General features: G+C 42.4%; 2 protein-coding genes across 10 annotated transcripts in view; both read left to right on the top strand.

The window, feature by feature from the left end:
- The window catches only part of LOC126278330 (proton-coupled amino acid transporter-like protein pathetic), a 238,088-nt gene extending 36,391 nt beyond the window's left edge, over positions 1 to 201,697 (top strand). For 2 of the 8 annotated variants that reach the window (XM_049978355.1, XM_049978357.1), the window contains 7 exons: positions 170,544 to 170,848; positions 175,474 to 175,624; positions 176,563 to 176,769; positions 178,093 to 178,368; positions 192,087 to 192,268; positions 194,303 to 194,475; positions 198,789 to 201,697. In XM_049978355.1, coding sequence (XP_049834312.1) covers positions 170,544 to 170,848; positions 175,474 to 175,624; positions 176,563 to 176,769; positions 178,093 to 178,368; positions 192,087 to 192,268; positions 194,303 to 194,475; positions 198,789 to 199,030 — 1,536 coding nt within the window. In that variant the 3' untranslated portion in view covers positions 199,031 to 201,697. Of the gene's footprint in view, positions 1 to 63,672; positions 63,864 to 69,053; positions 69,123 to 81,078; positions 81,218 to 108,183; positions 108,269 to 112,732; positions 112,808 to 145,662; positions 145,883 to 170,543; positions 170,849 to 175,473; positions 175,625 to 176,562; positions 176,770 to 178,092; positions 178,369 to 192,086; positions 192,269 to 194,302; positions 194,476 to 198,788 lie in introns of those variants that run through there. The other 6 variants (XM_049978353.1, XM_049978351.1, XM_049978356.1 and 3 more) reach the window with 6 other exon arrangements.
- A 42,017-nt stretch (positions 201,698 to 243,714) lies between these two features.
- LOC126278329 (putative inorganic phosphate cotransporter) lies at positions 243,715 to 575,251 on the top strand. 2 transcript variants are annotated; one of them, XM_049978349.1, is made up of 10 exons: positions 243,715 to 243,843; positions 511,987 to 512,198; positions 518,055 to 518,297; positions 529,916 to 530,003; positions 535,159 to 535,379; positions 542,020 to 542,172; positions 545,142 to 545,274; positions 556,135 to 556,373; positions 562,938 to 563,091; positions 573,783 to 575,251. In XM_049978349.1, the coding sequence occupies exons 1-10, from the start codon at positions 243,780 to 243,782 to the stop codon at positions 573,839 to 573,841; spliced, it is 1,566 nt and encodes a 521-aa protein (XP_049834306.1). In that variant the 5' UTR covers positions 243,715 to 243,779; the 3' UTR covers positions 573,842 to 575,251. The 2 variants fall into 2 exon arrangements, with proteins under 2 accessions (XP_049834306.1, XP_049834307.1); XM_049978350.1 differs by lacking the exon at positions 243,715 to 243,843 and adding an exon at positions 409,994 to 410,329.
- The last annotated feature ends 1,465 nt before the right edge of the window (positions 575,252 to 576,716 follow it).

Raw genomic sequence — 576,716 nt, 5'->3', positions numbered from 1 at the left:
GCAAACCTACGTTTCTAGCATTTGTAGACTTAGAGAAAGCTTTTGACAATTTTGACTGGAATACTCTCTTTCAAATTCTGAAGGCGGCAGGGGTAAAATACAGGGAGCGAAAGGCTATTTACAATTTGTATAGTAACCAGATCGCAGTTATTAGAATCGAGGGGCATGAAAGGGAAGCATTGGTTGGGAAGGGAGTGAGACAGGGTTGTAGCCTCTCCCCGATGCTATTCAGTCTGTATATTGAGCAAGCAGTGAAGGAAACAAAAGAAAAGTTTGGAGCAGTTATTAAATCCATGGAGAAGAAATAAAAACTTGGAGGTTCGCCGATGACATTGTAATTCTATTAGAGACAGCAAAGGACTTGGAAGAGCAGTTGAACGTAATGGACAGTGTCTTGAAAGGAAGGGATAAGATGGCGCATCAACAAAAGCAAAACAAGGATCATGGAACGTAGTCGAATTAAGTCGGGTGATGCTGAGGGAATTAGATTAGGAAATGCGACACTTAAAGTGGCAAAGGAGTTTTGCTATTTGGGGAGCAAAATAACTGATAATGGTCGATGTAGAGAGGATATAAAATGTAGACTGGCAATGGCAAGGAAAGCGTCTCCGAAGGAGAGAAATTTGTTGACATCGAGTATACATTTCATTGTCAGAAAGCCTTTTCTGAAAGTATTTGTATGGAGTCTAGCCATGTATGGAAGTGAAACATGGACGATGAATAGTTTGGACAAGAAGAGAATAGAAGCTTTCGAAATATGGTGCTACAGAAGAATGCTGAAGATTAGATGGTTAGATCACATAGCTAATGAGGAGGTATTGAATGGAATTGGGGAGAAGAGTGGTTTGTGGCACATCTTGACTAGAAGAAGGGATCAGTTGGTAAGACATGTTCTGAGGCACCAAGGGATCACCAATTTAGTACTGGAGGGCAGGGAGGAGGGTAAAAATCGTAGAGGGAGACCATGAGATGAATACACTAAGCAGATTCAGAAGGATGTAGGTTGCAGTAGGAACTGGGAGATGGAGAAGCTTGCAGAGGATACAGTAGCATGGAGAACTGCATCAAACCAGTCTCAGAATTGAAGACCTCAACAACAACAACAACAACAACAACGTCTAACATATAACGTAGCGTCTCAAGTGTGCTACCTACAGGGCCCCTAGTACGAGAAATCAGCGTTCTGCTGACTTGGCCATGCAGTACCTAGCACCAGTAACGTTACTGAATAGAACACTAATCATCTCAGTAACCAAAAGATGAGAAACTTAGTTTTCAAGGTAACTGGAGATGCCACAGAGTGGTTAGACAGTTTTCTCGATTTTAAAAACACGAGTGGAGAAAAAATTGTGAATATTGACTGGTGAGTGTACCACATTAAAGGATTTGGAGGCCAGTATGTCTGTGCAACATAATTCCACTGCACGCCATAATACCAGGCCACCAAAAATATCATGTGTCGGTGTCAACTCATGTGGCAAGATGTAGGAACATGTAATGCACCCAGGAGCATTATCGAACGTTATCGTTTTGGTGGTGCTGCGTTGTGAGAAGACATAATGTTGCGTGGGCGTACTCACCGGTCAACTTTAATGTGACACTGCACTCCTTCCCCACGTGCTTCTTTTCAGGGGTGCATTTGGCCTGATCTCATTTTTAAGTATGACAGTGCACGATCGCATCGAACTACGCACGTGGAGCAGCTTTTGGAACGGCACTCGGCTGTCCGTTCCCACGAGTTACATATCATGAAACACGTATGGAATGTGTTGGGGGAGATGTATTCCAGGACGTCAACATGCATCAACGACCACCCAGCAGTTGTCAGCCGTGTTGGTTGAGGTATGGAACGCTCTCCACAAGAACTCCGTAGCAAACTGTCCAGCTTGGAAGCAAGTTGCAGAGCACGCACCACTGTTCGTGGTGATCACACACCCTATTAACGCAGATGTTCCGCCGCTTGTAATGTCCAGGGAACCCTCATGAATTGTGGTGACTTCCGTGTAATTATTGTTCTTGAATACAAGTGTCGTTTCTGTTCACCTTATTGCGTATTTCTTTCAGTTACCTTCTGAACAATACTGTAGCAGTTTTTTCAATGTATGATCCAAGTTTAATCGAGCAATCCACCTGGCAAAGAAGGAAATGATCCAGAGAATTTTAGACCAGTTGCACTACTTTGTCATCTCTACTAATTGCTGGAAAGACTAATTTTAAAGCGCCTATCACTTGCAATTGACCCCTCACTTATACTTCAGCAATATGGATTTCGTCCAGGTAAAAGCTCTACTGGACAATTGCTATATCTCACACAGTTTAAAGAAGAAGGCTTTGAAGCTCGGAAGGTGACAGGAGTGGCATTTGTCGACTTATCAGCGGCGTATGATACGGTCGGTCACCAGCTACTACTACTCAAGGTCTACGATCTGACCAAAGATTTCGGTCTAACCAGACTCATCGCCTCAGTCTGCAGAATCGCAGGTTCTTCGTTGACTTTCAAGGATAGCGCAGTTGATGGAGACTACAGAAGAAAGGTCTCCCGCAAGGAAGTGTTTTGGCTCCAATTCTTTTTAATATATACACGAACGACCAACCTATAGCCCCAAACACCAGGAGCTTCATCTATGCTGACGACCTCGCTCTAGCCACCCATAGCACAGATTTGTAATCAGTGGCAAACAACCTCACGAATTCCCTTAAAGATCTGTTCAGATACTGCAACAAAAACCAGCTCAACCAAACCCTTCAAAAACCCAAGTGTGTGCATTTTATCTGAGAAACAAGGAAGCCACTCACAGGTTGGAAATAGTACGGTCGGAGGTGTAAGTGGAACACTATAAGGCTCCAAAATACCTAGGAGTGACACTTGACAGATCTCTCACTATCAAAAAGCACTGCATGAAATGCAAGTTGAAAGTTTCCACGTGGGACAACCTCCTACGGAAACTGGCCGTATCACAATGAGATAGTCAACCTGAAACAATCAGAACATCTGCAATGGCACAATGCTATTCTGCGGCAGAGTATGCCTGTCCTGTTTGGTATAATTTAACTCATGCCCAACAGGTAGATGTAGCTCTCAACGAAACCTGCAGAATCGTAAGAGGCTGCTTGAAATCTGCTCCAGTCGAATGGCTGTACTACTTCGCAGGATTAGCACCACCAACTGTTCGAAGACAGATAGCTGCGAATAAGGAAAGAAAGGCAGTGGAACAGGAAATTACCCATCCTCTGCATGGGCATGAACCGCATCCGCAACAACTGAATCCGAGGAAGAGTTTCCATAGGACATCAAAGGAACTTAGAACCACTGCTGAAAAAGCTAGGTTACAGCTATGAAGGGCTACGACCTACTTTCCCCCTGGTTGCAAAAGAGTTGTTGAAGCTTTACCTCCAGGCCATGACCGGGAATGGACATCTTGGAAGTCCTCGAATAGGCAGAGATCCAGAGTTCGAAAATCAAAAGTGAACTTGGCAAGATGGGGATACACTGATCCAAATGACATTCGGTGTGACTGTGGAGAAGAACAGACAGTTCGGCACATGTTTCGGTGTCTATTGTGCCCAGTCTCCTGTACAGAAGACGATCTTCAACGAGCAACAGAAAATGCACTGGAAGTGGTCAAGTTTTGGTCAACAGAAATTTAATCATAACTGTGTAAAAGGTATGTACATGTACCTATATGTTTCTGACACTATAATAATAATAATAATAATAATAATAATAATAATAATCATAATCTGAAAGTTTCTTTCGGCCTTAGGATCTATACACCAGTTTATACGTATATGTTCTGTTTTCAACTGTGGTGTGGAAGAGTTTCTGCAAAATCGATCTCACTTCAAACTTCCGCTAACCATTGTCGCAAAGCCTTACCAGCTGAAGTGCCATGCGTTTGGCCGGGCGCCTCTGGGAATTAGACCCTCCCCAGCAAGGGAACCAAATAAATGGAAAATACTGACATGTACAGTCATATTTTATGAGTATTGGAGGTTTCGCACCATAATTTTTGAACAAAGACGTATTTATTGTAAAATTTCGTATTGGTGTCCTTAACCTGTAGCCTAATTGGCCTGCGTGTAAATGCCGCCCCGACGAGTTGACTGCTGAGGAACACGAATGCCGAAAGACAGCACGACGTTTCTCACATGCAGTGATTCGCGGACTTGCGTTTGTAAAACTTCAGTCGGAAAATGTGCTTTCAGACAAGAATGTGTGGTTTCCATTTTCTGCTACTCATTGTTTCGGGGCCTATCTGAAATGTAAAATATACGCCGTATCCCACTTTAGGCGGTCGCAAATATTGTTGGATAAACTGTTGAAGATGTCAAAACGTAGAGGCGTGACTCTGATATTCGGTAGCTGTTTAAAGAAGTGACGGTTTCATGCTTTGGTACTGATAACACTGAAATGTTTTATTTAAGTAGCCAGGAAACTGGAGGTAGCAGCTCTGCACTGAGCAAGGACACGAAGGCTCCGCCTGTAACAAATCGTTCGTTTTTTTTTTCGATAAATACGCAGTAAACACTGACAAGAGTTAAATTAACAAGTTATGCAATCCCAATTTATAAAATTGAGTACTGCCATAGATCTAAAGTTGTGATTAATAACAGCGCAGCAAAATATCGAGTCATCGGATACCATCGTAAAACTCTTTTTCGTACCTGAATGACTTTTTGTATATATATATGATGAGTGTTCCAGTCAGGCAAAACACTTGATATGTTAGAAATCCACAAAATTGGGGAGGCCTCAAGGTGGTGATCGTTCAGTTCGAGAAAGTTATTTCCCAGGAATACTCTGGAGCAGTTGGCATCTGGCATGTGTTATTTGCTAGCGAACCCGGCAATGCTTCACGATTGCTAAATATGTTAATGCGATTTGATAAACATCTCAAACTCTGCCTCTCTTTGCTGATCTCCTCCTCGCCCATTTCCTCCCATTACTCTGACCTTGAGCCTTGTTTATTGTTATCGTAAACCAAACTTTGAAAGGAACTTGAAGTCTCTTAAAATGAATGGGTAAATCGGTTGGGCTCATTGGTGTGTGGGGAATGGGAGAGACCTCTCCATTTACTGGATCTGAGAGAGTAGTATCTTGAATGACAGTATTTCACATATGTAATTTTAATGTGCGAAGGGGTAGGATCACAAAGTTTCCGACGATTCGGATTCCGTAGTAGTGTTCGAATCATAAGCCGATTAGCCATAAATACAACTTTCCTGTTTTCTGTTAAATCCGACTGCGAGGTAGAAACCAAAACAGCACGTTGTCCGGTATACAATTTTTGCTAAAATTAGTGTACGAGGAGATAGAATATGCATTGGAGCAAACAATTTGTCTACTCGAACCGATAAAAATGTCAATATTTATGTGATCTACCGTCACAGCCTCTTAACAAGGGAAGTGTCCAGGCGTCTCGGAGTGAACCAAAGCAATATTGCTCGCACCTGGAGGAGGTACAGAGAGACAGGAACTGTTGATGGCATTCCTCGCTCAGTGCGCCCAAGGGCTACTACTGCAGTGGATGACCGCTACCTATGGATTGTGGCTCCTAGGAACCTTGACAGCAACGCCACCATATTGAATAATGCTTTTCGTGCAGCCGCAGGACGACGTGTTACGCTTCTAACTGTGCGCAATAGACTGCATGATGTGCAACTACTCCCGACGCCCTTGGCGAGGCCCATCTTTGCAACCACGACACCATGCAACGCGATACAGATGGGCCCAACAACATGCCGAATGGACCGCTCAGGATTGGCATCACGTTCTCTTCACCGATGAGTGTCACATAATCTTCAGCCAGACAATCGCCGGAGACGTGTTTGGAGACAACCCGGCCAGGCTGAACGCCTTAGACACACTGTCCAGCGAGTGCAGCAAGGTGGAGGTTCCCCGCTGTTTTGGCGTGGTATTATGTGGGCCGACGTACGCCGCTGTTGGTCATGTAAGGCGCCGTAACGGCTGTACGATACGTGAATGCCATCCTCTTACCGATAGTGTAACCATATCGGCAGCATATTGGCGAGGAATTTGTGTTCATGGACGACAACTCGCGCCTCCCTCGTGCACATCTTGTGAATGACTTCCTTCAGGATAACGACATAGCTCGAATAGGGTGACCAGCATGTTCTCCAAACATGAACTGTATCGAACATGCCTGGGATATATTGAAATGAGCTGTTACGTATGACGTGAGGATCTATGCCGAATCGCCATTGAGTGGGACAATCTGGACCAACAGTGCCTTGAGGAAGTTGTGGATGGTATGAATACAGGCATGCATCAATGCAAGAGGACGTGCTACTGGGTATTAGAGGTACCGGTGTGTACAGCAATCTGGATCACCACCTCTGAAGGTCTCGCTGTATGGTGATGTATTACTATATTCCAGGAGCTTTTGAGTAGCATCCCGTAGTACTCGAGCTACTACCGCGTAAGCACCAATGGCTCTTACCCGCCTGGCCACTGAAAGCGAACTGAACTTGGATGACAGACAAGCAGCTTCAGTTCTATTCCAGAATTAATCAATCGTTGTGACTGAGCCTCCACATTCTGACACGTCCAGCGTGATGCTGTGCGTAGAACCTACACCCACCTGCGCCTAGTGTTGTCGATGACTGCACCGCTATCGGTGCCGCCTATTGCAGAATTAATGCAATGCGTAAGAATGATCGTCAAGCTGACAGTCTACGGTGATACAGACGTCGTCTCATGGACCATATGGATATTGTCTTGCTGCAAACAAGCACATTTCCTGATGTATTGTATACTCCCTATCTCATTTTACCGGGCGATCAAAAAGTCAGTATAAATTTGAAAACTGAATAAATCGCGGAATAATGTACATAGAGAGGTACAAATTGACACACATGCTTGGAATGACATGGGGTTTCATTAGAACCACAAAAAAATGCAACAGTTCAAAAAATGTCCAACAGATGGCGCTTCATCTGGTCAGAATAGCAATAATTAGCATAACAAAGTAAGACAAAGCAAAGATGATGTTCTTTACAGGAAATGCTCAATATGTCCACCGTCATTCCTCAACAATAGCTGTAGTCCTGGAAAAATGTTGTGAACAGCACTGTAAAGCATGTCCAGAGTTATGGTGAAGCATTGGCGTCGGATGTTGGCTCTCAGCATCCCTAGATATGTCGGTCGATCACGATACACTTGCGACTTCATGTAACCCCAAAGCCAATAATCGCACGGACTGAGGTCTGGGGACCTGGGAGAACAAGCATGACGAAAGTGGCGGCTGAGCACACACGATCATCACCAAACAACGCGCTCAAGAGATCTTTCACGCGTCTATCAATATGGGGTGGAGCGCCATCCTGTATAAACATCGTACGTTCCGGCTGGTGTTTATCAGACAGGCTGGGGATGATGCGATTCTGTAACATATCGGCATACCTCTCACCCATCACGGTAGCAGTTACAAAACCAGAATCACGCATTTCCTAGAAGAAGAAAGGCCCGATAACGGTATATGTGCTAAATGCAACCCATACCGTGACTTTCTCGTTGTGCAGTGTCGTTTCCACGACAGTTCTAGGATTTTCGGTAGCCCAAATTCTGCAGTTGCGGGCGTTGACAGACCCTCGGAGCGTGAAATGTGCTTCGTCGGTCCACAACACGTTACTCAACCAATCGTCATCTTCCGTCATCTTTTGAAACGCCCACACCGCAGATGCCCTCCGCTTCACTAAATCGCCAGGACAGTTCATGATGCCGATGGATTTTGTACGGATAGCATCGGAGGGTACACCTGAGTGCCAACCAAAGAGTAGTGTATGGAATGCCGGTGCGACGTGCGACTGCACGAGCGCTGACTTCCCCGTACATAGACGAACCCGCTACAGTCTCCATTTCTTCCTGAACTGTCTCAGCAGTATTACGCCTTGTGCTCGGTCGGCCACTACGGGGTCTATCGTCTAAATAACCCGTGGCTTCGAAATCATTCTCGCCACAGCTGCCTTTGTCAACGGACCTTTACCCGTTCGAATCCCCTTCCTATGGCGATAGGATCGTAATGCTGAACTAGCACATTCCACGTTCTTATAATACAGCTTCACTAAAAGCGCCTTTTCAGGTAACGTTAACATGCTGCGACTGCTGGCGCATCTGATTCTCTCTTTCATTACAGCGCCTTTTAGACACGATTGTTATGCGCAGTCTTCAGTCTGGAACCGAGCGACCGCTACGGACGCAGGTTCGAATCCTGCCTCGGGCATGGATGTGTGTGATGTCCTTAGGTTAGTTAGGTTTAATTAGTTGTAAGTTCTAGGCGACTGACGACCTCAGAAGTTAAGTCGCATAGTGCTCAGAGCCATTTTGTTATGAACAGTCACTGACGTTTTGCTGTCCAGTGCCATCTGTTGGACATTTTGTGAAATGTTTTTGTTCTAATAAAACCCCATGTCATTACAAGCGTATGTGTCAATTTTTACCTCTCTATCTACATTATTACGTGATTTATTAAGTTTTCAAATTTATACTGCCTTTTTGATCACCGGTATATTCTTCTTATTACACAGTGTAGGCACAATATGTAAAATTACATTATTTGCTTTCTTTCCTGGTGTTGCAGTATGAATGACGAGAGTGTAGCTCATCCACGGATTCCTTGTATCGTTTCAAGCAAACGTTTGGATTTTTCAAAAACAGACATAATGTCTTATGGGATAACAGCAATCAGTGATTATATAATGTTACTTAAAAGCCGTCTTGATTGCAATTTTTTTTTATTCATATGACCGGTTTCGGTTCATTCAGTACCATCTTCAGATCTGATATTTCAGTTACAGTAGTAACCCGTCCAAATCCAGCAATTTTCACATGCTACGAAACCGGTCATATGAATAAAAAAAATTGCAATCATGGCGTTTTTAAGTAACATTACAAACGTTTGGATGTTGCTTTGAAAATGACACGGCCTATTTCCTTCAACATAGCTCCACAGTGGGAGTTGATGTTCCACCTCTTAACGACTTCGATGTCGACGGGACGTTGATCGTGAATCTTCCTCCCTTGTTCTCTTTAACAAAAAGTGTGCAGCGACAAATGACAACATAGCTTCATTAAATTTGCCTTGAGTTATTGCTCTTCTTGTTCTCTTATTCTGCATTCCATTTATTAATGTTACTTTTATGGACTCATCGGGCTGTTTTACTGAATCGTCTGCGGCTTATCTTCTTCGATAAGTGCGTATGTCGTTCCTTCAGAGCTTCGCCCAATATATTTTCGTTCGTTATGACCTTTTCCGTTTCATCTCATCTGCAAATACACTCTTCACTGTTTGTTGTTTGTCAATTTTTGGTTTAATCATATTTTCTTGTTTTACAGTTTTTTGAAATGATCTGTTTTGAGCGGTTCTTGGCGCTTCAGTCTGGAACCGCGCGACCGCTACGGTCGCAGGTTCGAACCCTGCCTCGGGCATGAATGTGCGTGATGCCCTTTGGTTAGTTACGTTTAAGTAGTTCTAAGTTGTTGGGGACTGATGACCTCAGATGTTAAGTCCCATAGACTTCAAAACCATTTGAACCCATTTGTTCTGTTTTGTTTTGCAGATCGTCCAGGATTATTTCTAGTTGCTTCATATCCTTTCTAATTTCCTTCGTCCATCGTACTTGTTGCATCGAATTACAGAGCTTTTCTGTAATTCTTCTTGTTAGCCTGGCGTATGCTCTCCTCATGATGTGGCCAAAGAAAGAAACCCTCTTCTTACGGATAATATCTGTAACAGGCCTCAGTTCCTTATTCACCACTTACTTTGGCGCTATCGTCCATTGTCCTTTCCTGCAGATTCTGGTTCTCTGAGTGACTCTAAAAAAGAGTTTCACATGCGTATGTTACCTCTGAATGTACCACTGTCTTATAATGTGTTAATTTTGTTTTAATCGATAGAATTTTTCATTGTATGTAGACTATTTTAATTTTTGTGCTACTTCTTGCCAAGCAGGTTTTTCGTTCAAGTTGTATATTACAATTACTACTAAGGATTTAAACTGTTTCAATATTTTTAGTTTTCTATTTCTTACTGTTATGTGGTTTATTATTAGTGAGCCTCTTATCATCATCTCAGTCTTTTCGGATGATATCTGGAGTCCTATTTTTTGTGCTGTGTTTTGTAGGGTTATTATTTAATTTCTGCCTTCTTGTATGTAACGCTAAGTCGTCTGCGAATAGTGAATAATTTAAGTCAATTTGATCTTTCTTGGTTCCACCTTGTATTTTGTTAGGGTTTTCCTTGTATCATTCTCTCGTCAAATATTCCAGAGCACAGTTGAAGCGTAGCACTGATAGACCATCACCCATTCTTAGTCTTGCTGTAATCATAAACGGCACGGATAGTCCCCCCTCTGAATTTCATCTTGGATTTGGTGTTCATGAGGGATAAGTGTATCGTATTTATTAATTTGAGATTAAGTCCGACAGTTCTTAATGTGTGCAACACTAAATTACTGTACATACAAACACACGCTTTTTTTTAAAGCTTACAGAGTTGTTTCTGTCCTCTTTTTGCATTCAGATCACATCTTTTCAAGGAACCGCTTTGTACAACGCAAGAGCTTACTCGCATGCACTTTGTATGCGTGTGTGTGAGGGGGTGCTTGCTTCTGCCGAGAGAAGCTGATTGATTGGACTCTATCTGTGCTAAAGTTGACAGCCCATCTGGAAGCCGTAAAATCGCCCGTTCCAGCAGTTTAATATAGCGCTATCCGCAGAACTGAGGGGCCTGGGACCTCACCAGATGAAGTGTACGTGCAGACCGCTCGTACACTCGTGTTGACAGCGTTGCTGTGCGTCTCTTGGGTGGCGCGAGGGATCTCCACACAGGCCCGTTCCGTTTATCGGCTGTCGGCTGTTTTTCTTGTGGACACAAACTCGGTGTGGCGGGACGATGATCCCAAATTTTTCTATTGTTCCCTGACAGCTGTTGTCGATAAGGCGTAATCTCCTCTGGTCACACAACGATGTGGAGAAAACTGGCGGCTGGTTTTGAAATCGTGAGAACTGAGCACCTTACTGATCCCGCGTAGAGGGGAACGACTTGGGTCACAGGTATGCGACTGCCCTTTGTTGAATATTTCGGTCGAGTTTGTGGCACGCAAAACGGTTTGCTGGTTCTCCAGTAACAAGCATTACAAGTTACCTTAAAAATATTTTGCAAAAATAGACATAATGTCTGATGGGAGAGCAGCAACCAGTGATTGTATAATGTTACTTATAATTCGTCTTGATTGCAATTTTTTTATTCATGTGACGTGTTTCGGTTCATCCTGAACCATCCTCAGATGTGATATTTCAGTTACAGGATTTGGACGGGTTAATCCTGTAACTGAAATATCAGGTCTGAAGATGGTTCAGGATGAACCGAATCCGGTCATATGAATAAAAAAAATTGCAATCAAGATGGATTATAAGTAACATCACTTTAAAAATAAATGAGATACCTAATCGAAACACAAATCGACGTGGTATCTGGGGTTCCCCAACGAAGAGTTATAGGCAGGTTGCTGTTTTTAATCTATATAAATGATTTCGGAGACCAATGTGAGTAGCCTTATTAGATTATTTGCAGTAATTAGAACAAAGAGGTTTCTCTTTGCTGCGAGATCTTTTCACGAAATTTCAGTCATCAACTTTCTCCTCCGACTACCAAAATATTTTGTTGGCTCGCACCTACAAGGAGAAATCACAACTCCCAAGGAAAGATTTAGGTGTTCGTTTTTCCCACGTACAGTTCGCGAGTGGAACGGCTGAGAAATAGTCTGAAAGCGGTTCGATGAATCCTCCAACAAACACTTTAGTGTGAATTGCAGATTAATCATTAGGTATATTTGTTTATCGAAAAACCTTAGACTTATGAATATATCCCACGAGGACGACGAATGGTGTTGCTTCATTCATACATAGGTGTATGTATATACATCCCACATCTCCTTCTAAATCACTGGTTCGATTTCAACCAAACTTCGTACACGTATCACTTACTGTCTGGCAAGAACCACTGTCGGGGTAAGAACGACTTGCCTCTCATAGGAATGGGGTCGCGGGTGAAAAGAAGTGTAGCTGACAACGGGAAAATTGCCAGGTTATTTTCACCCAGAATCTAAGAGTGAGAGCACTTAATGACTTGCAACCAGCTTTACACTTTATACATAATTTCAGACCTTTAAAAGACTATTTCTTGATACCCCTCCCTCCTCCCCTCCTCTCCTCCCCCCTCTCCCCCTCACGCGCATTCAAAATGATGAAATAAAAAGAGTTTTTCCCTCACTATATTTTCGCTATTCTTGTACTAAAACTGTCGCATCGCTCATGACGTTCTGGTTTTTTTCCCACTAACTCTATTTGCAATATATTCTGCAAATAGTACCCACATATATATCACTGAATGTACTTGCAAAATTATAACATTCGACTGAACGTAATTACGGAGACACGGGATCATAAACATTGGGCTGCGTGGAAAACGAAACTATAGGGCGAAATCTGCTCGAGATACAAGTGAAATACGTGTACAGATAAGTGTGAAATACGTGTGATATGCGCAAAGAGAAGTCTACTGGTATCAAACATAGGCCTTAATTTGAGAAAGAAATTTCTGAGAATGTACGTTTGGAGCACAGCATAGCATGGTAGTAAAACAGGGACTATGGGAAAATCGGAACAGAAGAGAACCGAATTATTTGAGATGTGGTTCTACAAAATAATGTTGAAAATTAGGTGGACTGATAAGGTAAACAATGAGGAAATTCCGCGTAGAATCGGAGACAAAAGAAGTATGAGGAAAACACCGAAAAGGACAGGATGATAGGACATCTGTTAAGACACCAGGAAATAACTTCCATGATACTAAAGGACCTAAAGAGCGTGAAAACTGTGTGGGTAGGCACAGATTGGAAAACTAGCAGCAAGTCATTGAGGGTGTAGGTTGCGATTGCTACTTTGAGATGAAAAAGTTGGCGCAGGAGAGGAATTCATGGCGGGCCTCACCAAACCAGTCATGAGACTGGTGATTTTAAGTAATAGTAGTAGTAGTAACCGTACACGGGCAAAGCCACGGGTACAAAGCTCTTCCTAAACCCCTGGACCGATTTCAGCCAAACTTGGTAAACATGTTATTTAGTATCTGGAAAGAAATTTGGTGTAGGTGCGAAACAGCCCCAACAGGAAAGTAAGAAAGTCTGTAAGAGGCTTCGAAGACAGATCTGTAAGAAGTCTGAAATTGATAATGATTTGATTTAAATAAACATTTTAAACCGTACATGTGGCATGTTGCATTTCAAATTATGTAGTTTATAAAGGCCATAGTATCAGTAGTATGTATAGAGTGCCATCAGCTTTATTTTCTCGTATTTATAGGAATCATGGAGAATGGAAAACTAATTGTAGCGTTTACGCTGTCATAACTTGGCTAGCCTTTATGCTAACAGCTATGCTTCGACCAATCTTTAAGTACTGACAAGTTATGCTTCGTAACGATAGTGTTGTGGTCAACATTGTTCTTAGGTACCAATACGAATAATCTGAGGATGGTTGCTAGTCAACCAAAACCGGTTATCATCTCGTTGTAATTATATCAGATTGTGATCATGTCCTTGAAAATTTGTAATAAAGCAAAACTGGGGAACGCGTGGAGCCATTTCAACCAAACGTGCTAAAAATGTCTTTTAGTGGGATAGAAAAGTTTCCGGACAGCACCAAGTAATCAACTAGTACATCACAAAGAATGATAATTATATTTAAAGCCTGTCCTACACTGAGGTTAAACACTCATAGTATTTCTACACAAAGTATGTAGTCTCTTGTGAGATAGAAGCACGACACTCTTTAGCGAGAATTGGTCCCTCCCTCTCCCAACCATTCCATCAGTTGCCCCCCTCCTCCAATAGGCTGTTGAATGAAATACTTTTCCTGGAAAACTTTTTTTTTAAAAATGATGGAAGGTGATTGATATTTAGTTTGTTTGTGTGTGGGGGAGGGGGGGGGCGACACAGGTAGACATTAGTTGCAAAACATACTTCTCCTGCATTACAGCTCTCCATTGCGGCACTTGCTTCACCTGCACACTGCAGCCTCATTTAAAATCAATCTAGTTAAAAGTGTGCACCATACTTAGTGTTCGTAAATCACTTGATCGCCGTACTCCTTGCTTTTGAACTGGTAGAGCCCGAGCGGTTCTAGGCGCTACAGTGTGGAACCGCGCGACCGCTACGGTAGCAGATTCGAATCCTGCTTCGTGCATGGATGTGTGTGATGTCGTTAGTTAGGCTTAAGTAGTTCTAAGTTCTAGGGGACTCATGACCTCAGATTTTTGGACCCGTAGTGCTCAGAGCCATTTGAACTGGTAGGAATTGGAAGGTTTCAGGCTGTTAATGTTTTGTGTTTGACCACAGCTATTAATCAAATGGCTCTGAGCACTATGGGACTCAACTGCTGTGGTCATTAGTCCCCTAGAACTTAGAACTACTTAAAACTAACCTAAGGACATCACACACATCCATGCCCGAGGCAGGATTCGAACCTGCGACCGTAGCAGTCGCACGGTTCCGGACTGTGCGCCTAGAACCGCGAGACCACCGCGGCCGGCAGCTATTAATACTAATAATAATAACCATACTGTGTACTGCACTACAGTAGCCGTTGTGTAGTTACTGATGTGTCGTACTGTCAATTAATTCATTTACGTGTTTCGAAGCGAGTAATGAAGCAATTTTTGGACTACTACAAGTACTATCTACAACTTGGGGGAGACTTTTTTTTTTTTTTAGATATTTAGCAATTATTACATATATGTCTTACTTTTAACATCAGCGATATACAGGGCAAAGCACAAAGTGCGTGGTGGGTGCACTATTTGAGGAATCTGTAACCTCCAGCCGGCCTGGGTGGCCGAGCGGTTCTAGGCGCTACAGTCTGGAACCGCGTGACCGCTAGTTAGGTTTAAGGAGTTCTAAGCTCTGGGGGACTGATGATCTCAGAAGTTAAGTCCCATAGTGCTCAGAGCCATTTGAACCATTTGTAACCTCCACCGCATTAATGATACTAACCGAGAAAAAGTAATTATTGATAATTTATGTACTGAATTTTAGAGGCTAACAAAATGATGTCTTGAAAATAGTTTAGTTATGTGACTGAAACAGAATCGAATCCTTCAGGTTTTTCCCTCAGAAAATTTCACTTCACCCCTCAGGTGTAATTAGTCCACGTTTGGAAGCACTGTTCTATAAGGTTCACTGCTTGCTGTTTTTAATGGAATGTAGTAAGACACTGATCACGTACGTAAGGTAAACGATCGCTATGAGGTAAAGCGCGATAAGTATGCAACACACGTCATTACAGTTCCCGCGGTACGACCTTAACTAAGCAATGCCGCTAGGATAACTACCGTAGGCTACGCTGATAGTGTACAGCAGCCAACAGTAGTTTTACAACTCTACCTGTGACTGATCACGGGCTATTCATCTCTCACATAGTTAGCGAATGTACACCGTAATGAAAACTTTCCAACAAATTAAAGATGTTTTGCTGCTCCGATTCCAACTTTTGCTTTTAATGTGAATTCCCTGCCGAATGCAGCAGTCCTTTCCTATTTCTAATTTTTAACTAGCCAGCAAGTAACGTTATAATATGTACTTATCTCCACAACGAAAAATTCATTTCATTGCAGAGATGCTTAGAATGTAAGCTGCCTAGCTTCCACAGAATCGTATACCCACCATCTTTCATCTCGAAGCTGACGACGAAAGTTTTTAATCATCGGTGATTTATCTACTGCTAGCTTGTCGGCAACGATCAGATGTTTACAGGCGGTCACAGTCCAGCGAGAAAATTCCGCGTAGTGATCTAGCTGGCTGGCACGTGTTGCCGGAAACGTTAGGGGTTGTTTGTCCGCCTGGGTTGTTTGTCCGCCTGGCTTCGCTGCGGATTCAGCTGAGACCCGAGCCGTGGGAACATCTCGGCGCAGTCACCGCGCGTCCAGTGTACCGTTGGAATCTTCCGCCCGCTATGACGTCGAGCAAGATGCTTGTACGTTGGTGCTCCAAGCCGGTAGATAAGGGCGCTGTTTGCAGCACACCGCTGCTGGCACGAACGATGCTCGGGCCACGTGCGTTGCGTAGTCCCGAAATATCGTTTTCACTGCAGGATAAATGTCTGTCACGCTTTTCCGAGGAACATTAGTTCAGAGGATTGCTTCAGCAGATAATCAGAGTTTTCCTGGCATTTCAGGAGTGAGGCTTTTGGTTTGTGCTATACCTTCTCGACCAGTTCAGTACGTTCTCTTAGTGCTACATCGTTGTTTTCTGAACGGGTGGAGACTGAGGAGGTTCAAAAATTCAAATGGCTCTGAGCACTATGGGACTTAACTTCTCAGGTCATCAGTCCCCTAGAACTTAGAACTACTTAAACCTAACCAAACTAATGACATCACACACATCCATGCCCGAGGCAGGATTCGAACGTGCGACCGTACCGGTCTCGCGGTTCCAGACTGTAGCGCCTAGAACCGCTCGGCCACAGCGGCCGGCGAGACTGAGGAGGATTTTTCTTATATGGCATTTATGAGCTGTAATTTACTTTTCTAGACGGGAGGTTGTCGGCACTCCAGAAGATATTTTGTCCCAACTGAAATCAGTTTCTTATCCTTCTCTTCTTTTAGTTTGGCTCAATCCCCTACAGTACGTGGCGCCACTGTGCTCAAGATTTGGCAAATTTATGTTTATTTGACCTTGCGGTCGGATACCTTTCGCGTCGCGGCAGTCGTCGCTTATCCGAGGGAGAAAAGGCGTGTGCTCTACCTTTGACTGAACTGTTCCGTGTGTTATAGTATTTTAACTGTTTGCTTATAGCAATGAAAGTAGTTCGTTTTTATTCCGTATATAGACAGCGTTAAAATAAAGTGTCAGATATTCACACATAAGGTAGTATTACATTATGAATAAAAACACACAGTGTAATGTTCTACAGTATTTGTATTTATTGACAAACAGGTTTTCGGCTGTCGCGCCACCATCGGATACAAAGATAAATCTGTGTAGCAGTGAAATTTTTGTAGCATCAGTGATTTTAAACTAGTGCAAATGCAGAATATCTCCGTTGCAAAAGATTACGACAATTAATGTTTGATTTAGGACTAAAACGAGAGGAGTTATTTTATTGAAAATGCCCTGTAAGATTATTGAACTTAGATAAAGTGCTAACAGATTGAACACCATGAACTATACAATAATTGCAGCAGTTGTTCAGGGAACAAATAAACTGATCAATAAACTCTGGCGACGTGTTTCGAGGAAGAAATGAACAAAATAATCTTGTCTTTAACAGGTCCTGTGTTACAGGTGATGTGTACTAGCAAGACTAACAAGGGAACCTCCCCATCGCAACCCCCTCAGATTTAGTTGTAAGTTGGCACAGTGGATAGGCCTTGAAAAACTGAACACATATCAATCGAGAAAACAAGAAGAAGTTGTGTGTAACGATAAAAAATTAAGCAAAATATACAATCTGAGTAGTCCATGTGCAAGATAAGCAACTTCAAGGCTACTGGGAGCTCAGGAGGGCCGTGGTCTCGTAGTCCCATGGTTGGCTTGAGCAGCTGCGGAACGAGAGGTTCTTGGTTCAAGTCTTCGCTTGTGTGAAAAGTTTAATTTTTTTATTTTCAGACAATTATCAAAGTTCAGGCATTCATACATAATCAACTTCGCTCTCCAAAATTCCACGACATGTTCAGATTTGCTTGGACATATGCAGGATTTGACGGTCTACACATGGAAAAATTTGAAAACGTTAAAAACATATGTTTTGAAAGAGCACAGGGAAAACTGTGCGACTGCGAAAATGTTGCATTCATTTGTTGCAGTTTATGTTACAAACTCTTATGTTTTCATCACTTTTTTGGGATTGATTATCACATCCACAAGAAAACCTAAATCGAGCAAGGTAGAAGAATTTTTTTTACCCATTCGCCAAGTGTACAAGTTAGGTGGGTCGACAACATATTTCTGTCATATGACGCACATGCCGTCACCATTGTCGTTTAGAATATATCAGACGTGTTTTCCTGTGGAGGAATCGGTTGACATATGACCTTGCGATCAAATGTTTTCAGTTCCCATTGGAGAGACACGTCCTTTCGTCTACTAATCGCACGGTTTTGCGGAGCGGTCGCAGAACACAGACACTAAACTTATTACAGTGAACAGAGACGTCAATGAACGAACGGACAGATCATAATTTTGCGAAAATAAAGTAAGTCAACTTTTCACTCGCAGGGAGACTTGAACCAAGGACCTCTTGGTACGCAGCTGCTCACGCTAACCACGGGACCACGGCGCTCCGGGGCTCACATTACCCTTGATGTTGCTTATCTTGCGCATGGACTACTCAGTTTGTATGTTTTGCTTGATTTTTTCATAGTTCCATACAACTTCCTCCGGTTTCCTCGATTGATCTGTGTTCAGTTTTTCAAGACCTATCCACTGTGCCAACTTACAACTAAATCTGAGGGGGGGGGGGGGGGGAGGGTGCGATGGGGAAGTTCCCTTGTAAGCAGGTAAGTGAAGCAGCTATGATTATAAAAAGTAAATATTTTTACCAGGCTGGTTGAAATTAGGGTATCAAAACAAAGGAAAAAATGGGGTATCAGAATAGGAGGGGTAGTTTAGGACATGGACTTTATGGGACTGTGAGCATTAACTGCAGTTACACTATGTGATTAAAAGTATCCGGGCATCTGGCTGAAAATGACTTACAAGTTCGTGGCGCCCTCCATCGGTAATGCTAGAATTCAGTATGGTGTTGGCCCACCCTTAGCCTTCATGACAGCTCCCACTATCCCAGGCGTACGTTCAGTCAGGTGCTGGAAGGTTTCTTGGGGAATGGCAGCCCATTCTTCGGGGAGCGCTACACTGACGAGAGGTATCGATGTCGGTCGGTGAGGCCTGGCACGAAGTCGGCGTTCCGAAACATCCCAAAGGTGTTCTATAGGATTCAGGTCAGGACTCTGTGCAGGCCAGTACTTTACAGGGATGTTATTGTCGTGTAACAACTCCATCACATGTCGTGCGTTATAAATAGGTGCTCGATCGTGTTGAACGATGCAGTCGCCATCCCCTAATTGCTCTTCAACAATGGGAAACGAGAAGGTGCTTAAACATCAATGTAGGCCTGTGCTGTGATAGTGCCTCGCAAAACAGCAAGAGGTGCAAGCCTCCTCAATGAAGAACACGACCACACCATAACACCACCGCCTCCGAATTTCGCTGTTGGCACTACGCACGATGGCAGATGACGTTCACCGGGCATTCGCCACACCCACACCCTGCCATCGGACCGCCACATCGTGTACCGATTCGTCTCTCCACACAACGTTTTTCCACTGCTCAGTCGTCCAGTGGTTAGGCTCCTTACACCAAGCGAGGCGTCATTTGGCATTTACCGGCGTGATATGGGGCTTATGAGGAGCCTGTCGGCCATGAAATCCAAGTTTCCTCACCTTCCGCCTAACTCTCATAGTACTTGCAGTGGATCCTGATGCAGTTTGGAATTTCTGTGTGATGATCTGGGTAGATGTCTGCCTATTACACATTTACGATCCTCTTTAACTGTCGGCGGTCTCTGTCAGTCAACAGACAAGATCGACCTGTACGCTTTTGTGCTGTACGTGTCCCTTCACATTTCCACTTCACTATCACATCAGAAATAGTAGACCTAGGGATGTTAAGCAGAGTGGAAATATCGCGTACAGACGTATGACACAAGTAACACCCAGTCACCTGACCACGATAGAAATCCGTGAGTTCCGCAGGGCGCCCCCTTCTGCTCTCTCACGATGTGTAATGTAATGACTGCTGAGGTCGCTGATGTGGAGTATCAGATAGTAGTTGGCAGCACAATGCATCTAATATGAAAACATGTTTTTGGTGGTGTCCGGATACTTTTGACCACATAGTGTACATGTGGCGAATGGGGGAACTGCGTCAAATTATTAAGTACTAAGTTTGGGTAAATGGACGTATGTTTATTAATTTCCATTATTTCAAGGTAGTTCATCCCCCCTACCTTTATTGATGTGATGTAAGACTTCTTGTATCTTGTTAATATGTTTTTCTTCAAGTGGGTGGTCTGCAAAAGTAGTGTGTCCTTTACGAAGTTTCCAACTTCTGTGGTATTCCCTTAAACGGATGTATATTGCCCTGCCTGATTGACCTATATTGAATTTGCTACAAGTGATTTTGTATATTCTACTGTTTTTCAAAGCTAAAGTGGGTGTTTACCATTGGGGAAAAGTGTCCAATAGCGTTGCGCACATAAAATGATGTTTGAAAGTTCACAGATTTCAGATTTCCGATCACATTCAGAGGTAATTTTCTTAAATATTGGTTAAAACTAAATGGAAAGCACGTATAATTTTTTGTTTGTCCGAAAACCAGTACCTGCTGAGATACGCGCCTAAGATCCGCTGTTCAGTGCCTGTATTTCATTTACAGATTCACCAGAGATTGCATAGTAAAGTATCACAATACGCACGTGTGGGCACTGGGCAGAAGCGTATCCTGGAGCAGTCAGGGTGATTACGTCAGGAACGCTTCGGTATCAATGTATGGACAGGAATTGTCGGTGACAGGTAATAGACCATACACTTTACAAAACATATTAACAGGTGCCGTGGTTACGAATTTATGCGTGTCGAATTTCCAGTGTTACTGGAGAACGCAGAAAGATAAGGACTTTGGTTCACGACTGATGGGGCGCAACCCCATTTTCTTCGGATCGTTCCTCGACAGTACCTCACCGCAACGTTTCATGGGCGACTGATTGTTCGAGGAGGTCCAGTTGCATAGCCTTCCCGTTCACCGGACCTGTGATCCGTAAATTTCCTTGGGGGCATTTAAAGGCGTTGGTGTACTCCTAACGCATCGACAATGTGCAGACATTACAGGAGCGTATGAACAAGGCGTGTGACCCAGTCGGATTGGAGCCAGCTGTATTTCAAAGGGCGCATTATTCACAGCGAAAACGAGCTGAGGGATGCGGCTGCATGCGTGGTAGTCACATGCAGCACTGCCTACAGTGTCTGCTTGTACGTAACACAGAGATGGGAATGAGAGCAGACATCTGCTCGGGCACTAGTTTCCGGACTATCATTACGGGAAGTTTTCGTCTGGGTTTGACCAGTACTGTCTGCTGTAGGAATATGTGACACTTCTTTTTTTTAAAAAAAAAAAAAAACAGTTTTTTTTTAGGAGTTCCGAACTTCAGTTGGCAAAATTGTGAAAGTTGTAAGATCTTAATTTGCACTTCAGTATATTTGTAATTATTATTTATTCTAGTTAAAATTGTACTGAGATGTGTGAAGTTTCATCTCTGAAAATGATGGGGTTCTGATTGGGGAAAAAAAGAATTACTCTTCGTACAAATCATAAAAAGAATCAGTTCTGACTGCAAGTTTTAAGATTCTCTTACGTCTCCTGACAACCATACTGCAACTGCAATGCTCCTGCACGCAACAGACAACAAACCTTGTCTTACTGCTGCAACTGCGTGACCAGCAACATGCTAAAACAATTCAAAAGGAATACTGCGATCCATACGGAGTGCAATGCATACACACAACTGCTGCCGTATTTCTATACAGAAATTGAATGATCAGGAGGTGTTTGATCAACGAGCCTTAAAATATTAACTTCTCTCCCTCAGCAAAGAGTTTGGGAGTAATAATAGGTGAAAATCTAAATGGGACAGAGCACGTAACTGCAGTGTGCAAAAAAGCATCAGCATCCCTTCATGTCCTACAAAAAATAAGAAACTCTTCCCTTTCGATCTGAAAAAGAAATTAGTACAAACGCTTATACTCCCAATCATTGACTACAGCGATATTATCTTACAAAGCCTCTCTCAGGAAAATTTCCGACGTCTAGAACTGGTCATGAATGCCTGCGTCCGATATATCTGTGACGTTCGACTTTTTTATCACATTTCACCAGCATATGCAAAATTGTCCTGGCTGCGTGCATACAAACGCAGAGATTTCCATACACTCTGTCTCATTTACTGCCTTATAAATGTACACTGTCCCTCATATCTCTCCTCGTCCCTAACGCTCATGTCGGAACAACATGACAGAAACACACGTTCCCATTATAATAAAGTCCTCTCCGTTCCACTGCATCGCTCAGTCATCTTCTCCAAGTCCTTTACAGTAGCGGGAACCCGACTCTGGAATAACCTCCCTCGTTATGTTAGAGAACTTAAAAACATGTCCGGCTTCAAAAAACAGTTAATGACGTATCTACTTAAGCAACAGTAATGCCTTCCTCTGTACATGAATGCACTTCACCTCATTACTTCCCTCTTTCCCCCTCCTTAAATCTCCCTTCCCCAAAACTCGCTATACTAGTAAATATCTTCTTTACACACCAAGATATTATGTACATCTGCACAAACCTTCATTACTATTGCCAATCCTTCTCATGTTTGTCATTATTATTTGATTTTTTTTTACTGTTGTTATTATTGCTTTTATAATAATCTGTATGTGTAGCACCTTTTGTAAAAATACTGCCGCATTTACTTTATTAGGTCTTAGTCACTACCCTTTATTCATATTGTCACTAGAGTAAGCTAATTTTCCCATTTAAACTATTGTCATGATGTAACTCTGATGTGTGAAATGCTGAATGTGTGGAACACTGGTCCGATGTAAGAGAGGGCCTGATGGCCCTAATCTGATCAGGTTAAATAAATAAACGGTGTAAAACTGAAAGAATCCAATAAAAACTTTTATTTACCACATTCAGAAAATTGGTGATTTAAGCACTGACAAACTTTACACAGACCTTTCCTTTTGTTCGACCGTTTGACTAGCAACAGCTTTAATTATTCTACAGTGCCTACAATCGACAATCACGTCTCTGGCCACAACAAAGATACGAATATTTCTCTCAGTGTATGCATACACAAATCTGACAAAATCCCTTCAGTGCGCAAACAGGCAACAACTACGTGCAGCAAAAGGGCAGATTACCAAACATCCTCAATTAATATCAAAGTCTCCTTGGGCGCTACTAGCACGATCATGGCAGACTGAGACATCACGTGTCTCACGGCTTCTCTCCACCGCATTCTGCGTACGACGACCTCCGACTACTCTCAGCAACCGTTCGCTCGCCACTACTCGCGATAATAATAATCTTAGACTCAGAGTTTGTGGTTGTACAACATAGCAGAATCAGTGGCCAACTTTCAAAAGAGATATTAACGTCCAGCTTCCAAACGTAACCCTTACAGGGTCACTTCGTTGTACGTCTGTCTGTCCGATTCTCAAAAAACGCGTTTTCTGAGGAATGGGTGGGTAGGCGTATCAAGTAGAAATTTATGTCGTGTGCTAAGATCTACAGCCCATGGCGGTGTACAAAATGGAAGCTTCCAAGTCAATGCAATGTAAAGATACGGCCGTTTATGTCACACATTCTGAGACTCCCAAACTCACCCACTGAAACTTGTGGGGTGCTTCCCGTTGGCGTGGAATCATGATATTTGATAAGAAGCGAGGTTTCACCGTACAAGTAAAGGGAAAGATAATTAGAAAATGGTTAAGTTGTAATTACATCACACAAAAAAACTTTTTTGACGTTTATTATCGGACGTCATACTTGAAATTAAAACATTCTCGAAAGTCTTGTAATCCCTCGAGTCGATATCTTGCCAGTATCAATGTCGATAACAGGCAAAAATCATCGTCATTCTTGATTCCAGTAATAAATGAACTGTCTGTGTGGTTAATCATATTTGTAAGGAATCCTTAGTGCGCGTGCGCTACTCGCACCTGGCCATTTATTTATTTATTATTTACTTATTTATTTATTTTTGCTATTGTCTCCCAGTTTTCAGCGTTTTCCGAGATGATCGTATGAGTTAAATGTGGTTGTGACCAAGGCTCAGGATTACCCATTTGCTAGATTTTTCACTCAGAAAAACTGAAAATTGTCGATCAGAGAGCATAATGTTCAGCAAACGTGCTAGCCTCTGACATGGAATTACATCAACAACCTTAAGTATCAGGCCTTCTCTCAGTATTGCAAACAAGGTCCACCATGACGACTGCAGTCGACCTCTTTCAATTCCAGATTCCACCAAAAAATGGTTCTGAGCACTTTGGGACTTAACATCTGTGGTCATCAGCCCCTAGAACTTAGAACTACTTAAACCTAACTAACCTAAGGACAGCACACACACCCATGCCCGAGGCAGGATTGGAACCTGCGACCGTAGCGGTCACGTGGTTCCGGACTGAAGCGCCTAGAACCGCACGGCCACACCGGCGGGCTCCAGATTCAACCAACTGCGCCTGTGTTATGTATTGTGTGCATTTGTCCTCGTTTATAACAACATCCCCTCACCTGTGATGTAGTTTCGGTGTGGAAGTGTGGGAAACTATGTTATGTCAAGGGCAGCCAAACTGCCAAATTCTTGTTAAATTGCCAGCCGGGGCAGTTTAACGTCCTGCGGAGTATGATAAGCCGGCCCTGGATAAGTTCATTTCGCGCCGTGAACACACGTCCGGCGCCACGAAAACCGGCTTACATAAAGGCGCTGTTTTGAATTCCTGCGTAATGAAAGCAGCGTCCATTCCGTTGGCTATCTGGCGAAGCGGACGTCCACCCGCCCGCTATCCTATCTCCCATGGCCGTGTTTGGTTGCGCAGGGCGGCACATGTTGCTCATGCCCCTGCCAGCTGATCGCGAGACGTGGAAGGCGAAAACACTGAGAAACCACCGTTAAATGTACACAACGATGTGATCGCATAGAGCCAGTCTAAAATAATGGATCTCTTATTCGGATACGGGGAGGTTGGGTCAAAAGGCAAGTGTATTCCGACAGATTTATTTATTATTTAATGAACAAAACAATCTAGATTGTGTTTTATGTAACTGTTATGAGCAGTTTCTCCATAACTAGGCCACCATCAGATTATAACATTAGAATAAACAGAAAAAAAGCCTTTGATAATCCATATCAACTAAGCTATTCATTACAACGCACGAAAGAGATAAATACATGAATTTATCATGTTACCTAAATTACATTACTCTTGCTACTACCAAGTCAGCTGGTGTGCATCGGTACAGCTATGAAGACAAAAAAGATTCGCAGTTATGGGTGACAGAGTGTCAGTGTGCGATACTATTATGACTAGAGTTGTAAAACTATCTTAGGCTACAGTAAACTATCGTAAGGAAGCGCAAGCTACAGTAGTAGTTTTCGTATTAGCTTTGGTCGGTTAAGATAATAACCGCGTTACCTGTATGTTAGGTGTGTTGCATACCTATCGGGCGTTATGTCATTTAGGTCGCTTTTCGTATACAGTCGGTGTCGTACTAGTCTCCCAGCTACCGGAAGCGATGAACTGTGTAGAAACTGAGTGTGGCTATAGAAAGGGCTGTATAACCTATGGAACGTTTTTGTTGTAGATAGTTATCCTACCGTGTGTTACTTAAAAATAAACTCCATTTATAGAAAAATTGAAAGTGCCATTTGTTAATTCAGGTTTTCGAAAACTGTTATTCGTAACGTTAATGAAACTTACTTGTACACACACGGTGGCGCTGTTAAAACTAGCCCCCCCCCCCTTTTGCTGTATTCCGACTTCTGAAATAGAGTAAACAGCTACAACAATGGATATTTTTATGCAATAATCGATTGTTAGCATTTTTCTGTCAGCAGTGAAATTAGACGTTTCTCTTTGTGGTCTGCAAAATGACGTTATCAATAGAGGAAATAATTGAAATTTTTAAGCATGTGTGAAAACAGTTTTGATTAAGGAAACTCGCGAAATTTTCTGCGTCAAATGTTTGCTTAGAGGACTGCCATCAAAGACAGCAAGACAGAGTCTGTCTCCTATGCATCTGTACAAAATGTAAGACGACAAATAATTCCTCCAGTTCGCACACCAGAAGTGTATATTTTTGTCATTCTCGAAAATGTTGGACCTCCTGGGCCCGAATGGATGAACTGTCTATATACAGGGTAACGCAGGCAAAAGTAGCCCGTGTAAGTATAAAAGAAACACAGTGAAGTTACAGAGCAGAAATGGACTTGCTATTTGTTTACAATGAAAAATACAGTGAAAAATACATTTATATAAGACGCTAAAAGTGGCCCCCCGCAACATCAATACACAGCTGTGCACGTCTAAGCGTACTCAGATAGATCCAGCGTGAAGTTCGAATATCGACAGCGGCAGTTTCACGGCTGATGTCTTTCAATTCCTCTGTTGTGTATGGATTCCTTCCACAGACCTTGCACTTCCAGTTTTCCCACGAAAAAAAATCACTTGTTGTTAGATCCGGAAAACGCGGTGGCCATGAATCTTTGCTAAAAGGGACGTGTGGCATGTTACCCCATCTTGATGGAAGAAGTATTTTCTTTCATATTCAGTGAGTTGAGCACCAAATGTACCAAAAATTCCCATGTACGCAACGTTGTTGAAGGTAGTGTCAAAAAATATCAATCCAATGATGCGCGTCCCTTTTACACCGCAACAAACGCCGATTTTTTTCATCATGGAGTGGTTCGTGGTCTCGCGGTCGCGTTCTCGCTTCCCGAACACGGTGACCCGGGTTCAATTCCCGGCGGGGTCAGGGATTTTCACCCGCCTCGAGATAACTGGGTGTTTGTGTTGTTCTCATCATTTCATCATCATTCATTTAAGTGGCGAGTTAGGACTGAGCAAAGGTTGAGAATTTGTACGGGCGCTGTTAGCCGCGCAGCTGAGCGCCCCATATAGTGTGACGGTTGTGCAGCAGTTAACGAGAGGGTGTAGATTACTGCACGTGGCTTTTGAATAATATCTACGGTGGCTTGTTAAACCCTTTCCATTACATCGTGAGGATGGAGTATGGTTTCATCTTTCCAGTCATGTAAATTCACAGAATTTGGCAAGGTGTTTTTGGCAACCGTCAGAGAAGCGTACTGCCGCAATCTCGTGACGAGACGTTACGGAAGGCTGTCAAGGCGAAGGGTCGCGAGAACCTGAATTGCTCCGCACCAACGCCCCAACCCATTTCTACACAACACACAGTCACGCATACTGCCCCTTCCGGCTATCAAATTGTCTTACAGTCAAAAATTTAAAAAAAGTTAATACTGTATTAGATTATAACCTAATGATGCATTTAATGTAACATTTCAGACTGTCTTAATAACTTAACTGCCATACTATCAAAGGGCAGCTTCATTTAAAAGGAAATTAAAATTTAACGTGTGCGTTTTACTAAATCACACAACTCTGACGGTTTTTCCTTTCGGAGGAAAACTTGGTAGCACCACATAGTGACAGTCCCAAAATTCGCACTGCATCACCTTGTCTGGTGGTGGTTTGGCCTTCAACTTTTTAGGCAGTGGTGCATCTGCATGTTCCTACTACTTGTTTTGCTAATTTGTCTCGGTGACCCAGTGACACGCTCAGCACTCGTCTGGATATTCATAGGCGCTTGCGGAATGTCTACGGAGACGTGGCAGTGAACAAAAACACGGTGAGTCGCCGGGCTAGCCGTATGCCGCCATCGCAACAAGGCCGCGATACCTGTCCCATTTACCGCGTGTTGGCCGGCAGCTGCGACTCCAGTGATATTAGAACGTGCGGACACTCTCATTCGAGGTGATCGACGGATCACAACCAAACGCCTCGCTGCACAGCTGAACGTCTTTGTTGGTAGTGCTGACACACTCGTCCACTAATTGGGGTGTTCAAAGGTGTGTGCCCGCTGGGATCTTCGCCACCTAACAGAAGACCATAAAGTACAACGAAGTACGGAATAGCTGATCATGACAGTTTTTTGTCGAACATCGCCACAGGCGAGTGAAACATGGGACATAACTTCGAACCGGAAAGAGGACGGTAAGCGATGTAGTGACGCCACTCCACCTCTCCCCTGAAGAAATAGTTCAAATCCGCACTCTCAGCCGGTAAAGTTACGCCAATGGTCTTCTGGAACTCTGAAGGGGCTATTCTGTTTGACCTTCTTTCTCATGGTACAACGATCAGCTCTGAAGTGTAGTGCGCTACCCTCAGGAAATCGAGGGCAGGACTTCATTGTGTTCGTCTCTACAAAAATGCAAACGAACTTTCCTTCTCCATGACAACACAAGGCTTCACACAAGTCTGCGCACTCTCTGGGAACTCAGAAAACTTCACTGGACTGTTCGTCCTTATCCACCGTACAGCCCGGATTTCGGCACCTTCCGACTTCAATCTGTGTGGCCCAGTGAAGGACGCACCCGCGGGAAGCAGTGCGTGAACGATCGGAAAATTGTTGATGCAACAAGACGTTTGCTCCGACTTCGACTACTAGAGTGGTGCTTATTCAGGCATGTAGAGGCTCCCTACCATGCAGGCATGTGGAGGTTCCCAGTGAGATGGCATAAGACCGTCGCATTGTACGGAGATTATGTTGGGAAATAGGGTTTTGTAGTCAAAAGATTGGCGAATAATATGGTTTGCTGGAATGCTGAATAAAACCAACCTGCTTTCAGAAAAAAGTGTTTTGCATTGCGTACTGAACGCTCCTCGTATGTAAGAGAGGTGGGGTAATATATTTATAACAAAAATGGAACAGATTTCATCACATGGGGAGGCAAGATGATAGACATAAATAGCGTTCATGTTTGACGTAGGTCAGACTCTCGCCATAAAGGTCGATGCCGGATCCTCAGTAAAGAATATGCTCTCCTCGGATACTAGTGCACAGTTTGCGCCTATTTTTCCCGCTGGCTACCAAACTTTTCATTAGACCTTGGGGGCTGTTGTCCCATTTTTATCTCAGGCCGGTTTTCAGCTCTTGCAGAGAACTCCGGGCACGTTCGATAGTGTTTAGGTCTGGGGAGTACGTAGGCCATTCCATGCATTCAGTATCTCCGCTTTCTGTTCCGTCCGACACGTAAGCGGTCCAGTGTGGGCGGCACTGTCATCCATAAACAGAAAGTCATTACTTACCACACCCCAAAACAGACGGGCGTGATCCATAATAATCTTCCTGAAATACCGCTGTGCTGTAACGGTACCTCGCACAATGGTATACCATTGCATTCGGCCATTGTGCTTAATGCCGCTCACACCATTAAGTCTAGACCGAACCGATGACATTAAGAACATTTTGTGGTGTGGAACGTATTCGTCCCCGCCCCCTCCCCCCGTCGCTCTCTCTCTCTCTCTCTCTCTCTCTCTCTCTCTCTCTCTCTCTCACACACACACACACACACACACACACACACACACACACACACACCCTTCCCCCCTCTCTCTTTTCACTCTAAATGGTGGCCAGAATCACTTGCCACACTCAAGTAGGATTCGTTGGAGAACATCCCACTGGACCACATTTGATAACCCGAACCCATATGCTCTCTACACCAACGAACTCTTTGTCGACGATGGCGTGGCTTAACTGGCTTCCGAACGTACAAACCAGCCTCATTTAACCGCCGCGGAATGGTTGTGGCAGGCACAAGTGTACCAGGTGCGAGGTCTGTAGTTATTTGCCTAGGAGTTAAATGTCTGTTCCTTTTCGCCACTGGGTTCAAATGGCTCTGAGCACTGACATCTATGGTCATCAGCCCCCTAGAACTTAGAACTACTTAAACCTAACTAACCTAAGGACATCACACAACACCCAGCCATCACGAGGCAGAGAAAATACCTGACCCCGCCGGGAATCGAACCCGGGAACCCGGGCATGGGAAGCGAGAACGCTACCACACGACCACGAGATGCGGGCTTCGCCACTGGGGATAAATATCGATCTTACTGCGTTGTTGTGGCCCGTCTACAACCAAGGGCATGCTTTCGCATAGCATATCAACCTTCAGCGGCCCTTTTTCAATCGCGTTGTAACACCTTTGGAGACAACCATTACTGTGGCTACAGTAGTGGCACTTTGACCGGCTTCGAGCCGTCTAAGTAGCCCACGTTCGTAAACACTCAACTTGTGTGTACCAGACATGTTGCCGTACCTTAAGGAATGTCGCACTAATCGATTGCATAACTAACTTGGCCGAACACTATACTGCATGAACTGTCGACTGCATACGTGGTGTGATCAAAAAGTAACGGGAACTTTCTGTTTCCGCGGGCTTCATACCTCCCATCTTAAGAAAATAATGCCTTGTTGGTGCACATATTCTTGATGTCTGTTTGCATTTTCTACTGTTTTGAACAATTGGTAATTTTTGGTACGGTGTTATGGGACCAAACTGCTGAGGTCATCGGTCCCTAAGCTTACACACTATTTAATCTAACTTAAACTAACTTACGCTAAGGACGACACACACACCCATGCCCGAGGGAGGACTCGAGCCTCCGACGGGGGGAACCGCGCGGACCGTGACAAGACGCGGCTATCCCGAGCGGCCTTGAACATTGTTTACTGTTGACAGTCAAAAAGATCGTATTGTTTTCCAGAGCTCGGGGTCTTTTTACTTTCGAAAAAGATGGAGCAAAGAATTTGCATTAAATTTTGCTTGAAAAATAGAAGAAAGTGCAGTACCGCATTCGAAATGTTGACTATGGCTTCTGGCGAATCTGAGTAACACAAGAGTTAACGACGGGTATAAATGTTCCAAAGAGGGTCGAGAAGACGCTGAAGATGACTACCGTTCTGGGCGCCTTAGCACATCAATTACTGACCACAATGTGGAGGAAGTAAAGAAAACGGTTTTGGAAAATCGCCAAATCACCATCAAAGAGCTTGCTGCTGATGTCGGCATGTCCTCTGGTTCATGCCGAGGAACTGCTCGGATATTTTGGGCATGAGACGTGTAGCAGCAAAGTTTGTTACGAAATAATTGAATTTCGACCAAAAAAGACGTCGCGTAGAAATCGCTCAGAAATTGCTGAGTAAAGTCGACAACGATCCAGAACTTCTAAATGAAATTATGACAGGTGATGAAACCAGGGGTATACTGGTGTAACATCGAAACTAAGGCCCAGCGTCCAATGGAAACTGCCTGAAGAGCCAAGATCGAAAAAAGTTCGATCACATGTGAAGGTTCTTCTCACAGTTTTCTTCGATTACAATGGGATAGTACATCAAGAGTTCTAGTCTTAAGGTCGCACGGTCAGTAAGGAATGGTACCTGGAAGTTATGACTGTTTGTGCGGAGCTGTGTGTTCAAATGTATGTGGATTCCTATGGGATCAAACTGCTGAGGTTATCGGTCCCTAGACTTACACACTAGGTAAACTAAGGACAACACACACCCATGCCCGAGGAAGGACTCGAACCTCCGGCGGGAGAGGCCGTCCGATTCGTGACATGGCGCCTCTAACCACGCGGCCACTCCTCGCGGCTGTGCGAAGCAATCAGAAGAAAACGACCAGAATTATGGGCAAAACCACAAGTGAATGCATCGCGATAACTTTGCCCCCCACACCTCAATGCTTCTTTGTGATTTTTTGGCGAAAAAAATACCAAACCGTTATGTTACTTCACCCACTGTATTCGCCACGCATGGCTCCTTCCGACTTCTTTCTATTCTGGAGGCAAAAGAGAAAGATGAAAGGACGTCGTTTTGCCACCATTGATGAGATAGGATCGCTGAAAGAGCTGTACACCATAACGAAAAATGACTTCCAGAAGTGCTTCCAAGAGCGGAAAAAGCGCATGCACAAGTGTTTTCTATTTGAGGGCGATTACTTTAAAGGAAACGATGTTGATGAATAAATAAAGATTTTTTAAGAGAACCAGAAGTTCCCGTTATTTTTTGATCACGCCATGTACAGAGCGTTCGTGCACAGGGTTCGCTGCATTTAATACGTCACACCCTTTACATTTCCTTTTACTATCATTGATCGTGTGTTCCGTAGCAATTGTCGGTTGTTCCTTAGCAACTGACAAACAATATAGAATGGTACTTCGTTCGTGTCATTCCAGCTTGTTTGAGCACACGTGTGAGCCACCCAACCACCGTATCACATGATAGAGAATTGCTGATGTCAGCATGGATTGTTTGTTGCAGCATTGTTCCTCTTCAAATGCAGAAAACCAGTTACCGCGCAATACTTCTATTTATCAGTAGGTCACGCCATTTTGTTTTGACTCGCCTACCTCTTGCTGCGGTTTGTGACGCGAGGGTTTCAACGTGTACCAGCACTGCAGACGTGTACCTACAAACAAACAAGTTAATTACGTATTTTTATTTCTTCGAGGTGATATCTAAAACTTTTTGACTGTCTCTCGTATCATCTACGTGAAGCCGTCTGCAGACGTTACCCATTCGTTGATGCCATCAAGGTCAAGTCGTTGTTGGAGTCGATTGCGTAACAGCAAATCTCGGTCATTGACACACAGTGTTAGCCCTTGGCTATATTTGGCTGAACCTAGTGGGTGCCAAATCTGCAGTTAGAAATTGTTGGCACAGCCTGAACCGTAAAACCACAAACATTTAAGCAGGTCGACATCTGCATCTATACTCTGCAAACGACCGTGCATGGCTAAACTATACTCTGCAAACGACATTGCAATGCACTGTACCAATTATTAGGACTTCTTCCTTTTCCATTCACGTATGTATCGCGGGAAGAGTGATTGATTGAATGTTTCTACGCGCGCTGTAATTATTCTAATCTTGTCCTCGCGATCCCTATGTGAGCGATTTATGCTTCTTCTTTCAGACAGTGCTTCATTATAGGTAACTGCACCAACTCTTGCGGAGTTTGAGTTGCCTCTTATACGCCATTGACCCATCGCCCGGTAAATGATGTATCGACGTCATTCGGTCAAGATGATTGCCGAAGTCCTCTTTCACATACTACCTTCTACCTCGCTTCCGTTGTGCAGTTAATTGTTGTGTACATATAATGGAACTGCATGCCATAGTCCCTCGTTCTCATATCAATTTTTGTGCAGTGTAACTGAGCCTACAGCATACCCAACTTTCAGAACAATGGTTTTATGTTTTATTTTTCGAGCTTTGGCTGTTTTGGGTACTTTTCCCGTTATTAGCGGATCTTGATAGGTACTCATGTTACTAAGTTGTTGATTATTAAAACACGAAACTCCATCAGACGTACTGAAATCAGTTGGCTTAAGTGGGAACAGAAGAAAAAAATAATAACTCTGCAGACATATTGTTTGCAGCAATAGCCGTTTTCACTACACTAAGGGTGTTAAAAGTTTCTCTTATCTGAAGCTACTTTTCCTTCATGCAAATTCCCATGGTCGATGTCACAGCGAGGCAGATCTGAGTTAACAGACGATCTGGTGTTAGCAGACTTGAATGTAGGAATCTATTTTTGCCTTATATTGTTGATATTGCAATCTAGAGTTTTGATTGTGTGTGCGAAGTAAGTTCCGTTAATCATACATTTTACTCCAAAAATCGTTCCACTTTACACGAGAGATTCTGCCGAAAATGCCACACTCGTTCTCCAATGACATGTAGAACATAACGAACATAGCGAAAATTATGACTTTGTTCTTTTCTTATTAACTGATACGGAAAATATATAAAAAAATTTAGGCTTTCGTCGCAACATGGCTTGCCTGTTGCCTTCTGTTCGGGATCTGTGGTCGACGTTTGTTTAACGATTTTCGTGACGTGTCGCTAGCACGAGTGGCTGGCATTTTCAAAGATTAACCCTCCATTCCGCAACCAGCAATGGGGGATAACATTGACTGTGCTTTGCTATTCGTCCTGGTGAATCGTCACGAAAATCGCTAAACAAACGTCTCCCAAAGATACCGAGACAGAAGCCAACTGGCAAAACTGTGGAGATAGTTATCTCTTGATTCTAATAACAAAATGGCGATATAAGTGGTAATAATTTTGTTGCGGAGTGTCTTCATGTAACTGGAAGAAATTAAATTTGTTGTTGGAAATCTAGGTGGTGGAACGTAGGGGGGAAGTTGCTTAATAACGGAAGGAAGTTGTCAATGAAAGGTTTTTATTTTTGTTATTTTTATAAGCTCACATGTGTTTGTAACAAAGCTACTGCTATTGTTTGTAAAACGAACTACTACTTCCCCCAAAATAAAATGATGTGTTGCTGCTACAGTTGTTCAGTATACGAGGTCATCATTTTGAATTTATTTTTCCTTTTGTGTTGGCTTAATCGTTGCGTTACAACTAATGAGACTATATAGCATCGACTGCACAGGAAAGGAAGACAAAAATTTGTGTGTTTGCTGTTCTTTCGATGGCAGTACAGCTTAAAAGGTTTGTGAAGTATTAATATCTACCAAGGTTCCTTGCAGGACTCAATATTGTGGTCATGCTAAGAGACATACTTTCATTTAACACCAGACAGTCTGTTTCCCACGTTTGTCAAGGATATGACCAATAGTATCTTCTCATTTTCCTCTTAAACTGGCGGCATGAAATGGTCAAACGTAAACATTGAATGTTTGCATACCGTCGTCTCTGTTGACCCTGAAAGATGTTGACTCTCCCTTTTTCTTGTGGTTTATTTTCCGATATCATTTATCTAACACATGTCAAGTGCCGTCTGAAACCTCTGACTCTTTGCACAGATTAGTGAGTTTCGCAACATCCATACTAAACCTGATATAACAGTCAGTTACGGGCAGTGTGTGCCTGTCACCAGAGTAACGCTGATGATATGCTGCCGTGTTTCAAGCTTCAGTGACTAATCCATTTCTGAAGGGAAAATCCTCTGGGTTGTTAGATCGCATCACATTTCTTCTACACGATCGACGTTTCGACCCCTCTGCTGGGATTTCTTCAGGATCTTACGATGTCCACGGACCCGCTTGGAGCTTCTTCAGGATCATGTGGTATTCAAGGAGTTAATCGTGGATAACATAAGATCCTGAAGAAGATCCCAGCGAAACGTCGATCGTGTAAAAGAAAATAAGATGCAGCCTAGCAACCCACAAGCTTTGCCATCAGTGACAAAGGCCACGACGACAACCTGCACACTTACATAATCCCTTTCTCCCCACCATATTTTGCTGAGAGGAAGAGTAGAGAGCAAAAACTGATGGGGTAAACAACGACAGAAATGTGTGAAATGGAGGAAACAGTATGCACTAGTTATGTAGAGATGAAAAGGAAAAGAAGGAGCAAAGCAATGAACGAATCTAAAAACCAAAAAATAATTAAACTCTGCGATCAGGGCCAGAGTTTCGCGCGATGCCGACCGCCCGCCGTCATCTTCAATCGGGGCCGACGAGAAATACGGGCCCCAACGAAGCTGTGATGATGTCACACTAGTCACCTTGTGCGCTATACTTGGCGAATGCTTGGTTCCGTGCCGGGCCCAGAGGAAATCAGTACGTCAGTGAAGAGGTACCCAGTAAAGGTGTTAACTTTTTCGTGTGCTATGCATTTAAATTCGCAGTTAAGAGTTATTGAACTCGTCTGAAACTGTTACTCCACGCGGAGAGGGTTGCTGACACTCGAAAGACCTTTGAAGTACGTGCCGCGGACTGCCTCGCTCGTGCGTCTCGTCTTCAGTCATATGACGTCATTCGGATGCGTTATGGAGGGAATGTGGTCAGCACACCGCCATTGTCGTGGATTGGGATACTCCATTTGGAATGTAAGCATTGCGACTTCGGTGCTATCCAAGCACTGAATCTTCGCTGGTTCGTAAGAGTGGCTCGGTAGGATGAGATTCGCCTCAGTACCCGAAATAACAAACCTACGTTAGCAGGTTTGCGCTGGAGGCTTCGGGTTCTCTTGGTGGGACGGAGTCTTGTGGTGATGCGGGTTCTGGCGTTGGAAGAAATTTTAATCCTTAGTATCTGGACGGCATTAAGGTACGGGTACCGGTACAAAGTTGCGGTACGTCAGTACGTGGATTAGATCCCGAACGTCCCCAAAATATCACTTGAATGTTTGGTACTATTGTTGGTGATCCGACCATTGGACAGGGTGTTCGTGTCGCCGACCTCCCGGGTGTTATTCGTGAGGAGCAATCCATGCACCGGTACCATGCGTCACCCGCTCCCTTCCTTTCATGCTATTCTCGCACGGAACGACAAAATGTAAACATTGCGTCACTTAAGCTCTTATCGCAATCTGCAAGGTGCACACTTTTGACCCTATTTAACAGGTCGAAGGACTGTAACGGCCACAACCACACACTACTCATATGGTGAAACTGAAGCGATGTCTGCGGTTCCTCAAGAAAAGGCCTTGTGCTGTTCTTAGTCTGTATAAACGATTTAGGAAACAATTCTAGCAGCCCTCTTACATTGCTTGCAGCATGAAAATGATTTTAGGCAAGATATCTGTATGGGGAGAAAAGTAAATAATGGGAACTGTGAAATCATCCACATGAGTACTAGAAGGAATCTGCTAAATTTGAGTTACATGTTAAATCACACAGTTTTAAAGGCTGTGAATTCAACTAAATACTTAGGGATTACAATTACGGATAACTTAGATTGGGACGATCACATAGATAACGCTGGTGAGAAAGCTAACCAAAGGGTGCGATTCGTCAGGAGAACAGAAGACTCATCAGGACTACTACGCCTGCTCGTTCTCTTCTGGAATATTGCTGCACGATGTGGGACCCCCATTAGCTACGATTGACGGAAGAGGGACACATTGCGACATAGGGAAGAGTATGTCACGAGTATAACAAGCGAGTCGGGCAATCATTAAAACAAAGGTATCTTCCGTTGCAGCCACCAACTTATTTTCTCCCGCCTACGTATGGATAAATTATTATCGCAATAAAAGAAGGGAAATTAGACCTCGCACGAAAACATTTACTTGTTAATTTTTCAGAGTTTTCATTCGAGAGGGGAACGATCGAGAAATAGCCTGAAAGCTGTTCTATCAACCCTCAGCAGAAACACTTACGCGACTGTCTCTGAGAACATATAATTCCACTAGGATATTAATGCTTTCTGATAGCTTGATGTACGTGGTCGTTAACAAAGATCATCATTTACTCTTATTGTCCAGATTTCTAGCGTATACATATCAATATGTTCTCCTAGGACAAAGCACCAGTCTCCCAACGAAATGTTTCAAAAATTGCTATCCAATGGCCGTGACTGAACGGAGAAGCACTGTGGCTACGTACATTAGAAACCTGTTCCAAAGCAGCAGAGCTCACATTCCGTCCAGCCATTCTAACTGAACCCTCCTTGAATCGCTGGGGTCAATGTATCCCCAAAGCACACTGGAAATAGATATCTTCCTTGAATTCAAAACTTTTATTTTTAAGGTCTATGATTTTTTTCCTCGGAGTCTGTTGTATCCAGTGATAAGGGTTACCATATCTAGCTGGGACCCAGTCAGGATACTGTAAGATGGGGTGTGGAAATGAAGTAAAAAAATTATTGTTTATAATTACTTTTTATTTAGAACAGAATTACGTGGAATTTGCTGGGGCAGAGGTACTTAGTACACCATATTTTTCGGAAGATTTCACCTTTTTTTCAGCAAATCTTTTTTCCGTTTTACGTATTTGTAAAACTCCATGCAAGTCAGCTTTTATTTACTGTGGCACTGTAAGATTCCACAGTCTCTGGCAGGGAGTCGATTTCTGTCATCAGTCCACTTGGCCGACGTCAGCGAAAATACTCTTTCCGCGGTGGCATTGTGTGCGGCAATAGAAAACAGATACTCGCATAATTTTAGCAGTTGGCATTTGCGTTCAGGATTTTCGGTTTCCTTAAGAAAGTAGCGCCACCTTTCTTCCACGGAGTGTTTAGACTTCTATTTTTCCAAGTCACGCTTAGTTTCTACGAAGCTCTTCAGATACATATATTCCTGACAACAATTGTCGCCTGAAATCTTCATACCATTTTTAGTCAGGGATATAAAAAAAAATGTTTTCAACCACTACCCATCAGGGTTTCATATAGCGTCATCCAATGTAATATCTGACATTTATTAAAAGAAATATCCTATTTCTCTAAGTAACACAAGTAAAGTGAGACTTTCTCTTTCCATCCTGAAGCATTTCTGTAATCTATGATAGTGTAAGTTTATTAGACGGACAACAGTCGAATATAACACTTTTGTCATCGAAGTACACTTCAATATACAATTCACGCCCTATATATCCATAGTAAACACTTCAAACATATCTAAATTGCGCTCGTTGTTCGTATTATGTTTAGAAAGAATCGTTTTATCAGATCACTATTCAGACGGGAACTGCCAGATCCATGCGCGTAGCGTTGATTATTTCGTTACAGCCCTTTACTGCTGGAGAAGTCTAGTATTTTCTCGGATGATGGTGCTTGCATCGTAGATGCTGGATACGCAACATGCAGTGCCATCAGTGAGACGACCTTATCAACGTAAACTTGTTGACACAAACAAAACTGAGGCTGTATTTACAGGTTGCGCTGAAAGATGGCGTTACTTCAGGACTTGAGCTGAGTTCGTAACAGTATGTTGCAAAAATCGGGACAGCGTTACGAATATATATAACAGCAAATCACAACGACATATAAAGGTGTCAGCCTGTATAAAGCTGACATGGCTTAAAGCCAAAACATCTGCACTTGATAATGGCCTAACGCCGAAATTGCAGTAGTGGAAATAAAAAGTTTAACAGTCACTGGCGTAAACATGATGTCTTAAAAAAAAAAAAAGGAGAAAAATAAAGGAAAAATTGGGTGTTGTCGGGATGTCGGGACAAGAAGGTCCATGACGGTGACGTTCCCGGTATATCGGGTCGGATGACAACCCTACAAGAGATGAATGTTAATTGTTATATTTACAACGCATTAAAATTTATTCATGGTGTCTGCACTGAGTACCAGTAGGATCCACAGAGTTTAAATTGGTTGTTTGTTTCTTGAATGTAACGTTTATGGTAAAGGAATGATGACCAATATTTTCAGCAGCTGTTAATAAGAAAAATCTGCAACAATGAAAATATTATTTCCAGCTTATTTTTATACTCTTTGTTAGTGTTTCTTCCGTCAGCTGTTGTTGTACCCTGCCAGGAACCACTGGGACAATATGACCCACTAACACATGTGAAATAATTGATGCATAAGTTCGTAGCTTCTACGTTTTGCAGGTTGGTATTCCTGTTATTATGGATTTATTAATCGTTTATCATTTTTATTTGTAGGTTGTTGCTGTTTGAGTTTACATGTTGTGATCTTGTCATTTAGAGATAGTGAGTGGAGCTGGACGCTAGAAAATGCGGGTGCCAAGTGGAAAAATCGGAACATATCCGACATATTCTGCTCTTTGGGTTCAGTGGAGGGGTGACAGCAGTGGAGTGGCGTGGACTGCGATCATTCCATCATCGTGCTACTTTTACATGCAATGGGAAAGGTTCAGAAATCGGGTGTATGGGTACCACATGCTCTAAGCTAAGATCACAAAAATCAGCGTCTCTGTTTGCTCGTCATCAGTTGGTTCATGAGCAACACCGACCGTTCCTATCCTTTGTCGGTACTGGTGACGAGAAGTGTTATCTCTATGCTAACGTAAAGGAAGGAATGGTTGAGTCCAAACAAAGACAATCTTTATGCTAAGATAAGGAAAGGAACGGTTGAGCCCAAACAAAGACGTAACTCCCCGTTTAAAGACCTGCACGCGGCCACAAAAGATAATGTTACGCTTCTGGTGGAACAGCGACGATTTGGTGTACTACGAATTGCGTATCCGACGTCTGACCATCACTATTGACATTTATTGTCAACAACTGAGAGGTGCTGGAGACGCAATCCAAGAACAATGATCAGGAAGACTGCATGAAGTGACGCTACTGCGCAATAACGCCCGTCTGCGTTCTGCTAGACCGACAAACAACACTATACACAACTTGGGTTGGGAAGTCGTTCCGCACCCACCTTATTAACCTGATCTCGCGCCGTCAGGTTTTCACCTTTTCCACACACTTCGAACAACCTTCAAGGAACTTCCTTTCCGGATGAAAATGCGCTCCGAACGCGGGTCGACGAGTTCGTCGCCCTGAAACCACGTCATTTCTACAGTCGCGATCGAACAGGTACCCCAACGTTGTCAGACTGTGGAAATAGTGAAAGAGAATATGTTATTGATGACGAAAGTCTGTATTATGTGTATATGTTGTGTCTATTAAATTGATGGAAAAACGCTACGAATTTATGCACCGCCCCAATATACACGGTGTTACAAAAAGGTACGGCCAAACTTTCAGGAAACATTCCTCACACACAAATAAAGAAAAGATGTAAAGTGGACACGTGTCCGGAAACGCTTAATTTCCATGTTACAGCTCATTTTAGTTTCGTCAGTATGTTCTTCCACCAACGCTCAATGGAGCACGTTATCATCATTTCATATGGGGTACTCTACCTGTACTTTTAGAACATGTGCCTTTACAAGTACGACACAACATGTGGTTCATGCACGATGGAGCTCCTGCACATTTCAGTTGAAGTGTTCGTACGCTTCTCAGCAACAGATTCGGTGACCGATGGATTGGTAGAGGCGGACCAATTCCATGGCCTCCACGCTCTCCTGACCTCAACCCTCTTGGCTTTCATTTATGGGGGCATTTGAAAGCTCTTGTCTATGCAACCCCCGTACCAAATGTAGAGACTCCTCGTGCTCGTACTGTGGGCGGCTGTGATACAATACGCCATTCTCCAGGGCTGCATCAGCGCATCAGGGATTCGATGCGACGGAGGGTGGACGCATGTACCCTCGCTAACGGAGGACATTTTGAACATTTCCTGTAACAAAGTGTTTGAAGTCACGCTGGTACGTTTGTTGCTGTGTTTCCATTCCATGATTAATGTGATTTGAAGAGAAATAATAAAATGAGCTCTAAGATGGAAAGTAAGCGTTTCGGGACTCATGTCCACATTACATATTTTCTTTCTTTGTGTGTGAGGAATGTTTCCTGAAAGTTTGGTCGTACCTTTTTGTAACACCCTGTACACTATGTGACCAAAAGTGTCCGGACATCTGGCTGAAAACGATTTACAAGTTCGTGGGGCCCTCCATCGGTACCGCTGGAATTCAGTATGGTGTTGGCCCACCCTTAACCTTGATGGCAGCTCCCACTCTCGCAGGCATACGTTCAATCAGGTGCTGGAAGGTTTCATGCGGAATGGCAGCCCATTCTTCACGGACAGCTGCACTGAGGAGAGGTGTCGATGTCGGTCGGTGAGGCCTGGGACGAAGTCGGCGTTTCAAAACATCCAACGGTGTTCTATAGGATTCAGGTCAGGGCTGTCTGCAGGCCAGTCCATTATAGGGATGTTATTCTCGTGTAGCCACTCCGCCACAGGTCGTGCATTATGAACAGTGCTCGATTGTGTTGGAAAATGCAGTCGCCATCCTCGAATTGCTATTCAACAGTGGGAAGCAAGAAGATGCTTAAAACATCAATGGAGGCCTGTGCTGTGATAGTGCCACGCAAAACAAAAAGAGGTGCAAGCCCCTACCATGAAAAACACGACCACACCATAACACCACCGCCTCCCAATTTTACTGTTTGTAGATGACGTTCACTGGGCATTCGCCACTCCCACACCCTGCCATCGGATCTCCACATTGTGTACCCTGATTCGTCACTCTACACAACGTTTTTCTAGTGCTCAGTGTCCAATGTGTACCCTCCTTACACCAAGCGAGGCGTCATTTGGCATTTACCGGACTGATATGTGACCATGAACTCCAAGTTTTCTCACCTCCCGCCTGACTGTCATAGTACTTGCAGTGGATCCTGATGCAGTTTGGAATTCCTGTGTGATGGATATATGTCTGTCTATTACACATTACGACCCTCTCTAACTGTCGGCGTTCCCTGTCAGTCAACAGCCGATGTCGGCCTGTACACTTTTGTGCTGTACGTGTTTCTTCACGTTTCCACTTCACCATCACATCGGAAACAGTGGACCTAGGGATGTTTAGGAGTGTGGAAATATCGCGTACAGACGTATGACACAAGTGCCACCCAGTCACCTGACCACGTTGGAAGTCCGTGAATTCCGCGGAGCGTCCCAGCCTGCTCTCTCACGATGTCTAATGCCTACTGAGGTCGCTGATATGGATTACTTGGCAGTAGGTGGCAGCACAAGAAATCTAACATGAATATGTATGTTTTTGGGGGTGTGCGGATACTTTTGATAACATGGTGAATATTTATCTCTTTTTTTCAAAGCTTTTGTTTTCAAAATGAGTGGATGAGTGGATTTCTCCCTTTGAGTCAACTGTATCCAGTGATGTTTTGTTCAGTTTTAAAATTACAACAAATTAAAATTTATCCTTGGTTTTCTCATTGAGTACCAGTGGGGTCAATGCGACCCCAACTTAAATTGTTTGTTTGTTTATTGAATGTCATATTAATGAAAATAGTAAATGTTATGTTGAACAACTGCTATAGGAAACACCTGCAACAATGAAAATATTACTTCATGCTTATTTTTGAATCCGTTGTTAGGGTTTCCTGCATCAGCTGTTGTTGAACCCTTCCTAGAACCGATGGTGTCAGTATAACCCCATAAGCACATTGGAAAATCATATCTCCGTTGTTTCCAAAGCTATTTCTTTCTTTGAAAATACACGACTTTGTCTCTTTAAGAAATTGTATCCAATTATGATTTGTTCAGTTTTATGTCTGCAACACGTTAAAGTTTATAGTGGTTTTTTGCACTTACTACCATTTGGTTCAATATGAGTCCTATCTAAATTTCTTTTTCTTTGTTGAACGTAATATTTGTAAAAGTATAATCATTTCTATTGCACTGAACAACCGTAACGTATCTTGTATGTTAGTAAATTCAAATACTGTGAATATACCCGATGTAAATCACGGGGGGTTTGTGTGACCCCAGTGGTACTCAGTGAGACAAAAAGAAAAACCTGGTAGTAGGAGCGTTAAATAAAATCACCTTATGTTGTGTGACTAGCAGCGGTTATTATTGTACACCTTATGTTTTTATGTTAGTTCATTGAAATAGTGATAATACATTCTGATTTAATTACTTGGGATTTTTATGACCCAAGCGGTACTCAGTGAAACAAAAGACGTTTCCCAGAAATCATATCAAGAGCATGCAGGAACTGTTTCCCGTCCTTATCGAACTGAGTGAGTTCTCAGCCTCCAAACAAAACTTGTTGTGGACGGCACACTGTCATCTGTTAACAATTCTGGCGCTGAACGAATGTTTGGCAGAGAACACACGTCGTCCTAAAAGGGCGTCACAGTACTGCGTGCAAAACAGTGCAGTTACTACAAGACTTCCGTTTGCATTTGATAGTTACCCACATCATTGTTCGTTGCAGATAACGGTCACTGGAACCTAACAGCTTCTATCATGGCAACTTGTTTTGACTGGTATCTTTACACATGACGATAGTTGTGAGGGCTGTGTTTGCACCCGAATGTTAATGTGTTGTTTTAACAGTTGTGTCATGCTCCTTATAAGTGTGCTGTAGGACCCGTCCAGTATGCATTAGCCTTCCTTTGACCACTGCTAGCTCGCCTCGATTCCTGGAAGACCACTGGAACGTTATTGTGTTGTTATGAGATAACTTTCGTGGTGTGTTTAATGTTAACGCACAAACAATGGGCAAGTGTACGGCGGGGTCGTGCAATCTTAGTTGTGTGTCGCGATAAGCAAACATTCCTGAGATGGCGCTTGGAAGTAGCGGGAAAGTGACTGCACTTTAAACTGATACTGATCTCTGAACAGCAAAGATATAACACAAATTATGTGGCTACGTATCAGTTTAGAAATAAAGCCTAGCGAGTGCAGTTTTCCGTCTTTAACCCAAGAACATTACATGGGGGGGGGGGGGGGGGGGGTGGGGAATATTACATTGTTACTGAAACATTGTAAATATTACTACTCCATATGCCGGCCGGAGTGACCGAGCGGTTCTAGGCGCTACAGCCTGGAACCGCACGACCGCTACGGTCGCAGGTTCGAATCCTGCCTCGGGCATGGATGTGTGTGATAGGTTAGTTAGGTTTAAGTAGTTCTAAGTTCTAGGGGACTGATGACCTCAGAAGTTAAGTCCCATAGTACTCAGAGCCATTTGAACCATTTGAACTACTCCACATTTTATTCAAAGGAAGACATTTATGGGTTATACATTAGTTAGTTACAATTGTTAAATCTCCAGTGGTATGTTACACACCAAATTACGTGCAAAATGTCCTGTTTTATATCCTGCTGCACCCGTAAATGTTCGAGAATTTAGTAATCTGGGGTTAAACCGGAATATAATATTAGACTCAGCACCAGCCTAATAGAAATCTAAGTATTGTACCGCACACTCGGAACGTCTGTTGCAGTTTTCCGACAGGTTTCCGGAGTCTCAAATTTGACTTGCGTGAGCTCGCCGCACGTATCGACTTTCTCCTGTGCCCTTCCAGTGACTCATAAGGCCGAACGGGGAATACCCCGCTACCGGCTCACACACAAGCTTTAGTATCGCCAATGTCAATTTACCCAGAAAGCTGTACTTCCTAGTATGACGGTCTGCTGAACTACAAAGTTGAGAAACGTATATTAATGCTAAGTACGAGAGTGGTTGAATTAGTAAGGTGACAACGAAGTGCACTGATTAAGAAGCGTATAAGATAAGGATTTAGTCTTTCGCCCTTGCTGTTCTAAGTCGAAGAAGCAATGCCGGAGTGTCATCGCTGTCCTCTGTGAAAGTAAAGAGGAATAACAGGAGCTGTTCAATGGACTGAAGAGTCTAATGAGTACAGAATATGGATTGAGAGTAAATCTAAGAACGACGAAAGTAATAAGAAGTAGCAGATATGGGAGTAACGAGAAACTTAGCAACAGAATTCGTGATCATGAAATAGTAGAATTTAAGGAATTCTGCTACCTAGGCAGCAAAGTAACTAATGACGGAGCAAAGAGGACATAAAAAGCAGATTAGCACAGGCAAAAAGGGTATTCCTGATCAGACATCTACTAATATCAAACATAGGCCTTGAGAAAGAAATTTTTACGTTTGGAGGCCTTGAGAAAGAAATTTCTACGTTTGGAGTACAGTATTGTTTGGAAGTGAAACAAGGAGTGTGGGAATATCGGAACAGAAGAGAATAGAAGGATTTAATATGTGGTGCTACAGAAGAATGTTGAAAATTAGTTGGAGTGCTAAAGTAAGAAATAAGGAGGTTCTCCGTAGAATCAGCGAGAGGGAGCTATAGAGGGTAAAAATGTAGAGTAATTCATTGTTTGCCGCATCAAACCAGACAGAAGACTGATTACTCAAAAAAGGGGCTATCTCGGATTTATAAACAACCCGTGCGAATAGGGTTACTAAATCACCCGATTTATTCGCAGTCCATCCGGTTTTTACGGCTCCCATTTGTAAATTTATAGAACACTAAGAAAACTCCGATTTTTGGATTTTCTTGCCAAGTAGTTGTTTTGCGATGTCATATATCCACTGGAGGATTGGAATTGAAACTGGGCATAAATTGAGAGAGATAAAAGCAGGTTGGCAACACTTTAGGCGATCGCCGAATGTCGTGGCTCTGCGTCGTGATCTTCAGCTTTGCTTCTGTAGAGTAGGGTTTCCCAAACCAGTACTTTAAAAATTTTCACAGTAAAAACTAAATTAAAAAATATATCTCTGGCTCTTTTCTATCTCTTTTTTTAATTCTGTATCATTGGACATAAATAACATGGATAAGTTACCTGTAAAAATTTTTAGATCGTTATCTGCATTGGCTCCAGAGATAAAGTTACATAAACTTGACGTATTTAACATTGACCACATTGGCGCTACAGAATCTCCTCAAGTTTTGTTTTCAAACTAAACTAAGAAGCATCTTCAACTTTTGTAGTCCTCTTGTAATATTACTGTTTGTTGACAGTTTTTACTTTCATGCCGTCGAATTACAACTGAATGAAACACAGTTTTCGTGTCATATGCCTTTCACTTTTATTCTTTGTAGAGCATCTTTTGTGGCAAGATCCGTGGATGTTGTTCTACATGTTGTGTTTTTGTTCAATTTTTTACGCGCCAAAAATGAAAAAAAAAAACGCAACATGTAGAACAACATCCACGGAACCTGACCCAGGAGATGCCCTACAAAGAATAAAAGCGAAAGGCATATGACACGAAACTTTCATTTCGTTCTGTTGTAATTAGACAGTCCAAAAGTAAAAATTATCAATATACCTGAACAGTTAACGAAGAAGATATTATGTATAACGGAGCGTCGTTTTCAAAGTTATTAGAGACGAATATACAGCTCGGAATGGCCAAGAAAATCGTCTGTGGCTTTGCTTAAGATACTATCCTCCAATCCTGTGATGTGATATTCGGTAACCGTGGAAAATTGAAACTAGGTTAGCCGGACGGGGTTTTGAGCCCAGCTCCTCCCGAATACAACTCCAGTGACTTCACCACCGTAGCGTCTCGTTTAGTGTATTTTTAATAAGACCCAGATGTGATACAGAGCATTCCAAATGTGCAGTAGCTACGTACCAGTTAGTGGAATAAGAGGAACCAAAATACCGTAGCAGTGTTTATATGAGACATCATCTGCTAACTATTCATGTCTGTTCAAACATCGTATTGTTTATTTTGGCTCAAGTTTCATTACTTAAGGAACATAGTGTTTTTAATTCTACGCTTCTGTTTCACTACCTTGCTCACCTGATTTAGTCATTCTCTGTTTTACCGTACGGACTTCAGGTTATTGCTACCCTCCATCACCAATTTAGCTGACTAGATAAGCTCTACTATCTGACATTGCCGTCCCTGGAATGCTGACGTTCAGTGAAAAATAAATAACTAATGATCCACATTGTTCAAGAACGCTTGACAATAATTAATGCAGTCTTCCTCGGAGACGATATGCTGTTTCGAAGTATACTTTCGGCGAGTCGAAAACCTTGTTAGTTTTCTATAGTCAAAATTACTTCTTTCACTTCGTCTCGTCTCTTTTCCTGCTGTTACGTCAGGCTAAATTACAAGAACAAATTTTCTTCTGCGTAAGTCACCTATGTAATAGGTAATCCAAAATTCATTTTGTGTAGAACACATCGCAGTGGAAAATGTTGTAGATTATGTTCTTCCATTAGGAAGCAGTTACTGTACAGCAGTCTCTGGAACAGTAGCCTCATTGTAGTTGGATTGACTTTTCTCATTTGGAGGAATCAGAAGGAGCGACCCGTTTTACTTGGTAAAAACTTTCTAAAACCAAGATCACATAAATATTTCTTTCTTTACAACAACCGGTTGTGACAGACATGTTATAAAGCTTGTTCATTTTGAGTTGGAACCTCATACCAAGTTCTCATGTTAAAGGTTTGTCATATATAAAACAGTCCAAATAAAAAAAAAAAAACCTTGTTTCGTACCCATGGCCATATATATACCGCTCGCCTGCCGGTGTGGCCGTGCGGTTCTAGGCGCTTCAGTCTGCAACCGCGTGACCGCTACGGTCGCAGGTTCGAATCCTGCCTCGGGCATGGATGTGTGTGATGTCGTTAGGTTAATTAGGTTTTCGTAGTTCTAAGTTCTAGTGGACTGATGACCTGAGATTAAGTCCCATAGTACTCAGAGCCATTTGAACCATTTTTTTTGTTACAATTTATCCACGAACGTGACAGCTTGGCGTGAGGCTCCAACTCAAAAGTGAACATGTTTTAGAACAGAAATTTTTTGAAGGCCTGAAGTTGACAGCAAAGTCTGTTTGTTGTAAATAAAGGAATATTTATGCTTTCGTGTCTTTAGAATGTTTTTACCGTTGTAACTGGAGGACGACGACAGGACAGTATTCTTAATACTGTCACCCTGCATATTTTTTTAGCTGGAGAATGTTCTGACTATTGAATGATAGCTCTGCAACGACCCAATGCATATCACGCAAAGAGCGCTTGTGGCTCCATTTGTCTGTCGAAAAGTTTTGACACAAGTGATTACCTCATGTCTGTCATTGCAGATAATGCGCTACAAGCATGTGATTGTAGTGAATATACGCACCGGTATTGTGGCTGTGGTTCCGCTTCTCGTTTTGCGTTGAGGTGCTTTTACAGTAAAGAAACTATTCCACAGTTTTAGATTGCGGTGTTTGCCTCATTGAAGTTACTCGAGAAAAGACCCAGTTCTATCTAAAATATTTATTGGTAACAAGAAAAGGGGCCTGTATACCAACATCAAAAAATATTTAATGGCTGTGTCCTAACAAAAGGTGCAGCGCACCTTAAAAATTCTATATGCACCCACAGGAGATGTAATGAATTTTGTCCCAGGATTGTAGTCGTAATTGATGACTCTTAAGGGTATTTTTGGTCTGTCGTTGCAACAGACGAAAAATACCCTCAAGAATTATAAAGCAACCACCGACACTATGGCCACAAAAATGAAGAAAATAATTGACGACATTTATTGAGAACAGCTCAGACGCTTTACGCCTGTATTTAGAGACAGACTTCCGACAAGTCCGTATCAAGAGCTACCACAGTACTGTAGCAAGCATCTGCACTACAGTAATGTGGTAAAACAGACTGTTCAGAAAGATGGTTTGCAAGTGATTCCATATATCCCACATTCTCCTCGATTTACCCACCAACTTCCGCCTTTTCTGTTCTGTACACAATCTTTAAGAGAACTTCTTCGGTAACGCTTTTCAGACGTGGACGGTCGAGTTCGTCAACTCCAAATCGCAAATACGAAATCGAGAATCTAACACAGCGTCAACGAAGAAGAATATATTGCTAATAAAGTTGTGCAATGATCAGCCAGAACATTACGACCACCGATCCACTATCGAAATAAACGCTTTCAGGCGATAGCAGCTTCACTTAGCGTGAAATGGCTACTAATCAGACGGACGCGCGGTGCATGTTCTATCAGTGATCTGTCCGCGTGTAGAACGGGAAAGGCGCACGATCCGTCTGATGTTGGGGATCACAGATTTACTTAAAACTTCCTACGCCTTTAGTAGACCAGCAAAACAACATAATGTTGGGTTGTAAGGTGCACTACTCTGGCAATTCCGAGAAAAGCGCCAGAGAAATTTTACGCACCGATTATGTAACGGATGTATTTGTGCGTAGGGACTGAAGGTGAGAGTTCATGGTGATCAAGCGATTAGTGTTCGCACTTCGTGAGACGAACTTGTATAAGGCGACGGTTCGACTCCCACTCCAACTTAATTGTTAATCTATGTCTATTTGATCGCTGGCGATATTCTTTAATTAATATGACAGCTGAGAAACAATATAATTAAAAACACCACGCGTATTTTCATTAAGTTTTAGTGAATTTCATGCTATTTCACTACTTACTGTTTTTAATTTAATTATTAGAACATACATATTTATAACTATCGACAAAGAAATGAAGAAATGCATAGCGTTACCAAGAAAATGTGTGCTCCTTATATATGCCATCTGGTAAGGTACGCGGCACTTCTTTGCGCATCGACTTTTCGGCCTGCAGACACAGAGGCAGGCCCCATTTCGCAGTTAACCTGCGTAGCGGCGTGACGTTGCCAATGTAGCAAGAACGAATTGTATTAGTGCAATTTTTTTAATATCACAGAATGTGCACTTGCACTACAAAAATGTAGGTTTGAGCTGGAGTCGAAGCGTCGCCTCAAACTCGTTCGTCTTACTCGAACGCCAACTGCTTGACCACCATGAATTCCAATGTCGAGCATCTGCACACAGATACTTCATTCACTTAATAGACGCGTAAAACTTCTGTTGCGTTTTTGTCGGAATTGCCAGAGTAGTGCACCTTACTGCTTCCACATTGTTGTTGTTGTTGTTGTTGTTGTGGTCTTCAGTCCTGAGACTGGTTGGATGCAGCTCTCCATGCTCCCCTCTCCTGTGCAAGTTTCTTCATCTCCCAGTTCCTACTGCAACCTACAGCCTTCTGAATCTGCTTAGTGTATTCATCTCTTGGTCTCCCTCTACGATTTTTACCCTCCACCCTGCCCTCCAATGCTAAATTTGTGATCCCTCGATGCCTCACAACATGTCCTACCAACTGGTCCCTTTTTCTCGTCAAGTTGTGCTACAAACTTCTCCCCAATTCTATTCAGTACCTCCTCATTAGTTATGTGATCTACCCATCTAATCTTCAGCATTCTTCTGTAGCACCACATTTCGAAAGCTTCTATTCTCTCCCTGTCCAAACTATTTATCGTCCATGTTTCACTTCCATACATGGCTACACTCCATACAAATACTTTCAGAAACGACTTCCTAACACTTAAATCTATACCTGATGTTAACATATTTCTCTTCTTCAAAAACGCTTTCCTTGCCATTGCCAGTCTACGTTTTATATCTTCTCTACTTCGACCGTCATCAGTTATTTTGCTCCCCAAATAGCAAAACTGCTTTACTACTTTAAGTCTCTCATTTCCTAATCTAATTCCCTCAGCATCACCCGACTTAATTCAACTACATTCCATTATCCTAGTTTTGCTTTTGTTGATGTTCATCTTATATCCTCCTTTCAAGACACAGTCCATTCCGTTCAACTGCTCTTCCAAGTCCTTTGCTGTCTCTGAAGAATTACAATGTCATCGGCGAACCTCAAAGTTTTTATTTCTTCTCCATGGATTTTAATACCTACTTCGAATTTTTCTTCCACATTATATTTCTTTAATGGCCTACTACAGGTGTAGGTGTAGAAAGTCTGAAGTAAATCCATGATCCCAACATCATTGCCTCCCCTTGTGAGTTTGACCGAGGACAGATTGTGAAGGTCCACAGGCTCGGCAAGAGCATTTTGCAAACTGCACGACTTGTCGGGTGTTCGAGGAGTGTTGTGGGAGTGTGTTCAACAAGTGGCGAAACCAAGGTGAAACCACGTTCAGACGCCGTGGGGTTGACCGACCACACTTCATTACAGATGTCGGACGAGGTAAGCTGGGCAGATTTGTAAAACGGGACAGGCAGCTAGCGAACACTCGTAAACATGGGCCTGCGCAGCCGACAACCAGTGTTAACGCATCATCGGCAACCACCACTGAAACGGGCACGTGACCATCTGCACTGGACGTTGGCGCAGTGGCAGAGCGTTGGATGGTCTGATGAAACCCGATGCCTTCTGTATCATGCCGATGGGAGGGCACGAATCCGTTGTCTTCCAAGGGAACTGTATCTTTACACCTATACTGCGAGACGGACATAAGTTGGCGGTGGCTCCATTGTGCCCTGGGGAACATTAACATGGGCATCCGTGGGTCCTGCGCAGCTGGTGCATCATGACGAGCAAGGAGTAACATACATTGGTTGCAGACCACGTACATCCCTTCATGACGATCGTGTTTCCCGACGGCAGTGACATTTTTCAACAACATAATGCGCCATGTCACAAGGCCAGGAGTGTGATGGAATGGTTCGAGGAACACTGGCGAGTTCCAGTTGAAGTGCTGACCCCCCCCCCCCCCCCCCCCAGCTCGCCAGATCTGAGCCCGACCGAATACATTTGGGATGTGATTGAACGGGGTGTCAGAGATCACCCTCCCCCCCCCCCCCCCCCCTCCGCGGAATTTACGGATATTAGGTGACCTGTGTCTGCAGATGTGGTGCGAATTCCCACCAGTGACTATTAGGTAGGTGATCATAATGTTCTGGCTGATCAGTATGTATCCCACTTTAATCACAGGCAAGAAAAGGTACGAATTTAAGCTGATATTTTACGCCTTGCGGAGAAAGCGAGGTAGAGTGTAGTGGAAATCGGATTAATAGTCAGAGCCAACATAGATCGAAAGTCTGTGTGAGGCAGTTTGAGGAGATTATCATTTAATTATGGCACTAAATTGCTAATTAAAAATAATATCTTCAGTGGATTGGAATCCTAAGATCCATAAATCTGTTGGTGTTTTCCAAGAAGAGTGTCTTATGTTCTGAAACCGAGTTTAACTCTTTCATTTGGTTTCGTCTTCATAATAACACAAACATTAACCACTGTGCGAGGTGTCGTACTGAGTAACGCACAATATTGACATTAAGAGGAAGTGGTATTTAAACTCCAATCTAGCCACGCGGGCTTAAGTTTTTCATGGCGATTTTCTCTACTTATGCTTGGGTTATCTCCTATCCTCTCCTTTCGTGCTGTTACGATTTTTACGATGACAGGCGCGGCCCATATTCTTCCCCATTCTTATGCAAGCCAGTCCGAGGTGATGTTCAGGCTCTAATGAGACTGATGAAGGTGGAGGGACTAAAACTGCCGAAATGAAGTCTAGACTGGCTACGACGGAAACATACTATTCCATAGTGTTCAGCTAGAGTACTCATTGTGTTAATGGCATCAGCCTCGTGTACGCTTCTCTGATGTCGTTCACACTCTTGGACGAAAGTGGATTGTAAAGGGTGAGTAAAAAAGGACATTACGACTTTGGAGTGATATAAAAATTTATTGAAATAACTTACAGAATTGGTAGATGTGTCAATTTGTAGCAAACAACCCCAAGTTTCATTGACGTAGCGCGTCAGTACCCCATTCCGCCACCAGGAGCATGTGTTGAGTGAGAATACCACAGCACGAAGAATAAAATGCAGTATTGGGTTGTCGCTGGTACTGTGTATCTGGATCTGCCTGAAAACTTATTAGTTTCTCAGATCGATGAAGATGACCGAGATGCGAAGTTTACAACCAGCAAGACGGTTCACCACCTCCTTTCCTCACGGAAGTTTGAGGTTTCCTCGATAGTCGCTTCCCAGGTCGGTGAGCTGACCGTGTAAGGATCAACCGTACGGTGACTTCGCTCCCTAGACATGACGCCACCGGGTTTATTTCTCTCGGGTTTCATTAAAGACCGTGTGTATGTTCCTCCCCTGCCAAACAATTCAGCCGACCTAAAAAATGGAATCTACGCTGCCGTTGCACAAGTCATGGCCGATTTGCTGCAACTAATGTCGGAGGAAATTGATTACCGGTGGGCTGTTTGCCTCACTACAAATGCTAGTCACGTGACACTTGACACTTTTGTGTGAAACTTGAGGCTTTTCTCTATAAAATGACACATCAACCGATTTTGTAAGTCATCTCAATAAATTTATGTATCTTTCGAAAGTTGTAAAATCCGGTTTGACCTACCCTCTATAGTTCATCGAGTATGGCGCTCAAGACAAACTTCGGCTGCAGTGTTATATGCTAGTCTGATATGCTGGCCAGGAAAGTATAAAACTCATACAACAGTGCCGATGTCACCTGACAGACTGCCACATACCTAATTCGCTCGTTGTCAGTGGACTGTTAAACAGCTAGGCTGACCACTGGGTTTTCAGGACTGGGTTATCTAAATGGCCACTCTGGCTGCTCTCAATGCATTTTTTTTTTAGATGCTGTCCTCATACTCTAGATAAACATTGCACAGAACGTAAGTGCAGAGCCGGGGCAGTCAGCACGTGTAATTGCACCAGATCAGAGGAACTCGATCGGCTGTAAAGAGTGTGGGCGATAAGTTGGCGCCAGGGAGAATTATCGCTCTGGCGGTTTCCACTGGGCTAGCCTCGTTCCGGTTCAGCAGCCCGAAAAGAGCGCCACTCGTTCAAAACGTGAGGCCCACAGGAGAATATTAGTATTTCTGTTATTTCTGGTATATTGAAACATGGTCAGGGAATGTGACTGGGAGAGCCTGGGGGGAACGTTTAATTTTGTTTGCCGTTTGTAGCACCCATTAGATTTGACAGTCTGCCAGAACGTGATTATCTGGCCTCATAAGTTTCTTAAACTCTGTTAATTAGATTCGACGCTGCTTATATTTTGATATGGTTCAAATTCAGGCTCTGGAGGCCACTGTGTTGCAATGGAAAACCGCGAGTGCTTACATTCGTTAACTGATATTACCTAACGGCCTTTTTAGGAGATTTGCAACAGCAATAACGTATTTTTTCAAATGCAGAGGTGCAGTAATAATTTTTTATTACAACTGGTTTCGGTATTGTATCATCTTCTCGGTATCTGTCTCAACCGACTGACTTGCAATTTTATTGTAACAAGTTTTGTTCTGTGATTATGTATGTGAAATATTGTGAAATTCAATATATGAAATAGCACGAGTTGTGTCTCTGCTTCGTCCATGTGTTGTGTCAATTACTTTTGATTCTGACACATTTATTATATATACATATACATGATTCCCGAAGATATGCAGATATTTTAACGTGTTATTCCACAAGTAAAACTAGTGTGGTTACCGAGTTACGGCTAATAAAAGATTTTGCCTGAAATTTAGCAACTTCGCTAATATGAAGCCATCGCAACACTGAACGAGGTAAAAGTAAAGTACGATTTCCATTTATTTTGTTGTTATTGATCTGGTGAATCTAATAAAACGTGTCCCATACGTGTATCTGCAGTAGTTTTCCAGAACATCCAAAGAAGCAAAGGCGTAATTTCGTAAATTTTTTAATTTATTAATTACGTGGCCCAATTTGTTTTTTAAATTCCAGACAGTTGCACAAAATTTTCAACAGACGTTGTAGAGAATTTAATTTTCGAAAAATGATGGTAATAACGTTAACTGAAACTGTATGAATGCGTCAGATAATCTGCTTTTATTCATACCGTAGCACACGTGAAAGTGTGCTACTTTAACGGAAATACACTGTTGTTATTATGTTCTTTCACTGAACAATACAGAAAACTAACTCTTTTCAGGGTTAGGGAACGACCGAAACAACACACCTTTCTACATTATGAATGGAAAGTAAACAAATTTACTTGTATAATAATCGTTGCTTCTCTGGATGTTCTGGAAAACGACTGCAGATACACGTCTGAGACATGTTTTATTAGATTCATCAGACCAAAAACAACAAAATAAATGGAAACCGTGCTTTAATTTAACCTCGTATAGTTTTGCGATGGCTTCATATTAGCGAAGTTGCTAAGTTTCAGACAAAATCTTTTATTAGCCGTAACTAAACATTTGCGGACCTGTGTTTTTGTATGATCTTTTTCTTTAGTTTTACTTGTAGAATAACGCATTAAAATATTTGCATATCTTCGTGAATCACCCTGTATACCTGATGACGATCAAGGGTTATCTGCTGTTCTAAAGGAACCTCTTCTGTGTTGTATCACTTGTCTTTCTGTAGCCAGCATCTGCGGCCGAGCGTCTCTAGGCGTTTAAGCGCTCCAGTCCCGAACCGCGCTGCTGCTACGGTCGCAGGTTCGAATCTTGCCTCGGTCATGGATGTGTGTGATGTTCTTAGGTTTGAATTTTTGCCTTTCTGTATGCGTATTTGTGGAGATTGTATTTGTACGAGTATTACATGATTTTCCATGCCTAAATGATATAACACTTAAGTGATAATAATATTTTTGTAAACATCGCTTCAAATATAGCCTATACGCAAATGGTATATTTTCGTATATTTCTGTACGTGTTTCTGCTTTGTTTTGGATGATACAGGTGCCGAGAAGATAGTGCAATACCGAATCGGTTGCAGTAAAAGATTGTCAGTGTAGTTTTGACGCAAGCATTTAATGGAAATCTATTTTTCTAATTTGCAAAGAGGCGCTCTCCAGCGTGCGATAGCCATTCGTTCTAGCCTGCTCCCCAGTAAAACGATTTCATGAATATAATAGATCATATTATGGTCACAGTACACACCTCCCGTTTATTTGTATCGACCTCATATAAAATTCTGATTAACTGAGAATTATTGCCAAAATCAGGCTTTAGTTTTGTGTAACCCATTGGAAAGTGGCTGGTGACAGTGGTTGTGGATTCCGTCGCTTGATGAAGTAAGAGTATCAGCCACTTGTTAAAACTTCATTTACAATGAAACACTTCGGTGTTTCAATTCTTTATTTCTAAAACGACAGAGTCCGTAATTAATTGCTTTACAGTTGTTAAAGTTATTTTAAATACGCCCTCGCAGCTAATTCTTTGTTATTTTACCATACGCGTATTATTGCAGTCTGGTTTTCGCGTACATCCGGAACTGTCCTCTGGGTGCACATTTTTCAAGTATTCTTGCGTTTGGAACAGATGTTTTGGGTTCATTTCACTTTGTCTTGCAGCACAACAAACTTCTTGACGTAAAGCACGACAAAAATGTCCACAGAATACTTGTACACATTTGCATTTCCTGTGGGGTTACAGTGTCGTCTGCCGGCCGTTGTGGCCGAGCGGTTCTAGGCGCTTCAGTCTGCAGCCGCGCGACCGCTACGGTCGCAGGTTCGAATCCTGTCTCGGGCATGGATATGTGTGATGTCCTTACGTTAGTTAGGTTTAAGTAGTTCTAAGTTCTAGGGGACTGATGACCTCAGATGTTAAGTCCCACAGCCATTTGAACCATTTTACAGTGTCGTTTAAGTGACAACACGTTCACCATCAACTGCACTATTTACTGTAACTTCAACAGTAGCAGTTTTAACTGTTAAGTCATTTTTAGGTGGTTGAGGTGCTGTAAACACGACAGTTGTTAATAATACTAAAATAAATGATACGGATGTTAGCCTATATCGCTCGTATCAGATTTCATCACATATTCCATCAATAAGTAATGAAAATAAATCGCTTGAAACTAGATTCGTGGTTTCCGCACGTGCAAGTAACGTATACCCTTATATTCAAATAGAAGAAAGAAATATTCTGTGTTCGTCACTGATATGTAGCATCCACGAATCCAATTTTCACGAGATCTATAGTGCCGACAAAAAAGTTGAAGCACCCAGAAGACATGGCCGGGTGTCAATGTAACTTCGTTCACGTACACACCATCAGTGAGTGTGTAAATTGTTAGGGTTGCAATTTTTTGTGACTAGTGGAACGGCCACCAGAGCTCATTAGTGTTGTTCGTGGTTAGTGTTTTTGTCAGGCCTGATAGGCTATATAAGGGGCGTAAACAGCGTCATATGTTATGACCACTCAAGATGGTACATCGTCCACCAGATCCATAAAAGCAGGAGTACCTCAGGGTAGTGTGCTGGGACCACTGTTGTACATCTTGTATACATCCGACCTACCATCGACGGCCAGAAAACACCTATCTGTATATGCCGATGATACCGTCATCTACTCCAGAAGTATGAATGCTGCACACCTCCGGGCAAGACTGGAACAAGCATGTAATAAGCTGAGTGAATGGGCGACGAAATGGCGATTGTCTTTCAACGCCACGAAGACGCAGGCAATAGCTATTTGTAGAAGACCACTCCCGCGTGACACCCAGCCCATTGAGATAAGGGGCACCCCAATCCCGTGGTCAAAAACATTAAAATACTTGGGTGTGACCCTTGATATGAGATTGACATGGCAACCTTATATAAAAAACATTCGAGAGAAAGCCAGGAGAAGAATAGTACAGCTTTACCCACTCTTAAACCCATCGTCAACACTGCCATCAAAACTGGGGGTGATGTTGTACCTTACATTGGTGTGACCAATCTTGGACTACGCCGCTGTTGTGTGGGACAATGCTGCTCCAACCCACATACAACGGCTACAAAGAATTCAGAACCGTGCTCTGAAAGGGGCACTCCACCTGCCATACCGGTTCCCAACGAACTCGCAGGGGTAACCTATTTGAGGGACCGATTCTGAACCACTGCCAAAACCTTCTACGAAAACACACAACAGTCAGATAACGAGCTTGTACGAGAACTTGGACACAGGGTGCACTACCTGGCCTCCACCAGATGAACCGACGATCTACGCGAATAACAAGACTACACCTCTTGTGTACAAATTTGTATATAATTTTAATTTTAATTTTATTTTGTTTTTAATTTTATTTTAAATCTTATTTTATTGTATTTATTATTTATTTATTCATTTATTTTATTATTTTTTTAAGAAAATGGTGAATGAATGAGTTTGAGAATGTGTTAACTGTAATATGTATGAGTGTGAATGTGTGAGCGAAAGGGAGAAAAAAAATTAAAAAATTATCATCATCTAAACTATGTCTTTTTAAATAATTTAAAAGCAGAAAAAAACAAGACAATCAAAAAACTATTGTTTTACTGTCAATTTTTATTATTGAAGGCTAGCCGCATGGCTTGAACTACTGTTTTCAGACTGGGCAATCCTAGATGCCCCAACATTTTCTGCAGAGGCGTCATATGAAAAGTGTCACTGTGAAGGACACGGAGGTGCAGCATACTTGGGTGAGACAGCGTTTTTAACTCCTGACAGAGTTAGAAAGGTGGCTTTCTAATTGTGGATTGCTAATTGGCAGCCTGGTCGCATCGTGCGGTATCCAGATTTGTGGGGTATTGGAATGTGACAGCGTCCCGCAGAGAAACGTGTGGGCAGGCATACTTGTCATCAAGTTTCCGCTGGACGATGTCTAAGCATCACGAGGGAGGATCGCCCCTATTGTCCACCAAGCACATCGTAACCCCTTTACGTCTGCCTCTGCCTTCCGAGAACAAGTACACTTCTGTTAACACCCCTTGGAGACGTGAATCGGCGGTTTGTAGCGTTTAAATTCATGGAGAATTACTAATTAAAATGGCTTACGACACAGCCGGTTGATTTGGTGTGGTGCCGTTACCGGGAAGCGTGGACTGACGATGTTTTTTGCTCGCGTATCATGTCGTTTCTGGAAACCCAGAATCTACTCTGTAGGAATCAACTTGGATTCCGGACACAGCGCTCGTGTGAGACCCAACTCGCTTTATTTGTTCGTGAGACCCAGAAAACATTAGATACAGGCTCCCAGGTAGATGCCATTTTCCTTGGCTTCCGGAAGGCGTTCGATACAGTTCCACATTGTCGACTGATAAAGAAAGTAAGAGCCTACGGAATATCAGACCAGCTGTGTGGCTGGATTGAAGAATTTTTATCAAACAGAACACAGCATGCTGTTCTCAGTGGAGAGACGTCTACAGACGTTAAAGTAACCTCTGGCGTGCCACAGGGGAGTGTTATGGGACCATTGCTTTTCAGAAAAGTGGTTCAAATGGCTCTGAGCACTATGGGACTCAACAGCTGTGGTCATCAGTCCCCTAGAACTTAGAACTACTGAAACCTAACTAACCTAAGGACATCACACACATACATGCCCGAGGCAGGATTCGAACCTGCGACCGTAGCAGTCGCACGGTTCCGGACTGCGCGCCTAGAACCGCGAAACCATTGCTTTTAACATTATATATAAATGACCTAGTGGAGAGTGTCGGAAGTTCCATGCGGCTTTTCGCGAATGATGCTGTAGTATACAGAGAAGTTGCAGCATTAGAAAATTGAAGCGAAATGCAGGAAGAACTGCAGCGGATAGGCACTTGGTGCAGGGAGTGGCAACTGACCCTTAACATAGACGAATGTAATGTATTGCGAATACATAGAAAGAAGGATCCTTTATTGTATGATTATATGATAGCAGAACAAACACTGGTAGCAGTTACTTCTGTAAAATATCTGGGAGTATCCGTACGGAACGATTTGAAGTGGAATGATCATATAAAATTAATTGTTGGTAAGGCGGGTACCAGGTTGAGATTCATTAGGAGAGTCTTTAGAAAATGTAGTCGATCAACAAAGGAGGTGGCTTACAGAACACTCGTTCGACGTATACTTGATTGTTGCTCATCAGTGTGGGATCCGTACCAGGTCGGGTTGACGCAGGAGATAGAGAAGATCCAAAGAAGAACGGCGCGTTTCGTCACAGGGTTATTTGGTAAGCGTGATAGCGTTACGGAGGTGTTTAGCAAACTCAAGTGGCAGACTCTGTAAGAGAGGCGCTCTGCATCGCGGTGTAGCCTGCTGTCCAGGTTTCGAGAGGGTGCGTTTCTGGATGAGGTATCGAATATACCGCTTCCCACTACTTATACCTCCCGAGGAGATCACGTATGTAAAATTAGAGAGATTCGAGCGCGCACGGAGGCTTTGCGGCCGTCGTTCTTCCCGCCAAGCATACGCGACTGGAACAGGAAAGGGAGGTAATGACAGTGGCACGTAAAGTGCCCTCCGCCACACACCGTTTGGTAGCTTGCGTAGTATAAATGTAGATGCAGATGAAATGGCGTCGCATTGCGTTCAGCGACGAATCGCGCCTCTGCACTACCCCGGATGACCGTCGTCGGCACATTCTCCCACTGTTTTGGAGAGGCGTAAACGATCAAATCGCTTTTGTCTAGCCACCGATTTGCCAAGCAAGTCTGTACGCTTTAAAAGAACGTTTGTGAGTTTAGCCTCGCTTTGTGTATTCTGAGAGTAGTGAGAACGACGACAAATGCGGAAAAAGCAGTCGTGGCAATTTCTTTGGCAAAGAAACGTTTAAAGAAGAACAAGAAGAAGAAAACAAGACTCAGGTCCAGGGAATGACTCAAAATGAGAGATTTACCCATGAAAACATGCTAAAGGAAATTTTACACCTGAAGACTACATCAACTTGCTTCGAACGGACAATGAAACTATTTAAAACTAAAAGATCAAACTTGTCTGTCAAGTCCGGTCTTATCTAGCCACGGATGTGTCGAATAAAACTGTACACTTACTAAGAAAGCTTGTCAATTTAACCTCACTTTTGAGACAGACACTTTTCGTGTGTGCTGTATTTTGGTAGTAGTGGCTGCAAACTCTGGTCAAACATTTCAAAAATGGCCTCTGGCACTGTGTTTAAAGAAGAAGAAAACAAGACGTTGGACCAGGGAATGGTTTAAAATGAAAAACATACAACTGCAAACTTCTGAATGGAAATGTTTCATTCATAACCTGATGATTACATCTAGTTCCTGCGGCTGAACACTGAAACGTTAAATAACTTGTTCAGCAGTACTCCATCCTCATACTGAAAAAGAAGACACGAGTATGCCAGAATTGATTCTTTTCTACTTCGTTCTCTTACGACAGTTTATTAAAATATTGCCACGTGGGAGCGTATAGCCCTCATCGTCCGTGGAACAACCGGAAATTTTTTATTTGTTTTACACTGAACAGCCAAAGAAACTGGTATACCTGCGTAATATCGTGTAACACCCCCACGAGCACGCGGAAGTGCCGCAACACTGCGTGTCATGGATTCAATTGATGTCTGAAGTAGTGTTGGAGGGAAGTGACACCATGAACCCTGCAGGGCTGTCCATAAATCCGTAAGAGTACGAGGAGGTGGAGATATCTTGTGAGCAGCACTTTACAAGGTATCCAAGATATGCTCAATAATGTTCATGTCTGGGGAATTTGATGGCCATCGGAAGTGTTTAAACTCAAAAAAGTATTCCTGGAGCCACTCTGTACCAATTCTGGACGTATAAGGTGTCGCATTGTCCTGCTGGAATGGACGAAGTTCGTCGGAATGCACAACGGACTTCAATGGATGCAGATTTTCCGGCAGGATGGCTACGTACGTTTCACCTGTCAGAGTCGTATCTAGACGTATCAGGGGTCCCACATTACTCAAACTGCACACGACTTACACCATTACAGAGCCTCCACCAGCTTGAACAGCCCCTACCGACACGCGGGGAATCGAATCCGGGATCCCGTGCTTGGGAAGCGAGAACGCTACCGCGAGACCACTGGCTGCGGACGCAAGAAGCGTTAGTGTTTCAAAATTCCCGTACCTCTGAAAATAATTATGTGAAACTGTAACGAATCAATTAGTGCTTCAAATAGCACTTATTTTACTGGATTACTTATTTCGAGCCATTTCTAGTTCATCGTCAAATAAGACACGCTGAAGGCTTACATCCGTATAATCAGAGTAGCATGCTGAACAGTCGATAGTGTTTCATGCGCTTCTGACAAACACAACAGATGACAACAATGGTAAAATTAATTAAAGAGGACTTGAGCTTATATGACTCATGTCAAGCATTCGTCCCATACACCACCGGTATGTCAGAGTTGGAAATATACTACCTCAAAAAAAAAAAAAAAAAAAAAAAAAAAAAAAAGTGAAGCATCTAGAAAGAGAGCAAAAACGGAATGAAAGTTCTCGAGTTAAGAAGGCATATTAATATTTTTCAGTAATCACAAAATCTAGTCAAACTTACATAAGAACTTATGAGACCACTTAAAAGTATGACGTTGCACTGATTGGCTGCACTGATTCGGTGAGGAAGGGTACCATAACGCCATTTTATCCTATCCAAAGACAGGCTGAACCACAACTGTTGTTGCCGATCCTTGATATCCTAGATCTTGGCACTGGGGTGGAGTTGACGTTCGAGCTGGTCAGATTTGCGGATCTTGCTGGCCACAAGAGTACTCCAACATCAAGGAGACAGTTAACAGAAACATGTGCCACATGTGGGCGGCCATTCTCCTGTTGGAAAACGACACCACGATACTATCATATGAGGCGTTGGACATGAGGACATAGGATGCACGTAACGTACCGCTGTGCCGCCAGAGTTCTGTCAGTCACTAATAGCCTTCCCCACACCATGACGCCACGAGTAAAGCGCCCCCCCCCCCCCCTCCCAAACGATCAAATATTTCGTGAAACTTAACGTTTGATCGTGTACGGTAAGTCAAGGCCATTGAACAATGTCATCGACCCAAGACTAGCGCTAGAGTTTTACTCTTCACGGGTATAGCTGTGAATCTGTGTCCATATTGCATTCCCTGCTTTTAGAAACCAGGCATGCTGGTATGATCACACTTTGCTGACTGCTGTCAGTCACCTTCAACGTATTTTTTGCATTGTAGAACGATCGCACAGGTTTCCAACTTTGTTTTCAGAGACACTTATATCAGAAGAGTCAGTGTGCCAAACGAAGAACTCGCGGGCCATCCAAAAATATGTCATCAGCCGGTTCTCACTTGAGAAGCATTGGTCGTAATTTTGATATGTGTGGCTACTCAAATCACTGAAGACATTGTGACAGCGTCAGAATGAAGGTCGCAGCACGAAGCAATATCTTAATAAACCTCAAAGGGACTAGTTGGGTAGCAAGCCTACATGTGCTTCGGATGTTGGCTCTAGCTTAGTGCTGCGCGTCAGGAGAATATGCTTACCCCAGTCGAGAAGATCCACGTTCTGGCCGGAATAGCTCTACCCGATTATAAGGCGGGTAGTAACAGCGAAATCCGAAAGGAGCAAAGTGAGCACTGATGACAGACACCCACTTCACGGCCATGGGCCTGCTGCGCGAAATTTTTGCAGCAGGAAAAGCTTCATCTCATCAGAGGTGGAAGAGAGTTTCAACGCTGACAGCAAGGAGCCAAATGTGAATGGATACTAGCAAAACAGGAGCCAACCCTAGGAACCAGCCTGCCATTTCCAACGTGAGATCACTAGATTTTCTTCGCGTAGGCATTGACCGAAGTAAGACTGTCACGTGAAAATGGAGACTGCGATAACCAAGATGTCTTGTGAGTGTGTGTTCTTGTGCAGACGATGAGCCATTTCCATCACTGCCTCTTTCACACCATCTCGTCAGGCGTCGCGACGCGAGAGGATCTGGCATCAGGAAGCCCGAAATCAGTGCACCCTCCTCAGGCATTGCACTTCATTTAAATGGTTGTCATCGACACGCAAAGAAAAAGATCGCTGTACGGTAATGACGAACTTGTGGCTACTTGCACCAACAACACACCAGCCGCCCTGCCTGCCCGATATCAAAAGGCAACACTCGTTCGCCGTAGCGGTCACGTGGTCGCGGTTTCCTCGACTCCGCCGGCGCTGAGTTGGGTAACGGAAGAGTCCTTGGCCAGAGGGGGCAGGCCGGACCTTATCTCGCCAGCACCGGCAGCCGGCGCGGCGCGTGCCTCGGTGGTCGTGACGTCATCTGTCAGATTACTGCGCGCATGCGTACTGGCGTCGGTCCGCCCTCCCACCCCTCCCAGAACTCAGTGTGGGAAGCAGTGGAGCCAATGCCGGCGCTGTGATTGGCCCGCGGCAAGGCTGCGGAACGGCGCCCGGTATTTCTGATCGCACGCGGTCGAATCGGAGGCACAACTTCTAGTCCAGCTATACAGTTATAGCGGAGGAAGTGTGGGTTGTCTGGGTGTTGTCTATGTCAAAGTTCCAGCTTCACGCAGGGTGAGTCTTATATTTGGCGTGGCTTACTTTTTTCAGCAGGCAGAAATAGTTCTTAAGCTGTAATCAACAGGTAAATATTAGAGCTATGAAAGCATGATAACTCATAACTTGGGAAGAAAAATTGGAGTGAATATTTTCATGGAAAAAACTCACAAACATACTTAATAAACAGAATAAATGTACGTCATGAATACCACTCTACTGATACAGATAACAACCTCGATATCATTATTCCAGGAATTGGAAAAGAAAGTCCTCTTGTTTCATCGAGCGAACCTCATAGTTACCAGACTCAAATTACTTTGCCTTGTCCAACTCCTTCATCCATAAAATCATCCGTAATGTAAACTCTAGTACTGTACTGTAACGTGTACTGTGCGGACACTCATTTTTTGTGGTGGTGGTGGTGGTGGTGGTGGTGGTGATGGGATGAGGGTAGTTGGAGGAATAAGGGGCACAGGAAGTTCGTATTAATGTTTTGTGTCAGAACTACAAGAAGCTCCCGATTACGAGGCTGCGAATTATCCAAGCATATTTCGGCAGTTTTTGAGAAAAAAAAAAACGAAGCCTGAAGTATTGTGCTTTAATGAGAACGAATATAATATTTTACATGCGGCCCGTCGTTTACTGCCGGAAGATGGAGCGAACTCCAATCCCACAGTTGGACATCTCTTGAAAAATTTTTTCAGTTGTTTTCTTATCTTGACGAAAACGAGGGATGCTACTCTTGGAACATGTGCACGGGTGATTTCCTATCTGTATGATTGTCGAGTCCTTTCCCAAGGATCTATAGGTCGGCGATTTGTTGCTACGGTATTAAAGCATACTGCTGAATATTGCCTACCCATTGTTGGTAGTACTTTCCGGACCGTTGACAGATCTCAGGAATACAACGGCTTCTAAAGTGGATCGGTGACAATGAATATTTACCTTTCTTGTTTCCGAAGTGTTGTTCTATCTAAAAGAATTGGTAAGTTATAGGTAAGTTGGAGAAGAGCGATTATGCAATAGAACTTTATCATTATTATGCGGTAGGCATACAAACGGTAACTGCTTTAGAGGAAATAAGGGAAATCAGTATTTTTAATTGTTCGTGTTTTTCGGTTATCCGTTCAGTGTCGGGTCCGCATTAACCCACGAGTCGTGACAAAAATATAAGTAACTGCTATTTTCTCTTTCTGTGTGTGATACATGTCGCTGACGTTGATGCCAAGAGGAAACAAATATTTGTTAATAGTATTCACTGAGCACTTTTATGTGCTTCATATTATGACGCATAATGTATTATTATGATCGTTCTCTGTTCGTGAAACATGTCAAACTCAATGTAACTGAATTGATGAAATTGTTGAGATTTATGTCTGACTATTGTAACTCGTAGGACTGGGCTTTTCTTTATTCATCGCGGTCGCGTTTCGTTGCCCAAGGTCTCGCTAACGTCAGCGACCAGTATTTTGAAAGGTTAACGTCCTTACCCTTCATATTCCGTTCACAAATGGCGCTTCTCAGAGACAGCGTTTCTTATGTTTATGTTTAGTTCATATTACGATATGAGGTTTGGCGTAATAGTGGGATACACGCACTATTCATTTTTTGTGCGTTTCTTCCACCCTGTTAAGGTTGTCGGCATCTTCATGAACTTCAGTAATCACGTTGAATAAATGTGTGTCATCTTAGTATTGCCAACGATCTGCGAACCATTTCGGTTGCTGACATGATCATGAAATTTCGCCAAGTGGCAGAATTTTTCGTCTCACCCTGTCTGCTGTACCTTTCGTTTTCCGTTTCTAACTAAACTTTTTATATTTATCAGCCTGTCGATTGTTTTGGTGCCACCCTCCTCTTCTTGTCTTATATCGTTTCTTTTTTTTTCTCTGTACTTACCACTCGCGAGATTTTTCGACAATCTCCATTCCTTATGTTACCTTTGCTCATATGTAAAATTTTCACCTCCGACGTTACTACCACTATTCATGATGCCGTGACTCTTCTAGTAAGCATTTCTCATTAATTTCTTTTCTCGCCTATTCTTTCCAGAACCTCTTTCCTTCACTCTTAATCTGACAATTAGTTTTTTTAAGATTTGTCTACTGCAACACATTTCTAATCGTTATAATTTTTACTTCTCCGGTTCTCGGACAGTTATTCACGTCACATAATACTGCGCTTTACATGCACGCTTTCGCAAACTTCTTTCTCCGATCTATTTTTGTGTAACCTAATCATATTTTCCTGCTTCAGCCATACTATATATATTTTTTTCTTAGCTAGGGAAGTTCTTCAACTTCTACTTTGTTTCTCCTAATTGTAATATCAAGCATCTCACTTTCTACCAGTCTTCATCACCTTCACCTTGACTTTGTTTATCGTTATTCCTCATTTTTCCTATGCTCTCCATCCTGTTCAGTAGAGCTTCCAAGATTTCCTTGACTGTTAAGTGTACATTACTACCTATTCACCTTCAATTTTTATTCCTGTAAATAACTTTTTCGTCGGTTTTCCATTATCCACATGTTTACAAAAGCCATAGTTGTCCTTGCATATACGTTTCTGTATAGGATGCAATACCATGGTAAATGTTGCAGATGTTTCTCTTCGACCGAGCTCAGACGAAATGGCAATCTACTCGTTTTTGGCTTTCATCGTGAAGAACTAAGAGAGTGAGATAAATAATTCTGGTTTTAAGCAACTTTGATCGGAATGGCTTTCAAATACCCGGTAAGAAGAGTTTGTGTGCTCTGAGACCTTACCTGAAGTATTGCATCTGTCAGTGTAGATGCTCGGCCTCATAGATGAGTTGAAAACAGGATATTAAAGTATTCATCAAGTCTCTTGCTCTTGTTTCCCTGGATGTATAAGAGGTTGTTTAATTGTGAGGCAGTGCGCATCTGTGTACTGTATAAACAAAACATACATACAGACTCCTGTTCGTCAATTCAGTCTTTGTCGGCACTAAAATCATCAGCTCAAGTATATAAGTTAACGGCTGCGGAAGATGTCACTAATGATCATACATATCTATAAAACATTGGGCAGTCTACATTGAACGAGCCGAAATGAAAAACTGGGAAAAATGCTGTGGATCATTTTACTTTGTGAGTCATGTGAAGGTGTTAGGCTGATGGCCTGCAGAAAGGCGAAGCACCATTCCGTATGTTTGTAAAAACTACAAGATCAGTAAATATATATTTTTCTCATATGAACTGCACACTACAGATTGAAAACAAGAAAATATCCTAATGATACAATCTTTCTCTCACTTCACCACCAACACCCCAAACTTCCTCCAATTAGTAACCAACGTTATCTCTGTAAAAAACCAGATAATAATTAGAGAGGAAACTACCCTTTCATTCCGTCGCCGACACGAAAACCTAACAATTGACGACGAGCCAACTATCCTAGTAACGTAACTGACACCCTAATAGACTTTGACCTTAGACTCACTTGAAAACTGACTTGAAATCCCCACCTTGTAACTTTCCAAAGTAAGCCTGCAATGAAACTACTTAAACTAGTAACAGGCCAAACACGTGGACTACATCTCACAAGCAACATCAATAATACAAGGACCTTCATCCGCCCTTAGCCACATCTATGCAAGCGTGTCATGGACCTTCACTTCTCTCAGGTTCCAACACTCCCTCAAAATCCGAAGCCGCGTCCGGCCATCTTGATTTAGCTTTTTCGCGATTTTCCAAAAACGCTTCAGACAAATGCCGGGATGGTTCCATGAAAGGGCACGGCCGACTTCCTTCTCCATCCTTCCGTAATCCGATGGGACCTCGCCGTTTGGTCCTCTCCCCCAATTCAAGCAACCAATCAAGATCCTTGAACGACGTACACTCTCTTTGCTTACCGCATTCTACAATCTCTCCTGTACTAGTCCATAAAGTTCTGACGCCTCCTGCAACTCCTTGGCCAATTTTTCCAGTCCTCCTCCTAAAAACATGAATCACAACACCCCATTGAACCGCCCCCCCTCCCCGCCCATACTTGATAACTCCAGCCATTTGACGTGCATGTTATCACAACATCCGATTTTCCTTTAATTTTCAACCTCTCCGCATCTGTTCCCAAGGCTGTTGTAACTGCCCTCTTCTGACAAAACATGAAGTAATTCCTGAAATCTCCCAATCCGACCAACTCAAAAGAAGGTTCTGTTGTACCATCTTCCTAGCTGATTCCTATATGCCAACTGTGTGTTCCTTGTCCCATATCCACCCCACATCCTTTCTCATTTATCATTGTTCCAATAATTGCCCATCCAAATTCCACACCTAAAATCACCAACATCCCCCGCCTCCGAAAGCACTATATCATGTCTGGAATTCTTCGCTATTTTATCCAATCAAAATCCCCAAACCGATACTGAGAGCTCCTGAAAAGAGCAATACCCTTAGTTTATTTATGTATGCAGCGTAACTTTTCACACTAGTAAGTTGGAGCTGTTCTATATCTGAGCTCCTGTACTTCCTATACATGTCAGTTCCACTTGAAGTACCATTTAAGAGTTATATTTTTACTTAATCAAAATGTAAATAAACGTTTTAGTGTATCATTTCAAGCTGTAAGTTGCATTTTTTTTTGAAAAACACAGTCTTCCTCGGTGAATTGCAGAAGTAGAGAGTATAATGATTTAACTAGTCGCAAGAAATCAGTCCTCTTTGTAAGTCAGTCGTCATCTAATTTCATATTCTGACTGTGTTAACTCTTAGTGGTTAGCTGGCTGACTGTGATCCCTTACGGAGTCAGTTACGATTTGGATTGCAAGAAATGGTGTACACGTCAGATGCAGAAAAGAATGGACTAGTGTCATCATAGCAACTCTATTTATTAATGATGTAGTATCTTGTGTACCTAGCTGTTATGACGTATGCTCGTTATCAGACACTTCTCCGGTCTAGCCGAACCAAAATTTTAATACCACCACGCTCTGTGCACATGCAGTAAAATTTTTTAAATGGTGGTTGGAAAATTGCTAAATTATATCGCTTATGTTTTCAAAGCACTGCTCATAAAGTGTTTGATAACGAGTTTGTTCTCAATATGTTGTTTGGAGATTAGACAATAAATGTAAGAAGTACTGTATTGCCATTTGCTATAGTTCTGCAGACACGTTCTTTGTTGATCGAGCTATAGTTACTCATTCACTTGCATATGAACTAACTATGCTTGATTGTCCCGCAGCATAGAATCATCATGTCATCGGGCAGGGCCTACGGCACCCTCAACAAGCAAGTGGCGCTCGCCAGAGGCGTAAGTCTGCGCTGGATCTTCGACTGAGGGACTGAAAAGTTGAACTGTCACTAACAGTGTCTGTTTTCCCTCGGATACTAATGGGAACGTAGTCGAGCCATGTGACGTGTGGGAAATGTTCTGTGTGTTTCTTGGGTGCCTTCATCCTGATCCTTTCCACCTCCTGTCCGCAGCGACTGCATGGCGTTCGCATGCTAAGGTTTCTATGTTGTTAGAGAATATATAGATTTTAATGTCATGTTTCACGTAACCCATATAATGTAGTTCTTCATTCTTCGTAACAGTGCATAGAGCGCATCGTATTGGTCGCTCGTGATAACAAGGCGAGTCGTTAGCCTGTGACGCGCTAGTTCCTACTTTGTTTGAGTACGTTGTAAGGTCTATATAAGGTGTCTGCGTTGCCAACAAAAGCTGCCGGGATAGTTTTTACCGCGAGTGGCGCAAGCGTTGTGGCACGCCGAGCGCGTGTTGTGAGCACGCTCTGATATCCATACGGCGGGCTGAGCGTGGCGACCTGCCCTTATCGTTTGCGCCGGCTGCCGCTATCCGACACATTCCAGTTCACGAGCAGCTGTTTCGCCCACCCAGGCACTGCGCTAAACCCGCTGCAACTACAATAGGCAGTTCGCTGTTGGAATTTATGATCGTTACCATGTAATTACGGTAAAAGGCTACATGCAGATTGTAACAGAATGACGCTTCAAAAATTTGGGAGATTGTAAAGGATGAAATTCGGATTGTAAAGGATGAAATTCGGAACGTTTTGATAGAAAGAACCTATAGACAGAAATATGAAGTAAAGTTTCTACAACTCTAGACACGTTCTGTGCGCTCGGTAGGCTAAATGAAACATCAGAATACTTTAATTTGAGCAATTTTTATTGATAAAACACTAGAGTGCAATCAAATACCGTAAATCGAAGCAGTGGCTTCTCTGTTTTGTCGTAAATGTTCAGTGTGACGATCACCAACTTCGTTAAATAATGTACAACAAGAAGCCATGGCCGGCCGGAGTGGCCGAGCGGTTCTAGGCGCTTCAGTCTGGAACCGCGCGACCGCTACGGTCGCAGGTTCGAATCCTGCCCCGGGCATGAATGTGTCTGATGTCTTTAGGTTTAAGTAGTTCTAAGTTCTAGGGGACTGATGACCTCAGATGTTGAGTCCCATAGTGCTCAGAGCCATTTGAGCCATTTTTGAACAAGTCATGTTTTGTCTGATTTTCTGTAAAATTCTGTGCTTTCCACTTGGGGTATCAAATGCTGCAAAGAAACTTTCAAGAAGCTCAGGTACTGGTCCTACTGGTGTGATTCTTCAATTTCTCCAGGCGTATTTTATATCGAAATAAATCTCGGGTGAACAGCCTGGTATGAATGCGCATAGGACACAATCGTGACAGCGGTTACATCCTTAGCAAGGCGTGGGAACCCGCGATCACCCGGATTAAGAAGAAAAAGGATATTTCCTAGAGTGTACCGACTTCGGGGGAGGAGGGAAGAATAACGAGAGCGGTGCCGGCAGACCCTCCTGAACGAGAAGACATAGGGCGTAGCGCCCAGACGGCGCGAAAGCGGACGCTGTACCTGGACCGCGAGCGGGGCGCGGACCGCACCGACTCATAGGAAGCGCCTGAGGGAGGAGCGCACCTGATGTTGGCAACGTGGTCGATTGCCGAAATATTGTGTCCCATGCACACTCGCACCAGGCTGTTCACCCGAGATTTATTTCGTCGATCCTACTGGTGTTGAGCACACAAGGGACTTTACATAACAACAGGGGAAAAAGTCAAGAACGATGAGGTCAAAGAATCGCACAGACCAAGAGTCTGGGCATTTCCAACCAGCTATACTCTGTCTGGAATTGCCAGTTGGGTTTAAGTAGTTCTAAGTTCTAGGGGACTGATGACCTCAGATGTTAACTCCCATAGTGCTCAGAGCCATTATTTTGATATGTTCTAGCCCGACGATCAATGTGCGGTGGAGCACCATCGTGCTGAAACCACAGACTGACGCGCAGTTGCAAGAGAACGTCCTTTCTAAGTTTAGGCAAGGCGTTCTTCAGAAAGTTCAAATACCATGCAGTAGTCATACGATCTGGTACGATGTGTGGTCGAATAAGGTGATTTCCAACAACTCCAGACCAAATGTTTAATGGTAACGTATGGGTGGTGCGGGATTTTCAGCAGCCCTTTGGTGGCTGTTGCGGGAGTTATAAATACCATCCTTCGTAAAAGTTGTCTCATGAGTAAACAGCAGGAGGCTTGTAAAATTGGGACAGCAGCCTTTTCAGTAGTTTCAGGGGTGGCATATATGTGATTGACTGATCTGGATTGGTAATATTAGACAATATGACTGTGCCATGTCGTACCGCAAAGGGTAACTACAAGCTGTAACCACAAAAAGGTGTACCAAAAAACTAATCAGCACTTTTATTTTCTGCATACAGAGGATGACAGATAGGAACGCAAACACCTCCTACTCCTGTAGAAACTTTAATTTACATTTCCGGCTATACGTTCCTCATAACAAAACATTTCAAATGTCATCCTCCACAATCCTCCAAAAATTTTAAAGCGTCGTTCTGGTACACTCTGTATAATTGATTGCATAAATTAGGCAAAGTCACAAGAACTCGGAGAAAGGCAACTGGCACGGAAGTAGCACGGTTATGTTATTGGCAGTGTAGTACGTGGCGAGACTACTGTATTCAAATCAACCACGCCAAAATCCATTTTTCTCAGCAGTACGAGAGCCAGAGCTTTAATTACAACTTTAAAAAAATCGTGGTGCCACCATGAAACTTGGTAATGGCGTTGGATCTTCTCTACAGATTCATCCTCCAGTACCACATCTTTTTTCCAACGGTGAACAAGTTGGCGGAGACCTTGGTTCTCGACGCCCGCAGTTTGACTGTTTAGGAACCATTCAACCTCGAAAATCAGGTCAACGCTAGTCTGGAAATGCCTGCCATGAAATGGTTCTTCATCCGAGGTAAGAGGAAGAAGTCACTGAGTGCCGAGTCAGCAGAATGTCTTAATAAACTAAAGAGGCAGCTTGTGTGACTATCTTCGTCTCAGAATGAGTTGGGGTCTCGTCTTGGACAAAAACACTGCATTCGACAGCTTTCTCTTGAGAGCCTCCACTAATCTCGTCGGGAGATTTCAGTAGTGTGCTTATCTGTTTGGCCCTTGCAAGCATGATCTGTTCGCATGAAACTATGACAGTGCCAGAAAGACCGTGAGATGGTGTGCCACTTCGTTCGTCGTCATTCGGACTTGCTGGATAAGGCCAACAATAGTGTACGCCACCTGACCACTGCGTCATATCGTGGTGCATTGTTCCCATACACTTTCACCAACACAGCATGGGTAGTTGCAGCTTTGTTCGCCTTCAAACTCACAAAATGAATTACCGTATGATACTCCACTTGTTTGCTCCTCTATCGGCGTGCTGCCGTACTGTGGTGGGGGATTTCAGTGCGTCTGTAATTGCAGACAAGAACCTGCAGATAAACAAAACATTCATTACATAACTTTATAATTTTATTTCTTTGAGGTGATAGTTAAAACCTTATGAGTGATTATAACGACGTATGGCTGTCTTCGGTGACACAATGAAATAAGGCAAGTGGGATAACCTGTTACGTCCTGGCATCATTCGCGTGCCCAACGGCGACTAGGGGCATTAACATACAAACACAAACACGTCGCTAAATGGTACAATGTTAGTCTCCGTTGTTTATAAACCGTGCAAACCCGTTCTAACCACAGATCCAACTTCCAGTTGATGTTACGTACTGAGGAGAAAGGGCGGCCGGTCTTTGCTGGTACTGCTAGAAGTTGTGTGCGCCCAGGCTTTCCTGTAACTCACATGGACGTGGGGTTATTATGAGGGGCGTTCAGTATGTAATGCAACAATTTTTTTCTCAAAGCAGGTCGGTTTTATTCAGGAATCCAGTACACCTGGCTATTCCCCATTCCACTGCCTACATAACCCCGTTTTTCAACATAATCTCCATCCAATATTACGGTTTTACTCCACCTTATTGGGAGGGCCTCTGTGTCCGCACGGCACTACTGAATGGGCCTTATATCCGCACGGCACCACTGTACTGATCGAAGATGGAGCCAAAGTCTTGCTGCATCAATAACCTCGTCATCACCTACTGCTTGCCGAGTAGAGCATCCTGCAGTTGGGCCAAACGGATGGAAGTCGGAAGGTACGAGATCCGGGCTGTAGGGTGGACGAGGAAGAACATTACAGTGCAGTTTTATGAGCTCCAATCGGGTACACAGACTTGTGCGAGGTTTTATGCTGTCACGGATAAGTTAATTTGAATTTTTGTGGCGACCAACACGCTGATATCGTTTCTTCCGTTTCTTGAGGGTAGCAACATACACTTCAGTTGATCGTCCCACTATGAAGAAGGACATCAAACGGGTGAACCACTTCAGAGTGTCAGAGGACCGTCGCTATTATTTTACCGGTGTAGGATCCGGTTTTGCACTTTTCTTCGGAGGAGAAGTGGTGTGGCACCACTCCATGGATTGCCGTTTTGTTTCCGGTTCGAAGTGATGAATCCATGTTTCATCGCCTGTAACGATATTCGACAAGAAATAGTCACGTTCAGCCTCGTAATGCGCAAACAATTCCGGCCAGATGGCTTTTCGTTGCTCTTTATGGTGTTCTGTTAGGCAGCGATGAACACATCGGGCACACACATTTGAGTGCCTCAACTGGTGGACGAGCGTGTCAGCACTACCAACACAGACGTCCAGCTGTGCAGTGAGGTGTTTCATTGAGATCCGTCGATCATCTCGAATGAGAGTTTCCACACGTTCCAACATTCGGGGTCACAACTGTTTACGGCTAGCCGATACGCGGAGATTGGACAGGTTTGCTCGATCTTGTTGCGATGATGACAGAATCCTCGCCCAACGACTCATCGTGTTTTTGCTCATTGCCAGGTCCCTGTAGACATTCTCGAAGCGCCTATGAAAATCTGGGAAGCTCTGGTTTTCCGCCGAAAGAAAATCAGTGACAGCCTTGTGCCTGTAAATCACCTCCGTTGCAGACGCCATTTTGAAGGCTGCGTGTAGCACCGACACCTTTCGGAACATCATTTAGCTGTAGGGGCTGAAGCGGGAATATTTCACGATGTTCCACAAAAAATTCTGCGTTTTTCAAACAAAATTGGTTGTAAATATTGTATTGCATTACTTATCCAACTCTTGTCGTAGCAGCATGTGTACTGCTCATCGCTCGGCACATGGAACGTTTGCATGGTGCACGTTGACATGTGCGCTGGACTTTAGACACGTGGAGCAGTATGGGCGAGTTCCAATGTCGGTTAAGAAGGTCCATAGAAAATTTAGATTCGCAAGGAACAATATGTCGTCATTCGCGAAGCATCTGTGTAAGAGATTCGGAGCAAATGCAATATCTGGTGTGAAACTATTTACACCCTTAGTGCTCATGTGCGTTATGCTGACGCAGCAATAGATGGCAAGGTGGCAATTCTTGCATACCAGTTGAAAGGCTTTAAGGCAAAACATTTTAGTACACTGAGGAGCTAGAGCGTATTAAGTAGGCTCTGAAGATCGCTATTTACATCCATTGCAATTACTGTGTGTCTATTTCCGAACCTCCCCAGTCTCCAGCCGCGCTTGTAGCAGCTGTACAAGAAGAATGCCATTTGCTCCCTATGCGGATCATAGACACCACAATTACGTGCATTACAAGTAGCCATATATACTGTGTTGCTGCTCAATGTAACCACCTTATGCATTGACGTTTGTTATGCTATACCAAACTGACGCCGGCCGTTGAGGCCGAGCGGTTCTAGGTGCTTCAGTCCGGAACCACGCGGCTGCTACGGTCACAGGTTCGAATCCTGCCTCGGGCATGGATGTGTGTGGTGTCCTTAGTTTACTTAGGTTTACGTAGTTCTAAGTCTAGGGGACTGATGACCTCAGATGTTAAGTCCCATAGTGCTTGGAGCCATTTGAACCAAGGTGACGTTTCAAACGTGTACTGCATTCTAATATCAATTCTCTCCCTGGTGTTAATTTTTTATGTTTTGTTTCTGATGTATTGTGTGCTTTGGAAAAACTTCAACACATTCCACACTGTTTTCGGGAAAGGTATGTTTAATGTGTTTGTATTTATTAATGAAATGTTTAAAATAGCACCACGGATGTCTATAGAGTACAAGGCCGATATAATGCAACAACTAGTAAGTATTAATAATTCTGCTTTGTTACGTGTCAGGTTGTTTTACCGATCGGCAAAATTTTAATGAGACTTCACGCTATGAAAACGTCAACAGGTGTTAATCGAATAAAAAGTAATTTACATAGTAATAGTGAATTTCCAAGAGGTGTTCAATCAGTAATACACATCATTCATGTAATACCGGTTAGCCGTGCGGTCTAACGCACTGCTTTCCTGGCGGGAAGGCGTGCCGGTCCCTGGCATGAATCCGCCCGGCGGATTAGTGTCCATGTCCGGTGTGCCGGCCAGCCTGTGGATAGTTTTTAGGCGGTTTTCCATGTGCCTCGGCGAATGCGGGTTGGTTCCCCTTATTCCGCCTCAGTTACTACACTATGTCGGCGAGTGCTGCGCAAACATTGGCCCCAAGTACACACACAACACCATTACTCTACCACACAATCTGGGGGCCACGCTAGTCTGGTGTGGGGCGTTCCCGGGAGCAGGAGGAGGAGGAGGGGGGGGGGGGGCTGTCCACTGGGGGGCCGAACCGCACAATAACCTTAGGTTCGGTGTGGGGCGGCGGTGGGATGGGTGGACTGCTGTGGCCTGTTGTGGGGTTGTGAACCACCAAGGGCTACGGCGGGGACGAAGCCTCTCCGTCGTTTCTAGGTCCACGGTTCAATACAATACAATGCTCTACGATCCCAATTACGTCAGACGATATGTCATTACGAGTCTTAGAAAAGTCGCTTTTGGTAACATACTGAGAGAAGTATCTTAGTTGGAAGGATGAAATATGCATAGTTTTTAGATGTACAGTACGTACCAAAAAATCTGGACAGAAAAGCGGTTGAAGTGCAGCATGTAGTAATGCCATTGTTGTTATTGTTATTTTTGTGTTATTTTCGTAGCTCAGTGTTTTCTTATTATATTTTCTTTTGTTTCAGTAACTTACAAATAACTTACAAATATGTTGTAATGCATGTTATGACATTGTGTCAATGAAATGTGTGCCCAACTTAATGTAAGGAAATAAAACATTCATAAGAAGCGCCGAATATTCTCGCTAGATGTAGCCTTCACTAATTCTTCTCCTCTCACTGCAAACATTCCGTCTTCAGTACACATTACTGCCAACACTACGTACATGGTATCAAAAGTGCAACAGTGACGCCCTTTCGTTGTGAATCTGTCATCCTAGCTGTTCCATGCGTCTAGACGTTGCGGTAACTGTACCGTTCCGAACTAGTATGCAAACTGACTCGTAGGCGATAGATAGCTGCTTCCCTTAGTCAAACATTAGTCTCTGTATAAACACTGGATCTTTCCTTCACAGAATGCCACCGATAAGAAGTACCGAGTCTAGTTTAGCGTGGGACAACATGTGTTCCGTAGAACGATAATAATAATCAGTTCCTCGGCTTCCTCTTATTATTACAGAGATTACTAAGCAGTTTTGTAATACAGCCTGTTTCATTCTACAATTCAAAATAATTTTTGTGATAACTCATCTGAACTCACCATTCCTTGAAGACCAGTCCGTCTCTTTACTTCCTAATTTAACATTTTCATTGAAAAAAACCACTATGATCTTGAAATGAAAAGCGTTTGCTCTTAAAGTTAGTGGACTTCCATTCACTACATACGATTCGCAGACGATATTTCCTTCATAGCCCATAGTGAAAAACGTATACTTTCTACATTTTCAGCAGTTATGGAAAAGTTTGAACTTAAAATTAACAGCAAAACTAAATTGTCAGTGAGCAAGACAAGAGTGGTGACACATGACGTAAAGATTGTTTAACGACCTTAATTTCAGTAGCCAAGCGTTGCAGTATGGAAACAAGAAAAATAATTGAGACAGCTAAACGTGTTTTCAGAATGAAGACTGCTTTTGAAAAAGTTTTTTAATATAGAGCTGAAAACGAAATGTGAAACCGTTCGTGCGATGGACGCTCCTGTATGACTGTGGAAGCTAGCACTGTTGAAGGCAGACAGAAAACGATTAAAAATTGTGGAAAGTGGCTTTGGAGAATTGTAATGAGGGCCACGTGGACATAAAGAAAAACTTAATGAAGCTGTTCTGGGCGAATTCAGTGGGGATCGAAACGTTATAGGAACTATCACGGCAGCATTAAGTACACTCCACAATTGATCGCAACAACAGTATATATTAAATGAGTGTTCAATAGTAATCTGGCTAACAGTCACTTATTCTGTTTTATCTTTTACTGAAATTGCAGAATATTTTAGACCAAGGTCATACCCAGGATTTACTTAGAAGGAATGACCGAATTAAAAGAAAAGCTAATTAAAAAAAGAATTTCTTAAGAAAATTCCCAAACTTAAAATTACTTGTTCCTAAAAACCCTTTTGTTAAAAAAAAAAAAAACAAAAACAAGAAAAAGTTACAAACATCATTATACATCACAACCAACGACATCAACGCCAAATCAATTAACGTTGGTAAACAAGGACTCTTTTAAGAGGGTTAATTCATTTGAATAATCTCAGAAACTGCATAAAGAACACCGTTCTACCAACAGGCACGCACGCCCGAGACCGAGGCGGCCCACGTCACGTTCCCACAAGGCATGTTCTAAACTTTCAGCCAATCACGCCCTCAAACAGGGCGCATCGTAATAGCGAAATACAAGTTTCTAAAACAGAGAAAATCTATCAGTAACTCAGCTAGAAAGTGCTGAACATAACAGAAGCACATTACGAGAAACACTTTTACAAAACATGAGGCAAGGATATTGAGAACACAAAGGAAAGGTTCTGCAAACATTACTTCACTCACCGGAAATATCTTGCGCTTGAAAACATGACATTAACTAAATACAACCGCTATTTGGTCTACCGGTAGAAAAGACTGCACAGTTAGATCAGCCAATGGCAATTCCTCGCCTTTTTAAAAACATGACCACCAATTAAAAATTAATTAAAATTGGAGGTTTTTAAATGTTAGTAGCAATCACTCTGCTTGTTAAATTTGTAAAGTTTTGTTTCCATTCAAGATAAAGTTGCATACCTGCTCCAATATTTTATCGGTTTTCTGAATTCCGGATCTTATCGCTTTGTTTCTCAGAAATGCCATTACTTTCCATTTATGTGGAGGTGTTATCAGTCCGTATTCTTCCGCTGTGTTTCTTAAATATTATGTCTGTGGCGCAATAGCAGCACCGTCTGGATGCAAAACGCTACTTCATCTGTGCTGCTGTGAGAGCATTAATCACACTTGAAAATTTGTTTCGAAGTAACAAATTGCCAAAACTATCAAAAAATGAAGAGGACAGCTGGCGCTGACGCTAAACTGACGGGCCTTATACTTGGCCCGAGTCGTAGGAGTTTAAGCTGTGAGAAGCCGTTCCTCCGCTATTCCTGACTGGTTGCTTTGTTTTTCCTCTGGTTCTGGTTGGGCCTCTAGGTTATCTGGAACAAAGAATTAACGGCCAGATGCCTCTGGCTTCTTCTTCTTCTTCTCCTTCTTCTTGTTTCCTGGCTGTCCGAACTTTATTTTGTCAGACAGGAGTGGTCCACTGGCGGCGAGTTCTGTTTGATGTACAGGACGGCTTGTTCCGTCATGTACCTCCAGTCCGCGTCGGTGAAGATCGGGTAACAGTTTATTAGCTCCAGACCCGCACGCAGGACGAGTTCCCACCCTTTGATCTTCTGGTTTAGGGGTTCAAACCCCAGTAGAATGAATAGGGTTTGTGTGGGAGGGGCGGGATATCGATCTGCAGAGGCAGAAGCGACTGCTGTTACCAAGGGGGCCGTCTTCTTGCTGTCGTCGGCTGTCCCCGACTCCACGACCACCTCCCTAGCAGACTGCGTTGCCGCATCGGCCAGGGAGACGATCTTCTGCGTTTTCGCGTTTACCCCCACACTGGTGGGGGTCGGCGCCTCTTCAGGTGTCGTGCGAGATCCAGGGCTACCCTCAGCTGTGTCACCTCGCGACGCATCTCGTCGAGTTCCGCCCTCAGGGCCGCCCTATCCTCCGCCATGGCGGATTTGAGGGCGGCAATGGTGTCATCGCTGGCTTTCCGCCCTCAGGGCCGCCCTCTCCTCCGCCATGGTTGATTTGAGGGCGGCAATGGTGTCATCGTTGGCTTTCCGCGACGCTTCGCGGAATACGCTGTCTTCGTCTTTGCTGTGGCGCGGCCGGCTTCCCCTGCTTGATAGGAGGCCGGGGCGTCCACCTTGTCTTCTTGGGCCACTTCTTCATGTGCGGCGACCCCTTTCTGTCGCTTCCGCAGCTCCTGGAAGACCACGATATGGTTGCCTAGATCATTACCGAACCCCGCCAGTTTCGCTCTTGGGACGTAAACTCGCCCACAAGTTGGAAATAGTATGAAACAAGACTCATGTGACCAGATGTCTTCCTTCCATTGTTCCGTAGTCCGGGTTTTTTTTATGGTTTCGACCCTACGTTTTCCTGTTCAAGGTGTCTGCATCACTGACGAGTGGTTTTGGACTTCCAGCTCGCCCTGGAGTTCCCTGCTTATGGAGCTCCCTTCGTTTTGTTTTGGTGCCGACAGACTTCGCGAGTGCGACATTAAATTCTGCAGTGCCTCTGCAGCTGTTGTCTGTCTGTTTTTCGTCATAGTCTTCTTCAGTGATCGTCTGTCACGATCACACAACATACATTTTCGTCCGCGTTGTAACTTAGAGGATGATGCTTTTCCTATTTCCCATCGTGCGCTATGAATCTTTGATATGCTGCCTCTTGAAACGCCAAACACTTTGGCTCCATTGGTTACGGAAGCACCTGCCATGCGAGCCCCAACAATTTGCTTATTTTCAAAATCGCATAGCTACGGTATAATGCACTAAGTACACAGAAGACTGTTCTGACCACAGCTAACACCTGCAACGTATTGGGTGCACTGAACACGTGTCGTTCGTAGTCAAATACAACAGCACAATGCAGCGGTCGCTCGGTTCCAGACTGTGCCGCCTAGAACCGCATGGCCACTCCGGCCGGCGCACTATTTTAAGCAAGTTATTTGTGTCTGTGATATTTCCTTTTGACAACGTTTTGTTTATTCTGGGCAGTAGAGTATACACTCAACGATATAGAATAATTACTACACGTGCAGTAACTAAGTGACTTGAAAAGTGGAGAGACCGAGTAGCAGAAAAGTTGTGGAGGCCTCATTAACAGTGGTGTCCGATGCAGCGCGGTGTGACAGACGTAGCCTAATAAACGAGTCATGGGAGGCCATTGTGACGGTGTCGTGGGAGGCACTATGATAAGACATGGGGCTCACGAGAAATACGGGCACCGCAACGAACTTGGTTTGTCCGCCACACTTCGCGAACGCTCCGTTCCATGCAGGGCCCACGGGAAATCAATATGTATTGAAAAGGTACCCACTAAAGGCCTTAACTTTGTCGTGTGCTGTCGAGAACTTGCATGCATTTAACCGCGCAGTGAAGAACTACGAAACTTGTCGGAAATAATTACTCACTCCTCGCCGGACACGGATGCTGGCACTCGTAAGAATGGCAGAAGTGCTGTGACGTACGCGCCGTGGCCTGTATTTCTCGTGGGCCTCGGTGTCGCAGACGTGACCTAAGAAACGACTCATATGCTGATATTGTGACGGTGCTGTGGGAGGCGCTGTGATAAGACAGCCGTGACGTAAGCAACGGGTTAAGTGCTGCCGGTGTGTGGTGGTGGTTAGCAGGCAGACGCTAAGCGCGACGACGGGCTAGTGACGTGTCGCTGTTGGCCGCCGCAGGTAGGAGCAGCGAGCGGCCATGGAGGGAGACCTCGCGCAGCCGTTCTCGCCGCCTTCGCCTCCGCCGGCGTCGGCTCCGGGGCCCTCCAGGCACTACGAGCCGGACTTCTCTCCTGTCGTCGATGTGCTCTTCGGCAAGGTACAGCTCCAGCCCGGTTAGCTCTGCTTCCGGCCGATAGCCCACCGCTCTCTGCCCACACACTGTACAACAGCACCCCGCACACGCGTCTGCACCGCACTAAGCTGTAGCCTGGCTTTCACCAAGTCCTCCACGTACAAAAGTAACTGATTCTTACAAATAACCCCTTATTAGTCAACATCGCAAAATTTGTTTATAATCATTGACGGCTGATTTCAGCTAACTCGGCTAGCCATGTTCCGTTCAAATACGACAAACATTGCGGTTTGTAATCACCAGGCCGTTGGGACGCACATTGTCATCAATCATGTGCCACCATTCTGTTCCTCTGAATGTCGTCTAATAAGACATGATGCTGCTCCTGAGCAACTTGTTTGCTACATACATTCTGTAGCGACTTCCAGAAATTTATTGAATTCTAAGTCATTCTCTCTCTCTCTCTCTCTCTCTCTCTCTCTCTCTCTCTCTATTCTCGCCCTCTTCCTTATCGGTTATCGGTATTTCTCTCCCATTACCTCTCTCTTTGTACTGTAACTTTCCCGTTGTCTGCTGTTATCTGTACTCTTTGTTATCTATACCTTTCGCTGTCTGCATCAATTCATCCCACATCTCACTTGCTGCTTCCTCGGCTTCAATCATCACACATCTGTCTACGGTCTTGTAGTAATTCAAATCGACAATCCTCTTCTTGAATAATGTTATCATCTACTATCTCAAGGTCGGCAAACAAAGTGAGAGGGCTTCAGCTGTTGAGTTTGCAGACACAGGTCATTTTTACTTTAATTTAAAAAGCAGATTCTGACCGACAGTTAAACTTCGATATTTCTATTCCACAATCATTGTATTTCATTATTATAAGCTACAAATTCGTCGCATTGCTGATAAACAGATGAAAAGACTGCTGTCTGCAAAACGCGTTACCGTCTCACTAGGTTTTTTTCTTCTCAGTACTCACCCGTCAGTTTTGTTTGTGAAAAGGGTACCTTCCTTTTGTAAGACCTTTGTATCACACTCTGTGAACAAATGCTTTTTGCGGGAGCTGTTTATCTTAGCTGGTATGCTAAATTGTCCTTTCTTGCACACGTCTACATGCTCACATTTGTTAATAACTTAATGGGTCAATGATTTTTCAGTAGTCTGGTTTTCATTTTCCTCCTCACGACTGTTTGGCAACCCGTAGATTCCGTTATTTCATTTCCTACACAATTTTACCCACATGAAACTGAGCGTATTGATGATGTTAGCACAACAGCCCTAGCACTCACCTGTAAACTTGAATCGATCAAACATTTCTGTAATCTAGCAAGAGCAGGCATTGACTGCATGGGAAGCGCCTCTTAAAAGAAAGTTTTTGAAAGCAGCCACGTGTCGCGCTCAGTATTTTTTATGTATCGGTTTTGCTCTTCAAATAAACATGTGCTTCATCAGAATATACAGGTTAAAGTTTGCTGACAGCACTAAAGATTAAACTGGCTGCACTATAGTACTTGAACTTCCGTTTAAAGTACAGTAGTGTAAATGACATTTAGTGCTGTCAGCCAGCTTTAGACATATAGTCTGAAGATGTTCTTGTTCATTTGAAGAACGAAACCGATAAATAAAAAATACTAAGCGCTACTTGTGGTTGTGTTCAAGAACTTCTTTTTGTAGTCTGTGGTACCTACACCAGAGGATCCTTCTCTGTAGGGTTTTTGTAATGGTGCTGTCCTTTGTTGTGTTACTGTGGGTGACTTTGTAGAGCACACTTACGCCTCCTTGTACGCTTATCACTTTATTTTTTTGGGGTCGTATTGCACCTTTTCTTTCGTTTCATCACATACATATTTTAGTACTGTGCGTTTGTTTCAGCTAAGCTAAGTAGCTCCCACATTCGGGAAATGAACATCTTTGCCTTCCAGGACAAATTCCTAATGGAGGTGGTTTGCTCGTGCCTGTCTTTGAGCTGTTACGAAGTGACAAGTGCGCATTAGCGTTGTGTAGATAACTATGACGAGTACTTCTACAGAACGCTGATTGCCTAGTTACGGATAAAAACAAGTTAGACGAGCTGGCGGCACACGGAGTCTACTTATCTAAAATAGAATGTAGGGGACCACCGAGTTCGATGACCCCATCGGATGGACTGACGGATCTCCAACAACGTCACATGTCAAAGAGATAGTGCGGGCAGGCTGACAGGTTTGGAATCGAGTCCAGTACAGTAGCGCATAGTCTGGTGGTGGGGAACTGTACACAGCCACCACATGCTTGGAAATCAAAGTTCGAGGTCTTCCAATAAGTATTTCTCACTAAAAACAATATTTTTTGCGGTGGCTGGTTTGATGCGGTCCGCCACGACCTCCACTCCTGTGTCAGCTTCTTGATTTCGGAGTACCACACCCATAGAGTAGCAGTGCCCTGATGTCTTAATGTATGTCCTCCATATATTCTATTCCTTGCCGACTTGTGGAGGACCATCTCTTTTCGTACCTCATAAGCCCACTTAATTTTGAGCACCCTTCTGTAATATCACATCTGAAACGCTTCGATTTTCCTCTTAGCCGTTTTTCCAACATTCCAGTACATAATCTACTTCCATTAAGTTTTGTGCCCCGGACGTTCCAAGTGGTAAGTGCAACTGTTCACGGAGTCCATTGTGGGATGTAATCATCGTATGGAAGCGAAACTGGGTACATATGGTAACGCGTTAATGCGGAACCGATTTACTGTTAGAAAAAATTATTTCCAATTTTGGTCACCAGGTGCGAAACTGGCGCTCTACACTGTTTGTCATTTGACAAGCCGTGAGTGGAGAGTGCTATCGAAAAGAGAGACCGTGCGCTGTTAGTGAAACTTGAGCGATTACAGTGCTGCATTGAGAGAGTATTGCTGACTGAAAGATCCGAGGAGAGCCCCGATATCATGAAATGGTTTAAGGAGCTGGTAACGAAATTCGAAAAAATGGGTGAGCTTGCTGTGGCACCTGAAAGAGGAAGGCGTCACATCCCGGTGGAAGTTATTGACGGGGCTGTGTGTCTCAGGTAGTACTAGTGCTCGTGTAGTGTCACGTGAAGTGTCCGCCCCACGGTCGCCAGTAAGGAAAATTTTGCTGTCTACAAGTATTTTACACAGATACCTGTACAAGATCCAGACTGTGCAGGGACCTCTTGCTCCTCGGGAACATTCTGAATATGCTCTTCGGTTTATGGCACTGATAGAAGTTGACGGCATGTGGCTGGGCAATATTCTATTGATTGACTAGCCACACTGTACATTACAGGGTGCAGTGGATACAAATATCTGCCGAATTAGGGGCACTGTGAAATCGCACGAGCGGTTCTAGGTGCTTCAGTCCGGAACCGCTCTGCTGCTACGGTCGCAGGTTCGAATCCTGCGTCGGGCATGGATGTGTGTGATGTCCTTAGGTTGGTTATGGAACTGATGGCCTCAGATGTTAAGTCCCATAGTGCTTAGAGCCATTTGAATCATTTGAAACCGCACGAAGAGCCATTAATGTGACTGTGGGGTGCGGATTAAGAAGCAGCTTTATTCTCGGACCGCTGTTCTTTGAAGAGGATACATAAAGAGGGCCTGTCAGGTGTACCGTGACTTCACTGACACCTCCCCCAACAGCATGTGATTACTGCTTTGGAAGAACCCAACTGTGTGGAAACCACTGTTTTTATGCAAGATGGAGCAATACATCATGTCGGTGGCCCAGTGAAAGATCTGCTGAGTGCAACGTTCTATGAACCTGTTTTCTCCAGAGGTTTTCCAGAAGCTTAGCTTGTAAGACCATCTGATACGAATCCATGTGACTTTCGGCTCTCGGGATATCTAAAAGAATGCGTTTACTACGGACACGTTCGGTCTGTATCTGATCTGAAATTCAATATAGAAGAACGCGTTCCTCAGATTCCACCAGAACTGCAGCGAGCAACTGTTGATCACGGCCTTTTACGGATGCAGCATCTCGTCGACGTATCCGGTGCTCATACTGAACAAACAGTGTAAAATGTTCAAGTGTGTGTGAAATCTTATGGGACTTAACTGATAAGGTCATCAGTCCCTAAGCTTACACACTACTTAACCTAAATTATCCTAAGCGCAAACACACACACCCATGCCCGAGGGAGGACTCGAACCTCCGCCGGGACCAGCCGCACAGTCCATGACTGCGCGCCGAAGACCGCTCGGCTAATCCCGCACGGCCACAAATAGTGCAAGCGGCAGATAATAATAAAATTAGCATTATGCCTTTCTCATTGTTTCACCTTTTCTGCTTAGTGCGGTTGCTAATACATTACATATGTAAACATTTCTACGCGTCTTAGTTGCATTAACAGCGCCAGATTTGCACCTGGTGGCGAAGATTGTCCGCATGATCGCATTGGAATATCTAGTCAGTTTCGCTGCCATACGATAATTGCAGAGCACAAGGGATCTCTGTGAATAGTTGCACTTTAATTATAATTACGCAGTACATACTCAGGAACTTCTGTTTGAGCCGGCCGAGGTGGCCGAGCGGTTCTAGGCGCTACAGTCTGGAACCGCGCGACCGCTACGGTCGCAGGTTAGAATCCTGCCTCGGGCATGGATGTGCGTGATGTCCTTAAGTTTTAGTAGTTCTAAGTTCAAGGGGACTGATGACCTTAGATGTTAAGTCCCATAGTGCTCAGAACCATTTGAACTTCTGTTTGAAATAGACGGCTTTTTGGATACTAGAAGACGCCTTTCAGAAAGGAATGCTATCTTTCACTGTGCTAGTCTGCTTCTTATATACATAAATCTTTATTTGAAACTACGATAGTGAAGCCATAGTCACAGTACATAAAATTTTAATCCTTTAACAAAAGGATTTACATTACCGGTATCAACGAACTACGTCGTCATTTTCAAATGTAAAAAATCAGGTGGAGAATATATATTGGGAATTATGACTATAAAATTGTCATTATATATTCTCCAACTGACGTTTTACATTTGAAAATGACGACGAAGTTCGTTGAAACCGGTAATGTAGCCCCTTTTTTCAAAGGAACAAATTATGTACTGTGACTATGGCTTCGCTATTGTTGTGTCAAATAAACATTTAAGTTATATTTTGGTCACACTCCTTACGACAATTATGTCGAAATATAGAATCTTATATAATTCTTATTACGTCCGTCGCGCATTATTTTCCTTCCAAGCTAGTGGAACGCCTCAGACTCATCTGTTACGTGGTTCGAAATTTTGAAGTAAAATTAATCGATAATCTCATTTCTTCAGATCTCACGTTAAAATTTCTTCCTGTTTGGCCAATGTAAAGGCTATTACAGCTGTCACGTGAGATTTCACGTTAAAGAACACATTAGAGAGAGCGAATGTAATCAGTCGAGCTTCTTTCTACACTCGAAAAATCAAAATTACGCTATTGATACGATCGAAAATGCACTCCGGATTCCGCACAGAATACACAAATGTTTTGCAGTGAACATTCTTGAAGAATCAGGAATCTATATGTACACGAAAAAATACTCACTAGGATATTAAACGGACATTCAGAATTTAGACACCACAAGTGGTTGTTGTGGTCTTCAGTCCGGAGACTGGTTTGATGCAGCTCTCCACGCTACTCTATCCTGTGCAAGGTGCTTCATCTCCCAGTACGTACTGCAACCTACATCCTTCTGAATCTGCTTAGTGTATTCATCTCTTGGTCTCCCTCTACGATTTTTACCCTCCACGCTGCCCACCAATACTAAATTGGTGATCCCTTGATGCCTCAGAACATATCCTACCAACGGGTCCCTTCTTCTTGTCAAGTTGTGCCACAAATTCCTCTTCTCTCCAATTCTATTCAACACCTTCTCATTAGTTATGTGATCTACCCATCTAATCTTCAGCATTCTTCTGTAGCACCACATTTCGAAAGCTTCTATTCTGTTCTTGTCTAAACTGTTTATCGTCCATGTTTCACTTCCATACATGGCTTCACTCCATACAAATACTTTCAGGAACGACTTCCTGACACAAGTACTATACCAAAAACTTAATGAACTCTTAGAACACGAAAATAGATAAATCGGAAGAAACGTATGTAACAATCAAAGACAATCTTAAGAAATTTTATAAATTAAATAATATCACTGTTCATCTGCACAATCTTTGGAAACATATAGCGTCGTAAGAGTGGAACTGTCAAACTACTGTGACATCATAATTAACATTTTATTTTCAACTTATTGACATCATTTATCATCATATTAAGACAGTAACAGTTATAAGACAGGCCACTAACGACGCAATACGGACGTCACATCAGTCTAGACGTGGGTACAATACAGCTACTTTAATGTAACTGACATTCACATCCATACATGTTCTCACCAAAATTGTAATCGCAGATACTTGAAAATGGCGATAAAGCTGAAACAGTCTGTCGTAATTGAAGAATGCTTATTATAAGCAGCTATTTGGTGCGTGTACTATAATAATGCCGCAACAGGCAACTCAGTAGAAGAGATTTGCACGGGATTCACTTAAGGCACAACAACCGCGCTGCGGGTGATGAATAGATACGTGGAGTATCGCACGCAAAGAAGACCGACAGTGTCTTAAGGTAGACAGGGGGAGGGGGGCGGTGTGTTGCGTTGGCTTCGCCGCCGGGCTACGAGTACAGCGGAGGATCCCCGCGACCTCTTATTGTTCTGCGTCGCATGCCGCTGGACCTGCGCGTTGGCGGAGTGATAGCAGCCGTGTCACGTCACGCTGGCCTTCAGTGGCTGATAGCAGCTCCTGTCAGCTTTCCTGTTGCGCGCCGTGGGCCCCGAATGCGACATTATACACGTTGAAGGTGTGCACTTTCTGTCTGAATACACTTTCAGTTTAAAATGCTTTTTTATTCCAGTCTCTGGTCACAATATGAATTCTTTAGACGATGGCCGGTTTCAGTCTGTAATGACCATCCTCAGATATTTTTTACAACATGTCCTAAAGTGATACGGCCATAATGGTGTAAAAAAGATCTGAGGATGGTCATTACAGGCTGAAACCGGTCATCGTCTAAAGAATTCATACTGTGACCAGAGACTGGAATAAAAAAGCATTTTACAGTATTGGATCACTATTTGTATATGCGATTATGTCGCAGTTGGTGGAACACTTTCAGTTTATTGTGATTTTTCAGCAGTTAGGTCTGCAACAACTGGGCAACGTGAGACTGCACGGCTGATGAGTGTTACAGCTCTGGAGAAGAGCTTCTCAAACTTTTTTTGTACGCGATGTCTTTCGCATAGATGCATTTCTTCGCGACCACCACTTTCTTTTTATAAATGTAATTAACACTAACACTGAGTATAAACAACTGACGCACTAGATTCTACGCGTGTCCTGCTTGTAGAACTGTTTACTGCGATCGAGTAAATTCCGAATATCTGACAATATTTGATCAATTATTAACGCATGTTATGCTTAATCATATCAAAATCAAACTTATTATCAACAGTTAGGTCGTCTATGCATGAAATTTCAAATGAGTAATTTTCCACGTTTTTTCAAATGTGTCATTTCTTCATCAAACATACATTTTATTCTTATCGTTCACGTTCTCCCACTGCAGAACGAATATTAGACACAATGAGGAAAAGTTCGTGTATCCTGTGGACACCTAAGAAGGATAGATGAAAAAAAATGAATTTTTGTCCCTAAAACATGAATGACGTAGATGAAAGAAGTGGAAGGTGACCCGAGGGAAGTGGAAGTAACAGAGGAAGAAATAAAAGAAAAGTCGAGAAGAAAAATAGAAAAGACAGGTCAGTAGGGACAGAAGAAAGAAGGTAAAAGATTACGGAAAGAACTGAAAACTACTGGAAAGAATGAAAGTAGAAAAGAAAATTTCATGTCATCCTTAGTAGTCCAAATCAATAAAATGAAAATACACAGTGTTGTCAGCTTATTCTTGCGAAATGATCACGACTAGAACATCAGAGAAATTAGAGATCATACTGAGCTATACCGACAGTCTTTCCACATTCCTTTCATGAATGGAACAGAAAAGAAGGCGGGGGGAAGAGATAGTGATACCAGATGTACCATCCGCCAAATACCGCAGTGGCTTGCGTAGGGTGGATGTAGATGTGGACAGTCTTGTCAGATCGGATGAATCTTGTTCAAACATAGTTTATTTTAATGTAGAATAACCTGAGTATGTAATATCAAGTTTTCGTGGTGACCAAAGTTTCAGTGAGGCTAACGGTCACGTACAGTTTTCGTCTAAGGAACGGAGAAACGTCATCTGCTAGCAACAATATTGCCTTATCTCGGAAAGACAGAATTCTAATTTTTGGATTTTTCGAAGTGAAAATTACTAATTTCTGACTGGAACCTGCTTAAAATTCATTGCTTAAAATTCATTGTTGCTTAAAATTCATTGTTTTTCGAGGGTTGGGTTGATTTGGGGGAAGAGACCAAACAGGGAGGTCATCGGTCTCATCGCGATAGGGAAGGATGAGGAAGGAAGTCGGCCGTTCCCTGTCAAAGGAACCACCCCACCATTTACCTGAAGCGAATTAGGGAAATCACGGAAAACCTAAATCAGGATGGCCGGACATGGGATTGTTTTTCGAGACCAGGCACAAGTTATGGATAGTGCGCATGTTATTTGCATACCGCTTCCGGTGTTTATAACGAGGCTTGCTACAATTTGTCCGTTGAGGCGCAGGACGTTACGTTCCGGAACTCCTGTGGTAGTGTTTTGACGAAGTTCCATATTTTAAGGGAAGTTACCACGTAGCAGAAACACTGAGGGGAAAAATATCGCAACACTAAGAAGGAATCATGTTGACATAAACGAAAGTTGATAGGCGTGTTTCTACGTCTGAAGGATGATGTCCTTTCATATTTCGAACCAGTCTCATAAGAAAGTCGCTAGTAGGGCTTGTATGAGGATGCAAATCAGGTTTGCTGTAAACGTGCGCTCTAACGGTCGTGAATGTTTGTTAGCTCTGAGATTGGACGTGGTGAGTGAAGAATGCCTTTAAGGCGACAAAGACGCCTTTATCAACACCTCACTGAGTTTGAACGAGGTCATATAATAGGGCTACGAGAAACTGGGTGTTGCTTCTGCGATATTGCAGAAAGACTTGGCAGGAATGTAGACACTGTACATGATTGCTGGCACCAGTGGTCACGATAGTGTCCAGTATCTAAAAGACCGAGCCTCGGACGGCCAAGTGGTACTACAGAGAGCGAAGACCATGGTGTTCGGCGTACGGCTCTGGCGCATCATAATGCACATGCAGCAGCAGTTTGAGCAGCAGTTGGCACCACTGTGACAACCAACTGGTACAAATTGGTTACTTCAAGGGAAGCTCCGAGCGAAACGTCCCATAGCGTACATTCCACTCCACGACCATTTACATCTTCAGTGGAGTCGAACGAGACCTCACTGGAGGGCACGGTGGAGGTATGTTGTGTATTCTGATGAAAGCTGGTTCTACCTCGGTCTCATTGGCGGCCGTTTGTTGGTTAGGATGGGACCAATTGAGGGGCTGCAACCTAATTGTCTGTGTGCTAGACACATTGGACCTATACCTGTAGTCATGGTCGGTGGTGTGGTTTCGAATAACAGCAGGAATACTCTCGTGGTTTTCCCACTCGCCCTAACTGCAAAATTGTACTTCAATCTGGTGACACGACCTGTTGTACTGCCATCCATGATCAACATTCCAGTGGGTATTTTCCAACAGGATAACGCTCGCTCACATATCGCTGTTGTAACCCAACATGCTCTACAGAGTGTAGACGTGCTGCCTCGGCCTGCTCAGTCAACAGATCTATCTCCAGTCGAGTTCATATGGGACATCATCGGACTACAACTCCAGCGTCATCCACAAACAGCATTAACCGTCCATATATTGACAGGGCAGGTGCAACAGGCATGGAACACCATCGCACAAACTGAGATGAGGCACCTGTAAAACACAATGCATGCACGTTTCGTTTAACAGTCTGGCGGTTACACCGGTTATTAATGTACCAGCATTTCATATTTGCAATGACTTATCTCGCGCTTACATTAACCTGTGGTCTTGCAATGTTTTGTCACTTAAATATGGTACCTAGACAAATGTATACCAGAAATTTCATTACTCTAGATTATTTTTTGGTGCTGCAATTTTCTTCCGTCAGTGTAGTTCTGGAGCAGTTTTGGGTCGGTTTTGTCTGGTTGCAACCGGCACTGCAACCTATACCAGGAGTAAACAGCCGCATTTTAGATTAGCGCTCTGCGACGGCCGCCCGATATCGTTCTCTCGAATTTCGTCCATCTCGCCTCCTCCCCCCATCCTCCCCCATCTCTAACCAGCAGTTACCCTCTGCTCTTCTTCCTCTCCCCGTCTTTCCTCACTTCCATTAGCACACGGCTCTCTCTGCCCAATCAGTGGGAAACAGTATTTTACTCTGAGAATGCCAACGGGCTGTTCCTATCACACTGTCATTTAGGACAGTATTGCGTCATGACCACGACAGTCTGCGCATTGCAGACATACGTGTCTTGTTTATCAGTGATATTTCGGAAACCGGTGCCAGTCGTATTGTAGCGATTCACTGATTAAAATCTATACAGTGCAGCACTCACTCTGGTGTTTCGATAAACTAGGAAGGTAATGAAGTGTTCGGCGAGTTGATTTCCACAGCACCCATTTACTTATTAAGTCGACGTTTAGTGTATCACGCAAGCGAACTGTAAAAGAAAGCACGTGGAGTTGAGTAGTGAGTAATTCCGAGACTTTTCTCCGACGTACGTGAGGCGTGGAGAAGCCACAACTGCAGCCCTGTCCAGTCTCCTGACAAAGAGAGGGTTGGTAGTTAAATTTAATTTACATTTCCAACCATAGAGTCAGGTTACTTGCCAAATTATGAATCATATGACATCAGTAGAATTATTAATTTGGAATTTAATAAAATTACTTACCGTAAACTTGGTATACTTCGACCAACTTCCAGATTCAAATGTGATTATCATGACTGTTTTTTAACTTCTGTGATATTTATGTTAGTGAACATAGCGAGCCGGCCGCGGTGGTCTCGCGGTTCTAGGCGCTCAGTCCGGAACCGCGCGACTGCTACGGTCGCAGGTTGTAATCCTGCCTCGGGCATGGATGTGTGTGATGTCCTTAGGTTAGTTAGGTTTAAGTAGTTCTAAGTTCTAGGGGACTGATGACCACAGATGTTAAGTTCCATAGTGCTCAGAGCCATTTGAACCATATTTTTGAACATAGCGACTTGTGTCAAAGAACTACATACTAATTAGTACAATTCGTTTTCTAAAATGCAGAGGAAGTAATGGAAGAAATGTAGATGGTCAAAGTTAGCACGGATTTGGAAATACATTGACCGGCCTATACTTCTACGAAATCTGTCAGCTACCATACCACTTGCGGACAGTTTTTAAAAGACACATTGAAACTGACCACCGAGAAATAAAACAAAGCTTTAATGTTTTTAAATGCTTTATTAAGCATCATAAGAGAAAAAAACGCACTACGGTACATAAATCAAACGTTGTGATCCATCACCAAAATTATAAATGTAATGAAAGATGCTAGGATGGAGTACCATACACATATCTTCAAATTTGGCTGTGCATAATACCTTCAGTTTCATCCATCTTAATCCTAAATCCTCGTTTCAGGATTTGCATTCCGGTTAGAATTAAGGTTATCACAAATGGGTCCAAGCACTATAGGACTTAACACCTGAGGTCATCAGTCCCCTAGACTTAGAACTATTTAAACCTAACTAACCTAAGGACATCACACACAGCCATGCCCGAGGCAGGATTCGAATCTGCGATCGTAGCAGCAGCGCGGTTGCGGACTGAAGCGCCTAGAACCGCTCGGCCACTCGGCTGGCTAAGGTTACCCGTTGTTCATTTATCGAGATGATATCTAGCACTTATGGCCAAACAAACTTCATTCCTTGTTTCCGGAGATATTAGACATTATATCCGAATCATTGGATGAACCACAATAGCTTGCAGTTTCAGCAGTATATGATTGACATTTATTTTCCTTAGTTGCAGGCATATCAACAATTACAAATGAGCCTTTGTCTATATACCAACGGTTAATGTGTGTATTCCTTAATTTCACACTGCCATAGGCGTAATTATCGTTCAATAAATTGTGTATCTTTAATCGTGGGGTAACAAAGACCCGAAACAGAAGAATCATGCACATGACCTCAGAATTCGTGGTATAGTGCCCGATATATACATGCGAAAAAAAAAAAAAAACTAATCAGAGCTTTGTTCTGAGAATTAATCGAGTAACATACATGATATAATTGAAAACACGGATCTCTTTGCAGTTAAATGATATCGGTGGATTTTCTGCAACCAGATCTTAACACACCTTTTCGTATACAATAAAATTCGCAACAGGTTCGTCAACCGTTGCGCAAGAAAATCGACACTACATGGTACCATTTAGCGTATATTTAAGTAACTTTCCCACCAAAGAGTATATACTGAACACCCAACTGAGAGCCAGAAGAGCGCTGGTAAACTTTCGGTGAGTGAGTGGTCAAAGTAACTACGGCGGTCAAAGTATACCCGGTTTACAGTAATGAATGAATGTCAGCGGCACCCGGCCTGAATAGGGAACTATCGGCTGGTGTGGGTGTAGAAATTTTCCTTATCACAGATTAATTATTGTTAATGATGGACACGACATTGCTGCGCCGTCGCGCAAGCATGCAAGACTTGCCCACTTTCGCAGAATTGACGCCGCATCAGTCTCCCCAACTGCTGAACCAGGAAGCCAGTCCGGAACAGATCGTAACTGTTATCGCTTGTTAGATTGTTCGCAGGAACTTCTTTCTGCCGGCGGACGCCGACTGTGGGGGCGCATCCTAGTTGTGAGAAGTGTCGAGAGCCTCTTTTCACGCTCACCTCGTTGCAGTTCCAGGTTGGAGTCACTTTCTGGTGGCACTACAGAGCTTGTTGCTACCATTTTCGGTATCTGTGAGTTTAATTTCCTTACGTAGTAGCAGCCATTGACCGAGCAGCTCGGTTTGGTGCCGCAGTTTTTGAATAAAACTCTCGCGATGATTTCGGTCACGATTTTGCTAACGGTGCAGCCGTTTGCATGGCGTCTTCTTCCGCGCTGGCGCGGTAATGTAGTCCTGCTATCCCTGTCTGGGCTTTTGTTCCATCGCGGATCTCCGGCTGGACGCATTTTTCATGTTTCATTTTGTGTTAAGTGGTGTTTTATTGTTTTGTATTGAACTACAGCAAGATATTTTCGAATCAAGTTATTTCAGTAATAACTGTTGTATCTTAGTCTCGTTTAGCATGTAACAAGCTACCTCTCATTCCAAGCATTTCGTTTTGGTGAGCATATATAATTTTTGTTTCAGTGGATATATCTAATTTATATATCGTTCTGTCTGTATGTTGATCTTAAGCATTCCCGTGATGTAATAAATCATCATCATCATCATCATCATCATCATCATCATATCCTTTCAAAGATTAAACGTTGTCACCTGTTCTGGCCTCCATCCATCTCTTACGAGGTTTCTCTTTCCAGCCGGCCGATAATTCATTATCTGTTTCACAGTCTATTTTCTATCATCATACCAACGTGTTCCTTCAGTTTCATTCTGTTCTCTTCTACCTTGTTATTAACTGAAAAGATTTCTAAATCTCATCTCATGGTTTCATTCTTTATTTTATTCATTTTATTACAGCCTCTTACACATCTCATGAACTTCTTATTGGATGCCTGTAAACGTTTTTTTTTTTACCGTCTATGATTCGGAACCATATATAAGAGTACGAATGGCCATAACTTTATAGAATTTCATTGTTACCTTTCTTCGCAAATTTTTGCAATTGTTCTGCCCAAATTTTTTGTCTTAAACGAGTAATTTTCGTTTAGCTATCGAGGTCTCTTCTACTCGTGAAAAAGAACGATGCCACCACAGTCGAGAGAACAGCAGATTGGCAAGTGAAATTAATGACCCAGCTAAGAGGGAATCAGCGACAGGCAGTTCGCAGGTTTCTTTTGGAATCACGCCATGTCCAACAAAGTGCAGCAGCTATAAGTGGAAGAAACCAGACAGCGTATTATTGAAGGAAACATCCCAGTACTCGGCTACAGTTTAGGGAAAACATAACAAACGTGTGTACAGGTGGCCAGACGGGGAACCGAATGAATGTTATCTCCAGACTTGGACTCATATTATTAACAATTTGCTTCTATAAATTATATTGTGGTTTTGTAGCATCGTGGTGATGAACATCGATCCTATCGCCAGAGACAACGCGGGATATTTCGAAAGTAGCGCGCCGTATTGAGGTTTGTTTATTTTGGACAGTACTTTTCCGCTCGGTCTAATCTTCTACGTTGTCCCTCGACTCCGTTCCCCTGATCTTTTGCCGGTCGTTGGTCAGATATCAAAGTTGCTGACATTAATTGGAGTCTATCGGCGTACGCTGCGAAAACAGGCCAAACGTTGGCCGTTCAAGTTCGTGGCACTGCCTGCTCACGTGATACGCTGCTGCTTGTTTGTTTTTCCTTAACCAAGTGATCAGAAAGCTCCGCGCCGAAACTGTCAGTTGCCATGTTTGCAACATTCACTGCAATCAGGTAGTTGGTTAGACCATTCTGGTTTGGATTTGCAAGCCAAGGTTTGCAAACATTATAAGACACAGAAAAATTTAATTTTCTCTCCTAATAGAGCTGTTTTGCAGAACATCCCGTGGCACTGTGTTCAGTTCTTCACACAGGTGATTGAAAAACCTTTCTTCCGGCCTTTGAATGTAAAATAGACTGTTCGCTTTTACCGAGCGAGGTAGCGCAGTGGTTAGCAAACTGGACTCACATTTGCGTGGAAAACGGTTCAAATCCGCGTCCTACAATCCAGATTTACATTTTTAGTGACTTTCCTAAACAGCTCCAGGCAGATTGCGGGAGGTTTGCTTCGAAGGGGCACCGCCAATGTCCTTCCCTATCCTTAAGCGAAAACAATCCATACAATGACCCCTTTGTCAACTGAGAGCTAAACTCTGATTTTCCTTCCTTTTCTTTGTTGATTTTAGTTTCGCTGGAAATCTTTAAGATACCGTTGTTCACTTTCGCACACACAGTGTTACAACCAAGTTACAGCCATTGGTGTCCAACTTAATTGTCATAGCATTATTAAATACCAGTGTGACATCGTATTCCAAAGAGGGATCTAAAAATTAAGAACAAATAAAGATGTCAAGTGATCCTGTAATCCATCACCTTCTCCAAAAGACAAGTTGGCGGTTCGCGTACGGATTTATCCATGGTCTGTTAATTTCGTTATGGAACGAACAGCAAAGTTTAAATATTCGATGAGAAGGCTGTAATTCTGATCAATCTCTGCATTTTTCTGGACGTTGTTTTCGATCTTGGGGGATCCACATGATACAGTTCTTCGATCATTGGCAGTATTTAGTTCTGCGGTCCAGGGCCGGTTCGAGAACATTTTTCCACACAAGGGGCACGCCCTCCCCCCCGGCCCCCCGCCTCCTCGCACACCATCACCCCTTTCAGTTTTCGCTACTGTAATACACACTGTATAACGTGCACGTCTGTGGCGCCCTCTCAGCTTGGCGCCCCTCGTGGCAGCTTGTGTCGCTTGGGCCTTAAATCGGCCCTGTTGCGACTATGGACAGCAACGTAATTCAGGTTGAGAAAGGAGGACTCGTAGGTCATGTGAAATGTATAACCTTTGTTCTGAACGTATTCATATTCTAACTATAATAAGTGTCGGTACCCGCGCAGGATTCGTTCTAGTGTATATGAGTTGCCCTCTTGATTAATACGGAATTAGAGATGACCGCCCAGTACATGTAACTAAGGACGTACGTGAAATGGCACCACAGACAACAGACAAAGTATCTGCGGACGCTCTTCCGAGTCTCGAGCGACGATTTGAACACAGTCGGCCTGAAAATGACATTGCAGCCGCTCCTGGGGAGGCAAGAACTTCGGACGGAAAGCTTAACACGACGCAGCACGGTAACAGAAAATCCTAAATCACAGAAGGACTCAAATGACGACAATCGGATGATAAGACGTCTAGCACAGCTTGGACGCCATTCAGAACGTAATGAGCTTTATTGACAACGGATAATAACCACAAAGTACTCGCACAGCGTTCGGTACAGCCGCGGCTAGAAGAAAATGCTACAGCCTTTGCTATTGGTCGGCGCACACCACGGACAGAGCGCCAGACGTGGCGCGGACCGCAGAGGGAACGCCTAGCACATCGTAGGCACAAATACCGGACTCGTTCCACACTGGGAACAGTACCAGACAGCACCTCAAAAAGACTCTTGAGTCACGCAGTTGAAATATCGTGCAAGAAAGACTCGAATAACCGGCAGAAACATTATTAATCAACATGACAACGCCTCGCCAGGAAAGCTTGATGTATATGAGTTGTTATAGAAAAGGATACACAAGGCTGGTCGGTGAACTAGCAAACGCCAGAGACCGACTTTCATGTGGCCTTCCACTTTTGTGGATTGATATTCAGTACATTACACTAGGCGAAAATGTCAGTGAAAAAACTGGAATTGTACCAGTTGTTATTTGGTTAGTTTGACCTTGCGGCCGTACAGAAATGAACTTTCTGCACTGCATATAATGAAATGGAGATCGGTTACGAAAGTTCGTTAGGCACTTGACTAAAGATATAAGCTAAACAGCCAGCTTTGGGTGTCATCGCCGATTCCTGCTGCTACATATCGCTGCTGCAGTGAGAAACTAAGACACAATTCAGGAGAAGATTATATCTCCTTTCAGCATGACCTGTTTCTATTTTCCTAAAATTGTTATTCGAATGTGCAAACGTTTCCCACATTACAGCAATAAACAGTTTCTTTCCCCATCTAAGTCGTCCCTCGGAACTGTTGCCCAGCGTTCAGCACAAGGGAATTTAGACTTGAAGCATTTCGGCAGGCACTAGCCAGTAAAACATTTAACGTTTCAACAGTCTGACAGTACAGTGACGAAAGAAGTATGCGGTATTTTGGTGCAGTTGTACAGTGAGCAACTCGACGGTGACAGATGAAAATTTGTGCCGAACCGGTAGTCGAACCCGGATTTCCCGCGAGCGGTATCTCGTCCATCCGAGCACGACCTCCGTCCAACCCAAATCGCCGTATGCCACGGACTATAGAGTAGCGCCCTCTAACCATTAATCTACTCGATCGCAGCCTAACTGTATTTACCCGAGAGTTCGGACACTTGTGCATCTGTACTGAAATATCGCGACACCGTCCCTATATAATTGATAGTACTACGTTCAAAAAGTCTTCCCGGTGATGAATATACACTAAAGCTTGTGTAAATTGTAATATCCGTAAAGAATGAGCCGAATGTATCCAAACCCAGACAGAACAATGTACCACCATCTAGTTACTAAGACGGAGTACGCAACGGACTAACAAAGCCAGATCATCCACTGAAATACCACCAAAGCAAATAGAAAGAAAAAAAAGTGTGCTTCGTTACAAAAAATGGTGCAGTATCTGCTTCAGAGCGAATTCGAAACGGGAATAGAATAATCAGTCGTCTCTCACACAGTCACATTTCTCGTACAGTGCGACAACGATGCTTGTATGATAGGACAGGACTGTACACGGGATGAGGGAATACTGGATGGTGGAGTGGGACCGTGGCATATCATGAAATGGAATGGAATAAGAGTCCAATAGAAGGAAGTGAGACAGTCGTTCTGGGAGAACAGATTCGGCATTTACCTGAAAAGATTTAGGAAAATCACCGAAAACCTAAATCAGGATGGCCGGACACGGGTTAGAACCGTCGTCCTCCCGAATGCGAGTCCAATGTACTAACCACTGCACCACCTCTCTCGGTATATTGCCAAGGGAATGAGTCACTACTAAGCATAAATCCTAAGAAATAAGAACTGACCTGCTTTTCGCGGCTATAAGATTAAAACAACCATCAGATGTCGTGGCCTACGTAATATAAGGTTCCGACAGATATTCAGATAGTGACTTCGATTACCTTTCTGCTAGTCTATATAACGTGGAGCAAAACTGAGGTAATAATTAAATGTAAAAAAAATGTTGTTTTATTACTGGTTTGTAGACACGTCGCTTCACGAACCATTGCAAAAATGTGGACACATCGCTTCTCCAACCATTGCAAAAATGTGGACACATCGCTTCACCAATTTTTGTAAAAATGTGGACTCAACAGACTTTTTCCTCGGTAATATTCGTATGAAGAACATTTAAAATCATGGAATAATACTCAGTTTAATATTTGTAAACTGGATGAGTGAGAATAAAATTCCTGCATATTCGTATAGTTGAGCTTATTTATTGAATACCTATAGTTTTTAATCCAGTGCTTTATCCGTGTAAAACCTGCAAAATTCATTGAACTCAGGCCCGAGTTACGCCGTCTAATGACCTCGCTGCCGACGGGACGTTAAACTCTAATCTTTGTTACTTCCTTGCTGAGTGACGAAAACCGTTGGAAGAGTCGGCGTCTCTCATGGCGCATAACACTATTGGACCTACCCACATCTTTTTGCACACTGAACACGTTCATTTCAGAACTCTGGTGGTTAACGGTTTGATACGTTACTCACGCATGATCGATTGTTGGTTATTTCACTAAGCCTATGAACCAAATCATCTATTTTGGCGCTTAACTTTTGCCGCGCTGACTTTCAGATCTCGATGTTCGTGCGAGGACCGTCCTCTTCGTAAGGAATGCAACCGACACAGCTATTTAGGGCTCGTTTCCGAAGGCCTGCTCGCTGCGAGACACAGTGCAAACACCATACAAGCATTTATGGCCCCTTCTTAATTGCCGGTGACAGTAATTTACGTCTTCTCGAACAACTCTTGGGCGACGACGTATTGCCGTCGGGCAACGTCGTGAATCATCACTAAGGTCCGGATGAAAAAAAAAAACAGTGTAATATACAAGAATTTATGACCTAAAACTGATAAAAACGTTACCTTAAAATGTAACTTTATAGAAGTTTATTTAAATTGTCCTTGTTGATTTTTGTATGGACCATGCAGTACAGAATTCATTTATGAAGAAATTGTGAATTTAGTACTTTGTTTTTGCAGTTTTTTATAACTAACTAGCACTTGTTTTTGAAATGTGTGCATTGGCATGGGAAAAAAGCGGCTAGTACACTCATAATGACACGTATCCGAACAATAAGACCGTGTTTTTACTACTGCACACCACTTGCTGAAAGTGTTCCCAATTTGTTAAAACGTTCTATCAATTTTCAGTTTCTCAATGATTGCACTGGCGCACAGGGTGCACTTTCAGGTTTTCTGTTTTCAAAGATCTACGTTCGTCGCCGAAGACAGTTTTCTATCTGGAAAAGCTCCTCTCCACATCACAGGAGGAGCGTATTTGAGGGCAGCGAGGGCACTGGAGCTCCAGCTTTGGTTCACTGTTTTCAAATGTTGTGGGATTCCCGGAAAGACTCACTTATTTTGTACATTGTACAATATCCAAGTTTCCGCTGTAGAGCAGTTTGCAGTTTGTTGTTCACTTTGTCTGCCACGAGCTCGACCCAAATCACTCTGCACATGTTACATAACACCTAGGGCATCACACAGTTGCGTACCATCACGTTCCAGTCGTGTGATGGCTTTCGACACCACTGAAAAGTTGGTTTTGATGTATGCAAAGTTTACAGATGTGGGATCTGTAAAGACCTCTATTACAGACTTGAGAACACTTAGTTCATCGCTATCAAGCTCGCAAAGGGCTGCCCTTATTTTGGTGTCGTTGGTGCAGTAATATTCAGCAGCATTAAGCCAAGAGCCCGCATCTCGTGGTCGTGCGGTAGCGTTCTCACTTCCCACGCCCGGGTTCCCGGGTTCGATTCCCGGCGGGGTCAGGGATTTTCTCTGCCTCGTGATGGCTGGGTGTTGTGTGCTGTCCTTAGGTTAGTTAGGTTTAAGTAGTTCTAAGTTCTAGGGGACTGATGACCATAGATGTTAAGTCCCATAGTGCTCAGAGCCATTTGAACCATTAAGCCAAGAACCTCATCGTGTAAGAACAGGATGAGGAGCAGGGACAGAGAAGACGCTTTTTCCTTGAATTCCTGCATCCGTAGCGGAGCTAAAATTGATTCTCTTGACACAGGAAACTAAGTTGTCCTCATCGGGGTAATCTGATCGCATCTCTTCTGCAACTCTGTGTAACGGATTGTTATGTTGTTATTCTTGTGTCTGAGGCAAAAGCTGGCCGATAAATGAGTGCATATACAGTAAAAATATATTATGTACACGAGCCAGTCTGGATTCGTGTGTAAATTATTGTAAAATTCATCCTAAAGATCAGGAAAAAACCATGAGTTGTTATTAAAATCGGGGCGCTACTCATCACGTATGGTATATCAGCCATACTGTGAGTGTGGACGTAATTGGCCCCAAAGATCCATCTACCATGTTTTGCTCGAAGCTGTAACACGATTGTGAGTGTTGTCCTGTCAGCGTCGATATTCCATAGACTTCTGCTGGTGTCTAGAATGAGATCACGCTTCCCGTTATCTCAGTTTCCATTATTTAGAAATAACCACCGCCTCAAACTGCTATGAGTGCTCGAAAGCCTTCGCAGGTGTGCTGAATGATAAAATGTCGTCCTAAGACGAGTCGTACAATGTCAGCCACTTACAAGTTCAAGCTACCGTAATGTCAGCGTACATTGTTCAGTGGCGTACGGGACAAAAGAAAAATTTAATGGTTCGCCATTCCATTGGATTCAGCATGCTCTCTCGAATCATGCTGAGGGCAGTCTGTGAACATTACCCCTTTTTCAGGCAACTCCCAGAGCCTTATTTCAGTCACATGCGGCGAGGAGTGTCGCTGAAGGACGATGGACCCTATGCTCCCTTGCCTGCCATACGATTGTATCCATGGAACAAGTGTACGATATGATTGGTCAGCAGCTGCTTCGTCGAGGCCCTCCAGCAACAACTATTGATGTACTTTTACAACGGATGCTTACCGCACATGTGGTCTTATTGACCTAAAATTTTTTTGTCATGAGGCATAAATACTACACTTTATCGTGGTTTCTTCGTGCTGGTCTAATTTTTTTATACGGTGGAGGTTCCTTGGGAGGCGATAATGTAAAGACGCCAATTGTTTTTGCAAAATTGTCTATTGTTTTCAGTGAGGAAACTAAATATTCGTTACAGCAACGCTCATGCTGCTTCGTTAATAATACCACAAATGCTTATAAAACAGTAATCGTTCTTCTAGATCTGTATCTATACCCACGGCGTATGGCGAACCATCATATCATCCATGAATGAATACCGATCTGTTGACAACCCTGTCGCATGTTTCACAGTCACTAGCGGATAATCTCCCGGACTATAGCCCGAGTAGCTGAATGAACAGGAGTCAAAGCAGAAGGTAATTCGTTGCTCTCATGAGAACGAGATCGAACCGTATCTGGAGTTTTTTTCCGTTCCTTTGTACTGCCCAGGGTCGCAGCGACGCTCATATTTACACTGGAGGCAGACAGTTTTTGTGTGCGCCCGCCGTGGTGAGTCAGTGATGTGGTATTTGGTCCGTTAATGCGATAAAGACGCGTCATGCCACCGGGTAATGCAGCACCAGCAACGGAAGCGGGTCGCGAGGTTCGTTAACTTGTGGCGTTGCGCTGCGGGTGGCCTATACTCCAGTGTGCCAGGAGACCACGAGGTCGGATGAGTAGTTGACGCGGATCCGGCGTGGGGACTTTCCGACACGTCGTCACGCTAGGACGGGCCACATGGGAACACGTGCGCTAGGATCGCGTGCAACACCACACACACACACACACACACACACACACACACACACACACACACACACACACGTTGACACTATTCTGCCGCTTGGTAGCAGTGGCTCACAACGGCGTGACGTGTGGCGATTCGTGCAGAATTTGGTTACTAAGTATAGCGGAAAGATGGTGTCAGTTTCTTCAACTTGTGATGCTTGCATACTTTAATTACATACGAGGACAAAAATAAAAACTACTTACGTGTTTGGGGTAAACCTTTTTTATTTTTCGACATAGTCTCCTCTTAGACTTATACACTTCGTCCAACGCTGTTCTAATATGTTGATCCCTTCCGAAAAATAGGAATTGTCCATATCTGCAGAATAGCAATCACCTCCTCGTTTGAATAAAATCTTTGTCCCGCCAGCCATTTCTTCAAATTGGGGAACAAATAGTAGTCCGAGAGAGCCACGTCTGGAGAATAGGGGGGATGTGAAACGAGTTAATCCTGTTTCAAATAATTTTACGACTACAACTGCTGAGTTGTGTGCTGGTGCATTGTCTGATGTGAAATGACGTTTTTGCGTTCCAATCGCCGGAGTTTTTCATGCAGCTCGGTTTTCAAACGGTCCAATAACGATGAATAACATGCACCTGTAATAGTTTTACCCTTTTCCAGATAGTCGATAAGGATTATCCCTTGCGAATCCCAAAAGACAGTGGCCATAACCTTTCCGGCCGAAGGAATGGTCTTCGCCTTTTTTGGTGCATATTCTCCCTTGGTAGCCCATTGTTTAGATTGTTATTTGGTCTTAGGAGTATAGTAATGTATCCATGTTTCATCGACAGTGACGAAACGACGCTTAAAGTCCTGCGGATTCTTCCTGAGCAGCTGCAAACTATCCTTGCAACACTTTACACGATTCTGTTTGTGGTCAAGCGTGAGCAGTCGCAGAACCCATCTTGCGGGTAGCGTTTTCGTGTCCAAATGTTTATGCAAAATATTATGTACCCGTTCATTTGAGATGCCCATAGCAGTAGCAATCTTACGCACCTTAACTCGTCTTTCATCCATCACCATATTATGTATTTTATTAATAATTTCTGGAGTCGTAAGCACCACAGGGCGTCCAGAACGTTCATCGACACTTGTGCCCATATGGCCACTCCGAAAATTTTGAAACCACTTATAAACTGTTGTAATCGAAGGTGCAGAGTCATCGTAATATTTATCAAGCTTCTCTTTAGTCTCCTGAGGCGTTTTGCCTTTCATAAAGTAATGTTTAATCACCACAAGAAATTATTTTTCGTCTTTTTTTTTTTTTTTTTTTTTTTTTTTGACAGTCACTCCATTTCCTTGATTCAATGCCAAACACAAAGAAATAGGACAATATGGCTGAAAAGTGGTGTGCGTTCTTTCCAAAGATGCTACCTACTAAATATGACCTCGATAGGCACCGGTGGTGCCATCTTTCGGACTTTGCACGGACTTTTCAAACGCCCATCGTAGAGTTCCTGCGTCCGATGATCATCATACAATGTTTTGCAGATTTTTAAATCTTGTCACACTGCTGCTGCTAATGGTCGTTGCTAAGATATGCAATGTGTCAAATAGTTTGCTATTTGGTACATACAGAATATTTTGTAAAACAGTTACAACTGAGTTCGTTTTCAGCTGCCTGCTACCGAGCGAGATGGTGCAGTGGTTAGCACTTGGACTCGGAATTAGGGGGGGGGGGGGGGGGGTGTGAGGAGGAGAACGATTCAACTGCATGTCCTGCCATCCAGATACAAGTTTTCCTTGATTTGTCTAAACCAGTGCAAATTCCGGGTTCCTTTGAAAAGAGCACGGCCGATTTTCTTGTTCAGCCTTCGCTAATCCGAACCTGTGTTCAGTTTCTAACGATCGCATTGTTGACGGGACGTTACGGTAAACTCTAACCTCTCCTCCTTCAGCTGCTTGCAGTACACCGCACTACAGTAAACAACAGCTTGGAAATGAAAAATGAAGCTCACAGCTATTCACGAGCATAATGAGTGCTACACAATAGGCACATGAATAACGTATATTTAGACTGAAATAGTCCTAGCTTTTTTCGACTTTCTGTGCAAATCCTTAGCACTGTAATAATGTAGAACGAAAGATGCTTCAACATATCGTTTTTAGTGTTACTGTATATTCACGCAGAGTTTCAGAAGAGCACATATCACTTCAGTGTAGCACACCAGTTACATATTTATTCTAGCGTATTTATCTCATGGACTGAAAAGAACTTGAAACCAGCGCACCGGAATTTTAATCCGGGTCTGTTTTACAGACAACGATATTACCAACACGTCTTCGCTGATAATCGGCGCTAACTTCGAAGTGGGACTCATCACTGAAGACACTTCTACTCCAGTCAGTGAGACGCTCCGTAGAGCGGTAGGACACCAACCTGACTGTCGCCCGCCATACAGCCCAACAACCAGGAGTAATAGTCTGGGGTGCCACTTTTTATTATTGTTTTTCTATTTTTTATTTATTTATTTATTTATTTTTTTACAGCAAGACCCCTTTGGTTGTCGACTGCGGCAGCCTTACAGCACAACCGTAGATCGACGGTATTCTACGCCCCGTTTTGTTGCCCTTCATGACAAATCATCCTGGGCTTACATTTCAGCAAGATAATGCCGCCCACACACTGTGGGTTGTCTTCGTGCTTACTAAAACCCTGCCTTGGCCAGCAAGGTCTTCGGATATATACCCAGTTGAGAACTTCTGTGGCATTAGAGGCAGTGCCCTGCAACCAGCTCGGGATTTTGACGATGTAACGGGCAAGTTGGACAGAATTTGGCACGATGTCCGTCAGGAGGATATTCAAAAACTATCAATCAATGCCAAGCTGAATAATTCCTTGCATTAGTGGCAGAGGTGCAGCAAAGCGTTGTTGACATTTTCAGTTTGTGAAGCTCTTTCTCCTGAATTAATCATCCAATTTTTCTGCTTGTACAAGTACGTCTTGTCTACCGACTTCTACATCTACATCTACATCTACATTTATACTCCGCAAGCCACCCAACGGTGTGTGGCGGAGGGCACTTTACGTGCCACTGTCATTACCTCTCTTTCCTGTTCCAGTCTCGTATGGTTCGCGGGAAGAACGACTGTCTGAAAGCCTCCGTGCGCGCTCTAATCTCTCTAATTTTACATTCGTGATCTCTTCGGGAGGTATAAGTAGGGGGAAGCAATATATTCGATACCTCATCCAGAAACGCACCCTCTCGAAACCTGGCGAGCAAGCTACACCGCGATGCAGAGCGCCTCTCTTGCAGAATTTTCCACTTGAGTTTGTTAAACATCTCCGTAACGCTATCACGGTTACCAAATAACCCTGTGACGAAACGCGCCGCTCTTCTTTGGATCTTCTCTATCTCTTCCGTCAACCCGATCTGGTACGGATCACACACTGATGAGCAATACTCAAGTATAGGTCGAACGAGTGCTTTGTAAGCCACCTCCTTTGTTGATGGACTACATTTTCTAAGGACTCTCCCAATGAATCTCAACCTGGTACCCGCCTTACCAACAATTAATTTTATATGATCATTCCACTTCAAATCGTTCCGCACGCATACTCCCAGATATTTTACAGAAGTAATTGCTACCAGTGTTTGTTCCGCTATCATATAATGATACAATAAAGGATCCTTCTTTCTATGTATTCGCAATACATTACATTTGTCTATGTTAAGGGTCAGTTGCCACTCCCTGCACCAAGTGCCTATCCGCTGCAGATCTTCCTGCATTTCGCTACACTTTTCTAATGCTGCAACTTCTCTGTATACTACAGCATCATCCGCGAAAAGCCGCATGGAACTTCCGACACTATCTACTAGGTCATTTATATATATTGTGAAAAGCAATGGTCCCATAACACTCCCCTGTGGCACACCAGAGGTTACTTTAACGTCTGTAGACGTCTCTCCATTGATAACAACATGCTGTGTTCTGTTTGCTAAAAGCTCTTCAATCCAGCCACACAGCTGGTCTGATATTCCGTAGGCTCTTACTTTGTTTATCAGGCGACAGTGCGGAACTGTAACGAACGCCTTCCGGAAGTCAAGAAAAATAGCATCTACCTGGGAGCCTGTATCTAATATTTTCTGGGTCTCATGAACAAATAAAGCGAGTTGGGTCTCACACGATCGCTGTTTCCGGAATCCATGTTGATTCCTACAGAGTCGGATAATTCCTTCGTGTTTTTTGCCCCCCCCCTCTCCCTCCCCTAGTTTGTGTTCCCTATCTACGTAAACTTGAATTAGATTCGATATTAATTAGTATTACAAAAGTCTGTGGCTCAGATATATTTTGCCTCTATATAGAACGAACGTGAACTGAACTTTTTAGCAATATCAATTTACAACATCAATTTTTGAATGCCATATGCGGGGATTCTTAGATATCCGTTGTATTATCGCTGCGCCGTCAGCTGCCGTCTGTTAACGGACGGTTCCTCAACCCGCTCGTTCAAGAAATGGTTCAAATGGCTCTGAGCACTGTGGGACTTAACATCTGAGTTCAACAGTCCCCTATACTTAGAACTACTTAAAAGTAGCTAACTTAAGGGCATCACACACATCCATGCCCGAGGCAAGATTCGAACCTGCGACCGTTGTAGCAGCGCTGTTCCGGACTGAAGCTCCTAGAACCGCTCGATCACTGTGGCCGGCGCCAGTTGTTTCACAGTTATTCTGAAACTTTCTTTGTTGTTGTTGTGTGCGTGAAGAGAGTACAAGGGTAGCCGGCCGTGCTGGTCTCACGGTTCTAGGCGCTCAGTCCGGAACCGCGCGACTGCTACGGTCGCAGGTTCGAATCCTGCCTCGGGCATGGATGTGTGTGATGTCCTTAGGTTAGTTAGGTTTAAGTAGTTCTAAGTTCTAGGCGACGGATGACCACAGATGTTAAGTCGCATAGTGCTCAGAGCCATTTGAACCAAGTACAAGGGTCCAGCAACTAGCAGTTGCTAAACAACATCAAAGTTAATTCACGTTAGCGCGCTTGTCACGTTTCCGAACATTGCTGACGCAAATTGGTGATCACCTGTATCGACGTTGGTGGGGACGACATCAGATAAGACGCGCGTCACGGAGAGCACATGCGGGCTGCCTGAGCACAAACTCGTGGCAGACGTCGCCCGACATAGCGGCACCTGTCGGTCTCGCGGCGATGCGGCGGCTCGTGCTCGGTGACAGGGAGACATCGAGGCGTCGGCTGGTGAGTGAGCAGTGCTCCTCAGACATTCCACGAGCTTGTCAAACTTCAGACGGTACTGCAGAGGGAAGCTTTTTTTTCCTTACGTGTGCGGCCGACTACGGACTGCCGGGAACTTACGGCTTCTCGACCTTGCATTTCCTCTCTCCGCAGAATCTCTTCATTATTTCACTTCTTTGCTTTCTCTTTCGATCAGAAGTCTAATATATCGTCCTCCTTATTACTGTCTTCATTATTTCACTTCTTTGCTTTCTGCACTACTGGTCATTAAAATTGCTACACCACGAAGATGACGTGCTACGTACGCGAAATTTAACCGACAGGAAGAAGATGCTTTGATATGCAAATGATTAGCTTTTCAGAGCATTCACACAAGGTTGACGTCGGCGGCGACACCTACAACGTGCTGACATGAGGAAAGTTTCCAATCGATTTCTCATACACAAACAGCAGTTCACGGGCGATGCCTGGTGAAACGTTGTTGTGATGCCTCGTGTAGAGAGGAGAAATGCGTACCATCACGTTTCCGACTTTGATAAAGGTCGGATTGTAACCTATCGCGATTGAGGTTTATCGTATCGCGACATAGGTGCTCGCGTTGGTTGGTAGTCAGTGACTGGTAGCAGAAATGGAATCAGTAGGTTCAGGAGCGTGATACGGAATGCCGTGCTGGAGCCCAACGGCCTCGTATCAGTAGCAGTCGAGATGACAGGCATCTTATCCGCATGACTGTAACGGGTCGTGCATCCACGTCTCGATCCATTAGTCAACAGATACGGACGTTTTCAAGACAACAACGATCTGTCAGCTCGGAGACCATGGCTACGGTTACCCTTGACTCTGCATCACAGACAGGAGCGCCTGCGATGGTGTACTCAACGACGAACCTGGGTGCACGAATGGCAAAACGTCATTTTTCGGATCAATACAGGTTCTGTTTACAGCATCATGATGGTCGCATCCGTGTTTGGCGTCATCGCGGTGATCGCACATTGGAAGCTTGTATTCGTCATCGCCATACCGCATATCACCTGGCGTGATGGTATGGGGTGACATTGGTTACACGTCTCGGTCACCTACTGTTCGCATTGACCTCACTTTGAACAGTGGATGCTACATTTCAGATGTGTTACGACCTGTGGCTCTACCCCTCATTCGATCCCTGCGAAACCCTACATTTCAGCAGGATAATGCACGACTGCATGTGGCAGGCCCTCTACAGGCCTTTCTGGATACAGAAAATGTCCGACTGCTGCCCTGGCCAGCACATGGTCAATGGTGGCCGAGCAACTGGCTCGTCACAATACGCCAGTCTCTACTCTTAATGAACTGTGGTATCGTGTTGAAGCTGCATGGGCGCCATCCAAGCTCTGTTTGACTCTATGCCCAGGCGTATCAAGGCCGTTATTAGGGCCAGACGTGGTTGTTCTGGGTACTGATTTCTCAGGATCTATGCACCCAAATTGCGTGAAAATGTAATCACATGTCAGTTCTAGTATAATAAATTTGTCCAGTGAATACTCGTTTATCATCTGCGTTTCTTCTTGGTTTAGCAATTTTAATGGCCGTGTATCTTGATCGGAATCTAATATATGGACGTCCTTATCAGTTGTTTCTCTTCAGATTATTTTATGCTGCATGTAAACGCTGGGCTGTTGTTTGAACTGATTGACTGATGCATTATGATGTTCTGTCTATCGCCTTTACCTCTCACCCAGAAAGTTGCTCTTACCTCTTGATCTACGGTCCCTTGGACCGTAAAGGTGACTGACTAGTTCTCTATGTCGGGACTACTTCTCTCGGCAAAGGGACAGTAGAAAAATTACAGAACGTGGTAGTCAGTAAATATGATAAAATAGGCATATGTATTGCAGTAAAACGCAGGAAAGAGTAGTAGACTGTCACAAGTTTTCTAGCATGCACTCGCAAATCTGAGTCACTTGGCACGAAGTCATCTTGCTGTCGGACAAGGATTATTAAGAAGAAAATACATCAAAACACACTGACGTTAAACAAGATTCAGTCCAGTACATAGAGAGCGAGGAATGGTTGAACGAGAGAATAAGATGCTAGCCATGAGATCCGCATGACGAAAGCAGCAGCAGAGGCCGAACGACAAAACTTACCTCACTGCAGTTTATGACGTCGCAAGTGTGTAATTGGTCGGTAGCAGCCAGTGAGACTGTTGCAAGCTTCCGAACGCGAATCATGATCTCCATGTACAGCCTAACTCGCGGCCGCTCCCAAGGTGATTAGAGAGAACACATCAGTTGCAAAATGGCGATAACTTCCGCAACACTAATGTCTGCGAAGTGAAGGCATCAGAGTTTAGCTGTCGAATGGAGCTGCCTCGGACACCGCACTGCAGTGTGCGTCTGCAGTTCCCAGTGGCCAACGTGACAGCAGGAGGGAACGAACCGTTGATGCAGCCTTTCCCCACAGGGCGGCTCGGTCTCTTTGACTCTCGAGTTGGGACACCTGTTTGGGTGCAAATTCTCCGAATGAGGGAACACTAGTATGTCTACCCCACCGCATGATTTCACATTATATTCGAAAGTGACGACCAGGAAGTCTCAAGTAAATTCTTCATTTTGAGCATTTAGTTCATTAACCAAATGCATAACCATCGTGTCGTATGGTTGGAAACGATCAACCTCCATGTAGCGCTGACCTAATATCTAGTGGCCATCATTAGTTCTTGCACTTGAAGAGGCACATAATCGGGCAGTGCTGCGAGGAGGATCAGAATTTCAAATCGTCAGAACAGGACTGGTTAAAACATCGGGCACCATATTTTTATGAGGACAGATTTCAGAAGCTGCTAACACGAACAATAAGTGCCTTAATATAGCTGGAAATTGTGTTGAAATGTATATTGAAGTCCATGCTTTGATATAAAAGTAAATTCTTATAAATTTTTGAAAATACACGTCGTACAGAAACACCCCGCAAGCCTTTGTAGAATGCGTGGCGGAGGGTACTTTGTACCGATACTATTCAGTTTCTTGATCCACTCGCAACTTGAGCACATATTGATTCCTACAGAGGAGAATATCGATCTCCAGAAACGTCATAATACGCGAGCGTAAAATACGTTCCGGTATTCTGCAATAGTCAGACGTCAGAGATACCAGCATATAGTTTTGTGCATCTGTTCGTCGAATCTTCTTGAAAATGAGAGTGGCCTGCGCTTTTTTCGAATCGGTAGGAATATTTCGTTCCTTCAGCACTTCACTGATTCTAAGAAAAGAGTCCGGTCTCGCGATCGCGTTCTCGCTTCCCGAGCACGGGGTCCCGGGTTCTATTCCCGGCGGAGTCAGGGATTTTCACGTGCCTCGAGATGACTGGGTGTTTGTGTTGTCCTCATCATTTCATCATTCATTCAAGTGACAAGAGTGGGCTGAGAAAAGATTGGGAATTTGTACGGGCGCTGATAACCGCGCAGTTGAGCGCCCCACAAACCAAACATCATGATCATCTAAGAAAAGAGGAAGATCTTTAGCATATTCTGTATACAGTCGTAATGATATACTACCATATACGTGTTTTGCAAACATTTGCCAACTTCGGAAATTGCCTCTTACATATAGTGGTAATATCATATGTTTATGTTTACTGATGGCTGAAATCGTACTTAATGGCATTGAAGTTTTTTGCGGTGGCGTCCTTACATGAAATTTTTCCTGTGTTCAGACTCCGTCAAACACAGAGAAAATTTTATACAAATTGTTCAGAAGTTCACAGACACCTTTATTGTTAGGAACTCTTCGTCTAACTGGAGACAGAAACCCGCAGGTAGATAAGATTGTGTCGGATTCGTAGGATATTGATTTGTACGTTATGGGCAAGACACACTGTCCAGAGAACAGCGGTAGTTACATCTGACGCCATAAGGCGATACAGAAAGGCATTGACGCCTCCTACTCAAAGCGTTATTACAGATTCCTGATGCTAGGGAACACGGCAGCATTCAACGCAGAGTAAAACAGCCAGCGGGAGCACGCTTGCGAAAGTTGGCGTGCCGCGGGAGCGCAGCTGAGGTCGGGCTGGTCTGCGAGATAACGCCACGCTGCGCCAGGCCACATGTTTGCGTCGTCGCTGTCAAGCATTTCGACCGCCTGGCAACAACTGTCTTTCTCTGGGCCTCAAAGCGCTCGCTGCAGCACCCGGTAATCGCTGCTGGCGGTACAATATTTCCCCACCCACACTGACGGGAAAAAAATCGTAACACGAAAACATGAAATTTCTGGAATACGTTTGTCCAGGTCACGGCTGGCCTACCGGGACCATTCGACCGCCGCGTCATCCTCAGGGGAGGATGCGGATAGGAGGGGCGTGGGGTCAGCACACCGCTCTCCCGGTCGTTTTGATGGTATTCTTGACCGAAGTCGCTACTATTCGGTCGAGTAGCTCCTCAGTTGGCATCACGAGGCTGAGTGCACCCCAAAAAATGGCGGCCCGGATGGTCATCCATCCAAGTGCCAACCACGCCCGACAGCGCTTAACTTCGGTGATCCCACGGGAACCGGTGTATCCACTGCGGTAAGGCCGTTGCCAGATAACATATGTAAGAGATTTAAATTGCAAGGTCACTGATTAATGTAAGTGTGAGATAATCCATTGAAAATTTTAAATGCTGATACATTAATAACAGGTGTAACCGCCGTATTGTTGAATGCAAGCATGCAAACGTGTGCGAGTCGTGTTGTACAGGCGCTGGATATCGGTTTGTGGCATGAAGTTCCGTGTCTGTTGCACTCGGTCGGGCAGTAGAGGGACGGTTAATGCTGGTTATGGATGGCGATGGAGTTGTCGTCAGATGATGCCTCTTATGTGCTCGATTGGGGACAGGTCTGATGATCGAGCAGGCCAAGGCAACATGTAGGCACTCTGTGGAGCAGCGGTATGTGGGCGATCGTTATCCTGTTGGAGAATACAACCTGGAGTGCTGTTCATGAATGGCAGCACAACAGGTCGAATCACCAGACTGGCGTACAAATTTGTAATCTGGATACTTGGTATAACCACGATAGTGTTCCTGATGTCATATGAAACCACATCCCAGACCATAATTACAGGTGTAGGCCCATCGTGTCTAGCACTCTGACTGGTTGCAGACCCTCAACTCGGTTCCTTCTAACCATCACGGGCACCGAAGCGAACCAGCTTTCTCCAGGAAACACAACAGACCGCCACCCTGCCCTCCAATGAGCTCTCGCTTGACACAACTGAGGTTGCAAATGACTGTTTTTTGGAGTCAGTGGAGTGCACTCTGTAGGGATGTCTCGCTATTTTTAACAGTTCATTGTGTCGCTGCGCTGCCAGCTGCTACTCAGATTGCTGCTGCAGATGAAGTACGATGCACGACAGCCATACACCGAACACAGTGGTCTTCCCTCTCGGTAGAGTCCGTCCTTCTTGTGACAGCCGCTGCCAGCAATCATGTACACCGGCTACAATCCTGCCAAGTCTTTCTGCAGTATCGCAAAAGAAACATCGAGCTTCTCGTAGTCCTGTGACACGACCTCGTTCAAAGTTACTGAGGTTATGGTCATAGCGCCTTTGTCACCTTAAAGGCATTCTTGAGTAACATCAACTCACCACTTCCAATCTCACAGGTAACTAACGGTCACGACCGTTAAGCGTGTATTTAAACAAATCTCATTTTCATCCTCGTTACTGGCGCTACTGTAATGTGACTGGCACGAAATTTGAGTAGACATCATCTTTCAGAAGTAGAAACACGCCTACAGACTTTCGTTTATGCGGCACAACTCCTTCCTGATGTTGCGATTTTTTTTCAGTCAGTGTAGATTCTTTGGAATAGAAAATGCAATATCCTCGTTATAAGGTTGTCTGTGAGAAGGTAGATCTGGTAAGTCGAAATTTGGTTTATACAGAACTCTTAATTTTTCTATGCAATGCAGGTGGACACAAGGAGCCAACAAACTGTCTTTTTATAGTTCTACCTGGATAATACGAAAAACACTTACATTGTCTCTTCAGTTTCTTAATTAAAAGAGGAATGCGTGACCTCGAATGCTCAGAGCCGTACGAAAACATGCGTAGAATATAAAGAAGCGATAGCCCTACATCTGACACTAGGCGAAGCAAAAAAGCAGTGTTTAATGGAAAAAACTGCAAAATCGCGCGTCTTATCACGATAGACATTTGGGTGATCACCTATTCAGCGGCTAAGAGAGTAACTGGTAACACGAAGAAACTGGGAATCGATATAATAGGACCAAAAAGAAAATACCGAAGACAGCAAAACATTGCCTTACTCTTGAGGTGCGCTTTTACAGGCAATACAGGCTCCACATGAGATGGATCGTTGATTTTGTAACACTGCAATCTGAAAAATCGCAAGTAAAAGCCTACGTTGACAATACGCTTGGCAAAAGGAAGGTTATAACAACGAAATACTATTATCATCGTTAGAAAATGTAATTGGTGCGCTGTTGATATGGGACTGATTGAATGTGGAAGTGATGTTGAGTTTGAAAAAGTGTATAGAAATTGTTCTGTTCAATTTTGCTTCGACGGCTTCATTCAAATCCCATAGCTGAACTTTGAAGACTGAATAGCTGTTGTGCATTATTAGGTCAGTAAAGTAATTTTTGTTGAAATAGTGTAGTTATTTTAAACAGAGGGAAATGTAACATTAAGTCACGAGGCTGAAATACGTATTTTTTTATCTTATTATATCCGTATTTTGGCTGTTTGCTTTATCAAAGTTCCTCAAAGTTTCCGCTGTTTTGCATGCCAGTGGCCTGTATCACTGTTTTTCGGATGAGATGTTTATATTGTAAGCACCTTTTCGTGCTGCTCATAACGTTCGAGCCGGCCGCGGTGGCCTAGCGGTTCTAGGCGCTACAGTCTGGAACGGCGCGATCGCTACGACCGCAGGTTCGAATCCTGCCTCGGGCATAGATGTGTGTGATGTTACTAGGTTAAAGTAGTTCTAAGTTCTAGGGGACTGATGACCTCAGATGTTAAGTCCCATAGTGCTCAGAGCCATTTGAACCATAACGTTCGAGGTTACACATTTCCAATGTTTGTGTTGGCCGTTTTTATAAAGCGCTTTCATATGTTCTCATGTTTCCGATTTATTTTTCGCCAATGTTGCCGTTACTCTTCTCATAATGTTTTGCCCTTGTATTCTCTCACACATTTTTATTTTTATTTATTAGTTTTTTCGATTTTTAAAGTACAATCTATTATACTCGTAAAACCGTGTTGCAAAGCTTTCACAAAGACATTTTGTTATAAAAGACAAACGCAAGCTGCTGAATTTTTTCTCATATTTTTATGTTTTACAACTGGTTTCGACGAAGGTTATCATCTGGGAAAACTTTACAAAAAGTTTCTGTTGAATTTTAAAATGTAATTCAGGATTATTTATCACTCTGTATGTATGTGCCACTGGCGTCAAATTTGGAACTCGTACTTGAACTGTTTTCCAAACCCGACGATGTCGTGGCGTACGCCATGTCCACATAAATGAACAGTGGTCAATAAACGTGGATTACACTTTAAAACTGTGGACGTGTGATACTCAAGATAAAAAATTTAAAAGTAATGCCAGATGATGACTTCAAGGTTGAAACCAATTGTAGAACAATAAAAACAAATAAAAATATCAGCAGCTTGTGTTGGTTTATTACAATAAATGTGTAAAACATGAACATCACTCACGTGTTAGACCTTAGGCCTCTTCCGACTCGCTGACTACTGGCTAAAAGGCAGTAGGATGAGCGAATTATGTTCGTGGGGAATGTGATCAAAATGCTGCCAATCCCTTCATCCGTTATGCCAGCATTCTGATGATGCCGCTGGTTCTTTATTCAAGCATTTTTCATCTGGTCTCACGCGGCAGAGTGGGCTCAACTCCAGACCTCGCTACCTTAGAAAAAAAAGTCCGAGGACGTACCAGGAATCGAACCCAGGTCCGTCCAGGCGGAAGGCAGCTGCACTAACCATTTGGCTACGGATATTTTGTTATTTCCGATTCTTGAGCTTACTATCTTTCCACTGGACATCTTATACCTGTGAGCTAAGCTCTTGTTGAATTCTTTTCCATTACCTGTTCGTTAATCTACTCTCATAAAACCTGTAAAGATACACAAAAAATAATTCCTGACGTTTATATTACATTCAGTATGTTTCACGTGATTCGTAATATTTCACATCACTTCCCACTTTAAAAAAGGTCTCTATATCGTTACAGGTATTATTCTTATACTTCTTGTTTTTCAGTGTCTGTGTTAGATTCAACTAAGAGCTCTCGCATTTGGACATTTTAATTTTACGCGTGGAGTTGGATATTTAAACTTTGCCGTATGTCCTTTCTATTCAATGATTTTATTTTATAAGTACATCAATAGATGTTTTAACTTTTCAAATTTCTGCAGTTTATATTGATTTGGTTTAGCACCCCTCTGTCGCTTTCGTGAAAACTCCGATGTGAGGTTTATATTCCGTATTTCTTTACTTAACTTCCTACCCCGAATTTTATGTATGTGTCATAAAATCATTCACAAAATATTGAATGTTTCCTGACATGTCATTCTATTTCCTCGACTAAATCTAGATAGTAGTTGCTGCATTGAATGGCCGAGATATTCCTCCCATAAATTGAAAGTTTGCATGTTGCACTTGCCAAGATATCAAAAGTTAACTACTTGTAATGTTAATGTGGCAGTGGTTTGTCCAAGGTTTTCATCTAATTAACTCAGCTAAACGCTAGCTTGAAGTTGACAACACGCTCTGTTTATAGGTGCACACGGAAGTGTTAATGCCACAGGTACGTATCCAGCAACGGAACAATTCTTATTGTGAGAATATCGGGCATCCCTTACCAAACTAAGTGAAGTGTTAGTGTTATTGTTATTTTTGTGGTCTTTAGTCCGAAGACTGGTTTCATGTAGCTTTCCATGCTGCTGTGTCTTGTGTAAAGCTATTTCATTCCTGCACCCTACATACTTCTGAACCTGCCTACTGTGTTCATCTTTTGGTTTCCTCTACTTTTCTGTCCGCACTTCATTCCTCGAATGATTTGATGATTCCTTGATGTCGCACACTGTGGCCTATCAACTGATCCCTTCTTTTAAAGAAGTTAATCACACATTTTTCTTCCCAGTTTTAACTTCATTAGTTACATGGTCTACTCATCTAATCTTCAGCGCTCTCCTCCTGCACCACATTTCAAAAGCTTTTATTCTCTTCTTGTTTGGAATGTTAATCGTCCACATTTCACTTCCATAAAAGGCTACACTCCATAAAAATACCTCCAGAAAAGAGTTCCCGACACTGCAGTGTATATTCGATGTTTACATTTTTCTCGTCTTCAGAAATGGGTTTCTTGGCGCTAACGATCATCAGTTGTTTTACTGCGCAAATAACAAAACTCATCTTCTAGTTTTGGTGTCTCGTTTCCTTATCTACTCCCTCAGCATCGCCTGATTTAATAGGACTACGTTCCGTTACCCTTGTTTTGCTTTTGATGATGTCCTCCTCTCAAGACAAAGTCCATTCCATTCAGCAGCTCTTCAGAGCCTTTTGATGAAAGATGTACGATGTCGTGGGCAAACCGTAAGGTTTTTATTTCTTTACCCTGAACTGCAGTTCTTTCTCCAAGTTTTTCTTTGATTTCCTTTACTGCTTGCTCACTGTTCAGATTTAATAACATCAGGGATAGGACACAAGCCTGTCTCACTCCCTTCCATACCACGTTTCACTTGCGTGCCTCTCGACTCTTGTAACTGCCGTCTTGTTGACGTATAAGTTGTAAATATCTTTTCCGCCCTGTGTTTTACCCCTTTCGTAATCAAAAACCCTCTGTACTCGACACTGCTACTCAGGCACATCAAACCAACATCGACAGTAGTCGCATCAATGATCTAAAGCGAAAGTTGGTGTGAACGCCCCCCTCTTCTCAGATAAGCTGTCTCTTGTCACCTGTTCCACAAACCAACAGTGTTGTCTGAACAACATGGTGCCAAAGAAAACAGAAAAAGCCTTGGCACCTAAACATTGGACCTGAGAAGACTCAGAGCAAAGTAAATCCATCTTTGACACTGTGAACTCACAGTGGGTCCATTTCCCAGTGATTATCTTTGTATCACAGAACGGAGTGTGTATATATATATATACGGTGAATAATTTTTCTAGAAACAAAGTATTGTGCTTACATGGAATTTGATTTTAGTCTCCTTCAAGGTACTTGTCTAACAGTACAGTTGTTCCAATGCCGATTCCACGACAGTGAGTATTTCTGGAAGGTTTCTTGTGGAAGGTTGTTCAGCGGCCCTGTCGTCACCTCCTCAAAGTCAGGAATGGTGTCAAAACGTTTTCTTGTACCCGGTGATAATTTTTAGGAAGAGCCAGAAGTGGAATGGTGTTAAATCTGCTGCGTAAGACGGATGCGGACAGACAGGAACACTTTTTCCGGCCAGAAACCCACGAATCAAAAGCGAAGTGTGGTACGGCGTTTTGTCGTGATGACGAAGGAAGCCATTGTTCCACTTTTCTGAGCTCTTTGTTCGTGCATTGTTTCGCAAACGCTGCAGACGCTCTCGTGAAATTCGGCGTTTACAGTTGTTCGCTTTGGAACGAAATCTGATCACACTCTGCCCTTAATATCGGAAAAAATGAGCGTGAATTTGTATTCGATTTTGACTGACGTGCCTTGGTGGGGGGCGGGATTCACTGATTTTCCGTTGGGAGCTCTGAATTTTCGTTCCAGGGTCATACCCTTAAACCCAAGTTTCATTTCCAGTCACAACTTTGGTCATGATCTCAATGAAGACGCTCTTTGAACTCCGTGAAAAATGAATAAATATTTTCCTTGTTTTCATAACTAAGAAGTTTTTGAACAATTTTTTCACTCACTCGCCTCATTTGCAAATATAGGTTTGGCTAAATTCTTCAATAAGCTCTCGAATAGTTACTCGCCTATTGAAACGAACAATTTCTGCCAATTCTTGCATATTTTCTTCTGGTTTTGAGGTCAATGAACGTCCCAAACTTAGCTCTTCTTCTACTGACTCATTTCCAATTTTAAATCTTTCATACCACTTGTGAACACTCTTCAGAGTTACATCATTATCGCCATACACCAGTTTCAACATTTCATGAAATCAGTCTGACACATTGTTATGATGTGTTGAAGTCGAAACGTGTATACAGTGAAGAAACAATCAAGCTGGAGTATTAAATTGTCCATTATCAACCAGTTATGCACAACAAAAATATCAAGCGATAATAATTTTAAGTTGAATTGCCTAAAAATGTAAAAGAGCTTGCAAAACCTAACTTATTAAAATGGGTTTTGAAAAGCACGTATTAAGTAAATGAATGAACAATACAGCACTATCTCTTTACATTATTAACTTTGTTGCAAAACAGTAAGTGACTAGGGAGAAACTGGATGAAGTTGCGCTGTTTTAAATAGACTGGCCTTGTATTCTGGAGGATGGAGAAAGCGATCTCCATCCAGATTTTCCGTGGTTTCCCGAAATCACTTCAGGCAAATGTCGTAAAAGTTCCCACAGTAAGCCCATGGTCATTTATCTGTCTAATTCTTGTCCAGCTAGACCTGTTTATACACGCCTACATAGATAGTCAATTTTTTCTTCTGAAACTGTAAGTTTTTAGGTGCTGCCACAGGAGAACACGAAGGTTAAATGGGTAGATTACGTAACTAATATGGAGGTACTGAACAGAATTGGAGAGAGAAGAAATTTTTGGCACACCGTGGCTAGAACAAGGGATCGGTTGTTCTCATACATTCTGAGACATCAAGGAATGATAAATTTAGCATAGGAGTGAAGTGTGCAAGGAGGCTTAATTAAAAAGAAAAGACTAATATTAATGAATAATTGCAATAATTTTACTAGATGTGTGACCGGTTACGAAGTCTCGTAACCGGTTGGCCCTGACTACTATTAGCACGCAATCTGACTGCATAAAATAAAAATAAAGAATGACAAGGAATTTCCATTAACACAATTGATTAATTAAGTCCCCTGCAACTATAAAAACTACGAAAGAACAAAGCACAAGTGTAACTGTTCTGTGTGTGGTAGTGTGACTCAACGTACATGTATCTGGCCCGGTTCTTTCTCAATACGACAAAATATTTTAAACACCATTTACAATGAACTAATTGAAAAAACAGAAATACTATAATTGCACATAGAAGCCAGAATTACAAGTCTAATAAATCAACACGAGCCAGGTGCTTTGTTGACTGTGCCTGTGAGCAAGAGGGATTGTTATTAAAGAAGACTGTAATACCTTTTTACCTCATTATATATTGACGAAAATATTCCATTATACCAGGATCATAAATCAAAAGCCCATCTCCTTTCTCAAATATATTCTGACAATTGCATCTTTTTCCATCTGTACAGTACACCAACCGAACAGTACAACATTTCAGTCAACACTCAGATCGTCTACTCTCTCGCCTAACAGAACAACGACTGCTTTCGACATCCTCTGAACTAATACTGCGCTCAGTGGAGGCGGCGCAATAATAATCTTGCGGCGCAATCTCTGGCGCTGTGACTCATTGTAGCCACCTTTCAAGGGCGTGGGGCGGGGGTGATAATCGTAGGAGGAGACTAAGCAGATTCAGAAGGATACAAGTTGTTATTCGAAGACCAACAAGCTTGCACAGGATAAAGTACCATGGAAGGGTGCATCAGACCAGTCTTCGGACTGAAAACAACAACAACAACAAAACTGTAATACCATAACATGTCCATTATCTCTGTAAAACAGATCCACGGATGATTAAAACTATTGTTGCTGCTACTACTATTACTACTACTACGATATCGTCTGTTACAAATCAGGTTCTAAGATAAAGTGACTTAAATGATGGGCTCCGCAAAATTTGCTGTTCCCCAGCGTAATGTCCGTGGTGACACAGAATGCCTCCTGTTCTCCTTTACAGGGCAGGCCAGCCTCGTTCTGGCCGTCCTCGCCCTTGGTTTGTGCAAGGACGCCCACCGCCTTGTCGCCTACTAGCGGCGTCACTATTAGCCGTCCACTCTCGATAAGCTCTGCTGATGACAGCTCACGGACATCTAACAGGTCGCGCCGTTTCTGCCACACTCGTTCCCCAAACATCACACACTGCCCTTTATATTTAAAAGAAAAAAGAAAATGGTCGCTCATATGTTAGCTAATTCCTGTTCACCTAGAGAAGAACCAGAGGGCATGTACACTTGGATATTTTGGAACGCCTGAGGAGTCGAGAGCCAAGGTGGAGGGGTAGAAGAAGGCGCTCATACGACAGCAAGGCTGGCCTGCACTAAGTTTTTATGCGAATGTCGGACAGTTCCGGGACGAGCACATGCCGTGTCGATCGATTACTCTCAATCCGACACAGACAAAAGCTTTTACACATGCCCGTCTCACTCATTGGGTATCTCATCGTGTGATTTCATTTTTAAGAGATCGTCAAGAGTTGGGAGGGTTCATTACGAGAGTCGTCGAGAACTTAGTGGTCTAATGCTTGTTGAGTTCTACGCTGTATTAATCAGCCTGAGATAGAGTGCAAGCACTCCTTTGCCTGAAATTATCTGGTTCTTTTCATACCAGTCATTTTTCTTGGGTCAGCCCTCATCGCCTTATTCAAGTTTTCGCTTTTGATTTTCAGTCTAGAAATTATGCCTGATGGTAATAACATTCATTGGAAGTCAGAACCATCTTCTATTCACAAAGACCACAGGTTTTGCTGGCAAAAACATCCATCAACTGTTCCCACCAAGCCTGATACGAAAGCACTGCTCAACTTAGATTTTGACATCAGTTTTTGTAAAAAGCCATTTGAGGCAGTTGCACTATCTCAGTCAAACCATGACGTCTAAATACCTTGATTCAGATAAAAATGCATCGACAACGTTCGAAGTTCTTCGCCGTGAATTCTCCAGTTTCAAATTTTTACTGTACTAATCAAATGCAATCATTTGATATACATAGGAGCAACATGCTATTCAGTTTCTATGTAAGGTTGTTTTGTACGCTTTTAGCCCTTCTGTCATCGGGTCAACAAAGTGCAAGTCGACATTTTACGAACACAGTTTTTAAACGAACAGAACTGACAATCTGCGAAGGTCTCTGATTTTTGTTTTTATTCGCTGATACTTCCATAAAATTGCGCTCCAGCGTAATTTGCAACAATAGAAAAGATAATCTGAATTAGAAGATTTTTATGATTATAACGTATAACTTTGCGGTTGCCGCAACAATGATGTCATTTTTCTAAGTTACAAAAGAAGATGCCTCAGTGGACACGATGTGGAGATTGACACATAGTGGCTAGTCTGACAAACGTGTCATTTTAGATAGCAAAGATTTTTTGTCTCGAAAAATGTGTTGTCACCACTGGCGGCAACCATACTTGAGAGATTAAGATATATGGTTTTGTTCGCGTTGGAAATTAAGGATAAACAAATATGCTCCAAAGATTTTCCTCGTTACTCAAACAGTTTCATCGTCTCAGAAATAAAAAGAAGCCATGGACGAAACCACAAGTTAGCATAGTATTCCACATCAGATGTGCTCGGTAGGGAATACCAAAATGAGAGCAGCGGCTGGAAGTCTTACAATCTTGCACATGAGACATCAATAATTAGTAACCACAGAGTATCACCTCATGTATCAACGTTAGTAACACAAAAACTTTATCGGTGCAAATAAAACATCTACCCAGAAACTATTTTCGCAAGGAAAGTCACTCTCGCTCTTAGACGACAGTGTGCACGGAGTGAACTTCTCACCATACCTTTTTACGTCGATGGCAGTGTAGCCTCCAATCCAAAATGATTTCTCCATTACAACCCGGAAACAGCCTTCTAATGGCTGTGCAGTGTCATGAGTGGAGTCGATTGCGATGAAAAAGGGGAAAACACTGTTTAAATGCGTAAAGCTAGGTGCCAAATACGTAATAGCAGATCTAAAAAAAAGTTTTGTTGGCTTCTTCGGATAACCGGCCCCATTGTGTAGCCTCTGGAGCGAAGAGCCCTACCGTAGGAACCCCTGAGTAATCGGCCACCCTGGCTGACTCGTTCATATTGCGGGTTGTGTGCATTGTAGGTGTGGTTGGTTTTGCTGCTGAAGACGTACTTTTTTTCGTACTACATCTCTCCTTTTCGCTGTTAATTGGCTTAAACTTTATCGTAAGTAAAGATAGCGGTAGAGAAAGTAATGAAATGTCCTCTTAAACGACATACGAGCTGGGGCGTTATCTGTGATTCTCTCTCTCTCTCTCTCTCTCTCTCTCTCTCTCTCTCTCTCTCTCTCTCTCTCTCTTTCTTGGCTGTCGGTTTTGTCATAATCTACGAGGAAGGTCAGTGCTGCAGTTAGTCTCTCTTTTTTGTGGTCTTCCGTTAGGATTTTGGGAACCCATCTCGCACAAAATTTGTGGCAGCCAAGCTTCTCCGGCACAGTTTAATGCACCAAACTGGATGAAGTTTTGGGATACAGTCGTGAAGTTTTCGTATCGTGAAACGACGATTTTCACGAAGTTTCATCACGAGTTCGTCAGTCACAAGGCTGAACGTACCCCTGCGGTCCGAATCATTGGTACGGTCATTTTTAAAATCCGTGCCCCATTGCCTAAGTCGGCTTTCTGTCAATATTCCTTTTCCGTAGACATCACAAAGGTTGCGTTACGTTTCAATTTATTTGAAGTTTTTGGTCATCAGAAACCTAATCACAGATCGCGCCTCACAAGTGACGGGATTTTCTATGGAAGCACACATTTTAGCACGTTACAGAAAGCAAAGTAGCATAGACACAGACCACACGCTACCACCGCTGGATACGTATTTACTATAGGAAAGTTATGGCACCTAAGTGGCCGGTGTAGCAAGCTTGCCCACCGCCGCGATATACCAAACCGTTTTTTTCTTTCTGGATAGCTCTCGTTATTTGTGTGGTGAGTGGATTAGAACGACATCGGTATACTGTGTCTAGAGAGGAGCTGTAAGAGTTTTGGTTCATTTAACGGGACTAGGCAGTAGCAGCTGGCGGAATTGCAAAGTGTGTCCGCACCAGCAAGAGCAGAGATCAGTTGGGGAGACGGCGGGTCACGGCCGCTGGTCGAGATAGAGGCGCGAAGCCAGCGCAACGCTGTCTGTGCCCACATGAAACGCCAGCGCTCCGCTTGTATCCATTTCTCGTCAAAACGCTACATATTTTGGGACAGCATTGTGTTAGCGGAAATGGTCATTACGACCGACCGTGATCAAAAATAGGCGACGATTTTCCATTTTCCAATTAGATCAAGGATTTCAAATGTACGCACAGTATTTTGACGCGTGACGGAGTCTTCTTTCTCTTTTGCTGCGATCGGTCTTCAGCGTGCTGGCTATCTGGATTGCACCCACACAGATTGTAGAGCAGTTGCGGATCATTCCAGAGATCACTACTGGCGCCACTTGACGAGGACCGTTCAATCAGCTGTCATAATATTCTGCATGAATGTGAGATCGTCGCCGGCCGATGTGGCCGAACGGTTCTAGGCGCTACAGTCTGAAACCGCGCGACCGCTACGGTGCAGGTTCGAGTCCGGCTTCGGGCATGGATGTGTGTGATGTTCTTAGGTGAGTTAGGTTTAAGTAGTTGTAAGTTCTAGGGGACTGATGACCTCAGCAGTTAAGTCCCATAGTGCTCAGAGCCATTTTTTTGGGAGATCGTCAACGCACCTGGTCATCCGAAGATATATCGCAAATCAGACATTAATTGAAAATAAGGATTTTAGCTATCAGTTGATAATGGCACAGCAGTTGTGAGTTTGAAGTTAAAAAACTGTATTATTGGAGCAAAGTGTTCGTTGAATGGGAGAGAGTGTTTGCGTCGCTTCCGAGTTTTAGCGCGTCTCGTCGCACACAGACCGTTCTGTCTTAAGCACAATCGATTAGTGTTCCTTGTGTGAGTGAACACTTATGGAGCGTTTCGGTCCGATTTATGGCTGGTTGTAGTGATATGATGTTGCCGTTATTACCTAAACTACTCTTTGGAATCCATGTGGAGCCACACACACTGTTACTAGTGTAACTTTTAACTCACTTCTAACCGATCGTCCTGCGACACTGGACATTGTCTTTGGACGTTGCACGGCTTAAATCTCGATTTAGGTTTCGATGGCTTCCATACATCATTTCAAACACAGGCCTGGGCGATTTCCTCAACAGGTCCATGGTCGATTTCCTTTACAATCCTCGTCTAATTTCGCTTGTGGTCCTTCTCCTGTTTCTTTCGTTTGCTGCTCTGAGACGAATTATTACTCCAGCCGAGCGAGCTGGCCCCGTGGTAGGACACTGGGCTAGTATTCGAAAGAACGACGGATCAAATCCACTTCAGGCTGTTCATATTCAGGTTTTCCGTGATTTCCTTAAATCACCGGTTGGTTCCTCCGAAATCTCATGGCCTGTCTCGTTCCCTGGACTTCCTCAATCTGAACTTCTCGTTGACGAGACGTTAAGCCTCTGTCTTCGGTCCTTCCTCAGTCATAATCAGAAAGCCTTAAGCATAGCAGTTATCGTTCATTTGACCTTCCGCTATCCAGGAGAGCACAGGAATGCTGTACAAGGCCCATTCACCGGAAGAACCTCACCAACGTTAATAGTGAAATTACGATCGTACGGAGTCTTAAACCAAATCTGAATTGAAGCGAAGATTTCTTGGTGGACATAACACGACTCTTCTTACGTTTTGGACGGAGAGTCAGCGACAGGAGAAGAAACCTACGCGTGCCCCAAAGAAGTGTGTTCGGACCATGCTGTTCATTTGATACAGTAATAAACCAGCAGACAATAACAATAGCAATCTCAGACCTTTCGAAAATGATATAGTTACCGATAATGATGTACCGTCAGATATAAAAGCCTCACAATTATTCAGTTAGACCTGGAAAAGATTTCAAAGTGGCGTATAGATTGGTGGGCGTTTTAAATGTTCAGAAATAAAAAATTGTGCACTTCATATGAGAAAAAAGTAGTATCCTATATATACAACATCACTGAGCCACAACTGGAATTAGCTAACTCATACAAATAAATGGGTACAAATAATTGGACTTGAGATAAGGTGAGCTTCTTAGCCAAGTAAACAACCTTTATTGTTGATTACCGGTTTCGGTAAGCATGGTTATCATCTTCAGTTCTGGCTAAAAGTTATTACAGGTCTGCCATGCCAGTTGCACAAGTACTCTTTCTAAAAACATTTCGAGTTATGTGAGGGTCGAGATGAAAGTGCATCGGCAAGTCAAGGTTAAAAGAGTAATTCGCAAAATGCTCGTGCCACATAACACACACTATTGTGTACTTTATTGCAGCTAGCATGGAGTACACGGCACTGTGTGGTACAGGACACGAGCATTTCGCGAATTACTCTTCATACTCTGGTGTTAACCTTGACTTGCCGATGCGTCGTTCATCTTGACCCTCACATACCTGGAGATGTTTTCGGAAAGAGTACTTGTACAACTGGTATAGGAAACATGTGAGAACAGTTACCGGGATCAGAAGATGATAACCATGCTTACCGAAACCGGTAACCAGTTATAAAAATTGTTTACAAGGGAGCTGGGCTAAGGAGTTGACCCACTTTCGAGTAATTATTGCACATTTCCCCACCACTATTCAAGACGAGTTAACTAATTTGTAGGCATGTGAAATGTAATGATCACATAGGCTCAATCTTAGATACGCTTCGAAGTCGGATTCTGTAAGTTACCACAGTATTTCTTAGCCACAGCATCCTCTGAAGGGTAAGCTGATGTACCCGACGTGGACAACTGTGTTAGCTAGCTAGTAGCAATACCTACCTTTCTCCCGAATTCATCGCACTGCTGTCCCGGAGAAGCAATCACATCGAGCAGCAAAGCCGATAGATAGCGGTACAATATTTAAAATGCAAGTGGCCTGCGGTGTGACCTCCGGATGACTCACTTTATCTTGCGGCATAGTTCCAATTGGGCTGCTTGTGCCTCCGTGCCGTGTGCAAGAGACCATGGTGCAGCAGACCCAGCGCGGGAGTTTTCCTGGCGACCGCTCTTCTGTACCCTGCTCTGCTCGTAGTCTCATGAGACTTGAATCCGCCAGAGCTCTTTGGTTGTGGGGTGCAACTATCCCTCACAGGTGCCTGTAACTCAAAGTGTGAAACACACACACACACACACACACACACACACACACACACACACACTATCCCAAGTTAGACATCAAGGTTGTGTCCCTTGTAATGTGCTATTAAAAAAAAGTATCGCGATATATCGTAATGCGTCTCCTTGTCTGAAGAGAAACAAGTTGTCGGTAAAGATGCTGAAACTACGGACGAAGTCAGCCTGCACAGCCCAGAGTGTGATGTTTACTTGGCAGAATATCACAACTAACGGTGACGTCTGTTATGATAGTGTGCGACTCTCTGTGATCTGCTGCATCCCACGTAAAAAAGAATATTTTTTCTTTTCAGAAAGTTAGTTGCTACAATAAAAGTATAAAGTCATGAGTATTAACCATAAAAGAAAATGATCGCCACTTTGCGTGTTGCGAATTCTCGAAAACATTTAAGATTTTTTATATACTTGTATGTATTGTGTTGTATTTAACCGGGTACCTAGAAAGGACGGAGAGGCTCCGTCCCTGCCGCAGCCTCAGTGGTCCACAACCCCACGACGACTACCGCAGTCCACTTCACCCCTCCGCCGCCCCACACCGAACCCAGGGTTATTGTGCGGTTCGGCCCCCGATGGATCTCTCTCTCCCCCCCCCCCCCTCCCCCCCCCCCCCCAGGGAACGTCTCACACCAGACGAGTGTAACCTCCACATGTTTGCGTGGTAGAGTAATGGTGGTGTGCGCGTACGTGGAGAACTTGTTTGCACAGAAATCGCCGACATAGTGTAGCTGAGGGAGAATTCGGGGAACCATACCGCATTCGAAGAGTCAGAGGGAAAACCGCCTAAAAACCATCCACAGACTGGCCGGCTCACTGGACCTCGACACAAGTCCTCCGGGCAGATTCTTGCCGGGAACCAGGCGCTCCTTCCCACTCCGGCTTTTATATACTTACTACCTGACAAACCCTACATTGCCTAGATATTCATTTTGCCAATTTTCTGTTAGAAACAGAAATAATAAATTAGTGGTGTTGGTAATGTAATATCGAAAAAATTTCATTTCCATGTATTCGTGAAAACACATTTGAAATTGTGGAACAGTCGTTCAAAGAAATATGCATAATGTACAAATGTATAAGTACAGCTGCTTCGCGTGTCTACAAAGCGATTTTGTAAACGTGTCTTTGGCAACGCCTCTTCATATCTCTACAGACAGCTATTGATTTCGCCTACAGCTGTTTGCGCTTGGCAGTTGAATGCTCTCGAAAGCGCTTTCATGTGTCGGGGATTTCCGTAAGTTACTCGACTGTAGGAATGTTTTAGCACTAAAGAATAAATGAATTAAAAGCCCATGCATGATGCGGCATTTTTTCGCACATCCCACAGTTTATGTCGTCTTATTTCATTAACTATGTGTCATGCGGCTTTGTATGTGTACAGGCACATTCAACGATATATGTGGATACTACCTGCGAAATATGTTGCGAATACAGTTGGTAGCAAAGAAGTAATAAATTTAAACGTCATGGATGATGTGGAAGTCCTTCACGCATCTCACTGTTTAGGGCGTCACATCCCTTGAACTAAGATAGGTAGGAGGTTCTTACCTCAACAGCGATTATTATCTGACAGTAAGGGGTATGTGTACCAAGTTTGGTTGAAATCGGTCCAGCGGTTTAGGAAGAGATGTTGAAAAACACACACACACACACACACACACACACACACACACACACACAAAATCGCGCGCGTTTATAATATGTATGGATCCAATGTTAGAGGTGCCACATTACATAAAACAGCCTCTGGAGTATGTTTACGAATACATTGTTTGCAAAAGCTACAGTACAGGGTGAGCGTGAGATCTTTCTCTTATATCCAAGAAACTATGCTACATACAGTCTTGTAGTTTGTTGCAGGTGGAAGCTTAATATGTAAATTGTTTTATGAATACATTTGTGCATGTTCTCCGTTGTTGCCCGTAGAACTTCTAAGCGATATTCAGGAACTGGTGAACTGAACACTTTATCCCGTTAACATTACACCAGGAAGAAAGGTCGAGCGGGGTTACATTTTGTGAACGTGGTGGCTATGATGTTGGACCGTCTCCATTGGTCCATCTGTCCGGGAACATTTCATCCAAGAAGATGGGAACAAACAACAGCCACTATGCACTATCTTGTTTTAACACTACCCGTTATTGTAATTCCTGGAACTGTGGTGCATAGTTAAGGTCCACGTAAACTGTTGCCGTAATGATATGCCCAGTGGAAGATAACGGCCAGGTAGCTGTGTTGTACATTAAGCTACACCACACAGTGACCTTTTCCCTCATGCGCTGTACCACGACATGTGACCCATATGTTCGAACACTGTACCTGTTTACTTTCCGTGGAATATGAAAAGTCACTTCATCGGGAAAACAAACTTCATTAAGGTATTCATTGTCTGAATTAATTCGTTCCAGCACGTTCCTAGCAAATTCGCCTGCGCCTGTTACCTGTCTGCAGAGCTGGCAGAAGTTGCACTTCGTGCTGTATGCATGGAAATGCGGATGTTTGTGTAAAATCTCCTCCACAATACTGCGAAGTATGCGTGTTACTCTTGAAACAAGACGCGTCGATTTCCGCGGATTGCCTTGAAGTTTGTCTCTAGTCATGGTTTCAACAATGTCATTCACTCCAGGTCTACCGCCTCTTATGTTCTCCCAAACAATGCGGATCGCTTTCGATTTTTCATATCATCCTTTGAAGATTTTGACATATGGCGGATCTCGACCTTATGTAACTTCTGAACTGTCGCTATACTGTAATAGACGACCGTGTTTCATGAACATCTACATCTACATGGATACTCTGCAAATCACATTTGGGTGCCTGGCAGAGGGTTCAGCGAACCACCTTCACAAGTCTCTATTATTCGAATATCGTGAAAAGAATGAACACCTATATCTCTCCGTACACGCACTGATTTCCCTTATTTTATCATGGTGATCGTGCTTCCCTATGTAGGTCGGTGTCAACAAAATATTTTCACATTCGTAGGAGAAAGTTGGTGATTGGAATTTCGTGAGAAGATTCCGTCACAACGAAAAACGCCATTCTTTTAATGACGTCCAGCCCAATTTCTGTGACACTCTCTCCCATATTTCGCGATAATACACAACGTGCTGCCTTTCTTTGAACTTATTCGATGTATTCCGTCAGTCCTATCTGGTAAGGATCCCGCACCGCGCAGCAGTATTCTAAAAGAGGACGGACAAGCATAGTGTAGGCAGTCTCCTTAGGAGGTCTGTTACATTTTCTGTGTTCTGCATAATAAAACACAGTCTTTGGTTAGCATTCCCCACAACATTTTCCATGTGTTCCTTCCAATTTAAGTTGTTCCTAACTGTAATACCTAGGTATTTAGTTGTAGAGCTTTTAGATTAGACTGATTTATCGTCTAACCGAAATTTAACGAGTTCCTTTTAGCACTCATGTGGTTGACCTCACACTTTTCGCTATTTAAGGTCAACTGTCACTTTTCACACAATTCAGATATCTTTTCTAAATCGTTTTGCAGTTTGTTTTGATCTTATGAGAACTTTATTAGTCGATAAACGACAACGTCATCTGCAAACAACCGAAACCACACAAAACGCATTGCACTTTCTGCTGCATACACACCGTTGTCACAGAAGCACCCCTAAGTGACGATGCTTATAACAGGAGAAAGAGGAAAGAAATCAAACGCTGTCGGATCACAGTGGAAGTGTATGTATAAAAATTTCATGAGTTTTTGCGACAAACCGTTTAGATGTATGTAGCATAGTTTCTTAGAAATAAATTTTTCGTAATCGGAGAAAGACTTCATGCTCATTTTGTATATTCTCACAAGAAAAGTCATTCAAATTTCGTGGACAACAACGCACAGCGTGCTTTACTTAGTATGGCGATGCCTTTGACATTAAAAGAGTGAAACTTCACACCACAAGTGCACTGTCATAACTGGCTTGGTGTTGACTACAGAAACGGAAAATGTTGTTTATATTCAGAGCTCTTCTTCATAAGTAGCATTGTAAACAGTGTCTGGTTGCTGTTTGTATTTTTTTCTGAATTAAAATGTAACAATTCCCTATAAACCGCTCCGCCCGTGCATTCGGAAGTACTAAAGTTGTGTGGAAGTACTAGAATTGTGTTAACTGTCAGTTATAAAACAGTATAACAGATAAATGTGGTTGGACGGTCACTGGACTGAGAAACGATGACCCAGGCTCGCAAGTGTGCAACTTTCAAATCTTGCTGATCTTTACACCACTTTATATTTACAAAACATATCTACTTGACATTAAACGACATTTTCCTGTATGAGGAATTGGATACCATAAATTGTTTTAACGGATTTTTACTTATGATATTTGGGATTCAGTCAACGAGGGCGGTCAGTTTGCTCGTCTGTCGATTCGTAGTCGCAAGTTGCCGGTTCAAACATAGCTGGATTTTTCCGACTCAAAATTCGTTTGTCTTGTGCGTCAGAGAAAATAGCCCAAGGCAAAAGTTTATCCAAGTGTTAACGTTGTAGCATTTTCCAAAATAAAGCTCGTATAAACAACTTCAGTACTGTAGCCAGAGATGGGGGATGTCGACATCAGTAGGGTCTGAAGGGCCTCGAGACCGGCTGTTTGTTTTTTCCATTTAATTACTTGAAGACGACTGAAAGGTTTAGTGGAATAATTAGGCAGTGGAGGAAGCGTCAGATCAGTTGAGAAAGAGATACAAAGAATTTATGGTCGTGGAATTCGAAGATCACCTGTCTCTTGGAGTATCTCTCTCACATTTACGAACTATCGTTAATCGACCAGTTGCAGTAGTTAGTGCAATTTCGTGTTTATTCCGTTTGGTACATAGTAGCAAATGAGGTATTTCCATGGCAAGTGGTCCTTAGATCTGTGTGATCGAGGTGCAGGTATTGCCATCCAAGGTCATTGTGGTGTGCAAGCCCAACTCAGCAGTCGTTCTGTACAAAATCTCCGGGTGTCGTCTCGGCTGAACGATACGTAATAACGAATGAGGAAATGATAAATACCTGAGAGTCACCACCTCCGGAGATATGATTGTCAGTAACAGTAGGATTTGATCATACAATGTAGTCTTTCTCGGCCATTATTGTCTTCACTTAAAACTTCTGGGCTGGAAATGATAAATACCTGAGAGTCACCACCTCCGGAGATATGATTGTCAGTAACAGTAGCATTTGATCATACAATGTAGTCTTTCTCGTCCATTATTGTCTTCACTTAAAACTTCTGGGCTGATAGCCCGTGGTCGATGTATAAAACTCTCTCCTGACGTTTCGTCTCCGACTGCGGGAGACATCCTCCGAGGTAAAGCGGCGCTTCAGTTCGTCATCGCCATACAAGAGGCGACGTTTGTCAACATGAAGTGTCGCGTCGCCGTTCTCTACATCACGCTTCCCGTCAATCCACACCTGTTACGCGTTTGGTTGTGAACATTCCGCACCTTGCACTGAACATTCGCACCCACAAACGAACCATTGCTTCGCCTGTTGCCTGGTCCGTGTTAATCTCACTTCCTAATGTCTGCCGCATTCGGGTATCGCGTATTCTGAATAAGAATTATTGCGGATATCTTCCAACTGGCAATGGATCTGAGTAAAAGTCCAACAACAGCCTTTAATTTCCGGATTGTGTGTCGTGAAACCTGCCCTACCAATACAGATAATCTGGGAAGAAGCCTGTTTTCTGGATCATCGTCACACTGTGAAACAATGCTAAGGCGTGTCTAAAGCCACAGAGAGACAACTGATAAGATTATCATGAGTGCTGGTTTTCAGCGAAATATCTAAGTGATAAACGTAGATACATATGTTCCAGGAAGTTATTAGCTTTTTTAATGAAACTTACCATTCAAAATAATTTCGCTCTTTGCTGTGATGCAATAGAATATAATATTTTAAAGAGCCACCTCATCCGAACCAAATTTTACAAATGCTGCACTTGTCCCTGCACCTGACTCTTAGATAGGTGTCAAGACTACGTACACAATTTCGACGCAAGCGTCGTTGCGGTTGTTGCGCGCCGTTTAAGAGCCAAGATATCATTCTGGAGACAGTTCATTTTGCCCTATTGCAACTAACTTGCCGCTAATGTGACCCTTCAAGTGGGCAAGTGATACTGGCGATTGTTTTCACGTTTCCATTTCGTCTGGTGTCTCCTTCAGTCAGTGAGCGTGGTGCGGCGTTGTTTTCTGGTTACACTACAGAGATAAAGAGATAGTAGGCATATCGGTCGCTATCTGAATCAGTTATTCCTTACACATCGTTATACATATCCATAAAGATCGGCTGCATTCGAACTATTCTTTCTGTACTTTGTAATTTTCGCGCACTTTAGAGTAAGAAGTACAAGATACATGGTGATAACCTGCGGCTCTATATTATACCTTTCCTAAGACGAATATACTTGTCGCGGTTTCCAGAAGTAATTATTCCCTCTTCGTTGTAATAGATTATTCATCTCTCTCAATTCGATATTTTCAGGTTTTTCACAGGAAATCGAAAATAAATTTTCAGTTTTTATTATCGCTGTCACTCGCGATTCTGAAAACTTCACGAATGTTTAATCTTTGTTCGTACTTCAATTTTTTCTTTATCTTCCATTTATAAGCTCAAAGTCAGCAATTTGTATGACATCTTTACTTTTCAGGATCTTCCTAGGTCCAATATGACTTTCTTTTCCTTTGTATATTTTTGTCATTTATCAGACTTCACACTGATCGTAGAGAAATAGGTGACACAATGGTTAAGGCCCTGTGCTCATATTCGGAAGTACCAAGTATCTAATCGCCGTCCCATAATCTTGATTTAACGTTGCCCATCTATGCATACTTGACTTCAGGCGAGTGCCAGCTATGACGAGCATCACTATTTGTACCTGAACGTGCCTTGAAGCAGTGACTAATTTAATATTCTTCTCGTCCCACAATGGCTTTTTCCAAGTATGGCATCTTCTCTTGTGACCTATACAGTGCTCACTGAAGTCAACTGAATACTGCCGTTGAACTCGAAATATCTCTCTCGCCTATCATCCTTTACCTTTCAGTACATACTATTGAATACGTCTTACTCATTTTATTCTGCTCTATTGTAGTGAACCAGTAAAATGAAACAGAATGTGTTATTAATGCCACACTTTACTGTTATAGGGGGGTTGACAAGGGTTTGTTTCAATCCTGAAAAATCATATGACGGCTATCTTAACTCAAGTCTTTTCTGTGTTGCTGCCACTTAACCTTCGTGCTTAAATGTTGAGAAAGGCAAGAAATTTATTCATGGAAACTCCAGAGCAGTTCATTTATTTTCTGTGACTGATGATGGACAGCTGCCTAACCTTGGTATTGCTGTCAGCGCAATGCAGTAGATACAGAGTACGTGGCAGTATATGCGCAAAGTGGACGCACCTGGCTTCAACTTTCTGGTGATAATGAAAATGGCGCTAGCCAGTCGCGACTTCACATGCCTCAGTGTATAAACGGCATTTTATGGTGAGACAAAATTAACTTTGACGACGATAAGAGAAAAAGAGGTGGGGCAACAGTATTAATAATTGCGATCGTACTCGGGGAGATAAAGACGCTAAAAGCTTGCCGCTGCGTACCAGCTTGTAGCACTGTTTGGATATTTCCACTACCATACATGAGTGCTTTGTACGTTGTTATCTTCGTTGACTCATAAGATCAATGTAACGATTACGTAACTTACCTACGTACATCCTCCAGAAATACCCAAAGAAAATGATGAGGGTGATTAATGACAATGAAATCATTGTCACCATGCGAATCCATTACACACACACACACACACACACACACACACACACACACACACACACACACACACATTTTTTTATTATTTTTATCTGGGACAATGGACAGCATCGTCTTATGTCCAGTACTCTCGTTCCGACTAAGGTTTCCGCCAGGTTTCTCTTTGTGGTTAGGCAACTGCCTTAAGTGGTAATCCCTTTCCATTTACTCCCACATGAAAACCATTCCGCCCCCCCTCTATCAGCTTGCCTCTTAATAGGCTAAAGAGAACCCTGGCTCTTTAATTGGACGGACATCAAACGGCCCGCTCTAATCTTTGGGAGAGGGGAAAAACTGTCCATTCTATTTGACAGTTATGCAAAATCTCCCGTGCTTTCCGCCAGAATTGTAGTGTTGTCTGGAGTGATTCTTTTCGTAGTTATCCCCTTATACTTTTATATGTAGTATATTAAAAAAAAATACTTCCCACGCGGTTTCAAACTACGATCTTCAACTACATGCCTACCAGACACCTTTTTGTTTGTCGTTTGTTAGTAATTTTTTTGTGACCAAGAAATCCAAATTTTCGGGGGAAGATGGGAGGCAGTAGATGGATGTTAGAGACAAGCTCAAAAACTGCCTTTAAAAGGTGTTACCGAGGCGTACTGATGCCACATTGCAACACAGTAACATCTTAGTGGTGTCAAGGCTACTAAGTGCGGCGTGGCTAGTGCTGCGTGCCGAGCTGCACATTTTAGAGTAACTCTACATTTTTTAATTCCAGGTTGTAACTTGGGGAAATTTGATCTCTTTTCCCGGCTGTCTGAGAAAGATTTATGAGCTTCGGAGATTTATCTGATGCAGTGGCGATAGATCCATTGTGCTGTTCGTGAAAACATCAGATCATTGGCGTGAGAAAGACCGTTTGCCGAATTGATCAGCATACAATATTTTAGCGCATTAGTTAACGAAAAGCAGTTGTCTTCTCTTTTAACTCGGTGAAATATTAATTTTATTTATTTATGCATTTATTTTACCTGGCAAGATTAGGGCCTTCAGGCCCTCTCTTACACCTAACCAGGCATACTTAGATTGAACGAGTTACAGTTTCTACAGAACATTAAGGACATATAACGTATTATGCAGTATTGATGTTAAAGAAAAAAATAGAGATTATAACAGTAGTACAATGATAACTATAACAATAAAAAATAATTATAACAATCAAGAATAATAATGATAATAATAATAATAATAGTAATGACTATGCACATGTAAGTAAACATACTTTTCTTTTGTGAATGTCAGTCCTATTGTTAGTTGGGAATTTTCTCTTTATGTTCTTGCAGCTTGTGAGTTATTCTCATCGAGCAGAGACATAAGACGATAGAATGGGGTAAAAGAGATATATAAGAGGTAGATAGGTTAGAGGAAGAGAAATAGAAGGGTAAAATTCGAAGCTGTGATGGAGAGGAGAAAGAAAGAGATGAGAGGGACACAACAATGGTGGCTATACCGTCCCTAATATGTAAGTTTCGAGTTCCCTCTTGAATGTTGAGTAGTTCTGGATAAGACGCAGATCACAGGGGAGCGCGTTCCATAGTCGTATGGCTGAGATGGAGAATGACACGGAGAAAGATTTTGTGTTGTGTAAAGGTACAGCCAAGGTGCTAGACGTATCCGATCTGGTATTGCGATTAGTTCATATTAAGTGAAAATAAAGCCAATATCGTTGCTGAACATTATATGTTAGCTGCGTAGTAATATATCATTCTGTAGTAGTGTGTATCTGTTTCTCTGTGGTGTTGTATTCCTTAAAAGAATATTGGGATTTTGCGAACACTCGATCTTTAGTTGCCAATAATTTGAGACAGGATTGATCCGTAATTCGCTAGTAGGCACCATATGAGTGTTTATCTGACTTTCATAGCAAGAGACAACTGAGTTCTTAGTAGTATTTGCCCCCCGTCGTGTCGTGGCGTGGTTCGTAGTAAGTTAGTAGATTTTCGAATAATTATTCACATTAAGAATGATCCCACTTTCTTTAAAAAAAAAAAAAAAACTCTAAAGTCGTGTTGAAGTCAAGAACGTCAGAAAGGGAATAGGAAGGAACATTAGGATTTAATGTAAAATTGGTGGTGGAACTATCTCAACATTCACTTGAAATAGTTAAGGATAAACAAAGAAAAAGTTACAAAAGAATGGTCGAGCAGTGATTTGAACATACCTCGTCCTAAATGAGAAACAGCTGTTACTGCGCAACTCAAACTTGATAGTTCATAAAGCAAATAAGCTCCTCAATTGGCCGCCTAGGGAATTATTATGGTCGTCGTCGAGCGACTCTCCTTGCTTGTGGTGCAGGTGTTGTGGTGAAATAGAGAGCCACTCCATGTAGAAAAGTCGCACCCACGTGTGTCTAGTAAGTGAGGAACTTGATTGGATTTGCCGGAATCTGCGTGGTTTTTTTACTTTATGCTCCGCATCCACGTCATCTTTTCAAACACATGAACTCCACCTGGACTAGAGCTAAGCATCTTCTAAGTGGTGCGAGCCGTCTTCTGCTAGACGGTCTGGCATATTTAAGACTTATGTGACTTATCTGTTGCTGTTGACGTAAATGATTTGTCGTGTAAGATTGAGTATTCTTGTTTACTGGACGTCGTCAAGGAATTTAGGCCACCAAAAAGTTCAGCATACTTGACAAGATGTCCCATTAGTCTGCAACAGATCTACGTAAGGAATGTAAGTCTTTAGTTCTGTGTATCTGTAGTGCAGTCGAATGAGTCAGATGGCTCAGCAAAAGGACTTTTTCTAGAAAATTACATACGCATTTAGTAATTCAGGTACAGTTTTCTGTAGCTTCCCGAAATCACACGAGGGCGATGCCATGATGGCTACTTACACTCTTATTTAGGGTCTGTAGTCCGTCTGTAATGAATTAGACGTGTACGTGACCGTAAGTGTGGCATCTGTCCGTTGTGCCGCAACTGGAAAGACTGCTAGTTGTACGAGACGCCTCGTCACTTCTACGAACTTCAAAAATGCTTCAAATGGCTCCAAGCACTAACGGACTTAACATCTGAGGTCATCAGTCCCCTATTCTTAGAACTACTTAAACCTAACTAACCCAAGTACAACACACACATCCATGCCCGAGGCAGCATTCGAACCTGCGACCGTAGCAGCAGCAGCGCGGTTCCAGACTGAAGCGCCTAGAACCGTTCTGCCACAGCGGCCTGTTCTATGAACTTCGACTGAGCACTTTCTATTACGTAAGGAAGCAGGGAGAAATTTTGTTGCGCAATCCGCAAAGAATCTGTGGCAGACTAAATTACCAAAATGTTGTATTTTTCACGTCCTACTGTAATCGATGGCAAATAATTTCTGAATGCAGCTTTACTTGCCACCGTCAATACACGAGGAAACATGAACTAATAGAAGTAGGCAAAGAGTACATACAATAAAGGTAAGAAATATTATTGCACCGCTGGTTGCAGATAAGGCTCAAACGGATAAACTCCTGTCGGGCTTCCAGCCGCTTCCAGTAGTTCAAAATCCACGGGCTGCCGACCGATTACTTCTCGCCCGTCGTCAAGTGTTACAGACATCACTTGACAATGACCGTGAATTACTCGGTTGAAAGATCGTTGATTTTAAACTACTTGATGCGATTAAGTCCGAGAGAATTTTGTCAGAACATATAGGCACGAAACCATGTAATCATAAAGCTCAGACAGCTGAGAGGACAGATGAATCAATACTGTAACTAAATAGCGTCCCTTTAGAGATAACATCAGTTACTCAGTTTACAGGTGCAGTTAGAACCCTGTCCCGAGAAGCTACCGTGTGTCAACATGAGGAAACAAGGAGAACGCCGCCCGGTGGACTGTTGAGCATCTATCCATCAAAATAAGGAAGCAGCGCAGTCCACACGATAAGATTACGACTCTCGCATCATCCGTAAAACAACATTCGTTTAGCGGTATCGGTGAGAAATGAGCACAAGATAGTAGTGTAGGAAATGCATCTGGCCAAAGCAGATTGGCTTTGTCCAGTTTTAATGACGAATTTCAGTTCCTTAGAAAATAGACGAACACTCTGTATACTGAAGCTGAAGGGGATACTGAAAGGCCTCTCCTGATTGCACAAAATTACGTTAGGAACTATCAGTTACAGCATATTACGTGCTCTATCTTTGGTAAGAGCATCAGTACTAAACACAAGATCGTCGATGTGTTGTACCCTGCCGGAATCGTGGAACCGTCTCCTTTCATTTAGTGTATAAATATAATTTTATTGTAGTATAGTTGTGACGACCATGGCGGACAGAGCCATCACACCGACGTCATCTCAGACGCCGTTGCAATCTGTTCCACCGCGCGACCGTGGCGCGGGGTGCGGACGGCGGAGGGAGCGCGCCGCGGGCGGAGGGTATTTAAATCGGCCGCCGCCGCGACCGAACCCAGTTCCCTCTGAGCAGCCATAGCGTACGGATCTCCGTGCCGGCTCAGTCCGTCAGTTCACCTGATGATGGCGACATGTTTGATCGGCGAAATATTGTGCCCGTTGGACACTATAGACGGGCAGTACACCCGTGGATATTTTGATTATAATATTTTAGTTGGAAAGGGGTGACATACGCGATAATATTTCAGAGAAAGCGTGCGTTTTCGAGCACTTTTTTGCGAGTATCAACTTTGAGGAGTCATGAAAACCTGACCATAATTAGGAGGAAAATTTCCTTTGCACGGTCCAAACTTACAACCATTCTTTGCTTAGCGGATTTTGTTGGTTGCCAAGTAGTCATTTTGTTGTAATAATGACAAATGTAGATACCGTAATTCACCTAATGCTGATACTTATGAACAACATGAAAAGTGTAATTATTCACTTTCACTGATGTTATGTTTTCAGATACTTTCCACATGAAGCGCTAATATCAAGCTTGTAATTTATTTGCTTTTGCGTCATTACGTCACGTTTATGACGTATACTATGTTGCCGGACCTCCGAACAGTATTTACTATGAATGTTGATTGTTGCAGTGTTAACATGGGAACTTCCCGTCAGATAAGAAAGAATTGTGCTGTCATTCGTACATTGTTTTGTACTCGTGTGAGAGAGTCTTCGTGATATAATTAGGTACCTTGTTCATGTGTGAAACCATGCACCATTTACGGACTTGTGAAAAGTCCATGATGATCATTGCGCGTGCTTGCTTTGAGGCCGAAAAAGAGCAGGGTGTGACCAGTTCCGTATCACAGCCGGTAAAGGCGATTGCTGATGGTGTCTTGTGTCGCCAAAACAAGAAGAGTACTAGCAGACAACCGAAATTTGCATTGGGCGAGTTTACGCAGGGTGTCATAAGAAGGAAAATTCACGAAAAGCAGTGTCCAACAGTAGCAGCTTTATTGAAAAAGCTGAAGCGGAAGACTTCCCTGACATACGTGAAACATCCCTTTGGCATGCTGTTAAATAGGAATTGAACTTCAAGTACAAAAAAAGAAGAAAAGAAAAAGAAACGTAGTAGCACGAAAATAAACAAGAAAAACAAGAACTCGCAGGAATTAAGACACTTACCAAACATTGGGTGGACTGTTTATTAAACTGATAAGAGTTAGTGCGGCGCAAATAATTCCGTAAAGTTTGGATTGCAGGAAAAAAATGTTTTACGCGTCAGAAAATGTAAAAGATTGTCGCAGAGCAAGTGTTAGAGTGGAATGACCGGAAAGGAAGAATTTAAAGCCCGTCCGGGTCTTGAAAAATCGATTGGGAATGAAGATGAGTTCGTGAAAAATGTCTGCTTATCTTCCATTGGGCAAAAGGAAGGTGCAGATTATGATTCTGAGGTGAATGCCAGACACTATGGAGATTGATTTAGGAACGTTCTCGAAGAATTACCAAACGTTTCTGTGACGTTCTCGAAGAATTACCAAACGTTTCTGTGATTGTTACAGATCCAGTTCCATACCGTACCATGTCAGTATCACGAAATCTATCTGTGACATGGAGGAACGATTCTGTTATTGAGTCGATGGGAAGTAATAACGTAGAGCTTCCATCTAACGTCACGTCGGAAGAAGAATTTACTAAAGCAGTCATACTGTAACATACGCGAGCGCGCTTGAGCTCACAGGAATATATTTTGCTAAGTGTACTGCGGTTAGTGGACAAGGAGATTAAAGTTCTTTGGTTGCCAGTGGCGTACTGCAAATTCAACGCAATAGAACTTATTTGGACCTTCATCAAAAAACATAGTAGCAAAGAAGAACAAGAGACTGATCATCGCCCAGCCCAAACCGCAAAGGATAGACTCTTGAAATTTGGAAAAAGTGTGGATTTTATACTGTAGGAGTCGCTTAAGAAGGGATTTTTCGAAATTGCAACCTTAAGGGGGTGAAATAGGAGACGAAGGTTTTTTATGAAAAATGTCGCAATTAAGGCAGTTTTGAAGCCAGGTCTACGAAAATTGAATTTAGTTTCTCGGTCACAAATAAAGAAGTTAAGTGTTTCAGCATTTTTGAAAATTTAACCTTATGGCGATGAAACAGTGGATGAAAGCTTTTTTTTTAAAAAAAAACATATCGTTATTAAAGAACTACTAACGTGTTTTTAAAGCTGCATCTATGGACATTGATATTTGATTTCTCGGTTACAAATAAAAAAATACGTGTTCCTTTTTTTTGGGAAATGCAATAGCGGATGAGATTTTGTACAAAATATTTTATTATAGAAGAATTTTAAAGCTAAATCTATGGAAATTTAAATTTGGCTTTTCAGTTAGATATAAAAAAATACGTTTCACAGTTTTTGGAAATTCAACCCGTATGGGGGTGGAACGGGGATGAAAGATTGGATGGAAATACTTCATGTGCAAGCATTTTTGGAGCTAAATCTACGAAAATTTGTATTTGGCTTCTCTATTAGAAATAAAACATACACGTCACTGTTTTTTTGAAATTCAACTCATAAGGGGGTAAAATAGGGGGCCTATATCTACGTCTAAGTGATTACTCTGCTATTCAAAATTAAGTGCCTGGCGGAGGGTTCAATGAATCACCTTCAAGCTGTCTTCTTACCGTTCCTTTCTCGAACGGCGCGCGGGAAAAACGAGCACTTAAATTTTTCTGTGCGAGCCCTGATTTCTTTTATTTTATCGTGATGATCATTTCTCCCCATATAGGTGGGTACCAATAGAATGTTTTCGCATTCGGAAGAGAAAACTGGTGATTGAAATTTCATGAGAAGATCCCGTCGCAACGATCTTTGACAGTGTAGGTTTCAGTGACTGAACCACAGATGATAACAGACAGGCAAATGGAGTGTTCTGTCTGTACTAGTGCTTTAGCTCTACACTCAAGAGGGCAGTGAGCTGGAACACCATCGTGTAGTATCTGAATTATCCTTCGTGCCACCAAAGGCACGTCTTCGAAAAGCAGTAACAGCTTACATGCGGGAAGCGCAGATATGCGTCACCTTTGAGGCTTCGTGGATGGATCACTGGTCTCATGAGGTGATCACCATTAATTCCCACTCACACATTGAGGCATGACCGGTGCTGACGGTTCGCTGCCACCATATCATGAAGACATTTCGTATCGCACAAATGGGCGTTGTGAAGGTTGCGATACCGCTCGTCGTGAAGGTCGCCTCATCTGTGAATAGAATGGATGACAGAAGTCCCAGCAGGCTCGCGGCTTGTGCGACGAACCGTCGTCATGAAGGCAAGGCATTAGGCAATAAGGCTTGCGCGCATTGTAAGTGATACGGATAGCGGCAGTTGTCTTGGAGAATGTTACACACGGCCGTCCGGCTTACCCCGTGCTCCCGGCTCCCGGGGGCCACCTACATAGTGCTGATACCCGGGTCACTGATCGAAGACCTTTTATCTCCACATTCAAGTGGCTGTACCCCCCGTGGTAAAGCATTTCAGGCCATACGTCCATACGAGCTTTTTTGCTGCTTATCTTCTCAGGGATCGTTTCCTCCATTTTATCTACATTTAGCAAAATCACTCTGTATTGCTGAATAATGACGTTGGGAAAGTTGTGGGCTTTTGTTACTACTATAGTTCTTAAATTAATTGCTTGACATGTGCTCCTTAAACGCTGCCAGCATCTCACAGACTTGTGGTTAGCGTCGCTGACCTATCACAGGGCTCTGGTTCGATTCCCGACCGGATCGGTGATTTTCTCCGCTCGGGACTGAATGCGTGTGTAGTACTCATCGTCATTTAATCATCACCAACGTGCAAGACGCAAAATGGCGTCAAATAAAAAGATGTGCGCTCGGTGACTGGACGTCCCGAAAGGGGTCTTCCGGTCAAAAATTTCATACGCACGTTTCATTTCTTAAACGCTTTTCACTTCCTATATTTCTCAAAACGGATGTTATTCCAAAATCGATGTGCTACGTCCTGAAGTAAACAAATTGTTATATTAAAACATTGCATGTAATGTTTTATTATAATTACGAGGACGGTTTGATAAATCTGGCAAAAAAAGCAAGAAAAATATATTTTCCATAAACAACTTGCCTTAACATAGTCTCCTTTGAGGTATATGCACTTGGTCCAGCGATCCTACATCTTTTTGATCGCATAGAAAAAAAAAAGGTTGTGTCAAATTCTCCAAAATACTCGTTGACTGCAAGTATCACTTCCTTATTTGATGAAAATTTCTTCCCACCAAGGCAAAGTCTGAAGTTAGGGAACAGGAAGAAATAACTTGGGTCTAAGTCTGGTGAATAGGTTCAAAGCCCAAGTTATGACCTTTCACCAGTGTCATCCCTGATATGCGGGATGGTGCATTATCTTGGTGAAAGAGCCCTGTTGTGCGTGCCAACCATGGTCTTTTTTTTTTTTTCAGCCAGCTCAAATTTAAAACGATCCAAGTAATCTATGACAAAGTAGTCTTTGCCTTCTTCGGTGCACTTTCACCAACCTTTGTCCATTGCTTTGGCTGCACTTTTGACTGGTGTGTAATGGTCGCTCCAGGATTCATTAGAAGTCACAAATTGGGGCAAAAAGTCTTACGGATTGCGATTAAAGGCAGACGGCATTGTACTGAAATATAGTTCAAATGACTCTGAGCCTGCGACCGTAGCGGTTGCGCGGTTCCAGACTGACGTGCGTAGAACCGCTCGTCCACCCCGGCCGACACTGAAATATGTCGAGGAGCTTTTGGTCGACTGAGTGCAATCGCGGTACCCACATATCCCAATTTTCCGTGCAGAATTTTATGCACTCCCTCAGTTGAAATACCTAGAGTCTCAGCAGTCTCAGCAATTTTTATTCGGCGATCTTGCATTACCAAATCATAGATTTTGTCAGTGGTTTCCTTTGTGGTGACAGCCGAAGCGCGCTTCCTCTTGGTGCTTCTCCGAACACGTTTAATTTCATTAATCCAAAACTAAATGGTCTTCAATGATGACGTTCAGGCCGTGTGACGTTCATCCCATGCTATTTTGATTTGTGTGGCAGTCCAACATTTCAAACGAAAATGTTTAATAACAGCGCAGTCGATACATTGACGAATTCAGACGGCTGCCAACTAAAAATTATGTATACTATCCTTGGAATAATCGAGGCCGGCCGGTGGTGGCCGAGCGGTTCTAGGCGCTTCAGTCTGGAACCGCGCGACCGCTACGGTCGCAGGTTCGAATCCTGCCTCGGACATGGATGTGTGTGATGTCCTTAGGTTAGTTAGGTTTAAGTATTTCTAAGTTCTAGGGGACGGATGACCACAGATGTTATGTCCCATAGTGCTCAGAGCCATTTGAACCATTTTGAATAATCGAGCTTACCAGCCATGAAGGCATCTCTGTTGTGTTGAAGGTAACCGCAATTAATACCTGCGGGGGAGAGGGGGTTGTGATAGTAAGACTGAGCCCCTCCCCTAGAACCGCGCCTACGACCTGCGCCCCATAGGAATCCACATAATTTGTCGATGTGTGGAATTTTGCTAATCTTCGTTCATGTCTGTGGGTTTCCTGCGTTATAAACGGGCAAGAGTTAGGAGGAGGGACGTACTCGTAGAATCCCTCCAGCATTTAACTTACAACAGTCAAGGAAGAAAGTTATCCAGGAGCTGCCTTCTCGAGAACGCCACTTTCACCTTCCCCTTCCCCGTGGCGCTTTGAAACGCTCGAGTATAATTGCTTCTGGGAGGAAGGGAAGACAGTGCCGCGGAAGGATAGGACCAAACTCTCCTCTCCCAACCGCTTAGAACCGGCAGCAGCAGCAGGTGGTTGACAGCGCAAGTGCGGGCACTGCCAACAAAGAACTTGTTGTCGGAAGCACCTTAGTCGGCCTACGCGAAGAAAAGGAGTGTGTGTGTGTGTGAGGCAGGCACGTTGTGGGAGGGGGAGGGGGGGGGAGGAGGGGGCGGGCGGAGAGCAGTCGGCCGTGACTCAACGCGACTGACAGAACGGCGTCTTGCGTCAGTGGTCGTGCGACCGGAGTACCAGCCAGCTGCAAGTGGCTGGACGTCAGTGTGCGGCAGAGGGACCTGACACCGTGCCCCGTAGTACGTGTTTAGTGTGTGTGTGTCCACGTGTTTCCGCCTAGTGTCGCCGCAGTATCAGTTTTAACTGAAATGCTGTGCTGACTGGCTGGCTGTAGCTGCTGTTCCATAACACAAAGGTGGCTACAGCGTCTGTTTCATCTGGTTTGGGTGAGTACGACAATACTATCTCGAAGAAGTTGCTGTATCGTCGTCATTATGTGACCATCGTGTTCACGACACCAAAAACGCAGTAGATACCGGCTCCCATGTTAATGCTGCGTTTCTTCTCAACACGGTGCGACGTGGATCAGTAGTTAGCACACTGGACTCGCATTCGGAATGACGACCGTTCAAATCCGCGTCCGATCATCCAGATTTTAGGTTTTCCTTGATTTCCCTAAATCGCTCCACGCAAATGCTGGTATGTTTCCTTTGAGGCCGATTTCCTTCCCCATCACTGAAATAACCCGAGCGCGTGCTCCGTCATTAAATGACCTCGAAGTCAGCAGTACCGTAAACTCTCATCTTCTTTCCTTCCTTCCATCCTCCTCAACTGCTGCAAGGCTTTCGATGCAGTTCCGCGCAGTCGCCTTGCTGAACTATTGGAACAGCTTTATGATTTTATTGGAGAATTCTTTTCGGACATAACACAGCATTTTGTTGCCGGCCGGTGTGGCCGAGCGGTTCTAGGCGCTTCAGTCTGGAACCGCGCGACCGCTACGTCGCAGGCTCGACTCCTGCCTCGGGCATGGATGTGTGTGATGTCCTTAGGTTAGCTAGGTTTGAATAGTTCTAAGTTCTAGGGGACTGATGACCTCAGATGTTAAGTCCCATAGTGCTCAGAGCCATTTGAACAGCAGTTTGTTCTTAACAGAGAGATTTCACGTAGATGTAGGTGTAGAGGTTTTCATACAGAAAAATAACTTCGGGTGTACCGTCGAAGACTGTTATAGGACCATCACTGTTCATAACATACACAACTGGCGTAGCGAATGACGTCGGAAGTTCCATGAAGCTGTTCGCAGAAGACGCTGCTTCCTGTAGACAAGTCGCGACGCCAGAAAACAGTAGCGAAATGTAAGAAGATCGGCAGAGGATCGACGCTCGGTGCAGAGGTTGCTAGTTGAGGCTGAACAGAAATAAAAATATAACGTATTACAGATAAATAGACAGAACTATCTAGCATTCGGGAGGACGACAGTTCATTCCCGCGTCCGGCCACTATGATTTAGGTTTTCCGTGATTTCCCAAGATCGATTGAGGGAAATGCCGGTATGGTTCCTTCGAAAGGCCGCGGCTGACTTTCTTCCCTTACTTCCTGATGAGACTGATGACTTCGCTGTTTGGTCTCTTCCACCAAATCAGCCAATCAACCAACAGAGGCACCTGTCAGTGTATGATAACGCGAATGTGGAACAATCACTGGATGCAGTTGCTTGCATTAAATATGTGGGAATATGCGTCTGAATCAGTTTGTTTAGGAAGGAACACACAAAATAATCGCAGGAAAGACAGATGCTACTCACTAGATTGACAGGGAGACCATGCTCACTTGTCAGGAGCGATTTTATTCAAATTTATGGCATATGCAGGACTTGGCCAGATATTGTATTTTTAGCATTCTCGTAAAAGGTGTGGAAAGAAAAGGCAAAGGAAAATGAGAGATTGCAAATAAAATTTCCAGGAAGGGATTGTAGAGCGGAAACGAGACCTCCATATGCCAAATTAGATAATTTTAATGTTTTGCAATTGATGCTGCACATGTGCTGGGGTGATATTCGATGCAAAAGTAGAAGTAGCAGTAATTTTATCGGCATCGCTTCTTTGTGCAATTACGTGGTTGTTGTAAAGATTCTAGAAAAAAGTGGTTTACATTCATTAAAACTTCTGTCGTCGGACAGTCAGGGAGCAACCCACCGCTAACGAAATTCCTTACGCTTGCATTACAATTCTTTCTTGGAAAGATATTCGCAATCCAAAATTTTAGTTAGCCTTTCGTTTTCATGCATTCTATTAGTAAGTACAACATACTGAGCATTATTTCGGTGTATATGCAGTGTAAGTAAGGTAAAAACTGTAAATAAAAAAATAAAAATGTTTACACTCGGGGTCTCGACCCCCACTACTCTCGGATTACCGTTCTGTGCTCTTTCTGCTGCGCCAACCGCTCTCTGGAAACTACATAACACAATTGGCTCATACCTCACCCGATCCGCGCAAAAAATGCTATTTTTGCAAAACGCTTGGCCATCTGGCGTTCTCACAGATTAATTGGAAAAAATCCTCAAGAAGTGTAGTCAGCCCACGGAGGAGGTAGCGCACAAAACCTTCGTTCGACCGATATTTGAGTACTAAATGTCAGTGTGGGCCCCTTGCCGAAAGTGGCACCGAGATTCTCACCCAACGCCAGTGGAAGACGCTAACTACTACAGGAGTTGCGGATCACGATGTGTTTTGTTATTAAAATTCCTCGAAGAGTTAGCAAACACCCATTATATTGCTTCCTCCTATTTATATTTCGCGAAAATACCATGAAGGTTAAAAACGAAAGATTCGAGCCCATACGGAGTCCTACCGTAAACCGTTCGTCTCGCACATCGCTCATGGTTCGTCTCGCGCATCGCTCATGACGGGAACAGAAGAAAGAGGCGAAGCGATAATGGTATTAATACCCTCAGCCACATACCATGAGATTGCTTACGGAGTGTAGATGGGATGTGGAGCTGATTCGTAAATAAGAATGAGTTTGGTTACGTCTGAGCATGTCTGTACAGCCTCTTTAGCTCGAAGAATCTATACAAAAGTCAATAGCGTTTAACAGAATATGTGTAATATCGATGGGTTCCATTTTCAGTTTTTGCTGATAACGCGATTTAGGTGAAATTTTAACATTTCTGCAATTTGATACGCAATTAGATTTCGAAACGTTTTCTTTTTTGGATTTATGATGAAGTATTTATCAAGCAAGAACGGTAACTTGAACAATGTACACAGAGAGAATTGGTGAAAATTTAGTGAAACTGGACTCCCATTAAGAGAAGGATTAAAATTTCCGTCAGGGCATTCAGAATCAGGTTTTCCGAGAATTTTCCTAAAATCTCTTAAGGGGAATGGCCTTAGGATGACAGTGTAGTTTTCCGGCCCAACCCTTGTCTACTTCGAGCTTTTGTTCTGAACTGATAGAATCCCAAACTGCAGACAGGCCACTGTAATTTTATGTCTGTTGTTGTGTTGTTGTTGCACAGTTGAATGTTTACCTATTGGCTGATTTTTGTCTTACTTATAAACAACCTTCAGCCAGGCAAAAAAAATAAAAATAAAAATTAAAAAAAGGTACTGCTGCTGCTGCGAGTGTGTCGTACTTCAGTTAATTTTTGAATAACATTCACTGTTGGCCGCAGAACCTGTTTGGACAGTTCTCCGAGGACTCGCTGATCTGGTTCGTTACGTCATCCACTACCAGCTTCTGGCAGCCACACGTGTGCGTCGACTGCTTCCTTTCACACTGCCTGTATCAGGAGAGCGGGGTTGTTTGTATACATTTGTCTCTGTTATTGTTTACATTGCTTGCTGACACAACCCTTAGAGGATTTATGCATGTACGTGTGCGATGAATGTTTGTAGAGAACATAAGGGTCAATCCAGTTATTCCACTGATTACATGGAGACTTTCATTCCGCAATTGAATAGGATACCACGTTGTGAATGTGGTGACTGAAAAGAAGATGTTGCGCCTTAAACTTGTTCGTGGTAACTTTGTCGCGATATTCTTCTAGAGCACAGGAAAACAGCAAACGTTTGTTTTCTTATACACCAGACAGCATTGCTTTTGATGTGCGCCTGGCACGTTACACGAAACAAGCAAGAGGAAGTTAAAAAAGTTCTTGTACACGTACCTCAGGCAATGTAGCTTTCCAGTTGAGCATTCGCGTATGACATCTGTGCAACCAATCTACAAATGAGTGATGTCGGTGCATCAGATCACTTAAAGATGTTCAGGCGATGAAAGCATCATTCCAGCTATCTCCAAGAAGTTCCTCAAGAAAACACGTCGCTCTCCTGAGAAATTAGATCGTAGTGCATACAGAATCGCCCGCTGATTTAGGATGCATCGTTACCTAATCCTGTTGGTAAGAAAACTCATTGTTATACATAGTGTACCCCAAGCATCTGTTGTATTAGCGATGAGACGTGATACACGGCGATGTCATAGTAGAAACAAACACAGTTTCCTAACTAGCCGGTAACTGACGCAGTACTGTACAGTAGGGACAAGTCAAATGAGGTTGCGCGTTTTTTTAACAGGCTCGCTTCTTATTGACGAGGATGAGGTATCCAATCTCCTTCCGAATACCCTGATTTAGGTTTCCGTGATTTCGCTAAACTACTCCAGCAAATGCAAAGATGGTGGAATCATTTTACAGAGGAGCGACTGTCATCTACACTTCTGATAGTGCTGATTTAGTGTTTTCGTAGGTTCACTAAATTCCTTGAATGTCGGGATGAATCCTTTGGCAATGTCATAGCCGCGATACCTTCCCCCATCCATCTCCATGTGAACGAGGGATCCATCGCTAATGACATAGATATCTACGAAAGTTACTTCGAGTGGTGATGACAGGAGTGAAATCAGTCACCTCAGTAGAGTTGGCAATTTTTATCTGCGATTAGAAAAACATTGGCGAATTTTCGATCGCAAAACGGTACCAGTAAGTGTATTTAGCAACATACAGTTCACAAATGTTTACATGAGTGTGCCAAACTAAGACACAAGTCCAGGTAACTTTGTTCTTCAGACACAGTATTATCTATAAAAAATGTATTCGCAGTTGCGAACAAGGACCGCGCGGGATTAGCCGAGCGGTCTTAGGCGCGGCAGTCATGGACTGTGCGGCTGGTCCCGGCGGAGGTTCGAGTCCTCCCTCGGGCACGGGTGTGTGTGTTTGTGCTTAGGATAATTTAGGTTAAGTAGTGTGTAAGCTTAGGGACTGATGACCTTAGCAGTTAAGTCTCATAAGATTTCACATACATTTGAACAAATTTTTTTACGAACAAGGACAACCATCAGTGCGGAATGGAATTACGACAGTGAAAATTTGTGCCGGACGGGGATTCGAACCCTGATTTTCCGCTTATCACGAGCGGTCGCCTACCATTAGACTATCCGTATACGACTCACGGTCAGACGCAAACTATCGTATGTCGCCAACCACGCGTCTACGGCGCGTAGCTGTACTCGTACTTTAGTTATGTCTATTCCCGCACAAATCAGACGTACATGAAAGTTGATTGGCAGGTAAATACGTTATTGCAGTGCCTGTGTTAATCAGTACACAAGTACTGAAATATCGTACAATATCATCTTGTCACAAAAATTCAATACAACACATGCTACAACAACACTGGAACAATTTTTACTTGAAATAGTTCATGTTCTTATTTTTTACTATGGCTGTTTTCAGAAGTTGCCCGCTGATAGTACTGTTTCCTGTATGGAATGTTTAATGAGGTACCTTGTTAAGAATGACAACACAACACTTTGGATATTTGCTTTAGTTAAATGGTTATTTCACAATATCTACAACATTTTCACGAAACTATTGTACGTTTCAGCTTTGTGTAAGCAAAATTCAGCTTTCTTCGCAGCGCTCACGAAACTTCGAGTGACAGACCGTCTTCACTTCAAGCTTTCGGCTTCGAACGTCAGCATGTATGGAATGCTGCCCTGCGGCTCCCGCTTGGCTGGTATGCAGATATCTTGGCACCGGCACGCTGTTATCTGCGCCGTTCCTTAATAAGCAAAAGCTACAGGTACCCAAGGACGACGGCTGGTTTAGGAAGCCTTCCTTATCTCCTCATTGCTGGTTGTCATCCGCCAGTGGTGTCGTTTGCGACCACGGATGGCTTGGGGCGTCTGGACAGGAAACAGCCATCACTGTTGAAATGTATCCTGTTTCGATATATTCGATCTTTGAACGAGGGTGTAACCAAAGATTGCATCTGGATTCCTAGTTTTTTTGAAGAAAATTACGGAACGGCACGTTTAGTAGCGTCTCTCGTTGGTAAGTGATACACAGGGTGCCTCACAGTAGTGGCTACTAACACGTGTCTAAGTACAGGGCCTTTTTCTTTCATCATCGTTACCTATTTCCCACCGAGGAAGGTAGCACAGTGGTACGACCGATTTCCTTTCCACCCTTCCCTAATCCGAGCTTGTGCGCCGTCTATAATGACCTCTTTATCGACGGGACGTTAAACACCGATTTCCTCCTCCTGCTTGCCAATTTCCCATTTCTGTGCAGGCTCGGCATTGTTACGCGGGTTTTGTCATACTTTAATGCCAGTAGGTGGTAGAAAGCCGCTCCTGACGCCACCATTTCTCGGTTGAAGATCAAAGTCACGAACCGCCAGACCGACGTGGTCCCATACATTATCGGCTGGGTTTTAATATGCCTAGGTTGATGTCCAGAGAGTACGGTTAACTGATCCTGGTGCTCTTCGAACCACGCACGTACACGTTGCTTTGTCCTGCTGGTAGATGCCATCGCGCCGAGGAAAAACTTACTGCATGTCGGGGTGGACATGATCCCCAAGGGTAGATACATACTTGGGTTGTCCATTGTGCCTTCCAGAATGACGAGATCACCGACGGAACGCCACGAAAACATTTCCCGGGCCTTAACGCTCCGACGATTGTTGGTTGAAAGGTATTGCTTTCAGACGTTTCACGCCATACACGACAACGGCCATGTGTCCGATGGAACATAAAACATGATCCACCAGGAAAGACTACCTGTCGCCACACCTCTGGTTGCGCTATTGGGGTGCGGATTGCAGCCTTAGCCGCCGATGAAAAGCAGTCAGCATGGGTGTGTGAATCGGGCGCCTGCTGCGGAGACCAATATGAACCGTTCGCTGAATGGTCGTTGAGAAGACATTGTTGGTAGCCCCTTAGTTCAAAGAGCCCAGTTGCTCAACAGGTTCAAATGGCTCTGAGCACTATGCGACTTAACTGCTGAGGTCAACCAAACTAACCTAAGGGCATCACACACATCCATTCGTCAGGCAGGATTCGAACCTGTGACCGTAGCTGTCGCGCGGTTCCAGACTGTAGCACCTAGAACCGGCTCGTGATCAAGACCTCATTTAAATTACACAGAAAAAGTTATGAAACTTAGTGTACGAAACAGGTCCAGGTCCAACAGATCGTCCACAACCGAACACTACTGTCTTGCTCACTAGTTGCGCTTTTTGTTGGCGTTTATTTCAGCAATGAAGTTCTTGTAAAAAAAAATTCTTTCATTGTCGTGGGTAGTGTCTTTAGTCTTTACCATTCACTTTTGCGATAAAAGTAATATTTATGCATTAATAATTTTGCAAGTGCGTAGTGAAAATAGTGCCTTTTTAAAGTGAAAATTCATTTCCATATCATCACTGTTCCTTCGAACTTCGGCGCAATAGTCTACATTTCCTAAGCCACTAAAGACATGAAAATTTCAGCGAAATACGTACGTTTCCATCGATTTCTTAAAAGAAAACACTCAGAAAACTGTATAATCATCGTAAATGAAGTTACCTTCATGTGTACATGTATTTGTTAATGGCAGAATATTTTCAGGCACATCGTGAAACTTTCATTGCTCGGAAAAAGAGCGATATCTCAAATCGCAGTTTGCGTTGTACTTGATGTCAAGCCGTAAAGTCCTGTATCCCATCTTCTTCTGCTTACTACTACGTAAGACAAATCTGTGTTATGATACGTAGTAACCATTTTTAAATTGTCTTTTGGTGCCACAGCTCAGTTAGTGCTGAATCTGTATCCCCTTAGGCCTTGTTTGCAACTACGTTGGCAGTTCTGCGGACGAAGCTTTTTTTTCCTCGCCGCAGTCGGAACGTTGCTTATGTATCTGGGCCAACGACGCCACATGTGGTAGTCTGCGCTCTGCAACCAGATAGAGCGGAAGCCCGCGTGGCTATACAAAGCAAAATACGATAATGTGTACACACACACACACACACACACACACACACACACACACACACGCACACACACAAAGCTGTTTCTTCATTTATTACGCCATTTTCCGTGCAGTGGAGCTCACATTCAACAATAAGTGTGGGAGCGGTTCTATTGACCTTGCTTCCTCACATGTAAACGAAACGACGGAGCATACCGCTGTTTTAATGAGCCCGCATTCCACCACTTGCTGTGAGGCACCGAGTTGCTACTGCCAGGTCTGCAGGGACATTTCACTTGCTGTATCGTCAAAACGATTCAACAGCCGGTAGTTTGCACGAGATACGATACGATACCTAACTTATTGCCTTGTGTCATTTGTTTTATGATAACTCTGGGATTTTTACGTTCTGGTCACTGTAAGTACCGTATCTGCAGGGCAGTGGACAAAAATATGAGAACGCCGAAAACACAGTTCGGCGGGGCGGGGTCGGTCGTCTGCTTTTTTGTTAATGCTATCGTTCAGTCCACCTAACTCGATTGGATTCTTACCGATGTCCCTTCACTCTGTGGTAGCAGATACGCGCTAGGCAGTGTAAAGCAGCGTTGACGAAACCACCACCTAATACCTGCCACACAAAGGCCGCGTAACTAGTCGAAAGTCAGTTCCTTACAGTTCATGATCAAAATATCTGGCGTTCGGGATCTTGCAGAAAAGCTTTTAAAATTAGATTAACTCTGCTTCTTATTCATATTGAAACACATGAAATGACCATCAAGTCCGTATTTAATATGGTAAAACGTTATCATTCAAAGTTCACTGTCTGTGTAACAAATATTCACTCGAAAAGCACCCAGAATTTTTGTAAGTCCGACCCGATTAATTTTCACGTTCTACCAGTCACAGGCACACACACCTATTTGCGAGTTAAACATTCGGTTTTTCAGTGGTCTTCCTCGTAAGAGGAGCTCGCAAAATATTCCGTACGTACTACGAAACGCGCCACGTGGAGTTGTTACTTCGACCAGAAGGTTCACACGCTCGTATTTCTGTATTTAACTATTTAACTTAGAAACACCAAACTTTCATTAAAATATTCGTAACTCCAGTCGCTTCAGTCACGGTATGTTCTAACCGAAACCAGCTCACTATTTCCTCATCTTACAGAGTATTTTTAGGGAGCGATGTGACATCGTGTTATCCGTAGACCGGCTAGCAAGCGACCCTTCCTCGAGGTACGCTCCTATCTGTTCATTTCTCTATTCGCGCGGGAACAGCTTAATTCTGATTGGCTGTTGATCTAATCGACCGATCAGAACGTCCCTTCCAGATCATTCTCGCGGGAAATCTTGCCGTATCCTAACACTAATTTGATAGTAATTAATGTCAGCAAAACTTCAATTTCTTGTACTTTGTTTTGGCCGAGCGGAACCGCGCTGCTGCTACGGTCGCAGGTTCGAATCCTGCCTCGGGCATGGATGTGTGTGATGTCCTTAGGTTAGTTTGGTTTAAGTAGTTCAAAGTCTAGAGGACTGATGACCTCAGATGTTAAGTCCCATAGTGCTCAGAGCCATTTGAACATTTTGTATTTTGTTTAATCAAATTAAACTAAGTGCGAGATATTCTTCATATTGATAAATGAATTTATTCCGCCTCTAACTTCCATTCTGGCTGCTTTTACACACAAGCAAGCACACACCGATATACGTCACCCGAATCGCGGTTGCAACATATTTCCCACGGTTCGTTTGTACAAGGTTTTACGAAAAATGAAATACTAAATTTTAACGTATGCCCCACTTTCTCTCCCTCTCTCTTTCTCTCTCCCCCGTGCACTCACACGGCAAAATTTAATCAAATAATAATTTTGACCGATGTTTGTATTATGTAATCCACATTGACTAACGTTTTATAAAGAAAACTCTAATGTATTTTCATGCACTGATAACTTTGGAATGGCTTAAAATGATAATGAAAGTCAATCTGTTACTGTTCCTAACTTGATTTTAAGAAACAAGCGTAGTTTTTAGGAGTTTTGAGTAACTTTCTTTATTTTCGGCACTGTAATAAAGAAAAACCGAAATTTTGACAGCATAATTCTATTAATAACAAAAGGATGTGTACCAAATTTGAACAAAAGCGGATAATAACTAATTTGGATTATTTAGATTCTTAGAGGGTATGAATCTTCGTATCGACTGAATGTTACTCTGTGCAGTTCTCACGGCAGGCAGCGTCATCTGTGCTGTCAAAAAACAGCTATCCTGCAGCCCCCGTACTAAACGGCTACGTGCCTTACTGCAACGAATGCCATCTCATAATAACTTGTTGCGTTACAACAAGACGCTCTAGGAAACCCGTTGGCATTCAGAACAACTTCCAGTCGTCTCTGAATGGATAAATACAGGCCCCGCAAGGTTTTCAAGAGAATCTTACATCATTTTTCCTGGAAACCATTTGCTAGTTCAGGTAACGATGATGATGGTGCAAAGCGATCATGCACCATTCTCTCCCAAGTCGACCACAAAAGCTCAATGATATTGCGATTTGCTGAATTTGATGACCACGGGAGATGCGACAGTTCATCCTCCTGCTGACAAAATAGTCCTGGACGATGGGAAGAAAGCATCGCCATTGACGAACAAACATTTTACCCTGATTTGGACCCGATGAGTCATATAGGGTGTTTCAAAAATGACCGGTATATTTGAAACGGCAATACAAACTAAACGAGCAGCGATAGAAATACACCGTTTGTTGCAATATGCTTGGGACAACAGTACATTTTCAGGCAGACAAACTTTCGAAATTACAAGAGTTACAATTGTCAACAACAGATGGCGCTGCGGTCTGGGAAACTCTATAATACGATATTTTCCACATATCCACCGTGCGTAGCAATAATATGGCGTAGTTTCTGAATGAAATTACCCGAAACCTTTGACAACGTGTCTGGCGGAATGGCTTCACATGCAGATGAGATGTACTGCTTCAGCTGTTCAATTGTTTCTGGATTCTGGCGGTACACCTGGTCTTTCAAGTGTCCCCACAGAAAGAAGTCACAGGGGTTCATGTCTGGCGAATAGGGAGGCCAATCCACGCCGCCTCCTGTATGTTTCGGATAGCCCAAAGCAATCACACAATCATCGAAATATTCATTCAGGAAATTAAATACGTCGGCCCTGCGATGTGGCCGGGCACCATCTTGCAGTGTCGTCTAAGGCAGTTTGTACCGCCACAAATTCACGAAGAATGTCCAGATAGCGTGATGCAGTAATCGTTTCGGATCTGAAAAATGGGCAACACGGCGAACGGAAACCCAAGGCCGCTGTTGGATCACCTGCTGCACTAGCTGCGTGTTGCCCTCTGTGGTTGCCGTACGCGGTCGCCCTACCTTTCCAGCACGTTCATCCGTCATGTTCCCAGTCCGTTGAAATTTTTCAAACAGATCCTTTATTGTATCGCTTTTCGGTCCTTTGGTTACATTAAACCTCCGTTGAAAACTTCGTCTTGTTGCAACAACACTGTGTTCTAGGTGGTGGAATTCCAACACCAGAAAAATCCTCTGTTCTAAGGAATAAACCATGTTGTCCACAGCACACTTGCACGTTGTGAACAGCACATGCTTACAGCAGAAAGACGACGTACAGAATGGCGCACCCACAGACTGCGTTGCCTTCTATATCTTTCACATCACTTGCAGCGCCATCTGTTGTTGAAAATTGTAACTACTGTAATTTCGAAAGTTTGTCCGCCTGAAAATGTACTGTTGTCCCAAGCATATTGCAACCAACGGTGTATTTCTATCGCTGCTCGTTTAGTTTTTATTGCCGTTTCAAATATACCGGTCATTTTTGAAACACCTTATATATATATATATATATATATATATATATATATATATATATATATATATATATATATATATAAAAAACGTAGTAGATAGTGTCGGAAGTTCCATGCGGCTTTTCGCGGATGATTCTGTAGTATAAAGAGAAGTTGCAGCATTAGAAAATTGTAGCGAAATGCAGGAAGATCTGCAGCGGGTAGGCACTTGGTGTAGGGAGTGGTAACTGACCCTTAACATAGACAAATGTAATGTATTGCGAATACATAGAAAGAAGGATCCTTTATTGTATCATTATATGATAGCGGAACAAACACTGGTAGCAGTTACTTCTGTTAAATATCTGGGAGTATGCGTGCGGAACGATTTGAAATGGAATGATCATATAAAATTAATTGTTGGTAAGGCGGGTACCAGATTGAGATTCATTGAGAGAGTCCTTAGAAAATGTAGTCCATGAACAAAGGAGGTGGCTTACAAAGCACTCGCTCGACCTATACTTGAGTATTGCTCATCAGTGTGGGATCCGTACCAGATCGGGTTGACGGAGGAGATAGAGAAGATCCAAAGAAGAGCGGCGCGTTTCGTCTCAGGGTTATTTGGTAACCGTGATAGCGTTACGGAGATGTTTAGCAAACTCAAGTGGCAGACTCTGCAAGAGAGGCGCTCTGCATCGCGGTGTAGCTTGCTGTCCAGGTTTCGAGAGGGTACGTTTCTGGATGAGGTATCGAATATACTGCTTCCCCCTACTTATACCTGCCGTAGAGATCACGAATGTAAAATTAGAGAGATTAGAGCGCGCACGGAGGCTTTCAGACAGTCGTTCTTCCCGCGAACCATACGCGACTGGAACAGAAAAGGAAGGTAATGACAGTGGCACATAAAGTGCCCTCCGCCACACACCGTTGGGTGGCTTGCGGAGTATGAATGTAGATGTAGATGTAGAATCGTTAGTGGTAACGAGACCTTAAACAGTAACGATGAGACCCGTGGAATACCACGGTATGGCTGCCCAAATCATCATAGAATCCTCGTGTTTCACACTTGAATCGTCAACTCGGCCAGAAGTTGGCAACAGTGTGCGACAAGACTCATCCGACTAAATGACTTCCTTTCATTGCACCACAGTTCAGGTTCTAAGGCTTCGGCGCCACGTTTTCCTGTTATCCGCGTTTGCGTCACTGACGACTGGTTTTGGAATTCCATCTCGCCCTGCAGTGCTCTACTTAACGGCGTTCCCATCGTGTTGTTTTCGTGCTGACAGTGTTCTCGAGTGCGACACTTTGCAGCTGTCGTCCTCTTATTTTTCGTCACAATCCCTTGCAGTGATCGTCCGTCACGATCGCTCATCATACACCTCCGTCCGCGTTGTGACTTATTGAGCTTCGCGACTTAGTGGCTGATGTTCCTCTGCTTTCCCTGTACGCAGTACAAATCTCCGATACGATGCCTCTTGAAACAACAAACACTTCGCTGTCTTGTTTACGGAAACACATCATACGAACACCAACAATTTGCCCACGTCCCAATCCGCTTAGATCGGACATATTGCATTCACAGCTACACTGGACACTGTTTCCGTATTTTTGTCCAACTCCTATGTATACCAGTTTGTTTTCAATAAGGCTCTACAAAATAACAAACATTTAGTATTCAACACACAAATAGAATCGGTGCGTTTAGAGTGCAAGCTACCTTCTCAGAACACCTAAATAAGTTTAGCTCAGTACTGTGTGTGCTTACCGACCGAACGAGGTGGCGCAGTGGTTAGCACACTAGACTCGCATTCGGGAGGACGACGGTTCAATACCGCGTCCGGCCATCCTGATTTAGGTTTTCCGTGATTTCCCTAGATCATTTCAGGCAAATGCCGGGATAGTTCCTTTCAAAGGGCACGGCCGATTTCCTTCCCCATCCTCCCCTAATCCGAGCTTGTGCTCCGTCTCTAATGACCTCGTTGTCGACGGGACGTTAAACACTAATCTCCTCCTCCTCCTGTGTGCTTATGGCTAGTAAATTTCATGTATCTGCGTGTTTTATAAAAATAAGGAGGTGTTGGAAGGAGGTCTTCAAGTTGATGTTATGCAACGGGAGAGTACAACTCGTCCAAGCAATGTGTATCATGTTTCGTTTCGGAGGGAAAAGATACCCACTCTAACTGAAAAATTGAGAGTTACTACAACTTTTCACAGTCGTTATGAAAGCACCAAACTGTTCCATTAAAAAAAAGCATCGAATTTTGATGCAGCAAAAATAGTAACCCTTTTGTGTGATGTACAAACATGTTTTCCATCGTGCACTAGAGATTGGTGTTTTGGTGTAGATACTAGAAACATGATCTCGTAACAGTCGATAGTAACTATAATAAAGTGTGCGTGCTTGCAACAAGATATGTGGTGAAACGGTCTCTTTCGGTCATCTCACGATAGGAAAATGCTGCCAGAAAGTGGCGTCTGTAAAAGTAATTGGTTAATAAAAAGTGAACGAGGTAGGATGAGTGTACTATTTGAGCGAGGTGTGTTAAATAGAAGCACCACTTTATATCACTGGAGCCAGAAGAATCGCCAGATTTCAAAACACCTACTTATACTGGTTGTTGATGGAATATTATGGGTACAGATATTACAGGGAAGTAATCTATGCGGCTATCGAACTTTTGCTTAGCTTCTTAACATCGTTTATAGAGGAAGAGCCGAATATCCAATCGTCAAACGTTGTCAGTTTACTCGCTGCGTTTCTCTTGACCTTCAGCGGTGTAGCAAATAAAAAAGAAAATAACGTCGTGCGTTTGTTACATAAGCAGTTGCTTTCGACCGTTCTGTAGTCTTCTCTATCTTCTATCATTTCACGTGCTCAATAGATTACCACTACTTGGTACAGGTTTCTTTCTTCATAATGCTTCTGCCACACACGCGTACTTGCGATAATTTACTTCTACTTATCCGTCTTACTCCATAATGTGCGTCTCACAGTTTACACGAGTTATCGTTCATAACTAGAAATGGAACCATATGTTGCGGCAATTTCTGTGTGTCAGACCATTGAAAGTTGGCACGACGTTGTTTAGTAACGAATATTACTGTTACTGCAGGACTCACATGAAGGTAGATAAATCCAAGTAATACAGAGATGAAGCGGGCGATTTTTTTTTTTTTTTTTTTTTTTTTTTAGTGAAATAGCGTTCCGTTTCTGTTTTTCGTTTACACTTCTTCCTCCGTTTTGGTGTGTTTTTGCCCGTGGCGTTCAGCTGTTTTGTTAAATATCTAGCCGGCCGAGGTGGCCGAGCGATTCTAGGCGCTTCAGTCTGGAACCGCACGACCTCTACGGTCGCAGGTTCGAATCCTGCCTCGGGCATGGGTGTGTGTGATGTCGTTAGGTTAGTTAGGTTTAAGTAGTTCTAAGTTCTAGGGGACTGGTAACCTCAGATGTTAAGTCCCACAGTGCTCAGAGCCATTTGAACCATTTTGTTAAATATCTGTCCAGTTAAATCTACTTAGTATCCTTGTACTACACCACATACAGTGATACAGGATTTGTCATAGATCCAGTGCACTGTTCGGACATTGTCTGTATGAATGCGCACCGTGGGAATACAGTTATACCTACCGGACAGATAAGATACCAAACAGTGCAACGTCAGAACGAACAGCACAAGAGCTCTGATCTTCTGCGATGTGACTGTAGGTGTGAGAGCACTGCGGAGTGCGGTGGGGTCATGTTTCGCTACATCTCACGAATGTGGTGCACGTTGTGCGAATTCATACTTAAGTCCTCAGTTTTCCCATTCCCAAAGCATCCTTGTGTGCAGGTACAATGTCTCAATGTTTTTCTTTTGCAGCCCGGTTTCGTCCACGTATTTTTTCTTTCAGTTGATCCTAAAGACTTCGCTGCCCATCACACTACTACAAAATCAGTCGGGCGAAGTCTACCATTTAAGCATATCATGAATTTACAACCATTGCATTTCCGGTAGAAATGTTACATAAAATGGGGACTCGAGAGGGCGGTTCAATTATGTAGAGAAAACAAGAACTTCGACAGAAAAGAACTGCCAGTACCTTAAGTGTGTGGCGCAGTCGAACTGGCAAGCTTTGTCAGAATCAGATAGTATCGTCTGTTAAATCTATCTTTAGACATATGGTTACGGAGCCTCGGTTGTTCAATGTAAAATGTCGAATCAAACCTTCAGCCGTCTAAATTTGCAGTTGATATTTCATTGGAGCAACCAGTTTCAGTGCTACCTTGCGCCATCTTCAAGCCCCCCGACCGACGTGTAGGATGAATCCCATCTCTGGTCCAGTCAAAATAGGGTGACGTTCTTAACACAGAGATCCGTTGTCGGCAAGTAATGATTCAAGGGATCGCTGTGTTAAGAAGAAATCTACGTATATCAGTCACAGAATGCTGACCCCTGTTTTGACTGCACCAAAGTGGGAGTTCCTACACGTCAGTTAATGGGCTTGAAGATGGCGTAATGTAGCATCGAAACTGGTTGCTCAAATAAAATAACAACTGGAAGTTTAGACGGCTGAAGTTGTCGTGATTCGACATTTCACATGATATAAGTTTTCGATTGTCTAGTAGGAGTGTTGAGGCAACGGCCTTGCCGCGGTGGACACACTATTTCCCCTCAGATCACCGAAGTTAAGCGCTGTCGTGCGTGGCCGGCACTTGGATGGGTGACCATCCGGGCCGCTATGCGCTGTGGCCATTTTTCTGGGTGCAGTCAGCCTTGTGATACCAATTGAGGAGCTATTCGACCGAATAGTAGGGAGAGCGGTGTGCTGACCACACGCCTCTCCTATCCGCATCCTCGTCCGAGGATGACACGGCGGTCGGACGGTCTCCGATGGGCCGCTTGTGGCCTGAAGACGGAGTGTTTAGTATGAGTGTTGTCTGAACTATTAGGTCTCGTGGAGAGGTGTTGGTCTTGGTTTCCATTGGCCAGCAGCAGCATTCCCCACTATTCGTTATCGATTATAGTGATGCAGAACACCCTGTGGTTACACGCGGAACACTAGAAGTTTCATTTGAAATGACAAAGCAGGGCAACTCCGTAATATTCTGATGAGCATATAAGGACATAACGAATGCCAGGGAAGCATTACATCTACATGTCTACATGACTACTCTGCAATTCACATTTAAGTGCTTGGCAGAGGGTTCATCGAACCACAATCATACTATCTCTCTACTATTCCACTCCCGAACAGCGAGCGGGAAAAACGAACACCTAAACCTTTCTGTTCGAGCTCTGATTTCTCTTATTTTATTTTGATGATCATTCCTACTTATGTAGGTTGGGCTCAACAAAATATTTTCGCATTCGGAAGAGAAAGTTGGTGACTGAAATTTCGTAAAAAGGTCTCGCCGCGACGAAAAACGTCTATGCTGTAATGACTTCCATCCCAACTCGTGTATCATATCTGCCACACTCTCTCTCCTATAACGCGATAATACAAAACGAGCTGCCCTTCTTTGCACCCTCTCGATGTCCTCCGTCAATCCCACCTGGTAAGGATCCCACACCGCGCAGCAATATTCTAACAGAGGACGAACGAGTGTAGTGTAAGCTGTCTCTTTAGTGGACTTGTTGCATCTTCTAAGTGTCCTGTCAATGAAACGCAACCTTTGGCTCGCCTTCCCGACAATATTATCTATGTGGTCCTTCCAACTGAAGTTGTTCGTAATTTTAACACCCAGGTACTTAGTTGAAATTACAGCCTTGAGAATTGTACTATTTATCGAGTAATCGAATTCCAACGGATTTCTTTTGGAACTCATGTGGATCATCTCACACTTTTCGTTATTTAGCGTCAACTGCCACCTGACACACCATACAGCAATCTTTTCTAAATCGCTTTGCAGCTGATACTGATCTTCGGATGACCTTACTAGACGGTAAATTACAGCATCATCTGCGAACAGTCTAAGAGAACTGCTCAGATTGTCACCCAGGTCATTTATATAGATCAGGAACGGTAGAGGTCCCAGGACGCTTCCCTGGGGAACACCTGATATCACTTCAGTTTTACTCGATGATTTGCCGTCTATTACTACGAACTGCGACCTTCCTGACAGGAAATCACGAATCCAGTCGCACAACTGAGACGATACCCCATAGCTCCGCAGCTTGATTAGAAGTCGCTTGTGAGGAACGGTGTCAAAAGCTTTCCGGAAATCTAGAAATACGGACTCAACTTGAGATCCCCTGTCGATAGCGGCCATTACTTCGTGCGAATATAGAGCTAGCTGCGTTGCACAAGAGCGATGTTTTCTGAAGCCATGCTGATTACGTGTCAATAGATCGTTACTTACTGAAATACTTAGTTCACTCTCTGATGTTTCAGTGACGAAGCATGATGCGTAATTCTGTTTTCCCCAGTTCCTCTTCATCTTTACTGTCTTAGCTGCACTGTCAAAAATTTTTCCTGAAAGAATATAGGTTCCGTATTCTATTTGTATGCAAAGTATTCGATGACACCGTTACTTTTTGTCAGGATGTGCTCCCTTCTTGGCTTAGAATCTCGTTGGAGTAGATGCAGCAACGTCACCTTACACGAGTACCATCGTTCTTGGCCCCGGAATTACTCCTCTCATTAATCACGTCGATGAAATCCCTGATTCTATAAATTGTAACTTTTCTTTTTCATACTGAACCTGTAAAGATTCTGTTTCATAAAACGAAGCTGTTAGTACGGCTAGGTGGGAGTGGAAGGAACGGGATGCAATTACCACTACAGAATTCAGGCTTTGGTTCAGATGAGCGACTGTGGAAAGAGGAACAGTGAGACAAGAGCACTAAAAAATGAATACAGAGGACTTCCCGTTTCCGGTAAAATGCAAGCAGATACTTGCAGAAATTTTGCGCTACTTAGTGGAAAGATTTCCATTACGCCTTAGATTGTGCGATAAAGGAAAAAGGCAGGCCTAAATAATATCAACGTCATTAATAGGTCCACATTAACTATTCCGTGCGGTAGTTGCGTCATTCATGACAAAAACAAAATGAAATGATCGGATGGCATTGCCGGCCGGGAGGCTCCACTTTCGAAGTTCGGCCGCCGAGTACGAGTCTTATTCCAGTCGACGCCACTTTGGGCAGTTCGCGGGAATCTCCAACCCGGTCGGGAATCGAACCCGGGCCCGCTGCAAGGGAGGCAAGCACGTTACCATTCAGCTAAACAAACAGACTTCATTAACGACAACATAGCATAACAAACTTGTGTAATGGTGCGGAAATGTGGCTTCCTGCGACTTCATCCTCGGGCTCGGCGACGCGTCAAACAGCAAGGTGGCGACACATGCGGAAGAAAGGCCAGAGCTCAGAAGTTCATGTGAGGTGTAAATTGCGGTAATGATGTCACAATGGCATCAGACTTCACCACAATAGTACGGTAGCTTTGGTCAGCTAAGGGCCCACCTGCGTTTCCTGTACGTTGTGTTGCATACCTTTCGGACGTTCCTCATAACGATGTCTTTCTTTACGTACGTAAGCGCTCAGTGTCTTACTAGATTCCCCTAAAAACCAGAAGCGGTGAACTCTCTAGAATCAGCGAGGATATTTAGAGGCCCGAGTAACCTGCGGAACATTTTTGTTCTGCGCAGTTATACTCCTGCCTTTCTTAAAAATACAAAATATTTATTTATGTTCAGTTCAGGTTTTATTCGCAAATTGTTGATTTTTAACGTGAAACAGAGGGATGTTGTAAATGTAAAGGAAATGATACAGTTTTATCATATAGCACGAGAAAACACAATTTCCTCAACAAAAAGATAAAAAGAACCTTAACTATATATACAGAGTGATCCATTGATGGCGACCGGGTCAAATATCTCACAAAATAAGCATCAAGCGAAAAAACTACAAAGAACGAAACTCCTCTAGCTTGAAGGGGGAAACCGGATGGCGCTTTGGTTGGCCTGTTAGATGGCGCTGTCGTATTTCAAACGGATATCAACAGCGTTTTTTTTTTAAAAAAAAAAAATAGGAACCCCCATTTTATTACATATTAGTGTGGTACGTAAAGAAATACGAATGTTTTATTTGATCCACTTTTTTCGCTTTGTGATAGATGGCGCTGTAATAGTCACAAACTTATAAGTACGTGGTATCACGTAACATTCCGCCAGTGCGGACGGTATTTGCTTCGTGATACATTACCCGTGTTAAAATGGACCGTTTACCAATTGCGGAAATTGTCAATATCGCGTTGATGTATGACTATTGTGATCAAAATGCCCAACGGGCGTGTGCTATGTTTGCCGCTCGATATCCTGGACGACATCATCCAAGTGTCCGTACCGTTCGCCGGATAGTTACGTTATTTAACAGGAAGTGTTCAGCCACATGTGAAACGTCAACCACGACCTGCAACAAATGATGATGCCCAAGTAGGTGTTTAGCTGCTGTCGCGCCTAATCCGCACATCAGTAGCAGACAAATTGCGCGAGAATCGGGAATCTCTAAAACGTCGTTGTTGAGAATGCTACTTCAAAATTACGGGACGATGACAGATTTTTTGCACACGTTCTATTTAGCGACCAAGAGTCATTCACCAACAGCGGTAACGTAAACCGGCATAATATGCACTATTGGGCAACAGAAAATCCGCGATGGCTGCGAAAAGTGGAACATCAGCGACCTTGGCGGGTTAATGTATGTTGTGGCATTATGGGAGGAAGGATAATTGGCCCCCATTTTATCGATGACAATCTAAATGGTGCAATATATGCTGATTTCCTACGTAATGTTCTACCGATGTTACTACAAGATGTTTCCCTGCATGACAGAATGGCGATGTACTTCCAACATAATGGATGTCCGGCACGTAGCTCGCGTGCCGTTGAAGCGGTATTGAATAACATATTTCATGACAGGTGGATTGGTCGTCGAAGCACCATACCATGGCCCGCACGTTCACCGGATCTGACTTCTCCGGGTTTTTTTCTGTGGGGAAAGTTAAAGGATATTTGCTGTCGTGATCCACCGGCAACGCCTGACAACATGCTTCAGCTCATTGCCAATGCATGTGCGAACATTACGGAACGCGAACTATTCGCTATTGAGAGGAATGTCGTTACTCGTATTGCCAAATGCATCGAGGTTGACGGACATCATTTTCAGAATTTTTTGCATTAATGTGGTATTTACAGGTAATCACACTGTAACAGCATGCGTTCTCAGAAGTGATAAATTCACAAAGGTACATGTATCACATTGGAACAACCGAAATAAAATGTTCAAACCTACGTACGTTCTGTATTTTAATTTAAAAAACCTACCTGTTACCAACTGTTCATCCAAAATTGTGAGCCATGTGTTTGTGACTATTGCAGCGACATCCATCACAAAGCGAAAAAAGTGGTCCAACTAAAACATTCATATTTCTTTACGTACTAGACGAATATGTAATAAAAATGGGGGTACCTATTTAAAAAAACGCAGTTGATACCCGTTTGACGTACGACAGCGCCATCTAGCGGTCCAACCATAGCGCCATCTGGTTTCCCCCTTCAAGCTAGACAAGTTTCGTTCTTTGTAGTTCTTTTGTTTGACGCTTATTTCGTGAGATATTTGACCCGTTGACGATCAATGGACCACCCTGTATATGAAGATGGTATCTGTTCTTTCGGACATGTCCGAAAGAACAGATACCATCTTATATAGTTAAGGCTCATCGGCCATATGGCCATCTTCTTCTGTGCAGATGCACAAACAGTGCCATAACTCTTACGAAAATCGGCAGTAAAGCCGCGAGTAATGAGTATACTGGGCAGGGGCACTATGAATATACTGCGGGACAATAAGTTGCGAATGTAGGTCTCACGGGAGCCGTGCCAGAGATCAGTCCATGCAGTCGCACTATCTTCTGTGTCCTCGGTGGCTTAGATAGATTGTTCGGTCAGAGGGCTAGCTGTCCTCTGTAATGAAAAAACTGAGTTAATGGATCAACGACGAGCTGAAACGGGTGTCTTGCGACATGCGCCCCGAGCAGATGCAACGAACGAAAACGAACGAAACGAGATTGGAAAAAAAGATAAAAAAAAATGGATAGAGCGTCTGCCATGTAAGCAGGAGATCCCGAGTTCGAGTCCCAGTCGGGGCACACATTTTCAACTGTTCCCGTTGGCTTATATCAACGCCTGTATGCAGCCAGGGGTGTTCATTTCATTTGTAATAAAAAGAACCGCCAAACAACAATATATCAGACATCGCTGCAGTACTGCGTCAAACTTTATAGAAAACATGTTTCTGTTATTCATAAGCAACTTCCGCTTTTATCAATAATAACAGGTAATGCTTCCCTGTTGATCACGATGAAGAACGTTGTATTGAGTACAAAATAATAACAATTATTATATTTTTTATGTTTGCGCATGTAAACATTACTCGCATCAAAAGTAATTGCTTTGTTTACATAAAAGTGTAGAAGTTCCGCGATCGACTCAACGCCCGAAGGGAAAGGCTGGTTTCATTAACGCCCTTTATGCCACCCCCGAGGCCTTTTCATGTTGATCATGTACAGTGGAGTGTCTGAAATGTTTTGTTTAGCGAGCCATAAGAAAACACTGTGATTTCAACACTTGGTGTTGCGGTTCTGGCCTCCATTGCAGTGGCATCAAAAGAAGGGGTTGAATGTGGGTAAGAGGGGATCTGACGACCATCCCATTGTGTGACACATCCACAATGGTGTTGGACAGAATTTTGGTGACATTTGTTGCCAGTGTGACATCATTAATTCATCTAACACCTCACATGAACTTTTTCTGACCTCTGGTCTTTTTTCGCATGTGTAGATGCTGCTGTTTGAAGTGTCACCAAGCCCAAGGATGACGTCACAGGTGCCACACTTGTGCACTGTTACAGAGGAAGGTTGTAGGAACCTTTGAGCCAAATATGAAACTTATGTGTCAGAGTGGGAGGCAATTACGTGGTTTCAAAAAAGAAGTTCTTTAACTGTCTTGCACTGTATAGTTTTGATAGTCTACAACTATTTAGGTAAGAGGACTAGGCTAGTAAAATAATATTGTCCACTTATACCTTCGGGTTGTCCATTATCTACAGTGTAATGAAAGTACTATTTAGTCAAAACCCTTAAAAACCAGCAATTTAATGATAAATGATCAATTGAATATTAGCAGTTGGCTCAAATCAGCATATATTTCGCAATCAAAATATTATTATCGTGTGCCAGAATCCAGAACAACCACTACTTACAAAGCACATAACAACTAGGAAAAGTGAAAGTGACTCAAATCAGTTTCTTATAGGCCTCCAAAGTTGGGCCTGGTGGTCTGCCAGTGAAGCACATACTTGGAAAGAATGGAATCCTAGTGGCACCATGGATTTTTCAGTCTGCCTTGTAACATAACATTCATCTATTGGTGAATTAGTGATTCACTAGTGGTTCTGATTCCACGGTAAACTGTAGGTTACCTTCTACTGGTTCAATAACTGGGGCACCTAAGTTGCTGAAATGGCATCAATTGAAATACTTGCACCTGGTTATTGAGCCGTACAAGTAATTATTAGTGTTACAGGTTTCCAAAGATAAATGAATTTGTAATCACTACAAAGCATCCCACCACATCTGATGTTATGGTCACTGCAAAGCGGATTCATGTATCAAACACAACAAATGATGTGCCCCTGCAAATGTTCAACAGGGGTAAGATCAAGTCAATTTATAGACAAGGAAGTACTCGAAAGCCTTTATTGTGCTCTTCCAACCATTTGGTAAGGTGTATTATTTTTCTGGACTGTCCCGTTCACCATCATCATAAAAAGAGTAAATTAATTCCTGATGATGAATTTGCACCAAATTAGTTAAGATTACTTTTCATGTGGGGTAATGGGCCCAGAGAAAGCTACAAAATCATACTACGGCCCATAATGCTCCCTCACCAATTTGTATTCTTCCAGAAATGTAATGTGTGTCTTGCTGAACTACTTACATCCCTCAGTCATTGAGAAATTATTTTCCGTTGGTAGACCATTGTTTGCATGGTTATTGACGCCATCTTTGTAGTTCTGAGTCCCTGTAGATTTCACTCAACAGTTTGGGTAGAGAACTTGGCTTATTTAGTCAGTAGACTGTTATTTTGGAAGGTATTATTGGTCTCCATATACCACCATCATCAGAGTACATGCTCCAAAATCAGTATTGTGTACAGATCTAGGGCTTCAAAGAGGTTATTGACTATCTACTCATCCACACCCTCCCACAACAGAGTCCACAAATTTGTTTATATCGGAAACACTGTTCTTTTGCTCTGAAAGTTTACAGTCATCCTGTGTCACCCCTCATGTAAAGTGGATCTTCCTACTACATGGTGGTGACCAAAAATGTGTATACGAAGTCTGCTAATACCTTTGTTTACCTACTTGATGACCACATATCATATAACATGGCATCCACTGTGTGCTGTAGATGTCAGTGTTAGGAATAAATGTAATAATTTTGGCAGTACAGTGTACTCTTTGTGTAACTCAGTGTCAGGCTACAAATCTGTAGTTCTCATTTGACTCTGAGATTTTTTTCTGCCACTTATCTGGCCTTTCAGCTACAGTAGTGATTTGTGCATGTGAAAATGGGGTTCAGAGTGCACATCAAATAGTAGGTTTACATATACTGGCTTGGTAAGTCAGTTCAAAGGTTTGAGGAAGGGAAGAGCATACCATCTCCAAAAGTATGTCTCATATAACAGTGGGGTGTTCAATCAAACCTTTGGATTGAGGACTGTATTAGTTTTAGATTATCAACCAGCAGGTAATTATTATTATTAATTTCAACAGTTCCTCATCTGTTCGTGGTTAAAGTTCTAACAGTGCATGTGCAATAGAGGGTATAATTGTTGGTGTAGCTGTTTTTGTTGTTTTTCCAAGGTCTGCACATTGCTTTATGCTATAATTTGCATGATATGTGAATTAAAAGGTTGCTTGGCTTCAATTTTAGTGCTGCAACATTTTGTGTCTGTGAAGTAATCCACAGCTACTGATGTATGCACTTGTGTTGTCCAGTTGGGCGCCGCAACACCGTTGCCGGTGGGCGCCAAGATGAAGGAGGGCCGAGATGAACGGCAACCACTGCTGCCTGCCACGGAGCCACTCAATGACAGCTATGAGAAACGTGCACTGGCTGCACCCCCACCACCTCCACGCGCTTCTCCAGACAGTGTGCTGGTCCACTTGCCTGGCCAGATGGAGGCAGATGGTGGTGTCAGCAGCCCAGCAGGCACAGGTGGCGGCAAGCCACCACTGGAGCCAACACTTGGCGATGGGGACTATGACCCACTGCTGCAGCGGGATCTGGAACACCCCACCTCGTAAGTATGAGTCTCCCATTACCCACATACATTAGATTAGAAAGTGAACCATAAAAAAAGTGCTGCTTTCTGCTTCACACATCCAATTCCGAGACATGTTCGTAAAAAGTGATGATTCAGTACTGCTTGATCTGGAGGTAGACAGTTTAAAACCTGGACAGTGCTGAAATTTGTGTCCCAAGGTTTGATTGGCGAGGTGAGATTAGTTGGTAGCATACAGTTACCGATTACCAGATATGTCTGTCATTGCTTAAACACAGTATCTTGTGCGAATGGTTGACAGTGTGTGGAATATATTTTTAATTGTTCAGAATGCTCAGTGATTTTGATGACTACCCAAGATAAAATCTAAGAAGGATATCGTGAGATAAACTACACCATGCTGTGAAAAACAGTACAAGCAGGGAAAGGTGTGGAATAACGTAGGGTTACTTTTATATGGTGATTCATAAAGTGATGGAGAATTTAATAGCAGCCGCCAACTGCTGACAAAATGAGGTGAGGATTTCTGTAATCCAAACTTATTTTACTCATGCTATGTAGCACTGTATTCAGCTATTCACTATGGGAAACAGTTGCCACTGAAACCTGATACTCTGGGACAGTATGAATAATTCCTTATATACTAAATGCCAGGAGTTCAAACTACTCTTTTTCAATTTATTGTTTCATAATGATCCTAAGCACCAATGAAGAACACAGACTGTAAAATGGGTACATTGTGTACATTACCATTAAAACTAAAAAAATTATAAAACTCAGTCACTTCAAAATACTACTCTTACTGTTCCTTCTACTACTACTGGACTAGTAATGACTCTGTTTAAGAAAATATTCTTGTACAAAACTACAAAAAGTCAGTTACCTCAAAAATATCTGAATCTCAGAGAGTGAAGCACTACCAATATTTTCTCAAGAACTTTTTAGGTATTTCAGCGATCACACGTTGAGGCAAAACTCATACGTGTTTTAAGAATTGTCTTGCAGACTGTATATAAGATGATAATGATTTTTTATAGGTTTCAGAATGTTACACACACACACACACACACACACACACACACACACACACACACACACACACACACACACACACACACAGAATGTAGAAGGTGAACGTTAATAAAAGTGACAAACTGCAGGGACGGATTCTTGACAGGAAATGGAGGGCAGATGGTGCTGACAAATGAAAATTCCTCTGACCACGTGCCGTATGTTCCTTGCATGTTGCAGGCTGTGTGATTGACGCAGAGTACTGTAAGCAGCAGAATGATCTAGTATTCATGTCGAGAACAAACTGAGATGGTGTTTATTTATGGCCAAATAGATGGAATGGTCAAGAGGCAGAACCCAGTCCTCCAAATCTGATGCACTCACATTCCCCCGCCTCCCTGCACATTTGTCTGTCTGAAAGGATCCATGATCACACAAATGCCCAAAAAGAGCTTGAAAAGTTGTGTTATGTAGTTGGTGTTTATGAGGGTACTTGTTTTAGTATAGCATTGTGCCTCTCGACTGTTTCCATGTGCTTGGCCATGCAGAAGCACCATCTCGGTTTGTTCCCAACATGAATACCAGATTGTACTGCTGCTTACAGTACACATTATCACAAAGCATGCAGGACTCAAGGAACACATGGCTTTGGTCAGAGGAACTTTCATTTGTCAGCGACATCTACTGAGGCAACAATGCATTTCCGGACATGTGTTCATAGGACCTGTTTTCCTCTGTTTCCAGTCAGGAATCCATCTCTGCGGTTTCTCAGTTTTATTGATGTCCATCGTGTATATATTCACTCCCTCCACAAGCATATAGGCTGGGCCATTGCTTAGCTACCAGATCTTTTCAGCCAAATACCAGTATGCTGACAGTAGAGTAAGAATGTACCCATTTGTGAATTTTGGGAAGGGGTATTTTCATTCAAGCCTTTCATGGCACTTCTAGAGGCCTTTTTGTGTCAGTTCTGAGCAGGGGTGTGTGTGAAATGTTTTCCTTGGCACAAAAAATGAAAGGATCACTTTTATGAAACTCGTCATTTACTCCTGTTGCTATGCAGGAAGTTAAAAAAATTGGCTCAAAGGTGCCTACACCATTCCTCTGAATGGTGCAAAAGTATGGCAATCTGTGACATCACACCCTTGGCCTCTGTGGCACTTCAAGCAGCAAGGTGTTGACATGTTCAGTGAAAAGGACAGTGCTTAGAAGTATATGTCTATGAGGTGTAAGGTTGGTTAATGAATTCACATTCTCACCAAATTACACCACAATTCTGCCCAGTGGACATGTCACACCTAGGGAGGTGTGTCACACTTGCTTGTACCCCATCTTGCCTCTTCTCGTGACAACTATGTGACGGCAATCAGAACCACAGCATGTAGAGTTGAAATCAACATTTTCTAAGAAGTGCCTGAGGAAAACATGTCAGACACACCCCTGCTCAGAATAGATACAAAAAGGGCTCTGGAGGTGCCTTAAAGATCTTGAGTGAAAACACCCCTTTCCTAGGTATGTTCATTTCTGCACATTTCTTGGTAAAAATGACAGTTTGCAGTGCTACGAGCAATGAGACTAAGTTTTTGACAACCTTGTTCCGGACGATTCAACCTTTCTGTTAGGACTTCATGGCCCTGCATCCCCCTTGAACATGACCTCACCCCTTTGGAGTGTAGTGTGATGACATTTTTGCTCTGGTATATGGGGTGCAACCACCAAACGACAGTTCAAAACCATTTGTCGAAATATAACAAGATTCAATACAGGAAAGGGTGTTTCATGCTTCTTCGTACCTCCTTTCACAGAGAGGTATGACATTGACACTTCCATGAATAAAATGACAAAGGGTCTCACTGAGACCCCCACAGTTTGGCAGTTTGGCTACATCCTTGATGTCACCTTTGCACATTCTTTGGGGATTTGGAAAGTGTCTCTGTACAGACACACCCATCCATGGATTGCTATTCCTGTACAGTATAGGCATCCCTTTCAAAGCTCCTCTAATTTTGCATGTGGCTAGCAGGTGGTGGTGTCAAGAGGGTTGCCTGTCGTGCCGGTGAATAGCGATAAGTGAACGGGTATCTTTGTGCAGAGACTTTTGTAAAGTGCCGAAGAATGGTGCATGGGTGGCACCGAGGCTGTTGCCGAACTGGGGGGATCTTAGAGGGACCATTCACATTTTATTCATAAATGTATAAAGATCACGCCCCCTCCCTCTCTCCGTTCACAGACCACATGAAAATAAGAATGAGAAAGTATAAACACTGGTTTCCACTTTGAATCATGTTCAAACATCGTCAGATGATTTTGAGTGGTCCCTAGTGGTTCCACCCTGTATACAAGATCAAAAAATTGTGACACACTTCACTCCAAATGGGTGAGATCACAGTCAGAGAGGGCACAGCCCTGCAATGTCTGCAGAGAAGGGTTGAATTGTCTGGGAGGTGACAGCAGTGTCAAACGTTGTCAAGAAAGTTTTGCTGTTGCATGTCACACTGCAAACGTTCCTTTATGACCCCAGGATGTGTGAAAGTGAATGCTCCAAGGGAAGGAATCGTTTCATTCATGGCCTTTATGGCACCTGAAACCTGTTGATTATGAGCAGTGGGATGTCCAAAATGATTTCCTCACCCATCCATAACAAAACTGCATGGTTTCAAGAGAAGGGGTGAGATATGGGTAATGAGAAGTGTGACAGCCATCTCATGGAGTGACATGTCCGTGGTGGTGTTGGGCTGAACTGTGGTGAAATTTGGTGGTAATGTGACATCATTTAACCCGCCTTACGCCTTAACAAATGTGTGAGCACTGGCCTTCAATCTGAACATGTCTGGACTGTGAGTATCTGTTTAGCCCCTTATGAAAATACTGGATCATAAGTACCAGGAAAATGATTAACTGTTTACTTGAAATCAAAGAGTAACTACATGAACTCGTATACCTCAAATTGAGTTGGATATTGCTGATAGTTGTATAGTTTTCACAGATACCTTGGAACGTATCTTTGTGCTGGTTGTGACATCTAAGCAGTCTTTTTTTTTACATAATTTCAACTGATACAATTGTTATGCTAGTCATTAAGATACAGTATAAACAATCTGACTTTTGTATTATCCTGAGATTCTGAATGAAAGCTGATTCGACTGGATTGTTGCCACAGTAATAGATTTGAGAGTTTCTTCTCTTAAGGATATCGTTTCAACTTCAGACTGCTATTGCATGAGACTGTGTGGCATTAGTACATGATCTACTAAAAATATAATTGACCAGATAGTGAGGTACTGCTCTCTCTATGCACAGATCAGCTTCTGTATGCACTGAAAAGGTGTAAAGAAATGCTTTTGGAGTGTCACACATAGATAAATATAATTTATGTTTTGTTCCACTGCACATTAGTACAGGAGACTGTTGATGGATGTAGTTGATTGTTGTACTTGCTTCCATTGTAACTGTGGACTTTTTTCAGCTGAGAAACTTTATTTTTACAGTACATACAGATGTTAAATATTTCACAGATATCATTTTTAATGTTTAGAACAAATTCTGCTTTATTTATTGTACTGTATGACATTTGATTTGATATAACCTACTTTGGCATTTATTATCTGTTATATATATTTTTATTGTTTCAGTAATTTGGATACAATGATTCACTTACTGAAGGGAAATATAGGCACTGGAATTTTAGCTATGCCAGATGCATTTAGGAATGCTGGGCTTGTTGTGGGAACAATTGGGACTCTCTTGATGGGGGTGATCTGCACTCACTGTATGCACATGTTGGTAAGTGTTTTTGTCTTCGAGAACAATTCTTGTAATAACTGTTTTCTATTTTTATTCTTGTGGCACTACTTCATGTTAAGAATCATCTCCCATAGAAAATATTGCTACCTTATTCATTTCAGTGAGGTACTCTTTGTGTTTGAGAGTAATAATTCACTGACTATATCTATTATTAACTGGAATGAGATGTAGTGGGCTACATAAGATACACGTAAGCATTTGGTGCTGATGTACCACAGCAAACAGGAGACAACAGGGTGGCAGAATAATTGTACCAACCAGTCATAATAATGTACCCTACTTTAGTTTCAGGTGCTTGACCACCAACTTTCAAATTTGTATCATGGCTGTACCTGAAAATCTGCCTCAGTCATTTATGTGGCATGACATTTATGACAAATGTAAGCTCTGGTTACAGTAGCAAGCATGTGTTTCTTGATTTCAAATTGGGTTTTTTACACTAATGTTTAAGTGGGTTGCTCTAGTCCCATAGAAAAGGGGGCTGTCAGATCTGGTAATAATACAAGCCAGTAGATTATACTGGTCCATTTAATCCATTGTGTTTACTGTGTATGTACAGTGTAAAAAGGAAACTGTGGTTTTGGAGGGGTAGCAGTGTTTTATCTCATAATTTTGGATGGTACAATTGTTCAGTTGTCTTGGTCCCCACTCCTGACTATGCCACACATCTTTCAGAGACTTATGTCCTGTGGTTTCCTTCCCCAAGGAATTCACTTTGGACCACTCCATCAATTGCCTTATTTTATCCAGTTCAGGGGTCAACGTATGCACAGATAAATAATACTGCAATCAGGCTTCAGACTATTTGGACAGCTCATAATTGTCTTAGAATATTCTTATCTGCTATAGTTTAAAACTCTCCTTAGATGGAGATATTTCATGTAAGGAACGTTTTACAAATAAACATTTTTCTGCAGGTGAAATGCTCTCATGAACTGTGCAGAAGGAATCAAGTACCATCACTGGGATTTTCTGATGTAGTTGAAACTTCATTCCAAACAGGACCACAACCTCTTCGGAAGTACTCAAGCTATGCCAAAGTTATGATAAACGTTTTTCTGTGTATAACACAACTTGGGTTCTGCTGTGTATACTTTGTATTTGTGGCAGCCAATTTGAGAGATGTAAGTAAGAGTTGCGCATCTTATCCTCACATGACATGAAGTCTTTACCTACTTTTATTTACATTATCATCATTATCTCTTCTCTTCTGAAGTAAAAAACACACACAGTCCATCCAAACACAACTCACACACGAATGATCACTGTCTCTGGCCACTGAGGCCAAAGGAGCCAGCCATAGTGGTCAAAAGTGCATATGTGCATGTACATGCGTGCTTGTGCGTCTGCACATATGTGTGTGTTTTCTACTTCAGGGGGAGGCCTTTTTGCTGAAAGCTAAAATGTATAGTAGTCTTTAACTTTGCATACTTTCACTCTCTGATGTCTTACAGAATAATATTTTGGGTAAGTCAGCACTCAGTCAAAAAGTACTCATTGCTCAAAAGAAAGTGGTTAGAATAGTTTATGGGGCTCATAGTTGCACATCTTGTAGACATTTGTTTAAAAGGTTAGGAATTCTTACAACAGCCTCATAGTACATTTCCTCAGTAATTAAATTTGTTCTCAACAATATGGACCAGTGTGAAAACAACACTGACATTCATGTTTATAATACTAGAAAGACAGACTTACACTGTGCTCTACTTAACATATCTTTGGCACAGAAAGGGGTATACTATGCTGCTGTAAAACTTTTAGATAAATTACCACATGAAATAAAATGTGTAACAGACAGCAGGAATAGTTTCAAAAATAAATTGAAATCATATCTCCTAGACAACCCCTTTTATACCATAGATGAATTCTTGAATAGAAATAAATAAATCTATATCTATAATATATGCATTTTGTGCCGCTTAAGGGAGTGGGGTAGGTAATCAAAATTTTAAGTTTTTTTTTAAATTCTTGTGTGCATTACATAGTAATGGTAACTGCAAGACTGATCAATGGAACATGTAACTAACTAATTTCTAACAAAGATTCCAAGACTTACAAAGTGGGAAAGCGCCGGTAGACAGGCACAAGATGATGTTTAATGTGCCTGTTTACCGGCACTTTCCCGCTTGGTAAGTCTTGGAATCTTTGTTTTTAATATATTTTTCCCATGTGGAAGTTTCTTTCTATTTTATTTAACTAATTTCTAATGTTTTTTAAACTGTGTAGTGGTCATTATTTTTCTTTGTGTGGCAGGTAACAATTTCAAAAGATCTAAAAATTAAAGTGATAATTTTGTAACCTCTTTTGTTGTTTGCTACAGAAATATGAGGGATATGTATTATCAAAAATTATGTTGTAAAGTATTTCAAATTTAAGATACCGCTTTAGAAACAGTCTAAGTAGTACATTCTTTTACTCTTACTGATGAATTAAATAATTTGTTTCAGGTTATGTCATATTACTTCAAGTGGCATCTAGGAATTGATGCATATCTTCTACTATTATTGATTCCCATGATATTTCTAAACTGGGTGAAGAACTTGAAGTACCTCACACCAATATCATTGTTTGCTGCCATTGTTACTGTGACTGGCCTGGGCATTACATTCTTCTACATGCTACAAGGGCTACCTAGAACATCATCTGTCAAAGCCTTTGCTACATGGAAACAACTGCCCCTTTACTTTGGAACTGCCATATATGCATTTGAAGGAATTGGCGTGGTGAGTATTTATTCATGATTTATAAGGGTAATAGACTGAAAGTGGGGCAGTAAAGATGGTATGAAAATCACGCCTTCATCCCCTGTCCTATCCCGTCTCCTTGCTCATAATGAGAGTAAATTCTCTAGTTTGCTCCCTCCGACTGAGATCTTCTGTCAGATGAGATTTAGATTAGATTTACTTTCATTCCAATTGATCCATAATGAGCAGGTCCTCCAGCATGTAGAGCATGTCACAAAAGCAATAATACATGACAAGTATTTACAATTAAAACAAATAAGCCAATGTAACTTCCAGACGTCCCAAGTTTAATGATTGTAATTTTTTTTATGAACAGTATATTAAAGGATCATTTTACAACACTCATTTACTAAGATCACATTAATGCTCTGAATTTAAAATTAAGAAAATGTTTATTTATAATGTAATAAACATATAATCTATGATACCCGTGGTCTAGGTGTAGCGTCTTTGATTCATAATCAAAACGTCTTCGGTCATGGGTTTGATCCCCGCCACTGCCTAAATTTTGATAAATTATCAGCATTGGCGGCCGAAGACTTCCGGCATAAGAAGTCAGCCTCATTCTGCCAACTTCTTGTCAAAGAGGGCGGAGGAGCGGATAGAGGTTCAGGGCACTCTCTTGTCCTAGGGGTGGGAAATTGCCCCTAAAGGCGGAAGAATCAGCAATGATCAGCGACATGAGGATGCAGAAGGCAATGGAAACCACTGCATTAAAGACACGTAACGTGTATCTGCAGGACATGTGGCCTGTAGTTGCAGAAGTGTCATGATGATCTCTCCATTGGCAAAAGATTCCAGAATAGTCCCCCATCGGATCTCCGGGAGGGGACTGCCAAGGGGGAGGTTACCATGAGAAAAAGATTGAATAATCAACAAAAGGATAATGTTCTACAAGTCGGGGCGTGGTATGTCAGAAGCTTGAACGTGGTAGGGAAACTAGAAAATCTGAAAAGGGAAATGCAAAGGCTCAATCTAGATATAGTAGGGGTCAGTGAAGTGAAGTGGAAGGAAGACAAGGATTTCTGGTCAGATGAGTATCAGGTAATATCAACAGCAGCAGTAAATGGTATAACAGGGGTAGGATTCATTATGAATAGGAAGGTAGGGCAGAGGGTGTGTTACTGTGAACAGTTCAGTGACCGGGTTGTTCTAATCAGAATCGACAGCAGACCAACACCGACAACGATAATTCAGGTATACATGCCGACATCGCAAGCTGAAGATGAACAGATAGAGAAAGTGTATGAGGATATTGAAAGGGTAATGCAGTATGTAAAGGCGGACGAAAATCTAATAGTCATGGGCGACTGGAATGCAGTTGTAGGGGAAGGAGTAGAAGAAAAGGTTACAGGAAAGTATGGGCTTGGGACAAGGAATGAAAGAGGAGAAAGACTAATTGAGTTCTGTAACAAGTTTCAGCTAGTAATAGCAAATACCCTGTTCAAGAATCACAAGAGGAGGAGGTATACTTGGAAAAGGCCGGGAGATACGGGAAGATTTCAATTAGATTACATCATGGTGAGACAGAGATTGCGAAATCAGATACTGGCTTGTAAGGCGTACCCAGGAGCAGATATAGACTCAGATCACAATATAGTAGTGATGAAGAGTAGGCTGAAGTTCAAGACATTAGTCAGGAAGAATCAATATGCAAAGAAGTGGGATACGGAAGATCTAAGGAATGACGAGATACATTTGAAGTTCTCTAATGCTATAGATACAGCAATAAGGAATAGCGCAGTAGGCAGCACAGTTGAAGAGGAATGGACATCTCTAAAAAGGGCCATCACTGAAGTTGGGAAGGAAAACATAGGTACAAAGAAGGTAGCTGTGAAGAAACCATGGGTAACAGAAGAAATACTTCAGTTGATTGATGAAAGGAGGAAGTACAAACATGTTCCGGGAAAATCAGGAATACAGAAATACAAGTCGCTGAGGAATGAAATAAATAGGAAGTGCAGGGAAGCTAAGACGAAAAGGCTGCAGGAAAAATGTGAAGACATTGAAAAAGATATGATTGTCGGAAGGACAGACTCAGCATACAGGAAAGTCAAAACAACCTTTGGTGACATTAAAAGCAACGGTGGTAACATTAAGAGTGTAACGGGAATTCCACTGTTAAATGCAGAGGAGAGAGCAGATAGATGGAAAGAATACATTGAAAGCCTCTATGAGGATGAAGATTTGTCTGATGTGATAGAAGAAGAAACAGGAGTCGATTTAGAAGAGATAGGGGATCCAGTATTAGAATCGGAATTTAAAAGAGCTTTGGAGGACTTACGGTCAAATAAGGCAGAAGGGATAGATAACATTCCATCAGAATTTCTAAAATCGTTAGGGGAAGTGGCAACAAAACAACTATTCACGTTGGTGTGTAGAATATATGAGTCTGGCGACATACCATCTGACTTTTGGAAAAGCATCATCCACACTATTCCAAAGACGGCAAGAGCTGACAAGTTCGAGAATTATCACACAATCAGCTTAACAGCTCATACATCGAAGCTGCTTTCAAGAATAATATACAGAAGAATGGAAAAGAAAATTGAGAATGCGCTAGGTGACGATCAGTTTGGCTTTAGGAAAAGTAAAGGCACGAGAGAGGCAATTGTGACATTACGGCTAATAATGGAAGCAAGGCTGAAGAAAAATCAAGACACGTTCATAGGATTTGTCGTTCTGGAAAAAGCGTTCAACAATATAAAATGGTGCAAGCTGTTCGAGGTTCTGAAAAAAGTAGGGGTAAGCTATAGGGAGAGATGGATTATATACAATATGTACAACAACCAAGAGGTAATAATAAGAGTGGATGATCAAGAATGAAGTGCTCGTATTAAGAAGGGTGTAAGACAAGGTTGTAGCCTTTCGCCCCTACTCTTCAATCTGTACATCGAGAAAGCAATGATGGAAATAAAAGAAAGGTTCAGGAGTGGAATTAAAATACAAGGTGAAAGGATATCAGTGATACGATTTGCTGATGACATTGCTATCCTGAGTGAAAGTGAAGAAGAATTAAATGATCTGCTGAACGGAATGAACCGTCTAATGAGTACACAGTATGGTTTGAGAATAAATCGGAGAAAGACGAAGGTAATGAGAAGTAGTAGAAATGAGAAGAGCGAGAAACTTACCATCAGGATTGATGGTCACGAAGTCAATGAAGTTAAGGAATTCTGCTACCTAGGCAGTAAAATAACCAATGACGGACGGAGCAAGGAGGACATCAAAAGCAGACTCGCTATGGCAAAAAAGGCATTTCTGGCCAAGAGAAGTCTACTAATATCAAATACCGTCCTTAATTTGAGGAAGAAATTTCTGAGGATGTACGTCTGGAGTACAGCATTGTATGGTAGTAAAACATGGACTGTGGGAAAACCGGAACAGAAGAGAATCGAAGCATTTGAGATGTGGTGCTATACACGAATGTTGAAAATTAGGTGAACTGATAAGGTAAGGAATGGGGAAGTTCTACACAGAATCTGAGAGGAAAGGAATATATGGAAAACACTGATAAGGAGAAGGGACAGGATGATAGGACATCTGCTAAGACATGAGGGAATGACTTCCATGGTACTAGAGGGAGCTGTAGAGGGCAATAGCTGTAGAGGAAGACAGAGATTGGAATACGTCAAGCAAATAATTGAGGACGTAGGTTGCAAGTGCTACTCTGAGATGAAGAGGTTAGCACAGGGGAGGAATTCGTGGCGGGCCGCATCAAACCAGTTAGTAGGCTGAAGAAAAAACAAACAAACAAACAAGCATATAATAGAACTACTACAGTTGGTTCTACTGAGAAATTAATCAAAGGAGTATGAAGGAGTTGGCCATCAATAAATCCTTTAGGCTTCTCTTAAACTGAATTTCTTTGGTTGTTAAGCTGTTTATGGCTGCTGGCAAGTTATTGAAAATGTGTGTTCCTGAATAATGCTCATCTTTTTGTACAAGAGTAAGTGACTTTAAATCTATGTGAAGATTATTCGTATTTCTAGTATTGATTCCATGAACTGAGCTGTTGGTTTCAAAAAGTAATATATTTTTAATGACAAATTTCATTAAGGAATAAATATATTAGGAAGTAGTAGTTTGTATCCCTAGTTTCCTAAACAGGCGTCTGCAGGATGTTCTTGAGTTACACCACATATAACTCTTATTGCATGTTTTTGTGCCCAGAAAACTTTAGCGTGGCTTGATGAATTACCCCAAAAAATAATCCCATATGACATTATGGAGTGAAAGTAATCATAGTATGCCAGCTTTTTCATTTTTATATCTCCTATGTCTGACAGAATTCGCATTGCAAATAGAGATTTGTTTAAATGCTTCAGCAGTTCTGTGGTGTGGTTGTGCTCCTCCAAGTTGAATTTATTATCAAGCTGTAATCCCAAGAATTTAACTCTGTGTGTCCACTACTCCTGTCTGCTTGTCATCGTATTTTAGGCACATACTCGTGGAACACCCCTTACAAGTTCTGAACTACATGTAGTGTGTTTTTCAAAGTTTAATAACAAAGAAGTGGCAAGGAACCAGTTATTAATGTCCACAAATATTTTATTAGCCAATCTTTCTAAGACTGCAATTGATTTGCTACTTATTGCAATGTTTGTATCATGAACAAAAAAAAAGTGGCATCTGGTATTGTTACTGATGAAAGGTCATTGATATACACGAGAAAAGGTACGGGCCATAAGATGAAACCTTGTGGGACTCCACATGTAATTAGTTCCCAGTTGGATGATGCCTGATAGCTTAATACATGTCTCTTTCCTAATAACACCCTTTGTTTCCTGCCAGAGATATAAGATATGAACCATTTTTCAGCATTTTATGTTACACCATAATATTCTAATTTACTTAAAAGGATAATGTGATTTACACAATCAAATGCCATTGACAGATCACAAAATAAATCAATTGCCTGCAATATTTTGTTCAGTGAATTAAGTACATTTTCACTGTAAGCATAGATATCCCTCTCAATATCAGAACCCTTTAAAAATCCAAACTGCAACTTTGACAGTATGTTATTTGTGATAAGATGGTTATAAAGCTGATTGTAAATTACCATTTCTAAAGTGAAATTAGACACTATTTTTTTATCCCCCTTTTTAAACAGTGGCGTAACTTCAGCACATTTCAACCTTTCAGGAAGGAAATATTCCACTGATAAACGACTGGTTACACAGAAAGCTTAATATGTTACTTAACTCAGAATCACATTCTTTAATTAACTTTGTTGATATTTTATCATACTCACTAGCCTTTTTTGATTTTAAAGATTTCATAATGGACATTACTTCTGCTGGGGTAGTGAGGGTCACATTCATATTATGGAAGTTACTTGAAATGTCTGGTCTGAGATATCCCACAGCAGTATCTACAGAACCTGACAACCCCATGTTTCCAGTAACAGTTGTCAAATGTTTGTTAAAAAGTTCTGCAACACTATACATATCTGTCGCCAATGTAACATTTACTCTTAATGCTATTTGCCCCTTCTCATGTCTGGCTGTACTGGTCTCCTCCTTCACTATATCCCATATTGTCTTTATTTTTCTACCTGATATGACTATCTTTTACTTGTTATATATTTGCTTTGATGTCAGTATTATAGTCTTTAATATTTTTCAGTATTTCTTGTAATGTGCTGTAGCATCAACCTCAGAACTGTTTTTTGTTTTACATGATACCTCTATTCATTGAGTAATCCATGGCTTCTTTGTAGACTTTGCTCTAACCTTGGTTAGCTTTGGGGGAAAACAGTGTTCAAATAAGGTAATCACTTTATTAGCAAAAGTGTTATATTTTTCATTCACTCCAGTGAATGTCTCAGGAGTGTCCTAAAAATAATCAATTTTTTGCTTATTTATTACCCTCTTGAGTTCAGATTTAACAGATTTTATATCCTGTCCAGTACTAACATCTAACAGAAGGAACTGCATGTCATGGTCTAAGGGGCCATTGACTACTGGTTTTGTAATATAATTTTGTTCATTAGACTGTTCTATAAAGAAATTATCAAAGGCTGTTTGTGATCAATTGGCTACCCCAGTTGGGAACATTACAGTGGGGATGAAGTTAAATGATAGTGTTACTAACTCAAATAAGTTCTTATTGGGAGAGTCTTTAAGGAAATCTAGATTGAAGTCACTAGCAACCACTTTTTTTTTTGTTAAATGGGCCAGTACAGCTTCAAGGTGGTTTATGGACAAATTAAAGTTACCTGCAGGTGCTTGAAATACACTTAATACTGTGAAGGCTTCCATATGTTGCTCTAGGCAAAATTTATGAATGTCAATGTTCTTAAATTTATGGCAGTTCCTAATGAATGTGGCAACTCCTCCTTTCACCATTTCTGCTCTACAAAAGTGAGATGCTAACCTAAATCATGTAATGCTTAAAAGTTCTATAACAGCAGTCACATGATGTTCAGAGAGGCAGATTATGTCAGCTGGGTTTGAGGACTCTAATTCATCTATGCAGTTAATTAATTCATTAATTTTATTTCTCAATCATTGAATATTTTGATGCAATAAAGATAGCTGAAATTTCACATTGACTGAGTTAAAATTGGGTATAGTTGAAATTTCTCCAAATTGTTGAAAATTCTTGACCAACAGCTATTTATGCTGATGTAATAAGCTAGAATTATGTTTTTGGGTTTCTTTCTCAAACTGAAGGTTTGTCTCAATCCTAACCTCTCTTAAAACTTGGTTTCTTTCTGTCCTCCCTACCCTAAAAAAATGGTCTTTTCCAAACCCTTCCATTTCCTGTTGAGGTGAAGGCCATGCCTAGTATAATCCCAGCTATTGAGATAATCAACAGGAACCACATCAATGTGTGAACCTACATCCGACATAAGCAGCCGTTCCAACTCCAAATTAACTCTCTTGACAGAAGGGTTCGAATGAGGTCAGTCATGGTGCCCAAGAACAGACACAACCTCAACACTAGTATGCTTTGATGCTGATGCAATCTTTGCCAGGTCACACTCTATACTGTACCCATGATCCCTGTCAGCACTGTTACCTGGCCTACCCACTATAACCACAGTGTCTTCCTTAGTGAAATCTTTGCAAAGTGACCCTAAATCCTCTGTCACCTCCTCCAGCACTAGGTTTTAAAAAAATTTGTGACCTGTTATTCTGATCCTAGTTCATCCTGCAAAAGTTGGCCAACACCTCTTTAATGGGAACCACCTAACAACAACACTTTCTTTCTCGATTTCACTACATTCTTACTTTTTAATTTGCTTCTGAATGTTTGTTGTGCCCTGTCTACACCTGCAACTGCTTGAGGCTCACCAGCTTCTAACTGTAGTAGTAGTAGTAGTTTTATTCATCCGTAGATCTCTTTTTACAAGGATATAGGACATGTCAAAGTATTTACAAGCTTAGATCAATTTACAATAAGCTAATTCGTATACACATATATTTACAGACTTCTAGTTAGAGACAATCATTAGATTTTACTCCTGGTATACAATAATTTATTTACAAATAACTCATTAAATAATGTAATGCCACACTATTCACTCATATTTCACTATCAGTCACTGCACACACTATACACACATTGTTTCATAACACTTCACTCACTACACACACACACACACACACACACACACACACACACACACACACACACACACAGGTGATCGGGCCATTTTCTGTACTGCAAGTTCCCATTTGCTATCCTGAAAAACGGAGTCAGCATCCCTTCATAATGAGTGAGATGTTGAGCTCAGAAAGAGGAAGAGGTGTTAGTATTGTGCTATGCATAGCTTGAGGGGAGAGTGTCTCTAGAAAGGAAAAAAGAAGAAAAATAATAAAGTGAAGGTGTTATGTGGAATATTGGATGTTTTATAATCATCATTATTATTATTATTTGCTTGTATAACATTTTTTTTATCAAACCCCTAATCTGCTTTATCTAAGTAATCCTTCAATGTATAAAATGTATTGCATAACAGATACTTTTTAGCTGCCTTCTTAAATAAGTGTATTTTTGAAATTTCTTTAATCTCTTTTGGTAATTTATTGTACAGTTTTATTCCTTGGTAGAAAATGCTGTTTTGAGTTTTATGTTTATTTTTTCTTGGTAAATGTAAGTTGAGTCTATCTCTTGTTGCATGGTCATGGACAGAGCTGTTTGTGCAGTAATTGCCAATGTTACTTTTGATGTGTACAACTGACTGGTAAATGTGTTCACATGGAGCAGTTAAAATTCCCAGTGTTTTGAACAGATCTTTACAATGAGCTCGACTACTATTTCTGGTTATTATTCTTATGGCTCTTTTCTGGAGTTTGAAAATTGTGTTCATATTTTGTGGATTTGTTCCCCAAAAAAGAATGCCATAGCTAAGAATTGAGTGTACATATGAATAACATGTAACTAAAAGACACTGCATGTTACACACAGATGATAGAATTCTAAGGGCATAACATGCTGATGACATTCTGTTTGCAAGTACCTTTGTGTGTTCGCACCACTTCAGCTGAGAGTCAATATTCATTCCTAGAAATTTTGCATTTGTTACACAGTCTATAGAGGTGCCATCTACATTTAATTTAACATTGTCATTTTTCCTCTTCAAACTGAAGTTCATGGCATTAGTTTTCTTTATGTTTAATGTCAATTTGTTGCTTATTGACCAATCGTAAACTTCCTTGAGAGTTTCATTTGCTTTCTCGGTAAGGAGTTCTCTTGTTCTCTCAGTGACTATAATGTTGCTGTCATCAGCGAAGAGAATTTTCTCACCATGAGTAACACTACTGGGAAAGTCATTGATGTATATCAGGAATAGTATTGGTCCTAATATGCTACCTTGTGGAACCCCTATATTAATATGTTTTGGTTCTGATAAGTATTTTACTAAATGTTTAGATCTATTTGAAGTATGTGTTATCTCTACTCTTTGTACCCTATCTGTTAGGTATGATCGAAACCAGTCATTAGCTACCCCTCTTATTCCTAATGCTTCTAATTTATTTAATAGAATCTTGTGGTCGACTGTATCAAAAGCCTTAGAAAGATCCAAAAATATGCCTGTGACACACTCATCTTTATCAAGAGCATTAAGTACAACTTTTGTGAATTCTACTATGGCTGACTCCGTATTTTTGCCACTTCGAAAACCAAACTGTGATTTGCTTAAAAGATTGTATTTATTCAAATAATTCATTAAACTGTCTTTCATAATTGCTTCTATTATTTTTGAGAATGCTGACAGCAGGGAAATGGGCCGGTAATTTTCTATGTCTTCTGCATTACCTTTCTTAAGCAAAGGTACAACTCTTGCCTGTTTTAGCTGCTCTGGAAATGTCCCTGATGTGAAGGATTCATTTATTATATTTGTTAATGGGCCTTGTATAATCCCTATGCATTGTTTCAGTACACACATTGGTACATCATCTAAGCCTTCTGACTTTTTATTTTTTAGCTTTTGAACAGTTTTATTGACTTCATTCTCTGTGGTTGGAAGTAACATCATTGTATCTAGTGCAACAATTTTTGCAGGTGTTGATATTTGTTTTGGGGAATTTTTGCTGTAACTTCTCTGCAATACTTGAAAAATGCTCGTTTATATAGTTTGCTGAGTGTTGTGGATCATTTATTACCTTATCCCCCTCCCTTAGCAGTATGTTATTCTGTGTTTGTTTGCCTCTCCCCGTTTCCTTTTTTATAACATCCCAGACTGCTTTGCTTTTATTCTCTGCATTATATATTATTTTGTCATTAAATGACTTTTTTGCAGCAATCAGCACCTTCCTATAAATCTTTTTGTATCTATGATAGAAATTTAAGAATTCTGGATCATTGTGAATCTTTTTCATGGAACTGAGGTGTTTAAGTGTTTCAGAGGACTTCTTAATACCTGCTGTTATCCATCTGTTTTTGTGAGATGTTGATACAGTCATGCATACTTTTGGAAATGCTGTTTCAAAGTTCAATTTAAACAATGTGGAGAATTTGGAGAATTTCATATTCACATTGGTTTCCTTATACACTTCATCCCAGCTTTGTTTTTCTAGTTCTTTTGAAAAATCTTTTATTTTGATTTCTGATAGATGTCATTTATAGGCTTGTAGTTTAGGGAATGATTCGATGCCTGATTTTACTGTTGTTATTTGACAGAGATGGTCTGATAGTCCGAGATCTTTTACAGCTACATCACATTTTTCCCTGTCTATATTTGTGGCCACATGGTCAATTACTGATGCAGTCATTGTAGTAACCCTTGTTGCACTATTGACCAATAGGGACATGCCAAAACTTTAAAGGATATTTATGAAGGTGCTGCTGGATTCATTTATGATATTAGTGTTGATGTTTATGTCCCCACACAGAATTATGTTGATCTTTGTACTTGAGACTTTATCTAGAACTTCTGTTAATTTATTGAAAAAAGTGTCCACACTACCACTGGGAGATCTATACACACACAAAATGATTAATTTCTTGGTGATATCGAGCCCTGATAATTCAATAGCTGATATTTCAATGTGTTTGTCTTCACTTACTGTACTGAGGTCATGTCTAGATTTGAACTGTGTTCCTTTTCTGATATAAATGCATGATCCTCCACCCCTTGAAGTAGTTCTGCAGTAAGAGTTTGCCCTTTCATACAATGATAATAATGAAGCAACAGGTCAAGTCTATTTTCCACATTCACCACGTAGCTGTCAGACAAAGTTTTAGGCCTGTTCCTCCTGTTGCCTGTTGCCACTTCCCACCTCTCTTTACCCTTCTCCCTCCTTAACATGTCAAAATCTCCCCTGGCCTTGTCTAATTCAGCTTGAAGGGCGGAAAATTTCCCCTCCTGTACTAGTGTCTTCCTATCTCTACTACATATACTACAAAACCACTGATGAGTGTCATTTACTTCCCCTACTCCCACGCCACTACAGTTACCCACATGGAAAAACTACAGCACCCGTCACACCAAAGGCCCGATATAACAATTCTGTGGCAGGTCAAGCACTTTTCACTCATGGTAAACATAATAGTATATTAAGAATAAGTCAGTTAAATTACAGATAAACATGAAAATATGATTCTACAAATTTGGCATGTACGCAACTGTATGTAAACAAAAACAACAGTGCAAAGTTTCTGAAACAACAACTTAAACTTTACACTACTTTTCTGAAGTATGAGTTAAATAATGAAGAGGTTTGCTACAGTTAAAGAGCTGGAGAGAGCAAGGAATAATTAAGCAAAATTCTATACATTTGCTGTGAAAAAACGTAAACAGAAAATACAACTAAAACCCGACTGTACGATCTTTTCGTGTATTCTGCTATATGTATTCTGCTGTATGTATTCTGCTGTATGTAAAGAAAAATGAAACCTTTAATGGTACACTTAAAAAGCTCACTAATACATCTATTTACCACATAACCAATACTGAACTAAATGTTATTATAATCTAAAATGACTTATCTTTACAAGAACACCAAAACTCACGTTAGTCACCTATCTGCAGGGCTTCTTGTATACTGCAGAAACATATGTAAGGATGGAGTAAGAGAACTAAATTTCTCAGTAAAAAGGAGCAAAGGAGACCACTCACTGAACATAGAAGTGTTGAGTCATTGACAAAAGAAAAAGAAAACATGCTAGCTTTCATCGATTACTCAATGCTGTTACTATTCAGTGAGAGGTCTTGTTACCTCTAAATTATTTACATTCTACAGTAACTTTTATATTTCCTTAAACTGCCTGTTATCTAATATTCTTCTTTGTTATATTATATCAACCGAGTGCTTTAATAATGAAAACAAAGCCTGTTCTGCTGTCCCCCCAGGACTCTTGGTTATGGTAGGTAATCTTCTTATTCAGCATCCCTCTGCTTCATGGATTTTTTCCTCTGTTTTCTACAAATTCATTCATGTCGTACAGTCATTTTCATTGCCTGTTGCACTGCTTCTAAACTTATTCATCCTTGTATTCCCTGTGCAACCCTTCTCCACCAGCCACTTGTCATTGGCCATTTTGTATTTGCTTCCCACAAAAGTAATCATTACTCTGCATTTTGTCTTTTATTTCATTCATTTACCCACTTGTGATTGTTGCTATATGAAGTAAAAGAATAAACACTATTACACATAGAAAATTATATAGCATTCACCAAAAGCTATGACATATTGTCAGCACAGAAGTGATTTCATTTTCAAAACCACAAACTGACATGAATTACTACCCCTATGAAATCTCATATAGTTACAGAACAACAAGAATACACACTACTCTGTGGACAATTCTTAAATTAATGTCTGTTTATATGACAATAATATCTGAACAGCTTTTGGTAAAAGCTGTAATAGTATCGTGCAGTTAACATTTGATGTGGATGGAGCAGTGGTTATGACAAACAGAGCAAGACAGTTATTTTTACATAGTGCTTAAATACCCTGTAAACAAATATACGACTGTGCAGATCAGAGCAAAATACTACAATATACTGGTAACTCTGAACCAGTGTTGAACATGATTTACTTGCAGATTTGATAGATCATTGAAAGATGAAACCTCCTGCTTCTTTATAATTAAAATCAACCCCACCTAAAGTGATCGCAATAACTGATAGTATGCTTTCAGATGATTGTTGCCTAGGGGTTTCCAAATCATAGATAATGTTGACATGCTTTTAGATTCTTGTGTACATTATCATGCAGAAAAGAATAATGATAATAAACTTTTGTGTGTAATATGCGTCACAATTTCTACTTTTGACCAGAATTTGAAGCAATGTGCATCACAATTTGTGCTGTTACTTCATGATTGTAGATGGAAACATAGATTGATCATAACATGTTTTGAGATACTGAATGGAGTTTTGAAAAGAGTAAAACATGTTTGAAAGAAAAAATGTCTCTCAATTTTTTTAAAAAAAAGTTGAACTATAACAAGGACCAACTGTACAACTCTCCTTGACCTTGTGAACTAATATTTGCATTTTTAATGTTCATCTGTGTGCTGAGTATGCTAGGTGACACTTTTTTCCCACAAGAGCCAAATTGCTGCAATTAGAACACAAATTATTGGCTAATGTAGCATATTCACCAAAATTGTCTCCACTTTTCCCCATTCATCATTCTTAGTTTCTGGCTAGATCACACAAATTCTCACTGACCGAATGTGGTATTGACATTATGATGAGTATTTTACAGGCCTTGACAATCATTACATTCCCAACTTAGTTCATAGTGCTTATGAGGTAACACACGAAATACTTTCTCATACATTTGTATCATACTTATTGATAACCTTCCATACATTGTTACTCTTTGGTGTGAAACACTGTATCACTTTGTAAAATGACGTGTAATACATTCAGTAGTTCAGCTGACCACAGTGCTTTTCCTCTGAACATTGGGCATTTTCATATGGCATTTCAGTGTGGGATATCCTCCTCCTCCTCTCCCTCCCCCCCCCCTCCCCCCTGCTCCTACACACACACACACACACACACACACACACACACACACACACACAGTATTTCAATCAAATGTACTTAATGATCTTATAAACCAGCAACCTATATTTTTATTCAATTTTTGTGGTCTTGTGAGATGATGGTATAGATTAATAATCTCGCACAATACTCCAATAAAAGGTGTAAGCTATTATGTATTTGCACAATTCAAATAACTGTTTTCAAAAATCATGTTTGTATTTGCTTATTTTTTCAGGTCCTTCCTCTGGAAAACAACATGAAAACCCCTCAGGATTTTGGTGGATGGACAGGAGTTCTAAATACAGGAATGGTTATTGTAGCAGCTTTGTATACATCAGTTGGATTTTTTGGGTACCTAAAGTATGGAGAAAAGGTTAAATTGGGAAGCATCACTTTGAATCTGCCACAAAGGGATTTGTAAGTTATCTTACATCAGATTTAAAAATAGAAATATGCTTGAATCCTACTATACATTGGCTGGCAGATTGTTGTGTAGACATTGTAAAAAATTATAAGGAATGTAGAGCCCTTCAAATGTCTGTTCTATAGTCGTATTATTAGTGTAACAATATTATGTAAAGGAAAGTTCCTACTCGCCACATAGCGGAGATGCTGAGTTGCAAATAAGCACAATAAAAAGCCTGTCACAAATATAGCTTTCAGCCATTAAGGCCTTTGTCAACAATAGATGTACACACACACACACACACACACACACACACACACACACACACAAAGCCTGTCACAAATAAAGCTTTCAGCCATTCAGGCCTTTGTCAACAATAGATGTACACACACACACACACACACACACATACACACACACACACACACACACACACACACTCACTCTGCAGTCTCAGGCAGGAAACTGTGAGCAGCAGCACCAGTGTATGATGGGACAACTGGGTGGGGGTAAGGAAGAAGCTGGTGTGGGGAGGGGGAAGAATAGTATTTTAGGGGTGGTGAACAGTGAAGTGCTGCAGGTTAGATGGTGGTCAGGGGAGAGGTGGAGAGGAGGGTGAGGGTAGCGAAAAAGGAGAGAAGTGAAAAGACTGGGTGTGATAGTGGAATGATGGCTCTTTGTAGTGCTGGAATAGGAACAGGGAAGGGTCTGGATGGGTGAGGACAGTCACTAAAGAAGGTTGAGACCAGGGAGGGTTACAGGAACATAGGATGTATTGCAGGGACAGTTCGCATCTGCACAATTCAGAAAACCTGGTGTTGGTGGGAAGGATCCATATGGCACAGGCTGTGAAGCAGTCATTGGAATGAAGGATGTCATGTTTGGCAGCATGTTCAGCAACAGGGTGATCCATTTGTTTTGTGGCCACAGTTTGTCAATGGTTGTCACGCCCACATAGAATGCAGCACAGTGGTTGCAGCTTATCTTGTAGATCACATGATGAATGATGTCATTAATGAATCTGAACCTGTGAAACCAGACAAGACCTACAAACTAAGTTGCAACCACTGTGCTGCATTCTATGTGGGCATGACAACCACCGACAAACTGTCACCACAAAACAAGTAGACCACCCTGTTGCTGAACATGTTGCCAAACATGACATCCTTCATTTCTATGACTGCTTCACAGCCTGTAACATATGGATCCTTCTCACCAACACAAGCTTTTCTGAATTGCACAGTTGGGAACCCTTTCCCTGTTCCCATTTCAGCACCGTACAGCCATCACACACAGTCTTTTTACGTCTCTCCTTTTTCGCTACTTTCTGCCCCTCCCCCACCTCTCTTTTGCCCATTGTCTAACCTGCAGCACTTCACTGTCCACCATCTCCACCATACTGTTCATCCACCTCCCCACCCCAGCCTCCTCCTTACCTCCACCCAGTCACCATCCCCATCATACACTGGTGCTGCTGCTTGCAGTGTGGTTCCAGTTGCCTGAGACTGCAGTTGTGTGTGTGTGTGTGTGTGTGTGTGTGTGTGTGTGTACATTTGTTGTTGAATAACGCCTTAATGGCCAAAAGCTTTATTTGTGACAGTCTTTTCGTTGTGCCTATCTGCGAGTCAGCATCTTCGCTATATGGTGAGTAGCAACTTTCCTTTTCATAATATTGTTACATTTCATCCTGGATTTTCTATTGTTAGTATAACTTATAAATAAAGAGGGAAAAGGGTTCTGTATAAAAAATTTTACTACAGTATATTTTAGGTATTACAGGATCCTTAACACTTATTGCCAGTTTTGTTCAAGCAAAGATGTTTACTGTGGACAGCACTCTACAGAACTAGTAGCAACCCAAATATTTTGTGATACTGTAGCAAGTGTGAACTAGTTTCGTAATAACGTCCATAAAGTGATTTCTCTTAGTTTCCAGAATAACCGGGTCTAACTTCAAATAATATCAGCTGTTTTACTATCCACCAATATATGTGTTTTATTTATATACATTTCTCTTTTTGACACACAGTGTTTGTATGTTCCAGGTTGGCACAGTCAGTGCGACTGATGATGGCAGTTGCCATTTTCTTCTCCTACGGTTTGCAGTTTTATGTTCCAATGAGTATTATATGGCCTTTGATTCGACCTCGGCTGGAAACGGAGAGAGCACAAATGCTGGGAGAATATATTTTACGCACAGTGTTAGTTATTTTCACTTGTAAGTACATTCTTATTATTTTTGTTGTGTGGTTGTGTTCAGATCAATGTAGTCAGTAAGACAGTAATGCTCACTAGGTGAGCAAAACCTTAGAGGAAATAGAAATATGCTGTGATTTTGCTATACGTTAGCTGGCAAATTGTAATGCTAGGTAAGGATAAAGAACAGCACCAGCTGCATAGTAATGCAAAAATGTGATTGTGTTTCAAACTTAAGTACCCAGAGGATCTTTCAGCGGGTGGGAAAAACAGTTGAGGGAGGAAATTTGTGAATTAGCTGTTATTTTAATTTTATTGTTTGGCCCTTAGGATCTTTGAACAAATAGATTTTGTTGTCTGAGATCAGTTGTATCTGTCTGTGCACTTGCTCCTGCACTTTCATGCTAGTAAGACACATTTTTTTTATCTGTCTTCATCTGATGTACATTTCGTTTTCAGTTGCATACACTACAGTTTATTTATATCTGTAAGGTAATGTCACAGAATAATGTTATGGTCTATCCGGTTTGCTTCATAAGACAAGATCTTCAGCTATAACCATAGTACCATGGTTAATGATGCTTAATTTTCATGCACTGTAATTGACTTCTGCTATTACACTGGGCCACAAAAAAATAATTTTTGAATGTTTTGAGCACTTGATGAGGCAGTTCCTACTAATTTTGGGTTGAGAAAAACAAATATGACACTGAAAATTTTTTATTACCTCTAGTTTCTATGGTATACACAAGGTGGAAGTATTACATATTAACGGATCGAGAGAAAAGGATAAATTTTAATTATATACATGCTAACAACAGTGAAACTGCATTGGATTTTTTCAGCTGGTAATTACATGCTAAGAGTTCTAAATTGCTGGAAAAATACTTCACAGATGGTAGTGTCTGAAGAGAATCATGTGGTGGCCTATCGACTTTGTCGTCTTTTAGCTTGCCTCTTGTAATGGAGTTCTGTAGAATCCCTACACAAAGACCAACAGTAATCTGCAAGAATTTCTTCATTCCAATGGCCCTGATATCTTTGTTCCATAACAGTAATGTCCTGATGGAATCTCTCACCATGTTCATCACTAACAGCTCCACAACTAGGAGGGAAAAAGTCTATGTGGGAGTGGAGAAAATGCATATTATGGAACATGTTGCATCCAAGGTTACAGTATTTTTGCAGGAGCACTGTCATCAATTGATTGTAGTTGTCATCTCTTTTATTGCCTAAAAATCCATGAACAACACTCTTGAAGGCTTCCCAAACTTCCTTTTCTTTCCCCTCCAAAACTTGGTCAAATGCAGGATCCTTTACAAGTTCTGTTAGTTGTGGTCCGACAAAAATGCCTTCCTTAACTTTTGCATCACTTAATTTTGAAAATTTCGCTCTTATGTACTTAAAGGCCTGTCTTTCTCAGTTCATAGCTTTGACAAAGTTTTTCATCAAACCCAGCAGTGTTTTGGGTCCACAAGAGGCTTGGCAATGACATTTTTCTCGCTAGGATGAAGATTTCTTGCAGGCCAGTCTTCTTTAATATAATGCAATTTCGTATCTCTACTGTCCCACATACATAACAAGCGACAATGCTTTGTGTAACCCAGTTGCATTACTAAGAGTATGGCAGTTACTTTTAGATCACCACAGATTTTCCATTTGTGTTCATGATATTTGAGTCCAAGAGAGCTGTCATATTTGCATATGTCTCCTTCATGTGAACAGCATGACCAACAGGAATAGATGAAAGAAGGTTCCCATTGTGAAGTAACACAGCTTTCAAACTAAGCTTGGAGGAGTCTATGAATAGCCTCCATTCAGTTGGATCATGGTTCAAATTCAAAGATTTCATCAAGCCTTTAATGTAGCAGCAAACAACAAGATTATTTTTCTTCCCAAAAAAGGGAAGCAGTTCCATGTGACATTTTCTGTACTGTGAGATTCTCACATAACTTTGGAGAAGTTTCCATTGCTGTAGTTGAGACCCAAGAATTTCTGCATTCTCCTTTGACAGGCCAAGGTCTCTAATGAGATCACTCAATTCCACTTGACTCAGTCTGTGTGGTTTATCATCTTTTCCCTCAAAATCAGGGTCATGGGATGTGGAAGGCTTGTTTGGTTCTTCTTGTTCCTCACTGTCTTCATTTTCTACTTCAAACACACAATTTTCTGGTGGAGTAGCAACTGGTAAACTACCCAAATGTGGAATGGGTCGAATAGCAGATGGAAGATTCGGGTACTGAACAGTTCTTCTTTTCTTCATAGACAATCCTGCCTTTATAAGTGGAGTCAGGCAGAAATAGCAGTCATCTGTATCCCGCCAAATTATAGGCACAGCGAAAGCCATAGATCATTTCTTCTTTTTCAGCCATTCTCGCAGTGTAATTGAATATGCGTTGCAACATTTATGTGGAGCCCAAGACTGGTCCCCTACTTTCATACCGAAATAATACTGATAGGCAGTCTTTACAATAGGTGTTAGATTGCATTTCTGTGAGGAAAATGTTATTTCACCACAAATATAACAAAAGTTATTCACCATATTTACACATTTTCGTGGCATTTTTACAAATTTTACAGTAAAAAAAGCATTTGCGAACCAAAAATTTTGCATTAATTTGAGTAAAAACTACATGTAATTCTCAGTCACAGCAACAGTATCTATGTTTATGACTTACAAACAGCTGAAGAACATTTGTGTTTTGTTCTTTGAGAGGTGTGCCAACTCCCCAAAAAATATTCCCCCAAATTTAAAATTTTCACTCTAAAAAATGAAATATCACTTTATCTTCAAAACAAGAGCTAATCTGTCATTTTTATGGTGATTTTTTAATTCAGCAGATAGAAATACATGTAAATTTACTATTTTTAAGCCCGAAACATTTTCATTGATGCCCATTGTTACCAAAGGGAGCCATGTTTATTATGCATTGTAAATATTCTGTACACAGTGTTGCATAGAGAGATCCATTACATGTAACTCTCACTGTTCAACAAAAGAATGTTTGCTAATAAGCACAGTGTAATGAAATTAACTTGGTCACTGTCACTGTTTCCAATTTTGGCTGTGTGTGGGCTTTTCAATATGTTGTCAAAACATGATACACAGCTCCAAGGCAATTTCAGCCTTTTCCTCTGTTTTCAGACCGTCAAAATTGTGATTATGTTGTTATTTGCAGGCAATCAATTTGTCATATTGTGTACATTTTATGACCAGTTACTGTAAATCTGTGACTGAATGACAAGAAATAATTTTCAATCTTTATTGCATTGCAAACTAAATTAATAATTAAGGTTAACAGTGAAGTTAATTACTGAATTAAAAATTAGATTGACAGTTACAGGAAAAGTAATCCAACAAGCAAAAGTACAATAGTAGAGGCAGACTCAAATAATGATTTTGGTAACACCAATAATACTTACAAGGCCTATGCCCACTTCAGAAATCCAGTTTGTATTATATGTAATGGCTTACAACAAACATTTTCTTACCCCCATTACTACAATTTTCGATTCAAGGCCACTCTTACGTACTGTGTCACAGAATTGACTGTAGATACCTGTCTTACTAAACGTAAATGGACGCCCATCGTAGTGTCATGTTCTCCTTCTTATATCATTCATGCTACATGCATGTTCAGTTGTGAGTAAAAGTTAACTCATTACACTCGTTAGTAGATAGTCAAAATATAATCCCACTTTCTACAAATAACCCAGTGTAATGTAAACCACAACCAGAGTCGTATGAAGTGACAATTTTCAAACTCAACAGAAGTAATAGCAATGGAAATGTTTTGTGATACTAGATCCTACATAATCTGTATTCTATAGTGGCCTCGATGATTCCCCTTGGTTTTTCACTTACCTTCAGATAATATCAGCTCTCTTTCTGTGCTTCACTCTACTTCCTCCCTCTACTTCCCCAACTCTGTATAAGAAGATAGGAAAGAAATTTTTGCTATTGTATTAAATGGCTCTGTGATGTAACATTAGTTAAAGAAATATACCCCAAAATTGATGAGATAAGAAGGATGAATAAAATTGTGATACAAACAAAAGAAAGTGAGACTCAATACACCAATAACACTACACATGAATAACTTGTGTTCCTTCTTCTACACCTCCGTTTTCTTCCTTTAAAAGAGTAAAATATTGTTATTTTAATGTTTTTACATTTATGTTGTATTGTGACTATATATTGGCCCTTGCAGCATGTAATGTGTGCAGGTTATAAGCTAAAATGAAATGGTTTCATGTGAAATTTCAACTCCAGAATGAATGGACATCTAGTTGCATATGTGAAAATAATTGAAATGTATCTGTTTCCTTTTCCAGTTTGCCTCGCTATTGCTATTCCAAATCTTGGAGCTGTCATCTCGTTGGTCGGTGCAGTCAGCAGTTCCACATTAGCCCTCATATTTCCTCCTCTGATAGAGATTCTTACCTTTTGGCATGATGACCTTGGAAGATATAACTGGATACTCTGTAAAGATATCTGCATTATGATATTTGGTGTCTGTGGCTTTATGTTTGGGTCATATGTTAGCATTGCCAACATAATTTCACCAGAAGAATGAATAGTCTTCCAGTCAAAAATTATCATCATGATATACCACAATTATACAGCAGAAAAACTAATTTGTTGTCATAAAGCAAATATAAATTTGTTTTGGAACAAATTCACCTCTGTTGTAATAAGTTCACAGATGTTAATATTGTGCAGTTTTATACACTTCATGGAGTTTTATTGATATCGTACGGTACTATGAAAAACATTTAGATATTTTATAAGGAAGTTTACTGTACAAAGGAAGTTTATTTTTGTAACACCACATTTTTCCGGAAAAAATGTGGTTGTTGTTGATACTTGAACATATTTATTATTTATTTTTGTTTACTTGTCTATGGCAATGTAAATTGTAAATACTTTGTGTATATTAATATGTTACCCTGTTTTAATTTCAATATTACTTCTTCGATGACAACTTTAACAAATGTAAAATGTATGTGATAAAATGGTTTTTAGGAAAATAATGCTTCTAAGAATATATTTCTGTTCAGAATATACTGACAGATTATTTCTTGCATAAGATAGCAAGACTTTTCTGTATCTTCCAAAGACCTGTGATATTACTGACAAGATTACATTAACTTATTTTGTAATGAGCTTTCAAGTTCAGGGTTTTAAAATATGTTAGTAGCACATTGATGAGACAAAGAACATTTGGCCACAATTTAAAAAAAATATTGACACTTTTATTTCAAAAATAGAATAGTGAATGTGAATACTGAATGTAAGAGGAACAGATGAAAATGAGCTTCCATGTGTTACAATAACAACTGTCAGATTAGCTATGATACTAATAGAACCAGTTGCCTTTTTGTGGTAATAGTGTTTATATGTGACTTCAAAGAACACAGTTTTGCATAATTAAATGCCAAAGATATTTGTGTTATTTTATGGTGCAGTTAATGCAAAAAATGTACAAATGAGCAATGCTAATTTGTATATCTGAATCTATTGTTCAGCTGTAATTATCTGCAAATGCACAAATTGATGCTTGATGTATGGCACATGTACATAAGTGGATGTTATAATGTGTACACCTAACTTGCAATAGCAAACTGTACATACGCACAGCTAAATTGCGAATCTTATCATAATTATGTATTTATTAATGAGCTGTACATCTGAAGAGACATGCTAACAAGAGATGTAAGAGCATAGACACTGTTTGTGCTGTAAATGTCTCATTGTCAAGGAGCTGTATGCATGATGTCTCTTAAGTATATAATGACTTTCTCTGTGGAGAAAATTATTTTAAAACAAAATACTGCCTTTTGCCAGTAAGTATTATTTTAACTTAATTTTTTACGTTTTGTAATTTATGTATTATTTATGCATGTTTTACATGTACTTTTTGTGGTGCTCCATTGTATAACCAAGATGATCAAAAAGTCAGTAATAGCATTTTCTTAATGTTCAAGATTTGGAACAGCATTTCTCCACCGCAATGTATTTAGCCTGCAGAATTTGAATAATAGGTTATTTTAACCCATTCCGTTTTATCAGTGTAGGCTTGGAGGAAATGGATATGTATGTGTCTTAAATGAATTATTGCACAACAACAGATAATTATCATTGAGCTTGGAAAAAGCTAAATAAACTGACAATAATTTGTGAAAAGCTTATTTATTTACAAACATGGCCCTATCTAACCAACCACCAATAGTTGCAAGAAGCAAATGAATATACAAATGTTCTTTCATGTTAATAGATATATAATTTTTAATAATGGAAATGTTATCTACATTTTGTGTGATGTTACATACCCACAGAAATTATAGAATTATTATTTTGTGTTTCATTTGCTGAAAATGCAATCAGAGATCAAATGTTCTTGCAATCTCAAGAAGGTTAGCTGATTTTTGCATAAATGATAATCTCAACTCTGCAAGGAAGTATAACAATAACTTCATTTAATGTAATATGCCTTTTGGCATAATAATGGCAAATTAAATTTATTGTGGATATAGAAACAGTAGTGCACATGTAGTAACAAAACTTATGTACTTTTATTACAAGTTAATGTTTTACTCTCATGCAATCATTTTTATCAACAACAGTATAGCTAATATTGTTCAAATTTCATCATTTTTGGAACCAGTGACAATTGTATGAATGTTAATAGCATTTTTACTTCGAGGTACAGGAGTGTTATATTCAGAACTACCCTACAAATTAGTTGCATAATGCAGGTGTGCATGCATTTACAAAATCTCTCTCACAACACACACACACACACACACACACACACACACACACACACACACACACACACAGTTTAACAGAGAAATAAGGTAAATATGAAAAACATATACTTTATATGGCTTTCTCTTTATAACCAGAGATGTGGTTTTTCTGATTGATCTGAAATCTGATAAATTCTGTTATAAAGTATAACTTATTACAATATCAGATGATAGAATTTAAACATTTTTAGAAGTTTTTTGAAGTTTTATGGAAATTACATACACAGATACAGTAATGTTTGAAAGCAAGAAGACGGTAAAGTGTTTATTGTTTTAGAGGTATGTTGATAAAAACAGTTGTGCACAAGAGCAAATGCTGATTGTATCTTCTGATTTTCTGTCACATTACAATAATTCATGTCACATTACAATTCCTGTCATAAAAATAATGAACATGACAATAAAGGACAATAAATTATGCATCACTGAAACTTTAAAAGAAGTTTCTGAATACTAGAATTACTGTGTTGCTTGCATTTACCCTCCCCAACCAATAACAACATTTGATGTTGAGCAGCTCTCAATTTTATTTGCAGTTGTAGAACTACTGCTGCTCTTAAGGTCACTCAGAAACTTGCATGAGGACCGAAATGTACACATACCAAACTGAATTTGACAGGTGGAGTATGTTTTTTTCTCTGTTTGCAACAACAACTCATGAGGGAATTGTTTAATGTTTTTTTCTCTGTTTGCAACAACAACTCATGAGGGAATTGTTTATAAAAGTGTGTGGCAGTGTCTGAAAGCATACTGGTGTATAAGTGATCAAGAAGTGCCTGGAACTTGATGAGTTTGGTTGGAGAAGCGTACAAAGTTTGCACATCTATTTTTGACATCTCAAGTTTCCTCAATAGGATTGTCCCCAAGTAATCTCCCACAACAATATTTGGGAGTGATTTAGATTTTTGAGATTTGTGGTGGAATAGTATGCATGTAAACAAATGAGTGCATATAATCTGCCAGTAGCTTGTGAAGGGTGGTGATAGATCAGGGGGTCCTGTCTTTGTCTCACATTAAGGTTACTCAACATACTACCCAGTTGACAAGTAGGATCCATTGCCATAAATTCCTTTTGATGCTCATGTACTCTGCTAATGGCATTTCTTAACATCTCAGCATAGTTGTGGCTTATAACTTCAGGTGACCTCCTTCAGTTCTTCAAGCGACAATACCAATTTTGTACCCTACAGTGTGTCAGTAGCAGAGGTGAAGAACAGTATCTGCTGTACCCCATAGCAAAGAACTGGTTGTAGTTGACATAATTACAAAGAAGTTGCTCTCAACCACTGCACTGCACTCCACTCTCTGTATCCTCTATTACAATTCATAATAGTCAACACCATCCTCTTTGATTCATGGCGTTCAACTCTGGCAGTGTCAGTTTGACACAGAGTAAAGTATCATATGACCTTCACAAAGTTCCCTGTGAAAAATATGAATATACCTGGATGAATCAAGAGATTGGCCATCATTATCTGGCTACCAGTAACCACAGAGAAAGCCTACACCTTATCTGTCTTGTATGTGCCCCCTACTACACCAGCACATTATGTGAAAATAAATGACTTGGCGAGACTATTGAAGTATTCCAAGTAGGATATTTCCAATGTACAAGTCTTTATCAGTTTGGCAAGAACACTTATGGATGGCTACTCACCAAACTGAAATGCAGATAGTCAATGTCTGGAACTTTCTAAATATGACTTGAATGCATAATGAGTCATGAAAAGACTGACTGAGTAAATGACAATACAGAGAAAAGCATGCAGAGTGGTTGGGAGGATCACAGGCTATGAGACAGAGCACTTAAGGTCTGGGCCAAAACTGCGCATTTAGCACTTTTAAAGTGTCTTTCCAAAGTTACAGGGTCTGGCAAGCTAGTGTCCATGGGTAAGCTTAACAGAGGGCCTTTTGTCATGCAAATATGAGGGATGTCTGTATTCATTCTGGCTGAAAGAACATTTGTTGTAGTGTCCCGAGGGAGCTATGCCGTCGGGCCTACCCAGCTTCTCCTGCATCTACAACCTGAAATATGAAATTTGGCTAAATAAACAAAAACATGTTCCCTAGAAACCCTGCTATTTAAACTACTTTCAATTGAGAGACAATAAATTGCAGAGCTTTAGGATTTGAATAAAAATATGGTATGAAAAGTTCTAATACATTACTGGACATTAAAATTACTACACCGAGAAGAAATGCAGACAATAAACCAGTATTCATTGGACAAATATGTTATAGTAGAACTGACATGTGATTAATTTTCATGCAATTTGGGTGCAGAGACCCTAAGAAATCAGTATCCAGAACCACCACCTCTGGCCATAATAACGGCCTTGATACACCTGGGCATTGAGTCAAACAGAGCTTGGATAGCGTGTACAGCTACAGCTGCCCATGCAGCTGCAACACGATACCACAGTTCATCAAGATTAGAGACTGGCGTATTGTGACGAGACAGTTGCTCGGCCACCATTGACCAGACGTTTTCAGTTGGTGAGAGATCTGGAGAATGTGCTGGCCAGGGCAGCAGTCGAATATCTTCTGTATCCAGAAAGCCCTGTACAGGACCTGCAACATGCGGTTGTGCATTATCCTGCTGAAATGTAGGGTTTCGCAGGGATCGAATGAAGGGTAGAGCCACGGGTTGTAACACATCTGAAATGTAACTTCCACTGTTCACAGTGCTTTCAATGCGATCAAGAGGTGACCGAGACGTTTAACTAATTTCACCCCATACCATCACGCCGGGTGAACCGCCAGTATGGGGATGACGAATACAGGCTTCCAATGTGCATTCACCGCGATGTTGCCAAACATGGATGCGATCATCATGATACTGTAAACAGAACCTGGATTCATCCGAAATATGACATTTTGCCATTCGTGCACCCATGTTCATCGTTGAGTACACCATCGCAGGCGCTCCTGTCTGTGATGCAGCATCAAGGTTAACCGCAGCGATGGTTTCCGAGCTGATAGTCCATGCTGCTGCAAACATTATCGAACTGTTCGTGCAGATGGTTGTTGTCTTGGAAATGTCCCCATCTGTTGACTCAGGGATCAAGACATGGCTGCACAATCCATTACAGCCATGTGGATAAGATGCCTGTCACCTCGACTGCTAGTGATACAAAGCCATTGGGATCCAGCACAGCATTCCATATTACCCTCCTGAACCCACCGATTCCATATTCTGCTAACAGTCATTGGATCTCGACCAATGCGAGCAGAAATGTCATGATACGATAAACAGCAATCGCGATAGGCTACAATCCTTATACGAAGCATCACAACAACATTTCACCAGGCAACGCTGGTCAACTGCTGTTTGCGTATGAGACAGTGATTGGAAGCTTTCCTCATGTCAGCACATTGTAGGTGTCGCCACCGGCGCCAACCTTGTGTTAATGCTCTTCCTGTCTGTTAAATTTCGCATCTGTAGCACTTCATCTTCGTAGTGTAGCAATTTTAATGGGCACTAGCATAGATCTTTATGATTCAAAAACAGTTTAGTGAAATTGGATAAGGAGTTAAATAACTTCAAGTAGAACATGGTAGATTAATGAAGAAAAAATGGAAAAGAAAATTAAATTAAAATTGGACCATATGATTTTTATTAGCAGATATGGGAACTCCGGATGTAGGCTTAGTTGGAGACAAGAATAGATGGCCCTTTGATTGTCACACATGGAGAGTGAAATGAGACGTTACGTTGACAGTAGATTGTTTAATTAACTTATTTATTCTGGCCCTTGGTCATAATACACCAGGAACAGCTTCGTGGAGTTGCCTCTCATGTGAAACAATAAATGCCTGGCATTGCTGCCAGCTCTAAGAGTAGGGCTTAGCGTGACATTACTCAAATGCTGTAGTCAGTGATGTCTCTGGCTGCAACGATAATGACAGTGCCACAACGCAGCTGACAATACCGTAGGGGTGGCCGTGACCTCCCTCCAGTGAGCAGGCAGCTCTGTGCTGTGGCAGTGGCGCTCTTGTGACTGAGGGCAGGCTGCCCTGTCCTGTGGTCAAACAGTGTACCCTGTACTGCATTCCAGGATGTTACTCTGGGTGTCACAGGCTTATGGTATAGACTGCAATACTGAGATGAGAATATTTTAGTAAATGAATGGCTGAGTACTTATATGCTCCAGCCTATGTTTGATTTAGGGCTTAAAGTAGGATCATCCAAGAACTGCAACCGGTGGGCATGGCTATGCTCCGCAGGCGCAAGGCAGTGTAGTTTGGCACCCAGTATGCAACTGTGTGTTGCTAGTGTCAGCATAGGAGTGAGAGAGATTGGTGCGGAGCGAGTGAGACTGTGCAACACTACTCTGCCCTGGACTGTTTCGTGATCAGATCCAATGTAAACAAAATAACAGAGGAAGCACAGCCCTGTAAAAGTGGTCGATGGCTGGTAAAACAAGCAAAACATTTACTGTTTAGGAAACAATTAGTGCTCATGTGGCAAAATTACTACACAAAGCTCTAGAAAACAATATCCAAAACAACAATCGAAGAACTGAGTAGTTTTCTGACCCACAGGTTGATTCTATTAGTGTTGCATATGAACATTCGTCACATGTACAGTAGGCATCTTCTGAAAGATTTATCAATTTCTTAAATGACCTAGTGTAATAAATATTCTATTTTAGAAATAATTTTATGTGCAGGATATAGTGTCTCATTCTTAATGTTAGTAGTTACAAGTAAATATTTTTTGTTGCACTTCATGCTACAGCTTTTTGTATCTCTTTTCAGAGTTTAGACACTGGTTCCTTAGTTTGCTGTTTTGTACACAATAATTTTAATTTACCAAGTTTGAAAATATATTTAGAAAAATAGAATGAAGATTATAAAGAACTTTAATCCTTACAATTAACATTTTAAATAATTAATGGAAAATCTCATATAAAGATGTGAAAGAAATACTAACAAAGAGATAAAGAGGCTGGCCAGTACTTACCTCAGCTCAGTACAGCCGATAGATACACAAAAAACAAAAAACAACAGAAAATTTACATTCCTAGCTTTCAGAATAAATGTTCCTTCACCAGGGCTTCCCTCTGACAACCATGCCTCCAACCTTTTTCCTTCCTTTTCCTGTTGCTTCATAACCTGGGTTGTGAGTAACTAAATCCACTTTCCCTTCTTCCCTTTATTTCCTCTCTCTCCTCCCTGATGAAGGAACATTTATTCCGAAAGCTAGGAACGTAAATTTTCGGTTGTTTTTTGTTTTTTGTGTATCTATCGGCGGTACTGAGCTGAGGTAAGTACTGGTCAGCCCCTCTATCTCTTTGTTAGTATTTGTTTCAATTAGCATTTTACTTTTTTTTTCCTTCGAGGAAATGATTTTATCTAGGTTTTGAACAGTATTCCGAAAGACTGCTAACATCAAAAATTAGTCTAATTTTTACCACTAAGTAGTGAATAGTTCTTAGTTTTAGCAGGCTTTAAAAGAGAGAAAAAGTGCTCACAAATATACGTGGAACCAAACATCGAGAGAACTTTATCCATGTCTTGTGAAAACGAGGATACCTCTTTCATGGAAAAGAACAAAAGAAAGCAGTCCTTCAGGCAGATATTGCACTGCAGGTCAATCAGCTCTAGTTGAAACATTTTTGAGATGTCCTTTGGCTGAAGGGAAAATAGTTGAACAAATATATCTGAGGCCAGTTGAAGCTCACTTATTCCCAAAAATCTGTTTTCAAACTCTTCTTGTAATTCGCAAATCATATGAACATAATCTGAAAAATCCACATCTTCTTTAATGCTGTCTAATGCAGGTAAGTGTCCACAATTCTCCTCACAACTGTTTTTCACACAAAATTAGATTATTATTATTATTATTGTTATTTTGTAATGCTTGAATTGTCTGCACTAAATCGACAACAGAGTGATTTTCACCTTGGAGTGATATATTCAAAGAATTTAAATGGCCAGTTAGGTCCCTCAAAACAGCCAAATTCGCCACCCACTTAGGATCACAAACTATTTTTTCTGGATGTTGTTTCATTTCCAAAAAGGTATTGATTTCGTCCCTCAAGGAGAAAAACCAATGAATCACCTTCCCTCTACTCTGCCATCTTACTTTAGTGTGGTAGGGGTTGTCCAGGTATTCTGCTTCGGTTTCAGCCAGAAATTCTTTAAATTGGTGATGTGCGAGTCCATGCTAGCAAAGATAATTAACTGTTCAAACAACTGTGTCCCTAAAATTTTTTACGTTGGCAATCTTCATACAAAGTGCCTCCAGGTGTATCAGACAATGGACTGCTGAGAATAAGGAACAACTGACTTCAGCTATTTTTTACCTACATAAGCCATTTTTGACCTGACTTAATCCAGAAATCTAGTGTGTATTCCTCATAGCGCAGGGGCTCCATCTGTTGTTACCTTGGTCAGGCATTCCCATTTTAAACCCACTGACTTGAACACATTTTCCATGGCTAGAAAAATACCCAAACCCTCAGTTGTGTCTTTTAATGGTATAAGGTCGAGAAATTCTTCAGTGATACACAGATTGCCGTTGACACCCCGAATGAATATGATGAGCTGAAATATGTCCACAACGTCCATGCACTCGTCAAGAGTGATAGAAAATAAAATGAAGTTTGCCACTGTCTCTATATCGGAGGCTATATTTTCAACTCAGTGAGCAACAGTTTGAGGTGAAAGACCTATTTTTTTTTAAATTTTCCATGAAGTCTGCTGGACAAATATAAACCGCCGAGTCAACCAGGCAATCCTTGATGAGATTCCCAGCCATAAAGGGTTTCCCTGCTTTTGCAATTCTCAGTGATCAATTGTAACTGACGCGCAAAGTTTGCCCACCTGTTTCCTGCTCCTACCATGAAAAAAAAAAAAAAGCCTTGTAATTAATTTTATACAATCCTGTTTTTAAAACACTTTTATCATTTTAACAATTAATTGTTTCATTCATTGAAACCCAAATCCAGAAAACTAACAAAAAATGTTTGGTTTTAGGTGCAGTTTCCCCCCACTTCCTCTGAAAAGTGGTCATAGATGCTAGCAGAGGAGAGTGAAAATGTGATCACAAAATAAATGTTTATCTGCTGGAATATTTGTGTTTTAATTATTTGAAAACATAGATCAAACTACAACATATGTTTTTCCATCCATCAAAACACAAATACACATAAACAAAGAATGACTCTTAATGGCACTCTGTTGTCTGAGGGAGCATTTGAGACAGCTTTTCAGAGAATGGCAAAAAATAATGCACCTGAAATTTTTTGTTTTGTCTGTGCAATGCGATTTAATGCAACCCAGACATAAAAATTAACCAAAAAGAAATGTTCCTTGTTTCTGACAATCTTATCTTCAATACTGGCATGTTGCTAAGTGACATATCAGATTATAAAATATAGTTTTATTTCTCATCTTTATAAATATTAATGAGTCATATGATAGGAAACACTTACTTCACTGTAATGCTGCTTGAAATTTTCTTCCAGTTCTTCAAGCTTTGACTGGTGTTCCTCTAGTGACAAATTCGCGAACTGTACTTTGTGACTGGTGTTAAAATGCCATTCAATTGAGTACTTTTTTAAATACATGAGGTTCCAATAACATTTGGCATGGTTTTTGACAGCAGTACAAAAGAAAGTAATTTCCCACTTGAGTTTAAATAGTGCAGATGCACTGCTGCTCCTTACTTTGTCTGCTGCTGTTGACCATTCATCTTGATCCACTGTAGCCTTACATCTGTTGACTAACAGCTTTGTGTTATACCAATGCTCTTGACTGCTGCTGGCATGCAGCCTGTCTTCCATAAGAAGCGTGCATACAGTGGCATGGCAAGGCGTGGTTGGCAGACTGCTTGGTCAGCTAAGCAAAATGGCTCGCCCACTTCAACAACATACAAATTCTCCCAGTGTGCTGGCCTTGGGCGATTGCAGGTGCTAGAGCCCCAGGGTCACAGTTTGGATGAGCCTGGCTTAAGGCACTTACTCTAAATAGTTCCATAGTAGCAAGCGAGGAAAGGCTTCTATCCTTCAGCTAGCACATTGCTACATCGGCTGTTGCTATACATGCTCAGCTGGCTTTGCTTTGCAAGACCTGTTGGCCATATTTTTCTCTGCAACACATGATGCTCTTCTTTCCTACATGCAGCTGGCTCTGTTACAACTCAGTGCTGTTCCGGCATACTTTTTGATGAAATATGATCATTGAAGCTATATTGACCTCCTTTTTATTAAGACCCAGTCCCTCAGGTCAACCAAACCTAATTACCCTTTACATTAGAGCTCCTGGCAACTGGCTCTTCTGGCTTTGTTTTGCCCCTTAAGAATTATTCTAACAGTTAGTTTCCTTAACCTTATCACTTAAGATTACACATTTATACACCGTGGAACTTAACTCATTACTAGGCTTCTTGCACAGTAACTTCTAACTCCCTGTTACAAACTTAATAGCTAAAATGAATCAACTATCCTTAATATTATTCTCTTGAGTGTTCATCTTCCTTCTGCTGCTTTTATGCTCAGGGTGTAGAATTCACTGGAATCAGAATGACGGCTGAGTCTGAAACCAGTCTTGTGCTTCATCTTCTATGCACCAAAACAAGGACTGTGCTCAGCAGAACAAATGTAGCTGTGTTGGTTGGTATGACAATACTAAGTGTTGTCTCTTTCCAGTACTGATTTTCTTGATATAAATTTACATGCTGCAATAAGGTTTCCAGGGAGACTCATTCTTCATGCTGATTAAGAAACATGTTTACAGACTGATAAATTCTGGCTCTAAAGTTAAGGTAGTTAGATTTGCAGCAGGTAGCACTTCCATGTGCCCTTCTAGCCAATGCAAACAAGGCTGTGAAATATTCAGATGAGTTGTCCCTGAAATTGCAGCAGGCAGATGGAAAGTAGGCCTCATTATCTCACATACTCTTCCATTTAATAACAACATTCTCCTGCTTAATTCTAGCCTCCTTGTTGACATAAGCTTCTCTGCTCAATAAACTAGCTGCTACTATGGTCCTGTCCTCAAACTCTACTAAAACAAAGTCACCCACTTTGGGTGAGCACTGTAAGTTTTCAGAGTTAACCGTATCTGCTTCTGGAATCAGTTGTGTCTGATCAAAGGTCTCATCATCTGAAGAATCTTGCAAAATTAATTCACTTTTGTCAGCACCAGTTTCATCAAATAGGAATAAAGCTTGCTTTGCTTCAAGTCCCTTAATGTCTTTTCGTTTCCTTTTCATTTGTAGTTCATTCCTTTCCGGTGTGTTGGTCGCTATCATTGTTCTTCCTTTAGGCCATCCATGACTGCAACTTTTTCTTGGTTTTGCCTTTGGGAAACTTCGTATGTCTTCTGGAGAGAGATAAGACATTGGTGCAGATTTTCCATGTGATTGTGAAGAACTGGATGCTATAGACTGTACTTCACTTTCATCATGTGATGGGTGTCCCACATCAGTTTCAGGTTTAAGGTCTTTTTTGGGCGATATGTGTGTTTCCAGGCTTCCGTTTAAAGATCTCTCAGTAACAGAGGATGGAAGAAAATCATCCTCATTGAAGACATGGCAATATAAAGGAAATATTCCTGTCTTCTTAAATCTGGCAATGATATTGACAGGTCATTCCTCGAGTATATGCTGTCCCCACACAGTGAGCAACATTGTAAATTGAAAATGTTTCACCTAGATGAGACATCATCCATGTATCTACAGCAGCATCATAAAGTCTATGGAAGGGTTTAATGACACTGACACCAAGAGGCTGCAGTTTATTGGTGCAATGAGGTGGAATTGTCAAAATCATTATCTCATTCTCTTTGCACAGATCTATTGCCTCTATTGAGAGGTGGCTCTCATGATTATCCATGAGTAACAAAGATGGATTTGCTTTTCAGCTGGCAGAGAACTTGATGAAGAGATGAATGACCTTCACAAAACATTCTGAGTTCATCCAGCCTCCTTTAACGGCAAGGCCTAATGTGCCAGCAGGTGCTACTAATATCATATGATATTTAAAATCCACACATGGAAATATCATGACAGGGGGTAGGCTGTTACTAAGAGCATTTATAATACAACATATCATAACCAGTGTTCCACATTCTGCACTGGTTGCTTGTTTCATACCCTTTAAGGGCAAAATATTCTGTGACTTCTGCACCGTTGTTGTTCCAGCTTCATCAAGATTGAAAATACGTGATCCATCAGCAAAATTTGGATGACATTTGATTACTTCTAGCAGTTTACAAAGAAATTTGACACATTAAATTTATTAAGGCTTTTAGCTCTAGGTAAGCTGCATCCTTCCTGGTTTCGAAGAGACAGTTAAGGGAATATCTGTCAAAAACCTTTCATCCAGTCGATAGATGCTTTCTCACCTTCAATCCAGGTTTTGGGTAAAACAAAGTTATTTTTAGTACCTAATTCATAAGCTAAGGTGCGACAGTCATTCATAGTAAGTCCATAAAACATTTTAGAACACAAAACTAGATATTCACACAAACTAAGCTCAAATTCTGGTGGAAAAATGCGGTTCACTGAATAGTTGGGACACATATTTTAATGATGTCCTCACAGTATTTCTTAATGTATCGACAAACTGTTTGAAAGGATAAGCCTTTCAGCTTAGATGTACTTCTGAGGTTCATTTTATTTTTGATCATCAGTATGATAGCTTCTGTCATTGAAGATTCTGAAAACCTTGATATTTCCTTATCAGTCATCTTTCTCCTGGGCATTTTATAACCTAAAAGAAAAGTCTGCACACTAAAATCTACAAAAATCACTGTTTCATACAGCAAGCATGCATTGTCAGACACTATGAACAAGCACTGGGAACAGTGAGTCATGTCTCACTGTACCCTCATTATTCATGTCTCACTGTTCCCAGTTGCAAACTTTTTTTCAAAATGACTACAAACACATTCAGATTAAATCAACATTTCAATGAAGTAATGAATGAAATGATTTGAAAATACCAATGGTCTACTCAGAAACCAGCTAAGTAAATTTAGTAAAAAGATACTTTTCTTACCTCTGAGCACAAATATACCAACAATGAAATCACAACAAGAATGTCAAGTATGAAACATGGAAATTCATAGACTAAATAATAATGGTTACCACATTCACAGTAGTTACCAACAACTGAAACCAAACTTCCAGAGATAAAACTAATATCTCACTGTTCCCACTGTCTCACTGTTTCCACTCTTCCCTACCCCGTCCAACAATCTCTGAAACATTGCAGGTGCATTTTTTAATCTGAACAGCATTCTTCTGAATTGGTAGTGTCCCCAAGATGCTGAAAACACTGTTTTATGTCAATCCTGCAGTGCAACCTCTATGTTGTGTTAACCATTTGTCAAATACTTAGTTGAAAAATATTTGCATTTGCCTAAATGACCCAAGGTTGTGATGTTCGCAAAGGGTATGGTTTGTTATGGTTTTCACTTGCAGTTATCTGTAATCCCAACATAACCTATATTTTCATGTTACATCTGGCTTTATTTAATTTTTTTTTTTTTTTCACAATGACTATTCTTGCCCCCTTGCACTACTACTTTCCGCAATTATTCCATTCAGCTGTTGTCAAATAAATTCCTCCAATATTGTTTGTAAGGACCTATTCTGTATAAGCAGCCAGTGGGTACATGTCCCAAGCTACAAACCTGCAATTACAGCCTGATGAACAGAGTCATAATTTTGAAGTAAAAGAGTAAAAACTTAAGTCATCAAATTACACACTGGCAGCATAGACAAAACAGTAGGCCATGGCAACAACTCTCACTTACACCTGATAGTAAAGAAGTACAGTGGTCAATCAAGATTCAGCTTCAAATCACACCACCTGGTTAACTGTTTGTGGTAGACTGGTGATTCATTTCCTCTTGGTATGTGGTGCTGTGCAATATGCTTAGCTGGTAGCAGCCCTTTTTGGAAAAATAAATCCTTAGCTTCCAAAAGTAATTTTTTCATCTTTTCCCGACTACTTCCCTCTAGGTGCTTCACTTTTCCTTGTAACACAGTTTCAATGATGTCTAGCAGTTGACTATGGCTGACGCCCTTTGTGACCCATTCTTCTTTCTCTAGGAAGTCAATATTAGTGATTAACAACCCCTCTGCGCTAAAATTATCTATAGAAACAGGTATTTTCTTTTCACTCTTTATTTCTTGTATGCATACAGCACCTCTTTTAACTATGCAATTCATCTGGTCTAATACTTCATTCTCTTCTAACTGGCAAAGTAGACTCAACAATGACCAAAAGTGATTCCCCAGAACCCCTTAGGTACACAGTCTTGCAGCTCAAGTCTTAATGTGATCATTTGCTGTTCTTATTTCATGACAGGCTCCCTTGCAACATCGCTACACTGGCAATGGCTTCACCTAACTGAAACATTTTTCCATCAAGTTCCACCCGACGTTGCTGATGATCAATTATGGCACAACACTGATATAAGAAATCCAATCCTATAATCGTGCTGTAGCCCTCACTCATGTGAGGCACAATCTCTACACATATCCAGAGAAAAGTCTAAGTCACCTATCCTAATGGTGTGACACACTGTCCTCTGCTCCAGACAGTCTGTACCATCATGGGTCCAATTGCTTATGTTTCAGCAGATCACTACTGGCTACTGACAGATGCACCCCTGTGTTCAATAATATCCTGCAACCCTTTTTTCCTACTATTCCTCTTATTGCACAGTCCACCTCTGCATAAGATTTCATAGCAGCCAATCACTGCAAATGACTGTAGGTATACCTGAGGTTCCCTTTTGTGTTTAACCTTATTCTTTTCCAGTCCTTTACTTCTAAAACTATTACTTCCTCTTATTTTATTCACATCACCCTGAGGCCAGTGACACTGACTCCTTACATGCCCCATTAGTCTACATCTGAAACATTTTTACTAGCTGCAAATACTGTCCATTTACCTTCCATTCCATTCAACAAATCAATCTCCCCACACTCTATAGCTAACCACACCAGTCTGGAACTGCATATGCTGAGAAATAGTAATAGAGGTGCTAGCTTTAAAAGAACAGTTACAGAGGCATTCTGAGGAAAAACCTCAGGCTTGGAAAACACGCCTTAACCTCCTGAGCACTTCAAATTCTCCAGACAGATCTAACTACTGGTTCCCACAAGAATGGTGACACTCTGCCATGGCACACATGAAATGCTCAGCTTTACTTAACGTGAGCCACTATGACGTGGCTGGTAGGCATGGTGGATTGCTGATTGACCCATATGCCATGTGACAACTGGAGTGTCGCTACACCAACAAACAAACACACCTCTGATCTGAGCCCAGGGAACACGAACATGTTGTTTCCTGTCAAAGCTGCCCTGACAACACACATAAACAGGAAACAGTAATCTGTGCAAATAAAGCTTCACACAATGGCAAGTGGGTACCAGCTTGTTAAATTTAACAGTCCTTAAAATTACTAGTATTCAGTACCAGTTATATCAGTGCCTGCTGATTCAGTAACACAACATTAGCATATACCACCCTGCCTCCCACACAGATCAAGCCACAATTTATTCTCTTCACAAAACCTATCACAGGGAATACTCGTAGACTTGCACAAGATATGGCCTAGAATGCAAACTGGAATTAGTAACACTGACAAATGGTCATGTGCTCAAACACTGGTAGGTGTGTAAATATAACAGGACCCATTCCATATAGCACATTTATGACCTTACAATATCAAGTACTCAGAATAAGAAGCAATGCTTAATACCACTTAGGTAAGAAGAAGCTATGACTTGGTGGATTCCAGCCATGGTGCTATTACCTCCAATCCACACAGGTGATCTTCAAGGTGGCATAAACCTTAAATTTGCAGAGTAAGCTGGGAGCTTGTTGACCAGGTTGCACACGACATCTGTCTCTCTTAGCACCACCTGTTGCTATCAATTCTTAAGCGAGCTGGCCAGGCTTGCTGCTGACCAACTTAACCCTATGCTTCCCTTGAGGCTCATTCCTAGCAGGCAGCTTGAGTTCCAAAAAAGCCATTACTTGCCAGAAACATGCCCCTCGGTCAACTGGCCTCTCCAGGCTCTGTCAAACTGGCAACAAACACACTTTGACCAAAGACCTTATCTTACGACACATGATCTACTCAATATTGGCAACCTAAGGAGTTAGCAGCATCAGAGGTAAGCTAAACCATCAATATTAGAGCTGCCATGACTCAACCTCCCTCCTTAAACCAACTTTTCCCTCTCTCTCTCCGTTGTGTAACCGGCTTAATGAGTATGAGGGTCTTATCGTGGCTAAATACTTGACAAGCAAGTTAATTGGCCCCAAAACCTTAACAATGGAATATAGACTGATGAAGCCAGAGTGTGGACTTACCAAGTCTAAAGCCAACCTGAGCTCGCCTGGCATCATTTCTGATGAAGATCTTATCCCCTACCCTGCCCTGAAACAGACGTCTTTGCACTTTGCCTATCCATTTGATATTGTTCCTAGCCTGTTGCCAACTTTCCTTAAAGGTATCAGGAGTGGTAGATGTGGGCAGAAGATTATTAATATTCTACAAGTTAGATAGTGGGGAGATGAGGAGATACCACAAGATAAGGGTGGCAGGAGTAGCCTTTGAAGCTTCATGTTGATCAGAATTAAACATAAAGTTGAGCCAAGGGAGAGTAGTATCCCATTTACCTGGGAACTTATTATGATATATAATCAAGGCTGACTCAAGGTTATGGTTGACTCTTTTGGTGAAGGGTGCCGGTGGATAAGATGGTGTGGTAGTGACATACTTATTGGGATTGTGGAAGGAAAATCGTTTAAATTGTTTAGCAACAAGTGCTGGAGCATTATCACTCACAACAGCCTTTTTTTTTTCCCGTCATCAGTCTACTGGCTGGTTTGATGTGGCCCACCACAAATTCCTTTCCTGTGCTAACCTCTTCATCTCAGAGTAGCACTTACAACCTATGTCCTCAATTATTTGCTTGATGTATTCCAATCTCTGTCTTCCTCTACAGTTTTTGCTCTCTACAGCTCCCTCTAGTACCATGGAAGTCATTCCCTCATGTCTTAGCAGATGTCCTATCATCCTGTCCCTTTTCCTTATCAGTGTTTTCCACATATTCCTTTCCTCTCCAATTCTGCGTAGAACCTCATTCCTTACCTTATCAGTCCACCTAATTTTCAACATTCCTCTATAGCACATCTCAAATTCTTCGATTCTCTTCTGTTCAAGTTTTCCCACAGTCCATGTTTCACTACCATACAATGCTGTACTCCAGACGTACATCTTCAGAAATGTCTTCCTCAAATTACGGCCGGTATTTGATATTAGTAGACTTCTCTTGGCCAGAAATGCCTTTTTTTCCATAGCAAGTCTGCTTTTGATGTCCTCCTTGCTCCGTCCATCATTGGTTATTTTACTATCTAGGTAGCAGAATTCCTTAACTTCATTGACTTCGTGACCACCAATCCTGATGTTAAGTTTCTCACTGTTCTCATTTCTACTACTTCTTATTACCTTCGTCTTTCTCCGATTTACTCTCAAACCATACTGTGTACTCATTAGACTGTTCATTCTGTTCAGCAGATCATTTAATTCTTCTTCACTTTCACTCAGGATAGCAATGTCATCAGCAAATCGTATCATTGATATCCTTTCACCTTGTATTTTAATTCCACTCCTGAACCTTTCTTTTATTTCCATCATTGCTTCCTCGATGTACAGATTGAAGAGTAGGGGCGAAAGGCTACAACCTTGTCTTACACCCTTTTTAATACGAGCACTTCATTCTTGATCGTCCACTCTTATTATTCCCTCTTGGTTGTTGTACATATTGTATATGACCCGTCTCTCCCTATAGCTTACCCCTACTTTTTTCAGAATCTCTAACAGCTTGCACCATTTTATATTGTCAAACGCTTTTTCCAGATCGACAAATCCTATGTACGTGTCTTGATTTTTCTTTAGCCTTGCTTCCATTATTAGCTGTAACGACAGAATGGTCTCTCTTGTGCCTTTACTTTTCCTAAAGCCAAACTGATCGTCACCTACCGCATTCTCAGTTTTCTTTTCCATTCTTCTGTATATTATTCTTGTAAGCAGCTTCGATGCATGAGCTGTTAAGCTGATTGTGCGACAATTCTCGAACTTGTCAGCTCTTGCCGTCTTTGGAATAGTGTGGATGATGCTTTTCCAAAAGTCAGATGGTATGTCGCCAGACTCATATATTCTACACACCAACGTGAATAGTTGTTTTGTTGCCACTTCCCCTAACGATTTTAGAAATTCTGATGGAATGTTATCTATCCCTTCTGCCTTATTTGACCGTAAGTCCTCCAAAGCTCTTTTAAATTCCGATTCTAATACTGGATCCCCTATCTCTTCTAAATCGACTCCTGTTTCTTCTTCTATCACATCAGACAAATCTTCATCCTCATAGAGGCTTTCAATGTATTCTTTCCATCTATCTGCTCTCTCCTCTGCATTTAACAGTGGAATTCCTGTTACACTCTTAATGTTACCACCGTTGCTTTTAATGTCACCAAAGGTTGTTTTGACTTTCCTGTATGCTGAGTCTGTCCTTCCGACAATCATATCTTTTTCGAGGTCTTCACATTTTTCCTGCAGCCATTTCGTCTTAGCTTCCCTGCACTTCCTATTTATTTCATTCCTCAGTGACTTGTATTTCTGTATTCCTGATTTTCCCGGAACATGTTTGTACTTCCTCCTTTCATCAATCAACTGAAGTATTTCTTCTGTTACCCATGGTTTCTTCACAGCTACCTTCTTTGTACCTATGTTTTCCTTCCCAACTTCAGTGATGGCCCTTTTTAGAGATGTCCATTCCTCTTCAACTGTGCTGCCTACTGCGCTATTCCTTATTGCTGTATCTATAGCATTAGAGAACTTCAGATGTATCTCACATTCCTTAGAACTTCCGTATCCCACTTCTTTGCATATTGATTCTTCCTGACTAATGTCTTGAACTTCAGCCTACTCTTCATCACTACTATATTGTGATCTGAGTCTATATCTGCTCCTGGGTACACCTTACAATCCAATATCTGATTTCGCAATCTCTGTCTGACCATGATGTAATCTAATTGAAATCTTCCCGTATCTCCCAGCCTTTTCCAAGTATACCTCCTCCTCTTGTGATTTTTGAACATGGTATTTGCTATTACTAACTGATACTTGTTACAGAACTCAGTTAGTCTTTCTCCTCTTTCATTCCTTGTCCCAAGCCCATACTTTCCTGTAACCTTTTGTTCTACTCCTTCCCCTACAACTGCATTCCAGTCACCCATGACTATTAGATTTTCGTCCCCCTTTACATACTGCATTACCCTTTCAATATCCTCATACACTTTCTCTATCTGTTCAACTTCAGCTTGCGATGTTGGCATGTATACCTGAATTATTGTTGTCGGTGCTGGTCTGCTGTCGATTCTGATTAGAACCACCCGGTCACTGAACTGTTCACAGTAACACACCCTCTGCCCTACCTTCCTATTCATAATGAATCCTACCCCTGTTATACCATTTTCTGCTGCTGTTGATATTACCTGTTACTCATCTGACCAGAAATCCTTGTCTTCCTTCCACTTCACTTCACTGACACCTACTATATCTAGATTGAGCCTTTGCATTTCCCTTTTCAGATTTTCTAGTTTCCCTACCATGTTCAAGCTTCTGACATTCCACGCCCCGACTCGTAGAACATTATCCTTTCATTGATTATTCAATCTTTTTCTCATGGTAACCTCCCCCTTGCAGGCCCCTCCCGGAGATCCGAATGGGGGACTATTCCGGAATCTTATGCCAATGGAGAGATCATCATGACACTTCTTCAACTACAGGCCACATGTCCTGTGGGTACACGTTACGTGTCTTTAATGCAGTGGTTTCCATTGCCTTCTGCATCCTCATGTCGTTGATCATTGCTGATTCTTCCACCTTTAGGGGCAATTTCCCACCCCTAGGACAAGAGAGTGCCCTGAACCTCTATCCGCTCCTCCGCCCTCTTTGACAAGGCCGTTGGCAGAATGAGGCTGACTTCTTATGCCGGAAGTCTTCGGCCGCCAATGCTGATTATTTACAAAATTTAGGCAATGGCTGGGATTGAACCCGGGACCGAAGACGTTTTGATTATGAATCAAAGACGCTACCCCTAGACAGAGCCATATGAGGGTCAAATCAGAAGAAGATGTTGGTGAGATGTCTGGCAGTAGTAGTGGCAGTAACCCCATGGCTATGAACAAGCCACAGAAATTGAAAAGCCATATCAATGATCATAAGGATATCATGGTTTCCTTTCTTCATACCGGGGAGGGGTCCCACAAAATCAATGAAGATTTTTTCCATAGGATACTGTTTACACTCGGATTGTAACAAACAGCTCACTGCATATTTATTGGGTGTGCCCCTTCTACAAGAGTCGCACTCGCCAACCAAATGCTGGATATCCCTGGACAGTGATGGCCAGATGAGGTGAGCTCATATCTTTGCCAAGGTCTTGTACAGGCCTAAATGCTCACCCACCAACAAACTGTGGAAAAAATGAAAGATGGAGGAGACTTACTCAAGAGGCAAGCAAATCCTTAATTGTCTGTGTTCTTTCACTTGTTTACACAATATACCATTTTTCAACATAAACCTCAGCACCTCTTTTCCAGATAACAATCACCTCCTAATGGGTCCCCACAATGGATCCTGTTCCTACATAATTTTAAGGTCAGCAAATAATTGGGGCACTTCATTCAGAACAGTACAAGCAAGATCATGGGAGCCATTGGCTCAATCTCCCTCAATGGTATCTTCCTGCTCAAACATGTGACTGAGGGCAACAGCAACCTGGTTTTCAGAGCCTTTAATGTGGCACACTTTAAAATGAAATGCCAAAATCGAGACTGCCCACCTCGTGACTCTACCCTTTTTCCAGGGCCTGGCCAGGACCTAACTTAATGCCTCATTATAAGTCTCTTTATTGAATTCCCTATGTTTTAGATAAAACTGGAACTTTTCAGGGTGAAGAGAATGGCCAGCACCTCACACTCATACATAGAATAATTCAAATCGGGACCGGCCAGCCTTCTTGACAAAAAAGCTAATTGGCATCTTTGACCTTGGTCCTCATGGAGGAAAACTGCAGCAATCCTCACATTGGACATGTCAGTCTGAATGGGTGAGGCATAAGTAGAAGTAGAAGGCCTGATCACCCGATCCTGCAACACATTAGTTAACTTATTTGCAAGATTTTCCATTTTGGGGGCGAAAGTCCATACAGAGACTGCCGAACTGGAACATCATCAATCAGACATATATCATACTGGATCACACTAATTATTCCTAGCTTAGTAGACAAAACATCAGGAAACTCCTCCAAACAACACAACAAATGCATAGCCTGCTTTGATTGAAGATGAAGCATGTCAGATTCCCAGTCTCGCAACTTACAGAGTTAGTCTCACTTGAATGGCGACAAGAACACAGGGCTATCGTCTTGACTTGTGAGAATTTAAAGAAAAATGCATGACTCAAAAAATCAAGGACCACTGTTGTTGGTTCCTTGAATAAAATCACAGCCGAGCAATGGATTAACTGCAATGTCTTTTTTGACCAGGAGAGTAACATGCCAGAGGAAATTGAAAATGGACAAGCTACCACGCATCTCCCCAATGAGAGGCAACTCTTGCCCATTGACCACAAAACATCTCTGAGGGCAGTGGTGCACTGAAGATAATTTACACAAATGGCCAAACTCAAAAAACACTAAAGCACTAACTGCACATTCTACTATACAAAGTTTGGACAACCAAATAAGCAAAACACTATATTTTGAGGCATAATACAATTGATCAGTGTACATAAGTGTGTCCACATTATCTCTGAATTACAGCATGTCATCCCTTTGTTGTTTTTTATTTCATATATCATTATAAATAAGAAATGAATAAGTGTGTGTGTGTGTGTGTGTGTGTGTGTGTGTGTGTGTGTGTGTGTGTGTGTGTGTGTGTACATTATAATCAAGCTAATCTTAGCTTCAATCCCAAGTTGTGATAGGTACATATAGCCTTCTGTTTATAACTCCCAGCAACCTCATGATTCTCGCAGCATGGTTTTGTCTCATGTCAATACAAAATAAATAATGTATGGAGTGTTTGAACACGAGTGTATGTATAATGTGCTTTGATGAAATCTTGTTTCTTCCATGTTGTAATTTATGCCACAGCTATTGAGCAGATGCATGCACAGTATACAAATGGCTAAAAGTTGGTAGACTTTTGAGATAACACATAAACATGTCCCTTTGCCCATGATGCTGAAAATCTTTTCCTCTTCCCCTGCCCTGTACCCTTTTTAGAACATAGGTTGATACTCAAGTTACAAAAATTGAAACTTGTGATTTTTATGGCTGGGAGTGAGGAGGGGGGGATTGTACGGTTGAAGAGGTGCACTATTGCACCTAAAATTTTAGAAATTAAGCACTACAGTAACTTGTACATAAATCTGAGTGTATATTCCCTCACAGAGCTTATGTTCCATACCACAGACCTATCTGTGAGATGACAGTGCCATACCTATGTATTTCTTAACCCTTACGGAAGCCACTATACAATCAGAACGTAGTGTCACAATATTATTTCAGAAGAGATAGATGTATTAATATTGTGCTTCAAATTTATTCCTCAACATTGTAAAAGAAGTAATTTTCAAATGTGTCATTATGACTTGATATCGGCTACCATTTACTCTGTATGTAATTAAATAAATGTGTTTTCATTATAAGATGAATGCCTACCACTTATTTAGAATGGTGCTGTGGCTGCATGGTATGTACCCCAAATGTCAATAAATCTTTTAAAGACACCGATCTGCCTAAAACACAAAATAATAAAATAGGAAGGCCTGTACTGGCTTTAACTGTTACAAACAAAATTTTTCCATAAACTGAATACAAATGGAATTTTGTCACAACAAGTCTCATCATTCTGTCAATACTGTAGTAATAATTCAGGACTCACTGATGTAAGAACATAGCTATAACAATTTCAATAACAAGTGCGTTAGACATCAGAAGTGTAGAGGAGTTAGGTAAGGCAAACTTCCATGTTCTGGCCCTAGGTGGTCCACTCAAGCCTTACCAACCAGACCATATCATCCTCTGACAATGACACCATTGAATGCAGTGTGTGTGTGGGGGGGTAGGGGGGGGGGGGAGTGGTGGGTGGGGGGGGGGGGGGAGGGTGATGTGGTGATCACACCCCTCTCCCTTTTATTGAACTGCAACTAATTGAATGCACCATTTAACAGCCCCCCCCTCCCCCCCCCCCCCCAACCACCACAAAGAAACCCCTATGGCCATACCAGGAATCGAACCTGGGACCCCTTTATGGCAGTTAGCTGTGATGTCCTCTCAGCTGCTGAGGCGGACAAATGTAGATAAGGCCTAGTGGTCATCTGGAAAAATGAATTAGGTAAACTGTAATTAAATTTTTTTAAATACACATTAAGATGTTCAAATTCTGTGACAAATAGGGGTAAGGCAGAGGGAACAACAGTTAATAGATACAATATGTACAAGAACTGAAGGGAACAATAAGACTGGAAGATCAAGAAAGAAGAACTCAGATTAAAAACAAAACAGCATTTTGTAATTCAATTTTATTTTATTTTATTCCTGCTGTTCAATATATACACTGTAGAAGCAATGACAGAAATAAAAGAAAGATTCAATGATGGGATTAAAATCCAAGGTGAAAGGATCTGAGAATGTATCATTGGACCACAGCATTATACGGTAATGAAATATGGACTGTGAAAAAAGTGGCACAGAAGAGCACTGAAGCATTTGAGATTTGGTGCTACAGAAGAATGTTTAAAATTAATATCAACTAATAAGTGCTGATAAGGTAAGGAATGAAGAGGTTTTCTGCAGAATCAGTAAGGAAACGAATATACGGAAAACAATGACAAGAAGAAGGGACAGCCTGATAGGACATTTGTTAAGACACCTTGTGTAGCACTAGAGGGAGCTGTAGAGGGTAAAACCTGGCAAATAATTGAAGATGTAGGCTGCAACTGCTACTCTGAGATGGTAAAAAAATCAGTTTCACATATATTTTGTGCTTCTTGATAACTGCAAATATTTAATAACTGGGAATTTATGCTAATTACATTATTTGCTGTCACCAATACAATACAGTGAAGACCATTTTAATTAAAAGCTTGTTATGTTGAAGACAGCTCATGCCAAGTGATGACATCCATAATTTATATCTATGCAGATACCCTGCAAACTAATTGGGAGTGCATGGCAAAGGGTACTTTGTATTGTACACATGTTACGGTTTCTTCCCAGTCCATTCGTGTTTGATGAGTGACAAGAATCACTGCTTTAATACACCTGCAATCACTGCAGTCAGACTAATTTTGTCTTTCTGGTTCCTATGGAAGTGATGCATAAGGGCTGAAGTATATTTCTATGTTCTTCAGTTCTTGAAGCACTGAAAGTAGGTTTGCCTAGGACAACTCATGTCTGATCTTAAAGTGTCTGCCAATTGAGGTTTTTTAAGCATTTTCTATCATGAAACTTCCTGGCAGATTAAAACTGTGTGCAAGATCAAGACTCAAACTCGGGACCTTTGCCTTTTGTGGGCAAGTGCTCTACTATCTGAGCTACCCAAGCACGACTCACACCCCATCCTCACAGCTTCACTTCTGCCAGTACCTCGTCTCCTACCATTTCTATCATGCTTACCAATGCAAACCTGTCACCATTTGTGCTGCTGTTAATTGAATATATTTGGTATGTTCTGTCAGTCCTACACTGATGAGCCAATGCATTATGAGTACCTGTGGAATAGAATGTTGGTCCAGCTCTGGAATTCAACACCACAAAGTGTGATGCCTGACTGTGTTCCACTACGCATTCCATCAAGTACAGATCAGGTAGGTTTAGTTGCCAAGACATCAGTGTGCATTTATTATTGTGCTAGTCAAACCATTACAGCATAAATCTGGCTTTGTGACATGGACAATTATCCTGCTGGGAGATGCTGTCACCATCGGAGAAGATATCATGCATGAAGAGAATGCAATTTGTCCACAACAGTGTTCACATAGTCTGAAGTTGACATGGTGCCCATTGATTACTGCTGTAGTTCCCACAGAAACCCAGGTGAATACCTCCATAGCCTAATACTGCCCCCACTGGCAAGGATCATAGGTGCTGTGCATGTTTTGAGCAGCCGCTGCATGAATAACACCTTATCTGATCACAACCATTGACCTGGCATAATACAAAACAGGATTCATTTGACAAGATGTCAATTTCCCATTGATCCCTGACAGAAAATTGATTGACAGTGTCACTGAGTATGCATGGGAACACACAGTAAATGTCAGCTGTGAATTCAACATAATGTGTTGACAGGTGGGCTTTGAAATGTATTACGCCTCTCCACTAGAGTGCTGCAGCACTCAGTGTTTGACCAGTTATGGCTCACCTACTGAAGGGGGGACTGAGCCACTCATGTCTGGTCCCACATGACTCCACTTGGCCATGTAATCGCTCCATTTCCAATGTTCAGACTATGGACTTGCAAAGCAGTCAGACTGATGTTGTCTTTCTGGTTCTTATGGAAGTAATACATAAGGCCTGAAGTTTCACTTCAACTCATCTTGCTGCACTGCACAACTCAGATGCCTCTCTCTCTCTTCTTCTTCTTCTCTCTTAGTTTCTTTTTTCTTTCTCTTTCTCTCTTTCCTCTCTCTTCTCTTTCTTTTCTTATGCAAAAGTATTGTTCCCAAGCAAGCATCTGTGACACAATTAACTTCATACAGCATATGGAAAATAATGTGATATTCAGTACAAGCATGCACATCTCATTATCAAACAGAAGATTTATTCTGCTTGCCAAAACAGGGAACTATGCACACATTCTATATGCAAATTTAGTTGACAACTGTGTCTATAAAGAAAATAAATGAAGAATATTATATATTCACAGCTGTAACTGTTCTCACTTTTCACTTGAAAAAAAGTTATAATTGCTATTGATAAGCAGTAGATCACTGATGCAGCCTGGATTTAAATGGCTGAACCGATTAAGTGAATTTGTTGCTGGGATATACAAAATATGTCTTGTAACTGCAGCCATCAGTTTTATATACTTTTCATGTTTGTTCCACCACTTTAACATGTAAGCGTCACTTCCAATGCACAATAAAATTCAGAGAGCCACATCATCTGCAGTGGAGAATTTTCATTGTCCTATTGTCCTAGTCTATGAAATGATCTCTCTTTCTGAGTGGCAATGGCATTGCACATGGCAACTCTGTCTTAACAAACAAGAAAAGTAGTACAGACATGCAGGAAGGTGCACCCAGAAAATTGTATTTTGCATCGATAAAAGATTAAACACTTAATTACTGGTATCTGAGCAACAAGCTGTAAAAAAAACAGCTACTGTATGTCTGAGAATAAAAATGTGAAATTACTTGGCCTTAAGAGTGATGGAAGACTGTCATGGAGTGGACAAATAAACTTCTTAGGCAGCAGACTAGCAAGAGCACATTTTTTGTTTCATGAATTAATTCAAAATGTCAGTATTTTGAAAAGGACAGATTGCTACTAACCATACAGTGGAGATGTTGAGTTGCAGACATGGTTAGTTGAGTCACAGACAGGACTACAAAAAGACTGCTACGCAAGTAAAGTGTTTAGCAGTGTTTTTGTTGTACCTGTCTGCAACTCAACATTTCCACTGTTTGGTGAGGAGTAACAATCTATCCTTTTCATAAGATTGTCATTATTCCATCCTGGATTTTCGATTGTTTAATTCACAATGCAGTAAGAATCTTCTACTATACTCTTTATTATGCACTTTTATACTCACATCTGCAGTTTGGAACACTGTTACAGGGAAATGCCACAGAATTGGCCTGCATTTTTCAATGGCAAAAGTAGGACATTAGATATATTCTAGGTTTGTCTCACAGAGGGACTTGCAGAAATATGTTCAGACCATTCACTGTAATGACAGGCCTCAGTCTTTACATCTATGGCTCTTTAATGTATGCTAAAACACATTACAAACTTACACTAAGAAATAATGTTCATCTGCACAATACAAGAAATAACCACAAGATAGATTTACCATGCTCAAGGTTCCTGACTCATACAATAGCCACAAGCACATGAGCCTGAAATTCTTGAATAAATTGCTAAAACAATACACTTATCTCCATTACATAAGTTCAAAAATGTTTTAAGACTTGGCTAAAATTAGACAGATTTATGGAATGTGCTGTGCAAGAATTATGCTTCAAATAGGATAAATATCTGTAAATGTGTGAATTTAAATTTGTAAATGTGTGTATGTATACAATGTATACAACTAATATTCCTTTATATTTAAGCATTTATATATGTGCAAAACTGTACTATTACCTGTATTTGTTGAGAAAGCCAATTGCATGAAAACATACTGAATGGCTGATAACAAACTTTCTAGTCACTGCACTGTTGTCCAGAACTGTGTCAGGTTTTTACCCTCTTCAATGGATATATCACAGCCTTCTGGGAGACTGAGTGTAGATTTTTCTCCATGTTTCCCCATGCTTTTATCAGATTATTCAAGAATCTGTGAATTCAGTCATGGTACTGATGAACAGCACCTGCTACTGGCAGTTTCTTTCTGGTGTCTCAAACTTTTCATGAGTAACATCTCATTGGTTTCTCTAATACCTATAATTCAAAGAAAAATATCATTAGAGATGCTGCTTTGAAATGGCATCAGCATGTTGCATACTCACTCCACAAAGTATCATGTTTTTTAAACAGTTTCAGGATACATCTACATCTTCATCCACATTTATAAAGTACTGAGAACTGCATGGCAGGGGGTGCAGCTCATTGTAGCAGTTATTGGGACTTTTTCCTGTTCCATTCACATATAGAGGGCAGGAAGAATGCCTCTTTGTTTGGTGTAATTAATCTCACCCTGCCCTAAAGGAAGTTGTAAAATATTCCTGGAGCCATCATTTAAAGCTCATTCTTGAAACTTTGTAAGTAGACTTTCTTTGGATATTTTACATTCATCTTCAAGAGTCTGCCAGTTCAGTTCTTTCAACATCTCTGTGACACTCTCTGATGGCTCAGACGATCCTGTGACCATTCATGCTCCTCTTCTCAGTACACATTCAATACCCCCTGTTAGTCCTATTTGTTAATGGTCCCACACACTTGAGCAATATTTCAGAATGGGCCACACAAGTGATTTGTAAGCTTTGTAGAATGAGTACATTTCCCTAGTATTCTAACAATTAGTATTCTAACAATAAACTGAAGTCTGCTACCTGTGTTACCTAAGACTGAGCCTAGTGGTTGTTCCATTTCACTTCCCTACAAAGTGTTATCCCTAGTTTAGTATTAAAATTATTTTCAAGGTCATTAATATACAACATAAACAGCAATGAATTCATCAAACTTCCTGATGTTACCTGTATATCTGTTGGCGACTCTCCATTGAAGATAACATGCTGTGTACTCCCTACCAAGAAATCCTCAATCTAGTCAGAAATTTTGCTTGACACCCCATACAATTGTACTTTTGTTAATCAGAGTAGTTGTGGCAATGAGTCAAATACTTCTAGGAACTCAAGAAATACTTCATCTACCTGACTGCCTTGATAGACGACTTTTGGGATATCATATGAGAAAAGTGCAAGTTGGGTTTCCAATTATCTATGTTTCCTAAATCCATGCTGGTTGGCTTGGAGGAAGTCATTCTGTTCAGGATATCTCATTATGTTTATGCCCAGTAAAGGTTCGAATATTCTACAACAGCAAATGGACATCAAAGGTATTAAATGGCAGTTTTCTGGGTCACTTCTGCTACCCTTCTTGTTGATGTGTTTGATCTGTGCTTTCTCCCAGCTACAGTTTTTTGTTCAAGGCATCTACAATACAGTACAGTTAACAGAGGGACTAACTGAGTCAGAAATTCGCCGATCTGAACTGGCATTACAACATGTCCTCAGTTCTTGCCACCCACCTGGCATTAATTTGGCTCTGAGCACTATGGGACTTAACACCTATGGTTATCAGTCCCCTAGAACTTAGAACTACTTAAACCTAACTAACCTAAGGACAGCACACAACACCCAGTCATCACAGGCATTAATTTACTTTGATTTCTTCAGTCCCAGCATTTCTTCTCAGTAACTATTCCTTTCTTCACTCCCTTCAAGTTTTCCACATTTTTTACTTCATGATTGGCTCTATTGTTCCCAGCCACCATCCCCTAGCACATACAATGCACTTACCTTTCCACTCTTATTAACCCTTGCATGATATTCTGTCAGTCATTTTCATCTTGCTAATTTCCCTATCTTCCACCTAGGAGTTCTCAAGTTTTAAAATCTCATCTGGCGCTCTCCGCAACAATCAGTCTTTCCTTCCTGCTCCAACTGGTAACTCTCCTCTGATCTCGGGTTCTGGCTGGCTTTTCTGAACTCTCCCAATTTTCTAAACCTAGCCATTTCCTTCATCTCTCTTCCTTCCCTTCCAGCTTTTCTGCCAGATGAAGGAGCCTGCACGTTTGTTTCAGCTTCTTGTTTTCTTGTGTCACCACTTGGTGAGCAGATCTTTTTTTTATCCATCCAGTTGGATTATATTTTCAAAACTTGATTAGTTCAATCTAAAATGAAACTACATTAATTCGTAAGATCATAATTAGTGCACATTTTGAACTCTTCTACTGTGTGAAATGCTTTTGCTCTATGCCATTTTTGTGTGATGCATTTAAACATATTCAGTGGCATTGTGTGCCTGTACTGGCAACATATGGCCGGGAGAGCACTTGCCCGCAAAAGGCAAAGGTCCCGAGTTCAAGTCTCGGTCTGGCACAAAGTTTTAATCTGCCAGGAAGTTTCTTAACATATTAAATAGGTTTACTCCCATGTATTTGTAACTATCTTGGCTTTCTTAATTCTAGTGACTGTGATGCCAATCTGCTGTTTCAAGTGTGTGTTATTTTGATGGACGAACTGTCATAATTTATGACTTTGTTGGTTCCTTCTGGTATATATGAGACAAATTAGTGTGAAGATAGTGGTTAGCACACTGGACTCGCATCCAGGAGGATGACGGTTCAATCCCGCATCTGGCCATCCTGACTTAGGTTTTCTGTGATTTCCCTAAATCTCTCCAGGCAAATGCTGGGATGGTTCCTTTGAAAGGGCATGGCAGGCTTCCTTCCCCATCCTTCCCTAATCCGATGAGACCGATGACCTTGCAGTTTGGTCTCTTCCCCCAAACAACCCAACAACGCAAGAGTGTGAAGATGAACATAAGTGTTGATATTTTTAATTTTTTTGAAATATGGTATACGAGGCTCACTACTTGTGACTCCACATATGCATCTGATTGTCTTCTTTTGCTAAATGAGAACTTGTTTTGCATCAGGAAAATACCCTTAACAAAATTGCATATGTCAGGTAGGTGTGGAGAAAGTCTTAGAATGCATTGAGCAATGGCTTAACACTAACATAAAACCTTAGTTTACCTGATAAATATATAACACATGCTAACTCAGTACAGATGTAATTAGTCTTACTCTTCCACATTAATTTCAAATCAAGATAGATCCCAAGTAGTTTAACTGAACCATGGTCACTGCCATCATCTTTAATACATAAGCTGAAGAGAATATTTGTAGTTTTTTTCATCGATTTTGAACCATTTACTGGCTGTTCTGATACAATCCCTACTTTCATGCTTTAATGCTACCAAGTCTTCCCCAGCTTTAACAAAAGTGGTATTATCTGTACAGGATATGGATTTATGTAACATAATACTGGCTCTTTGTTCTCGTATTGTTGGAGTCCTCTATCAGTTAGGTAGGACCTGATCAGAAATATTTCTGATTCACTAAAACCATAGCGGTGGAGCTTTTGTAGCAGAATTCTATGGCTGACAGAGTCAAATACCAACTGAGATCCACAAACACACCATTTACAGATAGTCTTGATTCAGATGATGATAATATAATGAAACAACATTGTCAACTGCTTTTACTGTTGACAAGCTGGATCTCTGTATCTGAAGCCATACTGGGGGTCAATAAGAATATTTTTTGTAGACAGCTGTTGACTAATATGCAATATTCTGCTACTTTCAAAAGGATGGGTGCAACAAAGATTGGGCAGTAATTATCAGAACAAGACTCTCACCCTTTTTGTCCAGAGGAGTAATGATTGTTGCTTTTAAGGATGAAGAGGGACAGCTGCTAAGAAACATCCATTTTATAAGTGAATGCAATGGGTGTGCTGTTATGACCACCAATTTTTGAGTACAAAATTGGAGAGATCATAAATGTCTACTGATTTTGAGTGCCTTAATTTTGCTGTTGCAGTTGTAATATTGCATACTTACACTTCTTTTACCTTTTTACTAAATAGAGGAGCTACATCTTCAAAATTTTGTAGGGAATTATGGATGTTCTCTTCTTTATGGCCATGTTCAGTTGCAGTAGTGTTATTCATATTGTCAACATTACTGAAGAATGTGTTGAAATCATCTGGTGTGACACTGACATAACAGAAATTATTGATGCTAATATCTTTACTTCCACCCAATGAGTCTTGACAGTAGTCCAGTCTACTTTACGTTTATTTTGGGACTTCTAATAAAATCATAATTCCACTTGCAACTGCTTAATCTGATTTCTGCCTTGTATTTGATATTTAACCTTATGTATTTGCTCTTCCTGCATCACCATTCTTTGATTTGTCATAGTAAATCATTAACAGAGTGATAATCCTATTTAGATCAGGCATGAACCAGCCATCATAGATGTCAGATATCTTTCCTGGAAGTTCTCTTATTTCTTTCCCACTACCCTGGGCAACAAGTTTTTAATGTAACTGGCAGTGTACTGTTGAGTAATGTAAATGCATTCACAGTATGAGTGGCCGCATGGGATTAGCCGAGCGGTCTAAGGTGCTACAGTCCTGGACCGAGCGGCTGGTCCCGGCACAGGTTCGAGTCCTCCCTCGGGCATGGGTGTGTGTGTGTTTGTACTTAGGATAATTTAATTTAAGTAGTGTGTAAGCTTAGGGACTGGTGACCTTAGCAGTTAAGTCCCATAAGATTTCACACCCAGTTGAACCCACAGTATTGAGTGCTTTCAGTCAGAGTGCCATTCATGTTTGTCATCTTTAGCTGTGTATTGAACTTAACAATGTTCTCCTCATTCAAAAGCCTGATGTTATTAATGTCACTGGAGTCAGATACTTGCCTTTTAGTTTTTAATTTCAGCAAAAGACATTTAATGTCTGATAAATAATGTATATTGAACAACTCTATGTCATACTGATTTGTCTCAGCATTATAATTATATTTTCAACATGGGCTGCCTGATTAAGTTATCATTACCACATTGCAGATCATGTGACCTTTGCATGTTGAGTAGATTAAGTTGTTTGGGTGACCTTAGCCTTATGCAATATTTATGTCACCATAAACTAAAGTTCTGTATTTAGGTCAATCCAATGCCAACCTCATCATCTCATAGTAACACTTGCAACCTAAGTCCTCATTTATTTGCTGGATGTATTCCAATGTCTGTGTACCTTCATAGTTTTTGCCCTCTACAGATTCCCCTAGTACCATGGAAGTCATTCCCTGATGTCTTAACAGATGTCCTATCACCCTTGTATGGATATGGATATAGTGTCTGTACTTTCAGACATGTCCGAAATAACAGACACCATTGATGACCTGCAGCCGTCTAGAATGAAATTAGAATTATATATTAATACCTTCAACTGCTGACGGGCTTTGATATATATCAAAGGGGACAGGTGAAAATGTGTGTCCTGACCAGGACTCGAACCTGGGATCTCCTGCTTACATGGCAGACGCTCTATCCATCTGAGCGATTGAGGGCACAGAGGATGGTGTGACAGCAGGGACCATCTTGCGCACGCTTCCCACGAGACCCACATTCTCACCTTATATGTCCACACACTACATTTGTAGTGTTCCTACCCAACACACTCATTACTTGTGGCAGACATTCTCACCAAGTCCTGTAAGAGTTCTGGTAATATGTGTGCATCTGTACAGAAGAGAAAGGTCATGGCCAGTATTGCCAGAACTATATACTTATATGGATATGGTGTCTGTTCTTTCGGACATGATATATATCAACGCCCGTCAGCAGCTGAACGTATTAATATATAATTCTAATTTCATTCTAGACGGCTGCAGGTCATCAATGGTGTCTGTTCTTTTAGACATGTGTGAAAGAACAGACACCCTCCTCTGGCAGAGACATCACGTACACTATGCTCGCATTCAAAAATAAACTGATGATCGTTCAGAAATCAATTTAGAATATGTTCAAAAATGTTCAAAACCCAACAGGGATGCGTTTCAAAATCATATGAAGAATCGATAGGCCAAATTGCACTGGGTGCTAGGTGCTCTGTGAGATAAGGTTTTTTCCACCAAGGATATGCATTTGGCGCCATCTGAAATTGTTGCCCCAGGCAGATACCACATCTCAGAAACACTCTGCTGCCATTTGTGCTTCATTCCAAGACACCATTCCACCAGGACACCTAATTAGGATGGAAGAGAGAAGGCTACTATGAGTAGCATTCTCAGGATCTTGGAAGATAGGGGGGGGGGGGGGCTGAGAAAGGCCACAGAGGAGATGGAAGAGTGATGTCAATAGCGATACGGAAGAGGTGGCTCTAAGAGAAGGAGAATGGACCACAAATGCTAGGAACAGAAATGATTGGTGGAGAAATGGAAAGAACGCATATGGTTTTCCAGAGCAAAGTGACAATTAAGAGAACATAGAGTATTAGAGTTCGCATAACACATACAGTATTGCCACCACTTTGAAGGATACAAAACGCACCCTTTTAAAACAGCATACTGGTCGCTTTGGAGACCATAGATGATGTAGAATTGGTACCATGCCATCATGAAACCCTCCACTGCTGTCAGAAGTTATGGCAATGAAACGGTGTTTATATGCTGGCTGGTTGTAAGTAACCATCACTGTAAGATGTAGAGACCTGACAGAAAGGTGTTTTTTGGATATGCGCTTGGTCATCCCATGAATGAAGTTACTCGATTTGTTGGTGTATTGACATAGACTGTCCAACATGTTTACAAGAAGTGGTGTTACACTTATGAACATGCAACAAAGATTAGAAACAGTGTTCATAAAAACATCCTTAGTGAGTGGGACTGGAGATGCATGTCACAATTTGCCAACGACAATTGGCATAATAAATTGAAGATTGTAATGTGCCAGAATGCTACTGAAATTATTAGTTGCTATATGTTCTACATTAGCAATAGGCCTATTTCAGCATTATCACCATCTTTAGGCTATCTGCAATTCCATGTCACATCGTGGCACTGTTGCTGTCTTATAATCTTACTGTCACATAGGTCGTTTCCAACTGCAGCCAAGTTTTTAAATCTTTATCTTAATCTTTATTAACTGCTTTTATTGGCAGATGGAGCTAGGTCTTTTATCACTTGTGTATACTGTTGTGGTGTTGACAGCTATGATTGACAGCACCTCTGGATTGGTTGTCAATCATATACAATGCGATAAAAGACCTAGCTTACATCTAGGAATAACAGCAATTCATAGAGATTAAGAGAAATATTTAAAAACTTTGGAACACTTGGTTTAAGGCATCATGTCACAGACTGCGCGGCCCCTTCCGCTGGAAGTTCGAGTCCTTGCTCGGGCATGGGTGTGTGTGTGTTCTTGTTAGCAGAAGTTAGTTTAATTACTGTGTAAGTCTAGGGACCGATGACTTTAGCAGTTTGCTCCCTTAGGAACTTGGCTACAGTTGGAAACAACCTATGCACCAGTAAGATTACAAGACAGCAACAGCGCCACGATGCAATAGGAAATTGCAGATAGCCTGAAGACAGCGATAATTCCAAAACAGGCCTATTGCTAATGTAAAACGTCTTGCAGTTAACAATTATAGCAGCATTCTGGTACATTACCGTCTTCAATTTATATGTCATTACAAGACATCTACAATGCTGCGGGCCCAAGGGAAAATAAAATGACAATTTGTTTCAAATCCGACAGTAATTGCTGGTGCCAGTGTATGCATGTAAATTTTTACCAGTTTCCAAGCAAAAACTGCAAAGAGAACTGCATGCAATTGACGTTTGAAGTCAGGTAACTATCAAAATGCCATAGCCACAGGGGCACATAAAGCTGCATGTCTTCAATGGGCCAAACAACATAGAAATTGGGCAGTAGCTGACCGGAGGTTTGTAGGATGATCTGATGAATCACAATTTTACCTCTTTTCATGTGATGCAAGGCATGCACTAACGGCCCAACTGCAGTCTGTAAATGGTGTTCACTGATGGAAAAAAATCACAGCAACAAAATGATTAATGAAGAATAATGAAATTTTGGGAATATGTTTATCAGCCGGCCACTGTGGCCGAGCAGTTCTAGGCACCTCAGTCCGGAACCGCGCGACTGCTACGGTCGCAGGTTCGAATCCTGCCTCAGGCATGGATGTGAGTCTGCCTCGGGCAAGGATGTGAGTCATGTCCTTAGGTTAGTTAGGTTTAAGTAGTTCTAAGTTCTAAGGGACTGATGACCTCAGATGTTAAATCCCATAGTGCTCAGAGCCCTCTGAACCATTTCTTTTTTTTTTTTTTTTTTGCTTATGTTTATCCAGGTAAGTATTTTAAGCAATTAACATTGCAAGATCACTGGTTGAAGTAAGAGTGAGCTAAGCCATTGAAAATTCAAAATACTGGTACATTAATTACCGATGCTGAATGCAAGCATGAAAACGTGCATGCGTTCTGCTGTACAGGTGTCAGATGTCAGTTTATGGGATGGGGTCCCATTCCTGCTGCACTCACTCGGTCAGTACTGGGGCAGTTAATGTTGTTTGTGGATGATCCTGGAGTCGTCATCTGATGATGCCCCATATTTGCTCAATTGTAGACATATTTGGTGATCGAGCCTGCCAAGGCAACATGTCGATATTTGTAGAGCATGTTGGGGTACAGCAGCAGTTTGTGGACGAGCATTATCCTGTTGGAAAACCTCCTGGAATGCTGTTCGTGAATAGTAGCACAACATGCCGAATCACAGACTGACGTACAAACTTGCAGTCAGGATGCATGGGATAACCACGAGAGTGCTCCTACTGCCATATGAAATTTCACCCCAGATATTGGCTCCAGGTGTAAGTCCAGTGTGTCTAGCACACAGACTGGCTGGTTGCAGGCCCTCAACTGGCCTCTTTCTAACCAACCCACAGCCATCACTAGCACTGAGGCAGAACCACCTTTCATTAGCAAATACAACAAACCTCCACCCTGCCCTCCAATGAGCTCTCGCTCGACAACACTGAAGTCGCAAACGGCAGCAGTTTGGGGTCGGTGGAATGCACGCTATAGGGTATCTGGCTCAGAGCTGTCCTTGAAGTAACCGATTTGTCACAATTCATTGTGTCACTGTGGTGGTAACTGCTGCTCAAATTGCTGCTGCAAATGCAGTATGACCCGCCAGAACCATACATCGATCACGATGGTGTTACCTCTCTGTAGTGCCTTCTGACCGTCCAGAGCTCGGGCTTCTTTCGACAGTGCATTCTTGTGACCACCACTGTCAGCAATCATGTACAGTGGCTACATTCAGAAGGAACATCCAGTTTCTTGTAGTTCTACTACACGACCTTGTTTAAACTCAGCGAGGTGTTGATAATGACATCTTTGTCACCTTGAAGGCGTTCTTGACTATGATCAACTCACCACTTCCTATCTCAAATGCGACTGATTTATGAGACTGGCGCAACATTGGAACAGATATCATATTTCAGATGTAGAAACATGCCTACCAATATTTGTTTATGTCGCACAACTTCTTCTCGCTATTGCAATTTTTTTTCCGTCAGTGTAGTTCTGGAAGGAGGTTTTTCTGTAGTACTTTTGGGGTGTTTCTCGTACCAAGATTTTGGACCGCTCATTCATGTTAAGTGAAGATGAACCAAGATGTTTATTTTAGTAATCTTGGTGGTCACCAATACGTCTTCACTATGAGAACTGCCATATTCACAGGAATGCACGCATACCATCTGAAGTGGTAGCTGGCAGGGAATGGTAAGGTGCTGGGTCAAAATTAAATCATTCATTCTGACAAAGATTTTATTATACTCAGTTCTAAACACAACAAAGGAATTATGAAAACTGATAAGATGGTAGCTTTAAACATAAAATGATGAAAGAAACATTCAAGTTATTTTCTTTACAAAGCGAAACTTTGGCACTCTATTTTGAAGTGAGTTAAGTTTTAAGAAAGTAAATTAAGGGGGGGAGGTGATCTTGGAAACCAAATCCACAGTTTTGAAGATATGGCAATCAAATTCTGCACCATGCTTCACATGAAATTAACATATATAAAATTAACTTCCTTGGATTATATATGTACTTAAGTCTTTGATGGAATTCAAAATTTATTAAAAAAAAAGTAATTTATTTACATTTTTTCAGGAACTGTTCAAGAAATTTCTACAAAATTTTCTGTGTTTACTTTCTTTGCAAGCAGTTTGCCCCCTACCTCACCTTACACACAGGTTTTGAAAATTTGCTCTTGAGACTACATTTATTGGGTTTATAGAAATAAGTGTACAATGTTCCATAATTGTAGCCTTCGTAGATTCTGAGAAAAAGGTATATAAATTTTAAAATAGATCATTTTCAGAAAATGTAATTTGAAGTTCACCATAACATTTTTTCTAATGTCACCTCTTCAGAAGGCCTCACATCTGTACTTAGGGCCCTTGTTCCCTTTAAGGCTTCTCTTCTGGTTTCTTGTGTTCTGCCTTCTTTCCTTTACCAGGTCTTCAACTGACTTTGCAGCTGCAGAGAGGCACTGTAAATCTACTTTTCTTAATACGTCTTGAGTGAAATTTCCTATCTTAAAGCCCAGTCTCTCTAATACCTCCGTCCTACATATGTTGTCATCATTAAATACAAGAAGTATATTATAAGCTGCAATTTTGACAACAGTAGCAGATGAAATGTGATTTGAGGGCTTCGTTTCCATATGAGTGAATTTACAGGCTCATTTGGATTCTGGATTTGCCGTCGAAACTTTTTTTAGAAATTCAGTATTAGCCAGAAACCTGAAAGTGGGCTTGACAACATACAGGATAAAATTTGGAAGACTCTCCTTGTGAATGTAATGCATGGAATCATCGTTCACCGAGGTAGTATTGAAGAGTCGATTCAAGAAGCGTGTGCGGCTGGAAGCTTGCGTCATGCATTTAATTATTTTTCAGGCACTTTGGATGTAATTTCATCACTGAAACTTATTATCCATAAGTTCTTCTAGTAAATAAAATATAAATTGAAAATTGATATTTTAGGCCAATTTCATGAATTTTTGATAAAAGACTGAAGTAACAAAATCCAAGAATGTGCCTGTTCCTTTGGATGTGCATGTTTCGTTCGCAATTTTACTTGTGTCTGCTCATAACAAGCATATTGCCTAGCCACATCGCACTGTGTCAAAAGCTGCTATAATATATCAAAAAATACGAACAAAACAGTCAAGATCAACTTACATAGTTGAGCAGCGACTGTAGTCGTTATGAAATACGTAAAACCGTTACTGTTTACAGTGTATATAAATGATCTAATAGAAAGCGTCGGATGGTCTTTAAGTCTATTTGCAGATGATGCGGTTGTCTGTAGCAAAGTGGCAGCACCAGGAGAGAGTGTCGATTCTCAGAATGACCTGCAGAGGATTGATGAATGGTGCAGGCTCTGGCAGTTGAACCTAAACGTAAATAAATGTAACGTATTGTGCATACATTGGGAAAGGAAATCCACTACTATGCAGCTACACTATTGATGACAAATTTCCGGAAACAGTAACCATCGTAAAATATCTAGGAATACTATCAAGCTTACTGACAGGTTGAGGTTATCAGGTTCGGTGAACAGTGCAGTGGAGTATCTGAGACCAGTCTTTAAAAATAACTCCAGTAAAATGGAAATGACACTCACGTCTCCCAAAGAATTAGCATCCGTCATAAAATCCTTAAAATCCAAGTATTTCAGTGGGTATGATAATATATCGACAAAGTTATTCAAACAGTGCTCATGAGAGTTGAGTTCTAGCTTATGTTATTTTTATAATCATTATCTTATCAGCGGAACATTTCCAGACTGGCTAAAATATGCTGAAGTTAAAAGGATAAGGAGATACCATCAAACTATCGACCAATTTCATTTTTGCTGGCTTTCTTAAAAATATTTGAAAAGGGTGTGTTCGAGCGTCTTCTTAAGCATCCAACTGCAAATAATATATTGCCCAAGTCACAGTTTGGATTTCTTAAGGGTTCTGACAGAGAGAAAGCTATTTACTCCTACAGTGAGAATGTACTTGGATTTCATAAGGGTTCTGACATAGAGATAGCTATTTACTCTTACAGTGAGAATGTACTTAATTCATCAGGTAATAAATCAGACGCTAGTGGCATTTTCTATGACCTGTCAAAAGCCTTTGCTGTGTGAACCGTGGCATTCTCTTAAGTTAATCAGAATATTATGGTGTCACCAGCAATGCTGCAAAATGGTTTAGTCTTATCTATCTAACAGGAAACAAAGGGTGTAGTTGCAAAATACCTGTGCAGTAAGCAGTCAGTCTTCATCTGACTGGGAATTAATTACATGCAGTGTTCCTCAAGGTTCCATCTTGGGTCCATTGCTTTTTCTTGTGTACATTTATGACCTCTCATCAGTTATATTACCAGACGCTACGTCTGTTTTGTTTGCAGATGAAACAAACATTGCGATAAGTAGCAAGTCAAGTACAGATTTAGAAATAGCTGCTAATCAAATTTTCACTGATATTATTAAGTGGTTTAAAGCTAATTCACTGTCATTACACTTTGAGAAGGCCCACTATTTGCAGTTCAGAACTTGTAAGAGATTTCCTTCCAGCATGAGTATATGAAGACATACAGATCAAAGAGGTTGACAGTGTTAAATTTCTGGGATTACAACTTCATAGTAAATTCAGTTGGGAAGGGCATACCACAGAATTGCTTAAGCGCCTAAACAAGTCTTTATTTGCTGTGAGAATAATGTCAGATGTAGCGGATATAACTGTAAAAAAAAAACTTACATACTTTGCTTACTTTCATTTTATTATATCATATGGGTTCATATTCTGGGGCAACTCATCAAACCGTGCAAAAGTTTTTGGGGTGCAAAAGCGTGTGATAAGAATCATTTGTTGTGTAAATTCAAGAACATCTTCAGAAACCTGTTCAATGAACTTTGTATTCTAACCACTGCTTCTCAGTATATTTAGTCCTTAATGAAATTTGCTGCATGTAATACGTCCCAGTTTCCAACCAATAGCTCAATACATAGTATTAATACTAGAAATAAGAACAATCTACATAAAGACCTAATATCACTTACCTTGGTGCAAAAAGGGCTCCAATATTCAGGAATACACGTTTTCAATAAATTGCCAGCAACCATAAAAAACTATGCTTCTGATGAAGCACGGTTTAAACAGAGTTTGAAAGACTTTTTGATAGGCAACTCCTTCTACTCCATAGATGAATATGTTAACAGAGCCTGTTAAGACAGCTTAAGTAAAAATATCTGTTAGATCTCAGTTTTGACAGCCCATGGTCACAACAGTCATGATTAGGTTTTTTGTGAATGAATAATTTATTAATAGTGCATAACAGTGTTTCATTCTGACAGTGTGTTAATTCTGTAAATATTAGGGGTTCCAGTTTACTGCATTGTATTAAGATATTTCGACAATCTCTTAACAAATGATCAGGGTAGTAAGTACACTACTGGCTATTAAAATTGCTACACCAAGAAGAAATGCAGATGATAACGGGTATTCATTGGACAAATATACACTCCTGGAAATGGAAAAAAGAACACATTGACACCCGTGTGTCAGACCCACCATACTTGCTCCAGACACTGCGAGAGGGCTGTACAAGCAATGATCACACGCACGGCACAGCGGACACACCAGGAACCGCGGTGTTGGCCGTCGAATGGCGCTAGCTGCGCAGCATTTGTGCACCGCCGCCGTCAGTGTCAGCCAGTTTGCCGTGGCATACGGAGCTCCATCGCAGTCTTTAACACTGGTAGCATGCCGCGACAGCGTGGACGTGAACAGTATGTGCAGTTGACGGACTTTGAGCGAGGGCGTATAGTGGGCATGCGGGAGGCCGGGTGGACGTACCGCCGAATTGCTCAACACGTGGGGCGTGAGGTCTCCACAGTACATCGATGTTGTCGCCAGTGGTCGGCGGAAGGTGCACGTACCCGTCGACCTGGGACCGGACCGCAGCGACGCACGGATGCACGCCAAGACCGTAGGATCCTACGCAGTGCCGTAGGGGACCGCACCGCCACTTCCCAACAAATTAGGGACACTGTTGCTCCTGGGGTATCGGCGAGGACCATTCGCAACCGTCTCCATGAAGCTGGGCTACGGTCCCGCACACCGTTAGGCCGTCTTCCGCTCACGCCCCAACATCGTGCAGCCCTCCTCCAGTGGTGTCGCGACAGGCGTGAATGGAGGGACGAATGGAGACGTGTCGTCTTCAGCGATGAGAGTCGCTTCTGCCTTGGTGCCAATGATGGTTGTATGCGTGTTTGGCGCCGTGCAGGTGAGCGCCACAATCAGGACTGCATACGACCGAGGCACACAGGGCCAACACCCGGCATCATTGTGTGGGGAGCAATCTCCTACACTGGCCGCACACCTCTGGTGATCGTCGAGGGGACACTGAATAGTGCACGGTACATCCAAACCGTCATCGAACCCATCGTTCTACCATTCCTAGACCGGCAAGGGAACTTGTTGTTCCAACAGGACAATGCACGTCCGCATGTATCCCGTGCCACCCAACGTGCTCTAGAAGGTGTAAGGCAACTACCCTGGCCAGCAAGATCTCCGGATCTGTCCCCCATTGAGCATGTTTGGGACTGGATGAAGCGTCGTCTCATGCGGTCTGCACGTCCAGCACGAACGCTGGTCCAACTGAGGCGCCAGGTGGAAATGGCATGGCAAGCCGTTCCACAGGACTACTTCCAGCATCTCTACGATCGTCTCCATGGGAGAATAGCAGCCTGCATTGCTGCGAAAGGTGGATATACATTGTACTAGTGCCGACATTGTGCATGCTCTGTTGCCTGTGTCTATGTGCCTGTGGTTCAGTCTGTGTGATCATGTGATGTATCTGACCCCAGGAATGTGTCAATAAAGTTTCCCCTTCCTGGGACAATGAATTCACGGTGTTCTTATTTCAATTTCCAGGAGTGTATTATACTAGAAAAGACATGTGATTACATGTTCACGCAATTCAGGTGCATAGATCCTGATAAAATCAGTACCCTGAACAACCACGTCTGCCCGTAATAACGGCCTTGATACGCCTGGGCATTGAGTCAAACAGAGCTTGGGTGGCGTGTGCAGCTTCAACACGATACCACAGTTAATCAAGCGTAGTGACTGGCGTATTGTGACGAGCCAATTGCTTGGCCACCATTGACCAGACGTTTTCAATTAGTGAAAGATCTGGAGAATGTGCTGGTCAGGGCAGCAGTTGAACATTTTCTGTATCCAGAAAGGCCCGTACAGGACCTGCAATATGCGGTCGTGCATTATCCTGCTGAAATGTAGGGTTTCGCAGGGATCGAAAGAAGGGCAGAGCCACGGGTCGTAACACATGTGAAATGTAACGTCCACTGTTCACAGAACCGTCAATGAGAACAAGAGGTGACCGAGACGAGTAACCAATGTCACCACACACCATCACGCCGGGTGATACGCCAGTATGGCGACGACGAATCACACTTCCAATGTGAGTTCACCGCGATGTCGCTAAACACGAATGCGACCATCATGATGCTGTAAACAGAACCTGGATTCATCCGAAAAAATGACGTTTCGCCATTCGTACACCCAGGGCCGTCGTTGATTACACCATCGCAGGCGCTCCTGTCTGTGATGCAGCGTCAAGGGTAACCGCAGCCATGGTCTCCGAGCTGATAGTCCATGCTGCTGGAAACGTCGTCAAACTGTTCGTGCAGATGGTTGTTGTCTTGCAAACGTTCCCATCTGCTGACTCTGGGATCGAGACGTGGCTGCACGAGCCGTTAGAGCCACGCGGATAAGATGCCTGTCATCTCGACTGCTATGACACGAGGCCGTTGGGATCCAGCACGGCGTTTCGTAATACCCTCCTGAACCCACCGATTCCATATTCTGCTAACAGTCATTGGATCTCGACCAACGCGAGCAGCAATGTCGCGATACGATAAACCTCAATCGCGATAAGCTACAACCCGACCTTTATCAAAATCGGAAACGTGATCTTACGCATTTCTCCTCCTTACACGAGGCATCACAACAACGTTTCACCAGGCAACACCGGTCAACTGCTGTTCGTGAATGACAAATCGGTTGGAAACTTTCCTCATGTCAGCACGTTGTAGGTCTCGCCAACGGTGCCAACCTTGAGTGAATTCTCTGAGAAGCTAATCATTTGCATATCACAGGATCTTCTTCCTGTCGGTTAAATTTCGCGTCTGCAGCACGTCATCTTCGTGGTGTTGCTATTTTAATGGCCAGTAGTGTATTATATTCAAATGTTTTATGTTTTTATGTTATACTTTCTGACATGTTCTACACTCAAGAGAATCATCTCATTTTTTGAGTCTACGGAATGAAAACTGAATTTAATCTAATCTAAATCTAGAGCGACCTTAAATGGAATGACCACATGACCCAAACAAACAGTAGGAAAAACAGATGCTAGACTGAGAGTCATGGGAAGTATCTTAAGGAAATGCAACGCATCCGCAAAGGCAGTGGCACTAGCTCGACCGATTTTTGAGTATTGTTCATCAATATGGTATGCTTACCGGTAAGACTGACAGAAGAGTCAGAATATCCAATAAAGAGCGGTGCGTTTCGACACGGGAACGTTTAGTCGACTCGAGAGCATTACCGGTATGCTCAATAAAGTCCGCTGAAGCGGTACAAGAGAGGCGTTGTGCATCACGGAAAGGTTTACTATTGAAATTTCGAGATACATTTCGCGTAATGACCACGACGGGAAAATTCGAGAAACTAGAGCTAATACGGAGGTCTACCGACTGTCATTCTTTCCACGCGCCGTTCGCGAGTGCAACAGGGCAGGGGAGATCAGTTAGTGGTACCAGAAGTACCCTCGACCACACACCGTTAGGTGGCTTGCGGAGCATGATGCAGTCGTAGATGCAGCTGGAATATGTGACACGCGCAGAGCGGACGAGAGATGGCTTCGGCGCGCTGCAGTTGGTGCACTCATCAAACCGCCGGGCACCGGGCGCTAGCAGGCGTCCGTCAGTGTGGGTTGCGGCACGCTGGCGGCGCGACGTAGCACGGCGTGTGTGGGCAGGCAGCCAGCATGCGCGGCGCCATGGCCGACGAGAAGACGGCGCTGCTCGAGGGAGCACCCCGGCTGACCACAGGTAGGCCGCACGCACCCGAGCCCACGTGTCTCGCTCCAACACTCCACCACACTCACGCCCGACATATCACGTCTGGTTACACGTGCGAACACGTCTGTAATTGTTGCAATAATTGTTACTAAATTTTTTCCAAATTCTGCACACCGGTACACTCATACCATGTAATAAAGTCACGTTTCACTTTTGCGTTTACTCAACAGAGCGAACCATCGGTAAGTTCTTAGAAGTTCTGACGTCATACTTTACGTAAATGACATCGGCGATGTTTTTGTTTGTAGTGAGTTTTTCATTAGGTATAATGAACAACGCGAGTCATCAATATATTTTTATGTCTGACGTCATATGCTACGTAATTGGCGTCAGCTATGTTGTTGTGTATGTGTGTCAGTTGTAATGTCGTTCGTGTTCTGTAACATTAGTTGTTATATCGTTTAGTTATCTTATTGTACATTAGATCTATGTTGATCTACTGCAGACGGCGAGTGTAATGATCACGCTACTGCCGTTCTCCTTTGAACTTTTTCATTTAGCCATACTGCAGTGCCTGTGTTGTTCAGAAATTATGATGCAGTGTTCCATCCGCCAGGCATGCAAGCCCGAAGGAACTGGCTCTTCGGCGATTACAGCCGTTACGAAATACATTAAATATATTCGCAATTGCGAATATAGACAACAGTCAGCTGTGTACTGCAATGACGACAATGGTTGTCCTTATTCATAACTGCTAATATATTTAATGTATTCGTAACGGCTGTAATCGCTGAAGTGCCAGTTCCTTCGGACATGCATACATGACGGATGGAACATTGCATCGTAATTTCTGAACAACACAGCCACTGCAATATCATATTTATTCACCGACACCGGGCAACCGACTTTCAATTAAAATATCTTCCCCTATTCGGGAATATACATAATTAATGTACGGCTGCAGGTTGTAAACACATGGTTGACAACATGTGGAAGTTTGTGTCTGGCGGTGGATCGTCCTCGGATAGTCTAACAATAAGGCGAACGCATGCGATGAACGGAGAATATGGGTTAGAGTCCAGATCTGGCACGAGTTTTCGTTGTCTTTATTCCATTATACAGATGATGGTTGTCCATATTCGCAACTATGAATGCAAATGGCTCTGAGCACTATGGGACTTAACATCTGTGGTCATAAGTCCCCAACTATGAATGCATTCCATGTATTTTTCTCAGCGGCCGCTGTGACAGACGAATCTGTAGCGTAACCTCAGGTCTAGGCTATATTGGAACGTGATAATTTGGTTACAAGCTGGCGAAGCCAAACAGCCGGCCGGGGTGGCCGAGCGGTTCTAGGCGCTACAGTCCGGAACCGCGCGACCGCTACGGTCGCAGGTTCGAATCTTGCCTCGGGCATGCATGCGTGTGATGTCCTTAGGTTAGTTAGGTTTAAGTAGTTCTAAGTTCTAGGGGACTGATGACCTCAAAAGTTAAGAACCACAGTGCTCAGAGCCATTTGAACCATTTTTGAAGCCAAACAAATCTGGCACGGTAAATAACTTTTTTTCTTCAAAATAAAAAAAAAAGTGTCGTTGTAGAATGATTTATAGTGTAGCTCAAGGCTTACGTTTGATCGGAAGGTAACGTTTTACTCGTGAGGCTGTGAATGATGCCAATCTTTTCTTCTGTTTATCGCGGGATTCCATAGGTGCAAATGCATCTCCGGAATAAACTACTATTTTTCCACTATGGTCTGATCTCTTCGAAGTGTTAATGATAAGATCATCCCTATCCAAAACTCACTATTACCGTGGACATCCCGTTTGTTTTCCTTTTGCTCATGTTTTCGTGTTGTTGGTGACGTCAGCCATTTGGTTTCTTGATGCTCCACCACGTTAAAGATCTCGTCGATCTCTCGGAATGCCAAAGCGTCATTCCCGTTTCAGTTGTAGATTTTGGTGGTGTGTTTTGTGTATTATATATCGTTTAATTCTCGTACGAGAAGGACTCGATCCTCTTGCATACTAGACCTAGTTTACTAGACTGGTACAAATCTAGTGAAGATGGGGTCCACTGATGATGACGCTTTGCATTGTGTCGTATACTGCACTAAAGTGACAAAAGTCACGGGATACCGATAATTGCCCGCATCTCGTGGTCGTGCGGTAGCGTTCTCGCTTCCCGGGTTCCCAGGTTCGATTCCCGGCGGGGTCAGGAATTTTCATTGCCTCGTGATGGCTGGGTGTTGTGTGATGTCCTTAGGTTAGTTAGGTTTAACTAGTTCTAAGTTCTAGGGGACTGATGACCATAGATGTTAAGTTCCATAGTGCTCAGAGCCATTTGAACCATTTTTGATACCGATAATTCCTAATATCGTGTCGGACCCACATTTGTCCGGTGTAGTGCAGCAACTAAGCCAACGGCCTTGCCGCAGTGGTAACACCGGGTCTCGTCAGATCACCGAAGTTAAGCGCTGTCGGGCTGCGCTAGCACTTGGATGGGTGACCATCCGGTCTGCCAGGCGCTGTTGGCAAGCGGGGTGCACTCAGCCCTTGTGAGACAAACTGAGTAGCTACTTGATTGAGAAGTAGCGGCTCCGGTCTCGGAAATTGATATACAGCCGGGAGAGCTGTATGCTGACCACATGCCCCTCCGTATCCGCTTAGCCTTCTGGTCTGTTCGGGAGGAGTTTAGTTTTTTTTAGTGCAGAAGCTCGACGTGGCGTGGACTCAACAAGTCGTTGGAAGTCGCCTGCAGAAATACTGAGCCACGTGGCCTCTATAGCCGACCACAACTGCTAAAGTGACGACGGTGCAGGATTTGGTGCACGAATTGACCCCTCGATTATGCCCCATACATGTCCGACAGAATTCATGTCTGGCGACCTGAGTGGCCAAACCATTCGCACAAATTGTGTAGAATGTTGTTCAAACCAATCGCGAACATCTGTGGCACGATGACAGGACGCATTGTCATCCATAAAAATTCCGTCGTTGTATGGGAACATGAACGCCTACAAATGGTCTCCAAGTAGTGGAACGTAACTATTTACTGTCAATGATCGGTTCCATTGTAGCAGACGACCCAGTGCATTCCATGTAAGCACAGTCCACACCATTATGGAGCCACCATCCGCTTGCACAGTGCCTTGTTGGCAACTTGCGTCCATGGCTTCATGACGTCTCCGCCACACTCGAACCCTACCATCAGCTTTGCCAACTGAAATCGGGACTCATCTGACTAGGCCACGGTTTTCCGGTCGTCTAGGCTCCAATCGATATGGTACGAGCCTAGGAAAGCGCCGTAGACGATGTCGTGCTGTTAGCAAAGCCACTCGCGTTGGTCGCCTGCTGACACAGTCCATTAACGCCAAATTTCGCCGCATTTTTCTGACGGATACATTCGTCGTTCGTCCTACATTGATTTCTGTGGTTGTTTCAGGCAATGTTGCTTGTGTGTTAGAACTGGCAAGTCTACGCAAACTCCATTACTCTCTGTCGTTACGTGAAGGCCATCGGTCACTGCGTTGTCCATCGTGGAGGTAATGTCTGAAATTTCGTATTCTCGGCCCCTCTTGACGCCGTGGGTCTTGCAATATTAAGTTCCCTAACCATTTCCGAAATGGAATTGCTCATGCGTCTAGCTACAACTACCATTCCGCGATCAAAATCCGTTAATTCCCACCGTGTGGCCATAATCACTTCGGACACCTTTTCATATGAATCATCTGAGAAGAAATTACAGCTCCACCAATGCATTGTCCTTTTATACCTTGCGTACGCTATACTACCTCCATCTGATACGTGCTTCAGTGTAGACCAAAATAGTTTTTTTTAAAATTGTTTTTATCATGTTGAGAAGACAAACTGCAGCGACAATAGCGTAATCTGATGACTGGGTAACGTATAATCAGACTATTACAAATAATATCACGACAAAACTGTTATTAAACGAAGGTTGTGGGGAACAGACAGATCTGCAGCGTAGCTCCAGGCGTTGGTTACGTCTGAAGGTGCAGCTTGGTTGTGTGTAGGCGAAGCCAACATATGTGTCATCTTTTATTTTTTTAAGATACATACTGCTAATTCATATGAAACATTCACGTCCGCTTATTCATAATGTAGGGTAATATTTTCAAGTTTTTAATATGGTTGGAGGCATTATTAACAATAAAACCTCTCCTGCGGCGCAGGTCGCATTCATGTGTCAGTTTTTAGTTTGCTAATGTTTTCCAATTGTTAGTGAAGTCACATATTGGTTGCATCTCCATCATGAGAATGACGTCACTGGGCAATCACCGTGGTATCACAGTATTTCGTACTCTGTTATGAAAAAAAATGAGCCGGCCAGAGTGGCCGAGCGGTTCTAGGCGCTACAGTCCGGAACCGCGCGACCGCAACGGTCGCAGGTTCTAATACTGCCTCGGGCATCGATGTGTGTGATGTTCTTAGGTTAGTTAGGTTTAAGTAGTTCTAAGTTCTAGGAAACTGATGACAAAAATGGTTCAAATGGCTCTGAGAACTATGGGACTTAACAGCTGAGGTCATCAGTCCCCTAGAACTAAGAACTGCTTAAACCTAACTAACCTAAGGACATCACACACATCCATGCCCGAGGCAGGATTCGAACCTGCGACCGTAGCAGTCGCGCGTTTCCGGACTGAAGCGCCTAGAACCGCTCGGCCACTTCGGCCGGCGCGAACTGATGGCCCCAGAAGTTAAGTTCCATAGTACTCAGAGCCATTTGAACCATAACAAAATACAAAAAGAACATGCAGCTCAACTGAATTTGATATATATAAAATCAAATATTCTTGAAGTTGACATAGATCGACTTATTTCATTGCAAAATGAGGAAAAGTGAATTTCGTGACAAATCAGGAAATTATTTGTAGCCAGGAGACATACCACTACCTCGAAACGATAAATATTTAAAGTGAATCTATGCCGTTGATCTAGTTCTCCAAACAACAGAAATCAATTACGAGAAGAAAATATAAAATTATCGTAAATATGTATTTTGCCAAATTCCTGTTGTCAAAATTTTTTTCTTCAGTTTTTGCCTTAGGCTAAACTTTTCACTTTTTTTATTTCTTCCAGCACACTTTTAATGCATTCTTCACTGCCTGCTATACGTGTTGTGCCATCCGCATTTCGTAAGTTGTTAAGTGCCCACCTCTCTCCCCCCCCCCCCCCCTACCCCCGCCATTGTAGATTCCATTTTCCAATATCTTTTAGACAAACAAAGTGAAAAGGAATGGAAGTAGTATAATCCCTGGCTGACTCCTTTCCCTATCCCGAAAGTTTCTGTATATCCTTACTGTATTCTTGCATATTTACTATTTCTCCTTGGTTTTTGTACAGGTCTCTGATTAGCTGTATAAGATATCTGTCATTATTACAAAGTGCAGTGCTTCCCACATTTCTGAGTGACTTAGAGAAGTGCTTTGATGTAGTTTATCACGTAAACAAATAAGGATTGTAGATATTCTCTAGCTTTTTCCATGATCTATCTTGTGTCTGGTATTTGACCCCAGGTGTGTCTTCCTCTTCTGAATCCACCTTGTTTCCTTGGTAGCTCTCTGCCCGTGTGTGGTTTTAATCGGATCTGGATGACTTTTTTAAGAGAATTTTGCTAGAATGTATTATGGAAGCTATTTTTATGCAATTTTCATATCTTTCTGGCACCGTTACTCTGTCGAGGTGCGCTACAGCTGATTACTGGTGTGGAGAAACTGGGAGTAGAGACTGCGGTTTATAGAGCGGCCACCTTGAGAAATGTTTGGGGTGAATGCTACGGAGTTGGGTCACAGCTGCCTCGAAGGCGTCGCGTTATCGCTCCAGGCCGGTGGCTGTGGTCGACCCGTTTCCTCTAAGCGTTGCGCATGCACCGTGTTGACTGTGTAACTGGCACCCAAGACAGCAGTACAGAGTGCCTGTCAAGAGTTGGTGCGGTTGGTACTTCACACGTCTATAATTTCATGCAGTTAAAAAATGACAAGTTCATCCGTGAGAAGTGTCATACGTGTAACGTGCAGTAATTTTCACAGTCAGCATCTGGCGGAAGATTGATCATAAACTCCTGGGAAGTTCTAGTCATACGTAAAACCACTGAAAAGGCCTAACGTTTCCATTCTCTCTCCCTTGGGTCCGTCTGGTGTTGCAACTGAAGGCAGCAGACAGAAAACGGAAATACTCAATTCCTCATTACTATTTATGTATTTACCGTACGGTTTTACAAGTACACAGATGTTCGCCACACACCGTCAGGTGGCTTACGGAGTATGGATGTAGATGAGTAAATGAGATGAGAAGTAGCTACAGTCAAATGGAAATGTCCAAATGTGACATTTTGTCAAGAGCTCTTTGTGCCACTTGATGTAAAGTCCACCGATCACTGACAAATGCTCGAAGTGGGCACTCCTTAACAACGTGATCTATTGTTTGCTCCTCCGCTCTGCATTCGCAGTCAGCAGAGGGACGGAAACCCCACTTCTTCATGGTTTAACCACATCTTCCTTGGCTAGTTCTAATGCTGTCCAGCCTCGACCAGATTTGGCGTGGTACTTGGAATCCCTCGACATTCTTTGTTGGATAATGAACCAGATGAGCGTTGTTGGGTGGATGTTCGTTCCAGCGTTGTCGCCATTTGGAGGCCGCGTCGAGAGAACCGATACTTTCTAGATCAAGCCAGGGTGCTTTGCGTGGTTTCAGACGAGTTGCTGGCGGGTCTTGTAGTGCGTGGCTGAGCCATGTCTCCGCAATGTCCTTTCTTTCAGGAGTGCTAGTTCTGCAAGGTTCACAGAAGACCCGGCCTGGGTGGCCGAGCGGTTCTAGGCGATACAGTTTGGAACCGCGCGACCGCTACGGTCGCAGGTTCGAATCCTGCCTCGGGCATGGATTTGTGTGATGACCTCAGAAGTTAAGTACCATAGTGCTCAGAGACATTTGAACATTTTTTTTTTTTCACAGAAGAGCTTCTGTGAGATTTGGAAGGTAGCGAGGTACTGGCAGAATTGAAGCTGTGAGGATGGGTTGTGAGTCGTGCTTGGGTAGCTCAGATGTAGAGCACTTGCTAACGAAAGGCAAAGGTCCCGAGTTCGAGTCTCAGTCCGGCACAGAGTCTTAATCTACCAGGAAGTTTCATATCAGCGCACACTCCGCTGCAGAGTGCAAATCTCATTCTGGAACGCACGGAACGTTGATACAGCTACGTGAAATGTCAGATAAGGGCTTCTTTGGAACGTTGTTCACCTCGTGTCACGCTGGCTTGGATGTCAGTTATGCAGTCAAAGCGTTGATCCTTCATGTGAACTGCTTCCCCTGGTCATCCGTATTGATAACACAGTCCACCCCCTCGCTTGAGTGGTCAGCGCGTCTGACTGCCGTGCTGCGGGCCCGTGTTCGATCAGCAGCTGCGTCGGATGTTTCCTCCGCAGGGAGACTGGGTGGTGTGATACCCTCAATTTCATCGACACGCAAGTCACCAAGTGTGGTGTTGACTGAAGAGACTTGCGACTCGGTGGCCGAACCTCTCCAGGTGGGGACTCCCATCCATCATTGCCATACGATCATTTCTTTTCAATGGTAACACCAAAACTGTTCGCTTTTGATAGCTTTTTACAGAGAAGAATTGTCAGTGCTTTGCATTTCAGTCGAGTCATGGCAGTCGCTCACTCCTAGTTATTTTTTGTGTGGGTCAAAGTGTGCCGTACCAACTTTGTAGACATCTTTCTCTTCTTCAGAACATTTTCAAGAATGTTTGGAAGACTTGATTTAGAGACGTTGCTCCATTGCGATTTGACACAATAACGTTGACGCACCATGGTCACACGTCCACTACTTAACTCTGCCTGTTCGCAGCTGACTGGTCGAATGCACATTGTTGTTTGCAGTTGTTAGTTCAAGCCACTACCTAGTTACTCAGCTGACGTTGCTCATACGCAAGGAATATACTCACAAGGGAAACAACCTATCGCACACCGCTCGGATGTAGTGGTAAATTGTCCCTTTGGGTAGCCCGTCAAAAACTGAACACAGATCAAGCAAGAAAACAGGAAGAAAGTGTACTGAGCTGTGAAAAAAGAAGCATAATAGAAACAGTGAACGGTCCAAAGTGTACGTGTGCAATATCGAACAACGGTCAACGTGTGACCATGGTGCGTCAACGTTATTGTGCCGAATCACAATGGAGCAACGTCTCTAAATCAAGTCTTCCAAACATTCTTGAAAATGTACGTGAACGTGTGCAATATCGAACAACGGTCACCGCCGTCGTGTCGTGGTCCTGTGGTCGTGCTGTTGGCCCGTGACGGGGGTGATGGGGGTTCAAATCTCACTCGCTCTCTCTCTCTCTCTCCCTTTTTTTCCCCACAAAATTACAAACTTTGCCGTCCGGTCATTGACGTGTCTGTTCGCTGCATTCAAATTTGTGTATATGTCGTGACGTAATGTCAGTTTGCAACCGCGACGTGTTAACAAACCTCCTGTTTCTTCTACGCAGATACATGTTACCTCCTGCGTTCCGTTTCGGAGGTTTTGACTATTGAATTCCTTCGTTGCAACATAGTTCACACCCGTTTAATTGCTGCTTTCATTTCTGTGAGAGGTCTACGTGGCATTTCGCCTGCTCTCACTATTCTTTAGCCACCAGTACTATATTCTCTTTCAGTTTTTACAAGTCTGCCAACGCTGGGGTAGCTCTTCGATTCCGCGACTGTAGAAATCAAGTAGTTTTGAGGCGGAGAACTCGTCGAGCAATGTTCGGAGTACATTTTTATCCGGGAAGGAGGTTCCTTGAACGTTGTTCTATAAGCGTAAAAGGTGAAAATATGAGGGCGCAAGATCAGGTGAATAAGATGGGTGCGGAATGACTTCAGAACCCAACTCCTGTACGGTGTTTTTCGTCAGTCTACCTGAATGCGAGCGAGCGTTATTGTGGCGTAGTATCAAAAATGGCTCAAATGGCTCTGATCACTATGGGACTTAACTTCTAAGGTCATCAGTCCCCTATAACTTTTTTTTAAAAAAATCTTTATTTCCAAAATCTTAATAATTATCAATTTTAACCCACTACCTTATATGATTAGTGGGTCCAGATAATGATACAATGAATTACAATTGCAGCCAAATCCTAAGTTATTTTTAAATAACTAGGTAGAAAAGTAAGCTGCAGGATATTTGCAATGGGCAAAACTAGTTGATTTTAATTTTATAGGGATTACTCAATAAACCTAACTATTAACTAGTTTGAGCTAAACCCAATGAGCGTGCCCCTGGCACTGACCAGGCCATGATGTTAGTCGCTGCAGGTTTCTAGAAATTAAGTTCCTAAAACTAAGTCCTACAACTAATTCTACCCTTAAGGCAAGTTCGGTGCTTGTCCTTGATCGGTAGTGTTGCACCCCACTCCCGCTAGTTTCGAACGCGGCAGATTCCAGACTGTAGAAGTCGGTCTGTCCACGCTCAGGCGGTATGAGTATAGGGTACCGGACTCAGTAGGTATTAAGTATTTCTCAAATTCTTGTTAGTTTAGGTCTCTCAGATATTCCCTTAAAACTTTTTGTGATACCACGTTTGCCAGTTTGTTGATAGTCTGAAAAGTGTCGTGTTGTCTGAGTAAGCTGTATGTGTTATGGTGTGGCAGTTGGTCACGTAACATTGAAGCTTCATCATTGAAAAGGGGGCACTCGTAAACAACATGGTCAGGAGTACCGTCCGGAACGCCACAGTCACACGCGGGTGTAGCCTTCTTCCCCAATCGACATAAATATGTCGGTCCCCTAGAACTTAGAACTACTTAAACTTAACTAACCTAAGGACATCACATACATCCATGCCCGAGGCAGGATTCGAACCTGCGACGGTAGCGGTCGCGCGGTCCCAGACTGTAGCGCCTAGAACCGCTCGGTTACCCCGCCTGGCGTGGCGTAGCGTAGTATCACCTCACACAGTCTTCCTGGTCATTGTTCCCGGACTGCGTCTGCAATGAGTCTCAGTTGTTGTAATACATGTCAGCAGTGATGGTTAAACCTCGGTGAAGCAATTAGTAGTACATCGCTGTTGCACCATATGCATGACATGGTCTGTCGTAAACGAGCGCAGGTCTTCGTACGGGGAGTTGCTGCTTTGTTGGGCTCAACAATTCCTTTATTTTCCTCATGTTAGCATAAAAACCAGTTTCTTTTCACCTGTAACGATAAAAAACGGAAACGGTCAGAGTTTTTCACGATTTAATTGATGACGAACAAGCTGAGATGCATTTGTGGTAACCTGATAATTTTTGTGACTTGGTCTTAGAGCAGGCGGTATTCATCCACTCTATAGCTGAACATTCGCCATTACATGCAAATATCGCACGATGGTGGGATGATCACAGTTCATCACATCTGCCAGTTCTCGAGTACACTGACGTGGATCACTGTAGATTAATGCGTTTAAACTATCTTCACCAAATCCCGCAGGTCTTCCTGAAAGTGGAGAGTCACTAATGTCAAAACGATCCCCTCTGAACCGAGGAAACCATTTTATTACCGCGCTCTGTCCAACGGCATCATCCTCGTACACGACGCAAATGTTTGTTGCTGCATCCGCTGCCGTCACCCCTCCACTGAACTCAGTGGGATATGTCGGAAATGTTCCGATTTCTTCACTTGAATCTCCGTTTTCAAGTGTCCACACCTCCACTCACTATCTTCACAAGACAAAATGCCAATAATTAACCTCAAATACCAACAGTGAACTACAAACAAAAAACTACAATAGATATATAAACCCATAGCAACCAGAATACAAACATGCAAAACAAAAGCGCTGCCGCGCGGAGGCGCCTTGCCACGATTCGCGCTGCTCCCCCCGTTCTAGGTTCGAGTCCTCCCTCGGGCATGGGTGTGTGTCTTGTCCTTAGCGTAAGTTAGTTTAAGTTAGAGTAAGTAGTGTGTAAACCTAAGAACCGATGACGTCAGCAGTTTGGTCCCATAGGAACTTACAACAGATTTTCAATTTTTCTCTAAAACCGCTACCAACTTATGCACCAACCTAATACTAATTGTTTCTCGGCTGAGACTACCTGTCTCATTGCCATACTTTCTATTAACAGTAGAAAATCATTCTTGACCATTGCAGACGTATTATAACTCTGCAACTGTAGAAGCTGAAGGTAATTTATAATCAATTATCTGCGGCCAGTTATTTTCATAACCGTGGAATTTCAAGATGTATGGCATCGCATCTTCAAGTGTTTACATTTATTTACGTGTCGTGAACACTGTTTCTTTACTAACGTCGTTCTAGAATTCTGGACAGGTATTTTTGAAGGCAGGTCTTGCAAAACATCGTTAAACAGAGAAACAATGTTCACGACGAGTAGATAGACGTAAATATTTGAATATACGGTGAACGTATAATGAACATTCTATGAAAAACGCGTGTTTTGAGGCATATATTGTTGTCGTGGCATGTAGGGAATAGGGTGCCGGCCCACGAGCGAAAGTAAGTATGTGAATCAGGACCGTGGGTCACCAAAGGTTTCCCGTGCCTGCCCTGTGGAAGCAAACCACTTAATAGTGGCTACAGATGGACATAGAACACCTCAGGAAACTGGTGGACTCTCGTTCTTGTCTGATTGAGGCCGTTAAGGGGAGACAGAAGACAATATTTATTCCTATTCTGCCAATGCTATATTATCCTTTCAATAGGTACACTTTTCAGAAGAACTATAAGTGATAAAACAATGAAATTTTGACTGCATATATATAATATGTATTCCTCAATTTACAAGTAAAATGAACAATATACGTCTTATGGTTTTGAAGAAAAAATTATTCTTTCACTAGTAAAATTACCTTCCTTTGTACATTAATTATTATAAAACAGTTTCGGATTGTTTGGTGTTTTCAATTTACTTGTAATAACTTATTACCATCTGCAGTACAAATTTAGCAAATTTCATGTTTCTAGCCCCCTAAGTTTATCGAATAATGGTACCTGAAAGTAAAAAAATGTTGTTTTGAGAAAAATCCATTTTAAGTTTAATATTGAAATCCTAGTATAGATATTGATGATAATTACTTACGACTAATATTTTTCAGCACCATACTGAGCATCATATGAATCATACTGATCTTTATTTTCTTCTCTTGGTCCCTCTTCTTTTCTGGCTTCTTTTGTGCATTTTAAATTAGCCGTATCTGATTTGCGAATTCTCTCTTTATCTATTAGCACCAAGGATTTTGCAGTATTTCCTCTAGGTTTTATGTCCAACAATTCCAAAATATCCAGTTTTCTAATAACACCGTCATTGACGCATAAAATAGCATCATAAACACCAAATTTGAGGGTTGTAAGCTGAAAAAATACAGTTTTCGGTAACCAGTTCCAAATGAGAGAATTCACACTTTCATTTAAATTTCAGGTTTTTCTATGAAGACATTTCTTCAACAAGGTATCTTTACAAACGTTTCTAACTATGTGTTTAATTTCATTCATTACTGATGCAGGCAAAGACTGTTTGTGGTCAAATTTGGCACTTCTCCTGTAATTGAACCAAGTGTCAGGATCATTCGGGCAAAAACCGTGCACTGGATTTTCATTTGTGGAAAGCTTATGGAAAAAGAGAGCCCATACAGCTTTTTTCATGTTTTCTAAATTCCCTACATTTCTTCTAATGGCCAAGCCATACTCATTCTGTAATCTATCTATCTCGACATTTGTCAGGTGACCTCTACCACCTATTTTCTTACTATCTTCCAATACTATTTCTGACTTTTCTTTCAATAATCTTCTCAACCTGGACCCCATTCTCTTCTGGACATGCCCAATGCACTCTAACTTAGAAATTGTGACACTAGGACCATAGGTCCCGGTCATAAGCCTTGCTATCACCGTCCCCAGATTGCACAGAGCGTCAGCAAAAGCATCATATCTCACGAAAAAAATGTCGTATTTATAAAAAAGAAGAACTTATTTCTCTTAAGAAGGCTAGGGACGGTGTTACATTGTGCTAGCGCGATCCCTCTTGGGGCCGATTAATTTTTTTGTCCGCTACGCTTGTTTCACTTCCAAAGATATTATTAATACACTGCCGCGAAAGAAATCGCAACATCAAGAAGAAGTTGAGCGACCTAAATGAAAGTTAGTAGGCGTGTTTTTAAATATGAAAGATGATCCAGAATGAGATTTTCACTCTGCAGCGGAGTGTGCGCTGATATGAAACTTCCTGGCAGATTAAAACTGTGTGCCCGACCGAGACTCGAACTCGGGACCTTTGCCTTTCGCGGGCAAGTGCTCTACCACCTGAGCTACCGAAGCACGATTCACGCGCGGTACTGACAGCTTTACTTCTGCCAGTACCTCGTCTCCTACCTTCCAAACTTTACAGAAGCTCTCCTGCGAACCTTGCAGAACTAGCACTCCTGAAAGAAAGGATATTGCGGAGACATGGCTTAGCCACAGCCTGGGGGATGTTTCCAGAATGAGATTCTCATTCTGCAGCGGAGTGGGCGCTGATATGAAACTTCCTGGAAACATCCCCCAGGCTGTGGCTGAGCCATGTCTCCGCAGTATCCTTTCTTTCAGGAGTGCTAGTTCTGCAAGGTTCGCAGGAGAGCTTCTGTAAAGTTTGGAAGGTAGGAGACGAGGTACTGGCAGAAGTAAAGCTGTGAGTATGGGGCGTGAGTCGTGCTTCGGTAGCTCAGATGGTAGAGCACTTGCCCGCGAAAGGCAAAGGTCCCGAGTTCGAGTCTCGGTCGGGCACACAGTTTTAATCTGCCAGGAAGTTTCATGAAAGATGATGTTTATTCAGATTTCAAGCCAGGCGCATAAGAGTGGCGATAGTGGCGCAACGATCGGACTTCGAATCGGGTTTGCTTTAAATACACGTTGTAACGGTTGAGAGCGTTAGTTATCTTTGAGATTGGCCATGGTGAGTTGATGCTAGTGGAGTATGCCTTTAAGACGTCAGCATTGCTCACGAGAATGCACGGTGGCAAGGAAACTGCGCTCCGGGTGGCCACATGGTGCTACCGAGAGGGAAGTCCACCATCATCGGCTATGGCTCTGGGGCATCTCACTACATCTGCAGCAACAATTTGAGTTGCACTGGGAGCACAGTGACACAAAGAACTGCTACAAATCGGTTACTTCAAGTACAACTCAGAGCCAGTCGCCCTGTAGCTTCGATTCCACTGATCCCAAATCACTGTCATTTGCGACGTCATTAGTGTCAAGCGAGAGCGCATTGGAAGAGTTGTTTTCTGACAAAGCCGGTTCGGCCTCATCGCCAGTAACTGCCCTTTGTTGGTCAGCAGGAGGCCAGGTGAGGGCCTGCAACTAACAAATGGTTCAAATGGCTCTGAGCACTAGGGGACTTAACTTCTGAGGTCATCAGTACCCTAGAACTTAGAACTACTCAAACCTAACTAACCTAAGGACATCAAACACACCCATGCCCGAGGCAGGATTCGAACCTGCGACCGTAGCGCCTAGAACCGCTCGGCCACCCCGGCCGGCTGGAACTAACGCGACTGCGTGTTAAACACGTTGGACCTACACCTGGAGTTAAGGTCTCGGGTGCAATTTCGTATGACAGAAGGAGCGCTCTTCTGTTTATCCCACGCACCCTGACTGCAAATTTGTACGTTAATCTGGTGATTCGGCCTGTTGTGCTGCCATTCATGAGTAACAATCCAGGGAGTTATCCAACAGGATAACGCTGGCTCACATAGCGCTGCTATAGTCCAACATCATCTACAGAGTGTCGACATGTTGTTTTGGCGCGGTCGATCATCAGATCTGTCTACAATTGAGCACATATGGGACATCATCAGATGACGACTCCAGCGTCATTGACAGAGAACATTAACCGCCTCAGTATTGACCGACCAAGTGGAAAAGTCATGGAACTCCATCCCACAAACTGACATCCAGCACTTGTTAACACAATGAACGCATGTTTGCATACCTACATTGGACATTCTGGCATATAGAGCTTTCACATTTGGAATGGATTATCTCGCGCTTACATTAATCTGCGGTCCTGCAATATTAATCACTTAAATATGTTAGGCAGACATATGTATTCCCGAAATTTCACTACTCTACATTAATTTCTTTTTGGTGTTGCGACTTGTTTTCCGTCATTGTATATATGCGAGTTTCTGACTGTTGAGAAGTTAACGTTGTCCATATTTGTAAGAACAGTATTAACTGTTCAGCTTATGCGATTAACAACTTAATTACAAAAGTAACATTTGTTACAACATTATAAAACACATATTAATTTTCGACTGTATCTGTTGTTTCACATGTGTTGTGCAGTTGTTCCAAGTTTCAATTATGTGTTAACTCGGGTCATTCTTTTTAGGTGTTCCAAAAGACAGATACCCATTCTGTTTGGGTGATAGAGAATAAACGTCTGTGTTTGGCAACAAAAAAAAAGCGCACACACATACATTAGTTTAATGTTTTTCGTCGCGTTTTGCTGTATGTATGTGAAGGATGAATCCAGGAAGCAGTGAAGGTATTTTGGACAGGCTGATTCAAGAGGAGGGTTTGTGTGTATAATTTATTACTGCTACACCAGACGTCTGGCCATAGATAATGAGTGCTACCCGTGCGAAGTGGTGCTGGTTGCTAGTATACGTATGTCTGTGTGGGAACACCCAAACAGAAGTACCCGAATGAATTCATAGTCCAGATATAGATACCGGACCCTAACCATTATTTTTAATTTCTGCCTTTGTATCGACATACTGAATGAAATTCAGTGCCTGCACATTTGAAACGATCACTCTGCTGCACGAGAAGTATCTTGAACTCCTAACCTCCACTTTACGACGTATAAATGTTATCCAGATACAGCAAAACCCACGTATGTGAAGATACTGGTTTATTTTTCTCGATTTAAAAAGGACGGTGAGCATATGTGAAGTGGCTGTTGATTTGCTCGGCTACCGCTTCCCAGGCGACGTTGCCTGACAGGCAAGTGCACCAGAGTCCGCAGTGGGCCGTTATCTTATCTGGTTTGCGCGTGGCGAGGGCGTCCGTTTCGTTATCTAACAGCGTCAACAAAATCAATATTTTGGCGAGGATCTGCCTGGCATGTATTATCGACGCAATTAGCTTCCTGAAAGAGGAAAGATAATGCGAACTATAGGCTCCAAATCATTGTAAAATGCGTCTGCTACGGCGTGGAAGGATTTTTTTGTCATTCACAAAGATAGACCAAGGGAAGAGTAAGTCCTTACATTGCTTATTTCAGACCTACGCCGAGGAAATCTTGTCTGTACGGTCCTCACGGGGGCGATATGCAATGACTGAAGAATATTTATAACTTAGGATGGCCAGGTTGCGGTTTAAAACTATGTCATCTCATATACGAGGTGCGACAATAAAGTAATGAGACTGATTTTCTTTGCAAGATGTGGCTACCCTGCAGGCTTGCTCAGGCACAATATCTTTGACCTTGGTCTATAAGCTGCTTCTAGTCCAAGCGGCACACCGATGCAGCTGCTCAGTCGTGAGTCGTGCTGTGATAAGTTAACACGTGTTTGTGTCTCTCGTCACGGAAATGGAACTGCATAATGTTGAGCAACGGGATGCCCTTTCTTTTTGCGTTAAATTGGGTGAAAACGCGACGACAACGAACGGTAAGCTTCAGAAGGCTTTTGGAGAGGAGGTTATGTCAAGAGCTCAAGTTTTTCGTTAGCGTAAGGCAAAACGAATGTTGAAGATGAAGACCACAGTGGACGACCATCAACCTCATGGACGGATGTCAGTGTGCGTGAACTCCTACCATCTGATCGAAGGTGATCCGTGAAAATGATTGCAGAAGAACTTAACATCAATCGAGAAACGGTTCATCTAATAATCACTGAAGATCTTGGTATGAGAAAGATTTGTGAAAAAATGGTCCCCAAAAATCTCACACCACAACAGCGAGAAACACGGAAAAATGAGGCAGCCGATCTGTTAGAGCAAACGGAAACGAACCAGAATTGTTGAGCTGTGTTGTCACTGGTGATGAAAGTTGGTTCTTGCAGTACGATCCAGAGACAAAACGCAATAGTTCGCAATGGTGCCCAAAGGGATAACCCAGACCAAATAAAGCTCGCTTTTCAAAGTCAAAAGTGAAATGCATCCTTGTGTGCTTCTTTGATTCCAAGGGAATTGTTGATAAAGAGTGAGTGCCTCCTGGACAAACAATTAACCAATATTGCTACAAAGGAATTTAAGAAAGGCTTCGTAAAAGAGTTCTTCGTGTCTGTGCCAACATAGCTGATAACTGGATTCTGCATCAAGATAGTGCACCATCCTATACTGCTCTGTCAGTACAGAAATTTTTTACCTCAAAACAAATTTCAGTACTACCACAGCCACCTTATTCACCAGATATCGTTCCGTGCGAATTTTTCCTATTTCCAAGAGTGAAAACGGCGGTCAAGGGACACCATTTTCAAACAACACAAGATGTACAGAAACCTGTGACGAGAATCTTGGAGGATATTACAGAAGATGAGTTCCAGAAATGTTACCAACAATGGCAGAAGTGCTGGAAAAAAGCGTGTGCAATCAGAAGGGAGCTACTTTGAAGGAGACAACACTAAACTTGACTAAAACGCTAAGCAATATTTTTTTTCACATCAGTCTCATTGCTTTATTGTCGCACCTCGTATAAGCCCAATATTTTGTCAGTGTTTCACCTAATCCAGTTTGTCTACGAGGGTGTATAACGAATATCTTGGCACAACACCAAACTTCGATTTACGTACATTCGATGTTCATCAATTTTATAACATACAGGGCCTGCTTATGGTCCAAGAGAGGCAAGTGGCCACTTGAAGTGTCCAGCTGAAAGAGGCGGTAACTGTCGCGAGTGGAAGAATATGATAGCAGAAGCAGCAAAGATGGGTTTGTCCAGTTTGCAAGATAACTACGAAGCGGCTTCTGACACCACTATAAAGTATTATCCTAGTTAGTACATCGTCAAGTCACTTTAATGTGACCACCTGTCAAAAGCCTGAACAACCACCCTTACAGCGTCGATTGCTGAGAGAAAAATAGCAAGTCAGTGACGTTCTGCAAGGCACAGACAGGTATGTGCAGCCATCAGTGCCGTGACCAGGTGCGCTAGGTTTCTCGGCTGAGGACCCATGGCGCGAAAAGACCGAGGTGGTCCCACAGATAATTGTCGTTAAATCTTGGGAGTTTGGTGGCCAGGGGAGTACGGTAAACTCATCGTGGTGCTCTTCAGACCTTGCACGTAGACTGCAAGCTGAATTACGCGTTGCGCTGCCCTGCTGGTACATGCCATCGTGCCACGGAAAAACAAACTGCATGTCGGGTTGGACATGTTCCCCAAGGATAGATGCATACTACTGTTAGCACACCGCTCTCCTGGCCGTTTTGCATATTTTCCAAAGCTTGAAGCCGCTACTACTCGGTAAAATAGCTCTTCAGTCGGCATCACGAGGCTGCCTCCCATCCACCAAGGAAACATGCTTAGCAGTACCAGGAATCGAACCGGGGTCCTTCGCCTGGCAGCCACTTGTGCTGATCAAACAGCTGCGTATACAGACACAAAAGATAAGTCGAATCGGAAATTTTTCTCGAACCGGCCTTTACATTACAAACCAGGAATAAAAAGCTCCAATGAAATGAAAGTAGGACTCGAAATATTCTCAAATGAAAACCCAGTATTCCACTTTTGTGTCTGTCTGTTCGATGTGAAACACTCTTGTTGGGGCCTGGATAGAATGAGATATAATATTCCAGTATTAATTTGTTCGTGTCTTTCTATGTCGGTTCTAGGCGCTTCAGCCAGGAACCGCGCTGCTGCTACAGTCGCAGGTTCGAATCCTGTCTCGGTCATGCATGTGTATGCTGTCCTCAGGATAGTTAGGTTAAAGTAGGTCTAAGTCTAGGGGACTGATGACCTCGGATGTTAAGTCCGATAGTGCTTAAACCCATTTGAACCATTTTCTTTCTATGTGTCGAAAATCAAAGCTAGTAACAAACTCGTGCAATAAGCCACGCGAATAATACCAAAACGTTGGACTGCTGTTCTGCGGACTGTTCCAGTGGGCATGCTTTGCCGTAGCCTTCCTCCAACGTGTTATGAAGAGTTGAGTGTGCATCTGTGTCATCCGATTGGCTATGACGAATTCTTGTGCGATGTAGTGTTGTGCTTGAGAGGTTGTAGATGAATGGCTCTGAGCACTATGGGACTTAACACCTGTGGTCATCAGTCCCCTAGAACGCTTTTCTTTCTACTGCCAATCTAGATTATATATCCTCTTTATTTTGACCATCATTTGTTATTCTGCTGCCCAAATAACAAAACTCGTCTATTATAAGGGTCTCGTTTCCTAATCCCCTTCAATTTGGGCTTTTGAAATTTCTTACAATTCAGAATTCTATGGGTATCTTCGAGTTGGGAGCCACTGCACTTGTGCACGTTATATCTCTCGGCCATGGAAGCTCATATCTTTGAATGGACTATTAGTTGGTTTAGAAGATGGGAACGGAGCACAGCATCTAATGTACGAGCCTACTGTGTAAATTGTGCTGCTTTGCATGCAGAGGTACTGTGAAAGATAATGCGACTGACGGTCCTACATGAACTACAATGCCTGAAAAAATGAAAGAAAAAATAACTGAAGCACCAAGAAGACATGGTCGTATTACAGCGTATCTTCAGAGAGAACGGCCACCAAAGTGCGTTAGTGTTGTTCAAATTTTGTGTTGCCATACGGCGTGGTAGGATACACGAAGGGCGTGAACAGTGTCAGACGTTGAATGATCACGGTGAACGATACGGAGATGCCAGGTACGTTTGTGAGACAGCGTTATCAGCACTAGGCAGAGTTTGAAATGAATCTCATTGTCAGTCTTCATTTGGACAGCTGGGCGAATCGTGCAATATCCAGATTTGTGGGCGATTCGGACGCGACAGAGGCCCAGTATTGCACTGCATGGGAACGTGAGTGCAGGAATACTCATCATCGTCAAAGTTCCGACCGACAACATCTGATAACTACAAGACAATACCGCCATATTGCGCACCAAGTGCACAGTGACCCCTTCAAATGTATGCCTAGCATTGGAAAACAATAAATGGACTCGCTACACTGTTTTGTAGCACCATTTACATAGATCGGAGATTAGCAACAGCCAGACTAGGAAATTACTGTTCCATGTTTAGGCTGCCGTTAACACCACGACACAAACGGTTGCTTATGAGGGGCGCCGTGACCAGGAATCCTCGACTGCTGTGAATGGCAAAGCATTGTGTTCAGCGATGAATAACGGTTCCCGCATGACCCTTGTGGTCCAATATGCCGGCGACCTGTGGAGCGGTTCCATTCTTGCAATACGTTTGAGAGGCACAGCGGCAGGCCGCGATGGCCGAGCGGTATAGGCGCTTCAGTCCGGAACCGCGCTGCTGCTACGGTCGCAGGTTCGAATCCTGCCTCGGTCATGCATGTGTGTGCTGTCCTCAGGATAGTTAGGTTAAAGTAGGTCTAAGTCTAGGGGACTGATGACCTCGAATGTTAAGTCTCATAGTGCTTAGAGCCATTTGATCCAATTTAGAGGCACAGCGGTGTTACTACTGACGTTATGGTGTGGGAAGCCATCGGACTTCATTTCAAGTCACGTCTGGTAGTGACGGAGGGAAACACGGCACAACGGGTATCTTGCGTCATCATATGTTACCGCTAAAGCGACCGGACAATGCTCGTGGAACTTGCCTCTATGAACTCTCTGTGTTATGCTGCACCACTCTCTGCAAGATCCATTGGAGCTGTCGCCGAAAGAATAAGCGTAGGTCAGCCTGGACGTCTCCTAGTCCCAGTGACAGTATCCAGCGTATGAACAACCAGTTACAACAGTTGTGGATCAGCTCGCTACAGGAGAGGATACAAAGACGGAACGCAACCAAACGGATCAGCCCATGGATCCAGGCTAGAGGGGTGCAACATCAGGCTGCTGGGTTGGCTCATACTGCCAAATTCTTTGTAATATTGACTCTATTTTGTGATCATTACCTACCCTTTCACACTGTGAAGTTTAATTTCGATTCTTCCTCCCTCTCTGGTTGCATCATTCTTGTGTCAGGTACTGTATATTTAGCCGCGTGAATGGCCTGAACCGCACAACGACCCGAAGCTCACCGCACGGTGTAATCAAGTAAGAGACGACCCTGCGGTCAGCAACGTGACACTGACCCCGAAGATAGCGCCAGTCGTGGATCGTGTCTGATACAGAAGAACATTTTCGTGACACGTCTCCTCCCAGTCGAAGAAAACGACACTGTCAGGCTGTCTGCAGCAGTTTGGCGATGTCTAAACGTATAATATTTCTTGTGCGAGCGATACTGACGCTAAAAACATTTTGTTATTTTTCTACCGTGTTCGGTTTTAGTGCATATAATGAGAGGAAGACTTCTGATTATCTATCACTGTAACACGGAACAAATAAATTCCCTGCTCAAAACCGTTTCCCTCCAAACATGAACTCCTAGGTGTGATGCACCATCGGGCAACGTCAGTCTGTTTTATCACAATGCTGACGTCAGCTTACAACTATCGCCTCCGCTGTCGTTAGAAGCTGCCTCCCGTAACGATAATGAATAGTGTTTTAAGTTTAACAGTCGGCCGAATTACGCATATCGTTAACGTCACGCCAATTCCTATCAATTTGCATATACTGTCTGAAATTAAGTCGATCTCTGCTAGGGAGAGAAGCTAGTAACGCGCCACCGGTCTATCGAACAGACATCGACGTAGAGGGGTTGGACAAAAATATGGAAACACCGCGACAAATTCGTGTTCGATCATAAATGCAGATGCTAGGCAAGCCTGCAAGTTCCATTGCCATGTTAGAACACGAACCGCACCAGTGCCATGCCTTTGATACGTTGCAAGTGACACTCGTGGTCAGAACAGGATTCTGTGTAGTTGTGAGTGCATTATGCCGCAACTTACCGGATTCAAACACGGTCATATTGTTGGTGTTCGCATGGTTGGTGCTTACGTAACTAAGGTAGCCGAAGTGATCTCTACATCTACATCCATACTCCGCAAGCCACCTGACGGTGTGTGGCGGAGGGTACCTTGAGTACCTCTATCGGTTATCCCTTCTATTCCAGCCTCGTATCGTTCGTGGAAAGAAGAATTGTCGGTATGCCTCTGTGTGGGCTCTAATCTCTCTGATTTTATCCTCATGGTCTCTTCGCGAGATATACGTAGGAGGGAGCAATATACTGCTTGACTCCTCAATGGAGGTATGTTCTCGATACTTCAACAAAACCCCGTACCGAGCCACTGAGCGTCTCTCCTGCAAAGTCTTCCACTGGAGTGTATCTATCATCTCCGTAACGCTTTCGCAATTACTAAATGATCCTGTAAGGAAGCGCTCTGCTCTCCGTTGGATCTTCTCTATCTCTTCTATCAACCCTATCTGGTATGGATCCCACACTGCTGAGCAGTATTCAAGCAGTGGGCGAACAAGAGTACTGTAACCTACTTCCTTTGTTTTCGGATTGCATTTCCTTAGGATTCTACAATGAATCTCAGTCTGGCATCTGCTTTACCGACGATCAACTTTATATGATTATTCCATTTTAAATCACTCCTAATGCGTACTCGCAGATAATTTATGGAATTAACTGCTTCCAGTTGCTGACCTGCTATACTGTAGCTAAATACTAAGGGATCTTTCTTTCTATGTATTCGCAGCACATTACACTTGTCTACATTGAGATTCAATTGTCATTCTCTGCACCATGCGCCAATTCGCTGGAGATCCTCCTGCATTTCAGTACAATTTTCCATTGCTGCAACCTCTCGAAATACCACAGCATCATCTGAAAAAAGCCTCAGTGAACTTCCGATGTCATCCACAACGTCATTTATGTATGGTGTGAACAGCAACGGTCCTACGACACTCCCCTGCGTAACACCTGAATTAACTCTTACTTCGGAAGACTTCTCTCCTATGAGAATGACATGCCGCGTTCTGTTATCTAGGAACTCTTCAATCCAATCACACAATTGGACTGATAGTCCACATACTCTTACTTTGTTCATTAAACGACTGTGGGGAACTGCATCGAACGCCTTGCGTAAGTCAAGAAACACGGCATCTACCTGTAAACCCGTGTCTATGGCCCTCTGAGTCTCGTGGACGAATAGCGCGAGCTGGGTTTCACACGATCGTCTTTTTCGAAATCCATGCTGATTCCTACAGAGTAGATTTCTGGTCTCCAGAAAAGTCATTATACTCGAACATAATACGTGTTTGAAAATTCTACAACTGATCGACGTTAGAGATATAACCCTATAGTTCTGCACATCTGTTCGACGTCCCTTCTTGAAAACGGACATGACCTGTGCCTTTTTCAAATGCTTTGGAACGCTACGCTCTTCTAGAGACCTACGGTACACCGCTGCAAGAAGGAGGGAAGTTCCTTCGCGTACTCTGTGTAAAATCGAACTGGTATCCCATCAGGTCCAGCGGCGTTTCCTCTGCGTTTCAAGAAGATTTATACTATTAACAGGAACAATGGAAAAACGTTATCGGCTAAATCACAACGCAGACGACAGTCTGTGTCGGGTGTTGGTGACGATCATTGAAGAGGATTGCGGCGAAAAATAAGAGGACGGCAGTTGCAACAGTCACTGCGGAACTGACTGTCGTATTCAAGTACCCTGTCAGCGCCAAAACAACACGAAGGGATCTCCAGTAGCAGGGAACTGCAGGCAGAGCTAGAATTACAAAACGACTCATCACTGATATCAGTGGCCGTCACAGGGAAACGCGATGCCGAAACCTGAAATCTGCACTGTGGAGCAATGGAAGAAAGCCATTTGGTCATGTGAGTCTTGTTTCACATTGTACAAAAAGTCTATCCGAGTCTTTCAAATTCTAAAGGTCACAGGGGTAAAATACAGGGAGCGAAAGGCTATTTACAATTTGTACAGAAACCAGATGGCAGTTGTAAGGGTCGAGGGGCATCAAAGGGAAGCAGTGGTTGAGAAGGGAGTGAGACAGGGTTGTAGCCTCTCCCGATGCTATTCAATCTGTATATTGAGCAAGCAGTAAAGGAAACAAAAGAAAAATTCGGAGTAGGTATTAAATTCCACAGAGAAGAAATAAAAACTTTGAAGTTCGCCGACGACATTGTAATTCTGTCAGAGACAGCAAAGGACTTGGAAGTGCAGCTGAACGGAATGAACAGTGTCTTGAAAGGACGATATAAGATGAATATCAACAAAAGCAAAACAAAAGCAATGGAATGTAGTCGATTTAAGTCGGGTGATGCTGAGGGAATTAGATTAGGAAATGAGACACTTAAAGTAGTAAAGGAGTTTTGCTATTTGGGGAGCAAATAACTGATGATGGTCGAAGTAGAGAGGATATAAAATGTAGACTGGCAATGGCAAGGAAAGTGTTTCTGAAGAAGAGAAATTTGTTAACATCGAGTATAGATTTAAGTGTCAGGAAGTCGTTTCTGAAAGTATTTGTATGGAGAATAGCCATGTTTGGAAGTGAAACATGGACGATAAATAGTTTGGACAAGAAGAGAATAGAAGCTTTCGAAATGTGGTACTACAGAAGAATGCTGAAGATTAGATGGGTAGATCACATAACTAATGAGGAGGTATTGCATAGGATTGGGGAGAAGAGAAGTTTGTGGCACAACTTGACAAGAAGAAGGGATCGGTTAGTAGGACATGTTCTGAGGCATTAAGGGATCACAAATTCAGCATTGGAGGGCAGTGTGAAGGGTAAAAATCGTAGAGGGAGACCAAGAGATGAATACACTAAGCAGATTCAGAAGGATGTAGGCTGCAGTAGGTACTGGGAGATGAAGAAGCTTGCACAGGATAGAGTAGCATGGAGAGCTGCATCAAAGCAGTCTCAGGGACTGAAGATCACAACAACAACAACAACAACATCCGAGTTTACGTACCATGACTGAAACATGGAGGGTGTTCGATGATGTTTTGGGCAGCCACATGCTTGTATTCCATGGGCCCCATGGTTCCGCTACAGACATTACTGCCGAAGATTATGTGACCATTTTGGCTGATAAGGTCCATTCCCCAGTGCTGAGGCTGTGCTCCAAGACGACAGGACTCCTGTTCAGACAGCTAGCACCGTCCAGGACTGAATTTGTGAACACGAACATGAATTGTCGCATGTCTTCTGGCCACTGCAGTCACCAGATCTCAATATTATTGACCCCTTGTGGTCTAGTTTGCAGAGAAGGGTGCATCATCGCTATCCACCTCTAGCTTCGTTACCTGAACTTGGTACTGTTTTGCAGGGAGAATGGTATAAAATTCCCCGGAAAACCATACGGGACCTGTATTTATCCATTCCGAGACGGCTGGAAGCTGTTTTGAATGCTAACGGTTTTCCACACTATAATGCTTGGTTGTGTGTTGTGTTTCTGGTGTCTCATGTTTTCGTCCCCCCCCCCTCCCCCCTTGTATTTTTCTGTAGCGTCTCGGATCAAGGGATCAAGTTACTACTTCCACTTACTACTCTACTAGCCATTAAAATTGCTACACCAAGAAGAAATACAGATGATAAACGGGTATTCATTGGACAAATATACTAGGACTGATATGTGATTACGCTTTCACGCAATTTGGGTGCATAGATCCTGAGAAATCAGTACCCAGAAGAACCACCTCTAGCCGTAATAACGGCCTTGATACGCCTGGGCGTTGAGTCAAACAAAGCTTGGATGACGTGTACAGGTACAGCTGCCTATGCAGCTTCAACACTGTACCACAGTTCATCAAGAGTAGTGACTGGCGTATTGTGGCCAGTTGCTCAGCCACCATTGACCAGACGTTTTCAATTGGCGAGAGATATGGAGAATATGCTCGTCAGGGCAGCAGTCGAACATTTTCTGTATCCAGTAAGGCCCGTACAGGACCTGCAACATGCAGACGTGCATTATCCTGCTCAAATGTAGGGTTTCGCAGGGATCGAATGAAGGGTAGAGCCACGGGTCGTAACACATCTGAAATGTGACGTCCACACATTCATAGTGCTGTCAATGTGAACATGAGGTGACCGAGACCTGTAACCAATGGTACCCCATACCATCAAGCCGGGTTATACGCCAGTATGGCGATGACGATTACACGCTTCCAATGTGCGTTCACCGCGATGTCGCCAAACGCGGACGCGACCATCATAATGCTGTAAACAGAACCTGGATTCATCCGAAAGATGACGTTTTATCATTCGTGCGCCCAGGTTCGTCTTTGAGTACACCATCGCAGGCGCTCCTGTCTGTGTTGCAGCGTCAAGGGTAAACGCAGCCATTGTCTCCGAGCTGATGGTCCATGCTGCTGCAAACGTCGTCGAACTGTTCGTGCAGATGGTTGTTGTCTTGCAAACGTCCCCATCTGTTGACTCAGGAATCGAGACGTGGCTGCACGATCCGTTACAGCCATGCGGATAAGATGTCTGTCATCTCGACTGCTAGTGATACGAGGCCGTTGGGATCCAGCACGGCGTTCCGTATTACCCTCCTGAACCCACCGATTCCATATTGTGCTAACAGTCATTGGATCTCGACCAACGCGAGCAGCAATGTCGCGATACGATAAACCGCAATCGCGATAGGCTACAATCCGACCTTTATCAAAGTCGGAAACGTGATGGTACGCATTTCTCCTCCTTACAGGAGGCGTCACAACAACGTTTCACCAGCAACGCCGTCAAGTGCTGTTTGTGTTTGAGAAGTCGGTTGGAAACTTTCCTCATGTCAGCACGTTGTGGGTGTCGCCACCGGCGAGAACGTTGAGTGAACGCTCTGAAAAGCTAAGCATTCCAACTGCCGTTTTGCTACACCAACTGAGCTCAACGGCTCCCTTTAAAGGGTGATGTTTCCAAGATACAATATTTAATGTGGCGTGCGCAACACGTTTTGAGAGAACTGACAAATACACTGAAGCGCCAAAGAAACTGGTATGGGAACGTGTATTCAAATACAGAGATATGTAAACAGGCAGAATACGGAGCTGCGGTCGGTAACGCCTATGTAAGATAACAAGAGTCTGCTGCAGTGGCAGCTTGTGAAGATTCAAGTGAATTTCAATGTGGTGTTATAGTCGGCGCACGAGCGATGGGACACAGCGTCTCCGAGGTTGCGATGAAGAGGGGATTCTTCCGTACGACAATTTCACGAGTTTTCCGTGAATATCAAGAATTCGGTGAAACGTCAAATACCCGACATCGCTGCGGCCAGAAAAAGATCCTGCAATAACGGGACCAACGACGACTGAAGAGAATCGTTCAACGTGACAGAAGTGCAACCCTTCCGCAAATTGCTGCATATTTCAATGCTGGGTTATCAGCAAGTATCAGCGTGCGAAACATTCAACTAAACATCATCGATATGGGCTTTCGGAGCCGAAGGTCCACTCGTGTACCCTTGATAATTGCACGACACAAAGCTTTACGCCTCGCCTGGACCCGTCAGCACCGACTGTTGATGACTGGATACATGTTGCCTGGTCGGAAGAGTCTCGTTTCAAACCCTATCGAGCGGATGGATGTGTAAGAGTATGGAGACAACCTCATGAATCCGTGGATCCTGCATGTCAGCAGGGGGATTGCTGAAGCTGGTGGAGGTTCTGCAATGATCTGGGGCGTGTGCAGTTACGTCTAGATACGACTCTGACGGGTAGCACGTACGTAAGCATGCTGTACGATCACCTGCATCCATTCATGTACACTATGCATTCCGAAGGACTTGGGCAATTTCAGCACGAGAATGCATCATCCACACGTCCAGAATTGCTACAGATTGCTCCAGGAATGCTTCCACTGGCCATCAAAGTCCCCAGAAATGAACATTATTGAGCATATCTGGGATCCCTTGCAATGTGCTGTTCAGAAGAGATCTCCACCCCCCCCTGGTACTCGTAGGGATTTATGGACAGCCCTTCAGGATTCATGTTGCCAGTTGCCTTCAGCACTGCTTCAGAGATTAGTCGGGTCCTTGCCACTTCGTGTTGCGGCATTTCTGCATCCTCGCTGGGGCCCCACACGATACTAGGTTGGTGCACCAGTTTCTTTGGCTCTTCTGCCGTGCTCGCAAGCATTGTTATTCACTCTACAAACTCTGAGTTGAAGTGTAGACACGTATTTGATTGGAGAAAAACCTTGTCTCGTGCTTCAACCAGCTGGGATTTTGTCGTCTAGGAAGCCGCAGTGTGAGACAAGAATTTTGAACCACATAATCACTGACCGTTAGTGGTGCAAGTATGCGGGAGCACAATGTTGAGAGTCTGGTAGAATCGTTCCCTCCGCTGGAATAATCTCTGGTAGCACATGTAAAGTTTGTGACCTTTCTGTGAGGTTATCACAAAGGAATTAGACAGATTGTTGAATATAAGCACAATTCACGACAAAGAGCTTCTCAGGATGACGACGGAATAAGTCTTCGAAACCTTGTCATCGCAAATATAAAGCGGCGAGAGAACTGAATGTGTCCTATAATGAAGTTTAATTAAGAAATTATTAATTCTATGTAAACATGAAACGTAGGAAGGGAAGGGAAAGGAAAGGAAAAGGATGTTTTGGGAAACAATTCTGATGGCTAGTCGCACAGGGCTCTGTAGTAACGCAATCGTGAAAGCTGAAAATTTGTGGTGGACGGGAACTCGAGTCCCGGTTTACTACTTTTCATGAGCGATGGCCATAACCACTTTTTTTTTTTTTTTTTTTTTTTTTGTAAACCGAGGACTGTCCACGTTGCCTCCCCCTTTCTATCTCTGAATCGCCTCTTCCATTTTCTTTGTTTTGTTTTTTTGTATGCGGAGCAGGAAGAAAGATTAAACAAAACATCTTTATTCTTACAATGGTTTCCTTCTGGTGGAAAGAAAGTAACTAAACAAAAAAAAAAAAAACTACTAAAGCATAAGTTAGAACCTAAAAGTCGGCCTTTCGGTGGACTTAAGAGTAGACATTACACCCGCTCCTACCGTCGATCAATAGCTACATGGATCCTTCTAGGCAATCATTAGGGCCAGGCACGTCTTCACAAGGAAAGGGTTCATTTGGTTCTGTTACTTATTCCGCCCCGTTTTGTGGAGATAACCGGCAAAATATTGCGCGGGTAGCGTCGCAGGCGAGTGAATTGTTCCAAAGCGAAAATCTAAAAATCGAGGAAGTGTTTGCCATCAGCACAGTAAAGATACAATATGGTCAAACCCTTGATCGGTATCACAGCATCCATCTTAGTACTTGGATAAAACGCCATGTCTGAGATAAGAAGGAATGTCAGAGTCACTACTGTAGGGATCAATCGCTGAAGAGGACCAACTTCAGTTTCATCAATCCCCACACCTCAACATCATATTCCAGACGATGTTCATCTGTATTTGTTGTTGGCCACCAAATAGCACGTTACTCTGGCATCAGAATCGAGAAGAGCGCCATCTACTGAACGCCAGATCACCGACCAAGTAGCAAAAGGTAGACAGCTTTCAGTCGGATTTCGGGGATGGTATAGCATTAAGTGGCAATAAACATCACCGGCCTTCTGTAGGCGCTCACTCAGCAGGCCAGTGTTGACGTAAGTGAAGTCCACAAAAAACTCCTTACGATGAGAAAGTCTCAGCGAAATATGTGCCACTGCAATGAGTGTTCAAGAGAGGTGAGGGTCAGTACCTCAATCAGAGTCCCTGGGAATCTGCGGTGGCGGTGGTTCCACATTTTCAGCATCATGGCGACATATAAGTCAGCTGCTCTAACCTGCACGTTAACCATTCCGAGATTGCCCTTTGTGGTATAGAGGGTGAGGGTGCTATATCGCATTTTGATAAAGTGATCAAAGACTGCTTGTAAACTGCGTGCTATCGTCTTCAGCATCAGGAGGACTGTGGTCAGATGGTGTATCCTAGACGCCAGATAGATACTGACGTAAGCCCCCCGCTGGATCATGTTCAAAAATCACAGCAAGTTGCTATGGACATAAATTTTTTATGCTTTTTAGGACACGAGTAGAGGTAAGGTCTGCCATCCGTCGACTGTCACGCATAAAGACAACCCCCAAACATTTGATAAAGTCATGGAGTGGATATGGAGCCAGGCTCCCTTCTGGGAGACCGCCACCAATGACCATCGTTCCAGATTTCCCCAAGTTCAAGTGACTTCCGGCTGTGGCACCATACTGGGCAATCCAGTCCAGTAATCTAGGACTTTGTCTAGCATACACACTAAAAACACCAGATCGTCCACATACGCAAAACAGACAATGGTCTCTCAACATAAGTCCCTGTGCCTGGCATCATAGTTAATGTAACAGCAGCTCCATTGCAATGGCATACATAACCAACAACAACAGCGGGCAACCTTGCCTCACAGAGTGGGCGATAGTAACCTTGCCTGCTTTACGTCCATTGATTGTAATCTGTGCAGTCGCGCCACACAGAAGGCGCAAGACCGTGTTTATGGAGGACTGAGGGAAGCTCAGCGGCAGCAGCAGCGTCTCAAGATGGTTGTGGCCTATCCTATCGAAAGTGTTGTCAGAGTCCACTGACACCTAAGCTCCACAATGCGACATGCCTCCACCTGTGTGATGGTATTGCGATAATCACTGAGCGCCGTCTATATGTAGCTGTTACACATCTGGTCTGCACAGACAACTTGGTGCAAGATACTCCAAAAACGGGCAGCCAGAATTCTTTTTAATATCTTGAAATCGCTGTTGAGGATGCCGTCGACAAAAGCAGATGGCATCTGTACTGCAGGATTCATCACTTTTTGATACATCAGGGCATCATAACATCATGGAATGTACGATAAACCTCTACTGGGAGACCATTTGGGTGTAGGGATAGGATGGCCACCCCTCTGCTGAGGGCGTTGGCGATGTCTGTCTTTATGGGGTCCGTAAGGTTCGCCACCATCAGCATAGAACGGAGGGTAATGATTCAAGAAGGCGTCTCTTTTGGACCTTCAGGCACCGGACATCAGGCACATCCATCACAGGAATCAATACTCGTCGACATCTGCGATGTTCGCAGATAAAGTTGAGTCAAGGAGGCGTTCCTTTTGGAGCTTTAGGCACCGGACATCAGGCATATCCAGCACAGGAATCAATGCTCTTCAACATCTGCGATGTTCGCAGATAAAGTTGATTCAAGAAGGCGTTCCTTTTGGACCTTTAGGCACCGGACATGAGGCATATCCAGCACAGGAATCAATGATCTTCGACATATGCATCGCAGATAAAGTTGATTCAAGAAGGCATTCCTTTTGGACCTTTAGGCACCGGACATCAGGCGTATCCAGCACAGGAAGCAATGCTCTTCGACATCTGCGATGTTCGCAGATAAATTTGATTCATGAAGGCGTTCCTTTTGGAGCTTTAAGCACCGGACATCAGGCATATCCAGCACATGAATCAATGCTCTTCGACATCTGCGATGTTCGCAGATAAAGTTGAGTCAAGGAGGCGTTCCTTTTGGACCTTTAGGCACCGGACATGAGGCATATCCAGCACAGGAATCAATGCTCTTCGACATATGCATCGCAGATAAAGTTGATTCAAGAAGGCGTTCCTCTTGGAGCTTTAGGCACCGGACATGAGGCATATCCAGCACATGAATCAATGCTCTTCGACATCTGCGATGTTCGCAGATAAAGTTGATTCAAGAAGGCGTTCCTTTTGGACCTTTAGGCACCGGACGTCAGGCATATCCAGCACAGGAAGCAATGCTCTTCGACATCTGCGATAGTAACCTTGCCTGCTTTACGTCCATTGATTGTAATCTGTGCAGTCGCGCCACACAGAAGGCGCAAGACCGTGTTTATGAAGGACTGAGGGAAGCTCAGCGGCAGCAGCAGCGTCTCAAGATAGTTGTGGCCTATCCTATCGAAAGTGTTGTCAGAGTCCACTGACACCTAAGCTCCACAATGCGACATGCCTCCACCTGTGTGATTGTATTGCGGTAATCACTGAGCGCCGTCTGTATGTAGCTGTTACACATCTGGTCTGCACAGACAACTTGGCGCAAGATACTCCAAAAGCGGGCAGCCAGAATTCTTTTTAATATCTTGAAATTGCTGTTGAGGATGCCGTCGACAAAAGCAGATGGCATCTGTACTGCAGGATTCATCACTCTTTGATACATCAGGGCATCATAACATCATGGAATGTACGATAAACCTCTATTGGGAGACCATCTGGGCGTAGGGATAGGATGGCCACCCCTCTGCTGAGGGCGTTGGCGATGTCTGTCTTTATGGGGTCCGTAAGGTTCGCCACCATCAGCATAGAACGGAGGCTAATGATTCAAGAAGGCGTTTCTTTTGGACCTTCAGGCACCGGACATTAGGCACATCCATCACAGCAATCAATGCTCTTCGACATCTGCGATGTTCGCACATAAAGTTGAGTCAAGGAGGCGTTCCTTTTGGACCTTTAGGCACCGGATATGAGGCATATCCAGCACATGAATCAATGCTCTTCGACATCTGCGATGTTCGCAGATAAATTTGATTCAAGAAGGCGTTCCTTTTGGAGCTTTAGGCACCGGACATGAGGCATATCCAGCACATGAATCAATGCTCTTCGACATCTGTGATGTTCGCACATAAAGTTGATTCAAGAAGGCGTTCCTTTTGGACCTTTAGGCACCGGACATCAGGCATATCCAGCACAGGAAGCAATGCTCTTCGACATCTGCGATGTTCGCAGATAAAGTGATGCTTGAGCGTCGGTTCACCCCCGACCCGGGCTCCGCAGGCGCGCAACCGTGCCCACGAGACGACGTTGTGTAAGCATTGTGATCCTTGTTTGCAATCGCTGGACCTCAGCCTGACGTCCTGGCGAAGGTTGTTGGGCGGTTACCTTCCGCAATAGCATAAAATGATATTCTGTGTTGAGCCGTTGCCAACAAGTGGCTTCTCGACCGCAGTTCATCATAATACGTCGTAGTGCAATTTTTGCGCAACTGAGCCACAACTGGATCGCGGAAGGAAATGTTGGATGCCGCCTCTCACAGTTCTTCCAGGTCCCCACTATCCCCTGCCAACACAGTGGATTCTTGAAGAGTGCTACATTCATCTTCCATTTGCTCCTGCTCCGCCACACCTTCTGTTGTGGGAGGGCAGACATCATGATCCTTAAAGGCTGCCAGCCATATCTCAGCATCAAACGGCCCTACCGTTAGCCTCTGCGAGACACAGACCAAGTCAAGGCGAATGTGTATCTTGGCCTGTCGTCATGAATACTCCGCCAGGTGTTGATGAGTCAAAGATCTTGCACCAGGTATTGAAGTTCCCTACATGTGATAAAGTGTGATATTTGATCCTTTGGTGACAGAACAAAATTGAAGTCATCCCCTAGGATGATATGATCATAGCATCTCTGGAATAAGGGCGAGACGTCCTCTGCACAGGACTTCGAACGGTCTCTCCGATTGCCTGTACCGGAGGGGGCATGCACAATCACAATCCTGCTGCCCTGATATGTGAGAGCAAATCCTCGATCTGACAGAAGGTAAGTCACGTGATTGACCACGTTTCCTTCCTTCACAAGAACAGCCGTACCGCTGCTTCTATCCGTGCTTGGAGCCTTATGAACGTTGTATGCATATATAGACGGAAACTGGTCGAGGCGTACTTCATGGAGCAGTCCGACGTCGAGATCTGCCGCCCACAACAGTTCACGAAACATCTGCAGTTTGACCTCAGAACTGACGGCGTTGAGTCTGATGATGCCAGCGGGCTTCACACGGGTGTGTGGTACGGTATCTTAATGTGACAGAGGCAGTTATAGTACGTGTCATTTACGTGTCATTACAGTCTTGGCAGACTGGCAAATTTGAACGTCCATTTACTGCCGCAATTGAGCGCAGGACGAAAATTTGTGAGAGACACACTACTGGCCATTAAAATTGCTACACCACGAAGATGACGTGCTACAGACGCGAGATTTTACCGACAGGAAGAAGATGCTGTGATATGCAAATGATTAGCTTTTCAGAGCAATCACACAAGGTTGGCGCCGGTGGCGACACCTACAACGTGCTGACATGAGTAACGTTTCCAACCGATTTTTCATACACAAACAGCAGTTGACAGCCGTTGCCTGGCGAAACGTTGTTGTGATGCTTCCTGTGAGGAGGAGAAATGCGTACCATCACGTTTCCGACTTTGATAAAGGTCGGATTGTAGCCTATCGCGATTGCGGTTTATCGTATCGCGATATTGCTGCTCGCGTTGGTCGAGATCCAATGGCTGATAGCATAATATGGAATCGGTGGGTTCAGGAGGGTAATACGGAACGGCGTGCTGGTATCCAACGGCCTCGTACCACTAGCAGTCGAGATGACAGGCATCTTATCCGCGTGCCTGTAACGGATCGTGTAGCAACGTCTCAATCCCTGAGTCAACAGATGGGGACGTTTGCAAGACAAAAACCATCTGCACGAACAATTGGACGGCGTTTGCAGAAGCATGGACTATCAGCTCGGAGACCATGGCTGCGGTTACCCTAGACGCTGCCTCACAGACAGGGGCGCCTGCGATGGTGTACCCAATGACGAACCTGGGTGCACGAATGACAAAACGTCATTTTTTTCGGATGAATGCAGGTTCTGTTTACAGCATCATGATGGTCGCATCCGTGTTTGGCGACATCGCAGTGAACGCTCATTGGAAGCGTGTACTCGTCATCACCATTCTGGCGTATCATCCGGCGTGATGGTATGGGGTGCCATTGGTTACACGTCTCGGTCGCCTCTTGTTCGCATTGACGGCCGTTTGAACAGTGGACGTTACATTTCAGATTTGTTACGACCCGTGGCTCTACCCTTCATTCGATCCTTGCGAAACCCTACATTTGAGCAGGATAACGCACGACCGCACGTTGCAGGTCCTGTACGGGCCTTACTGGATACAGAAAATGTTCGACTACTGCCCTGACCAGCACATTCTCCAGATCTCTCACCAACCGAGAACGTCTTGTCGATGGTGGCCGAGCAACTGGCTCATCATAATACGCCAGTCACTACTCTTGATGACCTGTGGTATCGTGTTGAAGCTGCATGGGCAGCTATACCTGTACATGCCATCCAAGCTCTATTTGACTCAATGCCCAGGGGTATCAAGGCCATTATTACGGTCAGAGGTGGTGGTTCTGGATACTGATTTCTCAGGATCTCTGCACCCAAATTGCATGAAAATGTTATCACATGTAAGTTCTAGTATAATATATTTGTCCAATGAATACCCGTTTAACATCTGCATTTCTTCTTGGTGTAGCAATTTTAACGGCCAGTAGTGTAGTATAGCTGGATTGACGAACCGCGCTGCGAAAACCTATTGCACGAATTTTTTTCACCCTGTATATTAATTTTATGTTACATCATCAGTCAAATTACTAACAATGTGTTTCGATTCCAGGCTCAGTTAACGCTTGTCTCCCTATCGCGAACATCGTTAGATTATTAACCAGAATCTGGCGAGTCGCCAATCCTAATGTTTTAATGTCCATATGCAGAGCATTAATTAGAGGCAGATTCAAGTATTTTTGTACTGTGTAAGGCAGTGGTAGCGTAAAGCAAAAGCGTAAACTATATACTTTTCCTAAAAACTTGCTGTCAGTACAGAAACGGGAAATGCCTCTTCATTTTAAGCGCCAACGGCATCAGTATAAATATGCTAGAAAGGATAACGCTAACGACTCATCGAATCATCAAAAAATGTGAAATAATACCCCATCTTCTGGCTAGCAGAACATTCTATAGATCAGATTTTTTTAGAAGTTTTCTGACGTTGAAAAGTCTATCCGAAAGTATCATAATAAAGAGGAGACTGCTTGTGACAATTCGTTTCATCTCTGCTCGTCTTTCACTCCTATGTTCTACTTGGAAATTTAGTGTAAAAACTGGGAGAGACTTCAGCTTGATAGCCAGCAAGTACCTTCATAAAAAATGGAGCAAACCTCTCCATATACTCACAGCAGGTTTAAGAATCGCGTCAACTGTGTTGTGTCCCAGGTACAAACTACCATACGGAAAGTCGGAATTAATTACATCTTAGAAGATTTATTCTGAAAACGAGGTGAAATGTAACAGCGTAATTACTCGTGTCCAGGTGCGTGACCAAAGTTCATCACAGTGTCGCGACTGAGAGGAGGCCTGTCCTGTGCTCCAGAAGGACAACCGGGCAACGGCGAAGCGAGTTAATCAAGCGAGGCTGCATTCTGATTGGCTCCATCGACTCCAGCACGTTCAAGTATGCGACACAGCTGCCACTGGAGCGGTGCCACACGGTGCTGCAGAAAGCGGTGTCCGTGTCTTACGTGCACAACAAGCTGGGTTGAGGTGGCTCTAAGCACTATGGGTCTTAACATATGAGGTCACCGGTCTCCTAGACTTAGATCTACTTAACCCTTTCGTGGTTGATGGGTCATATATGTCCCACTGACTTTGAGCGCCAGTTCGGGTGTCGGGATATATGTTACCCAGCTCTGCACGGTGCTGCCACCTACCTGTACTGAACCTAAGAAAAAAATCGGGACTCCACTGCAAAGGCAATAGAGAAGTGGTGACTAATTTTGTTGACTGGCGTGTATGTATGGCCGCTGCAACGCCACTTATTTGTGTCATTCTTCAGTTTTCATCATTTCTCACTTTCCAGCGAGGTCAGAAGTAAGTAATTCATCTTATTATTACCTTAATAATAATTTTTTAGTACAAATACAGTGTGGAATGTTGTACTTCTCAGCGACTGCACTATCTTATAATCGAAATAAAATTAGTGGGACACATGTGTCCCAGCAGACATTATTTGTAAAGATTAGCAAGACAATTGATTAATGGGTATTCATCCAGGAAAAAGAGGGGATCAATGCCCACTTTATTCCCAGCAAAGAGAGGAGTCTCTAGTGGCCAGATGACGTCCGGCTCGTGAACGTAGGCAAACATGTACCGAAAGACAGTGGCACTCGGAAGCGATGCAGATTCTGCAGCACAAACTCTAAAGAGAAGAGAACAAAAGTTGTTTGCACTACTTGTGGTGTACCACTCTGTGCCACACCATCTTTCTCCAAGTTTCATGGCATGTAACGTTTTGTAAGTATTGATCATGTATCATGAAAACTTAAATGTAATGAATATTTTTTACACTGGCTCTACACAAATAAAAAGATTACATGCATGTATAATTTGTAGTTATTTTATCCTCTGCAAAATCCTGTTTATGGCTAGAAAAATAAAATTACAAAATCAGTCAGTCAGCAGAAAAGGTATGTTGCGTTGGTTCACGGGACGTGTGTGTGCCACTTCCTGTTGTGAAAAAATGGAGAACTTAAAAATATTTTGATGGTGAAAATATAATAATGGGACTGAAAAGAAACTGTTATCACCTTAATATTTTAAAAATCTGTAAAAAATGAATTTTATCCATGAAAGGGTTAAAACTAACTAACCTAAGGACTTCACACACATCCATGCCCGAGGCGGAATTCGAACCTGCGACCGTAGCAGCAGCGCGGTTCCGGACTGAATCGCCCAGAACCGCTCGGCCACTGCGGCCGGCTAGCAAGCTGGACGTGCTTTCTTGTATCCAACAACGAATGACTCTGAACGGTATAGGCTTCCACCATCAGCCTCTTCTTATACAACGCGTTCTAGGGCATTCATGGTTGACATCAACTTCCCTTCAACTCAGAACAACAAAAATATTTTCGAATCAAAAAGCAGTCTCAGTGCCAAAGACAGCAGCAACTAGGAAAATACAGTAGTAAACTTGTCATCGGCAAAACCCTCATAGTGAAGAGGTGCTCTCGAAGAAATAAATATGTTAAATTGTTTTTAATAAAACGACACGCAGGCTAATAGAGTAGTTGGCCAAGGAAGCTAGTACATCTGGAACTGACGTTGATATCCAATTCGTTTCAGCGAATTCTTCCGTCATGTAAAAATGAAAGTCGGGCCCCAGTGGGAGTAAGAATGGGAAACATGAAACGTAAATAAATGAAAATCTATTGTTGGGTTCAACCCCACATACCTCGCTTACCTTGGCTTCATAATATGACAGTCCACCGCAGAGCCATCTATACAGTCATTCGGATGAGATTGAACCACGACAGCTTCGTATTTGTACCGCCTACAGCTAAGAAATTCAGACGCTTATGATTCAATGATTCTGACGTCAGAGATATTAATCATTTAATCTTCGCTTCTTCCAAGATTCAGTAACACAGCGAATGAGTCCTCGAAGAACTGAGAAAGCTTGGGTTACAATTCCCTACAAGCATTAGCTATATTTTATTCATGAATGGCAAGGTAGTTCTTAAGTAGATAATTTTAAAATCTGACCACAAACCTATAGAGCAGATGTAACCACCATTTTTGTAGTTGTTACTGTCTCAAAGAGCAGTGACTGTACAAATCTGTTTGAAAGCATTTTTCTAAAGAAAAACGAAATTGCTGTTTCTATGTTTGTAAATCAAGAATCTTTACCTCCTTTCTAAAAATGAAGACATATTTAGTTGTTTTGAAGTAGTGCGTCGGTTTATACGTTTTTTGCAATTATCAATGGCTAAATAGTGTAACGGTTGAAGGCTACATAGTGTAACTGTTGATGACTAAATAGAGTACTCACACAGATAGCCAAATAAACATATCTTTATACAAAAAGAGAGCTGGGAGAATGTTATTCAGAAATTTTGTCGCGAAAAACTAGCTACAGGAATTAACGATAACTTGATGATAATTATTGCAGTACGATTAAGAACTACTATGCGCTGGTGCCTGTAGTTTGTAATTAGTATTGAAAGAGTTCCAGCGACATAATGAGCTAATGGACCGAATTTGTAGCTTTATATTAAAGGTGTTAAATACTTTAACTTAGCAACAAAAGGCATTTTCTAGCCTTTAGGTGTCTCTGTGCCAGATAGAGTACTTAATTTCACAGAAAATAAATCTCTGATTATAAACATCACTAACCGTGCAGTCGTTGTTGTTATTTCTAATCGTCATCTGGGATACGACCGACATTTCGTGACAGCGTAGAGGCAAAAGTGATATATTTTATTTTAAGCTTTGTTTTTATGTTGCAGATGTTCCGTCAACTGATGATATTGTATAGACGCTATTTGGCATTTAGGGACGCCACTTTACATTACAATGGAAGTGTCGTTTCGGGTTCCAAGGAAAGTAAAACAAAAGTCTCGGATAGATTTAACAAATAACTTACGTTCAGTTTGTGACTGAAACGGATGTAGTTATATGTTTGGACAACACTTGGGGAAAACTCAATATTCGTATTACGATTAATTCTTTTAAAAATCTTGTAAAATGTGAAGATACAGTCTTCAGATGTTACGTAAGGGGGACTCAAAATAAAACGAGAGAAATGGAAAAAATATTGGTAAACTGTTTATTATTTCAGAAATAATGACATTGCTGTTAATACACTTATAACACAGTGAGACAAGAGAGGAAATGCCTTCCTGAAAATTTTTTTCTGGGTTCCTATGTAATCACGATCGTACACAGGCGTGCATCTCTTTTTGTTCTGAGAAAATCCACGGCTACGAATGACTTTCTCCAGATTTTCAAAAATATGGAACTAGCATGAGGACAAAACGGCACTACACAGACGATATGTGAGGGCTTCCTAGCGAAACGTGAGGTCGAAGAAATCTTGGCAACACTTGGGCGGACATCATCCTGCACCAGACTGATGCCGTCTGCCAACATTCCTGTCTGCTCGGACTCGATGACGCGGTTCAGTTTTTACAATGAGTCCATGTGTCGCTGTGTGTTACGCTTCTGGCCATTACAATTGCTACACCACGAAGATGACGTGATACAGACCCGAAATTTTACCGACAGGGAGAAGATACTGTGATACGCAAATGATTAGCTATTCAGAGCATTCACACAAGGTGGCGCCAGTGGCGACACCTACAACGTGCTGACACAAGGAAATTTTCCAACCGATTTATCTTACACAAACAGCAGTTGACCGGGGTTGCCTGGTGAAACGTTGTTGTAATGCCTCGTGTAAGGAGGAGAAATGAATACCATCACGTTTCCAACTTCGATAAAGGTCGGATAGTAGCCTATCGCGATTGCGGTTTATCGTATCGCTACATTGCTGCACACGTTAGTCGAGATCCAATGACTGTTAGCAGAATATGGAATCGGTGGGTTCAGGAGGGTAATACGGAACGCCGTGCTGGATCCCCACGGCCTTGTATCACTTGCAGTCGAGATGACAGGCATCTTATCCGCATGTCTGTAACGGATCGTGCAGCCACGTCTCGATCCCTGAGTCAATATATGGGGACGTTTGCAAGACAACAACCATCTGCACGAACAGTTCGACGACGTTTGCAGCAGCATGGACTATCAGCTCGGAGACCATGGCTATGGTTACCCTTGACGCTGCATCACAGACTATAGCGCCTGCGATGGTGTACTCAACGACGAACCTGGGTGCACGAATGGCTAAACGTCATTTTTTTTGGATGACTCCAGGTTCTGTTTACAGCATGGTCGCATCCGTGTTTGCCGACATCGCGGTGAATGCAAATTGGAAACGTGTGTTCGTCATCGCCATACTGGCGTATCACTCGGCGTGATGGTATGGGGTGCCATTGGTTACACGTCTCGGTCACCTCTTGTTCGCATTGACGGCACTTTGAACGTTACATTTCAGATGTGTTACGACCCGTGGCTCAACCTTCCATTCGATCCCTGCGAAACCATTCATCTCAGCAGGATAATGCACGAACGCATGTTGCAGGTCCTGTACGGGCCTTACTGGATACAGAAAATGTTCGATTGTTGCCCTGGCCAGCACATTCTCCAGATCTCTCACCAATTGAAAACGTCTGGTCAATGGTGGCCGAGCAACTGGCTCGTCACAATACGCCAATCACTACTCTTGATGAACTGTGGTATCGTGTTGAAGCTGGGCAACTGTACCTGTACACGCCATCCAATCTTAGTTTGACTCAATGCTCAGGCGTATCAAGGCTGTTATTACGGCCAGAGGTGGTTGTTCTGCGTACTGATTTCTCAGGTTCTACGCACCCAAACTGCGTGAAAATGTAATCACATGTCAGTTGTAGTATAATATATTTGTCCAATGAATACCCGTTTATCATCTGCATTTCTTCTTGGTGTAGCAATTTTAATGGCCAGTAGTGCAGTTGTGACGCCGTGTTCCAGAAAGACAATGAGCAGCAGGCAGTTGCAGAAAAAGATAATCATGTGTTTCACGGATCAGGCGTGGCTGTTGTTTCGGCTCCACTGCAAGAGGTTGTCGGAGGGGCCCTTACAGATCCGCCATACAGTCCCCATGCGATTTCCATTTGTTTGGAGGCTCGATGGATGACATTCGTGGCCCTCGATCCGACGGAGAGGAGCGCGCATGGATACAATCAAGGTTCTGTTGACAACTGCAACTGTTGAATATGGAAGAGTAGAGCCCCCGATTTATTCTGGAAGTAGCATGAATGTCTTTTGCTTTCCTACATTTCTTTGCGGAGTACTTAATCACTACTCGAAGCTCGATTTTTTCCATCTTCGCAAATCACTACGGGGGAACAACAACAGAACCATGTCACCACCTCAGCTCACTTCCAAGAGCACTGACGTGGCACATGTTTAGGGGCAACAGTCCAATGAATATCACGTGAACAACTCGTTGCACTAGCGCTGACCTCTTGTGGTGATTCTGAGAACTTTTCAAACCTCCCTCGTATGACTGCGCGAGGTTGCGCAGTGGTTAGCACACTTATCTCGCATTATGGAGGAATACGATTCACTTTCGCCTGCTGTCACCTTAATTTAGATTTTCCGTGATTTCCATAAATCTCTGCAAGCAACTATTGGCATGGTTCTTTCGAAAAGGGCACAGCCGATTTCCTTCCCCATCCTTTCTTAATCTGAGCTTGTGCTCCGTCACCAATACCACATTGTCGATGATGACTGTATCAGCATGACAATGCACCCTGTCATAAATCAGTACCTGTGCGGTAATGGTTTGTACACAACAACATTCCTGACATCGGCTGGCCTGCCCAGAGTGCCGGCCTGAAACAAACCGATCACCTTCCAGAAGAATTAGAACGTTTGTTACGCTAAAGAACCCAGCGTCCAAATGCACTACCTTCCCTGGTTTCGGCTGTTGAAGAAGAATGAATGGGCTTTCATTCCGCCACAGACATTCGAACACCTCATTCTAAGTGTCCCTGGCGGAAATCAGTCCGTCATAAAGGGCGACGGATGGGCACATCTCATATTAACGTCCACTATTAGGTGTCACGATACTTCTGAACAAATAGCGTACGCTTAGAATTAAGAATATGAAGTTGTTAGAGTAACGAGCAGATAAAGCTATAACTCTTTTCTCCAATAATGTGTAAAGCCCGACAGTCGCCCGATATTTGGTGGACAGAAGATTAGGTAAATCGTGGAAATGAACAGATGAAGTAACCGTTTGTTTTTTCACATGTTGAAATACAGCGAAGCTCTCGATATCACCAGTTGTTTGTGCTTAGCTGATACGCGTCAGTGCTGCGGTTCGGGGGTACTCCGCTGCAATGAAAACAAAACGGGACATTGACTGGCGCGTAAAACTTTCCTCCCCATTGTCCCGGTATGGGCGGCGTTTATCTGCCGTCTCCGTGCGACCAGTGCCCTGAGGTCGGTGGACGACCACCGTAAAATTCCTTACCCGGGTGCGTCCAAGCAGCGTGTCCAGTTATTCCACTGCAGACACAAAATTTTAAGATGGGCAGAAGAAACGAATGCGTTGCCTTCGTGTCAGAATAAGACAACAGTTTAATTTGCATCTGGAATAGCTATTGTATCAATGTGAAGGAAATTTAATATTAAGTCGTCTTGAAGCCCCAGCAGTAGCTGTGTTTGCAGATTAAATTATGGCTGTTTCTTCAGGAACTCCTTTTTACGCCATAACATGTTTCAACACTTTTGGGTCATCATTAGTGGGGATTTTCAGCACGGTCTTACTCGATGTATTGTTAGATAATGTAAGACCATATTTTGATTACCCTCTAGCTTGTCGCAGTTAGTTTGGTGGCAACTGTCCTCATGTGTAAGTTCAGCTGTTGTAGAAACACGTACAGCAACACGATGAATGCTTTTATCGAACCACACTGACTAGTTTAAACTTCGAAACTTTAAAAAAATTAGCTATTTGCCCACCAGTTTATCAGATGTTAATTTTATATTTTATGTAGCAGTGAAATAACGTTAATATATGAGTACATATTGCTCAATAAGAACCCCACAGTTCATCGGGGCGAAAGACCCCACTCGAGTTAAAACAGTACCTCAACAGCAGTAAGATGTAGCGGTGGAGAAGCATCGCCTTCTGGCACCGGTTGCCGAAGTAGTTCCTCCCACTGGATTCAAAGTTGAACTTCGGGGTCGTTATGTGCCTGCACCAGGTTTCAGAGTCTCCTGATCACGTTCCATGGTTCAAAAACACAAATACTACAAGACATTCTTCGTAGAGCCTCACTGTTATGTATTCCGTACAGCAAACTAGATTTTCGTTCATAAATCGTTAGGAAAGTGCAACTTACTACACAGGCTTCAACATTTCGTCAGTTGGTGCTGCTAGATGCATTAGATGAGTATGTGCCAAGCAAGATCGGAAGAGATGGAAAAGAACCACCGTGGTACAACAACCGAGTTAGAAAACTGCTGCGGAAGCAAAGGGAACTTCACAGCATGTATATACATAGCCAAAGCCTTGCAGACAAACAAAAATTACGCGAAGCCAAATGTAGCGTGAGGAGGGCTATGCGAGAGGCGTTCAATGAATTCGAAAGTAAAGTTCTGTGTACGGACTTGGCAGAAAATCCTAAGAAATTTTGGTCTTATGTCAAAGCGGCAGGTGGATCAAAACAAAATGTCCAGACACTCTGTGACCAAAATCGTACTGAAACAGAGGACGACAGAATAAAGGCCGAAATACTAAATATCTTTTTCCAAAGCTGTAGCACAGAGGAAGACTGCACTGTAGTTCCTTCTCTAGATTGTCGCACAGATAACAAAATGACAGATATCGAAATAGACGACAAAGGGATAGAGAAACAATTAAAATCGCTCAAAAGAGGAAAGGCAACTGGACCTGATGGGATACCAGTTGGATTTTACATAGAGTACGCGAAGGAACTTGCCCCCCTTCTTGCAGCGGTGTACCGTAGGTCTCTAGAAGAGCGGAGCGTTCCAAAGGATTGGGAAAGGGCACAGGTCATCCCCGTTTTCAAGAAGGGACGTCGAACAGATGTACAGAACTATAGATCTATATCTCTAACGTCGATCAGTTGTAGAATTTTGGAACACGTACTATGTTCGAGTATAATGACTTTTCTGGAGACTAGAAATTTACTCTGTAGGAATCAGCATGGGTTTCAAAAAAGACGGTCGTGTGAAACCCAGCTCGCGCTATTCGTCCACGAGACTCAGAGGGCCATAGACACGGATTCACAGGTAGATGCCGTGTTTCTTGACTTACGCAAGGATTTTGGAACACGTACTATGTTCGAGTATAATGACTTTTCTGGAGACTAGAAATTTACTCTGTAGGAATCAGCATGGGTTTCAAAAAAGACGGTCGTGTGAAACCCAGCTCGCGCTATTCGTCCACGAGACTCAGAGGGCCATAGACACGGATTCACAGGTAGATGCCGTGTTTCTTGACTTACGCAAGGCGTTCGATGCAGTTCCCCACAGTCGTTTAATGAACAAAGTAAGAGCATATGAACTATCAGATCAATTGTGTGATTGGATTGAGGAGATCCTAGATAACAGAATGCAGCATGTCATTCTAAGTGGAGACAAATCTTCCGAAGTAAGAGTGATTTCAGGTGTGCCGCAGGGGAGTGTCATAGGACCGTTGCTATTCACAATATACATAAATGACATTGTGGACGACATCGGAAGTTTACTGAGGCTTTTTGCGGACGATGCTGGGTGTATCGAGAGGTTGTGACAATGGAAAATTGTACTGAAATGCAGGAGGATCTGCAGCGAATTGACGCATGGTGCAGGGAATGGCAATTGAATCTCAATGTAGACAAGTGTAATGTGCTGCGATTACATAGAAAGAAAGACCCCTTATCATTTAGCTAGAAAATAGCAGTTCAGCAACTGGAAGCAGTTAATTCCATAAATTATCTGGGAGTACGCATTAGGTAAAGCAGATGAAAGACTGAGATTCATTGGAAGAACCCTAAGGAAATGCAATCCGAAAACTAAGAAAGTAGGTTACAGTACGCTTGTTCGCTCGCTGCTTGAATACTGCTCAGCAGTGTGGGATCCGTCCCAGATAGGGTTGATAGAAGAGATAGAGAAGATCCAACGGAGAGCAGCGCGCATCGTTACAGGATCATTTAGTAATCGCAAAATCGTTACGGAGATGATAGATAAACTCCAGTGGAAGACTCTGCAGGAGAGACGCTCAGTAGCTCGGTATGGGCTTTTGTTGAAGTTTCGAGAAGATACCTTCACCGAGGAGTTAAGCAGTATATTGCTCCCTCCTACGTATATCTCGCAGAGAGACCATGAGGGTAAAATCAGAGAGATTATAATCCACCCAGAGGCATACCGACAATCCTTCTTTCCACGAACAATATGAGACTGGAATAGAAGGGAGAACCGATAGACGTACTCAAAGTACCCTCCGCCACACACCGTTTGGTGGCTTGCTGAGTGTAGATGTAGATGTAGATATTCCTGTACTAGGTCCGTTCTGCAGCAAAAAAGCTTTCGAGACTGGGTTAATTAAAAATAAAAATAAAATATTAAGGGGAACCCGTGCATGTTAAAGCACCGCTTCCGAGGAGATGCGACGGCCCGGATCGATTCCCCCCTGGCGGATTGAAGACGAGGGTCGGCGTGCCGGCCAGCCTGTGTGGTTTTAGGCGGTTTCCCACATCCCACTAGGTGAATAACGGGCTGATACTTAAGCCCCGCCTTAGTTACACGACTCGCAAACATTTAGGAAAACGGAGTGGCGCCAAATCCGTAAAAAATCGTGCACTCCCTGCGCCGATGAGGAATAAAGGCATAAGAGAAAGAAGAAAAAAAGAAGAAGAGAAATGTTCAGATGATGGTTCGCTAGTTCTACATGGTCACCCACTACTTGCGTACAACTATGCGAAACTGTGAGAGAAGTTCTTCTTTGCGATATTGATCAACTCGCACGTCACATTGGCTTGAACGCCAATTACGTCGTCAAAGCGTTGACCCTTCATGTGAATTTCTGCACTTTGTCCTTTTGTGGTGGGTTTCGTGTTGAGAACACCACGTCTCGTCATTGGTGATTATTTTTTCCAGAAAAGAATTGTCCACGTTGTGCACTTCAACAAAGTCGCAGCAGGCGTCCACGTAGCTTTGCCTGTTTTCGGGTATCAAGGTGTTCGGGATAAACATTGCACATACATTTTTCTTCTTCAAAATATTCTGAAGAATGTCTTGAAAATATGATTTAGAGATTTTACTCCATTCCGATCTGTGACACAAAAGCACTGACACAAGACGGCCGCATGTCCACCATTTAACGCTCTCCGCTCACCGCCGGCTGGTCGAATGCACACATGTGTTTACGGTTGTTTCCACCTCAGCTATTGCTTTGATGCCACTTGTTGTTGTTGTGGTCTTCAGTCCTGAGACTGGTTTGATGCAGCTCTCCATGCTACTCTATCCTGTGCAAGCTTCTTCATCTCCCAGTGCCTACTGCAGCCTACATCCTTCTGAATCTGCTTGGTGTATTCATCTCTTGATCTCCCTCTCCGATTTTTACCCTCCACGCTGCCCTCCAATGCTAAATTGGTGATCCCTTGATGCCTCAGAAAATGTCCTACCAATCGATCCCTTCTTCTAGTCAAGTTCTGCCACAAACTTCTCTTTTCCCCAATCCTATTCAATACCTCCTCATTAGTTATGTGATCTACCCATGTAAACTTCAACATTCTTCTGTAGCACCAGATTTCGAAAGCTTCTATTCTCTTCTTATCCAAACAATTTATCGTCCATGTTTCACTTCCATACATGGCTACACTCCATACAAATACTTTCAGAAATGACTTCCTGACACTTACATCTATACTCGATGTTAACAAATTTCTCTTCTTCAGAAACGCTTTCCTTGCCATTGCCAGTCTACATTTTACATCCTCTCTACTTCGATCATCATCAGTCATTTTGCTCCCCAAATAGCAAAACTCTCATTTCCTAATCTAATTCCCTCAGCATCAGCCGACTGAATTCGACTACATTCCATTATCCTCGTTTTTCTTTTGTTGATGTTCATCTTATATCCTCCTTTCAAGACACTCTCCATTCCCCTTCAACTGCTTTTCCATGATGCCACTTATACACCAGAAATACAATCAGTCCCGTAACTTTTTGTATGGACGGCGTATGTACACCACAGTTGGCGGGCAGTTACCTATTCTATTGACGACTTGTCTTTGTATTTTCAGTTTAGTCACTATCATGCTAGTACATACGCGACGAGCTAAAACATTTTGTCTTCTGCGCACCGCTAGCTTTAATGCCACCTGGTGATGTTAAAAACATGTGGTGTGGGAAGGAAAATACACAGGATGTTCAAAAAACGTGTCGAATTCTTTCAGAGGTGGTAGCAGTCATCGAAACAAGAAAAATAAGAGCAATAACCATGGTACCGGAAACGTACACTTTCGGAGATGAACACGTGTTTATAGGAAGGGCTGCGCGACGCTTGGTTGAGGATATTAAAAATGGTTGAAATGGCTCTGAGCACTATGGGACTTAACATCTGAGGTCATCAGTCCCCTAGAACTTAGAACTACTTAAATCTAACTAACCTAAGGACATCACACACATCCATGCCAGAGGCAGGATTCAAACCTGCGACCGTAGCAGTCGCGCGATTCCGGACTGAAGCTCCTAGAACCGCTTGGCCACAGCGGCCGGCTGAGAGTATTAGCACAGTCGTTGCACTGGTACTCCGCACAATGTATCGACAGGGCATTATGATGTCTTATTGACAGCACTATACTTACTATTAGGTGGTCTGAAGTCAGTTGTGTGGTTTGAGTCGAGTTAGTTTTCGTCATGTTTCTGTGCCATATTGTACAGTACTGTTAACCCTGGGTACCTATCACGGTGTTTTACCGTCTTCCAAACTCGGATTCACTTATGTGTTTACTGTTATTGAGCTGTGTGTACGTACAAATGATGTAGTACATTTACATTTTCTCTCTTTCACCACTTGTTAGCAACTGAAGCCTACTGCTCGACAAGTAAAATGACAGATACGATATTCTGCTGTGCCGGCCGGGGTGACCGAGCCGTTCTAGGCGTTTCAGTCTGGAACTGCGCTGCTGCTACGGTCGCAGGTTCGATCCTGCCTCGGGCATGGATTTGTGTGATGTCCTTAGGTTAGTTAGGTTTCAGTAGTTCTAAGTTATAGGGGACTGATGACCTCAGATGCTAAGTCCCATAGTGCTCAGAGCCATTTGAACCATATTCTGCTATGGTTTAGCAAACGAACGTACCACGCGAGCCCGTGGCCTCCACCCTGAAAAATATCCACAGCGCAGAGAGCCCTCTGATAAGCTGTTCGGCAGGCTTTTTCAGCGTCTGACAGTGGAAGGCCCCACAGTGTCCGCACGGCTGACATGGAGAAGCCTATGGTACGTTCGGTAGGTGAAACCCATGCTGCCAATATGCAGCAGAAAGGGTTTCTCACTCTCTTATCTGTACCCATATCATCTGCAGAGCGTTCAGGCACTAAGGGCATCATGGCAGACGGCGATTCTGTCAATGGCTGTTGCAGAAGTGTGCCACAGATCCACTGTTCACGCCCAAGAGTTTATTTACCGATGAGGCAGGCTTCACAAGAGACGCTATTGTGAATTTCCATAACCAGCATATATAGGCAGATGTAAACCCCAAGCAATTCAGGAAAGAGGACATCGCCGGCCGCTGTGGCCTAGCGGTTCTAGGCGCTTCAGTCCGGAACCGCGCTGCTGGTACGGTCGCAGGTTCGAATCCTGCCTCGGACATGGATGTGTGTGATGACCTTGGGTTAGTTAGGTTTAAGTAGGTCTAAGTTCTAGGGGACTGATGGCCTCAGATGTTAAGTTACGTAGTGCTTAGAGCGATTTGAATTTTTGAAACAGGACATCAACACCGATTCTCAATCAACATATGGTCAGGTATACTTCGCGATACATTAATAGGGCAATACATACTACCAGAGAGGTTAACTGGGGCGTGCCGCGCAGAATTAGCCAAGCGGTCTAAGGCCCTGCAGTCATGGAGTGTGCAGTTGGTCCCTGCGGAGGTTCGAGTCCTTCCTCGGGCATGGATGTGTGTGTTTGTCCTTAGGATAATTTAGGTTAAGTAGTGTGTAAGCTTAGGGTCTGATGACCTTAGCAGTTAAGTCCTATAAGATGTCACACACTTTTTTGAACGGGGGCGTATTATATGGACTTTGTCATCAATATATTGCCTACCTTGCTTTAGGCTGTGTCCCTGCAGCAACGAATACAAATGAGATTCATGCGTGATGCGCACGAGGGCACTTCAGTCACAATGAGCGCCAAAATCTGACATCTGACACAGGCATTTCAGGACCGCTGTATTGGTTGGGCGGGCAAAGCGCAGTGGTAGTGTTGGCGAGGGGGGAGGGGGGAGGGGGGAAGACACACCATCGCTGCTAGTTCCACAGACCTCAAATGGTTCAAATGGTTCCAAGTACACAACGGCTCCTTTCCTTGCGGATATGTGAGATTCGTGTATTGTGTGTATTCGTAGTCTGAGTGAGTGACCACTGACAAAAGTCTCGGGATACATCTTAATATCGTATCGGACGTCCTTTTGCCCGGAATAGTGCAGTAGCTCGACGTGGCATGGACTCAACAAGTTGTCGGAAGTCCCCTGCACAAATATTGAACTATGCTGCATCTATGGTCGTCCATAATTGCGAGGGATTTGCCGGTACAGGATTTTGTGCACAGACTTACCTGTCGATTATGTTTGATGGGACTCATGTCGAGTGATCTGGTGTCCAAATCACTTGGTCGAATTGTCCAGAATGTTCATCAAACGAATCACGAACGACTGTGGCTAGCTGACATAGCTCATTGCCATCTACAGAACTTCCTTCGTTGATTGGGAACATGAAGTCCATGAATGACTGCAAATGATATCCAAATAGCCAAACGTAACCATGTACAGTCAGTGACTGGTTCAGATGGACCAGAGGACTGAGTCAAATCCATGTAAACACGGCCTACACAATTATTGAGCCACTAGCTTCTTATACAGTGTCTTGTTGACAACTCGGGTCCATGGTTTCGTGGGGTCTGGGCCACACTCGAACCGTACCATCAGCCCTTACCAACTGAAGTCGGGACTCATCTGACCGGGTCACGGTTTTCCAGTCGTCTAAGGTCCAACCGACATGGTTACGAGGCCAGGAGACGTGTTGCAGGTGATATAGAGCTGTTAGTAAAGGCAATTGCTTTGAGTGTCTGCTACCATAGCTATCACCAAATTTTGCCGCACAGTCCTAACGGAAACGTTCGGCGTACGTCCCTCACTGTTTTCTGAAGTTATGTCAGCAGTGTTGCGTGTCTGTTAGCAGTGACAGCTCTAAGCTAACGGCGCTGCTCTCGCTCGTTAATTGAAGACCGTCGGCCACTGCGCTGTCCATGGTGAAAGGTAGTGCCTGAGATTTGGTATCCTCCGCATACTCTTGACACCATGGCTCTCGGAATTCCGTAACAATTTCTAATATGGTGGGTCCCGTGCGTCTAGCTCTAACTACCATTCTGCATCCAAAGTGTGTTAATTCCCGTCGTGCGGCTATAATCAAGTCGGAACCTTTCCACACGAATCACTTGTTTACAAATGACATCTGCACAGATGCATTGCTTTTCTATAGGTTGCGTACACGATACCACCGCCGTCTGTATATGTGCGTATTGCCATCCCATGACTTTCGTCACCTCAGTGTAATGTATGTATTTAATGTAGTGTCATGTTTATGCTGTGTGATGATGAGAGAAGTGAGAGAGTGAAGCCCGGTGACGGCACATAGCCTACTCCTATCGAATAGCAGCCACGGAGCTGCCAGGGTTATCGTTACCATCCGATGGACGGATCATCATCAACAGTGTCACAAGCCCTCACACTCCATGAGACACCGTGTAGAGGTTTGGAATTTATTAAGGACATTGGCGCACAGTGTGGTGATCAGGAACTTTGTGCTATCTCCTGAGCCGTGGTTGGCTCGCATTGACGCCTTGAATTTTGGGATTTGTCACAATCAAGTGGCGTCTTATTTCTCTCTGAGGTACTGTTATAACGAGTTGCTGACTTTCCTCTGTCAGTGGCAGCAGCTGCGCTTATCGATACTAGTATTGCTGTACCGTCTTTGGTGTGACCCCTGTATTTCCATGTGTGGTGTGTGTGTGGCAGTCGGTCGGTTGGGACAGACCAGCGAGGGAGTCTCTGCGGTGCGAGGTCAGGCTTGGGCCGCTAGCAGCGTGCACGTGCGGTCGGATTTGTGAGGCGCCAGCTGCGAGAGATACAAAGTTCGACGTCTACTGAACCTGGACACTGAAGTTGAGTAATCAGTTAACCTGTTATGAGACCTCAACTGCTATGACATCTCTTCGTTGATTGCTGCTTGTTGCTTTCTGGGAGGTTCCCGCAAGCAGCAACGTATGGTGTGTTGGAGTTGGCGAAATTTTGCAGCCGTCTTCCTGTGTGGTGTTTAACTATTGAATTGGTTGATACTTATTAGTGCAGTACACCAGCGGTGTCTTCTGCTTTGTGGCCGTTGACGTTCCAGTTACCTGCCCTGGTCTGTAGCGTAGTTTTCCGGCAGTGTGCTTTTCCTCGCCTTGTTGATGCTGTCCAGCATGGCGTGTAGTTCGACAGCCTTTGGTGTTGTTCGTAATTTTGAGTGGTTATTGTGTCTTGACTGTATTTAGACTTAGTGCTGCTGGCATCTTCATCCTTGCTGATTTTTCCGTTGTCGTGCTGCTGGCCGGGCTGAAGAGAATTGGTTAGGTTGTTGGTCGGTCCTTCACCCGTCGCTGGGTCGGGTTGCCATCAGATTATTTAATATTACACTTGGCTGCCTGTCTCACCTAAACTTAGTTACCTCCACAGGCCGGCCCTTAGAGCACTTCTGAGCACCACTGTTTTGTTGTTTTAGATTGTGACTTTCTTTTAGTCTCAAGTACTGTGAAAGGCCTTCAGCCATCTATTAATTTAGTTTGTTTTAATGTTAAGATAAGGCCTTCAGCCATCTTAAATTAAAACTTGAAAAGTCACCATTTTAAAACCTTGTAAAATTTTCTTCTCTATCTGAAATTCTTGTCATCCAGGCCTTAAGGTCACAGTTCTTCTATCTCCGGTGTGTGGCCTTCAGCCGAGTTTGTAAGTAAAATTTTGTAACTAAGGCCTTCAGCCATGTATATTCCTTAAGCCAGTTTTAATAACTTGTGTTTGCGCTTTCAGCTGTATTGTTTTGAATGCTTTTAAGGGCATGTGTGATTAACTGTTTTAGGAAAATAAAATTTGTATGTTTTGTGCAACTGACAGTAACTGATTTTTGCCCCTTTCCGCAACTATAGCCTGATCCGCTCTGTTCTGTGAAACCAGATTTCATCTCCTCCACTCGCTGGTCAAATGCAGTGAATATTTCATCCTCCGTCAGAATTGGAACCGGCTCACCTCCCAGTCGAAAATCACTACACAGACGTGCGTTAGCAAACTCAGTTAAGGAGGCGGGTAAGGTATTTGTAATGGTGTAGCCTTGTGCTAAAGTGAAACTTGGGTGGTAAACAGATTAGGACAGAAGAGAAGCTTCTGGAACGCGTTGTTAAAGGATAATGTTGAACATGAGACCGGTTGTAGTGTTCTAAAAATCGTCATTTCGCAAATTGAAGAAAGTCTGAGTGTGGAACTGGACGGGAGGTATTGTAAATGGAGACGTAGGTTTGAATTTAGTCTACATCTATCTACATATACGTGGTTTCTCTGCTATTTACAATTAAGTGCCTGGTAGAGAGTTCAATGAACCACCTTCAAGCTGTATTTCTATCGTTCCACTCTATAAAGACGCGCGGGAAAAACGAGCACTTAAATTTTTCTGTGCGTGCCCTGATTTATCGTATTTTATCGTGATGATCATTTCTCCCTATGTAGACGGGTGCCAACAGAATATTTTCGTAATCGGAGGGGAAAACTGATGCTTTAAATTTCATGATAATAGCCCATCCCCACGAAAAACTCCTTTGTTTTAGTGACTACCACTGGAACTCACGTATCATGTCTGTTGCACCATCTCCGCTATTTCTCGATAATACAAAACGAGATGCCCTTCTTTGTACTTTTTCGATGTCATCCGTCAGTCCCACCTGATGCGGATCCCACACCGCACAGCAATACTCCAGAATAGGATGGACAAGCGTGGTGTAAGCAGTCTCTTTAGTAGACCTGTTCCACTTTCTAAGTGTTCTGCCAATGAATCGCACAAAATTATTTATGTGGTCGTTCCAATTTAGGTTATTTTGGATTGTAATCCCTAAGTATTTAGTTGAATTTACAACCTTCAAATTTGAGTGACTTATCACATAATCGAAATTTAGCGGATTTCTTTTAGTACTCATGTGAATAACTTCACACGTTTCTTTATTCAGGGTCAACTGCCACTTTTCGCACCACACAGATATCCTATCTAAATCATTTTGCAATTCGTTTTGGTCATCTGATGACTTTACAAGACGGTAAGTAACAGCAGTATCTGCAAACAATCTAAGACGGCTAGCCGGCCGGTGTGGCCGTGTGGTTCTAGGCGCTTCAGTCTGGAACCGCGTAACCGCTACGGTCGCAGCTTCGAATCCTGCCTCGGGCATGTATGTGTGTGATGTCCTTAGGTTAGTTAGGTTTAAATAGTTCTAGGTTCTAGGGAACTGATGACCACAGATGTTAAGTCCCATAGTGCACAGAGCTATTTGAACCATTTAAGACGGCTACTCATATTGTCTCCTATGTCGTTAATATATATCAGGAACAATAGAAAGCCTATTACACTTCCTTGGGGAACGCCGGATATTACTTCTGTTTTACTCGATGACTTTCCGTCTATTACTACGAACTATGACCTTTCTGACAGGAAATCACGAATCCAGCCGCACAACTGAGGCGATACTCCGTAGGCACGCAGTTTGGTTATTAGACGCTTTGTGAGGAATGGTGTTGAAAGCCTTCTGGAAAACTAAAAATATGGAATCAATTTGACATCACCTGACGATAGCACTCATTATTTTCTGAGTATAAAGAGCTAGTTGTGTTTCACAAGAACGATGTTTTCTGAATACGTGCTGACAATGTGTTAATAAATTGTTTTCTTCGAGGTAATTCTTGGTGGTCGACCACAATATATGTTCCAAAATCCTACTGCAAATCGACTTTAGTTATATGGGCCTGTAATTCAGCGGTTAACTCCTATTTCCCTTTTTCGGTATTGGTGTGACTCGAGCAATTTTTCAGTTTTCAGGTACGGAACTTTCTATGAGAGGAATCTGCCAGAGGCCTTGCCATTATTGATTTAAGCTGCTTTGATACACCGACGATATCTACTTCTATGCTTGTCATCTTCGCAGTTGTTCTGATTGGAATTCAGGAATAATTTATTTCGTCGTCTTTGGTTTAGGAATTTCGGAAAACTGTCTTTAATAACTCTGCTTTAGTGACACTGCCATCTGTGACTTCACCGTTGTTATCGCGCAGTGAAGGTATTGATTGCGTCTTGCCACTGGTGTGACCAGGATCTCTTTGGGCTTTCTGCCAGATTCCGAGACAGAGTTTCGTTATGGAAATTATTAAAAGCATTTCACATTTAAGCACGCACTATATTTCGAACTTCTGAAAACAATGCCAATCTTGGAGATATTGCGTTCTTTTAAATTAGGCATGCTTTTTTCGTTGCTTCTGAAACAGCGATCAGACCCGTTTTGTGTACCATGGGGGATCAGTACCATCACTTATTAATTTATGTGGTACATACACTCCTGGAAATGGAAAAAAGAACACATTGACACCGGTGTGTCAGACCCACCATACTTGCTCCGGACACTGCGAGAGGGCTGTACAAGCAATGATCACACGCACGGCACAGCGGACACACCAGGAACCGCGGTGTTGGCCGTCGAATGGCGCTAGCTGCGCAGCATTTGTGCACCGCCGCCGTCAGTGTCAGCCAGTTTGCCGTGGCATACGGAGCTCCATCGCAGTCTTTAACACTGGTAGCATGCCGCGATAGCGTGGACGTGAACCGTATGTGCAGTTCACGGACTTTGAGCGAGGGCGTATAGTGGGCATGCGGGAGGCCGGGTGGACGTATCGCCGAATTGCTCAACACGTGGGGCGTGAGGTCTCCACAGTACATCGATGTTGTCGCCAGTGGTCGGCGGAAGGTGCACGTGCCCGTCGACCTGGGACCGGACCGCAGCGACGCACGGATGCACGCCAAGACCGTAGGATCCTACGCAGTGCCGTAGGGGACCGCACCGCCACTTCCCAGCACATTAGGGACGCTGCTGCTCCTGGGGTATCGGCGAGGACCATTCGCAACCGTCTCCATGAAGCTGGGCTACGGTCCCGCACACCGTTAGGCCGTCTTCCGCTCACGCCCCAACATCGTGCAGCCCGCCTCCAGTGGTGTCGCGACAGGCGTGAATGGAGGGACGAATGGAGACGTGTCGTCCTTAGCGATGAGAGTCGCTTCTGCCTTGGTGCCAATGATGGTCGTATGCGTGTTTGGCGCCGTGCAGGTGAGCGCCACAATCAGGACTGCATACGACCGAGGCACACAGGGCCAACACCCGGCATCATTGTGTGGGGAGCGATCTCCTACACTGGCCGCACACCTCTGGTGATCGTCGAGGGGACACTGAATAGTGCACGGTACATCCAAACCGTCATCGAATCCATCGTTCTACCATCCTAGACCGGCAAGGGAACTTGCTGTTCCAACAGGACAATGCACGTCCGCATGTATCCCGTGCCACCCAACGTGCTCTAGAAGGTGTAAGTCAACTACCCTGGCCAGCAAGATATCCGGATCTGTCCCCCATTGAGCATGTTTGGGACTGGATGAAGCGTCGTCTCACGCGGTCTGCACGTCCAGCACGAACACTGGTCCAACTGAGGCGCCAGGTGGAAATGGCATGGCAAGCCGTTCCACAGGACTACATCCAGCATCTCTACGATCGTCTCCATGGGAGAATAGCAGCCTGCATTGCTGCGAAAGGTGGATATACACTGTACTAGTGCCGACATTGTGCATGCTCTGTTGCCTGTGTCTATGTGCCTGTGGTTCTGTCAGTGTGATCATGTGATGTATCTGACCCCAGAAATGTGTCAATAAAGTTTCCCCTTCCTGGGACAATGAATTCACGGTGTTCTTATTTCAATTTCCAGGAGTGTATATCTCAACTGCCGTCGATACTGTCTCTCTGAAATCATTCCACATCTTTTCTACTCCTACGTGATCAGATCGGAAGGAGGGATACTCTTAAAAAGGCGTTAAGATTTTATCAACTTTTTTAAATAGATATACTTTGCGTTTCTTTTTGATGGTTGTAGGTGTTACGCTACTCAGCCTAGTAGCAACTGCCTTGTGGTCGCTAATCCCTGTATTCGTCACAATCCTCATTATTTGTCCAGGATTATTTGTTTCTGAGAGGTCAAGCATGCTTTCGCAACCATTTACGCTTCGAATGGGCTCATGAACTACTTGTTCAAAATAATTTTCTGAGAAAGCATTCAGTACAATTTCGGACGAGGTGCTGTGCCTGCCGCCGGCTTTAAACGTAAAATTTTTCCAGCACATCGAGGGGAGATTGAAGTCGCTACCGACTATAATTGTATGAGTGGGGTACCTATTTGAAATGAGACTCACGTTTTTTCTAACTGTTCAGCAACTATATCTTCTGAGTCGGTGGGGTCGGTAAGACGATCCAATTAATCATAAGGACGGATTGTCAAGTGTAACCTGTACCTATACTATTTCGGAGGAGCTATCTAATTCAGTTTCACTACAAGGAAAACTACTTCTGTCAGCAATAAATACTCCACCACCAACTGTTTTTAATGTATCCTTTCTGATCACTGTTAGGTCGTTAGCAAAAATTTCGGCTGAACTTATTTCCGGCTTTAGCCAGCTTTCCGTACCTATAACTATTTGAGCTTCAGTGCTTTCGATTAGGGCTTTGAGCTCTGGTTCTTTCCCAACAGAGCTACGACAATTTACAACTACAAAACCGATCGTTTCTACAATTACCTTACTGTGTTTTACCTGCTCCTTTTTAGACGGACGCCCTTTCTGTCGTTTTCTGAGACTCTCTAACCAAAAAACCTCCCAGTTCCTTCCACACAGTCCCCGCTAACCGTATAGCCGCTTCCTGTGTATAATGGTCTCCAGACCTATTAAGCGGAACCCGGATACCTACCACCCGATGGCACAGGTCAAGGTATCTGCAACCTACACGGTCACAGAACAGCCTGAGCCTCTGATTCAGACCCTCCACTCGGCTCTGCACCAAAGGACCACAGTCGGTTTTGTTGACGATGCTGCAGATGGTGAGCTCCGCCTTAATCTCGCAAGCAAGTCTTTAACATTTCCGCTAGCCGCCCGAAACCAGAGAGAATCTCCTCCGATCCAAAGCGACTCACGTCATTGGTGTCGGCATGGGCTGCACCCTGTACTCTTCATGGCATCCCGAAGCACCCTTTTCACATCTGGAAAGACTCTCCCCCCCCCCCCCCCTTTAGTAAGCAGGTTAAAGTAAATGGTAGTACACAGTAGATCTGCAGAAACGAAGAGGCTTGCACAGGATGGACTAACGTAGAGAACTACGTCACAACAGCCCTCTGACTGAGGGCTACAGCAACAACGTCAATGTAAAACCAACATTATGTTTCCAATGAATTCATTTCGGCCTGTTAGTTTAACTCTCCCAAAGATTCTGTAGTATATTCATATTGATGGGTGTTCCCAAGGTAGTAATGCGCTTCCTTACATTTTTTTTTTGCTGAGAAAATCCATATGTTTTCTTTATTTTGAATGTTTTGATATACCGCCACATTCAGTAACTGGTCTGACGAGATATGTCTATGTATCGCTAATGTACGACTAATAGGAGAGGCTAAAAATACGTCATGTATCGTGAAAAGTTTAGTAATGTTCAAACGTTCGAGCAGCGAGCTAACGGTCTGCGTCAGCGCTACCGGAAACACAACACCACGAGATTCTTCACGGGGAAACTTAGTAATCTGGCTCAGAAGTTCACTAAAACGGTAGAGAGTACGAGATTTATACGTGAACATATGAACTGACGCAGAGTGCAGATTCTGACAGAGTCGTCATGTGTGAAGCTAAAAACAGGGTTCTCGATGTCTTTGCAAGTGATACCCCGCTGAAAAGTCACGCAGGATCAGAAAGAAAATCCGTTTGACCCCTTCTAGTCTATTACAATCGCCACACTGTAAGCGGAAATTGGTATGCTACTAAATGGCTGTCGGGTCTTTGCCCAGAAATAAAATGTTACAGATGTGAACGTAAGGAACATCTGCAAAATTAGTGTTGCCAGCCGGATTGATAAGAGTGTAGACGAATCGGATACGAAGTGCATAATAATATTGACTTCTGCTATACCGCACTTCCGTTTGCGGTGTTAGTTGTTTTCAATTTCATTTACAGACCAAATTTCATTATACATTCCAGAATGTTTACTTCCTCAAGAGCTTGCCGATATTTCAGGTCACCCCCTTTTAGCTAGACTTGTGTGTTTCACGGTTGCTTGTAAAAAAAAAAAAAAAAAAAAAAAAAAAAAAAAAAAAAAAAAAAAAAAAAAATAGCTCTGAGCACTATGGGACTCAACTGCTGTGGTCATTAGTCCCCTAGAACTTAGAACTACTTTAACCCAACTAACCTAAGGACATCACACACATCCATGCCCGAGGCAGGATTCGAACCTGCGACCGTAGCAGTCGCACGGTTCCCGACTGCGCGCCTAGAACCGCGAGACCACCGCGGCCGGCACGGTTGCTTGTACACAATCACCTTTGAAAGAGTGACTGTTTTCACCGACTGGATGGTCATCGCCTTTAGATTTGAAGTAGATTCACTTATGAAATGCCACGGTGATTCAATAAAGAGGGCTTTCATTGAATTTTTAAACGTCTTAATGCTCGAAAATTGTTTTTAATAAAAGTGAAATACATAAAGCTGTCTTAAAAATAATTTGAACTTTGGTTTTCCATTTAGTGCAAGGGAAGGTCACCGAGCTGAACTTACAAGAGATGGTATCTTTTTCAAAGTTAAAGCGTGTATTTATGAGACTAGCGTAGCGCAGAGAAGAGATAACTTTCTCTCTACTTTACTCCAGCGCAAATAGACCATGGTTTATAGCTAATGATCCTAGGGCTTTTACATGACAATGTACAAATACTACGTTCAACACTGGAAGTGCACCTGGACAGCAGGCGAACAGCAATTGTATGTATGCAGTGTATGATGAGAAGTAGTTCCTGCATTGAATGGCAGTCCTATACAGAGCTGTTTATAAGTAGCCCTATTTCTGGTCTCGAGAAGACGACTGCGCGAAAATTAGAAGACGTACAGGAAACTGACACTATCAACGGATAGAGAACTTTTCCAGTTTTTAAACTCACATTGCAGTTGCTCAATATGAGCTCAGACACAGAAAATGTCAATACTAACCTCTTACCATATACATGTAACAACACATAGTGTTGCCGATAAATTCCGTAGTGAGATTTCTCCACGTTGGAATGGATAGCCGGCCGGTGTGGCAGAGCGGTTCTAGGTGATTCAGTGTGGAACCGCGCGACCGCTAAGGTCGCAGGTTCGAATCCTGCCTCGGGCATGGATGTGTGTGATGTCCGTAGGTTAGTTAGGTTTAAATAGTACTAAGTTCTAGGGGACTGATGACCTCAGATGTTGAGTCCCATAGTGCTCAGAGCCATTTGAACCATTTTTTGGAATGGATAAGGCTTAATTTATATGGAGCCCCATATCGTCAGTAGCAAAGACATAAACGTAGTAATTATGTCTTCCCCTTTTGGTCTTGATGCTTAATACAATATGAATATTATGTTTCATTTACCTTTTATCCTGCAGCAGATTCGTTTCATCCTCCAGAAGAGAATTGTATGTTTTGTTTAATCTTAAAGTTCATGACTTCAAACGCTCATTTTAGTGAAACATAATCACGTCGGAATCCAAGTCGATTACAGTCTTTGCTAGAGAAGTTACTTCTTAAACTGTTTTTTATGTAGTATTTCATGCTTGTATATTAACGTAAATAGCACTTTTCTTTTCTTTTCCGTAGACACAGCAAATTAGTACACTTCCTTAAGCTTTGTTTACTTCCCAAGAAATTAGTGGAGGAATAAAAATTCCAAATTCACTACATTTTCCGTTCGATGATTGCTTTTACGGTTAGAAATTAATTTATTTAAGTATCTTCACGAAGGCGTGTAATAACTTCATAATAACATAGAGACTCAATACAGATTCAATGTGTACTGCTCAAGATCCGATACAGAAGTTAACGATGCTTCTAGACGATTTCCTTCTGTTGGTCGGGTGTCCCTTCAATTTTCTGAATACTGGATCCTTATGCTGCGCTCTCACAAGAGTCGTCACACTGAAGACGAACATCACGAAAGCGGAAAGGGCTGCTTTTCGAGAACTACGGAAAGATGCTCATTCTGCCTGTGACAAAGGAAATGCCACTGTACTACTATTGCTGTCAGAGTACAGTCGAAAAGTGTATGACCTTTTTGAGAATCTAGTATATAGAAAAAGAAGTGAACGTACTTTATCTACAAATCTGTTTCATTTTAATAAAATGAAGTACATGGAATTTCTTGACAACGCGGCCGTAGGCGCTGGCTTTCGGCTGACTAGTGACCGGCACTGCTTCTACAGATAACCACTGGACCACGTGATGGAGCAAATATTGATTTTTATCTTACGTACTGAATTAGGTGTAATTTTTATTTTAGCTACACTGTACTTCTTCATTATTCAAATAAAACGTCAAGACAAATTTTATTCTTTTAATTTTTAAAACAGTAAACCAGGAATATTTAAAAAATTGTTGTTTTGTGTATTTGAAGAAATTCTTTTATAAGTCAAGGTTTGCTCCTAATACTTCAAGGACACATGGCATGCTCCAGTTTAAAGTGTTTAATATATTGTTGAATAATGTGGTTCACTGTGTAGGCAAGAGCCATTTTATTATTCATACAAAATTCTGCTTTTGTAGCTTTATTATTGGATGAGATAATGATAACCAACTATGCAAAACATTGATTAAGGGAAATTGAAACTAAAGGTTTGCCTGTCAATGTCTTCTCAATGATAACACGTCAAAACATTCCAACTCCATAATGTTGTTGATTCTGAGAGTCCTCTTCATCTTCTTTAGTTATCTCTCTTTTCATTGTTGTTCTGACTTCTTTTTTCATGCTTTCAGCGGCTTTTTCAGCTCAGCGATACATTGCCTATCCACTCGTGGCAGCACACTTTTCATATATTCTCCAGTCTTGATGCTTAGTCTGCTCATGGTTTTTAATCTACCTGTTACTCTGCCATAAAAAAATATTATGACGTCCATCACATTATCTCACCAGTCTGACATGCCATCAAAAACAGTTTTTGGCAAGCATTCCCAAATACAACTATTGCAGCTTTCATTCAGATTCTGTGTTTTGCCATGTAAACATTTTTCCCGGAGTTAAGAATCTGAAAGGTCTGTATATACTGGCTTTAGTTCTACCACAACAGTTTGTGGCATGGGGTGAATACGTTTCCATATGCTTCACACCTATTATATTTGCACCATGAAGTGTTTCTTTTCGGGCAGAGGCCATGCTATGTATGCTAATCAATAGATATTCTGTGAAACAGAGTTGTCCAAGTTGCTTTTCTCATCTGACATTTGCGCTATTTCTCCTGATAGCTAGATATTCAGTATAGGTATTCAGTAAGGTTTTCCATATCTGATTTAGTGAGACTCCCATGTCCACCAGTTGGTTTTTATCAGAGAGCTTTTTTCCTGTCATGACCTTGCAGAGTTCCCTATGTCTTACCTCCATTACCTTTTGCACATGTCCTGTACACTCCGTTTCTTTAAGTTTCACCATGTAGCTCAGCAGCCACAACAGTGTTTGTATTCAGCCAGTATCACCAAGGTAGTGAGTGCAACGCACCCGATATCTAGCAAATGCCCTACTAAATGTAGAGACTGACCCATTGCTTTCCATTCCATCACGGAAATCGTTAAAGTTCTTGTGACATTTGTGTTCATTTACGTTATTGGCACAACTTTCGGAGTATTTAGTCAGACATTCATAGTCCAGCACCTTGCCTGTATCTACAGAGGCAACTGTGATAACTCCTTTCAATGATGTATGGCCCCTATTCTGATGGAACCATGCAATGCGGCAAGAATAGCAGTTGATTGACACATACCTACATTTTCTTTCACTGCCCTCTGCATGGATGCGTCACTGGCTTTTGAGAGGACTTTATACGAACGACTATAACACCTGTCAGATTTTACAAGTGATAGTGGGAGACCCATCTTAGCACAGACTATCTGGGCTGCTATAGCTTCGCTTGCCAATATACATAATGCATAAGCAAGGCAAATATTCACTTTACTGTATCTTGCACATGTTAGAGATGTCAATATACATTTCATTATTTTATACACTTAACATTCCACTACAGTTTTGCTAGATAGGCTTCTCCTCTTGGCACCTCACTGCCGTGTAACAATTTCTTCATATTTAAAAGTTCGAACAACACCCTTGTGTTGATTTCTTTAAAATTTAAGACCGCAGTTATGCAGCTATGCTCGGCTGTACTTCAGCCGTTGCTTTGAGTCTCTACTAAACATAAGCCATTTTGCAGTATTACATTACATTACAAAAGCAGTTCTGAAAACTCACAGTTACTAATTAAAATGCAACCGTTATTTTCACTGTTTACAGCACCAACATCTTATTCATTTTCGGTAAGACGTTTCAACTCGCCTTTTGAAGCACCGCCCAGCGAACTTATAGGCCTAACCTCACCTCACTGCCGTGTAACAATTTCTTCATATTTCAAAGTTCGAACAACACCCTTGTGTTGATTTCTTTAAAATTTAAGACCGCAGTTATACAGCTATGCTCGGCTGTTCTTCAGCCGTTGCTTTGAGTCTCCTCTCAGTTGTCCACTGAGACAGTTGGACTGGATCTGAACTGGTGACGCTGTGTGTTAGTACCCTGCAACAAAAAATCCCTGCCTAAAGAGTACCTCCAACAGTTTAAAAATGCTGAAACGATCACTCACAAGACAGATTTTAACTCTTCAAATATCACACATACCAGATGTTACAAAGAAAAACACGCCATTGGAAAGAGTAACATGGGGCATTTCACAGGCTTAACAATCCTCCATCAAAACACGCAATCAATAAAAAATAAAATACAGCTATTAGAAGTTGAGCTCCAATCTTTGAACTGCACAGTAGTTTGTATTACTGAGCACTGACGTAGAGTCACAGAACTCCAACATGTAGTATTATCATTATATGAAAGGCAACCTCTTACTGCAGAACTACTTCAAGGGATGGAGGCTCATGCATTTACATCAGAAAAGGAACACAGCTCAAATCAATACATGACCTCAGTACAGTATGTGAAGACAAACTCTTTGAAATATCAGCTATTGAATTAACAGGGGTTGATATCACCAAGAAATTAATCATTTTGTTTGTGTATAGATCTCCCATTGGTAATGTCAACACTTTTTTCAATAAATTAATAGAAGTTCTAGATAAAGTCTCAAATACGAAGGTCAACATAATTCTGTGTGGGGACATTAACATCGAGACTAATATCATAAATTAATCCAGCAGCACCTTCATGTACATCCTTCAAAGTTTTGGCATATCTCTACTGGTCAATAGCGCAACAAGGGTCACTACAATGACTGCATCAGTAATTGACCATGTGGCCACATATATGGACAGTGAAAAATGTTATGCAACTGTAAAAGATCTCGGATTATCAGACCATTTCTGTCAAATAACAAAAGTAAAATCAGGCATTGAATCATTCCCTAAACTACAAGCTTACAAACGACATATGTCAAAACCAAAAGAAAAGATTTTTCAAAAGAACTAGAAAAACAAGGGTGCAATTAAGTGTATAAGGAAACCAATGTGAATATTACAGTCTCTAAATTCTCCACATTGTTTTAATTGAACTTTGAAAGGCATTTCCAAAAGTATGCATGTCTGTATCAACATCTCACAAAAGCAGATGGATAACAGCAGGTGTTAAGAAGTCCTCCCAAGCACTTAAACGCCTCAGTTCCATGAAGAAGATTTACAATGAACCAGAATTCTTAAATTTCTTTCTGTCATAGACACAAAAAGATCTATAGGAAGGTACTGATTGCTGCAATGAAGTCATTTAATGACAAAATCATATATAATGCAGAGAATAAAAGCAAAGCAGTCTGGGATGTTATAAAAAGAAAATTAGGAGAGGCAAACATACTGCTAAGGGAGGGGGATAAGGTAATAAATGAACCACAATACTTAGCAACCTATGTCAACAAGCATTTTTCATGTATAGCAGAGAAGTTACAGCAAAACTTCCCCAAAACAAAAATAATAGCTGTAAATAATGTTGCACTAAATACAACGTTATTCCAACCACAGAGAATTAAGTCAATAAAGCACTGTTCAAAAACTAAAAAATAAAAAGTCAGTAGGCTTAGATGAAGGACTAATGTGTGTACTGAAGCAACGTCTAGGGATTATACAAGGCCCCTTAACAAATATAGTAAATGAATCCTTCACCTCAGGAACATTTCCAGAGCAGTTAAAACAGGCAAGAGTTGTACCTTTGCTTAAGAAAGGTAATTCAGAAGATACAGAAATTTGCCAGCCCATTTCCCTGCTGTCACCAGTCTAAAAAATATTGCAAGCAATTACGAAAGACAGATTAATAAATTACCTGAATAAATATAATCTTTTAAGCGAATCACAGTTTGGTTTCTGAAGTGGCAAAAATATGGAGTCAACCCTAGTAGGATTCACAAAAGCTGTATTTGATGCTCTTGATAAAGATAAGGCATATTTTTGGATCTTTCTAAGTCGTTTGATACAGATGACCACAAGCTTCTATTAAATATGTTAGAAGCATTAGGATAAGAGGGGTAGCTAATGACTGGTTTTGGTCATACCTAGCAGTTAGAGTACAAAGAGTAGAGATAACGCATACTTCAAATAGATCTAAACAGTTAGTAAAACACTTATCAGAACCAAAATACTTTAACATAGGGGTTCTGCAAGTTAGCATTTTAGGACCAATATTATTCCTGATATACATCAATTACTTTCCCAGAAGAGTTACTCATGGTGAAAAAATTCTCTACGCTGATGACAGTAATATTATAGTCACTGAGAAAATAAGAGAACTCCTTGCCAAGAAAGGAAATGAAACTCTCAAGGAAGTTCATGATTTGTTAATAAGCAATAAAGTGACATTGAAGATAAAGTAAACTAATGCCATGAACTTCCGTTTGAAGAGGGAAAATGATAATGTTAAATAAAACATAGATGGCATCTCTATAGACTGTGTAACAAATGCAAAATATCTAGGAATGAATATTGATTCTCAGTTGAAGTGGTGTGAACACACAAAGGTACTTGCGAACAGAATGCCATTAGTATGTTATGCCCTTAGAATCATAACATAATTGTGTAACATGCAGTGTCGTTAAGTTACATATTATTCATATGTACACTCAATTCTTAGCTGTGGCATTCTTTTTTGGGGAATGAATAGACAAAATATGAACACAATTTTCCAACTCCAGAAGAATAATAACCAAAAATACTAGTCGAGCTCATTGTAAATAACTATTCAAAACATGTTTTTTTTAAATACATTTACTAGTCAGTTGTACACATCAAAAATATCATTGGTAATTACTGAGCAAACAGCTCTGTCCATGACCATGCAACAAGAGATAGACTCAACTTACATTTATCAAGAAAAAATAAACATAAAACTGAAACAGCATTTTCTACCAAAGAATAAAACTGTACAATAAATTACCAAAAGAGATTAAAGTAATAGCAAAAATACTCTTATTTAAAAAGGCAGCTAAAAAGTACCTGTTATGAAATACATTTTAGACATTGATGGATTACTTAGATAAAACAGAGTAGTGGTTTAATAAAAAACTGTTATACAAATAAATAATAATAATGATTATAATAATCTAATATTCCACATAACAACTTCACTTTATTTTTTTTCCTTCGTTTTTCCTTCCTAGAAACACTTACCACCAAGCTATGCATAGCACAATACGAACATCTCTTCCTCTTTCTGAGCTCAACATTTCACTCATTATGGAGGGATACTGCTGACAGTGAGATATGAGTGAACAGTGTGGCATTACATTACTTAATAAGGTATTCGTAAAAAAAGTATTGTATACCAGGAGTATGTCCTATATCCTTGTAAAAATAGATCTACAGATGAATAAATCTACTACTACTATTACTGCTACTACTAAATAACACAAGTTGCCAAATCAATGCTTCAAACTTTAAATACTCCAGTGCAATCTCCATGCCTAATACCATTTGATACCTTAGAAGGTAGGCCTAAGACATTCATGTAAAACTAACCTGACCGAAGCTATAAATGGAGAAAAATCCATGTTAGCTGAAATACTATACTAAGCAGCCAAGCATGCAAGCAGATTTACAGTCTAAATGCATTAATTATGCCTGCTCTTGATGCCAGTCACAATATGCCCTTAAATTGTTATTGTTACAAATGACACAGACCTACTGTAGGTTATATATGTAACAATTTATGCCGAATTTTGCAATCATAAATACGGTGCCAAGTCTCTCTAAAAGCTTTATAGACTATATCTGATGTACTGAAACATAAAATTCATGATGATATTGAATTGTATAACTGTATAAACACGTGCATTGGAAGTTCAACGCCAGATTGCATTCCTATCCCAACAGATTTGAATTCAATAAAAATGGAGTTCAGAGCACACAAACGACAATTATTTGTACACTTCCATCGTATGGTGAATGGGATTAATGTGGAACAGAGAATTATGATTATGTTTTGAATTGTAATATGTATGACCAATATTGTTGCTGTGTCAGAGTAATGTATATGTGTGCATATATATGTTACATGTGGTACCCCTAAAAATGTAATAAGGTGACAAATTTTTACACATTGGAATATGTGTTTAATTCTGTCATGCCTAATAGTGTTATTAAGTTTTCTGGTGAATTGATGAGACGCAATGGATTATAATACTCTTTTCTTTAGTCGGGAAGATGTGTATAAGGAACTTTTTGTTTGTTTTATAAGATGACTATCTTATCTAAAACCGAGCGAGGTGCCGCAGTGGTTAGCACACTTCGGGAGGACGACGGTTCAATCCCGCGTCCGGCCATCCTGATTTAGGTTTTCCGTGATTTCCCTAAATCACTCCAGGCAAATGCTGGGGTGGTACCTTTGAAAGGGCACGGCCGACTTCCTTCCGCGTCCTTCCCTAATCCGATGATACCGATGACCTCGCAGTTTGGTCTCTTCCCCCAAACAACCCAACCCTACATGCTTCATTACCACACTGTTATCATTCTCAAATTAAGGTCGAATTTTTTTCTACTACCATAGAGTAACTGAGTCACAGCTGTAGTGCGACATACAGGTTTTTATACTCGAAATCTTTAATAGGGAGTGGTTTAAGACTGTTCTAAGCACTGCCTCTTTTTCGTAAAACGAAATAACATGGCTTGTAGAACTCAATCATAATTCGGTAATATCCTTATTTGACGGCAGTGGGATGAAAAATATGTTTCTCCTGCTACTTTAATGTACACTTCCACATCGCTAGCATTTAATCTGTTCAGACAAGCCTCCACAAGGTCAGACTAGAACAATCATTCCGTAGTTATCAATCACAGCTTAAAACCATGTTCTTTAATAGAGGAAATTATACATGTACTGTAACTTTTAAAACAATGAAAATTTGTTATTTTTCTTCCATCAAAAGCGTTTCCCGTATAGAGATATTTGTCAAATGGCTGTTTTGTACGTACATTAAATTCAGCATGTATGTAATCTTGTCCATGCGCAGGTATGAAATCGCCTACCTTGGGACCCATACACAGGCGATGCTGCATTACTATTCACACAATGCCACTGAACACACGTTTCACATTTTTGATAGTTTGATATATTCTCACTGCACTCATTAGAGTGTTCATTCCATTCAACAGATCCTGTAATTCTTCTTCACTTTCACTGAAGATAGCAAAGTGATCATCGAATGTTAACGTTGATATCCTTTCACATTGAAGTATAATACCGGTCTTGAACCTTTCTTTATTTACGCCATTGCTTCTTAGACATACAGACTGAACATCAGAGCAGAAGAATACATCCATGTCTTTGTAATCTGTACACTTCGTTCTTGGTCTTCAACTCTTATTCTTCCCTCTCGGATCTTGTACATATTACCCTACTTTCCCTATAGCTTACCCCTACTTTTCTGAGGATACTGAACATCTTGTGCCATCTGACAATGTCTTACGCTTTTTCCAGGTTGATAAATCCTGTTAACGTGTCCTGATTATTCTTCAGTTTTGCTTCCATCATCAGAACTGCGTCTCTGGAGCCTTTACCTTTCCTGAAGCTTACCTGATCGTCATAAAAGAGATTTTCAATTTTTTTTCATTCTTCTGTATATTATTCTCGTCAGAAACTTGGTTGCATGAGCTAGTAAGCTGACTGTGCGATAACTTACGCACTTATCGGCTCTTCTTATCTTCGGAATTGTGTGGATGATTTTTTCCGAAAGTCAGACTGTATATTGCCAGACTCATACATTCTACACACCAACGTTTTGTTGCCATTTCCCCTAATGATTTTAGAAATTCTGATGGAATGCTATCGATCCCTTCTACATTATTTGATTTTACGTCTTTTAAAACTCTTCTAAATTGTGATTCCAATACTGGATCCCATATTTCTTCCCTATCGACTCCTGTTTCTTCTTCTATCATATCCCCGCTGCTATCTACCATTGGCCTGAAGTTGTGGGGAGGACTACATCAGACGAGTCGCCCCCCTCCACCCCACTCCCCATAGAGGCCATCAGTATCCATCAACATACTCTTTCCACATATCTGCTCTCTCCTCGTAATTTCGCAATGAAATTCCTATTGCACTCTTAATGTTACCGCCCTCGCTTTTAATTTCACAGACAGTTGTTTTGACTTCTCTATAAACTGAGCCAGTCCTTCAGACAACCACTTCATTTTTCTTTTCTCCAAATTTTTCATGAAGCCATTTCGCTCTAGCTTGCAGATTGTGATCTATCTATACCTGTCCCTGGGTACACTTTTCAATCCAATAACTGATTTAAGAATCTCTGTCTGGCCACGATGTAACCTAAATGAAATCTTCCTGTGTCTCCCGGCCTTTTCCAAGTATCCTCCTCTTCTGATTCTTGAACAGATTATTCACTATTGCCATCTGAAATTTACTGCAAAACTCAATTAGCCTTTCTCTTCTCTCATCCCTATTACCAAGCCCACATTCCCCCGTAATCCTTTCTTCTGTTCCTTCCCCTGTAATCTCGTTCCAGACCCCCATGACTATTAGATTTTCGCCTTCGTTTACGTAGTGGCACACAATCCCTACATATCCCCGTTGCTCTCTACCAGTCATGATGCTCCTCCGCATTAACCTGGAATTGTGGGGAGGACTACCGATTTGAAAGCCCCTCTGAATGCTAGACTGTTCTCACACTGCAAAGCACTTGTTGACAGACGATGATCCAGAACTGTGTAAAACAGGCATAAACGTCCTTCCATTAATACTCTGTAGGGAATAAAATGATGTTTTTAATCCTATAGTGAACTTCCCACATCGACAGACGGTTGTGTTGTCCAATAATGATACGTTTTGACATTAAAACCGTGATTCTTTTCTGTAGTCGAATAGCATGACGTCTTTTTAACTCTATGGAATAACATCCATAACGTTAATATTGGTATTGACTGCCGAACCTACGTTTTAGCTCTAAAATTGTAACCCCCTCTTAATGTTGACCAGGTTTTCTTCGAATGGTGCTGAGATCACTATGTATTCGATACATCTTCTAGTGGCACCGAATCCTGAAACTGGTAGGATACGCCGTAAAACTGGCAGGAAATTTGAGGATCACGCCCGAAAATTGGCAGGAAAAAATTGACAGCTAAGTAGTATCGATCTGTATTCCAAAGGTTTCTTTATATTATCCTCTAAGTTGTTTCCAGTACTTCCCTGCAAAAATTTTTCCGATATGACTATTGCTGATGCAGTATGATACGCTTTTAGAACACTATAGCATCTTCGTCTTGACACCGTGTCTCTCTGGGATCTAAAGTCTTTCTGCCATTAAAATACATTTATGATCTGTTACCCCTCCCCTATAAGCACCTAGTGATTATATTAAAAGTCCTACCACAAATGCCCGTTATTCTCTCCGTATAAAGCTTTTTTTCTAAATGTTTGTGTAGGGTCATTCATCTTCCATCTAGCGTTTATACGGCAAATTTCGATTGCTCCTTCCGAATAAATACAGAATATTCTGTATTCCCATTTAGTATTATTATTTTTCCATATTATTACCTATTTCTACATATTTTTCCATGTCGTCCCGTATTTTACTCATGTCGTCCCGTATTTTACCTGGAACTTCTTTGTGGATACTTACAAGTTGTCATCCTTCTTCTAAAATATTAAAAGTACTCCATACCTCCCCCCATCCCCAACGTACAATGCTGACTATCAAACCCTACCCTACGCTCTGTAAGTAGAATGCCTTATTACCCAGCAGCGACAGGTGCAAATGTATCTCTTTATTGCCAAAATTACTAACCATCAAATGCCCGCTCCAACTGTAGCACAGCGTTTGAGAAGCGCTATCAACTTACTGAACCAGATTGTTTGTAAACTGAATGGGATGTGAATGATGACGATTAATAGTCCATTAAGTCAACATAGGTTCAAAATATAATAGATATCATTGTCTAAAGACTGTAGACATCATAGGTTTTCAAAATGACAATCTGTAGCTGCATGGTTTGTGTGAAGTTTAAGTACCACGTGGACTGTAATTATCGTATAACAGAAAGTTGGCAGATATTCCAATGCGTTTACGCGGAGACGATTTACCATGGAAAACAAATTAGTTTCAGTTTTGGACACCAGGTGCAAATCTGGCACTGTACAACATCTCATCGACGTCAGTGCTGTTCATGTTGGAAAAACTGTGCAAGCGGCCCTTTGTAGTGTTATCACCATGCTTTTCTAACTTTTTTGAGCTTTTCTGTCCACTTCTCGTTCCTAAACCATTAATATGGAAATATTTCTATACATCTTCCTTATACTCACAGCGTCAGATTTGCACCTGTTGACGAAAATTTGGAACTATTTTTTTTCCAGCATAAATCAGTTCCACTTTAACGCATTAGAATATCTATCAGGTTTTACTACCGTACTACAATTACAGGCCACACTAGACCTCTGTGGGTAGCTGCAGTTCAATTATAACCACCTGGTATCTGATTAAGAGTAATGTTTGTATCTTATTGTTGATAAATAAATGCAAATATTTACCAAACTAATTTCCCCAACTGAAGACTAAGAGCACCATGTAAGAGCCGGTCAATTTCTCGAATAGATCTATTTACACATTTATAAAAACCATTGTATATATGTATGTAAGTATGGTACGTTCCACATGTTCTTCTAAACCACTGGATCGATTTCAGTCAACGTTGGTACACGTATCATGTACCACTGGAAAGAATCTCAGTGAGGGTAAGAACCACCTAGTACTGAAACGTATGTAAGTGAATACATTTATTTAATATTATATCTAAATAAATACAAGCATTTTAGCCACTGGACATGCGCATGGTAGCCCAAAGCCGGTTATGGCACTGAAATGGCTGGTTGTGTCATTCACCATCTGTCATTAACGGCCACGGAGTTCACAAGATCCAATATGTAAAAAATAACATCAGTATCCTTTGATGTTGGTCCAGAAATTACAGCAGGCGCATTACAGCAGGCGCAACAGTGCGATCTGCAGCTAAAGCACTGTACGGTTCTTAAACTGCACGATATCATTTTCACAGTGTATGAAACGTCATTAATTACGACTGTCGTGTATAAGGTGACACACATAAAATTCACTGAGAGCCATCTAACGAGGGAGGCGACGAAGGCATAGTATACACGGCAGATAACAGATGGCGCGTAAGTTGTTCATTGCGCTCTACCAAAGAGCTGTCACGTAGTTAACACGCTAGCATCGCGAGCTCAGCATTTCGGCAAATAGTACTCATTCTGTGTAAGTCTTCGAAACCAAGTATCCTTATTTTTTCTTTTAACTCGAAGACATTTAGAGACATAAAAAAACTCGTCTTTCATGGTATTCATCACAGTACGACACAGTAAATGTAGTGCGAGAGAAGGCCGCAACGGGTGCTTCATTGTTTTGTGAGAAGTGACAAGTGCTCAGTGTACTTCTGCACGACGTTCATTCCTTGGTGCACACTTAGGGATGCTCTGTGCGCGGACAATTCCATCTTATGTGGTCATTCTACCTAAGCTGCATAGAAATTGCTTTGGGATGCTTCTAGCCCTCACAGAATTCTCAGGAACGAAATTAAAAAAATTCTGAAATATCAGAGTATTTCCAAAGGCGTAACTGTAAACTGTTCGGAAGATTAGCTGGTGAATTATAGTAACTATGGATGCTGTCAGGAGACAGCGTCAAACAAAATACTGCAACTTGTGGAAGAGGATGTCGAAGCTCTGCGAATGACATTACTGAAGCATTAAAGAATCAAGCTTTAAAAGTGACTTGGCTGCCAGAAGCATTTGTTTGTCGTTTAGTGCACTCTTAATTACACACTTTGCTTCCCACTGATAATTTGTTTCGTTCAAAGCATGAACATCTTCAGATTGTAGTGGCGACTCAAGGATACTGTGCACAGAACGTGCAAATGACTTGTACATTCTCAATAGCTCACGTATGCAAAGGGACGAGGGTCATGGGGTTCATGACCCCCCACCCCCAACCAAACAAAACAAAAAAAAAATACATTTTGTCAGAAGCGATGGTTATATTTTTACAAATTTTGCAGCTAATTTTCGGTGAATATGCTAGCATCAAAACTAACAGTCTCGAAAATGGCAAAGAATTATATAAATTACAAGCTACCTGTGACACAGGATATTTTCCGGTTGTTTGTGTAAGGCCCTGCTAGTGTTGCTAGGTGTCCTGATTTTCGCAGGACGTCCCGATTTTCAGAGGTCTCTTGACACGTCCCGACCCACACTCGATCGGGACGCCGAATGTCCCAATTTTTGGCAAATCGAAAATTATAAAAGTTTGGAAGCTAAAACAGTGGTGCGATGCAGACATGTAATTGTCTCGCTCTTTTCGCTGATGCGCCGCAACGGCCATTCTGCGCACGCTCTACGCCGCCTGACATTTCATTCACCCAGGCAGACACTTTGTGTTCGTTTTGTACGCCTTCCAGTTTTTTTACTCGGATACTAACAGAAGTTGTACCAACGCAAACTTTTATATCTGTTTTAGAAGTTGTATTGTTGCCGTCCCTCGTACGAAGATCGGGACTTTAATAGTGGCAACTATTTACTATTTACAGCTCGTACAAAATAGATACGTGTTTCAAAGTGTTACTGACATTCAAAGTAGTCACCAGCATTGTGTATAACCCGTTGCCAGCGATGTGGAGCCGGCCGCGGTGGTCGCGCGGTTCTAGGCGCGCAGTCCGGAGCCGTGCGACTGCTACGGCCGCAGGTTCGAATCCTGCCTCGGGCATGGATGTATGTGATGTCCTTAGGTTAGTTAGGTTTAAGTAGTTCTAAGTTCTAGGGGACTGATGACTACAGCTGTTAAGTGCCATAGTGCTCAGAGCCATTTGAACCATTTGGACGATGTGGAAGTCGTAGGATACTCTTAGCAGTGCCAGTTGTGTTGACAGTTTGAGCGGCGCGGTCTATTGCCCGACGAATTTGTAGCAGTTTGAAGCGAATGCCGTGAAGTGTTTCCTTAAGTTTAGAAATCGAGTTGAACTCACGAGGGCTTAAGTCAGGGGAGTGCAGTAGGTGGTATAGCACTTAGCAGCCCCATCAGCCAAACAAATCAGTAATAGCTTGCATTGTGCGTGCTTGAGCATTGTCCTGCAAAATGATGGTCAGGTCCTGCAGAAAGTGTCATCACTTCTGTCTCTATGCTGTTCATTTTTGGAACACAACCTACGACCAGCTTAGAGACAGAAGTGATGACACTTTCTGCAGGACCTGAGTGATGAACTTTGACGTTGATCTTCTGGGTTTCATTTGAAACAGTTTAATAAAAATGTCACCTATGTAATGAAAACATCTTGCTGTTCCTGGTATAAAAATGTTCTTAAGTATATAGAAACAAGGCATGAGTTTAATGACAACAAATTAAAATCGTTCAATCTCTGTCTCTACACGATGAGCTATTAGCTAATGTGTCAATTTGTGATACAATTGACAAATTTACTATTGACTCACATTTTCAAAAGGACGATCTTTGTAAGAAATTTCCTGACGTCAAAGAAGAAAAATTTACCTGTGGCTTTGGTTAAGTGTTGGTTCACGTTGCTCCCGTACAGGCTTCACAAGACCGTGTGGTTTTAAACAACCAGAGGTTTGTCTGCGAAACGTCTGTTACGTCATTTGCTGTTGTTGACTCCCGTTGTTATTCTTTTAGTGTTAAACCGTGTTAATTTTGGTGCATTATTTCAAAATAGTGAAAATGTTACGAGGAAGAGGACATCAGATGAGGTGATAAGGGAAACCAGAATAGTGAAATTGAATTTTCCTGTCGTGATGATAATAATTAGGTAGACGTCGCTGAAAACTCAGAACAACACGAAGATGGTTATGATGATCATGAAAAATCCCTTGACGAAGATGGAGAACTGTTTTGTGCAAATTCTACTGAATGTGGCTTACTGTTTTCTGGTAATGGGGATGAAATATGAGCTACAGCCCATCAGGCTGGAATTTCTGATAGATGAAGCAAAACTGATCTACTGAAAGAAGACCAGAGATATACAAGGGAGGAAGTGTGGCAATGAACAGTCTTGTTTTATGTTCTTATTTCGAGTACCCCTCGCTGAGAAAGTATGTATTTGAATCAAGAGGGAAGATCGATCGTTACAAGGACTGCGTGGATTTACACTATGTCATTAAAAGTATCCTGACACTCCCAAAAACTACGTTTTACATATTAGGTGCATTGTGCTGCCACCTGCTGTCAGGTACTCCATACCAGCGACCTCAGTAATCATTAGACATCGTGAGAGGGCATAATAGGGCACTCCGTGAAATTCACGGACTTCGGACGTGGTCATGTGATAGGGTGTCACTTGTGTCATACGTCTGTACGCGCGGTTTCCATACTCCTAAACATCCCTAGGTCCACTGTTTCCGATGTGTTAGTGAAGTGGAAACATGAAAGGACACGTACAGCACAAAAACATACGGCCCTACATTTTCTGTTGACTGACAGAGACCGCCGACAGTTGATGAAGGGCGTAATGTGTAATAGGCAGGCATATATCCAGATCATCACACAGGAATTCCAAACTGCATCAGTATCCTCTCAAAGTACTATGACAGTTAGACGAGAGGTGAGAAAACTTTGATTTCATGGTCGAGCGGCTGCTCATAAGCCACGCATCACGCAGGTAAATGCCAAACAACGCCTCGCTTGGTATAAGGAGCGTAAACATAGGACGATTGAACAGTGGAAAAAAGTTGTGTGGGTGACGAATCAGTACACAATGTGGCGAGCCGATGGCAGGGTGTGGGTATGTTGAGTGCCCGGTAAACTTCTTTTGCTAGTGTATGTAGTGCCAACAGTAAAATCCGGAGGCGGTGATGTTATGGTGTGGTCGTGTTTTTCACGGAGGGCCTACATTGATGTTTTAAGCACCTTCTTGTTTCCCACTGTTGAAGAGTAATTCGGGGATGGTGATTGCATCTGTCAACACGATCGAGCACCTGTACATAATGCGCGGCCTGTGGCGTATTGGTTACATGGCAATAACATCCCTGTAATGGACTGGCCTGCACAGAGTCCTGACCTGAATCCTATAAAACACCTTTATGATGGTTTGGAACGCCGATTTCGTGCCAGGCCTCACCGACCGACATCGATACCTCTGCTCAGTGCAGCACTCTGTGCAGAATGGGCCGCCATTCCCCAAGAAACCTTCCAGCACCTGATTGACCGTACGACTGCGAGATAGAGAGCACTGGGTGCACCCGACTACAAATTTTTGCTCCTGTCGGCACCAATGACTCCTGCCGTCTGGGTTCAGAGGTCATCCTCAGTTCGTACAGGCGGTTGGCGGAATTGGTGAAGGCGGAAAGCCTCGCTCGCGGGGTGGAATCTGAGCTAACTATTTGTAGTATCGTTCCCAGAACCGATCGAGATCATCTGGTTTAGAGCCGAGTAGAAGGCTTAAACCAGAGGCTCAGACGATTCTGCTGAGAGCTGGGGTGTAAATTTCTCGACCTCTGCTATTGGGTGGAGAAATGTAGGGACCCCCTGAATAGGTCAGGCGTGCACTACACGCAGGAAGCGGCTATAAGTGTAGCGGAGTACGTGTGGAGTGCACATGTGGGATTTTAGGTTAAAGAATTCCCTCCCTAGGCCCGATAAGGCGCCTCTTGAGACACGGCAAGGCAGGAGTAGGCAAAATGCAACAGGGAATAACAATATTAATGTGCTAATAGTAAACTGCAGGAGCGTCTATAGAAAAGTCCCAGAACTGCTCTCATTAATAAACGGTCACAATGCCCACATAGTACTAGGGACAGAAAGTTGGCTGAAACCAGACGTAAACAGTAATGAAATCCTAAACTCAAAAAAATGGTTCAAATGGCTCTGAGCACTATGGGACTCAACTGCTGTGGTCATTAGTCCCCTAGAACTTAGAACTACTTAAACCTAACTACCCTATGGACATCACACACATCCATGCCCGAGGCAGGATTCGAACCTGCGACCGTAGCAGTCGCACGGTTCCGGACTGCGCTACTAAACTCAGATTGGAATGTATACCGCAGAGACAGGCTGGACAGCGAAGGGGGAGGCGTGTTTATAGGGATAAGAAGTGCAATAGTATCGAAAGAAGTTGACGGAGATCCGAAATGTGAAATGATTTGGGTGAAGGTCACGGTTAAAGCAGGCTCAGACATGGTAATTGGATATCTCTACAGGCCCCCTGGCTCAGCAGCTGTTGTGGCTGAGCACATGAAGGATAATTTGGAAAATATTTCTAGTAGATTTCCCCACCATGTTATAGTTCTGGGTGGAGATTTTAATTTGCCGGATATAGACTGGGAGACTCAAACGTTTATAACGGGTGGCAGGGACAAAGAATCCAGTGAAATTTTTTTAAGTGCTTTATCTGAAAACTACCTTAAGCACTTAAACAGAGAACCGACTCGTGGCGATAACATATTAGACCTTCTGGTGACAAACAGACCCGAACTATTTGAAACAGTTAACACAGAACAGGGAATCAGCGATCATAAAGCGGTTACGGCATCGATGATTCCAGCCGTAAATAGAAATACTAAAAAAGGTAGGAAGATTTTTCTGTTTAGCAAAAGTGACAAAAAGCAGATTACAGAGTACCTGACGGCTCAACAAAAAAGTTTTGTCTCAAGTACAGATAGTGTTGAGGATCAGTGGACAAAGTTCAAAACCATCGTACAATATGCGTTAGATGAGTATGTGCCAAGCAAGACCGTAAGAGATGGAAAGGAGCCACCGTGGTACAACAACCGAGTTAGAAAACTGCTGCGGAAGCAAAGGGAACTTCACAGCAAACATAAAAATAGCCAAAGCCTTGGAGACAAACAAAAATTACGCGAAGCGAAATGTAGTGTGAGGAGGGCTATGCGAGAGGCTTTCAATGAATTCGAAAGTAAAGTTCTATGTACTGACTTGACAGAAAATCCTAAGAAGTTTTGGTCTTATGTCAAAGCGGTAGGTGGATCAAAACAAAATGTCCAGACACTCTGTGACCAAAATGGTATTGAAACAGAGGATTGCAGACTAAAGGCCGAAATACTAAATGTCTTTTTCCAAAACTGTTTCACAGAGGAAGACTGCACTGTAGTTCCTTCTCTAGATTGTCGCACAGATGACAAAATGATAGATATCGAAATAGATGACAGAGGGATAGAGAAACAATTGAAATCGCTCAAAAGAGGACAGGCCGCTGGACCTGATGGGATACCAACCAGTTGAATTTTACACAGAGTACGCGAAGGAACTTGCCCCTCTTCTTGCAGCGGTGTACCGTAGGTCTCTAGAAGAGCGGAGCGCTCCAAAGGATTGGGAAAGGGCACAGGTCATCCCAGTTTTCCAGAAGGGACGTCGAACAGATGTGCAGAACTATAGACCTATATCTCTAACGTCGATCAGTTGTAGAATTTTGGAACACGTACTATGTTCGAGTATACTGATTTTTCTGGAGACTAGAAATTTACTCTGTAGGAATCAGCATGGGTTTCAAAAAAGACGGTCGTGTGAAACCCAGCTCGCGCTATTCGTCCGCGAGACTCAGAGGGCCATAGACACGGGTTCACAGGTAGATGCCGTGTTTCTTGACTTACGCAAGGCGTTCGATGCAGTTCCCCACAGTCGTTTAATGAACAAAGTAAGAGCATATGGACTATCAGACCAATTGTGTGATTGGACTGCGGAGTTCCTAGATAACAGAACGCAGCATGTCATTCTCAGTGGAGACAAGTCTTCCGAAGTAAGAGTGATTTCAGGTGTGTCGCAGGGGAGTGTCATAGGACCGTTGCTATTCACAATATACATAAATGACCTGGTGGATGACATCGGAAGTTCACTGAGGCTTTTTGCAGATGATGCTGTGGTGTATCGAGAGGTTGTGACAATGGAAAATTGTACTGAAATGCAGGAGGATCTGCAGCGAATTGACGCATGGAGCAGGGAATGGCAATTGAATCTCAATGTAGACAAGTGTAATGTGCTGCGATTACATAGAAAGAAAGATCCCTTATCATTTAGCTACAATACAGCACGTCAGCAACTGGAAGCAGTTAATTCCATAAATTATCTGGGAGGTCGCATTAGTAGTGATTTAAAATGGAATGATCATATAAAGTTGATCGTCGGTAAAGCAGATGCCAGGCTGAGATTCATTGTAAAATCCTGAGGAAATGCAATCCGAAAACAAAGGAAGTAGGTTACAGTACGCTTGTTCGCCCACTGCTTGAATACTGCTCAGCAGTGTGGGATCCGTACCAGATAGGGTTGATGGAAGAGATAGAGAAGATCCAACGGAGAGCAGAGCGCTTCCTTACAGGATCATTTAGTATTTGCGAAAGCGTTACGGTGATGACAGATAAACTCCAGTGGAAGACTCTGCACGAGAGACGCTCAGTAGCTCGGTACGGGCTTTTGTTGAAGTTTCGAGAACATACCATCACCGAAGAGTCAAGCAGTATGTTGCTCCCTCCTACGTATATCTCGCGAAGAGACCATGAGGATAAAATCTGAGAAATTAGAGCGCACACAGAAGCATACCGACAATCCTTCTTTTCACCAACAATACGAGACTGGAATAGAAGGGAGAATCGATAGAGGTACTCAAGGTACTCTCCGCCACACACCGTCAAGTGGCTTGCGGAGTATGGATGTAGATGTAGAGTGGAAGCTGTCAGCTAGGCTAAGGGTGGGGCAACACTATATTTAATTCCAGCATTACTGCCACGAACTTGTAAGTCATTTTCAGCCAGGTGTCGGGATACCTTTTATCAAATAGTACAGCTGTCATAGGAATTTCGGTTCCTAATAAATGGGAACTGCGATTATCACAGCAGAATTGGAAAATCGGTGGGAAAATTTAGCGATGGAAATAATATCTGAATATACCATGTCTACTTGGTACGGAGTAGTAAGCGGACAATAGCGACCTACTCCAAGCCTTACTGCATCCGGTTAAATTGTTGGTTGCATGTGAAAATTAGTTCGGAGGACACAATCAAACATCGATTTGAGTGCGCAGAATTTGTCGCGTTGTGGGACAAAGCAAGTGCCATGGTTCGACTGGTCAATAGAACGGACATATGCTATATACAAGCCCTAATGCCATGTTGGATGTACGGAAACTGTTCCCAAACGCAAAGCGACACGCAACAACATCGATCATAACACACAAAATTCATATAATTTTTGGACTTAAATTAACTGACAAACTACGTTATCAGGCGTATTTAATGGAATGAACACGAGAAAGTAACTCGTAGTTCAAAATATAATATTATAAGTGCGAATTTTCGCAAGATTCCAGTATGTAAAGCTTATGACAGTATATTGATAAAGCTTATGATAATAGTTTGACACAAAAGTTTATCGGCAAAAACAGTAAAAAATTTAAATCGTGAAACATCAGTGCAATGCTTAAATGAGTTTGTTATTAGAAGATAACAAATGCTAACATTCATATGTGACGAAATCAGGTTATTCTCCTGCTTGCAGCCTAACACCTGGTACCTTCCCGCGTTCGTCCCGAAACCATGGGATGTGCGTGTCCCGCGCAATTAATGCATCACGGAACCATGTGCACGTAATGCGAACCTAAAATATTATGTAATTAAAGGTTGTAGCTGTGAATTATTAGATGATAATGACGCTTGTTTATCAAAATATTTGTTACATTTGTGGATGTTCAGTGAAGTTGAAGTTGTAAAAAAGAAAGGAGGTAGTGCATGAAATAGCAGGTCGTGCTTGAGCTTCTTCAATGCAGAATGCTACTGTATGAAAGATTAACAGCCGACTTTGGTCCAGAATGTACAGCGAAGACAGAGAATGGGTTTCTCTTCATTTGTAGGTATTTTATGTTTACCAGACTGAATGGATCTTAGTTACAATTGGATGCATATCGAAAAATGGAAGAGTGCTATCCAAGGGCGCTCATATTATATGATGATAAGAACAACTCGGCGCACAGCAGGTAAAATTATTGTTTACTAAAGTAGTATCGGCAGCAATTGAGAGATTTATACCAAATAAATTAACAAACGACGGAGCTGATCCTCCTTGGTACACAAAACGGGTTAGAACACTGTTGCAGAAACAACGAAACAAACATGCCAAATTTAAATAGACGCAAAATCCCCAAGATTGGCGATCTTTTACAGAAGCTCGAAATTTAGCGAGGACTTCAATGCGAGATGCCTATAACAGTTTCCACAACGAAACTTTGTCTCGAAACCTGGCAGAAAATCCAAAGGGATTCTGGTCGTATGTGAAGTATGTTAGCGGCAAGAAACATACTATGCCTTCTCTGCGCGATAGCAATGGAGATACTATCGAAGACAGTACTGACAAAGCAGAGTTACTGAACACAGCCTTCCGAAATGCCTTCACAAAAGAAGACTAAGTAAATATTGCAGAATTCTAATCGAGAACAGCTGTCAACATGAGTAACGTAGAAGTAAATATCCTCGGAGTAATGAAGCAATTTAAATCACTTAATAAAAGCAAGTCTTCTGGTCCAGACTGTATACCAATTAGGTTCCTTTCAGAGTATGCTGATGCATTAGCTCCATACTTAACAACCATGTACAACCGTTCGCTCGACGAAAGATCCGTACCCAAAGACTGGAAGGTTGCACAGGTCACACCAATATTCAAGAAAGGTAGTAGGAGTAATCCACAAAATTACAGGCCTATATCGTTAACGTCGATATGCAGCAGGATTTTAGAACATATATTGTGTTCTAAGATTATGAATTACCTCGAAGAAAACGATCTGTTGACACACAATCAACATGGGTTTAGAAAACATCCTTCCTGTGAAACACAACTAGCTCTTTATTCACATGATGTGTTGAGTGCTATTGTCAAGGGATATCAGATCGATTCCGTATTTCTGGATTTCCAGATGGCTATTGACACTGTACCACACAAGAGGCTCGTAGTGAAATTGCGTGCTTACGGAATATCGTCTCAGTTATGTGACAGGTTTTACGATTTCCTGTCAAAGAGGTCACAGTTCGTAGTAATTGACAAAGTCATCGAGTAAAACAGAAGCGATTTCTGGCGTTTCCCAAGGTAGTGTTAATAGGCTCTTTGCTGTTCCTTATCTATATAAACGATATCGGAGACAATCTGAGCAGCCGTCTTCGCTTGTTTGCAGATGACGCTGTCGTTTATCGACTAATAAAGTCATCAGAAGATCAAAACAAACTGCAAAAAGATTTAGAAGAAATATCGGAATGGTGCGAAAAGTGGCAGTTGACCCTAAATAACGAAAAGTGTCAAGTCATCCACATGAGTACTAAAAGGATCTCGTTAAACTTCGGTTGCACGATAAATCAGTCCTCTCTTAAGGCCGTAAATTCAACTAAATATCGAGGTTATACAATTACGAACAACTTAAATTGGAAGGGACACATAGAAAATGTTGTGGGGAAGACTGTGTTTTATTGGCAGGACACTTAGAAAATGTAACAGATCTACTAAGGAGACTGCCTACACTACGCTTGTCCGTCCTCTTTTAGAATACTGCTGCGCGGCGAGAGATCCTTACCAGATAGGACTGACGGAGCACATCGAAAAAGTTCAAAGGAAGGCAGCACGTTTTGTATTACCGGGAAATATGGGAGAGCGTGTCACAGAAATGATACAGGATTTTGGCTGGAAATCATTAAAAGAAAGGTGTTTTTCGTTGCGTCGAAATCTTCTCACGAAATTGCAAGCACCAACTTTCCCCTCCGAATGCGAAAATATTTTGTTAACACCGACCTACGTAGGGAGGAACGATAACCACGATAACATAAGGGAAATCAGAGCTCATACGGAAAGATATAGGTGTTCAATCTTTCCGCACTCTATACGAGATTGGAATAATAGAGAATTGTGAAGGTGGTTCGATGAACCCTCTGCCAGGCACTTAAATGTGATTTGCAGAGTATCGATGTAGATGTAGATGAAAACACTAGCTGTTTCGAGGTTTTAAGCCGCATCATCCATTAAACAATGTTAAAAGATCATAGGAATACCCGTTGCTCCTTATCAAAAGTATTATGGCTCGCCATAATATTGACAATATTCTCTGAATAGCAACTTTTGACTAGGAGCGACCGGTATGCCTTTTGATAAACAACAATTTTACCAGCTGTGAGCGGAGTTCTTCCTAACATCATGCCTTTCAAGAGTTGCGGTTGCTCGGAACGTAAAATAGTTTGCCCACATGATAAAATGGTTCAAATGGCTCTGAGCACTATGGGACTCAACTGCTGTGGTCATTAGTCCCCTAGAACTTAGAACTACTTAAACCTAACTAACCTAAGGACATCACACACATCCATGCCCGAGGCAGGATTCGAACCTGCGACCGTAGCAGTCGCACGGTTCCGGACTGCGCGCCTAGAACCGCGAGACCACCGCGGTCGGCCCCACATGATAGTTTTCTGGGAGTGGGGAGGAGCGCTCCTAGACCTAAGTGTGAAATATTTGTAATATTTTGGAAGACGAATGGCGACTTGTAAGTAGCAATAAAAAAGTTCCAGTTCCGACCTTGTTAAAAACCTGCGAATGCTGCCTTTTAATTCTTTTTTAAAGAGAGAGACCTGACTTCACTATTTTTTTTTTCGTTTCCCTGAGAGCTAGGGGGACCCTTGTCCCCGGGTATGAGCAGCCTTGGTATTATCACCAAATGTAGCACCGACAGGATCTTGAACCTTTCTTTGTGCAGCGTCACTTCTTTTATAGGAATGTTAGTATGTTACTAATCTCCAGATCTCTACCGAAACTGAACGTATAATAACACTGCACGCATCTTCGACTATATTGCGTCTTTGCACTCTTCGTGAGTTAACCCGTGAGAATTAACCTCATGAGGCGAATCTCTTGCTTATAGTGACGATTGGTGTCATTGAATTTTTCACCTTGCAATCTCACATCTTCGCGTCAGCAGAGTCATGAGCCTGTTAGGAGCCAAGTCCACTCATGACGCACGTGGTAGGTGTATTTAAAACTATGCGCGTCAATACTTGGCTGGTGATTGATGGGATTTGAAAACTAGCCTCAGCAGTTGATCTGTGATTTTGTATTGTGATCAAAACAGCGCTGTGACTGAAACACGTGTCGTCCATCAATCTCACCCTGACAGATATATGACAAATAGCGACGGTTTCTTATAATGCAGGTTTACGATAACAATTAAAATACTGGTGCTGACGCTAGGGAATATATAATCCACTTTTATTGTTATGGGTCACTTTAAGATACAGTGGCTTATCCCTGTCGTTATACACGCATCACTGCGTTATCGCATGGCGCTTCTTAATCTTTCTCAGCGTCAGATACGGTGTAAGTCGTTACCAGCCAACAGAGTAATTACCTTCCACTGGCATTTGGTCTCAGAAAACGGACACCTTGTTTTCGCTACTCAGTTTTATTTGTGTTTGATGGCTTTTCTTAAGCTCTTCGATGGTAGCTCAGCGTGCGTGTGTGCTGCTGAGTCGTCATAGAGTGAACCAGAATCAGGGGTAAGAACATTTCCAGGATGTTAGTCCACCACTGTACAAGGTCAAGTACGAGACAACTTGCTCGCCGCGAGGGATGTCCGTGCGTCGGAGGTTCGAGTCCTCCCTCAGGCATGCGTGTGTGTGTGTGTGTGTGTGTGTGTGTGTGTGTGTCCACGGCAGACGTAGTAAAAACAGCTCTGGTAGCAGCACTGCTTCTGGAATACTTTCTCGTTTGTTTTTTCCCAGGGCGTCTTGGACGGTAAACACTGTGGACTGTCCCTCAATTCGTGGTGTGGGTGATTTCGGCGTTATTATTTATCATTAAGTGCTTTTTCGTATCTGCACGAGCTGTCGCGCATTAGGTCAGTTGTTGAGGTTTCGATCACACCAGCTCCTCCATCTCACAGTCCGGCAAGGATACGAATGCAACTTCGACATTAACTCCCGTCAGTTTGACAAACACGTAACGTCTTACAGATGCGCTGAAGTATTTGTCTCCGAGAGGAAGATAAGCGGCTCCATACTATAGAATTTTTACTATCGCGGGCTGTAAAACGAAAAATGAGCTTATGCAGGTTGATTAAGGGTCTTGGCGTATTGCAGGAAACACTGAAATATTACAGCGAATCTCCAAATGTGCGAAAGAAGGAGAAAAGATTTAGAGTTTACTACCCTCGACGATGAAGTTATTATGGACGAAGCACAAGCCTAGTTGGCGAAAGAATCAGAAAAGAAATCGGCCGTGTCCTTTTCAAAGAAATCATCGCGGCTTTGCCTTATTCCGCATCTACATTTACATTTACATGATTACTCCGCGATTCACAATTAAGAGCGCCGCAAGTGATGTCCGTGCGACGGAGGTTCGAGTCCTCCCTCAGGCATGGGTGTGTGTGTGTGTGTTGAGCGTAACTTAGTTTAAGTCAGATTAAATACTGTATAAGCCTAGGGACCGATGACGTCAGCAGTTTGGTTCCACAGGAACTTGCCACCACCATCTCCACCACGATCGGCTGTCGGACCTCCTCCGTCTAATAGGCGCTGCTCGTGAATGGCTGTTTACATCTTTGGGCGGGTTTAATGACATGTCTGAACAGTCGAAGGGACAGTGTGTGTGATATAATATCCACAGTCAACGTCTATCTTCAGGAGTACTGGGAACCGGGGTGCTGCAAAACTTTTTTTGATGTGTGTACAAAACGAAATGCCCTTCTTTGAATTTTTACGATGTCCTCCGTCAATCCCATCTGATGCGGGTCCCACACTGCACAGCAGTACTCCAGAAGAGGGCAGACAAGAGTGCTGTACCCAGTCTCTTTAGTCGATCTGTTGCATTTTCTATGTGTTCTACCAATAACTTGCAGTCTTAGTTTGCTTTACCACAACATTATGTGATTGTTCCAGTTAAAGTTATTCGTAATTGTAATATCTAAGTATTTAGTTGAATTTACAGCCTTTAGATTGAAAGTTACGTCCATTGACTGGAACAGCACTCACATAGTGCATATTGTAAAGTGTATTAAGAATGCGTTCACATATGTAACACACCATATTAATCATGCTCTTAGCAGAGAACAACAACAAATCTCCTCTAGGCACAAGAAGAAGTTAAAATCCCTCATTCAACTCAAATTAAAGGAACCACGTAACACTGGGCAACAGCAGAAGCACATATTCTATAATAGAGTGGTAAACACAACAGATATATCTTTCAATCCCAATGAACTTAACCTCTTAGATAAAGGCTTCAAGCATAACATTGCCCCAAGATTAATTAATAAGAACATAAAAGACCTAATAACAGCTACAAAACTAGCATGTGACACTGCCAAACTTAAGTTCAATGAGAAAAATGCGTTGGCATATAAAGCCAACAAACTCATCACTAAACACATGCTTTAAAAAAATAATATAATTAATAGTGAACAAAAAATTCTTAAAGATAAACTTACTCCTAACAAAGCTCTCATAGTAAGGGACGATAAAGGAAATTCAGTTGTTGTTTTGTATGAATCAGAATACATTGAAAAAACTCTAGAATTTTTCAGTCCAATAACTTCACAGACCTAGAATCAGACCCCACAGCAAAATTTCAAGCTAATCTTCGTAAATTACTCAACAGTTTTAAATCCCTCTTAAATAAATATGAAATTCGGGAATGCATTACCATGAATCCAACTGCACCGAAACTTCGGTCACAGCCTAAGATCCACAAAGAAAATTCCCCCATACACCCTGTTGCGAACTCAAGAAACAGCCCAGCATACTACACAAGCAGAAAATTGAAGGATCTCCTTACTACTTACTACATGTTTAAACATAGTTATACAATTAAAAACACAGTGGACCTTATAGAACATATCAAAGACATCCACATACCACCAACAGCTAGATTTGCCACACTAGATATTGTAAACCTATACACTAACATCGCAGTAGATGAAACAGTTAACATAATAAAAAGTAACCTCCTAAAACACAAAAAGATCAATCTACCAGAGAGATCCTCACACTCGTCTTGTCTAATGATTACTTCACCTTCAATAATAAAGTCTATAAACAAAATGATGTCCTTGCAATGGGTAGCATTCTTGCTGGATTATTAGCTGATATTTACATTAACCATCTTCAGTAAAAGTTCTTCTCATCCAATAACCAAATGACACTCTATTACTTTTTGATGGTAACAGCAGCGAAATTGATGCCTTAGCTGAAGATCTAAGCAAATTAATAACAAACACCATTTTGGTATCTTTCGAAAACCAACAACCACAGATGTTACCATCACTAACACATCCTGCCACCTGAACCAACATAAGATGGCTAATTTACGGTCAATGCTACATCGTATGCATGAAGTCCCCCTCACCCCCACTGAACAGCACAAAGAAATCAGCATAATCAAATCAATTGCCCAAAATAATGGCTATGATGCTTCAATCATAGACACACTCTCTCAAAAAACAAAAGAAAAAATTGCTAGCAATAAGTCTTTGCAACAAGCAACAGCCACAACAACTATGAAAGACAAAAAATCCGTTAAATATGTAGCCCTACGATATATAGGCCCACTTTCATACAAAATTTCCAACTTATTCAAGAAGAAGAATGTCAAAATCAGTTTCTCTACCAATAACAAACTCCAACAAAGAGTCATACACTCACTCCCACACAATAGCATACCCCATAAAAGATCTGGAATTTATAAACTCAAGTGTAACAACTGTCCTAAATCCTACATTGGCCAAACAGGTAGAGCTTTTGAAACAAGATTCAAGGAACACCTTGATGCCCTACATCTGAAAAACCTAAGCAAATCTGCTTTTGCCACCCATCTTGCAGAAAACAATCATACAGTTGAGAATATAGAAAACAACCTGCAGATATTACACCTCAAAGACAAGGGTTTCACATTGAATCTCCTAGAGGAGATTGGGTTTCATACACATAAAAACAGGTTCCCTGATCTCATTCTGAATGAACAGACAGAGTCAGTTAACACCCCCTTCCTAAATAACTATGAAGAAGTCTTCACTTTTTTAAAATAACTTAAGCCTAATATTCCATTAAAAACATTCAGTATACAGGCCCCAGAAACTGCTTATATGTCAATGAAAAATTGTATAATGAAAACATGTGCATTGCTTATCATGTCAAATATTAGAATTTATCTCCTACAATTGTAACAACTAATTAGTAAACACCCAGTAATTCTGTACTACATATAATGTTTGTAATCTTATTTGTATGTAATTTTATTTTATTCCGTTTTAGATTTATTTCACACACTAGCAAAGAGATATTTTACTGTACCCATATCGACTATACAGCATCTGTAAGTTAACATCGTTATGACTGTAAGCTCTTTGCAAATATTGTTGTCGTTTGTAATATGAAGCTGGGCCACGTTTTGTAAACGTTATTCGTGTGTGCTGCGTGTGTAATTAAGATGATGAGGTTGAAAGTGACGTCCATTGACTGGAATAGCACTCACATAGTGCATATTGTAAAGTGTATTAAGCTTGCGTTCGAAAACAAAAACGCATGAATATTTCGTCAGGCAGAACTACAAAGCACATAAGTACGCTAACCTGCACGTTTACCAAGGTTAAAAAATTATCTCATGAGCAATTAGATATTGGAAAAGAAGTAAATCTTTCGTAAAAATACCATTACCGATATGTCAACAAAAATATTTCTTTTCTTTCCCAGTGCAGCAAACGAATAACAAAAACAAAACTAGGTCCAACTAAGAATGCTTGTAACTGCCATCTGAAGATGGATTTGTAAAGAAAAATCCGAAACCGGTCATGGTCTGAAGAAAATAAACCTTTTTAAACCATACATGTGGCTGGTAGCTGTTTTTTTATAAATTATAAACCTTTAGATTTGTGTTATTTATCGTGTAACCGAAATTTAGCGGATTTCTTTTAGTGATCATGTGGGTAACTTCACACTTTTTGTTATTTAGAATCAATTGCCACTTTTTGCACCATACAGATATCTTGTCTAAATCTATTTGCAGTTGGTTTTGACCATCTGATGACCTTAAAAGGCGGTAAATGACAGCATCGTATGTAAACAATCTAAGAGGACTGCTCAGATTGTCTGCTGTGTCATTTATGAGGCTCAGGAACAGCAGGGGACCTATAATATTTCCTTGGGGAACGCCAGATATCACTTCCGTTTCACTCGATGACTTTCCGTCAATTACTGCGAACTGTGACCTACCTGACAGGAACTCACGAATCCGGTCGCACAACTGAGACGGTACTCCGTAGGCACACAATTTGATTAGAAGACGCTTGTGAGGAACGGTGTCGAAAGCCTTTTGGAAATCTAAAAATTTGGGATCAATTTTACATTTGTCGATAGCACTCATTACTTCGTGAGAGTAGAGAGCTAGTTGTGTTTCACGAGAACGATTTTTCCTGAAACCGTGCTGACTATTAATCAATAAATCGTTTTCTTCGAGGTAATTGATTATGTTCTAACATAGAACATGATCCAAAACCCTAAAGCAGGTCCTCATAACAACTGACTGGGCGCGCCGCTGATCACATGGATGAACGCAAGTGAATGCCACTACCATTGAAATGTAATAGCTGACATCACGTTATGTAATGGTCAGTGTTTAAGTTTGACAACCAAATCGCAGCAGTTTGTCATTACATGTATGTTTTTCAAATCACCATTAAAAGCGTGAAAAGGCAATTCTCCACAATGTGTCCTATCGTCTGTTACTCCTCATGACAATCACACGCAGTTTTCACAACACCGCTTCTTCAAGATATGGCCGTATCCCCCTTGTTCCTTTCGAGTGTGGGTGAGTCTCGACCATTCGCGTCGGGGAAGATCAAACCCTGCAAACTATGGCTTGATGACTGCTTCGCTTCTTCTAATACGAAAGATCACGATACTTCGTTTCATGCATTTGTTTCTACAATCGGTAACGAAGGAACGTGTTGGTAGTTAATGAAATTCCTCTAGAATTGTTAGAAATTGCACGCAGAGGGTGATATCGTTCGTCTCTGCGACGCACTTTCATGAATGACGTGCCAGCCAAAGCAGGTGAACATATCCTTGAAACTGTAGTCTTTCACGCGACAAACACGTGCAACGCCGACTCTGGCAACAGTCGTAATAGCTATGTTCAGTCGAATTACAGCGTATTTTCCTATCTGCAAGCGTATATCAGAGCAGCTAGCGGTGCAGATAACTGCTGGAGCTATGAAAGTTTAATGTATCACTGAGATCAATGTCATTCGAGGCAAAGCGCTATCTTTTTCACTCAGAAGATTTAACATGCTGGCTCTTGCTTGTTAGAAGAATCATCCCAGCATTCGCCTCGATTTAGGCAAACCATGGAAAACATAAAAACGGATATCAGGAAGGAGAATTGATACCCACGAGATAAGTGCCTTCATTATTGCGCCCCCTTGGCTCAATAGCAACGTATAGGTATCGTGCGTTGTGTTTCAAATACTACGCAATTCAACTGGACAAGCATAGTCAAGGGGGTAGCCCAAAGGGAGCGGGGGAAAGAGTTCTGGACTCCCCCCTCCTATCACCTAAATGAAATTACACACGACCGAGTTGCCGAGTAGTGAAAGATATTTTGATTTTTAATCATAAAATGAAAAAGGGATAGGCACTATCGATAGTCAGAAAGGCCAAAGACATTTAAACTATCTACACATCCATAGTACTGTCGGCTATCTCTCATCTCCATTTTAACCAACACCTACTGTTAGTCTCTGCTTTAGCTCAGTTGTTGCGTTGTTAATCAGTACAGTTCTTATTTGTAGTCGGTTTTAATGTGCAAGTGCTACTGTTTATTGTTTTTGCGCCGTGCGGTGTTGTGATAGTTTTTATTTATGGATAAGTTTGTAAAAATGAAGAAGAGGAAAGCCGATTCTGGAGAGAAAGAAGAGGAAAACCATTTCTGATTCGTCCTCTAGCCATTACGATAAATTAAAAATTCGTACACACTAATAGCTAAATTACCTGTCTATAGCAGTTTAATGTTAGCACTAGAGGCGTTATTTGGAGGCTGGCAGAACTTCAGGATTTCCGATATGGAAGGTTTATGGAGAGAGGAAGGGGTATGTGATGACAATAAATTCTATAGTTCGTTCGTTTCTAAAAGATTTTTCAACAGGCTGCTTGAATTCGTCTGAGTTAACTGCGCCCTGCATCCCTCCCTCCCCCTTTCGTCCAAAATCTATTTACGCTCCAGCAATACTACAATAATAGAAGCCAGCAACTCTATGACAATTAAATCTTTAAGATGTGCATGCTTTCATGCACTGTGAAATGACTAAAAATGCACAATCAAAGGAAAAACAAGCAATGTTAGAATTCAATCGTTTGTTGTGGTGCATTTTGTTTTATTTTAAAATAATGTACAACAACTAGGTTTTCTAAATTCTCCGCCGAGTTGGGGTAACTCTGCGTGTTGAGCTAGCAATCGGGAGGCGCGGTAGTTTGTATCCATTCGCCGGCTAAATAATAATTCATATTCTCCTCATTTAGGTTCATGCATTTGTCTGCCGGGACATTCTTTAATGCAGAAAACGGTTCTTCTTACATTGCAAGAAGCGAGAGATGCCTACTCAAATCAAGAAATCTGGGGAATTGTAAGGCCGAGTAATTCAAGATCTTTTGCATTTTCGCAACCAAAAATTACCCTATCAAGGTTTTAGCCAGGATTTTGCCAACAGGATGGGGAGAGGGGGGAGAATTGATACCTACGAGATAAGTGCCTTCGTTCTGGAAACACATTTACTTCTTGTTAATTTTATGTACATAATTTGCTTTCGGGAGGCCTTGTGGAAACAATATTTAGTAAGAAGCAAGAAAAAGATATTCTCAAAAGAAATATTCACATGTGCAATTAAATGTTTTCTTTTTGGCAATATGGTAACTCCATTCTGTTGCCAATAATGCATTGCCTCTTTGGAACAAATCACAGCTCAATCTTCTAATATGAGCTTCACTATTGCAGAGTAGGGGAATCTTAACGCTCGACTGAATAAATTATGGAGTTAAACGGATTCGAATTTCTTTTGACAATAGCTATCTTTCTCCTACTAAAAACTTGTATTTAAATTTACGACTTATGTGAAAACAAGTCAGAATTTCTTTAGTGCGTCAGAGCATTACAGTTTCCTTAATTAAGTTATTAAATTTTATTAAATTATCTTTCTTTTCGTTAAAAATTTTCAGTTTCCTTACCTGATCAAGAATTTTTTTTTAATTAATATTTTAACAGTCAGTTTGAAACTGTAGCAACCATATTTATTTATAAAAGAAAACGGAATACATAAATACCATGATCTACCGTGCTGGGATCTTGACATTGATTAACGGGCTAATTTCAACTAGACATCTAAAGCATGTGACCTTATAAATGAGTTTGTATTTATCCATGATAATGTGGTTATACTGTCTCTGATGATAATGAACTCCACTACGATGCGCAACGTAAGTTACCGTTAATACACACCACATTTAAAAAAAGAAGGCACACCACAAAGAAATTAAACGATTGGGACAGAAATCAGTAGACTTGCTGCACGCGTTTAGACAAACAAATGATTAAAATTTCAGAAAAATCGGTTAATTTGTTCAAGAGAAAGAGTTTGACAAATTGAACAAAGTAATAACGCTTTGGTCCACCTCTGGCCATTATGCAAGCAGTTATTCAGTTCGTCATTGAATGATAGAGTTGTTGGACCTCCTCTTGAGAGATATCACGCGAAATTCTGTCCAGTGCTCCAGACGTTCCCAATTGGGGAGATGTGTGATGACCTTCCTAGCCAAGGTGGGGTTTGGCAAGCATCAAGACAAGCAGTAGAAAATCTTGCCTTGTGCGGGCGGGAATTATCTGGCTGAAATGTAAGCCCAGGATGGCTTTCCATGAGGAGCAACAAAACGAGGCGCAGAATATCGACGTACCGCTGTGCTGCAAGGGTGCCGCAGATGAGAATTAAAGGGGTCCTATTATGGAAAGAAATTGCACCCCGACCATCATTCCTGGTTGTCGGCTCGTATAGCGGATGATAGTCAGGTTGGTATCCAACCCCTGCCTCGGACATCTCCGAACACCTCTTTGACCTGGAATATCATTAACTGGAATAGAATTGTGAGTCCCATTTCGAAATGAGCCTTGATGACCAGCAAAGGCGTGTCTGGAGACTCCCCAGACTGCTGCGCCCACCACAGTACCAAAAAACAGAAGTGGTGCTCTGGGGTACCTTTTCCTCTCATAGCAGAACCCCTTTGGCTGTCATCCGCGGAACCCTAACAGAACAGCGATGTGTCGATGATATTCTACGCCCCGTTTTGTTGCCGTTCATGTCAAGCTATTCTGTCTACATTTCAGCCCGCTTTTTTTTCATACTTGTCGAACCCTACCTTGACCAAGATTACCTGAACTCTCCCCAGTTGAGAACCTTTGGAGTGCTGGACACGATTTGGCACGTTATCCATCAGGAGGACATCCAGCAACTCTGTCAGTGCCAAACCGAATAACTTCATGCATAAGAGCCACAGGCGGACCAACGCGCCATTGACTTGCTCAGTTTGCGAAACTCTTTCTCTTGACTGAATCGTCCAATTTCGCTGAACCTATAATCATTTGTTTGTCTGTGTATGTTCATCACATCTACTGGTTTCTGTTCCATTCTTGTGGTGGGTTGTCCTTTTTTTCGTCTTACAGTGTATGATCGGGTAAATATTTTAGAGTTGTAACGGTTGGAGTCACTCTTCCAAGGAATTACGAAAAAGACATTTCACAGTAAAACATAATTCTCGTAATAAAAATTGGAAACATGACAAGCCACCTTCCATTGTAAATATGGCTTTTAGTGCTGGAAGTCTGCGGAGAGATTTTTGGCTCGCCTTCGATGCAGCTCTGTTCGTTGAAGCAGAGAGGCTGCACCTTTAAGGGAACTGAAATCTGCCAGGAAAGAAAGGAATTCGGAACGAATTGGCTGTGGCCTGTGGCAAGGGACCACTGTAAAACAATGTTCCTATCTAAGTGTTACGTGCGGACTACGTCAGTCACCGTAACGCTAATGGCTGCGGATGGAATGTTGTCATAGATAGGTGATAACATAGGCTTTTGACTTGAGGTTTCGCGTTACTGCGAGTGGTTTCGCACCACATGAATAAACATTGTGTAAGAGAATGACAGGGCCAGAGGAGAATATCAAACAAAATAATTGATAAACTGCAAGTTTGACTGAATGCCTTTTTAAATGTGTTAAATCTGTGTTCAATTTGAATGTGAATCTGTGCGATTTACATACTTTTTAATTAAAACGCTGCAGTTATATGCTGTTTTTCTGGCTTTTTTGAAAAATATTCAATTCTGGGAATGAATGCCTTTTATTACCCTTTCGATTATTATTTATTCCTTTGTTATTAAAAACAATAATTAGTGTTACCAAAAAAGGTAACAAATTAAGGATTTTGATTATCATTTGTGTTGACTTGGCTTCCTATCGGATCACACATCCTTCAAAAGCAACAATTAATACTAGAGGTTTCTCTCCGTTAAGCTTGACATGCTCAGTTCTGTTTGTTAGAAACTTTTCAATACAGACGCACATTTGGCGGCATGTTGTTTACGCTCGTTTTGTGTTCATTGTCGCTAATGATAGATGATGGAGTCTGTATAGTGCATTCAAAGACAGGGCCTGCCCATGATTGTGACTGTTACGCCATCTTCAGTCACAATGTTTCATTTTATTGTATTAATCCAATGCGTTTTGGAACTGCAGTTCTATTGTCAAGGACTACAAGGACTGTTTTTGTACGTTAAATCAGTTTCAGTTTATTGCTTTCATTTCGTTTTCAAATTAAGGTGATAAACTAAAGCAGGTGCAGCGCCCGAAAAACGTTATAGTAGTCCTCGAGAATAGAATATTGTGATTGAAGATGTCATAATAATAACAAAAATATTCCTAACCTTGTATCGTGGATGTGAAGATTTTCGCAAACGTTTTCTTCCTCTGTCTAAGCTGGCCACTGTTTATAACCAGCATCGCTGTTTATTTCTTTCACACACATTCTCTAGAGCAGTTTAATATCCTCATGTATACAAGGGAATGAACTGTTTAATGTTTGAGTAAGCTTATGAATTCGGTCTGATGACATGACATGACAGAAAAGCGTGCGGTTAATCCACGCTACCAGTAAAGCAGGCGGATCTCGTAGCTACTCAGGTACTGACAACGTGGATAATCGTCTCATTAGATAACGCGCGTATCTACGTGTCTTGTGAAGAAAAGGGTTCTGCCTCCTCATGCTTTGCAAATAGTTACTCCTATTTGCTGCGTTATTTCGGCGACATACCTATAATCCCTCCCCCCATGAACCATGGACCTTGCCGTTGGTGGGGAGGCTTGCGTGCCTCAGCGATACAGATGGCCGTACCGTAGGTGCAACCACAACGGAGGGGTATCTGTTGAGAGGCCAGACAAACGTGTGGTTCCTGAAGAGGGGCAGCAGCCTTTTCAGTAGTTGCAGGGGCAACAGTCTGGATGATTGACTGATCTGGCCTTGCAACATTAACCAAAACGGCCTTGCTGTGCTGGTACTGCGAACGGCTGAAAGCAAGGGGAAACTACAGCCGTAATTTTTCCCGAGGACATGCAGCTTTACTGTATGATTAAATGATGATGGCATCCTCTTGGGTAAAATATTCCGGAGGTAAAATAGTCCCCCATTCGGATCTCCGGGCGGGGACTACTCAGGAGGATGTCGTTATCAGGAGAAAGAAAAATGGCGTTCTACGGATCGGAGCGTGGAATGTCAGATCCCTTAATCGGGCAGGTAGGTTAGAAAATTTAAAAAGGGAAATGGATAGGTTAAAGTTAGATATAGTGGGAATTAGTGAAGTTCGGTGGCAGGAGGAACAAGACTTCTGGTCAGGTGACTACAGGGTTATAAACACAAAATCAAATAGGGGTAATGCAGGAGTAGGTTTAATAATGAATAGGAAAATAGGAATGCGGGTAAGCTACTACAAACAGCATAGTGAACGCATTATTGTGGCCAAGATAGATACGAAGCCCACACCTACTACAGTAGTACAAGTTTATATGCCAACTAGCTCTGCAGATGATGAAGAAATTGAAGAAATGTATGATGAAATAAAAGAAATTATTCAGATAGTGAAGGGAGACGAAAATTTAATAGTAATGGGTGACTGGAATTCGAGTGTAGGAAAAGGGAGAGAAGGAAACATAGTAGGTGAATATGGATTGGGGCTAAGAAATGAAAGAGGAAGCCGCCTAGTAGAATTTTGCACAGAGCACAACTTAATCATAGCTAACACTTGGTTTAAGAATCATGAAAGAAGGTTGTATACGTGGAAGAACCCTGGAGATACCAAAAGGTATCAGATAGATTATATAATGGTAAGACAGAGATTTAGGAACCAGGTTTTAAGTTGTAAGACATTTCCAGGGGCAGATGTGGACTCCGACCACAATCTATTGGTTATGACCTGTAGATTAAAACTGAAGAAACTGCAAAAATGTGGGAAATTAAGGAGATGGGACCTGGATAAACTGAAAGAACCAGAGGTTGTACAGAGTTTCAGGGAGAGCATAAGGGAACAATTGACAGGAATAGGGGAAAGAAATACAGTAGAAGAAGAATGGGTAGCTCTGAGGGATGTAGTAGTGAAGGCAGCAGAGGATAAAGTAGGTACAAAGACGAGGGCTGCTAGAAATCCTTGGGTAACAGAAGAAATATTGAATTTAATTGATGAAAGGAGAAAATATAAAAATGCAGTAAATGAAGCAGGCAAAAAGGAATACAGACGTCTCAAAAATGAGATCGACAGGAAGTGCAAAATGGCTAAACAGGGATGGCTAGAGGACAAATGTAAGGATGTAGAAGCTTATCTCACTAGGGGTAAGATAGATACTGCCTACAGGAAAATTAAAGAGACCATTGGAGAGAAGAGAACCACGTGTATGAATATCAAGAGCTCAGATGGCAGCCCAGTTCTAAGCAAAGAAGGGAAGGCAGAAAGGTGGAAGGAGTATATAGAAGGTTTATACAAGGGCGATGTACTTGAGGACAATATTATGGAAATGGAAGAGGATGTAGATGAAGACGAAATGGGAGATACGATACTGCGTGAAGAGTTTGACAGAGCACTGAAAGACCTGAGTCGAAACAAGGCCCCCGGAGTAGACAACATTCCATTAGAACTACTGACAGCCTTGGGACAACCAGTCCTGACAAAACTCTACCAGCTGGTGAGCAAGATGTATGAGACAGGCGAAATACCCTCAGACTTCAAGAAGAATATAATAATTCCAATCCCAAAGAAAGCAGGTGCTGACAGATGTGAAAATTACCGAACTATCAGTTTAATAAGCCACGGCTGCAAAATACTAACGCGAATTCTTTACAGACGAATGGAAAAACTGGTAGATGCAGACCTCGGGGAGGATCAGTTTGGATTCCGTGGAAATGTTGGAACACGTGAGGCAATACTGACCTTACGACTTATCTTAGAAGAAAGATTAAGAAAAGGCAAACCTACGTTTCTAGCATTTGTAGACTTAGAGAAAGCTTTTGACAATGTTGACTGGAATACTCTTTTTCAAATTCTAAAGGTGGCGGGGGTAAGATACAGGGAGCGAAAGGCTATTTATAATTTGTACAGAAACCAGATGGCAGTCATAAGAGTCGAGGGGCATGAAAGGGAAGCAGTGGTTGGGAAGGGAGTGAGACAGGGTTGTAGCCTCTCCCCGATGTTATTCAATCTGTATATTGAGCAAGCAGTAAAGGAAACAAAAGAAAAATTTGGAGTAGGTATTAAAATTCATGGAGACGAAGTAAAAACTTTGAGGTTCGCCGATGACATTGTAATTCTGTCAGAGACGGCAAAGGACTTGGAAGTGCAGTTGAACGGAATGGACAGTGTCTTGAAAGGAGGATATAAGATGAACATTAACAAAATCAAAACGAGGATAATGGAATGTAGTCAAATTAAATCGGGTGATGCTGAGGGAATTAGATTAGGAAATGAGACACTTAAAGTAGTAAAGGAGGTTTGCTATTTAGGAAGTAAAATAACTGATGATGGTCGAAGTAGAGAGGATATAAAATGTAGACTGGCAATGGCAAGGAAAGCGTTTCTGAAGAAGAGAAATTTGTTAACATCGAATATAGATTTATGTATCAGGAAGTCGTTTCTGAAAGTATTTGTTTGGATTGTAGCCATGTATGGAAGTGAAACATGGACGATAACTAGTTTGGACAAGAAGAGAATAGAAGCTTTCGAAATGTGGTGCTACAGAAGAATACTGAAGATAAGGTGGATAGAGCACGTAACTAATGAGGAGGTATTGAATAGGATTGGGGAGAAGAGAAGTTTGTGGCACAACTTGACTAGAAGAAGGGATCGGTTGGTAGGACATGTTTTGAGGCATCAAGGGATCACAAATTTAGCATTGGAGGGCAGCGTGGAGGGTAAAAATCGTAGAGGGAGACCGAGAGATGAGTACACTAAGCAGATTCAGAAGGATGTAGGTTGCAGTAGGTACTGGGAGATGAAGCAGCTTGCACAGGATAGAGTAGCATGGAGAGCTGCATCAAACCAGTCTCAGGACTGAAGACAACAACAACAACACCTATAATCAACTCGATGTCGGAAATACGGTGATGTTCGTGATGTGGAAATGTATTTTTTCGAAGTACGATGTGTAGTTAAACCATCTGTCATTTCAGAGAGGAATATATGTACACATGACTTTTGACCAGCATTCTGTACGTCTTATTTCCAGATACCATTTATTACTGTGAAATCATTGCCCATTTCATATAAGAATATATGTGCACATGAAATTTCGAAAAGCATTTTGGAGCGTCTTACTTCTGGATCTCTATGTGAAACGTTGATGCAATCTCTTCAGACATTATAGTACTTCATGATTACACATAACTGAAGGAATATTTCAGTTCTTACATTGCGAGTACGCAGACTTATTTGATCCAATGTTATTAAAGGATGATGGGTTCAAGACATCATAAACGGCGAGAAACAAAGTTCTCTTCTGTTTGTCAACTTTAAAGATTCGAATGGAAACGGACATGTGTTCGAGCGGTTAAAACTGTATTTGTCTTGTTACTGAAAACGCTGATTGGTACTATGAGGAGGAGGACGAGGTTAGTGTTTAACGTATCGTCGACAACGATGTCATTAGAGACAGAGCACAAATTCGGATTAACGAAGGATGGGGAAGAAAAGCTGCCGTGCCCTTTCGAGGGAATCATCCCGGCATTTGCCTTAAGCGATTTAGGGAAATCACGAATGGTACCGGGAGCTGAAAAAGAGGCAATGATTTATTATCAGAGTTACTAAAATATTAGAACATGTGGAAAACCTACATTAACTAAAAGAAACACTTAACTTTCGGAAACATGTGCAAAGGGCGTTCAAAAAGTTTTGCACAGTCATCTCTAAATTTTTTTTATTTTTTGCAGGAGGAGAATGAAATTTTTTGTGAACATACTTGGAACATTTAGCTATAAGATGGGATATAAAAGTATTTTCTTTTATTTACAGGTGAGCCATAATGAATGGTCAATGAAGTAGATGTCAGGTTGCGACAACGGTCGGTGATGGAGTTCTTCAAGACCGGTGGTGACTCTGCCACATCGATTCACAAGAAGTTACTCCCTGTTTATAGGGAGGACACAGTGGGTCGCAGCAATATCCAGCGGTGGTTTCAGAGCTTTGAAGAAGGTGATTTCTCTCTACTACAATCCACGATGCGGTAGATCATCGACGGCAGTGAGTGATGTGAATAAAGCGACCATTGATCAAATCATCGAAAACTGTTACACTGGACAAGCTGCCATGTGCCATCAAGACCCACTGACCATAGCATCAGGGGCAGCCCATCAGACTACGCCAACACAATGCCAACCCCCATACAGCCCTTAGGACTCATAATAAAATCATGAAAATGAGTTGGAAAATTGTTCCTCATCTCCCTACAGTCCGCAGTTTTACTCGGTCTGATTTTTAACTCTTCGGTCGTCTGAATGCTCACCTGCGCGGTAAAACATTTGATACTGAGAAAGTCCTTACTTCCTGTGTCAAGCGATGGTGTAAAAGACAATCCCCAGAACTTTACCAAAGTGCATTTACATCACTTCAAGAACGTAGGGCCAGATGCGTCACAGCTGATGGAAGCTACAGTGCGTAGGCTCAATGTATAGCTAAATGTTCCAAGTATGTTCACAAAAAAATTCATTTTCCTCCTGCAAAAAATAAAAAAAAATAGAGACAACTGTGCAAAAGTTATTGAACTCCCTTTGTAGACATGAGTAACAGAACAGGGGTAAGGAGACGTCGTTGGAGGGGGCAAACGAGTTTTATAGACCTTACACGTACTACGGAACTACTTCCCAGCTGCATGATTGCCATCTGGATCAACGTAGGAGTATGGTGGAAGGGAATTTGGTGCCACTTGCTATCAAACATCGTCTCGGAAAACACGTTGAGGAACACCGAGCAGCCATTGCTCAACAAACAGAACATCATCAAAACTGTGTGTAGAGAACCATTGCCATGGAAGTAGGATGTTATCGGAGTTTGTGTTGTGTGCAATCTGTTTTGAGCGCCAGAAAGTGTATATCTTATGAACACTTGCCAATCTTCCTCCGTATAATCACTCAAAAACAAAGTTTTATCCAGTTATTTAATTGATAATCAGTTATGCGACTTTGGCAAAGTGCTACACGCCTTTGTAAACAAACGCACTGATATCACTGGAATTCTGAAGTGCTCGTTGACTAGTTTATATAACCGGGGAATAAAACTTTCATTTCTTCTCTTTGAAGGATCAGCCCATAATGATGACACCAGATTGCTCACTCCATCTTTTCGATCACCCAGAGCAGGTTCGAAAAGAGCCGACTGATCCATGTCCTCCCTTTTGTTTGCTGTGTGCCAATGTTTTATGAGAACTACGGAAGTCAGACAGTGATTCGCCGCTGCTTGTGACAACGCCAGCAGTATCGTTAGTTGCTATTAAGCACATTATTATATGATGTTACCCTAGCACAAGCTTTGGGATATAGAAAATGTATATTTTTTAAATATTCGGACAAGGGAGCAGGATACTGCAAGCAGATAAGCAGATCTTCATTCTGTTTCTTCATTTAGTTCATCTTTTATTGCCTCCGTTAAAATGCTGTCGTCAGGATTGGTTCAAATGGCTCTGAGCACTATGGGACTTAACTTCTAAGGTCATCAGTCCCCTAGAACTTAGAACTACTTAAACCTAGCTAACCTAAGGACATCAAACACATCCATGCCCGAGGCAGGATCCGAACCCGCGACTGTAGCGGTTGCGCGGTTCCAGACTGTAGCGCCTAGAACCGCTCGGCCACCCTGGCAGGCGTCGTTAGGGTTACTTAAACCATTTACCTACGCTTTTATGCAGCTGACCACTATTATTGCTTCTAGTCCAATACTGGTCGCGTGACAGCACTTTGGTGACGTTACAAGGCAACGAACTGCAAACGAAACGTTGCTAAGGTCGGTGGAGCGTCGCAAATGTTTCGCACACCCGCTCAGTCGCTTGCACGCACACCGGTCGTTCAGTTGTTGGCCTGTTGTGGCTCGCGAGTTCAGTTGATGAAGGTGTTGTGTGTGTGTGAAAACTTATGGGACTTAACTGCTAAGGTAATCAGTCCCTAAGCTTACACACTACTTCACCTAAATTATCCTAAGGACAAACACACACACACCCATGCCCGAGGGAGAACTCGAACCTCCGCTGGGACCAGCCGCGCAGTCCATGATTGCAGCGCCTTAGACCGCTCGGCTAACCCCGTGCGGACGAAGGTGTTAACACTGACTGAGTCATCATGTGTCCAAAATTTTGCATGAATAATAAAACGGTGATCATTTCTAGGATCGTTCGAAACAATACCTACTATAATTTGCTGATATGAATAAAAGTATCAAGTTAAAAAGTATTGGTATCGAGTTGAAAGTACTGGATAAAGTCCCTTCCTATAGCTCGTTAAGTGTCCCCTAGACCGTCAGTAATATTGCGCAATATTATTCAAGCTCGCCATAAAGTACAGTAATACTGTGCAATATACTCTGGTTCGAAATTTTGGACGATCAAAACACTGCTGCTGTGATAATCGCTCTACTTTGTGGTAAGCAGGAAAAAATAGAATAGGGCAAGGATGAAAAGTTGATGTAATGAGCGTTAGAGATTCACTCACGGAAACTAACAGGGAGAATTGTGGTTGGACAAGAAAAAAAATTATTATAATGTTTCACGCATTGATGGTTCAACATTGCATACATTAACGGAAATGATTATGACCATATGTAGGTTATAGCAAGGGGGGACGAGATCGAGAGGGGGGCACTACCGTTTCTCCCTTCCTCCCACCCCCTGGAATCTGGAATGCTGGAGTATAGACCTTTCATTCATTAGAAAATTCTCGTACACTTATAAAAGCGATTTTCCGTGATTCTGTCAAACCTCTCGTTCAGGCAAATGCAGCATTACATGGCTGACTGCAGTGAAAAAATACTATGGCTTTAGCAATTGCTGTATACTGCATGTTTGTTGGTTTTAAGTATCAAAATATCTTACCTAAAACATATTTAATGCACAGTAATCAGTTCCTAACATATAATAAGTTTTTTGGTGTCATCTCTAAAATTTAGTTAGTTATGATATGGCACGTCTCTAAACTGACCTACTCATTTATACAAAAGTGGCAGAGTATTGCCGCCCCTCCTCCTGTTCACGGATAAATTTCTGCAGACGCCACGCCAATACCAGTTTGACAAAAAAAAAAAAAAAGACTACAATGAGACACGCAGTTCCACCAAGCCAGCGCTTATCTGTTAAGCTACCTTGCGACACGCTGTTCTTCCAAAGCCTTAAAATTCACAAGCGCAGTTTCAGTAACTTAGGCAGCTATGGGAACGTGTCGTGCAGAATATATGCACTGAAGGATATATTCTGGTAAGTGATGTACAGTCACATAAATATCTACATATACTTTTATTCATAACTTTGCGTTACTTAAATGTTTTAAAACATCTTCCTTCGTGGAGGTAGGGTACCGTTCCCTGTACTTTCGGAGCAAATACTCATGCGTCTGACTCTTGATGTTTCTGTTTTTCTGTTCATCTGTCCTAGTATCCTACAGTGCCGACAGTGATTTATACACTTTTAAACACTCTAATAATAACGCTTTTTCATCTTGTATTGGGCAGAACAACTGTAAGAACAACAAATTGAGAACATATCCAGAGAATGTAGCACGCGAGAGATTGGCAAGGATGTCGTCAATAATATCCACAGACTGGACAATATTTCCAGGTAGCGCAATACATTTGAAAAGTTTCTGATGTGTGTAACCTCTCAATCTAACCCCCCACACATTCAGCATTATTGCGTATCCAGAAATCCAGAATTATAATATTGACCTCTTAAGCTGTAAAAATGGGAGAAAGAAGGAAGAGTATGGTTTAACTTCCCGTCGGCTGGAGGGGTGAGGGGGAGGGAGGAAGGGGTAATCCGAGATGAGGCACAACCTGGAACGAGAGAAGAGGGGGGGAAATACACTGACATTGACCTTGCGCTTGTTTAAAGGATGATCCGTGCTTAATGAGAACTATGGGAAACCTTCTTCACGAGGGCTAGTTTACGGTGTCGACGATTGCACTATTTTGATCGGAATATGAAAGCATTCTGTTGTTTATTCACTGGATTAATGTTGGCAGAGGTGACCGCTATCAGGTTGTGAAATTAAAGGATAAAATCTGAAGAAATATGTGGATAATAGGATACTGAATCAATTTCGGGCTATCACACTATTGGTATTAGATGGATGTATGAAATTCGTGAACTGATTCCAGAGAAATTTTGTACTTTTGTTATGCAGCGTAGCATTTAGTTACGTCAGAATGGAGAAGCAGCTGATCAGCAAAGGGTTTGCTGCTCTTAACCCGACCACAGACATCGGTAACGTTGAACGAGTCAAAGGAAGTGTTGAACATAGTCCGCATACTCAAGACATGTCTATTCAAAGGAAGCAGTGTGGACAGGAGGATGACAACTTAGAAAGCGGCGTTCTTATTATGGAACAGCAGCTGTACGTAAAACACAGTGTTATCTCAAACGGCCTGATAATCCTTGACAAGTAGCAACGGAATGCCACAGAAAGTCAGCGTGTACAATCCTGTAACGGTTAAGTCTAGGAAGTCGACAGACTGTATTTATAATACGAGAAGAACAGAGCGACATTACTTTAGGCCGGTCCTGTGCACATAATATATTTAATATAAAAGAGATAACTGAAAAAGTAAAGCCACGGGAAGAGACACACATATGATATTCTTAGATTTACAGAGAGCTTATGACACCGTATCAAGTAAGAATCTATATCGGTACCTCGGAGAGAGCACAATAAATAAGATATATGTTGACGGAAAAAAATCGCAACACAAAGAAGGAATTCTATGACTAGGCGTATGTGAAACTTTATGTCTATTCAAATTTCGCGATACTCACATAAGAGTGACGCTAGTGGCCCCACTATGAGGATACAAATCACGTTTGCTTTAAATACACGCCGTAACCGTAGTGAGTGTTAATCATCTTTGAGACTGGACGTGGTGAGTTGGGTTGAGTCAAGATTGCCTCCAAGGCGACAAGGACGACATCATCAACATCTCACTGACAAGGGGAGGCCGTCAATTGTGAAATTCAGATTCGATTCATACTGCGCATAATGAAAGATCATGGCCAGAGGTGTAATGTGGCAAAGCACCAAGATGCACTTCTCAGCCGTTGTCGAGAAAATCGACAGTTAAAAGAAACCGTTGCGGTGAAATACTCTGTACGATTAATAATTTTCTACAGCGTCGTGGCGCAGCGGTAAGCGCTCGGGTTCGTAATCCGAAGGTCGCCGGATCGAATCTCGTGCCATGCAATTTTTTTATTATTAGTTTTTTGTAATTCATGTTGGTGAGGCCGGATCGCTCTCCAATTGTACCGCCTCCATTTTTCCGTTTTTTTTTTAACAGGGTGTACCAAAGCTTTCCCGTCCGCACTGATTTTCGACTATGTTATAAGTTGCGCTAGGGACCGCATCTACCTTCTTACGAAGTTAGTAGTCAACTACGCTGTTATGCGCCAGCTCGTTTCGGCCCATTCAACATCTGTCCTTCAAGTGTAACGAGCGAGTAACGGAGTTTATATTTCATAACTGCCACAGCAAATTTGTGTTCGTGGGGTCTCTATTCTAATTCGAACGTTTGACTTACGCTATACGTATTCGTTCCGGAATCTCGTTTCTACGTCTTCCGTTAACTATACGTGGTTAATATTATGAAGACAATTAATAACATATGTGAAATACAACTTTACGGAAAACATAATGATGTTCGAAGTCGCCAGTATTTCCACGACAAACCAAACCACTTTCATCAACAACTTATTATATGCATAATTGTTGCAACTGATTGCCGAGAATTATATATATATACACTACTGGAAATTGAAATAAGAACACCGTGAATTCATTGTCCCAGGAAGGGGAAACTTTATTGACACATTCCTGGGGTCAGATACATCACATGATCACACTGACAGAACCACAGGCACATAGACACAGGCAACAGAGCATGCACAATGTCGGCACTAGTACAGTGTATATCCACCTTTCGCAGCAATGCAGGCTGCTATTCTCCCATGGAGACGATCGTAGAGATGCTGGATGTAGTCCTGTGGAACGGCTTGCCATGCCATTTCCACCTGGCGCCTCAGTTGGACCAGCGTTCGTGCTGGACGTTCAGACCGCGTGAGACGACGCTTCATCCAGTCCCAAACATGCTCAATGGGGGACAGATCCGGAGATCTTGCTGGCCAGGGTAGTTGACTTACATCTTCTAGAGCACGTTGGGTGGCACGGGATACATGCGGACGTGCATTGTTCTGTTGGAACAGCAAGTTCCCTTGCCGGTCTAGGAATGGTAGAACGATGGGTTCGATGACGGTTTGGATGTACCGTGCACTATTCAGTGTCCCCTCGACGATCACCAGAGGTGTGCGGCCAGTGTAGGAGATCGCTCCCCACACCATGATGCCAGGTGTTGGCCCTGTGTGCCTCGGTCGTATGCAGTCCTGATTGTGGCGCTCACCTGCACGGCGCCAAACACGCATACGACCATCATTGGCACCAAGGCAGAAGCGACTCTCATCGATGAAGACGACACGTCTCCATTCGTCCCTCCATTCACGCCTGTCGCGACACCACTGGAGGCGGGCTGCACGATGTTGGGGCGTGAGCGGAAGACGGCCTAACGGTGTGCGGGACCGTAGCCCAGCTTCATGGAGACTGTTGCGAATGGTCCTCGCCGATACCCCAGGAGCAACAGTGTCCCTAATTTGCTGGGAAGTGGCGGTGCGGTCCCCTACGGCACTGCGTAGGATCCTACGGTCTTGGCGTGCATCCGTGCGTCGCTGCGGTCCGGTGCCAGGTCGACGGGCACGTGCAGCTTCCGCCGACCACTGGCGACAACATCGATGTACTGTGGAGACCTCATGCCCCACATGTTGAGCAATTCGGCGGTACGTCCACCCGGCCTCCCGCATGCCCACTATACGCACTCGCTCAAAGTCCGTCAACTGCACATACGGTTCATGTCCACGCTGTCGCGGCATGCTACCAGTGTTAAAGACTGCGATGGAGCTCCGTATGCCACGGCAAACTGGCTGACACTGACGGCGGCGGTGCACAAATGCTGCGCAGCTAGCGCCATTCGACGGCCAACACCGCGGTTCCTGGTGTGTCCGCTTTGCCGTGCGTGTGATCATTGCTTGTACAGCCCTCTCGCAGTGTCCGGAGCAAGTATGGTGGGTCTGACGTGTCAATGTGTTCTTTTTTCCATTTCCAGGAGTATATATTTGAATTACAAAAAACAAATACTAAAAAAAATGTTGAATGGGATGAGATTCGATCCGGCGACCTTCGGATCACGAACCCAAGCGCTTAGAGCTGCGCCACGACGCTGTAGAAAGTTATTAATCGTACAGAGTATTTCACCGCAACGGTTTCTTTTAACTGTCGATTTTCTCGACAACGGCTGAGAAGTGCATCTTGGTGCTTTGCCACATTACACCTCTGGCCATGATCTTTTATTATGCGCACTATGAATCGAATCTGAATTTCACAATTGGCGGCCTCCCCTTGTGAGTTTGAACTAGGTCGTGTAATAGGACTACGAGAAGCTCGATGTTCGTTCTGCGATACTACAGAAAGGCTTGACAGGAATGTAGATATGTACATGATTACTAGTAGCGGTGGTCACAAGAATGTAGGGTCACCAGAAGACTGGGCTCCGGACGACCGCGTGGCACTGCCGTGTGAGTTGGGTTCGTCGTATGACTCTGGCGGATCGTACTGCATCTGTAGCAGCAACCTGAGCACCAGTTGGCACCACAGTGACTCAACGAACTTTTACAAATCGGTTACTTCAATGACAGAGCCAGACCCCCTGAAACGTCTTCCACTAACCATAAACCACCGCCATTTACGACTTCAGTGATGTCAAGTGAGAGCTCACTGGGGGACAGGGCGGAGATCTGTTGTGCTTTCTGATGAGAGCGGTTCTGCCTCGGAGCCAGTGATGACCGTGTGTTGGTTAGGAGGAGGCCACTTTACGGTCTGGACACCTGGACGCCTATAGATATGGTCTGGGGTGCGATTTCGTATGACAACAGGATCACTCTTCTCGTTATTCCATGCACCCTCACTGCAAATTTGTACGTCAGTCTGGTGAGTTGACCTGTTGTGCTGCCATTCATGAATAGCATTTCAGAGGATGTTTTCCAACATGATAACGCCCGCCCTCATACGGCTTTTGCAGCCCAACGTACTTCACATAGTATCGACTACGAGATATCAAGTCGAGGGCATATGGAACATCATCGGACGACAACTGGCATTAACGTAACTGTATTGACCGATGAAGTGCAACAGGCATGGAACTCCATCCCACAAACTGACATCTGGCACCTGTATAACACGATGCATGCACGTCAGCAAGCTTGCATTCAACGTTCTGGCGGTTGCACCAGTTATTAATTTACCAGCACTTCACATTTACAATGGGTTACCTCGCACTTACATTAGCCTGTGATCTTACAATGTTAATGTCTTAAATATGTTATTCCCTTTTGTATCCCGCCTGGAAGGCGGCTCGTGGGTCTGCTGCTGTAAACTGAAGGGTAGACCCGTTGCAGGAAGTGAGTAGGAGCAGGAAAAGGTGAAACGCTTCGGTACTTCGTGTAAATTTAAATCACCTTTACTACAGGAAGAATATGAATATATAACTTTGTACTGAAGAGCACAGAAGTTACACAGGCCAAATCTGTAGTGGCACGCCGACTATGAAATAGAAACAATGTTGGTTGGTCGTCTACTCGGAATCAAATCGGCCGAATCCGGAGCAGCGCTCGTAGAGCTGCACAGCGCCGGCTAGAGGGCGCTGTCGTCCGTGTCGGTGTCGTAGTGCCGTGGCGTCGTAGCCATCGATACCACATTCCCGAAATTTCATTTTCTACATTAATTATTTCTTGGCGTTGTAATTTTTTGTCGCCAGTGTATTTTGCTGCAGTTAAAATAATTTGCATGGATTAGAGACAAGAATTAAAATAGGGAAAGAAGTCTCCCGAGTAATAGGAAGAACCCACGGCCAGAGAAGGGTGCTGTATAACATGTACTCCGTTCAAATATTATCTGAACGGAGTCTTTAAAGGATGGATGACAAAGCTTGTAGGAAAGGGCCTAGATGGATGGCGTCTATCCATGGTGTTACCTGTTCGCCCATGATCGAACAATATTGGTCGCAAATGACTATGATATAGAGTACATGATGAAGGAAATCTTGGAAGTATACAATAAGGCTGCACTAACAAGAATTTTTCCTAAATCGAAATATCTCTCTATAGGAAGCAAACAACACGACAGTATCATGAACGGAAAAAACCTTTAAGGCGTGTCAAAAGTATGTATATCTGGCAGTTATAATTTCGGATCAATGTTCCAATAAACAACAAATAAGGCTGAGGACAACACCATCTAAACAATCCATCAATAAGCTGAATTCAATGCTGTTGTCCAGACGAAATGCAGAAAAAGACGAAAATGTCATATGAACCACTAGCACAAAGCATTAGTTTATAGGCATAACACAGCAAATGAACCTTATGAAGTTTCAGATTAATGTGATGTAAATATAATTGTAATGGACCTGATGATAGAAGCATGGTGTCGAAATGCGCCGTGCTAATTAAATATTAGTATAAAGTGACAAACAGTGGAAACTATTTCGTATATTTCATATATTAATTTATATAGTGCGGAATGTTGGGAAGTGACAAAACAAAACAGAAGAAGGCGTGAAGCCGTCCAGATCGATTTTTTGAGGAGAGGTAGAGTTTCAAGTCGAGAGTAGATCCCAAATAAGAAAATCAGGAAACGAATGAAAACCTCCACGCGCATTATCGAAGAGGTGAAAACCGGTGTTTAGAATTGTATTTGATAAGTTTAGGGAATGGATGGTGGTCGAAAAAGTAGTATGTTGGCAACCTCCACACAAGAGAAAAAGAGGAAGACCCGTACAGAATGGAAGAGCAGGTAGGCCGCGCGGGATTAGCCGAGGGGTCTAGGGCGCTGCAGTCATGGACTGTGCGGCTGGTTCCGGCGGAGGTTTGAGTTCTCCCTCGGGCATGGGTGTGTGTGTTTGTCCTTAGGATGATTTAGGTTAAGTAGTGTGTAAGTTTAGGGATTGATGACCTTAGCAGTTAAGTCCCATAAGGTTTCACACACATTTGAACATTTGAAAAGCAGGTTGAGGATGACATGCAACGCAGAAATCTAAAAGGATAAAGAAACTTGAATACGAGAACAGATGTGAACAACTCGTAAAAAAAGCCGACAAGGCAGCATATGAAGAACTTGGCCTTACGTTATGTGTAATTTCATCTATTTTGTTGTGCTTCTCCGCTCTGGACTGACAAAGAACTAATTACTTCCCGTGTTATGTACCTTATCTCTATTGCCTCAATACGACTTATAGCCTACAGTTCTAGTTAATCTTAACGCTTATCACCTTAATCCGCACCAGGCATTGTTGTGCGTTGTCAGTTGTTTCATAACGGAATTTCTTAAACCTGTTAGCGCCATGTGCAAGGCCCCTCTGTCATTCTCAACGGAGTCTCAACATCAGACAATATCTGTCAGAAAATACTTGCAAGTGAGGCTTTTATTTGAACACAGCTCTTCAAAGCGAGTATGCAAACGTCGATGTTTATTGTCACATATTATTTACATCTAAAAACCGATGTACAGAAGAGAATAAAAACCCCATACGAGCGCAAAATACAGAGAGCGCTAAACACACATCTTATTCAGATGTTGCTGAGGGACATTCTGCCGTTACTACACCTTGTGTTCGTCTATGGCAAAAAAGTTCAACCCAGAATATATGCAGGTAGAAGCTTGGTGTATAGCTGGCCACACACGAACAGATTTCTGCGACCGATCAATTCCGCGGATATTTCTTCGGATCTGACTTGATCAACACAGGTTTGTCGTTTCCCACTAACGTGCGGGCCTCGCCCGTCGGATGAGGTGCCCGAAGATCGGCTCTTTCATGTGTGGTTCAAATCGGCGGATTTTCGCGGTTTATCCGCACACCTAGACTGCGGTGTATCCTCGACAGGTGACGGATTTCAGGAGTTACGTCCATCTCTAGCCGAACGTACGACGTTTTACGGCATTATTTTACTGTCGAAGATTTTTGTATTTTCAAACTTATTTATATCGACGAAAGGAAGTTAAAATGGACGATAGTAGAAAGAAGAGATTAAGCACTAATACAGTTCTAAAGAAAAATTGGACAAAATGGGCCAAAAAATAGAGAAGCAACGTATCAGACGTATGACTCCGATTTAGAATCGTAGGCATTGGTCTGATAATTGTGAAGTTTAGAAAGAGATCGTTGTTGATCCTTTCTAAAGTGCATTAATTCGTAATTCCTCCAAATTAGTGGATGCAATAGACTTACAAGTAATGCAATAGTGAATAAAGTACAAGAAAGTTTGCACTGGCGCGCACCACAGTTCTGATTTATAGAATTCACTCCCATCCCACGCTTCTCCGCTTTTTTCAAGGGGCTTGCACCTTTTTGAGCTCTTCTCTGAAATTATTGATCATATTTTAAATATATTCTTACAAATGTAAGAAAACGCATATTTTTGTCACTAGAAGTGTTCCGTTTTTTTTTTTTTTGCAATAAAACGTCATCATTGGTTTGTAATGAGACATAATTACAATATGGCTTGCTTTCAACATATAAATACAGTTAGTTACAAAAGGTGTTGTGTTTACTTCCGAGACTTTATATCCGACAGTCGTTCACATCAGGAAACGCCGTCTGCTTGCATCTTTGCCGCTGTTGTTTTCGGAATAATCCCACATTGCTTTGCAGAACTGTACATTTATGGCTATGAAACACGACGAGCAAGCAGACGGCGTTTCCTGATGTGAACGAAAATCGGACGTAAAATGCCTCTAGTGTAAACAAAATGAAAATCTTTTGTAAAGAACTGTTTTTAGTTCTAGAAAGCATGCCAGTTTGTAAATGTGTTTTATTAAAGATCAGTGATAACTTTTTACTTCAAATAAAAACAAAACACATTCAGCGAAAAAAATACTTATTTTCTTGTATTGTAAAGATGAATTTAAAGTACCTTCAGTAATTATAAAGTAAAACGGGCAATGAGACCACAAAAATGAAGAACGTCTGTTCTGAAACTGCACTCATGTTCAGAAAAAACAGAACAGTTTAAACGACTAGAGACAGAACGTTCATATTCAGAGGACATGTAAATTAGTGTGTTCTGGAGAAATGACTAGCATTTCAGTCACCTCGGTTCAGCATGTGTCCTAGTAGGCACAGGGTCCGCCACGGATCCTGATAACTTATTCCATGAGTGATAGCATCGACGCGTGTAAGGTTTTTTGCTTTTCAGCACATGCTATAGCCTTGAATGTTGGAAAGATGTAACCCCAGATGTCAAATACGGAAGAGACACGTCTTTACTTGCGCTAAAACTGCATCTTCAATGAGAGTACCGGATTTCTTAACTGAGCACTATTCACAGGTATTCGAAATTAGCTTTTCTTACGCGAAAGTGTTTTACATGTGAGTCTTCGACTATAGATATTCAAGATGATTAGTCATGACCCTTAAAAGCAAGATTACAAACACTGTTTTTTTGAATTTACTTGAAGTCGTGCAGGCATACTCAATTAACCTTTAGTGACTATCATTTAGCAAACGAGCAAAAGGCAAACAAAGCTTAGAATTACTCCGAACAACACATAAAGTGTTGAAAAGTGGAAGCACATAACGCCCCATTTGCAAACCACTTAATGTAACACAGTCACCTCCCCCCTCCCCCCTCCCCCCTCCTGGCATACAAAAGTCTGTAAGCAGTAATAATAATTTGTAGACAGCTAATGTCCACCTACCACAACATAAAAAAAATCCGCTACAGTAACTTTAGGCATAAGATACGCCATCTTTCACATTTGAACTAATTATACATTATGATTTCCAATAAACCCGGAATTTCAGTAGAAAGATTCCGAAATACATCCCGATTATGATGTTTTATCCTCAGGACTACCACCCCCCCCCCCCCCCCCCCCCCCCCCCCCCCCCATGAACTATGGACCCTGCCGTTGGTAAGCTTGCGTGCCTCAGCGATACAGGTAGCCGAACCGGAGGTGCAACCACAACGGAGGGGTATCTGTTGAGAGGCCAGACAAACGTGTGGTTCCTGAAGAGGGGCAGCAGCCTTTTCAGTAGTTGCAGGGGCAACAGTCTGGATGACTGACTGACCTGGCCTTGTAACGCTAACCACAACGGCTCTGCTGTGCTGGTACTGCGGACGGTTGAAAGCAAGGAGGAACTACAGCCTTGATTTTTCCCGAGGTAATGCAGTTTTACTGAATGGATAAATGATGATGGCGTCCTCTTGGGTAAAATATAACGGAGGTAAATCAGTTCCGCATTCGGATCTACTGGCGGGGACTACTCAGGAGGACGTCGTTACCAGGAGAAACAAAACAGGCGTTCTACGGAGCGAAGCGTGGAATGTCAGATGCCTTAATCAAATAGGTAGGTTAGAACATTTGAAAAGGGAAATGGGCAGGTTAGAAATAGAAATAGTCGGAACTAGCGAAGTTCGGTGGGAGCAAGAACAAGACTTCCGGTCAGGTGAATACAGGGTTATAAATACAGACTCAAATAGGGGTAATGCAGAAGTAGGTTTAATAATGAATTTAAAAAAAATAGGAGTGGGGATAAGCTACGACGTACAGCATAGTGAACGCATTATTGTAACCAAGATAGATACGAAACCCAAGCCCAGCACACTACTACAAGTTTATATGCCATCTAGCTCCGCAGATGATGAAGAGATTGAAGAAATGTATGACGTGATAAAACAAGTTATTCAATAGTTAAGGGAGACGAAAATTTAATAGTCATGGGGGACTGGAATTGGATAGTAGGTGAATATGGACTGGGGTTAGGAATGAAACAGGAAGCCGTCTGGTAGAATTATGCACAGAGCATAACTTAATCATAGCTAACACTTGCATACGTGGAAGAGGCCTGGAGACACTGGAAGATTTCAGATAGATTACATAATGGTAAGACAGAGATTTAGGAACCAGGTTTTATATTGTTAAGACATTTCCAGGAGCACATACGGACTCTGACTACAATTTATTGGTTATGAACTGTAGATTAAAACTGAAGAAACTGCAAAAAGGTAGACGTTGAGGGACATGGGACCTGGTTAAACTGAAAGAACCAGAGGTTGTAGAGAGTTCCAGAGAGAGCATTAGGAAGAAACTGACAAATACAGGGGAAAGAAATATAGTATAAGAAGAATGGATAGCTTTGAAAGATGAAATAGTGAAGGCAGCAAAGGATCAAGTGGGTAAAAAGACGAGGGCTACTAGAAATCCTTGGGTAACAGAAGATATATTGAATTTAATTGATGAAAGGAGCAAATTCAAAAATGCAGTAAATGAAGCAAGCGAAAAGGAATACAAACGAATCAAAAATGAGATCGACAGGATGTGCAAAATGGCTTATCAAGGATGGCTATAGGACAAATGTAAGGATGTAGAAGCTTATCTCACTAGGGGTAAGATAGATACTGCCTACAGGAAAATTAAAGAGACCTTTGCAGAAAAGAGAACCACCTGTATGAATATCAAGAGCTCAGATGGAAAACCAGTCCTAAGCAAAGAAGGGAAAGCAGAAAGATGGAGGGATTATATAGACGGTCAATACAAGGACGATGTACTTGAGGGCAATATAATGAAAGTGGAAGATGATGTAGATGAAGTTGGTAGATATGATACTGCGTGAAGAATTTGACAGAGCAATGAAAGACCTAAGTCAAAAACGTCCCCGGGAATAGACAACATTCCATTAGAGCTACCTTTGGAGAGAGTCACCCTTGACAAAACTCAACCATGTGGTGAGCAAGACGTATGAGACAGGCGAAATTCCCTCAGACTTCAAGAAGAATATAATAATTCCAATCCCAAAGAAAGCAAGTGTCGACAGGTGTGAATATTATCGAACTATCAGTTCAATAAGTCATGGCTGCAAAATACTAACACGAGTTCTTCACAAACGAATGGAAAAAATGGTAGAAGGTGACCTCGGGGAAAATCAGTTTGTATTACGTAGAAATGTTGGAACATGGGAGGCAATACCGATGTATCTGAGAATATACATTAAGGAAAGCCAAACCTATGTTTCTAACATTTGTAGACTTCGAGAAAGCTTTTGCAATGTTGACTGGGATAGTATCTTTCAAATTATGAAGGTGACAATGGTAAAATACAGGGCGAAAGACTATTTACTATTTGTACAGAAACCAAACTGCAGTTACAATAGTCGAGGGGCATGGAAGGGAAACAGTGGTTGAGAAGGGGGTAAGATAGGGTTGTAGCTTATCTCCGATGATATTCAAAATGTATGGAGCTAGCAGCAAAGGAAATAAAAGAAAAATTTGGAGTAGGAATTAAAATCCACGGAGAAGAAATAAAAACTTTGAGGTTTGCCAATGTCATTGTAATTCTGTCAGAGACAGCAAAGGACCTGGAAGAGCAGGTGAACGGAATGGGCAGTGTTTTGAAAGGAGGATATAACATGAATATCAACAAAAGCAAAACGAGGGTAATGGGATGTAGTCGAATTAAATTAGGTGATGCTGGGGGAATTAGATTAGGAAATGAGACACTTAAAGTAGTAAATGAGTTTTGCTATTTGGGGAGCAAAATAACCCATGATGCTCGAAGTAGAGAGGATATAAAATGTAGGCTTGCCACGGGAAGGAAAGTGTTCTCTTGTTGCTAACGTCGAGTATAGATATTTGTGTTGAGAAGGCTTTTTTCAAAGTATTTGTGTGGAGTGTAGCCATGTATGGAAGTGAAACATGGACGATAAATGGTTTAGACAGGAAGAGGACAGAAGCTTTCGAAATGTGGTGCTTCAGAAGAATGCTGAAGTTGAGATGGGTAGATCACGTAACTATTGAGGCGGTACTGAACAGAATTGTGCCACAACCTAACTAAAAGAAGGGATCAGTTGGTAGGACACGTTCTAAGGTATCAAGGGATCACCAATTTAGTATTGGAGGGAAGAGTGGAGCGTGAAAATCTCCCTCTACGATTTTTACCCTCTACGCTGCCCTCCAATACTAAATTGGTGATCACTTGATGCGTCAAAATATGCCCTACCAACCGATTCCTTCTTCTAGTCAAGTTGTACCACATATTTCTCTTCTCTCCAAGTCTATTCAATACCTCCTCATTAGTTATGTGATCTACCCATCTAATCTTCAGCATTCCTCTGCAGCATTACATTACGAAAGCTTCTATTCTCTTCTTGTCTAAACTATTTATCGTTCACGTTTCACATCCATACATGGCTACACTCCATACAAATACTTTCAGAAACGACTTCCTGACACTTAAATCTATACTCGATGTTAACCAATTTCTCTTCTTCTGAAACGCTTTCCTTGCCATTGCCAGTCTACATTTTATATTCTCTCTACTTCGACCACATCAGTTATTTTGCTTCCCGAATACCAAACTCATTTACTACTTTAAGCGTCTCATTTTCAAATCTAATTCCCGCAGCATCACCCGATTTAATTCGACTACGTTCCATTATTCGAGTTTTGCTTTTGCTAATTTTTATCTTGTATCCTCCTTTCAAGACACTGTCCATTCCGTTCAGCTGCTCATCCAGGTCCTTTGCTGTCTCTGGCAGACTTAAATGTCATCGGTGAACTTCAAAGTTTTTATTTCTTCTCCATGGATTTTAATTCCTACTGAGAATTTTTCTTTTATTTCCTTTACCGCTTGCTCAGTATACAGATTGAATAACATCGGGGATATGCTACAACCCTGTCTCACTCCGTTTCGAACCACTGCTTCCCTCTCATGCCCCTCGACTCTTATAACTGCCACCTGGTTTCTGTACAAATTGCAAATAGCCTTTCGCTTCCTGTATTTTACCCCTGCCACCTTCAGGATTTGAAGGAGTGCTTTCCAGTGAAGATTGTCAAAAGCTTTCTCTAAGTCTGCAAGTGCTAGAAATGTAGGTTTGACTTTACTTAATCTATTTTCTACGATAAGTCGTAGGGTCAGTATTGCCTCACGTGTTCCAACATTTCTACGGAATCCAAACTGATCTTCCACGAGGTCGGCTTCTACCAGTTTTTCCATTTGTCTGTAAAGAATTCGTGTTAGTATTTTGCAACCGTGGCTGATTACACTGATAATTCGGTAATTTTCACATCTGTCAACACCTGCTTTCTTTGGGATTGGAATTATTATATTCTTCTTGATGTCTGAGGGAATTTCGCTTGTCTCGTACATCTTGCTCACTAGTCGGTAGAGTTTTGTTACGCCTGGCTCTCCCAAGGCTGTCAGTAGGTGTAATGGAATGTTGTCCACTTCTGGGGCCTTGTTTCGACTTAGGTCTTTCAGTGCTCTGTCAAACTCTTCAAGCAGTATCATATCTGCTATTTCATCTTCATCGACTTTCTCTTTCATTTCTACAATATTGTCCTCAAGAACATCGTCCTTGTATAGACCCTCTATATACCCCTTCCACCTTTCTGCTTTCTCTTCTTTGCTTAGAATTGGGTTTCCATCTGAACTCTTTATATTCATGCAAGTGGTTCTCTTTTCTACTTACGTCTCTTTAATTTTCCTGTAGGCAGTATCTATCTTACCCCTAGTGAGATAAGCCTCTACATCCTTACATTTGTCCTCTAGCCATCCCTGCTTAGCCATTTTGCACGTCCTGTCGATCTCATTTTTGAGACGTTTGTATTCTTTTTCGCCTACATCATTTACTACATTTTTATATTTTCTCCTTTCATCAGTTCAATGCAATATCTTCTCTGTTACCCAAGGATTACTATTAGTCCTCGTCTTTTTACCTACTTGGTCCTCTGCTGCCTTCACTATGTCATCTCTCAAAGCTACCCATTCTTCTTCTACTGTATTTCTTTCCCCCATTCGTGTCAATCGTCCCCTAATGTTCTCCCTGAAACTCTATACAACCTCTGGCTCTTTCACTTTATGCAGGTCCCATTTCCTGAAATTCCCACCTTTTTGCAGTTTCTTCAGTTTTAATCTACAGTTCATATAGATTGTGGTCAGAGTCCACACCTGCCCCTGGAAATGTCTTACAATTTATAACTTGGTTCGTGAATCTCTGTTTTACTATTATATAATCTATCTGAGACCTTCCAGTATTCCAGGATTCTTCATTGTATGCAACCTTCTCTTATGATTCTTGAACCAAGTGTTATTCTCTGTGCAAAATTCTACTAGGCGTCTTCCTCTTTCATTCATTGCTCCCATTCCTTATTCACCTACTATCTTTCCCTCTCTTCCTTTTCCTACTATGGAGTTCCAGTCAGCCATCACTATTGAATTTTCACCTCCCTTCACTATCTGAATAATTTCTTTTATCTCATCACTCATTTCTTCAATCTCTTCGTCATCTGCGGTGCTAGTTGGCATATAAACTTGTACTACTGTGGTAGGCGTGGGTTTCGTCTCTATCTTGGCCACAATAATGCGTTCACTATGCTGTTTGTAGTAGCTTACACGCATTCCCATTTTCTTATTCGTTATTAAACCTACTCCTGCATTACCCCTATTTGATTTTGTATTTATAACCCTGTATTCACCTGACCAGATGTCTTTTTCCTCTCGCTACCGAACTTCACTAATTCCCACTGTATCTAACTGTAACCTATTGATTTCCCTTTTTAAATTTTCTAACCTACCTGCTCGGTTAAGGGATCTGACATTCTATGCTCCGACCCGTAGAACGCCAGTTTTCTTTCTCCTGATAACGACATCCTCTTGACTATTTCCCGCCCGGAGATCCGAATGTGACACTATTTTACCTCCGGAATATTTTACCCAAGAAGACCCCTTCATCATTTAATCATACAGTAAAGCTGCATGTCCTCGGAAAAAATTACGACTGTAGTTTCCCCTTGCTTTTAGCCGTTCGCAGTACCAGCACAGCAAGGCCGTTTTGGTTATTGTTACAAGGCCAGATCAGCCAATCATCCAGATTGTTGCCCCTGCAACTACTGAAAAGGCTACTGCCCCTCTTCAGGAACCACACTTTTGTCTGGCCTCTCAGCAGACACCCCTCCGTTGTGGTTGCACCTATGGTACGGCTATCTGTATCGCTGAGGCACGCAAGCGTCCCCTCCAACGACAAGGTCCATGGTTCATGGGGGGGGATGTGGTGAGACACAAAGTTTAAAATAAGACCTAAAGCACTGAAAAATGTAAACACATCCATAAACCACATCTGCAAACCACTTCATGTAACAGAATCACCAACCTACTGGATTAAAAATCTCAGTAAACAGTAATAATAATTTGTAGGCAGCTAATGTCCAGTTAACGCAGGCCAAAAAGATCAGTCTCCACCTCAAATTTCAGATATAGATTTTGCCTACTTGTAGTTTCCAAGAAACCTGCGATTTCAGTCTATAGATTTCTAACTGTACTTCGATTATGATATTTTTCATCCTTAAGCTGCCACAAACTCCTAATCTGAATGTCTATGTCTCGTGTGCTGTCAGCCATTATGCCCGAAAAGGACAAACAGATTTTTATTTCAGCGATTGTCGTTCGAAATCTGTAGGTTCGGGCGATCGGATCGGCGACACTCCGACCCCGCACGTACTGGCGACACAGGTGATTTGAAAAGATCGGCCGTCTTCAGCAGATGTCGGTCGTCGGCGGAATCCACCGATATCGGTACCAAAGTGAACGCAGCCTAACGCCTGGGCCACCGCCTGGAGCAGCGTTGGTTGTAACGGCCTTCTTGGTGTGTGGCCAGAAACTTGAAAACATCTCTTTGGTGATGAAGGTCAGACGGAGACATCCTGATGCAGCAGTGATGGGGAGTATTTCATCGGTGTTGCTGGGGGCCGCCTGAATTTGTCTCTTGGCTGCGTACCGTTTTAACAAGAAGCATAAAGATTACGCGTGAGTTCAATTTTGAGTAGCTAGTGAAGGTAGGTGACCTTTGGGGAGGCAAGCGGCGACTGTCGAATTAAAACCAATGTGCGGCGGTAGTGAAGTGGGCTAGTGTGAAGTGTGAGTGGCTGTACCTCAAGATTGTCTACATTTTGCTTATGTGCGACAGCCGTTAGGCCCAACTCGTTCCTTGGTAGCAACAGTAACTGAATCTGAATCCGGAATAGTGGTTATATTGGGATTAAAAACTTTCGATAGCTTCATAGAAACTGAAGTTGTACTACCAATGTACTACCTTCAGTGCCAGCTTGAGGTTGACTGAAGCTGGGAGTTTGCCAACACTGTGTTTTTAATTAACTCTGTTAATGTTCTAGTTTTTAAACGATTGAGTTTTACGTAAGAAGCTGTGTGCCCACCTCCAGTGCCAATTCATGTTAACTGACGCTGGAGCTCGGCCAGATGTTGTTTTACACCGACCTGTAAAAAATGGTTCAAATGGCTCTGAGTACTATGGGACTTAACTGCTGTGGTCATCAGTCCCCTAGAACTTAGAACTACTTAAACCTAACTGACCTAAGGACATCACACACAACCATGCCCGAGGCAGGATTCGAACCTGCGACCGTAGCGGTCTCACGGTTACAGACTGTGGCGCCTAGAACCGCTCGCTCACTCCGGCCGGCACACCGACTTGTAATTGCGCCTTAAAATTTTCTTGTTGATAGTGTTGCTACTGTTTGAACAAGAGGGTGGATGTGTGGGTGGGACTGGACCTCAACCTCTGGAAATTGATTTTTTGTTTCGAAGACTTTTTCGAAAATAAAGATGTTTTTGAAAATGCGTACACGTGTCTCAACTCAGGACCACTGCTCTCTAAAGACCAGTTCCGCTACAGGTAGGATTCAACAGTTTTTGTCCTACACACCGCTCTACAACGCGTTTCCATTGAGAATGTTCTCATCGGCTGCCTGAGAAACGTAGCTCATAAGTTTAAAACACTAAAAAGTCCACCAAGACCTTTGTGGCGTTCATCTAATGGAGTAGAATAAAAAACAATACCATTGGATTGTGGGTCCTCATTTTACTTTAAAATCGTCTATGACGTAGGACGAGGACCTATTGTCCATAGCGTTTTTATTCTATTTCCTTGTATGAACGCCGTAAAGGTGTTAGGAGACCTTTTAATGTTTTAATATCATGAGCTAAGTTTCACAGAACACTGTCTGTCGCAATGCGTTGTTGAGAGTCATGTAGAACAGAAACGGTAGGATGCTAGTAATTAGTACTGTTAAAATATAACTGCTACCTCACATCCTTAAAATCGATAATAGTAAAACACTTAATTCCGGTTCTTGAAGCTTTGTAAGTAAGCTATGGTGTATGAGTTGGCTTTTATCTTCAAGCGTCCTTCAATTTAAAGTTTTCAGTTTCCCTTGATGCTCTCTGTGGGTCAAACATAGCTTGAACCTTTCCTAATGCCCTTCTCTGTATACGCCCAATATCCCCTGTTAGACATATCTGGTATGGGTGCCGAATACTTGAGCAATACTCTAGGCTGAGTCAGGTGGGTGTATTGTAAGCAGTCTTCCTTGTACCATGATTCCATTTCCGCAGTAGCATTTATCTAACTCCTTCAGAGCAGCATTAAGATTTAGTTCCACCTGTTCAAAGAACACACTTTGGGAAGGGTCTGAATGTAAAACAAAAAGTATTTTCAGGAAACAATATATTGCTCAAAATGGCGGGAACATCCTGGGAAGTAGCAGCAAACACAATTAAAATCTTTGTGTTTGGCAGCAGGTGAGTAGGCTAGCCTTGTTTGATACAATTCTGCCCATGCTGAACAGTAGGATACTGCTCTCAATGAGTCTTGCACACTCATTGCTGAATGCCTGAAACCTACATCGCGCGATGAATCACATCACTTAGCTTTTATTGCCCCTCTGAACATCAGAAGCAGCTATATGCAGAGAAAGATATAAGGTATTTGTCTACGACAAACACCCACTGTATAGTCACCATTCCCTCCTTTAGTTCTGACGTCCAGGAAAAGTTTCATGGCAACAAGCAATACTGGCCAACCGATTTGTTTGCGATTATGTATGTGGAAGACTAGATCTGAGTACCATTGGATGACGCCATCGGAAAACCGAGCTGCTCATATCTCAGAAGAATGGCTCATGTGGAATCTCTGAATAGGCTCTGAATGAGTCGCAAAGTCGAAAGACAATCTATAGCAAGCGGGAGTAATTCCACATCGTCAGCCCTTTGTGATTGTGGAGTCCAGCAAAATACGGAGCACTTATACCAATATCGACTACGTCCTGCAAAATGTACCACTGACGACTTGATGTCCAAAAGCTCTGAAGCTGCTGTGATTGCCTAGTTCTCTGCTTGAGTTGCTTGTATTTACATCTTTCTCTGTCTATTTCTTTTGTGTCAATATGCTCAAAATTGCGGGAACATCCTGAGGAGCAGCAGCAAACACGATTAAAAGCTACATTTTATCTTTGTGTTACGCAGCAGGTGAATAGGCTAAATTCCAATTTAGAATTAATTTATAAGCGACTGTGGAGTTCGGTAAACAATACCAACGTAGACTATATCCTGGAAGATGTACCATTGTCTTAAAATTTTAAATTAGCTGTTAGTTTGTGCCATAATGTATGTATAATGTATGTATGTATCTTGTTCGCTGAAGTTTTACGCTTTTGACATGAATAAACAAATTTTCCCAGCATCCGACCAACGAACCGAAGTCTGTGACCTGCTTTGTCTTCGGCTGAGCGTACGTTACCATTCCATTTCATATCCCAGCAAGTACTTACACCTAATTTTTTGAATGAGTTGACTGATTATAAATGTGACTCATTGATATTTTAGTTATAGAATACCACGTTGCTTCATTTTGTGAACCGCGCAGTTTTACATTTCTGAACAATAAAGCAAGTTGCAAATCTTTGCACCACTTTTAAACCCTACCATGATCGGCCTGACTATTTGTACAGTTTCCTTCAGACAGCACTTCATTACAGATAACCGCGTACTCTGCAAAAACAAGGCGGAGGTTACAATTTGTATTGTCTGCAAGATCATTAATATTCAACATATTAATAGCAAGGATTCCAAACACTGAGGCGAGTCTAAAGCCCCGTCTACAACTGTCGAAGACTCTCCCTACCACGGAATGCTCAAGCCAGTCGTAAGTTTTGTTTAATATCTGATATAATCGTACTTCAATTAATAAACTTTTTGTGGTACTGAGTCAAGTGCTGTCTGGAAGTCTACCGGACTGTCTGGTTCCATCGCTTTCACGGTGTCATGTGCGATAAAAGCCAGCTGATTTTCGTATGACCAGTGTGTTACGATTCCAAGTTGTTTGGCTTTGGGTACATTGTTGTCGAGATACCCCATTTTGTTGGAGTTATAAGAGTCTACAACAGGTAGATGTGAATGACACTGCACAGTGGTTTTGTGGGACACTTTGCGTACCCTTCTTCTACAATGATGGTACCTGTGCTTTCCACTAGCTACAGATACAGGGATTTGCGGTGTCATGGTTAGAAGACGGCGAATCTTAGCCGCAAATTCTGTATAGAATCTGCATAGCATCACGTAGTTTCCTTCAGTTGTCTTCCTCGAACCGTAACTGAACAAATATGGCTGTGTACATTGGAGTTCTTCCTTGAAACATAGCATCTTTGCTGGGGAACAATTTCTGTGCTACTGGGCGCAGGTGGTCCTCCAGTCAGTGAACCAATACTATCACGAGATTTCCAACTATCGGGGATTCACGACTATTTTCAATCAATCAAGCAGTCTGGAACATTGTCTTCCTTGAACGCCCTACGTATGCTTTATATACAAGGTGTGGCAGTTAAGATACATCATCCTAAATACATTCGGTACTAGTACATATATCGAGGAACAGTTTTGGTTGACTTATACAAGGTGGTCCATTGATAGTGACCGGGCCAAATATCTCACGAAATAAGCATCAAACGAAAAAACTACAAAGAACGAAACTTGTCTAGCTTAAAGGAGGAGACCAGATGGCCCTATGGTTGGCCCGCTAGATGGCGCTGCCATAGGTCAAACGGATATCAACTGCGTTTTTTAAAATAGGAACCTCCATTTTTTATTACATATTCGTGTAGTTCGTAAAGAAATATGAATGTTTTAGTTGGACAACTTTTTTCGCTTTGTGACAGATGGCGGTGTAATAGTCACAAACGTATAAATACGTGCTATCACGTAACATTCCGCTTGTGCGGACGGTATTTGCTTCGTGATACATTACCCGTGTTAAAATGGACCGTTTAGCAATTGCGGAAAAGGTCGATATCGTGTTGATGTATGGCAATTGTGATCAAAATGCCAAACGGGGGTATGCTATGTATGCTGCTCGGTATCCTGGACGACATCATCCAAGTGCCCGGACCGTTCGATAGATAGTTACGTTATTTAAGGAAACAAGAAGTGTTCAGCCACATGTGAAACATCAACCACGACCTGCAACAAATGATGATCCCCAGGAAGGTGTTTTAGCTACTGTCGTGGCTAATCCGCACATCAGTAGCAGACAGACTGAAAGAGAGTCGGGAATCTCAAAAACGTCGGTGTTGAGAGGAATGTCGTTACACGTATTGCCAAATGCATTGAGGTTGACGGACATCATTTTGAGCAATTATTGCATTAATTTGGTATTTACAGGTAATCACGCTGTAACAGGATGCGTTCTGAGAAATGATAAGTTCACAAAGGTACATGTATGACATTGGAACAACCGAAATAAAATGTTCAAAGGTACCTACGTTCTGTATTTTAATTTAAAAAACGTACCTGTTACCAAATGTTCGTCTAAATGTTCAAATGTGTGTGAAATCTTATGGAACTTAACTGCTAAGGATATCAGTCCCTGAGCTTACACACTACTTAAACTCTATTATCCTAAGGACAAACACACACATCCATGCCCGAAGGAGGACTCGAACCGCCGCCGGGACCACCCCCACAGTTCATGACAGCAGCACCTCAGACCGCTCGGCTGTTCGTCTTAAATTGTGAGCCATATGTTTGTGACTATTAAAGCGCCATCTATCACAAAGCGAAAAAAGTTGTCCAACTAAAACATTCATATTTCTTTACGTACTACACGAACATGTAATAAAAAGTGGTGGTTCCTATTTTAAAAAAAAAACGCAGTTGATATCCGTTTGACCTATGGCAGCGCCATCTAGCGGGGCAACCATAGCGCCATTTGGTTTCCCCCTTCAAGCTAGACTACTTTCGTTCTTTGTGGTTTTATCGTTTGGCGCTTATTTCATGAGATATTTGGCCCCGTCACGTCTAGAGGACAATGTGGTGGATTTTCTGACGAACGCAAGTAATTTTTGTTTATATTAGTTGCCGAATTATGGTATCGAGTTTGTTAATGAAATAATATTATTTTTCTGTGGCACTAGAGAGAGTCTTCGGAGAGGACAACATCACATGCGGGGAACTTCATAAAATAGTAACAAGATAACAGCGTTACAAACCACTGTCCTGTCATCAGGAAAGGAGATCTCACAAACGTCTTCCTTAGTGTACCGATAGCAAGCAAACACATAACTCACATACGGTTCGTAAATTTACCTGTGAACTGACGCCTATTAATCCGTTCACTGTTGTAGGGATCAGACAGAAGCAGTTCAGACTTCCATTGGTGAGGGTCGGAGTTTCATTCCTCCGCCTGTCATTCAGGTTTAAGTTTCCCTTAATCTATTAATGCCTAAGTGACATACCGTTATTCTCTCGAACCTTGGACTCAGTCTGAGGCGATCGTCTCGTCGTTTTCCGTGTTTGGCTGTGAGGCGTGAAACATCATGTTATGAGAAAACAAAAAAGACTGAGGCTTCAATTAATTACTGGAGAGGTATGTGTTGCAGTGGTTGTGCCACTAAATTCGTCGTAATTGGGAGAGTACGGCTCTAAATTTAGATCCGCGTTTACCCTGGCTTCACTCAGTCGTTCCAGACAAATTTCTAAACCTGTCGCCTTCCTCAATTATGCTCAATTCCAACTAGCGCTCTGTCTATAATGATCGCTAAGAAAATGGCAAGTTGAACTTTCTTCCTACCGGATAACGATGGCGCTACTTCACCAAGAAAGTTTCCAGAACGCTTGGGCATATAGTGGGAAGAGACGCGCCTGTTGAGGCAAAACGCGAGGATGTTCTCGTCTTTCCCTTTAAGGACTGTGTGGTGCATCAAACGGGGGTCGCCTCGACAGGAAATCGGCAAAGGTCGCTTCACCAAGGCCGCGTACTTGCCAGCTGATGCGCTCCTTGCTGTGTAGGTGATACTTGCTGTTAACGCAGCCGGGGAAAGTGCAAAGTCGAGTATCTGGCTGCATGCGGGCTCTGAGCATGATTGACGCACGATGCCGGACTTCAGCAAGCTTCACAGGAAGGAGGCACTGCTTCCGACAGCTTTACAGCGAGTAGCGTCTGGGGTCACGAGGCTTTTGCTGTTGTTAAGATATTTATTGTAACAGACAATTGAAAGGTTTCTGAATGAAAAACATAACGAGGCTCATTATACGGTACAAGCACTAGCAGAATTTTTATAACAACTATAGTCCGATAAAAATAAGCGAAATGCGCCATATTGCTGTATGTACTGTATGTGGGTTAACACCACTTTACGTCTCGCCGTCGTTGCGTCTTAAGCATTACTAATATAAATATTTACTATCAAAAACAGTCTTGATCACAAATTATTTATTCCGGTGATCAATTTCGACAACAACAGTGGTCATCTTCAGACCAATGAGTAAGAAACTCCTTCGGTGAGTAGTGATTTAGCACCTAAAGAGGTTCTTACTCATTGGTCTGAAGATGACCACGGTTGTGGTCGAAACCGGTCACCGCAATAAATAATTTTTAATAAAAAAAAATGGTTCAAATGGCTCTGAGCACTATGGGACTCAACTGCTGTGGTCATCAGTCCCCTAGAACTTAGAACTACTTAAACCTAACTAACCTAAAGACATCACACACATCCATGCCAGAGGCAGGATTCGAACCTGCGACCGTAGCAGTCGCACGGTTCCGGACTGCGCGCCTAGAACCGCGAGGCCACCGCGGCCGGCAATTTTTAATCAAGACTGTTTTTGATAGTAAATATTTATAAAAACATTGATCACTGCATACTCCCATAATCTATTCAAAAGTAACTACTAATGTAATTTTATTTCGTTTCATTATTTCACCAGTTGCACCATGTTTACACTTCGATAAAGATCACATTTTTATAATTCCATGCTGTGCACTAAATTTAGTAGCTTCTATTTGATACTTACTTTTTGTAACATATTTAATCAAACCGTGGAAGCTTGAGTAATATGGTCCACAATAGCTGGGTGCACCATATAACCTCACAGTATTGTATATTTATGTTTAATTGTAACTGTACGGTTGCAAATATAGGAAAAGATGTAGGATCAGAAACAGAGAAAAGCATCACTCCACAATTTTGACATCTAAGCCATACAGAGAAGCGTTGGAAATTAAAGGAGAGAAACGGAAAATCAAAGAAAATACGAACAGCGGAAAACAAACAAAAAATTACGAAGACGAAAGCAGGTCCTGGTAAGAAAAAACGTACAAAGTCTAAAAGAAAATTTGTATTTTCATCATCTGAATCTGAATCAGAATCAGAGGTACACTTGGGCATCTGGGTTGACAATGAACTAGGTGATACGAATACTGACTCGTTTGGTAGTGTATACGAATTTTAAAAAGACGTTGAAATTTGATACAGATGCATATCCTCCTCATAATGGACCCTATCAGACTGCAGTGCACAATCCATGTAATTATTTATGTGTTGTATGTCTGCAGAAACGGTGAATGTTTCCGGTTTTGATGGAATCTGTTCAGCACTGGAAATAGAGTAAACATAATTTGAATAATTTTGTACACTAAGACAAAACTGTGTTGTAAACGGAACTACATAAAGCAGGAAAATAAACCCGTTACAATGCGTTATTGAGTTACACTCGATGCAGCCTTTTTTCCCTCTTTTTTTAGATACTATGGCGCTATGTAAAAATTAGAATAGAAACAGTGTCGCACAAGAATTAGTTATGAGAGTGTCGTTTTATCTTCTCACTGAACTAAGGACAGAAGGATGATAGTGTGGCATCAAATTACGTGGTTTTAAGAATACAATCTTTTAATTTATAATAAAATTCTCTGACTTGCGTGAAATTCCCCCTTCCTACTCCACACACACAACTTGGGTGTAATTACGAAACTGGTTACTGCCCTAAATATACTCCCAGACACTAAATATGACTAATTAACAAAAAATCTTGTCTCTGAGATGGCAAAACTTAAGCAAAATGCAACTAAAGAGGGGAGGGAGGGAGTTACCGGGAATTAATACATATGAGATATGAATTAGAACTTTAGAACATTGACGCCCAGCACGATACTATACTGCCTCACAGTGTGATAAAATGGGGCTTGTGGCCCACTTTGTGCAAAGAGAATGTGTGTGAGATTTGTGGCCTACACTAATAACTTGAAAACTGATAGCTTTCGTAGCGGAAGCAAGAATTTAAGACGACGCTGCCTCTGTTGCTGCATGTCACGAAGCACTGTCTTTCATGTTACTTACCTGCACTTCTGCAAACTTCTTTCGGATGATAACTGAAAGTTATGCTTATGTGTATGTCGTAAACCTGCGTGGAAGCTACAGAAGTGAATGGAGCACGGTTTTAATATGAAGTTACTCTTAAGTATTCACATATGGAGGTAAGTTATACGTGGCGGAATTTGTGAACTGGGGGAAAGGTACAAGATAATTAATTTAGGGAAGACCAAACAGATGAGGAGTCCAATACAATATTTGAGTAACCGAGGCAGACATAGTCAAATGTCGATGAGCACAAACATCGGATTAAAGCGTTTAACATGCCGCCGAACATCATGGCACAACTTTCCTTAGAAACAAATTTACGAACTCCTGAAAAGTGACCTTGTGAGTGAGAGAATCTGTTATGAGTCACTTGAATGTACGGACAGTTGATTCAGAAACAGATACCGATCACCACATGTTCTGATGAGACCAAAGTGAGAACAAAGGCGCAACATTTTTCACGGCAAGTCCGAATGCAAAATGGAACCCAAAATGGACACTATTTTCATAATCCCAACACGTTCGTGATTTACAGTCACGTGAATACAGCCATAAAGCTCACAGCATGCTGCAGTCTAACCATTACACTGAATGTTAGTAGTTGAATGCACCCATATCGAAAACACAAGGCAAGAGTCAACATTACTGCTGCTAGGTGTGCTGACGAGTGAAAGCGTACTTTGTGATTAAAACTTCATGAGGAAGTCAACCGAAAAAGACACGCTCAGCACTATTAGTGGCTGGCACCAGCCAAAATTTCCGCATATCCTTTTGCAAAGACATAGCACTCCCGCAGATAGGCGGCTAGTGACAGATCGTCCGTGACTAAAGCGCGGCGTGCACTTGCGCGATTTACGAAAGACGCTCATACTACAGTCTCTGTTCTCATGTTTTGATTTCTGATTCTATTAGGTAATTCCTATGCTATAACAAATATGCTCGTGAGCGACTAAACTGAGGTAGTTAGCTGTTGTGTCGAGGAGATATAACACACCATCGAATGTTCGACAAGTCACATGTGGGATGTCGTCAACATACTGACTACCCATCAGTGTGGCAGGTGAGAGAATGCAGGATGGTTGAGACATATGGTACCTGCTCATTTGACCAGGGCTAGACAATGGGAGTTTTGCGAATTCGTGCAGGCACAGATCTTTTAATGTGCGATAGTCTCACAGGAGTAAAGTGAGTAACTCGATGCAGGAAAAGCTGCTGTTGCGGGAGTCACCTGCCTTGGACAAACAATGTGTTTCTACAGGGTTCATCATTGACTATTACTAATTGCACCAGAACGGAAACAACATTCACCAGTTCTCTGCTGTACAAGAAACACTGACCGGCCATACTATACAGTAGAGAAGCTACTGCCCTGCATGTGCACAGTGCTGTAAAACAACCATTGCACAGCCACAACATGAGTGCAGAAGCTACTGCCCTATACAAGCACAGTGCTGTACAAAAACCAATGAACAGCCACACCATGGAGTACACAAGCTCCTGCCATACACAGGCAAAGAGCTGTACAACAACCAGAGAACAGCCATACCATGGGGTACAGAAGCTACTGCCCCACATGTACGCAGTGCTGTACAACAACCGCCGCGCGGTGTAGCCACGCGGTCTCGGGCGCCTTGCCACGGTTCGCATGGCTCCGCCACCTCCCTTCCCCCTTCCCCCGTCGGAAGTTCGAGTCCTCCCTCAGGCATGGGTTTGTGCGCTTTCCTTAGCGTAAGTTAATTTAAATTAGATTAAGTAGTGTGCAAATCGACGGACCAATCACCTCAGCAGTTTGGTCTATAGGAACTTACCACCTGTACAACAACCAGTGAGCAACGATACGTGTCTCACACCTACCACATGCTGTACAACAACCAGGCAGCTGTTATACCATGCCGTAGAGAACTGCTGTCCTACAGATGCACAGTGCGAAAAAAAAAGAAAACAGCGACACGGAGTACAGAAGGTATTGTCTCACGTGTGCGTAGTGCTGTGCAACAACCAGTGGACGGCCATTCCATGGAGTACAGAAGCTACCGCCCTACAAGTGCAGAATGCACATAAAATAACTCATAAAATAACTGTGCACACAGTGTGGTGGGAGCTGTGGCAACGGTACTAGTGGGAACTCTGTTGTGCGCGGCCACTGCGTGATGAGGGAAATACAGTTGAAGAACTGAAGCATATACACAAACTGTATCTCCCATAACTTATAAGTTTTAGCTAGCGAGTCTGCAAACAATCCGCCTAATAGGTAATGTCCTTAGGACAATTAATTTGACAAAATGAATAGTTTCTCATACTGGCATGAACAAGGGATCAATAACAGCTAACCAACATTGATCATACGCTGGCGGAAGGTAGTGTAATACAAAAAAATAAGAGTAAAAATTGTAGAGTAATGGACAACATCACTTACTATGATACTGACGATGTAAATAAAGAAGTGTGCCAAGCGGAAATTATGTCAGTCCCCTCTTAAGCAGTTCGACAATGTAAACAAAAATATTCTTCTCCTTCTTCCATGTCTTTCGGAAGAAGTGAAGTTGTGAGGAGTAGCTGCACCTAAGCTTTCTCCCTCTTCCTTTATTCTTTTTATTGAACGACTGGGAAAGCTAGCGGTTTCTGTGGCGCCTCAACCACAGTTTATAATGAGATTCTGGCTTCCTTATTTGCCTCTTCTGACCAAAGCTTAAAGGCATTGCATATAGTCACATGGGGTTGGTTATGAAGTATTTTTACCGCACCTTTTGGGCTTAAAATCCCGCGATGCAATAGACGCTCGGGGTGTGCAGGTATTCAGGCATGGGCGTAGCCAGAGGGTGGGGGGGGGGGGGGGGGGGGACGTGGGTCGTTTTAAGAGTTCAACATACTCACGAAATTTTAACAAAGCTAAAAGAAGGGAAATAGATTGCAGTGTAATATTTCAACATAATGTGGAGACAGCCACAATGGAATGTGGTTTGTCTGGAGTCCTGGAATGTCTGGGTAATGCTATTCTGCATGAGGGTTACCCTATCTGTCACAGTTGCAGACAGTTGATCACACAGGCGCAGCTTAGAACCATCGTCATCATCACGCTTTCTGGCACTCTAGAAATTGTTGTTATTATAGTGGTTAGTATTTTTGAAATGTTTGTTTTAAGTAATGTTATGTAGGTTTAAGAATCATGAAAGAAGGTTGTATACGTGGAAGAACCCTGGAGATACTAAAAGGTATCAGATAGATTATATAATGGTAAGACAGAGATTTAGGAACCAGGTTTTAAGTTGTAAGACATTTCCAGGGGCAGATGTGGACTCTGACCACAATCTATTGGTTATGACCTGTAGATTAAAACTGAAGAAACTGCAAAAATGTGGGAAATTAAGGAGATGGGACCTGGATAAACTGAAAGAACCAGAGGTTGTACAGAGTTTCAGAGAGAGCATAAGGGAACAATTGACAGGAATAGGGGAAAGAAATACAGTAGAAGAAGAATGGGTAGCTCTGAGGGATGTAGTAGTGAAGGCAGCAGAGGATAAAGTAGGTACAAAGACGAGGGCTGCTAGAAATCCTTGGGTAACAGAAGAAATATTGAATTTAATTGATGAAAGGAGAAAATATAAAAATGCAGTAAATGAAGCAGGCAAAAAGGAGTACAAACGTCTCAAAAATGAGATCGACAGGAAGTGCAAAATGGCTAAACAGGGATGGCTAGAGGACAAATGTAAGGATGTAGAAGCTTATCTCACTAGGGGTAAGATAGATACTGCCTACAGGAAAATTAAAGAGACCTTTGGAGAGAAGAGAACCATGTGTATGAATATCAAGAGCTCAGGTGGCAGCCCAGTTCTAAGCAAAGAAGGGAAGACAGAAAGGTGGAAGGAGTATATAGAAGGTTTATACAAGGGAGATGTGCTTGAGGACAATATTATGGAAATAGAAGAGGATGTAGATGAAGACGAAATGGGAGATACGATACTGCGTGAAGAGTTTGACAGAGCACTGAAAGACCTGAGTCGAAACAAGGCCCCCGGAGAAGACAACATTCCATTAGAACTACTGACGGCCTTGGGAGAGCCAGTCATGACAAAACTCTACCAGCTGGTGAGCAAGATGTATGAGACAGGCGAAATACCCTCAGACTTCAAGAAGAATATAATAATTCCAATCCCAAAGAAAGCCGGTGCTGACAGATGTAAAAATTACCGAACTATCAGTTTAATAAGCCACGGCTGCAAAATACTAACGCGAATTCTTTACAGACGAATGGAAAAACTGGTAGATGCAGACCTCGGGGAGGAAGAGCAGTTGAACGGAATGGACAGTGTCTTGAAAGGAGGATGTAAGATGAACATTAACAAAAGCAAAACGAGGATAATGGAATGTAGTCAAATTAAATCGGGTGATGCTGAGGGAATTAGATTAGGAAATGAGACACTTAAAGTAGTAAAGGAGTTTTGCTATTTAGGAAGTAAAATAACTGATGATGGTCGAAGTAGAGAGGATATAAAATGTAGACTGGCAATGGCAAGGAAAGCGTTTCTGAAGAAGAGAAATTTGTTAACATCGAATATAGATTTATGTATCAGGAAGTCGTTTCTGAAAGTATTTGTTTGGAGTGTAGCCATGTATGGAAGTGAAACATGGACGATAACTAGTTTGGACAAGAAGAGAATAGAAGCTTTCGAAATGTGGTGCTACAGAAGAATACTGAAGATAAGGTGGATAGATCACGTAACTAATGAGGAGGTATTGAATAGGATTGGGGAGAAGAGAAGTTTGTGGCACAACTTGACTAGAAGAAGGGATCGGTTGGTAGGACATGTTTTGAGGCATCAAGGGATCACAAATTTAGCATTGGAGGGCAGCGTGGAGGGTAAAAATCGTAGAGGGAGACCGAGAGATGAGTACACTAAGCAGATTCAGAAGGATGTAGGTTGCAGTAGGTACTGGGAGATGAAGCAGCTTGCACAGGATAGAGTAGCATGGAGAGCTGCATCAAACCAGTCTCAGGACTGAAGACAACAACAACAACATGTAGGACAGAGGAACGGCTAGTACACGCAATGTGATTCTCTCTGTTTTTTTTACTTTTATTTTTCTACACTTATATGATAAGTGTACTATCTGAGAACTGATTAGTTTGACCCAAAATTGTATACGAGAAAATTTATAAAACAATAAAGTAGGTGTTCAAAAAATTATAGAACATCAAAGTGAATTGTCAAAGAGTCTCGGGAATTGAGGTCGGGGCAATGAGCAAGGCGGCCCCCTCGCTCCCCGTCTTCCTCCGTTGATCAGTTCAGACGTTCAGAAATATCTGCGTCACTTGTTTGCGCGTATTGCGACGAAAGTGTGCTGGTGTGCCATCATGCATGAACCACATTTGTATTCGCTGCTGCAATGGCGCAGCCTCCAGCAGAGTAGGCAACACATTAATTAGAAAGTCCAGATAATGCGCCCCAGTTAACCTTTATGGTAGCATGTACTGGCCTATTAATCTATCGCCAAGAACACCCGGCTATACGTTGACTGAGAATCGGTGTTGATGCCCTCTTTCCTGAATTGCTTTGGGATTTACATCTGCCCACACATGCTGGTTACGGAAATTCACAACACCATCTCTTGTGAACTCTGCGTTATCGGTAAATAAAATCCTGTATGTGAACAGTGGATCTGCAGTGAAGTTCAGCAACAGCCATTGACAGATCCGTCGCTGTAGATGATATGGGTACAGCGATTATTCGTCAAGTAACCCCCCCCCCCGCCCGGGGCAGGATAATGAGACACAGACACGCCTTCTGCTGACACTCCTCCATGTCAGGCATGCTGACTGTATAGGGCCTTCCACTGTCAGTCTTCCGAGGTGCAAGGGTACCTACGTCCCTCAGGTGCTTGGAAAGTCTGCCGGACAGCTTATCAGAAGACACTTTGCGCAGTGGATATTTTTCAGCAGGGGCTCGTAGGCTGCATCCGTTTTGCTAAACCATAGCAGAATATCATATCCGTCATTTCGCTTGTCTAGCTTCCATGGCTAACAAGTGCAAACAGCGCAATAACAATAAATACGTAAGTGTATCCAGGTTTGGAAGAAGGTACGTACACAGGATACAATAAGGCATAGAAATATAACGAAAACTAACGTAGCCCTCTACACAACTGGCTGCAGACCACCAAGTGGTAGATAGAATACTGTAACACATTATAATACAACACCGGCATATTTGACGGAGCGTCAATGCAACGACTGTGCTAATATCCGCAACCAAGCGTCGCGCCTGTGTTCCTATAAACACGTGTTTATCTCGGAAAGTATCAGTTTTCTGACCACTGTTTACTGGAGTCATTTTTCTTGTTTCGATGAATACTACCACCTCTCAAAGAATAACTCGACGCTTTTTTTTTAATATGATGTATAAACGGAGTAGAGACGAAAGGGGAAGCATAGCGACGATAGGGCGCAAATGGGAAATCCATTTGACATAAGTGATTTTGACAAAGTACAGACTGTCATGGACTGGCGCCTGCGACCGAACACTTCGGAAACAGTGAAACTGGTCGGCTGTTCGCGTAATAGTGTCGTGAGCATATATGAAAAGTGGTTGAAGGACAATGAAAGATCGACTACGCGGCAAGGTTTTCTCCACACATCATCACAGAACGCGGATGTCGAAAGCGTGTCTTTTCTGTAAAGCAAGACAGATCTGATAGATTTGACCATAGATCACATTCAGTCTTGAACCGCGCGACCGCTACGGTCGCAGGTTCGAGTCCTGCCTCGGGCATGGATGTGGGTGATATCCTTAGGATAGACTTAAGTCGTTCTAAGTTCTAGGGAACTGATGACGTCAGATGTTGAACCCTTTTTGAACCATAGATCACAATGCTGGCGCACACGCAGGTGTTTTGGAACACACTATTCAGCGTACATCGTTGTCCATATGTCTCCACATCAGACGACGCTCACATGTTATCATGTTGACCCTACAATATCGTGAATTACCATTGACACGAGCAGGGAATCGTCGAGGTTGGACCGTGGTTCAATGGAAAAGTTCCCCTGCTCAGAAGAACAACGTTTATTGTTACTTGGAGAAATGCATGATAGACAACTGTGCTGTCTTATATTGCATTTAGTCACTGCTGGTTTCGATCATGGACGATCTTCACAGTGGAGAAATATCTATTGCGACAACTTCATATGGCATACATGCTGTCTAATCAGGAAAGTATAAGCCATTTCTGATATGAAAACGTACGAAAATTGATACTTAAGGCCGTAATAGTTCTTAATCATGCAGTTAAGTACCTATTTTCATACGCTTTCAAGTCAGCAGTGTTGTATACTTCCCTGGTTAAGTAGCATGTGCGGCATGTGAAGTTATAACAATAAATATTTTTTCACTGTAAATATGGATCATGATGGAAACTGGTAGTGAATAACTGCACTGTAAGACAGCATAGTGTATATGATGCATTTCTGGAAGAACATCGACGCTCTTGATACCTGAACTTCAATGGGAAAACGTACTAACGGAAGACACCATGACAGTTGTGCACTACGTAAACATTATTTCACACAAACTGCTCCGCTATAGTTTACTCCTATTTTTCTCAGAATTTCGATTATCTTACACCATGTTACTTTGTCCAACGCTAAGTCGACAAATCCTACGAACCTGTCTTGATTTTTCTTAACTCCTGCTTCCATTACGAATATCAACGTCAGAACTGCCTCTCTGGTGCCTTTACCTTTCCGAAAGCCATACTGATCACCTCTAACAGATCCTAGATTTTCTGTTCCAGTCTTCTGTATATCAATATAGCCAGTAACTTGAATGCATGAGCCGTTAAGCTGATTGTGCGACCGTTCCCACACCTCTCTGTCCTTGCTATCTTCGGAATTGTGAGACTGATATTTTTTCGAAAGTCTGACGGTATAGCTCCAGATTCATAGCTGAATAGTCACTTGATTGCCACTTTTCCTAACGTTTTCAGAAATTCCTAGCCTATGTTATCGAATCCTTGTGCCTTAATTGATTGTAAATCTTCCAAGGTGATTATGGGGGGGTGGGGGGAGAAATGAAGTGGAAACTGCCAGGGACACATTTATTTGCGAGGAATATCGAACAGGATATTATTGGTAATCGTTCAACACAGAGCTACAAAAATTTTGAATCAAAAGATCGACAGATAACCTATTTCAAATTATTGAAGAAAATTACAAAATGGTAACAAGAAACGCAGAAGACGTTTCAACACCCAGCCACAAAAATTTTTTAGTCAAAAGATCATAACGTAACTTGTCTAAATTACCGAAGAAAATTCTAAAACAGCATAACAGAATTCTCAGAAGGCAATTAGGAACCAAAGACAGTGCAACTTTAACAGCCCCTATTTGGAAAGATTGCACAGAAGGCGACTTCTTGCATTTTGAGAATAATACACTTATAAAATTTTTAATCAGAGCACATCCATGGTAACAAAACACAATTTGCCAAATACGCTAGCAGATTAAAAGAAAACACAAGGAAAGATCTGCTGAAGGCTCTGAATTAAATGGAAGGTACTGTTATTGAATTACAACTAAGCAAGTTATACTATTTTAAAAGAAATATACGTGCAAGGCAATTTCGTTGAGATGCGAGATTACATAAATAGCGCAGGAGCCAACTTATAGCGTTAAGAAATTATGAAGATAAGGAATAAAACTGAAATACCAAAGTTGGCAAAAGGCCAACTTTCATCGAACTGAAAGTTAAATGCCTTACATAAACAAGGGCAAATAGTAAAAGTAATTTATTTCAACTCTAAGGACGTTCAAAATCCATATATCATTGACTGCTTCCACTTACTGAAGACAATTCAAAATTTGCAGTGAAATGCCTGACTCCCAGCCAATAGCCTTTCGCGGCCTTATCCGCTCTATAAACAAGAGATAAAACGCAATTGGATTAAAATATACAGTATTAAACTCTACAGAATGAAGGTGTTAAATCCGGGAAAGCATATATACTCAGTCCGTAAACACAGGTCTTTTTAATTCGCCCTAGAATACAATAATACTATCAGGATAGTCGAATTGAAGTATTACTTTTTGATTTAGCACCTTATCCACTTGATATTGAAGGTGAACCAACTACTCCAGTGACGGTAACTACAAATGTCTGATGTGCCGAACATTACAAATCAGCCTCGTTAGCCAACTTGACAATACAGGGAGTATTAGATGCACAAAATGCTCTCTATCCAAAGTTTTCCCGGCACAGGCAGCCCACATTCATAAACCCAGGCTACCTTCCTTTCTGGCAGACAGTTCCATACAACCAGTGATGCTTGAAAATCAACGCCATAACAGAGATCCAAGTTCGCCGCTCGGTCTCACGCACGATCACCGGCCAAGGCGACTCTCCGTGTTGCAACAAGCCAGGAGGAAAACCGTCCATGCTTCTGCAGTCGGCAACTTCCTTCTCCTCGCCGACCATGCCCTCTCGGTGACTTGGAATACAATAACACTTATCAGGATAGCCGAACTACAGTATTAAGGTGAACGAACAGCTTGTTTCAATATCTGAAGTGAATTGTCCAATAAATAATTTGCACTTGAACAACCGGGGTGGCACGGTATATGTATCACCTATATCCAAAAGTCGCAACCACATATGAAGGCAAGTGACTGAAGACATGAAAAGCATCTGAAAACATTCGAAAGACTGGACTCTAAATATGACATGGAATCGACCTCTTTTCCAATAGTACTTTATAGTAACTCTCATGCTAATGTAAAGCGACACAGGAGTCATCAGAAAAGAGCAGAATGTACACCACAAAGGATTAAAGCTAATACAAATAAATGTGTTTTATGAGAAGTTGTCTTTCAGATTGTTTCAATAAGAGTTCATTGTTCACTGCACCCTGTTACGAAGTGAGCTGCAGAAACTTGTAACAGTCGACATATGTGACTTCTTCAGTTGTTGATGTAGGGAGATAAAGAGGTAAACTGTTACATTGCAGAGGAAGCTTACAGTTTCAGACAATATGTGGTACTGTTCCTATTACAATAACTACCCAGACGCATGCTGAATGTAGGATCCTCATACGTTTTCTGCAATTTGTCAGACGTAATAATTGTTGCTGGAAACTTTAATTGTTATGCTAGTATAGGTCGACAAGGTTACTAAGGGTTCTACGAAACTGTTGGATGAGAGATTCTGTGGGGTTGATACCTGCTAAGTGGAAAGAATTTTCTCTCTGCGACGACTGGCGTTTTCTATTCGCCACGCACATTTACTCATTCAGTCATTCACACATGCTGCCCGTAAATCATATCATGAAGAAGGGTTTTAAGAAATATTGAACGAGTTGCACATAAACGGGCAGAAATAGCCACAGCAGTCTAATTCTGTAAATTATCAACCAATTACAACAGTTTCGTGCTGTATAAAATGTACAAAATACGTGCGTACGGGATATTGTGCCAGACTTCTAACTGGATTAAAGAGTCCTTAGCAAATGGGACACAATGCAAATTTGTTAACAGAGAGGAATCTTCAGTCCTAACATTAATTTTGGTTGCATTCGCGGGGACTATTATAGTATCATTACTATTCACATGCAGACAAATGACGGAGTGAATAACGTCGGAAGCTGCATGAATAAGTTCATGGCTGACGTTGCTTTACAAGCAGAAGTCGAATTGTCACAAAATTGTGGCGAAACGCAGGAAGACCTGCAGAGGAACAACTCTTGCTGCGGGGATTCACAGTTGACCTGCGCTTAAGTAGGCAAGAAGACCCTTTATTGTACGATTACACAATTAAATTTCCTGTGCTTAACGTCTATGGTCACAAACTTTTTGTCATCAGACTACTGGTTTCGGTTTATAATGACCATCTTCACATCTACAGCAAAACATGGGGAAAAACACAAAATACACTAGCAGATTGTCTACAGCTTAAAACAATAAAACAAACCATAATGAAAAGTACTGCTGATATACATGTGCTTTTGTGCGCTTTAAGTATGAAGAGGCATACCTGTTTTATAAAAACATGTCGTGATATAGTGGAGCCATAGTGGCATCGTCAAATGCTAAACACAAAATCAGCGACAGCATCGCAGATATATATAAATAATAGTATATACAAGAGTTATCTTGTCAGCAGCACTACTGTTCAAAACAAACTGTCGTACAGTAGGCACAAAATGTTTGTGTTGCAAGTTCGCTAGATGTCGCTACTGTAAGCGTACACACATTCTTCAGTGATTAATTGTACGATGTAAGACAAAAGGTATACTATCAGTAAAGTCTGTAGTCGCCTTAGAAGGCGTAGAGGAATTACAGTAATAAAATGCAATGAAATAAAACACGACACAAGTTAGATTGTTATAAAGGAAAAAGTTAAATGGTTCAAATGGCTCTGAGCACTAGGCGACTTAACTTCTGAGGTCATCAGTCACCTAGAACTTAGAACTAATTAAACCTAACTAACCTAAGGACTTGACATACATCCATGCCCGAGGCAGGATTCGAACCTGCGACCGTAGCGGTCGCCCGGTTCCAGACTGTAGCGCCTAGAAACGCACGGCCACTCTGGCTGGCGAAAAAGTTAAGAGACAGTAACTGCCACACGCTCAAGTGGCGATATTATAGATAATGTCATAAATACGGCAGTTTGTTTTCTGCAGTAGTGCTGCTGACAAGATGAATTTTGTATATATACTTGACGATGCTGGCATTGGTTTTGTGTTAAGTATATGACGATGCCACCATGGCTCCAGTATAATGCGTACTGTTTTTAAAAAACAAGTATGCCTCTTCATATTTAAAGTGCACAAACGCACATGTGTGTCAGTAATACTTTTCATTATTGTCTATTTTATTGTTTAAGCTGTAGACAATCTGCTGGTGTATTTGCGTTTTTCCCATATTTCGGCACAGACCTGGAGATGGTCATAATAGACCGGAATCGGTAGCTTGATGACAAAAATTTGTGACTACAGAAGTGAAGCAAATGCAATTTATTCTGTATTCGGGCTATTTTTCAATTCGCGTCCATGCCGCAGCTTGTGAGATTGCACGATTGTGGAATACTTACTGCTAACAACCATTTTTCATTAAATATCTAGGAGTACTCGTGCGGAGCGATTTAAAATGAAAAATTCCACATAAAACTAATCGTAAAAGAGGACGATGACACTGATTCATTGGAAGAATACTCAAGAAGTCGAATCCGCCCACGAAGGAGATAGATTACAGAACCCTCGTTCGATCAGTAGCTTATCAGATGGGACTAACAGAGAGATAAGATCAAGCGAAGTGCTGCACGCTTCATCACAAGTTCGTTTAGGAAGCACGGGAGTGTTACCAGCACGGAGATGCTCATCCAAATCTAGTGGCAGGCGCTACAAGAGAGGCATTTTGATCACGGTGTGGCTTACTGTTAACATTCCGTGTGCGTACGTTTCTAGAAGAGTCTGCAGTTGTAATGCTTCCTCCAACCCATATCCCATGAAAGGATCGTCAAGATAAAATAAAAAAAAATTCAAGTTCGCACTGAAGCTTGTCAACAGTCGTTCTTCCCGCGCACTAGTTGTGACTGGAACGGGAAAATACCTTACGTCACATACCGCAGGGTAGCTTTCGGAAAAGAGACGTAGATGTAGATGTAAAATACTGCTGACACGTTAACATCGTTAGTTACAGGAACTACGTTCCCTAATTGATGAAATCTTCTTGTTAACAGACGAGTCGGACCATCGTGTTATCGCAACGTTTCGACGAGTGTATTAGATGTCATTTTCCCCTCATGACTCTTCAGACGAGTGCCACTAGAAGATTCCTTGTTACTATTAGAGATTCACTTCGACAGAGCACTCCGTCGTCAGGCCACGAGTGGTCTACCAGGACCACCCGACCGCCGTGTCATCCTCATTGGAGGATGCGGATAGGAGGGGCGTGGTGTTAACACACCGCTCTCCCGGTCGTATTCTTGACCGAAGCCGCTACTATTGGGTCGAGTAGCTCCTCAATTGGCATAACGAGGTTGAGCGCACCCCGAAAAATGGCAACAGTGCACGACGGCCTGCGTGGTCACCCATCCAAGTGCCGACCACGCCCGACAGCGCTTAACTTAGGTGATCTCGCGGAAACCGGTGTATACACTGCGGTAAGGCCGTTGCCCATTTCGAGAGAGATATTGTGAAACTATTTCAGCACTTAGTCACGACCATCTACATCCAGTGTGATGGAAAGTTCTATAAACAGATAGACGGAGTCGCCACGGGATCCTCTCTAGCGCCAGAGATGGCTAAACTATACTGTACGTGAAACACTCTCAGGAAATAGCTCCCTAAAGTGCGTGCCTGATTCGAAAGCCATTTACAGATATGTGATAGACACTTTAGTGGTTTGGCACCTTAACAGCATACATGATAACGTCACGTTCACCATTGAGGTCGAAGACAACGGATGCCTACCGTTCGAGACATTCTGGTGAAGAAGAACCGTGACGGCACACTGGGGTATTCCGTCTACGGGAAGAAAACACGCACATACCTATACGCAAACACCAACAGCTGTCACCATCCAGCGGAACATAAATCTGTGTTTACCGACACGGAAAGTCTGCCTGCCGAGTTACAGCACATACAAGGGAGGCTTCACAGAGATACGTCTAAGACGGGCTCTCCAGCCGAGCAAGAAGTAGAAAGAAAACAATCCAAAAGAAGGAACCAAGCGCCTGGCGTTCCTTCAGTATGCCAGGTTTCCCACGGCTAGGCTTGCCAGGATTTGGGAGAAGCACAAAATAATACAATTGACTGCTCAACGGCTAAAATCAGAAACACGCTCGAGACAGTCAAAAACCAACTAGAGCTGGAGGCATATGACGTCTTCAACATCAGTTGCGAGTGTGGCAGGCAGCAAATCGGCCAGACGCAACTTTGCACCTCCAAGTGATGTTCATAACATGTAACGACCTTTCACCTATCGACAGACCTATAGGGCAGAGCAGAACATCAGTGAACGACACATGTTTGTTTTAGAACAGACAAATGTGATGTGGATTTGCAATCAAAAAGGCAGTACATGACGATACAACCGGATATAGCGTTAGCTAAAGCACGCCACGAACAGTCTGATGTGAAAGCAGCGGAGGGGGCGGACGGATTAGACATACAGCAACAGGACCCCAGGAATCGACTCTCGGACCCCCGCCCCCCTCCAAAGCCCCGCCTCCCCCTCTAACCGGCCCACTGGAGATGGGTGAGGAGGGGACAGGGCTGCTGCCAACGACCACGACCTCTTCCGGAGGCAAGCGACTGACTGACCAGTTGGGCCCTTGGCAGAGGAGCATGCGATGCAGTTGCTATAAAGGAATGAGCTGGACAAGAACCCGACACTTCCCCTGAAGACTATGAATAGAAAACTCGCTGAAACGACGCGACAACACGACGCTACGACTTGACTGATAACCCGAGAAGATTTCATCAGCTTATATACAAACTGATGACCCAAAATACACTCTAACAAAAAAAAAGAAAGTGACGCATCACCAAATGGAACGGAAATCGGTAGATGTGATGTATACGTACAGTTTCAAAAACATTGGATGATTTATTCAACAGAAAGAGCTTCACAAATTGAGCAAGTGACTAACGCATTCGTCCACATCTGGGTGTTATGTAAGCAGTCATTCGCCTTGGTATTGATTGATAGGGATATTGTGCCAAAGTCTGCCCAATTGGCACGTTAGATTTTTAACGCCCAGAGCTGGTCGGAGGCTCCTACCCGTTATGCTCCTAACGTTTACAACTGGGGAGAGACACGACGACTGTGCTGGCCAAGGTCGGGTCTGGCAAGCACGAAGACAAGCACTAGGGGCTCCCGTCGTGTGAGTGCGTGAGCTATCTTGCTGTATGTCTATGAGGGCTTGCCATGAAGAGCAACAAAACGGGGCGTAGAATATTGTAGACATCATCGTACTGTGAGGGTGCCGCAGATGACGAGCAAAAGGCTCCTATCATGAAAAGAAGTGATATCCCAGACAATTACCCCTGGTTGCTGGGCCATATGTCAGGCGACAGTCAGGTTGCTATCCCACCGATGTCCAGGGGGTTTCCAGACATGTCTTCGGCCTGTAATCTCATTGACTGGAGTAGAATTGTCTTCAGTGATGAGTCCCACTTCAAACTGGGCCCCGACTTCCAGCGAAGACATGTATCGAGATGCCGTGTACACTGCCAGAACATCAACGTGTCTGTCTCCCGCCATACGGCCCGAAAACCAAGAGTTATGGCCTGGGGTGCCACTTCATTTCATAGAAGGACCACTTTGATTGTCGTCCTCGGCACCCTTACAACAGAGCGGTTGTTGTTGTTGTTGTTGTCTTCAGTCCAGATACTGGTTTGATTCAGCTCTCCATGCTACTCTATCCTGTGCAAACTTCTTCATCTCACAGTAACTACTGTAACCTACATCCTTCTGAATCTGTTTAGTGTATTCATCTCTTGGTCTCTCTCTACGATTTTTACCCTCCACGCTGCCCTCCAATACTACATTGCTGATCCCTTGATGCCTCAGAACATGTCCTACCAACCGATCCCTTCTTTTGGTCAAGTTGTGCCATGAACTCCTCTTCTCCCCAATTCTATTCAATACCTCCTCATTAGTTATGTCATCTACGCATCTAATCTTCAGCATTCTTCTGTAGCACCACATTTCAAAAGCTTCTATTCTCTTCTTGTCCAAACTATTTATCGTCCATGTTTCACTTCCATACATGGCTACACTCCATACAAATACTTTCAGAAACGACTTCCTGACTATTAAATCTATACTCGATGTTAACAAATTTCTCTTCTTCAGAAATGCTTTCAATGCCATTTCCAGTCTACATTTTATATCCTCCCTTCTTCGACCATCATCCGTTATTTTGCTCCCCAAATAGCAAAACTCCTTTACTACTTTAAGTGTCTCATTTCCTAATCTAATTCCCGCACCATCACCCGATTTAATCGACTACATTCCATTATCCTCGTTCTGCGTTTATTGATGTTCATCTTATATTTACCTTTCAAGCCACTGTCCATTCCGTTCAGCTGCTCTTCCAGGTCCTTTGCTGTTTCTGACAGAATTACAATGTCATCGGCGAACCTCAAAGTTCTTATTTCTTCTCGGTACATCGATGATATTCTACGTCACGTTTTGTTGCCCTTAATGAGAAGCAAGCCTGGGCTTACATTTGAGCAGGGCACATGGTGAAGAGTTACTACTACTTGTCTTCGCGCCCGCCAGAACTTCCCTTCCTGAAATTTTAATAATCTGTCTGTACATGTGCATCTACTGATTTCCGCCCCGTTCAGATAATTCCTTCGTGAAGCGTCGTTTTTTGTGTCTGACATCTTATTAATGCATATTTAGGAAGCAATACAATAGTACAACAGTACTCACGATGACGTCGGGATCACCAACAGTTCAAGTTGACACAAATATTCATTTAGCACTGCGTAATGAAACTACGGTAAATGCATGTATATTTTTACAGTCATGCATTCTCGGTACTCAGTTCCTTGTCTTCGGAATGATGTAATTTCATGTATCTGAAGAACTGTTTTTTGTCCATATCCAATTTTTTTAACAACATAAATCTTACATTTAGGTGAAAAGTGCATAAATAATTTGATTTTTACTCTTTGTGCTGCTCAAACTGCAGTTTCTTGTCTTACTAATTGGTTATACTGTATCTGTACATTGGGTTATCCTGCCTGCCGTGGGGCTGAATTTTATTTGTGTAACTTCTTCTCGTTCTGAACTTACGTCACCAACGGACGTAAAATTTTTTTAAATGTTAAGCTTTTGATTATTAATATGCAGTTTTGATTACTTGAGATAACAATGTTTGACAAAGTGTTTAGTTTCTTAATTGTTTAAAAGCTCTTATGCTGACGTCAACTGCTGTTCTCATTTTCTCGTTAATATTCGACAAGTTGTTTAATTTCTCACTTGTTTTTAAAAGCTCTTTTACTGACGTCATAATTTGTTGACTTTTATTTAAATAAAAGTCTTCTCATCGCAGCTCTGTCTTACGGAAAAATATTTAGTCTGGAAAATTCCAAGTGAAAACATTGCAAATCTCGGCGACTGGGCAGCTACTGATTTGGTAACACTGAATGCTTCTAGAAATCCGACTTGTCAATGACCTGTTACCGGAAACATTTAGATGTAGACCAGCTGGACATGTCGCTCAAAGAGTGATTCACATTAGCATCAGGACCATTCTTCGCACTGTGCACAATGTCATCAACAAATGCTTGGTTGAGATTGCGGTCCAAATGTATAACTCCCCCTTCCCAATTTATCGCTACACGACCTTCTTACCACGATCTTTCCATAAATACTCTAAATCACAGGAGACTTCCATGTACCTAGTACTAAATTATTAGGTTGGTGCGTGAGTTTGTAGCGTTTTGCATAAGCTTAATAAACACAACAGAGACTTTATTCATCAACTGTATAATCTCTTTCACTATTTGCTACACTCTGCCAACGCTGAGGTAACTTTTAGACTCTGTGACTGTAGAAGTGACATGGTTTTAAGGCGAAGAAACTCGTCGACCAATTCGTTGACCCATGTTTGGAGTGCAAGTTCGTTGAAGGCTGTTCGATAGATAGCGTGCAAGCTGAAAATCTGAGAGCTCCAGATCAGGTGAATAAAGTGGCTGCGGAATATCTTCCAAATCCAACTCCTGTACAGTCCTTTCTTGGCAGTCTAGCAAAATCCGGGTGGGTATCATCGTGGAGTAGCATCGCTTCACGCAGTCCTGGTTGTTGTTCTTGGACTGCGTTTGTAAGACGTTGAAACCTGGTTGGTGGTTGGTAGGTACTCAGAGGGCGCACAGGATAAGGTTACGATTCTGGATGGGGCCGTAAACAGTTACTGTGAGTTGCACACTGAAACACACAACTTTATTTTTCTAGGAACCACTTACTTACACTTTGCTTCAAAAGATCACAATTAGACAATACGGCTAAACGCCTAGTTAAAGAAAACTTGAGATGCTTTCTGAGCTGTAGGCCCAAAACCACACCCAAAACAAGAATGGCTGAAGGCCCGGCTTAGAAATTAAAAGCAATCAAAATAGAAAAAAAATTAAAAAATGCAATTGAAGAGAATTAGCGGCCGAAGGCCTACACTACACGTCTGAAGCACAACTATAATTAAAACACATTAATAAACAATTTTTCTAACCAAGAAATTTCTTTTTAAACTTACAACAGAACGGCCGAAAGCCTAATTAAAAAAATATTTACTTATTGCACGGCTGAAGGCCACAAACAAATTTGAAACAACGGCTGAAGGCTTGAACAACAAGGCAGACAAACAATTTAAAATAAACCCCTTCCTTCCTGTAAAGAAAAATTCTTTTAAAGAATACACACGGCTGAAGGCCTTATTAAAAGGGGTTCACGTAAATACTAAGTTTAAGGCAACACGTAACGCACCGAACAATTAACGTCTTAAGGCCTGAATTACAAAGCCGGCCGCGGTGGTCGTGCAGTTCTAGGGGCTGCAGTCCGGAACCGCGGGACTGCTACAGTCGCAGGTTCGAATCCTGCCTCGGGCATGGATGTGTGTGATGTCTTTAGTTTAGTTAGGTTTAAGTAGTTCTAAGTTCTAGGGGACTGATGACCTAAGATGTTAAGTCCCATAGTGCTCAGAGCCATTTGAACCATCTGAACCTGAACCTGCCCGAGGCAGGATTCGAACCTGCGACCGTAGCGGTCACGAAGTTCCAGACTGTAGCGCCTAGAACCGCTCGGTCACCTCGTCGGCTTCAACCAATTCCCTCCCGTCTGACCAACGGCACAACGATGGAAAATATCGGCCAAGGACGAGGATACAAACAGTACTACGTCTTCAGAAATTGGCACCTAAAAACAGCCATGGAAACAGCATCAACACGACGAGGAAAGGCACACTTCCGGAAAACTACGCTAACGACCGGGGCATGTAACTGGGGCGTTAGCTGCCACAGAGCAGAAAATACCGATGGTGCACTTCACTGGCAAGTAACAGTCAATTTAATAATTAATCAGAATCTAGGAAGACGACTGCAAGATTTCGCCGACTCCAGCACAACATACGTTGCTGCTGGCCCGAACGGCCCAGGAAGTAACATCCCACAACTGAACGAAGAGATGTCACAATAGTTGAGGCTCCATAACAAGTTAACTGATCACTCAATTTCAGCGTCCAGGTTCGGTGGGCAACGAACTTTGTCACTCTCGCAGGTAGCACCTCACAATCTCACTGCGCGTGCACGCCGCCGTCAATCCCAGCCGCGCCGCGGAGACTTCCTCGCTGGTCTGTCTCAACTGACTGACCACATGCAGCGTGCAGACAGCTTTAAAATAATTGCTCAGTCAAAACCACAAAAGCTACACACGGTTCCACGAAAAAACTTCCACAAACAACTCGAACAATACTGAATCCAGTTGTAACCTCCCCCTCACTTATCGACCTTAATGGCAGAAAAATTAAACCCCGTGTACCTAATGGAAATTTGGGAAAAGCAATCGTCACTGAAGTTAATCTGTCGGTAAAGAGGGAGGAAAGGGTTACATCTAAATGAAAGGAAAAATGCAAATCAAACAGGTGGAAATTAATTTCTAAAAGGGGTAAAGTTAATAAAGAAAGTAAATGTGCGGTCGTTACGTTAACAGTTACCTGACGTTATTTAGATATTTGAGATTTGGGGAAAATTGCGGTCGCCAGTCCTATGGACAACTACTATAATAACTGAAAAAGAAAAGTTATTGCAGATGTAATTAGCACCAAAAGCGTGGCAACTGAAAGTTGACACGTGTTGTGTGAGAACTAAATATTTGTCAGAAGTAATAAACTTCGCTACACTCTGACTTAATTTAGCAAAAGAATTAATAAAAACAGAAAATTGAAAGATGATTTGGTGACTGAAATTAATAGTGACCTTTGTTTCTGAAATTCAGTAAAATAAGGTTAGTCTTGGGCTACCTCACCAATCATTTCAAAAGCTACTAGAATCTACGCAATTTAGAAATAAGAGATATAACTTTGAACTTGAATTAAATGATTCTGAACAATTAACAATAGTAGAATTTAGTACTTACCAAGCTGAGCTGCAGTCACAGGTAAGCTAAAATATGGTAACAAAACTCGCACTCTTAATTTGTACTTGTGTAATCTCAATATCGTAGCCACCTACGAATACCTTAACTGAACTTTGAAATTAAAGCAGTGAAATCGAATGATATTACTTTAATACTGGCGTTTCAATTTCAACGACATTCGGGTTCATTCCGCAAAAGGAAGGGACCCTGCTTGGTAATGCAATTTGGACAATGAGCATCAAAGGTTCAGGCTAAGTTGCTGTAAATTTCGTGAGGCAAATGGAACAATTTCAAAAGCTGATGTCTGCCATACAATTCTAAAACTTTTCGTGCTTCCAGTCTTACTTGTTGGTTGATTGAAGGTTGATTAAAAGCGGATAAAGTGCCACTAGAAGCCTTCCTAAAAGAGAATTTCCATTCCTTCCGAACTGACTATGCGAATGTAGACGAGATGTGGCTCAAATTCAAAGATATAGTAGCAACAGCAATTGAGAGATTCATACCTCATAAATTGGTAAGAGATGGAACGGATCCCCCGTGGTACACAAAAAAGGTCCGAACGCTGTTGCAGAGGCAACCGAAAAAAGATGCGAAGTTCAGAAGAACGCGAAATCCCGAAGATGGGCTAAAATTTACAGACGCGCGAAATTTGGCACATACTTCGATGCGAGATGCCTTTAATAGGTTCCACAACGAAACATTGTCTCGAAATTTGGTAGAAAATCCGAAGAAATTCTGGTCGTATGTAAAGTACACAAGCGGCAAGACGCAGTCAATACCTTCGCTGCGCAGTGCCGATGGTACTGTTATCGACGACTGTGCCGCTAAAGCGGAGTTATTGAACGCAGTTTTCCGAAATTCCTTCACCAGGGAAGACGAATGGAATATTCCAGAATTTGAAACACGAACATCTGCTAGCATGAGTTTCTTAGAAGTAGATACCTTAGGGGTTGCGAAGCAACTCAAATCGCTTGATACGGGCAAGTCTTCAGGTCCAGATTGTATACCGATTAGGTTCCTTTCAGATTACGCTGATACTATAGCTCCCTACTTAGCACTCATATACAACCGCTCGCTCACCGATAGATCTGTACCTACAGATTGGAAAATTGCGCAGGTCGCACCAGTGTTCAAGAAGGGTAGTAGGAGTAATCCATTTAACTACAGACCTATATCATTGACGTCGGTTTGCAGTAGGGTTTTGGAGCATATACTGTATTCAAACATTATGAACCACCTCGAAGGGAACGATCTATTGACACGTAATCAGCATGGCTTCAGAAAACATCGCTCTTGTGCAACGCAGCTAGCTCTTTATTCGCACGAAGTAATGGCCGCTATCGACAGGGGATCTCAAGTTGATTCCGTATTTCTAGATTTCCGGAAAGCTTTTGACACCGTTCCTCACAAGCGACTTCTAATCAAGTTGCGGAGCTATGGGGTATCGTCTCAGTTGTGCGACTGGATTCGTGATTTCCTGTCAGGAAGGTCGCAGTTCGTAGTAATAGACGGCAAATCATCGAGTAAAACTGAAGTGATATCAGGTGTTCCCCAGGGAAGCGTCCTGGGACCTCTACTGTTCCTGATCTATATAAATGACCTGGGTGACAATCTGAGCAGTTCTCTTAGACTGTTCGCAGATGATGCTATAATTTACCGTCAAGTAAGGTCATCCGAAGACCAGTATCAGCTGCAAAGCGATTTAGAAAAGATTGCTGTATGGTGTGTCAGGTGGCAGTTGACGCTAAATAACGAAAAGTGTGAGATGATGCACATGAGTTCCAAAAGAACTCCGTTGGAATTCGATTACTCGATAAATAGTACAATTCTCAAGGCTGTCAATTCAACTAAGTACCTGGGTGTTAAAATTACGAACAACTTCAGTTGGAAGGACCACATAGATAATATTGTCGGGAAGGCGAGCCAAAGGTTGCGTTTCATTGGCAGGACACTTAGCAGATGCAACAAGTCCACTAAAGAGACAGCTTACACTACACTCCTTCGTCCTCTGTTAGAATATTGCTGCGCGGTGTGGGATCCTTACCAGGTGGGATTGACGGAGGACATCGAAAGGGTGCAAAAAAGGGCAGCTCGTTTTGTATTATCGCGTTATAGGGGAGAGAGTGTGGCAGATATGATACACGAGTTGGGATGGAAGTCATTACAGCATAGACGTTTTTCGTCGCGGCGAGACCTTTTTACGAAATTTCAGTCACCAACTTTCTCTTCCGAATGCGAAAATATTTTGTTGAGCCCAACCTACATAGGTAGGAATGATCATCAAAATAAAATAAGAGAAATCAGAGCTCGAACAGAAAGGTTTAGGTGTTCGTTTTTCCCGCTCGCTGTTCGGGAGTGGAATAGTAGAGAGATAGTATGATTGTGGTTCGATGAACCCTCTGCCAAGCACTTAAATGTGAATTGCAGAGTAGTCATGTAGATGTAGATGTAGTCGTCGATAGCGGAGGTGTCGACAGTCACTCTTTGTCGGCCGTAGCTGCTGCAGAAGCTGGATGTTGGCGCGCCTTCTTCTCGACACGGTCACCAGGCGAAACGGGCTCTTGATGTGCGCCAGCTAATGCTTCCCGTCCGCGACACCGTGTCAGAAACTACAATAGCAAGTCGAGCGCAATTACATGCTGCCAAACCCCGAAAGCGCGGCAACTCGCGGGAGCGTCACATAACACACCTGCTCCATCGCCCTACTCCAGCCAGACTGTGCTCTGCCCGGGCTCCACGCGGCAGAGTTAACACTACCAAAGATCCTAAACACTTTGGTTCTCCTCACGACGTATCGATGTCATTGTTCGATAGCATAGTTTTCCCTAGGCAAGACCCAGCGTAAAAATACAAATAATATTAACAAAACAAACCAATTATACATCGGCATAAACGCATAAATATATACAGGGTGGTACAAAAAGGTACGGCCAAACTTTCAGGAAACATTCCTCACACACAAATGTTAGAACTCATTTTAGTTTCGTCAGTATGTGCTGTACTTCCTCGATTCACCGCCAGTTGGCCCCATTGTAGGAAGGTAATGTTGACTTCGGTGCTTGTGTTGACATGCGACTCATTGCTCTACAGTACTAGCATCAAGAACATCAGTACATAGCATCAACAGGTTAGTGTTCATCACGATCGTAGTTTTGCAGTCAGTGCAATGTTTACAAATGCGGAGTTGGCAGATACCCCTTTGATGTATGGATTAGCACGGGGCAAGAGCCGTGGCGCGGTACGTTTGTATCGAGACAGATTTCCAGAACGAAGGTGTCCCGATAGGAAGACGTTCGAAGCAATTGATCGGCGTCTTAGGGAGAACGGAACATTCCAGCCTATGACTCGCGACTGGGGAAGACCTAGAACGACGAGGATACCTGCAATGGACGAGGCAATTCTTGGTGCAGTTGACGATAACCCTAATTTCAGCGTCAGAGATGTTGATGATGTACAAGGTAACGTTGACTACGTCACTGTATGGAGAGTGCTACAGGAGAACCAGTTGTTTCCGTACCATGTACAGCGTGTGCAGGCACTATCAGCAGCTGATTGGCCTCCACGGGTACACTTCTGCGAGTGGTTCATCGAACAATGTGTCAATCCTCATTTCAGTGCAAATGTTCTCTTTACGGATGAGGCTTCATTCCAACGTGACCAAATTGTAAATTTTCACAATCAACATGTGTGGGCTGACGAGAATCCGCACGCAATCGTGCAATCACGTCATCAACACAGATTTTATGTGAACGTTTGGGCAGGCATTGTTGGTGATGTATCGATTGGGCCCCATGTTCTTCCACCTACGCTCATTGGAGCACGTTATCATGATTTCATATGGGATACTCTACCTGTGCTGCTAGAACATGTGCCTTTACAAGTACGACACAACATGTGGTTCATGCACGATGGAGCTCCTGCACATTTCAGTCGAAGTGTTGGTACAAAATGGTTCAAATGGCTCTGAGCACTATGGGACTTAACATCTATGGTCATCAGTCCCCTAGAACTTAGAACTACTTAAACCTAACTAACCTAAGGACATCACACACATCCATGCCCGAGGCAGGATTCGAACCTGCGACCGTAGCAGCCGCGCGGCTCCTGACTGAGCGCCTAGAACCGCTAGACCACAGCGGCCGGCAAATCACATATCGACACACACGGAGAACCCAGAAGCGGTTGGCGACCAAGCACGTCATCCGATTAGACGACCGACTTAACGACCAACCAAGGTCGTCCCCACTCAAGTCATGTGTGTCGGCAACGGTTGGGCGAGTCATGGCTGTCCGGACCTCACTGCTGCTCCGTCCCGACTGAACTCACGACACACGGCGACCCGGAAATACTAGCGGTCGCTTCGAAGAGAATACGACAGTGCTCTTATCGATAAGAGCTGCTGCTGCCACTCACGGGCAGGAAAGCCAGCGACTTAGTAACGGCAGTAAATCGAATAAGAAACTGGACTGCAGTACCACAAAGACAAGACGTCAAACAATAAATGGCACGAACACGAGCCGCGTACGGCTCAGACGTCTCAGTTGTTCACAATAAATGTCAGCAGTGATGGTTTCACCTCGGGGAAGCAATTCGCAGTACGCCACATCGTCGCTGTTCCATCAGATGCATGACACTATCTTTTGTGCATGCCCACAGGTCCTGTACGGGGAGTTTCCGATTTGTTTGGGCTCAGCCATTCCTTCCTTTTCCTTATGTAAGCATAGAGACACAATTTCTGGTCCCCAGTAACGGGACAGGATAGGAACGGTCGATGTTGCTCATGAACCAATTGATGACGATCAAGCAGTGATGCACATATGACCACCCCCTGTTTTTGTGATTTTGACTTTTCCATTGCATGCAAATGTCGGAAGAGTGTGGAATGATCACAGCTCATCACATTTGACAATTCTCTAGTACACTGACGTAGATAGTTTTAGATTAATGGGTTTAAACGATCCTCATCAAACAATGCAGGTCTTCCTGAAGGTGGAAAGTTGTTGTTGTTGTTGTTGTTGTGGTCTTCAGCCCTGAGACTGGTTTGATGCAGTTCTCCATGCTACTCTATCCTGTGCAAGCTTCTACATCTCCCTGTACCTACTGCAGCCTACATCCTTCTGAATCTGCTTAGTGTACTCATCTCTTGGTCTCCCTCTACGATTTTTAGCCTCCACGCTGCCCTCCAATACTAAATTTGTGATCCCTCGATGTCTCAGAACATGTCCTACCAACCGATCTCTTCTTCTAGTCAAGTTGTGCCACAAGCTCCTCTTCTCCCCACTTCTATTCAATACCGCGTCAATAGTTAGTTCTTTTAGTTAGGTTGTGGCACGAAGTCCGCCTCTCCCCAATTCTGTTCAGTACCGCCTCAATAGTTACGTGATCCACCCATCTAATTTTCAGCATTCTTCTGTAGCACCACATTACGAAAGCTTCTGTTCTCTTCTTGTCTAAACTACTTATCGTCCACGTTTCACTTCCATACATGACTACACTCCATACAAATACTTTCAGAAACAACGTCCTTAAATTTAAATCTATACTCGATGTTATCAAATTTTTCTTCCTCAGAAACGTTTTCCTTGCCATTGCCAGTCTACATTTTATATCCTCTCTACTTCGACCATCATCAGTTATTTTTCTCTCCAAATAGCAAAACTCATTTACTAATTTAAGTATCTCATTTCCTAATCTAACTCCCTCAGCATCACCCGACTTAATTCGAGTACATTCCATTGTCCTCGTTTTGCTTTTGTTGATGTTCGTCTTATACCCTCCTTTCAAGACACTGTCCATTCCGCTCAACTGCTATTCCAAGTCCTTTGCTGTCTCTGACAGAATTACAATGTGATCGGCGAACCTCAAGGGTTTTATTTCTTCTCCATGGATGTTAATACCTACTCCGAACTTTGCTTCTGTTTCCTTTATTGCCTGCTCAATATACAGATTGAATAACGTCGGGTATAGGCTACAACCCTGTCTCGCTCCCTTCCCAACCACTGCTTCCCTTTCATACCCCTCGACTCTTATAACTGCGATCTGGTTTCTGTACAAATTGTACATAGCCTTTCGCTCCCTGCATTTTACCGCTGCCACCTTCAGAAAGTTACTAATGTCAAAACGGTTCCTTAAGACGAGAAAACCATTTTCTTGCTCGCTCTGCTCAATGGCATTATTCCCATACACGGAGCAAATATTTCTGGCTGTCTCCGCAGCTGTCATTCCTCTGCCAAACCCAAGCAGAAGATTATGTCGTAAATGTTCCGAGTTTTCCACTTGGCGCTCTATTTTCTAACGTCCACAGGTCGGCTCACTATCTTCATATGACAAAATGACAATATGTAAACTAAAATAACAACAGTGATCCACAAATAAAAACTTATAATCGATAAACAAACCCGTAGCAACAGGAATACCAACATGAAAAACAAAAACGCTATGCACTTTTGCACCAACCTAAGAGTTACTTGATATCCAGGAAGTTTTGTACTAGGTATGATATTTCCCTCCCATGACTACTAACTAGCGGAAATACCTTTAACTCCCTAATTACTAACACCTGTACCTCTCATTTTGCCTGTATTGTCAGATGTTCTGTACTTTTGGATTATCTGCAGACTTTTGTCCATTTCCTTCATAGCTCTGAAGCGTTTGGGCGGATCTGGACTAAAACTAAAGGATCTGCAGCATCTTTTCAAGCCTCTAACCTGTTTCGGGAGGTTTGACCACAATCTCGTCAGTTACTCTACTGCTAATTGCCGCCGAATGTAGCTCTCGATTATTATAATTCTGCGGGTCCTACTGCCAAACTGGGTTTGTATTTCATGACCAAGCTGTCTCTTCCCCTTAGAAATTGGAAGCTCTCTATTTCAAATGCACTGAGCTCAACATAGATTCAGTTATGCAATTAATTTTTAATTTTGCAAAACCACATCAATTGTAACTCGCCACTCTCTTCCTCGAATCGCTCCATCACACTCCTGGCCCTATCAAATGGCGCCTTATCTTGTTGAAAAATGCCTTCGTGAAACATGATTTTCATGAAGGGGTGTACCTCATCGAGAACCAGTCATGGTGCCTAGCACGAGCTCCACTGGACCGATGGATGCCTACGTGAACGTTCCACAAAGCATGATGGAGCTGCTGACAGCTTGTCTTCGTCCAGGAGAACAGGTGTGAAGTAGCTGTTCCTCTGGAAGGCGGCGGATTCGCGTCCTCCCATCGCATGGTGAAGCAGGTATAAGAATTATTCAGACCATGCAACTCTCTGCTCGTGCTCCAGCGTCCAGTGCCGATGGTGACGAGCCCATTTCAGCCGTTGTTATCAATATCGTGGCGTTAACATTGGAGCATGCATGGGCCGTCATCTTCGGAGGCCCATCGTTAGGAGTGTTCGATGCAGTGTGTTCAGACACACTTGTACTCTGTCCACCACAGTTCGCCGCCTGTCCTGTTTTACCACTATGCCCTGCCGTAGGTCGTCCGTCATCTGTAATGTGAGGTGGCCGCCCAACCCACGACGTCTGCACGTGGATGAAGACGGTCATCACAGCACTCCACGATCACCCGACAAGCCGTGCAATTTGCGAAATGCTCATACGGAGCCTCCGACCCATCACAATCTGTCCTCGCTAAAACTAAGATAGAATGCGCGCCTTCCTCATTCTACATACGGACCGCACACTCACTGATCAGTAACCAATATCTCAGCAATTAATGTCGCATGACGTCCTTAAGCCGATTCTGTATCGTCTATATATGCGTGAGGGCACCACCTTCCATCGAAGGAATATCCTTCACTATGCTAGGACTCTCGGGTGATGTCCCATCCAGCGTTATACTGCTTGGAGTTGGGAATTTACAAAAGAAAATTAATTTCCCAAATTTTTGAGTGTTTCACTGATTGTAGGATCGTTTGAGGTGTGTGGTTAAACAAAATTGTTTAAAATGAAGTAGGCTGATTAGGTGGGAAATGAGGAGGTTCTCCAAAGAACCGGCGAGGAAAAGAAGATATGGAAAGCATTAACTAGAAGAAAGGACAGGGAGGAATCGCAGAGGTACAAAATTGTATTTGAAACCGCCATGCCCACCTCATTCCATTTCCTTGATACCTCCTGTTGTTTTCTGACAATTTATCAATGATTCAGTCAACTTGTGTCACAAATATCTTTTATTTCCTGTTCGATTAAGTACCTTCTTATTAGTTGTCCGACACGTGCATGTAATCTTCAGCGTTTGTCTGCAGCCCCACGTTTCAAAAGCTTCTGTGCTCTTTTTATCTTTACTGTTTATCGTCCACGCTACACTTCCATACAAGGCTACAGTGCTACAGTGCACACTTATATTGGATGTTAATTTTTTCTCTTTTTTCCAGAAATGCTTTCCTTGCTATTGTCAGGCTACATTTCATATCGTCTCTATTTCGTGAGTTATTTTACTGCTTAAATAGCAAAACTCAGTTAGTAGTAGAGTCTCGTGCCCTAAGCGCCTGTTTTAATTCAACTAAATTCCATTATCCTTGTTTTACTTCTGCTGATGATCAGCCTGTAACCTCTTTCAAAACGCTGTCCATTCCGTTCAACTGTTCTTCCAAGTCATTTGCGATGTCACCTGCTATCTATAGTTATATGATGCTATTTTTTAAATAATATTTTGTTATATACACTGTGAAATTGGAAAGGAGAGTGGCTTACTTATTGGTCCGTGCAAGGTAGCAACACGTTCCAGAATGACGCGTGTTAAAATGCAATTTTCAGACGGTCATATCTAGGTTTCTATTGATCACATTGGTAGTGGATCTAGTATTTGGTAAAGCTCATGACCTAGCGACCATTTTGTAGCTATCGGAATAACTGGCGTACTGAAACTACCCTACAAGTGCAGGGACAAAATTTAAGCATTACACACTTCCTTCAGTCCAGGCAAACTGAGCGAATCGGTTGGTTCTTTTCCATTAGGTGTGGTCAAAGGTGGATATTAGGCGGCTCATAAAAGCATCTTCTTTTGTCTGCGGTTCCTGAGAAAACACCGAAAAACGATGATTTTTGGTTATGAAAATTATGAAACGTGCCGATAGTCACTTCAGCAATTTATATTCATGGCATATCGTTGAAACTTTTACCGTGTTCTTGAGGTGAAATTCTCGCGGAACTTCGAATCTCTTCTCGATATCATCGCCCAATAACAAGATCCAGAGATTCGAAGTTACCGCAGTTATGCAGAAAACCTCAGAAATCTTTTAGTCGTTTTTGTTCTGTGGGCCGAAATTATCTAACTAACGATTGATGGCAAACGGCTCAAATTTTAGGTCTACATTTTTTATACGTTCATCTAGAAACACCATTTTTCTTTTTCAAATGTCTTTATCCATTAACAAGATACACCTAAAAAGCTATGATATTTGGGTACCAAAAGTACGCATTATAAGAATGGTCACTTGGGGAACATACATAGACTTGGAAGTCTGGAACTTCTCAGATTAGCAAACTAACACATGTGTACAGGGGAGAGCGCAGTTTAGACCGAAATTTTAAACATGTGGGTACAATGAAAAGAATAAGTTGCATTTTACAAAATTTTTTAGCTACTGAGGTATGGATCAGAGTGACAATGGGACATGCTGTAAATCAATAGGAGAGAAAGTAGACAATGGGAGAGAGACATAAATGGACAGTGGCAATGAGAGGTAGGTGCTGAGTATGAAGGCATACCTAGGAAGAGAGACTAGGCAAAAGAATTCGGAATGTTGTGCGTTAAAAGAGAGCGGATATGTTCGCTAGCGAAAACTTTTAGTGAGGAAGGCGGAATGGCAGCTTTTCTGTCAGTCTTTTAAAGACGAAGATATTTGCCATCTCTGTCTCCGATAGTAGCATTTTTCCGCTGGTTCACATTTGTAGGAAGACATTTAATAAGAATCACTTGTAAAAAAATGTAACTGAGCACTATGGGACTTAACATCTGAGGTCATCAGTCTCCTAGAACTTAGAACTACTTAAGCCTAACTAACCTAAGTTCATCACACAGATCCATGCCCGAGACAGGATTCGAACCTGCGACCGTAGCGGTCGCCAACTGTGTTTGTATATATACACTTGTATGAATGTAAAAGTCTGACAAAATCGATTGTGTCTAAAACATTCTGGGAGGATAATAAATGTTCAGTTTTATTCCATTGTTAGGAAACGAGCCGCAGTCCGTGTTCGTGCACATGCATAGTCTGAAACATACTGCAGAACTACACACTCGGTGCGGTCAACTGATCGCTGACGTCAGTGTGCCACTCAGGACGTGGTAGCCGACTAAACAGACCTGAGTACTTGAAGCGCAACCAAGAAGACTAGTGGATGTGGACCAGAAACTCGTTCGTGTAAAATGGACTAAATGAACATTAAAGAAAAAAGGACGAGGACTTTCGTACTATTTCCTTTTAACTTTGCACATATCCGATCAAAAGTGTCCCACCATAGAGGCGGACCCGTCAGTATAAGAGAAGACCTGGTATCACGTTGTCAGTAGAAAAGCAGTATCGGCATAATGGTAGGATGACGAGAGTTCAGCGACTTGACAGAAAATCCTAGGAAGTTCTGGTCTTACGTTAAATCAGTAAGTGGATCGAAACAGCATATCCAGACACTCTGGGATGATGATGACATTGAAACAGAGGATGACACGCATAAAGCTGAAATACTAAACACCTTTTCACAGAGGAAGACCGCACTGCAGTTCCTTCTCTAAATCCTCGCACGAACGAAAAAAATGGCTGACATCGAAATAAGTGTCCAAGAAATAGAAAAGGAACTGAAATCACTCAACAGAGGGAAGTCCACTGAACCTGACGGGATACCAATTCGATTCTACGCAGAGTACGCGAAAGAACTTGCCCCCCTTCTAACAGCCGTGCTCCGCAAGTCTCTAGAGGAACGGAAGGTTCCAAATGATTGGAAAAGAGCACAGGTAGTCCCAGTTTTCAAGAAGGGTCGTCGAGTAGATGCGCAAAACTATAGGCCTATATCTCTGACATCGATCTGTTGTAGAATTTTAGAACATGTTTTTTGCTCGCGTATCATGTCATTTCTGGAAACCCAGAATCTACTCTGTAGGAATTAACATGGATTCCGGAAACAGTGATCGTGTGAGACCCAACTCGCTGCAGTCTCAATGTGAGTTCGCCATGACGCTACTCAAATTACAGGAACACTCGCTTTATTTGTTCATGAGAGCCAGAAAATATTAGATACAGGCTCCCAGGTAGATGACATTTTCCTTGACTTCCGGAAGGCGTTCGATACAGTTCCGCACTGTCGCCTGATAAACGAAGTAGAGCCTACGGAATATCCGATCAGCTGTGTGGCTAGATTGAACAGTTTTTAACAAACAGAACACACCATGTTGTTCTCAATGACGTTCTACAGACGTTAAAGTAACCTCTGGCGTACCACAGGGGTGTGTTATGGGTCCATTGCTTTTCACAATATATATAAATGACCTAGTAGATAGTGTCGGAAGTTCCATGCGGCTTTTCACGGATGATGCGGTAGTATACAAAGAAGTTGCAGCATTAGAAAATTGCAGCGAAAGGCAGGAAGATCTGCAGCGGATAGGCACTTGGTGCAGGGAGTGGCAATTGACCATTAACATAGACAAATGTAATGTATTGCGAATACATAGAAAGGAAGATCCTTTATTGTATAATTACACTCCTGGAAATTGAAATAAGAACACCGTCAATTCATTGTCCCAGGAAGGGGAAACTTTATTGACACATTCCTGGGGTCAGATACATCACATGATCACACTGACAGAACCACAGGCACATAGACACAGGCAACAGAGCATGCACAATGTCGGCACTAGTACAGTGTATATCCACCTTTCGCAGCAATGCAGGCTGCTATTCACCCATGGAGACGATCGTAGAGATGCTGGATGTAGTCCTGTGGAACGGCTTGCCATACCATTTCCACCTGGCGCCTCAGTTGGACCAGCGTTCGTGCTGGACGTGCAGACCGCGTGAGACGACGCTTCATTCAGTCCCAAACATGCTCAATGGGGGACAGATCCGGAGCTCTTGCTGGCCAGGTTAGTTGACTTACACCTTCTAGAGCACGTTGGGTGGCACGGGATACATGCGGACGGGCATTGTCCTGTTGGAACAGCAAGTTCCCTTGCCGGTCTAGGAATGGTAGAACGATGGGTTCGATGACGGTTTGGATGTACCGTGCACTATTCAGTGTCCCCTCGACGATCACCAGAGGTGTACGGCCAGTGTAGGAGATCGCTCCCCACACCATGATGCTGGGTGTTGGCCCTGTGTGCCTCGGTCGTATGATGTCCTGATTGTGGCGCTCACCTGCACGGCGCCAAACACGCATACGACCATCATTGGCACCAAGGCAGAAGCGACTGTCATCGCTGAAGACGACACGTCTCCATTCGTCCCTCCATTCACGCCTGTCGCGACACCACTGGAGTCGGGCTGCACGATGTTGGGGCGTGAGCGGAAGACGGCCTAACGGTGTGCGGGACCGTAGCCCAGCTTCATGGAGACGGTTGCGAATGGTCTTCGCCGATACCACAGGAGCAACAGTGTCCCTAATTTGCTGGGAAGTGGCGGTGCGGTCCCCTACGGCACTGCGTAGAGTCCTACGGTCTTGGCGTGCATCCGTGCGTCACTGCGGTCCGGTCCCAGGTCGACGGGCACGTGCACCTTCCGCCGACCACTGGCGACAACATCGATGTACTGTGGAGACCTCACGCCCCACGTGTTGAGCAATTCGGCGGTACGTCCACCCGGCCTCCCGCATGCCCACTGTACGCCCTCGCTCAAAGTCCGTCAACTGCACATACGGTTCACGTCCACGCTGTCGCGGCATGCTACCAGTGTTAAAGACTGCGATGGAGCTCCGTATGCCACGGCAAACTGGCTGACGCTGACGGCGGTGCACAAATGCTGCGCAGCTAGCGCCATTCGACGGCCAACACTGCGGTTCCTGGTGTGTCCGCTGTGCCGTGCGTGTGATCATTGCTTGTACAGCCCTCTCGCAGTGTCCGGAGCAAGTATGGTGGGTCTGACACACCGGTGTCAATGTGTTCTGTTTTCCATTTCCAGGAGTGTATATGATATCGGAACAAACACTGGTAGCAGTTACTTCTGTAACATATCTGGGAGTATGCGTACGGGACGATTTGAAGTGGAATGATCATATAAAATTAATTGTTGGTAAGGCGGGTGCCAGGCTCAGATTCATTGGGAGAGTCCTTAGAAAATGTAGTCCATCAACAAAGGACGTGGCTTACAAAACACTCGTTCGACCTATATTTGAGAGTTGCTCATCAGTGTGGGATCTGTACCAGGTCGAGTTGACAATGGAGATAGAGAAGATCCAAAGAAGAGAGGCGCGTTTCGTCACAGGGTTATTTAGTAAGTGTGATAGCGTTACGGAGGTGTTTAGCAAACTCAAGTGGCAGAATCTTCATGAGAGGCGCTCTGCATCGCCGTGTTGCTTGAAGTCCAGGTTTCGAGAGGGTGCGTTTCTGGATGAGGTATCTAATATATTGCTTCCCCCTACTTACACCTCCCGAGGAGATCACGAATGTAAAATGAGAGAGATTCGAGCGCGCATTGGGTGCTACTTGAGTAACAAACGCAGAATGGATATTTCAACGCGCCTAAAGCTGCCCAAGTCGACTGTTGGTTACGTGACTGCGAAGTGAAAAAGCAAAGGAACAACCAGAACTAGACCAAGACCAGGTAGACTTCGTATACCGACTCATTGGGGCCGTCGAGCACTGAGGATGGTGGTTGCAAAAAATTACATGTTATCAGCGGATGGAATGAGTAGTGACTTCCAGACTGCTGACAGTAGTCCAGCTGGCTCAGTTACTGTGTGTACGGAGTTAAAAAGAATTGGGTACAGTTTTTCATAAGCATTTCTGGAGTCAGTGCCAAGTGGAAACTGAGTCCGCCCCGATGGCTGAGTGGTCAGTGTGACGGGTTGCCGTCCTACGGCCCCAGTCCAATTCCAGGCTGGGTCTGGGATTTTCTCCGCTCAGGGACTGGGTGTTGTTCTGTCTCCATCATCATTTCATCCCCATCCCGCGCGCAGGTCGTCCGATGTGGCGTCGAATGTAATAAGACTTGCACCAAGACCCGCATCGGGCCTCTCGGTCAATGACGCCAAACGCTCATTTCCATTTCCAGTGGAACTGGAAGTGGTGTAAAGAACGCCACCACTGGAAGTGGATGAGCGGACACAACTGATTTTGAGTGATGAATCACATTATACCTTGTGGCAATCCGACGGAAGGGTTTGAGTTTGACGAATATCTGGAGAACGTTAACCGCCATCATGTAGAGTGCCAACAGTGAGGTGTAGAGGGGTCGTTTTATACTATGGGCTGTTTGCTGTGTTTATGGTGTGGTCCCTTTATTGTGCTTGAGAGAACGCTAAATGCAAAAAGATACGAACACATCTTACAATATTGTGCACTGCGTTCAGCAGGAGATCAGTTCGAAGACTATCACCGTTTGGAGGATAATGGAATGTAGTCGAATTAAATCGGGTGATGCTGAGGGAATTAGATTAGGAAATGACACACTTACAGTAGTAAATGAGCTTTGCTTTTCGAGGAGCAAAATAACTGATGATGGTCGAAGTAGAGAGGATATAAAATGTAGTCTGGCAATGGCAAGGAAAGCGTCGAGTTTAGATATAAGTGTCAGGAAGCCTTTTCTCAAAGTATTTGTATGGAGTGTAGCCATGTATGCCAACGGCCTTGCCGCAGTGGTAACACCGCTTTCCGTCAGATCACCGAAGTTAATCGCTGTCGGGGTGGGCTAGCACTTGGATGGGTGACCGTCCGGTCTGCCGAGCGCTGTTGGCAAGCGAGGTGCACTCAGCCCTTTGTGAGGCAAACTGAGGAGCAACTTGATAGAGAAGTAGCGGCTCCGGTATCGGAAACTGACATACGGCCGGAAGAACAGTGCGCTCACCACATGCTCCTCCATATCCACATCCAGTGCCACCTGTGGGCTGAGGATGACACGGTACCGTTGGGCCTTCATGGCCTGTTCAGGAGGAGTTTAGTTTTAGTAGCCATGTATGGCAGTGAAACTTGGACGATAAATAATTTAGGCAGGAAGAGAATAGAAGCCTTCGAAATGTGGTGCTGCAAAAGAATGCTGAACATTAGATGGGTAGGTCACGTAACTATTGAGGAGGTACCGAACAGAACTGGGGAGAAGAGGACTTTGTGGCATAACCTGACTGAAAGAAGGGATCGGTTGGTAGGACACGTTCTGAGGCATCAACGGGTTACCAGTTTAGTACTGGAGGGAAGCGTGGAACGAAAACTTCGTAGAGGGAGACCAAGAGGTGAATACACTACGCAGATTCAGAAGGATGCCAGTGCCCACAGTCCCAACCAGAACGCAATTGAACTTAAGGGGATTTAGTTACAACGTCGACTTCCTAAAGCCCCCAGTGTACAACATGACAACATTCTCAGGTCCCAAGTCTTGAGGAAGACTGGACTGCCACTCCTCCACAGATATGCAGATCGTGAAATTGTGCCTAACAGGGTTCTATCCGTCCTAAAGGTGAAGGATGAATACTGGGAGATGAAGAAGCTTGCACAGGATAGAGCAGCATGGAGAGCTGCATCAAAACCAGCAACTTGGACTTATGACCACAACAAGAACACTTTTTATCAGCATGACAATGGACACTGTCATAAAGCAGAGTCTATGAGACAATGCTCTGTCGGCAATAACATTCCTGATATGGGCGAGCCTTCCCACAGTCCCAACCAGAACGCAGTTAAGGGGATTGAGTTACAATGTCGACTTCCTGAAGACCCCAATGTCCAACATCACAACATTCTCGGGTCTCGACCCTTGAGGAAGACTGGACTGCCACTCCTCCACAGATATGCACATCCTGAAATTGTGCCTAACAGGGTTCTATCCGTCCTAAAGGTGAAGGGTGAATACTGGGAGATGAAGAAGCTTGCACAGGATAGAGCAGCATGGAGAGCTGCATCAAAACCAGCAACTTGGACTTACGACCACAACAAGAACACTTTTTATCAGCATGACAATGGACACTGTCATAAAGCAGAGTCTATGAGACAATGGTCTGTCGGCAATAACATTCCTGATATGGGCGAGCCTTCCCACAGTCCCAACCAGAACGCAGTTAAGGGGATTGAGTTACAATGTCGACTTCCTGAAGACCCCAATGTCCAACATCACAACATTCTCGGGTCTCGACCCTTGAGGAAGACTGGACTGCCACTCCTCCACAGATATGCACATCCTGAAATTGTGCCTAACAGGGTTCTATCCGTCCTAAAGGTGAAGGGTGAATACTGGGAGATGAAGAAGCTTGCACAGGATAGAGCAGCATGGAGAGCTGCATCAAAACCAGCAACTTGGACTTACGACCACAACAAGAACACTTTTTATCAGCATGACAATGGACACTGTCATAAAGCAGAGTCTATGAGACAATGGTCTGTCGGCAATAACATTCCTGATATGGGCGAGCCTTCCCACAGTCCCAACCAGAACGCAGTTAAGGGGATTGAGTTACAATGTCGACTTCCTAAAGACCCCAGTGTCCAACATCACAACATTCTCGGGTCTCGACCCTTGAGGAAGACTGGACTGCCACTCCTCCACAGTTATGCACATCCAGAAATTGTGCCTAACAGGGTTCTATCCGTCCTAAAGGTGAAGGGTGAATACTGGGAGATGAAGAAGCTTGCACAGGATAGAGCAGCATGGAGAGCTGCATCAAAACCAGCAACTTGGACTTACGACCACAACAAGAACACTTTTTATCAGCATGACAATGGACACTGTCATAAAGCAGAGTCTATGAGACAATGGTCTGTCGGCAATAACATTCCTGATATGGGCGAGCCTTCCCACAGTCCCAACCAGAACGCAGTTAAGGGGATTGAGTTACAATGTCGACTTCCTAAAGACCCCAGTGTCCAACATCACAACATTCTCAGGTCTCGACCCTTGAGGAAGGCTGGACTGCCACGCCTACACAGATATGAAGATACCTTCGTGAAATTGTCCCTAGCAGGGTTCCAGCTGTCTTAAAGGTGAAGGGTGAATATCGACTATCATAAAGCCCACTAATGAGTGTCCAGATACTTCTGATCAGACAGTGTGTGTTGGGAATGAGCTGAAGACATGGTACGCTGATTGGGGCCAGCGTTGTGTGGCGCCAAGGTGTGCTGAATACCTGCCCCGCACTATCTGCACAGCGCACCACGTGAAGGCCGCGCCTCCGCGCTAGCGGGCCAGACCCCCCCTCCAGACTGGCTGCATATAAAGGCGGAGGACGGCGCGCCGCCGCCTCCCGTGTCTGGAGTGTCGGCGTGCGCAGGTGGCGGCGGCAGCGGCAGCGGTTGCAGTAGCGGCGGCGACAACCGAGTGACCAGACTACACCGTCCCTCTGCTGTCCTGCCACACCACCGGCTACGTACCGGGACGCGGTGCACGCCCACACGCACCATTCACAGCATCAGCCAACGCCTTCAGGAACTGACGACGTCTCGCCCCCAACATGCTGACTGGATGGAGAGCCGCCCTCGCCAGATGTGAGTAGACCTGATGTCCAGCGTGGTGGAGGAAGTGCTGGATCTCTCACAACTGACCGTATCATAGACGCCTTTCGTGAACATACACAATACGTGCAAATGATGCTCCAGTGTTAACAGTCCCTATGAACTGGGCATGACAACAAGGTACTAACGAATTCAAAGACGCGTTGTTACGATCTTAATAGGAAGGATTTTTTTTTTATCAGCCTTCAGACTAGTTTGATGCGGTCCTCCACGAATTCGTCTCTTGTGCCTTCTTCTTCATATCAGTGTAGCATTTGAACCCAACTATTTGCTGGATGTCCCCGACAGTTGCTACTCTACACAGCACCCTCAAGAATGCTGTAATTTATGCCTTTATGTCTTAACACATATCCTTTCGTCCTTTCCCTTGTTATTGTCAATGTACTCGACATATTCCACTCCTCGTCAAATCTACGGTGAACCTCCTCATCAGTTCACCTAATTTTCAATATATTTCTTTATCTTCTTTTCATGTTTTCTCACAACCATTATTCAATTCTGTACAATGAAAGAAACCGATGTTTGATATTATTAGACTTCTATTCAGCAGGAATGCCCCCTTTGCTTCTGCAAGCCTGCCTTTTTTTGTCCTGTTTATGTCCTCTCTTACTGGCATTTTGCTTCAAAGCTAACAGAATTCCTTCAGTACGTCTTCGTGGTCCCAATTCTGATCTTAATTTTATCATTAATTCCATTTTCGCTACTCATTACTTTCTTCTTTCTTTGGTTTACTCTCAGCCCATAGCGTGTGCTGATTAGACTGTTCATTCCATTCAACTAGTCGTGCAATTGCTTCTCACTTTTACTGAGGATAGCGAATTTATCAATACTTTCTCCCCGAATTTTAATGCCATATGTGACCCTCTTTTTTAAATTTTTGTCATTGCTTCTTTGATGTATAGATTGACAGTAAGGGCTTAAGGCTTCATCATTGTCTTACACCATTTTTAATCAGAGCATTTTGTTTTTCGTCCCCCATTCTTATTGTTCTCTCTTGGTTCCTATACATATTGTACATTGCCCATCTTCCCCACGGTTTGCTCCCATTTTCTCAGAATTTCGAGCGTCTTGCACCATCTTACGTTGTCAAACGCTTTTTCCATGTCGACAAATTCTATAAACATGTCTCGATTACTCTTAAGTCATGCTTCCATTATCAAACTCAACCTCGAAATTGCCTGCCTTTCCTAAAGCTAAACTGATCGGCATCTAACTCCCTCAATTTCCTTTTTCATTCTTCTTCGTGGCGGTATAGTCCATACCAAGGTATATGATAAATTCTTGGGAATCTTATAAAGGAATTTTGCAAGAAAGACGTATTCATCCCGAAATCCTGTTGGGTGCATCTGTGTCTGCACCTACATAATTATTCTGCAATGCATATTTCAGTGTATAGCGGAGGGTGCACGGAACCCCTTTCACACTATTTCTGTAGTGTTCAACTATCGAAAAGCAAGTAGAAAAAACGAAGACGTAAATTTTCCTTATTTCCTTGCGATACCTGCTTTCTCTTCTTTAGCAACGCTGCTGGTTTCTCCTAGTGTAGGTGGGAGCCAACAAAATATTTTGACTTTCGGGGGAGAAAAGTTGCTGATTAATGTTTCGAGAAAACATCTCATCGCAACGAGAAACTCCTTTCTTTTAATGACAGCCACCCAAACTTCCTTATCGTATCAGTGACGCACTCTTCCCTCTTTCGCGATAATACAGAACGAGCTGTACTTCTTTGAACTTTTTCGATGTCGTCAAACCCGTCTGGGATACTCCAGAATAGGTCGAACAAGCGTAATGTGGTCAGTCTCTGTAGTGGATTGCTTGCAGCTTCTAAGTGTTCTGCCCATAAATAGCTGTCTCTGATTGGCCTTCACAACAACATTTCCTGTGTAAAGTTTCCAGGTTAAGTCGTTCGTAACTGCAACCCTAGCTATTTACTTAAATAGACAACCCTTAAATTTGTGCCATTTGTCCTGTAAATTTGGAGAACCTGCTGTATTCGAAGAACATCATGCTGCCACAATTGTCTGTCTCTCGTGGGCATCATAAGACAAATGAAATTACGTACGGATGCATGCACAGTCATTCTTCCCTTGCTCAGCATGCAGGTAAAATAGGACAGTATATCGGTAATACTGGCACAATGTACCTACCTTTCGCCATTAACTCCACAACAACATGCAGCGTATGTATGTAAACATAGTTTCTTACCATTCCGTCCACGGATAGACTGTGGCGCTGATTGTAGTTTATAGGTCTCTAAGCGAGCTATTGGGCTAATTTTTTTGTTAATTGCATATACTAAAACACTGTTAGGGGGCTGTAGAATCTAAACTACAAAACTACAAACCTGGGTAACAGTTCCAGTTCTAGAGGCAACCAAAATTTGATTTTCAGCATTTCGTATAATTGTTGACCGAATTTCAAAATTTTAAATTTTTATAGTGGTCTACTCAGTGAGAGGTATTAATTTATTTTATAGGTATTACAGCCAGAAACTGTGATTATATCTTCAGGCAGCACCGAGTCACTGCGCGCAAATTACCCAGCCTCTAATCACCCAACATTTGAGAATGAGAGGACTTAGTGATTTCTATCAACTTTATACATAGTTTCAACCCTTTTAAATACTTGGTGACGTCTCTCACAGAAAAATGAAAAGAAAAAAGTTTATCACTTAGTATATTTTCGCTGTTCATGCGATGTAACTGCAGCATCAGGCATGGCGTTTTAATTTATTATTTCTTTAGTACTAGCTCTATTCTCAATAGATTTTGCAGATACCACCTGCATGTAAGTACATATAGCACTGAATGTACCGGCAACACTGTATCACTACGCGATACTTATAGTTAAACTTGTGTGAAACCGATGTTTTGTACGTGGGAGTTTCATAATTGAAATAAAAGGGGAGGGGAGGGTCAAGTTACGGTTACTGGTATCCGTATACTGCGCCTCAAAAATAGGTTTTTTAGGATTTTGTAAGGTGGTCGCTTAGATACGGTGGATTTACTAAGCCGACGCAAAAGACCCAAGACTGCTCGTATTGCTAAGGAGCTATTCGTCGTGGGAATTGGTGCGCGACTGCTGTTCGACCTTGGACTGAGTTCTTGTGCTGTCCCAAGTTTCTTCAAAATCGTTCTTCTCAGTGACAGCGGGTGAGCCGTTTACTGTAGATAGGTTCTTGCGTTCTACCAGAAGACAAGAAATGACGGGCCTCAAGAAAAACTAGTTGCAGAAATGTTTTGAGTTAAGGAAGAAATGTACTCAGACCTATATGGACTCAAACTGTATCAAATTTCAAAGCGATAAGTATACAATTTCTAGCATCACTCTCGGGTCTCACCCATTAACTCTGAGATGATGAATTTTGTTGAAAATTGTAGCAGCGTAATTACACAGCTATAAAAACAAGGCCGCTAGCAATTTTAATAGTTTTGTAAAGTAGTATATGTTCGATATGCCCCACTATTCCAACCTGAAAATAAATTGCTATTTCCCAGTATTCCGCCATTGAATCGAATCCTACAATTCACATTGCTTATTTAGTATACAGACAAACTGCCCTATGCCAAGCACTTAAATGTGATTTGCAGTATATCCATGTATATATAGATGAACCTTTAACAGTAATTATCAAAGACCAAATCCAAAAACGCAACAAATTTTGCTCTACTTTATATTACCGTGCTTCGGGGCTATTAATTGATTAGTCCCTGTTGAGAGTGATAAATTGCATAGCCAAAGGCAGTTATTAGTTTTACATTTTTCTAGAATCTACACAGTTACATTACTGTTAATATACATAGATAACTCAAATTGATCATCACAACTAACTACCTCCGTTCGTAAACATGGTCATTGGAGCTTATTGCCTCTACGCGATTCTCTATTTCTCTGTTGACTTTCGAAAATTTTTAGATGTTTTTTTTTAAACAGTTTGCATTTTTCTCTAGTAGCTCTGTTAACTTGAAATCTGATCTGTGTGTCACTTTTGGGAAATATGTAAAGTAGGAAAAATTCTGAACTACTCACTTGCTTCACATTTACAGAAATTACTGCTTTATACTATCGCGGCACTGATTAGATTGACCACTTCGTGAGGCTTACAAACACCTGCAGCTGATAACGACATTATCGATTGAGGCAATAAAGACAACACAGGTCAAGAACAAGCGTAGCTCCCCATTATCAAGGAAATGTGTAATCATTTGGATTAAAATGACAGATTTGATTGTACCTGTTAAGTACATGGAGGCCCTGTATTCCTGAAGAATAACGTAAATGTAGGAAGTAGTCTTTTACCTGGCTGCTATTTCACCGTGTGCGCCAATACTCTGCACGTCATACTTCGTCCATCATGGAGACATTGTGTTTAGTGATAACCAATGTGCGACAACAGTTCTAAGACATTTGCATGTTTAAAACAGGTCCCACAGAACAGAATTTCTTTGTTGCTATCCCGCCTCTACGATGAGATTAATTTCATCCAATATGGCCGACAGCCATGTCGTTAATCGCAATATCTGGAGCTTTAAGCAGAAATAACTGCGGAAGATCTCAGCTTTGCATGATAATACATGTGGAGTGCACATGTAATGTATTAGTTACAGTCTACGCAAAAATATCAAGACCGCATCACTGTTCTGGCGCGATAAATCTCCAAATTTTGGATTGCTGTGTGCTAGTGCTCTGTTACCTCATTGTGCGTTTAAGTCTGGTTGAATTAATGGGTGTGATTACTATGTAGTGTGTAGTACTGCACCAACTTATAATCAACCGAGTCATCTGATTTCGCAAACTCTATGAAGTTGAATTCTTGTGTTTCTTCCTGGAAGCAAGTGCAGTCTTTCATTTTAGAAAAAAAAAAGATCGTGAGTTACTTTAAGTTTTCTTTTGTTCGCAATACAAAAAAGCAGTTATGTAACCGATTCAGTTGCTGAACAACCATTTCAGATGTGCAAGAAGGTAGAGAGAAGGGTTATCAGTCAGGGGACTCACATCAGTGAAAACCCCAGATATGAAAAAATGGTTAAAAATTAAAAAAAGATATGTTAACGTACTATAACTCCTTATTCAAGTAATATGATGTAGCTAATTGTGAGACGTGACCGATAAGGGTACATTGCAAATACCAATATTGTGAAGGCGTTCAAATTGCATACCAGCATGATAACACCCACCGCAAGACGACCATTGTGCTTCCACGAGCAGATGTTTCCAGTCACTAAACAGGGTACGCGCTTAGGCGTTCAGTTACAATATAAATATAATAGGAGAAAGTGTAGATAGTGTTCGAATTAAGAGATACATTATCGTTTAATTGGGATCTAATTATAAGTACCACCGGATAAGTATATTCAGCATTCCATTTAAAAAGATACTCTAACAGCTATGAGTAACAGCTGTTAGCCTTTTGATAACGGTGTGTTCTATTGATAGTGCGTTGGGCCACCTTTTAGCAGCTCGACAATTTCTCTGGTTGCAGTGGACCTAATCGTTTACTTCTCACGCAGTGCCTTACGTCAGAAGTAGTATTACGAATTATGGTACGTTATACTACTTTCTAGATTTTTTTTTGAAATTTTGAGTTTTAAATATCGTTCACTTATGCGTTGTGCAGATTTCATGTGGGAGACTCCATTCGGATCAGGCTCGTGTTTCTGTCTCGTGAGATAGCGCGCAGGCCGCATGTGACTACACGCCCCTTGATAAACCACTAGACGAAAGTAGGAATACAAATCCTTTTGCAACTAATACTGTCTCAGAAATATGAAAAAGTCTGAATTAAAGACACTAGCTTCCGAAAGGTAAATCAGAAACAACTGCATATATAATAATCTTCGTAGAGGTCAGAAAATGATATAGTGAAATAGGTAACTCTCTTTTTCATCCGACTTCCAAAAAGTCGAACAAATATTTAGGTTTTGCGATGATTGTTTCTCCTTTTAGTATGAATCTCGTGCCGGCCGCGGTGGTCTCGCGGTTCTAGGCGCTCAGTCCGGAACAGCGCGACTGCTACGGTCGCAGGATCGAATCCTGCCTCGGGCGCATGGATGTGTGTGATGTCCTTAGGTTAGTTAGGTTTAAGTAGTTCTCAGTTCTAGGCGACTGATGACCACAGATGTTAAGTCGCATAGTGCTCAGAGCCATTTGAACCATTTGAACCATGAACCTCGTGCCCGAATGTAGGCGGACGGATATAACTACCAGTTCCCAATCTTCGTCAGAATAGCTCAGGTTTTCACAGATGTCCAATGCTCCGTGACTCTGCGCCAGTTTCCCGCTCCTGAATTTCGAAAGGGCGACGCGATATTCAAGGTTTACGAGTTAACTACAAACGAAATGTCCAAATAACCGAAACGTTTTTTCTCCAATAATTTCAGAAATGAGAAACTAGCATTTAAGGTAGTTCCAGGGTCAGCAGCGAAGCCATATACAACTTTTAATTTGTGATAAAATACGAGAAAGTACGTGTAATAGTCGCCTGTAGAACGATTTCATATTTGCTTCATTTTTTGGTCATGTCTTGTGCGGGGAATATCGATAAGTAAGTAAACAAAACGGAAACTTTCTTGGAAAAACCAAAAGCACGAAGACTCGTGGCACGTTAGTGTGGGTGAAGGGAGGGGGGAGTGATTTCTCTTTCCCACTCCCCTGGAAAGCTATGGAGACATTACTCTTCATTCACATTTACGTTATTCGTTAACTACAGTAGTCAGTGGAGTATAGTACCAATGACGTTGTAGGCGATCATCTACACTCATATTTATATTTCACTAGCTTTCTTGTGGAATATGAGAGACTGCCAGCCGGAAGCTCTTCTCAGTTCCATTGACAGACGTTGCAGTAGAAACTGACACCATTAGTGTCTCGTAGCACGAAGCTTACTTTGCTAAATGCGAGCCATAATATTCTCTGTCTGATCACTTTGTGGCAGGTTCTCTGCTATAGCAACATACAGGAAGTCGTGCTTGCGAGGTAAATGGTCGTTCGGTATTCAGACAGAATCGTTAATTTACCTTACTTAACTGCTTCCAATACACAAATTTGCCTAATCACATGACTAATTATCTCATGTTACATACTTAATTTGGCACTACATACTTGACTTACAATGTCTGTCACACGCTTTCCATTCTTAAGAACAAGATTTAATTTATGTTTTTAAATTTTCACTTTCCTCACTGGTTTTATCTGCTTCGACTTTATCTTTGACTTACTAGCCAATTTTGTATTTTCCCAATGGGCTGTAATAGGGAAGTACATAAATATGTGTGAATTTCTAAGGGACCAAACTGCTGAGGTCATCGGTCGCTAGACTTAAGCACTTTTTAAACTAACATATGCTAAGAGCAACACACACACCCATGCCCGAGGTAGGACTCGAACTTCTCGCGGGAGATTATGCGCAATCCGTGACATGGCGCCTCGAACCGCGCAGCCGCTCCGTGCGGCATAAGTACATCGATGTTGCATTTCTATACCCTTTGACTGTATGTGGTGCAAGTACATTCTGGGAATTCACAAAGTTTATTAACGTTATAAAATTGGTCTGTTAGCTAGCCGCAGATGATGAGCGGTATTTCCCGAAACTGGTCCGCTGAAAAATTATGAAAAAGTAAAAGAAAATTAATACAAGCAGCCGTTGTCCACGCTTACATGCTAACAGTGACTTTTGCCATGTAGATTTCTTTGTTTTCCCGAAGATGTTTGTCAACAAGTGTATCACGCTATCTTAGTACGGTGTAAGTACTTCGTATACACAGCCATAGTTACATTTGAAATCCACAGCCTTTGTTGACTAGCAGCTCGTCTCGGTAATGTGATCCATTGCTTGGGAACAATGAATTATCAATTTAGGAAGATGTAGGATCCAAGCAACCGTTGGTTCGAGCTTGTATGAACTACAGCTGAGATCTAAAATTAATCTTTTTGACAGTTTCACTAAAAAGATTATCGGTATACAAGCGAGGCTTGCAGCAGTAACCGAAAAGTTGTGAAATATTACAACATGACTGCACCGTCATTTATTGTTACTGACCAGTACTTATAGACGACATTGCCTGGCAAAAAAGTGAAGAACCCAGAAGACATAGTCGAATGTCAATATAGCTTCCTGCATGTATTCATAATCGGCGGGTATGTAAATGATTGGAGTTGCAATTCTCTGTGAGATGTGGACTAGTCAGAGTGCATTAATGTTGTTCGTGTTTAGTGTTGTTAATAGTGCTGGCAGGGTATATAAGGGACATGAACAGCTTCAGAATGCTGAGTGACCTCAGTGAAGGACACAGACAAAAAGAGTTTGAAAGCGGCTTCATTGTGGGTCTCCATTTGGGGAGCTGATCACATCGTGCAACAACCAGATTTTTGGAGCATTCCAGTGTGACAGTGGCCCAGTGATGGACCGCATAGCCATCGCATAGCCATCAGGGCAGGCAAGCATACTCGTCGTCAAGGCTAGGGCTATGCCGAAAGTTTTTAACATAATGTGTGAAAAAAAATTATTTGCATAAAAACGTTTACAACTTTTCAAAATACGAGTACTCTCCATTAGCATGTAAACATTTTTTCCATTATCTGAAACCACTTGGAAAATGTATCAGTCCAAGCTTCTTTTGGGATGTCACTTAGTGCACTCTCGTATGATGCAGTGGCGTCTTCACCTGATGAAAACCGCTGCCCTCGAATTTTTTCCTTAGTCTTAGGGTTCAAATGGCTCTGAGCACTATGGGACTTAACATCTCAGGTCATCAGTCCTCCAGAACTTCAACTACTTAAACCTAACTCAGTTAAGGACATCACACACATCCATGCCCAAGGCAGGATTCGAACCTGCGACCGTAGCGGTCGCACGGTTCCAGATTGAAGCGTCTAGAACCGCTCGGGCACCGTGGCTGGCTTAGTCTTAGGGAACAGAAAGAAGTCACAGGGGGCCAGGTCAGGTGAATAGGGGGGATGGGGTAACACTCACACTGTTTTCTTCTCCAGAAAGTCCATCGTTCTGGCAGCCCTGTGCGCAGATGCACAGAAGGTGATGCAGCAGAAGATGAGCACTCTTGGACTTTGGATGCTGTGACTTCCATGTGGCGATGACGTTTGGAAGACAATCGTTCATGTACCATTCAGCATTGACTGTACGACATGCGTCCAAGGTCACAGAGGTGAGATGCCGTATCTTTGTGAAAAAAGTTGCCACCATCTTTTTTCCAGATCTTTTTTCCAGAACTTTTGTGGATGGTTCCTCCCCTAGAAAGAAGACTGTCTCTTCGTTTCAGGGTCATAATGGTAGACCCACGTTTCGTCACCTGTGACGGTATTGTAGGTGTCTTGAGACTTCCCTCCACTGAATTTTTCGAGCATGAAAACGGCACCAGTCCACTCTCGCCTCCGTTTGGCTTTCTGTCAGGGAATGTGGCACCCAATGGGCACATCTCTTAGTAAGGCCTAAGTGACTATGAACGATGGTCTGTGTTGCTGTTGATCCAATATTTAGGGTCCCTTCAATGTCGCAAAATGTAAGATGTGGATCTTCTTTGATCATTTTCCTCACAGCATCAATGTTTTCAGGAGTCATAGCTGTCGCTGGCCGACGGGGACGAGGTTCATCTTCAATTGGCTGCCGACCCCTCGAAAACTCGCGAAACCAATTTCCAACTGTGGCTCTAGAAGGGGAAGCTTCACCAAAAACACGCAGCAAAGAAGAATGGCTTTCTTCGGCACTTAAACCCTTTTTATAATCATAAAAAATCATGGCGCGAAAGTCGCGGCGCGACAGCTGCATCCTGACTCAACACTGCCTGTGCTTTCTTACCTCGCTGTGGGGGGATCACCGCTAGCCAGGGGCTGCGCGCGCACGTCCCAAGGTCGAAAAACATTGCTCTTTCGAATGAAAACAACCCAATTGTACTCCGCTTTACGGTTTACGGGGTGCTAAAAACTTTCGGCATAGCCCTCCAACAGTCGACCACATCTGACTACCACAAGGATGAATCGCCATACTGTGTACCAAGCGCACTGCAAGTCTTTTATATCTGCGCCTGCCATCCGAGAACGAATGAGGGACTCGCTGCTGCATTAAGTGTAACCTGGCACTGTTGACCAGATCCTAACAGGTGCTGGCCTAAGGACTAACAGTGACACCCATAGGCTGCTGTTAATGTAACGCCTGCGCATGGAGACACAACAGTGTCACTCCTGACCACATGGTATGGGAAACCATCGGGTATGACATCACGTAATGGCGACTGAAGGAACTCTGACAGGCACAGCAGTACAACATGGACATCCTGTGTCTTCCTGTGACAGTAGTGTGGTGTCATTTTCTAACAGGATAATGCTCGTCCACACATAGCAATTGTCTGCCTGATGTCAAGGCACTCCCAAGATCAGTGAGATCGCCAGATCTGTCCCCAGTGGAACATGTGTAGGACCTCCTTGGGGATCAACTCTGCTTCAGTGCCTCAAGCTAGAATATCAAGGAGCAGTTAATACACTGGTGGGCCACTTTGTCTCCGGAGAGGATCCAAGTGATTTATGACACCCTTCACAACCAAACCAGTGCATCCCTTCAGGCCAGAGAGGGTTCAGCGTCATATTTATAAGCAGGCTTACACTGTGACTCATCACTGTTGCAACTCGTTTGATAGTGTGATGCGTGTCTTCATATCATGTGCTACTTTCTATAAATAAATACCTTCCACATGCAACAATCTCGATAACTCCACTCTCTGTTGGTGGTTTATGGACGGGGTACATCGGCTGGTCAAGTAATTATCAATGTGAGTGACTTTCACTAGCCGCCGCATAACTTAAGACGTTATTTTATTTTATTTTGAAGGCCACCAGTTCCAGCATTTCATTATGCCATCTTCAGGCCCCACATGCATCTCTCCAAATAATCGAAGATTTCATACACGGAAAGTGACTTAAGAGTGTACAGAGTGAAAAGTATTTAAACCGACAAACTCTGGGAGGTTGTAGGGGACATCAAAACAAATATGTTTCCCTAATGTCATTTTTTCCTATGAGGAGTATTTAAACCGGTAAAGGATGATTTCTGTGGCGGCAAATGAATTAAATCAACAAACACTTTTCCATTGTTTATGGCCAAGAGACAACACATTAACACAACCCAATTTCAGTTACAGTAGATTTTCAAAAACGCCTCCATTGACCGTCGGATCATGTTTTGTCTGACACGGGCAAAAACCCCAGGAGTGTCCTGAATTGTTCCTGCTGCTGCTACTATCTGGGCAACCAGGTCCTCTTCTGATGCAACAGGAGTTGCGTAAACAAGGTTGCGCATCTCTCCCCAAACAAAAAAGTCCAGAGGGGACATATCTGGGGATCGAGCAGGCCAGGGTACAGGACCACCTGTGTCAATCCAAGTTTCTGGGAACCGTCGGTCCAGGAATCGACGCACACGACGACTGAAATTTGCAGGCTCCACGTCATGCTGGAACCACATGCATTGTCTTTAGGGAGCGGGACGTCTTCCAGCAATTCTGGCAATGCTCTGGGTGGATAATCAACTGGTTCCAGGTTGTGGACACGCTGTAAGTGAATTGACGTAACAATTGCTCTCGAAGGACATTGTTTACATTCGTCTCATTCTTCCCCATGTTACGTGCAATTGCACGAGTGCTGATTGAAGGATCCCGTGCCACATGCTGCAAGACAGCTTCCTCAAATTGCAGCGTTCTTACCGTGCGACGGCGTCCCTGTCCAGGCGATCTGCTAAATGACCCGGTTTCACGCAGACGTTGGTACACTGCAGCAAAGGTCGTGTGATGCGGAATACGGCGATTAGGATATTGTTGTCGATAAATTGGCTGTGCAGCTCGTCCATTGTGGTGCGCTACGTAATACGCACCAACCGTATCAGTGTACTCACCCCAGGTGTATCGCTCCATTAGTAAACAGAGACAATGCACTACTGCATTTGTGGACAGCAGATGCCTACAACTGAAGAGCGTAATACGGCCTCTTAACAACTGAAGAGCGTAAAAAGGCCTCCACCAGTTTAAATAATCCTCATGAGAAAAAAATTACATTAGGGAAAAATATTTGTTTTGATGTCCCCTACGAACTCCCAGAGTTTGTCGGTTTAAATACTTTTCACCCTGTATATGACATCTTCGTTTATTTGGAGAGATGCATATAGCACCTGAGGATTGCATAATGAAATGCTGAAAATAGTAGCTTTCAAAATAAAATAAAATATCATCTCAAGTTACACCGCTGTTGGTGAATTTCATAGACATTGACAATCTTGATAACTTATCTTACACATTCCAGTGTTTGCTATTTTTGCCATCCACTTATGGTAGGTGCCTCATTCATTTTACCTGTTTTGACTGTCTAAAGATTTGTATGCCGGTAAGGCGTCATCTGTATTTCTGTTACACATTGTAGGCAATGTGAGACTATCAACTACGTGTGACAGTTTTAACACCTAAGCTGTCAGCGAACCTTACCAATTCTATCTGCTCTTTTATTACTGTTCTCAGTGTGTCTTTCACTTATTCCATTTATTCTTAATCGGAGTAATTTCCTGTGCAGCACAAGCGAAAAATGGCGTAACGCTGTAGACGGCGGGAAGAACAGCTGGACAACTTTTGGAGGCCTGACGTCACATGGTGGTGCAACGTGTTGCGAGCTACGCCACCTGCACACTGTTTCCGCCTGTCGACACGTCGCCTTTGCCGGAAAGTGGAGCATGAACCCCCAGCAGCCACTGTTTGCTCTAGTGGTCTGCTGTGTTGACAGACATCGCCACAGCAGCTAATTACGTGTTTGCAACTTCCTGAAACTCCGGATAGGTACTTATATGCAAAACCTTGCCTTTGCGGAACAGTGCTCTTACCTTCAGACATAACCATGTATTACACAGGGTCTGCCGCCACAGTTTTAGTTCAGCCAGTACCTCTGTTTGCTGCTTTCCCAACTTCAAAGAAACTTCCCTAATTGCACTAATTAATATGTTCGCTCTCTTTATAGTCCTACAATCGCGGCGTCTAAATTACTTTAGATGATGATTTATAGCGGAGGGCACTAAACAGCAAGGTTATCAGCGCCCGAAACTACATTTAAACTACCTAATGATGCCATGAGGGAGGAAAAGACAGTAAAAACATATTGAAGCATAAAAAAGCTGCTTCAAAACGTCGAAGACGCAAAGTTGATACAGCGAGAGGATAATTCAGTACAGTAAAGGGCAATATGTTACGAACCTTCCCAACTATGAAATATGTGACCCATATTGGTAAAGCTCTCGGATCCTATTTGATTCCAGAATGAATTATTCTGTAGTGGATTGAAACTCGAACTGGATATTGAGCTTCTATGGGAAACTCTCTACTTTCTTCTTCTTCTTCTTCTTTTTCCAAGAACGTCTCATAAGTCTCAAAAAAGTCTCTATCCAACTGGATATGGTAGCAGAGGGATACTGGAGTAGGTACCAGCTATTAGGGAGAACGCCTAGACGAACGCTCGAGGTGACCGATCTTACCATACAATTTAAGTCTGAGAAGAAGATAAATTACAGTGCATAGCCTTGACTGGGTACAAGGTTCATTGGTAATATTTTCGGTTGCTGCACCTCGTTGAGGAAACAGCGTCGAAGGAAGGAATTTCTCGTCGAATAGCTTTGTAGGGAGGTACCAATATAATTTCATTTTTTATTGGTGTTCTGTGTCTTACTGACGTTCAGGATACATTGCACACGAAGTAAGACGCAGTTTGAAAAAAAAAAAAAAAGAAGAAGACGATCGATTGCTGAAGGAGCTGAACCGGCACTCGCGTCAAGCGTTTTAGCACAAACGTCAACGCTGATAGCACGACCTTGCAAATACCATTCCTGTGTGTTCATCACCACGCAACCTCATGTTCGGTGTCTTAGACATAGACAAAGAGCAACTGTTACTTGCATGGATAATTACAAACGAAGGCGTGGCAACAGGGCGAAGCTACCAAGAGAAGTAGTGTAGTTTGTGGAATACGAGACTCGAATTCGAAAGGGATTGCAGGATCTGCATAAGAGAGAAGGAAAAACAAAACTGTTCTATATACATAAACGTAGGATATTTTTCTAACATAAACAGAACCGGTACCGACCGGCCGGCCGCTGTGTCATCCTCAGCCCGCAGGCGCCACAGGCTCCAGCTTTACAGACGGAGTTTAACAGAGCTTTGACAGACACGTGATCAAGTAAGGCAGAAGAAGCAGATAACATTCCTTCGGAATTTTTAAAAAGATTGGGGGAAATTCCGACCAAACTATTGCTCAAGTACAGTAGGACCTCGCTAATCCGTCTCCTGTGTGACAGAAAGCATGGTCTGAACTCAAGAAAGGTCAGATTATCAGAGGAACACTTTCATTGACATCACAATATAGTACAGCACAATTTTAATGTTCAACTGGAAATGTTGAAACAGTAACAAAACGAAAAGAAAAGGTTTTCGCACTAAAATATCTTAGGCGAAACTCTGTCCTCTACAATACATCTGTTTCGTATGGTGAGCTACTGTTACTATAGATATCTTATGACACTAATGCATTGACACACAACTGACGTGCGCTTAGCTGTTTAAGTCAAGAGAAATCACGCAGTAAAAATGGTTCTGTTCTTAAGCAGGGCGAAAAAACTCTACAATGTTCTTTCGCATAGCAGACCACAACGTTGATTTTGCGAAGTTTACCGCCATTTCCAAATTCACGAAATGTCTACTGAGAGGAGACGAAGTGGTTTGTTTGACGTACTGAAGGGCTATACCACAGCAATATTCATCATCTGTATCTGGTACTCGAGCCCAAGATTGGTTGTCTTCGTTGTCGTCATGTTTCACGTTTCATTGGTTGTTCGAGTTACAGCGTCAATGATTTGGTCATCAGTTAATTCTGCTTCTGTTGTGCAGCCAATTTCAGTTGTACTGACGCACTCATTTACGTCACAGGGCTCAACGTAAAGACAACGTCACACGCTCGCGTATAGTTGGTGCCATTATTTTGTTTTACAGAATTTAAAATGTAAGAAGAACACTGTCATTAATTTATGTACGAAAAGCTTGAACAATGACACTTCCTGATAGAGTTAGAAACAAGTTATTTCATACTAAAACTGATCGAACTATCGTATCTAGCAACGGCTAACAGCCTAGTGATCCAAATGGCAGACGATGAGTCATTGATAAGTATTATAGCAACGGCCTGTGTACGTAGACAAATACCGGAAATGGAATGATCGGACTAAGCGGGGAACCGGACCATCCAAGGTCGGATTATCGAGGTTCTACTGTAGAATCTATCAGACATACCGTCAGACTTTCGAGAAATATCGTCCACACAATCCCAAAAATAGCAAATCAGATAAAATGCGAGGGCTGTCGCAGAATCAGCTGAACAATCACGCACTCAAGTTGCTGAAAAAAATGATGTACAAGAAAATGGAAAAGGAAATTGAGGACATGTTACACGACGATCAGTTTGGTTTTCGTGAAAGTTATGGGCACATGGAGACGGTTCTGACGTGAGTTATAATGGAAACATGGCACCAGAAAATCAAAACAACTTCATGGGATTTGTCCACCAAGAAAAAGCATTCTAATGTGTAATAGAGCAAAACCTTTCAAAATTCTGAGGAAATTAGGAGTAAGCTCTAGTGAAAACGGATGATGTACAACATGTACAATAACCAAGCGTGGAAGACGTAGGACGATGTACTCTGATTAAAAAAGATATGAAGCAGGGATGCTGTCTTTCGCCCTCTACTGTTCAATACGTATTTTGAAGAAGCAATGACGGGAATATAAGTTAGGTTAAAGATTGTGTTTAACATTTATTTTTAAAGGATACCATTGTTAAGATTCGCTGATGGCATTGGTATAGTCAGTGAAAATGAGAAGAAACTGCAGGACATATTGAGTGGATTGAGCAATCCGAGTACACACTGTGGAGTAAAACGAAGAAAGACGCAAGGAATGCTGATTAGCAGAAATGAGATTGGCGAGAAACTTAGCATCAGAATTGATGATCACGAAGTAGACGAAGTTAGGGAATTCTACTACGTTGGAAGCAAAATGATACAATCTGTTAAGTAAGATAGTGACTGGCATTACACATGGATGATAAAAGATATCGCCTTAGGTCTTTCACAACTCAACAGAAAAAGCAGTTTCCTTTGAATGCTTGACTGAGATACACAAGAAGAGACACGAGGGTAACGTACGCGTCACGTTTATCAAAGATGTTTGACACCGACTGCCAAACGTTGGGTCATCTACAAAAATGAAGATTGGGTACTGCAGGACGACAATGATCGGAAGCAAAGCAGCTGCTCTGCAGCGATTCGAAAAAGGAGAAAGATGTTCAGGTACTGGATTGGCGCTCACAGCTGCCTGAAGCTAATGCTATTGAAAGTGTATGGACTTACGTCAAAAAGATGTCGCAAATAGAAAATATATCCACATTGAAACATCTGTCAACGAAAATTTAACGTATTTGGATGTCTCTTCCAAGTTAATACGCGGAAAACTAGGTTTCTAGCATGCCTCGGAGATGCCAAGCAATTAATGACGCTACGATTGACTGGACGTATTATTAATTGTAACTGCAGTTTTGTTTTGCTCATTTATCATGTATGTACATCTTTTGTTGTCAAACACATTTTTCTACTGACTAACCCGACCACAGTATTACCTAACAGACCGTACTTGACGGCCGAAGGAACGAGGACATAAAAGGAAGATTACCACAGGAAAAAAGAAGTTTAAAACTGGATGTCCTGTAGCCTACCACAGTTGACGTGGGTCAAGGCAGTGAGGTGACGCCTATGTGGCAGTCGGTAGTATAGAACCACTGCAGTAAGACGGGTCGACGTAGTAACAAGAAGTGCTCGGACGTGCTCATAACCACACCGTGAATAAAGGTGCTCAACTTGTTCATGTCCAACGTGTCTGCAGGGACTGCTGTACCACTCGCAGCCAGGTAACATGGCGTAAGAACTGTGGTCATAAAAATATCAGACAGGGAGCGGAGACGGGTTTTACGCCTAATCAATGACAACTCCACACCAACTGCCGCGGACAGAGACTGCTGGTCTATATCAACCAGTTTCCGACAGAATTTTGTGAAGGGAGCTACGTGGAATCGTCTTTACCATGGGTACCTCGCAAAGGAGAGTTTCTCTAGGCATCACATAAAGTGGAGTAAGGCGTGAAAAGTATTTTGGATTGAGCAGGGGCCGGACGCTGTGGCCGAGAGGTGCTAGGCGCTACAGTCTGTAACCGCGCGACCGCTACGGTCGCAGGTTCGAATCCTGCCTCGGGCATGGATGTGAGTGATGTCCTTACGTTAATTAGGTTTAAGAAGTTCTAAGTTCTAGGGGACTGATGACCTCAGAAGTTAAGTCCCATAGTTCTCCGAGCCATTTGAACCATTTGAACCATTGAGCACGAAGGCGTCCTAGGGTGGACCGTGCAGGTGTCTAGAGTCTCTGTGGCAGGGTGGCACTCTGGTTGGTACATCTGCCCAGTGAGCGCGAGACACTGATTCGAATCCCGGGCTCGGTACAAATTTTCATTCGTTGCTTCAGTATGAATGATGAAGTTCGTGACTTGAAAAGATCTCTGGAACGATATAGTTTGATTTCACCACAAGAAGCTGCAAATTTTCGATGAGACAAGTAACACAGAAGCTGCACAGTAGCTGACTAGAGCCTTATAGCTTGGTCAGAAGAGTCCCGATTTTAAGTTCTTCTTCTTCTTCTCTCCCTCTTTTTTTTTTTTTTTTTTTTAAGTCATGCGTGGGTCAAATGCACCGACGGTCCAATGAGGCGTTTAACCCGCTACCTGTAGACAGTGTATTATAGGCTAGGGGGTAGCACTGTGATGTTTCTGGGATGTTTTTCGTACCATGACTTAGATGAACTCGTTTTGATTAACGTGAAAGTTTATTTCGAACTGCTCCGTGAACAAGTTCCTGTCTTTCTTCTACTTCTTCATGATGAGTAAGCTGTGGACACTTCCGTCTTCCGCGACGACAACAATCGTGTTGACAGTGCTGAAGGCATACATTCCTGGTTTGAAGAAAACTGAAAAACCTTTTCATACCTGTGCTTGACCCAAAAGTCACTCGAGCTTAAACACGTGGGAAATGTCTGGTGCTATTTGGAACAACGGAAGAACGTGGAAACAATACCCCACAATTTGGTAGTTCTACAGGATCTAATCATCAATGGCAGAAAGACTGCAGGTGGATACGGCATACCTGAAGAATCTTGTGGGTTCTCTTTGTCGCCGAAATGGACACGGTATTTATGTAGTGTCTGCAGGTTGCGAGCATTTCTTGTCCGGTTTACATTGTAGTATGAAGAAACAAACAGTCTTGGCTACAGGGTTGTAATTTTTATTTATTTACCAATGACGTGTTTCGCCTTCAGATTGGTTGACATTAGATGGCTGGTTTTAGATGGTCGTAGGCACATAGTGGTAGGCACATACGACACCGAGCATACAAAACGTCCCATCTCGATGTCCCCTGCACCTAACACCACCTAATATCAGCCAATCGGAAGACGCCTGAACCAGGTGAAACGCGTCATGGATAAACAAATAATAATTACAACCCCGCTACCAAGACTGTGTTTCTTCATTGCATATTATTGGCATCCCCACTAGGGGTTGAAAGAAGGTTTTTACTTAGTAGTAGTAGTAACATTAATAGTCTCAAGAAATTTTTCCTTTCCCTTATGACAGGGCGCTACAGCAACCGATTTCCAATTATGTCGGAATAAAAACTGTCTTGGTTGCGAAGTTATTTAATATTATTTTTAACAATACATTTCCCCCTTCGGGGCATCACTAGCTTCTTTAAAAGTAGCTGGATATGGAACCCATCCGCCATAAAGGTATATAAAATGGAAAATCAGCGCAAAATTAATTGGATATGCAATCCATACAGTCACTTTTGCTTCTATTTTTCATTTTATGTCGCTGTATGACGGATGGAATACATATCCAGCTACTTTTGCAAAGTCTGATACACACCAAATTGGTGAGACGCGTTTTTTATGTTAAATAACTTCGCAACCAAGACGGTTTTTATTCCGACATAATGGATATCCCATCATCGACAAGTTCATTGGCACGCAAATTTGAACAGGATAAAGACAGGTAATGAAATAGACTTAGTATTTTTCAACGGAAATATCCCGAGACTTCTTGGAGAACTCTAGTAAGACGGTCTGCAGAATCTTGATTTGAACTCCGAATGCGAGTTCAGTTTATTATCACTGCGCCACATCTGTCAATAGGTGGCGATGGAATTAACGGTAGTGGCAGAAGACAAAAACGAGGAAAGCAGTAAGCATGTTGGCAGTGCACGCGCTAAATTGCTAGGATTAATTACTTGCTCTCTCGGTGGACTTTGTAGCGCTAAAGTCACTCAAGTGTGATAACGCTGCCACGTTCTCGGATTAACAGATGTTTTCAGGCAAAAGGACGTTTTCATGCCTCTGGATGAAAAAGGCTGTAGAAGTCTTGTTACGTGTTTCAGGCGCATCTACAGAACATGACCGCTAGAGTTTCTTAGAATGAAAAAGGATTTTCTTGTCTGTCACGTGTCTCTTGGAATTTTCCAGTGATGAAGAAAAATCTCTATCTAACACTTACATATCACCTGTGATAGGTAGAACAACCGATAAGCCGATATAGGAGATAAGCCGATCTGATCACCTCATCAAGACGGATAGCTCGCATCCTGGATAACAATTCGTCACCGCACGTCTAATCGAAGTTAGATTAACTGCTACTGAATGTCGTAAAACTGAAATTGTCGTTACGAATAATCTTTTTTACGGCTGAATTATTATCTCTAATTTCGACACTGAAGGAAAAGTAATAAAGAAGCAAATGGAAGCTGCCTTAGCTCACGTCATTCACGAGAACACAAATAATCTGATAGGCGGAGAACTGCTAACATTAGTAAATGTGTTTGTAGTACTTTGCGATGTGGTGGAGGGAACTCTAACAGCGCTACAAAAGTAAAATAATGGTAATGGAATGTAGTCGAATGAAATCAGATGAAGCTGAGGGAATTACATTAGGAAACGAGGCAATTAAAGTAGCAGATGAGTTTTGTTATTTGGGCAGTAGAATAATTTATGATCACCGAATTAGACAGGGTATAAAATGTGGAATGGGAATGGCAAGAAAAGCATATCTGAAGAAATTTGTTAACATCGAATGTACACTCATGCTCATAAATTAAGGAAATTGCGGAATGTGGTGCCACACAACGTGGCACTACACAAAACGCGCTAATAGCATAGACACATAGGGAACACACACGACACAGATCTGTAAGTCCACGGTATTGGTGGTAACTTGAGGAAACCGTCACGAAACACAAGTACTACAAAACGCCACTGTTTCCTGCGTATGTACCCCGACATCAGTATGGGATATGATCACCATTCACACGTACACAGGCCGCACAACGGGTTGGCATACTCTGCATCAGGTGGTCGAGCAGCTGCTGGGGTATAGCCTCTCATTCTTGCACCAGTGCCTGTCGGAGCTCCTGAAGTGTCCTAGGGGTTTGAAGACGTGCAGTGATACGTCGACCGAGAGCATTCCAGATATGCTCGATGGGGTTTAGATCTGGAGAACAGGCAGGCCACTCCATTCGCCTGATATCTTCTGTTTCAAGGTACTCTTCCACGAGGGTAGCTCGATGGGGCCGTGCGTTTTCATCCATCAGGAGAAAGGTTATGACTCACTGCACCCCTGAAAAGGTGGACATACTGGTGCAAAATGACGTCCCGATACACCTGTCAAAGACAGGCAGGGGTGTACGTGCACCAATCATAATCCCACCCCACACCATCAAACCACGACCTCTATACAGGTCCCTTTCAAGGATGTTAAGGAGTTGATATATTGTTCCAGGTTCACACCAGATGAAAACCCGACGAGAATCACTGTTCAGACGATACATGGACTCATCCGTGAACATAACCTTGTTCCAATGCCCATGTACTGTGTTCTTCACACCAGGCTTTACGGGATTGCAGGTCTCCGGACGAATAAACCATGTCTGTTCAGTCGTCTGTAGACTGTGTGTCTGGAGACAACTATTCCAGTGGCTGCTGTAAGGTCCTGAGCAAGGCTACCTACAGTACTCCGAGGCTGTCTGCGGGCAGTTACGTTGATATCGGTCTTCTTGTGGTGTTGTACACTGTGGACGTCCCGTACTTTAGCGCCTGGACATGTTTCCTCTCTGCAGGAATCGTTGCCATAATCTTGAGATCACACTTAGTGGCACACGGAGGGTCCGTGCAACGAACTGCTGTGTTTGACCAGCCTCCAGTCGCCCTAGTATTCTATCCCTCATAACGTCATCAATACGTATTTTTTGAGCCATTTTCAACACACAGTTACCATTAGTAGTTATTCGCTGTACAGTACTATGACCTACACCAACACACCTCTGCGTATGTGGGCTGCTGCCAGCGCCACCGTGCGACGACAGCAGGTCAAATGCACAGCATGGTCATACCCTGAGGTGATTTAAACCCGCAAACCGCCCGCCAGAGCATTGTTTCACCATGCATCAGCATTATCCTTAATTTATGAACATGAGTGTAGATTAGGAAACGAGGCAATTAAAGTAGCAGATGAGTTTTGTAATTTGGGCAGTAAAATAATTGATGATCACCGAATTAGACACGATATAAAATGTGAAATGAGAATGGCAAGAAAAGCATATCAGAAAAGGAGAAGTTTGTTAAAATGGAATATATATAGAAGTATTACAGATTCTTTTTCTGAAAGTATTTGTATGAAGTGTAGCCACGTATGGAAGTGAAACACGGACAATGAACAGTTTAGACAAGAAGAGAATAGCAGCTTTTGAATGTGGTGCTACAGAGGAATGCTGAAAAGTTAGTAGTTCACATGACTATGGAGGAAGTACTGAATAGAACAGGGGAGAAAAGAAATTTGTGGTACAAGCTAACTAGAAGAAGGGATCGGTTGACAAGACACATTCTGAGACATTAAGGGATCACCGCTTTAGTACTAGAAGGAAGTGTGAGGGATAAAAATCGTAGAGGGAGAGCAAAAGATGAATACAGTATGGAGATTCAGAAGGATGGAAGTTGGTGTAGTTACTCGGAGATGAAGAGACTTTTACAGGATACACTAGCATGGAGAGCTGCAGCAAACCAGTCTTCGGAATGAAGGCAACAACAACAAGAAGAAAGCGTGAACGTTTCAATAAGCGTTATCTCTCCTTTGTTTCTACAGAAATTCTTGAGCTACACTATCTATAAAGACACTAAAACTCAAGTTGAATCACCAGAAAAGTTATGTTATGTTCCTTTAGTTTAAACGCATATTTCAGCACTAACAAACTTCCATATTTCACTTAAACGGCAATTTCTTCAGCGCTCGTCAAGGTAAAGATCCACTCTGCTTTTTCGCGTTGACACTTCGCGCAAGATCATAAATATACGTGACACTTTTAAATTGCGTCCAGGACAGGAATCAGAGTACACGCAGCTCCATTTGAGGTAGTTTCTTTTTCATGGCCGATGGAAACATCAGAGTGCCACCATTGCTCTCTGTATTGCAAATTTAGAAATCGCAGTCTCTCCCACTACACCGTAAGATTAGTTCTTCTGGCGATTCAGTGTAATGGAGAACTTGTTACCCATATCCTCATGGACGTTACTGTGGAGGTTTGGAAGTGCAGAAAAGTGGTTTCGGCAAGTTTCAGACATGTGCACACTATAAATATCGGATTAAAATTATGCCATTCCTTTTCGAATACGAACTTGTAATCGCGCTAAGATTACACCATTTCTCTTCGAATGCATTCTGGTGTGCAAGTAAAAAGGACGAAAACGTGTTTTGCAGCGCTCTCTCCACGATAATTGGAAACCAATCTCTAGTAGTCAAATGATGGTCAGCTACACTACAGTCAATTCAGAGAAGTGACGCAGCAGTCTGTTTTCGACTGCGCACACACTGACGTGACGCCATCCCAGCTGACACTGAGGTTTCTACGGTGTTCACTGCACCAAGTCCGTATAGAGAATAATAATTCCAATCCCAAAGAAAGTAGGTGTTGCAAGACGTGAAAATTACCGAACTATCAGCTTAATAAGTCACGGCTGCAAAATACTAGCGCGAATTCTTTACAGACGAATGGAAAAAAACTGTTGGAAGCTGACCACGGGGAAATCAGTTTGGATTACGTACAAATATTGGAACACGTGAGGCAATACAGACCCGACGACTTATCTTAGAAAATAGATTAAGGAAAGGCAAACCTACGTCTCTAGCATTTGTAGACGTAGAGAAAGCTTTTGACAAAGTTGACTGGAATACTCTCTATCAAATTCTGATGGTGGCGGAGGTAAAATACAGGGAGGGAAAGGCTATTTACAATTTGTCCAGAAACCAGATGGCAGTTATAAGAGTCGAGGGGCATGAAAGGGAAGCATTGGTTGGGAAGGGAGTGAGACAGGGTTGTAGCGTCTCCCCGGTGTTATTCAGTCTGTATATTTAGCAAGTAGTAAAGGAAACAAAAGAAAAATTCGGAGTAGGTATTAAAATCCATGGAGAAGAAATAAAAACTTTGAGTTTCACCGATGACACTGTAATTCTGTCAGAGACAGCAAGGGGCTTGGAAGAGCAGTTGAACGGAATGGACAGTATCTTGAAAGGAGGATATAAGACGAACATCAACAAAAGCAGAACGAGGATAATGAAATGTAGTCGAATTAAGTCGGGTGATGCTGAGAGAATTATATTAGGGAATGAGACACTTAAAGTAGTAAAGGAGTTTTGCTATTTGGGGAGCAAAATAACTGATGATTGTCGAAGTAGAGAGGATATAAAATGTAGACTGGCAATGGCAAGGAAAGCGTTTCTGAAGAAGAGACATTTGTTAACATCGAGTACAGATTTAAGTGTTAGGAAGTGGTTTCTGAAAGTATTTGTATGCAGTGTAGCCAAGTATGGAAGTGAAACATGGACGATAAATAATTTGGACAAGAAGAGAATAGAAGCTTTCGAAATTTTGTGCTACAGAGGAATGCTGAAGATTATATGGGTAGAGCACATAACTAATGAGGAGGTGTTGAACAGAATTGGGGAGAAGAGGAGTTTGTGGCAAAAAAAAAAAAAAAATGTTCAAATGGCTCTGAGCACTATGGAACTTAACATTTGAGGTCATCGGTCCCCTAGAACTTAGAACTATTTAAACCTAACTAACCTAAGGACATCACACACATCCATGCCCGAGGCAGGATTCGAACCTGCCGACCGCAGCGGTCGCGCGGTTCCAGACTGAAGCAGTTTGTGGCACAACTTGACTAGAAGAAGGGATTGGTTGGTATTGCTTGTTCTGAGGCATCAAGGGATCACCAATTTAGTACTGGAGAGTAGCGTGGAGGGTAAAAATCGTAGAGGGAGACCAAGAAATGAATACACTAAGCAGATTCAGAAGGATGTAGGTTGCAGTAGGTACTGGGAGATGAAGAAGTTTGCACAGGATAGAGTAGCATGGAGAGCTGCATCAAACCAGATTCAGGACTGAAGACCACCACCACCACCACAACAACAACAACAACAACAAAAACAACAACGCAGCATCAGGTCCGTATTTTTCTTTGAAAGTGCTGTAAAGTATTGTGCAAGCAACATAGCGAATTCTGTAGATGACCTGCTAATGAGACCCCCTTTCCAATAGAGCACGGGAGGAGAAAGTTAAGAGTTAAAACTTTTGGTAGACCTATTGCATGTTTAAATGTAACAAGAGGAGAGCGTGTGATAGGGCTCACCGATTCGGTTCAAACTATGTGAGTCGAAGCAGGTACATACCCATTTCAGGTTCCTAGAGTAGTTCGCTTGAGAGGGCTGTAGGAAAATGTTAAACGCTCTCTAAGGACTTAAAAAGAGCGTGATGGATTTTTGAGTAATACATGACATATTTGTGCCGTGGCGCAGTGGTCAATTACAGCTACTTGTAATTTGTTAGTTTGAGTTCGATTCTCGTAGCTACCATTTTTTTATCCTTCCCGATGTTAAACATTTAATTAGAAACTTTAAATATATTTAAACAATCCAATTAGTATAAACAATTTAGTTACGATTGGTGCCCTTGTACAACAAAAAGGCTATAGGTGGTTGTAAAAAAAAGCGAATGTATGAGGAAATTTTGCGGGAAATAGTATGAAATGGATCTGATCTTAGACTGCGATATTCGCAATACAGTTTCCTGCTTTCCATATTTGTTATTCGGAAACAGTGACGTGTGGGATACATGGGGAGCGAAAGATCTAGGATATGTTCATGCATGAATAAAAAAGCATAGTGGAAGTCGTAAACCAGAACATGTAAAGAACGTACTTGAGCTTATTGCTTTAGGTAAAGTTAATATCACAACAATATTATGGACGAAATTCGGATCTGTTTGTACCATGATGGTGGGGTATTGTCCTGGTACGGAGTTGCCTGGGACCAGAGTACAAATCTCGTGATTGTTGAGGGCAATCTCACTGCTCTGCAGTACGGGGACGAGATTCGGCAACCAATAGCGGGATCGTATCGCCAACATTTTCATGGGAACTTCGCCCTAGACGGATCATAACTCGCGTGTTTTTCGTACTGTTATCGTGAACATGTTCCTTCGGCATGACAGGATCACCACGATGGAGTGACCTATCTGTTGCCTAGACATGAACCCAACCGAACATGTATGAAATCGATTGAAACGAGCTACTCTCGGACGTCGATAACAACTACTTACGCAGAATCGCCATTGAAGAGTGCGACAATTTGAACCAGCATTGGATTAATCGATGTTGTATCAAGCCTGCATTCGAGAAGGGCAACATTCCATCACTAACTGCCGTTGATCAAGAGCGCTGTGAAAAATTTCCTTTGGAAGCAAACAATTTTTTATACCAAAATGTCTCCTTTTTTTAATCTTTTTATTTTGTGGTCGGGATACGTGGAAAATGAGTATATACACATGCCTGAGAACCAGATTGTTTTATGGTCCATGAATTTCGAAATAAAGGGAGGATAGAAAACTTTTGTTGGTATTTACACTTGACGCCACTTCGGCGACTTTCACGACTTTGTCATGATGTTAGCGAAGAAAATCCGCGAACAACCCAGTAATTGTACCCCGGACCATACTGCAGAGACACTAATTATCAGACCACGAACTGCGGACAGCGAACTCAAAACTGCACGCTAACAGGGAATGTGTGAACTTAGTGTGAAACTGCACAGCTACTGCTGCCAGAATCAAACTGCGCTTGAGCGTAACGGCGAACCGACAATATCCTCCCTTCCGTGCTCGACTGACAATCACTTTTTATGCTGATCCAGGTGAGACACATGGGTGCGCAGTATCGATACGGACGGTACACAGCCGTTCCTGTACGGTCAACGTACAAATCTCTAGCACCGTGACCCACGAAGAAAGTTGGCAATGGTACAATCAACGTCGTCGGAGTCTCTTCACTGATGAGTTCAGATTCTGTCCGACGCCTGATGGTCGTCGAGGAAGCGAGTGAGGGCTGCCACGAGCCACAGCACGTCTGAGGTATGCTGTCTCACGAATCCTGCTTTGAGTCGGTGTCATGTGCCGATGTCGGACGCGTCCTTCAGCTATCATGGGTAATTCAGGGCTGTGTGGTACCCGCACATCTTCCTCCAGGAAGCAGGAGTCGACCGAATGGAGTATTCCGCGGCATCTGCTGACATCTACCAGATTGAGCTTGCCTAGGACCAGTTGAAAGTTACAGTGCTGTGTCACTGAAACCCTCCTAACAAAATGAGTGATCTGAGGAGGACCACCATAGAAAAGTGGGATAGGTTTGAACAGTATCCCCCACCCCTTTTTATACTGGCAGTTCTGCCCCTCGTGACATCTAGTGGTCAGTCCCATATACTATGGTCATATAACGTAAGTCAGGTGTGTGTCAATTGCTAGCGGCATTGCAAAATGTTCTCGTACTGAGCATCAAAAGAGGTAAAGAAGAAATTTTTCCGGGACCCTAGGTGAGGTCAGTTTTCTTGAGAGCAGCGACCCGCAATGCATGCTGTCCGCTGAGAAGGCAGAGGGCGATGGCCGTGCGAGGTGCTGCTGTTGCGTCACAACAGGGACGCACCATTCCCAGTGGTTTCGCTGTCGGTGCCAGCGCCGGCGAACCTGACCTACAAACCGGTCTGCGGGCGACCGCTACAGCCGGCCGGCACCTGCGCGGCACGCCTGCGGTTTCTCGTCACGTGTTCGTAGCGCTCGCCGGCTGCAGTGAAAGTTCCTGGAATGCAGGCTCACGTTCTTTACGACGGGCACGAGTAGGGAGGCGAGGAAACAGCCCGCGAATATGGTAGAAAATTTATTGGCATGGCACAAAACCGTTGTTAGCATAAATGTAAGTTCGTTTTCGCTACTGGAATGATTCTGGACGTGGGAGTGATGAGCCGACTGGACTCACGAAAAACACACGAACGATGGTCACTCCAAAAGGAGTGCACACTATTTTTTATTCTACATGTTTGAAAGTATTACAGTATATAGATACATCCTTTAGGAACAATATTTTTGTAAAATGAAGAACAAACCGCCTTCAGTCACAAGTTGCGTTTGTTTACTGCACTAAGCATTTCGAGCACTGGAGGCTCATCTTCAGGTGCTTTTATTTACATCAGGTTTTTTAGTTGTCTGCCTGATGATATTACGTTTTTGTGTTACAACATGGTATATTGTAGAAATAAGTTTAACGGCGTTAATAATATGAAAATAACTTACAGTTAAACATTGTATGATGTCTGCTTCTGTTGTGCAGTTGGTATACACAATACACGTCTTTAATTTTGCAGTACATACTGGGATATATACATTGTCACACACTTTTTCGCACATTGCAGTAGCAGAACGTAAACATGCCAAAGATTCTCGTTCATACAGATGTTCTACTTCTAAATATAATCGATTTTCTTGTTTCATAGAAGATAATATGATATAGTATTACTAGTACACAGGTATTATAAAAATAATTATTTGGCACTATGTTGTAGGTTGTCAGCTGTTTGTACTATTATAGATTTGATTCCTCAGGAAAAAATAAACTTTTAAAGGTGTAGAAAAAATTGTGGCTATTTTACGTTTTTTACGTGTGGCTAAGCGCTACCAGTCTCCTGGTACGAGTACAATGATGAAGTGGTCCGCAAGCTGTACTTGCACGCAGGTGGTAGTCTTTATATTTTAGGAATGAACGGTATTCCAGTTGCTATGAAGACGCACTGTTTTAAAATAATGTATTTTCCAGCACAACCATACTGACTGCAAAACGAAATGACCTCCTTCGGTCGTCACCAGCGATGCTCCGAATGTAAAACGGATGCCGTAGTTCAGTCCAAACACTGCGGAAACTGTGGAGGCAAAATTACTTTTTGTTTTTCTCATCAGCCTTTTGACTATTTATCACAACCTCTGTCTTTCGTTTAAATTGTTTAGCAACAAGTGCTGGAGCATTATCACTCACCACAGCTTTTTTTTTTTTTTTTGTCATCAGTCTACTGACTGGTTTGATGTGGCCCGCCACGAATTCCTTTCCTGTGCTAACCTCTTCATCTCAAAGTAGCACTTGCAACCTACGTCCTCAATTATTTGCTTGACATATTCCAATCTCTGTCTTCCTCTACAGTTTTTGCCCTCTACAGCTCCCTCTAGTACCATGGAAGTAATTCTTATCAGTCCACCTAATTTTCAACATTCGTCTATAGCACCACATCTCAAATGCTTCTATTCTCTTCTGTTCTGGTTTTCCCACAGTCCATGTTTCACTACCGTACAATGCTGTACTCCAGACGTACATCCTCAGAAATTTCTTCCTCAAATTAAGGTCGGTATTTGATATTAGTAGACTTCTCTTGGCCAGAAATTCCTTTTTTGCCGTAGCGAGTCTGCTTTTGATGTCTTCCTTTCTCCATCTGTCATTGGTTATTTTACTGCCTAGGTAGCAGAATTCCTTAACTTCATTGACTTCGTGACCATCAATCCTGATGTTAAGTCTCTCGCTGTTCTCATTTCTACTACTTCTCATTACCTTCGTCTTTCTCCGATTTACTCTCAAACCATACTGTGTACTCATTAGACTGTTCATTCCATTCAGCAGATCATTTAATTCTTTTTCACTTTCACTCAGGATAGCAATGTCATCAGCGAATCGTATCATTGATATCCTTTCACCTTGTATTTTAATTCGACTCCTGAACCTTTCTTTTATTTCCATCATTGCTTCCTCGATGTACAGATTGAAGAGTAGGGGCGAAAGGCTACAGCCTTGTCTTACTCCCTTTTTAATACAAGCACTTCGTTCTTGATCGTCCACTCTTATTATTCCCTCTTGGTTGTTGTACATATTGTATATGACCCGTCTCTTCCTATAGCTTACCCCTACTTTTTTCAGAATCTCGAACAGCTTGCACCAATTTATATTGTCGAACGCTTTTTCCAGATCGACAAACCCTATGAACGTGTCTTGATTTTTCTTGAGCCTTGCTTCCATTATTAGCCGTAACGTCAGAATTGCCTCTCTCGTGCCTTTATTTTTCGTAAAGCCAAACTGATCGTCACCTAGCGCATTCTCAATTTTCTTTTCCATTCTTCTGTATATTATTCTTGTAAGCAGCTTCGATGCATGAGCTGTTAAGCTGATTGTGGGATAATTTTCGCACTTGTCAGCTCTTGCCGTCTTCGGAATTGTGTGGATGATGCTTTTCCGAAAGTCAGATGGTATGTCGTCAGACTCATATATTCTACACACCAACGTGAATAGTCGTTTTGTTGCCACTTCCCCCAATGATTTTAGAAATTCTGATGGAATGTTTTCTATCCCTTCTGCCTTATTTGACCGTAAGTCCTCCAAAGCTCTTTTAAATTCCGATTCTAATACTGGTTCCCCTATCTCTTCTAAATCGACTCCTGTTTCTTCTTCTATCACATCAGACAAATCTTCACCCTCATAGAGGCTTTCAATGTATTCTTTCCACCTATCTGCTCTCTCCTCTGCATTTAGTACTATGAAAATTATTCCTTGATGCCTCAACACATGTATTATCACCATTTCCCTTCTTATATTTCCCGGATATTCTTTTCCTCGCCTGTTCTCAAATTTCTCAAACAATTCATGATTCAGTGCCGTACAGCCGTGAATAAGCAACGTGCATCCTTTAACATTTCTTTCCCCAGTAACATCCACAATTTCTGAAAGCTGTTTGTCCCGTGAGTGTATTTGTTTGTACGAGTACAACAGGTCTAAGGTAACGGTTAAATGGAGTAACGGCCGATCAAGGCTGTCCAGCCTGTTCTTACTCTTACTTTTTAATCTATCAGTAACAACTTCGGCAATGGCCATGAAAATATTTCATTACACTAATAACGCACTCCTCATATTATGTACACTGGAGAGGAATTCGTGGTGGGCCGCAACAAGCCAGTCAGAAGACTGATGATTACTGGAACATATCAACACAAAATCACACATTTGCTATACATGGATGATCTAAAACTACTGGCAGCAACAAATCAATAACTCAACCAATTAATAAAGATAACAGAAGTATTCAGCAATGATCTAAATATGGCTTTTAGAACAGACAAATTTAAGAAAAATAGCATACTCAAGGGAAAACACACTAAACAAGGAGATTACATATTGGATAACCACAGCGACTGCATAGAAGCGATGGAAAAAACAATATATCTAGGAAACAGACAAAAAATAGGAATAGATAATACAAATATTAAAGAAGAACTAAAAGAAAAATATAGACAAAGACTAACAAAAATACTGAAAACAGAACTGACAGCAAGAAACAAGACAAAAATTATAAATACTTATGCTATAGCAATATTGACCTATTCATTTGGAGTAGTGAAATGGAGCAACACAGAACTAGAAGCACTCAATACACTTACACGATCACAATGCCATAGATCACATAACATCGACAGATACAAAGACAGTAAATTGGAAAAAGAAAACACTACATGGGAAGCACCCGTATCATCTAACACAGCCACATGTCAATCAAGACGCATCCAACACATGGCTAAGAAAAGACAATATATAGAGTGAGACGGAAGGATTCATGATTGCAATACAGGATCAAACAATAAACACCAGATATTACAGCAAGCATATTATTAAAGATCGTAATACCGCAATTGCAAACAACAAATAGAAACAGTAGATCACATCACAAGCGGATGTACACTGCTAGCAAATACAGAATACCCCAGAGGACATGACAATGTAGCAAAAATCATACATCAACAACTTGTCATACAACATAAACTAATAAAACAACACGTTCGCACATACAAGTATGCACCACAAAATGTACTGGAGAATGATGAATACAAATTACACTGGAACAGAACCATTATAACAGGTAAAACAACACCACATAACAAACCTGACACAATCTCACCAATAAAAAGAAGAAATTAACACAACTAATCGAAATATCCATACCCAATACAACAAATATACAGAAGAAAACAGGAGAAAAAATTGAAAAATACATCCAACTGGCTGAGGAAGTCAAGGACATGTGGCATCTGGATAAAGTTGACATTATACTATCAACTACAAGAGTCTTACCACACAATATCCAGCAATACATCAATGCAACACAGCTGCATCCAAACGTATATATACAACTACAGAAATCTGCAATTATTGATACATGTTCAATTACCCGAAAGTTCCTAAATGCAATGTAACATGTACCGTACAGTTAAAAGGAACGCTTGATCAAGGTCCGCTTTACTTTCCATTTTTAACCAGACATAACGCCTGAGAAATGAAAGAAATAATAATAATAATAATAGAAAATCTCTCAGGACTATCAGAAAACTGTTAAGCGCAACCGACCGCTGTGGCCGAGCGATTCTAGGCGCTTCATTCCAGAACCGCGCTGGTGCTACGATCACAGGTTCGAATCCTGCCTCGGGCATGGATGTGTGTGGTGTCATTAGGTTTAAGTAGTTCTAAGACTAGGGGACTGATTACCTCAGATGTTAAGTCCCATAGTGGTTAGAGTAATTTGAACCATTTTGTTTAGCGCACTAAATGTAATGAAATAGGAGAATTATGTTGTTGTTGTTATTTTTTTGGTCTTCAGTCCGAAGACTGGTTTGAGGCGGCTCTCCATGCTACTCTATCCTGTGCAAGCCTCTTCAGTCTCGAATAATTACTGCAACCTACATCTTTCTGAATATGCTTGCCGTATTCATCTCTTTGTCTCCCTCTACGATTTTGGACGCCCGCGCTTCCCTCGAATGCTAAAACGGTGATACCTTGATGACTCAGGATGTGTCTTATCAGCCGATCCCCTCTTTTGGTCCAGTTGCGCACAAATTTCTTATCTCCTCAATTCTATTCACTAGTTACTCATTAGTTACGTGGTCGACACATCTAAACGTCAGGACACTCCCTATACCCCTTTTCGAAAGCTTTTACTCTCTTTTTATCTAAACTGTTTATCGTCCATGTTTCACGTACATACATGGCTACACTCCAGACAAATACCTTCAGAAACGACTTCCTAACACTTAAATCTATATTTGATGTAAAAAAAAAAAATGCTCCTCCTCAGAAACGCTGTTCTTGCCATTTGCAGTGTACATTTTATATCGTTCTACTTCGGCCATCACAGTTATTTTGCTACCCAAATAGCAAAACTCATCTACTATTTTAATTACCGATTAATATTGTTCAAACAGTTTATACAACCTTTTATAGTTGGAGGCTTAGTTCATGCATAAATGAGAAAACAAACAATATTCCTTAACAAACAATGTACAGTTCATTAGTAATTTCCAGTACACGTCTTACAACCCATGGAAAAATAACAGAGCGGCAAAGAAGGGGGACAGGTGCTATGTAGGGCAAGTCGCAGATGGGTGAAAGTTAGAAAGTGCTCTCCAATAAGGAAGTATAATATTTCACTATCATCTGAGTCGTCATCAGGCCAACGAAGATGTTCGGCTACAAATACATACCAGTATTTTATTAGATCTGCCTAGTCCAATGAGTCCTCTCTGAGATGTTCGTTACGGAGCACAGACGTGTCTCCACCAGCTGAAGTGCCTCATCTGCGTGCTCCAAGAGGAGATCAAAAAACTTCTCCAGCAGGCAACTGCTGGAGATGAGGTTATGGACTGGAATTGATGCCAGTAATAAACGCCAGAAGCGATTTCCTCCGTGGCCAGTCTGTTGATGTTTTTAATGACTGTTTCACCTTTGACGATGCTTTACGCATGAGAACATTGCAAACGGATACTATGGTTCTGATTCTACATCAGTCGGTTTTTGCCTTAAGCTGACTGTGCGCTGTTCCCCCGACAGAAAGGAAGACTAACGTACCACATCAAATTGCACCAAGTCTGCTAGGGCACCAGTGTTTAGATTACATTAGATTGAGTTAGATTAGATGTACTTTTCGTTCCAGTCGAGCCATACCTGAGGAGATCCTCCAGGATGTAGATCATGTCATAAAACAAAAATATACAGTAAACACTTGCGAAAAAAACCTCTACAGATGTCAAGCGAAACAGTCCCCTTAAATGTTGAATAAGTCACGCACTCTTAAACATGTTATAGTTTAACTTGTCACAAAACATTTAAACTTGCAGTACACCTACGACAATTCTCAGGCTATTATAGCCATGTATCATCAAATAGAAAAAATATTTTTCAGCACTTACTTACACTGATCCATTGCTGTAGTGCATTTGTACAGAAGTCAGATTATACATTAGTCGGTTCTCCGAAGAAATTCGTCAGTGCGCTAGAAGGAGTTGGACACAAATAAATCTTTTTGGCCGGTCTTAACCTGAACTTTATTGGCAATTATACTTTGTATGGCTGCTGTCTGGTTACTGAAAATGTGTGGTCCTGAACAATGGATACCTTTCTGGACTAAAACAAGTGGCTTTAAATCTTTGTGAAGATTTTTCTTACTTCTTGTGTTGATTTCGTGAACTGAGCTGTTTGTAAGAAAAAGAGATATGTTGTTAAAGACAAATTTAATTGGGTAGATGGTATAACTTGTTCTTTAAACAGGCCTCTGCAGGACATTCTAAGGTTCACACTACAAATAATTCATATTAAATCTTTCTGCACTTCGAAAACTTTAGCTTGGCATTAAAGCTCCTCTATTGTACTTGAACAGACGGAGACATCATATTAACACTCCATTATCTTTCTCCTATTCATAGTTTACTAGACGCGCCCCCATCTCCCTCGTCCCCTTTAACTGGGACGTCTTTACATACGTCACGTTTTCACGGCACAGGTGCTTTAGCGCACACTTATCTTTGCTTGTTATTACTACAGGTCCACCAGGCCATCTCCCGTAGCGTGAAATCCTGTAAATGAGGTTAACGTGAGTAGACAGTTTCTACCTGTCTTGGTGCAATCTGGCGACGCCCAGCTGTCGACAACGCAAGACCGCAAGTTTTTCGTTGTGGGAGAAATCCAGCTCACGTTTTCAGTTTCTTTACTGCTGCGCAACAGTCGAGAGCCAAAAAGTGCTCAATATACCACGATAGTAATTTTTGTATTTGTTTGAGTATTCCGTAAAACAGATTGCACGTATTTTACTTATGTTGCCTTAGGGAGGAAAAACTACTTGCACTTTGTGATTCAAAACTCATAACCCAGTACACGTTTACATGCAATAATACTCTTCTCTCGGGAAATGAACAAGAAATTTGTGTTAACGGAACGTTCCTGAACCATCTCCATTTGACATTGTACTGTTTTCCTCTAGCGAAGATAAATTACAGTATATGTAAGAGGTTAATGGAGCAAAACAATAGAAATTCTGTAATAATGAAGCCACTGAGTTAGTTGACGATTATGTGTATTTGGAGTAGATGCCTGGATTGTCAACAAAATTAATAAACAGAAGAGTTAAAATGGCCTGGACCGCTTTTGGTAGACTGCAGAGGATTTTCAAAATTAAGCTCCAGATATCTCGGAAATGAAAAGTTTGAATGTTTATTACTACCTTCGGTATATAACAAGTAGATATATACCTTAAATTGGAGAACCGTTCAAAACCTGAGGACTGCTAAACTTCCATTCAAGGATCCACATTGGAAATTAGTAGTTATGAAGATAAGGAAAATGAAATGAAGGGGGATGGAACTACAGCCAAGTGAAAAGACTGCAGATGCACCAAGGAAATGGTTACTACAACGTTAGCCCTTAAAACTGCAACATCGGGAAGAATAGGAAATAATGAGACTTTTCTTATTGTTCAGATACATTATAGTAGGAAGAACATGTGATTAAATTTGTAAGTGATTTGGGGGAATACGAAGCGAGAAATTAATTTCACAGGGCTGCCACCTTTGGAAGCAATAACGGCTTTAACCCGACTGAGCACTGAGTCGAACTGAGCTTTGGTGACATCATTCCTTACTGCTTCATCTCTATGAAAGAGTTCATCAGTTCTAGTGGCTGGTGAGTGATGCTGTGCTTGTTTCTCGTCAACCGATGACTAGATATTTCTAATGGGTGACACAGACGGAAAACGTACTGGTCAGGGTAACTGTCAAAGAGCCGGCAGCTGTGGCCGAGCTTGTTCAGGACATTTCAGTCCAGAACCGCACTCTGCTGCGGTCGCAGGTTAGAATCCTGCCTCGGGCATGGATGTGTGTGATGTCCTTAGGTTAGTTAAAGTAGTTCTAAGTGTAGGAGACTGATGACATCAGATGTTAAGTCCCATAGTGCTTAGCGCCATTTGAACTGTTTTTGAACAGTCAAACACCATTTGTATCGTGGTAGGTTGTGACAGCGTGGCATCTTACGGTCTTCAGTTATCTTGTTGAAACATAAAATCATATCAGATTTATGGCACTGTCATCAGCTTTAACACGTCAATGCCTCCCGTATCATCATGCCAGGTGCTGAGACCGTTTGAAGATGACTAATTCAATATGGCCACATGATTTATTCTCTTCGGATGCTCCACGCGCGGATACGTCCATCTCCGTGTAAAAGCGGGACTCGTCTAAAAAGCGCCCTGGTGCCACTACGCTGCTGCCACATCTAGTTAAGCCGCAACAATTGTCCCCCTGCTGACAGTCCACGGTCTCCCAATGTCACCACACTCTCTGTGTAGATACTTGTCACAAACAAGCGCATTTCCTGACAAGGCTTTATGACTCTGTGTGCCGAACAAACAATATGTCTATCCTCTCGGGTGCTAGTCTAGTGGAGCCTTTGAGATCTTGTATGGCGTTGAATGCGGTCTTTCTAAGCTCCTGAATTGCATTTACCCTGTGTCATTTATACGTTGCAGGTGTTGTCGTTGCAAGATCAGTGCAAAAGTCACTGCAGAATTGTGTGTCCCACTCGCGAACCCTTTCAGCACAATAACAACGTGAAGGGAGCTCCATAAGCAGGGAACTGCAGGAGCAGCTGGAATTCCAAAACCAATCATCAGCGTTGCAAATGGTCCTAAGACGTAAATGTGGTGCCTAAACCATATAAACTGGACTGTGGAGCAACAGAAGAATGGTCGGGTGAGTCTTGTTGCACACTGTTTCCGACTTCTGGTCGAGTTTACGTTCGAAGAGTAAAATATGACGGGGTCAGGTGATGATTTGACAAGCCGTACCATATTATTTCATGGCCCATTCTCTGCAAGGTCGCATTGGTAACAAAGTTAATGTGACCATTCTGGATTATCAGGTCCATCTCGTGGTACACTGTTTGTTCCTCAATTGTAATGCTGTGTTCCAATACGATGGAACCCCTGTTCACACAGCGCGCATCCTCCAGGACGAACTGCCGCATTTCACTTGATCTCTGCAGTCATTAGATCTTAATATCATTGAGCTTTAATTAGTGGTCTGCTTTTGAGAGAAGGGTGCATCCTTCACTGTTACCTGAACTTGCCATTGTTTTACAAAAGAATTGGTATGAGATTCCCTCGAAAACCTATTATTATCCATTCCGAGACGATTGGAAGCTGTTTTGAGTGCCAAATGTTTTCCTACACCGTGTTCTGTTTTTGGTGTTGCCATATTTTTGTCCACTCCCTATATCATTCAAGTGAGAGTTCTGAATGATAAACCAGCTGCCTAATCTTTCCTTACATACGGAATGTAGACGGCATTACTCCTGTTTCTACAGTGACACTGAGATGATGATCATTTGCATACCCAAGGAATGTAGAATACTTAACGCCAGTTTGAAAATTGTCGTCTGCCATATTCATCGTATTAAAATTATAATGGTAAGGATTGTACGGAATTCTAACAACGAAGAATTTTTATTTTTAATAACTGAGCAATTGGCACATCTCTGTATCGAGGTAGATGAGGACATCCTGTTGAAAGATAACATTAAGGAGACCTTAACATATGAAATATATACCGCTTTATGTCCAAATTAATGGCTGTGCGAACACGATGAGATCTTATTGTGAACGAAATGGCACCCTATACCATCATACAAGCCCCTTGGAGTCTCCATATAAGGAGATCAGTGCGAAACCAAGACTCGTCTGAAAAAACGATATCGCGTCGCTCCTGTGTCCGTTGTCGTTGTTGGATGCATCACTGTCGCTGCTCCTCTTTCTGTTGGCACGTCAAGGGAAGCTGTAACAATGGTCGCCGTGCTGAAGATCGATGCACCAGGCGTTGTCACACTGTACATGTGGATATTTCCCTAACAGCAAACTGACCCATTTCGTTGACCTTGAATGTGAAATCCTGCATGGCCGAGTAAGTAATATGTCTTGCCTCTCGGGTGCTAGACGTGTTGGGTCGCTGAGATCTCACATGACGTTGAGTGTGGTTCATTTTGAACCCATACATTGCAAGAGATAAGATAGACACGTTGATAGAAAGTGGCTAAATGACATTAAAGAAAATGCAGGACCACCGTGGAAACGTACTACTAAAGACAGTAAACCATGGTAATATATATAGCATGCATTTGTCGACTCAGACAAAATTTTCGATTATATATAACATGATATCAATGATACGATTCGCTGTTGACGTTGCTGAGGAGGAATTGCAGGACCGGTTGAATGAAATCAACAGTCTAATTAGTACAAAATATGGATTGAGAGTAAAGTAATGAGTACACTGAGAGTAAACCGGAAAAGACAAAAGTAATGAAGAGTAGGAGAAATGATATTTGCTATAAATTTAGAAAAACTGATGACTACGAACTAAAAGAAGTTTTGGAATTCTGCTACCTTGAAAGGAAGGAACACATCACTCATAACGTTAGGAAGAAATTTAAGGTAATGTACGTTCTTAGCACAACATTGTGGATAGCGGGAAAACTGGAAAAGAAGAAGACGAATGGTTTGAGATTGGTGCTATAGAGGAATGATGAATATTAGACGAACTAATAAGGAATGGGGAGCTCCTTCGCCGAACCGACGAAGAAAAGAATGTGTGGAAAACACTGACAAAATATCGGTCATAACGTTAGGAAGAAATTTAAGAGAATGTACGTTTAGAGCACAGCACTGTGACAGGACATTTGTCAAGGCAACAAGGAGTAACAACCATGGGTGGTAGAGGGAGATTTAGAGCGTTAAGACCCAGAGTAAGACAGAGCCTGGAATACACTAAACTCATACGGCCCTCAGTAGTCCGGCCTCTCTGTAATTCGGCACACTTCCAGCTTCTAGTCCTTCAAACTGAAATAACATCCACAATAATACACTCTGAAATTGTGGCTTTCATTACAGATCATTATCATGTCTTCTAAAGGGAAATACGTTATGCTAGACCTCAAACAGAAACCCGAAATTAGATATAAACTGAACTGAGGTTCTTCGCAGAAAACCATTGTTGCTAACAACAGTGTTGAACGAACATCTACATCTACATCCATACTCCGCAAGCCACCTGACGGTGTGTGGCGGAGGGTACCTTGAGTACCTCTATCGGTTCTCCCTTCTGTTCCAGTCTCGTATTGTTGGTGGAAAAAAGGATTGTCGGTATGCCTCTGTGTGGGCTTTAATCTCTCTCATTTTATTCTCATGGTCTCTTCACGAGATATACGTAGGAGGGAGGAATATACTGCTTGACTCTTCGGTGAAGGTATGTTCTCGAAACTTTAACAAAAGCCCGTACCGAGCTACTGAGCGTCTCTCCTGCAGAGTCTTCCACTGGAGTTTGCCTATCATCTCTGTAACGCTTTCGCATTACTAAATGATCCTGTAACGAAGCGCGCTGCTCTCCGTTGGATCTTCTCTATCTCTTCTATCAACCCTATCTGGTACGGATCCCACACTGCTGAACAGTATTCAAGCAGTGGGCGAACAAGCGTACTGTGACCTACTTCCTTTGTTTTCGGATTGCATTTCCTTAGGATTCTTCCAATGAGTCTCATTCTGGCATCTGCTTTACCGACGATCAACTTTATATGATCATTCCATTTTAAATCACTCCTAATGCGTACTCCTAGATAATTTATGGAATGAACTGCTTCCAGTTGCTGACCTGCTATATTGTAGCAGGTATTATTTGTGACCAAACTTCAGCAGAACAGAGGTAATCATAAGCCCACAGGAAAGTTACGATGAAAATGATAAAGAACATAGGAGGACAGAACATGAGGATACCTCCAACTACTGGTGCTGAAGCTGGATACGTCTCTCTGGAGAGGAGAGTGCATTATGCAACAATCAGAAACATGGCCAGACCTATGAAATGCTTCTAAAGCCGTTGTGTGATAAAGCATACTACCGTCGCGTATCATCATGGTGACAACTAAAACTTTGGGATGTGTTTAATAGTGACTGTCGAGTGATACTAATAGGCATGTACACACTCAAGGACTAAGTTTTCTTTAATAATGAATGTATCTTTTGATTTGATAAAGTACAATCTCTCTGTGTTTATACTAAATTTTAGACACTCAACAATCCGGCACTTCCGCTAATCCGGCACCCATATGTGTGACGAATGGCCGGTTTAGAAAGAGTCTAGTGTACATCCAACAAGTAATTGAGGACGTAGGATGAGATGAAAAGGTTGGCACAGGAGATAAATTCTTGGCGGACTGTATCGAATCAGCCAAAAGACTGATGGCTCATAAGCTGATGATGATTTTGTTTGTTGTTGTGGTCTTCAGCCCTGAGACTGGTTTGATGCAGCTCTCTATGCTACTCTATCCTGTGCAAACTTCTTCATCTCACAGTAACTACTGCAACCTACATCCTTCTGAATCTGCTTAGTGTATTCATCTCTTGGTCTCCCTCTACGATTTTTACCCTCCACGCTGCCCTCCAATACTAAACTGATGATCCCTTGATGCCTCAGAACATGTCCTACCGACTGATCCCTTCTTCTAGTCAGGTTGTGCCACAAACTTCTCCCCTATCCTATTCAATACCTCCTCATTAGTTATGTGATCTACCCATCTAATCTTCAATATTCTTCTGTAGCACCACATTTCGAAAGCTTCTATCCTCTTCTTGTTCAAACTATTTATCGTTCATGTTTCACTTCCATACATGGCTACACTCCATACAAATACTTTCAGAAACGACTTCCTGACAGATCTATACTCGATGTTAACAAACTTCTCTTCTTCAGAAACGCTTTCCTTGCCATTGCAAGTCTACATTTTATATCCTCTCTACTTCGACCATCATCAGTTATCTTTCTCCCCAAGTAGCAATAATCCTTTACTACTTTTAAGTGTCTTATTTCCTAATCTAATTCCCTCAGTATCACCTGACTTAATTTGACTAGATTCCATTATCCTCGTTTTCCTTTTGTTGATGTTCATCTTATATCCTCCTATCAGGACACTATCCATTCCGTTCAACTGCTCTTCCAAGTCCTTTGCTGTCTCTGACAGAATTACAATGACAATGATTTTGTTGATGATGAATATCGTTATGTGGATAGACGGTGAGTATGTGTAGATCCCTGCCAGCAACACAAGTACCTAGCCGCGATGACTTGGCGTTAGCGGCGGCGAAGCGAAAGGAGAAACCGGCCGGTTGCAGTAGCTGGCAACTTTCATACTCGCCGCCTGAGCTGCAGCACTCTCGCTGCCTGCACTGTCCGCCTCTGGCGGTGGAGCCCACTGCCGTATAAAGTGGGAGGACGTCATTCAGTTTCCGGGAACCCACTTCGAAAACCTGCAGTGCAGCTGCTGCAACTTGGCACATGTTACTGAACGAAGAGTATCGATACTCTATCGAATGCGAAATATCGATATTATAAAAATATAGGAATAAAAGTATGCGTACCTTAGACTATCGATAACTGTCTTTGATAAAAACAGGAAATTGTGACGGCTCCAAGCTTTCCATCTGAGTTTTCAAAATACACTCCTGGAAATTGAAATAAGAACACCGTGAATTCATTGTCCCAGGAAGGGGAAACTTTATTGACACATTCCTGGGGTCAGATACATCACATGATCACACTGACAGAACCACAGGCACATAGACACAGGCAACAGAACATGCACAATGTCGGCACTAGTACAGTGTATATCCACCTTTCGCAGCAATGCAGGTTGCTATTCTCCCATGGAGACGATCGTAGAGATGCTGGATGTAGTCCTGTGGAACGGTTTGCCATGCCATTTCCACCTGGCGCCTCAGTTGGACCAGCGTTCGTGCTGGACGTGCAGACCGCGTGAGACGACGCTTCATCCAGTCCCAAACATGCTCAATGGGGGACAGATCCGGAGATTTTGCTGGCCAGGGTAATTGACTTACACCTTCTAGAGCACGTTGGGTGGCACGGGATACATGCGGACGTGAATTGTCCTGTTGGAACAGCAAGTTCCCTTGCCGGTCTAGGAATGGTAGAACGATGGGTTCGATGACGGTTTGGATGTACCGTCCACTATTCAGTGTCCCCTCGACGATCACCAGAGGTGTACGGCCAGTGTAGGAGATTGCTCCCCACACCATGATGCCGGGTGTTGGCCCTGTGTGCCTCGGTCGTATGCAGTCCTGATTGTGGCGCTCACCCGCACGGCGCCAAACACGCATACGACCATCATTGGCACCAAGGCAGAAGCGACTCTCATCGCTGAAGACGACACGTCTCCATTCGTCCCTCCATTCACGCCTGTCGCGACACCACTGGAGGCGGGCTGCACGATGTTGGAGCGTGAGCGGAAGACGGCCTAACGGTGTGTGGGACCATAGCCCAGCTTCATGGAGACGGTTGCGAATGGTCCTCGCCGATACCCCAGGAGCAACAGTGTCCCTAATTTGCTGAGAAGTGGCGGTGCGGTCCCCTACGGCACTGCGTAGGATCCTACGGTCTTGGCGTGCATCCGTGCGTCGCTGCGGTCCGGTCCCAGGTCGACGGGCACGTGCACCTTCCGCCGACCACTGGCGACAACATCGATGTACTGTGGAGACCTCACGCCCCACGTGTTGAGCAATTCGGCGGTACATCCACCCGGCCTCCCGCATGCCCACTATACGCCCTCGCTCAAAGTCCGTCAACTGCACATACGGTTCACGTCCACGCTGTCGCGGCATGCTACCAGTGTTAAAGACAGCGATGGAGCTCCGTATGCCACGGCAAACTGGCTGACACTGACGGCGGCGGTGCACAAATGCTGCGCAGCTAGCGCCATTCGACGGCCAACACCGCGGTTCCTGGTGTGTCCGCTGTGCCGTGCGTGTGATCATTGCTTGTACAGCCCTCTCGCAGTGTCCGGAGCAAGTATGGTGGGTCTGACACACCGGTGTCAATGTGTTCTTTTTTCCATTTCCAGGAGTGTATATCTATAATAGAGAGCGTCTATTTTAACAAATTTTAAGTAGAATAATAAAAGTGTTGGACTAAGCAACATTTTATTTTAATTGCAGATTACAGTCTTTAAAATCTAGAACTTGAAATATGAGAGTACACGACAGATTTTCAGAAAAAAACCAACATAAAAGTATCCGGAAGTAAATATATTAAAACTAAACTTCCCATTCCTCCTCCGAAGTCTAACCTATGCCAATCCAAGTGAACGAAGTGCGAAGACAACATTGGCGAAGTTGATGTACAACAAATGTTTTCGTACAGTCGCCGTCCCTCGAAGGCCTATTGGTACTCACGCAATCAGTTGCTAAAAGCGCTGAAGCTGAGCTACGTGGCCAAAATTTTGGACGAACAGTAAAAATGTAATAAATCGTTACTAGTGTCATTCGATACGATACCTGCTGTAAAGTACTGATTGAGTAAATGTACGATTTGAAAGGTGCCGAATAAAAAATTATCGGCATCGAATAAAGTACTCGGCACCAAAAAATATCGAAATTTTTTCCGTGTCCCTAGTCACAACAGCATCTACCCCTATCCGTTAGCGTAGAGTTAATCGCTGGATTATATGAAAGTTAGTTAATTCGGGAGACATCACACCAAAATCGCCTGGCTACTGGCAACAATTCGGCAAGGAAGAGAGCCCACAACCTTCTTCACGTAAGTCATATCCAGTTGCAACCATTTCAAGATGATTACAACCCACAGGGCTTCCAAACTGCGGGGATGTTGATTGCTCCGATTTACTTGATGTTCCTTGCTCATACATTTCCTATAGGACTGTCGCCTCACTGCATAGGGACTACATACAAGCCAAATCGGAAAACTGATTTGTACTTCCTGCATGAATTTTTTTTCTCTAATGAAAGAAATTTGTATATTGGCTTTTGAGGTTACTGGAGCATATTGCCAATCAATTTTGAAAAACAATTTTCCAAAATATAAGAAAAAAATTCCTCATGCTGCCCAAAGGCACGCGATCCACATCAGTACTCTTTTACTCATGTAGTATGGAACATTTTAAACAGTTTGTGTTCTTATACACACTGAACAAAGGATCTACCTAACCCTACACTGTGGAATTTTGCGTCGCAGTCGATCCCCTCACTGATGTATGTGTCCAACATTGGTTAATTTGTGAGTGAATGAAGACAGGAACTGTTTCAAAATGTTCCAAACTGCACGAAGAAAGGAGTAATGATATAGATCCTGTGACATTGGACAGCATGACCAGTTATGTTGCATAGTAAAGTGGCAGTAAAACAGCTCTGGACTGCTAGAAATTGTACATTACATGCATGCAGTGCCAGAGATGCGGCAGACCATTTATTCTTATGTTTTGGAAAATACGACTTTTTATTTTTCAAAGTTACAAGTCAGTATGGTCTAGTGACCACAAAAGCCAATACACATATTTTTTCACTAGAAGGAAAAAAATAATGGGGTTAAAAAAGAGTGACTTGGCGGGCCAATGGAGGTTTGAGTGTTCGTCGAGAAAGGAGAAAAAGCTAGAACACGGCTGCTGTCATCCTGAAAGACAGAAGTGTTCACAGTAAACTCGTCATGAGGGACGTAGAAGAAGAGGCAGGACTTGGTCACCGAGAATGCTGAAATAACATCCAGGGTCACGTAGCCTGATCGATTGTAAACCAACTCTGTAACATCACAGAACTCCTTCCGGTCCGAACAACATCCTTCACACACTACGGGTTTCTACCTTTTGTACACATATTTTGAATAATCGTAGTACTGGCTGACCTACGAGGAGAGAAGGTCCTTTAGGATCATAAAATCACCGGAACCGTGCCGATTAGAGCTACAGTAGCGCAAGGCTAACTATGATAAAACTGAGATTATTTTATGGCATGGAAGTCGTGGATAAGGTACTGTTATCTCGCCGACAGCAGCGATTGGTTCGCTTTTACCTCACCAACGGCTATCACTTTCACACCTCGCAACTGCAAACACTTCAGGTACGGGCGCTGTATTGCGTCTTCCACGAGTATACAACGCAAGACCTGTCGATCTCTTATCTATCCATCAACCGCTGCTGATTACACTATTTCCCTTTGAGTCAGCAGTCAATAGATAACGATCGTTCACAATCGCTTTCCTCAAATTACTTGCGAAATGGAAACTAACAGTAATAGATGGGACCGTATTGTTTAAGAATGTAACCCCTCCTGAACACCACTCGTTTTCCACCGCGAATGCGAAAGCGTTAGCGGCACTTCGTTTGACGTTCGACGTTCTCAAGACTAGTTAACGATTGTTTCGCTTTTCCAACACTACAGATGATCCATTGATCTGATGACAACTGTCGAAACTGTAGGCACTTACAAAGCAATCTTCTATGTTGGTATTGACGCTTCAGGTTGCTTATTGTCGTCATACAGTAAAACTTCATTTCTCCTTACCATTACAGTCATCTCAGATCACAACTGCTGATAATTGCTAACCAGTAGGGTGCGATATCTTCAGAGTTGGATGGGCGTCATTAGCAACATTTTTCTCTCAGACACGATGCTGTCTGAAAGCATCCGTTGACGAGGCTCCAAATGCGGATGTTTCGATTTCGGTGTTAGACACTAAAAAAGATACTGGCATTAAAAATGTGGGAAAAGATGTTAGAGACGGACCGCCATCGAATTATAATAGGACTCTACTTGTGTAGATAGATTTTATTCTATATATTTCCAATATGAAGTTTTCGGCGGTAGCTGTTGGTAGAAGTTACTGTACACAATATAATTTCCTTCGTTTGGAATTCGTGGAACAAAACAAAATATCAAGGAATAAGGGGCAGTGCACTCAAGCTCAGAAAATTATACGGAAACAAAATTATAATGAAAGAAAAAGGAAGTTTAAGGTTTAACTTCTCGTCGAGTGAAAGGACATTACTGACAAAACACATTTACGGATTTGACGAGGATTAAAAAGACAGTCAGGTGTGGTTTTTTATATCAACTATCCCTGCAATTTGTAGAACTGTATTGCCAAGCAACCACGGCGCCACCTCATCCCGTCACGACAGCAAAGTCAGTTTTTACGGCTTCATGTAGTCATACCTTGTTGAAACTTGCAACAATAGATTAACATAGACATTGCAGTCGTGAGTATTTCCAGTAAGTGTGGCAATTGGCAAACATCCAGTCGTTCCCAAAACTTTCAGAGTTTTCCTTGCCAAAAAAGTCAGTGCAACAGACACAGGTGACGATGTATTTTCCCTCATTTATTATGCACGTCCTGTTCTAGTCTCATCTGTTGATACGTATTCTCGTTAATACAGCGTGCGTTACAGCGGTGGTGTGATAAGTATGGAAAAAATCAAGAACAAATGTTTGTTTCTAACAACTCACCTTACTTCTCGACATAGTCTCCTTTGAGAGATCCACACTTGGTCCAGAGATTCTCTACTTTTTCACCCCATCAGGAAAATAGGTTCTGCCAAAGTCAGCAAAATACTCGCTGACTGCAGTTATCTCGTCCTCATTTGATGAAATTTTCTTCCCAGCAAGCCATACTTTCAATTTGAGGAACAGGAAGAAGTCACTTGCCGCAAAGTCTGGAGAATAGGGTGGATTTTTGCACTTTCGCTATTGTTCTCGCTGCTGTGTGGGTGGAGCATTATCCTCGTGAAGGAGCAGTTCTTTGCGGTTCCAGCCTTGGTCTTTCTTTCAGCCATCGCAAGTTTCAAATGATCCAGCAGTGAAGTATAATAGGGTCCAGTTATTCTTTTTTCCGAGTAATCTATGATGATTATTCCTTGGGAATCCCAAAAAAACAGTAGCCATCACATTATCAGCTGATTTAATGGTCTTTGCCCTCTTCAGTGCACTTTCACCAGTTTTTGTCCATTGGTTTGGCTGTCGTCTTGACTCTGGTGTGTAATTATTGATCCAAGTTTCATCAACAGTCACAAATTGACGGGTTACTATTACAAATCGCCAAACATTGTCTTAAAATGTTGTACCGGATGCGCTTTCGGTCGATTGTGAGCAATCGCGGCATTCACCTCACACACAGCTTCTTCTCAGCCAAGTTCTCCATGCAGGATATTATGCTTGTAGCTCAGTTGAGATGCCTGAGGTCTGAGCTATCGCATGAATTTTTATTCGGCGGTCTTGCATTATCATATGACGGATTTTGTCAGTGGTTTTCTCTGTGGTGATCTCAGTCGGATGGCCGGAGCGCGCTTCGCCTTCGGTGCTTGTCCGTATGTAAATTCATTAATCCAAAAATAAATGGTCTCCAATGATGGTTCAGAGTGCACGTGAACTTCACATGATTTTGTTTTCATTTGTACGGCAGTTCAACCCTTCAAATGAATAATTTAATAACATCACGGAATTCCGTTTCCTCTATTTTCAATCGCAGTCGACACTCTGACGAATTCAGACAGCTGCCAAGAAAGAACTGTACACTGTACCCTGTTGAAATTCTTCACACGAAACTTGGAATAATCAAGCTTACCAATCATGAAGACGCAATAAAAATGTTCCATTCTTTCATGGTAATTTAGCAGACTTATGAAACCACGCTCGTAACCTCTTTAGTCCCGTGCGCAGATATCAAGTTCAAGTGAGCTACTGTTTTGTCAGTTGCTTCCTGTTAATTCTAGTTAACAATGAATTACCTTCGAAAATTTACTTGTAATCATAGCGATTTTTTTGTGTACATGGTGTCATATATTATATCTGCAAACATAACCAGGATAATTATCCACACAAAATTTAGTTTCATATTGCTTTATTAAAAACTAACTGATCACAGACATTATACATAACACTCATACTTACTGTAGGTCACAACTACGGTCAAAGTACAAACTTGGTGATAAAACTTTCAACAATAGTGTGTAAACAATTCGAATATTTAAACAAAATTACCAGAATAAAAATTTTCAACGTGTTGTTGATTCTTTTTGTATTACCATATGTATCAGAATTAAGTTTGCGTTACTTGTCGTATTTCTTCTTTTTTGGTGGAATGTGTTAAAACACTTTTAGTCGCTAGGGAAGCAAAACAACACTTTGAACTTTTCACTCCATATAAAAGTGATCCCTCTGCAGCCTTCTACCCAGCATTTTTTGTCTTCCTAACATGGTTCATCAGCTCAGGCAAATGAAGCATACTTCCTTGAAGTAACTCCAGTAATAGTTGCGCAACAGACCATCTTGGTCTTTTTCTTTCGTGGGAAAAAACTTCATCGTCAGAGTCTAACTATTTCCCCACAGATTCCATATGCAAAGTTTAAAATGATTAAATTTTCCACAACATCAAGCTTGAACAGATAGCATAGCAGTGTCATGTATCATTGCAATACCATATTGCTTTGCCGTCTCTCTGTATTCTAAATATGCAGCAGCAGCTGCAAAATTTATAAACTGATGAATCTGACTATCAATTTGTGCGTCCAGGCTCTTATACCGTAGTTTCCCATGATCCTCTCAAACAGGTTACACGTCCCACATTGTTTTTAACACATTCTTACTCATTTGTATGCCTCCAGAAGTTGCTTGTTTCTCGAATTTGAGCAAGAAGCATAGTGTCTTCTTCTCATACACTTTCATATCGTTGCGACATTGAGTTTATCAAACTCTGTGATACCCGTCTGGATGAATTTTGCTGACAAATTCGTCATTATATATATATATATATATATATATATATATATATATATATATATATATATATATTCCCAATTGCACTTATGTAGGCAATGTCGGCATTGAGGCTCACGGTATCGTATATGAATTTAAAACTTTGAAGCTTATACATCCGTTATAACGCTAAATTTATACTTTGCTATTCATTGAGAAGTGTCTGTACTGTGTTAATTACATTATTAAAGCATGTGAAAACAAATGTAATTAGAAAAGACACACTGCTGAAAAGAAATCGCAACACCAAAAAATAACTAACTTTGAGTAACGAAATATATTTGCCTAGGTAACACATTTAAGTGATTAACATAGCAAGATCACAGGTTGAGGAAAGCGCGAGATAAAGCAATGCAAATGTGAAAAGCAATGTGAATACGTTAATAATCAGTGTAACCCAGAGAGTATTGAACACAAGCACGTAAACGTGCATGCATTGTGTTGTACAGGTGGCGGATGTCAGTTTGTGGGATGGAGTTCCGTGCCTGTTGCTTTTGGACAGTCAATACAGGGCTCTTAATGCTGTTCGTGGATGACGCTGGAGTTGTCGTCCGATCATGTCCCACATGTTCTCGGTTGGAGACATATCTGGTAAATGAGCAGGACAACGCAGCATGTCGACACTATGTAGAACATGTTGGGTTACAACAGCGGTTATGTACAGGGCTCTTAATGCTGTTCGTGGATGACGCTGGAGTTGTCGTCCGATCATGTCCCACATGTTCTCGATTGGAGACATATCTGGTAACTGAGCAGGACAACGCAGCATGTCTACACTATGTAGAACATGTTGGGTTTCAACAGCGGTTACGTGGGCGAGCATTATCCTGTTGGAAAACACCTCCTAGAATGCTGTTCGCCGCTCGCGATTAGCCGAGCGGTTTAAGGCAGTGCAGACATGGACTGTGCGGCTGGTCCCGGTGGAGGTTTGAGTCCTCCCTCAGGCATGGGTGTGTTTGTCCTTAGGATAATTTCGATGAAGTAGTGTGTAAACTTAGGGACTAATGACCTTAGCAGTTAAGTCCCATAAGATTTCACACACATTTGGACATTTTGAATGCTGTCCATGAATGGGAGTATGACAAGTCGAATTACCAGATGTTAGCGTGCGTGAGACAATCAAGAGAATGCAGTCATACGAAACAGTATGACAGACCAAACTCCAGGTGTACGTCCAGTGTGCTCAGCATGCAGCAGGTTGGTTGAAGGTTCTCAACTGGCCTCCTCCTAACCAACGCACGGCCATCACTGGCACCGAGGCAAAACGAGCTTTCATCAGAAAAAAAACCTCACTCCACCCTCCAATGAGCTCTCGTTTGACACCACCGAAGTCGCAAGTGGTTCAAATGGCTCTGAGCACTATGGGACTTAACTGCTGAGGTCATCAGTCCCCTAGAACTTAAAACTACGTAAACCTAACTAACCTAAGGACATCACACACATCCATGCCCGAGGCAGGATTCGAACCTGCGACCGTAGCGGTCGCGCGGCTCCAGACTGTAGCACCTAGAACCGCTCGGCCACTCTGGCCGGCGAAGTCGCAAATGCCGGCGGTTTTGGGTCAGTGGAATGCACGCTATAGGCGTGTGATTTGGAGCTGTTGATAAAGTTATCGATTTCGAACAGTTAGTTGTGTCACTGTGGTGCCAACTGTTGCTCCAGTTGCTGATGTAGACACAGTACGATGCACCACAGCCATAAGCCGAACACATCGGTCTTTCTTCTCGATAGCAGCACCTGACCATCCGAATCCCAGTCCTCTTGCGACTGTATGTTCCCGTGACCACCGCTGCCAGCGGTCATGTACAGTGGCTACATTCCTGCCACGTCTTTCCGCAGTATCGCAAAAGGGACATCCAGCTTCTCGTAGCCATGTTACACGACCTAGTTCAAACTCAGTGAAATGTTGGCAATGGCGCCTTTGTCGCCTTAAAGGCATTCTTGGATAACATCAGCTCACCACGTCCAGTCTCGAAGGTAACTAACGCTCACGACCGTTACACCTTGTATTTAAAGGAAACTTCACTTACATCTTCACAGTGGCGCTACCAGCGCCACTCTTATGTCACTGGTGCGAAATCTGAATGACATCATCGTTCAGATGTCGAAACAGACCTACTAACTTTGGTTTATGTCTCACAACTCCTTGTTAGTAATGCCATTTTTCTCTGCCAGTCTATTCAATTTCACTCAGGTAGATAATGTCGGCATTTGAGTCCCAAGATGTCAGATATGATTCTCAAAAGTTTAAAGCTTATAAATACGTATAACACTAATTTATAGTTTGCTATTAACTTAGTAATGTTTGTACATATTTAATACGATATTGAAGCGTGTGGAAACCAGTCTAATTAGAAACAGATATAACTTTCTTTCGCCGAGAGATGTGTGGGAAAAGAATCCGAAGTTTCCAGTCAGTGCTGACACCCTGTAGCACTCGGAAGAAGGACGAACAGGTGAGCTGTAGCAAGTGCGATATCTTTTGTACGAATATACGATGCCACAGACCACAAAAGCCTCAGCTGTATTCAATCAGTGGCTCGGAGATACCACAGATCCAAGGGTTGCGGCTTTCATACCCTTTAGTCGAACGATTTTTATCCGTTAATTTTCGATTGTTTCAGCTCTGGTAATGCTTGTTAGGAAAATGCCAATTTACACTTTAAATTATAGAGCTCCCTACAACTGGCAAGGTTAACTCGGTTCAAAAGTCGAAGACATCAGAATATCATCTCTTTTAAGGACCATACCTAGCAAAGTACTGTAATGATCAAATAATTTTGTTTTTCTTGTCTGTAGTATAAATGAATTAAGCACAATAAAAGTGGTGTAGTATGTTTAAAAAAGGAGCACTAATGAGGCGGACAGTCGACCACTCGAAAAAACTACGACTACTGTTAAGTTGTTAAATTTTAGTAGAACTGACTACTAACTCAACGAATTTCTCCAAGTTACCACATTTTGCTTCGGGCGGAATAATAATGGAAGAGCGAAAAATAAAGGCAAAACATGAATTTGGTATCTTGTTATTTCCTTTGCCTAAGTACCTAGGCACAGATTAATGGACTCGCATTCGGAAGGACGACATTCAATCCCTCGTCCGGCCATCCTGATTAAGGTTTTCCGTGATTTCCCTAAATCAATTCAGGCAAATGCTGGGATGGTTTCTTACAAAAGGGCACGGCCGACTTCCTTCTTCATCCTTTCCTCGCTGTTTGGTCTCTTCCTCCAAATCAATCCAATCCAATCCTGGGCACAGATTAGGCTCTTAGTTTCTAATTATACATATACACATTCTTGAGACTATGTCCTTGCACAGGATTCCAAATCCTAAATCGTCTTCACAAGATGCACCTTATTAGCGGATTACAACAGTGATCCAGGAAGTGTAGAATAAACTTCTTTTATATCCGTGAATGATCACAAAACTTGTAGTCCTTAGACTACCGGTGTAGGCCAGCAACGACCATCTTCAGATACGCTCAAAACAAGGGAAATAAAATGCTATATTCATTTACCTCGGTACTGATTTGCAGCTTCAGTTTACAGAGACAACTGAATCTGTCGTAAGCCAGACATTTTTTCCTATGTTTCCCATGTTTTCCTGCTGATCTGAATACGATCACTTTTTATTGATGGAAGTAAAAGAAATTCGTCCTACTTAAATCATATTCTCCCCTGATGTCATATCTCGTGGTCGTGCGGTAGAGTTCTCGCTTCCCACTCCCGGGTCTCCGGGTTCGATTCCCGGCGGGGTCAGGGATTTTCTCTGCCTCGTGATGGCTGGGTGTTGTGTGTTGTTCTTAGGGTAGTTAGGTTTAAGTAGTTCTAAGTTCTAGGGGACTGATGACCATAGATGTTAAGTCCCATAGTGCTCAGAGCCATTTGAACCTGATGTCATACCGTTCTCCATTCACATCCAAAGGCGCTAATTTCTTAAATATTTATTTCGAAAAATCGTAGCGTCCTAAGTAACTGTTGTTATATATTTTAAGTATTATCTCACCCAATAATTTTACCCTCTATTCTCAGTAGAGGACCCAGCATGTGGATAAGATGCACTTAACTGTCCTATCTTTTAATAAGAATTCTCTATAGACTCGACTGTTTCGTCTCCTAGTAACTCTTTATGTCTTACTTCATCTGATCGATTAATTTTTGTCACCTTTTGTCGCGTCAAATTTCAAAAACATCCAGGTTCATCTCGTCTGGCGTTTTGTGATTCAAGCTTCATACTTGACTTCCTGTAATGCTGGCATTAATTCAGACCAATAATTAAAAAAAGGAACTGCCTTCTGAATGACTGTAGTCAACTGTTCACAGTATTAGATTCCTTTTTTTTACCGTAATCTGCTGCGATCTGTTTTTTAACGTCTTAATGCCTTCGGCCAACTTGTGTAACCTTGCTTCTTATATAGAATAAATTCTTCAAAGGGTCAACTGTCTAAGTAATTGTTGTCCTGTATGTTACACTTCAGCATTTTGTATTTCTGATTGTTATTATTATTATTAATGTCATATTTAATCTCCGTTCTAAGCAGTCTGCCCGTTTCATTTACCACTTCTAAATATTTCCGTTCTTTCAGCAAGATGGGCTATTTTCGATCAAATTCTAACGCTAGTATCTGCTGCATTCAACATTTATTCTTGCTCTGCATCTACTTTGATTGTGCGTTTGACACACAAAGAGTGGTGGGAATTGAAAAAGACGCGTTCGTGTTACGTACTGCACTATCCACTTGCTCACGAGGTTTGCCTTACGCTTTCATTACCCTATATGACTTCTGCAAAAGCCATAAAGTACCCTACAGTCCCTGAACTTCACCTAATGGTCATTGAGGGGTTTTGAACATCGGACTGTGCACCAAACAAAACGATCGTAAGAAAGAAGAAACGACATTTACGAGAGTTGATTGAGCATTATTTCTGCGATAAATTTAATTCCTTCCTTTTATCATCGTAGCATTCTCATTGAGGAGACGGCAAAGGAAAAATCTGGGAGATCAAGCGACTTACTGGGTTCGCTTTTAACAGGATTCACATCATTGCAGGACACTTTAGATACCGAGGTGAAAGCGATACCCGCTATTCTGCAACAACACAGTTACGCAGAACTTGACCTCATTCGAATAGGTTACGATGCCTGCTGAACACGTTACGCATGCAATATTGACTTATTTATCGCACCTGTTAATTGGCGATTCCACTCGATTTTTCAAGAGCCTCTAAACAGAAGAGCGAGCACATTTTTAATTTTATTTCTGACTAATTTTATAAAACACAGAAACGTTCGTTGAATCAGAGGTTCGAAGAAAGTAGAAGACTGTCGTCATTTGACATGTGCAACTACACATTACACGTCTAATATTTGCCACGTGCACTGACAACTGGCCATATACTGAAGTCAACATTGTGCAATATTTAAGTAAATGGATGTCACATATCTACAGAAATATCTGGGTTACTCAGTTAAAGGAGGCTATATTTCTTATGCTTCCACAAATAGAAATGGCAAGGTTAAATTCACGTGGCTTGCGACTTTACAAATACAAAAGGCCTTCTCTCTACTTCTTCACCGAGCAAAGTGGCGCTGTGGTTAGCACATTGAACCCGCATTCGGGAGGACGGCGGTTCAAATTCGCGTCCGGGCGTTCTGTTTAGGTTTTCCGTAATTTCCCTAAATCTGTTCAGACAAATGACGGGATGGTTTCTTTAAAAGGGCACCGCCGACTTCCCTCCTTGTCCTTCCCTAATCCGATGGGACCGATGACGTCACTGTTTGGTGTCCTCCACCAAATCAGTCAACCAACCATCTACTTCTTCAGAATACACACACACACACACACACACACACACACACACATACATAGAGAAAGAGAAAGAGAGAGAGAGAGAGAGAGAGAGAGAGAGAGGGAGAGGGCACTGTTGATGCCACCAGATATATATCACTCACTACCTGTGTAACAGAATCATCTTAAAGAGGGTGATTAATACAGCATGGAGTCATTTTTTGAGTTTCGTACTATGATTAATTGTAAAACGAAATCACATCACACGATATTTGTTTCCATAAGAATTTGTGGCATTTGTCGTGCCATGCAGTTCCATCAGCCATGGTAGGAGAGAAAATCACCACTGACGTTTCTGCTCTAAGGCCGGCCACAGTTGAACGCAAATGTTTAAGTCAAATGATGCCCTCATGTGTAATGTCAAGTAATCAGAATTTTCTGCAAATCATGCGTAGAGAGTGTGTGAGAAAAAACACCAGCGAAATACAATGAGAGTGTTACCCAACAAACCCACCCACTCATCTACCTACTCACCCGCCCACCCACCCTCCCACCCACACACACACACACGTCCACACACACACACACACACACACACACACACACACACACACAAAACCGCTCCACCCCCCCCCCCCCCCCAAACACGTAATATCTTTGGGATTCAACAAAAGATTTAAGATTTTCAATATGTTCGTTGAGCATGACGCACTGCAAATATGATTTAAACTGGCGGTTTATGTAAGATAATGCAAACAGAGGATCTTGCTGCATGGGACTTCAAAAAGTGAGTCACACGTTATTGTGGAAGGGCACCTAACTTTCATTGAGTGTTGCACTAAACTTCAAAGTGACGCAGATACATGGCACCAAGTCTCTGTGAACAACTCTCGGAAGTTAATACTAATCATTCAGTTCCTCGGCAAAACAAATCTGCTTCTTGGTCGTGGAGGCATTCGAGCAACCCTGTGCGAATGCTACCATCGCTGGAAAGAATGGAAATCGCATGATAGAAGACCTGCAGTTGATACCGGATCAGCATCAGGCACGCCTTTATGGTCTTCGGCAAATTGTTGGCACCGTTTCAGTACGGCTTGTTCGCGACGTTCATTTGGTCCACATACCGCCAGAGTTTCACACTGAAACTGCGTGCATTTTAGACATGTTATCTACAAGAACCGCACTATCCCGCGTTCTTCAGCTTTCGAGTACGTTTCCAGTAGCTGTGCTATTTCAATCACACGCTGTGGTGCAGCTGTTACGCGTACCGCAGTAGAACTTTGTCTTCAGGTCACCTGGAACGTGTGCTCTCTTTTGCTAATGCACCGCTCTTGTGGCGCAAGAATGATTTTAGCGTGGGACAACCCGTCTAACTTTTATTCGCTGCTTACATATACAGGGTGTTTAAAAAATGACCGGTATATTTGAAACGGCAATACAAACTAAACGAGCAGCGATAGAAATACACCGTTTGTTGCAATATGCTTGGAACAACAGTACATTTTCAGGCAGACAAACTTTCGAAATTACAGTAGTTACAATTGTCGACAACAGATGGCGCTGCGGTCTGGGAAACTCTATAGTACGATATTTTCCACATATCCACCATGCGTAGCAATAATATGGCGTAGTCTCTGAATGAAATTACCCGAAACCTTTCACAACGTGTCTGGCGGAATGGCTTCACATGCAGATGAGATGTACTGCTTCAGCTGTTCAATTGTTTCTGGATTCTGGCGGTACACCTGATCTTTCAAGTGTCCCCACACAAAGAAGTCACAGGGGTTCATGTCTGGCAAATAGGGAGGCCAATCCACGCCTCCTCCTGTATGTTTCGGATAGCCCAAAGCAATCACACGATTATCGAAATATTCATTCAGGAAATTAAAGACGTCGGCCGTGCGATGTGGCCGGGCACCATCTTGCATAAACCACGAGGTGTTCGCAGGGTCGTCTAAGGCAGTTTGTACCGCCACAAATTCACGAAGAATGTCCAGATAGCGTGATGCAGTAATCGTTTCGGATCTGAAAAATGGGCCAATGATTCCTTTGGAAGAAATGGCGGCCCAGGCCAGTACTTTTTGAGGATGCAGAGACGATGGGACTGCAACATGGGGCTTTTCGGTTCCCCATATGCGCCAGTTCTGTTTATTGACGAAGCCGTCCAGGTAAAAATAAGCTTCATCAGTAAACCAAATGCTGCCCACATGCATATCGCCGTCATCAATCCTGTGCACTATATCGTTAGCGAATGTCTCTCGTGCAGCAATGATAGTGGCGCTGAGGGGTTGCCGCATTTGAATTTTGTATGGATAGAGGTGTAAACTCTGGCGCATGAGACGATACGTGGACGTTGGCGTCATTTGGACCGCAGCTGCAACACGGCGAACGAAAACCCGAGGCCACTGTTGGATCACCTGCTGCACTAGCTGCGCGTTGCCCTCTGTGGTTGCTGTACACGGTCGCCCTACCTTTCCAGCACGTTCATCCGTCACGTTCCCAGTCCGTTGAAAATTTTCAAACAGATCCTTTATTGTATCGCTTTTCGGTCCTTTGGTTACATTAAACCTCCGTTGAAAACTTCTTCTTGTTGCAACAACACTGTGTTCTAGGCGGTGGAATTCCAACACCAGGAAAATCCTCTGTTCTAAGGAATCAACCACGTTGTCCAGAGCACACTTGCACGTTGTGAACAGCACACGCTTACAGCAGAAAGACGACGTACAGAATGGCGCACCCACAGACTGCGTTGTCTTCTATATCTTTCACATCACTTGCAGCGACATCTGTTGTTGAAAATTGTAACTACTGTAATTTCGAAAGTTTGTCCGCCTGAAAATGTACTGTTGTCCCAAGCATATTGCAACAAACGGTGTATTTCTATCGCTGCTCGTTTAGTTTTTATTGTCGTTTCAAATATACCGGTCATTTTTGAAACACCCTGTATGTACACCCTACCAGGCCGGCCTTAGCTGGCACAGGGCCATTTGCAAAACTTACACGCAGAGCTCTCCCGCATATCCCCCCCACCGTCCTCAACCCTCCTCCAACACAGTTATACGCCGTCGTCACGTTCAAAAGAATTCTAAATTTCGTCAGTGACATATTACCAATATATCAAAAGACTGTTACTGCAGCAGAGCTAATGTTGTGATAGGAAAATAATTAATTGTAGAAGGAATCTTAATAGGTATGGTAATTACCAAAATGTTACTAATAAAAGCTAACTTAGCCATGGGAATCCTTCCAATTAAATGAAATTTGAAATCAAATAAGGTTCATAAGTGCTGGCTGGGATATACACTTAAAAATTTTCATCACTTGACTGTGCTCTGTATTTACAACAAATTATATGAGTCGTAGGTTGTAAACACTTAAACACACTTTACATAAAACGTCTTTTCTTTGCCTTTTGACGAGAAAATTGTTCAATAATATCTTTTAATGTTTTTTATTCCAGTCTATGATCACAATATCAATTCTTTTGACTATGACCGGTTTCAGTCCGTGATGAGCATCCTCAGATCTTTTCTACGCCATGTCCTAAAGTGGTAAGGCCATAATGACATAGTCAAAACATATAAATATAGTCAGCACAGCATCGTCACTATATTTATATATTTTGACAATGCCATTATGGCCTTACTACTTTAAGACATGGTGTAGAAAAGATCTGAGGATGGTCATCACGGACTGAGACCGATCATCGTCAAAAGAATTGATATTGCGATCAGAGACTAGAATAAAAAACATTTGACAGTATTGGATCACTGTTCGTATACATGACTATGTCGCAGCTGGTGAATATCTTCTGAATACAATTCTGAAACCACGTCGTGTTCCACAGACAGCACGGTAAGTGACGACAGGAGTTCTTACGAGATGCTGCTTCTAAATTAATTCTTGATAAGCTTTAAACGTGAAAAGCTCCTTTCAGTGGAAACGACGGTCACTGGCACGGTTAGCAAAATTGTGTAGGCAATATAAATGTTGGGAAATGGGTTTCCAATCTCATTAAAGTATTGCAATATTAACGCAGAAATTTTCACACCCTTGGGTACCATTTCTCTGGACACTAATTTCCGTCAAAAGATCTTATGCAACAGTGTCTTTCGAACAGTCACCAGTTATGTTTACATTTAGTTTTTTCTCAAGGTCTTTATTTACCATTTTCTGCTCTTCATCACGTATGTACAGGGTGATCAAAAAGTCAGTATAAAATTGAAAACTTAATAAATCACGGAATAATGTAGATAGAGTGGTAAAAATTGACACACATGCTTGGAACGACATGGAGTTTTATTAGAAGCAGAAAGAAAAAAAAACCAAGTTCACAAAATGTCCGACAGATGGCGCTGGATAACCCACAACGCCGACAACTGCAGAATTTGGGCTACCGAAAATCCTAGAACTGTCGTGGAAACTACATTGCACGATGAGAAAGTCACGGTATGGGCTGGATTTTCCACATCTATCGTTATCGGGCCTTTTTTGTTCGAGGAAATGCGTGATTCTAGTTTTGTAACTGCTACCGTGACGGGTGATAGGTACGCCGAATGTTACAGAATCGCATCATCCCCAGCCTGGCTGATAAACACCTGCTGGAACGTACGATGTTTATGCAGGATAGCGCTCTACCCCATATTGCTAGACACGTGAAAGATCTTTTGCGGGCGTCGTTTGGTGATGATCGTATGCTCAGCAGCCACTTTCGTCATGCTTGGCCTCCCAGGTCCCCACACCTCAGTCCGTCCGATTATTGGCTTTGGGGTTACCTGAAGTCGCAAGTGTATCGTGATCGACCGACATCTCTAGGGATGCTGAAAGACAACATCCGACGCCAATGCCTCGCCATAACTCCGGACATGGTTTACAGTGCTGTTCACAACATTATTCCTCGACTACAGCTATTGTTGACGAGTGATGGTGGACATATTGAGCATTTCATGTAAAGAACATCATCTTTACTTTGTCTTACTTTGTTATGCTAATTATTGCTATTCTGATCAGATGAAGCGCCATCTGTCGCACACTTTTTGAACTTTTGTATTTTTTTAGTTCTTATAAAACCCAATGTCATTCCAAGCATGTGTGTCAATTTGTACCTCTCTATCTACATTATTCCGTGATTTATTCAGTTTTCAAATTTATGCTGAATTTTTGATCACCCGGTATTTTACACTTTCTCGAGAAAACCAAAGGCCATATATTTCGGAATACTTGGTCAATTGGCCATAGCTTTCTTCCAACCTTTTTAACCCTGTCAACGACAGGGAAGAAAAAATCGATTTTGTATTTCTCTTCTGAAGGTTTAGCTGTGTAAACCATGGCGTCCCCTTCATAATTAAATTGCTTCACCTTCTTGCGAATTCTCCTTTCTGCAAAGTTTGGTTCAATCTTTAAACTTTCGGCTATCTCTTCCGCTATTATCTGCGCATTAACAAAACGTTCTTCACGAAAATACTCAATATACTTCACTTGACTTTCGAGGGTTTGGTTGCTACTTTCACGCCCATCTTTTCTGCCTGAAGTCCCTTAATTGCTGCGTTAACGGCAAGGAGAATGTCATGCTATACGACAACGGCTACAATAAACTACTGTGTTCCGCGCTTTGTTTTCGATTCCACAGTGCTGCTCCTCACCTCAAGAGGGACATCTCAAACTTCTCTTGTCTGGTACCTTACTGCTTTGACACTCTCTACCCTACTTTACCGTCGAGTAACTGAAAGCTTTTTCACTGTTTAAGTTGGCACCCTGTTCAATACGATTTCCCATCTCTGAGTGGGTGCATTGAAAACAGTGTATATTCTCTGAATTACTCCAAAAATCACGAGTGCTTTTGCTGTAGATTTTGCCGCAGCTGATAACACAAGATTAAGACTGTAGCTGGCACACGGCATATAAAATGCTCTTGGAGTGCATTTTAGGATTCTGGCTTGAACACCACTTCGATAACCTTTCTTATTTGGCCTCTGCAGTCATGAATATCGAGTTCTAAATGATCTAGGTTCGACCAAAGGGTTTCAGTCAAACTTTCTCCTGTTGTTGCAGTGATGTTCAGAGAGTCGAGGAAGTGCTCTTCTACAGTCACTGTCTCTTCTGATTAATTTACAAACCTAACGATCAGTGTCGTTTGTTCATTGTGGCTTGTGTCAGGAGCACAATCAAGTATGACAAAAGATACTTAGTTTCTTTTACAAAGTTAACAATGCCGTTTTCTACTTTGTTGGCCAGCAAATAGGTGAGTTCATTGGGATGTTTTTATCAAGATAATGGCCGTGAATTTCTTTAGCCACCTTAAATGTCCCCGCAAAAACAGCGTCAAGTTAAACTAGTGTTTCGATCAAACCAAGAAAATTGCTATTCTTGATAGAGATTGTCGCTGGTTCGCCTTAAGGCAATACACGTGGCACTATGTACTTGATTGTGACTAGAGTTCTTTTTAGAACCTGGCGCCAATGTTCTCTTTTTCCAGTAGTTCGAGGTCAATTCGATCAATATAATTTGTTGTTTCAAACGCATCTCACATTCTCTCCATTTTCTGTACATTCTGTGTGGTTAAATAATTGTTCATGTTCTTGGAGCCGATTTCCTAGATGAACCCAATCACACACTCCGTCATTTGACAGCTTGTTTGAAAGATATAAAACCCCAAACAAAAACAAAAACTTGGTAGATTTCGAGTACACAAGCCATTTACGAACCCTTTTTTTCTTCATGTGTTAAAGTTATTAGTAGAAATGTGTTGAAAATTTTCTTCTGTTCCCGTTTAAGGTATACCCAAATTTTTAATAGGGCCTTTCTATACAGGCCATGTGCATAGGTCAGAATTTGTGAACACAATGCATTCCATTAGGCCTACCTGAAAATGGGATAGCAGGAGGACCACATTTCAGTGTTCACTTGCATCTAAAGCACCACATGATGAGAGGCGATTTGAATGCCGTCAGCCTTTAAGTTCACAAGACTAACCCGAACAACTACAGAGGAAAATCCCTAGTACTGGTCACATACGAGATCCTCTGTAAAGCTTTACTAAAGAGACTAGAATGCCAGACCGACCACTTGATTGGGGAATACCAAGCAGGCTTCCGTAAAGGGTGGTCTTGTGCGGAACAAATTTGGAACCTGAAAACGATTTTACAACACAAACAGAACCTGATCATTATCTCTGTCGACTTCAAAAAAGGCGTATGACTCTATCGAACGGAAAACTCTCTTCAAAATTCTAGCAGAATAGAAAGTAGATAACAAAACACGGACTATCATAGAGCAAACCTTGACCAACAAGACCTCCAAAGTAAAGTTCTATGGGGAACTCTCAGAGCAGTTTGAAATTCGCACCAGTTTCTGACAAGGCGATGGCCTCTCATCTCTCCTTTTCAATCTAGTGTTAGATAAGGTAATAAAAGAATGGGAAACACCACAACAGGGGATAACCCTAGGAAACCTACAGATTAAATGCCTGGCTTTTGCAGACGATTTGGCGATTGTCACAAAAGACGCTATTGAAAAACTACATGAAATCGCTTCCAAAACTGGACTACAGATCTCTTACGAAAATACAAAGTTTATGAGCACAAAGAAACTCTAATCTCTGAACACAAAGTACGGCACGATTTACAAAACGGCATACTTCAAATACCTAGGTGTAACACTACAAATGAGCGGACGTAACAGAGACTCAAACGGAGAAAGAAAAACTAAACTGGACAAGGCATACAAAGTAATGTGGAATCATGACAACAAAAAGCCAAATTACGCCACTACGACACGGTGGTGCTCCCCGAGGCCTATATGCAGCAGAGACCACACTAATCCTAGGGCATACATGTATCAGACAACTAGAAAAAGTAGAACGGAAATTACTTAGAAAAATATTTGACGCAACTAACAACAATGGAATATGGATCAAGAAACCTACATAGGAGCTATACAAACATACCGAGACAATCACAGAAAAGATTAGAAAACGCAGACTGCAAATCTATGGACACCTATACAGAATGCCATCACACAGACTGACCAAACAGATCTTTGACTGGGAACCACTAGAAACAACAAATGGGTGGCAGAGGTAAAAAACGACCGGAACCAACTCAACAATAACAGCAGACACACTAAACGACAGAATAAAATTCAGGAACATCATTAAGAAAAGCAAATTACATGAGGTACACTGTGACAAACGAACAGGCCTAAAATGCGCTGAAGAACGCATGCAAGATCACAGCCGGAAGATGAAAGAAATATGGGCAATCAAAAAGGCAATGAAGATGAAGCCGAAGACACGAAGTCGACAAGAGGCATGGACAGAGGACCGGAAACAGAAACACAGCGAGCGAATGAGGGAAGTTTGGGCAGCAAGGAAGGCAGCAAAAGGAACTGGCCGTGTAGTTTAGTCTAACTGCGCTCTTTAAGGGCAAAACACCAATAATAATAATAATAATAATAATAATATATATAAAGACAAACTCATCCTGTTTATATAGACAATATGTAACGACACCTACATACAAAACCAGAACTGTTTCATATTTATTTTATTTTTCAGAGTTCATTTCATTATTTGAAGAGTTACTAATTGTACCGTTTGTTTTAATCCCTGACCCAACATCCTTGCCACAGTGGTAACATCAGTTCGTGTCAGATCACCAAAGTCAAGGGTGGTTGGGCTTACCTAGTACTTGGATGGATCGCCACGCAGTCTGCGAAGCGCTGAACGCTGTTGGCAACGGGGGGGGGGGGGGGGGTTGCACTCATCCCTTGTGAGGCCAGATTGATTGAGAAGTAGCGGCTTTGGCCACGACAACTGCCAACGACTGGGAGAGTGGTACGCTGTCCTCGTGCATCCAGAAACGTTTATCAGTATAGGATGACACGGCGGTCGGTAGGTGCCGTTGGTCTCATGAGGCCTGTTTGGATGGCGCGTTTAATTCCTGGATTTCGTTTAGATGGCAGGCAGCTTTTATCGGTAGCTTAGTGAGAAATTCAGTGATAGTTATGTATATAAACCTTGTTGTCACATGTGTCGATTTTGGTTGCCTTCCTTTCGCCGTTTGCGATACAACAAAGAATGATTGGTTAAAAATCGCCCACCGTTGCCAGACAATTTATTCACAAATATCAGTCTAAATCCCTTCATTTCAAACTTTTTCAAACTTTTTAAATGTGTTCATGCATTTTACTCGATGTCCAGGCGATCCTCTGAGTATGGACTTCTCTGAAGAAAGTCCAGTTACTTCCACTACGAGATCTGTCTTTGACAAATCCTGTAATGAAAACACCATTCTTGCGGTCAAGCAGATTTTCTTCACACAGTATGGCCTTAACAATCCGTTTAAATTCTACGAAGTCAGGAGAGCGATATGATGATTTCTAGGACATCATGTATTTTGAAGTTTCCTTGTGCATGAAAAACATTATGCGAACTATGCAGTAGCGGCTCCGAACGTTAACAAATTGTTACTGGCTTATCCTAACCGAAGGCACTTCTTTTGCGCAGAAGGAACGCCTCTAAGTAACCACTAACGCCTGCTTCCACTCGCTGTTTCTGGAAGTGCTTTTTGTTGTGTAATTACTCATCCAGTCGTTATCTTATCGGTGCACTAATTTAGCGGAAAACACGTGTGATGTTGGATTGTGTTCTGTGAATTGCTGTTAGAGGTATATTCTTGGGAAACTGTTCTCACAGAAGAATAACTCTTGCCTTCCATAATTTGTTCGTTTTATTGTCCAACTCTTGAATGTCCCTTTGTTAAGTGAGTAACTGCTCCTACAGGTATTACTTTACTTTTCTTCCAGTCATATGTCTTCGTTGATGTAAGATTATCACGCACGTTGAGTGTGGATGTCATTTGAGGTCCAGTCGGAGCAGACTCGTAAGCTATTACGAAAGTTACTTCTTTGCCGTAACTTCTACGTTCCCACTAGTACGACAAAGTTAAGAAGCGTCAGTATCAGTTACACTGTTACCACGAATGTCACAAAGTGGAGCACATTCTTTACAATGAAACGTACTTCATCCCATAAAACGAAAGTTAAAACTACAGCAAACTTCTAAAAAGAAACCGACACAAAAAGCAAAGTACTTTCGACAGTGGACGATTATCATTCACGTAATCTTCGTAAAGCAGGGTACAGATAAAAGAGAGACTAACAGAACATATTTGAAAAAGTGCAAATAATTAAGAAAATTAAGAACCGCTAATATAAAATATCGTCGGAAACTTATAGAAGTCATTAAAAGTTATACGACAGTTCCTATGCAGTCAGAGAAGAAAAACCATGAAACTCTGTTATCATTAACGGGCAAGAGTAGGGATCCTGTCATAACACATACTTTTGAACTACACCTTCGTAAAATAGAAACAAAGCTTTATTGAAATGATCAGTATAAATATCTAAGATATTCTACATCGAATTTCCTACTGAGTCTTTATGTAACTTTGTAGCGAGCGAAAAGAATTAACAGAAGTTTCATCCTCTGCATAACTGATAAAAAAAGAACAGATAAATCCTTGTAAGCCTTTTGCGTTTTGGAACGAGGATTATATCGTCACTCTGAGGAGAAACCATTCACTTTGTTCTATTATACCCTCAGGGAATCACGAACGAACACCGATTCTAGTCGCAACATTTTTAAAGAAATCCATTGCTAGCAAGGGCATTGGTTATGTCAAGATGAAGTACGTTCAATGTGAAAATAAAGAGAATAAATGACAAGTAATCTTCGTTGCTGACAGGAAAAATTTAAGATTTCTTGGTAATATACAGGGTCACAATTATTGAACAATATGAAAAAAAACGTATATTAGTTACGAAATTCGGGGTGCGCACTCTTTATTCAACATGTAAACGTCACAACAGATATCCGGCTTTAGGTTACGACAAGTTCGATACACCTGCCGTCATTGGTGATGAGGGGGACGAACAGCGAAATTCTATACGACCCGCTGAAGTGTCGGAATATCGGTGCTGTCAGTGACCTCCTGAATGGCTGTATTCAGCTCAGCAATGGTTTTGGTGTTATTGCTGTACACCTTGTCTTTAATGTAGTCCTATAAAAAGGAGCCGCATGTGTTCAGATCCTGTGAATACGGCGGTGAATTGAGGCCCATGCCACTGGTCTCCGGGTACCCCAGAGCCAGAATGCCGTCCCCAGTGCGCTGCTCCAGGACATGAAACGCTCTCCTGCTCCGATGTGGTCGAGCCCCGTCTTGCATAAACCACACTTTGTCGAAATCAGGCTCACTTTGGATAATGAGAATGAAATCATCTTCCAAAACCTTCACGTGCCATTCGGTAGTTACCATTCTATCAAGGAATATCGTACCGATTATTTCGTGATTTATCGTTGCACACTACACAGTCACCCGTTGAGGTTCGCGAAATGCGAATTCTCAGTCTCCATCAAATGCGCCAGTTTTGCTTATTGACGAACCCTTCCAAACTAAAATGGGACTCGTCGCTAAACCAAACAACAGGGCGCACTCTAATTCCCATCACGCCCCACGGCTAACCGTGCAGTTTGAACCTCCTAACGCAAACCATTCAGAAGTGTTATGACGATTTTATTTCATATAGTTGAATAATTTGAAACGTCCCCTTAGACAAATTATACATGACTGTGCTTAAACTGACACACAATATTTTTTGCGCAACGCTATCTGACTTTCAATAATCCCTACAAAAGAATGGCCCTGACTAACATTAACCTATACCTTTCACAAATCACTTACCTCACAAAAATCTTCGTTACTCGAACTACTGCAATACAGCGAGCGCCACTACTGCCAGCTAAATAAAAGATTCAAACTACCGAAGGCACTAACTACTGATAGGCATAGTTACCGAATGAAAGATTTTAATAGAGAACAAACAATGTATTTACCTTAATAGTCATAATATATATATCAGTTCATGACATCCATTCTTACAAATTTCAAAACTCCGCCATCTCTCCCCACATCCACCACTGCTGGCGGCTCACCTCCAACTGCGCAACGCTACGCGCCGCTAACAGCCAACTGCCCAACGCTACAATGGCGAGTATTACAACAATGCCAACCAGCCACAGACTGCACACAGCACAGCCAGCGATTTTCATACAGAGCGCTACGTGGCATTACCAATAAGAAAACCTAAACAGCCTACTTACAAATTGTCATCCTGTAATTCGCAAAGATGGTACTTACATTGCGTTCCAGGACTACTGGAATGTTAAAACGGAGGTCTATTGCGTCAGTTTTCGTCAATAGTGGGATCATTAGAGCCGTTAGTTGCTTCGATATCGGTGGAGAGAAAAAAATAACTGACACAGCTGAGTGGGGACTAAACAGTCTGGGGATTTTCAATTTTCTCCATAATAGAAGGTTTAACAGCTGACATCCCAAATTTGTAACAGTATGGTAGCAATAAGATCATTAGAGACGATGAACTACTTCATTCGGAGAAGTGTAGGGAAAGAAAGCGGTTTTGTCGTATTGATTTAGAAAAATCCTGAATACTTAAAGCAGGATAATGAGACCTGGATTTGAATATCAGTCCACTAATGCGGCCGCAGTGCCTCACCCACTGGAATGAAATAATGGTATGGCATTATTGGCCTTGAGGATCCCATCTGCGGTTTTACGGCAGTGTGGTGCAAGTCCTATTTGTCGCCATTTCGGCAACTTGCGTTTCGACGAAAATGAGAGCTCGTGCGGTAGCGTTCTCGCTTCCCACGCCCGGGTTCCCGGGTTCGATTCCCGGCGGGGTCAGGGATCTTCTCTGCCTCGTGATGGCTGGGTGTTCTGTGATGTGCTTAGGTTACTTAGGTTTAAGTAGTTCTAAGTTCTAGGAGACTGATGACCACAGTAAGTTAAGTCACATAGTGCTCAGAGCCATTTGAACCATTTGAAAATGAGAGCAAATGATGGGGACAATGCAAAAACTTAGTATCCGAGCGAAGAAAACTTCTGACATCTATATCTGCGTCTACGTGATTAATCTACTATTCACAATAAAGTGCCTGGCAGAGGGTGCAATGAACTACCTTCATGCTGTCTCTCTACCGTTCCACTGTCGAACGGCACGCGGGAAAAACGAGCACTTAAATTTTTATGTGCGAGCCCTGATTTCTCTTATTTTATGGTGATGATCATTTCTCCCTATGTAGGTGGGTACCAACAGAATGTTTTCTCAATCGGAGGAGAAAACTAACCCCGCCTGGAATCGAACGCAGGGCCCGCCCCATCTAGAGGTAGTGGTGAAAACCACTTTTTTCTCTTTTATTTCGTTCTCTGTATCTGTTACTTCGTCATATTGACGAGTTGTGGGCCCCAATCATCAAGAATGTCCCAAATTTGTACGAGTCTTCCGTTATGGCTTGTTTTCATTAATTCATGGCTCAAATGACTCTCAGCACAATGCGTCTTAACTTCTGACGTCATCAGTCCCCTAGAACTTAGAACTACTTAAACCTAACCAACCTAAGGACATCACACACATCCATGCCCGAGGCAGGCATCGAACCAGCGACCGTTGCGGTCGCGCGGTTCCAGACTAAAGCGCCTAGAACCGCTCGACCACGCCGGCTGGCGAAGCGTCATGAGCTTATCAAGCGAACCAAACCAAAATATCTCAGAAAATGCCACAAGAGTATGAAGAGATAATATTATCTTTGCATTGCTTTATCATTCATGATCTAAAGAAAACCGTCGTGGAACTAAGTCAAATAGCGAGAAGGGACGAAATTACTCTGAAATTTGATGTGCCGAGTAACAGAACTGTTGTCATGAAGGGTGTTAAAACTGTAACTACAAAAATGAGTGGACCTGAAAACTGCACTAGGCTGTTGACTTTTCTTGTTGTACTAACGGCACTAAATGATCAGTTTAAAGCGTAAAACAATGCCAAAACCTCCTGAAATACTGCAAAGTGTTGTCGTTCCCCCACTTAACAGGGTTGGATGAACGAGGCTGGTATGAAATTATGGAATAACAGAGTGTGAGAGAGAAGGAAAGGCGCTTTATTGAAGAACTCTTCTTGTGTCAGATTAGTTTAGCAGTCATTTGAAAAATTCTGTGAAAGAGAAACTGAGACAGGGAAATACAAAGCTTGCTTTTGTTCCGGGAGGTCTTACTCCACAACTACAACCTCTTGTCTCGGTAGGTAAATCATTTAAAGTGTATGTGAGAGAGGAATGGAACAAATGGATGATGGATGAAAACCAACATGAATTCACACCGAAGGGGGTTTTAAAACGACCTACAATCAAACAAGTGTGTCAGTGGATAAAACAGTCGTGGTCTAGAGTGAGAGAAGACATGATTGATAAATCTTGCGAGAAGTGCTGCATAAACAACGCTCTCGATGGCTATGAAGACGATGTTATATACGAAGTAAAAACGATCACGAAGACGAGGTGAAAATGTTATTAACAAACTGCTTAAAATTAAGGTGCATCTTGTACTCCTTGGCGTCTTAGATTTCGTGGAACACGGTAGTTCATTCATTCACACATTGTTTTGGAAGTTCTATAGCGCAGGAGAGCTTTCAGGAATGTGGAATATGTGAAATTGACTATTTCTACCGACCAAATAACAACTAATGGTAACCTGAATTCACAGATAATTGTGGTAATTGCATTAAACTAGATGTTTGAAAGCTTTATAAGCAGAGTATTACTTATATTAGTAGAAAAGTAGGTGCTTTAGCATAAAAGATAGGCCACTCTCTTCCGCTTACTGTGCACACTTGGGCGTTTTACCTAGTGATTCGTGCTAAGCATTCTTGTAACTATGCTGAGGTCAGGGGAGCTCATTACCAGCCGCCTACAAGGTGTAAAATATAACTGTTTACAACGTACCACAGTGGTGTGGGATAAGTCGGGACGAACTGTTTAACGTAAGACGTCTGTGATCTGTGAGGCCGGGAAAACAATATCAGAACAAATTTTCCTTATTTTACGTGCCTGGTCACAAATATTTTGTCATCAGACTACCGATTTCGGTCTATAATGACCATCTTCAGATCTGTTTTATAAAAATATGTCCTAATGTACTGCAGCCATAGTAGCATCGTCAAATACATATAAATAACAGCATATGCAAGAGTCATCAAGTTGAGTCTTGCATATGCATATGATATTAAAAATCCGGCGCGGCTCGCAAGCTGTGGCTTAGGTGGCCTTTGTAGGACCATTTGATGTTGTTTCCTGGGTAGACGGACGACAATTATCTTGTATCAAATTATTCGTCTCGACGTCCCCTAAACCACTGTGGTACATTGTAAACAGTATCGTTTACTGAGACAAATACGGTGGCTAATGTAAGCCTGCGTCATCGGATTGAATAGATGTTAATTGTTTGTGATTGTATTCGAAAGGTTGTGTATGTCGGATGCAGAATTTAGCGTACATTTGGCGTACGACTCAGAAACAGGGAAATCATTATGAGTGTGCGAAAATCTGTTGGCCTCTCAGGACAATAAACAAAAAAAGATTGTAGTTACTGGACTCCCTGGTACGGACTAGTATAATGTGTTAATTACAAGGAAAAGTAGTAAAGTCGGTTAAAAGGTCGCGTACCTTGATAAAGTGGTGCACAGACGAGTAGAACAGTTTTACAGATAATTAAGCAGTCTTCTTGCAGATAAGATGAAACGCCGCTGCGTAATACTGGAGTATTTGTTCTCAGATTCCCGCCGTAAGCAAGATGGAATTTGGAAGGGATTCTCGACGTTCTCGACGTGGATTAGAGCTTGAATGCGCATATGTGGTGGGAAACGTCGGCGCCATTATACGAGTTGTAGATTACGACACAGTGCTTCCTTTGTCAGTGTAAACGATACTGCTGTTACGAAATTGAATTGGAGGGTATGGGCAAGAGCCAGTGATAAATTAAAACATTGTTTCGAGATTCGTATTATTCGATCATCACTGAAAAGGCACAGAAGGAAACTTTAAGTTCAGGGAAAGAAATAAAAACTTTAAGATTTGCCAGAGACATTGTAATTCTGAGACATGACGAAGAAGTTGCAAGAACACCTGAACCGAATGGATAGGTACTTGAAAAAGCGATTACAAGGTAACATAAATAAAACTAAAAGAAAGACCCAGTTGAGTGCAGCCGAATTAGTTTAGAAGATTAGATACTTAAAATATTTGTTTATTTGGGCAGCAAAGAAGTTGATGACTATAGCAGTGTAAAGGTTGTGAAATACAGTCTGCGAATAGTTTCACTGCAAAAGAAAAATACGTTAACAAACAAATAAATATAATTGCTAGGAAACCTTTTCTTAAAGAATTTGTTCGGAGCGCAGCCTAATAAAGAAGGTAAACGTAGGTAATAAACGGTATGTACCGAAAGAGAGTAACAGCTTTTGAAATGTGGTGTTTAGAGCGCAATTATAGAAGTTAGAAGGATGCCGAATCCAACTGCAGAGAAAGGAAGATCATGGCAGAGCTTGACTGAAAGAATGGATAGGTTGACAATAGGTAACATCATCACCTACGTCCACACCTATATATGCAGGGTGGTCAGAAACAGCCTGAAAAGCTTCTAAGCATGTAGCAGGGTAGGTTGTGCTGACAAATTATTGTGAGAAAAAAAATCAATTCGTTGCGTCGTTTCCGAGGTAACCAGCATTGAAGTCAGCAAATCGGGCCATTGCGCGCGCAAATTCAAGCGACCCGCCAGAGAAGGTGTCGCCAAACGTGTTCTTCTTTGTTTCCTAAATACGAACAAGAGAGCAATACAAGAATTAGACGTGGGACGGCAGAAAGGACCGTACCCGAGCCAAAGGCTTCCAGTCTCGTGCACTATCGTCTCTGGGAGCTGATCAACAAAGAGTGAGAGAGATTTTTTTCCTGTCGCTTCCGTGATACTTTTCCATCTGTACCGCGAATATTTGAAATGGTTGTGTTTTATGTATAATGTATAATGTTTATAGGCGGCAGCACTCTCGTATCGTTAGGGTGGTAGAAGTGCTCTGTTTTGTAGACGCTCTTTGTATTTCGGATACTAAACAATGGACGTGACGCGAGAGCAGCAATACCTTGTAAAGTTCGCAGAAGTTCTCCTGCGAACCTTGCCCGCGAAAAGCAAAGGTCTCGAGTTCGAGTCTCTGTCCGGCACACAGTTTTAATCTGCCAGGAAGTTTCAAAGCCGACTTGTATGCTTTGAGTAAAGTGGACCTAGTGTTTCTGCTTCTACTTTGACTGAAGTCAACAACAACACAACTGCTGTGATTGTCGGTGAAGATCGGCGGATAAAATTGCATAGCCTTAATGAAGGGTTGAACATTTCATATGACCGTGTCTTTACGGTTATGTATGATAATCTCTGTAAGACCCATGTTTGTGCCTTTGCGTGCCACATCTGTTGACTCTCACGCAAAAGGCTGTGCGAACGGTGAGGTGCTGCGTCTCTTTGCTGATGGAGAGGATGAATTTCTGGAATCGATCTTTATCGGTTTTGGAATCGGTCGTCATTGGCGGTGAGTCATGGCTGCAACATTATGATCCTGTCGGGAAACGAGCCAGCACAGTGTAGAAATCGCAACGATCTCCAACACCAAAGAAGGCGAAAATAATGGTGTCGTGGAATGATTTATCAACATGAATTTCCCCTGACATTACACCATCATATTGCACGTCAGAACTGGATACAAGGATACAAGGAAGCGACCAGAAGTTTCAAGGATTTGTTGGCGACTTCGTCACGATAATGCGCGGCGTAACACCGCACATCATGCCATGCAGTTCCTGGCTCATTTCAGCATTATGACTAAAGGCAAAGCTTCGGAGCATTCGATTTTAGAACTCTGATGCAGCGCTCAAGAAAATTGAGGCGGTTCTCAAGGACCTGACACAGAATGGCTTGGACCATGTGTTCGATGACAGAGATGCTATAAAAAGCGCGTTCGAGTGAGAGGGGAGTACTTTGAAAAGTATCAAGTAAATATTGAAATGGAGTAACAAACACCTGTGAAAAAAAGTCAGTCTCAGTCCTTGATCATCGGCACTCGTAAGCTATGAGAACAATTGAAACTAAGTTGTTTCTGGAGGGTCGGTTAAATCTGTGCACTCTACGGCCTGATTGGCTAACTTCAATGCTAATTAACTCGGAGACGGCGAAGGTATCGAATATTTTTTTCTTAACAATTATTTCGCAGTACAATGTGCCCTGCAACACCTTTTCAGACTGTTTCTGACCATCCTATATGATCCACAACCCACTGTACAATGCATGGCAAAGAGTACAAGGCACCAGTAGCATCAGTTATTTTCCCTGTTCCATTCGCGGATTAAGAGAAGGAAATATGACTGGCCACGTACGTATCCTGTTCTCTGACTTCCTATTCTCATGATGCTTACACGTATTATACGAAGGTCTTAGCATGATTCTTACACACTCTTCTTCCAGTACGGTTTCTACAATTTTATCCATAGGAGCGCCACAGAAACTATGTCGTCTTTCTCCCAACGATTACCATTTAAGTTCTTCGGCCATTTAAGTTAGACTTTCATATAGGCTATACCGATATGTTACAATCCTAGATGCGTGCTTATGAGTTCATTCGATGTCTGTTGACATGCCTGCCTGATAAGGACTGCAAATACTGAAACAGTAGAATAGGTACCCCTTCCTAGAACTGTTGGAAGAATCGGCGTCTTCTGTTTGTCTTATCTTATACTAATAGTTATATATGATGAACCAGCCTGCAGCGGTGGCCGTGCGATTCTAGGTGCTTCAGTCCGGAACCGCGGGACTGCTACGGTCGCAGGTTCGAATCCTGCCTCGGGCATGGATGTGTGTGATGTCCTTTGGTTAGTTAGGTTTAAGTAGTTCTAAGTTCTAGGGGACTGATGACCTAAGATGTTAAGTCCCATAGTGCTCAGAGCCTTTTGAACCATTTTTGATGAACCGGCATTCCTAAGACGCATTTGTCAGAAATTACCTAGAAATACCTCTGTTTCGCTGTATGTGCGCCCGATGTGGTTCGCTTCAGTGCCAATGGTCTTGATGGATTTTTTAATAAATATTTCTTCTATATATATTATTTTATATATTTTTCGTTTAGTTTTATGAAATGTAAAATATCTTGTGTTGTATTTCTGTTTTCTATTTATATTTGGTGTACTTTTTTACTTTCAAGTTTCAACCGTTTCAGGTATAATGATGTGATATTTCAAACCCTCTGTACTTCATTGTTGTAGCATTATTGCAAATATGTGCAATAACGAGGAAGGCGCAGAACTGCTCAGATAAAAAAAGGCTGAACACACTTTGATATAGAGGATTTCTAGCTTATTTCTGACAAATGTGTCTTTGGAATACCACTTCATCAAATATGATTGAATTTGATATTAACGATGCTATTTGTTTTGCTATTATTCAAATGTCTCAAAAATGGTTCAAATGGCTCTGAGCGCTATGGGACGTAACATCTGTGGCCATCAGTCCCCGAGAACTTAGAACTACTTAAACCGAACTAACCTAAGGACATCACACACATCCATGCCTTGGGCAGGATTCGAACCTGCGACCGTAGCGGTCACGCGGTTCCAGACTGAAGCGCCTAGAACCGCATGGCCACACTGGCCGGCTATTCAAATGTCTAAATGAAAAACAAAGTAATGGGGGGAAACTGGACTTCAAAATATAAACTTTTTCGCCAAATCCGGATGCGCCATTGTAACGTACATTACAAACCGTAAAACATTTATTTGAATTTTTTTTCATATATCTTACCGTTTCAATGGTATTCATTCAGGAATTTTTAACTCAGTTGTGTTCATGGGGGTGTTTCACTTATGGCCGTGTGGGGACTTATAAAAATATTTTTGTCTTTTATTTTGCTCTACACTGCAATGTATTCAAAGCAGATCAAAATCGAAATGTATCCCTTTGGATAGTTTTACTTGTAAGTCTTAAGTGTAAAAAGTACAGATTAGCAGTTGCAGCTGCTGTGTAAGAGCACAAGAGCATGCGAGCACACATTTATGGGCTATTTTTCTTTGCGTGCTGTTAAACGTAATGTAGATGCGGTAATCTGAAATACACAGCACGAAATGTACCAAGCTGTGCTACATTGCTCCACTAAACTAAGTGAAACTTGGCATGAGGGTCGCAAGTACAGCGTCGGTTGTGGACGTCTGAAGGAGTTTTAGTGCATGCACAACTGGCGTGACGTAATAGCCTTAAGGGCCAAAGGGATTTGATAAACAATATGCACAGTTCATGGCGTGCACTGCTAGCCAGTATAACATTATCAAATTTCTTTGTCAAATATCTTTGTCCAGTATCTTTGTCAAAGATATTTGATGGTGTAATAGGGAACTTTGTCAAATGTCGTCCAATATTTGATCAATTCTAGGGCCTCGCTGTAGATTTGATCAAAGAAGTCGCTTGTCTTCTGGTCACTGCAATGTGACATGTTACCACATGGAGCGCTAGCATCGCTGCATTCTGTCGTCTGTAGTGTTTTTATAAACATTGCCGGTAAATACAATTGGTGTGAGCCGACAACTACAAAATTAATAGAGATATATGAAGCTGATGAGGCACTTTACAATGTGAAGCACACTGAATACAAAAGTAGATTACCAAGATTGGAGACCTGACCGAACCTAACCTAACCTCCTCCTGTACTAAGGAATCGGAGTGTTACAGTGAGCCTGTCTTCTCCAGATGTAGCGGTTGTTAAGTGAATATTGTGCTTTGTGATATGAGGGTACACTTCATTGAGCACATACAGAAATGTATGCTGATTCATTCTTAAGTAATTGATGTATGACTTGAATTCCTCCACTTTATGCTCACGTAACAAGTTTTGTTGAATGCTTTTATCGTATCGTCGTAAAACCCATGGCTTCAACCAGGTATGTTTCCTTTTTTTCCCCCCGCTTCTCTTCCGCATGTGCACACAGTGAAATTGTGGTACATTCAACTGCTGTGGTTAATAACAAGTTGTTGTTATCAGCAATCTTGAACTTTGACGAAAAATATGTTGACCGTGTAATGCACCTTCTAGCGCTATGTCAAAGATATTTGTCAAATATATTTGACAGAATATTTCATCACATCTTTGATCAAATCTTGGACAAAGAAATTTGATAGTGTAATACTGGCCTTACCTCTCAACTACAAATTTACGTCAATGCCACCAGGTAGCAGCACACTGCGGCAGATTTTTATCCCCGTTTGCTTGGTATAAATACTGCTAGACGGTAGCAACATCTTCAGACATGCAAATTCACCCATTATAAAGCAAAATTATGTAGGATATCCGTACAAGTTATAATAATACTTTAGAAAAACCTATTTTGTAGGTTTCTGAATGAGATACAGGTTATGTTTTGGGTTTTGTAAGACAGTAATCCACCTGATACGCTAAAACCATAAAACACATAATCGTCGATTGTGACACTGAGCTTTCCGTATCCACCTTCCTTCCCGCACTCGCATCCTCTACGACCTCATCCCCTTCTCCCACCTTCTCCTTTTCCTTGTATGCATCCGCACCCTGTATATTGTCCGCCGACTCGTTCTCCCTCACCCCCTTTTGTCCCTCTTTTTCTCTACCCCAGCCCGTTGCCGCTCCCTTACCATTGTGTTCCGCCCTCTCTCCATCTCCACACCCTCCACCTCCTTTGCCAACACAACTTCCAGCACATACCCCTCCCAGATGAAGAGCTTTGCCCTGACGTCTACCGCTCCTAACAGCTCTAACCCCACCTTCCTCCAGGTCTTCCTCAGAGATCCCTCTCCTCCCCCTCCCTTTTCCTGAGTGGTTTCCCTCCTCCTACACCCCCTTCCTCTCTCGTGCTCCCCTTCAGTGCCTCTGCACTCCCTCCTGCCTTGTCTTTCCTCTTCATCTCCCTCCCCACCTGTCTCCTGCCTCTTGGTACACCCCCTGACGCCCCCTGTTCCTTTCATCCTCCTCCCTCTCCCACTGCATCTTGCTCTCCCCTCTTTTTCCATCCTTACAGACCTCTCCCTCGGCAGGTCGCTCCTGGCAGTTTTTATTCTTTGTCGTGTGTGCTTCATGTCTTCAAGTGTTTTTAAGATATAGTGTTTTAATAGTGTGCACATATGGGGCAGGGGAATGAAATCACAATAAAAGAAAAAATTGTGAGATTGAAACATTTTTTCATGTTTCTGACATCCACTGATCGTATGGTGGATCAGGTTTATGTATGGCGTAGACCCACATTGAATATATGAACATTCACGAAAAGCTGTCTCGCTGGTTTCTCTAGTATTTACTCATATGTGGGATCGGCGACGTTATGCTTTTGGCCTTATGGTTCTCAGTTTCTCATTCATACTCTAGTCAAGAGACTAAGATGGCAGACACTACTACTCAAATTTAATCATTTACACAAACGGCAGTGCGTGTTTGGAGTTGGTTGTTTACTAGTGCAGGAATCGACTTTCATGTGCAGTGTCAACTTGAAGTCTATTGAATCTGTTTCAAGTGCTAACAGAAAGGAAAGCTACCAGGGAAAGTTATCTGCAAAGCTAGGGCTAGGGCTCCTAGACCAGATCGGTAGACAGAGAAAGTGACGTAATCAAACAAGCGAGACTATAAAGGAACATTTAAGAAAGAAGTGTATAACAAGTGTAAGTTGTGTGGATGCAATGTAAGAATGTCTGATTTTCAGTTCGGAAATCAACTCTGTAACGAATAAGTGTGTTAGAGTCTTATACATTTGTTCAAAAAAATAAAAAAAACCCATGAAAATCCCTAGTTACATAAAAATGCGTAACGGAGAGCTTATACATTATTTTGTTTTTGCTCTATTTCGTACAGATACGTTGATAAGAATAACTGTTATATAGCAGATTGATAAGCATAACTGTTATACAGTAGATGCTATTAATTTCACATTGTCTTTGAACACCCAGAATGTATACTCACGAGCCGCCACTGTCCATCAAGAAACGGAGCGAGTACAAGTCTGATATTGCAGGTTGCGTACTTCACAAATCAAGACGCCGCTGTTATATGAATGCTAAAGGGCTTCCGCTGTAGTTATACGACTGTGACGCGTCTGAGAACTTTGGCTCTCCGGTCGTTTCATACTTCTCGACTCGTTTTCTAATACCGAAGCAAGCAGGAGTGTGAGGCTAGTGCAGAAGATGAGCCCAGTTGCTAAGTTTCATGCTCTAGTCCACGCTTCAGACGAAAAACATTAAAATTTCGTTCAATGCTTACAACATTATTGCATTCTTGTTTCTTCTACCTCCTCCACGAGAAAAGATGTGTGCTGCGTCAAAGAAAAACTGGGCACGGAGCAAAATCACTGTTATCTCTCTGTGACAAAAACGCGTTCACTTCTGTATTCATTTGGTTCAAATGGTTCAAATGGCTCTGAGCACTATGGGACTTAACTACTCTGGTCATCAGTCCCCTAGAACTTAGAACTACTTAAACCTAACTAACCTAAGGACATAACACACATCCATGCCCGAGGCAGGATTCGAACCTGCGACCGTAGCAGTCGCGCGGTTCCGGACTGCGTGCCTAGAACCGCTAGACCACTGCGGGCGGCATTCATTTGGTCGTGGCAACTTGCGTTTATCGGCTGACAGCGAGTTGTGTAGTTTATCATTCATTTCTGTAATTTATTGTAATAATGAATCATGATTTTAGAGATTGCACTTTATTCTCGAGTGCCGGCCGCGGTGGTCTCGCGGTTCTAGGCGCGCAGTCCGGAACCGTGCGACTGCTACGGTCGCAGGTTCGAATCCTGCCTCGGGCATGGATGTGTGTGGTGTCCTTAGGTTAGTTAGGTTTAAGTAGTTCTAAGTTCTAGGGGACTAATGACCACAGCAGTTGAGTCCCATAGTGCTCAGAGCCATTTGAACCATTTTTATTCTCGAGTAATGTTTTCTGGTAGTATTCTTACAGACTCGGTAAAGTCTCGAAAGTGTGTATACGGTATGTCAATTAATTATTAGACATTCTCTGAATAGATACGACATATTAACATAAATTTATACCAGTCTCCGAAAAACTCACATGTATATATAAATAGAGTAATATTCACTGCTCACTGGACAGTAGTTGTATTGGTATACACTCCTGGAAATTGAAATAAGAACACCGTGAATTCATTGTCCCAGGAAGGGGAAACTTTATTGACACATTCCTGGGGACAGAACCACAGGCACATAGACACAGGCAACAGAGCATGCACAATGTCGGCACCAGTACAGTGTATATCCACCTTTCGCAGCAATGCAGGCTGCTATTCTCTCATGGAGACGATCGTAGAGATGCTGGATGTAGTCCTGTGGAACGGCTTGCCATGCCATTTCCACCTGGCGCCTCAGTTGGACCAGCGTTCGTGCTGGACGTGCAGACCGCGTGAGACGACGCTTCATCCAGTCCCAATTCGGCGGTACGTCCACCCGGCCTCCCGCATGCCCACTATACGGCCTCGCTCAAAGTCCGTCAACTGCACATACGGTTCACGTCCACGCTGTCGCGGCATGCTACCAGTGTTAAAGACTGCGATGGAGCTCCGTATGCCACGGCAAACTGGCTGACACTGACGGCGGCGGTGCACAAATGCTGCGCAGCTAGCGCCATTCGACGGCCAACACCGCGGTTCCTGGTGTGTCCGCTGTGCCGTGCGTGTGATCATTGCTTGTACAGCCCTCTCGCAGTGTCCGGAGCAAGTATGGTGGGTCTGACACACCGGTGTCAATGTGTTCTTTTTTCCATTTCCAGGAGTGTATAATAATCGTCACGTTCAGTGGTTCGAATGGTTGCTGCTGTCATTTTGTGACATTTCAGCTTGCAGTTGAGAATGCCTATAAAGCCCAAATCGTGATAGTATGAAATAAATGAACAGTAATTTACACTTTAATAGCGGAAATTTGTTTCGGAACGGTTACTCGTGTCCCGGGAATGCCGCGAGTCCGCGGTTATACACTGAAGAGCCAAAGAAACTGGTACACATGCCTAATACCGTGCCTAGGGCCCCCGTGAGCACGCAGAACTGCCGCAACACGACGTGGCATGGACTCGACTAATGTCTGAAGTAGTGCTGGAGGGAACTGATATCATGAATCTTGCAGGGCTGTCCATAAATCCGTGAGAGTACGTTCCAAGGCATCCCAAATATGATCAGTAGTGTTCATATCTGGGAGTTTATGGGCCAGCGAAGTGTTTAAACTCGGAAGAGTGTTCCTGGAGCCACTCTGGACTTGTAGGGTGTCGCACAATCCTGCTAGAATTGCCCAAATGCGTCGGATGCACAATGGACAATGCTGTTTACAGAGACGTACAAGTCCATCTGCTCGATACAATTTGAACGAGACTCGCCCGACCAGGCAACATGTTTCCAGTCGTCAATACTCTAATGTCAGTGTTGACGGGTCCAGGCGAGGCGTAAAGTTTTGTATCATGCAGTCATCAAGGATACATGATTGGGCCTTCGACTCCGATAGCTCATATCGATGATTGCCATTGTAGCAGCAGCAACCGATCTAACAACTACACCAGACACTTGTCTTATATAGGCGCTGCGGACCACAGCGTCATATTCTGCCTGTTTACATATCTCCGTAGTTGAAAGCGCATGCCTATACCAGTTTCTTTGGCGCCTCAGTGTACTTGCGAATTCGCGTACTGAGTCGAGCACGCTTGTAGCCGACAAAGACTCAGGTGATGGCTGGGCAGCAGCGGAATGTCACGAATAGGGTCTACGGCCACACGGACATGACGTGTTCGGAGATGACACCACCGGACTTGCTGGCGAGTTTAATGCGAGCATACAGCGCTCATACAAGGTGGTACGCTGAAGAATTTCACCAGTAATTCTGTTTTTAGTGACTATCAAACTCTTCCTCTTTGTTTTTGGCATTATTTTGCATTATCCTCATTTAAAGAGAATTGTTCATTCATTCCAGCAAGTGGAAATTTTGTCCAAGTCTTTCTTCAATCTCTTACGGTCGCCAAACGATGATACTATCCTGCAGGCAACATCATCGTCAGCGAACAATATACTGTTGTTGACTATCCTGTCTGATAAGTTGTTTGTGTACGAAGCGATCGTTAAGAGATCCTATTACGCTTCCTTGGAGCACAACCGATGTTACTTCCGTTCCTGTGCAATCTTTGTCGTCCAGTATAGCGTACTGAGTTCTGTTAGTCCAATATTCGTCTTGCCAATCACACACTTGCGTGTTGTCGTACATTGCTCACAAAGGAAACTCCCCATCGCACCCAATAACTGAACATAGGTCAAACATGAAAACAGGAAGAAGATGTACTGAATTGTGAAAAAGGAAGCAAAATAGGAGGAGTGAGCGCCCCAAGTTCAAGATAGGTGATATTCGCCAACTGCAGTGTCGTGGTTGTGTGGTCACAGTGTTAGACTGCAAAGTGGGCGATCCGTATTCAGATCTTCCTTGTGACCAACTTTTTTTTTCGCAAAATTATGAACCTTCCGTCCAATCAGTGAGGTATCTGTTCTACTTCTGGTAGTCTTGGCGGTTGTCATTGGTTAAAGAATATGAGTCATGTGATAGGAATATATTACTGTCGCAAGTAAATGTGATGAATACTTAGAGCAAGCGAGATGCCAGACCTCTCACAGAAATGAAAACAATAAATAAACGGGTGTAAAATCTGTTACAACAAAGGTACTCAAGAGTCAAAAACAACCAAAACTGATGCAGGAATCACAACATGTGGTACTTCTGTAGAACGAATAGGAGGTAGGTATATCTGGAGGTCCCTTCCTTAAACCTCGATGTTGTAAACAGACGTTACACCACGACACAGACACGAATGTGGATGCTGCGAACACATATGTCAATGACCAGACTAACAGTTTATAATTTTGTGAGATTTGAACACCGTAAGCACACAACCACAATGCCGCGGTTGTCCAATTACGTTCGATGTAAAACATTTAGAACTTAGACCGTTCATTGTTTCTATTCTGCTTCTTTTTTCATTACCCCTTCTTTCTGTCCTCATGTTTGATCTGTGTTCGGTTTTTGACGGGCTATTCACTGCACAGTCTTACCACTAAATCTGAGGTGACTGCGGTGGGGAGCTTCCCTTGTTCGTAGTAGGCAATGTGGTAGACGTACGGTTTGGTGCATAGTTATGGAATCATCGGTCTGAAAAAGAATCAGGCGAATGAGCAGAAATATGGAGTCATGTAGTATGGAATGGAAGGGGACGAAAAGCTATGAGGCTGTCCCGTCCGGAACTGAGGCTGGATTAATAAAAAAAGTTAATATGGCGGTTTTAATGGTTCAGGTGTTCTACACAATCTCCTGCCAACTTGAGTATAATGCACAGAAGTGCATAAAACCGTGTGAGACTGTCAGGAAACACCTCCTTTGCGATCTAATTCAACTAGCGAGTCAAATTGTCTGTTATGTCATCAAAGCATTAATCCTTCATGTGAATTTCTACATTGTTTTCGGTTTTTGGTTGGCTCATGTTGATAACACCAAACTCGCCACCTGTAATGATTTCGTCCCGAAAAAAAACTGTCCGTGTTTTGCGTTTCAGTCAAGTCGCGGGAGGAGTCCTCGTCTCGTTATTTTTGTTCGGTCTCAAGGAGTACGGGACAAACTTTGCACACATTTTTCGTTTCTTCAAAACATGCCGGAGAATGTCTAGAACGTTTGAGTTAAAGGCGTTGCTCTATTGCGATTTGTGACACAGCGGTATTGAAATAGTATCGCCGTAGGTCTGTTAGTTAATGGTGCCTGCCGATTGGACATCTGTCGTTTACAGTTGCTACCGTACATGCAAGATGACGTCGCTTGTACGCCAGGAATAAAACCAGTGTCAGGGCTTTTGGACATTCTTGTATGATGTAGTTGCCAACGTGGCGGCCACTTTGGAGGCCACCAACTTGGATGCAACTCAACGAGTGTGTCATGTGAAGTTGCCCAGACAATTACAAGAGGAAAAAACTGTAGTGTCATTTCACCATAGTTTGATTGATTCTCCAGTTATGTCAAATTTTATGTGCCACAAATGCTGATGACAACATGTAAAGGCTACTGGATGTGCTTGACGTGTGTCCAGGACGTTTTAAGGTAATTGTTACGCGTTTCACCCATTCCTAATGGATTTTAATCAAGGAGTATACCCGAAAGCTAGCACAAGCATCATGAATCAATAATACACGGCTCGCCCCAGTTTCCATTAAGATGCAGCGTGTACTTCTCTCTGGATACTTACACAACGGTGTCAGTTGTCGCTTTATCCGTAGCAGTTCTCAATCGCCCAGCTTTCGATTTGTCTACGACAAATGGCATTTCATGGAGTTTCGCGAGAAGTTTCACCAGTGAACTATTCGTAAGGGGTAGCCTCATTGGGTAGCGAGATCTTTTCTGCAATTATGAGGACGATGGAAATGTGTTCGCCTTGTATGAACGCCCTCAAGTTTCACGGCACCTTCTAGAGAGAAACATCACTCAAAAATCGAGAATGCATAAAGCTATGCTGAAATAAGGAACACCATTGTTTCTCTCGTGCAATTAATTACTTGTCTGACATGTCACATGACCTAATACGAAAGTTACGAGTTGCATCCAAATGGCTGTTTAGAGTGGTAGCATATACTGGCAAGTTTCCTCCCTTTCCCGTCTCATACTACTTGACTTAAAGTTCTGTTTTTATCCACTTATGTTTGTTTTAGAAGACAGTGAGGTGATGTGAAGACGTCCAGGACCGAAGGACCAGCCAGTACCGTAAGGATTTTCTAGTGTAGTGTACGCTTCTCCGCTCCGTATAAAGAGTGCACCGTAGTGCGTTTCAATGTGCTCGAGAGTTGCTACCGCGGCTTGAACCGACAAGTGGTTTGACGCGCGGTACAGTGTGGGGGCGTAGCGCAGGAATCGGGTCGAGCGGACCGCATGCAGGAATTCGGCGCTGCAGAAACCAGCGTGACGTGTACCGCCACATGTACGGCACGCGGCGCAACCACAGACCGCCGTCAGCGCGCTTCGTCAAAGCAAAGGCTTCACTGCTACACAGAAATGCAACGGACGTTGAATAAGTAATGCAACACTTTTTTTCTGACAGCAGGTCGGTTTTTATTATTCAGGATTCCAACAAAGCATATTATTCCTCACTCTTTTGGCTACTGTTTTCCAACGTAATCTCCGTTCAATGCGACGGCCTTACGCCAGCTTATTGGGATGACCTGTAAGCCCGCATAAGAACCAGTAAAAGCCAACGTCTTGGTGCATCAAAAACCTCTCCATCATCAACGAACTGCCTTCCACGGAGTGCATCCTTCTCTGGGCCAAACAGATGAAAGTCGGAAGGTGCGATGCCTGGGGTGTAGATGTGGACGAGGAAGTACAGTCCAATGAAGTTTTTTGAGCTCCTCTGTTGTGTCATTTTAAACACCATATTAACTTTATCTGTTCACATTTTTTAAAATTCGTTCTATTCTTTTTTATTTATAATCTTTGTCCACGTGATTTTAATGTTTTTATTTGTCCGTCGTAATATTTAAAATTTAATAATTCCGAACTATGAGTTAAAAAAATAAAGATGAAATTGTGTTCAAATGGTTCAAATGGCTCTGAGCACTATGGGACTCAACATCTTAGGTCATAAGTCCCCTAGAACTTAGAACTACTTAAACCTAAGTAACCTAAGGACATCACACACACCCATGCCCGAGGCAGGATTCGAACCTGCGACCTTAGCAGCCCCGAGGTTCCGGACTGCAGCGCCAGAAGCGCACGGCCACCGCGGCCGGCTGAAATTGTGTATTTATATTGGCTGTGCAATGGTGTGAAACATTTATTTTACGTTACAGAATGTACATTTTTTTGGGTGGTAATCGTCATTCAGATATTTGTAACATAAATTCTTGTCACACCCCATACAAAATAATGCAGACAAAGATATAACCGAAAGGCGATATTATAAATAAAGCGAAATCCTTCCAAGATGAGTAGTAGAAATTGCGACTGCAAAACAGGAACTAAGGAATAAAATGGGGAAACAGAAATTATTAAATCGAAGTAAACACATTAAAATAATTAAAATCACGTGTGCAAATGTAACAAATGATAAAATGAATAAAAGGAAATAAGCAATGAGTTCAAATAAGAAAGTTGATACTATGATTAAAATGATGAGGAAAAGGATTAGAAATGAAACAAAAATTATTTTGAAAGCGATTAACTGCATAAAAACGCATACCACAGTCGTTTAAGAAAAATGGATTGCCTGCGATGTTGTTCGAACCCACTACTTTCATTTAGTATATCATCCAAGTAACTAGTAAGCTACTAAATTTGAATTCATTGCTAATGTAAAGGCTCTGGTGGATATCAAGATCTAAAGTTCTCTTCCGTCGATTGTTCGTAAATGTGGATCCAAAAGGGGGAATGGCTGCAGGGTGTGATACTAGTGCCCTGGCCTACACTACAGTATATGTAGCTTCCAAACACCGACCCCATTCCTAGGAACTCCCACTGTGAGACAAAGAAAACTTCCGCCATCTTATAGACGCAACCAATGCATGGTAATGTAAAAGACCCTACCTCCAACACAGCGGAGAGTTTTCTTGAGCAATAATCTAAGTTATCGTTATGTAATTATTTTATTTTTTGTTTTTATACACTCCTGGAAATTGAAATAAGAACACCGTGAATTCATTGTCCCAGGAAGGGGAAACTTTATTGACACATTCCTGCGGTCAGATACATCACATGATCACACTGACAGAACCACAGGCACATAGACACAGGCAACAGAGCATGCACAATGTCGGCACTAGTACAGTGTATATCCACCTTTTGCAGTAATGCAGGCTGCTATTCTCCCATGGAGACGATCGTAGAGATGCTGGATGTAGTCCTGTGGAACGGCTTGCCATGCCATTTCCACCTGGTGCCTCCGTTGGACCAGCGTTCGTGCTGGACGTGCAGACCGCGTGAGACGATGCTTCATCCAGTCCCAAACATGCTCAATGGGGGACAGATCCGGAGATATTGCTGGCCAGGGTAGTTGACTTACACCTTCTAGAGCATGTTGGGTGGCACGGGATACATGCGGACGTGCATTGTCCTGTTGGAACAGCAAGTTCCCTTGCGATCTAGGAATGGTAGAACGATGGGTTCGATGACGGTTTGGATGTACTGTGCACTATTCAGTGTCCCCTCGACGATCACCAGAGGTGTACGGCCAGTGTAGGAGATCGCTCCCCACACCATGATGCCGGGTGTTGGCCCTGTGTGCCTCGGTCGTATGCAGTCCTGATTGTGGCGCTCACCTGCACGGCGCCAAACACGCATACGACCATCATTGGCACCAAGGCAGAAGCGACTCTCATCGCTGAAGACGACATGTCTTCTTTCGTCCCTCCATTCACGCCTGTCGCGACACCACTGGAGGCGGGCTGCACGATGTTGGGGCGTGAGCGGAAGACGGCCTAACGGTGTGCGGGAGCGTAGCCCAGCTTCATGGAGACGGTTGCGAATGGTCCTCGCCGATACCCCAGGAGCAACAGTGTCCCTAATTTGCTGGGAAGTGGCGGTGCGGTCCCCTACGGCACTGCGTAGGATCCTACGGTCTTGGCGTGCATCCGTGCGTCGCTGCGGTCCGGTCCCAGGTCGACGGGCACGTGCACCTTCCGCCGACCACTGGCGACAACTTCGATGTACTGTGGAGACCTCACGCCCCACGTGTTGAGCAATTCGGCTGTACGTCCACCCGGCCTCCCGCATGCCCACTATACGCCCTCGCTCAAAGTCCGTCAACTGCACATACGGTACACGTCCACGCTGTCGCGGCATGCTACCAGTGTTAAAGACTGCGATGGAGCTCCGTATGCCACGGCAAACTGGCTGACACTGACGGCGGCGGTGCACAAATGCTGCGCAGCTAGCGCCATTAGACGGCCAACACCGCGGTTCCTGGTGTGTCCGCTGTGTCGTGCGTGTGATCATTGCTTGTACAGCCCTCTCGCAGTGTCCGGAGCAAGTATGGTGGGTCTGACACACCGGTGTCAATGTGTTCTTTTTTCCATTTCCAGGAGTGTAGATAGGAAGATGTGTTGTGCTCTTGTCCCACATCACAGTCTAGATATTGTGTCCCCCACTCTCTTGCAGTCCTTGCTCCGGTTTCGTCAGTGTCTTTCCGCTGGCGTTATCACTGCTATGTATCTTTCCAGTCTCACGATTGATGGAGCGATAGCAACTTTTTTTCCATTCATCAATAAGCTGTCAGAAAACCTCCCAGAGATTACTTATCACATCCATGTTGAAGTTAAGACTGTTGGGAAAATTTCTTGTATGTACCTCGCAGCCCCTTGTTTATTGCAATACAGTTATCTTGAATCACACCCAAAACGATAGCTTATTTAGAGTTTTTCATATCAGTCTAGCTTCAAGAGGTATACGACAGTAAAATACTACTTCACAAATTTACATGTCTAGGAGTCTCAAGGTGTAACATCCTTACCTCTTAATACTTGTTACTGAAACAGCTCGAAGTCCTCGCATACTACCAAACATGGTGACACTGAGAGCACTTACAATAAACACATGTGCCAATGGACCACAGTACTGCTCTGTACCAGTCACATTTTCTCACTTGGGAAGCTGAAGTGTATTCCTATCCCTCAATTAATACTGACTCTTGAAACTTTTAAGCAAACTTTCGCGGGATATTTTATCCCTGTCCTCTATGATTCATTTCTTCCAGAATTTCCTTTACACTCTCCTGTGGATCAAAGAAATATTTGATCATTCGTGCTATCCTTCATTGTACACTATCTCAACGAAAGTAACTGGACACCACTATGTAATGTGGAATTGGCCAACAGGTGTCACGAGAGATAGACTTGCGAGCATAAAAGGATTGGTCAGGAGCGCTTAGTGACTTCGAAGATGTTGGATGTCACCTGAATAACAGATCCATCAAGGACACTTCAACCCTTCCAGAGCAGCCCAAGTAAACTGTTTCTGATGTGAGGGAACAATCACAGCTAAGGCGAGGTCAGGCGGACCTTATATACTGGCTAACAAGAACCGTTGTGCATTGCAGAGAGTGGTCTTAGAAAATTGCATGAGATCAGCAGAAGTAATCTCTAGTAGGTTAGAAATTTGTGCCAGCGGTCCAGTTAGTACAGTGACTACGCGTAGGGTGTTAAAAAGCATAGAGTACAATGTTCGAGCAGCTCCTCATAAGACATGTACCGGTATGTCTGTAGACAGTGCTACGCTATTCTGGAGTACTGGTGTGCTGCGTGGGATCCGCATCAGGTGGGACTGATGGATGACATCGAAAAAGTACAAAGAAGGGCAGCTCGTATTGTACTATCGCGAAATAGGGGAGATTGTGCCACAGACAAGATACGTGAATTGGAGTGGCAGTCATTAAAACAAAGGCGTTTTTCGTTGCGACGGGATCTTCTCATGAAATTTCAATCACCAGTTTTCTCCTCCGTTTGCGAAAACATTCTGTTGCCACCCACCTACAAAGGGAGAAATGATCATAACGATGAAATAAGAGAAATCAGGGCTGGCACAGAAAATTTAAGTGCTCGTTTTTCCCGCGTGCCTTTCGAGAGTGGAACGGTAGAGACAGCTTGAAGGTGGTTCATTGAAACCTCTGCCAGGCACTTTATTGTGAACAGCAGAGTAATCACGTAGATGTAGATGTGACTAAAGAGCGACGCCACTGGGCAGAAGATGACCTAGAACCTCTCTGACTTCATTCTATGACGCTTAGAGAACCGATCGTGGGGCTACCGGCTTCGCATTAGACAGAATTCTCGGTCAGATGTTTCATACTTTTCCGTAACTTAAACTATTTATGTATTCAAATGTAGGTAGTCTACAGTACAAAATTCATTTTCAATCACTCATATCCTTGTTGTTGAATGTTAATGTTATTATAGCTTCGAATTTTTTATGCTAAATTATGTTCATTTCAGAATGTGTCCCGTGGGATATTTGCTGTGACCTCTGAATAAGCCGGTTCATTTTTTAGATCAACAGGATTTAACCGGTTCATGGTAGTTGGAGGATGGCGGTTAGCAGAATATTACTTGTCACCTGACAAACTAATGATAGGTTTGGTGACTGAGATCTCCCATTATTACAGACGCACAAAGAACGCCTCGTCACCCGTGGGAACAACGTATTGTTATTTCAACGATGAGTCATTGCAGTTTGCATTTAGTCGGCAAGTACTTGTGAGCGGATAACTACACAGCTTAATGACATGTGTGGGAATTAAATAATTCCGACCTTCATTTTGGAGGTCTTGAAGCTTAGTGTGGCGCTGGCTGTCAAGATAGTGTCGCTGATACATGGACGTGATTGTGTCGTTTTTCTCAGCTGCCTCCTTAAACTACTTACATATTATGATGATTACCTGACATTATCAGCTCTTATTACAGAAGTTTATTCGCCAGAATGGCATAAAAATACACATTGTCTACTATTTTCAGTGACATTAAATCGCCATCTTCAGATCATTTGTATAGAAAAAAAGCTTTTAAGGGACAGTCCACTTCGTCGACTCTTCCCACTAACTGGACACCATGTCTCGCCATAGAATAAGGTTACAGCTGTGTGAACAGTGCGCAATAGTCACAAACAAAATACATAAGACGCTGTAAGTAGGCTGTTTAGGTTTTTATGTTGGTAACGTCACGTAGCGCTCTGTATGAAAATCACTGACTGTGGCTGGTTGGACTCATTGTTGGAATATTTGCTACGTAGTGTTGGGCAGTTGGATGTAAACAGCGTGTAGCGCTGGGCATTTGGAGGTGGGCCGCCAGCAGTGGTGGATGAGGGGAAAGAGATGCCAGAGTTTTGAGAGCGGACGATCTGGTCGTGTGATCGTCAGAAAAAGGAAATTTGTAAGACTACATATCATGAACTGATATATGTATTAAGACTTTTGAACACTATTAAGGTAAATAAATTGTTTGTTCTCTATTAAAATCTTTCATTCGCTAACTATGCCTATCAGTAGTTAGTGCCTTCCGTAGTTTGAATCTTTTATTTAGCTGGCAGTAGTGGCGCTCGCTGTATTGCAGTAGTTCGAGTAACGAAGAGTTTTGTGAGGTAAGTGATTTGTGAAAGGTATAGTTTAATGTTAGTCATGGCCATTCTTTTGTATGGATTATTGAAAGTCAGATTGCGTTGCGCTAAAAAATATTGTGTATCAGTTTAGTGATGATCATAATAAATAAAGAGAGAATTGTATGAGTACGTTCAGTTTTGCTCAGCTGTTTGAAAATCAAATAACGTAGAAGTTTACCAGCACAGTCATTCTTAATGTTCGAAGGGGAAGTTTCAACGCTTATAAAGTCCACTCATCTTGTGTCCTTGTTGACATCTTATAGGAAATTTTTTCTATACAAATGAACTGAAGACAGCAATTTAATTTTACCGAAACTAGTAATCATTGTGTATTTTCACGCGATCTGGGCGAATCAACTTCTGTAATATGAAGAACAAGTGTTCTTACTTGTGGTTACAAAACTGATTATACACATCAGACAGACAATCCCATATATACCCCTAAGATGCTCAATAGCAGAAAATTTGTCGGTTTAATAAGCTCTTAAACGCATAATTGCAGTAAACGGATAATTAGTGAACTATGTAGTACATATGTACATTGTGCATGCGCAACACAACGAAATTTACGAGGGCCCTCACAATAAAACAAAAGTTCTAAATCTTTATTTTTCATGCCCACATATGAATTTTTCAACATCATCACCTAGGCGACGAACACATTTCTCCCACTGAGAGACCAGTTTTTTGATATCGTCACTGTAGAATAGCCACAACCTCAGCTCTGCTTCATCGCTATCAAAGTGAAGCCCTCGAAGGCGTTCTTTATGGAAACAGATGAAGAAAATCGGATGGGCCAAGGAAGTGTAAGGAGGATCATCGATGACAGTGAAGCCAAGGCGTCGGATTGTTGCAGATGCCACAGCACTAGTGTGTGGCCTTGTGTTGTCTTGCTGAAGCGGAGAGTGCTCCAAGTGAGGACGAATTCTTCAGATCCGTACTTTTAGTTTTCTCACGCACCAAAATAGTTACGTTACAGAACGCCATGTTACACGCTACAATTCGGAACCATCTAGCGGCGGGTGGTTGCAGTTTGCGTCAGTGAAGCGGTAAAGTCGACAGAGTGGCATGCATGACATGGAATATCTCAACTGATACTGAGAACAGAATAAAAAATTCTGATCGATTACTTTCCTGCATGCCCTCGTAGAAATATACAACTTAAATGTTTGACGAAAGCGTCGCTCAGGACCATACATCACGTAAGATTTTGCCAAATTATATATTAATCAGCTTTAAGAACGTTTCCCGTACGATTCGTCAAGTCACTAAACTTTTTCATAACGTATAAAAAAAATTTATGCACTAAAATTGTTTATATTATAGCAGCAAACAATTAACGACCACAAAGCGATACTTCAGCAAGAAAGCTCGTAACGACCACCTGAGGGTGGGCTTCAAAAATATTCTAAACTGGTGATGGTTGGATTTAAATGAACTACTTATACCATACTTGGTGGCTGGTTGTCGTATTCAAGTGACAATCGTACAAGTTGAAAAGGACATACGTCGCTTGTTTTCTTTCTTTGTTTTCTGAACTGGAAAAATTACAGTGAATCACGTCGTATGTGTTGTATTTAACTTATTCAAAGTTACATTTGGTATTTTGCGTTCGGGTTAGAAGAAACATAAATTTTGTGGATGGCCAACAAGCAAACAAAGGTTGTCCGTGCAAGAAACACGGTTCTTTTGAGTTCACTCCATAACACTGGAATGTTTGCCCATGTGCCTTATTGATAGTCACACTGTACGTTGGTCTTACTGGAAATTGCAGACTTTCAATGCCAAATTGTTAGTTGAAATGAGCGGAATTCGTGGTATGAATACTGATCAGCCTTGAAGTTTTTAGGTTATTACCACTTCTGTTATCTTGTTTACAAGTTCCTTTACGAGAGCATAGGGGGAAAATTGAGCAAATACATGAATTGTGTTGGAAATTTTAGTTTTTTGTCTTAGTTCAACATTGTATCAATGTATTTTGACTTTCCCTGGAACTCTATTTTGTATCCGCTGATTTGTTTGTTGTACAACTTCCGCGTTCGTTAATATTCGAGAATATTCGCAAGAGATGGAGAACGTTGAACAACAACCTCGATACTATTCCCTTAAAAATGAACTGATGCGAAAGAGAAAGAAGACGTCCTGTTGACTACTAGGAAGTGACAGTGACCACTTGAAACAGTGACCACATCATATATATGGGTGGTCCAGTGATAGCGATCGGGCCAAATATCTCACGAAATAAGCGTCAAACGAAAAAACTACAAAGAATGAAACACGTCGAGCGTGAAGGGGGAAACCAGATACCGCTATGGTTGGCCCGCTAGATGGCGCTGCCATGGGTCAAACGGATATCAACTGCGTTTTCTAAAATAGGAACCCCCATTTTTATTACATATTCGTGTAGTACGTAAAGAAATATGAATGTTTGAGTTGGACCACATTTTTCACTTTGTGACAGATGGCGCTGTAACAGTCACAAACGTATAAGTACGTGGTATCACGTAACATTCCGCTAGTGCGGACGGTATTTGCTTCGTGATACATTACCCGTGTTAAAATGGACCGTTTAGCAATTGCGGAAAAGGTCGATATCGTGTTGATGTATGGCAATTGTGATCAAAATGCCGAACGGGGGTGTGCTATGTATGCTGCTCGGTATCCTGGACGACGTCATCCAAGTGCCTGGACCGTTCGATAGATAGTTACGTTATTTAAGGAAACAAGAAGTGTTCAGCCACATGTGAAACATCAACCACGACCTGCAACAAATGATGATCCCCAGGAAGGTGTTTTAGCTGCTGTCGCGGCTAATCCGCACATCAGTAGCAGACAGACTGAACGAGAGTCGGGAATCTCAAAAACGTCGGTGTTGAGAACGCTACATCAACATCGATTGCACCCGTACCATATTTTTATGCACCAGGAATTGCATGGCGACGACATTGAACGTCGTGTACGGTTCTGCGACTGGGCACAAGAGAAATTACGAGACGATGACAGATTTTTGCACGCGTTCTATTTAGCGACGAACCGTCATTCGCCAACAGCGGTAACCTAAACCGACATAATATGCACTATGGGGCAACGGAAAATCCACGATGTCTGCGACAAGTGGAACATCAGCGACCTTGGCGGGTTAATGTATAGTGTGGCATTATGGGAGGAAGGATTATTGGCCCCCATTTTATCGATTGAAATCTAAATGGTGCAATGTATGCTGATTTCCTACGTAATATTCTACTGATGTTACTACAAGATCTTTCACTGGGAGACAGAATGGCGATGTACTTCCAACATGATGGATGTCCGGCACATAGCTCGCCTGCGGTTAAAGCGGTATCGAATATCATATACCGAGCGAAGTGGCGCAGTGGTTAGCACACTGGACTCGCATTCGGGAGGACGACGGTTCAATCCCGTCTCCAGCCATCCTGATTTAGGTTTTCCATGATTTTACTAAATCGTTTCAGGCAAATGCCGGGATGGTTCCTTTGAAAGGGCACGGCCGATTTCCTTCCCAATCCTTCCCTAACCCGAGCTTGCGCTCAGTCTCTACTGACCTCGTTGTCGACGGGACGTTAAACACTAACCACCACCACCACCACCACGAATATCATATTTCATGACAGGTCCCCTTCAAGCTAGACAAGTTTCGTTCTTAGTAGGTTTTTTTGTTTGACGCTTATTTCGTGAGATATTTGGCCGGGTCCCGATCAATGTAACACCCTGTGTATATATACAATGACACGCATGTATCACTTCGTAAATAACTGTGTATAAGGTTGACTTGTAGCTATGCATCATGAGGCCGTGCAGTTCTAGGCGCTACAGTCTGGAGCCGAGCGACCGCTCTGGTCGCAGGTTCGAATCCTGCCTCGGGCATGGATGTGTGTGATGTCCTTAGGTTAGTTAGGTTTAATTAGTTCTACGTTCTAGGCGACTGATGACGTCAGAAGTTAAGTCGCATAGTGCTCAGAGTCAATTGAACCAATTTATGCATCATGAGATAATGTACGTTGATGACGAGCGTGATATGCACGAATATGCGTGGCAAACAATTTGTTGGCGAGATGATGACGATGTTCTGGAGAACTGGTCATTTTTGAAACTGCACTGGCGGAAAAGAATAATAGTACATGCGGAATGTCGACGTCCATTTGCATCTGATGATGGTGTATGTGACATGGTTTCAACATCGACAGCCAACAGATAGCGTCATGGCGTAGCTAGCTGAGCGCAGTCTGTGTCCACCCATTAATAGGGAATTCCCACAGCCAGAAGGCTCAGTGTGGTGCAAACCGCGTGAAGCAACCAGGAAACTATGCCACGGAGACGCACTCGTGCATCCTACAGCCAAATGAACCAGTTTGAAAGGGGTCACTTTGTGGCCTTCCGAGTGGCCAGATGACCCTTTGGGAGAATTCCTGCACAATTTGGCGATGCTGCGACAGTTGTTCAACGATGCTGGTGTCAGTGGTCACGTGAACACTCTCACACTCGTAGGTGAGGTTCTGGACGTTCAGCAGCACAGGTGTCAGCTAGGATCGTAGTACTTTAAGGGTAGCAGTAGCAGATCGTACAGCTACCACAGAGCAGACAAATAGAGTTCGTGAGCCCTCACGTGTCGACATGAACTGGCCAGCACGCACACCTCTAACCCGCCTTCCATTCACAGCACAGCATCGATGTGCACGGTTCGACTGTGCTGTCGGAGGATCATTGGAAGATGGAAAGGCGACCTGGGGTCCTCTGCGATGAAAGCAGATTTTGTTTCCACGCAAATGGTAGTCGTTTGTACGTACGACTCAGACCTGTCGAGTGCTTTCTCTTAGACTGCATTCGTCCAAGACCCAACGCCCTTATGGACTGGGGTACGATAAGCTCCAGCTCCAGTTTACCTTCGGTGTTTCTGGAGGGGACGCTAAGGAGTGCACGATACAAGCAGATTGTTGTTAGACCCATTCTTTTTCCGCTCTCGAAACAGGAAGGTGACGTGTTGTTCCAGCAGGACAATGCTCGCCCACACTGCCCGTAAAACTCAACATGCTGTGCGAGAATTGCAGCGTCTTCCCTGGCCAACACGATCTCCAGACTAGTCTCAAATCAAAATGGTTCAAACGGCTCTATGCACTATGGGACTTAACATCCGAGGTCATCAGTCCCCTAGACTTAGAAACAAACCTAACTAACCTAAGGACATGACACATATCCATGCTCGAGGCAGGATTCGAACCTGCGACCGTAGCAGCAGCACGGTTCCGGACTGAAGCTCCTAGAACCGCTCGGCCACAGCGGCCGGCTGTCTCCAATCGAACATGCGTGGGATACGATAGGACGAGAAACGATTCGTGCGTCTCGTCAATGAAAAACTCTTACAGAACCACGTGAACAACACGACTAGCTGTCGCACAACGTATCCCGAGACAGTATTCAATATCCGTACGATCGACTGTATGCCAGAGTCAGCGTCTGCCTTGGCGCTCTTGGGTGCTACACCACGTACTAATATGGGTGTTTCAGCATGTATCGATACCTGGTACCTCAGAACTGCAAGCGCCATTGATATATAAATGTAATCGTTTCATGTAGTCCACATGCACCGTTGCAACAATAAATCGTGAGTGAACTGAAAACTTATAGAAGACTATGATCTTTTCCCGCAGTGTAGTAGAGTAGAATAAAGTATTTTAAAGTACAGCCCAGTGCAATAATGTCTTTCTCCAAATTTACTGAGGGGTGCCCTGCTAGTAAAAAATAATTCTAGAAATCATTCAGATCAGGCGAATTTGGAGGCTGCAGCCTCAATGTGAGTTCGACATGACGCTCCTCAAATTACAGGAACACTCGCTTTATTTGTTCATGAGACCCAGAAAATATTAGATACAGGCTCCCAGGTAGATGCCATTTTCCTTGACTTCCAGAAGGCGTTCGATACAGTTCCGTACTGTCGCCTGATAAACGAAGTAAGAGCATACGGAATATCAGACCAGCTGTGTAGCTGGATTGAAAAGGTTTTAGCAAACAGAACAAAGCATGTTGCTCTCAATGGAGAGACGTCTACAGACGTTAAAGTAACCCCTGGCGTGCCACAGGGGTGTGTTATGGGACCATTGCTTTTCACAATATACAGGGTGATTCAAAAAGAATACCACAACTTTAAAAATGTGTATTTAATGAAAGAAACATAATATAACCTTCTGTTATACATCATTACAAAGAGTATTTAAAAAGGTTTTTTTTCACTCAAAACCAAGTTCAGAGATGTTCAATATGGACCCCGCCAGACACTCGAGCAATATCAACCCAATACTCCAACTCGTTCCACACTCTCTGTAGCATATCAGGTGTAACAGTTTGGATAGCTGCTGTTATTTCTTGTTTCAAATCATCAATGGTGGCTGGGAGAGGTGGCCGAAACACCATATCCTTAACATACCCCCATAAGAAAAAATCGCAGGGGGTAAGATCAGGGCTTCTTGGAGGCCAGTGATGAAGTGCTCTGTCACGGGCTGCCTTGCGGCCGATCCATCGCCTCGGGTAGTTGACGTTCAGGTAGTTACGGACAGATAAGTGCCAATGTGGTGGCGCTCCATTCTGCCCGAAATATGAATTGTTGTGCTTCTTGTTCGAGCTGCGGGAACAGCCAATTCTCTAACATCTCCAGATACTGTAGTCCAGTTACAGTAGCACCTTCGAAGAAAAAGGGACCAAAAGCTTTATTGGCTGAAATTGCACAGAAAACGTTCACCTTAGGCGAGTCACGTTCATACTGAGTTGTTTCCCGCGGATTCTCAGTGCCCCATATACAGACATTGTGACGGTTGACTTTCCCGTTAGTGTGGAAAGTTGCTTCATCACTAAACACAATCTTTGAAACGAAAGATTCATCTGTTTCCATTTGAGCAAGGATAAAATCACAGAAATCGATCCTTTTAATCTTATCAGCTGCAGACAGTGCTTGAACCAATTTCAGACGATAAGGTTTCATAACTAACCTTTTTCGTAGGACTCTCCATACAGTTGATTGTGGAATTTGCAGCTCTTTGCTAGCTCTGCGAGTCGATTTTCCTGGGCTGCGAACAAATGCTTGCTGGATGCGTGCTACATTTTCATCACTCGTTCTCGGCCGTCCAGAAGTATTCCCTTTGCACAAACACCCATTCTCTGTAAACTGTTTATACCAACATTTAATACACCACCTATCAGGAGGTTTAACACCATACTTCGTTCGAAATGCACGCTGAACAACTGTCGTCGATTCACTTCTGCCGTACTCAATAACACAAAAAGCTTTCTGTTGAGCGGTCGCCATCTTAGCATCAACTGATGCTGACGCCTAGTCAACAGCGCCTCAAGCGAACAAATGTACAACTAAATGAAACTTTATAGCTCCCTTAATTCGCCGACAGATAGTGCTTACCTCTGCCTTTTCTCGTTGCAGAGTTTTAAATTCCTAAAGTTGTGGTATTCTTTTTGAATCACCCTGTATATATAAATGACATATGAGATAGTGTCGAAAGTTCGATGCGGCTTTTCGCGGATGATGCTGTAGTATACAGAGAAGTTGCAGCATTAGAAAATTGTAGCGAAATGCAGGAAGATCTGCAGCGGATAGGCACTTGATGTAGGGAGTGGCAACTGACACTTAACAAAGACAAATGTAATGTATTGCGAATACATAGAAAGAAGGAGCCTTTATTGTATGATTATGTGATAGCGGAACAAACACTGGTAGCAGTTACTTCTGTTAAATATCTGGAACTATGGGTACGGAACGATTTGAAGTGGAATGATCATATAAAATTAATTGTTGGTAAGGCGAGTACCAGGTAGAGATTCATCGGGAGAGTCCTTAGAAAATGTAGTCCATCAACAAAGGAGGTGGCTAACAAAACATTCGTTCGACCTATACTTGAGTATTGCTCATCAGTGTGGGATCCGTACCAGGTCGGGTTGACGCAGGAGATAGAGAAGATCCAAAGAAGAGCGGCGCGTTTCGTCATAGGGTTATTTGGTAAGCGTGATAGCGTTACGGAGATGTTTAGCAAACTCAAGTGGCAGACTCTACAAGAGAGGCGCTCTGCATCGCGGTGCAGCTTGCCGTCCAGGTTGCGAGAGGGTGAGTTTCTGGATGAGGTATCGAATATATTGCGTCCCCCTACTTATACGCCCGCATCTCGTGGTCGTGCGGCAGCGTTCTCGCTTCCCACGCCCGGGTTCCCGGGTTCGATTCCCGGCGGGGTCAGGGATTTTCTCTGCCTCGTGATGGCTGGGTGTTGTGTGATGTCGTTAGGTTAGTTAGGTTTAAGTAGTTCTAAGTTCTAGGGGACTGATGACTATAGATGTTAAGTCCCATAGTGCTCAGAGCCATTTGAACCTACTTATACCTCCAGAGGAGACCACGAATGTAAAATTAGAGAGATTGGAGCGCGCACGGAGGCTTTCCGGCAGTCGTTCTTCCCACGAACCATACGCCATTGGAACAGGAAAGGGTTGTAATGACAGTGACACGTAAAGTGACCTCCGCCACACACCGTTGGGTGGCTTTCAGAGTATAAATGTAGATGTAGATGTAGATATTGTCTTTCTGACAGGGAAAATTATCCTGTGAAAAGATGCCATCGCCGCTGGGGAACACATCAAGCATTAATAGACGCTGATGGTCGGTAGTAGTATTCAGATGGTCCGCAACTGGCATAGTGGCCTTTGACTACCATTATAAGTTCCATGGAAGCCCAGATGAATGACCCTATAGCACAAATTGCCCCACTGACCTCTATGTCAATGGCACGGTGCGTGTTTCGAGCAGCGGCTGGCGTGGACCTTGGCGAATCCGGACATAGATTTGTGTAAAATGGAACGTCATTCATCCGACCAGGCGACAACTCTCCCCTGACCCACTGTCCAATCTCGCTAACCCTGCGCCCACTGCAATAGTAATTAACGATGTCGTTGGGTCAACACCCAAGGTTCGTGTGGCGTGGAATCTCTTATTTAACGATGTGGACTGAACCACTGGCTTCATAACACTTTGGCCTTCACCAGCATTACACTCTGTCATCAGATCAGATAGCCGGCTATGCCACTTGAACCGTGATTTATTTTCAAAAAAATATTCTTAAGAATTTATTTTATTTACTAGCGATTCATCAAGAACTTTAACACATTTAATCACACTATGGAAGCATGGGATAAATGATGAAATCATAACCAAATTCCTTTTAACAAATGGGAATTTTATTCACTTTAATAGTGACCAAAAACATTTTTTAAAAGAAACAGATTTTAAGATTTTAAATTATAATGAGGAAGAACCCTCTAAATATCAATGTTACTATTTATTCAGATGCAGAAAGAAACAGTATGAGCTTTCTAGCAGAGAACTTTGCCGCTCCCTTTTGACACGGCCGTAGTTACGACCGCTCACAACAGCCTCTGAAAGACTACACTGGTGCAAATTGCAACATACCAGATAACTTTAAACTAAGAGTTTTAACAATTTACAAAAGCACAAAAACTATGCACGCCCCCCCCCCCCCCATAGGAGGGATGGAAATGGTACAAAACACTAACAAATATTAACATAGCCACCGAAGGTGCAACGTGACTTTAACTTTTAAGAAAAGTCTTACGGTGAAAGGGTGGCAACTTCATATACTAAAATGACCATTTAAATAAAAGGCCATGAAATGCAATCTCATATAAAATTCTAGAAGGTTGGCCAAACAATAGACAAGATGCTCTACAGCACACAGATACCGCCTATCAAGATCATAGGCAATAATATCAAAGTTTCCAAAGATCAAAACATATTTCAGGTATTAGGCCGTTACACTCCAAGCAAAAAATTCGTTAACACACCAAATTCGACAAACATGACAGAGGCAGCTACTAACGTACGGTAGATTGATAGGGAGATTACCGGACAACCCGAACCGCAGGTTGCTGTAACCCACCCCTGCTCCACAAGGGAAAAACCGACCACCCAATTTATAAATAACCACCTTCCCGCGGGTGGGCAAACGGAGAAGAATGGTGGGACGACCTCAAAGCAAAAACGGTTGGTGATCCCACGAAGCAAACAAGTAGAATTTAAAAACAGTAAATCAAACAAGATAACACCAATCACTTAACTTCTAATAAACTGCGATTTCTCGAGAAGATCTGTCGCAGCACCCCCAAATCGCTCTCCCGAACCGTCCGCTGCCAGCCGCTTCAACGGACGCTGGAAGGCGCGCCGATCTCCCGTCTAACGGCGTCGCAGCTCGCACCGGCCAGACTGATGTCGTGGGTTGACTCCTGTTGCTCTCGTTTCGACCGCGAAGCCACTACCCCTCGGTATACGTCTGGACTCACGTGGCGACCTCACATGCGCTGACGCTCAAGACGGACAAGTCATCTCGTGTCTCAGTGCGCGACCGACCAACCGATCGATCCAATCGCCAATGACCATTGACTGAGCAAACTCGAGCAGACTGGCGGCGTAACGCGCAGACTCAGATGCAGGAACTCAGCCCCGCCCGGGCGACCACTCACTGAGTTCTCTTACTGCCGGAGTGGAAAGACTCTCATTTTGCCGGCCTTAAAGGTTGATTCGAACGACAGTCATACTAGCCCTTCGAACGACAGACAGACACAAACTGCCTAACAAACTTACAGAGTTTAAGAATCTCAAAACATTCTGAAGGAATACTGGGAATAGATTTTGTGATACAGAATCTCTGCCCGATTTTATTTAAATTCTTAACTTGTCACTCCTGAAACTGTAAGGCTGACACATATATTCTGTAGTTTACTCATGATGTAAATAAAATAGAAAGAAACTTCCACATGGGAAAAATATATTAAAAACAAAGATTCCAAGACTTACCAAGCGGGAGGGCGCCGGCGGGCAGGCACATGAACAAGACACACACGCGGAGTTGCAGGCTTTCGCGGCCGATGGTTGCTTCTTCGGGGGGGGGGGGAGGGGGGGGGGGAGGGGATGTGGGTTTTGGGGGGGAGGGTGGGGAGTCGTTCCAGTCCCGGGGGCGGGGGGGCTTCCCTTGGGGGAGGGGAGGGACGGGTGTGCGCTCGCGCGCCCCCCCCCCCCCCACGCACACACGCACACACGCACACACACGCACACACACAGACACAAGCAGACATATGTAAAGGCCTAGCAGATGCCAGACTGAGATTCATTGGAAGAATCCTAAGGAAATGCAATCCGACAACAAAGGAAGTAGGTTACAGTATGCTTGTTCGCCCAATGCTTGAATACTGCTCAGCAGTGTGGGATCCGCACCAGGTAGGGTTGATAGAAGAGATAGAGAAGATCCAACGGAGAGCAGCGCGCTTCGTTACAGGATCATTTAGTAATTGCGAAAGCGTTACGGAGATGATAGATAAACTCCAGTGGAAGACTCTGCAGGAGAGACGCTCAGTAGCTCGGTACGGGCTTTTGTTGAAGTTTCGAGAACATACCTTCACCGAAGAGTCAAGCAGTATATTGCTCCCTCCTACGTATATCTCGCGAAGAGACCATGAGGATAAAATCAGAGAGATTAGAGCCCACACAGAAGCATACCGACAGTCCTTCTTTCCACGTACAATACGAGACTGGAATAGAAGGGAGAACCGATAGAGGTACTCAGGGTACCCTCCGCCACACACCGTCAGGTGGCTTGCGGAGTACGGATGTAGATGTAGATGTAGAATGCGGACGAGAAACAGACTAGCAAGCTGGGGACGAGAGACTGACCCAGACTGACCGACTGGCGAGCTCATAGCGCCCCATAAATGCACGTGAACAGGCCACCTTTCCCCTTTCCCACCAGAGGGAGACACCAAAGCTGCGACTGCCACAGCGGCGCCACCGCCAGAAAGGAAGGGCGTGTGCTTCACACGACGCGCTGCGGCGCGCTCTTCAAAACAGCAAATTTTACCACGGCTCACCATTGTACACAGCGGGCAAGTCTCTGAACTCTGCGTTCTGTGATTAGCCATGGACGCCCAAAACCTTGTCGCCTGCTCGTGGTTTCACGGTCCATCAGCCACTTTCCATAGACGTTCACGACAGTAGCGTGCGAGCAGCCAAGCAGCTTCACTGTTTCCAGCCACTGGGCCACGAGAGTCCATGTGACAACGTCATGTATGTCGGTAGATTTCCCCGATTTGTGTCTACCCCGCTTACAAAATTTCGGCTCGTTCTGTTGCAGGCTGCATCCAGCAGCGCTACGTGCTCTCGGTGATGGGATTCCTGGCGATCGCCAACGCGTACACGATGCGCACCAGTCTGTCGGTGGCCATCACGGAGATGGCGTGCAGCAACTCCTCAGCAGGCTCCAGCACTGGAAACTCCTCCTCCAACAACAGCCAGCCGGACGTCGGCCTGCAGTGCCCCGCTGACGACGAATTCGAGGCCAGCTCGGTATTTCGCATGTTTCTGTTCATCAATAATGGATCAAATGGCTCTGAGCACTATGGGACTTAAACTTCTGAGGTAAGATAGCAACCGAGTTGACACTGAAGGGGAACTTGGCAGTATGTTCACACACAACGAAAATATTACAACAGAATACATAAGATCGTCTATATTACCACCAATCAAGATGGATTTGTGAAAGGTTGTGGCCGGCCGTTGTGGCCGATCGGTTGTAGGTGCTTCAGTCTGGAACCGCGCGACTGCTACGGTCGCAGGTTCGAATCCTGTCTTGGGCATGGATGTGTGTGATGTCCTTAGGTCAGTTAGGTTTAAGTAGTTCTAAGTTCTAGGGGACTGATGACCTCAGAAGTTAAGTCTCATAGTGCTCAGAGCCATTTGAACCATTTATTTTGAAACGTTGTGGCACCACCAGTGTTGTCTATCCAACTTGCTTTCTTATTGAGAAGTACTGTAAGAGGTCTAAGAATTCCCGCTTTGAATTTAAATCTTATATTAGGCCGCATCAAGTTGAATTTCTTTTACACAATTGATGTTTCCACCTTTCTGCTGGGATTTTCTTCAGGATCTTCCGGGTGTTCACACTTATCTCAACACTGTCAAAGACCATACTCACATACATTTATAAATGGGAGTGTTCACATGCTTGTGGTGAATAAGTGGTGTTGCTGGGTACAGTTAGAGTTATAAAACAACCACAGGCTACCGTTGAAGACAGACTACACTAGTGCCCATTTAAAATTGCTGCACCAAGAAGAAATGCAGATGATAAACAGGTATTCATTGGACAAATATATTATACTAGAACTGACATGTGATTACATTTTCACGCAATCTGGGTGCATAGATCGTGAGAAATCAGTACCCAGAACAACCACCTCTGGCCGTAATAACGGCCTTGGTAGGCCTGGGCATTGAGTCAAACAGAGCTTGGATGGTGTACAGGTACAGCTGCCCATACAGCTTCAACACGATACCACAGTTCATCAAGAGTACTTACTGGCGTATTGTGACGAGCCAGTTGCTCCGCCACCATTGACCAGACGTTTTCAGTTGGTGAGAGATCTGCAGAATTTGCTGGCCAGGGCAGCAGTCGGACATTTTCTGTATCTAGAAAGGCCCGTACAGGACCTGCAACATGGGGTCGTGTCTTATCCTGCTCAAATGTAGGGATTCGCAGGGGTCGAATGAAGGGTTGAGTCACGGGTCGTAACACATCGGAAGTGTAACGTCCACTGTTCAAGGTGCCGTCAGTGCGAACAAAAGGCGACCGAGACGTGTAACCGCCGGCCGCGGTGGTCTAGCGGTTCTAGGCGCGCAGTCCGGAACCGCGCGACTGTTATGGTCATAGGTTCGAATCCTGCCTCGGGCATGGATATGTGTGATGTCCTTAGGTTAGTTAGGTTTAAGTAGTTCTAAGTTCTAGGGGACTGATGACCACAGTAGTTAAGTCTCATAGTGCTCAGATCCATTTGAACCATTTTTTTTGACGTGTAGCCAATGGCACCCCATACCATCACGCCGGGTGATACGCCAGAATGGCGATGACGAATACACGCTTCAAATGTGCGTTCACCGCGATGTTTCCAAACACTGATCCGACCATCATAATGCTGTAAACAGAACCTGGATTCATCCGAAGAAATGAATTTTAGACATTCGTGCACACAGGTTCGTTGTTGAGTACACCATCGCAGGCGCTCCTGTCTGTGATGCAGCGCCAAGGGTAGCCGCAGACATGGTCTCCGAACTGATAGTCCATGCTGCTGCAAACGTCGTCGAACTGTTCGTGCAGATGGTTGTTGTCTTGCAAACGTCCCGATTTCTTGACTCAGGGATCGAGACGGTGCTGCACTACCCGTTACAACCATGCGGATAACATGCCTGTCATGTCGACTGCTACAGATACGAGGCCGTTGGGATCGAACACGGCGTTCCGCAATACCCCCCTGAACTCGCCGATTCCGTATTCTGCTAAGAGTCATTGGATCTCGACCAACGGGAGCAGCAATGTCGCGATACGATAAAACGCAATTGTGATAGGCTACAATCCGACCTTTATCAAAGTCGGAAACGTGATGGTACGCATTTCTCCTCATTACACGCGGCATCACAACAACGTTTCACGAGGCAACGCCGTTGAACTGCTGTTTGTGTATGAGAAATCGGTTGGAAACTTTCCTCATGTCAGCACGTTGTAGGTGTCGCCACCGGCACCAACCTTGTGTGAATGCTGTGAAAAGCTAATCTTTTGCATTTCACAGCGTCTTCTTCCTGTCGGTTAAATGTCGCGTCATTAGCACGTCTTTTTCGTGGTGTAGCAATTTTAATGGCCAGTAGTGTATTTATAGAATTTGTAACTCTCTTTCTCTTGAAAATTAACCAGTTTTTCTGAAATTGAAATCATTTGTTTGTCTGTACACGTATAGTGCATCTACTGATTTTCTTGTTTTTTTTTTTTCTTTTTTGTCTTAGAATGTTCTATGAAAAATCAGTTACATCTACTATGTCAGCTAAACGAATGGTAAAAGATGGTCTTACGGTATGTAACAATGTAGAGAATCAGCTACTAGAAGTAGACCTATCCATTGATCATTAGAGTGAGGTGATGAAACGTGTTTGGGGCTAGAAAGGATTAATTGCATAATAAGGGGAACTGAATTCGAATAATTCTGAAATATTGTCGCAAATGGTTTGTTTGTGTACCCAAGTTTATGGAATCATTTTTGCTTCCATTATTGTCAACCTTCACCTACCTCAGTTTGTGCTATTGACTGTCAAGCACTCTGTGTACAGGGTGTTCTACAAATCCTGTACCAGGCTCCTATAGTCTGTAGAGGGGAATTAGAACATAAGACTTCCTGACAGATTAAAACTGTGTGCCGGACTGATACTCGAAATCGGGACCTTTTGCCTTTCGCCGTCAAGTGCTCTACCAGCTGAGCTACCCAAGTAATACTTACGACCCGTCCTCACAGCTTCAATTCTGCCAGTATCTCGTCTCCTAGCTTCCAAACTTCACAGAAACTCTTCTGCGAACCTTGCAGAACTAGGACTCCTGGAAGAAAGGATATTGCGGAGACATGGCTTAGCCACAGCCTGGGGGATGTTTCCCGGAAGTTTCATATCAGCGCAAACTCCGCTGCAGAGTGAAAATCTCATTCTGGAAACATCCCCCAGGCTGTGGCTAAGGCATGTCTCCGAAATATCCTTTCTTCCAGGGGTGCTAGTTCTGCAAGGTGGGCAGAAGAACTTCTGTGAAGTTTGGAAGCTAGGAAACGAGGTACTGGCAGAACTGAAGCTGTGAGGACGGGTCGTGAGTCGTGCTTTGGTAGCTCAGTTGGTAGAGCACTTGCCCGCGAAAGACAAAAGGTCCCGAGTTAGAGTCTCGGTCCGGCACACAGTTTTAATCTGTCAGGAAGTTTCATATCAGCGTACACTCCGTTGCAGAGTGAAAATTCTCATTCTAGAACATGAAGTTCTGACGAGTAGCCTGTGCCCGGAAACGTGCCGTTTGGATGTAAAATAAGTTTGATATCTGATACGTCTAGATACGACTCTCACAGGTGACACATACATAAGAATACTTTCTGATCGCCTGCAACAATTCTTGTCCATTGTGCATTCCGACGGACTTCGGCAATTCCAGTAGGACAATGCGACACTCCACACGTCTAAGTTTAAACACTTGCACTGGTCACCAGACTCCCCAGACATGAACGTTATTGAAGATATCTGGGATACTTTGCAACGTAGTCTCTACCCTCTCGTACTCTTACGGATTTATGGACCCAGCACTACTTCAGACTAGAGATGGGCAAACTAGTTCATTCTTGGGAACTAGTTCACTGCTCATCGTTCTTTTTTTGGGAACCGTTCATTTTTACTCGTTTACCGTTCGTTTGTGCTTGGTATATGGTTCTTATGAAAAACTAAAAACTAGTAGTGTAGGTGACTGAAGGATGGAGGACACCAAGAGGGGGCACTTGCCTCCTCCCTGGAGTATAGAGTTTTCATTCATCGCAGAATTCTTACATACTTTTAGAAGTAATTTCCGAACCTGTCGTTTAGTCCACTGTAGCGTTGTGTAGCTGATCGCAGGGAAATAATATTGGATGGCGCACGGAAAACCGGCCGCGAGTACAGACTGCTCGCCAATTACGGACGATGTGTTGCCTTTACTAGCAGATACAACAAACAGACAAACATGTAATAATTAGGTAGTGAAGAAATAACAAGCTAATGCAAGCAACAACTGAGAAACAATGGATGACGATGTATAGAGAGCTGGAGAACAGAACATCAAAATCTCACGCGACGCGCATGGGCTATAGCTCATGTAGTCTTGTAAACATGTTGGTGGCCCATTCCCAACTTAATAGACCAGAAGTGTCTTGTATAAAATTCTTCGTTTCGACTTCCACTACATAGCTATGCTATGTTGTAAACAATAATCGTTTATACCCTATATGTACTTCACGTTGTCTCTGAGTTCGTAGGCGAAGTAGAGACTTTATGCAAGCATAAAATAAAATGTGGTTTTCTCATCATACTTGCGGCACACACTTAGTAAAGATTAGGTTTTCACGTTGCATTATTAAAGTTAATGTAGCAATAATAATAATAATAATAATAATAATAAAGTTCGCAGTAATAAAGTTTTTGGTTTGTAAGCTCCTTCTGAACAAATGTTTTTGAGATAATAAGTAAATACGATTTTAAGGGAATCTATGTCTTTTCAAATGGAGAGACACCGCTTTTCCTACTGATCCAAAATGACCCACAACCCACTTTTTTTTTTTCAAAGAAACCTAACTAGCAGGTAATGCAAATTGGAAACAACCAAACTTAATAATAATTAGAGCCTTCATAAATCTAATGTTTTGTATATGAAAGATACACGAAAATCTTTTTATATCAATTTTCTTACATTAAAAATTAAGCAAATTATTGGAAGTTAGTTGCTAAATCAACTCGATGAAACAAAAAATATTTGAATAAGGAAAAAAAAAACTTTCCTTGTTATTAGTATGTCTTCTGCTGTTCATCGATATAATAATTGAGCTGATATGCCCTTTTGTTACCTTAAAAGACGTGTCTATTAGATACAACGTAATTTTTATGTAATTTAACTGTAAAATACTTTCTGATTACCCATCGTGGACGCTGAATAGCCAGAACCAAGTGCAAGAACAGTTTGGAACACATGTAAAATGGGCGAGCGCAGTGAACGAAACGAACTGGATACTGAACTAACTAGGAGCAGTCGGCAATGGAACTGAGACAGGTGGTCATGCGAAGAACGACGAGTGCGGCCGAGGCAGACCGAGACTGAGACGAGCACGCGACCGAGGCTGGAACGAGAACTGCCGAAGGGACCGCCGCGACCGAAGTGAACTACGAACCGATCGTTCCTTGGAATTCGTTCCTCGGTCCTTTCGTTTATCTCGGTGAACCGTTCCTTTGCACCCGTTCGTTCGCGAACTACCCGGGAGACCGAGACTGAGACGAGCACGCGACCGAGGCTGGAACAAGAACTGCCGAAGGGACCGCAGCGACCGAAGTGAACTACGAACCGATCGTTCCTTGGAATTCGTTCCTCGGTCCTTTCGTTGATCTCGGTGAACCGTTCCTTTGCACCCGTTCGTTCGCGAACTACCCATCTCTACTTCAGACAGTCGATTCCATGACACGTCGTGTTGCTACACTCCTGCGTGCTCGCGGTGGTTCTGTACGGTATTAGGCAGCTGTACCAGTGTATTATTGTTAAAGGGTTGTACTGTTTGATGAGCGAAAGCTTGATCGCAGTGAGGCAGCAAGTGCCTGTGTGGCGTGTGCTTGCAGTGCGGGCTGGCCGAGTTCGACTGGGACGAGGAGACGCAGGGCCTGATCCTGAGCTCGTTCTTCTGGGGCTACATCGTGACGCACCTGCCCGGCGGCATGCTGGCCGAGCGCTTCGGCGGCAAGTACTCGCTCGGCCTGGGAATCCTCTGCACCGCCATCTTCACGCTGCTGTCGCCGGTGGCCGCGCGCTACGGTGGCTCCGGCTGGTTCATCGCCATCCGCGTCCTCATGGGTCTCGGAGAGGTAAGGCTACGGGCTCCACGTCACTTACGGTCCAACTGCAGCTGTCTGAGCCCGCCCACCAAAGAGACTCGCACTTGCTGGCCACCATGCTGTTGTTAGTGAAGAAACCTAGTGTCTCTAAACCGCTAAACAAAATGTGTATCTTACAATGAAATGAACACCCTTAGCTGCTTGCAGGCGTTGACATACGTCATCGGGGACAGATGAAAATGTGTGCCCTGACAGGGACTCGAACTCGGGAACTCCTGCTTACATGGCACATGGCAGACGCTCTATACATCTCTATTTTTTTTTATCGTTGTGTTTGGTCGTTGCGGGCGTCACATGACATCCGGTCAAGTTCGTTTTGTTGATTCTTTGCACTCAGTTTTTTTTATTACTGTTGTGTACATAGTTCCTCGTAGTCAGCACGTACACAACTTTCCCAATAGAGTGCGCCCTGCTAAGCACAACAGCGCAGGCGCAGCACTCGTCCGTCTCCGCACTACGAGATGGCGGTGCCTTAGAGACGGACCAAATTCTGCTTCCGCCGATCTTCGTATTAATATGTAACGCAGCCAATGAGATTGCTGCTAACGTAGAACCTTTTCTCCTCGCGGATCACACTCGCGCGGTGATACCTGAACGCGCGAGGTATTACAACGAGTGTACAACCTCCAATTAGTCAGTCTGCATTTGTCTGCATATTTACTAATGCAGATTAGTCTGCACCAGTCTATAGTCAAGTTTCAGTCTGCGCCTAATAAGATTATCATATTACTGTACATATCCATGAAGCGAAATGTATAGACACTTTGTCAAGTATCAGAGATATGTGAGAATAAGATTAACGTACCAAGACCAAAGGAATTTGAGATTGTCAATTGTAAACAGCATCCAGAATCAAGTTACGTAATGTCTATATTTTTTATTATTTTAATAAATGTGTGTGAAAATTAATCAAGTTCTGTTTAAAGTTGGTCACCGTCAACCTGCTACTCTAAGCGTACAAGTGGCATTTCTATCGTCTGACCTAACGGCAGAAGCTAAACATGCCACGATAAGACCACGAGACATATTGCTGACACTCGCCTACTTCGTTAGAGCGACAAGTCAAATAATCTGATGGTGTGTGCACCGAAGGTCTTACAGTACGCACACCTCAATTACAGAGGCCAACCAGCTCTCTGACCGAACACGCTGAGCTACCATGCCGGCAACCAACTGAACCACCGAGGACACAGAGGATAGCGCAACTGCAGGGATTTATCTCTGGCACGCCTCCTGCGAAACCCACATTCTCAACGCATTGTCCCGCACTACATTCGTAGTGTCGCCGCCCTTTATACTCATATACTCGCGGCGCGTAGCCGATTCCCGTAAGAGTTTGGGCACTGTTTGTGCATTCGCATAGAAGAAGAAGATGGTCAAGTGGCCGGTGAGCTTTAAATATATATTTACGAACATGATATCTGTTCTTTCGGACATGTCCGAAAGAACAGATACCATCGGTGAGCAAGCAGCTCGTTAGAATGAAATTACAATGAAATGAACACCCTTAGCTGCTTACAGGCGTTGACATACGTCAACGGGGACAGATGAAAATCTGTGTCCCAACCGGGCTTGGTGGCTCAGATGGATAGAGCGTCTGCCATGTAAGCAGGAGATCCCTAGTTCGAGTCCCGCTCGGGGCACACATTTTCATATGTCCCCGTTGACGTATGTCAACGCCTGTAAGCAGCTAAGAGTGTTCATTTCATTGTAATTTCATTCTAACGAGCTGCTTGGTCACCGATGGTATCTGTTCTTTCGGAATGTCCGCTTTGTGACTGATGGCGCTGTAACAGTCACAAACGTATAAGTACGTGGTATCACGTAACATTCCGCCAGTGCAGACGGTATTTGCTTCGTGATACATTACCCTTGTTAAATGGACCGTTCACCAATTGCGGAAAAGGTCGATATTGTGTTGATGTATGGCTGTTGTGATCAAAATGTCCAACGGGCGTGTGCTGTGTATGCTGCTCGGTATCCTGGACGACATCATCCAAGTGTCCGGACCGTGCGCCGGATAGTTACGTTATTTAAGGAAACAGGAAGTGTTCAGCCACATGTGAAACGTCAACCACGACCTGCAACAAATGATGATGCCCAAGTAGGTGTTTCAGCTGCTGTCGCGGCTAATCCGCATTTGAGTAGCAGACAAATTGCGCGAGAATCGGGAATCTCAGAAACGTCGGTGTTGAGAATGCTACATCAACATCGATTGCACCCGTACCATATTTTTATTCGCCATGAATTGCATGGCGACGACTTTGAACGTCGTGTATGGTTCTGCGACTGGGCACAAGAGAAATTACGAGATGACAGATTTTTTACACGCATTCTATTTAGCGACGAAGCGTCTTTCACCAACAGCGTTAACGTAAACCGGCATAATATGCACTATGGGGCAACGGAAAATCCACGATGGCTGCTATAAGTGGAACATCAGCGACCTTGGCGGGTTAATGTATGGTGCGGCTTTATGGGAGCAAGGATAATTGGCCCCCATTTTATCGATGGCAATCTAAATGGTGCAATGTATGCTGATTTCCTACTTAATGTTCTACCGATGTTACTACAAGATGTTTCACTGCATGACAGAATGGCGATGTACTTCCAACATGATGGATGTTCGGCACATAGCTCGCGTGCGGTTGAAGCGGTATTGAATAGCATATTTCATGACAGGTGAATTGGTCGTCGAAGCACCATACCATGGCCCGCACGTTCACTGGATCAGACGCCCCCGGAATTCTTTCTGTGGGGAAAGTTGAAGGATATTTGCTATCGTGATCCACCGACGACGCCTGACATCATGCGTCGGCGCATTGTCAATGCATGTGCGAATATTACGGAAGGCGAACTACTTGCTTTTGAGAGAAATGTCGTTACACGTATTGCCAAGTGCATTGAGGTTGACGGACATCATTTTGAGCAATTCTTGCATAAATGTGGTATTTACAGGTAATCACGCTGTAACAGCATGTGTTCTCAGAAATGATAAGTTCACCAACGTACTTGTAGCACATTGGAACAACCGAAATTAATATGTTCAAACTTAACTACCTTCAGTATTTTAATTTAAAAAAACCTACGTGTTGCCAAATGTTCGTCTAAAATTGTGAGCCATATGTTCGTGACTATTACAGCGCCATTTATCACAAAGCGAAAAAAGTAGTCCAACTAAAACATTCACATTTCTTTATGTACTACACGAATATGTAATAAAATATAGGGGTTCCTATTTAAAAAAAAGAACGCAGTTGCTATACGTTTGACCTATGGCAAAGCCATCTATCGGGCCAACCATAGCGCCATCTGGTTTCCCACTTCCTGCTAGACAAGTTTCGTTCTGTGTAGTTTCTTCTTTTGATGCTTATTTCGTGAGATATTTGGCCCGGTCACGATCAGTGGACTACCCTGTATGCCCTATTCTGAATGGTTTACGTTATCAATACGCGAGCTAAATTGGTTGGTCGCATCATGGGCGTTGCTGCCCTCATCAGAGAGTGTGCGGAGGCAACCAGACAAGCAACGTAACATGTTCTCCCAAGAGCGTACAACCGCACTTAAGCTGACAGTGGGATATTCGAACATTTACTGTGAACTGTAGGGTGATGTGTACGATAACGCTTGAAGGAGAGATAAAAGTACATATTTTTCAACTGATGCTCTGTAAAACGCACGTTGTAATGTTATGATCATTCCTGCCATATCCTCCCACCTTGATCATTCCTCCTGGACACACCGTATGTCTTGAGATAACTAACGCAGCGCAAATAGCCTAGACTACATTCGTTCAATAAATGAGAACGAGGGCACTTACCGATCTGCAACAAACTTCACACATAATTTCAAACCTTTTCGAAACTTTCTTTGCCGACACCCCCACCAAAATGATGAAAGAAGAAAATTTTGTTGCTTGCCTCATTTGCGCTGCACATGCCGTGAAACTGCAACATCAGACACGACGTTTAAATTTATTACTTCTTTACTACTAGCTCTACTCGCAACTCTTTTCGTATGCAGTATCCACATATGCCATGGAAGTACTTGCAAAATTATATCATTGTATGACACATAGTTCGGGAGGCATACGTCATACCCATCGAGGTAAGCGAGAAACCAGCTTTTGCTTAAAATCGAGTGTAAATTACCCAGACTATACTCATCCAGAGTCTCATAATGAGAGTCCTTAACGTCTTGCAACAAACTTTGAACATTATATCAGATCTTCTGTAAGCTCTTTCTCACTTGCACGCTTAACGTCAAACACTTAACACATTAACTATTTGTGTAGAAGAAAGAGCTTTAAAGCTATTTTATACTCGACAGTTCTGTTTTTTAACGAATCGGAGGTTTAGTGTTACTTCCGAGTATGTGTCCATGAAGTCTATTAGAACCGATGTTCCAGATTCCTGGAGATGAACCAAACGAACTGTGCAAAAAATGGCGACATTCTAAAAGCTGCTGATGTCTGTTACGATTTAACTTGTGTACCTAGCGAGCTATAACCCCAGTATAAACTGCCTGAAAACGAAATTTGACCCAGGGAAGAACAGTAACACGGTCTGAATACAGTTTATGAAATATGAAACAGTTAGCAAATTTTCGTAGCTCAACAGAACATATAAAGGTCCTTTTAACGCAAATTAGAGATAAATCGCAAACTAAATATTCAACTGTCATAAAAAAACCTATCAGAACAAATGCGTCTCTCCATGTAGCACGGACACGTGTCATGTGGGTGTAACTGCAATGTCGTAATGCCTAACTGCAAGAAAATGATTCACTTAAACGCAATGTCACCATGTTTTCATTGATTTAGCAAGTTTGTTGAAGTTCTCTGCTTGTCCTGCTTACGACGTTTGTATAAAAAAAAATGCATATAAAAGAAGAAAATGTTATGTCTGTTGAAATCAGTTTATTTCAAATCCGCTACTACGGTACAAACTAAGGATGAGTACTCGAAATGGGGCCGTTTTAGACTCCTGAGGAGAACGGTTATCTTTATACCCGATTAGATTATGAAACTCTATGCCTTGGTCACAAATCACTTTATTGATTGATTACGGATTACGGATTACGGATTTCGGCTTTGCAGCCATCATCAGTGACATGTAGGTGCGTAGTCAGTAAGATGAGTGACTACGTGTGCCTGTGGGCATGAAAATTCGTAGGAATGAAGAATAAAAGCAGTAGGACAAAAATTGTGAGATATTTTAAATTAACTTCAGTTGTTGTTCAGAAAACATACGCGAAATTTTATGAACGGCATATAGAAATGTCCTCTTATTGACCACATGGATGTACAATACTATCCATTTACAAAAATTAATACAGCTCTATACGCTTTACAGTCCCCTTTATATTATGCAGAGAGTTGGAAAGTAACATGAAAAATGTCCTATGTCGTCGTATTGCTGAATGAGAAATGAAAACTGGTCCTCGCAGATTCAGACGAAGACGCGATCTCAACAGTAACATTATCTTGCTCACACGAAAACATAACTGAAAAAGCGCGTCACACAGCAGCACCTGAAAAATTATGGAATATTGAATTATGCCAAGGCAACGCAAGCCAGCAACGATCTCACCAATAATCCTAGACGGTGCAGTTTAACGATGCCCATCAAGAATAAGTCAGAAGACATAATTATGATTTTTCCAAATTTTCAGCGGGCACTGCGATGCCAGTAGTTCTCGGCGCAGATCAAGCATACAGGACCAGTAGTGCTTTGTCCATACGCTTGTTGTCCTACCGAACTCTAATCGCTGGGCCCAGCAACCTGCCTTCTAAGTAACGCCTGAAGACGCCTTTTTCTACTCAAAAGATGACTTCTTTAGCAGACAAATATATGCGCTATAAAGTCTTTGAGTCAAGCCAGTGATTCGCAACTCGCGCATTTACACTACTGGCCATTAAAATTGCTACACCAAGAAGAAATGCGGATGATAAACAGGTATTCATTGGACAAATATATTATACTACATGTGACATGTGATTACATTTTCACGCAATTTGGGTGCATAGATCCTGAGAAATCAATACCCAGTGCAACCACCTCTGGCCGTAATAACGGTCTTCATACGCGTGGGCATTGAGTCAAACAGAGCTTGGATGGCGTGTACAGGTACAGCTGCCCATGCAGCTTCAACACGATACCACAGTTCATCAAGGGTAGTGACTGGCGTATTGTGACAAGCCAGTTGCTCGGCCACCATTGCACAGATGTTTTCAGTAGACAATTGCTGGCCATGGCAGCACTCGAACTTTTTCTGTATCCAAAAAGACCCGTACAGGACCTGCAACATGCGGTCGTGCATTATCCTGCTCAAATGTAGGGATCGAATGAAGGGTAGAGCCACGGGTCGTCACACATCTGAAACGTAACGTCCACTATTCACATTGCCGTTAATGCGAACAAGAGGTGACCGAGACGTGTAACCAATGGCACCCCATACCATCACGCCGGGTGATACGCCAGTATGGCGATGACAAATGCACGCTTCCAATATGCGTTCACCGCGATGTCGCCAAACACGGATGCGACAATCACGATGCTGTAAAACAGAACCTGGATTCATCCGAAAAAAAATGACGTTTAGCCATTCGTGCACCCAGGTTCGTCGATGAGTACACCATCGTAGGCGCTCCTGTCTGTGATGCAGCGTCAAGGGTAACCGCAGTCGTGGTCTCTGAACTGATAGTCCATGCTGCTGCAAACGTCGTCGAACTGTTCGTGCAGATGGTTGTTGTCTTGCAAACGTCCCCATCTTTGACTCAGCGATCGAGACGTGGCTGCACGATCCTTTACAACCATGCAGATAAGATGCCTGTTGTCATCTCGATTGCTAGTCATACGTGGCCGTTGGGATCCAGTACGGCGTTCAGTATTACCCTCCTGAACCCACCGATTCCACATTCTGCTAACAGTCATTGGATCTCGGCCAACGCGAGCAGCAACGTCGCGATACGATAAACCGCAACTCGCGATAGGCTACAATCCGATCTTCATCAAGGTCGGAAACGTGATGGTACGCATTTCTCCTTCTTACACGACAACGTTTCACGAGGCAACGCCGGCCAACTGCTGTTCGGGTATGCGAAATCGGTCGGACACTTTCCTCATGTCAGCACGTTGTAGGTGTCGCCACCGGCGCCAACCTTGTGTGAATGCTCTGAAAAGCTAATCATTTGCATATCACAGCATCTTCTTCCAGTCGGTTAAATTTCGCGTCGGCAGCACGTCATCTTCGTGGTGTAGCAATTTTAATGGTCAGTAGTGTATTTACAGGGTGAATCACCTATAACGTGCACAGCAGAAGTTTCGGAAATGGAAAGTGCTATTGACTTGTGGTTTTCAAATGGCTCTGAGTACTACGGGACTTAACGTCCGTGGTCATCAGTCTCTTAGAACTTAGAACTACTTAAACCTAACTAACCTAAGGACATCAAACAACACCCAGTCAGTACGAGGCACAGAAGATCCCTGACTCCGCCGGGAATCGAACCCGGGGACCCGGGCGCGGGAAGCGAGAAGGCTACCGCACGACCACGAGCTGCGGACGTTTTGCGGTTTTCAGTGAATGGTTTGATAGCGTGGTGCTCGTATTGTTAGCTAGTCTACAGAATATAATAATAATTAGAAAGTGTATTTTTTGTGGAACCATACAATTTTCTTAAACAGAACAATGTCTATTGATGTTAAAAAACTAAATGTAGCGTAGATTAGAACGTCAGTGGTGTTTGTTGCACGAGTCCAGGGCGAGTCTTTTACGAGATATCGTATTTTGAATATCTTCCACATCGGCACTTGTTAGTGCCATGTAACCTACGTAGTTGCTACGTAAGATGTTGTTATGCTTGCTCACAGTGTGCTTGTGTGTTCCCTGAGTGCACCGCAACTTGTTAGTCTGTGTGATAGTCCAAGCAATATGTCGTGAGTGGACGATGTGATTTACCAATGCAGAAATGGTGTATGGAGAGTTTAGGAGTATACAGTTCTCATACGGTGTATACAGCAAGATATCCCAATAGACGTCAACTATCTCGGCAGTTGGTTGTTAACCTCGTCAACCAATTACGTGAAAGCGGTAGCGTAACACCTAGGCAACGTAACAGAAGTATTGGATTGGATTGGATTGATTCTGTCGAAGAGACCAAACAGCGAGGTCATCGGTCTCGTCGGATTTGGGAAGGAAGTGGGCCGTGCCCTTTGAAAGGAACCATCCTGGCAATTGCCTGAAGTGATTTAAGGAAATCAAAGAAAACCTAAATCAGAATGGCAGGACGCGGGATTGAACCGTCGTCCTCCCGAACGGGAGTCCAGTGTGACGCAACAGAAGTGACGACTCAAGAAGGGGAAATTAATGTTCTTGCTACTGTTGAAGTTGATCCGCACGTTAGCTCAAGTGGAATTGCTCGAGGAAGTGCGAGCGTCCTACGAAGCCTCTGCCGATATAGGTTCCATGTCGATCACATCCCTCTCTATCAAGAGCTGCATGGAAACGATTATAGGAATTGTACTATATTCTGTACATGGTCATTAATACACGTATCTTGTTTAGTGATGAAGCCACATTTGCCAATCATGGCCTAGTAAACCGCCGAAACATGCACCATTGGCCTGTTAAACATCCCCGTTGGCTTCGTCAGGTGGAATATCAGCGTCTATGGGGTGTAGTGTGTGGTGTGGGATAGTGAACCATCATCTCGAAGGCCTGTGTTTCATAGACGGAACACTGAATGCACATAAATATCGCAGCCTCCTAACAGACCATCTTCCACGCATGTTACAAGACATTTCTGGGAGGATGTCCATTATAATTACCCGGGCTGTTATGCCGTGGTCGGTTGATGAATTCTGTGTCAATTTCCAAAATTTCGTCCCCGTCTGCGGGAGATATCTTCAAGAGGGTCTGTAGCTCGATGGAAGGTCCAACACACCCACTGGCTGGCTACTGACTGCCACTAAATTCGGTGTCCACGCGCTCCCGCGTCGCGGCGTGACGTCACGTGTTTTGAAAACGTCAGTGCAATTGGCCGCTGTTCGCTACCGTCGATCGCCGTTGCCTCACCCAGTAGTGGACGGGTGGTACACATCTTCTTTAACACCGGCATCCATATATCGTTTAATTTCACGCCCTCCTTCTTTCAATTGAAATTATTAGGGTGTTTAGCGATTCCGAGTGCCTCACTGTAGAGCCTTTCGTAATATCCGCTTGTGGCCGCTAGTACTTGCGTCTCCTCGAAACGAATATGATGGTTGCCTGGCTGGGAAGCATGCTCCGCAACAGCTGATCATTCCGTTTCCCCTCTTCTACAATTGCCCTTGTGCTCTTCCAAACGTTTTGAAACAGTTCTTTTAGTGGTACCCACATAAACATCTCCACGCCATCCAGCTTTTCCCAATGGTTTTGCGAGCGTCCTTGGCAGGCTTAAGGTATTCCTGTATCTTCGTGGTGGGCTTGTAAATTACAGTAATATTCCGCTTCGTCAAGATCCTCCCTAATCATTCCGTTATATATTTAACAAACGGCAGGAACACCTGAGATTTTGCAGTAACCTGTACGTCACTAAGATTTCGGCGGACGAATATCCGTTCTTCATTAGTGCATTGTGGAGATGTTCCATCTCAGAGTCGAGCAACTCAGGTTCACAAATATTTCTAGCTCTGTCCGCTAACGTCTTGATAACACCCCGCTTCTGTTGTGGGTGGTGGTTCGAATCCCGGTGCAAATAACGGTCCGTGTGTGTGGGTTTGCGGTATAGTGAGTGGCCCAAACTACTATTTTCGTTTCTAAAAACAAGCACATCGTGGAAATGTAATTTGCCGTCTACCTCCTACTCCATTGTAAACAGAATTATCTATTCAGATGTTCGTGGAACCGGCTTAGTTCCTCCCTGCCATGTCTCCACAGCACAAACGTGTCATCCACGTATCGGAACCATACATTTGGTTTTTTTGCTGGCAGTACCTAAGGCCTGTTCTTCGAATTTCTCCATAAAGAAGCTTTCAATTACGGTATTTAGGGGGCTTCCCATAGCCACGCCATCCGTTTGTTCATAAAACTGTTCATTCCACTCAAACGTTGGGAATTGAGACAGAATTCATCAACCGACCGTGGCATAACAGCCTGGATAATTATAATGGACATGCATTCCCGGCCGTGAAAGTCTACATTTTAGTATTTCTGGGAGGAGCCTGTGGTACCAACATGATGGCTGTCCAGCCCAAAGTGCACGATGTACCACAGCATGTCTTAAAGAACGGTCGGATTGGACGCAGAGGACATGTATATTTGTCGGCCCGTTTCCCGGATTTGACGCTTGTAGACTTTTTTCTGCGGGGAAGGTTGAAAGACGCTGTAAGGACACATGCAACGACGTATTATTGCAAACTGCTCGAACATCTTCGCTGGAATGCTAGCACGTGTGCAGAAGTAATTCCATATCAGGCTGGATGCGTGTACTGCCGCTGCCTGACGTCATTTTAAACACAGATTCTGATGGCAAATTGTCTCGTTACTCGTGAGAATCCACCTAAGGCGTTGTTTTTTAGTGTGTGCTACCATAAGTATTGTACAAGTATCGGAGTGGAAACTTCTCAAAATACGATATCTCTTGAACGAATCTAACTAGAATCCTACAACAAACACCACAGACATTCTAAGTTAAATGGTTCAAATGGCTCTGATCACTATGGGACTTAACGTCTAAGGTCATCAGTCCCCTAGAACTTAGAACTAATTAAACCTAACTAACCTAAGGAGATCACACACATCCATGCCCGAGGCAGGACCCGAACCTGCGACCGTAGCGGACGCGCGGTTCCAGACTAAAACGCCTAGAACCACTCGGCCACTCCGGCCGGCCATTCTAAGTTACTCTACTTTTAGATTGTTAATGTCAACAGGCATTGTTACATTTAAAAAGTGTACGTTTGCGCAAAAATACACTTTCTAAATATTTTTAACAATCTTCAGATTGATTAACGAGCCCTTGACTATCGATCTTTTCTGTGAAAACCTCAGATCAATAGCACTTTACTTTCCCACAATATTTGCGATTTAAGTTTTAGGTGATTCACCACGTATAACATGAAAGATGTCTGTAACAGTCAGCCTTCAAGCTGTGCTGCATCATCTCGTTTGCACAAACAAAAACCAAGTCCTGAAGACAATACAGAAGCATATTTTGAGATTTCGACTATTTTGGAAGAGTGGGCTGCCATTCCTCCATAGACGTCAGACATTTCACTAAAAGTGCATCCCGTAGAGTTCAAGCTGTCATGAAGGCGCAGGTTGGCCTTTCCCATATTAATGTACATTTATAGGTGTTGGGATACTTTTGATAACGTATAGCTTCTGCGAAGATTGACCACCGCAAGAAACTTGTTATTTATGTGTTTCCTGCATTATAGTACCGCGTGATGTGCTGAAAGCATCTGTACTGATATTTGAATATTAAAGCATGCATTTAACTCTATTTGGACAGTAACATAATTGCAGAATTTCATGTGCGTCAAGAAAATATCTTATACTTCATTCACACATATGATATACAATATCTGTTTTCAATTTGTTTTAAGGGAACTACATTTCCTGCCCTGAACGCGCTTCTGGCACAGTGGGTTCCGGTTAGCGAAAGAGGCACTCTTGGATCTCTCGTCTTTGCTGGTAAGTGTTCATATCTGTCTCACTTCATGAAATCTCATTTCTTTCGTCACATTTAACATTTATGTAAATTTCAGCCGTCCCAGTAGCTAATTCTGATTACCGTTAACTTTCTTTCTTTCTTCCGCTTACGCCATAGTCCCGCAGCGATAACAGGATCGGCGTCGTTAGAACGGATTTGGCAATGTTAGTTTTAGGGGTGGCCGGATGTCCTTCCTGCCGCCACCCCGTAAATCGCACGGATGGAATCAGTGTGCCCCAGCTGTCTGCATGAAGTGTAAATCGCAAAATAATGTGAACATGTTACAAATGTCTGCGACGCATGTAACTGAGACGGAACGTAGGGACCAGCCCGATATTCACCTAGTGGGGCGTGGAAAACCGCCTAAAAACCACATACAGGCTGGGCGGCACTAGCCCGCGTCGTTAATCCGCAGGGCGGATTCGATCCGGGGCCTACCCGAGTCCAGGAAGCAGCGCGTTAGCGCTCTCGGCTACCCTGGCGGGTTCTGATTACCATTAACTGTGGTTCGAAAAATCATTTCCATGTAAACTTCACAGAATAAAAATTAAATTCATGTTCAGAAGAAACAGAACACCTTGAACGTTAGAGACAGGACGTTCATATTCTCAAGACATATATATTAGTGTATTCTGCAGAAAAGAATAGCATTTCAGTCACCTCGGTCCCGCATGTGTCCTGTTGCCTAGTAGGCACAGGGTCTATCGTAGGCGTTGATAACTTGTTTCATGAGTGATGGCCTTAAGGCGCGAATGGCATCCACACTGGTTCCAAAGTTCATCAGTCGTGGTTGGCATCGGTTCACAGCGCTGCACCCGTCGTTTCACCATATCCCACACATTTTCGATTGGCGACAAGTCTGGTAATCAGGCAGGCCAGGGCATACGGCTGTCATTCTGTGACAACAAGAAAGGCACGTGTTCGTGCAGCAGCATGTGGTCGTGCATTGTCTTGCAAAAAAATGGCGTCTGGGGTATTGTGCAGAAATGGTATGGTTAAAGGCCACAGGATGTCTTTCACGTATGTCGCAATGCTCACAGTGCCCTAGACACACACCAACTATACTACTGGCCATTAAAATTGCTACACCAAGAAGAAATGCAGATGATAAACGGGTATTCATTGGACAAATATATTATACTAGAACTGACATGTGATTACATTTTCAAACAATTTGGGGCATAGATCCTGAGAAATCGCTACCCGGAACAACCACCTATGGCCGTAATAACGGCCTTGATACGCCTGAGCGTTGAGTCAAACAGGGCAGGGCTGGCGTGTACAGGCACAGCTGCCCATGCAGCTTAACCACGATACCACAGTTCATCAAGAGTAGTCACTGGCGTATTCTGACGAGCCAGTTGCTCGGCCACCAGAAGTTTTCAGCTGGTGAGAGATCTGGAGAATGTGCTGGACAGGGCAGCAGCCGAACATTTTCTGTATCCAGAAAGTCCCGTACAGGACCTTCAACATGCATTATCCTGCGGAGTTCAAAATGGTTCATATGGCTCTGAGCACTATGGGACAACTTCTGAGGCCATCAGTCCCCTAGCCTTAGAACTACTCAAACCTAACTAACCTAAGGACATCATACACATCCATGCCCGAGGCAGGATTCGAACCTGCGACCGTAGCTGTCGCTCTGTCCCAGACTGTAGCGCCTAAAACCGGTCGGCCGGCCCTGCTGAGTTGTAGGGTTTCGCAGGGATCGAATGAAGGGAAGAGCCACGGGTCGTATCACATCTGAAATGTAATGACGACTGTTCAAAGTGCCGTCAATGCGAAGAAGATGTGGCCGAGACGTGTAACCAGTGGCACCCCATACCATGACACCGGGTGATACACCAGTATGGCGATGACGAATACACGCTTCCAATGTGCGTTCACCGCGATGTTGCCAAACACTGATGCGACCATCATGATGCTGTAAACACAACCTGGATTAATCCTAAAAAATGACGTTTTGCCATTCGTGCACCCAGGTTCGTCGTTGATTACATCATCGCAGGCGATCCTGTCTGTGATGCAACGTCAAGGGTAACCGAAACCATGGTCTCCGAGCTGATAGTCTGTGCTGCTGCAAACGTCGTCGAACTGTTCGTGCACATGGTTGTTGTCTTGCAAATGTCCCCATCTGTTGACTCAGCGATCGAGACGTGGCTGCACGATCCGTTACAGCCATGCGGATAAGATGCCTGTCATCTCGACTCCTAGTGATACGAGGCCATTGGGATCCAGCACGGCGTTCCGTTTTACCCTCCTGAACCCACCGATTTCATATTCTGCTAACAGTCATTGGATCTCGACCAATGAGAGCAGCAATGTCGTCATACGATAAACCGCAATCGCGATAGGCTACAATCAGACCTTTATCAAAGTCGGAAACGTGATCGTACGCATTTCTCCTCCTTACACGAGGCATCACAACAACATTTCACCAGGCAATGCCGGTCAACTGCTGTTTGTGTATGAGAAATCGGTTGGAAACTTTCCTCATGTCAGCACGTTGTAGATGTCGCCACCGGCGCCAACCTCGAGTGAATGCTCTGGAAAGCTAATCATTTGCATATCACAGCATCTCCTTCTTGTCGTTTAAATTTCGCGTCTGGTAGCACGTCATCTTCGTGTTGTAGCAATTGTAATGGCCTGTAGTGTATGTTTTGTTGTTGTACCCAATAGCATCCCACATCATAAGGCTTTGAGTTGGCGCTATTTGTCCTGTGCGAATGCAATGATTGTATAGCCTCTGCCCCTGACTGCTGCAACTAAAATGCGTCCATCATATACAAAAAAACAGAACTTGAATCCGTCGAAGAACACTAGTTGATACTATTCATGTCCCCATTGATGTCGATCCATACAATACTGGCGCATATTCCTGCACATTCATGAGAGGCAGGCGGAAAAGTGGACGTGGCGCACGTAAGCCATGCCGTAATAAGCGGCGACGGACTGTCACCCCTGATAGTGTACAGTGTGTTACATGTTGCGTCAGAGCCGAGGAGGACGCAGACCAGTTCCGCAGTGCCATTCGGATGAGGTGTCGATCTTCTCGAGGTAGGGGAGAGTGAGGGGAGTGGTCTGGATAGTGCCATCTGATCCATCTCGTCGTCTTCCACGGACTTCCGTGAAATGCGCCAGTTGTTGTTGTTGTTGTGGTCTTCAGTCCTGAGACTGGTTTGATGCAGCTCTCCATGCTACCCTATCCTGTGCAAGCTTCCTCATTTCCCACTACCTACTGCAGCGGCCTACATCCTTCTGAATCTGCTTAGTGTATTCATCTCTTGGTCTCCCTCTTCGATTTTTACCCTCTGCGCTGCCCTCCAATACTAAATTGGTGATCCCTTGATGTCTCAGAACATGTCCTACCAACCGATCCCTTCTTCTGGTCAAGTTGTGCCACAAACTTCTCTTCTCCCCAGTTCTATTCAATACCTCCTCATTAGTTATGTGATCTACCCATCTAATCTCCAGCATTCTTCTGTAGCACCACATTTCGAAAGCTTCTATTCTCTTCTTGTCTAAATTGGTTATCGTCCATGTTTCACTTCCATGCATGGCTACACTCCATACGAATACTTTCTGAAACGACATCCTGACACTTAAATCTATACTCGATGTTAACAAATTTCTCTTCTTTAGAAACGCTTTCCTTGCCATTGCCAGTCTACATTTTATATCCTCTCTACTTCGACCATCATCAGTTATTTTGCTCCCCAAATAGTAAAACTCCTTTACTACTTTAAGCGTCTCATTTCCTAATCTAATTCGTTCAGCATCACCCGATTTAATTCGACTGCATTCCATTATCCTCGTTTTGCCATTGCTGATGTTCATCTTATATCCTCCTTTGAAGACACTGTCCATTCCGTTCAACTGCTCTTCCAAGCCCTATGCTGTCTCTGACAGTGTTACAATGTCATCGGCGAACCTTAAAGTTTGTCCGCAACTCTTGGTCATGCAGTAGCGTTCTCGCTTCCCACCCGCGGGTTCCTGGGTTCGATTCTCGGCGGGGTAAGGGATTTTCTCTGTCTCGTGATGACTGGGTGTCGTGTGCTGTCCTTAGGTTAGTTAGTTCTAAGTTCTAGGGGACTGATTTCCTCAGATGTTAAGTCCCATAGTGCTCAGAGCCATTTGAACCTTAAAGTTTTTATTTCTTCTCCATGGAGTTTAATAGCTACTCCGAATTTTTCTTTTGTTTCTTGTATTGCTTGCTCAATATACAGATTGAATAACATCGGGGAGAAGCTACAACCCTGTCTCACTCCCTTTTCCCAATCACTGCTTCCCTTTCATGTCCCTCGACTCTTATAACTGCTATCTGGTTTCTGTACAAATTGAAAATAGCCTTTCTCTCCCTGTATTTTACCCCTGCCACCTTCAGAATTTGAAATAGTGTATTCCAGTCAACATTGTCGAAAGCTTTCTCTAGGTCTCTCATAGCACTACGAATACAGTGAAACAATAACGGTGTTGAGCAGATACTGTAGCGCGAAAGAATATATATATATATATATATATATATATATATATATATATATATATATATAGAGAGAGAGAGAGAGAGAGAGAGAGAGAGAGAGAGGGGGGGGGGGGGGGAGCAAAGAGGGAGTGTGTGTGTGTGTGTGTGTGTGTGTGTGTGTGTGTGTGTGTGTGTGTGTGTGTGTGTGTGTTTGTGTGTGTTTTGCGAGCAGAAACCTTAGATGATAACAAATAATTGACAAGTACCGTATTTATCTGAACATCAGTATCTAAGTGGACCATAACTCACTGGGGTTGTTTGCGTCCTCAATGATACAGACAGTCTATCGTAGCCGCAACCACAACGGAGGAATATATGTGGAAAGACCAGACTAACATATGGTCCCTGGAAAGGGGCTGCAGGCTATTCAATAGTTGCAGGGGCAATAGTCTATACGATTGAATGGTCTGGGCTTGTAACATTAGGCAATACGAGGTTGCTGATTTAGTATTGCAATGGCGAGGGAAACTACAACAGCTATTTTTTTTCCGATGAGATGCAACTGAGCTGCATCTAACCAGCTCCCAAATTTGAATGCTGTGTGTGTTGCTACCCGCGAATAAAGATGATCAGGAGTGTATTTCAATGTGTTAAGGACTTGTGCGTTTGCGTAGGTTCCCTGATCGGAAACATCGTGGCTAACGCAGTGAGCGGCGTCGTGATAGAGGCGACTCAGAGCTGGGACAGCGTCTTCTACCTGTTCGGCGGTATCGGAGTGCTCTGGTTCATCCTCTGGCAACTGCTGTGCTACAGCGACCCCAACTCCCACCCCTTCATCTCGGACGAGGAGAAAAAGTACCTCAACGAAGCAATTGGAAACGTGGACAGAAAGAAGGTAATTGAGCAGTTCTTCTTCTAGATGATGTAACTGTAAGAATTCGATTGATTGTTTTGGTATTAGTGTACTACTAAGTAATCTTACCCAGGTCTGCTACCGCTGTTACCGTTGTGTTCTAGTGTTGGTCTTCATTCCGAAGACTGGTATGATGTAGCTCTCTGTGGTAGTCTGTTCTGTGCAAGCCTCTTTATCTCTGTGTAACCGCTGCATCCATTTGCACCAGCTTGTTGTACTCAAGCATTGGTTTCCTCATACAATTTTTAACCCCCTCCCTCCCTGCCTTTCCTCAAATACCCGATTGACGATTCTTTGATGACTCTGTATGTCCACATTTAACATTTTAATGTTCGTATAATAAGTTGCCGTCTCTTTAATCTAAGAATAGATGATCAATGCAGCTACCACTATCTCTGTGTAATGTCTTGTCTGTATAGACGTGTATCTGTTGTCTTTAAGATCCCTTCACCTTCACACATAAGTCTATACAGTAAAGTAAGGCCCTCCCAGTTCTTGGCTGATCCGTGATAAGACAGGCGAAAAATTAGACTAATGGAGGATTATTAGTATTATCTCTATTTTCATTCGCTCTCTCTCTTTCTCTCCTTTATCTATGTATAGTTTTTAATACAAGATTTCATTACGTGATATAATGATAAAAAGAATCAGCCAAATAGAATCTTTGGCGGAGTCCTTCCTCTTAGTAATCAGCGACCGGCTTGCTGTAAGAGATCTTTACATTTATTATTATTTCTGTTAAACACTGCAGTCAATCGGGAGAATCAATCGTATGGACAATTTCTTCCTTTTACGAAAGATTGCGAAATCCAGATGTGTACGCAGCCTTTTTGGACGATTTAACACAGACTCGATGATTGCAGGCTCTCTTCGACACAGCTGAAACTTCCCCACTACTTACAGGGCCCACGTGATCAACAAATGATACAGAAAAAACTCATTCGTTCATTCACTCCAGAATAAAAAAGACACAAACCTTATTTATGGAGGAAATCGTGTATTAAATCCATCTCCATTACATGTCCAGGTCTCCGGTGATTCCACGCCTTAATTATTTTCCTTTTACAATCTCTTTCTCTTTAAAACAAACCGTTAGCGGCACAAATGTTAATTGGCTCGCTTTAGCGAGAAGAAAATCTGAATATGTATCTCTCAGAAACACGTCAATCCCTCAACAGACACTCCAGAAGCTGTCCTAGTTACCACTCTCACAACCATGGAGAATGCACATATATGCACCTCTGTTATTTCAAAGAACAAATGCACTAGAAAATACTTTGGCGTCAACGAGCTGCCGCCGCATATATTACGAGAAAGTCAGATCAGATAACTTTTCCAAAGTGAATGAATGTGGATGGTTTGACTGAAAATGATTAATTAGTGCGTGGTAGAGGGTATTTGCTGCGGGGACATTACACCCAATCAACCGATCCTTTCTTTTAGACAAATTGTGCCGTACATTTCTTTTTTTCCAATTTGATTTAGTACCTTCTGAACAGATACTGAACTAATGTTCAGCATTATTCTACAGCAACACATTTCAAAACCTTCTACTCTCTTCTTATCTGAACTGCTTATCTTCCAGGTTTCACTTCAATACAAGGGTCCACTCGCGACAAATGCCTTCGGAAAAAAACCTTCATAACGCTTAAACTGTTAGCTGTCAATAACTTCCTCTCTTTTTCAGAAACTCTTTTCTTGCTATTGGCAGTCTTGATTTTATATCCTTTCTTCTTCGACCATCGACAGCTCCTTTTGTGGTCAGGCAGAAAAACTCATCTGCTTCCTCTAGTGCCTAATTCCTTCAGCATTACTTAATTTAACTCGGGTACATTTCATTACGCCTGTTTTATTTTTTTCGGTTTCCACATTATAGTCTCTTTTTGAGACGCTATCCATTCGGTCTTTCGCCGCCACTGACGAAATTACGTTGTCTTTATACGTCATAGTTTTTATTTCTGATACCTAAACTATAATTCACTTTCAAAATTTGTCCATGGTCTCCTTACTGCTTACTCAGACAGTATAACATCGGTAACAGCGTACAACTTGTCTTACTCCCATGCTAAACACTGCTTCCCCTTCGTGTTTTTCGCCTCTTGTAACTGCAAAATGGTTCAAACGGCTCTGAGCACTATGCGACTTAACTTCTGAGGTCATCAGTCACCTAGAACTTAGAACTAATTAAACCTAACTAACGTAAGTACATCACACACATCCATGGCCGAGGCAGGATTCGAACCTGCTACCGTAGCGGTCGCTCGGTTCCAGACTGTAGCGCCTAGAACCGAAGGCCACTCAGGCAGGCTCTTGTAACTGCAGTCTGGTTTCTGTACAAGCTTTAGATAACTTTTCGATTTTGTAATTCATCCCTACTGTTTTGTGCTATAGAAGTACAAAAACGTAAACTAAACAAGTGTTATATATATATTAGAGGTATGTTTTCTACGTTTGTCACGCAGCTGGAAAGTGTTATCACCAACTCGTAATTTGAATAATCTTGTTGTATCGTGGCTAGTCACTTAGGTTATGTTGCAGAGAACAGTCAATCACTGACGGTTGGTAATAAAAACGCAAAACAAAATTGTCTTTCGAGTAAGTATTGTCGCTCCTTTCACTTTCGCTCGTTCTGTTTCTCAAACTAACAATTGGTTTCAGTTTTCTATCGCCATTTCCTCACTGTCTGGACGACTATAGTGCACATACTTTATACTGTTACCGTTCTTGATCTACACTACTGGCCATTAAAATTGCTACACCAAGAAGAAATGCAGATGACAAACAGGTATTCATTGGACAAATATATTATACTAGAACTGACACGACATTACATTTTCACGCAAATTGGGTGCATAGATCCTGAGAAATCAGTACCCAGAACAACCACCTCTGGCCGTAATAACGGCCATGGTACGCCTGGACATTGAGTCAAACAGAGCTTTGATGGCGTATACAGGTGCAGCTACCCATGCAGCTTCAACACGATACCACAGTTCATCCAGAGTAGTGACTGGCGTATTGTGACGAGCCAGTTGTTCGGCCACCATTGACCAGACGTTTTTAATTGGTGAGAGATCTGGAGAATGTACTGGCCAGGGCAGCAATCGAACATTTTCTGTATCCAGAAAGGCCCGTACGGGACCTGCAACATGCGGTCGTGCATTATCTTGCTGAAATGTAGGGATCGAATGAAGGGCAGAGCCACGGGTCGTAACACATCTGAAATGTAACGTCCACTGTTCAAAGTGCCGTAAATGCGAACAAGAGGTGACCGAGACGTGTAACCAATGGCACCCCATACCATTACGCTGGGTGATACGCCAGTATGGCGATGACGAATACACGCTTCCAATGTGCGTTCACCGCGATGTCGCCGAACATGGATGCAACCATCATGATGCTGTAAACGTAACCTGGATTCATCCGAAAAAATTACGTTTTGCCATTCGTGCACTCAGGTTCGTCGTTGTGTACAGCATCGCAGGCGCTCTTGTCTGTGATGCAACGCCAAGGGTAACCGAAGCCATGATCTCCAAGCTGATAGTCCATGCTGCTGCAAACGCCGTCGAACTGTTCGTGCAGATGGTTGTTGTCTTGCAAACGTCCCCATCTGTTGACTCGGGGATCGAGACGTGGCTGCAGGATCCGTTACAGCCATGCGGGTATGATGCCTGTCATCTCGACTGCTAGCGATACGAGGCATCAAACACGGCGTTCCGTATTACCCTCCTAAACCCACCGATTTCATATTCTGCTAACAGTCATTGGATCTCGACCAGCACGAGCAGCAATGTCGCGATACGATAAACCGCAATCGCCATAGGCTACAATTCGGCATTTATCAAAGTCGGAAACGTGATGGTACGCATTTTTCCTCCTCACACGAGGCATCACAATAACGTTTCACAAGGCAACGCCTGTCAACTGCTGTTTGTGTATGAGAAATCGGTTGGAAACTTTGCTCATGTCAGCACGTTGTAGATGTCGCCACCGGCGCCAACCTTGTGTGAATGCTCTGAAAAGTTAATCATTTTCATATCACAGCATCTTCTTCCTGTCCGTTAAATTTCGCAATTTGTAGCACGCCCTCTTCGTAGTGTAGCAATTTCAATGGCCGCTAGTATATGTGTGCGATCTGTCACCAAACGAACGTTTCGCATATTTCCTCTCGTAATTAATGTGTAGTTGATTTATATTTTCACTTATAATTTTGACAAATTGAAATAAAGTTTCTGCATTACCCAGATTCTATATCTATCCTGTTTTCTTTCATCGCCCCTGAAGCAATACGGTGTCATCTTAAACGCAGACAAAGAAGCTTGGAACACAAGCACAGATGGACGAGGCTAGAGGAACACTGTCGTGGACTAGTAGAAAAACGGGAAAAGAGTACTAATGTTTAACGTCTTCTACAGCGGGGTCATTAGAGACGGAGCACAGACTCCGATAATTTGTTAACTATTAGGAAGAAAATCGGTCGGCCCATTTCGAAGGAACCATCGCAGCATTTGCCTGGAGCGAGTTGGGAAAATCACAGAAAACCTAAATGAGGATGGCCGGACGGGAACCTGAAGCGTCATCCTCCCGAGTGCGAGTCAGTTGTACTAACAGCTGCGCCACCTCGCTAGGCGTACTAGCTGAAGCATAAGTCCCGAGATTCGTCTGTAGAGATTTAGAGAAACCCCACATCAGGGGATCCGAAGCCGCCTCCTGCCGAAGATCAGTAGTACAGCTGAGAGTTCGGTCTAAACACAAATTTACGGTTGGCTGCGGTCAAGCAAAGAATGGATACTGTGAAATACTGGAAGTCTGTGAGTAAAGTCCACGTCCTTCGTCCTGCTATGAGAAACCCAGCCCGAATTAAACACTAACACAGCGCAAGGGGGCAGCCGGCATCTAAATTTCTAATAAAGTTACAGCTTCAGCCAACACATGTATTCATGTAATCTGCTTTTATGAGGTTTTCAAACGTCACAAACAGCTTTACATTGTCTAATTCCTTTTGTAGGTCAACAAGTCATACAACAGTATCTTGAGGTGCGTTTAACTGTTCACTAGCATGTGCAACTGAAGATGTCATATTGGATTTCAATGTTTTTGCTGTATGTTTGGTAACACATTATATTTCATCTAATTCATAGAGCCTTTAGTCTATGATTTTTAAGATAATTTGTTACAAAACTAATCTTTCATGCTGACAAATAATGGAGAGTGATGTTAAACATAGTTACTTTGGACAAACAGAATTCTACCGGCTTCTTGTTATGAATTAATATTGTGTCATCTATTTTGTATTGGGTATTTTCAACACCTAGAAACCAAAGAAAGATGTAACCTTAGCATAATATTAGTTTTGGATGAATAAATGGCCAACTCACTGTAACGAATGTCTACAGTGTACTGTCAGAACAATGGACGCACCACTGGGTGTGACTGGAGTCCAGTTGTTATTCCACAAACCATTTCTGGAAAAATCGAATGTGATTTCTTCAATATTGTTTCAGCGAGTTTCTTCCCAACCGTCTAAAAAACCGAGGAATTGCTTCACTTTTAAGACATCACTTATGACAGGAACTTAGATGTATAAGGTAGAAACATTCACGTTTAGAGTAGATCGTGTCAGTTTTAAGTATATTTTAAGATTTCTAATTGTTTGATGACACTTCAGAGCAAGGTGAAGCTCATCTTACTTTGCTTGATTCTTGATAACTATCTTTCTCAGATAGAATTATTACTGAATACCTTCTTTATCAAACTATTTCATATTGTGGTGGACAGCCTAAGCAAACGTCAGTCAACTACAATACGAACAACAATGCATTATTTATATACAACAGTGAAGGGCGATCTTTCCAAGTAAAGCAGCATGAGGCTCCATCTGTATCTATGTCAAAGAATTCAGGAAGTTATACAAGTGCCACAAACAAAATCGGCCCTTTCAAGTATTCTCCTGCAGAACTGTGGTTGGACGCCACACCAAACTCCAAACTCCAAGCAAAATTGCTCTCACTTTGCTAAGTGTCAGCCAAAGACAGTTGCACAGAGAATACCATCGACTGACACATACTTGAATCTTCGGAAATTTCATGCCGTGTAACAACCTTCGTTAAACAGTGAAATGAGACGTAATAACAGTTACACTTCACATGGTAATAAAACGGGAAGAAAACTAAGCCGGCAATGAGGATGAGAATTACAAGGCAGTCGTAGTTCCTAAAATTTAGACGAATAAAATAACTACTAATAGATAACAGGACACTTGAGACGAAATGTATATGTCATACATGCTGTATAATGCCTACCTTTTCTGTACTTGCACGAGATTACAAACCTGAGAGTAAAACCTTTTACTAACGTGATGAATTCTGCAGAAATGAATCAGTCAACAAATTATTTGCATTAAAATTTTTCAGTTACATGGAAACTGTTTTGCAGTATTTAAATTAATGAGCTTTTGCGCTATCACTTCCAAAAAGTGCTATATCGAAGGATTTGTTAACAAACCTTTTTATTTTCACATTTATATGATATAATATCAAGGTAAAACGAAACAATGATTTCCACAGTTGATATCGAAAGTCTTACTCTGCTACGACTAACATAACCCTCTTCTCTTTTTCAGGATCTTCCACCAATACCATGGTTCCACATGTTGAAATCTATTCCTCTCTGGGGTCTGATCTTCGCTCAAATTGGTCACGATTGGGGTTTCTACACTATGATTACAGACCTACCAAAGTACATGAAGAATGTTCTGCGATTTTCCATTTCTGCTGTAAGTTTTAGAATATGTTTCACTATACTTCTATCTGTTGTATGATACAATTGTCTATTAATCATTTGTGTTTAGTAGTAAAATGAAATATAGCTGTACCCAAGTGCTTTTCTACAATTGACAAAAGGAAAGGATATCGTCATGTCTTAAAATACTACATGACACAAAGTCCAAGAAAGTCTCTCTCATACTTGTCAACAAGCTGTTTGACAAGACGATATTATTCTAACAGTTTTCTAGAGGAGGATGTTTGCCATTTTTAAATAAATGTAATGCATAAATTTATATAAATTTAATAATAGGGAAACATTATAAATATACAGTAGTGAAACATCATTAACAAACAAGGAAATTGTATTTATACTACAGAATCTGAATTTGCAATAACAATAAACAAGGCTAAGGTCAGGGGGACGGGTGGGAGGAAATGGACATAGAAAGTGGGAAGGAGGAGATTGATAGAGAAGGAGGCTGGAGGAGATGGAAAGAAAGAGAGGAGGAGAAGAAGAGGAACAAGAAGTGATGGATAGAGTGAGGGGGATGAAAGAGGACAAAGAAAAGGCGAGGGGAAGATGGACAGAGACAGGAGAGAGATGAAGATTAGTATTTATATTCAAGACAATTTAGGAGCACGTAATTTCTCTTTCCTTTCTTTTCCATTTAAGTGGATTGAGAACAGTAAAATGTGGTTGGGTAAAGCTAACAGTATGGTAGTACTGTGTAAGCTTCATGTGATCAGAATCGTGGTGCAATAAGTGTATCACCGAGTCTTATTATTTGTGAAAGATGCTGTGTATAACACAAATAACATTTGATCTTTGCCTAGTTGAAATAGCATTGTTCTTTTATTCTGTTAGCATGCTGTGCTTCTATGCTAAAAAGCAATATAATGACCTCTCTCAAACCTAATGTGATGGATCTTAAACTTTTAAAATCATAAATTAATCTTTCACAAAGAAACTTAAACAGAACCACCTCCATCATTATGCACATAGTGAAAGCAGTTGGTTGCAAATTAGCGACCTTGTACGTTCTGCCTTGTTGCCATAAATTTGTACGCAAAACTGAGTGGGATAGAGTTACTAAGAATAAATAATGAATTTGGTAGGTATAGTAAACTAAACAGGTTAAATTTCTATTAAGTGTTAACATAATTATTTTAAATTTTTGTAAATGATATTCATGTCAGACAACTTTATGTTAGACGTGTTTCACCTGGACATGCATGAAGAATTTATGAACAATAATGATCTGCCTCAGTGAATCAGATTTAATTAATGAATTTTGAAAATATTTGAGTCAATTGTTTCCCCTAATTCTTACACAGAAAAATACAGAAAATTTTACGACAAAGTGAATCCATAAATCTGTTATATTATTTACATTTTTTAGTGGTAAGGTATACTCTATAAAAGTTCAGCCGCTTATGCCAAGAAAATCTTTTACTCTTTCGTGTGAAAACGAAGAACAAAGATTTGCCACTTTTTCTTATTTGTTTCGGTCGACTATTTGCAATCATCTTTATAAGCTCTAACAGTAAGAAATTTGGGCCATCTCATCATAGTCAATTTATCAGAGCAGCCCATTTTAAATCTAAACTAGTTGGTTAGTGTATCTTCCCATTTTTATCTCTGCATGTAGCTTACCACTAGCGCGGGAAAACTAAAGTTATGACAATTCTGTTTCATGTATTTTGTATGCTTCTGTGACCATTCTCTCTTGCTAATTTATGAGTGTACCAGCTGCCCAGTGGCTACAAAGTTACAAGGGAGCACGAAGCGATGTTACAACAAAGCGGTCTGGAAACAGTAAGCACAAAAGAAAAATTGCACCTATTTCTCAGGAGTAGGTTACGTCCCTCGGAAGAGACAGCGTAGTTATTCTAAGCACATGTAAATAAAGGTGTCGTTTTAGCCAGTTGGGTGGGAATTCGCGGGAAAATGTTAGGTTTCCTTCGTAGAGTGACCGAGTGTCCTATACCTTATAAAGGAGATTCGATTCTATCTTCTTGCTGATCTCATACGAAAATTAAAAACAGCCTCAAGAATAAGCACAGTAAATAACATTTTTGCAAAATGTATTTCAAGAGCTGGAGATCAGCATGTCTTTTCAGTGTGGTGAATGTTTCTTTTTCATGGCAAGTAGCATTAATTGTCGCTTCAGATTCGAACAAAGGCATTAGTAACGAATGGTCGTGACTTATGGTTGCTATCATAGACACGTTAGACGGTAAAGTTGATTCTTGATTCTTATGTAGCGATTCCTCTGCGTTTTCGGCAACATACGCTGTCAGCGCAAAAAATTTCAAAACTTGAGTAGTAATAAATGGAGAAGAGTTGAAACAGAATTAATGCCTGACGGGTTTTGCATAGTCTAATCCCACATGAGCAGAAAGCACAGAACGTTCAAAGAACCAGATGAAACTGTCAGAAAAATTCTCTGAGATGTTGTTCAACTTGAGCCTCGCATTGCCTTGAATGTCGGTGTTGTCGTCAAATTTCATTTTGCGGTAGTTTCGCATTGATAACACCAAGTCTCGTTACACGTGATGATTTGTTCCAGCAAAGAACGGTCCACATTGTGCACTTGAGACAAACCGCGGCAAGTGCCCACGCGTCATTGTTTTCTTCTGGTGTCAGTGTGAGGAAGACAAACATTGCACCTATTTTTCTCCGCTTCAGAAAGTTCTGGAAAATTTGTTGGGAACTTGATTTAGATATCTTGCTCCACTGCGGTTAATGACACGCTTCAGCCATTTGTCCACTGTTTGAAGCTACTACTCATAACCGACTTGTCGAATTCAAATCTCTTCTTAACAGTTATTAGTTAAAACAGCTACTCTGGTTACTGCTCTGACGTCGTTTATAATCCAGGAATAAAATCAGTCTCCGATCTTTTTGGATAGTGTGTATTATAAAAACATTTTGAGGTACAGGATGCGTGATAGACGGCTTGATTCTTGCCCACAGAATGGTCTGCTGTCGGCGCTACCCTATGTTGCTATGTGGATCTCTTCAGTTGCCTCTGGCTGGCTTGCGGACTGGATACTTGTGCGTGGATACATGAATACAACTAACGTCCGGAAAGTATTCACAATCGTAGGTAAGTAGAGAACATCAAACAATACTACAGAACCCAAAACATAACACCATATTTTACACAACTGCGAAGCGTTTTCCTACTGCCTCAATACACATGCTCGTTCCCAGAATGAGATTTTCTCTCTGCAGCGGAGTGTGCGCTGATATAAAACTTCCTGGCCGATTAAAACTGTGTGCCGCACCGAGACTCGAACTCGGGACCTTTGCCTTTCGCGGGCAAGTGCTCTACCAACTGAGTTACCCAAGCACGATTCACGCTCCCGTGCTCACAGCTTTACTTCTGCCAGTACCTCGTCTCCTACCTTCCAAACTTTCACAGGAGAGCTTCTGTGAAGTTTGGAAGGTAGGAGACGAGGTACAGGCAGAAGTAAAGCTGTGAGGACGCGGGCGAGAGTCGTGCTTGAGTAGCTCAGTTGGTAGAGCACTTGCCCGCGAAAGGCAAAGTTCCCGAGTTAGAGTCTCGGTCCGGCACAGAGTTTTAATCTGCCAGCAAGTTACACATGCTCGTTGTTTACACTTGATCGACTCTTTCATCGAAAGAATAATAATGCTAAATTATTGTGTTATTAAAGTTTGTTGTCAACAATCAACAATTAGTCACAATTCGAAAATAACAGTAATACTAGAAGGATAATAACTTAACACTGTCACATCACTCAGTTTTAGTGTAGCACAGAAATGAGAAATATTCATCCACAAACATTTTTGACCTCGTACACATTAGTGACAACAACCAAATAGGTAATACGTTGAAGTGACAAAAGTCATGGAATGCCTTCTAATGTCTTGTCGTACCTCCTTTTATCCGACGTAGTGCAACAACTCGACGTGGCGTGGACTCGTTGGAAGTTCCCTGGAGGAATACTGATCCATGCTGCCTCTACAGCTGTCTATAACTGAGAAAGTGCTGGCAACGCTGGGTGTTGTGCACTAACGGCTCTTTCGAATATGTCCCACAAATGTTTGACGGTGTTGATGTCGAGCAATCCAGGAGGCCAAAATATTCGCTCGCATTGTCTGTAATGTTCGTGAGACATGACATCGTTGTTTGGGACCATCAAGTCCATGAATAACTGGAAATGGTCTCCAAGTAGCCGAACATAACCATTTACAGCCAAAAAATCGCTTCCACTAGACTAGGGGACCCAGTGCCTCCCAAGTAAACACAGCCAAAACCATGACGGAGACATCAGCAGCTTGCGCAGTGACTCGCTGACGACTTAAACGAGCTAGGTGACGCAGTCGTTAGCACACTGGAATCGCATTCGGGAGGACGACGGTTCAATCCCGCGTCCGGCCATCCTTATTTACGTTTTCCGTGTTTTCCCTAAATCGCTCCAGGAAAATTCCGGGATGCTTTTGAAAGGGCACGGCCGATTTTCTTCCCCATCCTTCCCTAATCCGATGAGACCTGTGATCTCGCTGTTTGGTCTCTTCTCCCGAACAACCCAACAACGTTGACAACTTACGTTCATGGCTAAGTGGGGTCTGCGCCGCTCTCGAACCCTACCATCAGTTCTGACCAACTGAAATCGGGCCTCACCTAATGACGCCGCGGTTTTCCAGTCGTTTAGAATCCAATCGATGTCACGAGCTCTCAAGAGGCGCTACAGACGATCTCGCGTTGTTAGCAGACACTCGCGTCGGTCGTCTACTGTCATAGCCCATTAACGACAAATTTCGCCGTACTGTCATGAAGAATACGTTCGTAGTACGCCCCACATCGATTTCCGCTGTTATTTCAAATAGTGTTGCCTGTCTGTTAACACTACGCAAACTTTGCTGCTATCGGTCGTTAAGTGAAGGCCATCGGCCACTGCGCTGTCCGTGGTGAGAGGTAATGCCTGAACACTTGGCAATGCGGATCTCGGAGTATTAAATTCTCTAATGACTTCCGAAACGGAATGTGCCATGTGTCCAGTCCAACTACCATTCCGCTTTCAAAGTCTGTTAATTTCCGTCATGCGGCTATAATCACGTCTACGTCTGACTAAAAATGGCGGCTCCGGCAATGCACTGCCCTTTTATATTCCGTGTACGCAATACTACAGCCATCTGTATATGTGTATATTGCTGTACCATGACTCGTCACCTCAGTCTGTAACTGCCTAATAAATCAATGTAGACCATAAAGGAATATTCTTACATTAATCATTAAGTTTCACGTTAGCAGAAAGCAAACAAACACTTCAGTAGCTGATTAGAATGATTAGAGCGATATTGTATGAAGATGGCATAAAACTTCGTGAGTTCATGTATAATAGCGAATGAATAGATAATTCGGATTCTTAATTTTACTTATTTCTGTCGTAATCAAAAAGGCGACAAGCTAAGAGACAGTGATAAGTAAGTGATTCGACCACTTAAAGTTGCAGAACATGGACGTCGAAGAAGAATATTGCTAGCTAAATTTATGGTGTAGTGGGAAACAGAAAAAGCTGATATAGAAGAAGAAGCCTCAAACGAATTTAGTGTAGATAAATTATTAAATAAGAGAAACTCTGTTGTGGAGCTCAGATGGTGTACGCTTCTCTAGTCACAATGAACGTAGTACAAAACGCAGCTCATAAAGAGACATAGGAGCAACCGTTTCCTGCAATTTCAGCTGTAAATAGAAGGTAATGATTCATTGATAAAATCATCGTACAATGAAAAGTATATTGCGCAACGCGCTACACAGGCAGAAAGTTCAGTCCTAGGTGAAGAAGAGGATTAAAAACCTTAGCCAGCTTTGCCCACTAAAGTAAGAACTAATATGAGCCGTGGAATGTAGAGAAGTGGGATGGTCATTTCACAGAAAGCGGAGGCGAAATTATTGTTCTTCAACGTTTTATGCAATCGATTAATTATTGAGCTATGAGTCAGCGATGTCTCAGTTTCTTCCAGCTGTTTATGATCTTCTATAGTGAAGTATATGTAACACCACCCGGCATTTAGAATTAAGTTTCCGTTGGTTTCCCTAAATTTCTTAACGTAACGCGAGATATGGTTTCTTTGAAATGAATATGGCCGATTTCCTTCCCTATCCTTTCCCAATTGGAGCATGTTCTTTACCTTGTAACTAACTTGTCAACGGAACATTAGACCCTAACTTACTTGTTTGCTTCAAACAGAACATTACTGCATCCTACACTTTTGGAAAGAAACATATTTCCAACAATTTAAAAACACAGGGTGGTGCAAACTAGATGTTACAAAGATTTTGTCTGCTACGACACATAACGGGTGCTGGATTCTTGGTATATTTATTTATCTTTATTTATTTATTTATTTGTTTAATTGATGTGATTATGGCCATGAGATCCTCCCCTACGTGGAACCAGGGTTTCAGACATATAATATCTATTACATCATTGTGATTTAAGAATTAACAATTATAATGATTTGAGTGTATGAAGTGGCAGTGTAAATAAATTATATTGAATACAAACTAATAAAGTTAATAATGGCAGTACTTTTACGACTGAAGCTGCTGCCACTAATAGTGACAGTGATGTAATAATAGTAAACCCCGTTGAGGCCCGGGAAAAGAATAGGTCTCCGGTATGATCTGCCAGTCGTAAAAGGCGACGAAAAGAACAAACATCCTCTAATAGGGCTAACCCCCCTTTTAGTATGATTAGTTGGTTCAGGACAAAACTAATGAAGCCTTGGACAAGCGCTGTCATGGTCGGGGACGACACTTGAACCATATGCCCGTCCACAATGTTAATGACACTGCTAGCCACACGGAAAATGATTTAAATCCAAATAGAGGTGTTTTGCAGGATATGCTTCCTGCAACCACTCTGGATGGAAAACAAAGACAGAGGATGAGATGGTTGGATGAAGTTAACCGACACCTCATGTTTTGTTATTACCAAGCAACAAACTTAGGAACCAACACAACTGGATACAGATCACAAGTATAAACAACATTTGTTACCATATATCCAGAATTAAAATTTTTATCAGAACAACGACTAGCTGATCAGATCAGTGTAATAATAAAAAATAACAGGATACCCCTGTCAGAATTAGAAAACATCAAACAACAAGCACAACAAATACTGGAACAAAATAATGTGCAATCAGAAGAAGAAGAAAATACAGTAATGGACTCAAACATCCCAGAGCAAACAAACAAAGAACAACACACATCAGTTAAACAATCAGAGGAAAACGAAATCTTAAGACAGCCACCAGAACAAGCACAAATAGAACACGAAGTGACACACATGTTAGCTATAGAAGAAAAATTTCAGCTTATATACATAGAATACAAAGATACAAATACGGGCAGTAGACCGTTCTTGAATAAACCCACAAGTCGCAACAACAATAACAACTATCAACACAATCATACACAACAAAATAAATGAAATACAACTATGGAAGAGTTACAACTACTGGTTTATATAGCAGCACTCACTACACTAAATATACACACTAGCAGAGATCAGAACCAACCAATACACAGAAGAACCCACAAAACCAGCATGGCAACACAGGCTACAAATCAGAATAGAAAAACTGAGAAAAGACATCGGACAGCTAACACAATTTATAAGAAATGAAATATCAGACAAAAAACGAGAAAGGTTAGGTAAAATCTCACAACAAGAAGCGATAGAACAATTAGATGAAAAGAAGCAGAAATTACAAGCATTGGCCAAACGACTTAGAAGAAAGAAAGTGAAAATAGAAGGAAATAAAAACCAAACATTCAACACAAACCAAAAGAAATTTTATCAGACAATAGATAACACACACATTAAAATAGACAATCCACCAAACATAACAGACATGGAACACTTCTGGAGCAACATATGGTCAAACTCGGTACAACATAACAGACATGCACGGTGGATACAAGCAGAAACACATACAAGATGATACCACAAATGCCTGAAGTGATAATTTTTCAACATGAAGTGACCCAAGCAATTAATTCTACACACAATTGGAGAGCCCCTGGAAAAGATAAAATAGCAAAATTTCTAGCCAAAGAAGTTCACCTCAATACATTCACATCTAACTAAATTATTTAACAGTTACAGTGCAGACCTATACACAGTCCCTGATACACTTACAGAAGGAGTAACTTATCTGAATCCTAAAAATCAAGCAGACACAGTGAACCCAGCAAAATATCGCCCATAACATGCCTACCAACAATATAAAAAATATTAACTTCAGTCATTACATTGAAATTAATGGCACATACACCACAGAACAAAATTATAAATGAAGAACAAAAAGGCTGTTGCAAAGGAGCACTAGGATGTAAAGAGCAACTGATAATAGGTGCAGAGGTGACATATCAAGCTAAAACTAAACAAAGGTCGCTACACTACACATACATTGATTACCAAAAAGCTTTTGATAGTGTACCCCACTCATGGTAACTACAGATATTGGAAATATACAGAGTGGATCCTAAATTGATACAGTTCCTAAACATAGTAATGAAAAATTGGAAAACCACACTTAATATCCAAACAAATTCAGATAATATCACATCACAGCCAATACAGATTAGGCGTGGAATATACCAAGGAGACTCATTAAGTCCTTTCTGGTTGTCCCTTGCTGTGAACCCACTATCCAACATGCTAATTAATACAAATTATGGATATAATATTACTGGAACATACCAGCACAAAATCACACATTTGCTATACATAGATGATCTAAAACTACTGGCAGCAACAAATCAACAACTCAACCAATTACTAAAGATAACAGAAGTATTCAGCAATGATATAAATATGGCTTTCGGAACAGACAAATGTAAGAAAAATAGCATAGTCAAGGGAAAATACACTAAACAAGAAGATTACTTATTGGATAACCACAGCGACTGCATAGAAGCGATGGAAAAAGCAGATGCCTATAAATATCTAGGATACAGGCAAAAAATAGGAATAGATAATACAAATATTAAAGAAGAACTAAAAGAAAAATATAGACAAAGACTAACAAAAATTCTGAAAACAGAATTGACAGCAAGAAACAAGGAAAAAGCTATAAATACTTATGCTATTCCAATATTGACCTATTCATTTGGAGTAGTGCAATGGATTAACACAGAACTAGAAGCACTCAATACACTTACACGATCACAATGCCACAAATATAGAATACATCACATACATTCAGCAACAGAAAGATTCACATTAAGCAGAAAGGAAGGGGGAAGTGGATTTATCGACATAAAAAACCTACATCATGGACAGGTAGACAATTTAAGAAAATTCTTTATAGAATGAGCTGAAACTAGCAAAATACACAAAGTAATCACTCATATAAATACATCGGCTACACCATCGCAATTTCATAACCACTTCTACAACCCTTTAGATCACATATCATCAACAGATACAAAGAAAGTAAATTGGAAAAAGAAAACACTACATGGCCAGCACCTGTATCATCTAACACAGCCACACATCGATCAAGACGCATCTAACACAAGGCTAAGAAAAGGCAATATATACAGTGAGATGGAAGGATTTATGATTGCAATACAGGATCAAACAATAAACACCAGATATTACAGCAAGCATATTATTAAAGATCCCAATACCACAACAGATAAATGCAGACTTTGGAAGCAACAAAGAGAAACAGTAGATCACATCACAAGCGGATGTACAATACTAGCAAATACAGAATACACCAGAAGACATGACAATGTAGCAAAAATAATACATCAACAACTTGCCATACAACATAAACTAATAAAACAACACGTTCCCACATACAAGTATGCACCACAAAATGTACTGGAGAATGATGAATACAAATTACACTGGAACAGAACCATTATAACAGATAAAACAACACCACATAACAAACCTGACACAATCTCACCAATAAAAAGAAGAAATTAACACAACTAATCGAAATATCCATACCCAATACAACAAATATACAGAAGAAAACAGGAGAAAAAATTGAAAAATACATCCAACTGGCTGAGGAAGTCAAGGACATGTGGCATCTGGATAAAGTTGACATTATACTAATTATACTATCAACTACAAGAGTCTTACCACACAATATCCACCAGTACATCAACGCAACACAGCTGCATCCAAACGTATATATACAACTACAGAAATCTGTAATTAGTGATACATGTTCAATTACCCGAAAGTTCCTAAATGCAATGTAACATATACCGTACAGTTAAAAGGAAGTCACTTTTGATCAAGGTCCGCCTCACTTTCAATTTTTAACCAGACATAACGTCTGAGAAAGTAAAGAAATAATAATAATAATAATGACGATAATAGTTGTGGCAGGCACAAGAAGAATTTATAGGGTTGCAAAATAGATGTTTTCCGGTACAGCGAGTTCTGGGGAAAGAAAATTTAAGAAGATTGCATCGGCTAAGAATACTTGGAAATGAGGAAGATTAGGTCGGAAAGAAGGCTCTACAAGAGTAACGCTTGTGTTAAGGGAAAACAGTAATATTTAGTCTTGCTGTATCTGCTAGATATGTCATTGCGTGTCTTATGAAGTTGGATATGTTGTAAGATTCTCTAACATAATACGGCAGGTTGTTCCAGAGTTGAGTTCCTGATACTGAGGATTAAGAGAAGGTGGCTGAACGGTGTAGTGATGGGAACGGGTTTTCATCCGTGTTTTTCAGACAAGAGTGTTGAGGTCGGGGAGAGATATGAGGGACAGTGTACGTTAATAAGACAGTGGAGAAGATCTCTGCGCTTGTCTGCTCTCAAACAGGATGATGGTGAAATACTGTCAAACAGTCGAACTTCACAGATATAAGGAACACAAGCGTTCATGACCAACTCCAGGTAACGTGAGCCTTCTTGAGAAAGGCCTTGCGCGATAACATCGTTGTAATCAGTAACTCGAAGTGTAAGTGTTTGTACAAGTTTCTTTTTCAGGTCAAGAGAGAAGAGCTTTTTATACTTTTGTTGAGCATGGAGAGATGATGATGCCTTCTCGCACATTGCCTTTACGTGCTCAGTCCAGTTTAGATTTTTACTTATTACCATATATTTACGCTCAACCTGAAATTTAATGCAGAAGGTTTTCAAAGTGCTTTCCTTCTACAACTATTAGTGTGCATAGCCTTGAACTAAATTTCGTGATGACTTTCTGAGGAACATCATTTTAAACTGCACAAATCTCACTGGAAATTGCAATACCAACATTCTCGAGGGTTGCAGGGGCACCCTTTGAAGACTGTCCTTCAGATGACCCCATACGAAATAATCACAAAAGTTGAGATCGGGACCATAAACATACCATTCCACACCGCGTTCAGTGGATGGTAAGGTGTCCACCCCAAATGTCTCCTGAAAGAAAAGAAGACGTCCGCAATACGGTATTGACGTTCTCCATCCTGCATGAACCAGTAGCTTCGGAGCATTTGGCCGCGTCGTGTAGTCAGTACAAATTCAGCTTCCAGTACGTGTCTGTATTTACTCTGCAGTCACAGATTCCTCAATAAAAATGAGCCCAATAATGCGTAGTGCACTGATTGCGCTGTGACGTTTCGTCGATGATGTGCAGCAACTTGAACGAGTCGATTCTCAGTAGCCCATTGGCATCATGGAACTGGAAGAGTGCCTCCTCACTAAGCCCTATCAGGTCCATACCGACTGTTCCATTTCCAGAGGCCTCAATGATCTCATTTGGAAAAGAATATTGAGCATCCAATGCCTGTCCTTCAAAGGTAGATACCGTTGAATTTTGAGGGAGAAAAGGATAAGTTCTCTTTCATTATCCTCTGGAAATACCGTCGTGACATCCTGAGTTGCTGTGCTGCGTGTATTGTTGATGTAGTGGGCTCCTCACTGACTGCGGTTCGCACTCGTTCCACATTCTCCAGGGTTACAATTAAAGCTGGTCGTCCTGACTGGGCCTTCCTGGAATCATGTAGGGATCCGTTATTTTCAAAACATTTCATCAACCTTTTAAAAACAGATAAAACATTACGCAAAATCGATGTCAGAGGGAGCTTAAATTTTGTCATCACAGTTTGACATTAGTTCTGCAATCTCGACGAGAAATGAATTTTTTGCTATTCTTGAAACAAATGTGCTGTTAAATTCGGTCTCACCACAACAATACGTCCAGAATTTGCGTAATGTCTGTTAGATTAACAACCTTATTCCAATGTTCGTGCTTCCATTCTGAAATATGACGAACTGAGATATTGGTGAGGGAGCTATGGAATTTTCAAATCTACAGTACAATAGTATCACAAGGAGAATCTACAGTTACACCACAGTAGACAAATACTTTCTAACACCTATTTTGCGCCACTGTTAAAAAGCTAACATTTAATTATTATTCTAGTATTTCAGTCTTTGAGTAAATACACTACTAGCCATTAAAATAGCTACATCACGAAGATGACGTGCTATAGATGCGAAATTTAACCGACAGGAAGAAGATGCTGTGTTATGCAAATGATTAGCTTTTCAGAGCATTCACACAAAATTGGCGCCGGTGGCGACACCTGCAACGTACTGACATGAGGAAAGTTTTCAACCGATTTCTCATACACAAAGAGCAGTTGACCGGCGTTTGATAAAGGTCGGACTCTAGCCTATCGCGATTGCAGTTTACCGTATCGCGACATTGCTGCTCGCTTGGTACGAGATCCAATGACTGTTAGCAGAATATGGAATCGGTGAGTACAGGAGGGTAATATGGAACGCCGTGCTGGATCCCAACGGCCTCGTATCACTAGCAGTCGAGATGATGGGCATCTTACCCGCATGGCTGTAACGGATCGTGCAGCCACGTCTCGATCCCTCAGTCAACAGATGGGGACGTTTGCAAGACGACAACCATTTGCACGAACAGTTCGACGACGTTTGCAGCTGCATGGACTATCAGCTCGGAAACCATGGCTGCGGTGACCCTTGAAGCTGCATCACAGACAGGAGCCCCTGCGATGGTGTACTCAACGACGAACCTGGGTGCACGAATGGCAAAACGTCATTTTTTCGGATGAATCCAGATTCTGTTTACAGCACCATGATGGTCGCAGTCGTGTATGGCGACATCGCCGTGAACGCACATTGGAAGCGTGTATTCGTCATTGCCATTCTGTCGTAATGGTATGGGGTGCCATAGGTTACACGTCTTGCTCCCCTCTTGTTCACATTGACGGCACTTTGAACAGTGGACGTCACATTTCAGATGTGTTACGACCCGTGGCTCTACCCTTCATTCGATCCCTACATTTCAGCAGGATAATGCACAACCGCACGTTGCAGGTCCTGTACGGGCCTTTCTGGATACAGAAAATGTTCTGCTGCTGCCCTGGCCAGCACGTTCTCCAGATCTCTCACCAATTGAAATCGTCTGGTCAATGGTGGCCGAGCAACTGGCTCGTCACAATACGCCAGTCACTACTCTTGATGCACTGTGGTATCGTGTTGAAGCTGCATGACAACTATATCTGTACACGCCATCCAAGCCCTGTTTCACTCAATGCCCAGGCGTATCAAGGCCGTTATTACAGCCAGAGGTGGTTCTTCTGGGTACTGATTTCTCAGGATGTAATCACATGTTAGTTCTCGTATAATATATTTGTCCAATGAATACCCGTTTATCATCTGCATTTCTTCTTGGTGTGGCAATTTTAATGGCCACTAGTGTAACATAGTCAATTTGTAAATTATTTCTACAACTTTGATGTTACAATTCCAAATGAGACAATCACATTTGTATAATGGAAAACGCGATTCAATACGGCTTTTTGTGCCGTATTTATTACAATACTCATTTCTTTCATGGACTGCATGTTTCCCCATCAGCTGTTTTATTGAAAACCTTCCAGTAAAACACGCCGTTAACAGTGACCTAACAAAAATGTCATTTCTTTCAGCCGCCGTTGGACCCGCCGCCGGCATTATCGGAGCGTCGTACGCAAACTGTGACCGGGTAACCGTGGTGGCCCTGTTCACTGTCGGGATGGCCCTGATGGGGACGTTCTACCCCGGTATGAAGGTGAACGCGCTGGACCTCAGTCCCAACTACGCCGGCACGTTGATGGCCTTCGTCAACGGCGCTGGCTCCATCACGGGCATGGTGGCCCCATACCTGATTGGAGTTGTTGCCTACAACGTAAGTGCCACAAACTTCTCGCTATGAAAAGGTGATATTTTCTTTGAAAAACTCTTCTGATTATCGAGCACGACACAGCACTCAAGCATGATGTAAACAGGTAATGGATTACATTGCTTATCGGTATAAAATTAAAAGGAACGGGAAAAACTAGTAAATGAGAATGCTAAAGGAAGGAGTGCACAGAAATGTGTAAAGATATACATGTGTGATCTATATGTTTGGCTTCTTACAGCCGTGTACCGCAAGTCTCTAGAGGAACGCAAGGTTCCAAATGATTGGAAAAGAGCACAGGTAGTTCCAGTTTTCAAGAAGGGTCGTCGAGCAGATGCGCAAAACTATAGGCCTATGTCTCTGACTTCGATCTGTTGTAGAATTTTAGAACATGTTTTTTGCTCCCGTATCATGTCATTTCTGGAAACCCAGAATCTACTCTGTAGGAATCAACATGGATTCCGGAAACAGCGATCGTGTGAGACCCAACTCGTTTCTGGAAACCCAGAATCTACTCTGTAGGAATCAACATGGATTCCGGAAACAGCGATCGTGTGAGACCCAACTCGTTTAATTTGTTTATGAGACCCAGAAAATATTAGATACAGGCTCCCAGGTAGATGCCATTTTCCTTGACTTCCGGAAGGCGTTCGATACAGATACACACTGTCGCCTGATAAGCAAAGTAAGAGCCTACGGAATATCAGACCAGCTGTGTGGCTAGATTGAAGAGTTTTTAGCAAACAGAACACAGCTTGTTGTTCTCAATGGAGAGACGTCTACAGACGTTAAAGTAATTTCTGGCGTGCCACAGAGGAGTGTTATGGGACCATTCCTTTTTACAATATATGTAAATGACCTAGTAGATAGTGTCGCAAGTTCCATGCGGCTTTTCGCGGATGATGCTGTAGTATACAGAGAAGTTGCAGCATTAGAAAATTGCAGCGCAATGCAGGAAGATCTACCGCGGATAGGCACATAGTGCAGGGAGTGGCAACTGACCCTTAACATAGACAAATGTAATGAATTGCGAATCCATAGAAAGAAGGATCCTTTATTGTATGATTATATGATAGCGGAACAAACATTGGTAGCAGTTACTTCTGTAAGGTATCTGGGAGTGTGCGTGCGGAACGATTTGAAGCGAAATGATCACATAAAATTAGTTGTTGGTAAGGCTGGTGTCAAGTTGAGATTCAATGGAAGAGTCCTTAGAAAATGTAGTCCATCAACAAAGGAGGTGGCTTACAAAACACTCGTTCGACCTATACTTGAGTATTGTTCATCAGTGTGGGATCCGTACCAGGTCGGCTTGACGCAGGAGATAGAGAAGATCCATAGAAGAACGGCGCTTTTCGTAACAGGGTTATTAGGTAAGCGTGATAGCGTTACGGAGATGTGTAGCAAACTCAAGTGGCAGACTCTGCAATAGAGGCGCTCTGCATCGCGGGTGTAGCTTGCTGTTCAGGTTTAGAGAGGGTGCGTTTCTGGATGACGTATCGAATATATTGCTTCGTCCTACTTATATCTCCCGAGGAGATCACGAATGTAAAATTAGAGAGATTCGAGTGCGCAAGGAGACTTTCCGGCAGTAATTCTTCCCGCGAACCATACGCGACTGGAACAGGAAAGGGAGGTAATGCAGTGGCACGTAAAGTGCCTTCCGCCACACACCGTTGGGTGGCTTGCGGAGTATAAATGTGGATGTAGATGTAGATGGGTACAACAAATTAAACTAAGTGTTTCGTATTAACGCTATAAAGAGTTGTTGGAAAATGAAACAGAAAAATACATCGATGTTATTCCACATGTCTTTGTCTTCCAAAAGTAGAGGACCAATTCCAGTCAATCAGTGCGTTTTCCTTCCGCTATTGATCAATTAGCAGACCGCCAAATTGTTTTACACTGATAGATCTACATTAGATGTTGGAGGCTGTTCTCAACAGAAAAGGACAGATAATTAGTATGTGTTTAATATTCTCGCTAAATAAGGCACTGCTGAGAGAGCTGAAATGTAGGTTTTGATACTGGAAATATACCGAGGAGTTCTGCTAAAATGAAGGTGCTAAAGTAGTGCCATTTTCGGTGAAATTTTCTTGTGTTTATGTACGCTGATACTTTTCAATAATTCTTTTAGTTTTCTGTTCTTTGTTGTCGTAATTATTCTAGGTTTTCTGAAATAACTCAACTAGTCGCTTTTTATGATGCTTCAGATTTTATTTACCATGACAGGTTGCGAGTCTCATAACGATTCACCATGAGTTGCTAAACCCTTTTAAGCCGGCCACTGTGGCCGAGCTGTTCTAGGCGCTTCATTCCGGAACCCCGTTGCTGCTGCGGTCGCAGATTCGAATCCTGCCTCGGGCATGGATGTATGTGATGTCCTTAGGTTAGTTAGCTTTAAGTAGTTCTACGTCTAGGGGACTGATGATCTCAGATGTCGCATAGTGCTTAGAGCATTTGAACCATTTGAAACCCTTTTAATGAATGCTCGTAGCATTATAGTGGTCGTGCAGCTCTGCAGTCACAGAAAAACGAAAGAAGTAAGTACTGAATATGACGAGATACCAGGAATTATTCACGTCGTACAATATAACTTTCAAGTGGTATTTTCTTTAACTTACCGAAAGCCATTGTTTGTCAGTTCACAGTCAACTACAGGAGCTTCAGAACTATGACACAGAGATCTTGCTGGTAACTAGTTTTACTCGCCGTCGAAGATCATCTGTGGTAGTGTGGAACCGAGAATCTAACTAAAACGATGCAGAGCCTCCCATTAAGACAAGATGAAACAGCATCTACAGAACGGGGAATTATCACTGCAGTTTTCGGTGATAAAGGTCGCCACTGAATATGAAAAGCTGAGGAGGAAGATACACTGTTCGACAAAACTAAGAAATAAAAACGCCGAGAATGGGATGAGAAAACGAAATGAAACAGCACGGGTGAGAGGATATGTGATTCAGTTATTGGAAAACAGAGAAAAACCTGCAAAGAACTCCGCAGAATCCGCCCGCTTAACAGTATGGCGTTGGACCCCCTCTGGCCTGGATGCATGCACACATTCGGCTGGCGTGGGTGTCATAATGCCGTTGAATCCTCTCCACAGACAAACTCGCCGACAACTGTTGTTAATTGTAGTTGATACCATGGATATGGGCACTGGGACGGAGTGGTCCCACATATGTTAAAATCGGGATATACGTGGAGATCTAGTTGGCCATGAGAGTACACCATCATAACGCAGACTGTTCACGGAGACACAGAGCACGGACGAGCCTTGCCCAGTTGAAAAATGGTACCACCATGCTGTCACATGAAAGGTAACACATTAGGACGCATGATGTCTGTGACATACTGCTGTGCCGTCAAAGTTCCTTCAGTCACTACCACCTGTAAACCTGAAATCACACCCGATGTCCCCCACAGACCAAGACGCCAGGCGTAACACCGCTACAACCTCTCCCAGACCTGGGACTCGTTACCAGTTCGCCACCATACTCGCCGACGATTGTCATTTTGGACAGTGCAGATCAACGATTCATCGGTGAACTCAATACGACGCCGTTCTGTACCAGTCCATGCTTCCCGATCGTGGTAGCACTGCAAACTCAAACGTTCTACATCTACATCTACGTCCATACTCCGCAAGCCACCTGACGGTGTGTGTCGGAGGTTATCTTGAGTACCTCAATCGGTTCACCCTTCTATTCCAGTCTCGTATTGTTCGTGGAAAGAAGGATTGTCGGTATGCCTCTGTGTGGGCTCTAATCTCTCTGATTTTATCCTCATGGTCTCTTCACGAGATATACGTAGGAGGGAGGAATATACTGCTTGACTCTTCGGTGAAGGTATGTTCTCGAAACTTTAACAAAAGCCCGTACCAAGCTACTGAGCGTCTCTCCTGCAGAGTCTTCCACTGGAGTTTATCTATCATCTCCGTAACGCTTTCGCAATTACTAAATGATCCTGTGTGACTTGTCGCGTAATCGAAATTTAGCGGATTTCTTTTAGTACTCATGTGAATAAATTCACACTTTTCTTTATTCAGGGTCAATTGCCACTTTTCGCACCATACAGATAACTTATCAAAATCATTTTGCAATTCGTTTTGGTCATCTGATGACTTAACAAGACAGTAAAAGATAGCATCATCTGCAAACAATCTAAGACGGCTAGTAAGATTGTCTCCTATTTCGTTAATATAAATCAGGAACAATAGAGTGGGTGACCCAGAGGTTCTAGGCGCTACAGCTTGGAACCGCGCGACCGCTACGGTCGCAGGTTCGAATCCTGCCTCGGGCATGGATGTGTGTGATGTCCTCAGGTTAGTTAGGTTTATGTAGTTCTAGGGGACTAATGACCTCAGAAGTTAAGTCCCATGGTGCTCAGAGCCATTTTTGAACAATAGATGACCTTAATACTTCCTTGGGGAATGCCGGATATTATTTCTGTTTCACTTGATGACTTTCAGTCTATTAATACGAACTCTTATATCCCTGACAGGAAATCACGAATCCAGCCGCACAACTGAGACGATATTCCATAGCCACGTAGTTTGGTTACAAGACGGTTGTAAGGAACGGTGTCGAAAGCCTTCTGGAAGTCTAAAAATATGGAATCAATTTGACATCCCCTGTCGATAGCGCTCATTACTTCATGAGTATAAAGAGCTAGTTGTGTTTCACAAGTACGATATTTCCTGAATCCGCGCTCACTACGTGTCAATAAATCGTTTTCTTCGGCTACTTCATAATGTTCGAATATATTATGTATTGCCAAACCCTGGTGCAAATCGACGTTAATGATATGGGTCTGTAGTTCAACGGATTACTCCTACTCCCCTTTCTGTATATTGGTGTGTCTCCAGCAGTTTTTCAGTCTTTAGGTACGGATCTTTCTGTGAGCTAGTGGTTGTATATAATTACTAAAGTGGAGGTATGGTATCAGCATACTCTGAGAGGGACCTGACTGGTAAACAATCTGGACCGGAGGCCTTGCTTTTATTGAGTGATTTAAGCTGCTTTGCTGCACCGAGGATACCTATTTCTATGTTTCTCATCTTGGCAGTTGTTATTGATTGGAATTCAGGAATATTTACTTCGTCTTCATGCTTGATGTCTTCCCCGACGGCCATATCATATTTCAGCAGTATAATTGTTTGTGTCACCGATACAGAACCTTGGTAGAGTGGTTTGGAGATATCTCGGCGATCAAATTCGTCTGATGCAAATCCTGTGGCACCCATCTGGCTATCTATCGGGCAACAGCAGTTCGTACACAAATCAGCGGCCCGTTATTTACGCGAATTACGTGACCTATGCGTAGACATGTAATGCCACATTCCTCCACAAACTGTGGGATCCCTGATACCCAGAATCACTGATGTATTTTGTTCCAATAACGGAGAAACAAGCAACTCAGCAGATAATCAAAATGTTTAACTCATCAGTGTACGTCATTTAATACACAGGTTGTTGAGATCATTTTTATGCATCAGAATAAACAGAAACCGAATTAGAATCCACTGGCACATCAGGTCATGCTGCTTCAAATTCCAAGTGTGTATTGTTATGTGATCAACATGGAACTGATACACTCTGCTTTCTGTCGTGCAAATAAGATAAAAATTATAAACCTGCTGTGAGTACTATTCCACATTATTTTAGCTTTTGCATGATAAGTGCCCAGTTCACACAGTGAAAATTACAAAATATTTCTTTTGGTATAATTTATGACTTACTGATTGCATTACATTATCTGTCAAGATAGCCATATTGGAAATCCAAACTGTTTGCTAATGATATATTTTCCAGTATGAAGAGTTTATGAAATCTGTTATGCGATTCTTCAAGAATTATCGAAAATACTGGCAGTTACTAGATTTATTGGAACTTCTTTACTGTTTTTTTTCATTTTTTGTGAAGTGACTTCGCAACGGAATGTTCAAGTTTATCTACGGAAGTACGTCTGTGAAAAGGTCCATAACATAAGTAACCCAAAAATGTTACAAAGTTCAGTTGAAAAATATTTCATTAGATTTCTAATGATGTCAACTTAACCACTTCAAGACTTATTTTTAAAAGAACTGGCAACACTGAGAACTTCTTTAGAAGTATGGAATGTTAATGAATTTTATCAACTTGTTTTGGGATGATTTTTGTAGAAACTATGGGCTGTTTGCTACAGAAGTGTTCAAATCTAAATTATCTGCTAACAACATTTTTTTCCATTATCTGTAGGATGAAGTAATTTACCTATCTTTACAGAAATGTCTTCATTTTCCTATGTCACTTTCATTATGTTCCAAATAGTTGGTATGTTGTTATTCGTGTTTAATTTTTCTGGCATATGTATACATTTTTATGGTCTGATGACATTGCTTAGAATTTAGACTATTATTTGTAATATCCAAATTCTAAGTACAGCTTTGTCTTAGTTTTGCATGATATTCAGTGTTTAGCTTAGCTCAACCTACTTCCACAGGTTAATTTCTGAAAACAACACTTTTAAATGTAACATGTGATTAGAAATCAACATTTGAATCAACAAGTGATTAATATTTTGCAGAGTACCCTGGAAGAGTGGAGGATAGTCTTCTGGATAACATTCGGGATACTTGTTGTAACTGGAATAATATTCTTTTTTACTGCCTCTGGCGAAGTTCAGTACTGGAATAATCTGTACACGACAAAGGACGAAGAAACTGGAACCCATAACAAAGGTAGTCACACTTTTGTTCTTAAAAGAGATAAATTAAAATAAATGTCACAGTTTTGTAACAAAAATTCAAAATGGAAAATTTATGATTGCTGATGACTAGATGACATAAAATATAGTAAAAACATAGTAATACTTTTATAGCTGCTAATAGTTTTCGGTGATTTTATTCTATAATTATTGCACCTGCATAATTTCAGTACTATTCCCTGTACCAAGCCATGTGCTGAATAAAGATTCCTCCCCGTTCTCATCCTCTCTCTTTTTCTCTTCATTTTGTAGCACAGCATAGCCAAGTTACACTGTCCAAAGAGATTGATGCATCCATGAATTTATAATCTACCCCTGTATAAGTTCCTTTGTTTCTGTAGGAAATATCCTTGTCGTTTGTGATCTGTGTTCTATTCATACATTCGTATGCTAGAGATCTTTTAAGTACTTTGGACATATGTAGTACCTAGGGACGTTAATTACATTGGACAGCTATGTTATAAATATACTATATTGAATTATATATTGTGATAATTTACGGTCCTTAGGTCTTCTCTTACAAAGGAGCAGTAGATATAAGCAATGTTTTTTTTATTTTTTTTTTAGTTAACTTACCTTCTCAATTTTGATAAGTCATAGCGATTAATTTATTGTGTAATCATGATAGTAACAATGATAGTGTTTATTGTAGTATTGTCAGTGATAATACTGTAGCACTTCATGCAAGAGCCACTGTTAAGAGTAAAGTGACCTCTAGATGGTCAATATTATTCCGCAGTGATGTTGAACGGTAGGGTATAGGGGTGAGATTGAGAGGTTGCACAACAATGCTGAGTACGGCAAAAACTTTTGAAGTATACTGCGATGCCTGTGGAGTCTCTTCCGTGATACAGTCCCTGAATATCTTTGCGTTCGCTTTTAGGTGTTGTGTTGAAAACGAGTTCAAAGCAGGACGAGAGAGCGTTCTTATTAGAGTGACCCAAATGTATGAATCAATACTGGTATTGTGGGATGTTAGGGCAGACGAGTACCAAAAAAAATGTAAAAAATGAGTCACATGATTTGTACCCAAAAAATACAGGGAACGGTGCCCTACAGCAATGAAGCAATGTGTTTTAAAAAATTCTTTTTAATGCAAAGCCACGAATAAAAGTATGTATAGATACTGATGTGTGTACACGTATTACTTACCCGAATATTATCTTTAATGCATATATTATTGATGACACAACTCCATGACTATGTGTCAAATACTTTGACTTGAAACTGCACTTGTAAATTTCAAATCTTCGAAAGAATTATCAGTAGCAAAATACCGTAGCATGACAGAAAGCTCTGCCTTTGGCGAAACTGCATCTCATTGTAGTATTTTGTATTCTGATCAAGGGAGTATGGAAGTCCACAGAACTGTATCCAGGCGGGGAGGGTGGTAATATAGACTCTAAAATTGCCATTTTTTAGATATGAGTCGATCAGATTCGTGATATGTCATGCCACAAGAACTAAGTTTCATGGGTGACACAAAAAAACTTACTATATCAGAGAGAATTCCGATCACTATTTGTTATGGATAGCTTACTTTGATGCTTGAAACCAACGAATAAATCAAAGTTATAATTTTAGAACCATCAAAACGTACAAAATTGCGGTAATGTTTCATTGAGCTCAGTGCCTCAGTCGGTAAAAACCGAAATGGGGCCTGTATAGGATCACTTCGTTTTTGTCCGTCCATCTGTTTGTACGACTGTTAACACGCACTTTCCTCAGGAATGGGAGGCACACTGAAGACTGTGTCAGTTCCTAAGGTCTACGATCTCTTAGCAGTATAAAAAAATTCAAGCTTCTAAGTCAATATGACACAAGACCATTTTTTGAAACTATCAAACTCACTCCACAAAACCGATACGGTACTTCACGTTGACCAAGAATCATAACATTTGGCAAGGAGCAAGGATTCATCGTAGAAGTGACAGAAAAAATCCTGAAATTTTTAATTTGTAATTGTTGTTGTTGTTGTTGTGATCTTCAGCCCAGAAACTGTTTTGATGCAGCCCTCCATGCTACTCTATCCTGCGCAAGCTTCTTCCTCTCCCAGTACCTACTTCAACCTACATCCTTCTGAATCTGTTTAGTGTATTCATCTCTTGGCCTCCGATTTTCACCCTCCAAACTGCCCTCCAATAATAAATTGGTGCCGGCCAGGGTGGCCGAGCGGTTCTAGGCGCTACAGTCTGGAACCGAGCGACCGCTACGGTCGCAGATTCGAATCCTGCCTCTGGCATGGGTGTGTTTGATTTACTTAGGTTAGTTAGGTTTAAGTAGTTCTACGTTCTTGGGGACTGATGACCTCAGAAGTTAAGTCCCATAGTGCTCAGAGCCATTAGAACCATTTTGAACTAAACTGGTGATCCCTTGATGCCTCAGAATATGTCCTACCAACCGATCCCTTCTTCTAGTCAAGTTGTGCCACAAATTTCTCTTCTGTCCAATTCTAGTCAATATCTCCTCATTGCTTATGTGATCTACCCATCTAATCTTCAGCGTTCTTCTGCAGCACCACATCTCGAACGCTTCTATTCCCTTCTTGGCTAAACCATTTATCATCAGTTAAATAATTCCCCCAACAGCAAACCTCATCTACTGCTTTATGTGTCTCATTTCCTGAACTAATTCTCTCAGCATCACCCGACTTAATTCCACTACATTCCATTATCCTCGTTTTGCTTTCTTTGGTGTTCATCTTATATCCTCCTTTGAAGACACTGTCCATTCCATTCAACTGCTCTTCCAAGGCCATTGCGTCTCTGACAGCACTTCAATGTCATCGACGAACCCCAAAGTTGTTGTTTCTTCTCCATGGATTTTAATAACTGCTCCAAACTTTTCTTTTGTTTCCTTTACTGCTTGCTCAATATACAGATTGAATAACATTGGGGATAGGCTATAACCCTGCATCACTCCCTTCCCAACCACTGCTTCCCTTTCATGCCCCTGGACTCTTATAACTGCCATCTGGTTTCTGTACAAATTGTAAATAGGTTTTCGCTCAATGTATTTTAACCCTACCACCTTCAGAATTTGAAAGAGAGCATTCCAGTCAACATTGTCAAAAGCTTTCTCTAAGTCTACAAATGCTAGAAACGTAGGTTTGCCTTTCCTTAATCTATCTTCTAAGATAAGTCTTAGGGTCAGTATTGCCTCACGTGTTCCAACATTCCTACGGAATCCAAACTGATCTTCCCCGAGGTCGCCTTCTACCAATTTTTCCCATTCTTCAGTAAAGACTTCGTGTTAGTTTTTTTTGCAGCCGTCACTTACTAAACTGATAGTTCGGTAATTTTCACATCTGTCAACACCTGCTTTCTTTGGGAATGGAATTATTATATTCTTCTTGACGTCTTAGGGTATTTCCCCTGTCTCATACATTTTGCTCCCCAGATGGTAGAGTTTTGTCAGGGCTGGCTCTCCCAAGGCTATCAGTAGTCCTCATGGAATGTTGTCTACTTCTGGGGCCTTGTTTCGACTTAGGTCTTTCAGTACTCCGTCAAAATCTTCATGCGGTATCATATCTCCCATTTCAAATTCATCTACATCCTCTTCCATTTCTATAATATTGACATTGAGTACATCGGCCTTGTATAGACCCTCTATATACTCCTTTCACCTTTCTGCTTTCCCATATTTGCTTAGAGCTGGGCTTCCATCTGAGCTCTTGATATCCATACAAGTGGATCTCCTTTTCCCAAGGGTCTCTTTAACTTTCCTGTAGGCAGTATCTATCTTACCCCTAGTGATATATGCCTCTACATCGTTACATTTGTCCTCTAGCCATCCCTGCTTATATATTTTGCACTTCCTGTCGATCTCATTTTTGAGACGTTTGTATTCCTTTTTTCCTACTTCATTTACTGCATTTTTATATATTCTCCTTTCATCAATTAAATTCAATATCTCTTCTGTCAACCAAAGATTTCTAATAGCCCTCGTCTTTTTACTACTAGATCCTCTGCTGCTTTCATTATTTCATCTCTCAAAGCTACCCAGTTCTGTCAGTTTATCCAGGTTCCATCTCCTTAAATTCCCACCTCTTCGCAATTTCTTCAGTTTTAATCTACAGTTCATAGCCAATAGATTGCGGTCAGAGTCCACATCTGCCCCTGGAAATGTCTTAAAATTAAAAACCTGGTTCCTAAATCTCTGTCTTACCATTATATAATCTGTCTGAAACCTGTTAGTATCTCCAGGCATCTTCCATGTATACAACCTTCTTTCATGATTCTTGAATCATGTGTTAGCCATGATTAAGTTATGCTCTGTGCAAAATTCTACCAGGGGGATTCCTCTTTCATTTCTTACCCCCGTTCCATATTCACCTACTATGTTTCCTTCCCTTCCTTTTCCTACTATTGAATTCCAGTCAACCATGACTATTAAATTTTCGTCTCCCTTCACTATCTGAATAATTTCTTTTATCTCATCATACATTTCATCAAACTCTTCGTCATCTGCGGAGCTAGTTGGCATATAAACTTGTACTACTGTGGTAGGCGTGGGCTTCGTATCTATCTTGGCCACAATAATGCGTTCACTATGCTGTTTGTAGTAGCTTACCCGCATTCCTTTTTTTTTTTATTCATTATTAAACCTACTCCTGCATTACCCCTATTTGATTTCGTATTTATAACCCTGTATTCACCTGACCAGAAGTCTTGTTCCTCCTGCCACCGAACTTCACTAATTCCCACTGGATCTACCTTTAACCTATCCATTTCCCTTTTTAAATTTTGTAACCTACTTGCCCGATTGAGGGATCTGACATTCCACGCTCCGATGCGTAGAACGCCATGTTTCATTTTTCTTATAATGACGTCCTCTTGAGTAGTCCCTGCGCGGAGATCCGAATGGGGGACTATTTTACCACCGGAATATTTTACCCGAGAGGACGCCATCATCATTTAACCATACAGTTAAGCTGCCTGCACTTGGGAAAAAATTCCGGCTGTAGTTTCCTCTTGCTAATATGTAATTATACTACACACAAATATTTTTGCTATTATAAACTTACATTCCATTCGTGAAATGTCAAAAATCTGAATAACTAATGTAGGGATTTGATCTTGTTTTCAGTAATAGGTAGAGTTATTCATGAGATAGCTTCGGGGAATTTACAAATATTTCATGCTAACTGAGTGAACAGAAATCTCCTGCTGCTGAGGAAGCCCAGCCTTTGCTACCTAGCTGTGATTGGCATAAGGCTGCCCGACTATCGCCCTACACAAGCGCTAGCATTGCAGGTCCTCTACGAACTGGTAATTCTACATATAAACTTTCGTTGAGAATGTACGGTATGTCTACGACTCGCTCAGCATCTGTTATGTTTCAAAGCAAAGTAGTACTGATAACTGACGTAGGATAGTACCTCCAATGTCTGGGGCGAGGTTCCGATATCCACAAAACAAAGCGACGTTTTCGTAAAACAGAATTACAATGGACGGCTGTACTATCTTCTTCTCAGGAGCCTTCCAGCAAGTCTTACCAGTAATAGTTACAGGGATGAGGCACGACGAAGTCAACGCATCTTCAATTGCCAATTAGCGTGGCACGTTAATATAACTGCAAAGTTAATACAATAAATGAAAAATTACAAAAGGGAATGAGAAATTACAAAAAAAAGATAAACCTGAAACTTAAGATTAAAGTATTATCGAGAGTCATTGATTTCCCCGAGCCGATACCTTACCAATATTGATAACGATAATAGTCAAAAATTGTAGAAATTCTCGATTCCTGAGATGGATGAATTATCTATAAACATAACTAAGTTTGTACGGAACCATCGGAGCATGGGTCCTACTCATATTTGCTAGGATTTTTTGTTTGTTTTGTTCTTAGTTTATCCTCAATTGTCTCAACCTCTTCGTGAGTGATCTTTGACGCTGCTTGAACCACTTTTACAGCCGCCTCTTTTTCTGTTTACATCGAAGTAGAGTAACTATCTCAGCAGCAGCTTCTTCATCGTCCAATAGTTCGAACCACAATGTTACTGCCCAATATTATTGAGCAGTCCAGGAAGAACTTAAATGCTATTGCATAATATTACTGTGCGATATTATTGACCGTCAATGGGGCGGTTAAGAAAACGTAAGTTTATGCCAACAACGTTCTAAATTCGCAAAATGAAACGTGGTATCTGAGCGTGAGGGCACGTACGTCAAGAGGAGAATGGTTTAGTCTTCTTGATTTTGAGGAAAATGCTAAAACTTGTGCTAATTTCAACAGATTCGTTAACTGAGAACTGGGACATGAAACAGTGTCTGTCTCCAGATTGGGGCCCTTAAGCTGTCCGTCCCAGATCGTGGACAGCATTTTAATAATGGCTGCCATAAGTTTCAAGTTTTTGTAGCACTTTCATGCTGAGGAGAAGCTTCTGTAGGTAAGGCATCAGCTGGCAGAAGATGCCAGGAAAAAAGGGTTTGAAAAGTAATTGACAAGGATGTGGAGAGGCACTGGGTGTAGCGAAAACTAATTTAAAATCTAAAATAAATATGGTGTTGTTGCAAAGCATTCCTTGCATCAATAGCGTGTACCTTTCCTGGCCACTCTTCCAATACGACATGTAATCTTGCACAATACAGGTATTTATTCTTAAAAACCCGTTTCTTACCCAGTTTTCAAGTTTTCGCTGTCAGTCAGCCGTCTTTCTCTTCGTTATGTTATTATTCTGGCAGAATACAGTGGTTCAAACCAATACATAGTTCGAGAAGACTTGTTCCTGTCTCTGTCGTCTTTTACTACCTCTGATGTCCCATAGAATATATCAAGTAGAATGATCCTACATATTTGATATTCATCTCCATTGACATATTATACAACCACTAAGTTTCTGATTACGTTTTTTCATTTTGCTGTCATCAGCTTGTACAACCATGGTATCCACTAATTCTAAAGCCGTTTGTTTTAAATTTTAGTTAGGCTTTCGATTCATGTTGAATAATGTTTTTCTCGCGGATTAGTGCCTCTGAGCAAAATACTTTTTCCATCACTGAGTGAAACTTGAGAGCGAAAAACTGAAAATCACTGGTCAACGCCTGCCCAAGAAAACAGCAATGACTGGTAAAATATGGCGATGTTTTACCACAGGAAACTTTGAAAAGCATTCGTCCTTTATTTTAAATGTCGTCCACTCGTTTACAGAGGTTTTAGAAATATGTATCCAGAAGAAAGGATCAAAGTTCAGTTGTTGCCTCTTAACATTAAGATTTCTTACAGAGACGAACGCCAAACTTTAGGAGCTGAATAATGTTTTATTTCTCCTAACAGCCACGTGAAACATATTTGTGTGGCGCAGCTATGGTTACTGCATTTGGGAGTGAAGAAAACTTAGACAATGCTTATAAAGTTTCCATAATTTGGCAGAGGATAGCAAAATGAACAGATGGGTGCTTTGACTACCTGAATATTTATCTTTTAACTAGTTGTACCTATGTGTCTGCGGCTGAGAAGAAGATGCGAACAACATCATTCTACGGCGTATTAGGAAAATTACACATTTTGTACCTTGATAAGGTTATGTATATTCACATCACAGAATGTCAAGATTTCTTTGTGGGGCAATTACAACCATTAACATCAAAGATACAGCACCTGAATGACATTTCCGAATCTGACTGTACAAAATTCTTTATTTTATATTGTTATCATGATTTTGGGCTTAAACCATTATCAATTACAACAATGTTGGGTAGAGTTAGACATTGTGAGATGAAGTCATTGTCAAGATCTATTGAATTGGCTGTCTCAGCGTGTAGATAAGTACAAAATAACCAAAAAGTATGGCAGATGTGTTCACTGCACCTGTAACTATTGTACTGATGTTCTATCTGTGTTACAATTGTTTTATTGCTGGAAAAAATGTTTGGTACCGGTCTGGCAAAACTTTCTGTGATTTTGTACTTATAAACACGATGGCACACTCACTTCAATAGATATTGGCGATGGCTGCAAATAACAAAGTCTAATGAAGTCCAACATTGTTGTTCTTCATAATGATTTGAGGCCAAAATCTTGATAGTATATAAAATAAAGAAGTATGTACAGCCAAATAGTGAATATATCATTCAGACGGTTGCATCATTTAAATGCTATTACATGACTGTGGACTAAAAACGTGAAATGATTCTCATAAAAACAGTGAGAACCGAAGTAAAACAGAGAACTAGCTTAGTGTCCGCTGTTTCACTTGTGTACACTGAATGGCCAGCAGAGATATTTTTATTTTATCGAATTTAAATGTTGCTCACAAATTGCAAAACCTTTTAAGCTTCTCACGCTAATTGAGGCTATATGAGCATTGTCTTTTCTGAATGTTCCTCTAACCAAAAAGAGATTCTGGTTACTGGATTCCAAAGTTTTTGTTTATCATGCCTTTTGCGTTCTTGTGGAGATATTTTTGTAGCAACTTTCATCTCCTAACAAATATTTTTTTACATCTAACCGAGAAGTGAATAACCATTTTTTAATAAATTTAGCTTTAAATTTTTTTTAATGTTCGAAGTATTTTCTCAAAACTTTTCATCCCCTATTGCACTCCCTAAGGAGTTGAATTTTCAGAAATGCCGAAACAAGTTTTTTTATTTTCTGATTGAGAAACCATATATCAGTTTTCTTAGTTCTAGCTTCAAAATTCCCTTAATAGCTACATACTTCCAAAGAGCCTTTCATCCCCCATTTCATCCTCTTAGGTCTGGAGTTTCGGACAATCCCTTCTGAAACGACGCCTTCGGTATAAGATCCACAACTTCTCACAGTTCCAAGTTTCTATCCTTAGCTGTTTAGGCTGGGCGATGATGTGTCACTCAGTAAGGACATTGCCTTTTATATATGGAGATACATTTCATTTCAAGCAATCCTCTTCCCAACTACCGTACTTAATCCCATCTGGACAGTCTGAACAGACTGTGAAAAACTAATTTTACATGTAATCTGTACTAGAATGCGGCTAGGTAATTGAAGTTTTGTATTTGTCAACTATTTTAATTAATATCTACCCTGTGCCGCTGTCTTTCTTTGTGTTGGACTGCGGATAAAAATAAATGCTATTGCTCATTGTTTTGATTATTAAATTTATATCTGTAATATCGTCAGCAATAGGGCTTTTCAATCACGGTTACACGAATAGAAATGGAGAAACAGAACTTTCAAGACGTATGTACTTAGCTGTTTGATCAATTATGAGTAATATTTAGAAATTTTAGGCTGAGTTAAATTACATTGCATTAAAATACGGGGAAGAGTTGTGGTCATCAAGCTGCGGCTCGACTCAAGTATTAGTGCGGCCTGCGATTGTCAGCTGTATTTTATAATAATATGCGCCTAGCGACTAATAGCCGAATCCAAAAACAACGCTAACTAACGTTAAGAGCTTCTCAAGAGTGATGTTTTCTTGTTTAGTAACAAACAAAAATACTTAAAAAGGCAGTAATATTTTTAAGAATCGCATTATTTTAATTGACGCGGTTGAATTTGGCCGTGGGCCAAGTAAAGTTGGCCGCTTTCCTCAGGGCTGAGGGGTTAGTAACTGCGGCCACTTTGAGGCTAGAGGAAGTGAGAGGGAGAATGTTTTATTGTTCATCTTCTGCAACTGACAACCCACGGGCGTGCAGATCTTCTGTCGATCAGTTGTTGTAGTGTAAATTTCAAACGGAAGTAATATGGATTTGAACCAGCGCATTACAAGGCTGGTCACCTTCAAGTGTGGTACTTACTTGTAGCACGGAACATTAAATTAAGGCTGTTGCAATAGAAATGAATGAGTAGAAGAAAAATGACGTTCGATACTTTTAGTAAACATTAATAATTGTGTGTCGTATTGCATAATGTATTTAAATGAGTAGTCTTGCCATTGTTAACCAGTTAATTATCTGCACACGCAGGCAACACAACACTTCGTGAGGCAGTTGAAAGTGTCACAGCTATTGGATCGCTGAGGGCAGCAGCAATCCGAAACAGAGAACAGTCGACACCATGTGTTCCGAATGATGCCGACTTACAACTAGCTAGTCTACTGTGGGCTCTTAACACATTTATTTACGTCGGTTACTAGTGTAGTAAGATCAGCAGATAAGCGACACGAGGTGCCACCACAAAATTCCAGTATTGGCTCTTGAGCAAAGAAGCTTGACGACCACTGGGCTAGAATAGACATAGAAAGGAGGGAAAAATTATAAAAAGTGAAACTTACTTGGCAGGAAAGAAAGATTACGATTGTAGGATGTGAGGTCTGCCAGTTATGCAAAACACCGTTTTTTCTCAGTACCCAAACATGTGTTCAGCACCATTGTGTCATCGTCAGTGGGTTTCCGTTTTATTTATTCTGTAACGTGAACATTTTTATTAAATGATTACAAAATTATGTGGATGTTTAGTTCAAACAGTAGTTCATTTCTTCTTGTTAATACCTTTTCACTTGGTGTCCATGATTTTTCTGGATCACTTGTGTATTAATTACTACAGGTAGCTTGTCATCTGCAACTAAACGATGTTGATGAGAAATTTTGCTGGGAGTTAACCTATCATCTAGAATGTAATTTAGTTTGTAGCGATATATTCGCGCCTGGGAGGGCAGACAGAAACCATACTGTTTTCAAAAAAGGTCTTTCACATGACCTGTAACTCTATCATTTTGAATTTGTTGCTTTGTTCCAGACAAAGACACTACGGATCCATACGAAATGAGCACGAAGCCACCAGCCTACAGTCCGTGAGACGGGGCAGGCGTCGTCGTCATGAGCTGTGTTACCACTGGAGTACAAAGTTCCTTTTCATGCATCAAATGCATATTTTTTTGTTTTAATGGAAATTCCATTAGCTGATAGTCTTTTTAGAAAGACGCTATTGACTTTATCTCGGATGTATCGTATATACGCAGCAGCGCTCAAGGCCCTGCGTAAAAAATACGGTATTCACGGGAAGCATGTCCACCGATGGTGCTTACGACCTGCCTTCACATTCTGTTAGGCAGAAAACTGAGTGAGGACTGCAACTGGCAATATGGAGCCGCAACTGTAAATTTTTTTCTTAACTTCCCTTTCCGTCACGTGAAAACTCAAACATAATCTACAAATTTCATAATTAATACAGCATCGCTTCTTACTGCAGCCACGATTGCGAATACCTCTTCATTTCGTTTCATTCGGTAAAACAGCGGACATGACGTGCTTCCAGAGAGAACGATTAGCAAGCTTTAAATCATACAATCAAGAATTTTGGAGCTTCCGCAGTTCTTCAGTTTGTGTCACTGTTTTCGATCACACTGATGGCAGCGAATTATAAAATTTAATGCTATCTCATCCACACAACTAGAATTCTTTCATATCGGAGTGCAACACACTACATTGTACTGTAATTGGGCACAATAATATTGTTCCGTCTGATACTTCATTACGACACAGGTTAAGTTACAATGCGTGTATTTAATAATCGCTTCCTTAAAAAAAAATCCCAACTTAACCAAAACAGAAATATGAGTCTGTGTGAATAATTTCTGTTGAAAAATGGTGTTAATCTCTGATTATAAGAGTTATCTCGCTGTAACAATGCATTGACAGAAAACAACAATAATTTGATCGTGCTTTGAAAATGAGTTTCACAGAAGTGACATTATGTATCCAGTGAAAAATACTAGCGAGAAATGAGGCAAATACTGCTCTTAAACGTTGCACATTGAAATGAACAATGCATAAGAAAAAATTCCGATCAGATATGCATTATTAACGGTATAATTTTTTAAAAAGCAGTTTACATACAGAAATTTGCTTCGATCGCACAAGCTGAGTTACAACTAAAAATCCTTGAAATTGTTTGCAAACAATACTTATCATGCAAAAGACCTGCCATTTGCGTTTATTTGTGTAAATTATATTTAGTAACGTGCACTTCTGTGAAGTCCTGTTATATTAAATGCAACAATCAATATGGCGCATTTTGGTGTCTTATTTTTTTCAATAAGATTTATCTCGATTAATGAACTGTACATATCACGATTTTCAGTTTTTGAAGGAAAAATACTTTGTCGAGAAGATATTTTTATTTTTTGACGTTTGATATTTGAAGTGCATTTTTAAGACTGTATTGTATAATATTACTCTTGATAATAAAATGAGAAATAAAAGACACTTATAAGATTTGCTTTCTTTTCCTTGATTATCTCATCTAATACAGTTTTCTTCTGTCACAGTCTTCGAATTCACTCTTACAATGAACTGTTTGATATACCATGTTTATATCATAATTTTAAATTCCACATCTTCCTCTGACTACCATTGGAGGAAGCCAGAAAAATGATGGGCGCATAATATGATAGATGTACCAAAGAAAATAACTAGTAATGTTGAAAAGCTAAACAGTACACACTTCAAACATTAATAGATAAAAAATACAGTTTTGAAGGCTCTGTCACTTTACTTGCACATGACTGGGAAAACGACGGCAAAGTATTCCTCATCAGTGCCGCCTCTATAAATTTTGTTGGTATTCCACAATCATTTAGTGATGCAAATAGTTTATCTGTAAGCGGTAACCTATTGCTAGCAAGTGTATTTCTGTAAAATTTGGGACTGACCTGGCAACCTATCCCTGCTTTGGCAAAGATTTTGTTGGAATTGGCACTGAACTTTGGTAAAGTTCGTTGTTTATAATGTATTTACATTCGTTGAGAGCTCAAGTTGTTGACATTGTTATTGTTAATAATTACAGGATCTGATGATGGCAGTAGTCGAAATACCCCAGAAATGTCATAAATACGAAGCCGTGTGCGATATAGACTGTAGTTTTCTAATAAGTTCTCTCGAAGTATGACTTCTGTCATTTCTGCTGTCAGTTCTGAAATTGCGTACTAAACAAAGTCTTTAGTTTTATCCTTCTTTTACTATGTACACCCTTTTATCGCCTTGTAGTGGAATTTTTAGTCACATATCAGTTTCTGTAACCCTCTGAATATTTTTTTTTTACCTGAATGTGAGAATTTTAATGCAATGAGTTGTTTCATTTCCAAGGAATATTTTCGTATCTCTTTAAAAATGGACCTTGTAATTTTATCTAAGATTCCTCTAAAATCTGTAACTCATTATTGTTTTCAGTTTTCTCATTTACAATGAAGTTCACACCTAAATCTCTCCCTGCTCTATTCCTTTGTAGAAAAACATACATTCTGATTAAAATTTTATTATGTTTGTGTTTACAGGTAGTTCTGATAACCACACAACGTCACATCGATCTTATTAATATCCTCTTTCATCTTCAGTACCCTGTGTTTGGACCCACTAGCTCTTCAATTCATTGTACCTCAATAAATTGTAGCAGAAGTAGCTGCCTTAATAAAATCAGTGTTATTGATTTAGCTAAATATGGTGCGAAATGTGATGTTGTACAGCCAATAATTCTTCAATCCTACTTCCAATATCAGAGCTGCCATAAATTTTGATACTCAAATCTGGACAATATCCGCAGAAATTCGGTCATAAGATAAGAGTGGGGAGGACTTCAAATGCCTGAAAAATTAACCCATGCTTCACTAGTGAGCTTGATACTTATATAAATATATCTAAAAAGAGCAAATTATAAAATAAGTTGCTTATAAAC

This window comes from Schistocerca gregaria, chromosome 6, assembly GCF_023897955.1.
Source record: "Schistocerca gregaria isolate iqSchGreg1 chromosome 6, iqSchGreg1.2, whole genome shotgun sequence".
Lineage (NCBI taxonomy): Eukaryota > Metazoa > Arthropoda > Insecta > Orthoptera > Acrididae > Schistocerca > Schistocerca gregaria.
Note: the sequence above shows the minus strand (reverse complement) of the source record. Positions and strands in the feature narration are given on the sequence as shown.

Coding starts and splice junctions, on each gene's coding strand:
- LOC126278329 (XM_049978349.1), top strand. CDS start 243,780: ATGCGCGGCGCCATGGCCGACGAGAAGACGGCGCTGCTCGAGGGAGCA. Junction 542,173..545,141: donor TGCGATTTTCCATTTCTGCT/GTAAGTTTTAGA, acceptor TCTTGCCCACAG/AATGGTCTGCTGTCGGCGCT. Junction 545,275..556,134: donor GAAAGTATTCACAATCGTAG/GTAAGTAGAGAA, acceptor CATTTCTTTCAG/CCGCCGTTGGACCCGCCGCC.